Genomic DNA, 576716 nt, shown 5'->3' on the forward strand with positions numbered 1-576716 from the left:
TGATTTCTTTTGGAATGTGGCCAGGATACTAGAGAGGGGGTGATTAAACTCTAGGGAAAATATATAATTATCCTTGTTGTTAAGACAGTAGGTTTACATTTCATGTCAATTTTCAACAGCAGTTTGTTTCTTAGCGACAATTGTAGGATGTGGATTCAGTATTTATCCACAAGAATGAACACCTCCATATTTAGAATTCTAGTTCTCAATCACACCAGGCAGCTATTAAATCACAAAGCCCCAATTTAGCTTTCCAAATGCAAAGTCCTTATTTTGTTCCATACACTATGAGAGGATACATTAATAGGTTATACAATAAATAACTCTTAAATGTGCTATAATACTATCATTTAACATATTCTTTATTCTTGTCATTGTTATTTATGATAAATTTGAATATTCTTTTTCAAAGTTAGTATGACATTAAATGTTTAAGTTTACTTTTTATTTACTAACCAGACAATATCCTCCAAATAGAAAACTTTGATACATTTCAAGGTATTTTTTCAAATTAACATACTCCTTTAAAGAACTGATTAAAGCAACTGTTCAAGTCTAGGTAAAATATTCAGAATAAATAAAGCAGCAGGTGGGACTAAACATAACAAATATACGAGGTAAGACATAAATTCCAACAAATGTACCTCAGTCCTGTAAATGTTTCCTGTAAAGAATTTTTCAAAAGCAATGAAAAACCAAAAACATTAAACAGTTTTGTAAAACACATCTGCAGAATTACACATAATGTAAATTACTTACAAAATCGTCAGTTTGTGTTCAAATTGTAAGCTTACAGAGTATGTCTTTCAGTTGTGCAGCTGTTAACTATGATCCCAATTTAAGAAAATTTTAATTCATGATTAGAATAGTATACACTTAGTTCCAGATATATTGGGAAGTAAAAAACCAAAGGACAGCAAAATCCTATGATAAGATATAAATATATATGCCTCTTGATGTTTTTCAATATTCTTTGAATATCTTAACACACTTGCACTATATATATATTTTTTTTTCATTCTATCTCATTAGAGTTAAAAGAAACATACAGCTACTTTGAACATTCTGGGTATAAAATTATAAAAGATTTAAACTCTAAATTTCCATGTAGAAGAAGAAATACCAAGTGTATATACTTCAGAGACACTTTCTTATCCTGAATCCCAGAATGATAGAAAGTCTTTAAACAAGCAAAACAAAACCTACCCACTGATAGCTTTCTCAAGTTATAACGGAATCTGTAAGAATAACATGACTTTAATCAACATCTTTTATTCACATCTCATTGTGTGGTATGAGAGTAAAAACCAATGCTCTGGATTCAGAGGGCGAAGGTTCAAATCTGAGCTCAACTGAATGTTTTCTGTGTCATTTATAAAGTGGAATAACAACAGTAACTAACCTGATGATGTTTATTCCCTGAGGATTAAATGAGAGTTTGAATATGTAAAGTACTTAGAACAATACCTCTTGCACATAATGCTATACAAATGTTGACTGTTATATTAAAAAAAAAACAAAACAAAAAAAAAAAAAAAAACAGGAAACTAACCCCAAAACATGATTTCTAGATACCTGGAAATGGATCAGAGATATGTAAAGTTCACTGTATAATGCAACAGGTATTATACTGTGCTGTGTCTAATGATAAAAATATCCTGAAAGTGGAGGATTTTGATAAAGAATTTCTGCCTAATGACAATTAGTTGCAATTTCAGCATCTCTGGAGGCTAAGACGGGACGATTGCGATCAGCAACTTACTGAGGCCTTCAGCAGTTTAGAGAGACCCTGTCTTAGAATAAAATAAAAAGAACTGGGAATGAAGTTCAGTGGTAAAGGGCCCCTGGGTTCAACACCCAATACCCCCCCAATACCCCCCCCCCAAAAAAAGGAAAAAAGTAATTTCCGGAATTTCTGAATAACATTCTGGTGAAAAGAAATCTTCCCTAATAATTTAAGAGGACTGGGTTCTGATTCTGGGTAGAGCACTAAGTAAACATGTTTTCTGCAGAAAATTTCTTTAGGCTTCTGATTCCTCATTTATGAAGTTATTTTATTTTTTTAAATTTATTTTGAGACAGGGTCTTGCTAAGTTGCCTAGGGCCTGGTTAAGTTGCTGAGGCTGGCCCGGAACTTGCAGTCCTCCTGCCTCAGCCTCCTGCACTGCTGGGATTACAGGTGTGTGCCACCATGCCTGACTGAAAGTTAATTTTGAAGACTCCATCTAGTGTGATGTCATATTCTTTAAACTCAGTCAGCGTTTCCAGTCTCTTTGCTCCCAAATATTTGACCCAAATAAGCATGTGCTTGTTTAGCCAGACTTTAATTTTGAAGTCATCAAAGTTTACTGAGACATCAGTTTCATGAGTGTATTGTTAGTTTTTTTTTTTTTTTTTTAGTTGAAGTAGATAATGGCTGACCATTGTTGGGGAAAATAAACTTTAGAACCATAGAAATAAGACCAATAAAGAAGCATTTTTACAAAAAAAAAATATTAATGAGTAGTGAAATAAGAATAATCCAATCACACATTCAGTAACCATTTGAGTGCCTACTGGGTGTCAGGCACTGTTCTTAATGCTGAGAATATAAGTAAACCAAATAGTCAACAATCCCTGGACTCAAGCAGCATTCTAGCATGAGAGGTGCAGCCAATAAAAATGAAGACGGACATAGGTAGTATCTTAGATGGAGATTAGTGCTTTGAAGGAAAAGCCAAAAAACTTAATAAATCATTAAAAGGGTATGAGAAGCACTGTGTAATGATGTACTATTAAAGAAGGTGTTCAGAAAAGTATCTCTGAGAAGTCTTGATATTATTATTAAAATCTAAGAGAAGGGAGAGTGTGAATTTGCAGATATATAGAGGTGGGTATTCCAGACAGATAAATGCACCAACCCTAAGGCCTGCGTTTATCTAATTTGCTCTAGAAACAGTAGAGAGGCCACCATGGTGGAACTGTCGATGGAAAGGGCAAGAAACTGTAGGAAGAGATGATGCCAGGAAATGATGGGGGACCAGCTCACATAGACCTTGTGAACTTCTGGAAGGACATGTACTTGAACTTGAAATGAGATGAAAACCATTGGAGGGTTTTGAGCAGAGGAGAGACAAGGTCTGACTCAGGACTTAACAGGATCCCTCCCACTGCTTTATGAAGAATGATCTAGAAGTACAGTTACTTCAGTTTATGGTCTTTTCTCAGTAAAGAATATTGCGTTGCTCATTGCAACACAGAGAAGTTTCCTGCCAAATAACATCCATATGCAGTTTAGTTGGGAAAGTGGAAGATCTGTAATATTCAGGTGTGGGGCGTTAGAGAAAATAACCCAAGAGTAACTTGCTACAGACAGTAATGTTTACTGAAGAGGCAAGTGGCTCAAAAGTATCCTTCCTTGGGGACTCATAATGCTCATTTGCACACTAAAGTGTTTGGGGGATCCTTAAATGTGTTGAATCTGAAGTATCCCAAGCTTTTCCTTCCAGGGAACTCTTTTTTTTTTTTTTCCTCCCCATTCACTTTGGTTCAAAACAAGCTGGGTTCAAATATAAGCTTTGTGGCTTCTTGGCGGTTGAAATTGGAGTTAATTATTTACTCTCCTAACCTCATCTCTAAATTGGGATAATGATAGCACCTCACAAGATCATGGTGAGAATTAGATCAGATAATGTTTGTAAAGGGTTCCAAACAGTGCCTCAATTAACGCTACTTCCCTGTGTCCTCTTATTTATCTTCAAAAGCTAACCATCTGTTAACATGAAAGGTGTAAATTCTAGTGAGACCCTTTGTTGCTCTAACTGAAGGTCCCAGGCTCTATCAAAAGAGTTAAACCAGTATAAATAGCCTAGTTTTAGATTTTTCTACAATGCCTCCAAGATGCTAGGGTGCTGAAAGGCAATCATAGTCAGAGCCATTCCATAGCAAACTTGAGTGTACCATGGTTCCATTTTTAAATAAAGCCTCAGAGAGCCTTAGCACGACTGGAGTACATGATGAAGTGGGACCAATGTGGTTCTATCACAACCCTTAAAATTCTGCATGAAAGTCAGGCAGGATGGCACACACCTGTAATCCCAGCAGTTTGGGAGGCTGAGGCAGGAGGATCATAAGTTCAAAGCCTGTCTCAGCAATTTAGAGAGGCCCTAAGCAACTTAGTGAGACCCTGTCTCAAAAACAACAAAAAAGGGCTGGGGATGTGGTTCGGTGGTTAAGTGCTCCTGGGTTCAATCCCTAGTACTGGGGGAAAAAAATTCTGTGTTGAAGACATGGCCTAGTTTATAGTGACTTAAGTCTTTAAATGAAGATGTCTAACCCAAGGAATCTTTTTTCTCTCTCATTTGTTTCTGGTTTGGGGCACATAATTATCTCTTCTAAAGGACAGAGAAGCAAATAAAAATAAGGCTGTTAAAAATGTACCCTGTGTACATGTAGAAGAAACTAACAGGCCTAGTTTCTTGAAAAACAGTAGATATTTCCTCCATTGTGAGTTTCTTCGTTTACTAGGGCTACTGTAGGTAATTCTCTGACATGGGGCTTCTATTTCCAAATTTGAGAAAACATTCACATGTTCATTTTAGGCCATTAATTTAGATTAAACAGACTATTCGGCAATTTCATGTTAAAATTGCTAAACTAGCTGTTGTACCCTGAGGGATGGTATCTTGGAGAATTCAGCACAGCCTTGATGTGTACTTCTTGCCAGATCTGCTCACCAGATCTGCTGGAACTTGTGGCTTGCATCCCAGGCTCTGTTTGATTCTAAGGCTTCATGCTAAGAAGGAAAGACAGCAGATGTTCTGGTCTGTAGTTTCCTTAGGAAATCTACTCTCCTTCTCCTGATCTGAGTAAGTGCTATCTGGGATCCCTGGAGAGGCCTGGGGAGCTTTGTTATTTCCTGAGTTCCTGCAGCTACTCCTATGAAAGATAAACTCAGATCAGAGCAACCCAGGAGATCACTGTTGCTTTAGAATTTTGTCTGTCAAAAGGTCCCTATTCATGGGACTACCAGAATGTATCATTTTGGGGTTTCTTCAAACTTCTCAAAGAGACCTTTAAGAGATGCTGAATTTCATAGTCTGCAAATGAGATGAGAATTCTCTAAATGGAACTTTAAAAACCATCATTCATTCTGATCATAATGATCAGAATAGAATTCCCAAGTGCAAATTAAGACACTTTCTCCCTACATGCTGACTCTCCTAACCAGGGTGGAATGAGTCAGAGGTCCATTGTACAACCTCAGTTGCTTGAAGACATAAGTTGAGCGTGTTTCCTACCCATGTGTACACATTTATGGTTGCATGCACATTCATATAGATACATCCAGCATTTTGTGCATCCTTCTAGGTAATTTAATGTTCAAAAGTGGAAAGGGAAGAAGTTGCTGTGACAAATATTCTCCAGGAATGTATGAGCTGTCATTTCACCCCAATGATACTTTGTTTTTGTTTCAGACAGACTCCACTCTGGAGTCTGGTCTATTCTTTGTGTATCCTTCATTTACTAGGGCTACTGTAGGTAATTCTCTGACATGGGGCTTCTATTTCCCCATAATAAGAGCTCTCAGAGCCTGGAGAGTAGGATAATCTTTTCATCTTGCCCTATTGGTATCCTTTACTTGAGCACAGATGTTGTTCACTCAGTGTTTATTTGCATGAGTAAGAATGAATGACAGAGTGAAAGTATGTAGTTAAGAATATTCTCAGGTTTGTTGACTTTCACTTGTTATAGGTTCCTAATACTTTCTGAATACAAATTCTTATCTTTAGATACCATCTGATAAAAATTGACAGAACAACATACCCTTTGGACAAAGTGGGAGAAGAAGAAAAGGCCAACATAAGTAAATTGGTGATGATGGTTCTCATCAGGGGGCTGGCTATAAAATCTTTGAGAACTCTGGAAGATATTTGTGGCTGACTTTCCTGGATAATATCTCTATGGGTGGAACAGATGAGCTGGATGGACATTGCTTTCTGAAGTTGAGAAATACAACACAGTAGTAATATGATTTCCATTCAACAATAATGTAAGAAATGGTGAAATAGATCTTGAGAGATGTATTTAGCAAATTGCTGGAGACCAGGAGATCCACTTAAGGGAACAATGCAATAGGGATTCTTATAAATATTCCACGGAATATTAAAGGTATATGTCTTTGGACTGGAAGTGTAGCTCAGTGGTAGTGCATGGGCTTAACATACCTGAGGTTCTGGGGTTGATTCCCATACCATAAAAAGTAAATAAAAATAAACCTATACATCCTTTACTGAGTGGAAATTCAAAACCTTTATTTAAAAGGCACTTAAGTGATATGAGGATTTGAGGGATTTTCTCTGGCTTGTCTTCTCTTTCACCACATTTAGTTTATTTATTTTTTATTACTAGGTAAGCTTATTTTAAAAGCACATTTTATGCCAAGAAAAAGTTATATTCTATGTTTCTCACTAAATATTCTTTCACAAAGACCAAATCAATGCCCGTTTTTCAGCATTTACTGCACATTCTTGTTTTTATTGCTGAAAAGATTCTGGTTGAAGTCTTTGAATTCTTATCTCCAGCCTGTTTACTGAATTTTCAGTCAGCTTTCTCAGGATTAAACTATCTTTCACTTTCAAAGATAGGTGCTGTTAACCAAAATTTCTTTCCACAGAATGTTGCTCTGAGGTCATTGGTTTTACCAGCTGCAACCAAAATGAACATACTTCTTGCTTTTAAAATTTTATTTCTCATTAGGTAATGCATGAACTCACTTTTTCAGAAAAAAATTGGAGAACACAACAGTACACAGAAAAGATAAAATCCTCCTGCCTACCTATCCATTGTGGAATTCTTCCCTCCAGAGGCAACAATTGAAAGCAGTTTCCTAAATATCCTACTAGATACTGAACACTCATTTTGCAGTTATTGTACATATTTTTGTAGATAACAATTCGTTAACAAGAATGTTCTAAGTACTAATACCTACGGAATACCAAACACTCAACATGTGTTAGGTGTTTTCCATAGAGTGTTATTTAATAGAAGGAGGAATAAATGAATGGACAAAAGCCTATGAGATGTGCCATGTTTGCTTTTCTTGAGTATGATTTGTTAATACCAGGAAGTATCTTTATAGTGCCTATTTTTTCAAAAGAGAAAACAGATCTGGCATGGATACAGAGCTAGTAACCAGCAGGTTGGAATTTCAGGGTAGCAGAATTGACTTTGAAAACCCAGGTCTTGGTTCAAAAACGAGGAATGTCTGCTCATAAGAGCACATCCCATGAGTTTAAATACTTTTAGAGTTTTATTTGTCATCTTTTAGCTGGACTAATAAAGGATCAACTCTCCCCCTCTGTCCCCATCGCCAATTGGTCTCTCTTTGTTAACTGCTTCCTCATTGTTAGTTTCTAATATGTAGAGTTTATGAAGTTGAAGGAGAGGCTCTGGAATAAAGTACTGAGTGGATCCCATGGCCCTACCCAGCCCCTCGAATTGGTTAGTCTTTTTCTACAGGACCCTTAAAAACTTCAATAAAAAGCAAGGGAATTGTAATGGAAGCTCATCTAGAGATAAACACCATCCTCTGTCTACTTCCTGTCTTAATGGCTCCTAGCTCAAATTTGATTAAAAAAAAAAAAAAAAAAAAAAAGGAGGGGGGAGACAGGGAGGAGTGAGGGTGGAGTCATCTGAGAGTTTATTCCAATCCCTGGAAGTGGTAAGGAAGAGGTTAAACTGGACCAGGAGGATTTTTGAAGTCTTTGGCTGGGAGGTTCCATTTGGAGAAAGGTGCAGGGGAGATAGGGATAGCACGAGAAACTAGACAAGTTCTCATTCGCTTGGATTTCCGCTCCTGAGCAGTTGGATTCTCACCTGAGGGCGCAGTCGGGCACCCCTGGCTTGTAGATGGAAATATTAACAAGCAGAACTTGCCTGGCCGACGCCTGGAGAGCGTAAAGTGAGGCATGGAGAGGACCGTGCGGCCCCTTTAAGTATTCTTGGGCCGGTTGGACCGGGAGGAAACTGGGAGCCGCGGGGACATTGGGGGAAACCCACAAGCATTGAGCCCGAGAGGAGGCAGCGTGAGAGCAGAAACTTCAGACTCTGCTGATCCCGGCAGAGCTCGGGCGAGCCTCGGCGGCTGTCGCTCCCACCCGCAGCCGCATCCTCCTCGCCCATCTCCACCACCCCGGGGAGGTCCGAGAGCTCTTCTTTGCAGCTTCCACGAGCCAGGGGTGCGTGCAGCCACCCCAGGAAGTTTGGGCTCCCGCGTAGTTTGGGGTGCCGTGAGCGCGCGCCCCAACAGAAGAGGGACTAGGGGCGATGTTGGGCGCTTCGCGGAGCTGGGGGCACCCGGAAGGCGTGCGTGTGTCCGCGATCCTGTTGCTGTCCCCAGTGCCCTCCGCATCCCCCAAGTGATGGGAACAAGGGCCCGCCCAGGCAGTCGCTGTTGCCGCACCGCCCCCTCGCTCGCCTCCTGCGCGCGGAGTCACCCAGGCACACCCCCGGCACCCCGAGCCGGTGCTCCGGAGCTGCTGCCGCTATCTTGACTGCCATCGCCGCCTGCACGGGTCGTCAGCTGCTGGCTGGGCTCGCCTGTATACGGAGAAGCACTTTTTGGCCCTCCTTAATCCGTTCTCACACCCCAACTTTGCCGCCCCGCGCTAGCCCTCTCAGCTGCGCTCGGGCACACATTGTGGGGGCGCACGCAGGGAGGCTCAGCAAGACCGTGGAGGCAGGAAACGGCACGACCGATCCTCGGCTTCGGCTCTTTGTTGTTCGGTTTGGATGGTCCTTGGAAGTGGCTGAGCCTCTTCGGAAACCCGGGGGCCGGAGAAGACAAGCCTTGGAATTCTTCCTTTGCAGAGGGCTCTGAGATAGTGACAAGCGTCCGGAAGGGTCGACAAGTAATTGCCCTGAAAACTCCTGGCGGATTGACCCACGTTGCTTATATTAAGCCTTTGTGTATGGTGTGTGGTTGTGTGGCTTCATAAATTTGGGGACCCCATTTCTACTCCCTTCTCTTGGCATGAGACTGTATGCAGGATCCACCCGAGGACAATGATCGCGGAGCCTGCTCACTTTTACCTCTTTGGATTAATATGTCTCTGTTCAGGTAATCCGCGTCTTTTCTTCACCCTGATCTCCCTTGCTCGTCCCCTCTCCACTTTTCAGAATCAAACCCGAACTGTATTTTTGCTACCTCTCCCTTCTAAGGCCGGAGGGTCTCGATCCCTGCACAACTTTTAGACGAAAAGGCTCCTAGTTCGCTTTTGAGGTTGTCCCTTTGCCCCCATCCCCCAAACTCCCCCCAAACCTCCTCGCAGACCTCGGCCTTTCGCCAAGTTCAGGGCACGCCCTACTCTGGGCAAAAGCAAGTCTCAGCACTGGGGTGGGAGGAGGCAGAGGTTGGCGGTGAGCTTGAGCCCCCAGGACCATTGCAAATGAGTATCATCCTCCGGCCGGTTCCCAGGGCGGGGGAAGAGAGGTAGATGTGCGGGGATTTGTGACCCACAGACTCGCCGGGATTCCAGAACCTGGTCCTCCAATCCGCCCCACCTCTTCAGAGCACAAGGGGTTATTAGTAGTTGTTTTATGTAACCAAAGTCTGTAATTAAATTTGATTCTGAAGAAACTTCAGGAAATAACTCCTTCTTATGATAGGATATAAACTAGCCACTGCCTGACTGAGTTTAGAAAGAAAACAGGCGATTGCATGTATCTGAAAGGGATCTGTTAGTTGCCTGGGAATTCTCCTTGGCGAGGGAAAACAGAATTGGAATTTTTAGGATTAATTCAATCGTACTGAAACTCCATATGAAGTGTTGGAGAGATGCTGCAACGGGAACCTTCTGGCAAGAGTGCATTACGCACTGTATCTACACTTGGAAATAGTTTTCTTGTACTCCCTAAGAAACTTTTTTATTGTGGGTGAACTGAGCCATGACTCAACTTTTGTTTCTTTCCTTTAGGTAGATTCTGGTTTCAATCATGGATCCAATTTCAGGCCTTAAAACACACACACACACACACACACATTGCACCTCAGGGAATTTTTATAGTGGCATGCTGAGCTTCATGTTGCATCAGGGCCTATAGGTTAGAGTCACTCAATTTGCATAATTATGAAATCGTTTAGAATGTTAATTTGAGCCTTTTTGGTCTATGGTGATCCATTAGGTTTTGAGCAAGGATTTTACTGAATCCAAATAATTATTGGAACATGAAAAGTTGTGTGTGGGGGAATAGCCACATCAGCTAACCTATGACTGATAAACCTCTAAAAGAATTGAAATCTGTGGGATGTGCTTCCTGGCTAAAAGTTAGTAGGAACATTTGAACTAAATAAGAAATTCATTAATTGTATTTCTTTAAAGAAAACGGAAACTTAGGGTTAGTCTCATATCTCATAGGTGTCACAGTGGATGGATGAGTACATTAAACTAACTCTTCGGGGCCACCTCTCCCCACTTCCAGCTTCTCTGTTCTGTTAGGCAGCTTTTCCCTTGGTTTGCATAACTGAGTGATTGAGTAGCTCTCCCCCCACCCCCAGCCATGGATGCAAATCAAAAACATTAAGATCTGATCTCTCTATTTGTCTCTCTTTGCTCTGTCTCCCCCTAGTTTAATTTACAGCTTCAGATACCTTTGAGATTTTTGTTGATTCACCTTCTTGGTTAAAGTTTATTCACGTGTGTAAAGTGAAGTGTCAGGGTGATAAATGACTGGAGGGGCAGATTACTGAAGATAGGGGGATTAATGGTCATTAGTCACCGTTTGAGCTCAGTTTGTATATGTTGGGACATTTTATCATGGCTGTAGATTAAAGATAGGGTCTCACTAACAGGATATGGAAAGCTGGTCATGTCACTGTGCAGATTCTGTCTTCACTGAAGAAATATATGGGAGTGGACTGTCCTACAGATTTAATAATTTGTTATTATTTAATATCTGAGGATTGTTATTTGAATAGATGTGTGGCATATTTAGAATCTTACTTGATTTCTAGCTTCATTTTTCTTTAATTTGCCATTTTAGCCATTGGTGATTCTTATAAACCAAAAGTTTCCCAATAGGTGTGTTTATCTACTTTGCCAGGTTCCAGGCCAGAGGTATCTTTGAGTTGCTTCCTCATATTTAACCTGAAGCTTTTTTATCATTGCTCTCATAACTTTCACTCCTGCTGTGTATCTGAACTTGGGAGGGCCAGTCAAATCCTTGGGCTGCTAGGGTGATTCAGTGACAGCCTGCTCTTGTAGAGCCCTACTGAAATGAATAAAACTTCACAGAACTCAGATAAGTAACTGGTAACTTGGTGTGCTCAAGACACCTGGTCAGGGAATGAATGAAGTTCTTGAAAGATTGTGTTTCATGTCTTGCCTCAAGCCTAAGATCACAGTCTATCTCTTGTTAATGGAGTGTATTTAAGAGAAATGTGGTGAGCTTAAATAAATCAAAGTGTACTGAGGGGCTAAGGCACCTTCAACAAGATTTAACCTGTAAAAGCATCTATTGGTTGTCAGTTCTTTTTTCTTTTTCTTTCTTTCTTTTTAACTGGCTGCCAATTTATAAAAGTCCTGTAGTTTTCTTCAAACAAATTGTAATCTCCATTTTGGTGTGTGGATGGCATACTTAACATCCAGTGTTATGTTTGAGAGTGTTTGCATTTTGTAGCCCTTTATTTTTTAGCCTAATGCTATAATATAAAGCTTTTTAATTTTGTGAAATAAAATTTGAGGAAAGTGGAACTTTCTTTAGAAATTTATTTTTTAAACATGAGTTTATCTCATTAGTTTGTATATCTCTGTTCTGTTCTTTGAATAACTAGATTTTTTGGTGAGTGGTGGGGAAGGGGAACAGAGGGAGTCGCCCTGAAAAAATTCTGTCTTCTCTCTGGAACTGATTCCCCACATTCTTCCTGTGTAGACTTCCTCTTCCCAAATCCATTTCCTAAACCTGCTTTTAAGTGAAAAAGTGATTGAATTTCAGTTCAAAATTAGGATGAGTTCTGAATTTGAAATAAAGTGATGACAGTTCACCAATGCTCTTTCTTTTTTATTTTGGCGAACTGGCGTTTAAGATGAGTTTTTTTTTTTTTTGATAAGTTTTACTCCTCCAGCCACTTTCCAGGACTCAGGTCTGTCTCTCTCATTCTGTCTCCCCATCCCTACCCACTTCCCTACTTCCTTTTCTCTGTTTCTGGCAAAATTTTTGGGTAATTCCAACAAGTGCTCTTCAGATTCTTTATAATCTTGTTGGCTTTTAAATACATATACCTGAAAGCTGTGACATTTTAAAAAATACCTTTATTTACTTTTAATAGGCCCTCTAATGCACAAGATGTTTGTGGATAAAATGTCTTAAACAGAAGTTTACCTGAAGTTTTTTCCTTAATTTTTGCTTTGACAACCCTTGTGAGTTAAAGTGGTATAAAATACTGAATTTCAAACTAACAGTTATTTGCTTATTATTAAGTTTCACATTTATAGATTGTATGCATGTAATTATATCTAAATTAAAATAACTGAACAACAGGAATAAGATTGGAAGAAAATTTAGGATAAGAGTTTTTACCGAAGATCATTAGTGACTGAGTCTTCATGTGCTAATAAACTAAGGTACTTATGTTAACTTCTGCACCCTTTTAAAATGTTAACATAAAAAGCATAAACTGCCTTGCAAACTTGATTTTTTATGGGAAAATATAATGAATTTAAGTTGTCATTCAATTAAAATCAGGACTAAGGTAATCTATAGAGCAAATAAGAAATTTAGGAACAAGAAAGGCAAATGGAAGAGAAGTATAGTAGAAACAGATCCAGAAGTAAACTAACTTTAAAATACTTGTAGGGGAGGGGATGTTGGAATGTAGCTCAGTGGTAGAACAATTGCCTAGCATGTGCGGGCCCTGAGTTCAATCCCCAGCATTGAAAATAAATAAATTAATATATATATATATATATATATATAATTGCATAATATATTATATGCATATATATAACATTACATATATGACATATATATATAAGTTGCAGCCTGATCTATGTCATCTTAAGTGCACCCTCTGACTGCACACAGGAAGAGAAGCAAATTGGAAATGTGGATTTCTGAAAATTTGATATCAGTGTATCTGTCCCATATTTCAACCATATAAAGAACTAAACATATTGCATTTCATAAAACAAAAACCAATTTAAATCTGTAAATGTAGTGTAGAAAAAATTTTAAAGCTATGTTTAATAAGATTTTAGAATATTGACTTGCCTCTGTGTACAGAGGAGTCTGTTTCATAACACTTGCTTGGAGGAGACCAATAACATGAAAGACAAATAATTTAAAAGTGGGATCGAGTTCAAATTATATGTACAAAATAGAAACTGTGATGCTCCCGACTAAGGCCATGGAGCTGTGACTGTCACTCATGGGAGAAACCTATGACATAGGTGCTGTTATTAGTAAGATATTACCCTTATTTTATAGTTGTGCAAACATCATAAAGAAATTAGGAGATTTGGATGAGCACGGATTTGAAATAGACTTACTCCAAATCTCTTAACCACCTGTCCTTTCCTAGTTTGAAAAGGGATGTGAAAAATTTAAATAAAAAAGATTACATTTCAATCACCTTTTTAAAAAAATCTATATTTTTTAGTTGTAGATGGACACAATACCTTTATTTATTATTTATTTTATGCAGTGCTAAGTGCCTCACACATGCTAGGTGAGTGCTGTACCACTGAGCAACCACCACAGCCCTAGTCACTTTTTATATTAAAAGTTATCCCAAAATTCTACCTGGGGCTGGGGATACAGCTCAGTTGGTAGAGTGCTTGCCTTGCAAGCACAGGGCTCTGGGTTCAATCCCCAGCATCACAAAAAACAAAACAAAACAAGAACAACAACAAAAACTACCTAAATAGGACTATGAATCCAACAGTTAAGATTTTGGAGGGAATCTATTGTTTTCCTGTCATTAAGAAAACGATCTTTAAACTTTTCTGTCATCAGGCAAGACAGTCAATTATTTAAATCTAACCAGTTCACATTTAACCCTGGTCCTGTCTGCATTTTCCGGCCTGTTGGAAAAAAAGGAGACTGAATATTTGTTATGACACTGCTGCAGGTTCATAGATCCCAGGTTGTGTTTGGAAAATGGATGCCATTCTCATTCATACACACTTGAGGAAAGATTTCACTCTGAGTCCCAAGCTAAATAATTGGTGCTTGTCAGAGAAGAGCCTGTGGAGAGACAATCATTTCCCCTGTGGTTGCTCTTACCCTCTGGGTTAGATATGGGCTGGCGGTCATTTAGTCTTAGATGAGCCTTCTGCTTGATTGCTGTTCACAGATGACTCACTTCATGGTTACTGATCATGGAAGGGTCCAGCATTAATACCTGGTTGATCAGCTGGTTGGAAACTGCTTATGCATAGCCAATAAAGTTGCCATCCTGTGGAGATCAAAAGACCACCTCCCTTCTTTGCAATTCTGGATTAACATGGTTTCCTTTTCCCTACTCCCTCTACTTTTAGCCCCTTCCTTCAATCTTGCTGTTGAAGAGGAAGGACAAAAAAAAAAGATTATAGTGTACAGGGAGATAGCTTTGATCTCTACTTCTTTGCCTTTTCTTCTCTTTCTTTCTCCCTCCATCCAAAAGGCTCTTTCTGACACTGAGAGGTGTCATGTTGCTGGCTTCATGGGAGAACTCAGTCTCATTTCCCTTCAGCCAAAACAGGCTGCTACAAATCTTGTACTTCTGTAATTTTACTTGGCTTCCAAACATCTTATGACAGTGTTGTTCCACACATAAAATAATATTTTGAACAGCATGACTGTGCATATCTTTCTGACTTCATTCAAGGAGAGAAGTACCTCTGAGGTGCTCACAGCTGTGCATGGCTTAGAGCTGGAAAAGAGTATCTATTTATTTTATTTAATTAATTCATTTTATTTTCTGAGGCTGAGTGTATATAAGGTAAACAATTGTAGAAAATGTTCTTGGATCACGAGCTTGATGCTAAATAGTCTCCAGGCTTAATGCCTGTCACCTAGTTTGACACTTAAATGAAGCGTTAAAAGCACCATCAATGGATACAAGCAAATGTCAACAGTGCAGTGTGGTTCTGTGTTAAGTGGGAATATAATCTTTTTGTGTCAAGTGATTGATTTGTATGCATCATATAGGAACTAGCTGGCTGGATTTGGTTCCTAGTAATACATTGTATTTTGAGTTTTTTTTTTTTTTTTTTTTTTTTTTTTTAATTGTGTTAGTCATCCAGTAAAGTGGAAGAAATTTTACTAGAAAACATATTCGAAAGCACTTCTGGTTACTTTTTTCTAAGATGTTCATGACTGGATTTCAAAGTTTCCAGCTCAAAGTATGTCTAATATTCAACTTGTCTGTATAGGACCTAAGAGCCAAGGACAACTTGTCTGCAGTCAGCTGTGGAAGGAAAAGGGAGTCCTCAGAATGTGCCCCCACAATTATTTTCAAGGAGATCTGAGAACACCCAATTTTATCATCGTCTCCTACAGATTCTCCTTTGAATGTGAGAAGAAGTAGAATTTGAAGAATAATGAAATAGCAACATGTCATCGATTGTGCTTTTAAAATCATTTCAGTTATATGTTATGTCTTAAGATTTCAGTGAAGATGGCAAGGGACAATGTTCATATGCCCATGACATTCTTTGTGATGTGCTATATATGGCCATAATTTATGTGCCATCATGGGAAAAACAACAACAACATCAACAACAACAAAAACAACTTGGTATGTTGTATTCCTGAATCTTTAGTAAAAGAGGAAATGGGCCAGATTTGAGCTTCCCTCCACAAAAGTGATTGAGGCTCCTTTATATCATTAGAGATTCCAGGGGCATGGAAAGGAATTGGGGCCAAAGAATGACCAAATCAGGCCACAAATGTCTTTTTCAAGATCATTTGGCATCATGTAATGTCACTGAGATAGGCTTTTATATTTTCTAGTTGAGCGTACAATTTTTTTCTTAGTAACAATGAGCTGACTTTTAATTTGGCTAAAGAAATGTGTCTATCTGCAATTCCTTTCTTATAAAATTTAAAAAAAATGTGCTTTTTAGTTTCCTGAATGTAAACCTGGGTTTGTTTGCTCAGGCTTGATTTAAAAGACAGGCTTTATTACTCTGAAACTTCACTAAAATGGTGCTTGCTCATATAACAAAGTGAGTTAAAGCACATTTGTACGTGTTAACTGCACACCTCTGGGTAGCTTTCAACTACTTTAGTTGTTTGGTTTGGGAAGTAATTTCAGTGTCTCCACACCATTCTATTATTAGCAAGTTGGCTTGATCAAGTAAACTGCCTTGTACTGGCTGTGGAAGAGAAAACTCATCTGTAATTGCCTTCATATCTGAAGAGGAGGAAAAGTTTCCTAGCAATCTGATATAAAACTTGGAACTATACCTTTCTTAAGCTAATGAAGTTATTCAGTGATATATTGCTAAAACCTATACAGGTACAAGTGCTAGCTGTTAAGCACGGCAAGTAACTTCAGGGGTAAATCTCTTGTATTAATGCACTTTCAGGGTTGGCCTTTCTTTGTGTCAGCAAAGACTCTTTGGAAGAGCTTGTAGACAACCCATCAAGGTCACCAGCTCCTCTGACTCATTCTTTTAGGGGACCTAAACTAAATTTGACTCTTAAGAGCATGCCCCAAAGCATTTATGCCTGCCATCCTAACCTTTGTGAATGTATGCTCTGAACTTAAACTGAGCATGCCTAGAAATACCTGTGCCTTCTTTCCTTCTTGAACTGTGACCTTAAACTGAGCAGGCTCAGAAATGTGCACCTCAAACTGAGCAGCTTAGTGTGTGTCCACCCTTAGAGTGCTTTCCTACCTGAGTATGTATAAGCTTCCCAGATAAAATTCTCCATGCTTCCATTCCTCTGAAAGGGCATTACCTTGGAAATAACCCCAGTGCTTTCCTTACCTGCAGCAGGTAATACATCTTTCTCCACTCTTTCATCTCCTAGTTGTGCTTTTTTGGCTTTGCACCCTTCAAGATGTGAACCCATTGTGTTCAGCTGTGGAAAATAAGAAAGAGGCAAAGCCTTCATTTGGGTATCTGTGCAAATAGAAGGGGCATTCATTGGCATGATTTTTGCTATTAATCTCCGTGAATTCAGATGGAATAGAAGCATCATGAGGAAAGCTTTTGTTTAGAGTCAATGTGGCAAGAAAAGAAATGCATTGTGTTATTCGAACTTCTAGGAACTCATCAATTCGTAAGAGTGTGTATATATATATATATACATATATTTATTTTCCATGATGATGAAGAAAACACGAGTAAATGATGAATGGATGCAGTATAGGCCCACTTGTATACACGAAATCTGAAGGACTAGGAATCAATAATATTGCTAATAATAAGATGAAGAATAATGATAAAGCCTAAAATTTATAGAGTGTTATTATGTGCCTGGCAAAGTGCTAACATGTCTTATCTCATTTATTTATTAAAGCAACCATGCTTTAGTCCTGTTATCCCTGTTTGTCAGTGTGGAAAATGAGATTCAGGAAAGTCAAGCTCCTTGACTGTCAACTGGTCATTTAGTTAGGTGGAGTGCGGCATTGAAATCAGCTTGGCTGATCCAAGAATTCTTGTTCTTTACAATTATGCAGATACTAATCTGCCTTCAGTGAGATGGGGATGAACCTGGAAAGTATGTATCTAGCAGGTCAAGATGTTTGCTTTGTGAAGGAAACTAGATTGTGTCTACAGTTCCTTTGTAGATGTTAGATTTTTATATTATATCTTATTGTCTAGTCTTCTCTTCTGCTTGTCACATGATAATCCACAGAAAAAGAGTTCACTCTAGTATTGCACACCATAGAACACAGAAAGAAAGGTCCAGCCCCATCACATGGTGTAGTGGAATTCAGCGCTACTCTGCTGGTGGAAAAAAATTGAGCTAGTAAGTAACAAGTAAGTTTTTTGAGAGCTGTGCTGTGTAAGTGAGCAGAAATTTCCGTATGTAGAAAGTAGCATTACTGGCATCTAACTTCTCTAAGAAACTGATTGTTGGAGTATGTTTTTGGAGTTTGAGAATACAAGGCTTACTTAGTGACAAGTTATTATTTTCCATATTTGTATTGGTATATTACAGTTATTCATAATGGTGGAATTTGTTGTTACATATTAGTACATGTACACAAATATAACAGTATAATTTGGCCAGCATAATTCCCCAGCATTTCCCCTTTCCCTCTTCTTGCTCCCCTAGTCCCTTTCCTCTACCCTGCTGATCTCTTTTAGATTTTCACGAGGTTTCCCTCCCACCTTTCTTTTTCTTCTTTTCCTCTATCTTCCACATATGAGAGAAAATATATGAATTTGGCTTATTTCACTTGACATAATGGTCTTAACATAAAGATCTCTAGTTCCATTCATTTTTCAGTAAATGACATTCCTGTAAATGTAAATGTCATTTCCATTTCCTGTAAATGACATTTTACTTATGACTGAATAAAATTTCATTGTGTATATATACCATATTTTCTTTATCCATTCATCCATAGATGGACACCTAGACTGGTTCTATCATTTGGCTGTTGTGAATTGCTACTATAAACATGGCTATGCATGTATCACTATAGTATAATGACTTTAATTCTTTAGGGTAAATACTGTGGAGTGGTATACCAGGGTCATCTGGTAGTTCTATTCCTAGTCTTTTGAGGAACCTCCATAATGATCCCACCAACAGTGTATAAATGTTCCTTTTTCTCCACATCCTCTCCAACATTTATTATTGTTTATATTCTTAATGGCTGCCATTCTGACTGGAGCAAGGCGAAATCTCAGTGTAGTTTTGATTTTCATTTTTCTAATTGCTAACAATGTTGAACACTTTTCTGTGTATATGTTGGCCATTTGTGTTTTTTCTTTCGAGAAGTGAATGACAAGGTATTACTGATAATAAAAACCTATGAAGCAGAAGCTTGGTTAGAATTTGTGATTACTGTTCTTTTAAAGGTCTATTCTCCAATGATGGGTTTTAATAGAAAAGAAAGGATGTAGTATCGGTTAATATGATACCTGCAATGAAACCTGAATAAGTCTATAATAGCTACCAAAAACAGTACTGTAATTGATTTGCTTTCTGAAGTAATGTAAAACTGGCTTTATAAAGGGTATTATTTTGCTTTTTTTACTCTTTTAAATATAATTTCTGACTATATCATATAATTTTATAATCATATAGTCATATAAGTTTTCTCAGCTGAACTAATGGTCTTCCAAACTGATTTCCAAATGTGTAGCTGCGATTGTATATTTATGTTCTCTTCTTTTTTTTTCAATAAGTTTGGCTCTTGTGAATTGCTGCTATAAACATGGCTATGCATGTATCACTGTAGTATGATGACTTTAATTCTTTAGGGTAAATATGTGGAGTGGTATACCAGGGTCATCTGGTAGTTCTATTCCTAGTCTTAGATAGAGGCTTAAATGAAGATTGAGTCTTTTCTCAATGTTTTACTCTAGATCAGTAGTGAAAACAGTATCATACCTGAAACCCTCCCTTATATGAGACCTGGATTCTTATCCTCAAGGCTTTTATTCAGTGTCCTAAGGTATACTTCACAATAAATTTATTTCTATGTGTTCATTGCTTTGCAACTTACCATTCATTTAATACTACTTGGTGATTATCAATGGTGCTAAAGAGCATTATTTTATCCTCAGTAGGCAGTTTAATATCAGTCATGATAATAAACTGTTATCATTATGCAACTGTCAACTTTTGTCGCTATTAGACAATTTTAAAAATGTTTCAGATGTATCTGATAAAGTGTAAATGTTTTTAATAAAAGACCCAGTTATATAGACAGCAAAATGTTTAATTACATTGCTGGATTATTGGCATGATGGTAGTGAAAGATGTTTTTGATAGGATGAGAGAAGGGAGAAAAGCATTTGAGAAACTGATAGGCCAAGGGGATTTACTGAGTCAGGAAAATCTTCCTGGAATAAGCAGATTCCCAAGGAGTGTCGAAAGAGTAGGAGAAGTAATGGAGACAGATGGAGTGTTGACCTGAGAGGCTGGCATAATGTATCAGAAAAGGTAGACTTTATAAAAATTGACTATAAGAATTTTATTCATGATGATTTTTTGTTTTACAGGATATTATTTAATCATCTCATTCAGTCTTTCATTCACTTTCCAGGCAACAAAGTAGTAAAAAACCCAAAAAATAAAAAAACAACTCATTAATTGTGTTTAAGGAATTTACAGTAAATGACTGATTGCTATATAAGTGATTTTATATAGACATGCATGACCACCACTCTATGAACCTGTGTTTAGACCATAAAAATGTAATGTGTGCGTGTGCGTGTGTATGTATATGTGTGTGTGTGTGTACACATCTTTGTATCTATCTATCATTAATAGGCTCAATTTAGCCAAACTGTAGTGTATTTAAGTTTCAAAGCATCATGTTTTATACCATAAGTATGTACAATTTTAATTTGTCTATTAAAATAAGATCTTTTTAATTTTTGCAAAACCTTCCACCACATGGAGAAGAGGTGGTATAAAATAAATATAAATTCAGTGACCTGATTCTAAGAGATAAAGACCTGGGTTTTTCGCATTCCATCTGATGTTATGGCTAGCAGTGGGCAGGTAAATGGAATCAGACATGATACTGTGTTATTGTTCTTAACTTATCAGAGCATCATTTGGACAGTGCCTTAGACAATTAACTTTTTCTTTGTACTTTTGTCTTCTCTGTAGTACCCTGAGCACATTGTCCCTTGTTGCTTTCTGTGTCAGAAGTCATTTAGCACAAATATGTCCACTTAAAATAGTTATAAAGTTTTTCCTCATGTTCAGCTTAAACCTGATTTCAACTTCAGACTTACTGGCCTTGGTTCCACCCCCCCCAAATGGACCCAAGGTAAATCTAATCTAGTTTCTTTAAGGACCCATTTCCATATTCAAAGACAATTATTATGGTCATACTAGACCTGTTCTTCTCTAGGTACAAGATTCCCATTTTCTTCCAGTTTTCCTCTTTTAATAAATATTTTCCTTGGTTATATTGTTTTCATTGTTTTGAATATTCGTTTTGTTAGTCTCTTTCAAAGTATAACATCAGGTTTGAGGAATCTGCCTCCTTTATTATTTAAAAAATATCAATAACTTTTAACTTTATCTCAATCTTATAAATCTTTCATTTTATCTAAAAGTTCTCTCAGTATCTGGGATTCAATGCCTTTCTGGATTAAGAGGTTCAAAATGTATTAAGGAGCTATGTACTTATCTTCTCACATTTATTTCCCACTGAACCATCTTAAAATTCTTGTTTCTGGTCTGAAGTCATAATTCTTGGAGAAGATAAAACAGAATTTGTGAGATTCTGAGTACTGCACCCCCGTAATAGTTTAAAAAGGCTAAAGACTGTCAGGGCCTGTATAAGGAAGGAAGGGCCTGTTTGAGGTCCATGGGTGGTTGGCTGGATGAGTCCATGGGGAAGTACTGCCCCATACACTTTCAGATGCACATTCAGATTGCTTTCAAGAGAAGGCATAAGCCCACATTTTAAAGTAAAATCTCCCACTCACGAATGTGGTAATTGAGTCTAATTAAGAATAACAATAATAATAAATCTTTGCATCAAATACAGCACACAGGTACCTTTTTGTGGATGCAGAATTGCACCATCCACCCCTTGTAGGTCTGATCTATCTGTTGCTGTTTATTCCTGGCTCTGAATCCATCACTGTCCTCTCAACTCTTTGTTACTTTGATTATTTTAGAAATCTTTTCACTTTTTTTTTTGGTTCTTTTTAGTTGTGCATAACTTTAGGATTAATTTTGACATAATTATAAAAGCATGAGCTATAATTTGTTCTAATTCAGTTCCCAGTACTTCCCCTTTTCTTCCCTTCTTACTCCCCTGACCCCCGCCTCCCTTCCCTCTACTGATCTTTCTGCTATTTACTTATAGTTTTTTTTTTTTTTTTTTTTTTAAATTAGTTTCTGGTCTTTGCTTACCTTATTGTATTGGTATTAGTTGAATAGTTACATAATGGCTTATTTATTTAACCAAAAGCTTCTATCTTTATTGGGGTCTGTTTACATTTTACCAGTTGTATTTGTTGAGCCAGGCAGAGTGATCAGTTTTACTGTTTATATTTATTCTTTTGTCCTAAAGCAAACAAACAAGCAAACAAAACAAAACAAAGCCACAAGCTCTTTGATGGACTTAGAGTCCCTATTGAACTAAATAAATATATTGTGGAATAGGAAGAGACGTGAGCAACATAGTTTAAAGGTTTCCTGATTGCTATTAAGAGATACACCACTGTGTTAAATACGAATTACAGGTTAAGAAAATTACATTAAGGAAATCTGAAGAAACCAAATTAAAGCGACTTGAGGCTGCAACTGAATTGCAAAGAAACCTTGACCAACTGCAAGGATTTATGGGTGGGATTCTTTAAAATCTGGGGTCTCATATATTTATTTTGTTTATAGATCATTAGTTATTTGACAGAAATATCAGGAGAATAGCTTAATCTAAAAGGTCAGCAATCATTTCCAGTAGAATATTAAGCAGAAATGAAAATAAAACATTTTTGAAATAATTTGTCAATGAAAAATGTTATTATTCACAGCTTTTTTTTATTATTCATAGCTTTTAACAGCATATCTAGTATTTCTATGAGGAATCTTGTACATAATTCATAAGTTTTATAAAATAACATTTGGAGGATTTCTTTAGGCAACATAGATATGGTATTATTTGCTTAGGTGATTAAGATATACTACAAAGCAAAATATGAATAAACTTTTGTTAACTACCTCCCCTGGCCCCCAAAAAAACCCTTGGTCACTTCTTGCTAGATCTAAGTAAAATATTTCTACATGAAGAAATTTTTATATTGTCATCCACTTATTCATTATGTTTCATTGCAAAATGCATAGAATATCTTTTTGTGTCTGAATGACTCATCTTGCTGGAATAATATGGCAGAGTCCCATTGGGGATCATTAGGAGCATTACTCATGTAAGACATCTATCAGGGGTAGCCCTCCTCATGCTAAATTCTAGAGCTGCAGCTCTCGAATAATACGAGTTGCTCACAGGCTTGAGGCAGGGAATATCGTCTGAGTGGGAGGAGGTCAAGGCACGGGCAGGGAAGAGGTCAGAGGCAGTAATGTGCCCTGAGCAAGGAGAGCTGATTCATTTGAAGCTGGAAACTGTCACCAGCATTTCATTGTCCACAGGAGGCATGTTTAAAGATGAGCAGTACCTGATACTTGGACAAAATAGCTTGCCAATAATAACTGATTTTTCATCACTTGAAGGGATGGCTGCAGTTTCCACATTTTCTTTGGAAATTATTTCTAAAGTCCATTGACCAAAGGCTTGCTGATCTTTCTCATCTCAGGGACTATATGTCCATTTCTTCTATTTCCTTTCACATAAACGACTTTTCATTCATTGTGAACCACAGAAATGTTATCATTGGTTTGGTTTCTGATGATAGCCCCCCATGTATGATTTTATTGATATTACTGATTTGCTCATGTTGCACACCTGCCTAATTAGGGACACAACTTTGGTCAGGTGTGAATAAGTTCTAACTTCTCCAGCTCTTCTAAATGCTGCTCCACCTGGGATTAGTTTTAGACTTTTTTTCTTCTGGTTCTTTTCCATCCCAGTTCTTATTTGGTCCAATGAACCTTTTCTCTCGTGCCATGGGTGAACTAACTTCATTATCTGTCAAATGCAGAAATCGAGCTACTTAATATTTAGGTTTCTTGAAATTTTGTAGTTTTCTACCAGAATTCAACAAATAAGGTAAATTATTTTTCAGTGAGGTTTTTTTTTTTCCCCCTTAGTATATTTCTTGGTGCAGCACAGTGATTCTAAGGAAATGGGCTTTAGAGTTACAAATTTGGCCTCATCACTAACCAACCATATCACCTTGAGTAGGTTTTGTCACTCTCTGTTTCTCAGTAAAATGGTGATGAAAAGGGTTATCTACTTGATGAGATTGTTATGAAAATTAAATTAACACATGAATTGGCTTGAAATAGTGTTGGGCATGTTTTAACTTAAGTGAGTTGTTTCATTGTCTTGATAGTCTATATCAAGTTTTTTTGTTGTCGTTGTTTCTTTTTTTTTAAAAGAAACTAGTTTATAATAGTTATTGGGAGTGGACCCTAACTTATTAATTACTCCAGTCTTAAAAATAGCCCCTACCTAAAATCCACACCTTATGACATTCCACCAGAGATTTAAAAACAAAAAACAAAAACAAAAACCAAACCCTGAAACAAAGCAGAAGTATGAGCATCTTTAAGAAAAAAATTCAGGGTTAATTTGACAGGTTGGAGACAGATTTCTGGGCAGACTGCCATGCCAGTGTGATAGCCATTTCTATTTGAATAAAGGAAAATATAATATTGTTTATGCTGTACCAAAATGCCAGCAATTAAAGGCTGTATCAGGTTACCTCTCTGCCCCATCCCCCCAATTAAAAAAAAATGTTAATGCCTCTAAGAGGATTAAGAGATTTGCAATTTACTGTGAATTATTTTAATCAGATTATAGATTCTCTTTTACTTGGAGCCCAACTCTTTCAGACTGGGGAATGGAGGGTTCCTTTGGGGTACAAGACTGAGATAGGTACTGGGTAATATGGGACTTGGAGAAAAGGGGGGCTTTTGGATTCTGGAATAATGTAGTGGGCCATATTGGGAGACAGAAATTCCAAAGGGAGGCAGAGAAATACTAGTTGTAAATTTCATGCATGACAAATGTTCCCTGAATCCAGAAGCTCTGTATCCAACTCCCTTGCTCTTCCAGAGCCAAAGATCAAATTAGAAATATTGATACTATAATTCAAGAAAATGATGTTTCAGTGAGTCATTGAGTTAGTGTGGGAAAATCAGTGTCATTTATAGAATAATAATTAATGACTAAGAGCATAGCCTTTAGAGTAATTTGTTCCTTTTATAAATAACTATCACCTATTGCTTGTTTGTCTGTGTCCTAATATTGGCATCGTCACTAACAAACTGTGTGAACTTGAATGTGCTACTTGACTTTTCTAAACCTTAGGTTCTCTCTTCTGTATAATGGGGATAGATTAACTAGAAAAAGGCATGTAAAGTATGTTCTCTATAAAAATTTTCAATACATGGTAGCAATTTCAAGTCCAAAGAATATGTAGAAATAAATTCCAGGAGTCCAAACCGATATTAAGTCACTGAGAACTAGTATAGTGGGATTTGGTGATTCTTTAATTAACTAATCTTTTTTTTTCTTTTTTGTAGTTCTGGTCCTCGACACAGCAAGGGTTCTGCCACTGAGCTATAACCCCAGTCCCTGTTGCTGTGTTTTACTAAGATGTAAGCATGTCATATGGGGAAGTGTTGTAAATTTAAGTACTTCATAGATTATTCAGTAAAGACATTATTTCAGTTTTGCAGTAAAGCACAATGATATATAGAATTTTTACCTAAAAACATTAACACATGCATTTCATAAAGATATTATTTCACTGTATCCCTTCATATGACTTTATTTTCCAGGAAAAGAGTAGAATGTTGTAGTTATTGATACTTAATGCGAATCAGGTACTAGTTGGTAATATTACCATCTGAAGAGGGTAAAGAGTTGCAGACTTTAGGTTCTCTAAGCAAAGGGGCAGGCAAGTGTCCTGAGATGTTGCTGCTAGTTTGAGGCACCTCCACTTGTGTTTTGTTCTCTGCCATTCATTCCAGGTCCATTTTCTCAGTAAAACAAGGGGCTGCTTGTTTGCTGTGTGCTCATGGTCACTTCCCAGGGAAGCCTTCTTTGCCTACCTTACCCACAGACCCTCTTGTTGATGCCAGGGATCCCACATCTCTGTCAGGATGACCCCTGTCTGTCTTACAGAACTAAGTATCTCCAATAGCTGCCAAGACGCCTTACACACCATGGATGCTCACTAAATGCTTGTTGAGTGGATAGAATCTACATTGCTCATTTTAACATCCTAAAATAAATAAAGTGTATCTAGTGAAAAAATAGCCCTTTCCCTCTCCAACCAAAGGCATTTAAGGCTCTGTTAGATGTTTTAACTATTCTTCACGTTAACCATTTTTTCCATAAGCGTAATTGGAAAGAGCTCACAGTTTGAGTTTGCCTTGAATATCACTAATGAGACAAATTTAAATGTTTGTTTCTGTTCTGAAATCTATAGTAATAGATTCTATATTTGAGGATGTAGATAAACATTTAGAGATTTCAAGAGTCTCAAGTTATTTTTAAGATACATTTTAAAAATTGATATCTTACTGAAATTTTCTCTTAAATAGATGGGCATAAAAGATGCAGTCCTATTTTTTAAAAATCTTTACAGCATTTGCTATTCAAAAATAACTTTTACTGGATACTTGCCATACGTAAGAGATTTCTAGGCATTGATAAATTTAGTTATGGTCATTACATGCAAGATTGCATTGTCTGATAATTGAGGAAGACATCAATAATTAGAATATGTTGCAAATGAACAAAAGGTAATAAATGTGCAAGAAGGGAAAATGTACTTCTTACTGGGCAAAGAGAGAATTTAAAGAAAATAAAACATTGAATAATACCCTTTTTCTTCTACCTGTTTGTTCATTAGACTGAGCAGAAAAAAACCACTAGATAATGGCAGAGAGAAAAGAAATCATGTTGCATTCTGGGAAGATCAGAAATAATTTGGAATTACACTCAGCCCTGTACATCAATGGTTTCCACATGTGTGAATTCAACCAACCATGCATGGATTGAAACATTGAGAAAAAAATTGCATTTGTACCAAACATGTGTGGACTTATTTTTCCTGTTCATTATTCCCTAAACACAATATAGTGTAACAACTTAAAATACATTTCCAATGTATTTGGTATTATAAGTAATCTAAAAGACATTTTAAAATATATGAGAGTGTATGTAGGTTATGTGCAAATATGATGCCATTTTACATAAGGGACATAAGCATCTGCAGATTTTGTTATCCATGGGAGTCCTAGAATTAAACTCCTACTGATACTGAGGGACAGCTGAATTTACAGATCAGGTGCCTGTGAAAATGTTTGCCCTCAGAACTATGGTCAGACGATGAAAGTTTCCTTATTCCATTTTAATAGATTGAATTTCACTATGTGGCAAAGGAAAACCTTTAAATGGTTTGAAGTAGTGAAGAAAGTGCTCATGTGAGTGGGGTAGAAAAATCTCTGAACCAGTAGCATGGGAGATGGATCAGGCTATTAAAATAATAAAGGGGAGAGATGGGGGGCAGAGTCAGTGTCAGCAGGACTGAGGAAAAGGGGAAAGAAAGTGTTTGGGACATTAGACTGAATAGATAGAACAGCTAGAACATATGTAAGAGGAAGGAGTTTCAGGCGCGTCAGATGACAAGCAGCAAGAACTTCCCTAAGAAGGGAGTCAATAATATGCATGTGAGAAGCACTCTATTAGTTTGGAAGGCTGACTTTGATGCCAGTGGTTTGTCCCCTGTGCATTTTATAAGACTTGCTATGAAGTGCCTGAAATGCTACAAAAGTGCATCTGGAGAATAATCTTGTTTAGAGACACAGTCTTGGGAGAAACCTGAGTGTACCTGGTAAGAAAAGTTTCTTTAGTGAGAATCTTGACAGTAAAGGAAGAGAGTGCGAGACCTAAAATGAAGCAAGTTTTTCCTGCCTGCTTTCATTGTTGTGACTATGATTTCTGTTTTGCTGACTATAATTTGAACCTGTACTTAAGATTAGAGATGTTATTAAAGAAGAAAAAAATTAAAGGAAATGGTCATTTCTGAATTTGCTTTAGTGGCATTCATTTCAGTTCTGAACAAGTTTACCCTTTGATAAGTACATTGCCATTTTGATAATGCACTATTGATTTAGGAAAAAAACATGGGATAGAGAGTAGGTTCCAGTTACCCTTTAATTCCACAAATATTTACTGAGTAATCACTATGTAACATTATCTCTGGAATAAAATTAAAGGCTCATGAAATCTCAGAGTGGGAAGGAAACAAAGAAATCTGCATCAACACATACTGAGATTGGACATTCATTCATGTTTGTGTATTGGGCCTTAATGTGTTACCCATTCTATTCCCAGAGGAGTCACCCTCTTGCCCCAGCAATGCTAAACCACTTGCACTCTCCACCTTCTCAAGTCTCATCTTTTGAAAAGTTGTTTCTTCCTCTTACGCCTCTGCCTGTCTAGTACTCAGCACATGTCAGGACGGTCAGGCTTCCTCTCTGCCCCGTTCCCAGTAGTCTGGGTGCATCAGCCCTTCTATGTGCTGCCACAGTGCTCTGTGCATGCCTTTACTGTGAGACTGTATCAGCCACATTGTGTCTGTTATGTTCATTTTCTTCCTTTGCTGGACTTCAAATAATATGAGGATAAAATCTGTCTAGAACTCAACACAGCATTTCACATTTTAGCTTTAGTTATGGAGCAAACATTTAATGACATGGCCAAAGCAAAGCATAACATAGTGATCATTGCCAAGAGGTTGATTTATTCCCTTATTGAAGGCTTAGTAGAATGGACCACTGTTGGACTAGGGTAAACCCAAATTATTTAAACAACAGCAAAAAATGTCCCCCCCCCTTGTGTCTAAAAGAACTGATATGCTAGTGGTCAGAGAACCAATAATACTGTTTAAAAAAAAAAATTATTTCACAGCGATGTTAAGGAATTGACTTAAAATTATCCCCTACCCACACACAAAACAGAAATGTAGAACAGCCATCCCTTTTAGCAGAGTTGGAGTGAGGAAAAGAGAAAACCCATTGTTAGGGTTTGTCAAGCTTGGCACTTAGGACGTTTTGAACCAGGTAACTCTTTGTTGTGGAGGCTGTCTCCAATGCATTGTAGAAGGTTTAGCAGCCTCCTTGGCTGGTATCACTAGATCCCAATAGCACCCCACCAGTTCTGATAGACAAAAATGTATATAAACATTGCCAATCTTCCTAGAGGGACAAAAATCAGAACTATTGCCTTATATCTCCTTAAATATACCCTTGAAAGACTCAATCCAGTAGAACAATGTTGAGGTAGGTTAATATCTACTTATAAGTTATACACATATGTCTCATGCATGTAAATGTATGTATACTTACATGTATATACACATGTATATTTTTTTCTCTTTTCTTTCCAAAAACTCATATATGCTTATCTAACAAATAACTAGTCAGTCTGCCTTGATATTTCTATGAGGAAGGAAGCTCAGAAGTTATATATTCTATATGTCTGTCTTAATGACTCAGTTCAACATTTCCTACGTTGACTTTTTGACTTTTATTCAGTGTAAAAGTGGGCTTAATTAATATATCAGTAAAATTATTTCCTACAGACCAAATTTATCAGTGTGAACTAGTCAAATCCTCTTGCATGGGGATGATACTCTATAAAGAGACATCAATTAGGAGATAGGGTATTGTGGTATTAAAGGAGAGAGGGGCCAACATTATATAGAATAGTCAGGAAAAGAGGTGACAATGAAATCTAAGGAATAAGAATGAATGTGACCAGGCATAGGGAAAATAAATAAAGGTTCTGAGGTAGGAAAAGCTTTGTAAATTAAACAGACAAGGTCACTTCCAGCTATAGAGATAAAGATAGAGTTTGTTCAGAGAAGTCATTACCCAACAGCTTCTCTTGCCAATTGGCAGAGGTACTTGATTCGTTTCATGTTGTTTTAAAATGTTTTAGGTAACACAGTCCCCACCTCAAAAAAAAAAATTGAGATTTTTTTTTCTGTTGTCTCAAAAAACTAGATGGAACTAATAATTTCAGATTCTCCTTACCATGTGGAATCTTTCACTTGGGACTGGAGTGGAGCTACCCCTTTAGGCTGCCCAGTATACCCTGGTTTGCTGGTACGCATCTATCATACCACATATGCCTGTGTTCCAATGTCTGGTCTGTGTTACTGTCTTATTGATTACATGGGCTTGTAGTTCAGCAGATTTTATTCTCTAATTTAGAGGCTTGAAAGACTTACTAAAGACTGAAAAAAATGACAAGTGAATAAAGATATCAAAGGAGTCACATGATCTTTCTGAAAACTGAAGACTGCCCAGCATGCTCTGGTAGGATGCTCTGTAGAGACAAGAGTAAAAATGGGCAGAACATTTAAGAGGCTGAAGCAAAAGGGCTTGATGGTACTCAGGCTGAGATAGGTCCCGGGAGGTGGAGAGAAGTGGTCTAGTCCTCTCTGCCTTGCAGTCTCAGGCTCTTCACCCCTGCCCCGCTGGAATGTAGGCTCCCCTGTGTGATAAGAACAAGGCCCCTTGTGGGCAATGTAGCCATCCTGCAAGCAGGGTTTGGGTTGCACTTTGCAGGTAGGAATCAGGGATCTTACTGATGCATTTGCCTAGTGTGGGAAGTAATGGTAGTTAGGGAAAGGAAAGATATCATTAATAACCCAACTTTGATTTGGGTTTTTCTTTGTTTGGTTACAGATGGAATTTGTTAGAGTCAATTTATGTCAGTGTGAAAAGTATAAGGTGCACTGCTTCAGATAGCAGAATGGACACTTCTGGCTTTGAGTGTACAGCAGTCATTATTTTCCATCTGGTTCTCTAAACAAGTGCCATATGAAAAGTGTCCTGGTAGGTTGAATGTATGAATTCATGTCTGTGAGGTATTTATAAACACAGAACGTGAATTCTTGCCCCTTCCAGCATTTTATTGGCTTCACATTAAATGGTAGGTCATTATACTTTTCACTGAGACAGTGAAGGGTGATTAACTCCGTCTGGGTTCAACCAGTGTAATTTTAGAGGCTACAAATATTGTTACAAGTCAGGTTAAGGTTTAAAGGTGAAAGTATAGTGAAGCTTGACTGAATGACTTTTACAGCATTGAGTTAATGTACACAAACAAAGAAACTCTTGTTTTCTTTCCATTAGAAGTGCAGAGAACAAATGACTTGCTTGTTATAGAGAGGAAAATGTGAAAATTAGGTTGGTCTACAATAAAATTCATGCTGTGTGAACCCATTTACTCAGTATTTCAACTTGAAAGTTCTTTTTAAAGCCCTGTTGAACATTGCAGAGATTTAGAAACTTTAGACCCTGAATGCGATGCCCTTTGTTGAGATAAGACTATGCTAACAAATGGCATCAACAGATTTACTATCTTTTACATAAAGAAGGCAATTTACCTCAATAAACTACACTAGCACACTCTTAGAGGGGGAAGTTGCCTTTCTCTCTTCCCCACTGACTGTTTTTAATAGAGCAGCTCCCCCCAAATGTTCCCATCTCTCCATTTCTCTAAGTATTTCAGGTAACTTGATATAGCCTTTTCCTTTTCAATGGTTGGATTCAAATCTTGGAGACTGGATTCCAACTGAAGAATGCAGTTTGAAGCATAAGGGTGTTTATCATAACCAAAGAATAGGACTAAAAGGCTAAATCTTCCTTTTAATGCTTTGTATATAATCTGGTATTTAGAATACCTTTACTATTCTAAAGGCAAGTAAAGATTGAAGTCTGATGCCTGTATAGACCAACTTTGCTTAAATGACTAGATTTATTGAGACTTTTCCTGTGGAACGTCAGGTTAGTGCCAGGAATTAGAGTTCAACATGCTAGCCATTTAAAAAATAATGATAATAAAGTAAAACCCTGGTGCTTGTCTCATAAATTGACCTTTTCAACTTTTTTATGTTTAACACTCTTTTTACATGTAGCTTTGCTTTGGTTGGTAGTTCTGTCCAAATCTAACAGCATTTTGTGGAGGAAAAAGTATTTCGGCCTAACAGATTTTGATGTAAACTTTAAAGAATTTAGGGAACATTTTGTTTTCAAAGAAGTAGAAAATATTTGACTGTTTGGAAACCTTAAGAAAAGAAAAGAAAAGAAACTCGGAGGAATTAACAACGACGGACAAAGTAAATAACTTTCATTTGGGTCAACTGATCCTTGGAAAAACACAGCAGCCTGATCTGACATCACTCAGGTGGAACGGTTGGGGTGAGATGAGCAGGTCCAGTCCCTGAGGTCATGGCGGAAATGCAAAGGTCAAGGCTTCTCACTTAGCCCTGTGTCAACAGCATCATGCCCTAATAGGTCTAAGAACTCATCCAACTGAGTTCCACTACTTATATAAGTATATTACACCCTTCCCTCAACTTAAAGAGGGGAATAAATGAAGGCCTTCAAGCCTTTGTATTGTTGCCTAAATTTGACTCAAATTTCAGGACTTTACAACTAGGAGAGGAAAATATAGTTTCTTAAAATTCAGTTCACTAAGTTTTGGATACGCTTGTTAAACAGATTTTATTTTAAAAATATTTTGAAAATACTTATGAACATACTGATGTGTAACTTACCTCTAAAAATTAATCTTTTTATCATCCCTTCCCAGTTTGTTATGGAACTTGTCTGATTCAAGAATATGAACTATTTTCACATTATTTTGCTTGGATTCAGTCTTTTTGTGTTCAGGGCTGACTTCCTTTGAAGATTTTTAATTTATCTGGGTTCTGTAATGGTGAGGATTATCAGAGATTAACAGAGAGTTCTAGCACACTATTGTGAAATACTGAGATAAAATATTATGCAGCCTTTCTGTCACTCTGTGGCAAACTAGAGAGATATCTGTACTCTCATCTATACCACAAGGCTGGCATGTGCTTTTTCCTCACTGCTGGTAAAAATCTGAAAATCTAATCTATTTCAGAGATTTCCTTGAATTAGCCTTTTTGGTTGCTGTGGAAAACACTAGACATATGAAAATGCTTGAATTTCTTGGATATCTTGCAATCTGAGATCACTTTGTGATCACATGGGCCTTGACTGAAACCACTTGAGTCTCTGTGCCTGCCCTGGAATTGACTTTAAAACTTGAAACAGAGTTGACAAAGGCCACCACTGCAAGGGTACTTGTATTCTATTTGGCAGTTACCGTGGAGTTGTGCAGCTTCTGCTGTAGACATAGCAAGCCTTGACACACACTGCTTTGAACAGTAACTGAATGTACTGCTTCATAGAAGCAGAAATTTTGGTGACATAATCTGCTCAGAGATATCATCAAGCACTGTGATTTTCCTGCTCTCTGCCATGTCCACGGTCTACTTCGATTTAGGACTACTTCCCCTTGTGTTGGCAAAATGGCTACAGGTGGTAAGTATGGAGGCTGGCTTTACTTTTAGCAAATTTGAGAGGAAAACTCTCCTGTAGTTCAACAATGTAAGTCCTTCCTGTTAGCTGAATGGAATGTGTTTGGATAAATGGCGTCTTTGGACCAATAAATGTAGCAGAAAAGTGACATGCAGATGTTGGCTTAACCCTATCCTATTGATAACATAGAACTGGGATTGGAATCACCTTGCCCTGAGACACGACTGAGGAAGGTGAATGCAGGAACAATTTGAGGGCCATCAGGGACAAGTATGCCTACCATGTTCTATGTCAAATAATTTATTCAGTCTCACACTTGTCAGAGGGAGCTAGTCAGCATTCCATTACTATGCTCCAATCTGGACTATTCTCTCTGGGCCTGATGCACACTTTTCATTTTAAATTTTAGCCATAATTTTAAGCAAAGTCATAATTTTAACTTCTATAAGCATGTTCTTATTTTCTGATTCTTTTTCATAGCATTTTTTTTTTTTTGGTAGCTGTAATACATATTTGTGAACTTATGATGGGGTAACATCCCAGTAAGCCCATTGTAAATTGGAAGTATCCTGAAATGAAAACAAAGTCAACACAACCAATCTACTGAAAATCAGAGTTTAGCAACACAGTATACTGTAGAGTACCAGGTGTTTACTCTCATCATTGCATGGCTGACAGGAAACTGCAGATTGATTTTTACTGCCCAGCATTTCAGGAGTTTTTAGTACTGAATACCACTTGCATAGGGAGAGCTCAAAATACAAAATTGAAGTACAATGTCTAATGATTTTCAACCACCTTTTGCACCATAGTAAAGTAAAAAAATTACCTGAACCTTTTTATTTTGGTGGGTTACCAGGGATTGTACTCAGGGGCACTGGACCACTGAGCCACATCTCCAGCTTCATTTTGTATTTTATTTAAAGACAGGGTCTCACCGAGTTGCTTAGCACCTCACTTTTGCTGAGTCTGGCTTTGAATTCTCTATACTTCTTCTGCATCAGCCTCCCAACAGGTGTGTGCCACCATGCCCAGCTCTAAATCTTTTCAAGACAGGAACTGTTGTTATCTTCCTGAATATTTCTGAGTTTGTTCACTAGTATTTTCTCCCTTAATTTATTTTTTCTTTCTTTCTTTTCTTTTCTTTTTTTTTTTAATGATGCCTGAGTTAACCCCATTTCCTCTGGTGTCAATTTGTAGTTTTTAAATTTTGACTCTTTTGTTTCATTCTGCTCCTTTTTTTTTTTTTTCCTTCTATGTCTAGGATAGAAAGAGGGACCCTCTACCCTCTAGTTAGTAAAAGCCCTCTCTTTCTGTGTCACAACTGATTTCTATTTGGAATTCTCACTTGGCATTCTGTGTGAGGTGAGCAAATGTGACACTTTGCTTTAGAGGGATCAGCTAGGAAGCCAGCTGTCAGGCTGCAGGATCACGCAAATGAAAGAGTGAGGGTTGTACCATGTTTCACCTGGCAGTCTGTTCAGTTTCAGTGGAAAAGGGTCAGCTGTTTTTGCTGGAGGTAAATGCCAGCTGCCTGATTTTGTTTGAAATTGGGGAGGATGGAGTGACAAGAGAAAAAGTTGCCCTTACTGAGACTTTAGTTAACCTTCTCTCTTCAGTTCTCTTTCCCATCCATTTTCTGGAGTTCTTGTTAACTTTGGGCTTGATTTCCAAGGCTGCCTCAGTAGAATTCTACATTTTGCATAGCCTTTTCACATCAGACTATAACTTGTGCCCCTATCTTATTCCTGAATGTGTTTTTGTTCTTTCTCATTCCTTCAGAAACTTAGTAATACCTCTTGATATTACCCATACTCTCAATTGTGTATTCCCATTACAGAACTTTTTTCCGGTACTTCTGTATTAATAAATTCTATAGAATTAACTACACGACTCTTTGGTATTTTTCCTAAAGAACTAAAGTCAGCATACTATAGTGATACATGCATGCCTTGTTTATAGCAATAGCCCAGGTGTCCATTAATGGATGAATGGATAAAGAAAATGCAGTATATATACACAATGGAGTTTTATTGAGCTATAAAGAAAAATGAAGTTATGTTATTTGCAGACAAGTGGATGGGACTTGAGAACATTATGTTAAGAAAAATAAGCCAAACTCAGAAGATGAAGGGTTGTATGTTTTCTCATGTGGAAGTTAGGAAAAAATAAAAGAAAGGTGGTGGTGGGATCTCATGAAAATCAAAGGGATATCAATAGAGTAGAGGAAAGAACCAGGAATGCTGGGAAGCAATACCAGCCAAATTATATTGTTATATCATGTGTATGTATGAATATGTAACAACAAATCCTACCATTATGTACAACTATAATGTACCAATAAAATAATGTGGAAAAAGAAAGTGAGGGGGGAAAAAAAGAAATAAAGGAGGCTACTGTGTATGCTTAATTTACTGTCTTAATTATATCCATGGTATAATTTGTATTAAGGTTTAAAAATGTAGGTTATTATTTGTAATAATTTGTCAATTATTTGATTTGAATACAGTTCCGATGTTTCCACAATGATTTATTAGACCACTAAATGCACAAACAAGCACAAGCAGAATCTTTTTGCGAAGGCAATTTAATGTGTACTTATTTTAATTGTATGTTCATTAGTTTATATTTGCCATAGTGCAGTGCTTGTAAATAGCCATTCAATAAATTTATATTGAAAATATGAATATAATTCCAATGCCTTGTTGTAAGTTATATATTGGTGATATTGTGTCTAATACATTTTCACTTTTACTTTTAACTACCTGATAAAATTGACTTATTTGCCAAAACCTTCCTCAGATTTATTAACATTCGTACTTCTGAGTGGAGTGAGAAAGTTGTGGTAGGGACCATTTACTGCTCTTCTGTTCCAATATGGGAGAAATCCACAGTATAAGATTCTGAAATATTACCCACCTCCAAAAATTGGTTTATTCATTTATTTGCCTTTTGATATGAATAAAATGCATACTATCAAACAATGACTAAAAGATTTTTAAGGGGAACGAATCTACTGTATTAGGAAAGCTATTCTAGTGTATTAACTATTTTCTTGGGAGATTTTTTTTTTTTTTAATTTGTTCTTTTTAGTTACACTTAACAATAGAATGTATTTTGAAATAGCATACATACATAGAGTGTAATTTCCCATTCTTGTGGTTCTACATGATGTGGTTACCCTAGCTGTATATTCACATATGAACACAGGAAAGTTATGTCCTATTCATTCTACTGTCTTTCCCATTCCTTTCTCTCCTCCCATCCCCCCAACTCCTCCCTGTCCAATCTGGTGAACTCCCTTCCCCCCTTCCCCTGCCTATTGTGGGGAAACTTTTAAACGAAATACTAGTTTAAAAGAAAAATCTAATGCTGGCAGATAATTTCTCCTTTCTTTTCCTTTTTCCTATGGTGGCTGTTGTTATCATTAATCACTACTGAGGTATGAAAGTGTCTAACCAAGAGGCGTATATCTTATTTTTGTACCCATTACGGGCTATTATTTTGACTTTGTACAGACTTTCTTTGGCTTCTACTAAATTATTATATCCAATTATATTTAAACAATATGCAAGAGCAGTTTGTTAAATTCAGAAATGTTCCTATCAACACAGATGTCCCTTTTTTTTAAAAGGTACATAGCATTTTTTTTAAAAAGGTAAATTAGTGAATAATCAACAATGAAGATTAATTTATACAACAGAAGGTGAACCCAAAGCAGCTGTGTTCTGTTTCCATATGCCCTGAGGCAGCTAAAACTCTTAAATCCTAAAGAAGAGAGAGGTCTTTTGACTCCCCTCAGGAGAAAGCTACATTCCTCTTAAAAATCATTAATATCTTATTTTAAAGTTTTTATCATTTTTTCTTTGAATATGATAAATAATGGATATTGCACTCCTCCTAATTCAAGATGCATAATATAAGATTTCCCATACCAATATCTCCTTTAAGAACCAAAATTTCTTAACTACCTAACCTTTATGTATTTCCATCATTTTGTTTGCAAAATAATCATTTGACACTTTTGATGAAATGTAATTGCTATTGTTAAAACTTAAAAAGAAACACAAAAGAGTAAATCTGTAATAATTACAGAGCAAAGGTTTTTAGGGTTGCAAATTTATTTAGTGATAGAAATACTGTATTAAAGGAGATAGCTTAAAATGAGTGATTTAAATCTAATTTCTGTAATTATGCTTTCTTCCTGAAATATGTCTGATTATCTTGGGCCCAGTTATGTTTCATGCTTCCAGCAGGTGGAGATAAAAGGTCTCTAGAGATAAGAGCAATTCAGTGTGTCCAATGAGGGAAATGTTAGACCACAGACAGAGACTTGAGAAGTACACTGTGGAAGTTAGAGCAGGCTTTATTTGCTTTCCATCTTCACAGTTGTTTTGCTTTAAGTTTTAACTGATTAAAATGAACGCTTCTCAAAACTGGACTAAGTAGAAGAGTCTGCCAGTCTTGTAAGACAATCACATTTCCTTTTGTAAAATGTCACCTTCTACTTCTGAGCTCTGTTTATTTGGGATGAAACCTCTGAGTAAAGGGAACTTAGAGAAAAATTGTACACATAGATGGAGAACTGGATTTAAAATGTCACTCTCAAGGGAATGTTACATTTGCATAGTTAGCTCTTTGCAGGATTAGAATTTTCCCCCAAAGGTTTATTTCAGTATCCTTGATACTGTGGAAGAGTCTTCAGTTATTAGAAGAATACACAAGGAGTACAGAAAACAAGTGGATTTTACTTGCTAACTTGCTCTTCAAATATTTTAAATTTATATTTGAGTGCAATTTTAGCTATTTAATAATTTAAATTTTATAATATCCTTATAGAGTGACTTTGAACTCAGGACCTTCACATGAAGACCAAGGCCCAGAGATAATTAAAAAGTGCTTTAAAACTACAAATGTGTTAGCAGAATCCCCCTACTGACTGACTTTTCCCCTTCAGAGATCACATGATTTGTCAACCAGTTACTTTATTTTCTTCATTCTTATTCCTTACACTCTGGATTCTCTTCAGAGTGTATAAATCTTTCCCCTTCATTCTTATGCTGTATTTTAGTACCAAAAGAAATCTTTGAGAGGTAAGAGGTCCCTCCTCATCATTTGTGATGCATTCTTTTTATTTATTGACTGTGATATACAGTTGCTTAATATTGCAGTACAGATAGCTTCAAGACTTCAAGGAAATTCATTTTTTAGAAAAGGATTTCTAATTATTTTCTTCCCTCTTTCTTTCCCATCTCTTCATTCTGTGTGTGGCAAAAAAAAAAAAAAAAAAAAAAAAAAAGGCAGTTTTTTGCTTTCTGAAAACTCAGAGCACTTTGTCATGTTTTGGGGGAAGAGGTTAACATTCTGAAACACTGCTGTGTTTTATTGCCAGTAAATGTTTTTACTCACTGGTGAAAAGTTTGTAAATAGGCACTGTTTAAGAACACAAAGAGATAATAAGTACTCAGACTTTTCCCTTCAACTGCTCTATACCTAGTAAAATACATTGGTGATCTCAGCCCTTCTGAACAATGGTTGGGATCACAAAACCACTACTCATCATTCAGCCTGCCTGGCATAATTAGCAGCTTTGATTCAAAGGAGACTAAGGGGTATTTAGAATAGGGGCAAAAGCTTTTCCCCACTTATCCCCTATCATTCAGAACCAAGACTCCACATATCCCAAAGGCCAGGGTCGCTGCCGAACAACTAGCTGCCCCTCTGTACCTGTTCTTCATGAAAATGTTTCTCTGATGTGTCCTTGGAGGACACTCCATGTAAAAGTGTAACAGCAGAGTTTGTGCACCAGGCTCATGACAAGGAAGCATTTCTGTTGGTTCAGTAAGTGAAAGCAGTCCTGAACCATCCCTGTGGTCTGCATTTGATCAGCTTGGGACACATGAATAGCTGTCATTGAAGACTGCAGGCAGGGTGAATAGTATATATTACAAAGCAGTTTGAGAGGCAGGACTGGCCAGCATGGTTGACTGGTTAGCACCCACAGCTCAGAAGGAATGCTTTCTTTCTTGCTTTCCTCTCAGAATGCTGTCATGGAAGTAGAACCTGTGCTGATAATAATTGCTAGTGACCCAAGATGTTGGAATATGCATTGACCTTCATTCCATTATTGTAATTAAGGACTGCTCCAGGGCACCAAATGGTGAGGTGCTGGCCTAACATGCTCTTTCTAGAGCCCTTTTGCTAAGATAGCCAATCATTCCCTTTTGGCTCAAAGCAAAGCATCATCTGGGTTCTCATTTCCCCGGACCTTTCTGTGAACTGTGTCTCCGATTACCCTCTTCTTCACGCCCTGTATGGCTTTGGAAAAGATGGGATGCCGTGATCTTTTTCTTTTCTTTCAACAACTTTTTTTCTGCTTTTCTTTTGCATGATGGTTAATTTTATGTGGCCCATTTAAGGTTTAGTCTTGGGCTCTGCAGGCCTTCTTTCATTTCATTTTTGGGGTTTTCACCAGCCACATGACTTCCGTCTTAACTCTGTTCATCTGAGATTTGGCAAAGGAGAATTCCCACAATGTTTCAGCAGCACGAATTTCCCAAATGTTGGTTGAATTCCCAGCTTTGTTACTGTCTACAAATCTTTTGAATGCTCCATATAAATAATAATTAATATTAACAAACAGGACAAAGCAAAAAACTATGTCTAAAGGAGTTGTCCTAGGACATTTGGCAATTTAAATTGTTACAACTGTGATACTTGAATGCGGTTTGGAGAGTTTGAGGATGCTGTGAAATGTCCTGTAATGCACAGGACAGCCCCTTGTGACAAAGAATGATCTGGCTCAAAATGTTAATAGGGCCAAGTCTGAGAAACCTTGGTATAAAATGAAATCATTTATCTTCCCCAGTCTTCACACCTTTAAAACATTGCCTTAAATACTAATGCTCATGCCTTCTTTCACTTTATTAGACCAAGGTTGGTGTAGTTACCTATATAGTCTAATCTGTCAGCCAGCTGTCTGAAAGGGCCATTTTCCCTCATCCTCCCTCACATATCTGAGCAGAGGAGGTAGAAGGAGGCATAAGTGTGGTTCACTCATCAGGGAACTCTGAGAGCTGAGCCAGCAGAGAAATACACTTGAAGGCTAGGCTGGGAAGACACCAGAAGACTTTAATGACATTTTAAACTTAGTTATTTCACAGCATAATTATTGCTGATCATTTGTATACTTCCTACATCCTTCTGTTTTGAAACTGATATTTATTGAAAAAGTCTCCTGTCTAAATTCTCTCCCTGGAATCTTCCTCCTTTTCACCTTCCTCGTGAGATCTGAACCATGGTTTGGGGAAGGCAAGGTTGGCAGTGACTGGATTTTCTTAATCTCATGAACCTTCACAGTCTCTGGAACCAGATTTCCTCAGCTTACTTCCCTGATGTCTGTAAACCTCAGTTTCCCTTTCTATAGAGTGGATCTGTAAAATCATCATCACCACCACCCAGTCCACTCAGAAGGTTTTTGGAAGAATAAAGTAGAATATTAATAAAGCATACAGTAGCATCTGACACAAAGTCATTTTTAATGACTTAAATTTTTACTTCTATTACTCTTTATTAGTAGCATCTTTATTATTACATATAACGTGTGAATAGCATGGATTCCCATAATTATATGTTTGCTTATGTTTTACCTTATTTGACTTTGACACTTCCCAATTATGAGTTATGTGTACTATCTTTGAGACAATTACACTTAATTTTTTGTTTTTTTTTAAAGCTAGCCTATCTTAGTTTTTTCAATAAACTTTCCAGTGTCACTCCTGTCCCCCACCCCCTGTGCCTTTCAGTTGAATCAAGATGGTGTTGGCTTCTCACTATTTAAATGTTCAGATATTTATATTTATAGTTGAGATTTGTCATGTCTTAAAACTCTTATTTTTCCTTATTAGGCAGGTGTATATATAAATCTTTTTTGTAAAGCTTTATGGTTTTTGTTGCTTATCATTTCATAATTTTCTTATATTAGTCTCTATAATTTTAGTTATAATTTATTACTTGAAAAGAGAGATTACACTGAGTTCTGATACACATTCTATGTTTTCTAATGCTGAGTTTTGAGCATAATAATCTTGTGAAAATTTCCACAGAGTTTTTTGATTAGTATTAGTAGCAAGTGACTTGACCTCTGGGATTAAGAAATAGATTCTGTAAATATCTCCCAGAGTTCTTTGTGTTTGCATTTGAGCAAGTAAAGGGAAAGATAGTGTAAGTGGTAATTCAATTTAACAGTTGTTTCTATGTTCCCCTTAGGAAATTAGAGTGTGTGTGGGGGGGAGGAGTTAAAAGAAAGGAGGGTATAAATTTATCCCCAGCTTGCTATTATTAAGTTTCAAATTTAACTTTATCAGTCATTTAATTCTAATAGCTGTGATTAGTATATTAAACTTTCCAAAAAGATTTCAAATCTTTTTCTTGTTAGCAACTGTAAAACCTAAAAAAAGGCAGGTGTTGGGCTCATATTTGGTTGGAACGTGGTAGAAATATTCCACATTTACTATATAAATGCTTTCAATTCAGCATCTCTGATATTTCCCTATTTTAAGATATTATAAGAAAATTCAATTTTTAATATAGGATGTATATGTTTGTAGATGTGTATAATAACACGACAGTACTCAGTATGACCACTTTATGTGGGCAAGAGAGTTGTTTAATAGGGATAGAGTTTCAGTTTTGCAAGACGAAAAACATCTGGAGATCTGTTTCAAAACAATGTGAGTATACTTGACACTATTAAACTGTGTACTTAAAATGGTGAAGAAGATAAAGTATGTGCTTTTGCAACCACAGTTAAAAGAAAAAGGCTCAGTATGTTATTAACCTAGGCATAGATGCCTACATCCCAATGCATTGCTTGTTGGAGTTTTGTATACTTACTGTTGGGTATCTCTTGTTTGAGATGCATGCTGGTGGGCAGACATGTAAGAGGGTGATGGTCCTAGGTCTTTGAGAAATTTCAATGAGATAATTTGTGTAAGGTGCTTAACATACCCAATTTCCGACTCTTTAAAAAGTGAACTATTACTATTATGTAGGATATAATAACCTATGATATACTATAATTTATTTAATTATGTATGATGGCCTTATGATTAAGTGCATAAACTCAGTGTCTAATTATGAGCTATGAGAGCTTGGGAAAGTTAAATTTTTAAAATACTTTGCACTCCAGTTTTCTCATTTCTAAATGGATAAAGCAATAATATGTATTTTATGTCTTGCTAAAAGGATTAAGTAAGTTAATACATATAACACACAATCTGTATTTTATATAAGTGACTCATTATTATCTTACTTTGATCACTTAGATGATAATAATAGTTTGGACAATAGTAGTGGTTTCTAGCTTTAAATTAATATATATTTTACACTCACCACTTATTCCCAATTGTTATTTTTTTATATTTAATATTATCTCTCTTGATGGATCATTTTAGCTATATCTTCCAGAGGTGTAATTGGTATACATTCCCATGAACTGAAGTGTTTTGATGTGGTTTGTAGAATTACATGTAACTTAGTAAGGGGAGGAAATGCCTGAGAAGCTAAGTTGTACCTGAAAAGGAAAAAAAAATTTTTACTGCATATCTTTCAACCAGGTCCCTATGCTACCAATACTAGTATTTATTGTTTCCTTGTCTGTTTTAAATGAATACCAGGTGGCAGAGTCAGTGATTTTACATACAAAAACCTCTGGTGAAGATATTTAAGTTTTTGATATAGGAAATGTGCCCCTATTGGAAAAGAATGCTTTATTAAAATATTACCCTTATGCATTTCTATTTTTAGAGCCTCGAGAGTTTTTTGTGTAGCTTCAAAAGTGGAGTTGGTAGTTTTGAAGTTTTCACAGCACTGTCGTATTGACATTATGCCAAGCACAGATGAAAGTATGCAAGATGTTTGTGCCTGTGTTTTTGAGGTGTGCATGGGAAGGGAGGTAGGGAGTCCTGATTGTTAGCTTCACCTCTGTCCAGGTGTCTTATACCTACCACTATCTCAGGGAGGAGGTCACTTTCTCATAATTAGAGTTTTGGACTCTTTGAACACATTGAATTCTTAATGTATTGATTTTTAAATATAATTATAAAGTGAATTTAATTTGTTATATGTGTTTAGAACATGTGGTGTTCCTTGGCAAATGGTTCCTTAAATTATATGCTTGTACATGTATTAAAGTGTAGGAAATTATTGTTTTACTTGTAACATGCTCAAGGTGCATTTCCATAAATATAAAGGAATACCCTGAGGCAGGGGAACAGTAAGATCAAAAGCTTTTTCTGTTTTAGAAGGTATTTTATTAAGGTTGGTTATTAATTTAAGGATTTATTTTTGGTGGGTAAAATGCAAGGGAAGGAGCCTAAGTCGATCACGTGTGGGTGTCTGTTCATTTTCTCTTTTTTCCTACCTCCTGTCCTCTCCCACTACCCACCCCCCACGTTTTTGTTTATTGTGCCAGTGGGCTTTCATAGAGCCCCTTAAAATAGCCGAGAACCCCCATCCTATACTCTGGGGAAACATTTCAAAGAGCATAGTGTTATTTTAACTCTTTGGATAGCAAAGAGGGTTGAAAGCCAGATAAGTAATACAACATCACCAAAAAATGTTCATCTATCTATAGGGTCCTAATGGACCCCGAATCCATGTGATTCTTAATATAAATGCGAGATAAGATCTTACTTACTAATACTTTATCTGAACTGGATCTACATTGCTGAGGAGACAGAAATCTTTTAACAGTTGCCTTTAAGGAACTATAAATTTCGACAATTATTCAGTCCATTGCTTTCAGCACCTTTTGTTGGCTTATTAGTGTATAGAACAGCAGGGTTGTAGCAGGAGGAAGAGTCTGTGCATTTTAATTAGCTCCAAAGACAGTGTGAGATAAAAGCCAGGATTTTTGCCTCATTTTTATTTCACATTGGCTGATTAAGGATGCCATTGTAGGCTGAGCTGGTTTGACCTAATCTCAGTGGCCACCCATTTATGGAAGGGAATGACTAAAACTCGCTCTAGTTTTCTGAATGGGATTAGGAAGGCACTAATTAGCAAATCCTGAAAGCCAGGAGGCAGGGACAGGAACACAGCACCCTTCCATAGGAAACAAATGCAGTCTCGGGAAGCATTCACCAATTGAACCAATTAATACTTGCATATATTAGGCACTTGCTGATGTGTTTTCCGTTTTTAATTACTTAACCATGAATAACAGCCTGATGTTCCTCGAGCTGTACTTGTTGATTAAATAAATACTTCTGGCCTGAAGAGAGATGTCAGAACTTGAAGAGGACTAATGTTGATAAAGAGGTTTGTAAATAGTTGGAGAATAGATTCTAGCTGAGTTTGACCTCTGCTGGGAGGAAAGTGGCTGGAAACACAGACTATAGAACCTCAAAATTAACTCTTTCAGCTCAGGTACACTCAGATACTAACTATTGGGGCGGGTTGCCCTATTTGGGGATTGTTTATTCCTTGAATTCTTTCTTATGTACTTCCTTTCAGTCATGCATAGTATCATGGGAAATGCAGACTCTGGGAGCAGCAGAATGAGATATGGATGTGCATCCTGTGCTGCTACCTGGTACAGAACATTTGGAAGGAAGCTTTACATTTTTGAGTCTCAGTCTCTCTGCCTCCACAAGGAAGTTGCTGTTATCTGTATTAAAACATCCTTGTGAGCCATAAGAATAAAATGTATAATGCCTTTGGTGGCATCTGGTGTTCAATGAAAACTCCCGAAGTGCTTTTTGCCATGACTATTATTAATGTCAGCATCATTATTTTTTTTAGCATTTCAAGCAAATGTGAAGTAGCAGTATGTGGAACAAGTAAAAACTGAAGATGCCAGGTCTTGAAACTGATGTAAAAGAGACAGGGATGGGGTCATTTGGCCAAATGAAATTGACGATCACACGTGGATTTCCTTAATTCAGGCCTCTACCTCCTACCTTGGTGAAGTGAATCAGCCACTAGGTGGAAGCATATATATTTATTGGTTTTATATTTGTGAATATATAGGTCATTCATAAATAGATTTGCAAATCTAAAAACGTCAGATTTACCACACCAGAGGCCAGTGTAATGCTCTTGGGCTTACCAGCCTCCAAAACCATTAGCTAGTTTTTATTTAACAAGTTAAATAAAAATGTCAGATCCAGTTCCTCCTGAACAATCCAATTGAAGATATCTTTTTTGAAGTCTGGAGAGCTAGATTGAGATTCTTCTGTATAAGAAACGAGGAGCAAAAATAAGAAGATTCTGAAGAATTCATGTATAGAGTTTTTGTTCAAAGTACTAGTAAGGTCTAAAAATAATTAGCAAGTTATTTTGTCTTCCCAGTTTAGCTGGCACTATTGTAATTATTTTAATTCATTCTTATTAAAACTGTCTACTATATAAATATTAAAATTCATAGAATGTTAAGCTCTTTCTCTCAGTGTAGAGGTAGAACTGGCTAAGGAGAGTCCTAAGTGATGGTAATTACTCGTGTGAGCACTTGCATGTTAGTGAGTGGGGATATGGAGCCTCCCAACATGGGATTCTAACAGTGTGGTATGTTTTTGAGTAGATCAGAAGATTCTCATTTTCATATGGTTAGTTTCCTTTGCACTTTTCTTCATTGCTTTTTAGTTTAGCTCATGGAATATATTTTAGAAATGTAGGCTGACTGCTCATATCAAGATCCATTAAATAGATACTATGGTTAGAAAAAGAGATGTAAACTTTTGTTGTTTTTTTTTTTTTTTAATTTTTAATTTTTTGGTCCTAGAAGTGGAATCCAGGGCTTCACACATGCAAAGAGTCTACTCTACCAATGAGCTACCCACCCAACCCTGCCTTTGAGGAGCTTACATTGTAGTTTAAGTGAAAAACTATAAAGTTAAATAATATATGCAATTTAAGTAATTACTCCAGAGAGCAAAGAAAAATAATTCAGAACTAGAGATAGAAATCATTTCTAGCCAGAGTAAGTACTTTAATAATATATCTTGAAGAAGAAAGAAAGAAAAGCAGGGTGGGAAAGAAAAGGGAATTTTAGGAGGAGAGAAGTATATGAATAAAGAACAAAGCATATTTGAATCTCAGTGAGTAATCTGATTTGTCTAGATCAGAGGGGAATTGTGGGAATTGGGGTTTAAAAAGGCATATTGAGGTCAGATTGTGGAAGGTTTTACCTGACAGGCTAAGTGGTTTGGAATTTATCCTGTAGACTATAGGGAATATTCTGTTTAAATGGCCACAGTTATTTTAGAAGAGCAAAGGAGTGGTTTAATACCATTTGTTTGGTTTTAAAGCTCTAGTTGAATTCCTTTGCAAAGTACATGAAGAGATTTAAAGAAACAGAAAGCGCTTGGTGTTAGGCTGAGTTCCTATTTCGTTGCCAAAATGTAGTGAGGTGTATCTTAGATTTGTTGTAATTCACAGAATTTATAAGGCACCTGTATACACTAGTCTTTAAGAAAGCTTTAGAGAAAGTTAATCTGTTGTTCTTACTCTCTTATGCAAAGGATTAGCATGTGTACTTTGATTGTTAAACTCAGTATTACTTTTCTTCTAATGTATGAATAGATTCTTAGTTGATTAAGGTAAATGAAGAAAGGTATCAAAAGGTTTGGATATATATATATATATATATATATATATATATATATATATATATATACACATACACACATATACACACACACCAACCCACACACACACACACATATATATATATATACACAAACACATACATATAACTAAAGGACATAAGTTCAATTAGGTGCTGATGAAAATACAGAACCAGCATAGGATTAAATTGGACAAATGGTGATATGGAGAGAGAGAACAAGGCCAACAATTTGGCTACAATTAGTGAGTGTCTTGGGAGCAGCATAAGGGTAAAAATTGTGTTGTCATATTCCTTAACCAGGAAGCAATGTTGGGCAAAGGTTGGTTGCATATAAATTCAGTGAGCCTGGAATTCGGAGGGATCTACGAATCAGGATTATGTCTCCTGGGCTCCCAGTAATCTAAGCACAAAGAACTCAAGGCAAAGTGGAGGTGGTGTCAGATCAGGGTCTACACCTGCCTGGGCACTAACGATTCTAATGAAACTCTGTGACTGAGCTCTTGGTTTTTGTTTTTTTCTTCAAGTAGTCAGGACAATACTAAGTTGCCTAGTGTAGGATGGAGATCCATTATTTTCTTGCCTTTGGTTAGTGTTTTGATCTTTTGCTCTCAAATCCTTACAGTTGTTGGAGCAGTTCTAATGTGCGTATTGCATTGAGTCTGTTCTGTTTAGCACCTAATTCATGCCACATGCATCCCTAATATAAAGAAGCAATTTTGATTAAGTTTTGGATTAACCCCCCCCCACAAAAACAACAAAATTAAAAGAAAAAACAAAATTAGCCTGACCTATGTATACATCTATGCTTGCAATTCATTTTATACATTCATTCAATGCTTAGTAAACATCTTTGTGCTACCTTAAACCAGGTAGAGGTCTTCAATAATGATCTGAAATACCACACGAACATGGAAACAATTATGTTCACTACTTAAATGGTAGGCCTTTTTTGCTCTCTTGTGCAATTTGTTGCTGAACACCTTGTGCTGTGAAAGAAGCAGGCAAGTTCTTTTTAGTCTTCATATAATTGAACATCAGATAATTACATTTTTCCTTTGACTACAACATCTTTCATTTGCTGACTAGAAACAGGTACTTTAAAAATTTTATTTTGAAAAGAAATATTGATGGAAAGCTTATTTTTATGTCAGACTCACTATATTTCATGGAGTCCTCTCAATAATTACTCTTGTTTTCTTAAGTAAGGAAACTTAATTTTAAGAAATTGGTGACCTGAATTTACATAAGTACTTAAATGGCTGAATGGAGAATTTCTCCAAAATCCAAATCTCCTTCTCTGTACCTGTTGTGTCTTCAACATTCTAGAAGAATGAAGAGACTAGAAAGCTATACTGGTTTTATCTTTATGAAACTATAGATAAAATTGTTGTAAGAGTTACTTTAGCTGATCAAATTCCCCTTAGATGGAGGCAAAGACATGAAATAGGGAATAATGTTTCATATGCTTATGATATATTCAGAGTAAACCTGAGTGTTCATTTAACTGACTTGATTATCAGAACTAAATGCGTAAAAATTTTTACTTAAACATATAAATTGCTATAGTCTCTTTGTCATGTAAGTAAATGTAAAAGGGTAAGCTGAGTTTGAGAGACTTGTCCTAGACACTTCACATTTTAAAAGCAGCACTTGATTCTCAAACCAGTTATTTTTACTGCAGGGCCCATGTCCCAGACTCATTCCCATGTTAATAAAACTGCTGATTTACATTTGAAGGGCCCCAAACTCACCAGGAAAATTACTAATCAAATTGAACTTTCTGGTTCTGATTTAATTTGGTGGCATTAGTAGATATGGTCCTAGTCTCTAGGGAAAGAATTATTGAACATTAACTTGAATTTGACTAAATATAATCTAATGTAAAATTATACCTTGAGCCTTCAAATTAAATTATTGTATTCCTATTTGTAAATAGGGACATTTTGTTTTTAGTACAATTTTTGTTTACCATAGGTTATGAATTTTCAAATTACTTATCTTTAAAAAAATAGGAATATATATTTTTTTAGTTTATATTAGGTAAAAAACAAGAAAGAAATCAGCAGTGGGGCCTTGATAGGAAAACCATTAGATGTGATCTCTTCACCTGTTAAACCCAGCTGTCCCATCTGGGATTTGGCTTTGTGTTCTGAGAACCATTTCTAAGAAAATCTAACCAGGAAACTCTAAACTGCTGGTGACAAGAGTAGCCCATTTTACAAACCATGCAGGAACCAGGATCAAGTGTCAGAGGACAGATTCGAGCCTCTTTCTCTTTTTTCATATATTCAGTTTGGTGGCATTTCGTAAAACTATCTATCCTCCTTCTATTGCCAAGCTGACTAATCGACTGGTCTGTGGACACCATCTGTCTAAAGAATCCACAGCCGCTACCACGAGTTTTGGTTCAGTTTTCAGTAGAAACACATTCCATCAAGAAGTTTTTTTTTTGTTTTTTAATTTCTTAAGCTTAAAGTTCTGAATCACATTGGAATTTCCCTTCTCTCTGTCTCTCTCTTTCTCTCTCTCTCTCTTTTCCTCCTTCCTTCCTCACTCAATCTCTATTACCATTGTATACTGTGGACTCATGCATTGATAGAAATCAGTACTTTGGGGGCTAGGGATATAGCTCCGTAGTAGAGTGTGTGCTTAGGTTAGCAGGTATGAGGCCTTGGGTTCAATCTTAAGGAAGAAAGGAAATAAATTGTTAGATTGGACCATGATATAAACATAATATAGGGTACCTATAATGTTTGGAAAAAAGTAATGTATGCATAACTTGGCTTTAAAAAACCTCTAATAATTTCATGTTTCTTTCCATTTAAAACACCAAAAGTATTTGAAGAAAAATGCTTTTGATTTGGTAATAATTTTTGGTTTCATTTTGTTAGTTAAACTGTGAATTTCTTTTAGACCTCAGTTGTACACTGTTGATTACATATTTCATGAAAAAAAATAGAAAAGATTATCTTTAAAAAAAAACAACAACTAAATATAAGTATATTCCAGATCCATCCCGGACATTATTATTTGGAATAAACACTTCCATATGATTCGGGGAACTCATACATGATGAATATCTGACATTTATGTAACTTCCTTTATCTGGGTGACTCAAATTCTTTATTGGCGGTAACTTCTCAACTTCTAATGTAAAATAAAAAAGTACCCCAATGCTCAATTCAATTGGTTTTATTATACTTTATGTATGTGCTTGGAAGTGTTAAAAATTCTATGTTGATTGCTAGTAAATTTAAGACACACCTTTACCTTCAAGCCATTAACGATTTAGCTTAGGGAAAAGGTGTGCATGTGTGAAAATCTAAATCATGATAGACAATTTGAGTATTAGTTATAGAGCAGGAGAAAACATAACACAGGTAAATTTTGTTGTTTTCTTTCCCCAGAGTTTATTTTTGGTCAAAGGAAGAAAAGTTAGTTTTTTGACAAGGAAAAGTCTAATTCTAGATGATAATTTAAAAATCTTGATATATATTTAAAAAGGTACTGCAACTTTGGAAAGACTTGTCTAGGTTAAAAAGCAGTGCACACACACTGCATTTATGTAAACTAAAAATTTATATGAACAGCACAAAACTGTGATAATGGATCATGATACATCACTTGTACTCATAGCTACTAGTGTTATTAACAAACATTTGGGACCCTGAATCTTATGACCAACAAGATATCATTAAGGCTTTCACAGGTATATTTTTTATTTTGAAAATGCAGAACATAGATTGTGCTGGCCAGACAATGTGTCATAGAAGCAGAGTAAGTTAGTAGAAACTTCAGGCATTAGAAAACTGGAGAGGTAACAGTATACAGTTCCTAGCAAGATCTTGTGAGGTCACAGTCTAGGGAAGAAAAAGCTACAAAAGGAAAATGCATTGATTCAGTATGCTGAAGCCACAGAAAATGCATTGGTGGGATCAGACTTAAGGGGCAAAAGGAACTACTGAATAAAAGCCATCAGTATATTTTGGTTTTCTAGCCTCTGCTTCCTCTTGTGTGTTTATTTCATTTTTCTACTTTAAAGACAAATCTTTTCTGTACAAGAGCAAACAAGATGCTTGGCAGCTCAGAATTTCAAAACTTTTCCTTGCTAGCTCCAGATAGGAAAATGTTAGGGAAGGATTCCATTTGTCCTAGTGGGCCGTCCTAGGACTGGAATCTGTTAATGAGAAGAATGGAGAAAAGACATACTGGCCAAGAACTTTCCCAGGACCACCAAAAAAATTGCTAATATAGACATTTTATTATGTACATGAAAAAAATTTTGATTTGTTACTTAACAGTTGGAGGGGTTAAATTAAGTCTTTTAAATTAATCCATGAATGGTACTGAATTATGAATGAAATGAGGAATGCTGTTCATTACATGTTAGTGAACTTGTAATATAATTCTAGTTAGTGCAGTCCTGACCGGAACCAGGTTTATTTGTTTTTTGTTTTTGCTTTTGAGGTGGGATTTCCCTGTGTTGCCCAGGCTGGTCTCCAACTCTTGGGCTCATGTGATCCTTCAGCCTCAGCCTTCCAAGTGCTGGGACTACAGGTGTGTGCACTGTGCCTGGCTAATTATAATATTGTGTAATATTATAATTCTAAGTAGTTATAATATTGCATAATTGATTATAATTAATCATATCATTGCCATAATTATTACATCGTAAAATTATCAAAATGGAAAATTCTTAAATTGTTTTAAGGTTAACATAAACCACTCTTCATTTTCATAAAAAGATGGCTTTATGATTATACTGTATAGCACGTTTTTAAAGTGTAAATGTTGAAGGAACTGCCCTATTTGCTTAGCAGAACTTCAAAGATATGATTTTGACACTACTTGGAAAATATTCAAACCAAGGCTTTGCTGATGCAAGAAGTAAAAGGAATTCTAAAAATTACACTGTGGACTATAGACAACTGTGTAAGAATTAACTCTTATGACCAATGGCCACACTGCTTGTTATGAATATTTATTAATGGAGTGGGTTTAATAACCTTGGTGATATTTCAAAGGATTTAAAATGTCAGTACAAAGCATTAGATTTTTATCTGTTTTTCCCAACCTGTTGTCATAGAAACTCTTGAGTTTGTATATTGACTCACTAGGCTTTTTAGGTCTCTAGTGTTAAGCAGGTTACGGTTGTATCTGGATTCCTGGGTGGGAAGTATTGTTGGCCCATTTGCATGCTTCTTTCCTGTGCATTCCTAGTTCTCTTGTCATTTTTTATATTATGGGCTGGTGGTTCTCTGAGCTATACTTCAATCCTATCAAATGAGAATCTCTGGGCTTAGTCCTGAATGTATTTTATAGCAACCTCCCAGGCGATTTCATTCTGAACCAAATCTGGGAAGTACTTTGGTATTTTCACTTCCATTGTTCTGCATGTGAACACACAGTGACATGTTTCTACACAACTATACCAAGAATAACTGTATGGAAACACCAGGTATGGTGTGTGGAACTCTCCATTCCAATCATCTAGATTCGAGTTCTGGCTCTGTAGGTGTGGGGCACTGAGGGATAGTTCAGGGAGGTGATAATAATGTTTTAAATTCCTTAAAAGAGTAAAGGAATCTCACTTCAATGCAGCTTCAAAATTGCAGAGGTGCATATTGTTAGAAGTTAGAAGGTTAAACCGTAATGGTGAGAGCTGTCTACGTCATTAGTCAGAAAATCTTATGATCTGTTTCTCTAAAGACAAAGAAAGGAGCCAGCATTATGTAGGCATATTTTATGTTCCAGACCTTGGATCTAGTAATTTTTTTAATATTGTTTAATCTGGGAAGCAGATAATATCATCAGTTCTACAAAACCATTGATACCTGGAACTTTGTTCAAATACTATTTATCATATCATAAGTAAGTACCAGGATAAGAAAATACTCTATTAATGTAGCTAGTATAAAATCTAGTTCTCTTTTCCTTTATCTTTATTTAGTCTCCTTTCTTTACTCCCCTTTGGAAAAATAAAATATGCTATAAGATATCAATTAGTATAACAACCATTCTTTTTCCCCATGCCTCTAAAAAAGACTGAATTTAAAAAAGACAGAAGTTTCTAAAGAGAAGCCTGTTTGTCTGCCTTCTTGATTTTGGGTAAAGTGTTTCACTCACACAATGAGTATTTAGCTATGCAGTGTTTAATAATAGTAATTTAACTCTGTCTACAAATACTAAATACTTTAATTATTGTTTATCTTTAATTTTATGTGCACTGGAAAATTACATTTGTGTCCGTATGATTTTTATATAAAATAATCATTTTCATATGTTTGGCTTCTGGGTTCTTTGAAAGACAAACTTCAGAAATGCGAGGGCTTGAAATCTCCACGTCAATCTGCCAAGCACATCACAATAGGCTGCTGTTTCAGTGTAACACTTGACCATTGAATATTCAAAAAAATGATATGGTACTTCCCAAGTTGATTGAGTAAGAACATCCAGGAAGCAGAGTTCATGTTAATTTATTTGATTCTACTATGGTAATAAGCCTTTTAAAATGCCCCAATATCAAATTAGGATAAAATATGTATAGTCATACTTACTTTGCTCTATCATGTTTCCAGTGTTCTGTGCCAAGTAATTAGTAGTCTAAACTAATATGTGATTCAAAATAGTTATTAGGAAAATTTAAGTTAGGTATTCTTTCTGCTTGTATACATGTACTGCTTGACTTTATCACATTCTCCCTCATCCTTTATGAATGTAGACACCTGACTTTTGATATCTGAACTTCCATATTGATAGCAGTTATAATTTAGCAGTTATAATTTTAGCTTGGGGAACAAAGCTAGAATGTCAGAAAGTTTATTTTGCAAAAATCTATATTCATCAGTTACAGTGCCTATCTTATATTTGTGTGCAAATTAGTGGTAATTTAGTTCATGGAGCAACTAGCATTGATGTTATCCATGCTTGATAAAGTTTTGAGATTCACTCTTGTTTACTTTAGCTTTACAAGATTCAGAAGATTTCAACTTACTGTAGTAGGGTGAGATAGACTTTATAGTCTTTTTATCAAAAATTATACCTCAAAGTACCCAAGTATTCTGAAATTTATCTGTAAATATTAGAAACTAGGAGTTTTATAGAGATTCATTAAGATAAAGTAGATAAAGCATTGGTACCTAGTTGTGCCTATCATAAAATGCACTTTTATTTACCTTTGCCAGTCTAAGATTTACTGGAATATTACATGAATGAAACTCATTTCTCAGAAAAGAAAGATGAACCACACATCATTACCATAAAAACTCATACTTTTAAAATTGTTATTGTTGCTGAATTGACCCAGAAATATCCAAGAAAGAATGAAAGAGGACCAAAGTTTTTTCAAATGTGATTCTTCAGGTTCTTACTATTTTTTTCTTTCTTAAAGATCAAAGAGTTTACTTTGTCATTTTAAAAACCCATTTTTAATTTAAAAATTTATTTTTGCATTTACCATAAAGCAGCATGCTTTCATTTTATGACTTATGTGACTCCCACCTGAGTATCTTGCTAGTATTCAAGGTCTTTATGAGGTTGACATATCAAAGTGATTTGTCTTCAAAGTTCCATCACCTGATTTCTCCAATGAGATAACAAGTAACTCTTGCAGAAGATCTTTTGATAGTTTTATAATAGAACTTGAAAAATAAACTGTGTATAATATGAAACAGTTTGATTTCTTGCTAGTCATAGTTTCTTAGACCTAAATAGGAAAGTTTAATTGTTTGCCCTTCTAATCCGAAAATGATTTGGGAGTTTATGATGTGCTTATGTTTGGGAGATTAGAGCAAGACAGCCTTGAATTGTATATGTAATTATACCCAGTTTGAGAAAATGGAAGTGTTTCTGTTTTTTAGATACCATGCAATTTCACTCTAATCCAAGAGCATTTCTCTGTTGTTTCCTATAAGATGAAGAAATAATTATATAAGCGTTAAAATATGTTTACTAGATTTAGGATATTTAAATATTGATGCAGAGCAACCCTAGAGTGATATAACACCATGAGTCATGAAACAAACAAAAGGTCATGATGGCTTTTTTAGCTTCTAACAAGATATATCAAATGCTTTGTGCCCAGATCAAGGACACTTTCAGTCCCAAGTTCTGTCTAAATGAGGAAAGACTTCAGGGCCCAGTTGTCTTTCTTTCTTGGAGACAGTGAAAGAATTAGAGTTAGCTGTGGGGCAAAACCTCAAAATAAAATCATGAGGAAAGCAAGATTTAGTTACGGAAACTAGGCTTGGCTTGGTATTCAGGAAAAGGGCTTGACCTTGAGAGATAAAACAGTAGCTGAGATTCAAGCATGGGGTAGGGGTGGGGATGTGGGGAAGGGTGACCAGGTCACTGATGAGAAGCCAGAGAGTCACATGTCCTTAGATTTCCCCTGCCCTGGGGAGGTAGTTGTGTGGGCTCTATATGTCCCTGAATCTGCATGCAGGGGCTAAGTGGTTTCGGGCAGTCATCAACAGGATTGACAGATGGAATGGATTAAAAGGGAAATAAATAGGAAAAACGGTCATTGGGAGGAGGAAGGGAACTGGATATCTTGCATTTATTACATATGTGCCAGACATTCTGCTAGGGACTTTACGTTTATATTATGTAACAGTCCTATAAGGTAGAAGTTGTCCTTCTAGTTTTATTTCATTTTGCAGATAAGGAAATTGAGAACCAGAAAAATGTTAACGAATATAAGATTTAAAGCTTTAGGATAAAAAGGGGTTGTGTGCAACAATTAAGGCAGATCATTCATTTACTGTAGGATCTGTGGAGAGACTACATCTGATGAAGTGGAACATTTGTCTAGGGAAATTACTTGATACTTCGTGGTATTTTAGAATGTGAAATAATTTATTTTCCAGTTATTTCTAAGGAGATGGAACTCTATAAAAATGTTGATTAAGAGGTGCCAATGATATTTAAATTAAAGCAGTATGTTTTAATATTAGACCTCAACTGTTAAACAGTACAAATTCCTATTTCCTGTTAGGGGAAAGCAGTGACTTTGGAATGGGAATTGAAGTAGATCAGGTGTTCTCCTGCTTTAATGTGCACCGGAATTACCTCTGGTGCTTGTTAAAATTAGACATAAGAGATTTGGCTCTGTAGATGAGGAGTGGGAGCCCCTGCCATCTGAATTATTAACAAATCTCTGCCTCTCCAGGCCACTGTGATGCACCCAGCAATTAATGATTCTTAGATGTAAATTATCACTTTTATTGTGATGTAAGCCAGTGTTTCAGAGCCATTGGTACAGATTGTGATTTTTCTCTTTGCATTTATTTTCACATTACAGTAGATTAGAATGATGTTGTGTAACCCAGTAGCCACCAGTTGCACGTTACTATTTAAATAAAATAAAATAAAATGAAAGTTTAGTTTCACATGCTCAAAAGCCTCATGTGATTAGTGGATACTGTGTCAGACGGAACACCTATAGAACATCATGATCATATTATAGAAAGTCCTCTTTGACAATGCTGGGTTGCAGTATACGAAAAATGTGATTTTGCCCCTATATATAGTTTTTATAATGTTGGTAAATACCCTTATTAAGTATTGCTTTATTTAATTAGGAGCAGATACTTTCTTTATAAAAGTGTCTTTCATTTTAAAGATACTTCTAATTAAATTATCAAGTTTTCATGCTTTAATTTTTGTTCCTTTTTAAAAAATAAATAAATGTGTACAGAAGAGAAGTTACTTAGATGACTGGTACTTGGAGTGGTAATCGTTTAAAACTTTTGATGTATATGGAATTTTCTCACTTAAGAATTGTCCCCACAAATATTTCTTACTCTACTCAAAGAAGCAATAAGGCCTCAGTATTTTATTATTTTATAAAAGTCTTGAATATGTTCTACAAAAAAAATGAAACAAAGTCTAAACAAGCTCCAGGATTTATCCTAATACTACTAAATTACAATGGATCATGTGTATTATCAAGAGAGTTTCTATATAAAATGTACATGGAATTTAGCATTAAATCTTACATGTAAGTATGTTAATTTGGTGGCATTTTCCTGAACTTATTCAATATAATTTATAAATTATCAAGGGAAATCAACTTAGGACAATTTCAGAAACTATGTACTATATAGTATAATTATTCATTGTAATGTGAAACACAATTCTTGAAATAGTAAATTCCATGGGAATGGGTTGGAAAAAAAAAATCACCTCTCCAATTTTTTTTTATATCACCAGTTAAGCCTCAAGTTAGTTTTTAAAAAATTAGGGTTATAGTTATATAAACTATTTGAATAAACTGAACTTGCTAGTGTTGGTTGCTTTCTCAAAGTCACATACAAGTTAAAAAACAAAACAAAACAACAACAACAACAACAACAGCAAAAAACTATGGTAGCTTTCTTCTTGTCTTTTAGACCCCAGCCCTCAGAATCCCTTGACTGAGTTGTGTAAATTCTTTGTTCGTGAAACTTTCCTGAATTTTCCATTTCTTCATTTTCATTTTTGTTGTTGTTGTTGTCTCACCCCTGTATTATGGGATTATCCTATCTGTTCTTGACTCACCTCCTACAACTCTTCACCCTACCTGGCCCTGTGAGGTTTTGTTCCTTGCCAAGTTACTTTAATTCTCCACATCTTTGAAGAACTTCTGTGCTGCAATAAGCTAGAGTCCAAAAGACTTTTTGAACATACTTAAAATCTCATCAGGTTGGCCAAAGCTTGTATTTCAGCTCCTATTTTCTATTAGTCTTTAACTGATAAGCCTTCCTACAAATCCATGCTGGGTTTCACGTTACCATATTATATTTTCTGTTCCTCCTCTGTACCCCATTTGAAGCATCCTTTACAGTTCTCTCTGGTTATCCTAAGCTTATGGGATTGAATCTTTCCCCCCCAAATGTTGAAATCCTAACCCTCAGTACCTCTCAACGTAATATTTTTTGGGGAGAGGGTTTCTGTAGATGACCCAGATAGGACTGACTAAACCAACATGTCTGTGTCCTAATGGGGACATTTGGACACAGACAGAGATACAAAGAGTGTGCCATGTAAAGGCAGACAAAGGTCAGGATGGGTGAGACAGCAATAATCTAGGATCAGCCAGCAAACCAGCAGAGGCTAGGAGAGAGATGGAGCCCATTCTCTCTCACTGCCTCCAGAAAAACCAACCCTGCTCACACCTTGATCTTGGACTCCAGACCATGAGGCAATATATTCTTACTGCATCCACTTTGTGATACTTTTCTATGGCAGCTTAGGAAACTAATACGCCCATTATTTGGATTTTGATTGAAAAAAAATTTTTTTGTGTTAATGAGCCTCTTCAAGGAACTGATGACCTTTCCTTTGGATGAATCTTCTCTGTAGAAAAATGCAAATGTGTTCATAAGCACAAACTTCAGATAATTTTAAATGATTAAGAACCTTGGACCAACCCAAATCATATCCAGCCATCCACGACCAACCAAAAAAGTCATTTTCTCAGTGAAAAGAATCTGACCACTTAATTTCACTTTTGATTCTCTTTTCTTTTGGAGAATTTATGGTATATATTTTGATTTTCCTACTTTGTCATGAACTCTTAAGGTTTCCAATATAGGTAACACCCCTCAGTATGAAAACTCTATTATTTCTACCTACTGTACTCCTAGATTGTAAGATTTTGAAGAAGAGAATTATTTTTATTTACTCTGCCTTCACCACCATTGCCTGAAAATACATATATGGTGAGAGGACATCTCATGGACACAATGCCCAGTATGTGCCAGGAAGATATTGAGTGCTCAGTATAGGGCCAGCTCCAGCTACTCCTTTTCTTACTAATATTAATGTCTGCTAACATACTTTTGAACAGAAAATAACCTGAGCTTCTTGCTTGGGCAGGGAATAATAACAGGTGTTACTTTACTCAACCTGTGCTGAGTTCAGCATCAAGGGAACAGTAGGTGTGAAAAGGTTTAAAATGAGAAGGCAGAGAAGCTGTGCTGCCTGGCAACGTGTCCATCCCTTTGATTTTGAGTCTCAGTTCTCTACAAATTTGAGAGATATTGTGCAAGGTTTTTACCCTCTGAGAGTTTCTTTATCCATCTAAAAAATATTAAAGAAAATTATCCTGTATTTCTTGAGAAGATTAGACCCTCTTCTAACACTGTTTTTATATGTCCATGCATACCCAGAGAAATTTGCATCCACTTTCAAGACTTTGGAGACACTTTGAGACACATTCCCAACAAGTCTAGGAAACCTCTTGACTTTCTTTTACAAAAAAAAAATTTTACTCCTACCCTCCTGTGCACAGGATTCAGAACAGAGTCCTGATTTAGCCAGAGGATATTATTTGTTGTCAACTTTGATCAAGTATTTTCTGCTCTGGTGATTAGTTTTCCTTTGTTTGCAAAATGTGAGAGTTGACAAATTTATCTGTTCTTATTCCAGCTTTAACATGCAATATTAACTTCATTTTATGGATGAAGAAACTGACCCTTTAACTGAGGCTGTAGAAAGGTAGAAATTTATGGGTCTAAAAGAACACCACCTTTTCCCTCCTTACTGCCTCATGAAATCAAAGTACATGTTGTAGTTTTTCTTACATTTAAATTAATTTTAAGCTTTATAAAATATCTGGGTCTAGTACACACACACACATTTTTTTTTTTTTTTTTGTGTGGTACTAGGATTGAACCCAGGGCCTTGTGTATATTGTGAAGTGTCTCTACCACCAAACTACACATAGCTCCTTATTCAGTGTATTCTTATACAATTTTCTATAATTGAACTATTTTCAGCACAGCTTGGTGGCAAAATGACCAAACTAGAGAAGAAGCAGGATCTGAATCTTTGTTTCATTCTTTACTACCTGTGACACCTTGGACAATTTATTTAATTTTTGTGCTTTAGTTTTCCTCATCTGTAAATTATGGATGAGAATAATGCCCACTTCAGAAAGTTTTAAGGATTGTGAGACTTAATACAATTAATGAATTTTAGTTATTGTTCTAACTCACATTTAAGGTTGATAAAATAATTTTAAAGACATTAGTTGTATACTATTGAGACTTTGAGAAAGTACCACTTGTGCTTTTTCTATTTTTAATTTTTATTATTTTATTTATACAAATGTATGGGGCACATTGTGATAATTTGATCCATATATATAGTGAGTAATGATGAGATAAGTTTAATATTTCCAACTCCTTAAACATTTTGAAAATTTTTTGATTACCATATAAAGTAGTACATATTTATGGAGTAAGGTGTGACATTTCAGTACACGTATACAGTGTGTACTGAACAAATCAGAGTCATTAATGTGGCCATCTTCTCATCATTACTTTTTGCTTGGAGTGTTCAAACTCTTCTAGTCATTCATAAAGGCTTTCACTAATTCTTTTTTTTTATGTATATAATTTTTATTTATTTATTTATTTTTATTATTGTAAACAAATGGGATACATGTTGTTTCTCTGTACATGGAGCAAAGGCATACCATTTGTGCAATCATAAATTTACATAGGGTAATGTTGTTTGATTCATTCTGTTATTTTTTCCCTTCCCTCCCACCCCTCTTTTCCCTCTATACAGTCCTTCCTTCCTCCATTCTTGCCCGCCTCCCTAACCCTAACCCTAACACTAACACTAACCCCTCGCACCCCCCATTATGTGTCATCATCTGCTTATCAGAGAGATCATTTGACCTTTTTTTTTTGAGATTGGCTTATCTCACTTAGCATGATATTCTCTAATTTCATCCATTTGCCTGTAAATGCCATAATTTTATCATTCTTTATGGCTGAGTAATAGTCCATTGTGCATACATATATATATATATATATATATATCACAGTTTCTTTATCCATTCATCAATTGAAGGACATCTAGGTTGGTTCCACAATCTGGCTATTGTGAATTGAGCAGCTATGAACATTGATGTGGCTGTATCTCTGTAGTATGCTGATTTTAAGTCCTTTGGGCATAGGCCAAGGAGTGGGATAGCTGGGTCAAATGGTGGTTCCATTCCAAGTTTTCTAAGGAATCTCCACACTGCTTTCCAGAGTGGCTGCACTAATTTGCAGCCCCACCAGTAATCTATGAGTGTACCTTTTTCCCCACATCCTCGCCAACACCTGTTGTTGCTTGTATTCTTGATAATCACCATTCTTATTGGGGTGAGATGGAATCTTAGGGTGGTTTTGATTTGCATTTCTCTTATTACTAGAGATGTGGAATATTTTTTCATATGTTTGTTGATTGCTTGTAGATCTTCTTCTGTGAAGTATCTGTTCATTTCCTTAACCCATTTGTTGATTGGGTTATTTGTATTCTTGGTGTAGAGTTTTTTGAGTTCTTTATAGATTCTGGAGATTAGTGCTCTATCTGAAGTATGATTGGGAAAGATTTTCTCCCACTCTGTAGGCTCTTTCTTCGCATTGCTGATAGTTTCCTTTGCTGAGAGAAAGCATTTTAGTTTGAATCTATCCCAGTTATTGATTCTTGCTTTTATTTCTTGTACTATGGGAGTCCTGTTGAGGAAGTCTGGTCCTAAGCCGACATGTTGAAGATCTGGACCTACTTTTTCTTCTATAATCTGCAGGGTCTCTGGTCTGATTCCGAGGTCCTTAATCCATTTTGAGTTGAGTTTCATGCACAGTGAGAGATATGGGTTTAGTTTCATTCCGTTGCATATGGATTTCGTTTTCCCAGCACCATTTGTTGAAGAGGCTATCTTTTCTCCATTGCAAATTTTTGGCACCTTTGTCTAGTATGAGAAAATTCACTAAGTCTTAAACATATAAATGCAACTATGTAGAACTAAGTTGAACCATGTGATGATGATTCTATGGGTTATACAGAGTGACACTATCAACCTGACCATCTCCTATGCATCTCATGCTCCATAAGAATTTTGATTCATCTTTCCATGTCTTTTCAAGCTATGTTTTACATGCAATATATGTAACTCTGGTAGTTGTCTATGGTTTTTCCTCCCTTTCGTGGGTGTCAGGTTTGCAAAGAGGGGTGGACGTCTCTAATCTTGAGGGCCAAAGAAGTCTTGTTTGTATGGGCATAGCGGTAACAATTCAGGTAGAGGGACTCCCTGTAGATTGCAGTTCAGATAGGATTTTGTGCATTATGGCCCAAACCCTTCATGAGGGGAAATGAGAACTCTGGAATTTGGCAGAGGTTTCAATTTGGTTGTACGTGAAAAATATATAGGGCATTGCTATGGTGAGAGTGAAGCAAAACAAAGTGCTAGAAATCATGGTCAACTTACAGTTTTCCTACTGAAAATTTTATGAAAGGAAATGCCAGTAAAAGCACTTAAATTGCTTTAAAATTTTCTTTATTATTATTCATTCTATTTTTTCCTTACACAATGTCATTTAGTCATGTAAATCTAAAGTAGTTGTTTAAATATATTAGTTATATATATTTGTATTAGAGGATATTTGCAGATATTTCTTCTTAAGGGTACCATACTTCTGATCAGAGCTTTTTTGTTTCTTTATGCTAGGAACTGAACCCAAGCCTTGCTCATACTAACCATGTGCTCTCACTGAGTTATAGACAAATACCCTAGATTATACTTTTTCTTTTCTTTCTTTTTTTTCTGGAGAAATATCTATTTTTTTTTAATAACTTCGCCATCAATCCCCCTTGTATTTTCCCAAGCCTTGCAAATTACATTTACTTTTGAATAATATTCCTTGGTTGTACCTTTTCAGTCTTAAAGTTCTTGTCAAGTAAAAGTTGATTGAGAATAATAAACATATTTAAACAAATTTTGGGTGGGATATTTTTCTTTCATTTTCTTCCATCTGACTTATTAAGCAGAGAGGGTGACCAACTGTCCTACTTCAACTAGGAATAATTAAATTGAAGGTGACTTTCATTGTTAAACTGGGAATTTCCTCAGCTCACAATAATCTAGGAACATATAGATTTTCCCATATACCTTTATTTGAAAGTTGTGTCCAAAGAAAAGGGAAAACTGTTTTCAATCAGTGGAAACTACTACAAGGCCATTTCTTAGGACTTGGTCCTAAGATGATTCGGTGTATCTGATTATGTAAAACATCAAAATTTTGAATTATGTTTCCAAGTTGTATATTTATATCATTGAAATGTTCAACTAATTGATAAATAAAAATTAAAATGATGATTTCCTGAAACTAGAATTTGAAGTGGTTTTGTGAATTAACAAATGTTTAAATGCTAGTTTTAGTTTAAAATCCCTTCATGGGTATAATCCAAAATGAAAATATGAGTTTTAACTAGACATCAGTAAAGGAAGTTTTGATCAGAATAAAACAAACTGAAGGCACAAATAAGTATGTTTTTAAAGGCAATTGGACTAGGCATGTGACAATGAAGATAGTCAGATACTTAACAGATGTTCATGTTCATTTTCAGAACCTAAGTATTAAAGGATTGAAGATAATTTAAGATTAATATTTTAGAAGGATAATATTAATTCAAAGGACCATGTTACTGTAAGTTACTGATGAAAAATTCAGAATTTAAAATATTTGACAAGGTTTCAAAATAGACTATTGGAATTAAAAAACTTTTAAAGTGTTTAATTTTGAAGATGTACATTAACTTTAAAAAATTTTTCAAACATTCTGGTTCTCAAATTCCTTAACTTAGTGACTAGTAAGGAAATAATTTAACACATGAATAAAGATATATTAACAATGAAACCAAATTTTAGATTTTGATAATAAAAGTTTGGAAATAAATTCACAAGGAAGTTCAGTTAGTTGAAGCACTCAGTAATAAATATTTATACATAACTTCATTGTAAAAGAGCAAAATGTTTACAATAAGTAAAAATTAATTATAAAACATTTCATATGTAAAAATTAGAATAACACTGGAAGGAAAGATATTAAAAAAATCTTTGCTTCTCTCTGAAAATGCATGGAACTTTAGGTGAATACTATTTATTTCATTCTATAATTTCTGAATTTTCCACAGTATTTTATTGTTTGTTTTACTTGGTATTAATTTTTAAAATTTTTAGTTGTAAAAGTAAGCATAACTTTTTTTGTCTATTGATTTAGAGATGATTGTGTATAGCTTTAATTAATTTTTCAGTTGAACAAATTTGGTACACCAGTGTATCATGTTAAATTATACTTCTATCCCTGGAACAAAATTTGGAATTTTCGTTCCATTTGTTGATTTCACAATAGGAAAATATATGTCTATGAGTATATGAGTATATAGGAGTATATGAGTATAATGTTATTGCCAATTCTCATTGAAGAACATATTCTTGCAAGTATACATTAACTTTGCATACTTTCTTATCTTTTAAAATGTGGTAATCTTAAATACTGTTTCATGATTCTAATACTCAGGTAGAGAAGCCGTTTATAATAGATATTGGGGAAGAGTCTGGATACAAATTACCCAAGACCATGGTTTAGATCTATCATATACTAGCTCTGTAACCTCCAGTGGATCAACTTTGCTGTGCCTTGATTTTTTCATCTGTATTATGGGGCTAATATTAAGTAGCACTGCAGTTATTTAATTAATTTATTTTGAGACACTAGGTGCAACTTCTAGTTCAGGCTCTCCAATTTGAGTGTACATTAAAATAACCTTGTGTACCTGGAAAGTATTATCCTCAGGTTTCATACCCAGAAATAATGACTGAATATGCTCATCCCAGGTTTCTCTAAAGCTGAACAATAAAATAAACGAAATAAAGAATAGTTAGAAACTAGACAACTCATAAACATTATAAAGAATATGATGCTACATTGAGAGACACTGCTTCCCCTTACATTTCATTTAAAAATTTTTAGGAGGTTATCCACTGAGTGGGTTGTTTTCCAAATATGCTTGTGCTTTATAATTTAGTAGGCTTCATTTTAATCAGCCTCTATTATCCTCAGAAATTACATACATGCAGTTTTGTGCATATATTCAGTAAACAAAATAAGTGAAATTACTTTTTTTAAAAAAACCTGTATTGCATAAATATTGTTCTAAAGTTAATAGCAAAGCAAATTAACAGAAATTTACAATTTTACAGACAGTGACAACCTTATCCCTCATCTCTGTCAATTCTAGTTTCAGTGCTAACACAAAACTAGAGAAAAATTCATTGCAGTGAGATATTTTACCAGTTCAAAGAGTCAGAGTAAAGAAAAATATTTTGATAATATAATTGAGGTTTAATTTATTATTATTGAAGCCCCAAAACAGTCAAATGTGAAATAAAAATGACTTTAAAGTTTTGAAAAACGATTTTCCCTGAGAGTGGCAAAGACCAGGAATTAGCTTGTAATGGTACAGAAGGGAAGTGCAATAATTAGGTCTATTTGCTTCCTAAAGGGAAGAGGCAATTGATACCTGTTAATCGTTTTAAATCCATATCCAGACTTTTACCTCCCGGGGATCACACAGGGCATGAATGAGCAGCCCTGCGCCTCAGGGTGTGTGACCCCTATTCAATTAAACTCTTACAGGCTTTCCACCTTTGCAGAAGGCTTATTTTTGTCAAAGCCTTTGCTTTCACAAATTCTAACTATATTGTGTGTAGTTTTGCATGCACATCTCATTCAGATTTGTTTATTGTTCATTTATATGTGCCATAAAAAGTTTCATTGTTGGTTAAGAGGTATACTCATGAGAATATTGTGTAAGTGCATACACCGTCACTCATTTATCATTTATATCCACTTTGCATTTTTTAATAACAAAAAAAGGGGGAGAGAGAGAGGTACTCTTAACTTTTTATTTATCTTTTATTTTTATTTTTTTGGGAGGGTGCTGGGGATCGAACCCAAGACCTTGTGCTTACAAGGCAAGCACTCTACGACTGAGCTATCTTCCCAGCCTCAATTTTTTATTTTTGTTTTGGGCTCTTGCATGTCAGAGTCTAGTATAGACCTGATGCCCCATCAGCATTTACTGCATAATCATTCAGTGAATAAATGAATGCTAAATAGTTAGTAAAGGCTGAATTTTATTTTCTTCATATTTTAAAAAAAATTGTTGACGTTCACAGCTTCTAAAGTAGACTATTTCATTATGAAAACTAACAGCAGAATATCATGGAATATTTGGAAACTACAGAAACTTATAGAGAGGTAAACGATTATTATTTTGTGACAGTCTCTTAGATGTCATGCCAAGGATTTTATTTCTTTGTTTGTTCATTTTAAATATCTCGTTCTCTATTCAGCTGGAATTGAACAGCTTACACCTATCTTAATCCTTGTATGGGTACCACTCATGGTACTGTATACAGGTTTCTATATCCTTAGAACTATTTTTAAAGAGAGCTCTCCTTGGAATGGACAGGGCTGCCTTCCCTTGTAGATTTCTGTTTCCCGGGAGTAGAAGCAGGGACTTCCCATATTTTCCCTTCAGGTGTTCCAAGGGAACACTGACTACCTGCAAGGATGGAGCTGGCCTATATCATGTTCCAAACCATTTTTAAATACATGTAGGATCATCTGCCATTTTCTTCTTACTGATCATTTACTCAGCAAATGTTGATTTGCTGATCTGATAAATGCTAGGTACTGTTCTAGGACCTGGGATTGTAGATGTTTTGCAACTTGGACCAACTACTTATGAACTGTGCTCAAGTGTATTAACATTATCAATGTTTCCTCAAAAAATATAATTAATCATTTATGGTCTTTTCTCTTTAAAATTATGGTTAAACCATTCCTAAAATAATCACTAAAAGTATTATATTTCCCTTTTAAAGCTACATTTAAACATAAAATGATAAATGCATATTGATATCATATTTCCCATAATTGAAATGCTTTTAGATGTAAAACCTTGTTTTGGTTTTCTTTATCTTTTTGAATTTGTATATGTTAATATTTTATTTATGGTGGACTTTCCCAATGAGATCAATGGCACTCTAGCTTTGTTTTGAAATGATTATTTACTTTCCCCTTTAGAAAATAAAGTTTACTCCTATTTAAGTATTTGCTATTACTTCATATTTATATTTTGATAACATCTGAAATATCCTTTAAATTCCCTTGTCTTGTATGCCAAATGAATAGTTTATTCCTCTCAGCATCTTTTATTAGGACACCTCTTAAAATCTTTAGAACTAATATCAAGATATCATGAGAGAAAAATGGGTAAGATATAAGGAGGGAACGATTACAATTAGTTTGCTAATATGCAAAAGATTTTCTTCAGAAATTCTTGTTCATGTCAAAAGTACTGAGTTTTTAAAATGAGTGAAGTTGACTGCATTCCTATAGAGATTTCTCAGTGATCCTTTAAAAGGTTATTTTAAGTATTTTGTTTTCCAGAACTGTAATTGTCTTTTGACAATTATCCTTAAAATGCAATTTCATACTCTTATCTTGCAGACATTAACAACGAATCAAGGGCCCTTCAAATATGACACAGTATGACTACCTAATTCAAAAAAGTAAAGTTGAAAGCTTTATTTTTAGTACTTAAATTGATTTTAGGTTATTGACTCTTAGCAAATTGCATCTATAATATAGAGCTACTGTAAAAACCTGATGCAATTTTTCAGTGAAAAAACTAATGAATGCTACTTTACATAATAGTTTTTTGAAACCTTCCCATGGTTAAGCAATTAAGTGTATCTATCACTTGTTTTTATGCACCTTTAGTTTATGACTTAAAAGTATGTTTTGAACAAACAAACAATATTAACTTCAGAATATTCTTCTTTCAGAAGTGATCACAGGGAAGGATTGGTAAGAAAATTTTGTTTTATATAATTTTAAGAGTATTTTGGAGTTGCCACTTCAGTAGGGAAGTCTGCTCATGTTCTGTATATTAAGATTATAGTTGGCTCAAATGTGTAACCATCTGTTATTTCCTTATATAAAGAAATGAAGTGCAGTTTCATATTGATTGCATCCATGTCACTTGTCTAATGCATAGAAAATTCATGATTTTGAATAACTATATTCTCACAGAAATAAATAAAATCATAGGATCGCTTAAATAATGTTACTCACAATTCAAAATATTGTTCAGAATCTGGTTAGTGAAAATTCCAAGGGTTCAGTTGGTCCTAACAGCTGAAATAGGCTATTATATTTTATAATATAGTATATATTTTCAGATCTAGGTATTTCGGTCCATGAGAATGGACATAAAGATGCACTCTTGCAAATAAACTTACTCCCTACCCGGGCTACCCATGGTATTTTTGTATTTCTGATGAAAAGGAAATTAAAGACAATATGATTATTCATCCAGTAATATTTTAAAAGAACTAGTATAGCTTTTAAATCTGAAAATAATCCATTTCAGGAAAGGGGAGAGAGGGAAATGTAAGGGAGGATGGACAGACATGATCAAAGCAGCATGTACCTATGTATGTATGAAATGACACAGTGAAACCCATTAATTTGCATATTTAATATGCATTAATGATTATAATAAAAAGAAAGTAATGTATTTCAATAGTCCCTGAATCTGTTTGGAATATTTTCCTCAATGATCAGATTTGTTTTATTATTGATGACTTCAGATAGTCCTCAGGAAAACAATAGGCTTACTGACCTAAGTACTCTAGTTTGGGTTTTTGAATCTTTTGAAAGATGTTTTGCAAGAATTGTATGTACCAGAACCTGCTGATAATTGTGTAAATCAAATTATTTTAAGATGAATTCTCAACCACAATTAGGGACTGAGCTTTGTTTGCAAAAATGTTTATAAATCTGGGGGGAAATGTAATTTTTCTATAAATTAATGAGAATGTTTATGTAGCTTCAGAAGATGGTGGGGAGGAGGATTATAAAATCCGATAATGGTGTTTATGCCAGCTTCCAAAATAATATATTTATGGTTTCAAACCATGAGTCAATATAATATTATTTTGTGCATCAGAGATTATGCTGTCCTATAAAATATAGGTATTATTTTATCCTCTTTTTGCATAAGAAAGAAACCTTACATTTAAAGAAGTTAAGCAGTTTATCTGAGTTCAAACAGTAAACAAGTACCAGATTTAAGCCAGGCTATCTGAATCCAGTCTCTAGTTTTAATTATGTTCCCCATGGATGCTAGAATTTTGTTTTGTTTTTCTGATGCTGTTCTTCTAATTACAGTTTCTTCTCCTACTCCTTTGCTTTGAAGGGATCTTATTCTTTAACATCATTCTTGTTAATATTTTTGTCTTCCTTGAAAGACTTTAGGCTTAGCACAATTTTTAGAAGATTGTAAGTACTCTTATCTTAATACTCTGCAGGAAAACATATAAGTAATTGATGGGTAAATTGATGGATGGCAAAGTAAAGAATTTGGTTTTTAAGATATACAAATATTTTCGCTTGGCATTTTGTAGAAAGCAAAATCCTTCTATTTGCATATTAACTGGAAATTTTTACTAAAGGACCAGTAGAAAAAAATGAACTCAGCTAGCCAAATTCACCCTCCAATCTTTTTATTTACAGCTCAGGGTGAAATCCTGCCTAATTTGACTCAGCTGAGGCAATTCCTGCAGTTAATTCCTTAGTCTCTTCTACTTACTGTCCATATTATTAAAAATGGGGGTGGGGTAGGCAACATTGTTTCTAAAATTTAACTTATGCTACTGTCACTCTTTCTCATATCCCTGGGGACACAGCCATATGATATTAGATTATTCAGGAATGTGACAAAAACAAGAATTCACTCCTGGAATTTCACTGGGGTCTATTTTGGTAATCATTTTAGATGATACATTCTACCACTGACAGTTAATTATTGAGATTATTCTAACTTTGGCAAGATGTGGTTTCTTTAGGTAATCTTCTTTAGGTAAAGATTATAATCAGAAGAAATTAGGATAAAACAAAGTAATTTGGGGAAATGCCATGGTCTAGTCATCACGGGTTTCTTTTGGTACATTCTTTTCCCCTTGTGTTCTTTTACTACATCTGATTTCAGGTCAAAGATTTAGTTTTTCTGTAGCATGTGGACTGTTTTTATAATTTTGTTCCAACAGTAAGCATGAGTGTTTGAGAAATGTGTGTAACTCCACAGAGGATATTTAAGTCTGTTTTCTACATAGTGAGTAATTAATGGGTTCTGCTTTCTTATTTTTTAGCAAATATCTCCTTCTAGGTTGAAATTCTGACAGGAAAATTATAGGATTGGTGCCTGTGATAGGATGGATTTTAGTAATTGGAGACCATTCTACTCCTGAAAATGTAAATGGAGCTTAAGTAAAGAACTGCAAGGCGCCTATAAGAATATAAATATTCTTTTAAAAATATAGGTATTTTTGTCAAGGCCATTGTATACATCCCCACCCCCACCTTGAACAGATGTCACCAAATTGTCTATTAATATTCATTGGGCGTCTGTCAACTATTCATTGAATTTGTTCCTCTTACGATCTTAGCAGTTTTACAAGCATTTTTTGTTGCAAGATGCTTTAATATGTTATATGATGCAGATGGATATTTTAATCATTACAGGTTTTCTAATTTTTATTTACCAAGCATATGGAAAAGAAATTTGGATGCCAATAAGACTTTCTTAATAAAATACTTCTTTGCCCTTCGCCTCCTAAGAAATGGGCTTAAAAACAAAATTAAACATAATACTATAATATGTCTGCTATGGTAGAAAAGAGAATAAAGTCATATAGAAGAAATAAGAATAAAATTATATATGTTATATGTAAAGCTACATAGGTAAAATTACACACGAGTGGGCATGCGCATCCACACACCCCTCAGCAGAATATTAGCAAGGTCAGTCTCTTAAATGGTTACTTGCTTGTGTTTCTGTGAAAATGATGTCTCAGTGGGGGGAACACTTTACATTCAACTAAGACTTTGGTTTCCTCATCATAAATCTCATGTGACTTTGATATATTTCCTTGAAATACTTAGCACTTACGTATTATATATCTTTTTCCAGCTGTGGTTGTGTAAATATTTAGATATTTCATTCACTGGTGTTTATATTTTATCTTCCAACCAGGCAGCTGTTGAAAGAATTTTGCTCTGTCCTTTTCTGGGATACTGGACTTGCTGGAAGCCAGTGGTGCTGTATTCCTAAGGTTCTACCAGGATTCTTACTGACAGCAGTTCAAAGTATCATTCTAATTCCTTGTTAAGGCCTCCTTTCAGTATTCGTCCTTTTCTTTTACTCTGCTTCTTTTTAACTTTAAAGTTTCCTGTGCAAGGGTGGTTGAAACCTGGAAGTTAGTTTTACCAATTGTTATATAAACCATATTATTATTTAAAATAATCATTAGCATAACTGGAATGATAGTTTACAGGAACTCAGAACTTATGCTTGGAGAAACTTTATGCATGATAAATTAATATTAAATATTATATTTTATAGGGATATTAAATTGTGACAGAGGAAGGTGGGTGCCACCTTAAGGGGAGAAAGATCAGTGACTAATATGACCTACTTGGGATCTTTCATTTACACTTTTGAGATTCATGTGTACACTCATGCTCTTCCCTATTAGATTTTATTGTAACTCTCAAAGTCTTTTTTTTTTTTTTTTTTTGGTGTTGGGGATTGAACTTAGGGCCTTGTGCATGAGCACTCTCACACTGAGTCACAGCATCAAATTTATTACTTTATTTAAAAACTTCTTTTATTTTGAGACAAGTTCTCATTAAGTTGCCCAGGCCAACCTTGAACTTGTGATCCTTCTGCTTCAGCCTCCCAAGTAGCTGGGATTATAGGATGTGGGCACCTACTTCCAGCTCAAAGTCCTCCTTTGAGATCTAGGGTATAGCTTGGTGGCAGAGTATGTCTTTCATGTGCAAGGCTCTGGTTCAGTCCTTGGCATCAAAAAAAAAAAAAAAAAAAAAAATTAAGGAAAAAAAAATCTCCTTTGAGAAAGTGGACCATAGCTCTAGGTATTAAATTGGGTGACTTTCTTACCTTAAAAATAGAATGTTGGAGATTTTCCCTCAAGTATATGGTCAGGAAAAATTTGAAACTAGTGATATTTAGTTTTGATTGTACCAATAGTTGGGTAAGAACTGAGCTTCTGAAATCATTTGGGTCACAAGTAGACAGTCTATGCATGGGGAAAGAACAACAGATGCCATCAGGTTTGACTGCTTCTTGCTTTTGTTTTTTTTTTTTTTTTTGGTAGTAGGGATTGAACCTCTGAACCACATCCCCAGCCTTCCCCATGCATTTTTAAAAATTTATTTATTTAGAGAAGGGGTCTCACTAAATTGCTTAGGGCCTCGCTGCTGAGGCTGGCTTTGAATTTGAGATCCTCCTGTCTCAGCCTCCCGAGCTGCTGGGATTACAAGCATGCACCACTGTGCCGGGCTCTTGCTCTTTTTTCTTCTACATTTTACAAGGAAGCAATCAGAATGAACAGTTTCAGTGTGGAAAGCAAGAGTGGACACAGCACATTTATCTATGGATTTTAACCAGTTAATCCTAACAGTATGTATGGAATTGTTAGCAAATGTAAGAGCTTTGGATTTGACTAGGATTGACTCCCAGCACTGCCATCTCCCAGCTGAATGACAGCTGAGATCTCAGTTCCCCATATGGACACCAGATATAACAACACCCACCTCAGAAAGATGTTGTTGTGAGAAAGGAGATGATGGATAATTAATAGCAGTTTTCTTTTCGATCTCTTTCTTGCCTGCTTACACTTGATTACAAAGAATAATTTATTATAGTTTTTATAGAGATGATGACTAGCATTTATGGTTTTTATTATGGAGGTTAACCAATCACTCATTGTATATATGACTCAGATATTGGAAAGTCCCTTTCATGAAGGTTTTTCATCGTGAGAAATGAAAGATTTCTGTATGTTTGTTAGGATTTCCAAAGACACTGTTCTACTACAGTGAAATAACTTTTTGTGCTAAAGTCATTCATTCTTTTTAGATTTTTATATGCTTCATGGTATATATTTTCTCTTCACATGTGTTTCTCAGAAGCAATGTTCAATGGGATTTACTACAAAAGGGAAAAATTAAAAGTTCAAAAATAAGTTTGGGAGATGCTGCATAACATATTCCTTTGCTGGCACATGACATTTGCAAAACTAAAGACACTGAGATTCATGACTGTTTTTTTTGATCAATGGTAGTAATGATCTGAGGAAAGAGTATTCACAGAACATTTTTGAAAATGTGGTCATTAATGATATAGAAAGCATTTTTATTGCTTTTACTGAATGCTGCTGTACAAACATCATGATGAAAACTTGGACCTGAATCTTCTGTTCCCAAAAGTCATGCTGGCTTTGGTCCAGCTCTGTGGAATTGCAAGTTAGGTTAGAGAGTCTTCAGCAACACCGCCCTTCAGTGGAGCCTGGGTGACCTCCAGATTCTGTAATTGGCCGTTACTTCCTCTATACTCTCTGGACACTTTTATTCTCTCCCATGATTTTTGTCTCCAGCTCTATTCTAATCCACAGCTCCAGCTGAGATTTCTAGGGCCAGCTTGAATATGCAGTTGGTAACTTGTCTTCTCCATTTGGACACCCTAGAAGTACTACAAATTCCCCATGTTTCATACTGCATGCATATCTGCTTTGCCCTTCTTCCTCTCACCATATCTCGCTCTTATTTCCTATCTTCATTTTGACTGTCCTTCACTCAGAGTCCAGATCAGGAATCTGGAATCTCCCTTCCTCTGTTGCTTCCCTCATCCTGTGTATTTCATTTCCATCATCCTCCACATTGCCACTAAATAGATTTTGTTGATTTTATGACTTAATAAAATTAGACTTTCCCTTTTTTCCTTTCTGTCTGTCAATGTCTAAGTACAGGTTCAAAGATTTATTGCTTGAAGGGTACAAAATTATCCTCCTCATCTTCCTCTAACTTAGCCTCCTATTAGCCATAGTGAGTTATTTATTTTTTTTTCTTTTTTCTTTTCTTTCTTTTTTTTTTTCTAAAGTACTAGGGGTTGAATCCAGGGTGCTCCTCGACTGAATTGATTCCCACTTCTTTTTTAATTTTTATTTTTGAAACAGACCTTTCTAAGTTGCCCAGTCTGACCTCAAACTTCCGATCCTCTTGCCTCCTTCTCTGGAGTAAGTGGGATGAGAGGTGTGTGCCACTGGCTAATAATGACCTCTTTAAAATCAAACTTGGTCACACTGATCCCTTACTTACATGGATTCCTGTTGCCTTCAGCTAGGTTGCAGAACTTTGCCTTAATGTGAAAAGCCTATCACATTATTTCTTTTAGCTATTTTTCCCTGTCTCCAACGCACAGTTCATATACAGGCCATAATAACCTACCTGCAGATCCCATAGTGTATCATATACTCTTGCAGCTGTGCCTCTGGGTGAAATCATCTCCTTTCTTTTCTTTAAGACTCATTTTCAAGGTTTATCACAAATTCCATGTCTCTCAATCTTTATCTGGCTTGCTCAGGCTGTCTTGGGTGGCCATTCTTCACGTTCTTTTGGGAGCCTATGCATCCCTATTACCTATTTCAAATGGACTTTGATTAAATAAAATATACATTATCTCATTGGTGTTTTTTTCATCAGCATCCATCTTTTATAATTATAGCCAAGGTAAAGGCCAATAATATATTAGAATGCTTTATTTTCTGAGTTTTGTAGCACTGATAATTTGACTAATCTAAAACCAATCTAAATTTCAGCTGACTTAAATATAGGTAGTATGAATTTCCAATTCATCTTTCCCACATATTGCTGTCTTATTTTCCCCTCTTTTAAAGTCTGGTTGCATTTAAAGAACTTAGAGCATACTGCATTAAACAAAAACTATTTGTCAGTATTTTTTATTGTAAGACTATTACTTGGTGTTTCAGTTTATGACTTTTTGTCTCATGAAGGTTATAAGCAAATAATAGATATTTTAGTTTTATCATTCACTTCATTCATTGCACTGAGAAAAAATACTAATTGTAAGTAGTTACATATTAGACACAGATATAAGTAAGCCATGTGGGATTTATACTCTATTAAGATTGAACAATGTGCATATTGGTTACAATTTTAAAAGATAAATCAGGCATAGTGGAGCATGCTTTTAATCCCAGGAACTTGGGAAGCTGAGGCAGGAGGACTGCAAGTTCAAGATCAGCTTTAGCAACTTTGGGAGATTTTGTCTCAAAATAAAAAAATAAAAAGGACTAGGGAAGTAGTTCAGTGATTCAAACCAGTACAACAAAATACAGATAAAATCTTTTAAAGTCTTTAAAAAAGTGTATCCACAATGCATGTTTGTTTGTTTGTTTGTTTTTTAATGGTACCAGGGATTGAACCAGGGATGCTTAACCACTAAGCCCATCCCAGCCCTTTTTATTTTTTATTTTGAGACAGAGTTTCACGAAGGTGCTTAGGGCCTTGCTAAGTTGCTGAGACTGGTCTTGAATTTGGGATCCTTCTGCCTCAGCCTCCTGAGTTGCTGGGATTATAGGTGTGTGCCACTGTACCCGGCTTACAATGCATGATTCTTAAGCTTCAGTGCATTCTGCTCAGCTAGATCTTTCTTGTTAGCATTTCATTCAGTTTTTCATTTTTGCCATAATTATTTATTTATATATTTATTTTGTCATACCAGGAAGCAAACCCAGGCCCTTGTACCTGCTGGGCAAGTGCTCTACCACTAAGCTTTATCTCCAGCCCAACACATACTAAGTACTACAGTGTGTTCAGCATTTTGCCAGACATAAGAGAAACAACCACGAACAAAATAAGACCCACAGATCTTACAGACTAGTGGGGAAAAGACCATATTTGAAGCCTCAGACAAATAAATTTAAATTTTAATTCTGAATATTACCAAGTATAGTTGGAGCATGCTGCTTAGGTTTATAAAACAAAATTTAATTTTTGGGAAAGATTGGGGAAAGCAGAGATTTGAAAGAATCGTGGGTGTAAAGTAGTTGAGTTCATTTGGAGCCCAGACCCAGTGGCAGTCATGGACCACGGTGTAGGAGGAAGCCCAGTATGTTTGTGGAACCAGGAAAACAGGGAGAATGGAGCAGAGAAAGGAGAAGATGGGGAATCTGGAGAGTTTGATCAGGGAAGGAGGAGGCTGCCTCTTGTAGTTCTCCTGAGGACTTAAGAGAAGTGAGTTTAGTCTAAAAGTCTCTAAAGTAGAGCAGGACCTGGATTGTATTTGTACCTCAAAGTCTTCATCGGGTCATATTAAAGTAAACTGTTTCAGAGACTTTCCCAAACTCTGGCAGGAAGAGATAGTAGTTGGACCTGGGTTACTAGCTGACTGTAGAAATAGGCATGAGTAGATTGAGTTGAGAAAGTTTAGGGAGGCAGAGAGGGTAGAAATGGAGGTGTCAGGCAAGCCTGTTTCTATTGTACTTTGTTCAGTGAGTTTGGAACACCAGATGAGAGCCAAGTTCAGGGCTCCATTTACTGAAGGCTTGGGCTGTTGAATTTGAGTAATTTATACATTTACTATGTACAGAGCAGAAATAAGATAGATGTATTGAAAAATATGAAACATGAATCCTGTTTGTGAGATTATAATATCATTTGAAAAATAAGGCACAGAGACAAAATATATTTAAATGATATATACACATAGACCTTCATTTTTTAAAATTGTTTTAGTTGTAGGTAGACACAATACCTTTATTTTGTTTATTTATTTTTATGTGGTGCTGAGGATCGAACCCAGTGCCTCATACATGCTAGGCAAGAGCTCTACCACTGAGCCACAACCCCAGCCCCATTGACTTTCATTTCTTAAGTACTGTATAAAGTTCAGAATGCAGCTCCTTATCCAATATTCTTTTCCATTAATATTTATTTATTCGAACTCAATTATTTAATATTCAAATATTAACATAATAATGAAATAAATTTATTGATTATAGCTCTGGGGAATACTTATGTGTATATGTATACACACAATTTTTATTATTTAGGAAGAGATAAGAGTCTATATGAATGAGTTTTATTGTATTTGAATATAAATGTTCATTTGTGTACAGCACGTTTTGTTAAAAGAGTCTTAGTTGATGATAGTTAAAAAGGAGATGCCAGGAAGACACAGCATTATTTGAAATGCTCAGGAAGCTATTTAGCAGTTCTCTGACAGGTTTCTCTGCAAAAGCAGGCACTGTGCATGGTATAAACAATGTGATGGGCTCTGAAATGATTCATGGGCAGGGATTTGGAAGGCAGACAGGATTTGTACAAGTGAAGTGTAAGCAAGAGAACTTTCTAAGTGGAGGGTCTAAAGAATTCAGGATTTGCAAGGTGCAGTCAAAGTGGATACCAGAAGGATTAGTTAGTAAATAGGGTAGGAAGGGTAGGTCAACATGAGGTAGTGTTTAAACAGCAGTGTTAAAACTTTTGAAATAAGGCTTTTAACTGTCCTTGAGTGAGATAGCAAGATATTTTGTCTGTTCTTTTGCAGGCTCCCGTCTTCGCCAGGAAGATTTTCCACCTCGCATTGTTGAACACCCGTCAGACCTAATTGTCTCAAAAGGAGAACCTGCAACTCTGAACTGTAAAGCTGAAGGCCGCCCCACACCCACTATTGAATGGTACAAAGGTGGGGAAAGAGTGGAGACAGACAAAGATGACCCTCGCTCACACCGAATGTTGCTGCCAAGTGGATCTTTATTTTTCTTACGTATAGTACATGGACGAAAAAGTAGACCTGACGAAGGGGTCTACGTGTGCGTGGCAAGGAATTACCTCGGAGAGGCTGTGAGTCACAACGCATCGCTGGAGGTGGCAAGTAAGTAAGATGGGCTTTCTGTGTTTGACAGGGGGCGTGGCCAAGTAATGATAATGGCAATGAAAGATTGAGCACGTGCAATAGGCTTTACTTGAGGACTATCTGTACTTTTATATCTGAATGAAACCTTGTTTTAAAATTTTCTTTATTTCTCATCTTAGTTATTAAAGCTAGATTGAGGTTTGCACATGTAGTTGTTGAACCTTTTGACTTTTGATTTGAAAATGTTTTCTGTTACCATTTTCACTCAACTTGTCTTATTCCCTTCTTTGTTACTTCTAAATATTGTGAACATAAGAATGTGACTAGTATAGCATAAGAATAGTATAACATTTTAAAAATTTGTCTTTGTTGGAAGAATTACTTACGACTTGTAATATAAGGTATGGTTTTAGACTATTTCTAATTCTTAGAAGTATATTATACTTCTGTTAATGCTAAATCTAGAAAAGTCTATTTATAGGTTTCATACTTGGCTACTGTAATGAAGGGTCAAAAAACGGTGTATGTAGTCCTCAAGTGTGCTTTGGTTTATTTACATGAATACCAAATGCACCTTGTTTGAAATCATCTCAAGAGAAATATGTTGACTAATGATTAAATCATTATATCTAGAGTCTAGATGTGTATTGTATTTGAATAAGAACTGGACTTCTCTTATTTTCTATGTATATTTAAGAGGTAGCCAATATATTTTATTTTCCTTGAAAAAATTCTGGTGTATCTATATGACAAAAATTGAGAATTTCTGTATAGGGATTGGAGAGACAAAATGAAATTAAATTTAATTCCTTTCAACTGCATATGTAACGGTATTCACAACTGTGCATATATTTATATATATTTTCCAAGATGATTAATATTTTCATATAATTTATGTTGAACATTTAAATTATAAAATTGGTTTTCATAGTCTCTAGCATTTAAATGTAACTTGAATATATAGAATCATAAATAATTATAAAATTATAGACATGGAAAAGAATTTAGAGATAAATATTCCAGCTCAATTGTATTATAAGTGTGGAATCAACCCCAGAGTGTTTAAATGATTTGATCATCTTCACAAAGTCATGTAGTACTTACATCTTTGCAAAGTCATGTAGTCATGTAGTGCTTGCAGAATGTCAAAGATGTCTGATATGAGCATAAAATAAAATTAGAATAATAAAATAACCATTTTAAACCTTATCAAAACTAGCCATTCACATTTTTTGAATATTTTCTGGAAACTAGGATTTGCATTTCACTCTCTTTTTGTATTGCCTTGACTCTCCCTGAAGTCTTAGAATGAAATCAGCAAGGTGTATGAAAGCTATCATGACAATGGAAGGATATTTTGCTTGTGCTATTTTTTTAAAGCCCCTTTAAATGTAGCCCAAGCAAAAGAAGTATAAGTGTGTTCAACCCATTTTTAAATAACATCTGTTTGATAGAGTTATCTTTCAGTTTTAAGATACTGGCACCTTTGTAACATTTGACTTATTTCTGTTTAGCAGTTCTTTGCAGAGGCAAAATTAATTTAGTTCTTAAAAACAAATTTAGAGAATCAGGAAAGTTGATATAGAACACCTCGGCCAGGTCTAATTTTTGGTAGGTAAGAAACTGAAGACTAAAGGGAAAATCAAAATGATTGTGCTCTGGAATTATAATTTCTTATAAATGAAGTGTGTGTCAACAGGAATAGCAGAAATCATCTGGTGTTTCTGGATTACTTCCTGCTCTTTTCACATTCTTATCATTGTCTGGATTTTAAGAAGGAAGTTATAGGTTTGAACAGGTTTAAATGCTCACCTTCCAGATCTGTTTTCAAAACACCTTTAGTTTCACCCTCATGATCAAGATACCCTTCATGCACTAAGATTTAGACAGCTGACTTTTCTGATCTGGCTTTTGTGTAGGTATTTTAAAGATACTATTAGTTTCCAGTTAAGTCCTTTCTAAGGTAGACATTTCATTACCTTGAGAAGCCATTATGTGAAAAGCTGTCCAGTCCTCCTCAACAAATGCACAATCAGAATTGAAACCAGACACAAGAGCATTATATCACTTTTACCAGCAAAATATTCAAAGACAGAGCACCTTTATGCATAATTCACAGATTTTAGCATGATGTTCATCATTATGTTCTCAAAATGTTTTCCAGCTCCAGAGGAAAAAAATGATAATTTACTGAGGCTGGCCTTGAGTTTATGATTTTTTTACCTCAGCCTCCCAAGTTGCTGAAATTATATGTGTGCACTGCCACACCCAGCTAATTTACTGAATAAAATTTAATATAGAACTTTTAAAGTTTTTAAACATAACAGTAACAACTGCCATATCTATAAAAAGGAGAAATGCATAGATAATATATATTTATCAAGTGTAGTTTGGTTAATTAGGGTAGTTTGATGACAAGTATCCTTATTAAAGATAATAATTTGAAAGCCTAAAAAAGTTTAAGGAGCATTTGCTTTGAATAATTTTTATGCTAGTTTAATTGCAATAAATAGAAACATTTTTATTTGCATGAGATGTGAATTTGATACAAGTTTATGGGAAAAAATACTCAGCAGTTTAAAAGGTTTTTGTGTCTTTAAAAAGTTAGAAATGATTATTTAGTAAATGTATGCTTCAATTTGCTATAAATAGATATGTAGCAATTTAATTCACTATATTTCAGTTAATTTATGTATTAATTTATTTGTGGTACTAGGGATTGAACCCAGGGATGCTCTACCACTTTATCTGCAACCCTTTGTACTTTTGATTTTGAGAAAAGTCTTGTTAAGTTGCCCAGGCTGGCCTTGAACTTGTGATCCTCCTGCTTATATCTGAGAATGGAGGCATGTGCCACCCTGCCTAACTTAGTTATTAATTTTAAGCAATGAGTTCTGCTCATTCTCCATTTTTAGGATTTTTTTGTCCTAAAACCTAAAGTAGCCATTCGTATGTTTTGTAAATAAGTAAGATGGCAGCAAGGGGAAAGCATGGGCCATATTTCTAAAAGATAAACCTGCAAAATATGGTTATAGTTTGGGTTTTATTTTTTCCTGGAGAATATACTACTTGATTTTTTTTTTTTCTTAGTTTAGGTACCAGAAGTTCAATAAGAACTATTCTTCCATTCCCCAAGGCTCAGACACAGGAAGACAAAGATTGCATCTAATTTTGTAGTGACTCTGTAGCCCCAAGTGATAGCATTAACAAAAGTGTCTTGAGGCAACACAGGTTTCACAGTGCAGTTGTTGGTAATGCTTTTAAAAACATTTATCTGTGTTTTACTTGCATTTAAACCAAGTTTTACAGCTGTAACAACAACTGGATTGCTTGGTTCCTAATAATTGTCAGTCTCTCAAACTTTCAAAAAAAAGGATGTGGAATGCCATTTAAAATTCTTATTTCTATAGAGAAATGATAATATTCTTGTATATTATGTAATGTTTAAATGGGAACAATGCAGCTAGAGATTGTATTTATCAGTTACCTTTAGGATTGCTTATTTTTATTTTCATTTACATTACATTTTTAACCAGGGTCTTGCAGAGTATTGACCAATATTTTGGTGCTTATCCTTATTACCATGTGGTAAAAACTGCCTTCCTTGTTCTTAAAAACTGAAATTTGATGCAGGTAAACTCATTTCATGTTATTATAAAGTCTTAAAACTTGAATGTTAAGAAATGTTTAGTAGTTTTTATTTCCAATATCTATACCTGGAAATTTTGGTGGTTTGGTTTTATAAAGGAAAAAAAAAAAATCTCTAACCACAAATGTGTTATTTTAAAAATTTGTTTTTCCATTATTATTTTTCTTTGCAAATGAAGAATGACATATTTTGATAGGGATATTTAATTATGTAATTTAGAAATCATTGCTGTTTCTAGATTTAGGAAAACTCACTGTGTCTAACTGAGTTTCAAACTTAGGTTTCTTTAAAGATCTTGCAGAGCAGTCTTTTATTAGAGCATTATAGTTTTACATACATAGCAGTCTTCTTACTTATTTTGGATTGTCTATGACATGTTTTATTGATCAATTCTCCTATACTGAATAACACCAATTATTAAGTTTATGTTATTCCTGGCACAAATTAATAGCACAGTTCTTTGACACAGCTTATATTTAATAAGTAATTTGATGTTAGATAATTATGTTGAATTTTATGGAAAATTAATTTGAACCCTGATCTTCAAGTTTTCCATTGTAGGATGTGGCTTCTCTTTGTCACCTGGTAAGCAGTGTAGTCAACATATGGCTATTTGTATCCCATTTAAGCTTTTTTCTCCTGAAGAAGACAAATTCCCTTCAGAATAGGCAGACATTTGCTGATCTTCTATGCACCAAATCTATAGAAGAACTATTTTTCCTGGAAAAAATTTGTTTCGTTAGTTAATCAAAGATTGTCTTTCTAGACTTTCTTTATTGGGGTGCTCTTTTTTTAAACCATCATTACTTTGAGGTAAAATGTTGTATTTTGAAGGCGTGTTCTGTACTGTTTTCAATACATGATGATCTTTTGTTTTGTTTTGTTTTGTTTTGTTTTTGCAGTGCTGGGTGTTGTTTTTAAAGGACGGTTCTCAAAGTGTTTTGGAATTCGTATTGTCCTATTATCCTCACTTAGGTAAAATGAGAAAGTGAGCTGAACATGTATGCTAAATAGACATGTTTACCTGGGTATAATGCAGTGTGTTTTCAAAATCTAGTCCATAGTATATGGAAACTGTCCTCTGGAATGAAAAGGGTCAGATGAGATGAGGTGAAAATGAAATATGTCATTATATTTTAAATTACTTGAGAGAGAGAGAGAGAGAGAGTGTGTGTCTGTATGTTTGTGTGTAGCACCATAGGAAGGAAGATCTGTTTAGTATCATACAGCAGATCAGTGATGGAATGAAAACTGGAACTCAAGGTTCCCATATTGAGATTGGGATAGATAAGAATCCCTGAGTTCTGTGGTATTAGCTCCAGAGCTTAGAAATACCTTGTGAAATTAGATGTTTTTTGGTTACATCATAGAATTATTATGTACTTGTATGTGTGTATTTACATAAACAGGTACATGTTCTATGATAGACTTTTTATCTTTGAAATTGACCTGTTATATTGCATTTAAAAAAAAAAACTGTTTCCTTTACTTAATTTGTTTTATCTTTAAAAATGAACAACAACAATAACAACAACAAAAACCTGACCATTTTAAACACTCTGACCAGATTCTAAAACATTTTTATATATCACATTTTTTTTTTCAACATTCAAAGGAGGAATGTTAAAGAGTCATTTACTTTCTTTCTACTCTCTTGTACTTGTTTATCCCAAATTGATTCATAATTAAATGAAGTAATGTATGTGAAATATGTAGCACATAGTCACAATTAATAAGCCTAATTATTGTTGTTTTCACTATTTTTTTCTCCTTACCTCCACTGTGATCAGATAATACCAATTGAAGGATTATTTATACAAAGTATTTTACATGAAAGAGATCTGAAAGCTTCTGATTTCAAAAATGCTATCAACAGTGGTTCAATTTTGAATTCAGAACTTATTTGCTAACATACAGAAATTTAAATAAAAGGATTCAGTTATTGAATGTCCTTAAATTAATTTCTAATTAAGTGAAGTGTGTATTGGATATGCTAAATTCCATTTTGGATGGAATTGGTGGTATGGCAAAATTTTCCTTATATTTGGATACTCACTGGATAATGTAGGACATGCAGCTAGTATTAACTGAAATCACTTTTATTTCAGGAACAAATAAACACATTCATTTTTATAATGTTTATAGCCAGGATAGCATTCAAATTTAAAAAAAAAATATGTATGTTCATTAAGTGAAGAAGCAAAAAGAATAATTCTTTGTTTATGGTTTTATAACAAACTCTTAAGATTTCTGTTAGGTTTGTCGTTATTTTACATCTTAAGTGACTAAGAAACAAAAATCAGGAAAAAATCGTGAAATCTTAATAATGATATAAATAATTAGCAGTCCATGGACCAGTTCTCATATTCAAATATCAGTCTTAAGTTCTGTTATAAATAGGAGTAGAATGTTCTCTCTTCCAATAAATGTAGTGTGAATTCTGTACTTGCTGGGAAAAGGAAGAGTAGTATCTTTGGATACTGCATTAAGAGAGAAGAGAGTTGTCATTTTCTTTTGAAAGCCTGTACAAATTCTCCTTCTAATTTTGGGATTTTACCTTTCAAAGAGTAGTTGTGAAATATAAAAACAGAAACTCACTTTCCACAGTTCACATGGGAAATGATTGTGGCAACAGGCATAAACAGAAAGTTGGAGTTTTATAATGGATGTTTCAATAGGAAAGGGCAACTTTGCTGACCATTTCAATGTGTTAGAGGACATGATGGTGTTAGAGAATGTACTATGTATTCTGGCAATTAGTAGTCATCAGGTTATATTACATTTTTAACTGCTCTTAAACAGTAGATTATAGATTCAAGTGTGTTTGGGTGATTGATTTTTTTGGTGGTATTTGGGATTGAATCCAGGGCCCACTACCACTGAGGTACATCCCCAGTCCTTTTTATTTTGAGACAAGTTCTCCCTAAGTAGCTGAGGCTGACCTCAAACTTAGGATCCTCCTGCCTCAACCATCCCAAGTAGCTGGGATTACAGACTTGCTCCACCACACTCAACCTTGGCTTATAATCTTTTATTGTTTTTATTTTTTTCACATGCCTATGACAAATTTCTAGAACAATCTTAGATTACATTATATATTTTCCATTCTTCTAATCATAGGTTAAAGAAGATGATTAATTAATTTACACAGAAAATTTTTGTAAGTAACTTCCAAAAATCATACTTTATTGTGAGAAATGATGTATGTTCATTATACAACATTTTTGTTTGCTTGTTTTGTGGTGCTGGGATTTGAACCCAGGACCTTGTGCACAGTAGGCATGTTGTTATGGTTTAGATGTGATGTCCCCCAAAAACTCACAGGTGAGACATTGCAAGTAGGTCTGGAGGAGAAATGATTGGGTTATAGCTTTGACCTAATCAGTTAATTAATCCCTAATGGGATTAACTGGGTGGTAACTGGAGGCAGGTGGGATGTGGTTGGAAGAAGTGGGTCATTGGGGGTGGGGCTACAGAGTGTGTATTTTCTATCTGGAGGGTGGAGTCTTTCTCTCTGCTTTCTGATCATCATGTGAGCAGCGTCCCTCCACTACACTCTTCCACCGTGATTTCTGCCTCACCTTGAGCCCAGAGAAATGGAGCCTGCTGTATGTGGATTGAGACCTCTGAAACTGTGAGCCCCCCAATAAACTTTTTCTCCTCCAAAGTTGTTCTGGTTGGGTCTTTTAGTGACACCAGTGAAAAAGCTGACTAAAACACACTGCTTTACCAATGAGCTCCATGCCCATACAGAATATTTTCAATATATATAACTATACGTGGACTTTAACTACACAAGGGGTTGCTGCAGTTGAAGTTTTGAGGGATATCCTTCTCATCTCCCCCCCCCCCCCCCCATGTGCCACACTCAGAATGATCCATAGAAGCAGATATTCTCTATGGATTCCTTCTCTATGGGTTTCTCTCTTTTCTTTCTTTCTTCTTTCTTTCTTTCTTTCTTTCTTTCTTTCTTTCTTTCTTTCTTTCTTTCCTTTTCTTTTCTTTCTTTCCTTCTTTCTTTCTTCTTTTCTTCCTTTCTTCCTTTCTTTCTTTCTTTTCCTGTGGAGCTGAGGATCCAAACAAGGGACTGGGTATGCCAGGTAGGTACTCTACCACAGAGCTACAACCTCAGCCCTCAGTCTTTTCTTAATGACCAAAACAGGCTTGGATATGTTGGCACACATGACATAATCAGCTCTGTTACAGAGACTACATGGAAAAGCTTAGCTTTCCACTCTGGCTGTTACAAGGCAGTGGCTACCTGCAGAATATTACTAGATCTACTGTCTGGGAACAGATTCAATCCAGTAATCTTGGGGTTAAAGGTGACATAATCCATTATGAGTCTCATGAGCTATTTCTTTTATTTTTTTTTCCCAAAAAATAAATGATATTCATGCATGCTGAAAAGTAGTACGATGATTATTTCAACACTAGTTGATACTTAGATATAAAGCCCCTTGAGGCTTCCAGAAAATCAAATCAGTATTTTGTTATTTATGAGAAATTCTTGGCAGTGTCTCTTTGTATCAACAGTACTGTCTTTAAAACCTAATAAAACAAGAAGGTGGATCTGGTTATCTCTCAGATCTTATCATCAGGTCCCCTGTTCTCTTAATCCTCCTAATTTATTTGTGATTTAATGCATAGAGTAACTTGAGAATAATTTACATTTATTTTAATACTCACCTTTCAGTGATAAGTTTATTAAGAACATACTTAACTTTCTTAATGTAACTAATTCTAATGCAATGTACTTTAACTGAAGGTTTCATTACATATCAATTAATTTTTTTTAATTCAAACTTGCTTAGCCATAGGTTTGTCAGGTTAGAGCAGAACGCTGTTGAATGTCTTTGTAGGATGAAAGTTCTCCTCTTTGTTATACAGTGTGGGCAGCAACTTTTAAAAATGTCATGTTTAAAAGGGAAGCTATTAAATAAAAATATGAAAGCTACTGAAATGCAGCTTATCTTTACAAGGAAGTTTTTCATAAATGATTTTTCTAGGTCTTCTGTTTAGCTTATCTTTTCAGTAATGAATGAAAAAGAAGTGATTTTGGTCTTCAAAGACACTAGCATAGTTGGAAGAGGGGCAAATGTACTGAAAACAAGCAACTAACCATACAAATAAATACTTTCTCTTTAATTGTGACAAGTACCAGGAAGGAATGAGACCAAAGCTGAGAACTGAGTTACAGGTGAATATTACCAAGAAGGAAAGTTTAAAAAAAGATTCAGGATAAATGAACAGTACATTCAAAGAGTCAGGGGGAAATGATGGAGTTGTACATGTTTGAAGAAATGAGAGACAGTAAATACCCCTTAGGCAGTGGTAGAGATGACTTGATCTGATTTACATTTTAAAATATCCTTGTGGTACCCGAGTGTCACCCATGTAGAGAATGGGTTGCAGAATAATTGGAGGAGGAGGTCAGTTAGAAGGATATTGCAGTATTTCAGGCAGAAGTGTTGATGGTTTGAAGTTGGTAGTAATGGAGATGAAGAAAAAAGGGACACTTAGATTTGAGGACTAAATATTTGTTGAATTTTGAAGGGTGAGAAAGAAATTGAGATTTTGTAAGAACTGCAATTATTGGTGATGATAAGTTCCATCAATGAATAACTAAAATATGGTATACATAAAAAAGCGAATAGTACCCATAAAAAATGAATTCCAGTTATTTGCAACAAAATGAATGGAACTGGATGTTCTTATATTAAATGAAGCAAGTACAAACACAAAAAGACTAGTGTCATAAGATTTCGCCCATTTGTTGAAACTAAGAAGATCAATCTCATGGAAGCAACAAGTGAAATAGTATTCACTACACACTGGGAAGGACTGGGGGACAGAAAGAAATTAAAAGGCACCAAAACAGAGTTAGGAGGAACTAGTTCTGGTTTTATATAGCACAGTAAGTTAATTATTGGTTATAGTGATCTATGATATATTTAAAAATATCTTAAAAAGTGTACTCAGGTTCCCAACACATAGGAAAGATTAACGTTTGAGGAGATGGACATGTTTATTACCCTGATTTGATTATTACACATTGTGTGTGTATGTGTGTATATAAAAAATAATAATTGTACTGTACCCCATAAAAGATACAGATATTATATATAAAATAAAAATAAAAATTATGACAATAATAATTATTGTTATTGCAGTGCTGGGAATAGAACCCAGGTTCTGAGGCTTACTAGGCAAGTGTTCTACCACTAAGCTAAATCCTTATCCCCTCAAAAAATATTAAAAAAAAAAATGCAGCCTTAAGATACTATTTTCCTGAAGTTTTTTTAAATTCAAAGTTCTGGAATATTTGAGTGTCTGTTTTGGGGATAACATGACTCAGAGAACTTAGCTGACTTCTAGTAATACAAAAAGCCAAGTAAGTTATGTTTAGAATCTGATGTGCAGATTGGGTTCTCCTGGTGTAGTAACCTCTTCTGGGTAACATGGGACCCTAATGATTGGCTAATAGAAAATGAAGAGGTTTAAACTTCTTGACTGATATGAGACAATTCCTGTGTTGTGTGTTGTTTCCTAAAGGGATTTACTGAGGTGCTTGACCTGTTTTACAAATAGCAAATATAATTGCAAAATAGGACCTAGCAACCTTTTTGTGCTTTCTCCTTTTCTTTCTGAATTTGGAATAAAAGGCTCCAGATAATTATTTTGTAAAGCAGTTGTTTTGCCCTCTCTTGTATTTTGCCAGTAATTTTTGCATTATATGTAGAGCCATTGTCATAGTAAGGTACAGTTACATTTAATGAAGTAAATTTGACGAGAAATTAAAGGAAAATGAAATCACAGTAATGCTTTAAATTTTATATTGTAATCTTAAACTGTGCTGTGTGGTGGATGAAATAAAAACTGAAGGAAAAAAAGCTCAGTTAAAATATGGTGTAGAAAGTCAGTAGAAATATAAATGATGCAATAATGAAGCAATATAGGGATGACACAGAAGATTCTGTATGAATAGTTTGTTGTCCAGCAGTGCAGTGGCTGCAAGCTCAGGTGTGGGCAGAACTGATGGTACTTCTGGCAGAAAGTGGAGTTTGCTGTTTAAAATATGCTTCATGGACCAGCAGCATTAGCATCACCTGAAGCATGTGAGAAATTGGAATGTTGGATCTCATTCCAAGCAAATCAGACCTTGTATTTTAACAATATTCCACGGTGATTCTTATGCAAATTTGATTGAGTTGCGCTGGTGTACACTGGTTCTTCATTGGCATCAGCTTTCAGAGGACATTTTGGAAATTTAAGCAAAATTTTAGTGTAGTCTGGAATCTTAAACGGGACATCATAGATCTCTGTTGTTCCCTGAGAGCCAAACATAGCCTTTTGGAATGTGAGCACAATGTGGTAGATTTTTGAGAGAAGCCCATTAAACATTGTTGGTAAATGATCCTGGACTTATAAAACCTTGAGGAGTTGGGAGGAGTGTGGGGTGGGTGGGACTTGTAAGAGATTGGTAGGGACAGCAGATTAGGGGCAGAAATGGAGAGACTCACAGAGAAAAGCACAAGTGAAATGGAAGAAGAGGAAGATCACCAAAGTAACAAAGGGGGATCTGGGAATAGAAAGACAGAACTGGGTAGGTTCAGGGCAGTGAGGGAGGGAGACAGAGAAAGGCAAGCACCTCTCTGAGGAGATACAGATAGGGTAGGAATCCAGCTTGGAAAAAAGAGAAATACATTTTCCCAGATGGAGAAAATAGTTCCTCTGTACAGACAATGATAAATAAGGTTGAGATAATTACAGTTCACTGGATGTTAAGCAGAATATAAGGTGTTCAAAACTTCATTAATATCCATATCACTGTTTATCAGGAAAAGTAACATGGGGAAATTATCTTAGGTGTTTTTAAGTAAATCCATGAAAGCCTATATTTACTTAGTGTAATCCAGAAATGAAATGCTGGATTCCTTTATTTACTTTACTAGAATGAAAACTGTAAGAAAAGTCTGCTTGATTAATAAGCACAGAACCATGCTAAAAGGGTCATTTGGAAGTCATTTAATCTGTCCTTCTGATTTTTAGTTTAAATTGTCTGAAGATAATTTGTTGTAGTAAAAGAGATTCAGAATAAAAGATTATCTAGCCACTGTCATCAATATAACTTTTATGCACTAGTGTATGTTAACACAGAGTTATTACTTTAATTTACTTAAATCTTGTGCTGCAGTCTAAATTCTTTCACTTGTACATTTTAAGTGATAACAGAGAACAACTATTCTTCATATGGCTACTCATATGTTTGAAGGTCGTTATTAGGGACCTAATTTTTAATAAAGTATTTCTGATATTTAAGTTCTTGAGCATAATAAAGCAGTTTCTAATCTCAGTCTCTTAGTCTCCAAAGTGGAAATTGTAGCTTTAGTCACATTTTAAGTTGCATCGTATTTAACCTCAGTTTAAATTGAAGGTTTAATAGTGCATATGACATTTTACACTTGTCAAGAGAAATAAAAGTTTATGATCTTATTTAGTATGCCTGAATGAGGGCATTTTTAATCTTACCTAGTCAATGATGGAGCAAAATTTAAAATAAAAGCCAGAAAGTTAAAAAGAAAATGAGAAAAGACAACTCTCCCCTAAAAAGATTTATAGTTTCAGTGTCTCATCTTCGAGCACCCCGTAGGTCTTCACCAGATAATAATGCACTCTGTATAGATTGAGTCACCTTAAGTCATTTTTTTAAAAAAAAATTTCAATTATTATCACAGACACAAGAAAAGTGGATTAGGAGCCTGCATTTGATATGGAAGGGCATTTAGGATATTTGTATCATGTTAACTCAGCATTTGTCATGGTTTGCCCAAGTGGCTTCACTTAGTTCTCAAATGAAAGTGAGTGCAGGTTGTAATTTTATTAAACCTTTCTTAAGGGAATTCTTGGAAAACATGATTTATCATAGTTTCCTTTGGGATCTTCCTCTGGGAAGAAAGCAGAGATGAACCAAATCTGATGGGAGAAAGGAAATATTTATGTGGCCAGTGCATTGAGAACCTGTGAGCACTTACTTTCTCCCTGTGACTCTCTTCTTTTGCCTAAATCCCCCAAAGAACCTTAAAATCCTGTGTTCACTCTGTAACACTGGTGGGCAATAAAGTCAATTCTTTAACATTTTTCTCTTTCTTTTTTTGTTTTTAAAAAATTAATTACCACTTAGGTCTCTATGCTTTTGTATGAAATGGGTTCTCTGAGGACCAGGTTGGTTATGATTTTTAAGGCCTCCCTCAGAATTTTAGTTGTCAGTGCCAGTTAAATAATAATATATTTCATATGACCTTTTCTAAGACAGTTTTCATTTTGTTTTAGTAAAATGGGTTTTCTTTAACTCTCTCTAATGGTTGGCTCTTATTTGTAGAAGATGTTATGGGAACTCTTCATAGGTAGATACAATTGATTCTGTCATTAAGTTAAATACTGCTTCTAAGAAACTCAATAAATGTTCATTTAGCATAGCCCTATGGTTTTACTCTCTGTGTATAATGTTTATTCTATTTATCTCACAGAGGTGTAGGAATGTGCTCTCATTTGAATATGGGCTGTCCTCCAAAGGCCCAGGTGTTAAATGCTTATTTCTCAGCCTGTGACACTGCGGGGAGGTGGTGGAACCTTTAAGGGGTGGGGCCTCATGGAAGCTAGGTCATTAAAGGAGTACCCTTAAAGGGAATTTTGAGACCCTAGTCCCTTCCTTTTTGTCTCTTTGCTCCTGACTGCCAGGGACTGAACAGCTTCCTCTGCCATTTGTACTGTGCTACCATAGGACTCAAGCAACAGTGGATTGAAACCTCTGAAACCATGAGCCAAAATAAACCATTCCTCCTTTTAAATTGTTTTTGTTGTTGTTAAAGGTATTTTGATTTAGTTATGGGAAGTTGGCTAACACAGAAGGACTACGTAAGTGGATGCATATAAACTATTGAGAAATGTGCCTGGCAGATAGCAATCTCCATGCATAAATGGTACCTATTATACCATCTGCTAGTTCCTGTGCCTCACACGTTATTGATTCTTTCCTTATCTTTTGTCCCAAAGAACATCTCTCTTCATTTGAGGAAGGCAAATACTGAAAAACTAAATCCCATATATGTTTACATTTTGAATGATCTTTCAGTTGCCAGGGTCAGTCATCTTTTCAAACATAGGTGGATTTAAAATCCACATAAATATTTCTGAAACAATATACATGCTTTACTTATCATTACATACCCTGCCTTTTATGACAAATATAATCTTGATTGTTTGTAAAGCTATTGTTACTGATGTCATTAGCATTTCAATAATTCATTGTGGCCTTTCTTAAAATATATTCCAATGTAAAAGATTTTCTTGGACTATTAAAAAATAATTTATAAAATACATCTTTAAACTTTTAAACTTACCTATTTTCTATAAGATTTCAGAGTTCAAAAAATTAACTAATGATGTGGAACACAAGTAGATTTAAATTTTTGTGATTCCCACACTTCCATGAACTACAAAAATACTTTAGATAGTCTGACTAGTTTTCTGAGAACACATTTTCAATAACATCCATATTTTGTGCTTTGTAGGAGGAATGAGCTTGCTTATGTCAGGAATAGGCATGTGATTATCTTCATCATTTTTTTGTCTGAAGAATTTCAGAGTAAGAACAGGATATACTAATCTGTTTCCATTTTGTCTTCTGGTTATGTTTTCTTTTGGCCATTGACCTATTGAAGGACATTCAGGAATCCATTCGAGATTCCAAAGATAGGCAGTTCAAATATGGTTCTTTACCAAAACTTTGCCAAGAGATCCTTAGCACTAGGTGGGTCTTACCCTTCTCTTTTATCAGTATCCTGTTGTTTGTAATTACTTGACTTTAGCTTTCTAAATTTTGCCTTTTATAATGAACATGATTTACCTCTTTCAAGCATTTTATATATTCAGCCTTCTTTGTGAAGTATTTGCTTTCCCAGAATATCATGGCACTCAGCTTTATCATGTGTATGCAACCAAACCTTTATTAGGTTTGCATGTAACCAAAGTCAAGCAATTTAACCAAATGGACATAAATTTGATTGTGGAAATAGACCATATGAAATATAGTGGCTCTATATGATTTTCCCCTTATTTATCTGACTGAGCCTTTCTTGGTTGACAGCTAAGTTGTTTAAGTATCTTGGGAATTTGTTGTTTTTTCTCTATGATTTTCCATGTATAACCACACCTACCTCCTTGGATTCATCAACCAACTTTATCTTGATTTACCCCAGGTCTCTTATCTCTAGCCCAGATTTCTACACTCAGCTCCATTTGAAAATCATGGTAGCACTTCCAGGTCAAATGTTCAAAATGAGACTTACCATCTTATGTGTCATCTCTGCCTTTCCTCTGTTGCTTCCTGACTATGAAAGGCACCACCATTTAGCCCTCCAAACCAGAAACCTGAGATGGATTCTTCCCTCCTTGTCTATCTCTATACATCAGTTGATCAGGTCTTGGCTGATGTTGTTTTCCTAAATTGCTTTAGAATCTTTCCATTTATCTCCATCTCTTTTGTTGTTTTCCTAATTAGAATCACCATGCTTTCTCACCTAGATAACTATAATACTCTTAAGAGAAATCTTACTTTGACTTTCCATCTTTCTCAAACCAATACTATATCGTACAGTACTCTGTAGTGATGCTGGGCTTTAAAGTTCCTGGTCAGTCATGAGATCAGCAGGGTAAACAACAAAGGCTCTGCAGTATGCTCTGTTGCTAATCTTATGATGTTTGGTAGGTTACATGTACTAAATGCACTTTAACCTTGCAGTGTTGACCATTTAAGATGGGTTTATCTGGACATAACCCCCATCATAAGTCAAGGAGCATTTATACAACATTATATTATTTAACACAATAGTTCTACCAGTAGCTCATATTATAGAATTTAATGTATCTTAAGTAGAATGAAATCATGTTTTCAAGTTTATAGCAGATAACAGATACTATGCATTAGTATAAGAAAAATATATTGATTTATGTCAATGGAACTAAGCATCATGCTTTCCCTAAATCATTAGATGACCTAAGCAGAAAGAACTGTTCATTAACATTTATAGTTAAATGTATAGTGTAATAGATTATCTCAATGTTTGTTTTAATAATCTAAGATATACTGCTTAGGTAAATTAATAGATTAAAATATGATTTATCTTAAAATATTTTAATAGAAATATTTAAAATCTAAATATTTTAGCAAATATATGTTATATACTTAAGATTTTAAATATTTATTATATTTAGAATACCATTTTGCTTTTTCCTAAAGTAAAATGTAAAGTCCAGAAACTAGAAAGTCAAGTCTTCATAGTGATCCCTACTTCTGTGAGTTGGTTACACAGATGAAAACCATCTTCTAAGCTATAATGGTTAATCTTAGGGGAGGTAGGAAAGAAAGTTAATTTGGTTGAGATTTTTTTTCCCGGTTTTAAAAGAAGTTTATTGATGATAATGCTAGAAAACACACACACACACACACACACACACACACACACACAAATTGAGGAAATATTTACAGATTCAACTGTTACAGATTCATCTTCAGCTCTGTTATGGTTTAAATGTAAGGTGTCCCTCAAACGCTCATGTGTAAGACATTGAAAGAAAGTTTACAGGTGCATGATCGGGTTATGAAAATCTGAACCTAATCAGTGAATTCATCCATGGATAGGTATTAACTGGGTGGTAACTGTAGGCTGGTAAGTTGGCCTGCTGAGGAGGTGAGTACTGGGGGAATGCCTTTGGGGTTCATATTCTGTCCCTGGTGAGTGAACACTGTTTCCTGTTGATGCTCTGACCTATTTCCTCCCCCACAGCCTTCACCATGTTCTGCCTCACTGTAGGCCCAGAGCAATGGAGTTGGCTATCTATGAACTGAGACCTTTGAAACTGTGAGCACCAAGTAAACTTTTCTTCTTCTACATTGTTCTTGTCAGGTCTTTTAGTCACACTGATGCAAAAGCTGACTAAAGCAAGTACATTTGTGTTTTTCAATATGTTAAGAATGTCAGATCCAAATATTCTTCTAGTTTTTAAAAAATAGGGTTGAAGTATATGATTCATTCATGAAATTTTGGGTGGAGAAAATATGAACAAAGGAATCCCTCCCTCTCTAACCTTGCCCTGGAATGCAACAATTACTGTGATAATTACCTCTATGTTATCATAGGTTGCTTTATCTTCTAAATAATTTATACCTTAGTTTGCTTTTGTCCTTTAAAATGTCAAGGCATGAAATTGATTAGGAGTAATTGTACCTTTGATTAATATTTAATTCAAAATTATTTTACAGCCTCAAGTGTATATGCGGCTCTGTCACACTTAGAATGTTAAGTGTATATAAGAAAACTTGATATACTCCCTTTTTTTGTATTTTAAATTCACCATTTTTTCAGAGCTATATGTGGTATTTTATAATGTGTATGTGTATTATATATATATGTGAATGCATGTGTGCATATATATTTATATATATGTATGTATAATTTTTTCTTTGGGTGTTCACTAACAGAATTGATTGGACTTAGAAAGCATTATTTTTCTCCAAGGAGTTCAGTCATATCCCCATTAAAATACATATACTTTTTGATATGTAACTCTTATAAAAATAAATATTAACCAATTTGAAAATTTGTTATAAATTCCAAAGAAAATAAGTCAAGTCCCCCCTTGAGGGATGACCTTGACAGCTTTGTTCATATATCTCAGAGGAACTTGGGTAATCAACTCACAATGAAAACTGATGCTCCACAATGCTTATGCAGGTGTAGAGGCCAAAGGACTTCCTGGTGGGACGGATTTCCTAGGCAGTTTGAATTGATGATCAGGAGAGAGGAGTGACCTCTTCTGGAATATATGGCACCATCTCTTCCACTGCTTCCTTCTCACATCACACACACACACACCCATACACGCACACACACACACACACACACACACACTCACATACTCACACACACACACACCCTATCAGCATTTTGGTTTTTCACAAAGGCGGGGGCTACTATAGAGAAGCAGTGCACACATCACTCAATGCTTGCCATCTATTCAGCATGTCTCTGCCCAGTGGTAGCTGATGATTCTTTGTATAGTTCTGTGGCCACAGGGGAAGAGAAGGATATTATTCTCCTGCCATTTTACCAATAGTTTGCAACAAACAAACAAGCACCGATGAGATCATGTCAATGATTGCATAAATGTATTTTTCTACCATGGGTTTTCCTTCCTGGAATGTGTCAGTTCCACGAGAACAAGGACCTTGTCACTCTTGGTCACTGTTGATCTACCATGGTGCCAAGCAAAGAAAAAGTCCCCAAATTGTTTGGTGAATGAATGTTCTAGGAGCTTATCACTTGACATTGATTTCTTGGGCTTTTCATAGGGGCCGATAATGCTTCTTAACTAACTCTGTGACTTCATTTTCTTATCTATAAATTGACAATATAGTAATATTTGTTTTCTTACATAATACCTAATCGGATAACTATTGGAATATAATGTGGAATGGTCTGAGATAATCATTATGTAGATAAGAGACACAGTTGACTACTCGATGATGTCCTTAGAACTTCTGATAGTTATTATGGTTTTACAAAACTTAGTGCCTGAAAGAAATTCAGGCAGTGATTTTATAAAATAAATGGAGAGGGAGAAGGAAAGGAAGAGAAAGAGAGGGAAAGCAAGAGCAAGAGCTAGCTTTAAATTAAATTAGCTCTATCATGTCTGTGATCTTTAATTTAAAATTAGGCTATCTAACCTGGTGCTGTGGTGCATGCCTGTAATCCCAGCAACTCAGGAGGCTGAGACAGGAGGATTACAAGTTCAAGGCTGGCCTCAGAAACTTAAAGAGACCCTAGACAACTTAATGAAACCCTGTCTCAATATAATAAAACATAAAAAGGACTGGAGATCTGGGAATGTAACTTAGTGGTAAAGTGTACCTGACTTCAATCCCCAGTATCAAAAAAAAAAAAAAATACATGATAATAATTTAACTTAGGCTATTCTGTGATTTTCTTTTCTTTAAAATTATGCTTTTCCATAAGAATTTGTACATTTGAGGGGAGGGTACTGGGGACTACTGATCCACATTCCCAGCCCTATTTTGTATTTTATTTAGAGACAGAGTCTCACTGAGTTGCTTAGCACCTCACTGTTGCTGAGGCTGACTTTGAACTCAAGATCCTCCTGCCTCAGCCTCTGGAGCCACTGAGACTACAGGCATTTTTTGTTGCAGTTGTTAAGAGTGATTTTCATGTTTTAGCTTCAAGGGAGGGACCCAAGTGCCTGTCCAGGGTAAATTGGAGAGTGAGGGTAGGCCATGACCATTTGGGGCAAGGACCAAGCCTACTTCTAGAAAATACATTCCTCCGTGATTGACATTTTTGATAATATAGGGCTGAGGGAGTCAGTCCCTACAGAGTTTAGATTTTTGTTCTTTACTTTTTTAAGATCAACTTTAGCCCTAGATTTAAATTATTCTCCCAGCAATTATTCTTTTGACTGGCCTTATATCCCTTTAACCTGTAATCCTAGTATATCTTTTACATTTAATAGATGACTTGAGCCCTTTTCTGCTCTTATATGCATGCGTTTTTCTAGTACATAACAGCCATTTAACAAATTTAACCTCATGACAGATTTTGTTCTCTGTTTAAAAGGGTATCTTTGTGCCAGTGACCCACTACATATTTTATATACAAGCATACCTATTTATGTTTTGTTACGTAAAAGTTTTTTTTAATGTTTATTATGTTCCTAAAATTCTGACTTTTTAAAAGGTATGCTTATTTTGAGATCAAATTCATATTATTTCAAAGAAATTCCATTTGTGATATTTATTGGACTACAGGGAATCTCTCATTTCAGAATGACCTGTATTTCACTCAGTGTTTACAAAAACTGCTCATTAATCTGACATAAGGGGCTAATCAAACTGTGTAAGTATATTCTTGGATGTTTGAAGCTTTTTAAGAACCATAGAGAGAGTACTTATGTTATAGAAATTGTGTTTATGTATGTGGAAAATCACCACTGAAATTCAGAATGGACCCAAAGGAAGAATATTGAATTTTAAATATTCTAAATAACATAATTAATTTAGATCTATTTTATATTTGGTTTAGTCGGAGAAAATGATCCTTAGTAAAATCATATTATAGAATACTGTCTGAATTTTCTCAAGTTCTCAAAGAATTTGAGGTGAAGGTCATGGCAATAGGAACAATAACCAGTACTTTCTAAGGGTTTGCACTGGCTCACATTTTTTTTGTAATTGGTGCACATTAGTGATACTGAATGACGGGTTTCATGTGGCATATTCATAGACTGGCTTGTATTTATTAATTTAGTTAGTCCGTACAACTCAGTAAAGCAATTACTACTATCTTTGTTTTCAGAAATCAAGGTTTAGGTAGTTCAAATAAATTTTTCCATGCCCATATATAATAATAATAATTATAATGAGTATAATGATATTCACATATAAAAAATATAATATATTATTATATATTACTGTATTATTAATATCATATACACAAGTATATTATTTATTCATTATTTATTATTATTATTACTACTATTATTGTACTGGGGATCAAACCCAGAGGCACTCTACCACTGAGCTACATCCCCAGCACTTTTTGTTTTTATTTTGAGACAGTGTTTTGCTAAATTGCTCAGGTTGGCTTCGAACTTGGGATATTCCTGCCTCAGCCTCTGGAGTACATGGGATTACAGGTCTGTGCCACTGTGCTAGACTCCCTATGTTATTTTGCCTCTCACAGTTAATGAAATTCCCTGATCACGGAGGATTCTTAATTATGAATGGAAAATTTAAGTTCATTTTACACATGAGACAGTTACCTTCACACAAAATTTTGCCAAGGCATGACATATTTTATTTCTGTTGGGAAACTATTAAAACTATTAATACATATTAAAATATGTAACTTTTCACTTACATTCTCCTTTTTTTTCCCCCATCGGTCATTGACAAGAATCAGTAAAATGTTAATATTGTTTTGCACACAATTCCTTCTTACACATGAAACTCTTAACATTTTATCCTACCATAGGTAATTGGTTCCAGACCTGTATAGTTTGCATTTAAGATTAAGTTGTGGCATTGATATCTATGCACTATTGACAAATCAATTTATCAAAGGATTAGTATCCTCAAAAGCAGACTCCCCAATAAAATTTGAGATGGGATAAAAGGAAGAGGTAAATTGTTAGTTGGTTACTTTTCATTCTTTTGGCTCTTGTTGTCCTTTATTAAGACCTATAATTTTAACCTATATCAGTTTGCTTTCCTTAATGTATTCTGTAATGGTTAGACAGAGTGGATTTGGGTAAAGAAACTATTACATTGTATGGTCCCTTAAAAGAACATGATTGGGAAGATCACATCCAAAAGAGATCAGTGCAGGGGATCTTCTGCTGTGGAATACGTAATCTTTTAAGGTGTAGGTATTGACCTAGAAATTCACTGAGTAAATAGCCGAGAGGCAGTGAAACTTAAGTTGGCTCGCTTTGTGAATATGTAATCTTTCTCTTTTCTTCTATTGATGAAGTTATTCTTGTGTCATGTTCAGCTTTCGCTAAGGGTCATCTACATTGATTTTTACTTAATTTACCCTCATCCTTGATTTATTGAGTCAATACATTATTCTTCAACTATAAAACCTGACTTTCTTCATCTCTGGCTAGTAGGTTTTAGTGATGTCCTGGTATTTTCAGTCTGACCTTGCAGTATCCGACTAAGAAGATGTTTGGATTACCTTGTTCAGAGAATCTGGTCTGTTTCTGTGGGTTTACTTGGGTACTTGGGGCTCCTTACAGATGGTCATGTATAAAACCATTGAGAAAATCAAGCGTAAATTGACAATACAAAATGACATATATGTTGGAGGGTGGTAAACATAATTTACTTTGATATATGACAGTTTTAGAAATAACATGACAGTTTTAGACATATCCAGTTCAGTACATTGGTCTGGATAAAATATTTGTAATCATATAAAAAATCATGTTGATGTGGTGCTGGTCCTTTGCTCCAGAAAGAACCACTAAAAAGGATCAATAAATTGGTTACAGATATGTGTAGGAAAGAATTTGGATGCCCAGGTTAGGATAGCTGCCATCTCATGATTTTTTACAGTGGTGAGCACAGTGTTCTACATGAAGCTTTTTAATACTACTTCTTAATATTTAGGGGTATTTGGACTCAATGCTATGTGTATGCCTTCTGGCACCTTAAAAGGCAGCTGAGAAGATTAAGGAGAAGCTCAAGGTGACATTCAGAACTTGAGAGTGGAAAGGGTGAGTGGGTGGGAAAGGGATGGTTTATGGGTACAGGAGTGCATTTGCTTGGGAGAAGGGATTTTCTAATGTTTTATAACACGATAGGGTAACTGTTTGACAGTTACTTGTATATTTTAAAATAAATAGTAGAGAGGATTTTGAATGTACTCAAAAGGAAGTAATGATAAATATTTGACATGATGGATATGCCAGTTATCCTGATCATTGCATAATGTATATGTGTATTGAGATATCACACTGTACTCCATAAATATGTACATTTTTATTTAACTTTTGATACCAGGGATTGAACCCAGCGTTGCTTAATCACTGAGCCACATCTCCAGTCCTTTTTTATTTTTTATTTTGAGACAAGGTCTCCCTAAGTTGCTTAAGGCTGGCTTTGAATTTGGGATCCTCCTGCCTGAGCCTCCCGAGATGCTGGGATTATAGACATGCACCACTACATCTGGCTACTAAAATTTTTAAAAACCATATTAAAAAAAAAAAAGCTTGGAAAGTTCAAGAAAGAATGCTATGATCTAATTGAGCCAGTCTTTTATTTCTTTTGAATGCTTGACACCCTGACAAAGTTTTAAACACTGAGCAAATGTTGAGTTAGGAAAGACTGATGTAAACTACCATGAAACAAAAACCAGCAGTTGCCAAATAGAGACAGTGATTCATCTTTGTTAGAAGCATTAAATAGTTGAAATTTATACCTAGATATTGACGGCAATCCAGAAAGTAAATAGTTGACTCACGTTATGAAAATACAGTTTTCCTTTAACAGAAATTGCCATGTTTTCCACCTGAGAACCCTTTTCAGGTTACTTTTCCAAGTTGTTCTTCCATTATGGACAGTTTCAAACATTTCTTTTATTCCTTTGAACATTCTGCATCTTTTATGGGCCATGGGTATTCCTAAATACCTACATTTTTCTATCTCTATGGGCTTTTACTATTTTTCCTTTATGGATATGAATGTCATAAACATAATTTAACCTTATATCCCCAAATAAAAAAATTAGAATGGTTTTATGATTTGCCATAAGTGGTTATCATATGTATGTGTTCCTTTAATTTTAATTAAAAAATCTGATACCAATGGGTTTTTATGCTCACATTATTTATGCTTTGATATTTAATGCATTGTAAGTATTATTCTGCATCAATTAATGTGTACTGTAAAACTTTGAATGACGTAGAATTGTACAATATGTTTAAATATAAAATTCACAACAATGTGGGTTATGTCTTATAGTAGCTTCTGTTCTTAAATATTAATAAGAACTCACATAGTGAAGCAGAAAAACAATATTTTCTGAATGGAAGCTGAGAATTAGGATTAAAAGGGAATCTAATTATTTCCTTCTTGCTTGCTTTCTTGTTCGAATTCTTTGAATTAGAATTGTTAATAGGCCAGATGAATCTGTCTGAGATAAATCCTTCAAAACTGAGGCAATGATATGTCCCCTGAGAAATTATCTTATTGGGATATGGTTTGAGTTTTTGCCAGGGCTTCCTTAAAAATTCTGGATGCCTTTGGATATCTTGAGGCTGATGTGTTTAAGTTTTTTCTTAAATATGCCTCTTTTCTTCATTATAGCTGAAAAATCATGGAAATTCAGATTTTACAAAATGCGGTTGTATTTCTATATAAATCAGTGAATTTACTACTTTCAACAAATTACCTTGATATTTAAGATGGTATCACCAACAAACAGCCAAATCTGGATCATTTAGCTGAATTTTTTCTTATTATTGAAAATGCTTGTTATTTTTCTAAGAGAAGGTATCCCTTTTAATGGGAAATACTTGACTTATTTTTTAAAAAGTAAATAGCCATTTATTAAAGAAATTCTCACTATACAGATATTAATTATTATTAAATGGAAGTATTCAGTGACAGAACCTGACAAAAGATGAAAATTTTTGATTTCAGACTTATCTCCTTACTAATACTGAAATAATCCTTTATTTCAGGTAAACTTATGTAATAAAGTAATCAGTAGAAGCCTTGCTGGTCTGGGTAGTTCCAATAAGATGAATATGTACTGCTCTGTGCACCATCTTGGTTAGATAATAACTTACGGAGTTTACACTGTTTAACTGGATTGGTGATTATAAATCCAGTTACTATAGTATCATAGTTGGAGTTATAATTATGATTATTACAGGGACAGGCCTCCAGGTTTCATTTCATGTTGTCCATTATAACTTAATACTGTATTTTAGATGAAAGATTTGTATGTATATATACATATATGCTAAATAAACAATGATATTGCTTGTTAATTCCCAAGTTTTACATTTAGAAAACATCACTGTAGAAAAGGAATGATATGAACATATTAATACTTGATTTCCCCCCCTAATTTTGACTTTCCAACATATGACTTTTTCTAAATATATTTATTGGTGCATTATAATTTTACATATTAGTGATACAATTTTGTTACATATTTATGCTTGTACATGATATAAAAATATAATTTGGTCAGTATCATTCCCCAGTATTTTCTCTTGTCTTCTCCTTCCCCCTGCTTTATTTCCTCTATTGTAGTAGTCTGTTTTCATGAGACAGCATCCCTCTTCTTTTCTGAATTTTAATATATATTTTGATTAAATTTTACTAAATTTTCCTTCTGTAATTATGTTCTGTCTCTCAATAAGTGTTAATCTGATCTATATTGTTTATTGTGGATTCATTTGGAAAGAAGTACAAAGGATCATAAGGTTAATTTAAAATAGAAGTTGAATATAAAGATCTTTGAATGTTTACTGGAAGCAGGATAAAATTAAGTCAGATTCACCTAGTGTTAATTTTCCTTTTGTTTTCCTAAATTTTGAAATATTTAGAGAATTTTGAATATCTATTGTAAGAGTTTAGGTGTTTCTTATTATTTGGTACTTTTATAATCTTCGAGTCCAAATTTATTCCTCCTACCCCAGTTGTTTTTGAAGCTTATGTTATCAGGATCCCAAGATACAAAGAATAATTTTGACCTTGTCATAATAGATAATGGTCTTTCATTTCTTTTCATGCCATGGTGTCCCAGTGGGACCTGAATCTTCCGTATCCCTTTTGTCCTCTGGTTTTCCACTATTTTTATTTTAGTCAAACACCCAATAATGGAAAAAGGCAACAGGCACATGTGCAGATTTTCTTTGCTTATTCTTTAAGAAAAAGTGCTTCCATATAGAGCAGATTAACATAGAATTTAGGATAAATATTGCAATGATTTCACTACATACCTTACCCTAAAAATGTGTTTTTATCCATGTATTCATTTATTTCCACTTTTACCTAATATTTTAGTTAAGATTAAACAGGTAGAATTAAATATAGTTGATTGTAAGTCATTGTGACTATTTTCAAGACTGGTGTTGAGAAACCAAGCAAGCTATGCCCCATAAAGATATTGATCAAGATTATCAATTCTTCTGGCCATTCATTGCAATTTGGAGTGATGTCAGAAAAAAAATGCATAAAGCTCGGGACATCGAAACCCAAACAGAACGTAGATTGAACATAGGAGATGTGATAATTATATAAGTTTACATTTTCCCCAGATTTTTATTGCAACATAATTTGTGTCCTTTGTGATGTCTGAAGATATTTTAAAAATGTGAAATTGTTTTTTGAAATTGTGAGAGTATATTTTTGACTTATTATAAGTAGTCAATGTTTTATCAAATGAAATAAAAGTGAAGAAATAAGGACCGCCCATTAAAAAAAAAATCTGTCATATGGGAGATTTCATTTTCTTACTGCCATTTGTCTCTTTTGAATTGGTACTGGCTTGTCCTCAGATAAGATGAAAATCACACCCTTGTCCTCATACACTTTGATTACTGAATCTTAGTGCTCAATGAATGAATTGTTCTCACTACAAAACTCAAGGCCTGGGGCAGTTAAGTTTCCTTGGTCTTTAGCCTAAGGTAATCTGACCCTTTCTAGAAGTACTTCCCATCTGCACACATAAAAGGGCCCTGTCTTTAACCATTACAATGGCTTTCTACTTTCCTTTAAGAAAAGTTTTGTAAATCAAGAAAGCTTTTGTAATGTGTTCCTTTAATGTCTGCTTGCTTCTTTCTCTTCTTTATATTTCAGAGTTTAATCAGGAATTCTAACATTTCACAAGTTGGAGAGAAATAAAATATTTGACTAATATAAACTGGTACTAAACGATGTAAGACAAAATACATCCAAAAATACCAGTCTGTTATTTATCTACAAGAGGGTTGGAATTTGTGACTACGCGCAACGAAGAGATTATGTTTGAAGTTACTGTCTTTCTAGTAAGATGGTGCAACGGAAATTTTTAAATACCTGTTTCATTCTGCTTTTACAAATTATTTTGTTGCTATAGGTTATTAATCTTTTGGATTAATTCATATTGGCTTGAGATTTCAGAGGTTGAAAAATAAGCTAAATGACTGCACGTAGAAGGGCCCTGACTTTGGGTTTGGCTTTTCCGTTTTTGGCAGAGTTGGGGATTGAACTCAGAACCTCACACTTGATAGGCAAGCACTTTATCACTGAGTTCTATTATCCCTGACCCTGGGTTTGGTTTTTAGCTCTGCTCTCACTGAAACAGAATTCAACATCTAATGGAACATAAATCACATACTATTGGTTACATATTGGGCTAGTCAAATACATTAATCATTTGATAATAATGCACATTTTATCAATTTATTCCTTTGAAAAATGCATATGTATTTAAAGCATCCCCAATTGTTGGTTAAATACTTAGTTAAAGAACTTATAAAATTTTAAATACACATTTTATTTTCCAAATAAAAACACTTTGTTAGCTCATAAACAATTCTAAATTTTTATTCTTTAAACTGTACACAATGTTCTTTGTGTTAAACATTTGATGTTTTCTCTTTTTTTAGCAAATTGTGTGTTTAAGATTATGTGATCATTTAAAAATAGTGTTTTTAAAGGACAACATAAGTTTTTTATTTCTTTTGTAAATAAATTTATTGTTTTAGTTTACTATATAAACTAATTTATTGTGTAGCCTGAAACTTACTATGCTTTAAATAAACACTATTTTCTATTTGCATTTGGATGCTTCATTGTTTAGCTAAAACTGATGATATTACAAATATTATAGCTTGTGCACGGTTTTGAGAAAAAGGAAGGAGGCTTAATAAAACAGAGACTTAGAGTCTGCTTAAACACCCTGTCTTTCTTGCTAATCTCCTGTTTACAATGATCCATTACGAATATTTAATGGTAGGCAGTGTGCAGCCCAGAATTAAAGAACATATGGGTACAGTTATCCTGGCTAAAATGGCCAACGTGCCTTGTATTGTATATGGAAGATAACAGGACAGGTGGTAATCCGTCTTCACAGAGTGGAGACAGCTGGTATTTTCTGTAAACTGAAGCAGTCTTTTTCAATGTAGTCTCACCTCGCAGCTGATATGTTTTTGCTTATTAGTATAATTTAAAACATACATTGATGTTAAAAAAAACCATTTTAGTTTTCTGTCTTCTTCAAGAAGCATCTCATGGCACAAGTATAAAGGAGGAAAAAAAACCCCACACATATATGTATATATTTTAGTTTTTAAGTTGAAAGCACTCAGCTTCAATTTAATTGTTTTTTAACTGTAAAGATGACCCTTTGATTCTTCTTTAAAATATTTTTCTTTTGAACGTGGCAAGATTTAGTATTCTCCAAAATTATGATGTTCTTAGGGAAAATTTTTAGTTCTCACCATCAAGATATATTTGCTATATTCATTGTTCAAAATAATGCCTCATCTTTTAAATTATTTTTCATTGCATATACCAAAGAAAGACTCAGAAAAATATTGGAATCCAAGTAGCAGAACGTCTAAGTGTCTAATTAAAATGTGATGTTTAACAGTTTGCTTGCTTTATGTAAATGCTACATTGAAAGAATAAAATGTGTTGGATTCTAGGTATATTGTAGTTCCATATAGTTTACAGCCATTTCAGATTCCAATTATTTCCTTTGAAAACCGTAAAATTTTGACAGGACCTTCAATTGCAATGGCCATATCAGTTGATTTAGTCCATCTCATAATTCCCCAAAGACAAGTTCAGGTTAAAGGTCAGGGTACTAGTGCATGACACTCTCACTCATTTTAGTAAGATCAGGATCAGCAGTTTCCAACAGCACACTGGGCGTTATTTCTATTTCTCCTGTCGGTGTATTCCACAGACAATATCACTGATATAGTTCATATCTGAACAAGAGGTTAAGTGGGGTTGCACAAAGTAGCTGAAAGAACTAGGTTAGCGAGTTTGAGATATACATGAATTCTTGTATATGAAGAAGTGAATGTTTTAACTCTTAATTAAACACTCAATTTCAGTTAAGTAAATTTCATGGCTCGAGCTCTCATACATCAATTTGGTAAATAATTATATATGTAACTATGTTGTAAAAGTAGACTTAAAAATTATAGATGTCAATTCAACAATTAAATTTGCCTTGGATTGGATTCAGAACCTTCTCAAAATATGGCTTTAGTGATCTCTTGCTGCTTTTCCTTTCTTTCATGGGTGTGGGATTCCGTCTTGTATAATCATAAACTTTGCCTTTTTCTTCTAGTTATTGGAATAGTGGTCATTTTTTAGTGCAGTGGCAAACTGAATGATCTTTTGACCTAAATTTTTTTTCAGGGTATAATTACCTTTAGATCCTGTTAGTCTAGAACAGCTATTCTCAAACTTTAGTGTGTTTCAGAATCACCTGGATGGTTTGTTAAAACCTGAATTGCTGGGTGGCACTCCCAGATGTCTGATTTAGCAGGTTTAGGGTGTGGCCTGAGAATATGTGTTTCTAACAATTTCCAGGTTTAGCTGATACAGCTGGTTCAGAGATCATACATTGAGACTCCATACTCTCTATAAAATACTCTTTAACATCGTTTTCGGTTTATTTCAGTTAGATAACACCTTTCAAAACAATATTCTCCTTCCAGTGCAAGGAGGAATGTACCCAGAGCAGTACTTAGAATATTTATTTGCTGTAGTATATGTGACTCATCTTAAAAGCATTTCTCAGGTGCTTTGGGAGGAGCATTTATAGAAACCACTGGATTTCCTTCTAGTTGTCATTTTCTCTCTTCCCATTTTTCTCTGTCCTAATCCTTTTCCTCTATACTGGAGTTTTCTTCAAGACACTCTTAATATTTGATTCCAGTCAACTGTCTTACAAATTATCTGATGACATTTCATATTATCATTTATCCTTTATAGCGATTGAATCAGTTTTGGCATCATCAATGGGTTTGGAAGAAGAAAAACATTCCCATGCTTCCTTGTGCTTCCCCATGAGGTGCATTGAGTGAGTCTAGGCATGTTTTGAAGATTTTTTTTTTTTTTATGGAGGAATAAAAAGCTATAGAAACTTAAACACAAAATTGCTTAACATTTGCATATGTCATGCATGTGAAAGGTCAATATGAGGCACCTTTAAAGTGTATGAAATTAAATTTAACAAGTACTTTATATTATAGGACCTCATAGGATCCTTAATAAACCTAACACACTATTGATTGCTTTATATATTGAAGACCATTTATTTTGAGATGCAAATTTACTATCCTTCATTTTGTCTCTCATTCAAAATAAAATTTACTGGTAGTTTAAGAAACAAACTTTGTTCTCTACATTTTTCTCTTGGAATTGCCCTTGATACATCATTTATATAATCAACATCAAATAAATACCTTTAGTCCAAAGAAAAAGGAAGGGGCTGGGATTTGGCTCAGGGATAGAACCCTTGCCTAACATGCTGGAAGCCCTAGGTTAGATCCCCAGCACTGGATGTGGGGTGGGGTAATGAGAATAGCAACTTACTGGTTTTCCCCTTTATGATTTATTTATTAGTAGACCAGAATATGCGTAACCATGAAGAAATTATTTTGCTGCTAGGAAATCAAATTGTAATCAGGAGGTTTCTTGGTGAGCATGTGATCAGTGAGAAGATTTATGTTATTCTTTTTTTATTCTTTTTTAAACTTTTACAGACTGCATTTTGATTCATTGTACACAAATGGGGTAAAACTTTTCATTTTTATGATTGTTTACAACGTAGATTCACACCATTTGTGTAATCGTACATGTACATAGGGTAATGATGTCTGTCTCAGTTCACTATCTTTCTTTCCCCATCCCCTCCCACCCCATTTCCCTCTATACAAAATTCCTCCATTATTCTTTTGCCCCTGCCCCTGCCTCCCCCTTCATTGTGTGTCATCATCCACTTATCAGAGAAAACATTTGGCTTTTGGTTTTTTGGGATTGACTTATTTCACTTAGCATGATATTCTCCAGCATATTGCCTATTTTTTTTTTTTTTTTTTTTTTTTTTTTTTTTTTTGCGGTGCTGGGGATCAAACCCAGGGCCTTGTGCTTGCAAGGCAAGCACTCTACCAACTGAGCTATCTCCCCAGCCCCTGCCTATTTTTTGAGAGTGGAGCTTTATAGTTATTCTTAAAACACTTCCTTGGGTTTAATATACCTACCTTTCACCCCAGAGGGATTAACCTTTGTGTTTGCAGCTCTCAGGCAAGATTGTCATCCTTTTAACAGCAGAGGACACATGGACTACATTTTCCTTTTTGGACCAAGTACATAGATGTTTCTAAACAACATGTGAACATGAAAATAATTTTGTCTATATGATATTTTTCATTGACTTTCTAAATAATTCTAAAGTTATTGTGGAATGCCATTTTCTGTTTTGTGTATTGTGTATTTCTAAATTCTGTGGGCCAAACTGGAGAGTGACCTTCACAGGGCATTAATGAGCACTAAATAGAAATAAATACTCATGCTAAACCCTATTTTCCTATCCTGAGATGCAGAGATCCTTAAATCACAGATAGTAAAAAAAGCACAAATCATATTTATAGCATATTTGTATGTTATAACTACATACAAATAATCATATTTTCTTTCTCTTTTATCACCTATATACTTGTACTTAAAGTCATTCTTGTAATTAAAAGAAATCTTGGAGTTGTTTTAAGCTAATATTCATATTTTTGGGGGCTGGGGTTGTGGCCCAGTGGGTTGGAGCTACAGCACCACATAAAGATAATAAGTAAAGATATTGTGTCCATCTACAACTAAAAAACATTTTAAAAAATATTCATGTTGTTGACTTATTTAACATTTTCAGTATAATTTTCAAATTGACTTTTTTTAAAACTATGGAATACATTTTAAGTTTTCATCTTGTCTATATTGAAAGGCTAACTGAAAAAAGTCTATAAAAAAGATTTTAGCTAGCTCTGGAGTGCAACTTATTCTAATGTTCCATTTAGGCCATGTATGCTTTTCATCTGTGGAGTAAAAACTATGCCTATCATTGGCAAAATATGTACTTCTCAATGCTGGGAGCAGTTTGGTATAGTGGAAAGCTAAGATGAACTAATAGTGTAAGAGATGCAATGGTGTCTGTCTTCCAAAAGGGAGTCATTCTCACAGCATGTGATTCTAATGAGCTCAGAAAGTGGTAGAGGAAAAAGAGCCACAATTAGTGCCACATACATTGATTTTTCTACTTATAACTAGCTTTTAATATATTCATTTTAAATATATTCAGACATATTGGTAATCTCCAGTATCTGAGTCACCACTTAGAAACCCTGTGTTTTGCAAAATAGCATATTTACCACAGTCTCTGAAAGACATTGATGTTTAGTAATTCCTTAGTTTTGGAACTGTGCCTTCTGGTCATCACTATAGTAGGAAATAGCTAGTTTTCTTGATGGTAGGTTATGTTTGTAAAAATCAGATTTATGTCATAACTACATACAAATAATCAAATAAGGACACATTCTGAATTTGGCAATGGTCACTGCATGGTGTAATAATCAAAAGAGTAGTGAGACAGGAATGATTTTTGCTTAATATTAGTTCAGTTAAGAATATCCTTTTTCACTGATATATTCTTTTGTTCATGAAAGTCAGCTAAGATTAGTAACGTCATCAAATTTTAAAGAACTACATAGCATTATTTTTAAATATTTCAGTTTTTATTCACTACTATTTTCAGATTTCTTCTTTCATTTTATTCCTATTAAATAATACTTTGGGTGTTATGAACCTTCATCTTATTAAAGTAAAAAATGCTTAGAAAAAATTTTATTCCTTTAACTGAAGAGACTCGTCTGATTTTTTTTCAAAAGAGCTCTTAGTATGTGGACTTAGATTTCTATCTCACCGTATTTTCTGTGTTTTTTCTTTTTTTCCTGATAATCTACATGTTATGAAATAAAAGTATTCTTCTGGGACTTGATATAATTTTCTATTGACCATGAATTTTTAGCTGTGAGACTGGTCATGAATGTACTCCAGATATGAAGGAGAAAAATGAGACAGTGACATGAATTATATCAGTTATGGTTCCCAAGTACAATTTTGTCCTTCTTTTTTTTTTTTTTTTAAATGTGTAAGACTTGCCATTCCTTGCTGTCAATGTATCCAGGACTAACATATAGTATAATTTGTGTTCTTTGTTCATAGCAAAAACTGTGTCCAGCAAATGGGGGAAAAACATGAAGCCTACAGTCCAACTGACTCTACACTCCCTTAACTAAATTTGCTGGATTGTATCTCACAGAGGGGCCCCATTTCAAATTTGTACCATTCTAGTATGAAGTAGCTAAACTCTTGAATCCTCCTGTAAGACTGTGTATAATTTTTACATCTTCCCTTTTCACTATGCTAGACTGATTCTTTCATGTTCATTTCAGAGATTTTTTTTTTTTCAGGGATGATTCCCAGAGTGTATTCCAGAAATCCTTTCAAGAAGGGACCACAGGGGATTAAAAAAAAAAAAAAAAAAAAAAAGAGGGTCTACAAAGTCAAAATCGTGCATGGATAAAAGACTCTTTCAAAGTTCAATAGAGATCAATGGAATTTAATAAAACAAAACATTCAGTTATGTGGTTTCAGATTACATATTATCAGTAAACTTTAAGAAATTACCATGTCAATTGTTGGTATAGTATGAAAGGAGAATATCCAGATTATCCAAAAAGGCCATTAAAATCTGGTTCCTTTCCCAACCAGATGTCTTTGTGAGGCTCAATGCTCTTCATATATTTTAATTAAGCAGCATAACACAACACATTGAATGCAGACGTAGGTAGATGAATCAAGCTATTTACTCATTTAACCAGATGTTTACAAAAATCTGCAAAACTCTAAGACAATGCCATTCTTTTAACTAGATTATGTTCTTGGAAAATGTCATTTATGATAGGGTTATTTTTATTTTAAAGTAAATTAGAAATCTTTAAAATTTTTCCATTTTAGTCTATTAACATGTTAAATATTAATAGATAAAATTACCATAAATAAAGTAATTTTGGGCTCCTCATTTTTGGGAGATATAAAGGTTCTTGACAGCCGCTTTAAGGTGTCAGAATGTCTAACGTTGCTTTGTTAGAAAGAATAGCAGTGTTCCAAACATTGATCTGAACATACACATATACATTTGGGCCAGAAGAGTCGCTTGTCTTAAGAAAAAGGAATCCTTTTTTTCAAGGATCACTTCAGTTTTCACATTTGATTCATCATGAGCCAGCCTACAGGTGCAGATGTGTTGACTCAACTGGGCAAACATGGAGAGAAGCTATACCGTAAAGGCCAAGGCAGTGGCTGTCAGGATGGTTTTAATTAACAGTAAGGCACCATTGGTCCTATTTTGTGTGCACTTCAAAATGTTAGTTGTCCATTGAGATGGCTCACAGATGAGGCACTACTTGAGCCTCGTTGAAATGCAGCTGTGACATATGCTTTTTAGAGAAGACGGGAGAGGAGTTGGGGCAAATGATTCTGGGTGAATTAGGAGCTGTTTTATGAGAGAAGTTGGACAGCTGGCTTGTTCATAATGAATGTCAGAGAAAACCTAAAATGGCAGGGAGGATCTTAGAAGTCTGTTATAAGAATGTTCTTGTTAGTTATAGGTTCTCTCTCTCTCTCTCTCTCTCTCTCTCTCTCTCTCTCTCTCTCTTTGTGTGTGTGTGTGTGTGTGTGTGTGTGTGTGTGTCTACGTATATGGGACAAGCAAAAACAAAACAAAACACAAATCAAAAAGTAGCCACATTTATAATTCTTAGACTTTGATTAGAATTGCATTGAACTGTATGCTGAAATAGTTCTACCATCATACCTAGCCTTGACAGACATGCTGTTAGCTGTAATAGTCAATCTATCACTGTGGCTAGAACACTGGCTTTGAAGTCAGTCTGACATACTTGGATCCAGATCCTGCCTCCATCATTTATTGATTGTTCGTTGGCAATTCACATTACTGCACGGAGATTTGGTTTCAACTTCAAATAATGAGTAGTACTACTCTTAAAATTTTATTGTAAATAGTAAAACACATTTCATTATGAATAGTACATTGCTCATAGTGAGCGTTTGATTATTATATGTGAATTTGTGTATATATATGTATTTTTTTCAGGTATGCTTATTTATCAATTTCTTTTGTCTTTGGTGTCCGTAGGAGAGTTTTAATATTGAGATATCTCTCCCTCCCCCTTTCCCTCTCTCTCTGTCTATATCTGTCTCTCTAGAGTTTAAATGTCCTGTGCAGTTTTGCCTTAGATCCCAAAACTGTGGTGTAAAGGCAGAAACTAAATGGTCCACATCGTGGCTACCTAGTCATTTTCAGACAGGATAATTACATTCTCTTAGGGCTCCTTAGGAAAAAAGTACTGAAGCTAGTTCAATTCATAATTACTGATAAATATATAATCTCAGAATTTAATATTTTTAGTCTAACGAGAAACTCTTGTTTTCCCTGCAGCATCCTTAGACTCTAATTACTTTTCAATATGGCAGAAGCAACTTGGGGATTATGTAGAAATAGGACCCTAAGTGAATGTGATTTTATAATTTGTATCATGGTACATGATCCATCAATTGAAACAAATGGGATTGTACTTATTTAAAGTAAATGAAACACAAATACTAGTATAATAGGGGATCATTTCATTGGTTTAATGATTGAGAGAAGGAATTATGGAGTAAAGAAAGTTAATCACATTCACATAAAATAGCCATGGTTCTCTTAATTCTTGTGGTCCATTATTTTCCTGACTACTGATATGAGGAAAACAGCAAGGTATGTATGCCTGCATGTATATGTGTGTGTGTGTGTGTGTGTGTGTGTGTGTGTGTGCATACCGAATCATAGAGCTTCAGTTCTCTTGGATGATTGTTTTCATTTTTCAGTTTTCCCCAACATTTACTATGAGCATGGCATTCTGAGCTATGTTGGGAGTTTATTTATGCCGCCCCAGTTTCTAGTGGATATAAATATTGTTTGGGTAGAGGATGAGATATTCATGATTTGGTACATTGTTTTTCTATAGTTAAAAGTTTGCCATGGATAGAATACTAATTGCCAAAAGAAAGAATTGAAATTTGGTCTCAGTGTCTAACTGTCAGAACCTAGGTGTTAAGAATAATTACAATGGATTAGTACCATAGTACATAAAAGTTTGTCAAGTGGATAACATGTTCTATTTAATATTGCTGTTTAATTAATACAGTCAGTGCTTATGGATTTCTAGTAAGGGAACTTAAGCCTACTGAACTGATTTATATTCTTTGGTATGAGATATACAGATGTGTATATAAACACTAATAATAGTCATTAAATGAATATATTCATGTTACCTAACATTTATTGAGTCTACTTTCAGTTGCTGTTATAAGTGCTTCATATGGAATCACTTTGCTATTTCATGTTCTGAGATAAGAAAAAGCATTGTTTACATATTGTAGATCAGGAAAGTACATCAGGATTATTAGTTAATTTTTCCAATGCTGCTTGACTAGTAAATAGCAGAGCCTAAACTTAAACCAAGGTAGTATGACCTGTTCTCTTCTACTCAATCCATTTACTATGTGGTCTCTCTAAAATAATTAAGCATATAAAAATCTTGCAAGACATATTTTTAAATTACTTTTTTTATTGCCTCAGTGCTCTTTTAGAGTAATTGGCTCATTTTATACTTTTTTTGAGAAATGGAGATGAAAACAATTGTGGTGTCAGATTTTTCTCTTCTCGCATGCTTTCATGTGAGACATCTCTTTGAAGTTAAGCTGGAAGGCAGGTGCTGGGTATGGGTGCGTTGCAGGATGAAACTTCCACAAGCAAAATAGACTAAATATGGTGAAAGTATTTAATTGTTTGGTAGCCAGCACTTTCTGCTGGCCAAGTTGAAAACCCATAATATTTATGGTATATGATGTATGGGGCATTTGAAGTTGTAAAAGTGGATCCAAAGGAATGAACTCTTTGAGGATTATGTTAATAAAAGTGGCAAACATTAATTATATCATTTATGATTTTTACTTACACATTTGCCTATATTTGAAGATAGTCATATTTAGGTGTGCCCCCATTAAATTGTGGCTGCCTGTTCCTATGAGTGTGTTTCTCAAAAACCTGTATATACAAACAAGCAATTTTTCAAAATCTTTTTCTAACTGACCAAAATGGCATCTTTCTGTAACTTAGGAAAAAAGAAAATTAGCTTAAGGAAAAATGAAATTCTGTGAATTAGAATTTTAGGACAATACCTAGAAGATATTACAGTTTAAATACATGTGTAATACTTCCCTTCAAGAGAAATGTTCTGTTAACATTCCCCCTTAAAATCCAAAGTGAAAATTTTGTCTTATATATATATATCTAAATAAAAATTTACAATTTGACCATACTTAGAGTTATTCTTTGCACACTGAAGCCAACAGAGGAGTAGGGAGGATAAATTATCACCTAATCTTTCTAAGTCACAAAGGAATTTATTTTTCTCCAAGGGGATAGTAATATGGATAGGAGAATTGTTAAAATGAATCTGAAAATTATTCTCTGATTTAAAATAAGATTTGCATATTAAATTACACCTCTGCTTTAATACCTATTAAAAATGTAATCATCAATTTTATTTCACTTATATATTTAGGGTTTCTTATGAAATTCTAATTAATTATTTCCTAAAGCCTAGAAAATATTTTACTCCTATAATAGTTTTGATGCCAAAATATTAACTGGTCATGACTCTGTGATACTCAGTAATCATCTGAGTTCTCTTGCATTTGGGCAAGGGAATTGCCTTGGTATTTATACAGGACATTAGACATTGAGATTGACCTTGAGTCCAGTATAAGAAAATAAAATGTGATTTCCTGGAAAGAAACAAAAACTTTAAAATAAATGTAACTTCCTAGAAAGAGAATTTTATTTGAATACAAAATGCAATTTCCTGGAAAGAACTATAAAGGACACTGAGAACTCATCAAACCAATCTTTCCCCTCCCCCTTCAGTACTAAATGACATAAAGAAAACAATGGAAAAAATGGCCACTATAATGGAAAGATGGGCAATCAAAAAAGTTATTAGTGGAGACATTTGATGGGGTCTAATCTACCTATGGAATACTGTATTCTGTCAAGAAAAAAAGAGCTAATGCATCTTCTAAATATCCAAAGACAGAAGCCAATTTATGCCTGTCAGGCCTCACTTTTCACAGATTTAAATCACTTCTGTTAGGGAGTGACACATTGCTCCCATTGTAGTCAAATTTCCCTCTTGATTTTAGTCAAAAATATATTTAAAAGCTTTCTGACAATTTAAAAGAGCATTTTAAAATAAATGGCATTATTTTAAAAATCCCCACTGGATATCAGAAGTTATCTATAATTAGTAGTAAGTTTTAATATTTTACATTGCTTCTCTTTTATATTTACTATATCTTACAGCAAAATTTCTTCAAGATATATTACCATCCATTATTGAATCTTTATTTCTTTCTAAATGTTGAAGAGTTACATAAAACTTTTGCTGTCTCCAATCTAAATGAACTTTACCATTTTGTTGGCTGAATGGAAATCCCCAATGATCTTTCGTTGGTTAATTAACTTCCTAATATTTGCAGGTGTGGCCTCGGCTGTGTTCTTGATTTTCATGACATAATGAAATTGTGGGCTGGAACACATGAATGTGATATTTCCCCTACCCATTATATTTCTTATGCAAGCAATATATCCTACTTACTTCAGGTCAGCATGACATTGTGTGCAAAATTGCATGCTGCATTGGGCCAGATGAGACATTGCCATACATTGCTCATGTGGATGCAAATTGCCACTTATCTGAAAAAGATTCTTGCAATAAATGAACAAGCAATTTCTCTCTCTGTAGTGAGGCTGTTAGTGTCTCGATGGATGGATAATGAGAAAGAGACAGATGAGATGAATAAAGGTGTTATGTTTCATTGTCTTCTTTTTGGGGAACTTTTGTCAAATGAATGGTATAAAAATTATTTTTTCCAAATTTCTATTCTTTCTGTTCAAGAACTTGACACTGATTTTAGATATAAAATATTTTATTTTATGTTGAGCGTTGGTTAGCATAGTCAGTAACTCAAGTAATATTTTTTTCTTGTTTTAAAGTACTATTAGAAACCAATTTGGAAACATTATCATGTTCAAAAATCAGAGCTGAACATCTGCATGCATTTAAGCATTTGCCTGTATAACCTCATTTTTCTAAAGAAGGAATGTAGGAAAAGATAAAAGGAATGGAATGTTTGTCATCCTTGAAACTGCTGTTTTGTATAGCTAAATCTAGGACTCACTTAGAAATGTTTAACAAGATTTAATTTTAAAACACCAATGTATATATTAATATAAATATTAGTGAATATGACAGAAAGAAATTTCATTAAGAATATCATGCGAGATCTTTCATCAGATGTACAGTTTAAGAACCTTAAACATTTATATTCTTAAGCCTACTAAAGTATTGTGAAATGTTCAACATACTTTTATGATACATGAATCTATATTTTGAGAATTAAGTATTTAGCAATGATTTTCTATTATATATACATGTATATACACATTGAAGAACAAAATAAATATAAAATAATTCTGAATTTATTAAAATTTCACTGGTAAGTCAAATTAAATAATAATTTAACAACTGCTTTTTAATATGTTGGTATCTATTCTGTTGTAGAAAAGTGCAATTATGTGTAACTAAACTTTCTGTTTTCTTGTGGTTGATCCTTGAATTACTGTGTCTTCTGGTTTCAGTGTTTTTCCTGGGACATAGATCATATTTCTTAATGTCAAAACCCAGAAATAGTAGCTTCACACATCCATAGTCCCAAAGGCTTTTCTGTTCAGTATCCAGAGAGCAACTTCTGTGTTCAGACTAGGTTCATAGACAAGAAGTCCTATAGCATATATGCAGTGCTGGTTGCAAGCAATTTCATTTCATAATAAAACTTACAAATGTCTGTATTTATCTCATTATCTAAATACCTGCTGCTAAACTATCATGGTGACATATATTTTTTTTTTTTTTTTTGGTACTCAACCACTGAGTCATGTCCCAGCCCTTTTTTTATTTTTTGTTTTAAGACAGGACTCCGTAAGTTGCTTTGAGCCTCACTCAGTTTCTGAGGTTGGCTTTACATTTGCAATCTTCCTGCCTCAGTCTCCAAAGTCATTAGATCATAGATTTTTGTCACCATGCCCCATTCATAGTGACAAATTCTTAGAGGTTGCCTTTATATTATAGTATGTGAGCTTTTTTTTTACATGATGTTATTTTTAGGTGAATGATCGCTGTTTGTAGTAAATAAATAGCCAAACAAGGAGAGAAATGGTGATTAAAAATCTGTAAATATAGGCTATAATTCTTTTACCATCTAACTCAAAGTACATTGTCTAGTACTAGCTTTTAAACCTAAAATTGTTATGTATCTTAAAATTTTTTTGGTGCTAGAGATTGAACCCAGGACATCCTGCATGCTAAGTATGTGCTCTACCATGAAGTTACACCCTCTTATTTATTTTTGAAGTATTTCTTCCCTGTGGTTGCTTTGTAGCAATAACACACACACACACACACACACACACACATATATATGTAGTCATTTTAAAAGTTATGTTCAAAGAGTAAACATTTCCACTTTTCAAGTTCCTAGATGTTATCTAGTACAAAGACAAGAATATATAACATAAAACTAAAGTGAACTCTGTAAAGTGAACTCATGGCATAATCATGAATCCTCTATTGCATATTGAATTGCATAGAAATAACTATATAACTATTTAAATAATTACCACTTAATAACAATTGTTTCTGCAAATTGCCTAATCAGATTATTAAAATTTTCTTCTTTTGAAATGAAAGATACCTGCAACTTTAATGATCACCAGGTACGCAAGGTCATACAACATGACATTTTTATAGGAGCTGAGGTTTTCACTTTCAGATGTTCTCACCTATTTAAGTTGTCCCTCACTCTGTGCTTTCTTTTGAAAATAAAAAAAATGTGCTATGTTTATTCCATGATCAGTACAGATTAAATATACTTATTTTATAATTGAGTCAGCTAAGGATTTCAGAATTTGGCAAACACTGGGGTGCTAATCCTGTCACAGAACAATGTTAATAAATCAAAATTGTAAGTGAGAAAAACGCACCAATGCGGTGATCATAGGTGATGCCTGGACTTGGGGGTGTGTTACCCTCATGGTTCCTCTGAACTTCCTAGTCTCTGTCTTTGCCAACATCCAGATCATTTATACTCCAGCCTTTGTTTTTCTCCTTTCTGTTTACAAAGTAATTGAAAATAGACATGATATGTACAAAAAGATAGAAGATAACTACAGGGATGTATATATGTACATATGCATGTATATTTAAATTTAGAAACCAAGTATAAAATAAGTACTTTTTTGTATTTTTGTTTGCTAAATATAACATGTCACATATAAGCTTTACTCTGTGCTTCATAATTTGTATTTTAATAAACATTTGACAAATGCAAGCAGATATTCCAATACCTCTTAATTATGTTTCCAGTAGCACTTAGGCATGAGAATCTATCAGTACCATATTACTTTGTAGAGTTTATGGCCATAATGTTTTTGTTTTCCTTGTTTGGTATGTGGAATTATGAGTTCACAATTTGATTGAAGAGGAATAATGTAAATATTGATTTTTTGACAGCTTTACTTAAAAACATATTAACTCTAAATGAATATTATATTGCACTATGATAAATATAAAAATAATACAATGGTCATCCTTTAAAAACGTGTACTCGACAATTCAGGCTGCTTTCAAAATAGCAAGTGCAACTCACAAGGTTTGTCTCAATGGTATCTCATTGATTTAAGCTTTTAATCAAACAGTTCTTTAAGTTCTATAGTCAGCTGATGAACATATCACTAAATGACAACTATGCTAAGTACTTGGGGATATAGAGAGATACGTGGGGAATTTTCCAAAACTTGACTTCCGAACATGCTGGGAAATTGCTTTTGATATGTTTATTGTTCCCAGACTTGTCTGCACATTGGAACCACCTGGCCAGGGCGGGCTTCTAAAAATACAGATGCTTGTGTACTTTCCCCAGAGTCTGCGAATTAATTAGGTTGAGGTGTGGCCTGGTCTTTGAAATTTTTAAAAGGGCCCAGGTGATTCTATTGCTCAGCCAAGTTGTGGAATCACTAGTCTAGACCATCAAGGCACAGAAAAGGGAAGGTGAGACTAGGGATCACTTTCACAAGTCCCAATTCTTTCCTTACAGAAAAAGCTAAGGTACTTGGTAACACCTAACATGTTTGGGGTGTGTGGGATCATTTACACAAGCGTGTGCATCCAACAGACACCTGATAGAAGTAAATCATACAGCATTGCTGCTTCTCATGTTTGCTATTCTAGCACCAGCCAGTTGTTAACTAAGAACTCTTTGTGTAGGCAGATGTGCATGGTCGGGAATAGTGATGTACTACTAATTAAAGCCACAGTAGTTCTTCTCTTTTGTCCCTCTCCATTATTTTTCCTGTTTGAACCCAGGATGAACAAATATAAGAAATTAGCTAGGAAAGCATATTTTAAAAGCCCTGAGACAACTATTACATCTCTCAATATTTTAACATTCAAACACATGATTACATTTATTGGGCACTTATGAAAACAACCCATATCATTTAATGCTGTCTTCTCTGTTTTATAGCAGAGGAAACTAAGGGGGGAAAAAAAAGAGATTGTAATCCTCTTTAGGTATATTGTCTTATTTTAAATCGTATTAAAATTCCTGGTACAACACCATACCTATTTGAATAATTTTCCCTGATTTAATAGGGGGAAGGAACTGCTTGAGTATTATGAATCTTGACAGCCCAGAACATAATTGGGCAAAAGCAGCTGTTTCTTATAGTCTTAAGTCTCTGAAGGTTTTGATGTCTTGAGTAGTTAAAGATATGTGAATAGTGATGAATAATTACTTTTATTTAACCAGATTAATTAAACAGCCATTCTTGCAACCTTTGAGATTTTGAGGATTGCTCCTCATCTATGACAGAAGTATGACAAAAGTATGATTCTTACTTTTTTTTAGGAGAGTCCCAGTTCAGGAAAATTCACTCCAGATGCCAAATAGGTCATCTGAAACACCATCAAATGTTGCATCCATATTTTTGTTTTAAAAGATGCTATCCTTATTTCTATAAATGGCTTTTGGTTCAAAGGAACTTAAGTGGAGAATTAAAAAACAACCACAATATGACCACTGTTTCCTGTTCAAATGAAATTTTCCTTGATCAGCTTTTGTGATGATAATGGTGGACCTTGCTAAAGCACAAATGATTTTTCTCCCAAGGAAAATGTTGCCTTTTCACTCATATGCTGATGTTTGTGGCTGTCCATTTGAACAGGGGTATTCATTTAGCGCAGTGGAAAGATTTTTAATTTTACTGTATATTTTATGTTGAACTTTATAATTTGGGTCACCTCACAAGGCAGTGGATAGATATGATTTTCATCCATTGAACATGTGTTCCATAGCAATGATTCAATTTAAAATCTGAAACCATTCTGAAAAACAATGAAGACTTAAAACTGATCACACCTCCCCCTCTCAGTTGGATTTTTATATTTCTTATCTTCCATTTCTTTGTCTTAACACCTCTTTCCCTTGTAAATATAAAATAGTCAGCATTTCCCAGATTTTGCTAATCAAAATGCTACACTTGGTCTTTTAGGGACAGCATGGATGTTTAACCGTAGCTGTCAGTTGCAGTATTTTCTCAGAAGGATGAAGGGAGCTGACTTGTGTCTGCATTAGCAGCACCCTTCACACCCCACACCATACCTTCCCTTCCCCCTCAGTGGCAGCTTCCAAACTACCAACTTGTTTTGTGTCAAAAACATGTTGGGCTGCGTAATAAATCACTGATGAACAACCAACTCTCTATTTCAGAGATGCAGCCTCTGAACGTTGATTAATGTGATTCTTCAAGAGTGGAACAATGCCCTGTGCATATGCACAAGAAAAGCTCATCCACTGCAATAGATGGCTTTGTTCCATGTGCGCCAGCTTCTCTGGTTCTCTTGCTGGGTTTAGCAGGAACCTCAGCTAATTGATTAACAGAATCTTTAGGCTGCCTGAGGTGGGCCTAAAACAGGGATGTAATCAGAGGTCTTGAAAGACTCCATTCTTGTCTTCAGGGATTCCTGCAGGCACACAGGACAGCCTCAATAGGCACAACAGCAAGAATTCTTATTTTGGGAAGTTTTGGTGGACTTCGATGATAATTTGTTTCTGTTGTATTATTTCTTCTTTTTGTTTAATCCAACTGGTTGTTCTTCTAGCTGAAGGTATTTGTGAGATGCGGGGGTGGGAGGGAAGCTAGATTCATCCTTCCTCTTTATTATGTTATCATTCTTTTTATGAGATGTGCTGAGAAACCCATTTCCTATTTAAAGTTGATCATAAATATGAATATCCATGATGGTTACACATAAAGATAATTGAAAAATGTACCTCAGTTTATTTAATATCTGATTACCCCTTAATAATTTGTTATAAAAGCAAACAAATAGTATGTAAGCATTGAAGAGTATTTAGTATTGTTTAATTTATAATATAAATCAATTTTAAGAATTTACTTAAAATTTAAAAATTAACTAGAAGAGTATGAATAATAGTGATAAAATGATACATTAATTGCTACTTTTACTTATTTTTCATAGCTTTGAATTTTTTGGTTGTCACATATTTAAAAAAAATTACACCTATTTTTTTAAACTGGAAAATAAAAACAAAATGGGGTAATGTGATGTTTTCATACAAGTGCACATTGTGAAGTGTTTGAATCAGATTAGTCATATCTATCTCCTCATTTATAATTTCTTTATGGTAAAAACTTTCAAAATCTTTATGAAATGTACATTATTTTTGTCTGTAGTAACCTTTGTATACAAATGAGTGATGTGTTGACTGAGGAAAGTTTTGATGTAAAGAGCTTTTTAGTCTGTTTTCTCCACAGTTACACCCATCCTTCTTTTAATTTGACCTTTGGATTTTATAAGTGAAATAAACTCTTAAGTTTTTGGTCAAAAAAACTTGGGACTCAACAAGTGTTGAAAAGACAAAACATTCCTGGCAAAACTTTATCTCTGGGTGTACTAGAATTATCTTGAATCTCTTCTCCCCATTTTATGAACAGGAAGGCCAAGAAAGCCAGTATATCAAAGTTCAGAATCGTTAAGTAGTGAGGACAGGAGTAGCAGCCTTCTATGAACTTGAATTAATTTTTTCTAGGCTTCACTCTTCAAAAAACAGAATTTTCTAGTAACAAATCCTAGAGGAAAATCTGTCATAAAAATTTCATTTTTATACCCCAGAAGAGAATCTGCTTCTGTGAAATATGAAGAAATGATAATTTTTCATTTATAAAGGGGGAGGTTTTTTTCCCCAAAAATGTAATGCAAGTACATTGTTTCAACACTGAAAACATTTTGTCATTAAAATATATGGTGGTTAATTCTTACTCTTCTGAACAAATTATTTAGTTACTATTTATACACAAGGTATAGGGTTGAAATTAATAGCCTACACATGAGATCTAGCAGTGATTCTGTGAGAAATTCATTTAAAATTTTAACACAAAAATGTCAAGAACAGATCTCCCTATGAGCTGTGCTTACAACAATATGATGTTTTACTCAGGAGTCTGAGGGGGAAGGGAGGGGTCTTTTCTGCCAGAAGTGGGTTCCCTTGCATGAAATCAAGGGGACTAAGTTGAGGAAAAGAACAAGGAACAATGGTGATTACTTGACAAGGTAGAAGACTTGGGGGTGAGTTGGAGGGTTAGAAAGGGTGGAGTGAAATGGAGAAAGGAATTTGTACGGCAAGGTAGTTGATTTTATGTAAGTGATGTGTGCAAAATCAAGGATGTAAAAACTGGGAATGGCATGCAATATCTAAATGGTTCATCTAGGCATAAAATTAAGAGATCTAAACTGTTCATAATCATGAAATAAGCACATTCTGATTCATCCACAGAATATTGCAGGCATTTAATTCAACTGGTTTTAAGGTGAGACTCTTTATTTGGAATCCAAATGGTAGTGGAGGTGGTAAAGATGATGATGATGATGATATTAAACATTTCTTGAATAATTACTATTAATACTCCCTGGGTTGAACTTTCTATAGATTTATATAGATTCCTACAATTCCTTCACACATCACAGTACAGCATATTATCATTTCCATTTTATAGGAAGCTTGAAGAGATTATCTGATTTTTCCAAGTTGATGATCTGGTCAATGTTAGGGCCAGTCTTTTCATTCTGCATCTGTGTTTCATGCTCCAATCATTACTCATCCTGCCAGGCTTAAACACAGCAGGACTACACACACCTAAATAACCAAACTTACATTTTTTTTTTAAGTCCAAGCACATTCTGTGTCACATCTAGTTAGATATGTCAATCTCCATAAAAATAAGTTATGACTCAGTTTTTATCCTTTCTCAAATGAAAACTCGTTTTTGAAAACTTTTTTTTTCCTTAATTTCATTTACTCATTTAATTTATTCACCAGTATTTATTGAACTCCTCTGTGTCAGGCATTCTGCTACTTGTCACGTGGATAGTATGATGAAATGTCAGTGTGCCCTTAATATTGTATTTATGTATTTCAAGTTATTAGAAGGACTCAGAAATCAGTATATTATTGATTTTAATGATGGACACTAACCAATTATTTATTTATTTATACATTTTTGGCCTATGAGAGATCCATGTCTACAATAGATCTTTCCTGAGGTGACTAAATCTTTGAATTTACCATTGGTTTAACGAAACACTTATTTATAGGGAGGCATCCCTACCCCTATCTATATTTGAAGTTGGGGATTTGCTATTTTACTGATTTGCATTCTAAAATTTCCATTTTCACAGAATTTGAATTTATAATGCATATATTCCATGTATTCAAAAATCAAAATAAACTTATTTCAAACATTAACATCTTTACTAGTTGTTGTATTTATTTTTTCAGGTTGGTGTTGTACAGTGAGCTGCTGAAGTAATAGCTCTTCCCATAAACCTAATAATCTGCTTTCCATTACTCTGAGATTCCAAGTATATTGTCTGGTATGTCACTGTTTTTACTCTCATGTGCCAAGGACACAAGAAGTCAGTTTAGAGGTGGTCTTAATGGTATGCAACAAAATTTGGTAGAAGTGCAGTGTTCATGTATTTTAGGAAACTCCTCTCTCATGTCTTTTATCTTTCTTGTGGCTCAGCAATATTGTTAGTTTCACAGTACATGGGTCCATTTTAAATCTACATGTAATCTAACTTCCACAATGAAATTTTGGCAACTATAGTAAGGATCCTTTGTTACCTCTGAACAGGAGGTTCTTGGAAAGAATTGAAAGCTTCTTTATCATTTAAGCTTAGACAAGTGGATATTCTGTCTAAACTAAAATGATAATTATTAGTGTTTATTGTGACTTTATTTTCTCTTATGTTGGTGTGTGCACCTAAATTTAAGTGTCCTGACACTCTTCACTCACTTCATTTTTTTTTTTTTTTTTTTTTTTTTGGGTACTAGGGATCGAACCCAGGGCCTTGTGCTTAGGAGGCAAGCACTCTACTGACTGAGCTATCTCCCCAACCCCTCTTCACTCACTTCAAAAAAACTTACCTTTAGGAATGAATCTAGTAAGGATTATAAAAAGTTTATGGAAATATTCCATAGTGCTACCTCATATAAATATCATTTTAAACTAGAATGAAGAAAGAACACTCCAATAATTAATTATACTTGGGCCAATCTGAAAAGAGTGTTGGATACTATTTTCACAAAATTATTTTCCCACTGTGTTTGATATCTGATAATTTAGATTAAAAGTTCTTTTTTTACAATGTTGAAAAATAATAGTTTTAAATTATGGAAAACTGCTCAAGACTTAAGAATTAATTCTTTTCCTTTAGTTTTAAAGATACTGAAAGGAAAGGACTGTTCTAGGACCAGAGAGGAACTTTTCAATGTGCTTGTCAACACAAAAGCTAAGTTAACGCAGAAATATTTTAATTACTTTAATGCTGATTATAATTTATAAAGGGATATCCAATTTCCTATCAATTGATGTTTCAAACTAGTTGATACTTCCCATTAATTATTTGATAATTAGTGTTTGATAAGTTGCACAAAATAAAAGTTAATTTTGAGATGAATATCAAGGTCTAAAATAGGTGATCATAACTTTTCATTGAGATCAAATATATATATAGTCATTTGTATACATCTACATGTCCAATACAGTGAATGTTGATGAATGTACACATCCATGTACTACCATGCCAATCAAGATACAGAGCATGCCCATCATTCTGAAAGTTTCCCAATTTCTTTATCCAGTGAATTCCTGTTACCAGAGGGAACCACTGTTGAGATATCTATCACAGTAGATTAGTCTTGCCTGTTCCTTAACTCCATGTAAGTGGAATTTTTCAGCATGTATATTTTGGTGTGACTTCTTTCACTAAACATGTTTGTGAAAATCATCCATTAGCTTACACATCAGTAGTTCATTCTTTTTTATTTCCAAGTGGAATTCTTTTGGGTGAATATATGGCAATTTGTTTATCCATTCCTCTATTAATGGATGCTTGGCTTGTTTCCAGTTTGGTCTGTTATCAATATGCTGCTAAAACATTGTTGTACAAGTATTTTGGGGGCATAGGTTTTCATTTCTTTTGAATAAATATTTTAGTGTGGAATTGCTGGATTGCATTTTAAATACATTTAACTTTTATAAAATTAAATTTATTTGTAAAAACTAATTTTTAAAGGAATATATATATAACATCATATAGTATGAGGTTTATAATTCATGTCATTACAAATTATAAGAAAAAGTATTTTTCCTTTTTTTGTGTGTGTGGTGCTGGGGATTGAAGTCAGGGCCTTGTGCATGGGAGGCAAGTACTCTACCAACTGAGCTATATCCCCAACCAAGTGTTTTTCCATCAGGACAATTAACAAGAGATATATGAATGATCAAAAGTACCTTTTAAAAAGTTTGACATCATGAGGTATCAGGCAAACACAAATTAAGTCACAGAAATATCTTGTGTCCATGAGTATGGCTTAGTCAGTTTTGTGCTGCTATAACAGATCACTACAGACTATATAATTTTTAATGAACAGAGATTTGCTGACTCATGGCTCTGGAGACTAGGAAGTCTAAGATCAAGGGCAAATGTCTAACATCCTCTTCATACAACAGAAGGTAGAAGGATAAAGGAGAGAGGGATATATGGGCAGGGGACGGAGGGACTGAGCTATGCCCATTCCCAAAAGCCTTTTTGTTAAGGCATTAAAGCAACCCATGAAAGTGAAGCCCTCATGGCCTAATTACTTCCAAAATCCCTAACTCTCAATACTTTCAAAATGACAATTAAATTTCAGAATGAGTTTTTGGAGGAGACAAACATTCAAACCACATCAATGCTGAAAATAAGAAGATGGGTCACATCAGAGATGCACACAGGGCAGCACTCTTACACTTCTGCTGGGAGAATAGAAAGGTACAATCACTTTCAAAAACTGTTTGGCTGACTTTTATAAAGTTAAATGTATATAAAATGCAAGAAACTTAATGAACTATATGGCATAGTAAATAGAGAAAATAGTCAAAATCCCTGAAAACCAAAATTAAAATAGAAAGCCTTGAAAGAGAAGATTAAAATTAGAAGATTAAGATTAATTAGAAGATTAAAAAACACCTTTAATTTATCCATATTATCTACCATGTCTAGTGCTTTTCATTTCTATATGTAATTCCCAAAATTTATATCTGGTATTATTTGTTCTTCAGCTTAAAGCAGTTCATTTTGCATTTATTGTGTTGCTTAGAGTAAATTCAATTTTTATTTTTGTAAGTATAGCCTTATTAAGCTTTCACGTTAAAGGTATACATTCTGTGGATTTGGAGTTCTGTGGGAGATTTTTTCTTTGTTTATTTTGTTTTAGTCCTTCAGCATTGTAACAATCTATTGCCTCCTGGATTTTTGTTGATTCTGAAGAGAAATTAGGTATAATTTATTTCTCCCCTTTTCTCTGGTCTCTTTCAAGGCTTTCTATTTTAATTTTGGTTTTCAGGGATTTTGACTATTTTCTCTATTTACTATGCCATATAGTTCATTAAGTTTCTTGGGGTTTTAAGTTCATATTTTTTCCTACTTTAGGGCAAGTTTGTCATTATTTCATGGAATACTTTCTTTTTTTTCTTTTGTCTATTTTCACTTACTTCCTCTTTTGGGATTCTTACTGCATGTATATTTAGACCATTTCAGTGCTGTCTTACTTGTTCATGAAGCTCTGCTCATTAGACTTCTTTTTTTTTTTTCACTCTTTTCTTCAGTTCAGATAATTTCAAAAGATCAGTTTTCAGTTTACCAATACAGTTTGCTGTTAAACTCTCATACAATGAGTTGGATTTCATTTCAAATTCTTATCTTTTCACTTCTAGATTTTGTTTTTCACTTTCTTTTATAGTCACTACTTGTCTACTGAATACCTCCATCTGTTCAATCATTATTACCATTTTTTCTATGAAGTCATTATAGTTGTTTTCTTTCACTGTTAAAGCAGGGCTATTTTATGATCTGTTTTATATACTTCTTTTTTCCTTATCAGGATATTTCTATCCAATATTTTCATATCTGAAAATTTTGGTTGTATATACTGAATATTTTTGGATTTGGCTTTGGAGAGATTCTTCATTCTGTTATCTTTTCCTTGAATAGTATTAACTTTTTTCCTAGCAATTACATTCTGATGACCTTAGTTAAGATGTGGCCATATTCATTTGGCATAACTTCAATTCCATTTTCCCCATGTTGGTTCTCAGCTCTTTTGACTTTTCAACTGTTGCTTCCTATTACAAGTCTCTGGAGTTTCCACTCCATAAATGTAGTTCATGGGTCATTCAAGAACTTGGTGGAGGGAGGAGGAGATTATATGCAGACTATAGAGCTCCTCATATGTGATACTCTTATTTTGGAAATTTTCCTCCTTTAATTTCTACTCTATTTCTACTCTATTTTCTTAGATCTCAGACTAATATAATATTGACTTTCTCCTCAAGTTCTACAACTGAGCTTCAATGCATCGTTTCTGCATAGTTTATGTTACAGTTGGATGTGAGGTGTTCCCCACAAGCTTCTGTATTAATGCAAGTGTTGAAATAATTAGATTATGTACACCATAACCTAATCAGTGGGTTAATCTATTTGATAGATGAATAATTTGAATCTACTATTGACTGGTGACTATAGGCAGAGGAAGAGTGACTGGAGGAAGTGGGTCACAGGGGACATTCCTTGGGGATTATATATATTGATTATATGTATTCTTGTGCTTTCTGATTCTTGGTTGACATTGAACTTGAACAGCTTTCCTCTACCACATTCTTCTAACATGATGTTCTGCCTCACCTCAGGCCCACAGCATCAGAACTGGTTGACCATTGACTGCATCTCTGAAACTGTGAGACCAAAATAGTTTTCATCCTCTAAGTTGATCTTGTTGGATATTTTAATCACAGTAATAAAAAGGTGACGCACACAGCCTGGGATTGCTTTCAGTGCTGAAGCTGTTTCAGTGTGCCTCTCTCCAGGATAGTTCCTTTCTCTCAAGTTTGCATCTGTATTTTTGCTTCAAAGCATTATTCATTATATTTTGTCCAGAATATGTAGTTTTTAACTGTGGGTATGTTAGTCTAATTTATCGACTCAGCCTTTACTGAAACTAGACCTATAATCACATGTCTTTGATTCATTCCTTATCATTATCTCAACCTGTTCCTGCCTTGCTTTCCCCTAATATTCTTATAAGATTTTATTTCTCAGGGCCAGAAATATTCTATATAAAAATAAATGGGAAAAAAACCTGTTGAGTAAGCTGGGGTTGTAGCTCAGGGGTGGAGTACTTGCCTTGCACATGTGAGGCACCGAATTTGATCCTTAGTACCACATAAAAATAAATAAGTAAAATAAAGGTATTTTCTACCTACAACTAAAAACCAAAAAACAAAAAACAAAAACAAAAACAAAAAAAAAACCATTGAATGAAACCACTTAGATTGCACAGAAAAAACCTTCTATTTAATGTAAATGTTATCAACATAATAAAGTATTAATTAAAGATAAAAGTAAAAATAGAAAGTCAATAGTATATCTCAGTGGATTTCAAAATATCTTGCTGCTGTTCCCTAATTTACCATTTTCAGCACTGGAAGTTTACCTTAGTCAGTGTGGAATGCTATGAAAAATTGTCATAGTCTGGGTGGCTTAAACAACAAATATTTATTTCTAGTGGTTTTAAAGCCTGGTAGTCCAAGATCACGTTACTGGCTGTGTCTTCACATGACCTTTAGGTACCAGCATGGTACCATATGAATTTTAGAGACACACAATGTTTAGTACTCAACAGAATTCTTTATTTACAAAAAACACATAGCTTGATTAAAAAAAATTCTGGTTCCTTGGTATACATGAGTGGGGAAAACTGTATTCTAGTGGGAAGAGATGTATATAATGACAATAAGTAAAATACATGATATATTAGATGGTGATGAGTTCTGTGGAGGTAAACTCAAAAAAGAATTAAGAGTGGTCTAGGGAGGGTGTAAAGAGGTTTCATTTTTTGAAATAGTGCTGGGAAGCCACACTGAGAGGGTGACATTTGAGCAAAAATTGACAGTAGTAAGGGAGCCAGGAAGACAGAAGGAAGAATAAGGGAATAGTGCCTTAGTATCATCAACTTAAAAGTTGTATTTTTATTAGATATCTTAGCTTCCTTTAATTTGGTTTCTTTTAAATTCTGCATTGTAATTGTTAATGTTTAAGCTGTGAACTTTTCTAAATATATCCTTTTTTACTAACTGACTTTCCTCACTCTTTTCTTGGAGTTATTTTCTATGTTCCTTCAATCCAAACGTGGCCCGTGCTGTATGAACACTCAGTTCCTAGGCAGGAATCAAAGCCCCATATTGTCAAGCTGCCCAACTGGCACCCTACATAGCAGTCTCTGTTCCCGCCAAATTGCTGACTTCTAACATTTCTGCCCAACTAGGAAGAAACATCATGTGTGCATCCATCACTGGAAAACTGTGTCTGCCCTAATGAAAATCAGGTTTGTGTGTGTGCCCTTGTGCACATATGCGCTTTATTCCTAGTTATGGCTCTCCAAAGAAGTAAAGTTGGTGGATTTAGTTTAATTCTAGGGTTCTGTACACAGTAAACTTGGGAATGTAATTTAATTTGGAAAGAAGGAATGCTCGTAGCCCCTAGCATTCCCCTAATACGCTTCTCTGGCATATGTGAAAAAATGTGCTATCTTGGCTCATCCTTAATTCTTTCTGAAATTTATGAAATATAAACAAGCGGGCACATTTTGAAAAAAATGTTTCATATAAGTACAGCATTAAGAAAGTAAAAGCACTATTTTACCAATGTATACATACATTATTTTCATATTAAATTCACTTATGAGCACTTTGAAGAGTTTCTTAATAGTTTTACTCTTGAAAGTGCAGCATTGATCATGGTAAGTTCCTTTTCTTAGAAACCTGCTTTCTGTTATCTGCAGACATGGGTTCTAGTATTGCCTTTGAGAGCATGTATCTTTGCACAGAGTGCATCATCTTGTCTAAAGGAACACTGTAGGACTGGGCTTTTCAGGGGGCCCATCGTTTGCATTCTAGAATGACATACAGGAATCATCAAGGACTGAACAGCTATTTTTTCAAATGACTCACAAGTTTTACATCAACCTTAGTGTAATAGCTAGCTATTTTATGGTCACTGAAGGGAATTTTTATAAGACTTGTGCAGTGTTTAGTATTTGGGGAGGTTGGTTCACTGTGACCTGAAACAAAGCCAGGGCTCCTTTCTCATCATGCAGTATGCCCCTGCAAAATTGATCTAAGCTCATATATCTCTTTGAAGTCAAGACAAGAAAGTAACCCAGAGGGCTTTATGAAATGTAAAGAACTACTGTTTCAAGGTGGAGAAAGGACTTCTATAATCCTGTTTGTTTGCTGACAATGTTCATTTGAAGGTTGAAATGACTGCTTAAATTTAACTCGACTGACATTCAAAAAATGGTTTGTGTGTGTATGTGTTTTGAGGAAGAAAAAGAATATTTGAAGTCTTGACTTGTTTTGAGAATATTATCATTAGATACTTTGTCTGTTACTACCACAGGCTACCAGCTGCATCTTTGTTGTGGTATCCACTGTAATGCAAGTCCCCCACTCCCCACCAAGACCAGAGGAGATATTGAATACCCTCATACCTATACTGATTTCAGTTTTATAAATCGATGACTTTCCAGTACCAAATTGTTAACATTGAAATTCATTTTAATTTAATCTCAGGAATGGAACACTGTGATTAATCAAATATAGGTTATCTACAGAAGCACTTTTTCAGTGATCATATCTGTTGATACTTTTAAGTGGTCAAAATTGCATTCTCAAAGGATGAATCAATAACAGGAAAGAATCCTCTGGCCCCAAGTACCCTTAGATGTGAGACAACATTTTCAGAAATGGAGTGTCTGACATTTAACTTGAAGTGACATGCATTTGTGCAGTGCAGTCTCCTCATGATCTTCCCACTCTTCAGAGAAGAGGACTGTAGTGAAAAATACTTTCTGAAAAGGATCCTTTTTGAGGGTGAATTTTGTGAAAACTTGGAAAGAGACTCAGTTTCACATTTGGCTATGCAGTGCAACACAGAAACCACAGCTGCAGAAGCAACATTCAGCAATTTGGCTCAAAACTTCAGGGGAGATTTGAAGTTCCCAGGCCTAGGAAGGGAAGTCTGAGCTGAGTTTTTTGAGATTTTCTGCAACTAGGTGAATATGCCTGACATCTCTGTTATTCCACATAACTGTGGGATAGCAGACCCAGCAAAGTTCTGCTGTCTTAGCATTCAGGGCCTTCACAATCTGTTTTAAACTTAACTCTCTGGCTTTCACTTTTGCTATTCGCCTTTTCTGTCCTGCACATTGAAATATGTGTACAGAATATTGCACAAATCCGAACGTGTATAGCTAAACAAATTATAACAAATCAAGCTGATTCATGCAACCACGAGGCAGGACAAAATATAGGATATGATCAGAAACGTAGAATCTCCTTAGAGCTCTTCTTAATCATTGTCCTTTCTTCTTCAAAGTATCAGTATTCTGATTTCCAGCACCATATATTAGTAATATTCATGTTGATTTTTTTTAACTTTTGTACAAGTAAAATCATATGATATGTGTTATTTTGGGTTTCCTGTATTCCACATTACTATTTTGAGATTCACGTATTTGGGTGTATAGTATTTTATCAAATGCATTGTTTTAAAAGTGATCTTCTTTTAATCTGGTAACATAATTTGCAAGTATCACAGTACGATTATTAATGAATGGGACTAATTGAGTATGTTGGGAATATATGAAATTGAGTTAAAGAACCTTAAAGTATAAGCATTGTTCTTATCATCTTTTTTTTAAATTATTTCTCTTTTCTTTCCCTAAAAGATACATATGCTGAGTTCTACAATTCTAATTAGTATGGATTAACTACTTATTGTAGAAAATGTGTAACTGATTAAATATTTGAATAACTATTTGAGGTTGACATTTTAAAACTTAAAAGTCTTGTTTGTCAAACGTTGAGAAACATTTTACAAAAATATGACTTATTCATACTCAGGTGATATTATTCTCCAAGTGAATTCTGCATTAATATATAGCCAGACTAAGTTCAGATCCATTTTTCACCTATTTGTAGATCTCTGATATTAAACTTGTGGATAAATCTATCCCTCATTTTGCTAATCTATAAAATGGGGTCATAGTAGTATCTTCCCCCACAAAGTTCCCGTGAAGATTAAATTAGTTAATACATGTAATACATTTATAATATTGCTGGCACATATATTTCTAAGTCAGATATTATTAGGATTATTGCTTTATTAATTTAACTATTTCATTATTTTCATTTTCATTAGATGAAAAATTCTCATGTTGGCAAATTGAATTTAGAGAGATTTCTTACTTTCAGAGAAACATTTGTGAGAATGCTCAGAGTTTTTCCTGATATAATTTGATCTTTATGAAGATTATCTCACAGGACATTGGGTAAATTAGATCAGGTAGAGTAATATAAGTGGAGACCCCAAAGATACAGGCTTCCTACAAAGAAATGCTATGAGTTCAATGATAAGAAACACACTCTACACCACACCCCACATAGAGTCCATTCCTTCTTTTTCCCACTGTAATTATCTCAATCCAGGTTCTTGTCATTTCTTATCCAGACAATTGCATTTTCCTAACAGATTTTATTGCTTCTAGTAACACTTCACAGAATTTCACCTTCCATTGCATTGCTTATATAACTTTATATAACTAACTTTAAGGTGCAAGTCTGTTTTTTTTTTTTTTTTTTGCGGTGCTGGGGATTTGAACCCAGGGCCTTGGGCTTGCGAGGCAAGCACTCTACCGACTGAGCTATATCCCCAGACCCTTAAGGTGCAGGTCTGTTACTGCCTTGTTGTGATGCTGCAGAGACTTTCTGTTATGGTTTGGATATGATGTGTCCTCCAAAAGCTTATGTGTGAGACAATGCAAAAAGGTTCAGAGAAGAAATGATTGGGTTACAAGAACCTTAACCCAATCAGTGAATTAATCACCTAATGGGATTTATTGAGTGGTAGCTGAAGGCAGGTGGGGTGTGACTGGAGGAGGTGGGGCATTTGAGGTGTGGCTTTGGGGTATATATTTGTGTCTGGCAAGTGGGATCTCTCTCTCTCTGCTTTCTGATCATCATGTGAGCTGCTTTCTTCCACCAAACTCTTCTGCCAGTGTGTTGAGCCTCACCTCTAGCCCCAAGGGATGGAGCCTGCTTTCTATGGATTGAGACCACTGAAACCATGAGCCCCTAAATAATAAACCTTTCCTCTTCTACAGTTGTTCTGGTCATGTCTTTCAGCAGTGAAAAAACTGACTAAAACACTTCCTTTCAGCCCTATAATAATATTCATATTCCTTAGATTGGCATCTCTGTGTTCATTAAAGCAATGTATTGAGTGGCCACAGTATACCATACAGAAAAAAATTCCTTCCTGAGCTAGCCCCTACCTTGCTTTTATCTTCAACTTCCCTATCTTCGCCACTTGCATTTTCGAACTACCCTGCACACTCTAACCAGAGCCCAACACTCCAGCGAGCACTGTGACTCTGCCCCTGGAGCATCAGCTCCCTGCCCTAGCTTTGCTGTGAAGCACAGGACCAACCACATCATTCACTGTGTTTCAGCCTCCTCATTCACAAAACATAAATGTCATTTATACTCTGTAGTCTCTCCCTCTTCTAAACTCTATGAATCTAAAAAGCTTCGGGTATTCCATGGAAGGAAAAGAGGGTTCTAAATGGGTGGTTGGGCACTTGGGTAAACCCACAAAAACCTGTAGCGCAGTTAAAATATACTGAATCATTACCAACATAGTACATTAGAATTGAAGTTCTTTTAATATCTCATGCCTGAAGACAAACAGGTGTAGCTGGGGCAGCAATTGTTGCTGTAATGGAGACTCAGAAGGCATGGAAAAATATCAGTGTATTTTATGGATATACTAAATTCCATGGTACCACCTTTGTACTTTTCTTTTTAAACATAAAGGACAAAATTAAAGCTTTGAACACCAGTGTGGAACTAAATGCACTAAACACAGTGTTTTGTTTCAGTTCTGCACCGGAGAGTGGAACAGCTGAGAACAAAGTTTGGGAAGAATGGAGGTGTTGCTGTATGGGGTAAAGGACTGACAAATAGTTCCCCTAAGTCTTGGCCAAAAATGAGTGAATGATTTAAATAGAGAGATAGCAGAGATGGTAAAGGGGTACTTGAGGGGGTAGTGGGTGTAAAAAGATGGAGGGAGAGGAATGGAGGATGGATAATTTGATGATTGAGTGGTAGAAATTGCAAAATGTGGAACGTGTGTACGTTCCCTGAGGTGACAGAAGATTCAAGAAGAGAAGGAGAAGAAGCATTTGGCAGATCTTTCAGCATGATGGCCGTATGCTCAAAATGTCAACTCAAAACAGATTGTTGTATTTTGAAGGAGGAAAGGGTGTGAGCTGGAAGATGAGGGCAGAAACAGACGGGATGACAGTACACCATGGGGTTTTGGATGTGCAGGATGTTCACGTGGTCTCTGTAAAGCATATGAATCTGTAATCCAGCTTTGATGGCTTTAGTCAAAAAGTGCTTATTACTATTTTTTAACTTTGCATGGACCCTTTTTCACAATTTCCCTACCCCTTTCACCTTCTTAGTTCAAGAAATTGTATCAGATTTAGTCCTTATAACTTAAATAAATTGGTCACTCATATAATACATACTTCTTCAAATGTAATCCTGTTTCTATAACATTTTTAAATGTGGGGGAAAAAAACCCTCCTAAGTTCATAATATTTACAATTTCAGAACTTTAAGAGCAAGAATAGGGAAAAATGTCCAACTTCCACTTTTTCATATACTGATATTTTTTAAACAGGTGGGTAAACAAGGCTCAAGTCCACATAAACATTGAACCTGAGGGGAAAAAAAAATGGTACTCCCAAATCCATGTGTTACTTATTACTATTCATCTAACCATAATTGAAGAATTAAAATCCATAAACTTTGTTTCTGTGTTTATTTCCATTTTATCTATTAAGATCATCCAGTTAGTCTGGGGTTGTAGCTCAATGGTAGAGCGCTCGCCTCACAAGTATGAGGTACTGGATTTGGTTCTCAGCACTGCATATAAATCAATGAATAAAATAAAGGTCCATCAACAACTAAAAAATTTTTAAAAAAAAATCATCCTGTCCATTAACAGTATAATATTAAATTGGTAACCTTATTAAAAAATTGAACAACTACTCATTTTTTTATTATTTTTATTTTTTTCTTTAATTATTTTTTACAGACTGCATTTTGATTCATTGTACACAAATGGGTACATCGTTTTGTTTCTATGGTTGCACACGATGTAGATTCTTATTGGATGCCGATAAGCCAATTTAAAAGGAATTTCTAGTTAAAGAATTGGAAAGCATTTCTCTTTCCATCCTCGTCTCTCCCTTTCCTGTGTTTGCTGTACCAGGTCATGGCCTTGGTGCAGTCATTAAGATAATCTGCCAGTTTTCATTCCTGGGGAAGAAAGATTCTCGATAGAAGTTAAGGGAAGTGTATGGAAAGTATTTGGGAAATAGCTCATCATGTTTAAATTCAGCCAAACAAAGTACTGTATAAGATGTTGAGTAGCTAAAAATAATCACACTTTTCAAAATTTAGACAATAAAACAAAAATGCCTTTAGTTGTTGCTGTTTGCAATTTTTTAGTGGCATTTTTATTATTTCCTTTCAGTCTTTTAGTGCCATATATAAATACCTCCATACATGAGACTAACCCTTTCACTGTAAATCCGAGGAGAACAAAGAGCTGTATGTTTGTTGTGAAAAGAGGAGTCTAGGAGGTGAATGGCCTAAGGGGAGTCTGAACTAATATGGGCTCCCTAACATACATTCCCACCAACTTGGAGACACTGAATGAATTGGTGCGATCTCCAGCAGTCTTTTGTCCTTCCTACAGCTCAGAATCCTCTCATCAATATTTCTCCCCACTATTAGAGAAACAAATAAAACTCATCTCTGCTGGGATTAATTTGCTACAGCCTGAAGCAATGAGCCTCCACTGGCAACCACTCCTGAGCTGAATAAGCAGCATCCCAGCATCTGTTGACAATATGAAATTGTTGCAGCAGCCAATATTCATAAGAAAGGCCTCCAGAACCCAAAGAGAATACACTAGTCAATAACTAGCAGAGCCTGACCACTGAAAGAATAGCATATAATTCCAGATTTTATAAGCTATATTTACATGAGGACTTTTTTTCTCTTTGGATCAGAATGTGGAGAATCTGTGTAGATATAATTTTGCTCGAAGATCCTTAGTTATATTGCTGGTTTGGGCCGAAAATGCCTGGAGTTATTTCCAGCTGGACATGGATCTGTCTTATGAAACCATGACATAAATAGCTGCTCTTTAGCAGATTGGTCATTCTATTATGGAGTGCAGTCATTGGCATAGAAATAAAAAAACAGAAAACAATTTGGGTCTCATGGTGTCATGGTGGTTGAAAGAACAGTGGCCTGATAGTGGTGCCATTAAATTGGCACTGTTGATGATATTACATGTAACTTATAAAGTTATAAGTTTCTTCCTGTATGTTTGTACCAATGTAGGTGACCCTAGTAGACTGTTTCCCTTCAATTAGTGAGCCTATGATTATTGCTACTATTATTTCCATGGTTTGGTTTTATTTTTTAAAATTTTCCTTGTGCTATGTAGAGAGGACAAAAAAGATGCCTTTTAAATAAAGATTATGAGTTGGGTTTACCTCTTTTTCTAAGGTGAAATCTTTTTTAAATCTCTAAAGGGTATACTTCTTTCTGGGTATGAGATGCAATAAAACTTTACTGCTCTTGTTTAGTAGACATATTTAATTGTTATCTTATAAAGCTATGTGGGTTTCTATCTTCTGATGTTAGCTGGTAGGACTACTGGAATTGACATAATGGTAGATTTCATAATCTTTGTAATATAAAGTGATTTTGTTGTGATGATTTTACTTGAATTTAAGATAAGAAAAGCAGTCCTATTTAATAATAAATATGTTGTCTTGACTTTTTTATATGAATTCAATTATCAGTGGAATTTCTGTAACAGATATAAAGTTAACATGAATTTCATAGGTCCTACAGTGTCTGTTTTACATGTTATACAGAGTGGTGTATACCTTTTGTATCACTCTTAAATAATGATTAAAATCAATTTATTTTCTTTCAGAAAAATTGAGCTTTATCATATGATTTTTTTTTATCATGACTACCAAGTCCCTATAGTACATCACAGACTGTAAATAACAGTGTCCTATAAAATGTTGTTTGAACTTATTAAAACCTGACTCATGTGACGCCAAGTTTATCCTTAGGCTTGTGCTGGGGCAGGCGTGCACATCAAGGAAAGAGAAGAGCCAATTCCCAGAGAGAGTGCAGACAGCTAACTTCTGTGGGGTTAGTTAACTCTAGTTGTCAGTGCTGAATCCAAAGGGATGTCTCTGACTACCTTTTTATTGTTCTCTCTCTTTTTTTTTTTTTTTCCCTTTCCTGAAGTGGTCAAAGGGGCATGTGCTTGAACATGTGAGCCAGCAAGGCGTCTGTGGTTCTAATCCCCTAATTAGACTATCATGCACAGATGGTATTTAGTTTTCTTTTTTAAATGAATGAAAGCATGTGGTAATGATGTTCATGAATTTTTATAAGATAAAAAAAAATGCTACTTGAGTTTTGCTTTTATTTGCCTAACCTCCTGAATAGGTCAACCCATGGATGGAAAAATATTTGAAATTTAATATAAATAGATAATGCCATTTTACCAGCCAGCTCATAGGAATGATGTATGTGTCAAACATGTACCAATACAGATCAAGGATATGCCCTTTTAAAAGTGGGCATATTTTTTGTGGGGAAATGAGCATTTTTTTCATAAATCTTCTATCCTGCTGTAATATCATAAGATGTTATAAATATTCACACCCAATTCTTTATTTAGATTATTTAGTGATTTTCATTAAGTCCAACATAATATAAAGAGGGAATTTGTTACACATGCTGCATAGTTGAGCTTAAAATGTTTTAGGTAGGACAGGAGCATAATGAATTAAGGGAAAGCCCTATCGGGGCTTTAGACTCACATAGCCACAGTGCTTCTGATGCCTGGCAGGGATTCATTTTTCTCTCTGTGGAAAGGATGCTATCCACTGTAAAATATTCAACTACGAGACTTAAAATTTTTGTTTTTGGTAATTCAGGATTTTTAATTCATTTTTACCATCTTATAAATATGTAGGAAAACAACTATCTTTACCTGAACTATAAAAGATAATATTCAACTTTTAATCAACAGAACCTAATATCAGTTTCCTATTGCAATATTTCTAGGTTTTGAAAATAAATAAATATGTGAGTAAATAGATAAGTAAAGCCTGTCTCCACTTATACTATTTAGCTTAACTATGATACTGTTAGTGTTTTGTCATTGAGAAAGTAATTTGTCCATTTTAGTTGAGGGGTTATTTTCTAAGTAGTTAGAAATAGAGGTGCCCATTATGCAATAGTTTAAAATCAAATGTTTCACAGTTTTTTGTATCATCCAAGGTCTATGGCATTTAGACACTGGAGCTTTGCAGAGGCTTGAGTTTGAGCTGGAAGATGTGTTTGGGAGTAAATTGTTTGGATTGTGACTAAGCCTGGATTACTAAGCATTAGAGTGTTGTTTGCTTCTTGGTGTTTTAGACAAGAACATTCCTAAAGTAATAACATTTTAAATTGAGTACGAACAATGGATCTTAAGCAAAAGAAATCTTTAGTGAGGTTGATGAGATGGTATGAGGCTATGCATAGGAAACATGTCATTATGTGAATTGAGAGTCAGTCAGAACCAGAAGCCATATATTCATCTTTCTAGTTTAGAGATCCTCATTGAAATGCATCTTCTATTTGAGCAGATGTAAATTTTCCAATGGGGTCAATTCAAAAAGTATTTGTACATTTGTATCCAAATCTTTCCTATTCATATATCATGTTCTCACCCCCACAACTTATTGGAGGGTTCCTCCATTATGTACATTATTTTAATGGCTATATAATATTCCAATATATGAATAAAAAGCAGGTAATTTTTACCCTATATTCGAAGACACTTTTTAACTGTTTGCAGAGATAAATAGGATTAGTCTGAGAGATATTGAAATTAAGGATATATTTGGAAGAATACTAGGGTGCTTACATGACCTTAAACTATAAAGTTAAGCCTGAATTATTTTTATGGTATGCTGGAATCATTTCTTATAAGTTTTAATGAAAACTTAGATTTTTTTTCTTTTTTGAATTTAGTGTAAGCCAATGTGCTATTTAATTATTTTTAGTTCAGTTAGATTTGTATATTGTTTTATTTCTTCACTATTTCATACCACTGAATTCTTTTAATGAATAACACACTGTTCATTAACTTTATATTGGTATTCTTTTCTTTTAAACCCAGGACCTTTTGCATGCTAGCTAGTCAAATGCTTTGCCACTAACCTATATCTTCAGCCCTCTTCTGTTGTCTTTATCATACTCTTTCACATGGAAATTTTAGTTCTATATCATTATTTCTTGTTCTCAGTAGACGTATTCTTAGATCCCTTAAAAATTTCACAATAATTTCTTTGCGTTTTTCTTTTATGTATATTATATTTTAAATGTAGATATAAGTATACTCCAAATTATCGGTTTAGTATTATAAAATGTCAGTACCATCAATTACTTTTGTGTTTACCATTTTCATACATTCATACATTCATTGATTCAATAAATTGTATTCAGTGGTTTCTATGTGCTTAGCGCTATTGTAGGTCCTTGGGTCCAGCAGTGATAGAAATCTTTGTCCTGGTGGAGCTTATATACTATTGGATATGCAAAGATTGGCATTGATACCATGTCACAGAATTAAGTAGACTTGGTATGTGGAGTTATACAGTCATGCCAAATGAATGCCAGTGATACTGTACATACAATGAATAAAATTTCTTCATAGGTAGATTAGAAAAAAGAGTGATGGAATTTTAACACTAAATCCTTTATTACAGAATCTTCATTGATCTGTTCCTGTATTCGTTTGATCTAATATGTTTAATCTGAAAAAGCACAGCAAACACTATAATGTAATCAGGTATATTGGTATTCATAAAAATAAGGTGTAATTATGATCAAATGTCATAATTTCTTTACCATTGATTTCTACCAGTGGAGTTGTCTTTGAATTAATCTGTTTTATGTTTGGTTGTACTCTTTAGGACTTTTATTTAATGATATAAAAATATGTCTTTCTTACTGAAAATTCTACATATGCTATCTTACTTGGTAATGTTTTTCAAAATGTGATAATAATTTGAACTCACATATACCATCTCTCATTCTTAGAAATTAGCTTTTATTTTAATTGATTACTCAATTTTGAGTATCCTTTTCCTTTCTGTCCTGAAACTTTGTGTACTCTGGTAATTTTACTCTCCTTTTTAAAAAAAATTTTTTTAAGATGTTGATAGACCTTTATTTTATTCATTTATTTATGTGTGGTGCTGAGTATTGAACCCAGTGCCTCACACATGCTAGGCAAGTGCTCTACCACTGAGCCCAACCCCAACCCCATTTTACTCTTCATATTATGCTGACTTATTGTTCTTTTGGCATGTGGTGATTGACTTGAAGTAACAAAATCTGTCACTAAAGAAAAATAGAGTTTAAATTCTGAAGATTATATATGTGAAGCATTTGTTAATAGCTCCACTTTTCCTCTAAGTTGTTAGTTCCTAACAGTTGACAGGTATGGGCTTGATATTTTTCACTTCGATTGCTCTTTTAATCTCCATGTGGGACAGATTTTCATGATTCTCTCTGTAACGTTTTGTCTTCCTAAAACCAAATTGTCTGAAAGTTCTGATGTTTGCAGACTGCCAGAATACTTGGCCTGGATTCTGATAGTTTTTCAATTGGTAACATACCCTTCTCTTTAGCTGTTTTGGATGAATGGATGTTTTGAAAATACTTCCATAAGCTATTCTGAATGCATGCATTTTGATTTTGATTTTTGTGTCCTAACTTTATATAAGATGTTAATCAGTGAAACCAAATAACTTTAAGGGTTTTTTTTTCCCCTTACGTTACCTATTGCCTATGCCAATTATGTGGTATCACAACTCCAGTAACTTTATAGTTTACTTCTTTAATTAGCTTTTGTTTTCAAACTTAATAATTTTATTTTAGACTTTTCCTTTTTTCAAAAAATATTTTTTAGTTGTCAGTGGATCTTTTATTTTATTTATTTATATGTCGCACCGAGGATTGAACCTAGGGCCTTGCGCATGCCAGGCAAGTGCTCTACCACCGAGTCACAAATCTAGCCCCCTGTTGCAGACTTTTTCTATGTCACTTTCTACTTCATTTTCTGGCTCTGTCAGTATAGGAAACCAGAGAGGTAGCATGACTTACTTTTAGTGCACCTACACTGATTCCTCATACTTACCTTTTCCTTTTCTAATCAGTTAGTTTCTGTTTATTTTCAAAATAAATTGCATCATGATACTCTGAAATTACTGAAAATATCATTTGATGAATGACTCAGCCTATTTTGTTTCTTAAAACTTTAATAATTTTCATTTCCAAGTTTCATCATTCTTTTTCTCATGACTTTTCAGGAGATTCAGGATACTTTGGTTGAGCACTGTTGTGCAAGTCTACATACCTTAGACATTTTTAGATTCCCATTTTTCCATATCTGTTGAAGATCTGTTTTAGATTAATTAATTTGTTCATTCTGAAAGTGAAGAAGATGAATGTTGAATTATGATGTAGAATCACTTCTTCAGATCTAAGGTAAATTTTGATAGAACACAAGCATTTAGGTCGAGGTAATTTTGTTAAGGTAGAAATATTTGTCCCCAATTATTCCTATATTAATGATGACAATTCTCTTTCTTCTTATAATTTGTGCTGTGCTGGGGATCAAACCCAGGGCCTCATGCACCAGGCAAGTGTTCTACCACTGAGTGACAGCACTATCCTTGGGGGGCAAAAATTTACATCTATTTTATTGTATGAATTTTAACTGAAATTTGACCTTGTATGTGATAAAATCACTTACAATGATTGATGATAATAGTAAAATTAACACTGAAACTTTTACAACATTATGAAAGTTTAAACTTCAAATTTTTTTGAATGAATATTTTCTGATCTTAATCATACAATTATTATAAAGCAAAAATAAACTAGAAGATACTAAATATGTGAAAGTCTACAACAGTGTTTTGAAAAATTTCTTTTCCCTGATAGTCTTAGCTTTCATAGAATTAGTTGCTATATATATATATATATATGCTATAATATGTATCATTATATATATGCTCTAATATATACCATTATAATGTTATTATGTGTTATGATACAAATTATGAAATGAAATTTTATGTAAATTGTCTTTTAAAATGTATTAAATACTTATGAATTGTGAGAGAAAATTATTTTAACTACCTAACCATCTTTCACATCACCATTTTATGTATATAAAATTATACCATATGTTAAGGAAAAAAGACACATTGCATTTAATGAGTAATGACCAACTAAACATTTATTTAGTGCCTACTGTGTGCTAGGTATTTGCTAAGAGTATTTATAATAGGTATCATTTTTCTTAATAGAGCTACAATTTTATACAGAGACTGAATGCACTTTAGTGCCTCATTTAATATTCTAACTCATATTTCCTTTAGAATTTTCCTTTGAAAATGCAAGATGAAAAAAATCTGTAAATATTGCTAGTTTTTGAAGCCATGCATCATACAGTATCTTTCCTAAGTTTTCAAGGTTGTACGTGGTAAATGGAGCACGTGGTACAGAGGCGAGCTAACTGCATTTGAATTCAAGCTATGGCACTCAGATAAGTTATTTCATTTCTAAAGGCTTAATTTCTTTATTGTAAAAGTGAAAAAGAAAAACTTTGTTAGTCATAGTATTGATCTATATATTTAGTGAGACATTATCATTTTCCAAGCATAAGTGTGGCCATGGAAGACTCCTGAAAACCAACCAATGAACACACAAAAGATATGATTTACTAACACTTCCACTTACCTCTGAAAAGCATTTATGAACAATTCCCTAACTTCTCTCAGGAATATACATGATAATAACTTTAGATTTTTGAAGAAATATTCCTTTATCCTAATTTTAAATTGGACTCCTTACGTGACTCAAGTATCAGAAATAATCTATTTTGTAGAAACATTTTGCACATTGGTTTCCTATTTTAATTTACTCATGTGTCAAAAGAGGTTCCCTTGGTCCCAAGCATATGACAAGTAATAAAACACTTTTGTAGACTATCACTCTGGATAAAAAATTGAAATTCATGCCTTTGATGTTGTTTCAGCTAGGATTTCAATTCATGGACAGAAATCTGTGGAGAATCCAGAAGTAAGATCTAACAGTTTAGCCAGCTCATCTATTTTCTTTTCGAAGGAAGAGATAGGGTAAAATTGGATATCTCCAGAGGGAGATCTAAGTACAGTGGCACAATAAATCCCCTTTCCACTGACAGAGCTACCTGAGTTCCTTGGGAGAGATAGAGGGGGAAGGGAGGAAGAGGGGAGAGACTGGCTGATTTAGGGACTTAAACATAGCAATTTAATATAGAGAGGTGAGGCAAATTTTCAGTATGTCCCTTTAGACGGCTTGGGCCAGGAGAAAGAATTTCTAGTAATATAATAGGATGTTAGTGTTAATATTTATTCCACAAAGGAAAACAGGGGAAAGAACATCATCGGGTACATCTTTATCAATACAAGCTTTTCCCTGCTTTTTAAGAAAAAAGTCTCTTTCTTCTTTCTCCTGAGGTGAAAAATATAAATGGATTTTTAATATTGTTCTTCCTAATTTTAAAGTGATTTCTAAATTAAAATTTGTAAATCTTGTAAAGACACATTAAGATTCTGAAGTGAAAAGCAGTGTTTTGGAATTCCTAACATCATGGGAATTTCCAAAAGTGTTAGATCCAGGCTATTGGATTAATTAAGACTTTGGAAGGCCAAATGTCTTGATTTGTTTGGGGAACTTACTGATAATGTGAGTGTTAACAACCTGGAAACTCGCCTGCTTTTAAATGCTTGGTACTCCCCTCCTCTACCCTCAAATGTGTTTAATTTTGGGTTTCTAACTAAGCAAAATTTGTCCTTATATTGTTTGCTTAATGTAAGTTTGGGGTCTCAAGGCTAGTTTCTTTTCCTAACTAGTTGTTAGGAAAAGAAAATAATCCTTCCCAACTGTCAAACATCAGACAGGAGGTCATAAACCTCATAACAATAAAAGAAATTTCTTTTGTCCCTTTCAGTCCTCTAGGATTCCAGCATAGATTCAGATTACAGCAGAGGAAGTTGAAACAAGAGCAGAGTTGGAGAGTCCAGACAAGATTTATCAAACCAGACATTGTACCTTCCCCCAAACTCAGCATAGTTGGGAGTCACTCCTTATCAAAGCACACAGGCGGTCTGGGAAGGTCCTCTGTGTTCCCCAAGAGTGAGTCTTCTTACTATAAAGTCAGTAGGATTAGTGGGGGATGGGTGAAGAGAAGAGGCTGGTGCTCGGAACAAGGAGTCATAGCAAAGAGCATTTGCTAACAGTCGGAAATTTCTCCAGGCTGGAGTATGCAGCCACAAGTCTCAGAAAACAATGAGATGTTAGGCAGCTTATTGTTACGTCTTATAAAATAGTTGCAATAAATGTGGTCCAGAGAGAACTAAACCTAACCTTAAGTCTCATATTGTTGATAACATAGAAGTGACAAAGGAAAGCTCTGGTGTCCAAAACTGGAAGATCATGAATTTAAAGTAAAGGGAGATGGTTTTCTTCTATTCACTTTCTGTTTTTAATACAGCTGAGTATCAGCAGCATGGTATTACCTTGAGAGACAAATTATCACACTGTCAGGTAGATTAATATAGAAACTCTTAGGAAGGTCAGACTGAGATTTTTAAGTCATCAATGGCTTAAAAATAAAAAAGCAAACAAAATTAAAAGCAAATAAACCTCCAAAACTTACAAATTCCTTTTTGCCATTAAATTTTATAAGACAAAGAATGCCTTTTTCTAATACGCAGCTCTGTGAAAGAACACTACATTCCCAAATTTAACTTGCTTTTCTTTCACACTTTGTAAAAACAAAATTAGAAAAACAAAGACTCACTAATGCAAAGGGGGAAAATAATGCAAAAGTAGAAACTTACATTTTTAGAATCAGGTCCAAATGTAACTTTGAAATATATGTAATTATATGTATGCATTCAATAGCTTTTTGAATGAGAAAAAAATCATACTTTATAGAAATCAAATATTCTCACATAAAATTTGAACTAAGATCCAAAATCTCCATTAAAAAAAAAATGTTTAGTAAGAACTGAATAAAGTATAAGAAGAGACAAAAACCTAAACTATTGGAAAAGATGAAAACCCAAAACTCAGTGTTTTTTAAATTACATAATAGTGACTCACATGAAAAACACCTTTCTAATCTTCAGTTCTCAGAGATCAGTGCTCATCTCTCACGTTGCATAAGCGAACCAGGTTTTAATGCCCTTTTCATATGTTGGCCTTCACCTCCCTCCAAACATTCACATTCACGTGGATACCAATTTCTTCACATGACTTTCTTTTCCTTTCAAAAGGTCTCTCTTATGTGAATGCAGGTTTAGAAAAAAAGAAAATTTCCTTGAGTCACATAGCAAGTGAATTAGAGAACCAGGTCCTAAGGTTGGTAGATGCTCTTGCTTTTGACACTTCTCAGATTTATCTACCTAGTGGTTTTTCTTACCCACTGTATCTTTATGGTACTTGAAAAGCCTGCTCAACCAGAGAGGATGATCCCTGACTGATGATCCCTGACTGATGGCAACTGATACATCTTGCCATTGATAATAGGCTCAACCATGCCTCCAAAGGCTTATCAAGGAAGTGTGCTCTGCTGCTTTGGGATAACATTACTTTCTGTAAGGCAGTACCAGAGGAAGTTCCTCCAGTGACGTGTGAGAATGTGATGCTTGAACCTGAAGAGTCATCTTTTGATCATATGGGGAAACATGGAAAACACACTTACATGCTAAAACTAAAAACCATCCTGGGACCTTGAAGATACCATTGAACCTCAGAATCAACTCTGATATAGGAAGCTCTGGAATTATTGCCCATGTATTTCATTTTAATATTCTGCCACTCATGGGCCAATGGATGGGGTTGGCTTCCTAGAAACAACAGAGGTGAAAGTGGTATGTGAGGTTGCTACAGATGAAAAATCTGAGCTAAACTGGGAATACAAGTTCAAGACAAAAATACCTCTCAAAAATAAAGTTGTTCTTTGCTTTCAATTCATTACCCAAATTGTATATAAAATTTTATTTTCAGTTGCCATTGTCAACATGTTTTAGATAGTTATAGAAGTCAGTTGCTATAATTATATTATAGATAGTTATAGAAATAACTATCATAGATATTTATGGAAGTCAGTTGCATTTTAATTTTTGAAGGATGATCTTATGTTGGTGAACCATATATTGAAGCTATTCCTCACTCCACTGTGTAACTACAGCATACAGGAAACACCCCCTTTCTTGTCGAAAGCTTGATATTGTGGATATGAAAGCAAATATAAATTGTTGAAATCTTTATTACAAAATATGTTGATTTAAGTGCAGATTCAATCCATAAAAGAGTACATATGGGCTTGATTACTAGGTTAAATAGAAGGATTAAAGAGGCAGATGAATTCCAATATGTTAACTTTAAAAATATTGAGACTAACTTTGATGAAAAAAGTATTCTATCATTTGAATAGGATAAATAGTTAAACATTTCCACCTTAAAATTATTTACGTTTCATTATTTTTAGTCTTTAAGGCAGAAACAGCTTTATAACGTACTGTTTGATAGCCAAAATTCATTCTTGGATAGTATATTTTATGCATGCTTGCAAAGTAAAATAAAGTTTGTAATGCATAGACAGGTTGTGCTTTTCTACCTATACTTCTTTAAGAAATAAAAAAGCTGCATAGTTGAAGTATTGCCTTTTGACATCTACATACCCATTGTTCTTTCTAAGCTTTTGTTTCCTAGCTCAGGCTGGGAATGGATAATTATATGTAATGGAAGACAGCTGTGATGTACCAAGTACATTTTTTTCCCTTTTCATCTTGTGCTAGTGCATAATTCCCTTCCTGCTTCAGTGTTACATAAAGCTCAGTTTTTCTGTGTTTATTTTATCTTGAACTTTTAGTGTAAGGGTTTTAACAATCAAAATAAATTTAGTTTTTTTTTTTTTTTGCTGCCTTTGGATAGTACTTTAAATTATGGAATAGAGTGTAAGATTTCCATTTTGTTAAGGAAGATGGCAATTGTTCTGTGCATCTAGGAAATGTCATTATTTAAAGAAAAGATAACAATAGTAAACTGCACACCAAATTTACTCATTTCTATTTAAATATTACATTGGATAATACTGTCAACTTTTGGGTATTTGATTTCGATTTTCCTTCTCCCTTTTATTTGTCTTTTTAAAAAATCTAACACAAATCTTCACATTTTGTTCTTGTTTTGTTTTACTGTCTTTAATAGTTCCCAGATTTGCATTCATAATATTTATAGAATTTGGTAATAATCTTATTACTGAGTATGTTGCAGTGTTACTGTATTCTTTTTAAATTCTGTGATCTGGCCCTGCTGGTACATTACTGCAACTAGACTGTAGAATGATCACATCTTGGTGGCTCCACATGTTCCCTTTCCTTGTGCTCTTAATTCTCTCCACATACCTTATATCAACTGTAATTGGGTAATTAGCTAGAAATGCTGTTGCCTGAATAAGGGAGTAAGAAATGTCTCATTGAACAAAATAATCTTTCCTTTTACTCATGATTCATCTTTGATATGCTGCAACTCATATCAGCAGGGAAACTTTCCTCCCCATCGAGATTCTAACAAGCCTTCAAGACAAGAATAGACAGAGAGGTTCTGCTATTAGTCTCAATTCTAAGGCAAATTGGGTTATTCTGCTATAGTCACATTTTCTGTCTGCACAGTATGAGATCTTAGGAGAAGGTAGAAAAATCTGTGGAGAGTTTGATGAATAGCAAGATAAGGGTTCTATTGTTGGCCACTTGAAGAAAATTTGTAGCCATTTGGCTTTTAATACAAGCAAGAAGTCTTGGAAAATCTGAGGAGCCCATGGGTTAGTTGGTTTAAACTCCATTTTGATGCAGTGTTTAGATATCTGGAGCCAAATGCCCTTCAGTGAAGAAAATTTCTGTTTCTGGCTATCAGTTGCATCATGATTCCCAAGCAAATAGCTGAGTAAAAGAAAACATCCCTTAAAGACTCTACTGCATTCTTGTAATAAATCACAAAACATTGGTATCAGCTTTCTTAGTCATTCTGCGAGACTATAGTTAAGAATATTTCCAGATGTGTCTTACTGAAGGGAAGGTAATTTTCTTCCACACACAAGAGATTCTTTCTTAACATGGAAGGAAAAAAAAATATCAAACACTTTTTTTGTCCTCTGCAGGTGACAAAATTTCAATTTCCTGTATCCTTAGGCTGCTAGCATTTTGCTCTTAACCCATAGGGAATAAAGAGAGATATAATCATAAGACTACACATACTTCTAAGGTAATATAAATGGAGAAGGCAATTTTCCAGTTTCCTGACAAGGTAGCTTCATGGAACAATAATCTGAAGAAAGGAGTGCACAGGCATGGAACTGATTGCTTGGGTTTGTGGTAAAGAAACCATCCCTTGAAATATGGAAGTTAAGAGCAAAGGGATTTTCTTAATAAGGTACTGGATCGTTCTCCAGGATAAACAGAAACTTCCATGGAAATAATGTCCCAGTTTGTCAAAATTAACAAAGGACTAAATCTTTCAAGTAAGAATGGCAGGTCTAGTGGACCTTTTTTTTTTTTTTTAAATTTCAGTCACATTCTTGGTTGATGGAAACTGAGCACTAAAGGTTGTATTTAAGTTTAAAGCTCCTGTGTAAATTGATCCTACCTGAGGTATCACAATTCGATACTAAGAGAAATTTTTCATGGTCTAGTATTATGAACTACATGTTTTTTTCCCTCTATTATCCTACTCCATCCACTGTCTTACCAAGAGATAAATGCAATATAAAGTCTGACATGAGCTATAACTGTACATCTTAATTTTAAAACCATGTCACTTAACATGTATTGATATTCACCAATGAAAAACAGGGATTATATGGCTGGATATTTACTATATAATATTTAATAATATTTGCTAAATATTATTAAGATTTCTCAGATTTCTAATAAATTTTATTTTAGTTACCCAGGTTATTGTGTGAGATCATGCTGCAACAATGCATTATTACAAAATATTTTTCTGATTCTACTCTATATACTCTTTCTTTCTTTAACAAAAATTATGTATGCCTAAGGAAATGGCCTTATGAGGATGGGAATGGAAAGCAGGGTTCTACAATCTATAAACTTGGTAAACAGAGGCAGTTTATTTATGGTAAGATGCAGGACTGTCTTCTCTGCCTTATTTAGATAATGCATCTCTTTTGTGGACATTGGTGATACATGAGAAATGTTGCCCTCTATGGGTTTCTCTTTTCTTTCTTTGCCTTCCCTTCCCTTTCCTTTCTTTTTTTCCACAAGTCACAAAGTTACCATTGTTAATAGGCATAGTTTTCTAGCAATGTTTCTGTAACTTTTGGGTGGCAATTGTTTTTATTTATTTTGTCAGTCATTGTTGTCTTCTTCCTTTTTAATTTTTTTTCCTAAATGACTTTAGAACTAGGCTACTTCAACCGCACTAACCACATTGGAATCTTATGCAACTTTGTCTTATTATCTTATTTTTTGCTAACTGAGACTCTAACCCAGGGCCTTGCTTATGGTAGGCAAGTGCTGTACCACTGAGCTACACCCTAGCCCAAGACTTTTCTTATTTCCTTTTTCCGTTTCTAAATTTAAATATAAGCAGAATGATCATTATAGTGAGAAGGCAAGTAATATTCCTATATAAATAATACAAGGAAGATAAATGTTTTTGTTTTACAAAATGTATAATATTGTGTGTTTGGTGAGCATGAAATAGATTTTCCAAGAAGTCTTTTTGTTACAATTGAAGTCAGTTGAAACCATCTATGACATACAAATAGTGATATAGATATAAATATTAGATATTAGATTATATCTTTATCCTCTATTTGGGATTCATGGCTGATATTCTAATGTAAAGCTAAATATATGTTATATTGGATTGTTGACTTGTCAACCAAGGAGTTTTGTCCTGTTGTTTGCAAAGTATAACACTGTTGAGTTAGCAAACATAATTGTGCATTTATAAAGGACATATGGCATGCTGCAGTTAATGATGGTTTGTCAAGCAATTTAAGTTTCATGTGACATTCATAGGTTAAAATGGAACTTTTAGGGGGTTTTGTTTTTTGTTTTTATGGTTCTGTGGATCAAACCTAGGGCCTTGCACATGTTAAGCAAGTGGTCTACCACTGAGCTACATCCACATCCCAAAACTTTAGATTTTTTTACACCAAATGAGGAAAGTGCATGGTGTGAGAAATTTTTTGCCTTCTTGGTATAATAGTTTTTGTCATGAAGTGTTGCTATGACATAACAATTTTGATAGTAATTTTTAGTATTTATTTGGCATTGTTTATACCTTTGTGTCCTATTATTTGTTTTTTCCCTAAGGACCATATCAAGACAACTATGCTGGGATTAACCTGTTTTAAATAATAAATAAAATGTACAGACCCACATTCTGATGGAAACAGGCAGCCAAAATAGTAGTACTGTAGCCCTCAAACAGCTTAGATAATGTCACAGTCTAAAATGAATGAATGTAATGCAACCAATTTGAACTTGGTTTTAGTTATGATATTGTCACTCATGCCAAAACCTAGTACTCAAATGTGAAAATTTGTCAGATAAAAAAACCAAAATCAGTCTTTTTTTTTTTAAAAACAATTTATAATCATCTTATAATTAAACAAACAGCATTCTGTGGGTCTCTTGTGTTTTTGGGTCTCTTGTCTTTTTTCTTGCTCTCTCCTGGGATGGGGAAAGTCATGTTTTTCATTTCTTTATTTGTTTATTTAGAGGGTTAAACTAGAAGTGATCTAAAACAAGTGAAAAATCAACAAATAAGCAAATAGGTATATTTCTGTATATACATAAATATATATATATATAGTTTTCTGTATATATGTATATATACAGAAATCTGGATCATAGAGGAACAGCATTATATTCTGTAAATATATTTTATATTTTAAAGTTGAGAGGTAATATCACATTTTATTTAAGATAGATCTATTTTACTTCATCCTTTGCAAAGGAATTTTAATATTAATTAACATTGGATTTAGTAATTAGGGAATCAAGCAACTTTCAAGTATGGTATATTGCTTTATAGACAGTAACATCTTCATTTCCTTTTTTGTGTCTGAAAAAGTAATTTGCCTGCATGCCAATTTGGAAAGAAAAAAGTTACTAGAATTACTAAGATACAACAAGTTCTGCATGTATAAATCTCTCAGGGAATATGCTATATGAATTTAGATCTAAAATCCCTCAAATCTACTTTGTCTACACAAGGCAATTAATTTACTTTTACTTTAATAAATATCATGGATGCCAGGATTATTTATTTTGAATTAGAACTACCATCATCCCAGACAGAGAAGGCTTTTGGAAAAGGTAAATTGTATACCTTCATAAACTATTAAACAAAATGTTTATTTCTTTTGTTTTATTTTGCTTATTTTTAGGAGGAGTGGGATGAATAAGATTAATATAGTTTGGAAGGGAGTACATTAACACATTCCTCCTGATGAGGAAAAAGTAAATTTGATTTCTAAGAAGATTAGGAAGGGGTAGTTGAGGAATGTGTGAACTGCATAGAAGCATAGGATGTAGCAGTCAACTATCTGAAGGACCTTAGACTGTTAGGATGACAGGGGTCCCTTAGCACTGCATAGCAGCAGGTTGCCTTGACAATAATAATAATTGCTGGACATAAAAAGTTATGCTGTTCTCAGCCGAATTATTATGCCATGCAGTCTTCTGTACTATTCCTGATGAAATATTTGTCTATGTAGCACTTGCAAAGATGATCTTGATGGTGGACGGACCCCCCCCTTCCCCCAACCCTTACTCCTTCCCCTCTCAGTAGTTGGACTCGAAATAGCATGCAGTGCAACGGTGACTGCATTGTTGGGTGTATTTTGGCACATTTCCCTAGCCTACTAACAGAAAGCAGCTGAAATTTAACTGAAAGAACATGGTGGAATGAAACCAAGCATATGAAATTTCAGATTCAAAGAATCTCCTGAAATGAAGAAACTATAAAACAAGTATAATTTTGGCCTTATTCCTGCAGTTACTGGGAGGAACTGTTGGCTCAGTGGTAGGGAGATTACCTCCTTCCAACTCTATGCACATGCTTTCCACTACTAAAATCTCCACTGGTGAATGACAGCAAGCTGCAGTTGGCAGTCCCTCTGCAGTGGCCTCTATCGCTGGTTTACCACTGGTGTGGATTCTGCATTCATGCTGTTTCCTCAGACATAGTTTGCATATTTCCTGATTGGCTGCTGCTTCTTGCACTTAGTCCTGCAAATTTGAAAGCTGTAGTAAAGAAAATGCATGTGTAGCTTATAAGAAATATGAGAGGGTTCCTCATAACCCTCCTCATAGGAGGGTTAGATACTCCTACAGTTCCATGCAAATCGTATCTTGAGAATATGAGGTATCCAGGCTGGTTATGGGATGTACCACCTACTAGATGATGTATGACTCAGGGCAAGTTATTTAACTCCTTTTCCCGCACTTTCATCATATGAGTAGTAGAGGCTTAGAGAGATTATCCCATAGGCTGATCGAAAGAATGAAATGAGATATGCCATATAGAACATTGCCTGGCTCAGGATATACACTCCAGTACTTTATAGGATGATGATGATGATGATGATGATGATGATGATGATGATTTATTGCAGTACTGGGGATTGAATCCAGGCTGTCATGCATGCTAAGAAAGCACTCTACTCAGCCCTTTATAAAAATTTTATTTTGAGACGTTGTCTTACTGAGTTGGTGAGGCTGGCCTTAAACTTGTGATCCTCCTGCCTCAGCCTCCCAAGATGCTGACATTACAAGTATGTGCCACTGTGCCCAGTTTCATTATGGTTGTTTTATTTATATTAATCTGGCATGGACATGGTTAGTTATTTCTTCTGAAAACTGGATCATAGAGGAACAGCATTAAGTTTTATCATATAATGGCCTTAGAGCTCAGAGTTGATTCTTATTTCTAAGCCAGTGCTTTTCATCTAGCTGAAATAGATGATGTATACAGGGAAGAGGTGTATCAGAATTTCAAACAGGATATGACACCCTACAAATTCTGATAGCAACATCCTCGAAGAACTGCTCTCTGATATTTGTTGAGAAGCTGATATTATATCTCAGCCATGGTCAAAGTAAAGAGATGAGCATCGTGTTTATCAATGGATGTATAAAATGATTTTTAACCATATTTAAAACATTTACATGTTTTTTTTTCTATTCACTTATTTAATTTTACTTGTTCAAAGACAGAAAGGAAATTGCAGTTATTTTGAAAGGGGAAAAAAGATTGAAGGAAGCTCCCTTCAAGAGGTAGCTTTTGAAATATGTTTTGAAGAACACATAACGGAAAGATTTTTTTTTTTTTTTTTTGGTCTTATGAACAGTATAACATAAGAGCAAAGACACATGCTGTATTCAATGTGTAGCAGCAGCCTATAATTCATACCAATACCTAATGACAAGGGAACTTGGGATATTCATGCAAAGTGGTTAGAACTTTATAATGGAAGCTTTTAGACCCTGGGAAGTAATGGACTAAAAGTCCTGTCTTAGAAAACTAAAGTCTGGAGCCAACGTAATGTAGACTGGGCCACTTGGAAGGCTCTGGTGCAAAAGGGCACTTAGAAGCTAGGAATGTAGCAGTAGAAATGGAGGAGGCATTGACGTCATGAAGCATTTTCAGGATGATTGATTGAATGAAGAGGTGGAGGTAAATGTGGTTCAGATATGACGGCTTCTAGCCTTGGAAACTGTGAGGAATGTGATACAATTTTTTCAGTAGAAGGGAGATGGGAAGAATAGAATTTCTGAGTGTGAAGATAAGCAATTTAAATTTGTTCATTTATTACATATGCTCATGAAATATCCAGAAGTAGGCACTGCAGAGGGAAATCAGGAGAACTTTTGATCAGAGATATCTATAGGAAATTCATCAGCATGAATTTGATAGTGGAGGCAGATGAATGGGTAAACTCAAATCAGTGAAAGAAAATGAAGAACAGGAAACCACAAATAACTTAGTGAAACCAGAATAATCTGTATTATTTCTAGGGGGTTAAGGGGGATTTAATTAATAAAGGCAGCTCAGGTGTCATCTCTTGGGATGCTTAAGAAAAATGTCCAGTAGGGAAGCTCCATTACTGGAGGAGGAGTTTGGGGCGGGTAGGAAAATGCCTTCTGTGGATTGAAGGAAGCTGCAAGGTATAAAAGACAAGAGAACACGTTAAGGGGCTAATAACATGTCTGTGGTCAGGTTGACAGAGCTCAGTTTAGCATGTAAACCTCATGGACTGGGCAAGGGAAATGATTCGGGGCTGGCTGCCCAGTGCTGGTTCCTGCCATGCCTATCTGTTTTGAAGCTAGTTACTTGTATGGTGGAATCTTCTTCTTTAAAGTCATCTATTTCCATATTTTTATTACTATTATTGTTTTGTTTTGCTCCTCTCCCTTAGTTTTCTGGTAAAGATGCTTTTGGGGGAAAATCTAACTGCAGTTGGGCTAGAATAATTAGGGACCTCATTATGTTCTTCAAGTAGTGATTCTTCACATTTTTTCCACTCAAAACACCTCATGAGGTAACCAAAGTATTATTTCTTATCCCTCTTTATCAGATTCTGTGTATTTGAAATTCATTATCTCCCAGTACCCTTCCTGATTGCTCATATACTCGCTGACATTCTCCAGTTTCTCATCTTCATGCAGTAATTACTTGCTTAAGCAGTAACATCTTACTTATTGTTTACCTTACAAATCCAGTGTCTGCCACCTTCTTGGAGACTGAAACATGAATGGTCCCTTCAGTACTTTGGCCTTTCATTTCCCTGATCCCCTTTTCTATAATCTTCTCCTCACTTTCTCTTGATCCTCTCCTAAATACCAACAAATGTACTTTCTTCAAATCCTAAGATTCAGCCTTTTCTTATAGTTAATCCATCAGCAGGACACTACTTCCAAACACCCTGTCTCCATCCATTATACTTCTGTCCATCTCTGCCAGCCACCTTAGCTTTATTGACTTATTGCACTACTTCCAGAGTCTCTTTCTGGTTCTCTGACTCTTTGCAACCCACCTAGAACCCTGCTTGGCAGGAGTGCAGCAGATAGACGTGGAATGAATGAATGAGTGACCAATGCATATTGTGATAAAATGAAGTGTGGAATTTTTGAAAGCCATTGCTAGACAATGTCTGGAGATGATAATGGTTGCTCTCCAACATTGCCTTCCTTATCTTTAAGCTGCAGAACACCTGACTTCTAGCCTTGGTCATACATGTTTATTCCTTTAAATAAAATATTTTGGACAGTCATCTGCTCTCATTTCAGGTTCTAAGAATCTGCAGCTGCTGAGACTCTGACACGAATGTCACATTGTGAGGGTTGGTCTGTGACAACAGCATAGTTTATCATGAACAGTCTGATTTTGGTCCTGGTGGGGGAGGGGTCTGGGATGACTGAAGGGATGAATGAGAGCAGTTTTAGAGGTTTGGGTCTTAGTATGTTTGCTCTTGATTTCCTTTAGTGTGTTCTGTAAGAAAATGAATGGCCTCAGTTCTACTTGCTTTCTGACTTTAAATAACCCTCTCTTTATCAGAGCACCAGTCTTAAAACCTTGTCCTGTCTCTCTTTAAAGAAGAATAAATGTTTGTAGACTGAGAAAGGTGGAATGGAATGTTAGTTTGGCCAGATCAGCAGCTGGAGGCATCTGATATTTCAATCTCGAATCTCAACAATATATCAGGAACATTTTCTGTGTTCTATATGACAGTGGAACGTTTGTCAGGATGGTGACCTTGAGGCATTGTAAGAATTTGTAACATTAAAGTTTCCATTATGTTCAGGACATGTTCTCTACCCAAAGTAATGAAGTTTGGGAAGAAATATAAATTTGAAATAGAAAAGGAATTGCCTTTAGCAGAAGGCCATATGGAGTATCGGTGTAAAGCTTGGGCTTTAGAAGAAATCTAACTTGGGTTCCATTCTAGTGTCATTAACTACTAGATATATACCCTCAGGCAGATTATTTTAACCCTTGGTTCTAACTTTTGTCCAGTGTCAGCACAAGGAGGGTTTGATGGCTGGCACACCCCAGAGTTTCTGATTCAACAGGTCTAGGAGGAGGTCAAGTGTTTGCATTTCTGAAATGTTCCTATGTGATGCTGATGCTGCTGGTCTAAGGATCACACTTTGGAAACCACTTCCTTAGCCTCTTTCAGTCTGCATTCTCATATCTCAAAAAGAAATAGCTAGAGTTGACTTCTTTGGGGCTATTGAGAATAGGGTGTACTATAAAACATCACACTCATAAATGGGAACTCAATGAATGCTAATTCTTAATCTTCTATGGTTAATTGCCTAAAAATGAAAAATATTAGTTTTCAAAATTTTAAGTTTTTAAATTCTGCTGGATTTTAAAGCATTAAAGATTGACTTAGGAGTGGCTCTTTAGGATACAGAGTAATGGTGATAATTTTTAAGCGTTTATCTTTTGTAGATTATGTTGGCTATCTAGAATATGAAATATATTTTGTTCAAATGCAGATTATTCATTGATTGCATGAAATATGACTTTAAAAGAAAGAATTTTTCTTTAGTATGCACTAAACATAAACTTTATCAAAGGAAATTGAATAATTTAGTTCATTTTATTAACTTGGATTGTTCCTAAAGGTCAGGGCATGTAAGTAGATATAGACTCTATCTGACGAAACTGGGACTCTTCCATTTATTGGTTATACACTAACAGTTGGGAAAATTAATTGTATGTCCTTACAGTGTTTGGGTTACCTTGAAAAATTCAGTGACCTTTAAATTTATGATACTATATTTTATCTCCCAAGATGACATCCTTGTAATAAGCATAGGGAGTTATTTGGCTTCAGATGGCATCTGTATTCTTCTCGTGACATGTTTATTCACTTTGTTTATGTGCTTGTTCTTGACCTTTTCCCCTGGAACTGCTTTTTTTTTTTTTTAATTTTTTTTTTTTTTTTTTGCTATGGCAAGATATTTACTGTAGGTTAAATATTCTTCTCAAGTTTAGTTCAAGTTTTTGTATTTCATATGAAAAATTTATAATAAGTTCTAGGCAGAGCAATCCAGATTTTCTGTTTAAAACCTATTTCAAAACCATAGAGGAATTACTACCATTATATAGATTACTTAGGAAATGGATCTTACTTTTAGACTATAACATGTTTAGAAATTTAGAAAAGGGGGAAAAAAAACTGGCTTTGATTGTGTACCTTTTCTGAATATTCCCTTGGAATTAACTGTATTTTAAAATTTAAATGTTTTTCTCTTCATGTATAATAAAACAACATATAAAAGTAATTTTTGATGCTGTTTCCTAGTTTCATATCTTTTAGTGTTTAAAAAGGGAAAAGATTTGCTAAATTTTTATCATTTTATGTTGAGTGATTTTTTAAAAAATATTTTTAGTTGTAAATGGACACCCTACCTTTATTTTATTTATTTATTTTTATGTTGTGCTGATGATGGAACCCAGTGCCTTACACATGCTAGGTGAGCGCTATACCACTGAGTCACCTACCACTAGTTACAACCCCAGCCTGAGTGAGTGATTTTGTTGTGATACTCTGCTTCTTTTATAGCTGTTTGTTCATATTAGGATGTTCATTGTAAGAAAAATTGTATTTTTAAAATTTAGTGATAATTTAAAATGGACTTTTCTTCCTTATAATTTTTGTCTGTTCCCTTAGTTTTGAAACTTAAGCTTGAAATAATGCTATTTATACAGTTTTATTGGCATGCTGCATAAAAGTGGAACAGAAAGTTTAAAAATTCATTACAATGAGAAAAGCATAGTTTATCGAGGTTGTTGGAACCATTTTTACTTTTAAGGACCATCTAATTCAAATAATTCTGATGTAAAATATTACTATAAGGAAACCTACATTGCACAGAATGCAAAGTGGTTCTATTTGTTGAAGGCAAATTATCCACCTAGGTATTTCCTGGTATTGGTCAGTTTACTTAGGTGAATTTATCCTTGCTCATGTTCCTCCTGACTTTCAGGCTTGGAAACCTGGTTTGTTAGCACTCTCAGAGGATATCCGTTTCTCAGAGTAGACTCAGGTTAATCAAAACTCAGAACATCTTGTAATGTATAAACCAGAATACACACCATACTTCTGTGTTCTCCAAACACCAGACTTTTCTTCTTGTGGCCATGCTACAGTGGAAAGTACCTTTTGGGATGCTGCTGGGTGACCGTGGATTCAGAATAAGTGATCAAGTATGATTCAAATGCTTAGTGGCATTGGTAATAGAACTTAGTGAAACTAATGAAATCTTAATCTTCAAAACAGGTGTTCTACATGCTCCCAGGACCAGATAAATCATTCATTTCTTCCTTCCTTCCCTCTTTCTTTCCTTCCTTCTTTCCTTCCTTCCTTCCTTCCTTCCTTCCTTCCTTCCTTCCTTCCTTCTCTTTCTTTTTGTGTATTGGCATCCTTTTCAATGTACAGTGATTGAATGATTAATCACTGCCAAACTTCACTTTTGAGACCCATTTTTTGTCTGTTCTTTTTCTGATCAACTTACATCTTTTCTTGTTATAATCTCCTTTTTAGATAGTTTATACCATTCTGTCGGATTCTGGTTTCCTTGGAAACATCCTGTACATTTGGTCTGCCTTTTTTTTTTTTGGTGGTACTAGAGATTGAACTGCTGAGCTACATCCCCAGCATGTTTTACTTTTGATTTTGAGATAAGTCTTAAACTTGCAATCCTCCTGCTTCAGGCTTCTGAGTCACTGGGATTATGGATTATGCCTTTTTAATGTTAATATTTTGGTAAACTGTAGAAATCAGTCAGAACAAATGAAAGGAATCTAGAGACTTCATTGCATTTTAATTAGATAAACCTCCGAATTAAAATTGTGTATAATTGCCAACATATAACACCTTGGAAAAAAGTTCATACTTGCCATAGAGATGTTTGTTTATTTTGGAGTTGTAAATTTCCAATCTTATTTTTAGTTTAGGTAGTTAAACTATTAAATTTTTCTTTGAGTAGTTTAGTTTAAATAATTGCTTGTTTCTAATTATAAAATAAAACTAACATATTCTTTCATTATATATATTTGAATATATAATGAATAAAGAAGAAAGTAAAATTCAAACATAATTTTGCTAGGTAGAGAAAGCAGCCCTTAATATTTCAGCAAATATATGTATTTAACACCTAATTATATTACTTAATTATTGTGTGATTTTATTAGTCAGGGTTCTCTAGAGAAACAGAATCAATAGTGTATCTCTGTCTTTGTCTCTGCCTGTCTCTGTACTGCACATGATTTATATTAAGATATGGGTCCACATGATTGTGTGATTATGGGGTTAGCCAAGTTTGAAATCTGCAGAGACTGCCCAAAGTTTAGAGATCCAGGAAGAGTTACCATTGCAGTCTTGAGTCTGGGGACAGAATGACTTGTCTTTTTAGGGGACCTCAGCTTTTTCTCTTAAGGTCTTCAACTGATTGCATAACGCCTAGCCACATTCTGGACAATAATATGCTTTATCCAAATCTAAGTGTTAATCAAATCTAAAAAATACCTTTATAGCCATATCTATACCTTATTACCCTATTAATCATCCTGTTTCCATTCAACATGAATGGAAATGAAAAGAATGTTATCAAATCATTCATAACCCACTCCCACCATTTGTTGTAGCCTAACTGGTCTCCAACTCTTTGAAACTGTTTGCCATACTGCCATTATAAAAATCTATTTGATGTGTGAATCCAGTCTCTTCATTTCCTTCCTTAAAATCTCTCAAAGGTTCCTATTGCCTTCAGGTTAAAACCCAAATTCTTTGGCTTGTTACTCATTGTCTGTTGTAAATTTATCCCTACTTCACTCCCTGGTTCCATATAGGAGGAACCTTCCTTCTTATTCTAAAATAATATTTTAGAATAATATTTTAGAATAATAACATCTTATTCTTAAAATAACAGGGAATAGAATAGTGATGACAAAGAAGTGAACATGGGTAAGCATTAAATGTTTCTAATGAAAAATTACAATTAAAAGGAATTAAATCTTAATACTGACCACATTTTTCTCAGCTTTTGATTGGCAACTTTTTGATATTATCCCAATTCCTAGTCTGATTTTGAACTTCATCACTAAAAGTATATTTCATAAGAAGGGCTATCCTACAGGAAGTAGTATTCACATTACCATCCACAAGAGAAATCTGTTAGAATAATAAAGATTCTCGCTGAATGGGAGTCAGATGCGCTACAGAGGTATAAAGTACTCCTTCCCACAAATCATCTTTGCACTTCTACTTAACATGTATTAAATGGCTTTGCTTAATTTGAATATCCCCTAATCCCATATGCAATCCTTAAATGGATCTAGGGATGGATAGAAACCATTACAAATGAACACACACTAGAAGTTATGTTTAATTTCCTAGGAACTGACTCTAAATTGAAACATGGTTTAAATTTCTGAGAATAGCTACACTTATTACTTAACATTTTGATTAAATTCATATTATGGAAGGATTGTTTTGGTAACCTTATTCATAACTAGCACAAATACCCCGTAAGTGTTTGGGTATAATGTTTATAATATGTTCAGAAAATTACTACATTTTGGGTAGTTTTTAACAGGAAGAGTTACGTATTTTTCGACAATAAATTATTTTGGATTAGATGAAGGTGATCTAAAGAAATCAAAAGTTCAAAAGCGAAGGTTTCCACACCTATTAAAACCCTTATCTTTGGCTTTTTGTTGTTTTATATTTAAACATTCCTATTAACTGATTTGTATTTCTGTCTTCCATGGATGAGGATCAAGCGAATGGTTTCTAAGATGGGAATAGAGTAGTGCACACTTGTAAACCCAGTGACTCAGGAGGCTGAGGCAGGAAGATTCCAAGTTCAAGTCCAGACTGGGCAACATAGCCATACCTTGTCTCAAAATAAAAAATATAAAGAGTTGGGGATGTAGCTCAGTGGTAGAGCACCCCTGGGTTCAATTCCTGGTTCTGATAGAAATAAAAAAAATAAAAGGAGAAAGAGAAGGAGAAAGGTTATAATGCTGATGTGAATTCTCTGAAATCAATTTAGATATTGTAAAGTACTTTCAGGCATGCTGTCTGAATAAATTCTTATACTTTATCCGTGAGAATTATTAACCATATTTTATAGATAATCACATAGTAAAAGGCAGCTAATAATTATTGAATGCTCTCTTTATGCCAGAAATAGTGCTAAGTGCCCTGCATGGAGTATAATATTTCACCTCCACAGCTACCCTATGATGAGGAAAGTGAGATCTGGTAAACTTTCCGAATTATCCAAACTCTGTGAGGAATGGCTGACATCCTTATTTTCTTTTCAGTAGAGCAGACAGCAGTTAGACTTTCCTGACAATATTCATCCATAAACTAAAGAACATGTATATTTAATATTACATTTAAAAAAAATTTTTAAGACAAAAGGTCATAAAACATGTTATTCCTTAGTGAGGTGTTTCCCAGAGTAGAAAATGGATTTCTCAGAGACAGAAATATTCCAGCTCTATTTATCCTCTAGACTCTTTTGCAATTTGTTCTATATTTGGTAGTCTATATAGACAAGAAGGACAAATAAATGAAGATTTCCACTGAGAAAATGAAAGAAATAATTCACTGCATAATTCACTCCATTATTCACGGAGTCGTGGCCCACCCCATGAGCGCCTCGCTGACTGAAGTGTGTCATCACCGTCATTGCTGCGTCTTCCTATCTTGTGTCTTTTTCCCCACCTGTGCTATTGCTGTTCTCATAGACCTTGTTCATATAAGACTTTGTGATGGGATTTCATTCAGTAAAATGCAGGAAAGATCTTTACTCCGTGTCATGTCCAATATTGTACTATGCTTTTTTTTTAAACCATGCACTATGCAGAAAGAATAAGCAGTTGTTTATTTTTTCTTGCTTTATAACCATTCTTTTAAGTATGGTTTCTTCCTTTCTTTTGTGTTAAACCTGCTGTCTAGTTTCAAATTTAATATTAAAATTTGCTGCTAAAATTTAAGACAGATTGATATTCAAAAACATTGCAATCAGGAGACATGGTAGACACAAGAGGGCTGAAGGTACCATTGGCATAACAGGACATACTGTTTAACAGTAACTTTTAAAAAAAATAAGGATAAGATGTACTCTGAAATAATAATAAAAAAGGGAAGCAGTAAATACATAAACCAGCAATAGTGACTTATTATCATTATCAAGTATGATGTGCTTGACATAATTGTATGTACTTTCTTGAGACTGGCAGTGCAGTATGGCAGTATGTTTGTTTACCCCAGCATCACCACAAGCATGGAGTGATACATGGTGATACTACATGGGACAGCTGTGATGTCATTAGATGGTGGGAATTTTCCAGCTTCATTATAATCTTCTGGGATGACTTTCCATATGTGGTTCCTCATTGTCCACAACATTGTTATGTGGCATATGACTGTATATTTTATATGCACGTATCGAGTGTGTGTGTGTGTGTGTGTGTGTGCACATGCATGTGTGTGTGTGTGTGAGACAGATCAGGGAGAGAGATTGACTTAAAACAAAAACATGAAAGGCCTATCCTAGCTTCATCTGTTTGAAGACATCTGAAAACCATGAATGACACAATAAATGTATAACTCATAGGAGGGAATTGTGAGCCTCCTCTCAGATCATTTTAGCTCATCCATCTTATGCACCTCCTTCTGGAAGATGACCTGATAATAGCTAGGAAAGGAAGATGATGTGATAGGTGATATTTGTATGTATAAAAATTTTACTTTAAAAATCACACAAAGACAGACTGTGGAATATTTATTTCCAGCTTCTTGTGTTAGTTGACATTCCCATAATAGCTCTAAGCCATCAGAAAGAGGCTAACTTTTGCTTTGTGTGTCCTTGAAAGGAAGATAAATTAAATCACTTTCACTTAGTCAAAAGTATGAAAGTGAGGTACTTTAAAAATTGGACCATTTTTCATATATTGTTAAAACATGATATAATGAAGTGAGAAATCAACTGGGATCTAGCAGACCCTGGTTCCTGCCAGAGCCCTCTGAGAACATGTTCTGCGCTTCTCTACAAGTAAGTAAAGGGCATGGCTTGAGGTGCCTTAAAACTCTACATTTTCAAAGCACTGCTCTGCTGAGTTGTCCACCAGCAACTCTAAAAGACACCTTAAGTTAGTTTACTGTGTCCAGAGCAACATCCAAAGACTGTTCTGCTCAGGTTCTCCCAGCTCAGCCAAGAGGGATTTCATAATGCATTTGCTCAACTTAAATGCCACAGAGTCACCCTTGACTGTGCCCTGTCCCTGCCTACCCCTCATCCATTCCATCAGCACATCCTGTCATTTCTGCCTTCACCATGTTTCCAGGCTCTTACCTGGTTTTCCACCACCATGACTATGGTAGAACCAGCTACCACCATCTTAAGCTACCTAAGTGAGCTTCTGCCTGGCTTCCACTACTGCCAAGTCCCAGTCTACCCTTTCTTCTCAAGGAAGGATCCTGCTAAAATATAAGTCGAGTCATGTTCTGCTCAAATGCTTAGAAATTTTAGTCTCACTTTGTGTTCAAAGCCAAGGCCTCTACAAGGATTCCAAACTTGTCAGTATCCTCCCCTGCCAGGCCTCCATCACTGTGTGATCTCATCCAGCCTTGCCAGATGCCTTCTTCTTGAAGAGTTTTATCTCCGATGCCTACTTTGTCCCTTGCTTCCCTAAGGTGTGTGCTGTACAACAGTCACACCCACAGGAATCCCTGACCTCCTGTATAGGAGGGCAGCCTGTGTCTCTCACCCTGTGCTCTCAAACCCTTTACTCTGTGTTATGTTTTCTATTTAGTGCTTGTCACTGTGAGCACAAGGGCTCCTTTGTTTACTGTTTTATCCTTAGGACCTAGAACAAATTTAGTTAAATGAATGATTGAGTGAGTGAATGAAAATATTTCTTTTGAAGTTGTGATATAAAACTTAAATTTTTTTTTTATATTAATAGGAGGGATAAAGTAGTAAAATCAATAAATCTTTGTCCTTTAAAATAGATGATGCACCAGTTTGAAGTCACACATTTCTTTGGTTGTGGAGACACCATAAAAACAGAATATTTCCTTTGTCTTCTCTGTTGTTGAAAAGTGTTACTTTTCAAGTGCTCAGAATACACAGTTCATTTTATGTTACCTTCTGAAAGGAATAAGTTAGAAAAGAATGTCAGAGGGATGATTAGTTACTTGATACAATGTATTGTCAAATTTCTTTTTATTCTAAATGCATTCTGTCTTCATAAACAGAAACAGTCAGATAGAAAGTGTTATATCTTTAACTATCAACCCTGTTCTCCTTATCTGAAAGTAGAACTCACTGTGAATGAATGGTGTAGAATTTCTAGACCAATTTGAGCTGGCCTGCCTTTCACTTGGCTGTGTGGCCTTGAAGAAGTTAGCAAGTCAGGGCTGTTATCTTTTTAAAATAAGTGTAATAATAGGTACAGACTCTCTTACCTGCCTGACTGAGTTGTTAAGGTTAATAGGATAATGGCTGTTTAGAACTCTGGAAGGATGGTGTTCTTATTTGCAGAGTCCTGCATTTTTCTGATATTTATAATTCTTTTGGGGTAGTGCTCCATCCAATAGTTTGCCACAGCTTCCCTGACTGATTCATGGAGACTCATTAGCCCTCCTTGGACAATAGTTGTGGGCTACAAGATCCTTTCTGTAGGCAAAGTGCATCTCGATGACTACCATTTTACATGTATGTTCTTATAGTCTGACAATTATAAAGATAAGCTGTGACCTGAGATATTTTTTACTCCTATCATGCTAGAGACACATTTGCCCAACTCCAGGTCTCTATTACAGTCAATTGAACCTGTTTAGAAGTACCTGTCCAAGGTAAACTTTGTTTCTTAAGAAGTTACATCACCTCCTCTGATTTCTTTTAGTGAAGATGATGTCTCCAGAGTGAACAGCTTTAAGAATCTAGGAAGATTACTTCTTCCCTTGCATCCTGGAGACTAGATCTGAGTAATCGATTTCCGTGTTCTATTTAAAGATTGTTTTTATTAATGCACTTTTCAAGCCGAGACAGAGCATTATCGCCTTCTTGATCACCGTGCTAAGTGTTGAGATCTGAGCAGGCCAGCTGTGGCAGCTGTGTTTCCCCTTGGATCTCAGAGCTAAAAACTTTCATCTCCTTTGCTGTCTCAGCTGCTGGTCTGAGGCTATGGCCTTCCCATAACTCAAACCAGTTTCAAAGCAACGTAAGTAACCTCTTTGGAATGCTTTTGGAAAAACCACAGAAAGGTTCTTTAAAAGTACACCACTTATATGCTTTAAATGAATGTTTCCATTTTAAGGTAATAACAGCATAACATCAGGAGCCAGTGTATAATATTTAACTACATTATGAACATAATGTAGGCATGTGTCTATAGCCCAATTTAAAAAAAGAAAAGAAACACCAAAGTCCTGGGTTGGTATCCTTAAAATGATCTCTTAGTTGTGCAATTTATGAATCGAAGATTATCCTTTCCAAATTTCTATTTGTAAAGTAACATTTTCTTTAGGATTAAAGATTTTTTCCTGATCACATGAAAAGGTGCCATCATCAAGCCTGTATTGTCTTAACTGGCACAAAGGCGTGGACTTATAGGGAAGTGTCTCAGAGTGAACATTGGGATGTGATCAAATTTGCATGCATTTCGATAACAGTTGATTATATCGAATTGTCAGTGAAATAAAACATGATCTGACTTATAAAGTTAAAAGTCATGTTAGTGAAATTTGACATTTGCCTCCAACTCTGGACATTTGCCTCAAGAAAAACTTGCTTTTTTGTTTGTCTTGCCTTCAAGAAGGAAATTACCATTGGGACTTCACTTGCTCTGACTATGTGGTGACTTAACTAAAGGAGAACTTTGTGATGAGTTTTGTTTGTAATTACAAAAGAGATTACAAATTAGATTACATTTATATCTTTCTTACCGTCTCCCTAGTATTTTGTGGCAGGAAGAAGCCTCATTCCAGGGCACGGGCAGAAGAAAAAGACCATCTTTGGGGCTGGTTTAAGTGTCTATTGATGTTATGTAAAAGTAAACCAGATTCCCATATTTCAGTCTTCCAGGACTACCTTTACAAAGCAGCAAAGTAGCATATACTACTAAATAAAGGAAAAATAATTTCTGTGCCTCAAGAATCCTGAATACATTGTTTTTCAAATGATTTACTGCATGGATTTTAAAGCTTTTCTTCCTAATCACTTGTATTACCTTATCTAGAAAGGGAGCTTATTGCAGCAACTGCCTGTGCTACCAGGGGATTAAAACAGGTAGACATGCTGTCACTTTCCCCGCTGGGGCTCCCCAGACATTATAGGCATTATGTTGAGCTTCTACTGACCTGTTCTTGAACCTGTGCCATTCAAAGGCACCATTTGTTTGTATAGTATTTAGAATGGCCTTTTATCTTATTTTATTTTTTTTAGAAGCTGTATGCTTCTGGAAAGTATTTTCTGTGATTTTCTCTTTGCATTAGGAAATATATGTGTATGTGTACTTCACATGCATGCATATCACACTAAACCATATACAGGTAAAACACAACATAAAGGTAATTACAAAATATAAAGCTAATAAATATAGGAGAAATGCAAAATTGTGTGTGCAACATGTAAATATGACTACATTTAAAAGAAAAATTAAAAAGATGAAATCAGTTTTAATGTCATTTAACCCAATATCTAAAGTGTTATCTGAATTTTTTTTTTTTTTTTTTTTTTTTTTTTTTTTTTTTTTGGTGCCAGGGATTGAACCCAGAGGTGTTGGATCACTGCACCACATCCCCCGCCCTTTTTTATACTTTATTTAGAGACAGAATCTTGCTGAGTTGCTTGGGGCCTTGCTACGATTTAAGACATAATCAATATAAAAATTATTAATGAGTTCTAGATTTTTTCTCCCAAATCTTCAAAATCTTTGTGAATTTTACAAATCAAACACATCTTGATTTATTATACCCTTAAATGGTTAGAGGCTACCTAGTAGTGCATGTATACTAAAAAACCTTATTTCGAAATAAGTCCTTCAGTAAAAATCTCAAAAATTCTAAACAATCTAAATTTTGAGCAATCTTTTTTTCTTTAATCTCTTCAGCTATAACTTATATTTAATAAAACAATCTTTTATTTTGCCACAGTTACCTTAGGTCTTGACGTGTCTTTTCAGGTAGCAATGAGCCAGTAAGTTGAGACACAAACTATTGGGTGGAGCACTTGACCCTATACCCTCCATTTTCCAGAGACTGCTTTGGAGGAATGTCAAGGTGTTACCCATATCCAAGTGGAAGCTGAATGCATTAATTATTAAACCATGGAGCCCTCCTAACTTCCATATTATCCCCAGAATGTATGCTTTCTTGATTTAATTGAAAACACATGGAAAAACTTATAAAGTGTTTTAAATGTTAAGCTTGCATTTTCTTGTGTTTATGTTGAGGAGCAAGTGAGTTTTCAGGTGGGATAAAAGAGCAGGAGGTGCAGTCTTGCCCAAGCTCAAGGTTTCCCCGAACCCTCTAAATGATTTGCCCTTTGCTCATAAATCTTCTGCCATGGTCAACACAAATCTGAGTATTGATTTATCAGTGAACCATCTTGTCATCTCTGGGCTCCGACCCTTTGACCTTTTATTTGTTCCTGTAAAATTATGGTGTATCTCAAACTTCTTTTGTAATAGGTCCTTTAAACTTCAAAAGGCCAGGAGACTCTCTGGGAATATATTAAACAGTTGGATAATCCAGAAAAAGGAGGTATAAAAAATAATTGCAGACAGCTAAAGGTCAGAAAAATAACTGGAGTTCAAAACACAAACAATTCTCTTAGGAAGAAAGGACTCAGAAGGAGACTTGAGTTGAGTTTAATCTTAATTCAGTTTGAATTTCTTAGTAAAGCATGTCAAATACGCATTTCTTTCTTAAGAGCTTAATGGATGACAAAGTGAATCTTAAAATTAGGCGGCTTTGAAGCAATACAAAGGGAGCCTCAATAGAGCTACTTAAACAAGTATAATGTGTATAAATGGAATGATCACAGTTGATTTCTTCAAATACCAGTATTGGAATAAAGTGATTTTGGTAGAGTTCTACTCTCTCCTTTGTGCCTTCACACACCCATAGGGCTGAATGCTGTGGCTGAGTTACAGGCCTGTTAAGTCCAGGAACCTGAATCAGAAAATGTAGAATCAGGATTTAAATGATTGTTCACTTGTTTTCATATCCTTTTATTCCACTTATTGAGAATTTGACCTGTTATACAGGCCTACCACCTGATTTTTCTTCTACTTATATATAATATATAATAATATAATATATAATTATTATTCTATATATAGCTTGTTATATATTATTTATTTATTATTTTTATTTAGCTTTTAATTTTTTACAGACTGCTATACACACACATACACCCACATATATTGTTATATATTTTGTTTCCTGCAAAAGGATTGTTCTTGTATTTCAGTTTCTGGAATTGCTTTTTGCTATAACTTCTCTATAAAACAAAATGAATATTAGCTTTGTATTTTATATTGCATCATTTGTTCCCAGATCATGACCTATCTCTTTTTAAAACTTCTGGAGAAATACATGAGTTTTGAAGGATACTTTCCTTAAGGCCGAGTTTCTGTTATCCCACATGATGCTAAACTGCTGTTATCTGTGCAAGCATAACTAAATAATGGAACATCAGTGTGGTTTGGAAGAGTTGCCAAAAGAACATTCTTTAAGTATATTTTTAAAAAATTTTCACTTTGCTAAGATCTGTACTACTTCCGGAAAGTGAAGTACAAATTTATATCCAACCTTGTCAAAGGTGAATTTCAGTCCCCTAATTAGTGACCTGATGAGGGAATAATTTTGTGATCTGATCTGAAAACCAGATTATTTATTTTTAATTAAATATTCAACAGTTAAAACATTTACATAGTTTCTTATTCAAAAACTTTTTGAAGATTATGCGACAAAATTCCCCATGCCTTTTAGTTCTCTGCAGGTTACCCCTAAGTGAGCAGGGTTTTTTGTTTGTTTGTTTATATCCTTTCAGAGATAGTTTTAAACATATGAAAGCAAATTCTTGCTTGTCATACAAATGATAGAATGTTATATATACTGGTATCAGTACCTTAGAAATTTTTTTCAGTTTTTATATAACTGAATAGTATTCAGCTGTGTGAACAGAATATACTTTATCCAGTTTCTTCTTTTTTTAAAGTTCTTTATTAATTTATTTTTGGCAGTACTGGGAATTGAACCCAAGTCATCACACATGCTAGGCAGGTGCTCTGCCATTGAGCTACATCCCCAGCAGTTTCTTCTTCCTTTTTTTTTTTTTTTTTTCCTTCATATTCATTAGATGTTGACCTTTATTTATTTATATGTGATGCTGAAAATCAAACTCAGTGCCTCTCACATGCTAAGTAAGCACTCTACCACTGAGCCACAACCCCAGCCCCCTAGCAGTTTCTTCTTAATAAATATTTTATATGATTTCTGGGCTCTTTAATGTGGCAGTTATACAGAGAATAATCTAGTGTAAATGTCATTTTGTAAATGTGCAAAATTATCAGCAAGATGAATTCCTAGAGTTTAACCACTGGCTCAAAAATATGAACCTGAAATTTTGGTAAATATTGCCATATAATTTTTCTTGCAGTTATAGAAATTATTATCCCATCAGCAATGGAAGACCATTCTCATTTTTCTAAAACCATCAACAACAGCATAAAATTAAAAATTTTGTTGCTGAATTTTTGCCTCTCTGAGACATCAGTTTAGTTTTAATTTACCTTCCCTTGTTATGAGTGATGTGGAATATTATTTCATGTGTTATGAAGCCATTTATATTTGGTATATATGTGTGCAAATGACTTAGTCATATATTCTTCGCTTTTTCTTTTGTTAATCTTTTTTCATATTGATTTGTGTTCTTTATCTGTTAACATAAGATAGTCTGTACTATGTCATAGGAATAACAGATCTTTTCAGTTTGTCATGCATCTTTTGATTTTGTTCACAGTATTTTTTCAACACATACAATTAGGGTTTAAGTAATTAAATTTATGGATTTTCTTTTTCTTTTATGGCTCCAGCTTTTGTGACATTGTTAGAAAGGCCTTCCCTATGCCAAGGGCGTAAATTAGTTCTCTCATGGTTATTTCCATTCCTTTTGTGGTCAAAATCAGGTAATTGGGTCGAGTCAGCTGTCAATAATTCTGGCCATTGTAACTACTTCTCTGATTAATGACAATCAGCACATTAGAGAAACCTTGTACTTTTTCTGATTGAGGATTGGAGTAGCTTGTTCCCTAAGGGACCCCAGACCCAACACTTGAGGGAATCCTCTATAAGCACAAGTGGTCAAGCAATACGGAGATACCTGATTACAAGGCCTGCTGGGAAGATGAGTGAATGCCAGGTTTCCCACGTGCCCATCTGTGTTTTATACATGCTCTGATAATGGAGAGTTCAGTATAAGTCTAGTTTTATCTAGGTGTATCTATGATTAACCTAGGCAATATGAAGTTGTGTGTTTTTTGTATATATTATTTTATTAACAGAAAACTTTGCTGTATTGGCATTATAAATAATGAACTACAATGAACAATTTGCTTTTTAAAAAATTATTTTTATACGTATTTTTCGTCGTTAATGGACTTTAATTTTATTCATTTATTTATGTGGTGCTGAGAATCAAACCCAGTGCCTCACACATGCTAGGCAAGCACTCTACCACTGAGCCACAATCCCAGCCCAAACAATTCACTTTTGATAATCTAATTATTAGAATTAAAAGGCTTTTTCTTGCTGTTTACATCAACATTATTAGAAACTGAAATTCTATATTATTTTGTGATTTACTATTCATTTCAAGTGAGTGTTCTAATTATATGGCTGTGAAAGGATTAAGGTGTGACTGTACAATGGTTTAGTTATTGACTGCCTAACCTTAAAGAATTATTAAGTCCATGACATCCTACAAATGTGACTTCAAGCTTTGGTTTCCTCATCTTTAAAATGTGAATAATAACTGTTCTCATCTCGGTGGACCTTTGGGAGGAATGAATTAAAACCTATGAAGCAATTAAAGTAATGCATGATGCTAATTGAAGCATCAGGAAACCTAAGTAAAACCTTTATATTATTATCCTAACAATCACAAAATCCAATTACTGATGTTTTAGTAAAGGGTGAGTATGAGTGACTGCCTGGCTACAATCTGTGGATGATTTGTTCCATGTGAAGGTATAATTTTAGTCACTTTCAGATATCACCAGATCACAACCTTTTTCTTTTTTTTAAAACTCTGAGACCATATCTATTTCCTTTGGATGATCAGGACAGCTGAACATCTAATCCATTCATTTTAACCCTCATTATGATTGAAACAGCTGAATCCATCATGCAATGATTTGCTTTGATCATTAAGACAGTCAAAATGAAAGCATTGGCCATGCTGGCCAAGGTCCATTTATTTTGGAAATAACTTGTGACAGGTAAGGCCTAGTCCCATATTGTCTTCCTGACAGTGCATCGATGTCTTGTGTTGCTTTTAGAAGCATAGTCATCATTTAGCTAATATACTTTTTGTTATCATTTGTTCTCTGTTATCTTAATAAATGTAAACAGATGATTCATGGGATTGATGCATTCAGACCCATTTTAACTGCAGATGGCCTGAGAGGTAGCAGAGGAGGTAGCAGTTTGTGCTTTGGTTGCTGATAGTTGTGATCTAAGGGACAGGGGTGGTCTGAAGTAGAGCAAACTGAAATGATGCAGGAAAAGAGGTGGTTTTCATGTGCTCACGTAGTGATATATCTCAGATTTGCATTCTTTAAAGATTTAGTTTGGATTGGCTATGAAGTTTATACATTGTGCTGTTCCTGAGATGAGCATGGATTTTTTCCTAATGAAGGGGTTTTATTACAATTTGTAAAAGAGTTTGTTTCAGAAAAGCATTATGTATAATCATTTACTATAAAATACTTATTCAACAAACATTACTGTTCAATTAAATATTTTTAATTGTTTGTGATACTTCATGAATGTCATCTGCAGATATTACTGAAAAAGAATATTCAGTGCAGACCAGCACCAAATTGCTGAACCAGGGAAAGCCATCAATAATATGTGTGTGCATATGTGTGTATATGCATGTTTACATAATAAATACATATTTATTACATATAATAGGATGATAATATGTGTTTAATATGGATAAGATCAGGTGATATATAAAATGCTAGCAAACAAACTTGTTTTGAATATTGAGCAACCGTAATGTAATGCAATGACTCAGCCTTTTAATATCTTCCGGAGAATTCAGCAACTCAGATAAAGCAATAGACTTTGAGCAATCATCTCTGCTAAAATGCAACTGCAAAAAGGATTTCTCAGGACATTTGAATGAATTTATTTTTGTTTGTTAATCAAACAAAGTCATGGTTAGAAATAGTTGGAAAACATGGCATTAACCCATACTAACCAACACTTATAATCTACTTTTAGTCAAAGGAATGACAGACATGTCCATGTTGGGGAGCGTAGGATGAGGAATGAGGTTGAGAATCCCCTTCTGTTTTTGGCTATCTCCTTTTGAGCAGACCAGTGTCTATGTGGAGAAATAGAAAATAGCAATAGACTTTGCAAGGTAGTGGAATCAAATAATAATTCACAAAGCAGAGTCAGACAAGATTTTTGATCAAGACTGTATGATCCTTAAGTACATAAATATTGTGATCACTGTCAACACAGAACTTTAATTATGATAGACAACTTTTTCTGTTTTGTAGAATTTTTTCATAATTATTATCTATATAGTTGGTCAAAATGAGGCAAAGAAATTCATACCAATCTGTATTAAACTTAAAAATATGAATTAACCCCTAGATGTTAGTATGTTAGCTGAATTTATGATCACAGTAGGCGTCTTCATATGTAAAAATGTGTTTAGCACATAAAGATTCTTGAAGTCACTTGGAATTTTAATACATTTTTTAAAAAGATAAAAGTAAAGTACCGAGCCATGCATGCTGAGGCATGCCTGTAATCCCAGTGACTTGGGAGGATGAGGTTAGGAGGATCCCAAATTTAAGACCGGCCTGGGTAATTTAGGAAGATTCTGTCTCAAAATAAAAAGGGATAGAGATGTATCTCAGTTTCTGAAGCTCTGGTTCAATCCTGAGCACCATAGTAACTAACAACTAAATAAATAAATGCTGAAAATGTTAAAATATATTTATAAATCTGGTTATTTAATTGAATATTAAGTTAATAGGTTAAGGAGATTTGCCATGTTTGTAATCATGAGTTATCTCATTATGCAGCATGGTTTTTTCATGTATCCATCTGGTATATGATGTTGATCTTTTATAGTGTGCATGTGTATTGCTTCATACTAGTCCTTCACATTTTTGTTAACTTTATTTTTGTATACTTTATACTTTTATGGTTACAATGAACCATTTTTAAATAATTCTTAACTGTTATATAGGAAAGAAATTTTCTTTTTGTATTATTTTGCTTTAATAAATAAAATAGTAGTAATAAAGAACTGAAGTCACATTTCATGACTATCCTTTGATATTACTTTGCGCACCAAGCCATTGTGGCTGTTGTAACATTTTCATGATTCAGTTGGAACACATTGTCATTTATTACCATGGATTTTCATCTGATATTTAGGGTGTCACACAGGTGATCATATCATTAAAATATGATAGTTTTCCAATTTATTTCCCAATATTTGAACTATATATATATATATGTAGTTTTCCTATCTAATTGCATTGGATGGCATGTTTAGAATAACATAAAATATAGAATTTTTTTCTTTCAGAATTCAATAATACTGTCTCACTGTTAAATATTAAGTTAGCTATTGACTTATTAGATAAAGTCTATTTTAAATAATATTAGACAACTTTTTGTTTCTATCATTAATTCTGTATTAACCAGAATAAAATTTCCATAGCTTGTTAGAATTTTTAGGCAGACTTTTAATTGGTTAGGAATTTTTAACCTCATTTATCAGTTCATAAAAATACCAATACTTTTTTTATTTTTTGAATTTCTGTGTTTATGTTAGGATTCACTTATAGTAAATATTATAAAAATATGTAGCAAATCAGTATGATTATATATTTTTTAATCATGAAGAAATTTGATATCCTATATATCATTTTAATTAATTATTCAACATCATTTAAAAGTTTTTATATCAATTCATCTATGATTATAATTCCTTTATAATATATATTTTACACTGTTTTCATTTCACATTTTTTACTATGTAATTATAATATATTTAGGTGTAGTCCTAAAGATGTGATAGATGCCTTTATTATTCTTTAATATATGAACAGAAAGTTGTATGGATGCCATATGCTAGCCTCTTTTGTATTATTTTTCTGTGAATCACAACAGATGTTTGTGTGCTTTCCTTTTATTTTTGTATGAAAAAAATGACTTTAAAAGTTACTAGATTTGAGCACTATAAAAGTCGCTATTTTAATATATTTCTGTTTTGTGGCTGGGGTTGTGTCTCAGTGGTAGAGCTCTTGCCCAGCATGTGTGAGGCACTGGGTTCAATCCTCAGCACCACATAAAAAGACATACATAAAATAAATGTATTGTGTCCCTCTACAACTAAAAATATTTATATATGTGTGTGTGTGTATATATGTATATATATATGTACATATATATATTTGTTTTACTTTCACACCAAAAAATTAAACTAAAAAGACCTTATAATTCAGCTTTATGAAAGAAGGAAAGAAAATCTTGGAGGAACACAATACTTGCCTTTCTTATCATCTCAATTTATCCCCTATTATGATTTTTAATTTACAGTAATAATTATGAAATGATTATTATACTGTACTGTTGGACTTAATTTTGACAAAACAATGTTAAATTATTATTTTCACAGTCAATGAATTGTTCAAATTACAGTTTTGAATTTAAACTATTCAATGTGAGTGTTTTTCTTATTTCCTAAGGGAATTTCTAAATGATAAGATTCATAAAGGGATTTGGGAAAAGTTCTAAAAGAGAACCAAACTTATCACATAAGTGAAATGAAAATCTAAAGGCACTTGCGAGTATTGTTTTATGTATATCTACCTTAAAACATATTCCATTCATAGGCAACATTGTTCATTTATTTACTTTATGCTTTGATCTTATTAGAATTTCATGTCACTTGTTTCTCTACAGTAAATTTGTCCTAAACCAGTTGGAATGACTCAATTCCACATACAAAAATGTGAAGTAATTTAAAATATTTCTTTTCTAGTGCTTTAAAAGGGTTAAGACACAGTATGAAAAATGTCAGCCCTAAGATTATAATTAATTAGACTTTTGCTTTTATAAGATAGGAATATTTTTAGTTTAAAACCTTCCTACATGACTGTGGTTTTATAAATGTTTCATTTGACTGTATTACTTTTGAGATGTAGAGGATTAAAGTAGCAGTTCGAAACAAAATAACTGTTCATTTCCCCGTTGATTAAATGTGGGAATTTGTAATTTGTAAGTTCACATAATTTCTTAGACATATTGTCTGTATGAAACTATGGGTGTATCCTAACTGTTTGGATTTTTACCCAGAAATTACTGTTTTGTAATACAATTTGAAGCACTCTCTGTAGGAAATTTAGCAGACCATATTGTATTGTGAAAAATATAGGCCACTGTGTCATAGCAGTATCTTAGTTCTTTGGATCTGGAGACATTAATAATGTTGCTTATAAACCCATGGTACTGAATCACTGTCTTTTAAAAAATGTCATGTTCAGGTGTCTTGTCTGCCAAGTTATAAATCTCATCTCTGAGTGCTTTTCTGTGTATTTACTAGCAAATGCTTATCTTGGTCTTTTCTTGAGGTAATTTACTTTTCTATTGATTGCCCTTTGTTCCATCTATAAAGCAAAATAAGACAACATTTGGAGAATATTATTAAATGCATAATTTGTGATGACATTACTCAGAGAAAAAATATTTCAGTTCCTTAAAATGTGGGGCTTCAAGGGATGATTCTAATGGAGTCTTCAGTTCTATGAGTAATGAAAAAACTAGACAACCAAAACATCTGTTTAATATAGAATAGCCTCATAGGCATTGATTCTTTTGGCTTTGTTCTATTATAATAGTCCATCTGAAAAGCAAAAAATATCACATACGTAAAACAGTGGTTATTTTTAAAGATTTAGATGGGGACAAAAGTTTCACTCTGGAAGTTTTCCTGTCTTATTATGATACACAGAAAATTATACATTTTAGGAAAGATAATTATTTTCATAAGTAATATGGAAGAAGGAAAAGTTATGCTGCACTAACAGTTCACTGCAAAAGTGATTGTAATATTCTGCAAATATGATTTTAAAAAATTTTTTCAGAGACTACTTTTAAAAATCAAGTCCAACATTGACTTCCAAGAATTTTCTCACTTCACTTGAAAACTAAAGGTCAGCTCAGTTTGATGGTTCATGAGAAGTCATTCAGGGCCAGATAAGGAAGTCTGTGAGCAGATTTAGTAGTAGCTGCCTTTTAAACTTGGTTTATATCATTCAAACAAATTTGCTTCTCTCCATGTTAGTAATAGTTTTGATCAGTATGAAGATTAAGCTCTTGGGTGATAACTCCAAAGTGGCGGTTGTATGACTTTGGGTGTGGGAGTAGATGTATTCCTAATAATTAAATATGAAAAAAATCACCTTATTGTTGTCTGATTTTTCTATATCCTGTTGTGTGCTCAATGGTTTTTCTTCTGCTCACTTGGTCCTCACTCCATTAGGCTATACTCTCTGCCTATCTAAACTCTTGGTCCTTGTTAATCCTTTCCTGTAAATATACCCAAGCCTACCCATCCATAATAATTATCTCAACAACAAAATATATCCCTGGGCCCTGTAATTTTCTCCTGTCCCCTCTTCCCTACTTCTGTGTTGGAAGTTTCTGAAAATTCAGCATTCATACCCTAATTATTTCTAGTTATTAACCTTCCATTCTGTGTAAAAACTGTTAAAATTCAGTTTCAATACCATCACTCCACTATAACATTAGTTCACTAATGTCTTTGTATTTGTAGTATGTACATAATGTTGTTGGTTCTTGTTTTAATGGACTTCTCTACTCTATTTTGAACTTCGGTATATTATTTACTCTTTTATCCACTTACATAAACTAGGTACTCATTTTTTCTTCGACTACCCCGGAATTGTTGTTTTCCAGAGATCTGAATGTAACCCATTGTTTGTAGTTAATGTTTTCGTTCTGTACACTTGTCTTGGTTCAACTTGTTCAAAATCATAATGTTAAAGTTAATGCTAAATTCCTGATTTTTTTTTTTCCCTCAGATCTTTCTGTACAGTCTCAGAATTTTTTGTATCCAACTGCCTATTGGTCATCTCTGCCTTTGTTTACCAGATGTACCTAAGTCATAGGTGGCATGTGCAGAACATTCATTGTATGCCACACTTGGTACCAAACACTGCATGTTACTTTGTTTGTTCCATACAGCAAACCTAAGAAAATATCCAAAACCTTATTCCTTTGCGCAATTAAACCTCTTTTTCCTTCAACGTTCTTCTTGTCAGTTGTTAGTGAAATCCTTGATTTTTCCCTTAACTGGACACTTTTAGTCTCTACCTCTACTTAAATACTAAACATTACTTAATTTATGAAGTCATTTTATAAATAAAATTTATCCTATCTTCGTCTTTATTGTTCACTGCCCTACATTAAACCCTATGATCTCTCATCTGCACTATTGTAACAGCCTTTAACTGATATCCCTTTGAAATCCATCCTGCATGGACTGGCCCCAGTGATCTATCTAGAAAAGAAATCTGACCACATCACTTACTTGTTTAAACATTTGGTTTCTAATTACCTACAGGATAAAGTCCAAGATGTGAGGCCCTCTGTTATCTTGCCCTCCTACACCAATGGAGTCCTCTCTAGGCATCCCTTACCCCCTACCTTATGCTGTATTGCATCTGAACTGTGGATGGCTCCCTCAATACACCACCTTGTTTCTCTGCTCTGGCTTCTCCAGGGTTGTTCTCTGTACCTGGAGTGCCTCCTGTCCACTTTGTATTTCTTTTCCATGTTATAGTTAATATGATTCTCAAAAAGTACTGCCTCCAGCGTGTTTACCTTCCCAAGCTTTTCTGTTCATCTGATTAGTTTAGATACTGCTCTTCTCTGAATACTAAAGAAACATCCCTGTTACTCACTTGCTACCCAGTTTTGTGTGGGTAAGACAGAGATTGTATCCTGCTTCTCATTGTGTAGCTGACTTCGAGCACAAGCAATGCTATTTTTTTTTCAAACTTAATGAATGTTTGTTGAATGAGAAAAGTGAAATACTGAGTGAATGAGTTATCCTCAAGCCTTGCTGGTCAGTGGTTAGAGGCTGATGTTACATAGTTCATGCAGCTAATCCTCTTTTGAGTAAAAGAAAGGAAGGAGTAAGATAAACTGAGGTCTCCTTTGCTCAGCCATTTTGACTGAGATCTGCTTTGAAGCTGGAGCATATGCACCTGCATAAATATCTATGTTTACACAAAAGAACAAAAGATGAATCAAAGAAAATATTTTGAGTTTAGAAAAGAAAAAGACTGTGGAGGAAGTTTAACATGTGGGGCCAGAAATTTAAGATATCTAATATTGAGCTATCTCTGAAGTTATTTAATGAAGAAAATGAGTTACTTGATAGAGAAAATGAATCTATTTCAAATGAATAAAAAGGTGAAAGAGGCTTAGTGAGTGATGTTATTTTCCTTTTGAAAATTTAAAACAACCTCACAAAAAAATTGTGAGGTTAACTTCCATGTATCTATTACTGAGCCTTAACAATTACCAGTAATTTGTTTCATTTATTGTCTCTTTCCTTTGCCCCCTTACATACACCAGTCACTTTAAATGAGTGATTTTGAGTGGTAAGTCTCATGTGGAATGTTACCTCACAGTATTTTGTGATGAGTTAGATAATCTGTCTCCTTTGTATGTGTATAATTGAACATGTGCATTTTATTAGCCCTTTAATGAATGCAGTAGGAAACACAGAAATAGCAGAATGGATATAAATCTATTTAATATCTCTTTGACATCCTGTTTATAGTCAAAATAAATATCAAACAAAACACAAACTACCTGCTGTAGTTTGGATCAGGATTGTCTTCCAAAGACTCACGTGTTGAAGACTTATGCCTTATCATGGTGCTATTGGAAGGTGGTAGAAACTTCTAAAAGGTAGGGCCTCATGGGTGGTTTTAGGTCAGTGGAATTGGAACCCTCAAGGGGATTGTGAGAAGTCAGTTTCTTCCTTTCTCTTCTTGATTCTGGCCATGAGGTAGAAGCTTATCCCACCAAGTACTCCTTGTGGGATGTGCTGACTTGACATAGGCCACAGCCACAGGGCCAATTAATTACAAATGGAACTCTGAAACCATGAGCCAAAATAAACTGTAAGTTGATTATCTCAGGTATTTGTTACAGTAATGGAAAGATAGCTAATATATTACTATTTGGAAGATATTTTTATTTATCTATTTATATATTTATGGAAGAACCTATAATAACATCTTTAAGATAATTCAGCTTTGTTCTTTGTTAGCAAAGCTGTAGACATAATTACTACTGTTTATGATCAGATTTTCCTATATGTTTATAATCAGATTTTCTTATATGTTTGAGAAACTTGGTTAATGTGACTTTACATTATGAATCTGGATTACTAAAGCAGGAGCTGGGGATGAGGTAGTTCATCAGTAAGTGGCCCAGTGATATTCTGAATTTTTATGTTCTGGAAAATTTCTGGAAGAATTTGTGTGAACTAAGTCATATTCCCGTAGCTCTTATTAATTAACAGAATGAACTAAGGAGTAATTCCATTTGGGTCTCTGTTTTTTAATCTGAAATAATGATTACAATCTCCGAGGATTCCTACAGCATAGGAGCACCTGACATGTATCTGTCCAAGAAATGACATAATATGGTCAGTAATCTCAGCAGGGTCAGTAAAGACAGCAACATTAGGGGAGACATCTTCTAATATGGTAGTGGATCTTTGTTCCCTTACATGCTGATGCTGAGAAATGTGGGATCCAACCTTTTAACAGTTTTATAAGGACCAAGATGCAGATGGAATTCTTGGAAATAAAACCAGGACTCAATGCATGGCTGACTCTCTCTCTAGCCACCATGGATGGATTCTCCCTTATATCTCTACTGGAAATATTGATTAAGGAAGTCTCTGCTTGGATTTGTATCACCTTTATTTTATTCAGTGACACTGTACCTATGTAATTTGTGTGGTTAAAGTCTGCAAGATTTACTCAAATTTGGTGTTTATTCTTCCAGACCATTTTCTCTGTTTTTATATTTTTAAAGCTCTAAGAAAAGGAGTCTTCTTCTTTCCACTAATGATAGCTACTATTTCTCTATTGCCACCATGAACTGTGCTTGTGCACCCTGGCCCTTATTCACACATAGAAACAAGTCACACAACAGACTTCTAAGTAGAATCTTTCCTTGTAAGGGGGAGTTAGAACTCTTCTTATCTACAACCTCCTTCTTATCTCAAGAGGGAGCTTTATGGTCTTCTTCAAGAGTGGAAACAGGCACAAATCTTATAAGGGCCACCCTAGGGAAAACACAAGAGGCAAAAATCATTAACTCTTGATGACAGGCCATATTCATGTTATCATAGATCTTTCCTCAAGTTGTGGGGAAGGGGGTTGGGACAAGTAAACACGCTCTGGAGCTCTTATTACCTACTGCACAATTGTTTCGAGGGCATAAAAATGGACTTGAAGAAAAAAAGATATAAGATCAAGGCTACAGAGTTAATTGTGAGCTCTCCCTTTAGATTATGAATGAAACCACTAGTATAGAAAGAAAAAAATCCATGAAATTTAGTAAGTGTATTACAAATCTGTTTGCTTTTTCTACATTCATTAGAATTAAATTTGATTCTTGAAAATGACAAAATTGTTATTATGACTGTAATTCTAAAATAAAGGGAATAATGCATTTCCACTTCATCTTATTTAGCAAGGACCAACTCTTTTTCAAACACAGTTCTAGTTTTATTTTTAAAGAGAATTACACAATATAATTACAAACTTTTATCCAGCAATTTGGATGGAATAGTACTGTAAATGGAAGCTAAATATTGTGTTTTTTTTACACTACTAAAAGCACCATGCTATTAGTGTCTTTCCCAGTGAGCAATCCCTTACACTTCACCTGGTTGCAAGCCACTGTGCTCTTGTGTTTTTGAACTTTGCTTAATGCTGCTGTGATCAGCAAAGCGATTCCCTGGAAAACTTTCCACATTATTTCCATCTCCAAAAGTTTATTGTGAGAATATAGGAAGATTATTTTTTCTACATGTATCTAGTTGTGAAATTGGCAGATTGCTTGATATATATATATATATATATATATATATATATATATATATATACATACTAGGTGATATTTATATACTTGATTTAGCGTAATGTTGGATCAAGAACTTTTCCCTCTGGGAAGCCACCTATTACATCAGAAAGAACAAAGGCACCAAATTTCCAACATGGTTCTATGCCTAACAAGCTCTTTACATTTTACAAGGGCAACAGTTTGCTCATCCAGAATGAGGAGCATAGATTAGAAAGATTCTGAAATCCCTTTAAAGTTGCAGAACTCCATGACTCTTACATATCCAAGTGATCAAAATCGAAAAAGTAATATCCTGTGGGATTACAAAGTAAAAAATATTTCTTCATTATTATAGTCATATAATTTTCTTTCCTTTTGTATGATGGAACCATTTGTATTTCGGGTTATTATGGTAGCATGATACTTGCCTGCCAGTAAATTATTGTTCTTATGCTTGGATACATGCAACATTTTCCTAGGTCATTAAGCACATATTTTGAAATGAAGACTACAGTAGTAAATTAATGTATTCTAGCAGTGCAATCTGTTCCACTGACCACCTCTTGCCCCATTGGAAATTCTCTGGAGCTTGTTTAAAAAATTGGCCTTTTAAACAAGATAAAACTACATTCTGGAAGACTAAATATGCAAAATATAGAACTGAAAAATGCAACATCAGTGAAAATCAACTTGCAGAAAATGAATTTTATGCTGAGAATAAAAATAAGTATAATTAATATTGTTGTCAGATTGTTTTTTTTCCTTTCTTTCTTTCTTCTTCTTCTTCTTTTTTTTTTTTTTTTTTTTCTACCAGGTAAGCTAATCTGCCCTCTGATTTTCCCTTCTGAACCTTCTGATTTTACCTGGCTATAGAGTTTTGACTTAAAAATTTGTGTGGTTATACATCAAAATGTTAATAGCATCTTATTTTATTTTTCCCTAATTGAGTCTTTTATGGTTCCTATGTGTCTGCAATGTCACAATACCCAGATATTTGGTCAAGCTCCAATGTAGATGTTCCTTGAAGGTATTTTGTGGCTTGGATTAATATTTAAATCTGTAGATTTAGACTATGACAGCTAGTCCTTAATAATGTAGTGGATTTCATCCTATGGCTCATAGGTCTTAAAAGACTAAAGTCACACTGTGAAGAGGAAATTCTGCCTCCAGACAGACTTGGGATTTGAATGACAGCATGTGCTCTTCCTGGGGTCTCCAACCTGCTAGCCTGCCCTACAGATCAACCCCCACAATCACATGAACCAGTTCTTACCATGAATCTCTCTCTCTCTTTCTCTCTCTCTCTCTCTTTCAATATATGCACACATGCACACACATTATTCTTTTTTCCTAGGGAATGCTAATACTTACCAGAAAGATATGATTCCACAAATAAAATTTGTGATGTATAGTCTGCCCCTCATATCCGCCGATTCCACATCTAAGTATTCAACCAACTGCAGATGGAAAATACTTTGGGAAAAATATTGTCTGTACTGAACATGTACCGACTTTTATTTTTTATCAGTATTGTCTAAATAATACAGTATAATGGTGATTTACATAGGATTTACAATTAAATAAGTATTATAAATAAGGTGAAAATAATTAAAAATATATGGAAGAACATGCAAAGGTTATATACAAATACTCTGTCATTTTATCTAAGGGACTTGGGCATCCACAGATTGTGGTATCCTAGAACCGATCTGCTGTGGAGATAAAGGGAAGACTGTTAGAAAGACCACTGACACCTGCTATGTGACACTAACCTGCTAAGGTTAGCTCTTTAAATATTTGGGCTTCAGATTTTTTAGTCATGAACTTAGGAGATTGAACTATATCTATCATTGAAAACTTTTTAAATTCTATGTAACAAAACATTGTGGTGTAGCACAAGAGAAGATCTTCTTTCTCAAGCAAAACTTTAATTAGAGATTAACATGTAGCAAGGCAAAAACTTCCATTCAAAGAACACTAAAACAGATTTTCTAATTCCATCTTACTTTCAGACATGGTGTTTGGCATTATTTCCCCCCAAAATTTGTATATGGGATTGTATTTTATTCTTTTCCTATCCAATGGAAATATGTCCATTGAGGTTTTCAGTTGAAATTAAAACTAACTCATTCTTACCATAGTTTACATTCATAATTATATTTGAGGACTATCTCTATAGTAGTACCAGAATTCAGTTTTCTATTTCCTCTTCACTTTTATGTAGTTGGAATATATCAAAATCATTACAGAAACATTTCTGTCCAGCAGCAAGACATGACAATAGCCAAATTGAAATATCAGTTGCCACGCCACGTTACCATATAGTTCCTTCAGCTGAGGCTACAAAGTGTGAATTTATGATACAATGAATCATTTAAGGATATCAGTATATTATGTAGAAATGTGTAGTTTGGATCAGAGATGAATTGATTATCTTTGGTAACTATGAACTGCTATATTTAAAGCCAGGGTTGAGGTATTAGAGAGTAGTCAATATATCTATGTCCCTTTTTCTTCTTCTGCCTCCATAGTGACACTTGGAGCAAATCTGTGGAGCATTTGATGTCCAGAAAGCATCGCTTCTCAGGAGCCCCCATAGTCAGATTTCAATAAGGTTTCTGATGAAGGAAGTACTTCTGATTCAACTCTCTCTCACCTCATATACTAAGCATGTGCTTCTTATTCCTCTTTGATTGGTCTCCAGAAACCTCAGATTTACCCCCAGATGTTAAAATGTAAAAAGAATTGCCTGTTCTCAGCAACTATTAATTTTAGTCCCAAATCATGGTTTATTATGACTTCAAAATGAGGCGAATTACAGGGTTAAAAGCATTTTGAGAAAGACGATTCTGTAATGATTCAATAAACAAAAAGTTCATTTAAGGAATAATGTGCTAGTACACACTAATTATTCTACAGATTATAATGTGTGCTGTATACTCATTGTACGATCACATGAGATTAAAGGAATAATGCTTGAAAACTAGGGAGTCTTTTCTGAATCTATTACTGAAGCGGAGATTCTTTATGTCAGATACTATGTTTCTGGAAATTTTAATTTGGCTACAACAACTTCCTTAATTAATTACGGCTGACTTTAGTTGTATCAGAGAAAGTTGAAAATCTTATAGCTCTCTGGTCATACTATGCTGATTCAGTGAGTTTTGGATAGCCAAGATGGTAAGCATTATTATTTGAGTGTTTTCTTCCAATAGGAACCACTGCCAAATGATCTTTGTGGATACTTCCAGTAGTTCAAAATCTTAGCAGAAGTCATCATTCCTTTTATTTAATAAAAATCCTTGGGACATGGCAGATTTAATTAAGGCACCGAGATTGAAGAGTATCAGCACATTTTCTATGAAACAATTGTCCCAAAGAGAATATCACTTTTACAGTTGATATCCAAACTGAATTACGTGAAGCTATAGCCTCTCAAATTTGAAATAGGGCTGACATGTAGGTAATGTATTTTGTCAGGTAGGGACCTGTTAAACATCCTATATGACGAATGTCACCTTCTAGTGGTACATGTAACTAGTCTCTTTCCTCCTTATGGTATAAAGAACAGAAAAAGCATCCAGCAGCAGTAGAAAATGCATTTCACATCTCTCCTTGCTATCTGGAGAATTGAAGGCCCAAGTCTTTATGAATGCAGTCTCTTTCAGGAAAGACACATTTGGCTGTCTTACAGTGGGCTTCTCCTTAGGAAGATTTTGGTCAAGTTGTCCACAATTCCTCTCTTCACATGTTTTGCTTCTGGATACTTCCTTTCCCTTTTTGAGTTCAGCTATTCTCAGTCAGAGATCATTTCATGGCCAATATCATACGCCTGGAGACCATCTCTGCACTTTCAATTGACTGAGAACTTGGTTGATTTTCTTTTGCATACTCTTATTCTTGCTATTGAGTTAGCCATTTTTAAGTTTTAGAAATGCCTCTATAAAAATGAGTGGAAACCATATGAATCTAATCTCACTGTTAAAAATTAACTTAAAATGTTTACCTGAAATAAAGACAATTATTTGTAACTAATTCCTGCTGTCTGCATTTGAAGAAACTTGTGTCCTGTTAAAACAGTAGCCTTAAGTGGTATTTAAATTGGGTGTTATGGAAAACAGGGTCATTTATAAGAAAAAATTTAAAGAGAGGGTAAAAATAATAGGAAGCAGATTTTAGGTAAAGTAGTAGCTTTGTGAAGAAAGACATTTCAGAAAAGGAACAACAGTATCAGGTAATACAAACAGAAGCACAAATTGCGGGTGAGAAATGATAGAGTAAGGAATTTAAGTGTCACTTAATAAAATAGTAGTAGTAATTGAGATTACTGTAGCTACATGTGACCCTTGTGTTATTTGCCTAATTGGGATGCTTTTAATCATTCCAAAAAATATGCATGCTATTTAATAGATGAGGAAAAGAAGTCATCTTTTATAGAGTTGAAATAGTTTACCCAATGTCATTTGTCCTTTAAACAGTTAAATAAGGACTTGACTAGGTTTGATTCCAAATGTTATTTGTTAATACTTCCTATTATATCATGACTTCTATTTCATCCTGACTTCCATCATGATACACTGCAATTCCAAATAGTGTCTTAAACCCACATTTGCCATTTAGCATCACAAGTATAATTGGCTCAAAAAAAGTTACAAAGTCAGTTTTGAATACTATAGAAATTATGATGAATTCCTTCCTAAAAAGACTTTTAATGATGACTTTACTTGATCATATAGGGTAAATGACATCTCAAGAACAAATGTCCTTGAGAACATTTAAACATATTATATATATATATATATATATAATGTTTTCATAGAGTGGAAGATGAACATTTGTAATATCTATCTTCTGCCACCAACTAATGTAAAAATTTAGGAGCCCTCATTTATTTTATTTATTAGTTTATTGATTTGCTTAATTCAATGACTTTTTTCTTTAAATATTCCTACAATATGTCAAGCACTGTGAATAAAGAAACAACACAAATAATGAAATCAAATAATTTGCAGTTCATGAGTGTGATTAAACAAGGGAATAGCTTGGGAGTAGCTGTGTGCTGGGTGGATGTTTAAAAAGTCTCCAGACAGGAAAGAGTTATGTAGTCAGAAACAATGGGCAAAATGGTGTCAACTGAGACTAGAAATGAAGGCCAGGCCAGGTCTCAGAAGCCTCCATAGGCTTCCTTTTGCAACTCGGTATTGCTTGGATGATAATTTAAAGAACCAACAATCTCTGGACCTGGTTGAGCATGCCTGTAATCCCAGAGTCTCTGGAAGTAGAAGAAGGAGGATTCCAAGTTTGAGGGCAGTCTCAGCATCTTATGGATACCCTATCTCAAAATTAAAATAAATAATTACATACAAAGGACTGGGGATGTAACTTGATGGTAAACTGCCCCTAGATTCAATTCCCAGTACAAAAACAAAAACAAAATAGTCTTTCTTCTAACTAATTACCTATGGATGATCTTTACAGTTTGTCAACAAAAAGCAGAGTTAGTCTGAGTGATTTGAGCCACTTGAGAAGTTTATTGGTTTAGTATTTTCCCCACTACTCCTATTTACCTCTGAGATTTGTCATCAAAGAAATAGAAGAGTAAGTTATTTCAGATTTTTAGACATTTTATGTATGTTGTAAATATTTGTCCAATAAGAAATCTTTAAACTATGACATTTTTGTAGTGATTGTCTAGCATTAAAAAATAAGGAGCAAAAGCCTTGCAGAAGCAAAGTGGGAAAAGGCAGTAGTGAGCATCATCAAGAGCTGGAGAGATGCATCAGGAAAAAGAAAAGAAAGAAAGAAAAAAATATTTTAAATCATCATAATTATTTTTAAAAGTTTCCTTTAACACAAAAGGCTGAATCTTCACTATTGAAGACATGTCAAAAGGAGCTTGATTAAAAACAGCAGTATTTTGTTTTTGCCATTAAAATAAAAAGACTGAATTGTTACTGAAAAGCCATGGAGTGCAGAACTCTGGAATTTGTGGTGAAAGGAAATTGAAAAAGAACAGAACATTTGGATTCATGTTTCATGAAATAATTTGTGTGACAGAATAGGAAGGCAGTCTGAGGGAAAATTGACATAATTTTTTCCTAGGACTGGGAAAGGCCAGATAAATATGTCACTGTTAACAAACGCACTATTGTGCATGAACAAAGTGTATTCTACTCAATTTGTAAATATTAATTTTCATTCATTGGAAAATATTTACATGCTTTTTAGAATATAAACAAAACTCTCCTCCTTTTGTTTCTTTCCCATTTTAATCCTGGAGACATTAAAATTGGGTGAGACGGAGGCAGGCAGAAATAATTTTTAACTCAAAATTGCTGATTCTTTTTAACATATATTGTGATATATACTGTGGAATATAGAATAATGTGGTATACACTTAGTCCTTTGGTAGCACCTAAAATCTGGCTGTTTTCAGTAAGAGAGTCTACATAGACTTTCTCTGCCAGACTATGGAATCATAAAAGTGCATCCCCTATTTTGTTGGGTTTCCAGGTTCTCTTTCTTCCTGTCTTAATATTGTTATCTGTCTTGAGACAACACCTAATGTAAATTTTGTGTCCAGAAGGTACTTGGAGAGTGTGTAGTTGATTCAGGACAACTGGCACAAGCAGCAGAACCAGGAGTAGAGAAACAGGCATTGTAGATTTTTCTCCTCTTGTGGTTTAAAGATGTGGTTGATGCATTTGGTAGACCATCCACATCCCTGCTTCTGCAACTACCTACCTATGACTCTTTTTGTGGCCCTGTGTTTAGACTGTGCATGTACTTAGCCTGAAATTGCTGGTAATTAACATTTCTATGTTAACCTTCAACCAGTGCCTCATGTGTTTGTAGGTGTGTAGTTGTGTTTGTAGGTGTGTGTCTCCCTCAATTTGATGTATCATTATACCTTGAGTCCCTCTCCTTTCAGATGTGACAACTCTAAGGTGTACTGGAGGGTTGGGTAGTGACCTTTGTCCACCATTACTATTTGCTCATGAGCATACCCTGTATTGCTTCTTTTCCTTCCCAGTCTGAATTTCCCACTCCCCTTTGCTGAAACCTTGTCTCAGGATTTGCTTCTGGGCCAAGGAAAAGGGACCAAGGTTCCTGGAGTATGGTATTGACCACAGATGTCTGTGAAAGTTTGTTGAAATGAACTGAATTATGTGGAATTGAATTGAATTAAATTGAATTATCCTGAAACCTTGTCTCTTTGGGCCACATCCAAGCTATTCATTATGTGCTGTTTGGGGAGCTAGAGAGGAAGGGGCGGGGCATATTATTATCAATCCGTTGATGATTAATTTATAAGCCACCTTAAGCAGTTTGTGAGCTGGATTCTAAAAGCCTATCTCATATGAAAACTACAATTAAGAGGTAAAGGCAAAGTTTTAAAAATAGACACATCTAGATAGGTAAAAGTGACCTTATAGATGGGATGTCATAAGAAAAGCATCAGTATCATAGAATTCACATAAAAGGAGTAATTTACATTTTCATATAATTTTAAGTTTCCCCTATATTAATTGACAGTTTTTAGATTAAAAGATTAAATTTTGTTTCATATAATTCTTTCAAGAAAGGGGAAACTAACCTGAATTATTTTTGTAGTGGACCTGGTAGATGAAATTTCTCCATAGTTAAAATCATATTTTAAGTCAAGAAAGATTACAAAGCAATTCAGATTATGTGTGTGTGTGTGTGTGTGTGTGTGTGTGTGTGTGTGTAAGCGAGAGACAAAGTGAGAGAGAGAGAGAGAGAGAGAGAGAGAGAAAGTGTTTTCTATGGTCTCAAAAGGAAAGATGCTGCAGCACATTTTATAGCTTCCAAATCAGAAAGAAATTGTGATGGCATGTTGCCACTGAACTTCTGGTTTGGATGATATAAGAGTCAGTCTGTTCAGCAGTTATTTGTAGAAGTTTTAATATAGTTACAGACCAGTATGTGGACTAGCTGAGGTTCTTGGCAAGAGAAGTAATGCATAGATCTAGCCACAGTTGAGTGGAACAGTTCCAGAAGAGAGAGCTCAAAGCCTGGTACAGATTCGACCTCTAAGCAATGAATGATTTAAGTAAATAAAATCCCAATTAACATCATACATCTTTAATCACTTACATAGGTCCATGGTTTTCTTCCAAATCTGAGTTCCATTACCAACTTTCTATACATTTAGCAAACATTTATTCAACCTCCTTTAAAGTTAGAGAAACTTGGGTTTGAATCCAGGTCCTGCCATTTCATAGCTGGCTGTCTCAGGGTAAGGCACTTCACCTCTTTAAGATTGTTTCCGCGGCCGTAAAATGGAGATAATAATATCCATCTGATAGGATTATCTATGACTAAGCATAAAATACTTTGTTGCTAGGTATGTCCCACATACATACTAAAGTAAGGTGAAAATATAAAATACAAGACATGAAATATAATCGTTAAGAGTTTTGTTAGAGTGAGCAAATTATTCTGTCTTAATTTGCTCCTAATCAGATAGCAAATATACTAAAGCAATATATGCATAGACCCCACTTGATAGAAGATAGAGAAATTGATAAATGTGGATTGAATATGAAACCCTGTAGCTTTCAAATCAGAGCACCTTATGTTTTCTGTAGATTGTGGCCTTTCAATTCTGTTCCAGCAACTTGGGTACATTATAAAAATCTTTAGGTAGAGATGGAAGAATGAATTTAATCAAAAGTTTGTAAAAATCCCATGAAACTACTCAATGTATAAAGTTATAATGGATCTGAGTTGGGAGTTATTGTTCTCCACATTAACTAAGAATAAGGATTTTCTTTTCTTTTCTTTTTTTTTTTTGTTTTCAACTCCAATAAAAATCTCAACAGGCCTGTATGTGGGTTTGTGAGGAAGAGCTGAAAAACTGACATGCATTCTTTATATAAAGACAAAATTTCATAAGAATTTGGTGGGGGACCTTGCCTTATCAAATATAAGAATTATAAGAATTATTCTAAGGCTATAGTAATAAATATAGTTGATATTGGAAATGACTAACAAATAGCAGACTGGATAGAATTGAGAGCACCAATTTATACCCATCAACATACTTTATGACAGAGCAGATATTATGGGTTGGGGATAAAAAGATGACCATTTCAGTAAAAAGTACTAGGACCATAGAAAATTCATTGTCATTGGGATTCCTGGGAATGACTTGCTAGCTTTTTATTTTTTAGGACCTCTAGAGTGATGTGACACTACATGGATTAAATGACATTTGTCACTGTGACCAAAATATCTGACACAAACAACTTAAAAGAGGAAAGATTTGTTTTATCTCATGGTTTCAGAGGTTTCACTCAGTGTTCATCCAGCTTCATTGCTTTGGACCTGAAGTGAGGCAGAACATCATGGCAGAAGGACCTGATGTTGGAAAGCTGCTCAGCTCCTGGCAGCCAGAAAGGAGAGAGAGAACGAGAGAGAAGGAAAGAAGCATCCAGAGACAGAATAAAGACATCCAGGATTTGCCCCCAGTGACTTACTTCCTCCATGTAGGCCTCACTTCCTGCAGCTTCTACCACCTGCCAGTAGTTCACTTAAATTATTAAACCATCAAGTGAATCCACCCACTGATGAGGTTAGAGCCCCCATGATCTAGTCATTTCCTAAAAACCCCACCTCTGAACATTTCTTCATTGTAGACCAATTCTTCAACACATAGGCCTTTGGGGGACATTCTAGATTTAAACTATAACACTAAGCTGCTCTTATTCTTGATTCAAAAAGGACTGCTTCTAATACTCCATATTAAATATAATATTTGCTCAAAGTTTTTAGGAAGTAACTGCTTCTTAATTTATTGATCTTTTTCATCAGTCAGTTTTGAATTTTATGACATGATGTTTCTGATACCACTGAAGGAGTCATTCATGTATCCCCCTAATTTACTGATGTACTGAGTTCATATATATACAGTTTTTTTTTTTTTTGACGGTGCTGGGGATCGAACCCAGGGCCTTGTGCTTTCAAGGCAAGCACTCTACCGACTGAGCTATCTCCCCAGCCCCATACATTTTTTAATGTTAAATCAACCTTGAATTTCTGGGGTATAACAATTTAACATGAAAATAAATATGTATATTATATATATATTACATATTATATTTTTTGATGGTATGAGGGTTTGAACCTAAAACACTCTACCATACTGACCCATATCCCTAGCCCTGTTTTCAGGTGTGGCTAAATTGCTCAGGCTGACCTAGACAGAACTTGCCATCTTACTGCCTCAGCCTCCCGAGTCACTGGGATAACAGTTGCGTGACACCTAGCTCAGTTCTAAGTGATATTTTTATGTTTACTGCCTGAATGAGGTTTGCCAAAATTTTGCTAGAATTTTATTTTTAAACTTACTTGCCTTCTCTAATTTTTATTTCAAAGCTATTATGTTCATAAAATTGGTGGGAATTATTTTTTACTTTTTTATTGTCTGGAACCATTTGTCAATAAGATAGCTTACCTACGTGTGACTCTTGGACAATTGAAATGTGGCTGGTGTGAATTGACATGTGCTATAAGATATACTAGATTTCAAAGCTTTATTTTAAAAACATAAACTATCTCATTAACAATTTTATATTGACTACATGTTGAAATATTTTTTCTACTTTGAATTGAGTAAATGTGTTAAAACTAATTTTACCTTTGTATTTTTATGTGATTACTAGAAAAAGTTTAAATTACACATGTGGCCCACTTTTCATTACTATTGGGTAATGGTGACTTAGATAACAAATTATTTCTGTCCTCAGAAGGTGAACAATGTCATTAAAGCTACCTTTTCCAGTAACTGACAAAGTGTAGAAAAGGTCAATCAGTAGTGAAATAGGTACTTCCTACTTAAATATTAGCCTGAGAAACCCACACTTGAATTCACACACAAAAAAAACTTGACATATACTTAAGTGATCATTAAACTATGATTCTAGGATTTAGAAGTAGTAGAACCTTTATTTGAATGAATGAATGAATTAATTAATTAGTATCTCTACTTTAGATCCAGCCTAAAAGGACAGCACTGCCATGTAATTAATAAATTGTTATTGCTTAGAGCTAAAGCAAGCTTTGCCAGTACTGGACTTTCAGTAAATGATGGCTATACCAAAAGGTGAGAGAGTGGCGAATTCCATTAGCCATGGGACTGCAGGGAGGCAGTCTGAAGTAGTATTGGAATGGACACTAGAGTCAGATTTTCTGAGTTGAGATCTGATTCACTGGCTATGTAACCTTGAGAATGAAGTCAGAAGTGTGTATGGCAATGCAACTTTCTTTATGTAATGGATAAAAATACATTCTGCTTTACTAGAATGATTCTGAAAATTATTTTAAGTGATTTTTGATAAATTTGAAGTACATATATTAATATTTCAGTGGAAAAATAAACTAATTGTAGGTTAGAGCACTATATATACACTTTAGGTACGGTGATTTAAGACATATTCATATTTATATCTTTATACATGTGTTTAGTCCTTGTAAATCCCAGCAGAGTCAAGAAGTGATTTTCAGCTTGACGTTTTGCCAACAGGAGCTTCAGCCTAGACATGATGTGAATTTCAAATTGTGTAATTTTGATGCCTCTCTGTATCTGTTTTATTATCAAAGTGGTATCTGTGTGTGTGTTTGAAGATTCAAGATGTGTAGCATTCAGCATACAAACCATTTTCTTTCCAACTCTTGGACTGTTGTTTAATTGAGGTTTTCCTCTACCAAAGATTAGATCACATAACATTTAATAAAATATCTGTATGTGTGAATTTTTTGCATCCTGGACAATTGATAGATTATATTATTAAGAGCTACAGAAAATTTTATACTGAAACTCTTTTATCAATTTCTATAAAATTACAAATACAGGTAAAAATACTTTTAGAAGTCTCATATTTTATTCTTGTCATTTAAAAAGTTCTGCTATATGAATAAGTGCAAAAATCTACAGGATAGGAGTTTAGTTTATTTTAGCGTCGTTACATATCATTCTTAGAAATAAAAATATAGTTAAATTTTTTCATCACATACTTTTCAGTTAAATATTAATTTAATATCATATCACCTTGATGGGAGCCACTATTCTAGGTGCTGAAGTGACAAAGAAGTTCAAACCCCTGCTTTCATGGTTTTTAAAGTACAGAAGAAGTGATATGGCAAATAATATAAATAACTAAAAGTAAGTTCTTTGTTAGATGATGAAGCAGAAAGGTACAGCAGGAAGAGGGGATAGGAAATACCAAGTGCCTGAATGTTCATTCAGTTTTAAATAGGGGGATCAGGATAAGGTGAGCTTGTGATGTGACATTTGAGTAGAAATCTGAAGGAGCTGAAGGAGAGAGCCTTGTGGATTTCCCCTCTGGTCACCTAGGGTGTAGAAGCTGCAGCAGGAAGCCCTGAGGGAAGAGGCATGTCTGAGACATTTCGGGAAGGACTAGTGTCCCAGTGTGACTGGGACAGTGGGATGAATAAATCATGGAGAGTCTTCTAGACAATTTGGCTTTTACTCCAAGGTGGGAGAATTGGAGAGTTTTTGAGTTAAGGTAAGTGTGAGAGAAATGTGATTTGGTAGGAGGATTAGAGGAAATTTGGGACAAAGACTTAGTTTGGGACAAGTTTAGAAAAGCCATTTTTTGATTTGGATGTGTAACCTCTACTAGTAAAATCTACCAATATTGTATAGGTCCTGAAGAGTGTTCGATTCCACCTACATTGTTAAAGGACTCCTATAATTCAGGCACACGGTAACATTAGATAGTTGCTACTGGCAAGAGCTTGAGTGAGATGGACAATTGATACGCTGTAGCGAAGGTTAGGACTGTGTTGTGTGTGATCACAGAGAAGTGAGATCATTTTCCCTACCTTACATTAGAGAGACAGTGATAGCCAGGTAGAATTGTGGGAAGAAATGATTTGGAAAACAGACAAGAAGAAAGAAAGTCTCTGTTTTGAGACTGATAGGACAAATAGGATTTAACTATTTAGATTTTGGGATGTAGGACATCGCACACTAGCATTGAATTGGTAGCTAAAGGGATAGTGATTCTCTTACTGAAATTAGTTCAGTCTTTGTAGAACACATAGTGTCAGAGAAGGTCAAAAGATGGAGGAGACAGTGAGTAGGACAGAAACCAGATCCTAAAGGTGCTCCTCACTCCAGAACATGGATTTTATTCTCAGGCCAGTTGAGAGACATTGCAGATTTAGCTGTTTCTGCAGACTAGAAGAGCAGCTGCAATGTCAAAAGATCAGAGTAGACTCATGAAAAGAAAGTGTCTTAGAAGGTAGGCTGCTTTGTTAGTTGGCTTTTATATCATAGAAATACTTCCAAGTAGTAAACGTTTTCCAATTAAAGGGAGAATTATAGAAAATTCCATTAGGGCTTTAAAACTTTCTCTCCTCTAATTACACTAGACTTTGCAGACTTTTTGAACTTGAACCAGCTTTAGTTGAATTTGTTAATGATACTTTATTACATTTGTTTGAGAAACAAAACTGAAATCCAAATTATTTTGGCACTTTAGCCAGTAGCCTGAGTAATTTCATAGAGTAATAGGCTTTGGGGCTTCCATTTGAATCCCATTAAGGATTTCTTTGTAATCTTGAAAGATATTATTAAGCTGTATGGACTGAGAATGATCCTTAAAAATGAATTCCCAGTATTACCAGTCATAGAGTATAATTTCATAATAAGCAAACTGCCCAGTCATAGAACAGAACTGGTTAGGAGTACACACATATGTCTTAACTGGAAAGAATCAACGGGCTCTTTTCTTTCCTCCAGTTTCTGCCTTCTCTGGGAAAGATTATTTGGAAATAGGAAAGACTAAGTTAAGGACGGGCATTTTTAATTTTTAAAAATCTTGTTTGTTTTCTTTCTGAAGGCAAAACTTGATGTTTTAATAAATATCATTGAGGCATATATGATATGTATATACACATACATAGTATGTGTGTGTGTGTGTTTGTGTGCGTGTGTCTGTGAATATATCCAGTCTATCCATGCATCTGTCTAATCTCCAGCAAAAGGTGATCTCTTAAGACCTTTTGGGCAACAAGAGTTGATCCCAAGGGTGGGAGTGAGGAATGGAAGTGAATTGACTCTGATAGCGTGAACATTTTACAAGGCAATGATCTTTTTCTCATGTAACTTAGCACCAGAATGAATCTATCAGTTATATATCAATACAAGCAAGTTTAGATGATCAAACAAGTCAAGTTTTGTTTAAGTAGTTTTATGATAGAGTCTGTACTATGTTACTCAATGTATATTCTCCAGGAATACTATAGTACTTTGTTTTTGCTTCAGCAATTGTTTGGATGATTTAGTCCACCAATAGTAATAAGCACCTTTTAACCATTTTCTAAGGTAATTCGGTGGGAATGCACAACTGCAACCATTTACTTTCCCATGAATGCAACCAATTGGTGCACTATCTATTCCAAAGGAAACGCTTCCATTCTCTCTTTCTCCCTGTGTAAAAAAGAAATGAATGCTGCAGTTGTTGGACAAGGGATAGCAGTTGATTTGGAAGGAACCAGCCAAAAATGTCCCAAACAAATTAATAGCATAGAAACATCTGCTGCTGTTTTATTAGAGTTTCACATAAAAACCTAGTTTACAAGCTGGCGTTTGGAACGCTTTTCTTTACACTGAACTCCTAACGTCGCTGCGAAAGGCAATCAAGACCATATGTCTTACATTTTTAGTTCCAAATTTTCCTGCATCTCACTCCAACCTGGGACAGTTGCTTGTAACATGAGTGCTGAATTATGCAACCCATTTTTAAAATCAGAATTTTTTTAAACAGTATGTTTTAATTCATTGAAACTGTGACATTTGCATCTCTTTTCTTTAGTTATTATTACAGTTTAACTTAAAAATTCTTGTACTTTATTTTTATTCATCATTATGTCAGTAATGCTGTCTTTAGCTCAGCATAACACATACATGTTACATTACTCGTTTTCTTTGTTTTTAACTCAATTATGGTTCAAGAAAAGTAGTGCTGATTTTTGTGAAGATGAAAACCATATAATAGCTTATAAAATAAATTCCGTTGCACAACAAATTCACTTACTATATGTTTATCTCATTTTACTTAAACTCTCATAAAACTCTCATAAAAAAATGGATGAATTTTAGTTTCTACACCATAAAAGCATCATTATTTATTGCTGTTCGGTCACTGTTATGTGTCAGAGAACTGTAAAGAAAAATCATGTTACTATTTTTTAACTGGGTTTTAACAAATGTGTTTTGGATGTTAGAACTAATAAGAATGCTATAGCTCATTTTCATATACTGGGGTGGCATGCTGGCTGTTCATTGCCCTATACTTTTTCCCTTCTATTTCTTCTGTCTGCCCTTGCCCCCCACCCACCTTTGGAAATTCAGTCTTTGTATGTGCCCCTGCACATGCATGATTGCAAATGCATATACTGTATGTGTGCATACAAATGCTTAAATTAAAGCTTCAGAAGATGCGACCATATGTTCTCAGAAGCTTTTGTTTGTATACAACAAGCTTCATTATTGCTTTGGTTCTGAGAAGAATGTGAGAAAGTTGCTTAGGAACTTCAGTTTTTCTGTAAGGTTAGTGTTTTTTTTAATCACTTATATGTGATATGTTTTTCTTATTCATGTTTAACAGCTCTGAAATCAGGCTAGGTTTTGCAGTTGGTAGCATTTTTAGGTTCAGTGAAACATGGTAACATTTTTCACTAAGAAAAATAGCAAAACCTCATTTTGCCTATGGGAAGGAAATTTCTTTTGCTCTGACAGCCCATTTCCTGTTATTCCTCATCACCTACAGATTTTTGGTTTCCTTGGGAAATACCTTAGGTTTTAGGAAGGACTAACAGTCAGAAGATAGAGAAAATATTGTTTGGTTTCTTTATGAAATTGTTTAAACTGTGACATATTGTTTTCTGAGGAGAATACAATAAGCAAAATGAATACAATTTCCTTTTTCTCTTTTATATTCTAGAATTCTTGATGCTACCACTCTATGTATTCCTCCTTTATAAGGGTTCTGTTAAGAAATCTTAAAAAAGAAATTCAGTATCCCTATTAATTGCATAACTAAGGCTTGATTTTAAAAACAGAAAGGCATATATATATATATATGTATGTATGTGAATGTATATATATACATACACACACACTAAGACAGTGGAATATTACATTGCCCTACCTTGAAGATTTAAACCATTTAGTGACTATACAGAAAACATTATTATACAATATGTAAATTAGCATTTAATAGTATTTCAGTTTGTAGAGTTACTATATTCAAGAATTCTACCTTAGAACTCATGAACACGTAAATGGGCAATTGAATATTGTTATATGGAGATTTATAATATCAAGTCCATATCTTTTAGTACGAAAGTGTTTGTTTAAACTCATTCTTCCCATATTGTGGGCTGGCACAATACTTTCAGCATAGAAGAATATCAGTGTCATTGGAATGAACTTCTACATATGTTCTGCCAAAATAATCCTGCTGTAATGCAGATCTGCTTATCCCCTTTTAAAAAACAGAACAGAATGAAACACTTCAGGGGCTTCCTAATTCCTCAAACAGAAAGTTCTTGGAATGGTTTATAAGTCCTACTTCATCCAGCCCTATTTATACAAGTGGCTGTCTCATCTCTTGAAACCTACTCCCCACTTCCAGGAAGACTCAATGCTTTTCCAAAGTTTCTTTTCTTTAGTGTGAGCCCTCTGGGCTCTGTTCTCCTTTTATGTGCATCCCTCTTCCTCATTATGATGTGTTCACCCTCTGGTGCCCACTCTCTCCCCTCACCCATCAGTTCCCCATTTAAGACACCTCTTCTCCATTGGAACTTCCATTGACCCCTCAAGTCTGAATCAGGTGCTGCATTGGTTAGGATGAAGGTCAGCAACAAGTAACCCCAAAATGAGAGATAGTCAAACGTTTTTTGCTTTAAATAATTTATTAAAAATCCTCCATAAATATAGTATTATCAAGGAATATGATGATTCTAATTTTAATACAAGTATGTCTCTGGTCAAAATACAGTTTTTTATACTATACTACATAGTATGTGCCTTGTTCTTCAATTTGTAATATGTTGGTGGATGAAAATGCATTATATTGTAGGATATATTGCAACATTCAGAGTCTAGGCCAAAAACAGCATGAGTTAAAAAATTATGATTATATTGAATGGCCTCATATTCATTCAGTGATAATAATGAATGATACATTTTCCTCCAAGAGAACTGGGGTCAATCTAAAAGAAGATACCATAATGAATAGGTTAAAAATGATTTGTTCTCAAACCTAAATCCTGTTCATATTTAGATACTATTATGAGTATACAAAGAACCAAATAATGGGAAATTGAAATATGAAAATAACTTTAGAGTTCAAGAAAAGATTTTTATTTATTAAAAATACATCAGAAAAGTATCAGAGTTGTTTTGTATATGACTTACTGATCACTATTTGTGTGATCAAATATTAACATTAAAAAAAGATTTGTAATCGTACATTTTCTAGTGACTTCCTCTTACGGATTATGTCATTTAGAAACAAAAGAGGGAGGGAGATGAAATTTGTCCTAAGTAATCTTTTGAGAAATATATTCCCCAAGCTTTGAAAGTGTAAATACTTGGAAAGAAAGAAAAAAAAAAAGTTCAGAAATTCTAAATTTCTGTTAGTTTGGTAGAAAGTTTCCCACAGAAAGTCCTGGTAGAGCAAAAATGAGAATGTGTTAATTGGGCTGACAGACTTTCAAGTGGTAGAAAGCGGACAGGACCAACACCGATTCTTTCCAAGCATTTGAAGATCAAATGAATCATTATGAATCCTGTAAAAGTTCCAACAGTCGGTGGTTACTTGGAAAGGGGCATTTCATCAATAGGCACACACAGGAAGCCGCAGACAGGAACAAGCAAAGGAGCTCTTGTGACCAAAAGAGGCTTTTGAAACTGAAGCTTCCAAGCTCTTACAAGACCAAGGGGTGCTGAGCTAATGGGAAAAGGCCCCAAGGAGATGCACCCAACCAGGAGACGCTGACACTCCATAGTTGTGAGAGCACGTGCCGCCACAAGCCAGTGGAAGACACCAGAAGAAAAGCTTTTTGCCAAATCCTATTTTTTTTCCTTCTTCTTCTTTTTTTTTTTTTTTTTTTTTTTTTTTTGCTGTTACTATAGTGAGCTAACTCCAGGAACAGATAACCAATTTCTCATCCAGTTGTTAGATTTCAGATCATGGTTGTCATTGAAAATAAATGTCCTCCCTAGAACATTTATTCCCTCATAGTGCTCCTTTTTCCAGAGTGTGTGTGCTCTGGGGCAGACAGGATTGTGAGTTGCAGTGGCTTTAATAAAAGAGGCTTTTGCCAAAAAGGGGTGGGTGAGGCAATGTGAAAGGAGTTACTTTGAAGTATTAATTTTTGAAACATTCCCACTGGCAAAACCCAAACAACTGTTGTGGTTTTCCTTAATTACATTCTATACCCAGAAAATGTTTTAGTGGAAGAAAGAAGAAATCTAAGCAAAAGTGCTTGAGAAAGAAGAGTGGCTTAACTTAATTTTTAATACAAAAATAAATTTTCTTATATGTTTGAGGAGGAAAAAATCAAAGTCTTCCTAATACTCAATTTCTTTTAATTCTCAGATTTATAATGGAGTTAATAGTAGAAATCCTGGAAAATAAATAGACAAAAGTCTCCAAATAATAGTTCAACATATTTATCAAATCTAAATGTAATTATTTGTGAGGGAGGATGTATTATTAGAGCCATTATTTGTGAAAGGGTATTTCAAAGTGCTGCTGGATGGAGGTTTGTTTATTAGCTTTAATTAAATCTGACAAACATAAACTTAGGAAGGAAATGATTTGGTGTACTCTTATAGAAATCTAAGTTTATGGCACAAGAGTGACACACAGGATTGAGGTGCATGTGGTTCTTCCATGGAAGGAAAAAAAAAAATCAAAAGATTTTTCAAAAATCAAACCGTGTATTGTTACCTTGTAACACACAGTGGCACTTTGTACAGTCTCAAATCTTTATAAATGTACATGTACATTTGAGAATTTATCACTCACAAGACATGTTACCAAGATTTTCCTGGATTGGTGGGATTCAATGACATTCTTCCTTTTCCCTTTTTGCTTTATGGCAAGAAAGCTTCACTTTGTGTTGCTAGTTGACTAAACCAGAGTTGAGTCCCTGTTCCTGTAAGGTCACTACCTCTTCATCCAGTCAACAGCAGACCTGCTTAGCTTACCAGGGGAAAGTGAGGAACAACTGTTCATGAACTTACTGTTCCATGGAAATATCTCAGAAGTAAGACCTGATACAATGAACTTTTAAAAAGTTTGCACAGAAGATTAAAAGGCTAGTAGTTAATGGGGTAATTACTGGCAGAAAATAACTATCAGAAAGTGACTACCTGAGGCCCCTTCATTTTCTATCTAATCTGACATCTGATTTAAGCATTACGGGTGCCTCATATTTTTGTGTTCTGTCATATTTATATTACATTGTTCTCTATTATAAAATTTTTTCTTCTCAGTGATGAACAGGGACTCATAGCATATTCCCCTTTGGGCATTCAGAATAGAATGTTTTAATGTTAGGAGGAAAGGGAACATTTTTTAAATGTGTGTACACATAGAATGTTTTGGACATTACAGAGAGCTCATATGTATATCATTTAATCTTTACAATAACCATATGTAGGAAGGATAAAGAGGCATTTTTTCCAGTTTGCGAATGAGGGAGCTTAGGATCAGTTTGGTTGACCAACTTACCAAAGAAACACAGGTGGAAGGAGAGAAGTGTGAACTTGAAGCCACTGAATCTAATATGCACAGCCTGTTTTGTCTGCAATGGCATATTTCTCCTATTGGAAGGTGGTAGAACTCACAGATTGGGCATTTCTGTTCATTAAAGGCAGAAAATAATTTATTACTAAGACAGTAGAAATCGCTTTCATCTAAAGCAGTGTTTGTTCAGAATGCTTACTGGCTATGTGTCTTAGGTCATGTCATCATGAGTTTATATACCTTTTCTATATTTCAGTTCTTGCATCTATAAAATAAGAATTTATAAGGACTCTGCTTAGATGTTATGGATTGAAAAGGGAAGAACAAATTTGGAAGAACTTTGTAAAATGCTTTAAAATGTTGGTGGTTGCCGCTGATGGTGATGATGAGGAGGATAATCTATGTTCCTTGTATACCATCTTGCCACGAAAGTCTTTTATAGGGAAATCACATATTTATTGAATTAAAATTAAGCTTGATAAAGAAAAAATAAGTACATCTTTGAAATGTAATCTTTTTCTTTTGTATTATTTTTTGTACCAGAGAGCTTGATGAGTCTATCCAACTCCTTCAGTATATCTTAATTTACATCTTTGAAATCATATCACCAGCCATTTTCATTTTATTTTGAGATACAGTCTAAGTTGCCCATACTGGTAGGGAACTTGTGATCCTCCTGCTTCAACTTCCTGTGCAGCTAGGATTACAGGTGTATACCACCATACCTGGAAAATATGAATTATTCTTGGTATAACTTGGCAAAGTGATATTTTAGGTATGTGTTGTCTTTCAGTGGTTAGAAAGGGCTCTGAAACATATTTGTTATGTGTGAAAGATCTTGCCATTTGTACATTTTTTTAAAAAGTTGCAATGGGTATATTGTTTTAAAAATTTTTAAATTTGTTCTTTTTAGATATACATGACAGTAGAGTATATTTTGACATATTATACACACATGGAGTATGATTTAATATAATTAGGATCCCATTTTTGCTGTTATACATGATGTGGAGTTCACTGGTCATGTATTCATTTATGAACATAGGAGAGTTATGTCCAATTCATTCTGTCTTTCCTCTTCCCATTCCTCCTCCTTTCCCTTCATTCCCGTTTGTCTAATCCAGTGAACTTCTCTTCTCCACCCATGCACCCCTTGTGTGTTAGCATCCACACATGAGAGAGAACATCTGATCTTTGGTTTTTTGGAATTGTTTTATTTCACTTAACATGATTTTCTCCAGTTCCATTCATTTAGTGGCAAACGCCATAATTTCACTCTTTATGGCTGAGTAATATTCCATTATGAATATATACCACATTTTCTTTATTCATTCATTTGTTGAAGGACACCTAGGTTGGTTTCATAGCTTAGCTGTTGTGAATTGTGCTGCTATAAACATCAATGTGGCAGTGTTACTATAGTATGCTGATTACATGTCCTTGGGGTATAAACTGAGAAGTGGAATAACTGGGTCAGTGGTGGTTCCATTCCAAGTTTTCTGAGGAATCTCCATACTGCTTTCCAGAATGGTTACACCAATTTGCAGTTCCACCAGCAATGTATGAGTGTACCTTTCCCCCATATCCTCACCAACATTTACTGTTACTTGTATTCTTGATAATGACCATTCAGATTGGAGTGAGATGACATCTCAGTATAGTTTTAATTTGCATTTCTCTAATTGCTGGAGACATTGAACATTTTTTCATATATTTGTTGGCCATTCATATTTTTTCTTCTGTGAAGTGTCCACATAGTTCCTTTGCCCATTTACTGATTAGGTTTTTGGTGTTAAGGTTTTTTTTTTTTTTTTTGATTCTTTGTATATCCTGGAAAATTGGAATGATTATATGTTGAAACATCTCTCTCCAGTTCTTTCAGATAGTATGATAAATGACACTGTCTTGTATCACAGTGAGGATGTTCCTCCCTAAACTGTCCTTTCTTCAGCTAGATAATAGAATTGGTTTAAGGAGGGGAACATACTTTTGTAGCAAATTAGCTAGAGAAGTTTTCTAATTATATGCAATTCTTTTGAATTCATTTGGTAACCCCCTCAGTCTCTGTAAAACTACTCTGCTCTTCATGAAAATCTCTTCCTAGTGTAACTTAGGCTTTTGAATCATGTGCAAAATTACAAAGTAAGAGAAATAAGAACCAGAAAAACTGCCTCCTGTTTAGAAGAACTTGACATGTATGAGAACTTTTCAGGGCAAAAGATCAGCCTAAGGAAAATATCTGTTAAATGTGGTTTAATATAATCTCACTTTTCATATAAAAGTGGTACATTGATTACTACAGTGACATCAAATATTTTAAAAATTCATCACAAACCCATAGGAAGTGGTTCCCCTTCCTGTTTTTGCCATTTCATATGTATCACATATGTAAATTCACCACCAAATGTTTCCAGAATATTCTGGTTTTTAAATTACTTCATGGCATTTCATTCTCAAACCAGTTCCATTCTGGTTTGTTGTAATGGTACAAAGAAATTAGATCTGTTAAAAAAGTGATGTATAGAATCTGCCCATATTATATTTAGAACTATTATTATTTTTCTGTTACTTAATTATCTACATCTAACTACTTGTTTTACATTTATATTTTATGTAGCATATTTACAGCAATTATTTTTTTCTATTTGAATATTCATAACCCATTTATGGCATTTTCATTTGGCAGATATGTGTTTTGTTAGTGGCAGGAATAGGGTATAATTGTAAAGAGAATTAATAAAGGAGATAGATTTGCAATTTTAAACTTCGATATTGGTCTCTTTCGATAACAAGCATTTCATCTTGAAATACTGAATGTAGCTGGTATTGTAAAGATTCAGAATTAAAATTATGAACAGAGTATTCTACATTTTAATCTCAGAGTATTAAAAAATAATTTGATATAGAAGTGTGTGCTTACCAAAATTTCAACAGAAACAGCAGAAATGTTAATGCCTAATGAATCCTTTCCAGAAATCAATCCATGGTGACATATCCATGAGGTTTTTTGACAAATATATTGATAATGGTCTTTAACTTCCTTTAAGATGACTCTGGATCTATAACTTCCTCCCCTAAGTCCCATGTGGATTGTCCTTGATCAGCCATACTATACCTCACCGTAAGCTCTACATCTGTGTGCAGCTGAGTCCATGGATTCTCAGTCTTACTGCCTGAAGTGTCCCAACATTTGTTCTGCCAAAGATTGGAGAATATTAGGAGGTTCATTCAGCATTCATTCTTTTCATGAATGAACATTTTCATATTTTCTTAAGTAGAGCTACTCATTTTTTTTTTTTTTAGGTTAAAATCATCTTCCAAAAGCCTTCAATATGCCATCTTCACAAGTATGATTAGGATTATTTAAGTAGTAGTACTTTATTATTGCTGGTGAGGGTGACATTCTGAGATTGAAGGAAATGTCTTTTGGGGTCTCCTTTTCATTCCATGTTAACTTTCTTGAGCATATTATTAAAATTGTTCATTACTCTTCTTTTGTTTTGTACTGTTATTATCTTTTAAGAGTATAACAAGGGATCTGAAAAGTACAGCAATTTCCTTGATTACCACCGATTGGATCTTTTTGTCCTAGTTATCTTATTGTTTTTATTTGTTTCTGAGTGGCTTTATGAATCTATTTTTGTCCCAGAAGTATTGCAAGACATAAAGTTGTAGTGTAATAGAAAATAAACAAAAATACACCCAATTATGAGGATAAATATGAGGAGAACTGTCAGTAACAGCCTTTAGATTATAAAATTCTTCTGGACCATGAATAGCACTCTTGTACTGTGAGTGAGACAGCTGTCTAGAGCGTCTACTGTAAAGCCAAGTGTAGTGTTTGAGGAGATGCAGGGTGCAGGTGAGGCGCATGGGAAGCTTGGGTCAAGGTGTGCTAGTCCAATCATAGTTGCTGAAGGTGGAGAAGATCCAGGAGACCAGAGAAAGGAAGACCATGACTAGACACCAAGCAGAGAAACAAGAGATGGATTAAAAAGTGATAGAATAAGAGAACTCGATTTTCAAAACTGGAGTAGGACCTAGGCTTAGATTCAGAAATGGGCCTAAACCAGATACTGCATATATAAGGTAAGAATGGAAGAAAACTATAAAATCAGTTGGGTTTTATCCATCAGAGAATGGGTTCCATACATCCTTTATGTTTCCTCTGCCTACCTACCTACTAAAGAGGTTTAAGAAAGGCTGTTGGGGCTGGGGATATAGCTCAGTTGGTAGAGTGCTTGCCTCATAAGCACAAGGCCCTGGGTTCAATCCCCAGCTCCGCAAAAAAAAAAAAAAGAAAAGAAAGGCTGTGAGAATCTGTAACAAGCAAAAAGAAGGATTTCAAGAATGTCATTAGATTCCAGCATATGATATTCATCTATCACATTGTCATTCTGGGAATTCTGGTAGAAAATCATTCAAGCTGTTTTCCTCATAGCCCCAAATAGGACATGTTCCTTCCACCTGCATGTTTTGTTCTGGGATTTTGCTACCTGCAAGAAGAGTGAAACCTCTCATCCCAGCTCATTGGTGTGCTAGTCTTCATCTTAGTCTGCCCTCATGTCTTGCCTCCAGGCAACTACTAAGTAAATTCCCATGCGCAGTCTCACCTGTAAAATGTCAGCTAGGAAAGTATGAAAGCACACTAAACTACTCTTCTTGGAAGTTTCATTGAACTGAAAATTTCCAAATTACTGTACCTTTTGGATCACTTGATGTCTTGACATGTCTGTGTTCCTATATGTTTGCCTGGTCAGAGATCTAAAAATATATGATGAAATCTCTTTTGATCTCCTTTGTTGAACATCTGAAAAAGTTTACTTAGCATGTGGTAACAATTTTAATTTGGGAGCATGCTGATAATAAAAAGATGTGTGTGCATGCATGCATCCACAAGTTAAAAATGAGTTCACATTTATTCGTTCTTCACATTGAGCTTGCCTAACTTTGTTTTTATAAATAGAACTATTAAGCTTGTGGCTTTGGAAAGTAAATGCAGAGTAAACGAAGTGTGAATCAATCAAAAATTATGATATTATCTATCATTACTCCCTAGTAATTTTATGTATTTGGTGCATCTGCTGAAGTATGCTTAATACTTTATTGAAAATATCTTAGAGCCTATGAGACATAAATAAAAATAATTTTTTATAACAATGCTATGTTTTGTTAAAGCAAAGGCATTTTATTTAAGTGTAACAGTTACTGGAATGATAATGAACCATATTAAATACTTTGAAAATCCTTCATTCCTTTATACCCATCTGAATTTTATAGTATGTTTCCTAAATAACATATATCCTCTTTATACTGAATTCCACATGTGAAATGTGAGGAAAACAACAGAGGCTTCTCAACAGTTGTAGTTGATTTGGATTATTTAATGCTTTCTTAGGAAAAGGAAAACTGAAAAAAAATCCCACTAACTTATGGTACATTACATTATTATTCTGTTTCTTCATATTATGAGGAACAGTCATTATATGTACATACAGGGATCACTCTTTGTCTTGTTCTTTTTGCAATATTATGGTAAGTATTTCATGATTTGGAAATATGTATCTGATTTTTAGGATTATTTTAGGATCATTATTTTAGGATCATTACTATAATTCCAAAATACATTATGGTTATAATTGGTCATATTGGTGATGTTTGAGAAAAATTAAACACTGGGAATAGTTTCATTTTTGAGTTCAATCAAATATTTTATTACATTAAGGGTGCATAATTACTATCATCCTCAGCTCCACCCACCCTCAAAAACAAACAAATCACCTCTCTACCTTTTGAAAAATGGTTAAAGAAAGCTCTCAATCAGGTGTTCCTGATGGATTACAAATCCTCTTGGGACATACTCTGTTTTGAATTGAGGTAACCATATCTCAAAAGCAGACCAGAATATGGTAAGCTAAGGTATAAATCCATGGGGGTGCCGCTGTTGTACTCATGAGGGCCATACAGCCATTATAATGGTTGATTGCACTTTCCTAGTCCATATGTACATTCATAGCAATATGGAGTTTTAAAATAAGGATAATAGGAGGATTAATTGAAAATGTCTGAACTAATGCTGTGGAATGTGAACACGTTGAAGTTAATTCCCATTGATATGTATTTTTACATTTATAGTAGTCCTCTTTTATTTCCAGGTAATATGTTATAAGAGCCCCATTGGATATCTGACGCCATTTTATGTGCTAAAGCCTATGTATATTCTATAATCTTTACTCTACATGCATACTTATGATAAAGCTTAATTTATAATAGAATAATTATAATTATGTACTATGATAAAATGTGAATGTTGTCTCACTCTCTCTCAAAACATCTTATTTACTTTAATCTATTCACTGAAACACTTTACAACTTTTCTTTAACATATTCAAATTGCTAGCACAACTACTCTTGTGCTTTGAGGCCATTGATAAGTAAAGTAAGTGCACTGAAACACAAACACTCTAATACCACAATGGCCAATATGATATCTGAGATGCCTAATAAGAGACTAAACAGCAGGTAGCCTATACAGTGAGGATACACTGGACAAAGTGATGATTCACATCCTGGGCAGGACTTGGAATGGCACAAAATTTAAAAGAGTTGCTTATTTCTGGAATTTTCCATTTAGTATTTTCAGACCATGATTGACCATAGGTAACTGAAACTTTGGAAAGCAGCACACAAATCAGGATGTCTTTTTATACCATGTGACTGGCACTGGGCTAGGAGTCAAGAATATACCAATGAGTAGTGACAATGATGCTATTCTTTGCAAACTCTTTGTCTTTTGGGAGACTCATTTTAACATGCAGGTACGGTGGCCTAATATAAATTTAAGAAGGGAAATTTTAACTGCTGCCGCGGCGTACAGAGTTACCTGTAGCCAGGTGCAGTGGTGCATGTCTGTAATTCCAGCTGTCAGGAGGCTGAGGCAGGAGATCACATGTTTGAGGTCGGCGTCAGCAACTTAGCAAGCCCCTAAGAAACTTAGTGAGACCGTGTCTGAAAATAAAAAGTATAAAAAGGGATGGGGATGATGTAGCTCAGTGGTAAAGTGCCCCCTGGGTTCAATCCCCAGTACAAAGGAAAAAAAAAATTATAAGAGTCACCAATCCTAGAGTTAGAGGGGTTTAGGGGAGTCGGGAGAGATATCAAAGTTGTAAGCAAAGACTAATTAGGAGTTAACTAAACAAAAGAACACATAGGTGAAAACTGGTTCAGATGGTGGAAGAATAAATTATAAGAGGATGGAAAGATGAGAGATAAGATGAATTAAAATGGTCGAATTATGAATTTTAAAATATGTCAAGGACTTTAACCTTCTTTTTGAAGGAAATAAAAATCCATTTGCATAAAAAAAGGATGTGAAAATTTTTGAATTTTCATTTAGACCACACAGGTATGTTGCAGAGTGAAAGAGAAATTAGAGGTTGAAGTCTGGAGACATAGAAGTTGGTTGCCATAACCCAATAGGGAGAAAAGATGAAGGAGTTTTAGCAAAGTGTACAATGTTGAGAGTTCAAGTAGAATTAAAATTGGGACTTGATGGTAGATTGGAAGGATCTGAATATAGATTCATGGCAGGGCAAGAATAGGCACAACAGAAATAGGCAAAGTAGAAGGATAGAAAGGAGAAAAGATTAGAAGTTCACTTTTGGATACGATAAGTCTAAGATACCTATGTAGCATTGAGTGGGGATGTCCAGCTGGCTCTTGCATATAGTGACTTGGGAGTGTCTCTGTTCTTTGTTTGGTGGTAATTTGTTGAACTGTAAACCTTAGCAAGGGGAGGCAGAGAGAGAGAGAGAGAGAGAGAGAGAGAGAGAGAGAGTCTGTGTGTGTGTGTGTGCGTGCGCACACACAACACTATAAGGGATGCTTACCGATTTATGTCTCTCATTAGTCAAATCTTTTAGCCAGATGTGTGTAAGGGAACTATCTCATCAACATTAGGAAGATGTTCCCTATTATTTTTGTCTGTTCATGTCTAATTATTAGACAAATAATGATCAACATATATTGATTATCTGCTAGGTGATAAGTCTTATCTCAAAACATTGTACCTACATTATTTCATTTACTTTTCACATCTAGAACATGAGGTAGCTACTGTTATTACATTCTCCATTTTATAATGATGAAAAGGTGAAAAGAGGCATTATAACTTGCCAAAAGCACGTTGCTGGTATATGGTAGAACTGGGATTCAAAATTAGACAGTGTGTTGTGTTAAAGTCTATGCAAGAAAATGGATGGAACCTGAGATAATAATGTTAGGTGAAATAAGCCAAACTCAGGTCAAGGTTTTTAGGTTTTCTTTCATATGTGGAAACTAGAGAGTATAAGGGGAAAAAAAGGTGGTAGTGGGGAGACGTGGTGATTTTGGGAAAAATCAAAGGAAGATCAATAGAGGAAAGGGACAGGTGGGGGGTAGGAAAAAGAGGGGGAAAATGCTGTTGGGGCATATTGGCCAAGTTATATTGTTATATTGGGTGCATGTATGAAATATGCCATTACAAAGTTTGTAATGAAAATTCCCATCATGATGTTCAACTATAATGCACCAATAAAAAATATGAAATAAAAAAATGAATTAGCAGTTCAGATTAAATTCAGCATCATTAATGCATTATAGGAGGTTGTGTCTTTGGGATGGCTTTTACTTCCTTTGCATAGTGTCAGAGATCTGCTCTGTGTGGAGGTGTCTCTTCCCCAACTCTGCGGTTATGTCTGGGTGGCTCTCTTTGGTAATGAACTATTATCTTCCATAGAAGGCTTATCTGGAAATCCCCTCCCATTTCTAATAACATAGACCTTCACATTTTTCTGTGGCAATTTTAAACCTACCTCAGCAGCTGCAGATTGGCCTTTTCCCCTTTTTGGTTTACAATTGTACTGGTTGTAACTTCCTGTGATATACCTATAAATAATAAATCATCTTCATATTACATTCATGTCTCCCACTAAAACACATTGTACTACTTGATGACAACAACTTCAACATTTTCTTCTATACCTTCCTATAATATATTGTCTTTTGAGACCTCAAAAAGATGACATCTGGCTCCCAATCTCAGTGTTACCGGTATATGAAAAGCTACTTATGAAGGCTATGAAGTTTTTGAAAGTTACTTGTTAAAAATATGGTCCATTAACCAGAATGTTACCTACTTTCCATTGTGGGAGGGAGAGGTTATGACTTTGGTCTTTAAGAGTAGTTAAAAAAGAAGGTGTTACGGCATTGAGAAATAGCTTCATATTTAGTAATAGGGATAAAAGAATGCCTAAGAATGAGTTGGTGTTTTGACTTTTATCTTGCTTCATTATTTTTGTGGTCATCAATCAACTTTGTAGTTGGAGAGTAAGGTCAGATCAATAGTGCTATCTAGCATAGATATTGTGACTCACCTTTCCCTCACTGTGACAAAATACTTAGGATAGACAGTTTAAAGAAGGAAAGGTTTACTTGGTGCCCAGTTTCAATAGTTTCAGTTCATGACTGCCTGACCTTGTGGCTCCCGGCCTGTTTTGGCACAGTGCATCATGGGACCAAGTGGCGAAGGAGCTGATCACCTCCTGAAAGCTAGGAAGTAAGGGTGGATGGAGTGGGCTGGGGTTCCAGTACCCCTTGAATGGCTTGGCCCCAGGAAACTTCCTTCCTTCCAGTAGACCCCACCTGTTTTAGTCAGCTTTTTTTGTTGCTGTGACCAAAAGACCTCAAAAGAACCATTTTAGAGGAGGAAAAGATTATTTGGGGACTCACAGTTTCAGAGGTCTCCATTCATAGATAATCTGGCTCCCTTCCTGGGGCTCCAGGTGAGACAGAATGCCAAGGCAGAAGGGTGTGGCAAAGGAGAGCAGCAAGGAATGTGGCACCTGGAGAGAGACAAGGACAAAAGACAAGCCCCAAGGGCACACTCCCAGGGACCTACCTCCTACAGCCGCACCCTAACTACTTACATTTACCAAAATAATCCCTATCCCATTAGGTTGATCCTTTTTTTTTTGTACTGGGGATTGAACTCAAGGGTACTCAACCACTGAGTCACATCCCCCTCCTTTTTGTATTCTATTTAGAGACAGAGTCTCACTTGGTTGCTTAGTGCCTCACTTTTGCTGAGGTTGGCTTTGAACTCGCAATCCTCTTGCCTCAGCCTCCCAAGCCTCTGGGATCACAGACATGTGCCACTGGGACCTGGCTAGGTTGATCCTTCTATAACCCGATCATTTCATCACAAAACTTTCTTGAAGCATCTCACACGTGAGCTTTTGGGGGTCATTCACATCCAAACCATAACACTACTTCTTAAATGTTTAGCATTTCTTATTAGCACCACAAGCTGGCAACCAAGCCATCAGCATATGGGCCTTTGGGGAACATTTAAGATCCAAACCATAACAGTATTTGAAGGAAATGTTATATATTCACAGGCCAAAAATTGTTTTCTGTAAAGAAAATATAAATAATGCATCAATAGTTGGAACACTTGGCATAATTTCAGTTGAATAATTTTCAGTATGGGTTGTTTTCTGTTAAATATAATTACAAGTACTGTAATAGGCTGTTTATAAGATACTTTTCTTAAAAAAATATTTAAATGAGTAATTTGAAGTTATTCTTGTTTAAAACTCCAAGAATATTGTCACTGGTAAAGAATGTCATTGCAATAGAACTACTCTTCTGTTCTATTCAGCACATTTCTTCTAGACCTTACTGTGCCTTCTAACTGACTCTCAAAGGCACTTTGCTTTCTTTTTTTATCTTGCAAAATAAGGGACCCTTTCCAACTCTAATGTCCCATACTCCTCTGTTAGAAATTAGACTTTCAAATATTTAAAATATCAGTGATGATAATCAACATTTATGTAGTGCATACTAAATAGTATTTAATATCACCATCCTATGTAAACTATTTTCAGTTTCTATATTTTTGTTTTACATAATAGTATGTTATCATGCCATGAAGTTAGCCTAATGCTTATTTTTTCCATTTTATTGGTAGGAACATTAAGGTAAGGTGACGTTGATTGATGTGCCCTTGGTGACACAGCTTGATCAGACCAGTCAGGAGTCCAATACAGACAACTGGGTTCCACAGTGTGGACTCTTGACCGCTATACTAATTATCTCCCCCTTTATTTTTGATTTTCACATTATTCGTGTGTTATTTTCATTTTACTTTTGTGTATTTAAGATTAGGAATGGAGTGGGTGAGGGGTAAGGGAAGAATGGAGGAAAGATGGATTATGTAGAGGGAAATGAGGAGTGGGTAGGGGGCAAGAGGAAGGAAAGATAATGGAATGAGACAGGTATCATTACCCTATATACATGTATGATTATCCAAATGGTATAACTTTGTGTACAACCAGAGAAGTGAAAGTTGTATCCCATTTTTGTACAATGAATTAAAAAAAAAAGATTAGGAATGGAGTGCAGGTCTTTGATAATATATGGAAAAATTGCACTTCACAGAAAAAATATGAATGGTCAACAAATATATGAAAAAATATTCAATATTTCTAGCAACTAGAGAAATGCAAATTAAAACTACACTGAGATGTTTTCTCACTCCAGTCAGAATGGCCATAATCAAGAATATGAGTAAAAAAAAATGTTAGTGAGGACATAGGAGAATCCAGATACATTGCTGGTGAGATTGCAAATTGGTGCAACCACTATGGAAAGCAGTTTGGAGATTCCTCAGAAAACTTGGAATGGAATCACCATTTGACCCAATTATCCCACTCTTCGGTCTATACCCAAAGGACTTAAAATCAGTGTACTACAGTGACACAGCCACCTCCACGTTTATAGCAACTCAACTCACAATGTCCAAGCTATGGAAACATCCTAGGTGTCCTTCAATAGATGAATGGATAAAGAAAATGTGGTATCTGGGTATAATGGAATATTATTCGGCATAAAGAAGAATGAAATTATGGCATTTGCTGGAAAATGGATGGAACTGGAGACTATTATGCTAAGTGAAATAGTCAGTCCCAAAAAACTAAAAGCCAGATGTTCTCTCTGATAGGTGCATGCTAACCCACAAGAAGGGAGGGTGGAGGGGGGGAAGAATAGAAGTCCTTCAGATTAGACAAAGGGGAATTAAGGGAAGGGAGGAGTTAGGGGAATAGGAAGAAGAGTAGAATTAATTGGATTTAGCTTTCCTATCCTTGTATTTGACTGTGTACCAGGGTAACTCAAGATATACAACCACAAGAATAGGATTCTAATTAGAATAAGTTATAATCCATGTATGTATAATATGCCAAAAGACACATCTTAAAATAACAAGTAAAAAAAAGAAAATTTGGTCAAACATTAACTTTTAAAACAAGTCACAAAAATAATACCATTTTCCTCTTTATTGACTGAGAGGTTAGTTAAAATATAACTGTAGTCAATATACTTAAATTTCAATATTTTGAAATAATTCAGTGTTTCCTTGAAGAAAAAATAATGTTTCAATGACTATCTCTTCTTGGCCACTGAGAATTACCTATGTTTATGATAAAGAATATTTTATATCTGAATATCAGTTGACAAATCCATATGAATGAGTACCTTGAGATATTTAAAAAACCAAACATTTTTTCTTTCCTTCATCTCCCAATATACAGCATATTACAACTTTAGCATTTGCATGTTGGACTCCTCTGTAGTCCATAGGGTTCAGTGAATAAGCCAATTGACATTAATGGTTTATGTGTCACTCAGAGCACAGAGAAGAAACTTGTTCTGCCATATTTCAACAGGAAAAAAAAATTGTTAAATCATATGCTGGCATTCAGACCCCACATTTAAGAAATTTCTGTCCGCCTACTCGCCATCTCTTTAGGTGACATTTTATGATTATTCTTGTATGTCTAAGTACAATCAGGGGCTTATAATTAAAAGGGAGCATGAGAATTACCTGTAGAATAATTTTAAAATCAGGAACCCAAATTCCCAGCCCAAGCTAGTGAATGTGACAGGCATCAGTATCCTTTCATTTTTTAGCTCTATAAGACCCTTCATTATGAGCTGGATGTTAAAAAATATAAAAAGACAGTGAACGAAAATGAAACTTCTGGAATCTAATGAACTCATGTTCACACTCCAACTCCCATAAGTGACTAGCTCTGATTGATAACAACGTTCAGACTCTTTCTGATATAAAATGCTAATATTATTACTTATTTATAAGTTTGCTCAAAGGATTTAATGTGATATTATACAAGGCATATTATGAATGTTCAAAAGGTAGTGAACATTATTAACATTGATTTCAAGTTTATTTTAATCAATATAAACTTTGAGAGGAAGGATATGAATTTATCAGAGGATCAGTCCTGTATAGAGTCCTAACATTAAATGTGTGTTCTCACTCATGGTATGTGGTGGCCCATCCAGGAATATTCCTTACTCTCTGTAGCACAGGCTGCTCCTCCCTGCCCCCTGTACCTTTCTATTTGTTATTGTCCACCCAACCTTTGCAGCACTTGGATGCATTCAACTCCATGACTGCATAATTACTTAGGAAATTGCTTGTTACCAAATTCTGCTACTTCAGCAGCTTGCTGGCTAATAATGGCACATTAGTAGGTAAAGTAATAAATCATATTTTAAAACTCATAACATTGGCAAGGATGACAAGATGATGAAAACAAAGAAACACATTCCAGACCAAAATGAAAGTCAACGAAGCCATTGTGCTGTCTAGTCTTGTTTATGGAAATGACACCTACCATCACCACATTCAATTATGAGGCAAATTCTATCAGCATTTCTTAGTACCACACTTCACACCAGATGGTCGGGCATAGCTTGCTACGATGAGGGCTCAGGATTCATGCAATCCTGAGAAGTAGAAACTGTCCTACATGAAAGTCAACTCCCCAGGGCTGGAAGGGCATGGAGCACATGGCAGACAGATGAAACCCGAAGAGGGTCCCCTGTAGCACAGCCTGGAGCAATGTAACATCACAGCAGATAACTGGAAAACACCTGCAGCTGAATGGGTACCCTGGACAGCAATCAGGGACGGCAGAGCTCATTTGGAGCTTAGCTCTTGTCATATCCTGGAGACAAACTGGCAGGAACAGATGCAAATAGTAGCGTCGTGCTGGAAAACAGCAGCCACAAGAGAACACTGTACATCGATGATTATAATAATTACACAGAACATTGCTACATAGCAGTTTTATGTATGTATTTCTGATCCTCATCACAGTTTTGCAAGAAAGGTAGGGCAATTTTTAACATAAGGAAGGAGATGGATAGAGAGGTAAGTGACGTGCTCAATAGAGCACAGATAAAAAAAAGTTGATATACTAACAGGCAGATGCAGATTTTAGAGGTCTGAAGATAATAAAAAATTCAAGTTTTTTTTTTTTTTTTTTTAGAGCAAATCAATACAGTGTCAGAATGCATAAGCAGTGGATTTTGAAGGAGTCTGTATCACCGAGGGGTCTTAAAGCATAAAGTTCATTAGATTCAGGATATATCCACCTCTGCATATTGGTCTCAAAAGTTGGTGGTTTTCCCAAGGGCAGAAGTGTCACTGTCAGAGCTTTAGCTATGAGAGTGAGATTCTATGGTTTTATTACAAGCAAAGGACTCTTTCTACTATGCCGGGCTGCTCTTTTTATTAGATAATTTAGCAAATTGACTTGAGTCCCTCTATTAATCTACAGGAGAGGGTAGGATCACAGAAACCATAAATATTATAATTCTACTGATATTTTCCTAACCCAACAGTGTGTCCATATGAAGGAATGTATAAAAAAAAATAGCAACAGAGAAATGAATACTGACAGGGAAATATAGGAGCAGATCCTTCCATTGGGCCGTCTACCAACTACTCTCCTTTCCATCCTTTCAATCAAAAATCTTTGATCTAGTCTGCCCATTTCTCTTCTAAAAGACTAAGGGAAGCATGATCCTGTCTCTAGCACCAGGGTAAATCTCTAGGTTAGCACAGTTCCTTAACAGTAGTCGGTTTTGAAGCTATCTATGACCTCTTTCTTGTCAATGAAGTCTGATGGGGGCTACACCAAATGACTGGGGTGGCATTTCCCTCCTTACTCTGTCCCTTGGTACTTTTTCTACATGTGAGACCTCGAATTATAGTCACCATCTTTCAACCATGAAGAGGAAGAAAGAAGAGAATGGAAAGACTAAGGAGTCAGCGACCTTAAGAACATTGCTGCCCTGCAGAAGGGACCATTTCTAGAGCTTCCTTACTGTAGAATGTTTCATCGTTATTGTTGAGATAATTCTTTTTGTTGTTGTTGTTGATAATTTAATGGAGTAGAGAATGTTGACAGTCTGGAACTGAGGGTCTTTACTGATACAGATATTTAAAGCAGTGGACCCAAAATTCCAAGCTGCATATGAGAAGTTATAAGTCTAGGAGGGGAATTATTTAAAAAAAAAAAAAGGTGAGGATGGGATGGATTTACAATCTGAATGTTTTGATAAATTTTAGTGTCCTGATACTTAGTAAGAAGAAGCAAACTAGCAAAATAGGCTATCAGAGGTATGAGAGAGTTGGAGTTTATCTTTTGAAGTTCAAACAAGCCTCCAGTTTTTCTCAAGTTTCCTGACATGTGGACAGGGCTACAAGGGAATGCCAATTAAATTTGTTACAAAGGTTAAAAAATAAAAAAGCTAGGATTTTGCACAAGACCTCTATATAGATGTTGAACTAGATGTTCCTAGATACTCCGGGAATTTGGAAGGGTGTAGAGAGGATGTATGGAATTGTATGGTCCAAATCCTGATCCCTCATGTCACTGGCTGTAAGTGATGGCATGGGGTAGCCAGCTCTGTGAATGGCTTGAGCTTGTTTTCCAGAGTGGGGAGTTTTTTTCCTCAAGTGTACGATCCATGAACTTAAAAGTCTAGTGAGCTCAAGAAGGGCATGTTAGCATTTCTTCCTAGCACTGGAAAACTGAGGGGGCGAAAGCCTTCCAGCATTTTCTCAGGTTAATCAGATTTGATTTAAGACAAAAGGGTATGAAAAATGGAATATACACAAGACAAAGGGCAGATCTTTTTTAATTTTCCCAAGTATGTTGTAAAAACAAAATATAACAGGATTTTTGAGACCATAAGTGATGCCTATTGTTTGTATTTTAAAGATGGCCTTTATTTTTGTTGGTATGTGAAATATAACCCATACTGCTTGAAATGTCAGTCAGAAATCATTACTGAGAATGATTTCATTACTTCTTTATTCCAAGGTGCTGAGAGATTATGGAAAAGTCCTCGTTCTGACTCATTAAAAGACTGTTTCCTACTTGCACCCTAATTTCATTTGTAAATTTGAGCCAAAAGCTGAAGTTAGGTCCAAATTAGTGCTTTTGAAATACAAATGTCATTATCAATATCAATATCTTAACTTCATTTTTTCTCTTATTTTCATCATTAAAAATGATAGTTTTGCTCTTATTCGTCCTGTACCCCTGAGACATAAAACTAGTGATGACTTGTTCAATTTTAGTTATGTGTGGTCTATTTCTCTAGTTTTGCCAAGATCAGTCAACACTTATTAGAAATAGATTTCAGCACTTTATTCAGACTCACTAAGATGGTTTATTATCTTGGATGACAATACTGATCTTTCATATCTTAGCCTTTAGCCCAGCCCACATTTGGTTAGTGAAATGAATCCATTCATAATTCTTTTCCCCTAAGTTGTGGAGACATTTATCTGTCCTCCTAAATACTACAAATAGTCCTGGCATTATTAAAATTTTATAGTATGCAATCTTTTCTAAGTATCATAATATATTTGTAGAATCATATAATTGTAGTGTATCATACGCATATCTTTTTTCCTAATTCCTCAATTAATTTGTAACATCTTATAAATTTACAATTTAATTTTAGCTATATTTTTGCTTATTATCTGTTTTGCCTACTTGAACAAGAAACCTGTTAATATTTTGCAATTATAAAGCCAAACGTCCTACACCTTAGGACTTGAATTTCCTCCCCCCCGCCTCTTTTTAACAAAAGAAAGAAACACCACCAAGATATGGTAAATGTTTAGATGGTTTGGAAATATTTCAGATTTTAACAGGGATCGGACAGTCTTCAGACAAAATCAATATACTAAATGCCTCTTAGAAAATAAGGAGGTAAAATTGACCCAAAGTGGGAAGCAGCATTTTAGTATCAGAAACTTTATTTGGCAATATTGGATATTCTAGTCCTAAGAGTGACCTTTGAATTCAAATTTTTATCTTGTTTTGGGATCAGTGTACATTAAATGTCTGTTAGAGGAAAACCACACAGAGTTGATTGCTTGTTTAAAATGGGTATTTTTATTACAAGTGTGGACCAGCAGTTCACAAAATAAACTACAGCAGAGTGAAAGTAGTTATGGTAATTATGTACCTTGGATGAACTTATTCTCTAATAAATCAGTATCATCTCTCTTCCAAAAACCAGTATTGGATAATAAAAAAAAAAAAAATCTGACTTCAACTAAATAAACAGTACTTGGATTTGACTCTATTAAAGACTGCTCTTAAAGTTTTAAATCACTTAAACATTAGTACATTATGAGTAGTTATATTACAGCAATTGTGAAATACTATTCTATGCCTACACAATTACTAATTAATTTTGTTGTAGTTAACTAAACAGTCAAGTCAGTATGTTTAATAATGTAGGACAGTGATCTTCAAGTGTGGTTTCTTGGCTTAGCAACACCAGTATCACCTGGGAACTTGTAAGAAACCAAACTCCCAGATCCCTCACTAGAGTAACTTAATGAAAAATGAGTGGGGGGCCGCAGGAATCTGCATTTTATCAAGTCAGTCTATAGGGAATTCTGATGTGAACTGAGGTTCAAGAACCACTAGTTCAGGAGCTCCAGCCCTAGAGTATAAACACTTCAGTTCTACTCACAGATTGTTCCTTTATTAACTGTGTGTCCTCTGGTGAGCTGCTGCATAAGCACTCTAAGGTTAAGTGATAACACCTGGATCCTAAGGCTGTCCTAAAAATTAAATTAAATACTAAACATATAGTATCATCCCAACACACACTAATCCCTCAATTAATGATGATTTTAAGAAGAATATCAAGCAGTTATTCTTTCTTATTCTGAATGGATTTTAAAATTTATTTTAACTGACTTATAAGACATTTTAAGGGGGTACCATTTAATTATATTATTTATATTGGGTTAAACATATTTTATCCACAAACATTTATTTTTTTTTATGGTGAAAACTTTCAATATCCTGTCTTTCCAGCTGTTTTTGAAATGTCCAGTGTGCCCAGTATTGTTGATTATAATCACCCTACTGTGCAACTCACTTGAGGATTTTTTACTCCTAATTGAAACTTTGTACCCACTAATCAAGGTTTCCTCCTCTCTCACTACCCCTAGACTTTCTAGTCTCTGGTCGTCACCTGTTCTACACTCTGCTTCTGTGAGATCAACTTTTTTAGATCGCACAGGAGTGAGATTATGCGGCGCTTGTCTCTGTGTCTGGCTCATTTCATTTAACATGATTACCTCCATTTCCGTTGATGTTGCAAATGACAGATTGCATTCTCTTTATGGTTTAATAATATTCCAATGTGAATATGTCCTAAATTTTCTTTATTCATCTGTTGATGGACACTTAGGTTGTTTCTATTTGGGGTACTATTGTGAATAGTACGTTCAGGAACCTGGAATATATATACCTCTTCAGTATACAGATTGCATTTCCTTTGAATATATACCCAGTGGCAAAACTACTGGGTTCCATGATAATTCTATTTTCAATATTTTGAGGAGCCTTATGCTCTTTCCTACCAATGGCTGGACTAACTCATGTTCCCACCAGCAGTGTCCAGGTGTTCCCTTTCCTGTGCTTCCTCACCAAACTTGTCATCTTTACTCTTTTTGATAATAGCCATCCTTATTGGGAAGAGATGATGCTCACTATGGTTTAGATTTACATTTCCCTGATGATATGTGATGTTGATTTCTGATCATGATTTGGGATGCTATACCTGTTGGCTATTTATATGTTAAGATGTTATTCCTGAAATTCACTGAAGCTTTTTTTTTTTTTTTTTTTGCTTGTTTGTATTGTTTTTGTTTGCTTGTCTTTCAGTACTGGGAATGAAACCAAGGGATGCTTTACCACTGAGCCACATATGGCGCCTTTTTATTTTGAGACATAGTCTCTCTATGTCACTGAGGCTGGTCTCCAACTTGTGATCTTCCTCAACCTCCCAAGTCACTTGGATGACAAGCGTGTGTCACTGCATCCAGCACTGTGAAACTTGTTTTATGAGACACTATTTCATTGATGTATTTTTTTCTTGTATACTTGCTCATAGTAAATTTGGTTACATGATTAAAGTAGCCCTAGTAATAAATCAATTTTCTAAGATACATGCACATCAAACTTGTGTGGTAGACACTATTATTAACTCTACTTTTCAAAAGAGGATAAGGGTGGCAGAGAAAAGTAGTGGGTAGTATGTCCTGGAACCAGTTTCCAACCCAGAAGTCTGCCTATAGGACCTGTGCTCTAATATGTTTCAAATGATTTTATATTTTTAAAAATAAATACATTTCACATTAATGCTATTTATTTTATGTACTCAGTGTTCAAATGTTTTATAATGAACACAAGATGCTTTTATTAGCATTTAAAAATATTGGTCCTAATTTTTGATTTAGCAAATTTACCTCTTGAGAACCAACAACCTTCATTGACTGTGACCTGTTGTGAACTGTGCTAGGAAGAAAGCTAAATAAAACATCCATTCTTGATTTGACAAGAGCATTTACATATTCATTATAACTTGCAAAACAAGTCTAAATAAATGCAAGTATATAGAGGATCAACACAGTGAAACGTAAGGTGGACAGATGTGGGGGTTATTAAGAATAGGAATTTGTAGGAGTAATTGGAATCAGGTTAATCTCAAACCAAATTGTAAGAGAAAATATAATACTATTTTAGGAAGGATTTACATATTCATTTCCATGTAAGAAGGAATTGAATCACAAGCAGAATTTGTAGGGATATTTGTCTCATTGTCATGTATATAAGCAGGTATGTATTAGGAATAGCACAAATAAGAAGGCAAAGACAGTTTCAAAAAGTTATAAAATAAGTAACCCACAGTTCAGTGCTTTGAGTGCAGGGATGCAGTAAAAATTACATAATACCATTTTGTAGGGGAAAGTGGTAAATTGATGTTACCTTGGATCCTTACCAAGAGAGGCAGTGGAACAGCTTACTGCCCTGTTTTAAGAACGAAAGAGAGTAAGTGCAGAAATGAAGGAAAAAGACCTAGAGGACTGTTAATTTTTGCCAGATTAATAGAATGAGAAATTTAAGGTTGAATTTGCCATGATGTATATATGATGTGCCTAATTTTTACATAGTATTCACTTTATCTTAGTGTGTATCTTCATAATTTTTGCAAAAGTTCTCTTTTCCTTAGGTGGTCACATCCCTGAGCACAGCATGGCAAGTGGTAGTAAAGACCCACTTGCTGTTGCTCATTGCATATCCCATGCATGTGTACAGGGTGGTGTTTCTTTAGTAATTTTTGTAGTATTTGATGGGACAAGAACTTAGCAATTACCCAGATGAACATGTTCATACTGTGGATGAAATAATGAAGCCCATAGACATTATTGAGTAACCTGATAGCTGTGAATGACTAATGTCATCCAATAAGGCATAATGATAATTTAATGCTGAGACAAACTTTGACCTATGTAAAATAAGTTTTATAAGATATTATTGATTTTGTTCTTCAGACAAATATATATGTATTCCTTGTATCAGAAGAACTTAATTGTTCCCTGAAGAATAGATCTCCCCTCCCATTTTAGATTTTAGTATATTAGTAAATTTTTCCAGATGAATTTCACACTTGTCATTATAATTTAGTAATTCACAAGGTATGTAGTAATCATGCATTCTATACCTAGACTATATTATGTTCCCTTAGCCATACAGCTAGAAATTTCAAATGAAAATTGAATTGATTCTTCTGGGAACTTAATGCCTGCCTATATTCTAAAACATTTGTCTATAATGTATTCTTTTTCAAAATTTTTTTAGTTGTTGATGGACCTTTATTTTATTTATTTATATGTGGTACTGAGAATCGAATCCAGTCACACATACTAGGCAGGTGCTCTGCCACTGAGCCACAACCTCACCCCCTATAATGTACTCTATGTTTTTGATAAAAATAGTTATGGCTAAAACTTTTAGTATTTTAGAATGTACCAGATGTGACATTTAGGCTTTATATGAGTAATCTTATTTAATTATAAAAGATGATAATCACTATTATTGTCCCTAGTTTATAGATGAGGAAACTTGCATTAAATAGTAAGTGGGTGGTTTGACAATGAATTCACTTTCAGCCTCAATGTATTTATGCTGCATCTTTTATCTCCAAGTTACTAATTTGTTAAAATTTTGCTTATAGGTGTTATGTACTATGATGCTTACCTAAGTTATTATACCTAAGGAATTATAGACCTATTATCTAGAAAGGCTTTTTTTTTTGTAATTATGCACCATTCCCTAATGATCATATTTTCTTTAGTTGCTTAAAAAAGATGTTAGTTCAATACCACTTAATACCTTCATAGAGCCTTAATAATGTTTTATATTTCTCAAGTTTCATTACATGTAAACAATGAGAAACAATATTTTATTCATAATGACAGTCTGTTCCTTGGACAGTGAAGTACAATTCAGGATTTAATCTGGGATCAGATATCCTAGTTCACCAAGAGAATTTGGTATAGTTTGAGGAGTGCTAAAAATCAGTCTTTGGAGGTATGATTTGTACCAGTGGCTCAGTTACTAACTAGTTATGTGACTTCATGCAAGACCCTTTACTTCTGTGAATCTGTTCTCACATCTGTGAAGTGAGGAATTTATGTCTTCCAGCACTGTTGTCCCATGAGTTTGAAATTTTCCTGCAGTTAAAATATTATAATATACAGCAGGGTGTGGTGGCACAGGCATGTAATTCTAGCAATTTGGGAGTCTGAGGCAGGATTGCAGGTTTGAGGCCAGGCTTGGCATCTTAGTGAGACCCTGTCTCAAAATAAAAAATAAAGACTAGTGATACAGGTCAGTGATAAAATGTCCTTGGGCTCAGTCCTCAGTACCATAAATAAATAAATAAATTCCAAAATGTAGTAGATTTAAAGAGTATTATAAAGATGACTTAATCTTTGATTAAGGCAGCATATTAGAATTTTGAATTTGCTTAGGATCACTATTATGCAAATGCAATTAAGCTGTAAACATTTAGAGTTGCTATTTATAGTAAATGACTATTAATGTAAAGAAAACAGTTTTGATATACGTAGATGATATCCCTGGTCAGAAAAGATGGAGTTATTTTTGTTGGCTTTAATAATGGCTAGTTTTGTTGATTTTCTTCATAACAAAAAGCACACATTTGTTTTCGAAAAAGTAATCAGAAATTAACTTTGTCTTGTTATTTGAGCAGTGCCTGTATGAGTGTCTGGCACACAGCATGGGATCAAATATTTTTGAGAAAACTAAATGAAATTATTCAGCAAACAAATATTAATTCAATATTGTCCTTAGCTCAGTGCCAAACACTGGGAAAACGTAAAGATGAAAAAGTCAATTTTAGTTTTTGAGGATCTCTATGTCTAAAACATGTATGAAATAATCGCTATACAATGTGATAAATGCTCTGATAGACATTTAATTTACACTGTTTAGAGCAATCCTGAAATATTTGAAAGAAGAGCTATGCTTTAACCATCTTTTGCAAATTAAATGAAGTTTAGCCAGGTAGAAAAGAAGAAAAATACTCTTGTAGGTAGAGAACAGCAATAGGAAGAGAGACTTAGATATTCAGATAAAAGGGGCAATATTTCATCATAAAATGTATGGATGAAAAAGAGAGAAATTAGGCTGTACAACCTGCAGAGAAACCATAATTTCTGCAAGCTGCATCAAGAACTTCTACTTAATTTTTATAGGTTACTTAGTTTAATGATCAACTTGACATATATAAGAAAATTCACATTCAATTATGTTCATATTTGGCCTTTTTGTTGTCGTTGCTTAGAAGGGAACTAGAATGGAATAATTATTTGGCCCAGCAAAACTTGCAGGCAGAGACAGACAAAACCAGGTTATAGACATTTGTATACACAGAGCATACAGCAAAGACTCCCCAACTATCTGGTTTTTGCATGCCAATTAGAAATAAACATTTTCCTATTTAATACAATTATTCTGTAATTATTTTTTTTTACCTTGTGCTACTGTATACTAATGCCACAGAAGTATGTGTATTTTGACTCTCAAAATAGTCTTAAAATTTTAAGTATTAAACTAAGAAATGCATATCAATGAAATTCCTATGGATGTTCTCTACCTATGGATTATTTTCTGGAGCCCTAGAGCATTGCATGCTCAATTTAAATATTATTAGTCTAGAACAGTGGTTCTCAACCTTGGCTGTATGTTGGAATCACAAACTGAATCCCAGAACAATTATTTCTGAATGTCTTCTATGGGATTCAGACATCTAAATTTTTCTATGTCCCCAGGGGATTTCAGTGTGCATCTGAGGATAAGAACCACTTAAAGGGATTAGAAGAATGATTTCAACCCTGAACAGAGATAAAGCAGGGGAGAAAAGTGATTTCTTATATTAGAAGTACATAAGAAACTATTTAAAACTACAATCACTGATTCATCTTTCTGGAGATTTTATATATTAACTTGGGCTAATTTTTTCCAGATTTTTGGAATATTTGCATATACACAATAAAATATCTTGGGGCTGAGGTCCAAGTCCAAACATGAAATTCATTTGTGTTTCACATATATCTTATACACATAACCTAAAGTTATTTTTGTGTAATATTTAAAATAATTTTGTGCATGTAACAAAGTTTGTGTACATTAAACCATCAGAAAGCAAAGGTATTGCTGTCCCAGCTGCCCATATGAACAATCTGTGATTATTTGGCATCAGCAGTATTCCTGACTCTGAATTTATATGCTACTAATAAGCAACCATGTTTTATGCTCATCCACACACTAATACTTAACAGGAAAAAATGACACACTGTTAATACAGCCAAAGAAATAATGCGTTCAGGGTAACTAGTCAGTGTCAGTAGCATCACCAGAATCCCCATATGGACTATTAAACAACTGCAACAACAAAGAACATCTTTACTGCACAGAGCAGAGAATAAGAAATCACACAGTAAAAAGCCCGACATTGGCCATCAAGCCCACCAGGTCTGTTTTATTACCCTTTGTGGCAGTGCTTGTGTGGGGGAATCTGGGCATATGCAGAAAAGACGTAGTGCCGCTGAAGGGGGTTGGGAAGGTACATTTTCCCTTAGGGATGCTGAATAAACTGTTACGTGTCTGTTTTGATTGCAACCTCTCACATGAGGTCAGGTGTGGAATTTTCCACTGTAGCTTCATGTCAGCGCTCAAAGTGTTTCAGATACCAGAGCATTTCCGATTTGGGGTTTTACAGGTGAGCAATGCTAAACAAGGTTTGTGTCTACCTGGTGACTTTCAACTACAAACAAATATAAATAATGTTAACTTAAATGGTACCTTTTAATTTTAATACAAGTAGCAATAAGAAAAACAGTGTGGTACCAGATGATTCTTTTTTTGCAGGTATATCCTGTTTTTAAAATTGTGTATGTCTTCATGATCCTTCACTTCTGCTTCAGTGTCTTTGTCTCTTGTTTTAAAATTTTCCTCAAAATGACATTGCTGTGTCCTTTCTCTGAACCTTCCCTTCCATTCCTCAAATGTTGATGTTTGTGAGTGGAATCAATTAGAATAACTCATTTATATTAACATGTTATCGATGCTACTTTAGTTAGTAGACAAAGGTGACTGTTCTTACAATGTATATGTATTCTGATTGGGTTAGCATATGTCAGAAGTTTAACTCTCAGTTTTACTTAATCAGGAAACCAGTTTTACTGTCCACCCTAAAAATGTCAGTCCCTTGGGGACCCAGTTCAGTCAAATTCCACTCCCAATGGAATTAATAATATTGGCAGCTGTGCTAGAGAGAGCTTCCACTAACACTAAGCAGAACATGAGGCTACTTTGGTAGTAAACATAGGTAACATTTCTGGCTATATTCAGTGTACTGAATACATATTTAAATGCATCATATGTAATAATGTATTTAATCCTCACAACAGTTCTCCAATTGTATTTTTATTATCAGTCCCTACTTTGAGATCTTTCTTTTATGTACAAGGAAATTCAAGCACAAAAGAAAGTTAAGCAACTTGTCCAAAACATAGTCCATGTAAGTGGCAGAGGGAAGTTTCTTACCCAGGCAGTGAGACCCTATACTCTCTGCTCTTACAAACACAGTACTATCTAGATTTTTATGTACTTGGATTTAAAATAAATTAATTTGCACAAGAAAATGCTTATGTCAGTAGGAGAGTGCATTTTTTTTCCAATAATAACCAAAGGTTTGGTTGTTGTTTATAGAATTGTGCTAAAAGCCATGGAGAGCCAGTTTTTGATAGAGACTCAGTGAATTTCTTTGCACAGGAGTGTCTGATAGGTCATTAAGCAATACTTACTGAACGTCTACCATGCTATTCTATGTGCTATAGATAAAAGTTTTCTTGGAACCCATAGATGAGTGGGGGAAAGAGACAATAAAAAATAAAGATATAACATGCTAAATATACCATTTGAGTATTATAAGATTCTGATTCCACTGCAGTACCTTAGATTCAGAAAGGTAGAAGTGTGCATAAAGGAAAAGTTTAAAGAATTGCTGCAATCTGCCCTTGCCATCTCTCTCAGTCCTGTGAAAGCAGATACTGAAGTCTTAACCACTGAGAGAGTTGATTGGGCAGAGTGTCCCCAGACCTTAGCATAAACTGGCAAAAGCAATAGCTAAGGCAACTGGGGGTGGGAGAACCTTGTAATTTAAGACCAAAGTGTTTCCCAGTCAATAATTCTGCTATGAACAATGCAACTGAATTTGGGCCAGGTGAATAAAGTATAGTGAAATACTGTGAAATAGCACCAGCGAAACCAGGGCAAGCTTGTTAGAAAAGTTCTGAATGCTTTAAAGCTGGGGTAATTTGTGATTTTATTTTATTCTGAGCCAGTTGGAGAAAGATCTTTGCACATATTTAAAGGCATGTAGCTTTGCTCCTTTTTTTTTTTTTCCTGTAGTTTTGCCTCTTTGTACAGAGGAGTGACTGAATTATTGGATATTGAGTGAAGTGCTATTGCAAAGTAAATAACTTCAGTTCTTTAGTGCATATTTTAAAAATCTTAACAATCTCATTTTATTTTAGTTATTTTACTTATTTCCTATTAAATATATATAAGGTATGTTGCATAGAACAAAATGTATTACATAAGTACAATTCAGTATGGAAGAGAAAGCCCCAATTTTGTTTGGTCATCTGAAAATGAACATCTGTACCTTTATACTTGCTGCAATTTTCTACCCTAGCAATTACTCACATGAGCTAGTGGAATATAATTGTCCAGGGTTTGTGTTCATCTGGGTAATTTAGTGGAAAAACTCCTATTAGATAAGCTGGCTGACAGAATTTTATTAGATTGTTTACCAGTTAATCAGCTTTGTTTTATGGGTACAAATTGGCATCCTCTATAAAGGAATATGAACACATGATGCATTTCTTCAAAGTATATGATAAAAATCAGAAATATCATATCAACTCAATGTAAGACTCTGTAGTATAACAGGATAAATCTGCTCTTAAGTAATTAAAATTATAAATAAAACTTAAATTCTATGATATGCTTTAAAGAGGATTATCAATTTATCAGTGGATGTAGTCTTAAATTGTGCTTGATAAAATTTACTAAATAGAATTACTAGTATATTTTCAAGTCTTTCATACTTAGCAGTGTGAATAGAAGGTCATTTCTGAAAGTTTTTATTTGTGCAGAATAAATAGTCATATCAATGACTACTGATATTAATAACTGTTGTTGCTTTTATGCATTGGTTAAACAAGGAACATGATTTGGATTGCTTATTTCTTTGTTTTGTAAAAACTTACATTTACCAAGATATGGAAGTTAAAGCAAATTTTCTCTGATACTTTCAAGTGGTAGATTTAATTTTTATTAAAACTATTTTAGCCGGTATATTTTTTGCAATAAAGAATAAAACATCTGAAGGAGTTTCCAATTTATGTCTAATGTGCAGGATCATGACACCTGGAAACATTGAGGATAGGGAGAATACTTAAATTATGTAATAATTTTAATTGTTGCAGTTATGGACCACGTATAGTATTAGAGCTGAACTAGATGACTAATGAATGAGCAAATGGCAAGGACTGACTGGTCAGTAGAATTGGTTATACGTTGCTTAGGCATAAGCAAAGTAAGAGTCTTCTGTTACAGACTAGCTACTACTGGTTGGGTGAAATTCTTATTATAGAAAAAAAAATGCTTAAGAAAATAAGTAGACCTCTCAGGATTCTTCTGACTGTTAAATGAGATGATTTCATTTTTTCAGAAACTGTTGTTCTCCTTACTATGAAAGAAACAGTACCAGACCCCAGGTATCCAGAAATTAACAAGGCATTGAAACTTAGTGATCTTGATCTCTTAGGAGTTATCAAGATGGAAATGAGGCACAATATTAAAGTCATTCAATGCTAAAACTGATAAATGGGTAATAACAGTTATTCAGCAGTCAACATCTTTGTGCACCTAGTATGTGCCTGATACAGTGTGTTATGGGTGAGGATAAGGAAGAAGACAAAACTAATGAAAAAGAGTCCTGGGCATTGTTTAGCACAGGACCATGCTGAGGAAGCCTATCAGGAAGAATTGGTTTTCTTTCCCATCCATATCTGTCAATTGGAAAATTATAGGATATTAATATTTGAAGAATTTTAAAAACATTTTTGTTGAGGAAACATGTTGCCTTACGGCAATTTTTAAAAATTTGTTAAAATCTGAAATGGTTTAAAGTATGAATTTTGTCGTCATTTTTAGATAATGGTTTAATTTAATCAATTAATGAACAAATATGAGTAAAATAAATAAATATCTCTGTGCTGATATAAGAAAGTTCAACTAGACTTACTCTGAACTTTTTTAAAACTCTATTTGAATATTGCATACTAGGATAACAGTGCATCCATTCAGTGGTTACTAATTAAATGGGTAGGAGCACTGATTTTAAAGTTAACTAATGTGGTTTGTATCCCAGTTTTTGTATTCTCTGTATTTCTTTGTTCTCTCACCAATGAAAGTTCAGATGGTCTGGTAAAAATTAATGAGATAAATGTATAACAAATTGTTAACCCAGTTCTAGCTCAACATTAAATATTCAATAAATAAATGCTAGCATTGAGAACACAAATCTTGTACCTATTATCCAATAAGGAAGTGTAGTTATTAATTTTATTTGAGTGTTAGTGTATGGCAGTTTGGTGATGTACTTTGGTAATATTTGGTAATATTTGATATATGTAATTGGAACTCAGTTGCAAAACTGTGGGATTTGACATCAAACATACCTAGGAAGAAATCCTGGTTCTTCCTTATGACAAACAAGTGACTTCACCTCCCAAAATGTGTAAAATAGTAAAAACTCTTCAATTTTTACAAAGATTAAAGGAGATTTAGTCCTCAGCATAAACCTTCTACATAGTCAACTGCTGATTTTTAGCTATTTGTAGTAGAGTCAGTAAGAATCCGTCACATGAAGTTATAAGTACAAATGTGCTGGTATTTTAGTACAATGCATGTTTTCCCCTTCTATAAAACAGGTTACTTATTTTTTTAAAAACCTAAAACTTAGGAATGTGCAAAGGAGAAACTTTAAATCATTCATAATTTCATTACTCCTAATAGTTACATGCATATATCTGTATCTGTGTTTATGTCTCTGTCTGTCTTTCTTGCTCTATTATGCATTTTTACAAAACTAGAAATATTTGACACTGGGCTTTCTCAAAGTGTATTACTAAAGATTTTATTTTAGAAAGATGTTTGTAGAAAAATTAATGAAATAAAGTTAGCATGGACAAATGTGTTTAGAAAATATTAAGGTAATATAATCACGTGAGTTTCTTTGCCATAGGACCTTTAAATATTTTCATGTAATAGAGACTATTCTTATCTTCAAATTGTAACTAAAATATGTAGGATTTTCCAGATATAAATGACTTTTTAAAGCAAATACATATTCAGTTTATTTTTAATTAGTGTTTTATGCAACATAGTTTTGGAAACTTACTATACCAATTTTTATGTTCTTTTTTCAATTAACATTTTATCTTGAGTATTTCATTATCTTCTTTTGAAAAGAACATGATATGCAGTGGCTGTGTAATATTTCTTTACAATGCAGTTCCTATTTTAATAACAAGGTAAAACCTTCATTATAGAATGTGGTTGATTGTTGAAAGCTTGAAATTAAAAAACATCAGATCTGAAGTGACCTAATAAAGGTTTATGCAGGTACCAGTGAACTGGGGATGGGGGAGGGTGCTAGAGTATTGTGTAAAAATGATTCCAGGGAAACCATTTTTTTGTTCCTCAAGGAGGAATTACTTCTAATAATTTCATGGCTGCCTGTCAATCTGAGGCAGATGCTTTATCCTTCCTATATAAGTGAGAGACTACTGCTACATGCCTTTTTTCCTTTGTTCAAGATCATTTTGAAAGGATAATTTTTAAACAAAATTATCTCAACTAGGAGGTTGCAGGGAGGAGGTTAGGAAAATTTATTCAGGCAGGCATTTTAATCAAAGACGTATTTGTTAGAAATGTGGTCAAAAGTGTATTTGGCCAAGTCACACAAATAATAACTTTTTTCCCTTTGAGCTCTGGCCCAAGGCTTCAGAAATGAGGTATGAATGTAAATAAATACAAATCAATAGGAGTTCTGTTTTTATTATTTCTCAGGGAATTTCTGTACAATTTGAGAGCAACTTGCTGCAAGTTCAGCAGATGATTAAGTTTAACCTTGATCCTGAGCCAGCAAGATTGGCTTGCTTTCTATCAGCAAGGGATGTAAATTTACTCGGACACATTTTAATTGGCATTTATGCAACATGTACACACAGATGCTGAATTCATTGAGAAATCCTGAGTGCCATCTGTTTAATGAGCTTTGCCCTCTATTGTAGTACACCATAAAATAAAACTGGATCCCCTTGGCTTCCTTATATATTTATCTTAAACTGTATATTTTGAGTGACCACCCTATTAGTGTGCTATTCTGTTAGATATTAGTTCTTACTCTAATAACCCAAGTAGTTTATTTTCTCTTTCCTTTTATGTGGAGAGTTTTTCATCTACTCTTTCTCTTAGTAAAAAGATCATCTTCATAAAATGTCTTTTATAAGTTTTAAGAACAAGTTTGTAAAGTTCAGGGTAATTTCTTCATAAAACAACTAACATTGAGATATATATATATATATATATAGATAGATAGAGGACTAGATGTATTTTATAAAATATAAATTTATTTTTAATTTATTTAGTTGTATATGGACACAATACCTTTATTTTATTTATTAATTTTTACGTGGTGCTAAGGATTAAACCAGTGCCTCACATGTGCTAGGCAAGCACTCCACCACTATACTATAACACTAGCCCTGCAAATTTATTTTTAATTATTTATTTAATGTCTCTAAGTTTAAAAGAAAATATTTTAAATAATCATTTTTATCCCTCTGTTGTTTTTTTCCACAAACAATCAAAATTTTTTGCTGGACCCAGTTCCAAATGAAAGTCAGTTGTCTTCCCTGCAAGACTTGGGGCAGAATATAATCCCCAAACGATCTGCATAGACAGACCTTGAAGAAAGACCTTGGAGCAATCATGTGAGGGTTAAGGGACAAGTGCTGGCCTTTGCCTATGCAATGCCTGAGGTTTTAGGAAGTATAGTAAAAACATCTGGGGGCAGTGGTGTAGCTCAATAGTGGAGTGTTAACCTGGCATCTTTGATCCCCAGCTCCACCAAAACAAACAAACAAACAAACAAAAAAAAACCATGATTATAACAACATCAACAATAAAAAGGTAAATCTAAAATACACATTTGGGAAAAAAATCCATAGTAGACATTGACAAGATGCTACAATTTGAATCAAAATTACAACTGTACCTTTCTGATATAGTAAGTCTTTCTTTTACTTTAAAAAAGAAACCTAAACCATTGAATTATTATTTTTTTTTTGTGCCTTTTCATTTTAAAGTAAGAAGTCAGTCTTAAAGAGAGCTGTCACTTTATAAGCTGTCACGGTGACAGAATGAACCATTTATTTGATCAGTATTGGCCTTATATCTCTGTGACAGCTAGTGATTATGATGACATTGTCTTCAACCTAAATTTGTGAGTCTGAGAATGAAATTCTGGAGCTTGAAAGATGTTCAAAACTGAAAGTAAACTAACAGATATGGTATCAAAGTTAAGTGGTTGTTACAGGAATGGGTTTAGTTAATTTCCTCATGTGGTTAATGCTTAACATAGTGATATTACTTACTATCTTAATATAATTGACTTCTAAGTATTGAGACTCTGGGGCTGATTTGAGAGGAAAACTATGAAATAAGCAACTCCTCCCCCCGTCCCCAAGGAGCCACCTCAATCAAATCTTATGGCTTCTGAGGACTTTTTATTAAAGTCCTACTTAGAGCTCCTTCAGAAATTCTCTTAATTCCATCTAAAATTTTTTGAAGAATTTTAAAAAATTAGAAGCCCTTTGTTACCTTTGGAATCTGGTCAAGTTTTCACTGGGTAATGATAATCTGATTGTTTCTTAAACTGTGTGGCTAATTACAGCATTAAACCAATTACTTAACCCTACTGAACTCAGTTTTTCCACCTGTAACATGAAAATAAGACTTGGACTAAAAAGATCTCTAAATTCCTTTTAACTAAAACATGCTAGTTTCAAAATAATAAGCATGTAAAGTAAGATTACAGAATGTAGATTAGACTGCGTTTCTTTTATTTCTGTCATGTTTCCAAAATATAAGACTTTAGAACATAAGAATGAATCCTTTTCCGGTGGAGTTAAACTAAAAAGCTACTTAAAAATTCCCTTTGCTTTTGAAAACACAAACAATCTGCTTCTATCTTAGCCTTCCTTCTAACTAAAATGAAATCCTGTAACACATAATCACATCTCTTTCACCCTACTCTATAAAACTTTAATTTCACGTACTAACACCTACGCACCTTAACTGCTCATACTCTCTATGTGGATCTAAATTTTATCATGTGCAGACTATCAGCCTTTGAGACAAAGATAAGAGGTAGGAAATGGGGTGCAGGTGGAAAAGGCAGTAGGTGTTGGAGAGGTAGAGTTGTGGGGGTAGGGGGGTGTTGTTGGCCAAGTAGTTATTTTTAGAATAAAGTCTCAAAGGTAGTTTAAAGATTGGCCAAATAAAAATAGATGTAAGACTTGGTTTTTCACTTTCCTTCTCAGTAAGAACTCAAAAGTCTAGTCCCTAAATTAAAATAAAGATGTATAAATAAAAAAGATCAGTCGGCATGGAGTTTGGAGGTAGAGAAAATAATGATTTTTTTCTCTATTTTGTCAAGTCTACTTATAGACATGCATTACCAAACCTTACAATGAAGGTATGTGAGATGTGATTAACTAGAAGTTACAAGTGCCTCAATATTCTGTCAATTTTGATTATAATATGGAAGATTAAGGTATATAAATTTCTCTTTAATGCTAAAGTTGGTAGAGTGTCACATGTTAAATTACTCAAATTGGAAGTGGTGTTCATGGATAAAAATATTAAAACACCTTCTCAGTGCAGAAGCATCAGAAGCCATCAGTGTACCAAAAAACTTGTATTAGAGACTAATTGATTAATCTGGTTTTTCTTATGTCTTTATGTTTGTTTAGTTGTTATTTTGATCCGAACACTGAATTGAGGCAACTGTATGAGGCCCAGTAACATTTTTAATTGCCACTGTGGCCTATAACCTGCTCTCGTTCTTGTTAGAAATGTAGCAGTATGTTTATTTCAAATATTACTTAGATCAAGCAGTTGTAGTTGTAGGAGTTGTCAATTGTTTATAGTGTTTGAGAAAAGAATACACATGTCTCTTGTGTCACTTGTCACCTGGTAGGGTGCTCATTTCATTTTCTTCTTCTATGTTAATTACTTTACTCAACATGCCTATGATCCCCTCAAATCCTGGAATGTTTGTATGCTTATTGGTTGTGGTTTTTCATTTAGTAGTGATGATGCTTCGAAATTCTTTTCCTTTGATTCTTCTGCTTCTTAGGAAAGAGAAATGACATCATTCTCAGTATTTTCAAGACTAAACGGTATAAATAATTTGGTTAGTAAAGACAATACAATTAGTGATCCTTAAAAGGTATACTTTCAATCATAAAAATTAAACATAACTGATTTTTTTCTTATATAAAATATTGGTCATTATCTTCTATTACTTTTTTGAAAGTTAAAGAGAACTTCATGACTCAAGTATGTATGACTCAAGTAAAATTATTTCTCTACTTCTGACCTTGAGAGCACAAAAGAAAAATCATATGAAAAATGATGATTAAAAAATGCTGCTACATTTTTGTTTAGGGTTATCTTTAACATTAAGTGCTATGTAGCCAGATTATTATATATCCACATAAGCTTTCCTTTCATTACAGTGAATTCAACACTGATAAACAAAAATAACAAACAGAAATATAATTGAAAGTGGGAATAACAATGTGTTTTCAATTTTTTTATTTCATGGCTTTGGCATTTAGGTCAAAAAACCATTCTATATTTTGTCATGCTTTTTTTTTTTTTTTTAAGCTCATAAATAATCTTTAATTGACTCCATTTTTTGCTCATTAAGACCATGGGATTGCTCCATGATTTCTGTAAGTCCATATCCTTATCTGCATAATCATAGGTTATTGTCAGCTAAAAACAATCACACATTTAATAAAGGCATTTTATTTACTTACCTCTCGATATCTGTTGAGACATGAAAATCTATTTAAACTAGAAAAAAACTGTTTTAATAATTTCTTTAGCAGCAAAATATAATTTTGCATCATTAGAAACAAAGTAAATCTCATTTAAAAAATAAATGTGAATCTGAGTCACAGATTTTTAATGAAACTAGACTCTGAAACCAAGTATACATTATTAAGACTGGAAACATCAAATTAACTTAATATCACATTTACTTTAAAAGTTCTGAATTTTACAGTATGAAAAAAAATTTCATTTATGGGAAGCTACAGCAATTTTAAGAATCAAACTTTAATTCATATTTTAAATTATAATGTCACCAATAGTGCCTTCTTTGGTCAAAATTAAGTATGAGTAATTGCAGTTAGGAAAGTTATACACTGTCAATAATTAGCTATTCTACATTTCCCTCTAATAATTGATATAGTATTCATAGTAAAAATAGTTATTTTTTTGGTTTTCATTACCATTCTAACTGAAAAATTTGCTAATGTAGAAAGGAAACTTACATTACATATGTGCCAAAAGAGCCTATCAATTATTGAGAAAACAGGCTTGTCAACATATTTAAAATATAGACAAAGTTTTGTGATGATCAGATTTTATTGACCCATTATAAACTATGTGGTTTGGTAGAAACAGAAACACCTTTTAGTAAGTAGAAAATAAAAAAAAATGAATAAAATGGTAGTAAAGAAAGCAGAAGTTACAGCTGCTACTTTAGGAAAAACAAAACATTATACATTTGTTTAATTTACAAGAAACTTTGCTATTCCAACTGGGGTCTGTTAAAGAAGAAAAGTAATCCAAAGGTAGGCAGCATTGCAAAGAAACTCAGAGGTTTCTTTGTATTTTTTTTCCCCCCTGAAGTTGCTAATGGTTTTATAGTTCCTTAAATTGCTTGTAGGATATTTTAAAAAACTGGTCAGCTAAGCTGGACTTACAAACCATTTGTTCTTCATTAAAAGCAGAGACCTTAAACTCCTCAGAGAAAGCATGTCCCCCTTCTGCCTCCCAAAACATCTGACCTAGTTCTTGTTTGATTCCCATTTTGACTACTGATCATATTAATAGTGACTATTCTTTGATATGTAGGCCTTAGATAACTTACCAGACTCAATAATTATAATAATTATTTGTTTGGTTTGGATTGGTTTTCTGTAAATTTTATGATTAAAATATAACACATAGAAGCATTGACTCCAATTTATGAAATTTAACCAAAATTTTGTTCAAAAAAATGAATTGTTATGCATTCGTGAGTTCCCATACACTCTGGCATTTAGGTTGTGGCTGCAAATAAAACAGGGATGAGTTGCCAACTTCTTGGAAGCCCACAACTTATTTAGTGAGAGTGAGGCCTTGGTTAGGGAGTGGTGGTGACCAGGTACCTGTTGGCTTCAAAGGTGTACAGACCTGGTGATATTATGTCATCTGAATTCTCACCGCCCTCATATATCATTCCTCTAAAACTGGTTTGCCTGAAAATGTCTTTGCTTCAGAATTTCCTTTTCCCATCTTGACTTTTGTTCTTTTACTTTGTTCATTTTTACAAATGAAAGGCCGTTCAGACATCCAGATCTTTCTGTGGTGCACATTCAGAGGTGTAAAACCCTAAGGGCAGCAAACACAGGAGCATGTACACTGGTCCTCAGTATCCCAGGTAACATGGACTGGGTGGTCAATGAGCAACCATAACAGATCTTTCAAGTATATAAAATCATTTTGTATGAGGATAAAGTTGGGTGGGAATTGAGTGGAAATACAAGCTCACAGAGGACAGTGAACACTGTAAAATTTACAACTTTAAGAGACTGTGCATATATACTGTTATTCCTTGCATCTATTTCCCTTGGTATTCAGATTCTCATGTCCCTTGGACAAAGCAGCACAGCATTTGCATATAACCTACACATATCCTCCTGTAAATCACCTCTAGATAACTTACAATACATAGTACAATATAATACTGGGTAATAGTTTTATATTTTCTTGTTTGGTGAATAACAACAAAGAAATGTACATGTTTGGTACAAATGCAGTTTTATTTTTCCACTGTAGTTTTAATCTGCAGCTGGTTGAATGTATGGATATAAAACCTGGAGATGTGAAGGACCAACTATATCTTTAAATGGGTAGGGTAGACATTGAATCACCGTGGTCTTTGTAATTCATTGATGTACAGAATTATAGTCACAGAAGTTTTATTTTTTAACTCATTGTTTATTTTTTGGTGGGAGCGGGTACCAGAGATTGAACTCAGGAGTACTCAGCCACTGATCCATATCCCCAGCTCTATTTTGTATTTTATTTTGAGAAAGGGTCTCACTGAGTTGCTTAGCACCTCGATTTTTGCTGAATCTGGCTTTGAACTTGCAATCCTACTGTCTCAGCCTCCCCAGCTACTGGGATTACAGGCATAACTCAATGTTTTTGATATGGAATAATCGAGAACCTTTGTACGGGTCAACTTTGACCTGTGATTTTTTTCCTTTTTGTCTCTTGTATTTTGTTTCCTTCTCTTACTCTTTTTGTTTTTTCATTGCTTGCATTTGAAGTGGTCTTTGAGGACATATTAGGACATTCTTTACCTTTTCAGCTACTGCAAAATTGTGATAACTGCAGCAAACCACTTGGCAATGTTTTCCTGGTGTCCGTTTTATAGAACCCTACTTATTCCTCTGGTGGCCCATCAGCAATTTTATATCTAGTTTGATTTGTTGGTCAGCATACACCAACTTGACACACATGAGCTTTTTCCATTTAGATACAAGCACATCACAGTGGGTGAGGAGTCTGTCCTAATTCTTTGGCAACGTTTTGGGTGAGGGTAGTCTTCAGCACCTTTGAAAACAGGAATGTCTATCACACCTCCTGCGAGCCTCTCTTCTGTGTGAGCCAGGTGCTATAGGGAGAGAACTGGAGCTTATTCTGGTCTCACAGGCTGGCTAGAGCTCTCTAGGCTGTGGCATTATCCTCTGCCATTGTTGATTGCAGGTGTTTTGCCATGATGATAAACTTACCTGAGACTTTGAGGTTCAGGTGAGGAGCTGTGGAATACCTGCTTTTTATAGTATGGAATTTCCCTCCATTGGAACCATTCCACTTCCAGCAACTGATATAAAAATAAACACATGCAGATAACATTTAAGAATGATTCATAATTCAAGATTTTTACTTTGATAGTGCCTTGTTCAATGTTTGTTCTTTTGCTTCTAACACTTTCTGAGGAGGAATAGGTTATATATTTCATAAAAATACAGTTGTTGGTAAAGGACCACTGATAAGATTTGTAAAATGATTTGCTTTTCTATTAATTTAATCCCTAGTACCTTCAGTCAGGGCTTGTTAGTATGATTCCAGTGTTCAGCAGAAGGAGGTCTTCAGCCTTGTCTGCCAAAGAACTGGAGGCTGCCGGGACTCTCCCAAAAGCTCTGCAGTTTGTAGGAAAAGGCAGCTCACACCGTTTCAGGATTGCATGTTTGTTATGTTCCTTGGAGATTGAAAGCCCAGTTAGGTATTCCCCATTATTATGCTGAAGCCCTAGACAGCCTGTGATAGGGGGAAGATACCAGGAATAAAGAGATCTGAAAGTTATTATGTTCAGGAATAGTAATAGTGATATAGGGCAGATTGTCACCAATTAAAGACTTTTTTGTCTAGATGATATGTCCCTATGTGTGCTATTTAGACTTGTTTTATTTTTTTTCTCTTCTCTCTCACTGAATATTCCTTTGGGTTTTAGGGGGGAGTGTTATAACTGGCAGTATTAATTATGCTGCGCAAAGATACATTGGTGAGAACATTTTTTTTTTTTTTTTTAAATCCAATTGCTGTTTTCTCTGGTCCTTCACAATTGCTAGTGAGGTTTTAATGAGATCATTTTAAACTGTGAGGATTTTTCTCCCTTAAGATTATTCCTCCCATCCCGACCCCCCAGTAAAATCTGAAAACTGTCTTTAGCCATCCTCCTGGGCTTCAGAGGATGAAGAAGTGCTTGTGTGTATACTCCACCTTTGTTTCCCAACTAATGTTTTAATTAGAGAGCATTCTAGTCTTTTTCAGGCACTTTAAAAAATATTTAAGTTTTTATGAAAATAAAATATGAAAGCAGCTGTTGTGAGGATCTAATCTTATGTATGTCTAGTAATTCAGACAAGCCCTTTCCTCCTCACCCGATGGTGTGTCCTCATTTGCAGCTGGAGGTGGGAGTCGAAGTGAGGGAGGTTGGACCTAGATGGTCTGAAGTTGTGATCTTATGAGCTGTCGTAGTGTATAGCTATTTTAAGGAATTATTTGAACTGCTAGGAATGACACTCCTCTGCACTTCCGTTTAAAGTGATAGAACTTCCTCAGTATTTTGAAATGGCCAGAAGTGGAGTTCTCATGTAAAACACCAAAGTCTATTTGGATATTTCCTAGAAGACCAATAGAGTTTATTACTCAAAGTTCATGTTGTTGCAGCCAACAGAATTCAGGCCCAGATCCCAAACTTACCACTGGCTGCATATTGTATACCTGTATAAGAGCTGGAGAAAAATATTAAACCTCTCCTAAGTCACTCCACCTTTGTGTAAAATGAACATAATAATGGTCCCCACTGAGTAGTTTACTGTGAGCATTAAATGAATTAGTACTTACTTACACAGCCCTTGGAATGCGTTGACACTTGATATGAGTGCAATGGACACGAAGATGTGCAGGTTACCTTGTTGTTTCTTACTGGTGACTTATCAGCCTTTTCTCAAGGACCGTTAGACCTAGGTTTTTCTATAGGACAACTCCACCCTCCTCCTCCATAGTGGAAGTGAAATGGTATTTCCTTCCATTCTTGCTTCCCTCTTCATTTCATTTATAGAACAGCTAGGACACACATTTAAATATGATAATTCTCTCATAAAATTACTTCATTTAAGCCTCCCCTTTTCCTGTCAAATTCATGTCACATTGCTATCAGTCTGACTCACTGCATAGTCTACATCTTCAAACTTTCCTTTAGGGTATCCCCTCAAACTAGATTATTTCCTCTGCCTGCAGTGTGCTTCCTTAGGATGTTTTTACTCATTTCTAAGGCTTCAGTATAGATGTTACTTCCTCATAGTTTTCTTACCTACCGTCTAAATTAGTTTCTTATTATTCTCATCTTTTCCCTTCGTGGCATGAATCATAGTTCTATGTACTTGTGTTAACTTGAATATTATCTGTCTATCCCCCACTACATACCTTAAGGACCATGAGCACAGTACACACACCAATTTAAGCCACATTGCATATCTAATACCTAACACAGAGAAAGTGTATTTTAAGCGTTCCCTGAATGTGTGCTATGTCTTGGACATTGTTCAGGGTACTGGAGATATGGAGGTGATAAAGACAAACCCTGTTCTCATAGAGCTGACCTTCAGGTACAAAGAACTGGGCAATAAATACAGTAGTATATTCTTTTCATTGAGGACTCTCTCAGTGCGGGGTGCTAAATGTAAAGTTGATTTTATAAAAGAAAGAATACATGCCTGTCCTGCTCTAATCAGGGTCCCATAGCTCAGATATCTCATTTTGTCTGTGTTTTTTTAACCCTGCTGGGCTACTCCTGAATGCGACTTTTGCTCTGGCACTTAGAAACCCTCATCAATGGCATTCTTTGTCCTCCTTTCCATTTGTACTGGCAGCTGAAAAATTTGGCAATTCCTTACATAGTGACTAATGGCAATACTTCTTTGCAGATGTAATGCACCATAAAAATGGCAAGTCCTGTATAAACATTAAATAATTAGTTTTCATAATAACCCTATCAAGATAGAGTGTAAAACTCTCTGTTTTGTATGGAAATAACTGAATCATTGTGAATATACCAACTGGAGTCACAGAGTAGTGGAGAAGTTGTCGTGATTCTGAAATTCCTGACTTCTGTTTTCTAACTCATACATAATTACAAATATATAGGTACATAAAGTTGTTTTCTACAAATGCTGCATTTTTAAATTAATAAATCCATTTCATTTACAATTTATATCCAAGAGTGTAAAATGCAAACATCTGCTAAGTTACTGGCATCTTTTAAGGTAGAGCATACAATGCTACCTGTTTGACTTGCTTTGGTGATACATTTTTTTTTTAATGATCTCAAGATTTTCAAGTCTGCTGAATATTACCATTGATTCTTATTAACATACACTTTCATCTGGAATATGTGGTGGTCTTTAACTTAACTATGGTTTGTCTTTTGTTTGTCTTAATAACTTAGTGACTCTGTAATGAACAGTAGGGAGTATCCTCTACTGCATGCAGTGAAAGAAATGTCATGATGGTAGCCATGTTTCTGCACTATGGAAATATGACTTAAACTTAGACCAAATCTGGAAGTAATTCTAAACATTAAAGGACTAGGGTTGGGGCTGGGATGTAGCTCAATATGACAGTGCTTACCTACCATGTGCAAGGCCTTAGGTTCCGTCTCCAGTACTGCAAAGAAACAAAGAGTAAGACCAGCCATGACATGCCCCGCTTCTGTAGCCCAGCAGAACACAGTACATGCAACCATGTTTAAGTGAGCTTGCTCCACCATTATACCTCACATAAAGAAACAAATGACAACTGACGTCCTTTTTTCTGGTAATAGCATCTCTTTCCATTTGCAATAGTTTATACTCACTGTTCTCTAAGGTTGAGTGATGTTTGACATCCATCCCTCCTATACAACTTTCAGGATATGTAATTTTTGAGTAAAATAAGAAAAAAAGTACTGCTTTCCTAGGATAGAGCATAAGGACTTTGTGAAATCCTCAAAACCTCTTGTAGTTAAGAAAATAATTGCTTCTCTCATTCTCCCAGCATATTTTCTTTCACAGTCTTAACCAAAGCATAATTTAAGGTTTTAAAATAAAGTGGTATGCTATTAAAAACACTAGTAGAAGATGACATAATTATTGAAGAATATTCAGAAAATATTCAATGTCGAATTTTCAAAAGTATAGATGTTTTCTTTAGAGAAACAGTCATTATTAAATTGTAACTTTTTAATGATGTTTGCATGCATCATTTAAAAAATTATTGTTTCTTTTTAGTTATACATGACAATAGAATTTATTTTGACATAATTATAAACGCATGGGATATAATCTGTTTCAATTTATTCTCCTGTACTTCTCCTTCCCCTTTCTTATTCCTACCCCTTGTTCTCTACTGATCTTTTTACTATTAGTTTATAGTTATTTTAAAAAGAATATTGTCTTATGGATGTGCATGATGGTGAGAGTCATTGTGGTATGTTCATAAATGTACACAGGAATGTTAGGTCAGATTCATACTGTCTTCCCCTATCCCATTCCTCTTCCCATCCCTTCATTTCCCACTGTCTACTCCACTGATCTTTCTTCTATTCTTCCTCACCCCAATATCTTATGAGTTTCTATCTAGGAGAGGAAGCATTCAACCTTTGGCTTTTTGGAACTGAATTATTTTACTTAGCATGATAGTTGTCTCTAATTCCACCCATTTACTGGCTAATTTCATGAAGTCATTCTTCTTTATGGCTAAGTAATACTCCATTTGTGTGTGTGTGTGTGTGTGTGTGTGTGTGTGTGTGTGTGTGTTTGGTATACCACATTTTATTATCCATTCATCTGTTGAAAGGCTCCTAGGGTATACTCATACATTGTTGGTGATCTGCAAATAGATCAAACATTCTGGAAAGCAGTATGGAGGTTCCCAAAGAAACTAGGAATGGAAACACCCTTTGACCCAGTTCTCGAATTCCTTGATATATATCCAAAGGATTTAAAATCAGCATACTACCATTATGCAGCCACATTAATGTTTACAGCTGCACAGTTCACAATAGTTAAGTTATGGAACCAACCTAGGTTCTCTTCAACAAACGTATGCATCATTTTAAAAAACAAATTCCTTAGCATTAGAAGGTGATGCTAAAAGGTGAATGAATAATACATCACAGAATATTATTTTATATCTTAATTTTTAAGTTTTCTTTTCTAATGGGTTCTCTTTCTGTACATTCATCTTCTTCTTGGGATATTTTTAAAAGATTGGAATTATTTAAGAAATTGAAGAGGTTTTAAGCACATGTTCCCAATAACAGTTCTTCTGAGTAATGGTATATACTAAATTGTAAGAAGACAAATAGCTTAGATATGCTTATGCTTTCTTATCCAGCTCTCAAACATTTCTGTTAATTCAGAATAATCCACAACAAAATCCTATTGCATTATCCTTTCCCTGCAAGGTGGATCTTAAGATTGTTTTTTGACAGACATCAGCATTTTACATATATTTCACTGCAAGGAAAATTCAAGAGTTCTAGCATGACTGTTGGGCACAAAAATTGTGCTCAGTATATTTTTGTTAAATGAGAGCATTATAGTTTTTTTGAAATTAATTGGTATTTCTTCATGTCCACATGTAAATTGGAATTCAGACAGAACTAGAAGTATTATAAAAATGACTAAAGTATTTTCTACTCAAAATTAAGGACTAGGTAAATGCTTAATAATTTTGAAAATAATTAAATGACACATTGCAATAGAGGCATGCTGAATATCTACAGAGTCATCTTTAGGAATATACTTCTTCATTTATTTTCTTTTCCAATAAATTCTATGCCTTCTAAGGATTTCATTGATTTTTTTCTTTTCCTAGTCAACAAGTTTACTATTTGCTGCAGGGTTGCATTTATAAGGTAGTTTTTAAAATAGAAAAAAAATAGATCCCAAGACTGTGTTATTATCTTCCTTTGTTTTCCCCAAGATACCTGATACTAATTAAATGCCCATATTTAATTAAAATGATTATTATTGTACAGTCTGTTCAGTCATTTTGTGGTTGAAATATGAGTCATTGATAAGAAGTAACACAGCATGTGTATTCTGAATAATGAATTCTAATTCCCAATATGCTGTAAAAAATGTGAAGTGGCTTCTTCCAAACATGGAAAAATCTGAGAGAATTCATGAATGCAGAATAAGATACCCATATAACTGTCAGGAGGAAAATTTCTCACTTAATTTCTCTTCCATTGTTCCATTGAAAGGGATCAAAATACTCATTATATCATAATACTTGTGTACTTAGAATTGTGAATACTGTGTTAAGACCAGATAGGTGGGCAACTCATAGAGACACATCCTTGGCCACTAAGTTTTTAAATATTCCTCATTGTATAGTGAAATTAATAAACTCATTTTATCATAAGCTTGTTCTGGGGATTAAATAAGTTGATACTTAGTACGGTTTCTTACATAGTAAGCATTCATTAAACATCTACCATCATTAACATTATCTTTGTATTGCAAAATTATCTTTATCATTTTATTATTTTTGTGACATGTTCTACCCATGAAAGTCTTAGTTTGTTAATTTGTAAAGCAGAAAATTCATACCACATACTCCTGAAACCCCTAACTGCATTGAGATTCTATGTTTCACAAAGTCGAAGGCATTATAGTCCACAAATACTTAACATGTGATTAGGGAGCCAAATTAATGTGAGGAGCACTTGAGCCCACCAGGATTGGATTGTTAGGAGACTGACGCAAAGCCCACTCATCATGGGGAAGCCTTCTGTGTGGTGCTGCAGACCTGTAGGAAACACAATGGATTAGATCTGAGAAGTGCTTTGTTCATCTTTCTTAATACAAGGATACTCCAGTAGATCCAATGATTCAGAGAAGGTTATGTTTTCTCTAACTTTAGAGCGAAAAAATGAAAATCATTTGAGCTGTGTTATATGCACCAGCTTGTACACATAAAATAAAACTTCATAAACATGGAAGAAATATAATCTGGTAATAATGTTAAATGGCTATGGCTTAATACCTTCTTAGGTGACATCTACTTGAATATACTATGTGTGTTATTGACTCTTTTTCAAATTATAGTCTTTTTTGAAAATATAGTTCCAAATTTAAAAAATTTTATACAATTAAAATTGAGAAACACTACACAATGTAGACTGATTGTGAGAGATATTACAGGAGAAAAGGAGAGATGTTTGAAAAGATTTGGATTTGGGTTTACATGTGGAACCATGTTTCTCACATAGTGCTGCCAATTATTTTGATTTCATTTTTATTTTAATGATTTAAATATACACATGTGTTAAGAAAATTCAAGCAATTTAACTAAAACTTCATATTATTTTATATTGTGACACGTACCATTTTTCCCCAAAAGGAAATGTTCAGGGCAAGTATAAGAAAGAAATATTGCTTTTATGGAAAAGAGAAGAAAAATTTTAAATTCATAGTTTTATGCAGGATTGCCTTTAGCCATAGGCAATACTAGAGTTTTATGCTTTACAGCTGCAAAAATAATTACATGAGCATTATCTAAGCAACAATGTTTAACGGATTACATTTTGTTAGCTTTTCATTATATACTGTAAAAGTCCCAATAACATAATAAATGGAAAAAAATCTTGATTTATCTGACATAGCCCTTTGATATTTTGCAAGACATTTTATTATTCATTGGTTTATTTGGATGTGATCTCAATTTGTAAATAAGATATAGTGTTACCAAGTTGGAGTTAAGCCTAACACATCGAAAAATTGTGCAAATTATTTACTTTTCCTTTGAAAATATTTATTTTGGGGTATTTCAGGGGTGTTAAAACTTTTCAGAGATGTTATCATAGATTAATAATTTTATCCATAAAAAAATACATGTTGCTTGTTAAGGTCAATTCATTAACTTTTTAATAAATCATACATTTTGTTTGTAGTAATTCTTAATATTCAATAATAATCTAAGCTTATGGAGAAATTCTTCATAGTCTGTTTTTTTATTATTTGGTAATAGTAGCTAGAATTTTTATTTCAACAAACCTTACCTTTTGTCCATAGTTTATTGATAGTGTGTAATTTATTAATAGTGTATGATATTGATGTTTGAATGGCAATAGCTTAGTACAGTCATATTTCCTTATTTTTTTTTATTTTACTATTGTTTCCAAAGATGGTGAAGCAAGTATTTTCCAGGAATTGGCATAGTCATAGTCTGCCCAAGTTATCTCAATATTTTAATTAAAGAACTCTTTTGAGTGAGTGTTGTGGCTTACTCAGATATATGCAGTATTTGGTTGATATAGAGGAATGAAAAGTCAAGAAATGAAAGAGGAAAATAGAACCTTTGGAAAATCTATTAATTTGGGACTTTGAAACTAAAATTTAAGAGTAATATTTGAAATACTGGTTTGAGCTTGTAGTGAAGCGTGTAGTGCTTCATCTGTGAAAATATTTTTAAATGTCATTAGAATGAAAAAACATCCATTCCAATATACAACTGTAGTATCAAATATTCATTTATTAAAAGATTAAATAATCTATCATAATGTGTATCTTAACATAACCTGTAAACTGTTGGGAGAAATCCTAGTTCAACATCTTAAGCAGTGTCTTAAATTGGGTTTCTAAGGTGGTCACATTATTTTACCCCTAGGATCCAGTGGTGGGGAAGTTAACTATTCATTAGACCTCCTGAGGTATATATCTCATGCCTGTTTTGTAAATAGGGAAACAGAGGTCATAAGCAATGTGTTCAAGATTACACATCTAGCAAACAACAGAGTTGTGATTTACGACTTACTAATGCCAAGTAATTTATGATGGTTCGTTGTTATCAAGATAGTGAGGATAATTTTACTATATGAAGTATTTGTGAATACATATTGGATTAATTTTCCACATTTTATTTCTACAATCACAAAGTGAATAATACTGCTTGTTTTATAGCAGTTGAATAGTGTATTAGTATCTAGTTGATATTACAGTAATGAACTGTTTATTCCTCTAAAATATAGGGTTGATGATATTACATAAGGTTAACAATTCTTTCATTTTTCATTAATGTACATGTTTAAGTTATAATGATAATATAATCTTGAACATTAAGTATCTGTAACATCTTTCAGTTACAAAATGCTTAGAAATATCTTTCTCTTTTAATGTTTTGTTTGTATGTGTACATAATTTATTTAACTATAGAGAACATCATCCTGATAAGTAAAAAGAGTAATATTCATTAGCATATGGAAAGAAAATTGCAGGCAGTAGGCAGCAAAGAAATGCAAGTTAAAATGGAGTCAAAAGCTAAGCACTAAGCAGCAGACTACATTTACCCACTGGCCTTTGAAGAATGTCAAATTACCCACCCTATGTGTGCTTAAGGCTAACTATCATTATTACATTGCAGTTGTCCATAATTAGATAAATATTCTTAAATATGCATTATGATAGCTAATAGTAGTAGTTTATTACAATAAATGTCTCTTTTGCTGGAGTATGGAGATAAGGATTGCATGCGTCACTATTGAGTACAATGATTTATTCTTGTTCCTATAGTACTACGGGATGACTTCAGACAAAACCCCTCTGATGTCATGGTGGCAGTAGGAGAACCTGCTGTCATGGAATGCCAGCCTCCACGAGGCCATCCAGAGCCCACCATCTCCTGGAAGAAGGACGGTTCTCCCCTGGATGACAAAGATGAAAGAATAACTGTAAGTACTCCACCAGTAGCAGAACATCTGCAGGTTTGACTGTACACATCTTCACCCAAGGAAAAGAGGAAGACCGAGTAGGTTCTTAGATGAAGTCTTGCATTAGCTCTCATTTTTCAGTTCTTTAAAATAAATATGTTTCAATTCTCTCCCTGTAGACATGAACATAAGTGAAGAAAAAGTATGGTGTTTAGTTTAAAGATCAGTAAAAGTGAAACTATAATTTCAGTTTTAATGTCTTGGAGTTAACACTTTTATGCAGACTTAATTATTATTATAATTCAAGGCTTATAACATTTCTATGTATTACCATTAAAAGTGTTTCTCATAAAATTTTTAGTTATATAGTATGTTTCTAGGAGGTCTCCTAAGTCACGTTAGGACTTTTTATATCTCTGTCTCCTTTTTAAATTGCTTTTCTGTTCTGTAGGGTTCAATATTGTTTCTGAGAAATAAAATCTCATTCATCATGATGGTTAATGATGAATTTATCTCATAAAAGAAACTGGGACTAGATGATTGAATTTTTCGTTCTTATTCTCATCTAAGAAAAGAATTACATGATCTGTAGTAGGTCCTGGTGTTTTCTTCTTGACAGCAACTGCTTCTGTGTGACCTTGTTGCTTGTTCTGTCTTGGGCAGTGTTCACTAACACATCTCCCCCAACCAACTTCTCATCAATTCTATGATTGTTAACTACTCCCCTTTACACTTTCCTTTTTTCTGCATACACTGATATCTGTCCATTCTCAATTCATTTGCCAAGAATCAAAATCCCTAGGAGAATATGTGTGTGGGGTAAAGGTCACTGCTAAAGTTTTTAAAGAACAAAGTTGTAACATAAACCTTATAAAGGCTTGCACTATTTCTGAGCAACCAGCTAAGTGATAAGTATGATAATTAAATATTGAGGAAAGAAGAGAAAGTTGTGGCAAACATTTAGGGACTTTGAAAGAAAAATCAAGCATTTTTCCTGCACTGATTTGAATTAAAATGAGCCTCAGGGGATTTTTGTAATTCTAGGGACTGGGGTGAGGATGACTCAGCTCTGCATTTAAGAGGTGCTGAAAAGTCACATGCCAAAGTGAAAACTACATTTGGAAACCTTGGTTTGTGGAAATGAAGCCCATAGCACAGGGGAATAGAGGGTGTAGGAGCAAATGCTTCTCTTGTTAGTGATAACAAATTCCTTTTGGGTTTATGCACAATTAAGATAAGAATATTCTACCCTCAAACATATATTCCAGATCATTTAGTGACCATCATCTGTAATTCCCATTTCCCTGCCTTAATAATTCAAACACATTGAAACCATTATTATTCCTGATTTCCCTCCTGTCTTTCCTGATTACCTATTTGTTTTCAATATAAATTAATGACAAAATTCTCAATGCTCCAGATCTATCATTAAACAAAAATTGGTGAGTGCCCATGTGGAGTTTACATTCTAAGAGTGTATATACAGTGTATATACTAAACAAATGTTATATGTAGTATGATAAACTATAATGAACTCTTTAAAAATAAAGGAGTCAATAGGTAGAGGAATTCATTAGAGGTCCAGTAGGATTGAAATTTCCAATAGCCTGATTAGAGAATGTCTCCTATAAAAATCTGGAAAAAAAAATTGAGTAAGGGGAACTCTAGACGTTTCAAGAAAAAAGGCGTTCTTGACAGACAAAGCAGAACATTCAAAGACCCTAAGGTGGGGTGCATCTAATACTGTCACTAAAATGCTAAGTCAGTGTGGGTTGAATAGAGAGAACAACTGAGAGATTTGAAGGAGATAGTGTCAGATGGTGACAGGTAACCAGGCTGCTGCATAGGACTTTATAGACATTGTGAGTAGCTCAGCCTTACTTCTGAGTAAGAGGGGAAGAATCAGAGTTTTCTCAGACAAAGCCTCTGCTGTCTTGAGAACACACTGAAGGGTGGCAATGTCAGAAGCAGGAAGACCAGGTGGGAGTTTTGTGGTAATCCAGGTGAGAGATAAATGATGACTTCAAATTGTCTGTTAGGAGTGGACGTTGTGAGGAGCAATTAGTTTCAACATAAACCGAGAAGCAACGGCCAACAAAATTTGCTAATGGATTGGATGTGACTTGTGAAAAAAAAAAAAAAAAAAGAAAAGTCAGGCATTACCTTCACTGATTGACCTGAGAAGTGAAAGGGTACCGAGGTGATTAAATTGGATGCAGATTATAGAAGAAGATTTGGGGCAGGACATATCCGGGGATGTTTTTGACATAAGAATTTTAAAATACTTACAGATATCCAAGTCAAGTGGGCAGTTGGATATGTGAATCAGAAAATTCAGAGTTGAGGTTGAGGCAGGATAAAAAATTAAGTTGTGGTAGACATGTGAGTACTCATACCTGTGTAGTCCTCCCTGTCTCCTGAGCAATGATTCTATTCCCAGCCTTCTTGATCTTGAGCAGAGTTAATTGATTATTTTTGCTTTTTGGGTTCTGAGTGAAAATTAAAGAAATTAAGTACCAGTAGTTGAGTGAAAACCAGGAATGCTCTTCTTTACCACTCTGCAACCAGGGAAGACACATGTTCTAGGTAGAGCATCTACCACGTGGAGGATACTTTGAGAGCTTGAGCCCCTGGACTATGTGCAACAGAGCTTTTGCCACACTTCTGTCTTCTATGATAGACATGCAGAATGAATGAGCAACAAATTGTTGTTGTATTAAATCATTGGGAATGTCTTACCATGTTATAATGTAGTCAATCCTGATGAATTTGCAACTCATCTCTGTACACATCAATTTGAGACTGAAATTATCCAGGGAGTGATTATATATAGAAAGAAAAGAACCAAGGCCAAGCTTTCAGGGAGATGAGGCAGAAAGAGCAACAGAGCCTGAGAAGAAGCAGTCATTGAGAAAGGAAGAAAATCAGAGGGCAGCCATCAACATGGCATTTTAAGGAGTTGGCAGTAACTGAGTTGATTGTAGCTGGTAGAAAAAGTAATATGAAGATTGGGAATTGACCATGGGATTTAATGATTTGGTGGTCAATCATAGATGACTCTTTTTTATGCAGTATCTCATAAGTTATATAAGAATAAAAGTGGTTGTAATCTCATATTTTAAAAGTTTCAAGTTAATTTTGAAGGTTGTTTTGTGTGTGCACCTGTGTGTATTAGTTTTTTTTTTTTTTTTTTTGTAACATTTACAGTGTAAACCACTATAGTAAATCTGATTTTAAAAAAATCTTGGAATATCCTACTGTATCACGTATGGAATTAGACAAACTTTTATGACTTATGAGAAAATGCTTAATTTATTATAAAATCTTCATTTACTTTTGCTGTCTCAAGGGACACTATCTTCTAATTAAAAAAGCATCAGTCCCCAATCGCATAGTAACTTGAAGTCAATGTGAGAACCACCTCCAATCAGGAATCAAACAACTTAGTTTTGTAATAACCTATGAGTATGAAATGATGCCAAGATGAGAATGTATAAATTTTAAAATCATTTGAATGCTGCCAAAACGAGGATCCACGATAGTGTTCCATATGCCAGGAAGTTGTAACATCTGAAACTTTTACTATTTCTGAGACCATCTGTGTGTTTTGTATAAATTATGACTGTTGAACTGATAAAACACTAGAGGTAGAAAGCACATTTATACATTTGGGGAGATGAGTAGATTAAAAATCAGCAGTTTGGTTTCAAAATCAGTGTTTTTATTTAGCTCAAAATTGTTTTTGTTTTCTTTTCCTCCTTTAGGCAAAACTAAAATTATTTCAAACTTAGATCAAAAAGAGAATGCAAGAAATTTTTTTACAATCCTTCTTTAAAAAAATCGAAAATAAATTCTTAGGAGATGTTGGTTACAGATACTTCATGTGATTCTTCTTTCCTAAGTTTGTATTCAAATGATTGTTTTCATTTCTCTTACTAGTGTACTTTGCCAAATGCATTGAGTACAGATGAACAGGAGATTAAAGCACATTGAATTTTTATGAAAGTCAATTGAAGATTGCATGGTTATTGCTACAGTTTTTGTTACAGGAATTTCTAGAGTTCTTTAATGTGGTGACTTTCTTTGTTGAAAATTTAAAGTACACATCTCCCAGCTGCGAGAACAAAGACACACCCTGCAAAAAGGGGGAATATATAATTGAATTGTAGCTGCACCTGTATTTTTGATATTAAGTCATTTCTTTCTACATTTGCTTGGATTCTGGGCCAAATTTTAGGTCCTTGATGATTATAAACCAAGAATATATAAATAACATTTTCTTATTCCTCTACATGACAAGAGAATCTTTTAAAACCCTTCTGGCATGTTTTTCTTAGAATAAGAGAGGTCTTAGATAATATTTGCCTCTTTTTTTTTTAGACATGAGTATTTATATTTAGAGTTAGAAATAGAAGTAGTTTAACTTAGATTCAATTGACTTACTTCATCTGTTTCAGACTTAGAATAAATGAAATTTTCTCAAAGAGATGAATCAGAGGAATGAAAGTCTCCTTTTTGATGTACAAAAACATTTCAATGAACCTCACAAGAAGGGATGTGCTTCTTTTACTGAAGTACATTTTGGAAATATTATATTTAAGTTCAAGATATTTTGTAGGGGTGAGAAAAAGAGACTAACATTCAAAAACAAATTAGTACACAACATTAAAAAAATTTTCATGCCCAACAAAAAAACTAAAATTACTCCTGAATTAAAGAAAATGTTAAATTTAGTATAAAATAGACATCACAAATATTTTCCTAGATTATAAAAGGTCTTAAATATTCATGATGATGGTCACTTACAGGATTAGGTAGAATAAAAGCTGATATATAGACCTCTAAAAGCTTTTCAGTATAAAATTTTGGATTTAGAAATATAATAAGTTAAACTGTTGGATAAATACTGAAAATTTTGGAATTAGTGAAAAGAGAGGAAAAATAGACTCATGATAAAAACATGTTTAAAAGGTATTATGTTTATTAATAAGTTTACAACTTGATTTATAATTATTGGCTTAGATGATTTGAGTATTGTTATGTTAATGAAAAAGTCAGTTTGTTTTATGTCAGTAGTTTTGTAGGGATTCATACACAATTTCACAATGATCCAGATAGCAGTTTGGTATTCTATTTTCTTTGAAACTAATGCTCTTGTGGTAGCTATAGGAATTGCAGGCATAGACAAAGAAGGAAATAGTTATTTTCTCATGGAGAATAGCTTAAAAAAGATTTATTTCCTTGATTTTTAGATGCATAATTACTGTATTTATAAACTAAAATATTAAGGTACCCATTGGTATACACATGACAATTGATGAAACAAGCAATTGTGGTCAGTTGTCCATATCTGTGAGCTCTGTTATCCATGGACTCAACCATCCACATGTTGAACATGCTCAGGAAAAAAAAAGAAAAATGGCACTTGTAATGATCATATACAGATTTTTTTTTCTTATCATTATTTCCTAAAAAATACAGTATAATAATGGTGTACCTGACATTTATAATGTATTACTCATTGCAAGCAATCAACAGAAGATTTAAAGTATACAGGAGGCTATGCATAGGTTATATGTCAATACTCTACCAATTTATAGAGTGACTTGAGCCTTCACAGATTTGGTATCTGAGGTGGGTCCTAGGACCAATCCCTCACATACAATGTGGAACAACCATATGATACTTGCCTTAACATATAATAAATATGAGATAGCAAATTCATGCCATTGTATCAATAAAAAAAATGATAATTATATGTATTTATGCATACTATCTGATAATTGATGAATAGGATTTAAACTTTTTTTATTTTAGTAAGTGAATATTGACAGAAACTATTAAATTCTCAATACTTGGTACTTAATAACTATGAAATGTTCATTGAATTTTGCATGTTAACATTTCAGAACTTGCATTCAACACTTCTACATAAGTATATCACAAAAATGATTTTGAAAATTACTTCAGTTTTTAACCTAAAAGTTTCCAAACACGGGTAAGGTTTTCGAAACAATTATTGTAGGAACAACAACAATATAATAGCTATTATGTATTGAGAACTTACTACACAGTTACTGCTTTATATTACCTCATTTCATTTACTGGATCACTTAATGAATAAGCTATTTTATTTCCACTTGGGCACTTTAACCTCACAGTTCAGTTTCCTAGGAAGAAATGATGATGGTGGTTGCAGGAACTTAATGTACCACTTACTTTGTGCCAGGCCCCATTCTGAGCACTCTATGAACATGGACAAGTTTAATCCGAAAGACACCAGTGTCAGATAAATATTAAAGTTTGCTAATTCAGTAGCTGATTCCATATTTGTTTGTAGGAGAGGAATAACACTTTCTACAGGGTCCTATAGATTTTGCTAGTTTCCACTATAAATATTGTCTTTTGTTTGAAAGGGTATGGAGAGTTTCTGGCAATCTTGAAGTTGGGCTTGTTAATTTCAAGAATTAGTTCATATTATCTCTAGTAATGAGATCTGTAGCATAACCAAGATCTATAAAATTTGGTAAATTCAGAAGTTTCCTAAAAGATGGCACAAGAGTTGTCAAGTTCAACCCGATTATAGCTCAGATAAACTGAAATTCTTTATTCTGAAGACTAGAAGTCTTACCTAAAAAATTACTAGAGATTATCTACAGAGGATAATAATTAACTTGTTTCCCATTTAGCAATTAGGGAAAGAAGAATTGATATCCCAAAGGATATTGTGAATCAGTAAGTGATTCAACTGAATTACTTTATAGTTAACAGTTCGAGCTGTGGACCAGCAAGGTTCTAAAAGCATCAGTTGCACATATTTTGAAAGTTATTGCTGAAAGAATTAAGCAATTATGAGAAATTATCTAATAGGAAGTTAATTGTAGAAAAATATTGATTTAGTGTCTTTGTATTTTATGTAGATGCACTAAAATGTAACAACTACAAAACATTAACAAAACAGTGTGCAAAGTAAGCTTTGCCTGGACTCAATTATGAAATTCCAGAATGATTTTCTTCATAATGACTTTTGTCATTTTTTCTGATAATTTTATTTCAGTATTTAAAAGGACAGCTTAAAAGACTTTAATCTTTTCATGTTTGAAATTCTTAGCTGGCATAACCCTTTGTGCATGAACATTTTTGAATGATTTGTATTATTCTTTTGAGATAAGCTGTGCTTTGAAATTTTTATTCTTCTTCCTTCTGGTCCTTCAAGTAGCATATACGACTTAAATGTTTTACTTGATTGAAAAATAATTTGGATGGTAGGAAATGATCTTTTATTATAAATTATTTCCATCAAAGCTATAGTTCAAACTGAGACCATTTTGGGGCAATTTTATCTACTTGTAACTTTTTCCAGTCCTTTCTGCATCCTGTGTGTCTTTGCAGGTTTCTTTGATTTCCCTTGTTGGTGTGATATTTTGGTAAAAAGCAGCTGACTCATATCCCATCCAAATCCCCAGTGTCCTCCAGATCCTTCACAAATTTGGCATTTGGCCCACTCCTTGCCAATTGCTTCCTTTCCCCCCAATTCCCACATGTCTCCCTCCTAAACCATCTGCTCCTCCTCCCTTCCTTCGATTACTGCTTTCGTCTGGTCTTCCAATTTCTTTCATTGTTCAGTGTCTGCTGCTTCCTTTCCCTCTCCTCTCCCCTAGAGGAAATGAACACACTTAATGCAGCTGATGTCATAGAGTCCCTCTTCCCTGGGAAGTTAAATTTGTGTTCCTGTAAAATAAATAGGTAGTTCTGTTATATGAAGGTCAAAGGAAACTGGGGTGGTAAACCATAAATATTTTTTTTCTGTGCATCTTACAAAAAAGTCAATGAACATTAAATATATTTTATCTCTTATAAAAATTAAAATTTTTCAATTAATGATGTAAGTGTAAGTTAAATTAATATATGTGTTGCATATTAGTGACAGGAAGAAATGAATTAAAAAATGAATTCATTTCCTATCCTACTGCTGCGTTTTTAAATTTCATAATTGAAAACACTGGATTAGTAGAAAAAAGCATAGACTTGCACATTATAACACTGCATTATAAGTTTTTAACATTTGTTAAATGCATGATCTTAAGAAACACATTTGAACTTCATGCATTTCATTGTTTGCATCTGCCAAATAAATTCCCATTAGCTTATTGTGCTATCATAGGAACACACTGAGAAAATACATGCTATTGTAACACATCCTCTATTAGTAATGAGTTTTGTGAGTTAGTATAGCAGTACAAGCTCTGTTATGTATTTAGTCATCAAAAACTTGATGGAGAAGGAAAATCAGCAAGGTTTGTACCATAATAATTCCAAATTTCTCAAATAAGCAAGATCATTTGAATGTATATGAAAAGAAATCCAGCATTATGTCTCCTCTGCCCTTGTTTGTATTTATATGTGATTCACAACTGTCAGAGTATTTCCAGTTTACACAGAATCACCATGAGTGAACATTATGAGTAATTAAAGAATTTAGACTAATATTGAATGAAGAAACTGGTTTAAGTTCTATGTTCACCTTTGTTGTGCAATGAAATAATCAACTGGTGATTCCACAAGGGAATTAAGTCCTAATGCTCTAAGGCATCCATGATGTGTTATGAATCAACTCTTTTCCCATGGGTCTAGAACATTTCTAGTTGTGTACCATCCTTAAGGGAATTGAGAAATTCTGTGATTCAGATGAGAAATGCCGGTTGAGAAAGGCTGGTTTTATCTTCCCAAGGAACATCCTGAACCTTACCACAAATTCATAAATCTGCTTAAATAATTGCGTATATACTCATCATTTCTGGATACTGAAACTGGAAAAATGCAAATGCAAGCATTTCTAACTTAGTTGAGAAGCCAGAACACTCTTTGAAAGGATGATAATGAACTAAGGCATTCTCAGTTCTAGCACACAAGTTAATTTAGATTGCAGTACAATTTTTAATATAATTTTGATGAGCATTTGGTGGTTACTCTAGCTTTTCATTATTCATCTAAAAGATGTGCACGTACAAACTTGGATACTGAGAGCTTCAAAGATTGATAAGGGTCTTTGCACATGCTATTCAATAATTCCTAGAATATTCTGATTTCTCTACCTCTTTGTCTAATTCACTCATTTTCCAAGTCCCAACTTCAAGGCAATATCTTCAGGGAAATGTTACCAAACCCCACCCCAGGTATCCACACTAGGTTTAATTTATCTTGTTATCTGTCACTTTTTTCCCAAGTATTTTACTTCTAATCTGTCCAAATCATGATGTATACATTACTTATCTAATATACTTAAGACATTTCAGGGCAACCTGTTGTTCCTTGTGTGTGTCTTATGGCAGGGGCTCAATATATATTTCTTGAGAAAATGCTAAATGAATGTAATATTACTCAAATATTGTCTTGTAACATACTGTACACTGAAAAGTTGCTAATTTGAACATATTTGATTTTTTAATTTTATTATCAGGCACAATTATTTATTTCTTCTCCTGAATTCCCATAAGATAGAACCAGATTATCCTTGCCCCCATGACTGGTTTTCCATTGGTTTAACAAAAGGAAATATTGCACAGATTATTTGAACAAATATATTATTTAAGTGTGGTTTACAGCTATTCACAGAATCTTATAGACAGTGTTGCTCTCAAAGATTGTGAGTAGGCCATCTTGTTCAGTTTTAGGGATGAAAAGGAAGCCAGGGAATTTGATTTATCCTGAGTCACATAATGGATTAGTGTTAAATCTGGAGTAAGCAGCAAACCTCTCAATATAGATTTCTTTCTGTTTTAAGTTTCCTCATGACAAATTAGGTCAGATCAACCCATTTAAAACAAGACTTAACTTTGATTATGATATAGATTAACAAAAAATCCACAGATAAAGTGCTTTACTGGATTCATGTCAGATAATTTTGCCACTTGTTTTGCACCCCAAATTTAGTATTTTCTATTTTGGCACTGGTATTAAAACGATATCTTAAGTGTATAGAGCTTAATAACTTTATCTACTTTTTTATTGATTGGGTACAATGATGACTTTTTTAAAAATAATTATTCTGTATATTTTGTTTGTTATAAAGAATAGGTGCAAATTCATCTTAACTGAATATCTGAGATCATCTCACAATCTTATTGACAAAATTACAGCAATTTAAATAGTAAGTTAAATTTAATTTATGGCCATATTGGTAAATGTCTCTTATGTCTGATGTTCTGTTTTTGAGCCCCACTAATAACCAACCCTTGGTCAAATAATTTAATTGTTAAAATATTAAAGTTATAGTATCTTTCCTATATAATTATCAGAAGTATCAGATTGTTATGAGAATCAAGTCTTAGTAGTTCAGAGTGTTTTGAGGAGTATCAGCCTCATTGTAATGTTATTTTTAGTACTCCTTAATTTCAACTAGTATTCTTTCTGTATAATATTAATGATTTGTAGGGTTCAGAAACCAGAAATAGTTAACTTTAAGAAATTAAAATTTAAATCGGATGTTAGTAGGAAGAAACATCCCAAACCTGTAATGCCATGATACCTCTTGTTCTGATCAATTTAAAAGTATCTGTCACCTTTATGTCTTCTTTGTATAACATACGTCTTTAGTAGACTCTATAATTTAAGAGTCTGCTTGCCATCCCCCACCCCCGCCGCCCCGCTGTTCTTCAGGACACCTAGGTATATTATAATTCCTTACAAAGTCCTTATAAGTCCACGTAAACAAAAGACCATAGAGAGGGAGTGTTTGGATACAGAGTTAAAGTAGTAGAGGCCAAAGATTGCCAGAGAATATATTTTATAGCTTAACAAGTAACCTTTGGTCACTTTAGGCAGTGATAAATATATATTTTAAGTTTCTTTTAAGTAGTGAAATGGACTTCCATCTGAGTAAATATCTTCACATATGTGAAAAAATCTGAACTATTTCAGTTTGGGTATTGTTCAATATTGGTGTTTTATCCTGTTTTGATTGTTGCATGCTGTCAGTATTCTGGTAAATCTCTTGAGATTATTCTGTTCTTCTCATTTCTTTTTCTCAAATGGATTCCCTCTAAACCAGTTTTGAACATTTTCCCAAAGACTAGTCCCACCCAAATGTTGGTTTCAGTCAAAGTCCTGTTAGGCAACAGAGGACTGCCTGTCGGGTCTGCCTACCCTGCCTTCCATATGGAATCTTGCCAACTCTTGAAATAACTGGGCCAAAGCCTGGTGTGGAAGTGTACTGCTGGTTAGCATCCACGATTCTTCAATCAGAGTAGATCTTCCAGAAAGCAAAAAGTGTCTCAGAAATTCGAGTAATCAGCCAAAAAAAGTTGGAGCTCATCATTTAGAGTAATTATCAATAGAGTACACTAAGCAGAAATATTATAACTCTACAGACTGAACACACATGGCCAAATGACAATGCCTGTAACAGAAATTCGAGATTCGTTTACTATTCCAACAGAGACAGCAGACTTGCAAATGCAGTTTCCTCTTTTATTTTTTTCCTTACAATATATGCTTACACAAGCAGCTGAGTTTCTTCAGTTTCTAAGCACTTTGATATATCTGATCAGGCCATTAAATTTCTCCAAATGGCCAAAGACTCGTGGAATTTTAGTACTCTCTGGGGGCACTTTGTTTAATTATAGGTTAGTAGTTTGCCAAATTAAAGGCACACTCCTTTTTGTGGGTTCAAGGATGGTGTCCTAACCAGCTTAGTTTATTTTCAGTGTTCTATTAATCACAGATGAACTGTTTTCCCTAAATGTATAGTTTAAAACTTATTCTAAAGCATTGCTTACAAATCTTATGTTTTAATTTGGGAAAAATTTAAATGATATGAGAATACTTTTTCGGTAAATTTCTCAGTTTTTAAAAATTGACTTTTCCAATTGCTTTTAGTCTTTGTGATTGTTCATGAGGGCCCAAACAGCATTGTGTTTCTTTCTGTTTACATCAAACCATATGACTGGCAATCTTATTTTTTTTTTCAAGTAGGACATTAAAAAATGCACTTATTGGCAAGGAATTCTTTCCGTAAAGCAAGGTCCAAAGTGCAGAAATTGAAGATATTTTTAAGGCTTAAGTTTTAAACAATTTTAAATCTGAGCCTTTTAAGGGAGCTGGGATTTCCTTTTCATTATTTATAATTGGCCAAGGTTAACTTTATCTGTTTCTTCATCTTGGCCACATTATCAGTTTTATTTAAAAATTCTCCTTTAAAGGATAATCCCAAATTTTATGCTAAGGCTGAGGTCTTCTCTAATCTAGTGCTGATTGTGCATTTTCTTTGTTTAAAGGCTAGTTGCTTTAACCAAACACTTATCAGGAACATCTGACCACTTCAGTTTTTATCTGCTTGAAACTAAAGAATTTGATAATATGATAAATTGTACACTTGTAAAATAATGTGGTGTGCATTAACGAAATTGCTACCAGATGGTGCAGGTTTTCTCTTCTTAAATCTTACAAATCTAGGTGATCACAAAGCTTTAAAGGTCTATCACATTAGAAACAGGCTCATGTTTAAGAGCATCCTTGTGTATGGGGAAATTTCAAGAGCAGTTGAGCTCAATCTATATAATACTGGCTGAAAATAATGGAAATTTGTCTCCTTGAGTGGATAAAGTGTAATTTAGTAAGGAATCCATTATTTCTTATGTCTTTGCTTTTAACATACATGGTGTCACTCTTCTCTCATTTGGATGTATCACATCACCATATTGTACCATGCATCTTGCTTATAAAAGATCATGTCAGATTTCCTCATCTTTACTAGGGAAGCTTATAAATACTCTGTTTATGCTTTAAACATGCTATAGTCATAATCTCAGGTTTATATGGGAACAGGAGAGCTATTCCTCTGAATAAAAACTAATGTGGGTATTTATTTAACTACATTTGCCCCTGCAAATGAAACGTGCATGCGTGAAGTGTAAATATGCACATTTTTCTCTGATGACAACTAGATGAATTAAGAGCAATTAGGTTGGCTGTTCAGATCAAGCAGGCTTAACTATGGGGTATGAGGGAAGGAGGACCCTCAATCTGACACACTCAGGGGGTCTACAGATAGCACCTGATAGTTCCTCCAGTCATTTGATCTTGGGACTTAACATATGTGCCAGATATTGCCAATTTGTGGTTAATGGCATGGGAAGCAAAGATCTTGTTTTCAACATAAAAGAAAGTCATCTGTAGAAACTTTTCTCTGGACCTATGTGGAATGAGCTCCAATACACTTACTGAATGATCTGGAGCAAATTTCTTACATTATCTGAACTTCAATTTTCTCATCCAAAAATAGGAAGATACACTTTTCCCAATAAGAATATTATAAAATTAAAGAATAAGCACAATAACAGTGCCTTGTATACAGCAGGTATTAGTACATTAGTGCATCACAGTTCTCATTACAATAGTAATAATAAAACAGATTGTTGAATAAACTCATTAGTGTGTTTATTAAATTTACCACAGATTCACTGATGGATTGTTAACGTGTTTGCAGAGAAAACCATTCAAAGGCATTTTATATAGATATGAATTTTTTCAGATGTTATGTTTTTGCAATTTGTTAAGCTTTTAAAATTTTTGTAGAAATGAAAGAAATTTAAATTTATTTGTCATTATGGTGCGTAGTGGTCAGAATTTCAATTTGTCTTCCTTAATGTAGTATATATAGTGTGTCTTAAACATAAATTCTAAAATACTAATGCTTTTTCTGAAGAGATGATGATTGAATTGTAACACTTCTACACATTCAATCTCTGTGAAAAACACAGATTTGCATGTTAAATGCCAAAGTTAGGGCAAAGTCATTGTCGTCATGTAATGTCTATTCTATGTTAAAGAGAGGCAAGAAAGGGAAAATGAAGCTTTTCCAGTGGTTTTACTTCGGCCATTAATCTTCCCACCAACTGATATCTCTTCTTCCAGAACCTTCCCACCCCTTGCTGGAATTCCTAGTTAGGGGTTTTTATGAAAGCAACTAAGGATTCACCAAAGCTTGATTTTGCGATTCAAAGCTGCAATAGTGTAACCTAGACTTGGATTAGAAACAGTCCAAAACACCAATATCCCTTAATAGTATTTACCCTACATTTTCTATCAGTATGCTTTTTGTCTCCGTCATGGAACTGAATCATTTATTGAATGAGGATATCCCAAATACTACTCCAAACATATTTTAAACTACTTCTTAGATAGATAATTTTTTTTCATTAATTTTGTTCTCAGAGATAACTATGGAGCCAGAAGTGGACAGGATGCATTTATTTTAACCTTTTATTTGCCCATGAGTTAATCATTACTTCTCAGAGAATAGTGAGAAGTATCTGTAGATAATACTATAGCTTATTTAACCGACAGAAAAGTTCCTGTAAGCTCCATATCAAACTTTTCTTCCCAAGATTATATTTTCTTCCTTACTTGGGTAAATTTTGTAGCTGCTTCTTCTTTGGAAGCATATAGATAGATAAATTTTCATTTATATTAACCTGTATAGCATGGGGGCATACGGGAGTTATTTATCTTCTTATCATGTATCCTTCATAAAATGAGTCACAGATTTGTCAAATAATTGAGCTAGATTCTAGCATAGTCTTGTGATCAATAAAAGAGAGTGAAGCAACTAGCCATATGGATATTGAATCTCTGACCCTGCCCTGATGAGCCCTGACTTCTGATTAATCAATTAAGCTTGTCACAAGTTCTTTTTGCTCTCCTTTGATGCTTTGGGATGCTTTGGGATTAAAATACCACAGAATAGAAATGAGACTTTATTCAATTTGCAACTAGGTTAGACATGTTCATACTTACATAGAGTTTTAGTTAATTGGATTGAACTACGTTATTGCTCTTTTTTTATTTACAAATTAAAATATGGTTTTGTAAATTTGGTCCTTTTCAATTTCTGAATCCAAGAATCCCTTGTACACGCAGCCTTGATTGGCTTTGTCTGCCATGGCTGTGTGTCTTCTTCAGAGTATAAGTGAATTTAAATTTCCAGAGTAGCAAATTGCACAGGTCTCTGGAAAAGGCATTATCTTAGCAAGGTATTTGGTGGTGAGGGAAATTCTCACACTGGAACAAAACTATAGAGAACAACTAAGCTTAAGAACCCATGGAGAAAAAATGGGATTTACTGTTGGAAAAGTATTTTCAGCTGGTGAACTTATAACTCCAAAGAGCCAAGAGTTTGGAAATGAGCTTTTCTCCTCTCAAATACTATGAACATTTGTCATCTTTATTTCTAGAGCATAGTCATAATTCCTCCATAGATTTTAGGTTCAGTCTGCTTTAGCAGTGACTGTATGTAAATTCAGAATTATAGCCAGATGGTTGGATGAGGTGATAAAAAGCAAACCTGGTTTTGTGGGAAAGTGAAAATTGCCCATAAGACTTTGTTTTTACCTTTAAAACAGCAGGACATTGTTTCATGAGGCCTGTGAAGGAAATAATACATTAACTTTAATAGCTATGAGCTAAATTAATTTTTCATATCCATGCTGAATACTACCATGTAATCTGCCCAGAATTTTCACAGAGGTAAAAACCAATCAGCTTTCTTACTTTTAGGAGATAGCTAGCAAAGGCTATTTTATTACAAAACCACTTTTTATATTGCATGCTTTTTATAGGATTCACTTTTGGGTTCTAGTATTAATGACTTGGGAACCAGACACCTGGGGAATCTGCTAAAAGGCTTCAGTGATTCATCTGCCTTGCATTTCATCAGCACTCAGCCGTCATCTGTCCCTAGTTTGGAATACTATAAATTAGGGGGTGTTTTCTCAGTTGATTGCTTTAGACTACATACCTCCAAGTGGCCCAAGAAAATGGGTTTGCAAGAGAAAATGCCAAACTCAAGTCTGTTTTGGCTTTGAGCCACACTTAAGCAGGCAACATAAGTATATTTAAAGAAACCTGTGTTTCTTTTTTCTTTTATTCCTTGTTCAGATTAGGATTCATGAATAAAGGCCTCTGGTGATATACTAGATAGAAAGGTACTAATTTATACCTTCACAAAGAAAATCATTCTTTCCCTTTAACTTAAATACGTCTGCTGCAAGGTGACTCTCACTTGCCTGCAATTAGCAATACAGCTCTTTCTGACGTAGACTATAATCAAATTATCATAGGTGTGCTTCTGCAGCAGCAAACAGCCAGCTACCTATTTATAAATTGCTAAGAGGAAGAAATGAAAAGTTTATTAGGAAAAATGGAAATAACAGAGAAATGCAGCTGCCATAGTCCTAGGCAGCAACTCTCCCTGGCCTGTGTGCTCAGCTGGCAGCTCACCAAGCTGTGTAGAGAGCCACGTGTTCCCACTGGGATAATTGCTTTTTCTGCATGAGTCTCTTGCTGCTTCTCTCTGATGATCAAGTGTGTTTAAACTCCTGGCTGAATTCATGTTGGTTTTCAAATGGTATTGTAAAGTGTACCAGCAAACAAATGAAATTGGATCATGTTATCTTGTATTCCAGGCAAACATGGGACACCAATGGAGAGCTCCTAATTGCCTACTTTCCTCTCAATTCCATTCCTAAGAGAATAATTGAAACACTTACAAGTTACATTTTTTCTCCTTGTAAGGCTGTCCATTTTATGTCACCAGGAAAAATTTAGAATGGTCCTTAGACTGCTTTCAGTTTGCTGCTTTCAGTTTTCTTACAAGACCTATATACTCACCCCAGAATCCTTTTGTTATGTAAGGTGTGTGTGTGTGTGCGTGTGTGTGTGTGTGTGTGTATGCATGCACATGTGTATTTGCAAATCCCAGAGGTGTTATATATATTTTAAATAGATTGTGAAAGATAAACTATGCTTGACTAGTTAATGGATTAGTAAAATCAACTTGAATCTTTTAAAATCAGGTTGAATATTGTTTACAATATGATTGAAATCTCACTGATCTGTTTTATAGCCTATAGTAAACAAAAAACAATAACAACAACAAATAAAGACCCCAATCTGGTCAATATTAGCATTCCTCTATTTTTCTTAGTTTGACCCATCTCAGGATACAGACACTCTCATTTTATATATGGTTAGAAGCACATGCAGCTTCATCTCACAGTCTCTGGATGAGCAACATGAAACCAGATATGTTTCAATCAAGACTCATGAATGGGAGGTACTTAAAACCTTGTTTATGTTCTTCTTCCTCCTCATCCTCCTCCCTCTTCTTCTCCTTCTCCTTCATTCACCTCTCTAGTAAGTTGCTATGAAGCAAAATGAAATAGGAATAGGGAGATATGAAATTTTTTTTGGAAAATGAAATGAGATTCAGTAGCTTTCATGAAAACTAGAAAGAGTAAATAAACTTTGCTTGCCATGAGGAATAACTGACTTGGCTTCCCTTGGTTTATTTTTTATATTAATACAAAATAAAACTTGTGCTTTGAGACTTAAATATGAAATTATTTGTCATGGATATAATTTTGTATGATAAAATTATATATTTGAATATAATTTTGTGTGATAAAATTAGTAAATAAGTAAGTAGAGTATGTTAAAATTAATTTCTTGAGATACATATATTTGAGAAGTGACTAGAATAGTCGATATAAACTGTTTTACACCAATGATTTTTGATGGTGAAAATTTATGAAAAATTTAAATGTTTATCTAATAAGTACATTGAAAATCAGATCTCAAGGAGAAAAGCAAAACTATTAATGTGGATGCAGAAATATGTGATATTAAGGTATCATATATTAATATATGATATTAAGCCATAATTAATAAAAACATGAAATCATTTAATACTGTGCCTTTTTAAAAATTATTTTTATTGGACTACTTACCTGGGGATATGAGTAAGAAAATGTGACCATACAAGGAATACTATATTTAACCTATTACATAAGATCAGAATTACTGAAGCATTTTTTCCTTAATTATGTTTTTTTAGATTGCTAATGAATCTCTATGGATTGTTTATCCAACCCTTTGTCTATTATTTGTACAATGTAATTATGTTGCCCTGAGTGTTTTTGCTTGATTCCAAGTGCAGCAAACTATGATTATTGTTGAAAGAAAGGTAGTGTGTGTTAAAAGATATGGATGCTTTATTCTGCACTGCCTAACACTAGAGGTTGACACCAACCTTGTCATCCAAAAAAAAGTAATGGGTGTTATTTCACTTTCTCCCTCTCTATGGTCCATGTTCAAAGTATTGGTTTTGGTTTATTATTGTTATTATTACCATTGTGGAATTAATGCCAAATTTTAAGAAATAAAAGCTGTTATTGCTGTGACTCTCCTTCATGTTTCTATTGAAAGGAGTCCTTGGAGACCACCCAAATCTGTCCTGCAGCTTACGTCACCAAGGAGAATGTCTGGGGGTTATGGCTGACCATCTGGGATACCTGCATCTCATTGTCATTGAGGAGCCATACAAGGCATTTCTGTAGTTCACAACAGCTTGTTGTCCAGTCTATAGGTCAAGGATCCAGGCAGAACTGACAACACTGATATGAAGAGATATCTTGCCCATGGAGAATCATGGAGAATTGTTTAAGAACAATACACTAAACTACGTTTCAAAAGTCTCAACTCTCTTATTTTTGCAAAATAGCATGAAAATAATTCCATGGTAAAGAATTGAGCTTTTCAGAAAAACTATCATTTGTAATCCTAAGGGTTTTAGAAAACTTCACTTTCCATGTTAATCCTGCTAATCAAACCCTTACTACTATAAGTGAATATTTCCAAGCCTTCAATCTTTTAGAAAATTATAAAAATTAAACACCATACAAATTTTTCATTAGTAAGATGATGCCTGTGTGTGTCTCTTATGTATTACCTGAATTATGTTTCTCTTTTAGCAACCTAAATCAGTATTCTATTAATCCATTATTTGGATGTTGTTTCTTGAATTTCTTAGTATTTCTAGTAAAAAGCACAGGTTGTTGAATGTAAAATCTATTAAAGGAAATGAGATAAATTATATGACAGTTTGGTGGTTAGCAGTTTGAAATCATCTTTGAAGCCCTTAATATAATTAGCGGTTTCGTTTTTGGTCTGTTGAATTCAAGTCACATTAAGTTAATGTAATTAAAAGCAGAAAAGATTTCGTGTAGCCAAACTAGTTAATTAGGCCCAGTTGGTTTAGTATGTTAACCTAGAGGTGCATGGATAACATTGTGGAGTTGATGCCTGAAAAAAAAAAAAAAAAAAAAAAAAAAAAATTCCTGTGTAACAGATCCTGCAAATCATCTGACTTGCTTTAGGGTAGAAAATGAAGACGTACCAAGGAGTTCATTCTAAGTTCATCTTTATTTCTGATTGTGAACACTGATTGCAGGGTAAGCTGTGTACTCCATAGAATAACCAGACCAAAAAGCTTACTTAATTTACTTTTTATAAAGAAGCATGCTTTTATGTTTGCAAAGATAATAAGATCTTTTCTAGTGTATACTGAAAATAAAAATACTGATGGTGGTTTTTTTCATGCTAATCAGAAGACATAAAATGGTTTTCTTCACTTTAGGTAGAAAAGCTGTGTCTTATACCTGAGTTTTCTAGGTTGTTACTCAGTAAACACATCAGAAAAGGAGATGAAGCCTTTCCTCCTGCTTCATAGCAGTCTTTAAGTGCTTCTAGAGGACTAGCACTTCTCAGGAAGATAATCAAGTCTAGTTGCTCAGGGACTGTTTCAGCTGTATAAAATCTTATGTATTGACTGTATCAAAGATTTATATACCTTAGCGTCTTGAAAACATTAAAAAAAGAAAAACTGACTTGTCCATTGAAAAATATATAAAACTTAAAGATATTGAGACTTTGAAAATTTTTTTGCTATCCTTCTTCTCTTCCTTCCTGTCTCCTTCCCCAAAAGGAGCAAGACCACTGGGACCTTCTTTTTGTTTTGCTTTCATCAAGTATGTATATGGCTGAGGCCCCCCTTTAAGCACTGTCTAGAGCTTATGGAAATGTGGACTTCTAATGTGGTTACCACTGGGGCTGGTAAGGTGGATGGTAATGAGGAAGCAAGACCTCTGCCTTGGATTTTTGACATAGGCTAGATGCCAGCATATTGTTTGAAAGCTGAACACGTTCTGCGTCTGCACCCCCAGGATTATGTTAATTGAAGTAGTGCTGCAGCAGCTCAGTGTTTAACATTGTGTCTGTTCATTATACAGACTAGTTTTTGATAGGTTTACAATTTGGCTGTCAAATCCAGCTGCAGGAAGAAACCTGCCAAGAAACATTTCTTAGATTGTTTCAAATAGTGCGGTTTTCACATTACTATTTTGTGTGGGTTAGACATATTTTCCCTCCCTTCATAGAGAGAGGAAATGTCAAATTTTCTTTTAAAAGGGGACATCCTAAATTTCCAATATATATTCTATATGACTCAATATAAATGGGCGATGGTTAATAGCATGTACAAATTGAAAGGTGGTATGCTGGTGTGATGGAGGGTACTTCTATGCTGTTTCTGTTCTGTGTTCTGAAAATACTAGGACACACGTATTCCATATTGGTTGTTGTAGCAAAGAGAACTAAGGCTTCAATTTAGCCATTGCCAAAAGGCATTGCCATAATGCCAAAATCAGTTTGATTTTATGGAAATGAAGGACCATTATTTTCTTATACAATTTTTTATTCTCTCTTTTTGTCCTACTGTGTTGTTTGTTCCTATATTTTTATCAGTTTCTGTCTTCATCATCTTTGAAGAAGTAAGTTTCTCCCAGGATTAATGAGAGTTGTAACATCTTTGGGATCCCAGGATATGAAACGGGATGTTGTATTTTATAGTGAAATTATCTTAGTGATGGAGTGGGCAGGGGTTGTGGGCTTGCAAGGTGTTTATAACAATCAAGTAAATCCAATCAAAATTTTTCCAGATAGAATAAATGGGTCTTATGTCATCTAATTTTATCCTCTCCTTCCTTTTATCATTTTAATTCAGCCTTTTTCCTTAGTCCAAATCTTGGCCTTTAGAACAAAGTGTCTCAGGGTAAGCAGTATTGCTATTTTGAGTCAGATAATTCTTTAATGTGGAGGACTACCCTGTACACTGTAGGATGTTTAACAACATCTCTGCTTGGTGCCCACTAGATACCAGTAACTCTGCCCCTGCTTCTAATTAATTCTTTCTTTCTTTTTCCCTCTCTCTTTTTTTCTTAATGCTGGAACTTGAACTCAGGCCTTTGCACATGCTATGCAAGTGCCCTACCACAAAGATACACCCTCAGTCCCCCTTCCTCCTAATAATGACAATCAAATATGTAAATATGTCTCCAGATATTGCCAAATATCCACAGGGAGGGAGTAGGGTGATTGCCCTCACCGAGAACCATTGTTTTGGAGGAAATATTTATAATATATAAAGCCTAAGAATAACTTGTTTGTTAGACTTTGCATATTTTTCCAGACAAAACCGACATGAACGATATGTTAGTAATTAATTTTAATAGAATGATGCTGGATATGGCCTTACAAAGGAAGATTGCTTTTGATTAGACAGGAATCTCTTGAACCAATTAAGTACATAGTATTATATACAATTACAATAACTGGTAAACATTTTTCTGTTTTGTCTATATGTGTACATCTTTGTGTGTAATTGAAAGATTATCTGGAATTTAAAAATTTCTCATCTAATTTTTTTGTATATATTTTGAGTTTAGTTTTATCCTAGATAATATTAATGAAGAATATCTTGAGTGGAAAAGCAAAGGTGCAATTTGGTTGACCTTATTTAGTAATTGACAGCTAATATCTTTGTTGTTGATGGAAGAAAAGCACACTTTTTTTCTCATTTAAAAATTTTGTAAGCTTAAGATTTGAAACCTTATATGTTTTGAGGATTTTTTTTGCATCAGTATAGAAATTATGTGTGCATGTGCAGTAGTGACTTTTATGCTTTTAGTTCTATACTAGTAAAAATAAACTTCTCAAGATACTTGACTCATCAAAAAACATTTCTTAAAAAATGTGTCCCTGGGTTCAATCCCCAGCACCGAAAAAAAAAAGAAAATATTTGTAGAAAGCCTAGTGGGTTACTTTTAATTTACAAACTAGATATGATTCAGTTGTAAATTATGACTGTAAAGTAAGTTTCTATAAAAATAAAAAGTTTTTATATTTATATTAAATACCAAAAACATTAATATGTATTCTCAAAGCATGCTTCCTGGTCAAATGAGTTATAAAGTTTTTCCAAGATTGCGCCAAGTTACTATAGTCAGGACTGTAATATAATAGCAGGGTGTATACTACAAAGTCTTTTGGATTCATAGCTCTCTTTTGAGTTTTGGTTCTTCTCACTATTGTTTCCTGCCATGTATCTTACAATTGAAATTGTTCCATGCCTGACAATCTCCAGACAATCCCCTCTTAACTCTCACTAACAAAATTCTCCTCCTCTATTTATATAAATTCCTTTAAAATATATAATAGCATTGGGCTCTAATATATATTATTGATATTCCCATGTGTGCATAAGCAAGTTAATTTAAGACTTGACATTCCCAAGTATTTAAAAATTATAAAAGTAAATTAGTACTATATTATGTAAAAGCTTAGAAGTAAATTTCTACTGTTGAAAATTATTTATATGTTATTATCCTTTGGCTCTCATTTTCTACATATGTTTAAAACCTATCTAAATATGTTTTAAAATTATTCCTAAAGCCTTGCATTTTATTTTAGATAAACACCTTGACTTACTGATTTAAGAACAAATGTAATGTTTAAAACATTTGTTTCCTCTGCTTTCACTATCTCTTTTATCTATTATTGTGTAATGTCTTCTGAAATGAATCAATTTCCTAAACATACAAGGACATTCAAGGTTAGATTCTGAGGCAGAGGAGGAAGTCTAATGTGTTGTCCAAGATATAGAACCAAAAAGTACATCTAGGACCACATCTCAGATAAGTTAAGTTCTCCTTTAGTATTGAGGTTTTTCACTCTCCTTTTGGCTATAATGAGTTTGTTTCTTCAAGATTTTTGGAAATGTTTATGTGAGTGTTACAAAATACGTACATGATGAAAGGTGATAGTGGGTCTTCGTTGGAGGGTCTTGATTTTATGATACTCAAATTGTTCTGACTCTCAAGAATTCAAGTTTATTAAATTCACATTTATTAAAGAAGTAATGATGATAACAGGATTGTGGACTGTGCACATTTTGTCATCTGTCCAACTCACATAACCAGAGACCTGTATCTGCCTAAAATCTTAACCTGTTCCAACTTGTTATGTGACATCAGACAAGTCACTTTCCTCCCAGAAAAATTTTACTGTTTACTAGGCAAAGTGACAGGTTCTGGGGCTATGAAGAGGAATTAGATATGCTCCTCTACCTTGTAGTTCACAGTCAGGAAGGAAAATCTGACATTTAAAAGCACAATTAGAACATGTTGTAATCATGAGCACAGGGGAGGTGAGTGGGAGGTGAGGTTGTAGTTTGCTGAGCTGATGATCCCTTTAGTGAGAAGTGAGGGTATTTTAACACTTTCCCTGCCAATCTAACTGTGGAATTTCACCAAAGACCAAAATTTAAATTGATATGTTTACATACAAAAAGCACCTCCTGAAACAAAATAGGTGGCACCAAGAACCAAGCGTCTCAAACTGGGTCTCCATTTTATTTAAGAATCCTACTTCAACACTTTCTGAGGTGATTGCACATATAAGAAACACACAAAGACATGTAATCCTGATGCTGATTTCAGTGCTGCTGATGAGAGAAGAAGGAAATATTTAAAATATCTACCAGTAGGGAGTTTGACAAAGTATGTAAAACCATATAATGAATGCTATGATCCATTTAAATTAATGCTGAGTATGTATATTCTATGTTACTAGCAATTAAAATGTAAAAATGTCCTCATTTTAGTTGAAAATTCAGGTCAGAGAAGAACATGTCATGTGATTCTATTTTAATAAAATTTTAATGTGTACATATGTTTATATGTATATATGTTTATGCATATCTTTGTTGCTTCTATGCATATTCTATATGTGTGTATATTTATATATGTGTGTGCACATACCAGATATATATAGGTATATGTTCACACACATACATGTAGAGAGAAAGCTATAAAGAAAGATCACAAAGCATTGATAAAAATTAGCTCTGGAAGATTTTTTCTTTTTAGTGTGATATTTATTTTCTTCTTTGTATTTGAAAATTTAAGTATGTATGAAAGAAATAAAACTATAATTAATACATTTTAACATTTATAAACCTTTATAAAAGATATCAAATTGGATAAAAGACTAAATTTTACCTATAATAGTAGTTTCTAGTCAAAAATCTTGTGATTTTTGAAGGCAGGCATTATTTCAGATATGAAGGACAAATTAATGAACAAGGCAAAGAAAAAATAATCTCTGGATAATATTTACAGTGGAATCTTGGAGCATCTTGTCATTTGTTTTTACAACTGTTGAAAAAGTACTAAATTTTAAAATCACAGAGATGAAAACCTCTTTGTTAATATTTGGTTTGTTCTTATGTGACCAAAATATTTAGTTTGGTTTTCTACATTGAAATAACTCAGACATTCCAAAACAGTAAGACTTTTATAAAGTAGAAATTTCAATAAACTTTATTAGGTATAATGAAAAAAAGTATTTGTTCTCTCCCTTCTTCCTTCCCTCCCTCTCTTCTTTCCTCCTTCACTGTTTCTTTCTTTTCTCCTTTGTTTAATCTGTTCATTTTAAGGAGCAAATGTAAGGTCAAAACCTCCATGAATAAACATTCTAGAAGTTATCCGTATAAAACCTTTCCAGAGTTTAGTACATTATAGATACTTGTGGGTAACTGAACTCAATTTCCCAACTGAAGGTGTGTTACATTAGATAACTGTAGTGCAATTTCTGCATGCCAATGGTAATTCACATTTGACTTCAGTCTACTTTTTCTACTGGATGTTTGTTTATATTGTAATTATTCAATTAATTAAATGTTCAAGAGTATACCTGGGGGGCTGGGGATACAGCTCAGTTGATAGAGTGCTTGCCTCACAAGCACTAGGCCCTGGGTTCAATCCCCATCACCACCAAAAAAAAAAGAGTATACCTGAATATGACTTTCCAAGTGATTATTGGGATCTGTTCAGTTTGTGCCTCTTAAGTTACCAAGAAACTGCTTGGGAGGGAGCAATTTGTTTATCTATCTATCTATCTATCTATTTTTCTTTTTATTTTAGGAAATGGCAGATTTTACTATGTTTTGGAAACTAAGATCTATCCCTTTAAAGCAACTCTGGAAAATTTACTAGAGAATTTTTTTTTACACATATGACAATATTAGAATATTCTTTCTTGAAATCAATTATAGCTTAAATACATTTATATGTTAAATACACTAATATGATAGTAAGACTTTGTGTTTATTGTACTTGCTAATCAAGTTATTCATGCAATGTTTTGGTGGTTTTTGCTTAACTGATGTGAAAGGACTTGGCTGATTTGAAACATAAGCATCTAGTTAGAATATTAAAAAGTTTACGAGAAATGTAGGTAAGGCCAAATGTTTTTCTTTTATATTATATGTTTGGAATTTACCCTGTTTAGAGTTACTACCTATAAATATAGCAAATAGTACACACCAGCTGTTTGATGTAACTGTGTTTTGGTTTATATACTTAGAAAGTAGATTTCATTTACGAAGACCTGCCACCAAAATATAGTAAAAACTATTTTAATGGTATATATGTCAAACTTTTTCTTTTTTAAGATACGAGGAGGAAAGCTAATGATTACTTACACCCGTAAAAGTGATGCTGGCAAATATGTTTGTGTGGGGACCAACATGGTTGGGGAACGTGAGAGTGAAGTAGCAGAGCTCACTGTTTTAGGTAAGCGCCATTCTTACTGTAAAGTCACCTTTTTCTTCTTCTTATATTACTTTTTAATTTTTATTATTACTGTCATTATGTCTTTGTACAAGGGAGAAAGAAATGATATTTAATGAAAATCCAAATGATCTTTACATAAGGGAGAAAGAAATATTGATAAACCAATGTTTTGGAGGGTGGAAAGAGAAGTAAAGTGGCCTGAGATAAAATAGCCAAAGATGTGGAAGAAGAAATAGAAGGAAATACTCAAGACAGGGAGAAGTCTCTAGAAGAAGGAAACTATGTAGAGTAATTTTCTAAATAATATTTTGAATTATAAATCTTTTCTCATTGAACATCTAAATTGCTTTTTGACTCATTTGTCTTTTACCTTGAGACGACTCTTTCTGATTCTAGAGAGACCATCATTTGTGAAGAGACCTAGTAACTTGGCAGTGACTGTGGATGATAGTGCGGAATTTAAGTGTGAGGCCCGAGGAGACCCTGTACCTACAGTCCGATGGAGGAAAGATGATGGAGAGTTGCCCAAATCCAGGTAGAGACCAGGGTTTAATGATGTGATTCATTAACTCTAGAATTTCTGTTTCTCGTCAGACTATATGTGCTTTTAGATAGCCTACTCTGCAGACCATCCTTGACTTCTGAGGTTTGATTTAAAATGTTCGACTGTAAGATATTGTGAAAGTTATATACACTCAGTAGACCCCATACTTCGAACTTTGATCTTTTCTGGACTGGCGATGGGTGGCATGATACTCTATGTTAGTTGCAATGGTGAGCCACAGTCTTTAGTCAGCTTTGTGATGAAAGGGAGTAAGAACCAATATAGTGTACTTTGTTGCTAAGTGGAGGTCTTCAGTAGGGTAGGTGAATGAAATGCAGTTTTTGTACATTGGTATTTCAATTATGATAGGTTTGACATATTCCCATCATAAGTTGAGAAGCATGGTGAGACTCCTTTATCAGGGGCCAGTATAGAATACGAGAGATACTTTAAATCAGGAGGTTGCCATAATTTCTCTGGGGTTTTCACAAAAGGATCATATTTTTGTGATCCTGGTTTGCACAAGAAACCCTGGCAAAATATGATATTCTGTAAATGGTTTCTCTTCTGCTCAACCATATCTCATTTAATACCAACTTCTTGTATAGGGCCAGGTAGGAAAGGGAAGAAAGATAAAGCATTAATGACAAAATTTTGAGCAGGTTAAAAATCAGACATACTTTTTTCAGCTATAGCATCATCAAAGAATGGTAGAAGAAGTCAGTGTTGCTTAGTATCTGACAAGTCCTTTAATTAGCTGGGGGCAGAAATTCAGGAATTACCACACCTTGGAGAGTGAAACAATGGAATACAATGGATGTTGTCAGTTGACTGTCTTTGTTAGTGTGTTTATGCATTCAGCACACATGCATTGAGTCCCTACTAAGGGTTGGGATGACAGTTTTGGCGTAGACAGGATATCTGCTTTCAAGGAGCTCACAAAAAGACACATATATTGGTAGATATAGATTAACATCATCAAGCCCTTTTGTGACATAAAGGCAGACCTGTGCAACTGCAGGGAGAAAGAATCAGGAGAGTTTTCATGGAATAGGACAGGTAAGCAATGTCTTGAAAAAATATGTATCAATATGATAACAAGAAAAAAAAAACATAAAAAACTCCTGTGTTCCAAACAGAAGGTCATGACAACATAGACATGAATATTTTGAGTGGTGGAAAGTTGAGCATCACTAGCACATAATACATGTGGTGAGAAGTAATGGATATCAGATTGGAAATACTGGGGCCATATTATCAGGGTCTTTGTATAATAAGGAATATCATATTATAGTATATGGTATTGATGAGTCAAGAAGTGTTATTATGAGCTGGGTTACGGTTCAGAAAAACATAATTTTGTTAACGTGTTGTATGTTACATTACAATGGGGAGAGACCAATTAAAGGGATGCCATTATTTGGTTGTACAGAACAGAGTTGTATATTGTTAGAAGAGATAGAGATATGTCTCCAGAGTGCAGAGAAGTTTCTGAGACTGAAGTGGCAAACTGGATGACTACTTAGATATAGAGTGTTGACGAAGGAAGACAGGTAGATTCTGGTAGAAGGAGGAGGAAGATTATGTTAAGGAAAGAAAAGAATTATTTAACATTAAATATTGGGGTCCTGTGGAATGTGATGTCTAATTATTAGTTGGGAATGAATGTGGGATTTACTTGGAGAGTGGGAAGTATCTGTGTGGTTTATTAATGTATAGATTATACTAGACAATATACAGGAAATTTTTATAGAGAGAAAAGAGGGTTAATGTGACACTTCAAGAAACCCTGTTTTTAAAGCAGGGAAGTCTAAGTAAGACAAGTGAACTCTGGAAGGAGACTGTCTGAGTTCAAATTTTAACTCTGCACAAATTCCCTGAGGACCAAGACCAAGTGACTTTACCTTCCTGTTTCTGAGTTTCCCCACCTACAAAATGAAGATAAGGTTAATACGGATTTCATAAGAATTCAAGAAGAAAACATCTATAGATTATTTAAAAGTCTGGCACATGATAAAAATTTAATTAATGCTTCATGTAATTTAATTTTAGTATGAGTACCACAGCTTGAGGAAATAAATGCCAACTTTACTCAACAGTATTTTTTAGAAACTATTTTAATGTTAGTTAAAATACACATGAAAACAAGTTCTTTTCTTCTGCCTGCTAACTTCGAGGAACTTTACATTCTATACCTTGTTTTGAATTTTCTGAAGGTATTGTTGCATGTAATCTGATGCCTGGATACATCATAGTATAAGAACAGGATCTCCCCCCCACACCGCAAATTTATTTATTTATTTATTTAATTTTTTAATTATTTTTATTTAGCTTTTATTTTTTTACAGACTGCATTTTGATTCATTGTGCACAAATGGGGTACATGATTTCGTTTCTATGGTTGTACACAATGTAGATTCTTACCATTCGTGTAATCATACACGTACATAGGGCAATGAACAGGATCTTTTGAGAACAGCCACTTAACCATGCTGTTTTTGCTGTGTTATTAGATATGAAATCCGAGATGATCATACCTTGAAAATTCGGAAGGTGATGGCTGGTGACATGGGATCTTACACTTGTGTTGCAGAAAACATGGTTGGAAAAGCTGAAGCGTCAGCCACTTTGACTGTTCAAGGTAGGCACTGGGGAGTTCATCACTGTGGTTGTTTTATCATGAAACATGATGTTGATTTTGAAGAAAATTTTATTTATTAGCCTGCATTAAATACTGACTTTAAATACTGCTCTAAATATTTTAGGTCAAACATGTTTAAGGAAACATTGCTTTACCTATGGGTACTATGTAAGTGTTTATTAAAGAAGGATGAATTGCATTTTCAAAATCATGGAGGGTTCTATCTTAGTCAGAGGAGATGGTGTTTTAATCTCTGGGTCTTTAAATATAGTGTTTTCCTAATCTTTTAATTATATGACAGCTATTGCCGTAAAAATTTTCTCTTTGGAGGAAAACACATCTTGATTACTTCAGATGATGAGCTTTCAAGGGTCTGTGCAATGTATAGCACAAACATGGACAGATTATATTCCCCTTTAGAATGTAAGACCCATCTGTAGAATAGGGACTTTGCCATCTTTTTTGTATGCACACAGTGCCTGTGATATGACAGACATTCAGTATTTGTTGAATGAATGATTTACAATTGTATTTTGCTAATTTTGATAAATATTTATTATTTTTGCTGTTTTATATATATGTGTGTGTATTTATTGGTGCGTTATAATTATACATAACAGTGGGATTCATTGTTACATATTCCTATGTGCACAGAACAGAATAATATAATTTGGTCAGTTTCATTCCTTATTATTTGGTGGATATGATATCCTAAGCCTTCAATTTTTTTTTTCTTTTTTTGGTTGTTCTGTTTTTGATTTTTTTGGCACCAGAGATTGAACCCAGGGGCACTTCCCTACTGAGCTACATCACCAACCCTTTTTTTTTTTTTTTTTTTTTTTTTTTTTGAGACAAGGTCTCCCTATCTTGCTAAGTTGCTTAGGCTGGCTCTAAAGCTGCAATCCTCCTGCCTCAGCCTCTTGAGCCACTGAGATTACAGATGTGTACCACCACAACCGGCAGGCTTCCAGTTTTTGAGTCAGACACAGTTCCGTCACCTCCAAAGTATCCACAATCCAGGCATTTCCTTATCATTACTTTCCTCCTTTCTCTCTGATGTCAAAATGATTATTTCTCACTGTGTCTCATCTGAGAGCATTCTTCTATTTTTCCCCCTTTCTGGTGATGACTCGTTTATTGTGGAATTTGAGAGGCAGTGACCTTTAAAGCATTTTATTGGTGGAAAAAATTCCCTATTTTGACAAGCGACTATAGTAAACAGGGGTTTTGGCCATAAACCACTTAGCTTGGTCCTGGGTCTAACATTAGCAATGCCTGGCTCTGTCATCTTTCTCAACACTGTCTCTTCCGAGGCTATTAAGAAGAAAAAGGTGGCTTTTGAGGGAGTGTTTCTACTGTAGGCTTTCTACAAAAGAGCCTTGTGGGCTTTTTACACTAGAAGAAAGAATAAAGAATATTTCCTTCCTGTCTCTAAAGCCATTATGTCCCACTTTGGGGTTTTTAGCTCAACCTCATAAAAACAAAAGAAAAAAAAAAAGATCAAGAACAAACATTGAATTTCTAAGGCCTAGACTACTTCTCTTTAATCTAAGTTAGACTTGAACTCTACATGAGGCTAAAACTGTAAGAAAAGAAAACCCCTTTCCATTTAGAGAAAGCATAAATTTAAGAGATGTCAAATCCAAGTTCAAAAGCCCTTCGGAGGGAGTAAAAGTAGCCAGGATGAATACAGGACATGAAAAGGTGTGTCTGTCTCCAGGCAATTGTGACAGGGAGCTTGATTGTCCATCACATTAGTCAGTGAAATATGTTTCACTTTAAGTTTTAAAGTTTTCCTACCTTGGTATCCTTATGCTTTTTAAAATAATAGCCATTCTGCTCTGCATGCAGCAGACACTGAAATCAAAATAGAGTTTCCTCCTGCAATTTTAAACTCAGCTCCAAAGCTAATTCAGCCTTAAGATTTCCATATGGAATGCTTGCTCCCTAAGCTTGGATTTCAGTGGAAATTGGGTACAAATGATCAAATCCAGAAACTGCTTGATGAATGTAGATGCTCTCATTTCAACTGCATTTAGCTATAAACTTATGAAGGATCTGTATATAGTTTAGAATATATTATTTTATTCAATATTAAAATAGAATATGCACTTTAGCATCACTGCCTAAATGTCTTTAACATGTTAGAATAATGTACACAGTATGTTAAAGAAAGTAACTTGATTCCCAACTGCAAAAGATAACTAAGAAAAAACATTCAAAGGAAACCTGAGAAGTTAGGTCTTTTTTCTTCCTTTCAGAAGAATGCAGAAAATATTAGTGACTACAAAGGAAACTAATCACAAGTGAACCCTCTGGTAGCAGGAAACAATTACAATGAGAAATTGAGTAGTGTATTTGGTTTTTATTTCTTTGTTTTATATGTGGTTCCTTTTTAAGAGACACTATTGGAGTAAGTATATGCTTAAAAATAATCTTCCATTCCCTTACCCCTCATACTTAATTCAGAGACGTGGGTTAAGGCAATAAAACTATATGCTGAAGACAAAACTTATGGAGAAAATTATCTTAAATAAGGATGGCCATTTGATTTTCACCCCCCATTAGAGAAGTAGTTAATTTCAACAAGATTTGAGAATCATTTCTTTCTTTCTTTTTTTTTTTACTGGTTCTTTTTAGTTATATGTGACAATAGAATCCATTTTGACATAATTACACAAGCAAGGAATATATCTTGTTCTAATTTCTTTTTTCCCATATTTTTTGTGAAATCCCAAATTCTGCTCTTCTGTAGATGCTTATCTGTAAAGATACACATAAATATTCCTTTCTTAGGCTTAGGGTTTTCCTTGGCCTTTAATCTTGGGTACTCTTTCACAGCACTTAGTATCATACTAGACATCTAGTAGGTGCTTTGTCTAAATATTACTGCTCGAGTGGTAGAAACAGCACAGGCAATCGGGAAACCCAGCAGCTTCTGGAGGCTCTGATCCTGGGTGCCAGCAGTAAGCTCCTTTGGCTCAAAAGTGAGGAGCTCATCATTTGTGATCAATGCTGCCTGGAAGTCTGTGTTCAAAAGGGCACAGAGTGGGACCCAATTTATTATCTATATGTATCTCATCACATCATGTTTTATATTTTAAATATGTGAAATAAAATTTATTAGGAAAATAAAGGGAACAAGGTACAGTGACATCTATAATCCCAATGACTTGGGAGGCTGAGGCAGGAGGATTTTAAGTTTGAGGACAGCCTGAGCAACTTAGTGAGACCCTGCCTCAAAATTTAAAAATGCAAAGGAATGGGGATGTACCTCAGTGGTAGAGTACCCCTGGGTTCAATTCCCAAATACCATGAAAAGAAAAGAAAAAAAGAAGAAAGAGAGAAAAAGAACGATAAAGAAATGAAAAGAAAGGAGAGAGGGACCATAAAACCTAAGACTAGAAATAATTTCCTAAATTTATCTGAAGTTTTTAAGTATGCAGATTATCAGACATGGCCTCTGAAGAATCTCATTCCAAAGATCTCGGTTAGGATCAGAAATTCATTTTGATATTTGTTTTTAAAAAAGCAAGTTCACAAATTCCAAGCCTGAGGAGTTACTGAATGTACTGAATGAAAGAATTGAAGAGCTTTAAAAAATGTCTTTGTAGTTCAGAACTCTCCCGATGTGGTAGTAGTGTTATTAAGAATGGTAGCTAAGAGTATTGACATTAGAGTCAGAGTGAATTTTGTTGAATCCTCCTTATACCATTTACTACTATGTGACTCAGAAGTATGTGACTGAGGCCTAAGCCTCAGTTTCCCCATATGTAAAATGGGTATAATACAATATCACAGCATCTTTATAGAGATTAATTTATTTATATATACATAATGTTTAACATTTTTTCTATTATAGAGTAAAAGTTTTTAAGTAAAGAGCACAGTACTGATGAGTGTTTTTATTTTCAATAGTTTTATTGCTTTATTTTAATAATCATTGAGTAAGAAAAAATACTAATTCCCATTTAATTCTCCATAGTTCCAACAGTTCAGTTAATTCTGATAGTTCTGATGCTATTGCAAGTGATAAATATTGAAATATTAGCATATCCATGACAATTTACTGTGTAACAAATTATTAAAAACTCTTCTCAAATACAAAGCATTACATTTCCATTTTTAAAATTATTATTGACTTTTGTAGTAAATATACTGGATTTTGCTAGTGTCATTAAAGCTAGTAGTAGACTCATTATAGTTTTACAAAATAACTCAATAATGAAAATTATGGCTATTTGGGAATAGAAATCTTTTAAAAATTACATTTTATTGGCAATAGTATATTGTTATGGGAAAACATTCAGCAGAAATCATTTGACCTCAGTTTTATTTCACTAACTCTAAGACTGTTTTCCAATTTTTAAGATTCTCAGGCCCTCAGTTTAGCTCCCTATGAAACAGGTTCATTTCCTTACAGAAAGAAGACTAGTAAGATTATTGTCCATGAGTAAATATCTTCAAAAATTGCTTACTCATCTTTATAGCCATTTGGAACCTTTGATTAACCACTCCAAAACATGGGAGCAATATGAGATCATACTCTCTTAGTAGCACATCAATATCTGGGTTATGTCTTCCCACAGAGCACAGTGCCAACTCAAATAAAAAATCTGAAACAAATAAAAATATTGAATATTTAATACAGAAGATTTTTATTTTACTTAGAAAATAGGCAAATTGTAATAACACTTGGTGATACTAGGTAGCTTCAGAGTAAGGATATATTTCCCCTGGCCTCTGAAAATATTTAGCCAATAAGAATATTGGCTTTAATATGCCTTTAACCTGCATATAAATTTTGGAGTATCTCCAAAACTTATTATCAGAATGAAACTCAAAGGTCTAGAGTAATTTGAACTTTTGAAAACAAACAACCTCATTATACAACAAATAAACAGAGTTGGATAGTTGGGCACAGTGTTGCATGCCTGAAATCTAGCTACTGGGGAGTCTAGGGCAGGAGGATCGTAAGTTTGAGGCCAACATGGCCCACTACTTAGCAAGACTGTGTTCCAAAATTAAAAAATAAAAGGACTGGGGACATAGGTCAGTGGTACAGCACCCTTCAGTTCAATTTCCAGTACCAAAAAAAAAAAAAAAAAAAAAAAAAAAAAAGTGAAATAATGCTATTTTGGAGTAATTATACCAGAAATATTTCTGCTTAATCGTTTTTTGGACTCATCAAATATTGACTTGGACTCATCAAATACTGACTACCTATAAATGTAAACCATCATTTAACCATCAGTTATTTAATGTACACTTAATGCTTGTCTGCAACTGTTTTCCTCTCAGATGTATAACATCTTGTACATCTTCAAGCATTCTCTTATGAATCTAAAATATACAACCAAAATCAAGTAACCTTCTGCAGACATATATCACCACAATTTTGATTTGTTATATTGTTGCATTTGAATTTTAGTGACACAAATGGACAAGTGTTAGGATTGCTGGCTTGGTAGGAATGACTTATTTTTTGAACTAGTGTTTCATATTGCCTAATAGCTCCTGTGTTTTAAGGAAAAAAGATATTTATTATGGTATTTATAACAATTTTATAGGTTGTGACATACCTATAAAACATAAAATCTAACCAGAACAAAATAGATGCATAGAGGCACCCTGCCAAGGTTTTAAACATTGTGTCACTGAACCTGCTAAAATTTATGCTTCCCATTGGTGTTTGAGACCGGTTGCAGGTTTGTTTTATATTATTTTAGTGTCTTAATCTAAACCCATTAGGTCTTTATTGGATGCTTGTCGGTGGTCCTGGAGTTTCTTCTTGGAATCAGAGGATAGTCAAGTTAGTTTGCTATTCAGGATCCATTCATGGTTAGTTTGAAAAGCAAGTGCTTTTTTCTTTTCTTAAAGGTAGACTTGAGGAAAAGCATGGAGAATACAGTTTCAAAATACTTGAAAGAAAATAAAGGAAGAAAAACTATTCTGATTATTATATTACTAATAACAAACCCCATAAAATTTACAAATTATTTACTTACAATGGCAGTCATATTGATGGCTTTTTAAATCACCTCATTTCTGAGGAGTGCTATCCCCAAAGAAAAATAGAAGGTAAAGCCACATAGAATTTTAACTTCGAGTTTCTCCCATTTCCAATTTTATCTTCAGCCTCAAACATTCCTTATGAGTCTTTGCTTCAGCTACTCATTTCTTAAAAAGGGCAAACTAGATGGCGTTATTAATCTTTCCACTCTCTTTGCAGCTTCACAGATAAAGCGGCTCTTATTACTGTCACAATTTTATTCCCAAAGTGAATTTGTGACTCTATCACCAGAATGATCATGTTCTCATCGCCATGTCCCATCCGTCACAGGAAACTGAACTGAACCCGGCTTCCACCCACCAGCCATTTCCTAGGCAATCACCTTTTATCTCCCTGAGTTGAACCATTAGGAAAATCTAATCCCATTTTTGTTCATCTCTCTTACAAAAGGAACTAAAAGACATTTAGTCCTCCTGTTTCCCTGGAGGCTTAAATACTGGGCCACTAGACAGGAAGTCATACATTTAGATCTCTGTTCACACCCCACTACACTCCTCACCAGACTTCTCACAGGGCCAGTTATTCTTTGAAGGTCAAGGAATGGTTGCTTTTCTGCCCTTTCTGTAAGCTGTGTTTAAAAAAAAAAAAAAAAAAAGGAAAGAAAAGTCAGGTGCCAAACATTGCCAAGCCGGTTCATGCTCTGTGATCAGATGGATGGGATTTCTGTGAAATCTCAGCCTTCTCTGAATAGCGAGCGCTTGCCCATTTTCATTCCCTTGATGTGAACTTATCCATTCTCTCAATTTCATCACCTGTTTTTAAACTATTAAATATGGTTTGAATTATATTGCTAACTCTTTAAATTTATTGTTGACCTACAGTAAGAATGTAAAAATAAGTCATCAAAAGGATATGCATTCTATTCTAGTCTGTAGAATTGCTATTTTGTCTTTGCTTCCCATAAGTATTTATGCCAAGCGTATAATGAAGGAGCAAAGCACTTGCTCATTAGGATTGATTAGCTAGTGACAGCTGCTGGAAGGCTGAGCCTTAAAGTATGATATTGACATGCAATGAGGGAGACACAAAGGCAGAAAAAAAGACCCAGGCTGTCTTATGGCTCACTTAATTGCTACTAATGGGATGTTTCCTAGAGCTTCTCTCCTTGCTTGTAGTAAACGGCATGCTTCAAACAAGAAGCTTTGCTGAAATATCTTGGGTGCCACAGTTTATGATTGACCCCTATTAAAAGATCCCAATGAACTAGGAATTGAAGAGTAATTATAACTTTCAGTAAAACAAGAAGCAACTGTCAAAGGTTCCTATGAGCTTTTAAGTCCCTTCTAAATCAGGCTGTAAGTATAATTCACAGAATGTAGTAGTGATGCGGTGAAGTTATGATCAGACTAGGTATTCTAAGCTGAATTTTGCAAAATCTCCATTTTGGTTGTTAGCTGTGCAAACTGCAGAGACACATTCAGTAGACAGCTTGGGGAGGGTGACATCCTTTCCTCTCCTACTTTTCCCATGTCATGCTCCTAATCTCCACAAAGTCCCACTTCTTTTGCCTTTTAACTATTTATGAGTGCTCTTACCAGCTCTCCCACCTTCTCACCATTGCATTAATTCACATTTTTGTCATCTGTAAAACTGCTAACCTCTAACCAGTTTCTTTGTTTCCCATTTATTCTGCAGCATCCATCATCCATAACAGCTGCCTAAAACACAAATCTAGCTATAGTAGTTCCTTCCATAAAACTTTGTCATGGTCCTCTCTCTCTATGTAAGAGCCACAATTTGTACCAGTGCTAGCCTCCTCCTCTCTTACTTCTCCTTCAATCTGGTATTCTATATTTTTATATATTTTTTTCATGCATGTACTACCCTGTAGCTTAGTTCTTTTCGTAATGTTGGCTCCTTGGTCTAAAATGCCCCAAACTCTGCCTGACTCAACTCCGCTTGCTAATTACAGTTTTCCTTGAACTCCAGCCAACTTTTTGGACATGGTCCATCCCAGTGCACATGAGGTGTCCCTCATTTGTAGATGCTTTGGATGCTCTAAATGCCCTGATCTCATTTCTGTTTGCCCTGCTTGAATACGACCTTCTTAAGGGCACACTTTGGTTTCCTTGAACTTCTTAGTCTCATTACTTTCTACTGTCTGAGAAGCATCTCTTTTAGAGAAACAGAACCAATAAGATATATAAGGGGGTTAATTAAGAGGATGGGCTGACTTGATCAGGAGTGCTAAAAAGTCCCACAGCAAAATGGAGAACCAGGAAAGCAGGAGGTACAATTCAGTCCAAGTCCACAGACCTGAGAACCTGGAGTTCTGATGTCTGAGAGCAGGAGAAAATTGCTCCAGAACAGAGAAAATTTGTCCTTCCTCCACTTCTTCTTTTCCCTTCCAGACTTTCATTGGATTGGATAACGCCTTCCAACATTGGTGAGGGCAGAACTTCTTTGTGCAATGTATTGCTTCAAATAGTAATCTCTTCTGGAAACATCCTCACAGACTACCTGGTAAAATGATATATTACCAGGTGTCAGTATATTCCTTAACTCAGCCCAGTTGACATGAAATTAAACATTGCAGCATCCTTGGTCATTTTGGGGCATTTCCTTTGTGAGTGAATCAGATGCTGACCCTGATGTATACCAGAAGGGCACCTAACATCTCTGAGTTTCAGTGTTCTCATCTGTTGAAAAAAAGTTGACTACACAGGCTAAAGAAATATAAAACAACTGATAGGAAGATAAACTAGGATAATTAATAAAATTATTAAATCCCAATACAAGTGGGTTGTGAATTAAAAAGTGCTATGCAAAAGTAATTGCCATTATTTCTCTCATCAGCTTCTTCTAAAATAGCATTAAAATTTAATCAGATTCCCAGTAATTTTTATTTTTCCCACAGAAATTTAAAACTTGTTAGCTGATTAGAGTTTCCTCATTATCTTAGCTTTTCTACAATGAAATTTTTTATGGTTCCTTACTTTGAAAATTAGTCTTTAGTAAAAATCTTTGGAAACTATTTTAAGGAACTATGTTTTATATCTCCTGCTGATAGAAAAGTGGGGGTGAAAATATTTTTCATAGATGTTTGGAGATGTTGATGAACTGGCAAACATGGAATGCTTAGCATATCCTGTGAGGCACTTAAATTGTCATTTCAGTGACATGTGGTATTTGTGTGTCATAATCTTATTGTATCTGCCCTTGGTGTCCTTGCTGCCCACAACTAACTGTGTAAAAGAATTCAGGTTTGAGGTATGTGTGCATCTACCTAAGTGTTTTACAGGGATACACAATAAATACTTTTCAACAAATAATAACTAAAAGAACTTTTGTGACCGTGATTCAAATATGTCAATTGTCCTTTCTAGTTCATTTAAGCAAAACTGGATAAGAAGTATAAAATTAAAAAATCTGCATTTAGTTAAAATTTCCTTTTGTATTAGTTCTATGCATCTAATATACATTTGAGAACCAAATCATATATTTACTTTTTTTAATTAAACAGATCCAGAATTGACATGATTCATTCAGACAGTTAACATAATGATTATGGCTCTGGGTATGTTTGATGATGCTCAGTCTCCTGAAAAAATGAATAATATTGAATTATTTCACCGCTCACTCCATGAAAATAATACAAATATTAGAAGAATTGAATGAATTGAAGTTTAAAAATACAGTTAGCTTTTCACATATGCAGGTTCAAAGAGAGAAATTTATCTGTATTGAATGTGTGCAGACTATTTTTCTTACCTTTATTTTTAATAATATAACAATTATTAACATAACATTTACCTAATATTAGAGATTATAAGTAATCTAGAGATGATTTGAAGTACAACAGAAGATGTTCATATGTCATATGCAAATAGTACACTTATGAAAGACTGGAGAATCTGTGGATTTGGGTATCCATAGGGTTTCTGGAACCAATCTCCTACATATACTGAGGGACAACTGAATTTAGACAGATGGTGCCCAGCAATAACTGCTTTCTAATTTAGTCTTGAAAATGAGTCAGAAGGTATAATTCATTAAATAAATTTGTGCCTGAACATCTAATCATTTTATAACATGTGAAATAACTTTGAAAATGATTAATACACATGTTAATGTTACATAACAGAAAATACTATATGCACATGTGACTTTTTGTAGACCTACTAGATAATTATTTTAGAATGTAAAATTTAAAATTTTAAGTAAAATTTTTTAAGTAAAGTGTAAGTAAAATTTTAAAGTATTAATAAAAATAAAACAGTATAGCTTAGTGTAGACTTTACTGCCAGTAAAATACAAAAACTTGAATTAGAAAACAAACTCAGGAAAAGAAGGCCTATTTTACAAATTTATGCTTTCCATAAATAGCGTCCACCATGTTTAACTTTCTCTCAGCACATGAGATTGTTACATAAGAGTCACATGACATTTTGGAGCTCATATGATATGTAGGTATAAAAGGAATGAAATGTTGCAGACTTCATTTAAATCATTTGCTGGAATCATTTCCTTAAATTGCTGATTTGAGACAAGCCGGCAGTGTAATGGTGCATTGTTTCTGACCATTAACCTGGTTATTTGAGTCAAAGCGAAAAGTAATAGTGTCAAGGGGCCTTTTGCAGGTTCATTTGAGGTTTACTCTAATCCATGATCCTGGTTAAAAAACCGTGAGTTCATCAACATTTTGAAGAAACACATATTATGAGACCTCCAAAGCTTCACTTGGTGACTTTAAGAACCTTGATTATATATGTGATGCTTTTGCCAGACTCTGACAAGATAGAGCAAACTGATTCTCTGGGGAATGGTCCTTCATGACAGATGGCAATAATCAGGAAAGGAAAGGTGCTTCAGGGGTTGGAGAATATGATAGTTACATACATACATACATTATGTATGTAATTATATGTCTATACTTACCTCCTCCTGTATGTATTGCTCCTCTTTTAATGCTGAATTCTAGAGTCATATTCAAAATGCCACTCTTACAGAATTTTTATGCTTTTATTGTGCCTTTTTAAATTTTCTTCTCATGGTTGTTTTGTAGTTAAACTAATGCTTGGAAAAATTCAACTGAAATTTAGAGGGGCGGATGAGGAAAAGAGGTTTGTGATTATAAAATGAAAACCCCCCAGAACTCAACATGTGATGGAAACTTTTCAAGAATCAGTATTGCCAGCTGAGTTCTTTGTGAGCGGGCTGAAAATAAAATGCCATCAGCCAAGAGGTTTAAGGAAGTCCCACTACAGAATTTAACAAGAGAATGATTTGTGAGAATAGCTCCCTCCCTAACTGTTCTGATCCAGTAGTGTAAATAGGACACGGAGCTCCACTCCTGCTGGTTTTTTATGCTATTTGGTTTGATTGAGTCACAGCATTATTTTGGCCTGTGATTCTTTGCCATATTTTTTTAACAGTAGGAATGAAGTAAAGAACTTCTTGTGCCCTTAGAGCTTAAAGAAATAGCCATTTTAACTGAAATAATTGCTAAAGATGTGGCATCCTTTTAGATTTCTTTCATTCATAGATAAACGTTTTGAATGACATTCAGTTATTTCAAACAAACTGATATAAATCTTAAAAATTAATCAAAAGAAAAAGAATTCACTAGGTGGTCTTACTACAGAAAATTTGAAACACTCTTTTAATGTATGTGCCAGGCAAATATTTGAAGAAATAAGAAGAGCAGTCAGGTACAAGAAATAATTGATATATGAGATAATTCTGTGACAAGTAATCTCACAGCACCACACTAGTAAATAGTGCATCATGGGCCTTCCATTATGGTCTCATCGTCACTGTGATTTATTCTGCCTAACAGTGGATCAGGTTTTCTTGTGAGCCAGTTATATCTGTGTATAACTGAGCAACCATCTTTAGCAGCCAACATTATCAAATAAAGGTGTCAACATGGAAATATGTAATTGAGTTGTTTGGATCTATAAAATCTGAATTACTCAGCCTGAGAATGAAACTTGGAGAAATAAATTACGTTTTACAGATAACTATTTTAAAATGTTAGATTCTCTGCTAACAGGTTCACATAATTTTGAAACATGGAACTATTTTGTGAGATTGTTTATCACTGAATGTAAAAGAAATAATCCTAAATTAATTCATTGGGTATATTTTATCTGAAATTGTTCAGACACCAAGTAATTAAAATTATTCATTATTCAAATGGCAAGAATCATAAAGAATAATATAAAGTATATTAAGGACACCTTTTTGTTATGGTAAACCCTGGGTAATTCTATACATGAGATGATTGAAAATTGGATTTTTATTCATCCATATGTATTAACTATTTATTATTTATTTGGTATGATTTTATTTTCTGATTTATGCAGTATTAATAATTATTCTTAGCAATATTCATTTTTTGTAGATTTAATAAATCTTTTCAGCGTATTCCAAATATCTGGTCATCATTAAAATAGCTAGACTTTAGAATTATGTTACATGTGGTGTCCTTTGAGCTTTATTTCAATAATTTAAAAATATGAATTCTTTTTATTTTAATTTTTAAGAGGATTCTGCATAGATTGAAAATGATCATTTTGAAATATCATAACCAAAGTCTGCAAAAACTGATTAAAATACCATGAGCACTTTCATTTGCTTTTAAACTGTAATTCTCATGACTTGATAAATAATGTGCCAGAATAAACACACCTGCAGAAAATACTAAAATAGGTATAAGACAAAATATAGCTGAGTAATTGCTTTATAACAGATTTATGAGGATAGGAAAATCCATAAATGGTTGTTAATGTTAGCTTTAGGACATTTATTTTGTGTGGTCGATGTTATTAGGAGAGAATTTAGAGCACTGCACAATTAAAGCTGATAGATGGGCCATTTTACAAAGGTGCTTTTAAAAAGTTAACTTTGTGTATGGCAGAGTAGTCCTTTCCAACTGTACTTTTTAGGTTATTAGTAAAGAGATGAGGTGTACTTTTATGCTTTTTCCCTAGGCTTTTTACTTTAATATGTACACAATCACTAAGAAATGAAAATTTTGACTTGATTTACATTTCTTGGGTATAAATATAAAATTATAAATCCTGTGCTGGATTTTTAAAAATTTCATGGATGGTGGCCTACAAATCATTCATTTTGAAACTATCTTACAAATGAGGTCCAATGTGTCTTTATATTATACAGTCAACTCGGATCATATATACTTAATTTCTTGGCTGCATATTCTGAACATTTATAGTGATAGTCCTAAGTGATTATATCACAACACTTCTTCAAGATGGAATTGGCTTATTTGACATTGTTGCATTGAGAAAATAAAATATAATCTGAGTTATTTCTTCTCCCGAAGTTTTTTGTATGTATGAAATATTAATATGAACCGAATCATTATGTATGTGTTTAATATATTACCATACACATCATACATTCATATCACTTTTTATTGATGGCTATTTGCTTAAATCATGGAGCAAAAAAATCATTTTAGAACCAAAATTACATTAAAGTAAGGTTTAAATTTTGAAAAAAAAAATCTTGCAAAGTAGTAAGAAAAGCAAGGATTTTAAAAGCTGTAGCTATTTGAATTACGGTTCTTCTTTTCTTACCTGATGAGTGGCTTTAAGAAAGTCACCAAATCTTCACTTTGCAACCTTTATACAACTGGGACATTGAATTATTTTTTGGAGAGTTGCTAAGAGAATTTCTAATATGTGATCTGATATACAACTAACATTGATGATTTCTTCTTGTTAAACTGAGAGGAAAAACATTTATGAAATTTATGAAGGATAGAAGACCTGATTTTTTCTTGAAAAAGCATTTTTAGATTTTGAGCTAAGATCTGAAGGGTGAGTAGGAATTAAATAGAGAAAGAGAGAGATTTTAAGGTATGGCATGCACAGAGCTGGAGGTAAGATGGAACATGGTATTTAAGATCCAAAAGAATGTTTATGAGGCCAGGTTGGGGAAATGGGGTAGGGCAGGGTATGGTTTGAGAAGACACTGAAGAGTAACCCACAAGACCGTGTTAAGGATTTAACTCTCTCTTTTAAGATCAGTGGGATGATAATGAAGGATGTTAAGCACAAAAGTTCTATGAACAGCTTAGTTTTGTTTTAATCCCTCCGGTTGCATTGTGAGATTAGATTAGAAAAATGCAAGGCCTTAATTAGGATGAGTGTCATTTGTTAGCTTGGCCAGGGTTGTGGCCATCCAGAAACAGGTGTAGAAAATCAAACATAGTTACAAGATAAAAGCAATGACCCTTGGTAACTGACTATATATTTCAGGGAGGATGGAAAAGAAAGCCTTCTGATAATGATGCTTTCTAAAGTCTGACTTAGGAAATGTTGTCATCAAAATTATGACCCATGTCAGGTGATATGCACATTGTCATAGATTGCTGGATGGTTGCTTTTGATTCTTGAGTTCTTTAATGAACAAATAAATAAGTAGCACCATTTAACAATGGTGTTTTGCAGAAAAGTGGGGGTGTTTTTAGAGAGGAAGGAAAGGAGGAAGAGTGTTATTAATCTTTTCTGAGTACCTATGTCAGGCATTGTGCATGTTATTTTTATATAAATTGGAAGTATTTGTTAGTATATATTCTGGTCAATCCTTACTTAAACTCTTTCAATAACCTCCAACAAGTTTTCTCAGTTGTGGCAACTGGAATTTTGGACTGGTCTGTTATTTGTGGTGGTGGTAGTGGGGTTATCTTGTGCATTGTGGAATGTTTATCAGAATCCCTGACTTCTGTCCACTTGAGGCAGAGCTACTGGCTTGCCTCTCCCACTTTCTCTCTACTTCAATTATGACAGCCAAAATTGTCTCTTGAACCATGTGCTACAGAATAGCATGAGATATTTGAGTGGAGGCAAAAAGTTCAGAGCATTTTATGTATCTGTTAAATATATTCTTTAAATGCCCTTTTATTCTCTCTATTTTTATGTCTGAAAAATTGAAAGACATAATGACAGGCTTTTATGTTAAACTCAATCTTTTCACCCCAAAAGAAATCATACCTTGTATTAAAGTATCCTAAAAGTTTTTAATTGTTAGAGATATTATCATTCATGAGTTTCTGTGCATATTTTTTCTCCAGCATCACAGTGACTGACTGGGTTTTCTGAGTACAAATGTAGATAGTTTGACTACTTGAAAATTTGAGTATTCCTGCGTTTAATGAAATGTAGCTTCCAAAAAATCTTGTAACTCACTTCCTTACTCCATTCACGTTCTCGCGGAATGTGGTATTTACAGTACTAGTCTATCAGTTGTTAATTGAGCTCTACTATTATTAAAAAAAAAACAACCACTGTATATAAGATTGAAAAAAAATCACATCATGTCAAAGACTTGTGACAATTAGCCACTGATAATGAAAACTAGTATCTATTAATTAGCAGAAGAGTTTCTGAGTCAAGTTTATTTCATTGATAGTCTATTCAAGAAAAATGCTGTTCTCTATTAGTAGGATTGTTCCTATCATAGATGAAGTTGCTTAACTGTATCTTATCTTGAGTCATACTAGGAATTTAGCCTACTTTAATTATTTTAGAGCCAAGTCCTCTGGCAGTCTTATTGCTAACAGTGAAGAATCTCTATGCTTCAACTCATACAGATAGATACAAATACACTTGCCATTATGTCCCAGATATTGAGACCACATTGCAGAAATACCAAAATCTTAATCATAATCCTGTCATAATTTACACAAATATTTTCATGTACTTGGAATTTTTCAGTGTGTCCTGAATTTATGATAGGATCCACACGTGTAAAGTACCTCTTCAATTTAAGATATTATTTAAAAGAACGTTCTTGAGGACGTTTTTCCTAGTAGAATATGCATTTGAATGTTTGTGATCTGAAGGGAAGCTTCCAGGGCAGAGGGACATGTATCAGTTGCCCTGCTTTCTCTCTGAATCACCATACTCTCAAGACACTAGCACTGAAAGCACTTTAAGATTCAACTTCCCTTTGCCAGACAGGGCTGTGTTTAAACCGGGGAGGCCAAATGGAAATAAATCCCATTTTAAAGACCTCCAGAGACATCACAGTTGGCAACCAGTTCATGGTTCACTGACCTTTACTGTTAACTGCTTCTTTTCTACACTTTGCCTAGAATGTTCTTGCTATTATTTAGTCCCATTATCTTCTCTTCTAGCCTAAGTGTTTGTCAAGATTGTCTACTTTCTCTGTTTATTAAACCTAATCTGGAGACTTCTGAAGTATCCATTGAGCTCATAGAAATATCTATTGAGCTTACTTCTTTTCTTCAGATCAGAAAAGTCTTCCTTCAACTCTTGTATAATTTATTTTCAAACATTTATCATCTTTCTGACTCATGCCTCCTGAATATGACAAGCAGATGGAAGAATATGAGGCATCTTCTCTGCCTCCCTAACCTCCTTTCTTCTTCCCCCCCCACCTTCCTCCCTTCTATTTTCTCCTAGCATTTCTACCTAAAGATCATTGTCTGAAAAGTGTATAGATTATAGAATGTCTCAAAATAATTAAATAACAAGGAGTCTCTGATGCCACATTCAAAAAAGGAAGAGAGAGTCTTAGAGAATCTTTTTATTCTTTCTCTGTGTGTGTGTGTGGGGGGGGGATACCAGTGGGGAGAAGGATGCTAAATTCTCCCCAAATTTTTAAACAGTTATTTTTTTAAAAAAATAAAAAACTATTATTCAGTTATATAGTTGTGTATCTTCTAATACTTTTAGACAGTTATCATTTTTCCCTTTTAGACTCAAAATGTACCATAGAATTTTACAATAATATACCTCATATGTATTATATGAATTTGTGTATAACATATATTTCAGGTTTTGCTTCACTCCCTTTGCCCCCCCAAAAGAGAGGAATCTAGGTTAAAAACAGAATTTTTTAAAATTTAAACTTAGTCTCATGGCAAATTTTCTAATCCTTCATCCTTTCTAAATTCTCCTCCAAAGCAAGAAAATTTAGAGCTGTCATTGTAGATACTGCACAATGTTGTTATAGTTAAAAAAAGTAAATTTTACTCTTAAAAATGTCTATTCACTTTTTAAAGGCATTTTACCTTCTTATTTATGTATTCACTTTAAAATATATTTTGCCAAAACAATTTTTTCTCATGTTTTGAAAATGATAACTATTTTATTGAATTTATATGATTTCAAATGATTGAGTGGTAAAATTGATTTACCTTTAAAGGAGTACATTACTTTTCATTGAAAAAAGGCATACTTTTCAAGCAACTTCAAGTCTACATTGTCACTTAGCTTTCTAGGCTTTTTAAGACACTAGCTAAATATTCTTAAAGGATTTTTATATCATGAGGAATTCTTTAAAAACAGATTTTATATGTGTATGTAGTAATAATATTAGTTTAAACAGCTCTTAAAAGTTTAAGTGTAAAATCAAATATATTCTGTGTACTAGTGCATATGGCTCTGCACTAGCTGATTCATCAGTAGGAAAATTTGTACAGGGACATGATTTAGTCCAGAGACCTGGAAGCCAGTCTTTGCTTAGCCATCTGTGAACTTGAGAAAGTTTTTCAACAATTTAGGTTCTCTGTTTTCTTGTGCAGAAAGAATGAGGGTTAGACTGTTAAGTTCTAAGGTCTCTTCCAGTGCCAGCATTTTATAGTTTTAGTGTTTTATTAGAGGTAGAGACAGATAGGATTTTCCTCCTTGTTAGCATGAAAGGAACATGTATAGAGGTGCTCTGAGCCTTTTAAGTGGAAAGGAAAGTGGAGGGGAGCTAGCTTAAGGGTGGTAGTGAGGCTCCCCCATGAAGCCAGAACCTCAGAGTTCGGATCATGGATGAGCAGTTTCCAAGTTGCTCTTCTTTTTTCTATGTTTTTCTGATATAATCAACTGGACAATAATGGGCACTGCCTGTTTTATAAAAGGGTTTCTGTTCTATGAAAAGAAAATCCTTTGACCTGATCCTAGGAGAAATTTATATAGAGAAAGGGGAAATAGATGAAAAAATAAATAAATAAGTTTATATAATGTGGTCTTTAGGAGAGAAAGTGAGGATGATAATTTCCTTCAAGTGAGTAAAGGGATTTTATGAGGAGGATTTATTGACTTTTATTTGTTTACTGAAACTGGCACAGATGCAAAGGGAGGTTAATCTGTGAGCAGACAGGTTTTCATTGAGACAGGAAGAATCATTTCCTGATAATCTTGGTTGTTAAAAGCTTAAATGATCATTCAAGATAGAGTCCTCTGAGCAACCTCCGATGTTTTAGAAGTTTCCATGTTAGAGGATGTTCTTAGCTAACTTTTAAGATCCTTAATAGATTGAAAATTGTCATTGATGTGATATGCAAATGTAATAGTCTGAATTTCTTATATTGGATTTTAATTAATAAAATTATTCTACTGCTGCGACCTGATTGCTAATTAAAAACTCTACACAAGGAAAGAGCAATTTTTAAATTTTAAAGGTTCTGCTTCTCAGTAATTATCTTGTTTTTTCCTATGTTGTATATTTTTTAAATATTTAAGGAATTTTAAATTACAAAAATGGGAGAAAATTTTAAGAATCATTTTTCTAGTCTTCTGACTTACCATATTAGCGTAATGAGCTCAAACTCACTTTTACTGATTATGCCAAAAAATAATTTCACAATTTTTGTTGATTCAAAGAAAAACTTTATTGTGACAGTTTATTAGATACTTTTTTGTAGTTCTTAAATGTTTCTGTCATTTAACAGACATTATCTTTAAAGTATTATGAACTGTAAAAATGTCCTACTTCCTCTTGGCTTTTGAGTGTAGATGCCAAAGCTAGTGATATAATGAATGTTAAGCCTGAGTAATGAGATTTTGAAAAACTTTTCTATTTGAGTAAAAACTATGCTTAATTTTTACTTTAGAATGAAAAATAAAGAGAAATTATTTTGCTTATTTTAGTTGGGATGTGTGATTTAAAATGTGTTTCTGAGTTACTTTCAAATTTGTATGTATTTTTCATATCTGCTATTTTATGGTATATGTGCATATATAGCAAACATATAATAGAGAACCTTGCCTCTGTTTTATAAGTCTACTGTTTCACAGTAACAGGCCTTGGTTTTCATTTATGCTACAGGAATGTATATTAAGTCTAATTAATTTTGACTTACTGACATTCGTAAGAGTTATTTATTTGAAGTAAATTTAGTGTGGGTTTTGACTGTGCTATTGTGAAAAAGTTCTGCATTTAACAGTAATTATGTGTATTTCTAAAATAAACAAAATAATTGTTTTACAGTAGTTTGAACATACATTATCTGAGTTTTCTATATTAAAATGCCCAGTGTTTCAGCACTGAAAGCAAGTAATGTGATTTTGACTTATATTTAGGGTTATAAAAGTTTTTCTGTTCCTGTAATTTATTCACATTTTTCTATAGATCTTTTCAGCTAAAATATGCAAAAGTTTAGGTGCAATATTTTAAAATATCTTTCCTACTTGACTTATAATCACGGACTAACAGCATCTTCTCCTTGTTAGAAATGCAAACTCTCAGGCCACACCCCTGACCCATGTAACCATAATCTGTATTTTAACCGGATCTTCTGATGATTTGTATGTTTATTCACATGTAAGAAGCATAAGCTTAGTGGAATATTATTAGTAGCATGAATGAAAGTTAATTTGATAATAGAGTTGTGGGTTTTAACATTACTTATCTTTAAAAGATGCTCAGTTTTGATTTCTGTGTAGCGTTAGTGGCTAAGATTTTTAGTGTTTTTAAATCCATTACACGTATAGTTATCTAACCTGTCATCTGGTAGCAAAATGTAGAATCATTGAAAAATGATTTATAATTCCATAGTTACCATCAATTATAGCTCTACCATTTAATCATAGTAAAGATTTGAAGATTTGTTTCTATTTTTCTAAAATTATTCATAATTACACTTGAAATGCTAACAAATATTCATCCATAGTGTGCTTATTATATCCAAATATTAACAAGTTCTTTATTTTACATTAATAGAAGGATCATTGTTAAGTCAAATCTTATACTTTTTCTGTTTCATTTTATGTTTCCTTAATTTTATTTATTCCATGTTTTCTTTTTTTGTTTTGTTTTGTTTTAGTTGGGTCTGGTAAGTTGACATTTTATTCGCCATCTTCTAATCACCGTGTCACTGTGACTGGAACTTCTCTTCCCCTTTCCATCCATACCCTTCCATGTCCTTCAACCAATCAGCCTCCATGTTTCACTTGTCATTGGCCACAAAGACAGACTGCACAGAATAAAGTCTGCAGGAAGTATGGGTAACTGGCAAAGAGTAAAGGTAATGGGGTTGCTAACTTTATGTCTTATTAAATCATGTATGATCTGCATCCTTTAATTTCTTTTCCTCTTATATAAGTGATGAAATAAGTAATAGGATTTGTTGGTGAAAGTACTATTTCAGTTGACATCTTACAAGATTAAGCAAACAAATAAAAATATATGTCCAGAGATAATTTGGGTTTTTTAAATTCCAAATGTTTATGAATTCATGTCTCTCTGAGTTTTTACGGCTATAATTCAATAATAGTCATTAAAGTTCTGTGGGTGAATAGCCTTGCATTTCAAGCTTTCTTGCATTCATTTTCATTTCTGTGTCAGATTCATTTCATTTTATATGAAATAACTGCATGGTATGCCCACGGTTTATCAAAATTTATTTTAATAGACATTAGCCCTCTACAAATAAAGAGCTCTCATGTTTCTAAGCACTTACCTTAGGAGGACCTTTTATTCTGTAAGCTTGCTAGAGCACCATTTTCAGAGAATTTTACATGAGTGTGCTATGCTAAAGGATATATCAGAGGATAATTTTCACCCTAAAAGGTCCTTTCTCACTATTCTCTAAGTTAAAAATTGACACAAATATTACTAAAGTGACATTGCATATTAATACAGATATAATTGTGATGCAGTCACTGGCTATTTGGGAAAAACAGCTTTGTTTACAATACCATACGTATAAAATTATAGATGGATTAAAATTTAAACATAAAAATAATAAAGGCATTCAAGTATAGAGTGAAAATGGAATTGAATATTTATATAATATATTACATATTATATATGTAATGGTGTATTATATAATACTGTTATATAATTTTATTGATACAATAATGAAAATCTTACCTAAACAGATTAGGAGTATTAATAAAAAATATATTCATAACTGATATGAAAAGTTTTAGCTTACAAACAGTTCTTAGAAATTAAAAAGAAAATATAAATAAACATGAATATAATATCCAAAACAAATAGGACATCTTTGACAAGGTAATGTAAAGAAAAACACTTAAACTCATAAAGGTAAAAATGTTAAGAGGAGAATCTATTCTTAGTTTATCAATGATGTTAATTAATGATCAGTGTTGGTAAAATTTGGGAGAAAAGGCAATTTGTGTGCTGTTTGTTAGTTAAAAATCTCAGTTTATAAAAAATATTCCTGAGCACAAGTGAGCTATTTTGTAATGCGCTCTAGATTTTTGCATATTTCCAGACCCTATAATTTTACATCTAGGAAATAATCTTGAATATCTTTCTGAGAAGGGTGTTAATCTTATCACTGTCTTTAAAAATGAAAATGACAAGAATCTGAGTGGTTAAATAATTTAAGGTAATTTGTAAATTGATTATTATAGAGTCATTATAATGATATTATAGGAGAATATTTTAAAGCCATATGATCCAATTTGCATTGTAGAATTATGAGTGGCTTTTCTGTTTTTCCTCTTTGTCTAATATTTCAAATTTTCAACACTGAACATATATGACATTGGTAGCATGATTATGCAGTTTGATTGTAGCAAGTTTACAACTCTAGTATATCCTCATAAACATCAAGTAGGTACATATGATTAATGGCCTCAGTCTAGCTAGATAGGTAATTACAATACATTGATAAATAGAATCAAATTTAGTCCATTAATTTTTTTTCTTAGAGATATAGCTACATCTGATGTCTAATGTGCAAGTAGAGGATTTTTGTATTTTTTGTTTTTTGGAAAAAGGGTTTTGCTACCTTTCCCAGGCTGGCCTCGAACTCCTAGGCTCAAGGCATTTCTCCTTCATCAGCCTGCTGAGTAACTGGAACGCCCTGTGTGTCACTGAGGTTGGCTGGAGAGGATTTTTAAAAGTTTTATTTCTAAGACATGTCTTGTGGCTGATGTCACTGTTGATGTTGGCTTGAGAATATGCCTACAAATATAGTAAATTCATTTCCAGGCAAATATCCTGTGTAGAAGGATCGCTTCAGGATAAATGTAGTTAGCATGAGGGTTTGTATGCCTTGTTCCCAACCAAGTCTTTGAGGTTTGAAGAGAGCTGGCATTTTATAAAAGAAACACAGATTCTGGCACACATTCTTAGACATGCTCCTGAGATTTAGGAAGGAGACCACCCGAAGCTTTTGCTTGACTAAGTGGTTTGAACATTTATATTTTCCTACTCAAATTCCCTTCATATTGGAAAGTCATATTCTCCCACTCATCTGATTAATCACTTGGTTTTCTTTCATTGAAGGACACCAAACTCTAGTCTGGAGTTAGTTTATTATCCATTCAGTCCTTTCAATTTGTTGGTCTGATTTCTGTGTCAATTATTCCGGCCCTTAAGTAAGGAATAGAATGCTCCTGTATGGATTTGTACTGGAGGAAAAACTCGGAACGATGATGCACATGCCTATTATTATACCTGGGTAATTATAGTGTTTGTTAAATTCATGAGTAAACCACTCAATTACAATCACAGTTTAAAAGAAATTATAAGCTAGAACTTCAACATTACCAAATTGAACTTAAACTGTATCTCCTAACTTTGTATTTTCTTCCCTATAAGTTAGAGGACATTTGAAAGCATTTGACCTGATTTTTCAGGTCTCCTATAATTTTCTAGTCAAATGGTATAATTTCTACTAAACCTCAATTTTCTTAAAAAAAAAAAAAAAAGAAGTGTAGAAGAAAGCACACTAATCTAGAAGTTAGAAGCTCTAATAACTTTCTTTAGTTTTGCCATAATACAATCTCAGACAAGTCATTTTATATTTCCTTTTTAAAGGAATTTATATTTTAAATATATTTATAAATAATATACATATTAAATAGACCTTAGAGTTAGTGTTTCTTTATGACCTATATATTTAAGTACCCAGAGTAAATGGCAGGCCAACTATGTCAATTATTTTTTGTAAATTCCTAAGTTTATAAGTGTATTATATAATATATAGTATATATATATATATATATATATATATATATACATACATTTGCTGCAGTTGATTAAGCAAGAGAAAGAATCCTACTGAATATTGACTTTTAGTAACAAGTCATACTTTTGTGAGCAGAATAGTGACATTTGGCATCTAATCTGAATATAATTTTTGATTTACATTTACTTTGGTGAGCTACCTTAAGTGACTGACATATGTACTTGAAAATACTTTTAAAGAAAGCTTTAGAAATAATGAAAAAGCCTTAAAAAGTGGATTAGAAGAATCCTGTCCTATAAACTGCTAGAAGTCTGGCTTGAAACATTGGTTCACTTGAATGTGAACTGAAACAAGAGAGAATAATTAGGTGTTTCAGATAGCTGGTAAGAAATGGATTGCAAGAGTGTAAACAGTAGGTAAAAGACTTAGATTCAGTGCATAGTTTTCCATCCACAAAACTCAACCCCAAAACAAGCTTTTTTTCAGTGGGGGGAGCCAGGAGTGCTAGGTCAGCACACCTAATGTTTTCAGCTACCATTGCACCCAATGTAACTGACACAAATTTCTGACACTCTATTTACTGCTGAATGAAGTGGCCATTTAAATCTGTATAAATCAAACAGTTTGGACAAAGCTGGCAGTATTTATAATGTCAGGATGAGCAGATGTTTCAAATTTGCCCTCATTTCCATATATATTCTGTTTGAACATGCCCTTGTCTATGTAAATGAAGGAAGCATTTGACTGCACTATTGCTTTAAATTCATTTCTATTCAAGTAATTGGACTGAAGATTTTAAATGGTTATAATTTGCATGGTAGCATTTCAGGAGCTTTTGAGTTAAATTAAAGTAATTTTAGGACCTGACTGCATCAGAAGGTCCTCATGTATATGATTAAAGTTCATTCACCTTTAAGCACCTCTAAATGAGAAAAGATAATATTTATTCATACATATTTCAGGTATTCTTTGCATGTAAAGGGTCAAATTGTAGCTCAAGAATTCTTTTAAATTTGAAGGTTGATCTTAGGAGGTCAAGTGATTAAAAAAAAACTCTTCACAATACCACTCTGTTTCATTCTGTCAATAGGCACTTAACAGTTTAACTTGCAATTAAGGGTGAAAATTGCTCTGATATTACTAGTGTACATAGGTGTTGTATAAAATAAAGGCAGCACTAGGGTTATCAGGAAACTGCCTCAGTTGGGATCATAACTGCATGCTTTTGAGTCAATGTAATTTTTTCATCTCCCTTAGAACCTCCACATTTTGTTGTGAAACCTCGTGACCAGGTTGTTGCCTTGGGACGAACTGTGACTTTTCAGTGTGAAGCAACTGGAAACCCTCAACCAGCTATATTTTGGAGGAGAGAAGGGAGTCAGGTACAACTTTTTACTAGATTTTTTTTTTTAATCAGTAGAAATGGGTGCCAGATCTACAAGAAGAAAAAAGCAATGTATGGTATACTTATCTAACTGTTCCATTAAGAGAATCCAGAAACTGGTTTCTCTCAGAATGAGAAGAGGCCAGCTTTTTTTCTGTGCCTTAATTCTCACTCAAAGCAGTTTTTGCCTGCTTCCTTTTGGTTCACAGGGTGGTATATAGAAGTTACTGTCATATCGTGTATTAGTTTTATTTCCACTTCAGCAACATTAAAAAAAATCACTCTTTATTTTTTCAACATAATAATTGAATTATCATTTCTATTATTCAAGTATCTATACCTTTACATTAAGAGATTTGCATGTATTTAAAATAGTGTGTTTTTTTTTAAAAGCATGGGGAGTGTGCCGTGTCTTCTGAATCCTCAAAATATGTGAAATTCTCTTTAAAAATTAATTTCCAAGTTTTCAGTTCTATGAATATCTAACAAAATTGTCACAAGTGAATTAAAATTGGTTGCAAAATCATAATTGATAACATATATCATTATATTAACATATTAATTTATATTAATCATATTACTATTATTGCAATTATTTATATATTTTAGAATTACATATTACTTACTATATTTGTTTTTATAGGTGTTATGGGATGATTAGTTAACATTGATATCATTTAAATTATAGTTCAGTATATTCTTTTAAACTGTCAGATCTGATCACCATTTACCATTAATCCTAATTTCTAAATATTTTATAATCCAGAATTTTCTATCCACACTAGAATATAGAGATCTATATTTTTAAAACTGACTCGGGCTTCAGTGTAATAAAGAAGAAATATTAAAGTAATTTAAATTATCCTTTTATCTCATTTCTTAATTACTTGCCTTCCTCAGTAAAGCAAAACCTTTTCCTTCACTTGTTTTCAATGCTTGTAAAAAACTGATTCTCATTCATTTTAATACAGTTATTCCTGGCCATTTTTATTTTTGCTTGAATCAATCTCAGGTGTTTTGTTTCATGGTCTTACTTGTAATATACTCTTATAAGTAAAAAACAGGTAGTTTACTGATGGAACTCAATAATTTTTTATGAGCAATGCATTCAAGTTCACTTTTGTTTTTACTTTGATAGACAAATATTGACTTATGGTATGTAAACTATCATTTTTGTCCCACTGTTATGCTAGAGTCTAGGATACTCCATTTGGCCTTCCAGGACTAAATTTACTAATAGCAAATTAAAGATAAAATAGAACAATACAATGCAGCAGGAAAAATTGGAAGTAGATTATAGAAGAAAATCTGTATAGTAAAAATAATGAATCCACTAGAAGTTTTTCTTAATAGAGTAATATATAGATGATTCACTTAAGTTATATAAACTCCAGCTTAAATTTCCAAAAAAGTTTGGTTTGATTTAATGATACAAGTCATTATTTTTTTCTAAAAATTTTTTCTTTACAAAATTTTATGTGTCTATGGAACACTAATTTAGCTTTAATGAAACTGTATACTAAAAAATACCAAAACTCTTTAAAGCAAGCAACTTTATTTGATTAGATGCCTAGTTGATATTCTTTATTTCATGAACCTCAATGAGGATGGTTCATTATTATGAATGAAATGTACACCCTAAGAAGCATGATCTTTTGATTAAAAGCAATATAGAAATTTAAAAGAAATCTACCCTAGGAAATCTTACCTTTTTATTATTTATTTTTATCATTTATTTATTAAATAACCGAGGAACATTCAATCACTGAGCCATTCCCCAGCACCTCCCCCCTTTTTATTGAGAAGGGTCTCCCTAAGTTGCTCAGGACCTTGCTAAATTGCTGAGGCTGACTGAACTTGCAGTCCTGCCTCAGCCTTCTGAGTCGCTGGGATTACAGGTATGCACCACTGTGCCTGGCAAATTCTGACCTTCTACTGTGAGAATCTGGATATGTAACTGTTAAGGTTCCTGAACATTTATAATGTGCAGCTAAAGAGATACTGGTCATGGTACCAAAATGGTATACTCGATCATAATGTATAAGAAAGAATCAAAATTCTAATTTTGCTTCTATATTAAAGGTCTTAGAGTTTTCCTAGTAGGAAAATGTGAACGAAGGATTTTGTTATAGTGTGCTTAAATATATAAAATCTTTTATTCTGACGATACCTAATAACCTTATATTGTTTCAAAACTGTCCCATCTAGTGTTGTTTCAAAACTAATAGTTATAAAACAATATGTCAACATTGAGATTTATTCAAAATTTTATATGATCCTGTTTGGGGCTGCATTATTAAATTCCATGTATGTTTAATGATGTTTGCACATGTGCACATCCCTATATGTGGATATGTGATGAAAGAATATTGAGTTTTTTTCTGCATATATGTGTATGTATTTGTACATGTTCACATAGATATATGTGAATATAAGTAGCTTTGCCTTTAACCTATTTTTGTTCTTTCCTCCCAAATTCTGGCTTTAGAATTTGCTTTTCTCATACCAGCCACCACAATCATCCAGCCGGTTTTCTGTCTCCCAGACTGGTGACCTCACTATTACTAATGTTCAGAGATCTGATGTTGGTTATTATATCTGCCAGACTTTGAATGTTGCTGGAAGCATCATCACGAAAGCATATTTGGAAGTTACTGATGGTAATGTAAACCATTTATTCCAAAGCATTCAATTTGATCTACAGGGAACATCAGTAGATGTATTTTTTTACCACTTTACATGGAAAGTTTATAGTTGTGTGTAGGAATGTTTTCATGTTTTGAAAGCCTAAAAGTTATTTTGTAATCTCTTAGTGTAAATTACTGACTATTCTGTTTCCTCTAAATTAAGGTGATAAAATGAATTGGTCATAAATCCAAAGTCTAACAACTCACAACCAGTGATAGTGTGATAGTATAAATGACCTGATGTTATTTTGTTTATCAGCTTCTCTGAGCATGATGGATTAATATCAAATATAAAAATATGATTAATAGAGAATAATCTCAAAATTATAAGAGAGTAGCAATAATTTGGAAGATGGAAGAAAAAAAATATGTGCATGAAATATATATGTATACACATTTATTTCTACATAAGGAAAATAGCTATAAATATATGAGATAATTACAAGGGGCTTTTCAAAAATCATTGGAAGCCTATATAATACACCTAATATATATAGTCTATGTGTAATCAGGAAATCCTTCCAAATTAAAAATAGAACTGAAAGCATAATACGGGTAAGAAGTTTGTTGCTTCTAAAACTAAATTTATTAGAGCAATTGAAATTATTTTTTCACCCTCAATTCTAAACAATAGAGGAAGGAACATACTTAAAAAGAAACATGTCTTTCCAAGATGGTGGTAGAACAGGAGTAAAAGAAGAGAATCCATAATAAAAGACATTTGCTCTGTGCGTTCAGTTTGCTTGATTGTTTGTTTACTTCAGATAATGATTTAAATATTCCATACAGTAGCAGTTCCTTCTTTAATTAGAAACTGTGGAGTCATCTTTAACACTCATCCTTCCTTATCACTGTATCCATTCAATAATCTTTCAAATCCATTAGGTTGATTTTACAACTATTAAACCCTGGTTCTAATTACTTGCATTCTGATAGTGCAGTAACCTACTAATTCTATCCTTTCTTGTCCATTGCACTCCCAAATTACATTTCCATATTGTTGTTGGAACTTTTTTCCTAGACCACTCTTTTCTTCCGAATTATGTAAACAGAAATATAATGTGCATACTGTAAAGTAAGTCAAGTAAGCAAAGTATGATTAATTTATTAAGCAAGTAAGCAAATACAGTATGATTAATTTATTCACATAATAACCACTCAGATCAAGATATGGAGCATTTCCAGGACCATAGAATCTAGGCTTCCATTGTTAGTCAGTAAGCCTCTCTCTGCGGAGATAATGACCTTTCACACTTTCGTCATCATTGATCAGTTTTGCCTATTCTGGAAACTCAACTAAGTGAACTCTTGTAGTATACAACCTTCTATTTTATAACATTTTTGGTTCAAAAGAATTTCAGTGAGATTCATCCATGTATATAACAATAGTTCATTCACCTTTTAGTGCTGTGTAATATTCCATTGCATAAATAGGCCACAATTTAATTCTATGATCTCTTACTGATAGATCGTTTTCAGTTTAGGGTTTTAATTAGTAAAGCTAAATATTCTTATATAGTCTTGATGGACACATGCACTTAATTTTCTTGGTTTGCATTTTGGTGGACATATGTACTAATTTTTTGTCTTTTCATTTTCTCATCTAAATACATTTCTTTCTAAGATATATGCATTGTAATTATTTCTTCTTCTTTTTTTTTTTTTTTTTTTTTGCCATGTTGGGGATTTGAACCCAAGGCAAGCACTCTACCAACTGAGCTATATCCCCAGCCCCTCTTCCCTTTTTCTTAATGGTTATTTTAAGGATTAGTAATTAATCATATAAGGACCAATTTAGTGCTTTTAGTTGTCCTATTTTTCCCTCAGGCTACAAATAGTCTTTTTCTAGAAACTTTATTATGTATTCCTTTGAGATTCAAGTTTTTGATCCATCCAAATTAATTTTTGTGTATGGTGTGAGTCAGGGATCAAATTTTTTAAAATTTTTCTCATATGAAATCTAATTGTTCCTGCCTCATTTATTGAAAAGACTGTTCGTTCCCTAACTCCAGTGGCATTCTATCATAATTCAAATGAACATAGGTTAGTGAAGGTTTTGTAATCTCTCCTCTGGTCCAGTGATCTATTTATGCCATTACATATGGTCTTACTTATTGTAGCTTTTTAGTAAGTCTTAAGGACTGGTAGTGTTAATCTCGAAATTTATTTTCATTATTTTAGGCTTGTTGGAAATCTTCTGCATTCCTTATAAAATTAAAAATCAACTTGTAAAAATTCCATACATATGAACCTAAACAATTTAGATTTAATTTAAATTATTGGATAATTTAAGGAGAATAAGCTTCTTAGCAAATTTGAAGTTTTCAATTCAAAGAAATGGTATATATCACACACGTGCCTTTCAATTTGTTTAGATTTTGTAAAGTTTCTCTCAGTACTGTTTTATAGTCTCCTGGATAGAGGTCTTGCATATAATGTAGTAGTATTAAATTTAAGGTATTTTATGATTTTTGATGTGATTATATATGTATGTTATAAGTTTCATCAATTTTTTTTTTTAAGTTTCATCATTGGATTATTTGAGGCAATTGCCTAATTGTACAACTGACTCTTGTGTCCATCACCTTTTCTAAATCCACACATTATTTCTGAAAATATTTTACATAGATTATTTTGAAATTTTTATGTACAATATCTGTAAATTTCAGATAAAGACACTTTTACTTCTTTCTCAGTGTGGTACCACTTGTGTCTTCCTTTCCTTATCCTATATTGTTTATAACCTCCAGTACAGTGAATAGCATTGGTGATGGTCAAAGTATTCATCATGATCTTAACTTCCAAGGGAAAGAATCTAATAATTTACCAGCATATATAATGTTGACTAGAATTTTTGTAGATACCCTTCAATTTCAAGAAATAATGGAGGGCATTTTTTAGAACACAGATTTTCATTATTTGATTGCCTGGTGCTCACAGAACAAAGTTTATGGTCTTTAAATGTACTTGACAAATCATGAACATACCCTGCAGGCTTAGCTCTGAATAATGTATTGCTTACTTCCTTAATTATATTATGCTTGCTCTGCTTTTTCCTTTCTATTTAGATTTCTGCACATTATTTCCACTAACATGAAATTCTACTTCTTTTGAGAAGCATTCCCTTACTCCTCAAATAAATTTTTTATACCCCTGTGCATATGAGCACAGATTGCATCCGTACTTCCTGTTTTTTCTGTTGGTTTTCCTATATTCATCAGACTCTAACTTTCATGAGATTGGTAATTTTTAGTCACATTGAATATATATCCACTGTCAATCCTTGGTTGAATACATGTTACATGCTCAACAGATACTTTTTGAGTGTTTAGAAGAAACACATAATGGAACAGTTAGCTCTTAATTAAGTAAGAATTCAAAATCAGGATTGTCTCAGTCAGAAAATCAACTTTTTGCTCCTCTCTATGATACATATTATACATGTACTGGCTCCAAAAATTTAGAATTATTTAAAATGTTTTCACAGTATGCTATGTGGATTACAGCCACTTAATTACTATTGTGGAAACTACATAATATAGAAGAGGTAGATCATAGAGTGTGTGCATATATTTATATGCTGACTCTATGAATGTGCGCACACATTTATAACTGCAGCTTCAAAAAGAAACTTGTATAAAGACAAAACCAGAGTTTCTCTGCTTCTGCTGGCTGGTGGGGTATGAGTAAGCTGCAGACCTCTGCAGCCTAGAAACGTTTTGCAGGTCTTAATGATGGGCTTTGGCCTCCAGTGTTGCAGCAGACCCCAGCAGCTTACCATCAATTTCTTCTTTCTGAGTTCTTATGTTGGGAATTCAAAAAATGAAATCCACCCAGGAGGATGAGTGAGTCTAAGAGTGCGATTTATTCATCTGTAAAGAAAAGAGATAGAACTCCACAGGCCAAGGGCGACCCTACAAGGGTTGCCTTCTGAGTATGCTAGGCTAGGGGTTTATATAGCAGTGGATAAACACTTTTGGTCCCAACTTTTGCTAATTAGGGTCTAGAAAAGAATTAATGCTATTAATCCTTGAGCCTGAACTTCCATTCAGGTCTGCCTTACTTCCATTTTCCTGTTTGCCTGTAATCCTAGCTTTCCAGGAGGTTGAGGTCAGTGGATCGTGCCTGCTTGGGAGTCCAGAACTGAAGCATTGTGTGGAGTGTGTATCTGCAGTGAGCAGAGCAGGTGACTCAGGGTGACAGGATGGCTTACCTGACTAGCCTTGGCATGGGCTACAGTGCCTCTGGCCCACCTTGGGGGTCCCAATGGCAGGCTCGATGAGCCCAGTCCTGTGCTTATTGCCTGAGCTTCAACCTGACCAGTCTGCCGCTCTGCAGCTCTGGGACAAGATTTTGGCTTTATAGGTATACTCGGCAAAAAGAAAAACTATGCTAAAATATTCTAAAGTATCTGTAATTATCTCTCTATAATTATAATTAAAAGCAAAGATTCCTGCATGCGAACCCACATGACACTATCACAAATGGCTTGTATTTTTGAGATTAGACATGCCATAGAACTTTTACTACAACAAAGAAAAACTAACACTGTGAATTAGGGATTCATTTCTAGTAGATAGTTCACTCCTAACAGTAAATGTTGTGTTCTACCTATTTTTATTTCCCGATATTTCGTTCTAATAATTCCCCTATATGATATTAAATCCCAATTTGAAATGTGTCTCTTAAATTCTAGGTTTGACATATAAATGTACTGCACAGGTATTCATAAGTTTAAATATTTCATTGATATTTTATTGAAATTTGTTATTTTATTTTCTATACCTAAAAACCTGAATTACCTTAATGAACTATTAAATCTTTCAGCTCTGATTGACATATTAGTTTTTTATAGAAAAGGACAAGTATTTATAAATGTTTAGTCTTTTGCAGTTAACCAGTCATTTTCATATCTGTTATTACATTTAAACCTCCACAGCAATCCCCTGAGCTATTAAGAACAAATATTATTATCTTCATTTTACATGTTAAAAAAAAACCTGAGGCTTAGAGAATTTAAAGAACTTGTCCAAAGTCATATGACAGATGATAGAGCTGATCCTCTTCTTGCTTTATTTTTCTGAACTACCCAGTGGAAATCACAGAAATAGATGACAGACAAACTGCACCAGTAAACTGGGTTGGAATGGAGATATGAGTGATGCTAAATGTGATGCAAATAACCAGGGAAAATAGACATAGAGGAAGTTGAGTAAATTCCAGGTGTTGGAATGCTTCTATGTATTATGAGTGTCAAATGTAACCACACCTTTACTGGAATTAATTAAAATCAATTGATTATAAAGAAGCACTCTGTTACTAATTTAATTAATGTCTGAAAATACATGTTCATTCCTATAATGAAAGGAATACAGGAAGTCTTACAAAACCCCATTGCAGTGAAATATTTTTTTATCATACATATCAAGAAGGACTTCTAATTTGTTATTAGCAACCCTTTGCAGATAGTGTGGAAAAGATTAAAAATTCTAACCAATGGAACTGTGATTTATATTTTTCAACCATGTAGTATCTTAAACACTCCTGCCAAGTTTCAAAATTCAGTCTTCTAATACACCTTGTGGTATTAGCAAATTTCACACCAGTAATGGCATAGAAGATAATTGGAAGAGTAGAGTGAAAATACACAGTTGCTGATTTCACGCCATTGCTTTCTCTTAAAAAACATTGAATGCGCAAAATTAATAATTATTGTATGATAAATGAGGAACAAATTGAAGTGTGACTCTAACTTGTGAAAATCTTTGGTGCATAAAACTTTGAAAATGACATATCCAGATTTGTAAACTTTTGCATCCAAAATTTAGTTATTCTGGCAATTGGCTTCCTTTAATCATTTAATCAGGTAACTTCTTAGAGTTTTCTTTTGAATATTTATTTTTTTTTAACTCTTAACTGGTATCTAGGGTTTTACAGCTTGATAGTTTAAAATTTTTTCTGAAATTTTATTTTATTTATTTAACAAATAAACTGCCTAAATCAGGAGTTGGAAACATCTTCCTAATTAATGCAGGATTTGTTTTCATTCCCTAATACTTGTTTCAGGTTTTCCCTAAAATAATGACTTGATCTCAGCAAAGTTTTAGGTAGTAGAATTTTTATATAATAAGAGTAATTTTATCTATATATGATAAAAGTGCTTCTCATTGTTTCTTTTCATAATACATTAAATCTATTATGAAGTAACAGAATGGCTATAAGTACTTTTGCCATTTCTGAGCATTCCAATATAGGAGTATGACATTTGACAAGTTTGGACATCATGATGAGTTAGTTATCTTTGGATCAGCCAACCAACTGATTTGGGCGATTTTCCAGTTTCTTTGAATTTGTTATAGTTGGATAATTTTCACCCATTTATATTTTAATAGAAAAAAAATCCAAGATAGATGGACACAGGGAGTTTGATCCTATTGATGTGTAAATGAAAGTCCAGAGCACCTTTTAAATCCATATGGTTGCCTGGTACCCTCATTTTGTTGTTGTTGAACACCAAACAGTTTTGAAATGTTAGATTGGCTTTCATTCATTAAAATTTGTCTAGGGTGTTTCCTTGGGATAAATGTTTTTATTTGGTTTTGTGTTGTGTTTGTTCATGTTTACAGTATTCCACTTGCACTACTACTTATCTACTTTGCCATCCACAATCCTTATTTAGTTCTTGAACTCGTAAATAGGTTCCTTGATAATGCAGCAGTGGTTGGCCATTTGAAAGGAGGATATTGTATCTCATCTTAATATTCTGAATCAGTGCATCATATAAATGCATCCTGAATAATGCATGTCTCCTACTTTAATTATTTGTTTAATTATCTTCAGTTTGTTTCAAAGCCTACAGCAACTGCTATTGCTTGGATGATTAGAAAATTGCTTCCAGTTGCAGAAATCTATTTCCTGTTCTTTCTTCTGGCAGTGATTGCAGACCGGCCTCCCCCAGTCATTAGACAAGGTCCTGTGAATCAGACTGTAGCTGTGGATGGTACTTTAGTCCTCAGCTGTGTGGCCACAGGCAGTCCAGTGCCCACGATTCTGTGGAGAAAGGATGGAATCCTTGTTTCAACCCAAGATTCTCGAATCAAACAACTGGAGACAGGGGTGCTGCAAATCCGATATGCAAAGGTAACGTCCAGTGACAACCTGGACTTCCTGTATTGTTCCACTTTATTCTTGTCTTCAGGAACAAGTGTTGAGATATCTTAGCATTATTGAAATACTGAGAGTGAAAGCATGAATATATTTTTTATTTGATGCTTTATTTTTTTCAGGCATTTTACTGTGTGCACTTGAGATGATTTGACTCATAATTTAACCCATGGAAAGTAATTTTTATATGTTTTATGGAGGAGGATAAAAAATAGCTTACCTATTGAGGAAAGTAGATGGGAATTTGTGAGGGAAAAAATTACCTTCCAAATAGTGGTATGATGCAGTCTTTTCATATTGCATTTTCTAAGTTATATTCCAGTACCATTTTATGTGTGGTGTACTTGAACAATTCTTCTATTTTGAGTATTTGGTTCAACATTTTGCAATTCCAGAGCACTGTACATGCAAAGGAAGCTATAAGGCAATGCATGCACCAAGTAAGCTTTCCAAATCAGAATGTTCAATGATTGAAAGCTCACAGTTTGTGGGAACAATTTAGGGATTTGCCTTCCTGGGGCATCACATCCCATACCTGATCATTCAGGACTGTATTTGTTTTGATTTTTCTTTTTCTTTTTAGGTCAAGATCAGACAAGCTCCTGAGGCATATGAAAGAGTTAGTTTTGACAGCAGTAAACATAAATTTCAATAGCTTTATTACCTATTGTGGGTGGCATCTTTGGAGTTTTGGATTAGCATCACAGTTCATTTTTGTATGCCACAGAAGTTAATTCGCTGTGCTCTTTTGTTAAAACTGTTGTGACTTTGTTATTGCAATTGCCAGAGCAAGATGACAACAGTCTTGTGTTATCAAATGGTACTTGAAGATAGAGTTATTAGAGTAAGCAGAAGTATAGAGATTTATTGGGCTGCTAATAATTTTAAAATTGAATGTGCGGCCTGTGTTTGTTTTATAGCATTCTGTTTTCAGAAAGGAGAGAGAGTGTACATTCCAGTAAGAATTTGGCTTCATACTTCTTAGACTGCCTCAAGTTTTCATTTTAAAATAATAAGGAAAAAAAAAGAATGATTACTTTAAAAAAATTCTAAGAAAATCTTTTGTGCCTATTCTTTTTCTACAACATCTGTTTATCTCATATATCCATATAGGTATTACTCTGATAAAGTGTGAAATAAGCCTTATTTTGTGACTTATTAAACATAAAGACATAATTTAACCATAAAGATTAGCTCTTTCATTTAGAAGAATTATATGCCTTAGCAATTATTTATTGTCCCTGGTACTGATAATAATGTCAATGAAAAATTTTTGGTTGATGTAATTAATATTATATTTTATATACCATGAGAACAACCACATAAAGTTTTTTTTTTCCCTTATCTTCATAGTAATGTTTTGCTTTGGATTCAATAAAAATATATTCAATTAAGGGAACGTTTCTGCTTAGCGAATTCTAATGCAGTTATCCATATTCATGGACCATATACAAACCTGTAATTGCTTTTCCAGCCCAGTAAGCTCTTGATTGTTGCAAATATTTATCTTCTGTCTGCCTCCACAGCTGGGCGACACTGGTCGGTACACCTGCACTGCATCGACCCCCAGTGGTGAGGCCACATGGAGTGCTTACATTGAAGTCCAAGGTAAATGATTATTTTTGCCTTATAAAGAAGCTGAAAATGAAGTTAGCTGTTTACTTTATGGTAAACTGGTGAGGTAAACGTCCTGCCCCTGAGTAGGTGAGTGGATAAGTCATCTACATGTATATATACTCATCTGTATATCTATAACCATCTTCCTTTTATCTCTTTCCCACTTGTTAGAATTTGGAGTTCCAGTTCAACCTCCAAGACCCACTGACCCAAATTTAATCCCCAGTGCCCCTTCAAAACCTGAAGTCACAGATGTCAGCAAAAATACAGTAACTTTATCATGGCAACCAAATTTGAATTCAGGAGCAACTCCAACATCTTATATCATAGAAGCCTTCAGGTAGAGTGAAGAGGATGTTTCCTGGTTGTTCTTTTTTTTTTAAAAAAAAATTTACCCATTTAATATGCATGTTCTAACTTGTATATCTGTCCTTAGCCATGCATCTGGAAGCAGCTGGCAGACCGTAGCAGAGAATGTGAAAACAGAAACATTTGCCATTAAGGGACTCAAACCTAATGCAATTTACCTTTTCCTTGTGAGGGCAGCTAACGCATATGGAATTAGTGATCCAAGCCAAATATCAGATCCAGTGAAAACACAAGGTAAATATTGATTTACTTAACCTGTTGACATCTACTTACCCTTAGAGTTATAATTGTACAGGCGCATCATTTATACTAAATGCTAGGATTGTACATTTACAGTCTGTTCAAATTGCTTAACTAATTTTTTAAATACACAGACACAGTGTCCACAAACTTTATTATTTTCTGGTTTGGGAATATGAAGATAAGGTTGATAACACACAGAGAACTATTTCTCATAAAAGCACAAATCTTTAGGGGAAAAATATTACATGAATGTTTGTGTATTGTATTCATTTTTTAATTTTAAAATATAGATATATATGGACATAATATCTTAATTACAAGGTAATTGTATTTAACATTGAATAGACTATGTTTAAATTCAGTACTTGGTACCTTCTGGGTGAATTTTCAGGATTTCCACCTTAATCAAGTCGTAGTTTTTCAAAATCACACAAATGTAAGAGATATTTGGAAACTTGTTCCTAATCCCTCTGTGCAGTCACCCTCCTACAGAGCATGGGAAAATTTTAGGTTATTATGCTGTTTGACTAGTCTTTCATTGTCGATTATGTCAGCCAGGATATATGAGACTCTTAATAGAAAACACTTATATTTTGGTCAAAGCTAGGTTGAAGAAATAGATCAAAGAAAAAATGGACATGTTTAAAGTTGTTTCAAAGACATTTAAAACTCAAAATTTTGTTCACTTGGACTAAGTTTTGGATACAGCTTTTTATCTTTTGTGAATAGAAATTATTTTTATCTTTCAATGGACAAATTATTATTACCTTTTACTCTCTTGCTTATTTTATAATTTTAGTGTTCTGATAGAGAATCTCATATTCTATTGAAACAAATAACTTGAATCAACCTTTACCTTATAACCTAATGTCATTGCAGTTAAAATATGCTTGTTCTTTTATTAGCATGGAAAAGTAATTCGTAGAGGGTGGTGATTAGAAATACAAAATTATTTTCCCAACATACAGGGGAATCACATCTCTCTCATAAGTTAACATTTCCAAAGGAAAAATTGCCAATTAGTTATGATGAAAGAAACAGGTTATGGGCAAGGTGACTGAAAGACCAGAACAACTCTTCTGGTTCAGAAGGGGTCTGCACATTTTGTCTTTTCTGGTGTGTGTATTAACAGTCTTTTTGGAAGGACTCTGCCTCAGAATTCAAGAGAAAGCAAGCTGAGCTGAAGAACATGCCCACGTCTGTCTCTGGCTGTGTGAATTCAACACACCCAGATGCCTATATTTGCTATTATGAGTCACCTCATCAGGAGCTTTAATATACTTGGAGCCCGCCCTGAGGCAGTTTGAGGTTTTCAATATTGGATACGCATTTGTAAAGAATGCAGAAACTATGACAGCTGTGAAATAAATTTAAACTTTTGTCCCCAGTACAGGGGTCTCTATCCAGTGGACTCTACCTGAAGGTCATTGACTTACTACTACTTCATCTGATTCTATCTTGCATTCATGTGAATGGTTTTGTAATATATATCCTAATTTGTAAATGGGGAGGTAGTTAATGTTTTATCTGAATGTTAATTTTTTTAAAAAGAAAAATTTTAATCAACTTCCCTTTGTGTATGCATAGCTAGGGGAACAACTTAAGGGAAATGAATCTATGTCAAATGGAAACTGATATATAGGGAAACAGGAACAACTTTTCAAAATCAAAGAAATTGTCCTCACAGCTCTTCAGTCTTGTAGCTACGTGACATTGAGGAAGTCAGTCAGTCTTTCTGAGTTTCAGTCTCTTTACCTATAGAATGGAACTATAAGCCCACTCTTCCGGATTGGACACAGATTGAATTGAATTAATCTCTATCAGAACAAATTAATCAACAAATCAACATACAGAATAAATAAATCAATATACGAGCAGAGAAGATTCAATTTTTAAAACGTTTATGCCATAGTTACGTATTCCTTTCAGTGTCCAGAGTAAAAATAAAGTTCATAAAATTTGCAGCTATCATAAAACCAAGAAAGATAACTAGTCAGCCAAGCGACAAAATCAGAATTAAATATCTCTTGACAGATTGGAATGAAGAGACAGCACTAACACGATTTAAATTAATAGAGCAAACTAAAGAGTCTGGTGCTAAACTGAGGAGTGAAAAATTAGCTATAAAAGGGTAGACTGAAAACTCCAGGATTAAAGGAGTAGATGTTTGTGCATGTTGGTACTCTGGGAGGTGATCAGATTTAGCGTTTGGAGTCCACTCAAACACCTATCTGCAACCACTGAGTGACGTAGCTGCCAAAAGAGCCAATGTTGTCTTCGCTGGGATGAGCAGAGTTGTTTCTAGATCAAGGAATCATCTCTCTTTCACTCAGAACTGGTCAGATCATGAAGGGAGTGATATGTTTGCTGTGAGCACTGCATTTTCAGATGGACTTTTAAGAGGAGAATATTGTAAGAGAGGCTGCATGAAAAGCCGAAGATCACATCACAGAAGAAGAAATGCAATGCTTTTGGCATGGTTAGCCCCAAATGAAAGAAGTTAGGGGAAGCATGACATACTTTCCTAATATTTTAGGAGACTACCATGTGGAAAGACATGATTCCTCTAACTCCAGGCCACAGAAAAGGACCAAAAAGTGAAAGTAATGGAAGCATACTTCATTATTCAGTTCTTAGACTGCTTTTGAGACACTGTACAACCCAACTGAGGATCATGGTCATTGTAGAAATCTTGGAAAGAACCTGAAAAAAAAATTCTGTTGGAGGTTACAGAATGTGTAAGCCGTAAGGGGAAGGAAATCATGCAGAGAGTTCAGGGAAGATTGGTTGGAAATTGATTTCCAAGGGAGCAGTAGTTTCTGTAACCATTTGGGAAATATGGTTGCCAAAGAGTCTTCCCCAACTGGAGGCACCAATGAATGAGCTGGAACCAAAAGTTAAAGGTGCACAGAAACAGGGCACAGGTTTGCAGTTCAGGAGTCAGGTAGACAGACCTGTGTCACATTGGAGTTAATATCTTGTCACCAGGGGCAAGACTGGACGCTGCAAGGAAGAGGACCTGAGAAGCTGGCAGCTGGGAGGGGGTGGTGGTGGTAATGGTGGTTACTGTTGGGATGGGGTGGTGGTCACCACTGTTGCTACTATTCTATATCCACATGTCATGTCCTGGAAACATTCTCGAACCCTATTATTTAAAGGAAACATACACATACACAGAATGAAAGAGTATCCAAAAGAAAATGCCAGTTATTATAAAGAGTGAGTGAGTTCTGTACAATGCATAGAGGGAATTTCAATATCCTCTGTAGCTGTTGGATAGAGCAGTATCAAGGTTTCCTGCCAGTCCAGTTTTCATGTTGGGAAAAGCCTTTCTGAATTAAGAAAACATTTCTTTCAGGAGAAAACTAGAAAAATTTAAAAAGGATCAATTCATAAGCATCTCAAAATTACATCTGTAGACATCACTTTCAATTTTTCTAATATGAAATTTTCTAAAATGACATCACAGTGTGCTATTGCAAAATGGCTAAACTTCTGGAGTTCCTGAGATCCAGAACTCTTTATGAAGCATTCTTTACTGTGATTCAATGACTAACCTACCCCATCACCAGTTAAGGTGATCTTAATAAGTGCTCTTTGCTCACGGATCTCATCAGATTTACTTCATCAACCTCAATGGTGGCTTCTCTGTCCCATATCGTCGCCACCTCACCGTCACCCACCCTGCCTGGGAAGAGACCAGGTCCATCACATAAAACGTAGCTGCTGGACTTCTTTCTGGGCTTGCTTCTGCTGCCCATGTTTCTCTGCTTTTCCTTACCCACCGCTCTGCTTTGTGGTCTGGTTCTTCTCCTCCTGACCTAGTTAGGATCCTCCTGGAAGGTCCTAACAGACCCGGAGAGGACCGAGTTGCCTCACTCTCAGCAAGAACATGATCACATGGTGGGAGCAGCCCTCACACTTCACTTTTTGCCATTTTCCTTTTTACCTCCTGCCCTTGGGCTCTCTGCAGCCCTGTGCTTCTTCTCTTCCCCTCCTTTCTCCTTCTCTGTATGTCCCTAGTCTTCTGATCCTGATGAAAAGGTTAAGATGTTCTTATTTTATCTGTAGCACAGGTTGGCCTCCTAGGCCCAATGATTCTTCTTTTCTGAGTTGCTGTGAATGAAAAGACTGTTCCACGCGACTTTGCTTCAGTTCAGTAGCATGGTGCGGGGCCTGACGGGGTCTTCTTGTATCCTTGCAGATGTTCCACCAACAAGTCAGGGCGTGGACCACAAGCAGGTCCAGAGAGAACTGGGAAATGTCGTCCTGCACCTCCACAACCCCACCATCCTTTCTTCTTCGTCAATTGAAGTGCACTGGACAGTGAGTGGTTCTTGTAATATTTGATCTCAGTTTTGATGAGTGGGTGACTTCTCTGAGATCATAATACATATACTATTTAACTGCTTGTTGCTCACTGCTATACCAATGATAACTTTCTCATGTAATCTGTAACTGTTACTTGTTATGGTAGCTGTGGATTGACTTTAATCAATAGAAGCTCCTTATTTATATATATGTCTTTTTCCTGGTATAATGAAATAATGAACACTACCAGTCTCAGGTGAAGAAAACCCACAAAATATTAACTATGAATTTGCAACTTGTGATAGGCCCATTATCACATGATTTTTTTTAAGAAATAGTTCCAAGTAGTATTAAGTAGGCTTTTAAAATCAGGAAGTAGTAAAACACATGCCCTTGACCTTCATGTCTCCAGATGATATATCTCAGAACTGCCATGATGCTTCATATTTATTCATAAGGCACAGAAATTAATAGCACCATACAAAAGATAAAGGATTTTTTAAGCATTAACTTAGGTGAACTAGAAATACAAAGGGTGAAACCTGATAGAAAAAAAACGTGTTTCATTGCACTTAAATTTTTGTTTTGCAACAAAGCAGTTAAAAGCTATGAATGATTGCATTTTTATTTTTGTCATTTTAATAGGTGGACCAACAGTCTCAGTATATTCAAGGATATAAAATTCTCTATCGGCCATCTGGATCTAACCATGGTGAATCAGAGTGGTTAGTTTTTGAAGTGAGAACTCCAACCAAAAATAGTGTGGTTATCCCTGATCTCAGAAAAGGAGTCAACTATGAAATTAAGGCTCGCCCTTTTTTTAATGAATTTCAAGGAGCAGATAGTGAAATCAAGTTTGCCAAAACCTTAGAAGAAGGCAAGTATATGGAGTGTGTGTTATCTGTGCACAGCAGTAAATTTGTTGGCCTTTTATTAAGTTAGAGTTGTTAAAATGTTAAGAGTGTCTTGAATGTTTAACTGTTTTTTTAATTTTATGGGTTATTTTTAGTTATACTTGACAGTAGAATCTACTGTTTAACTACCTTGATATTATTAAACATACTTTGTTAAGAAGCGTTTAAATAGAACAGCTACAAAAACCAAAGTGTTGACTTGGCATTAGCAACCTACACAGCATAAAGGTGCAAACCTGAACCTTGTGTTACTTAATGACATAGATAGGGTATGTTTACCCAGAACTAAAATTCACATTAAAAGATGGAGTCATTCTCAATTTGCCTGCCTTTCCACCCATTTATTGAATGTTACTTTGATTAATGATTTATAAAGAAGGTGGGTAACACCTTGGTTTTCCAGGACTTTCCAGAGTGATCATTTGGTCCTTTTGCCTCATATCTCTAAGAAATCCTTCAGTAAAACCCAGTAAAACTAGAAATTAAAAAGTATTATATATGTAAAGGTAAATAGTTTTGTGTCACAACTATTCTCTATAAACACATTAGCAATTTCTCCTAATATGTTCTTGCTACTCACTCGATTAATGGTAGGATATGGCTAATATTGGGTTATTAGCATTCATCTTTCACACTTTTCATGTTGGGGGGGATATGAGATAAGGGTTACAAAGTAGTACAAATAGAGGTCCTGGCACGTTTCATGGAGATAATCTATATAACTTTGGTTACGGAAATTCGCAATAACAATGCAAATAACAATGGCAAGGTCGAAGGAAAAGAAGTAGTTTTGGACTATTAAGACTTAAATAGCTTAAGTAGTAGTAGTATCTTTGAATCATGCAGATATTGAATCTACAATCCATATCCTCTTTTATTTTAAATATTAATTTTAATTAATTCACTCAGTATTTACTGATATTAATTAATAATTAGCATTTTATTAATTAATATTATCAATTACCTGCTGTTAATATTCTGTAACACACTTTAATAATCTACTTTCCAAAACAATTTAATAGCACCAAGTGCCCCACCCCAAAGTGTAACTGTATCAAAGAATGATGGAAATGGAACAGCGATTCTGGTCAGTTGGCAGCCACCTCCAGAAGACACTCAAAATGGAATGGTTCAAGAATATAAGGTAATACACACGTGCTAATTTACTGATGGACACCCTCTTCTACTTGCAAGACTAAATAAATTGTTTATAGATATTTGGCGCCATCTTCTGGTCCAACTACCAACACGTACAATTATTTAAAGAATACTTTCGTACTGCTGTATTCTTGTGAAGTAATTTCTTTGCTAGAAGTTATTTGAAAAAAAAAATTGCAAGAGAGAGTCTAAATGGTCACAAAACTTACAAATTCATCCAATTTCACAAAATCAACAAATTTAAATGGCAGTAACTTTTTTCTCTATGAAAAATGGTCAAACATATTTTCCACAATTGGATTGCACTTTGGAATTGACTGTATAGGGAGTCACATTCTACCCCAATTTTTTTTTTTTTTAATTTTTAAAAATGTATTTTATTTTTTTACATCTTTGAAATTTTAGAACCTTTGAACAAAGTTGGAAAAATTATTTTGATGTGTGTGGAAATCCTGTTTTTATTCCAATCTTGTCTTATTTCTGAACAAAATTTTATGTCTCAGGAAATATTCCTTTATCAGTTTCTGTATGTTTGTATAAATTTTTAAAATACATAGTGTATTATCAAGTGATTTAAACCAATAGTTCTGAAATAAGCAGCTCTATTCAATAAATATGGAGAGTCTTAATATGAATTCATTTAAGCAAATACTTTCAAGCATGCTAACATGCATCAAAAACTGAGATATAAACTTGAGATTTACCTAAAAGATTGTGTTTGAACTTACCCTGTTAATGAATCTGTGTCATAGGATGATCTTAATGTGCTGTCAAAATGGATAATTGATAGACCACATCAGGAAAACCTCAATAGAAAATATATGTGTAATTTTTTTATGTGTACTTCTTTTATATGTACGTTTTCAACTTACATAGGCATACTACATGCTGGAGAATTTTATCTATAAAATGTATTTCTGTGCACAGTGATCTGTATTTCTCTGATGTCTGAGTCATTTTTTTAGTTAATTAGTTAAATAGTGATACCGAGTATATTATTTTCTGCATGTAAATATTTCAAACCATTAGTTAGGATGTGAAACTGATTTCATGAAGGTGATATAAAGTTACTGATTCATAACGGAGTTTAGAAGGTAGACACCCCTTGATATATGTCTGTTGACAGGACATGGTACATATCTACCTTCACTAGTATAGGTCAGGGATTTTTAAGTACAGACCAACAGCAGAATCACTGGTAGAATCATTTTCCCAGTACAGGTGCCTTGCTACCACCCTCAGAGATTCTGATTCAGTTGATCTGACAGGTCCCTTGCATGTGTATCTTGGTAAATCCCTCTAGGTAGTTCTGATGTGCATCCTTAGTTAAGGCCCAAATGAAGTACATAAATTCTTGTGAGTAGCAAATTTATTTGTATGATAACTAAAAAATACTAAGCTTGTGCCAGTGGCTTGGGAGACTGAGACAGGAGGATGAGTTCAAAACCAGCCTCATTAATGGTGAGGTGCTAAGCAACTCAATGAGACCCTGTCTCTAAATAAAATACAAACTAGGACTGGGGATGTGGCTCTGTGGTCAACTGTTCCTGAGTTCAATATCTGGTACTCAAAAGGGGGGAAAAAAAGTTAAAAAAAACTAAACTTAATTTTAAGTATAATATTTTATTTTAAAATTATTTTTTAAATCAAATTGAAAAACATGAAATTTATGTACATGAGTAGGGCTACTTTAAAAAAAAAGTATTTAAAATATGACCATCAATGCACTGTGGATGTTTCAAGATATTTTAAATAAGGCTTTTTCTAGTGTAACTGAGTTATTAGAAGGTAAAAAATATCCATACTTTTAAGTGCTTTCTCACAAGTTTCAAGGTTATTTCAATACTGGTGAGTGACAGGATGCTATGTTTCAGTCCGGAAAAATAGACTGTTACAGAAGATTTTTAAGGATTTAAAATGAGGTGATGTCTCAGCTCTCAAGCAAAATTGTATAATGTAGGCATTTTCCCCTAAGAGTCAAAACTCATTTCTTTCCTCAAGAAATGTGAAAGGGTGGATTTCACTTAACTTCATGGTCAATTTAAAATAATAAAATGCCTTTCAGAACCTGATTGACTGGTACAAAATCAGTTTGTGGCTTCAGTTCAGCTGTGTAATGTAATTGGGGGGAGGGGGAATTCACAAAGGAGTCTTTATTTCCAAATGGTCAGATCCCGATATAGTGTCTGACCATTCGGTTGCATTACACATTGAAACTATATTAAAATAATATTAACTTTCAAAGAACAAAATTAAAGGTTATTGACCAAGTGATAGAGGACGCTTGTGTTTTAGATTAATTTAAAATCCCATTTCCTATTCCAGTGTGGACAGAAGTCCACTTGAAGCTAATCCTACATTTTGCTCAAGGATATCATAAAGAATATAGAGTGTTCTTCACTCCTGCATGGATTATTCTCTTATGGAAACCAAATCCAAATATAATTTTCCATCACAAATATCACTATCAAAGTTAATGAAGCATACGATAACTTTCTTATTATAGAATGTGTTTCTTGCACTTCAAATATGTATTGTTATTCTTTATGATCTCATGTATCTTATGAAAGACTAGTTAATACTCTCCTTTAGCTATAATACCAGATTGCTAATTTATCTCATTGATAACAGTTCAACGTACCAAAAGCTGAATAAAAGCCTAGGATGGTGTTTACTCCTGAAGTTCGGTCTTATCTTTAATTACCTTATTTATACAAACTGCTTTGTTTTATGCAAAAGCTCACTGTCCTTTCAAATCAACTGCTTCATGAGTTTGATATGAAATGTGAAGTGACAGTGTCAGGTGATTCTATCCCAGGAAACTGTTGAAGCATCAGACACAGAGCTCCCTCCTTACCTTTGTCTTGTGATGCCTGGTAATCGGGCATCACACCTACAACACAAATGTTGAATAATGTTATGCACATTATTCTTTACCTGTATATGTACAGCTTTCTGCAAGGTTCTTTTTTCCTGGCAAATAATATCATGCTCTTAAAAAATTTTTTTTAAAAAGAGCAAAAACCTAATGACATGGGATATGATGTGCATTAAGAGGAATGATTATCTTCAAGCAAAAGTTTGTAGACTTACCTTAGGCAATCCTTTAAAATAATTGAGAAAGTGTAACTGTTACCAATAGTCCAGTAGTGGAACTATTCCCAATACTGGGCTTGACTGGAAGTCTTCTCAGAGCTTGGTATTGGGAAAAACTGACTTTTGAAACTTTGTGTACTAGCTTCATGATTCATCTAAACTCTGTCAAGTTCTAAAATCTGTCTTCATCCTATGTTGATCTTTGCATTATCTTGGAAATTTTACAAGCTTGATTTTCATTATGTACTTCTTCCAGGTTTGGTGTCTGGGCAATGAAACTCGATACCATATAAACAAGACGGTAGATGGTTCAACCTTTTCTGTGGTTATTCCCTCCCTGGTTCCTGGGATCCGGTACAGTGTGGAAGTGGCCGCTAGCACTGGGGCTGGACCTGGGGTGAAGAGCGAGCCTCAGTTCATCCAGTTAGGTGAGTTCCGGTTCCAGTACGACAGTCTTTCACTGTCCCATGTGTCTGTATCTGAGCCACTGTTGAAAGTTAATAGAATATGGAAGTAAGGCTTACAGCTACAGGGGTGTAGCTTTACTTAAAATACACTCACTCACACCCAGAGTTGTGCATTGGTTACCAAAAAGGACACATTCTAACAAAGGCATTGTTAAGCAATTTTACCCTTGTGTGAACATCATAGAGTGTAGTTATACAAACTAAGATGCACGTGATGTCATTAGGCAATCTCATGCAACAGGCATACAAATGGTTCATCATTGACCCTAATATAGTCACATGAGGTACGACTATAGATATCTTACAACTAAACTAACCTTATCTGAATACACATTTTAGATGATAGTTCAAGCAAAAGTTAGGTTAATATTCAATATCATCATCCTGGGTCCTGTGGAATTTTTTTCTACAATAAATACAACTAATATTTCTATGCTAATTACTTAGAAAGTTAAACACAATTTGTGCTTCACAAATTTTACATGAATTTAAAAAAACAAAACTGACCTAGGTTTCATTATTAGAAATAACTGTAGGCAAAATATTATGAACCTAGTGTATGAATTAGTAAGTAATACCAATAAAGCAATATTGCAACTAAGAAGCCAGGAGAAAAAGGTTAGATTTTAAGAGTTAATATTTAAATTAGGAAAGGCACCAAAAAGTATACAGTCTACTTTGTGTCTATATATTACAAATCAGAGGTTAGGCATCAGTAATATTTTATGACAGATATAAATTATGCAAAAGGATCATTTGTACCAATCTTTATGCTTCACAAATGAGTCCATATGGTTTTGCATATTAATAAGTATGAATGACATCATGGGATTATTTTATAATAAAAGTAAAAGAAACATTTGACTTTGATTAACTGTTGTGATACCTAAAGAACTTCACATTTGTTTTGGAAAATATTGTTAACGTTCCATTGTAAGACAATGCTAGCTGCTGTAACACATACACTTGCAAGTTTATGTGATGTAACACAATAAAGTCTATGCCAATTTCAATTGTCCAGTAGGACTCTGTTCCACCTAGTTGTTGTGGGTTGGTTGTAAGCTGAAGAGCCCTAGTTTCTTAGCATGGACTTCCCACATTGTCCCTGCACCAGCAAAAAAGAGGAAAGGAAATACATATTCTATGGGAGAGCTGACACTGCAGGCTGGAAAGGTGCACATTACTCTTGCCTGATGTGATTGCAAGAAGATAAACAAGGCCAGCACAAAATGAAGGCATGGTCAGGAGCTGCTTCCCAATAGTCAGTTATGAGAGGACCATTCAAGCCTCCTGCGAGGCTTACTGACCCCGTCACAATTTGGGCCTCAATTTTATTTTATTTTTTGGACTTGTGTTTTCCATTTGACACATTTTAAAATGATTATACAAAAACTTCTAAACAAAAATAGCTTCCTGGTTTATTTCAAGCAATACAGGAAACTAGGAAAAATTGTTTAGTGCATCTGTTGCAATGTTATATAAGATATGGGGAAAAGAGTGTATATTGAAAAACATAGTTGATATTCAAATATTTGTCCACTCTTTTGAAATGTCAGCATTAGTTTTTTGAAATTGAAATTAAAAGGTATGTCTTGATGACCTGAGCCACTATGGATACTGGTTACCTATTTTTATAACATATGATGTTTAGTCCTAGTTTTTGGAAGATGAATTGGAAAAAAGGACCATGTGTAATTTTATTTATTTAAGATTTAAATCATGGGATTTAAAGGTCAAATTGGTTTCCTTGAAATTTTAAGTGTGTTCCAGTTTTCCAGATCTTTATATAGCCCCAGCTGCAGTGAGACAAAGCCTGAGGTAGAGAGGGGTTGCTTTAATTCATTAGTCACACTGCACTTTATTCTGTTAAGCCCATCTGGTTGCTTACATGGAACCTCTCTGGGCTGTTTCCATAAAATCTGAAGCTACCCAACATAACCCTGCACAAATAGTCATGAAGTCTATAAACCTAGCAGATACAAAGGACATATTAGGAATAAAAAGAATAGGTCTGGTTGGTGAACTTTTAGAGGATGAAGTGCTTTTAGGATAACCAGAGATAAAAGGGTCTGGAACATGAAATAAAACTTTAAGTCAACAAACAGTTGAAGGCAAGAGACTGCTTGTGAAAATAGGGTTTTCAGCCTTGATCCTTCATAGAATGAAATCTAGAATTCTGTTCAAGAAAAAAAAAAAAAATAAACTGCCCTCCCTCACAACATATACACACACAACAAAGAAAGGCTGTTTCCGTAGCCATTGAAAGCTGCTGATTTTTTCCTGCCAACTATCTTATCAAGATGCAATATAATTTAATAAGAAAACATAACCTGTAGGAGTTTTTTCTTTTCAAGAAATGTTATTCATATAGAATAAGTTATACCAATTATTTTTATGGAAAAATATAGTTTTAGACTGGAAAGATTTCTATTTTAAAGCAGACTGTGTTAGCAGAATTGTATTTCTCTTGAATTTTATCTCAAGATCTCTCTGTGAAGTAGCTATAAACTCTAACCCTACCTGACAGGGCTCTAGAGGATTTGGTTGTGGATGTTTATATTGTACCTTTCACAGGGTACTTTTTTTGTCCTGACAGAGAACATAATGCCTAAGTATCCAACTCCGTGACTGGATGTCCTTATAATAGCAAACTGTTAGACCAGCAGATGCCCTTGTGTTTTGATCTGCCAAGATGGCTCTTCTCTGGGAGAGCCTTGGCTGAGAGGAGAGCTCCGACCAGGTGTGTTAATCAGATGAAACTCAGAGAGGCAAAGCCACAGAACACATGAAATAGCAGGAGTGTATTACTCACAGATCCACAAGAGCAGAGATGCTGACAAGGGCCAGTGAGAAGACCTAGAGGCCAGTGAGCTAGGCCTGCAGGTGGGGAGCCAGAGAGAGAGAGGACTTGTGGGCTGAGGGCTTTATTGGTGTGCAGGGTGTTATCTAAGGAGGTTTCCTGCCCAGAGTTCTAATTGTTCATAGAGAAAACAGAAAGGAGTTCTGTGGGGTCATGCTGTGACTAAAAGGTTGTCACTACTGCATTTCTCTGTGCAGTCCTTGTGGGTAGGAGGGTGAGTCAAGGAGGTGGTATCTCCTGGAGGGGTGGTCACCAGGAGCGGGTTATATAATGGGGAATTCTGCATTGACCATACCGAGGAATAGGAAGGAAGCAGAGAGCTGGAGACTCTGTTGAGAGTGACTAAACCCTTCTTCTGGTATGAGAAAGGTAATCTTAGATTCAAAACAGATACAGAGGCAACATAAACTTTTAAGAGTGTGATACATGAATATTTTCCAACTCAAATGATTTAATAATTGTGAGAAAGCACAATCTTAATGAAGCAGGCAAGCCCCTTCTTGGGTCATCAGATGTTGTGGGGGAAGAATATTAAGACTGCAGACACCATTGGGAATTCTCCCCACTGGGTAGCCTTGGGGCTAGCATCACATGGTGTCTACAAAGCAGCTTTGACGGAAGAGTGACAATCTTGAGTTTTCTACAAAGGCTTTGCAGACTGCTCTGTGTGACCTGAAGTAATGGCAGGCTTGAAAAATATCTTTGTAGGTTTAAGACATAAATGTAAAATAAGCACATTTTATTAGCCACATATTCCATCAATTTTTAATTCTTGAATCAAAATACCCAACTGAGAATGTCTTTTTGACTATTCATAACACTTGAAGATTCTTTTACATATTTAATGTTCTTTTCTTATATCTATTGCTGGCAGTGGTTATTATTTTAAAAGAAAGATTATTCACAGTTCTTAAAATGGTAACATTATCTTAATCTGTCATTGTATTTTAACGATCCTTAATTTTACAGGACACTCTGAATGTAGGTGAAATAATGTGTTTCTAAGACAGTTAAGGATGTTGCAATATAATATTGGAAAGGGGATATGCAAACACACACACACACACACACACACACACACACCACACCACACCCCATTTTTCAAATTTCTACCTATGGAAAAAGTAAAATTTTATTTTAACCCCTTTTATGGCATGTATTTAAGGATCCTACAGAATTTTGAGAAATTTTCTACCTTTTCTAAACGTACACTATTCAGTACCTGTTATGTATTTGTATAATTACATTAAAGTATTGTGGGGTGTTTTTTTTTTTTTTTTTTCATTTTATGGTGCTACATGTTTATATTTAATTCAGTTAGTGAGCATCGTCCCCTGAAACTTAATCTAAACAGGATCCTGCAGACTTGTGAAGTAAAAAGAGAAACAGCATGCCACTGTCCTTATTTCAGCTATGATCACACAAAATTACATCCATACTTATTTTGAATTAAAATGAATGAATTGTACTGGTGATCTCATGAACTGTTTCACTCCACTGTGGTGATGCAGAATGAAAAAGAGAAATCATGGTCCGAAATTGGCAAAATAAAATGACAAGTGTTTTGTGTCCTATACGTATTCTTACATCATCACACTGAGGCTTACACCCCAACTCATCAGAAGATGGCCTTTCAGATTCTCATGGGAACCCCGTGTCATCTGAGGACCAGGTCAGCCTTGCTCAGCAGATTTCAGACGTGGTGAAACAGCCAGCGTTCATCGCAGGAATCGGGGCAGCCTGCTGGATCATCCTCATGGTTTTCAGCATCTGGCTCTACCGACACCGCAAGAAGAGGAACGGACTCACTAGTACTTATGCCGGTATCAGGAAAGGTATTAGCTTTCTCAGGTTATTCACATTTTAATATGTTTATGAAACTCTCAGTTTTAAACTTGGACTCCACACGATTCATGGTGACACATATCCCACCTGTTAAATTATTTCAATATATAGCGATTCTCTAAAGTGCTTTTATCATGATATCTGCATATGAACCTCTCTCATGTGATTGTACAACAGAGTTTATCAGTTTCTTAGGACCCAGATCCGTTAAAATACGTTTCACCAACACACATCTGGATTTGGTTGTGACTCTGTGGCCTTCTTCTCTTAGGCAATTATTTTATTACTTTAATTCTTGGGGGAAATTTGTAGTCTCCTATCACAGGAATTATAAATGAGGACTTGAAACTCACATAGTTTTAAAAGGGTTGTTGTTCATTGTGAAGCAAGAAAAAGAGAGAATCCTAACACGTGATTATTTCTAAAAGCAGTCCTTTCTTAATGAATGGGAGCACATTATGAAGATTGGGGAAGGAAGAGCATTAGTACTTTTCCATTCTTAGATTAAAGGTCCTGCAGTCGAATGTCTTGTACACTGTCCATTAATGATGATGATTTTGTTACACATGTCTTTATATTAGAAAAAAAGATTATTTGTCTGCTATTATTTATACCTTTCAGGATGAACTGAATATGCCAGCATATTTCATAAATACCTTTGCTACATATCTTCAAGTCCTGTACATTTTTAATTTTCAGTTTTTATTCTCTGAGGAGAATTTTAATGTTCAGGTAGATAATCCTGCTCTTCCCTCCCACCCCAAATATATCCACCAACTCTAGTCTTTATACCTGGGCTGGAGATAGACTCACCTCCCAATTTTCAGATTGTAGTTCCTGTTTATGTCATTAGTTCAAAAAAAGTATTATAATAATGCATTTTGCTCTCAAAATTGTCAAGGTTTGGATTGCAAATTACATGTTCATCTTAGTTATAGAGCCAACATATAAAAGTTTTGCTTTGCTACAAAGCATATTTAAAGATAATTACCAATAAATTAAGACATCCCTTCCCTGACCCTCACCATCTTTTCTTTTCCTAAATTGTCTACATATTTCATAAGTGAACATTTTCTGTATCTCTTGGACAGAACATTTCTCAAATTATATGGTTTAAGTCGGAATTTTCAAGAGTAGGTAGAACTCGAATGTCCTTACACATTTATAAACATTCTGTGTCAACAGTGTGAAATATTTGTGCTGTTCCTAGAGGTCTTGGGAAAAAAGAGTCAACACAGATTCATCATTAATACTGTAAAATAAATCCATGTGCCTCCTGCCTGCAGCTCAGCAGCAGTCTCTTCATATGCATAGATTTGCCTTAGCATTATCATCCTGAAATATGTTTTTTTCAGATATGTGTCCTACCTAGAGATGAAGCAAAATGTCAGTATCCCTGCCTGTGAAATGGAAAACGAGGGCTTAGAGGTTACTGTGAAGAGAGTGGTGCTCATTATGTATAGAAAGTAGAACAATGTCAGGCACATGTGTTTCCAAATAAAACCTTTGACTGCAAATCCATGCAGAGAAGGGGTTTGTGGATGTCTGTGTTTGGTGGAGTGGGGAAAGGGCAGGATGCTGGGAGGAGACTATGTTTACAAATCTGAATGAGGAAAAGCAACTAACATTTAGTGTGAATTTTCTGTTCATCAGACTTCTGCCATTAACTCCATTTTATCATCAGCCAGTCAGTGAAATCCAGTGTTCCTTATCATGATCAAGTGTCACAGCCGTGTGATTATAACAGTTTAATGCTCTGTATTGTCTTGAAGTCTAAGAATGTGACATGAAACTCTCCTTTCTGAAACGCTCCCTGTTCTTTACTAATGTCCTTTGAGCATGCTGACAAATGCCTATGTGCTCTTTCAGCGGGACCTATAAACTAATATCCTTGTCTTTTCAACTAGCTTCTGTTAAGCAGAAATCATAGAACATAATTACAAATGTAATTTGGTGAACACTGATTCTGCTTTCCTCACTTTATCCCATTGGCACTTTTTCTTAATTCTATTTCTATGCATTTTTTTTTAAAGTGCATTTTGAGATCTTAAATTTTCAATGCCAAACACAATGCCAGTAGTTTCAGGAAAATAGGAAGTAAAATTGTTTAAAAAAAAAATGGGAAAGAACCTTTTGACCTGTAAATTATCAAGCCAGAGTATGGGTACTCATGAGCATTTTTAGCATTTCCCCCTGCATAGAGCTGTACGTGTGACATCTGCTGGGACATTGGATGCTCCGTCCACATACACATATTACATCAGCATCACTGAGTACACAGAGTTCATTATATTATTAGAAGCTCTGAAAATCAAGTCGTTCTTTGGTGTGCTAGCAGTGAAAATTTCATTTAGTGCTGACCTTTTTTTCATCTCTTCCTCAATTGCTCAAACTGGGGTTAGCAGTTAGTTATGAGGAGTAATGACAAGGACCTTTCATATTTCCTGTGTCCTTGTGATTGCAAATTAATGTTCAGGCACTGCATTCTTGCTTGAATCACTTTAGTTTCAAATGTACCTTTTTTTTTTTTTTTTTAATGAAGACTTGTTACTATGGCTCTGGATTTTTGAATGTAGCTAAATTACATTGACTCTCTGAAAAGATCTAACTGAAAGAAAACACAATGGAGTTCTTAAGACAGGGGCTGCTGTGCTGCAGACTGAAGGCCAGTGTATCAATTGGGTGCACAGCATTAAGGTTTTGCTGTTGTTCTTTCTAGGCTGCTCAGAGGTGAAATGGTTTAGTAAGAAGTAACAGTTGTAGACGACGCTACACGTTCCACTTTGCAAACCCTGAGCTCTAATCCTAAAGTAAATTTCTTATCATTGTTCAAATGTACAATGGAAAATACATTTTGGCAGCTTTTGGATTCATGATAGGTAATCAATATTCCAATTTGTTTGTCATAAAGATTTTTTTTAAGAAAGCAAGTTTTCACCTTAAAGGGTGTGGTGTCATGATGTAGATTTCTTTGCTTTTTTTTTTTTTTAAATCCAGGGCAGCATTTACTTTAAATTAAGGGGAAATGATTGGAAAATATGTCAGTCTCCTCCCTTTATGAAATGACATGCAAATTGCTCTGGTGTGATCCCACACCAGGAATAGAAGATAGAAAAAGAGGGGGAGGCCAGGCTGCTACTTTTGAGGTCTGCAGTTCAATTTCAGGCATTATTGATTAGATTAAGATTTATAACTGCAGAGAGAGTGAAGGTTCTCAGAGGGGTGTTATTGTTCTATTGTTTAGCTTCTAGCGTGGCATTAGAAAAATGTTCAACCTACTCCGACCACGCTTCTAAATGTAAACTATGACCGAGAAATTAAAGTTTAAAACTCCACACATTTTCTGTCCATTCAGAAAGGTTTGTGACGATAAAAATCTCGTGTTGTGCTGTTTACATAAGACGTCAGGCATTTCTTACAGAAACGATTTGATTTTTATGATTCTTTGTTTTTCCGTCCTTCCTTCCTCCCTCCCTTCTTCCATTCCTCATTCCTTTCTTCCTCTTTCTTCTCCTCTCTTTCCTCCAATAATAAATACTTAAGTGCACCTATTAGTCCATTTAATAAGCATTTACTTTCAGATTCCTAGATAAGGTTCCAGCATACACCTGATAATACTTGTTTAAGAATCCATCATTCAGTGTTTGGAAATGATTAATAGTGGAGGATTCCTGTTTGTACTGGAGCCATGAGCTAAATCTTTGTTGCTAAATGCAGGGTCATTCACAGGCTAACGCACAGTTCCCTTCCCCAGGTACTAGAATGTCAGACACTTCAATATGGTACCTGTAGAGACAAGCTTCTTTTTCTAACCTCATATTGGGTTTTATTCATTTATCAGAGTGTCAGACCTACTGGCTTGGTTATTTACATTTGTTTTATGTTCAGCTGTCTGCTTGATTCATACTAATGTGATATGTTCCCTTTCTCTTCAGCTTAATAACTGGTTTATATTTTGTTTTGATTTTCAGTCCCGTCCTTTACCTTCACGCCAACAGGTATATATTTGCACTTACCCTCCTCCTATCCTTTGTTAGTTTGGCATGTGTTGTACTATTGTGTTTCTGGTTTTATTACATTTTCAGCAGTAACTGGGGGGAAAGGACTTAAATGGAATACAATACTTCATTTACTCACGCCAGGCATGCATTTGAAGTAGAAATGGTTGGTGTTGCTTTTCATCCTCCGATGCATTCATTTATTCTCCACGTTGCATCTTAGCTCTGTTTGCATGTGTTCTCATTAAAAAGACACACTGTTTCCAGCCTCAGCATGATTTAACATGCTAATCATCTTATTGATTATTGCATATTTGGCAATGCATTTTTTACCCCCTTAACTTAAACTTTCAGGTTTTCCAACAAAAATCTCTCTGCCTTGTAATTCTCTGTCCTTAGAATCAATATTCTGAAAGGTAACCAAAATGCCCAGCACATGTGAAAGATAAAAACTTTTCATTTTCCCAAAGTCTGAGTCCTCATATTCTGTTCTATTCAGTTTCTTTCAAAGTGGATCCTCTTCTTTCACATCACCTCTAGTAAAAGATGTACCTGTAGTTATGCCGCCTCAGTTTTAATCCAGTTATTGGAATCACTGGGAGCAGTTATCTCTCCCGAGCAGACTCCCAGTTTGGAGTTTTTCTAAGTAGCAGAAACTTGGCAGCTTTTAAAAATACATTTCTTCTTAGAAAATGTGTCTGTATTTACAGAAAAGCTAATCTTCTTAACCCTTTGCCTAACTATGTGCAAATCTTTTTTTGTGGTACAGCTATATTTTTATACCCCAAATTTATTAAGCTGAGAAAGATTTGAAAAGCATTAAACTATGTTTTATGAAAATATAATTATGAAAATATAATGAACATGAGTTTCAAAAAGATGCAAAAAAATAGGTTAAAAAATTGGACACATTAATAGTCACAAGTTTACATCTTTGTGTGTGGGAGGGTTTAACATTTATTTTTTGTCTCACTGGGAAAATCTTCTGGGAAAATCTAGTAGGTTTTTGTAATATTTACCTACACAGGCAAGACTTAAGATTACACCTATAAAATTATGAAATAATATGATCTAATAAATTCAAAATAGAAATCTATGGTAATGCTAATGTACAGATATGTAATAGTTATATTTAACAAGAGTCAGCTGCAGTTTTACTTTTGCTTTTCTCAGTCTTGTTAGCACTAAGATAAGAATGATGTATATTTAATTCAATAAAAATTTTGAATTATTAGCTGGATTAAAAAACCGCTGTGTCCTGTAAGAATTTTTACAGTGTTTCTGGGTAGGAAGGGAGAAAAAAAATTCCATTGTATGAAGAATTCTCATGAATGTAATAGCTTTTGGTATATAAACATGTCTATTAATTGTTCCTTTTTTTTTTTTTTTTCTTTAACATTCTAGTAACTTATCAGAGAGGAGGTGAAGCTGTGAGCAGTGGAGGGAGGTAATTATCTCGCTTGTTTTGTAGATCCTAAGGGGAATTTCAAATATTTCTTCTTGTCTTCTTCATCAATGTAAGTTTCATTGATCAAAAGGTTTAACTGAAATGTAAAATGTGTTCCAATCTTTCAGAAAGACGCCATTCAGCTATGCTATTGAATCAAGTTATTTACACAGAAATACAGTTCCTGATGGGAGCTGTTGCACTTTAGACACTGGCCACCAGAGGGAGCACGTTAACCAAGAAAAGCAGACTGCTGATTTAGCAGATGATTAAAAGGAGTTAAAGTGATTAAGCTGTGGCATTTATGAAGATTAAGAAATATAGCTAGTTAACAGATACTATCAAAGAAAAAGTGCTCATTTGAAAACCTGCTGAACACAGCAGTTGCTCAGAAGTTGTAGGTTATGTTTGTTTGTTCTTGTTATGAATTCAGCTTAGATGATATCTCCATTTGCAGGGAAATACATACAAATAAAAAAGAAATCTAGGTAGTTTGTTAACAAAGAACTTTTTCTCCCTTTAATTAAAAAATCCTCAATCCTGTACTTATAATTTTTGAGGTAATTAATATTCAGTGAACTTTAATATATTCACAGAGAAATCACAAATTAATGTGACAGGCGGCTTAAAGGAACTGAAACAGGATGTAAATTACATGAGGCAAGTTCCAGTATTTTCCACAATAAGGTGATATCTCTTTTTCTCAAAAACTGTAGCATCTAGGTATTAGGGGGGAAAAAATCTAACCAAAAGCAATTTATAATTCAAAATAAATTACTTTATTAGAGTGCCCTTCATCATATGGTTGGATAGTATGGTTAGCTACAGGGTAGTCAAAAATGAGTAAGATATTATTCCTGAATCCAAGGAATATAATTTCTGATTAGAAAATTAATGAACTTAGTTTATAACAAAGAGCGATTTAAAAAAAATATTGACCACCTTTAGCTAGTGCCGTACAAATGTGGCAATAAGCATTAATCTTTCCTTTCCTGGATACTGCTAACTTCCTGTTTTCACAACTGTGAAACAAAGCCAGCCACCAGAAGACCCAAATACTAGGGTGGTTTTCATGAGGAGTTAATCCACTTGATTCAGGGATTAAACCAGAGCACATTTTTGTATCCAGGGGAATTCCATGTAAGTCACAGCCCAGACATTCATGAAAGAGCCTCTGCCATAAGAACATTTTCCTATGGGTAAATCTGGAATGCCTGATTATTTAACCACCTCTCAGTATGTCTATTCATGACTGTTGACTTCAGTTTTATTGGCACTAGCTTCTGTGCATGGGCATGTGTGCACGTGCTTATACGCACGTGCACACACATAAACTATTAACCTAGTTCCTTCCCTAAAAAATTTACAAACCAGACAGACCAAATTGTTCACATGGGAGACAGTGACAAGAATGCATAGGTGGCAAGTGGTAGTTGCTAGGACAGGAATGAAGAATTGTAAAGTTCCTGAACTCTATTTGGAAAGCTCACTAATAATGAAGACTTAGTGTTTTTTCAACTGAAAATAAGAATCCTGGCAGTGAAATTGATTTATTTCAAATACTAAATAGAAATGATCATTTTCCTGAATGAAATGATTGAAGATGCTGGAATGTCACAGAGGCAATAGTTAAATGAAAATTTTTGAGTTGGTGCTGAAGATGACAGTTATATACACAATTTTAAATGTATTTATTCATTAACTAAAATGAACACCTACTACAAGGCAGGCACTGTGTTAGCTGCTTGGAATGCGTCAGTGAGCAAAGTGGATAAAATTCCTGACCTTGTGGATATTTCATTATGGAGGGAGAGATAGAAGATGGATAATAAACATTTTTTAGAAGGTCAACTATACAGTATCAACAGTAGTTGATAAGTACTGTGGAAAAAAATCAATTAGAATGAGAAAGACAGTGTACATGGGTACATTAAGAAGAGGCCTCTTTTCTAGCTGTGATGAATCTACATGTGGGTAGGGGTGGGGAGCTTTCTGTTGCTATGATCAAGTTCCTCTGCTTAATTCATGGCCGCTGGGAAGCAGAGGAGTGAGGGTTGAGGAAAGGACCAAAGACAAAGTCAACTCTTGATCATGCCCTAGTGACTTACTTCCTCTGACTAGGTCCCACTTCCTAGTAGTCTGCCAAGCTATCAATGGATTAATCCACTGACCAAATGAACTCAGCCACTGATGAGGTCAGAGCCCTTATGATCCAATCTTTGCCTAAAAGCCCAACCTCTGCACCTTGCTTCATGGGGACCAGTCTTCAACACATGAGCTTTTGTAGAATGTTGCCGTCCAAACCGTAACACTGTGTTTTGTGATCACTGGAGAAGAGACTGAATAGTGAATACCGGCTCGGGCTTTGCTCACATCCAACTCTTATGTCTTGGTTTCCCTCATGCATTGCAGACTTCCTGAGTACTCACTGAACTTGCCACCTCTCTTGGCTAATGCCACCTAAGCTAAGATCTATTGGTCATCCTCTTTCACCTTCTGTAACCATTACTGTGTTCTATGGATCCTATTTTTTTTATCCCTTCATTATCACTGATACTCTTTCTTTTAAAGAACTTATTCTCCCTTGCCCAGACTAGGAGCTCCCAGCTATCCTAAGTTCATCCAGTTTCATTAGCACTGTTTTCTACTAATCCTCTGTCCAATGGAGCCATAATGATCTTTCGAAATCCTACTAATCATGTATGTCCCTAAGCTGCTGAAAAACTCACCTTCAGTAGGACTTGCCATGTTTACATTATCAAATCCAACTGTGGCATAGCATGTGAAGTCCACAAAGTCTAGGACTTTTCAGTCGCATTTTTCACTTCTATGTGCTGTACTCTACAATCCCTTGTGCCAATCTATCTGCCATTCACCAGTATTTCATCTCCTGTATCCTTGCTACATTGCACATTGCTTATACATAGCCTAATAATGTCTTCCCACCCATCACCCCTAGTTAGTGTATCAGATTTCACCTGCTGTACCCTCCACAAAATCTGTACTGTGCAACTATCACAATTAAGCACCCAACAGGAAGCAGTGCATTAGCTTTTCTTTGTAACTCCGTCACTCTTTGTATCAAGAATAACCAAATCATAGCTTTTGTGCTGAGCACAGCCTGCTACCTGTTTTTGTAAATAAAGTTTTATAAGAATATAGACAGGCTCATTTGTGTATGTACTGTCTATTCCTGCTTTTGAGCTATAAAAAGAAATTGAGTGGTTACAGCAGAAATTAAATGGCCTGCAAAGATTTCAGTGGTTTCTGTTTGGTCCTTTACAGAAGAGTTTGCCTCCCTTGGTAGATACAATTGCTTCTGACAAGAGAATATGAGATCCTGGATTACAGAGAATATGTGGCTTATTAATAAACATTTATTATTATTTTTATAATATAATAAATGTAGTTCATTGAAGGATACCAATAAATTCAATAATTACATGAACTTTGAATCATTTACAAATATCTGAGAAAAGACTGAATGAGTTTTTTAATAAGTGAATGTCAGAAGACCTGAATTCATTTCTTGATGACTTTAAGGAAATTATTTGGTGCTGGATTGTTTCCTCTAATAAATGAGGACATTTGCTGGAACTCTCTTCTAGTTCTCCAAACTGTAATTTGGTTATTCTCAGCAAAGAGAGAGCCAGAATAACAGTAAGCCAGGAGAACTCTGCTCAACTTGAAAATGGCAAAGAACTTTTGTGGTAATACAGGAGAGGAACACAGATTTGCTAAGGAGCTGTCCTTATGAATTTTTTTTCCTTCCCTGGAAAATTCCAGTTGCCTCTTCCAAAAACCCTACTTAAAATTCAAACCACAGCTTCAATCAGGAAAAATTAGAGAAATCCCCAAACAAGGAGTGAACTAGTGAAGATAACCTGGTAGTGAAGCCAGTACCATGTTTCCTGTCCTTTCTAGAAAAGGGAAGAAAGAAATGGAGCTCCAGTCTTGCTGCTCTTTGAACATTGGCAGCCCACTGGGGATACCTGGCAGTGGGGAGGACATGACTCACAGCCTGACAACACTTCCTGTTAGGCCCCTCCGCCATTTTCCCGAGCTCTTGAACTCGATAGTCCTGTATTTTGTGGTTTAAAGTTCAAACAGGTTCTCCTGGAGTGAGTGATTGGAATGTGTCAAGTGGCAGGAGAGGAGGAATTGAAGGTAACTGCCTCACAATTATTAGTACACATTTGCCCTCTTTCCCCTCATGGCCTAGGTCTGTCCCCTTAATAGGTAACACTCCATAATGATGTTTTAGACCCATGTTAACCACTGTAGCCCACACATGTTTTGCTTCTGTTTTATATTTGTTGTAGTTTGATACACACTAAGTTTTAATGAATAAAGGTAGCCTGTGAAGCTGTTAGTTTAAAAAGACCCCTCACACCCTTGTCAGAATAGCTGCAAGTGGCCTCATCTTCCTCCAAGGCCTCTGACACACACACACACACACACACACACACACACACACACACATACACACGGCACTTTAAGATTCATCATGGGACAGTGACCATGGCTCACCTTTCTCCATAAATAATTAGCATTCCAAACTCAAGTCTAAACAGAAAGCAGGATGTGAGTTGTTAATCCTACTTCCTATTGGAAATCACCCATATATGAAAAATTTTCTAAGCTAGTGATGATATCAAAGTATTCACTGTAAAAAGATTACCACCCTCCTACTCACACACCCACAGAGGAAATCATAGTAGTTTTAAAATATTGTCTGTTTCTACTAAAATGTGTACGTTGGGCTGTGGAAAATTTCTACTTGACCCCTACTTCAGACTTATGATCTCTGCAGTGTTGAAAATGGGAGTTTCATTTTTAATAACTTTTACAGTTTATTTTTAATAACTTATTATTTTAATAACTTATTAATTACAGTTATTTTTAATAACTTCTATCATTTATGGTACAACTTCAAGGAGGAATGAAGTAGGAAACCTAAAGATTACTAGATGCAGAAGTTTTATAACAAACATCTATTTCAAAAACACTAGGTATCTGTGGAAATGGCTTGCATTTAAATGTTTGAAGTTTCAACAGTTTGGCAACAATTCCCTTCAAATTGTTTATCTGGCATTGGGAATTGAATCTAGGGGTGCTTTACCTCTGAACTACATCCCCAGATCTTTTTAATTTTTTAATTTTGCCTAGGCTGGCCTCAGAATTGCTCCTGCCTCAGTCTCCTGAGTGGCTAGGATTACAAGTGTATGCCACCACACCAGGCTTCAAAGCATATTTCTATTACCAATTTTAATAGTTAGTTCAGTTTTAGCAGCTTTGTCCTGAATTTTGGGCCTTTGGATATTTTCTTCATTCTTCATTAAGAGTGTTTGAGAGCTTCAGGGAATTTCCTCAAACTCCAGTGTATGGCATCCTAGAACACAGTGTGAACTCCAGGGCCACAGCTTGTGTTGGAATCCCTACTCAACCGCTCACTCTCTCCATATAGTATGCACAGGTCCTTGATTTCTCTCAGGTATCCCATTTTCTCATCTGTAAAACTTAGACGTTAGCATTCCCCACCTGTAAAATGGTTATGATGATTAATAAATTAATACATGTACAGAATTAAAAACTGCTTCTCATATTGTAAACAAAGAGGAAACGTACATCCTTAATTGTATAAATATATACATATATAGACACAGTTATAGGGATTGTAAATCCATATTCTTTATTTGAAGTGAATTACAAATAATCATCATTTGCAAAAATATGTTTCTCTGTGGCAAAATAGGAACCATTTAGAAAGCAATGTCAGGTCCTTGCTTCCCAAGTAAATGAGAAGCCTGGTTATTGCATTTTAACAAAGAAAATGAAACCACAAAGAAAATCTTTGCATAGTCTGTAGCGCCAGACTGTTTATTGAGGATTGGACAGCACATCATACATCATCGCCTCTTTTGCTGAGTTATCACATGGAGTGAATGTTGAAAACGGACATGAAGAATGCTGCTCTTGGACTCCAGTTTGAGTCTCTGGCACTGGTGGTCCAGGGCTCCCATTAATAACTCCCGATGCACTTGGCCTCTCCAGCGCTTGGTGAAAGAGGATTAACATCTGTTGTGCCAAAAAAAACATGAGTGCTAATATTTCTTTTAGTCGACATCTTTGTTTTACCGGATTTCATTCAGTAGCTTTTCTTTGTTTATTTAGTCACTTACGGCATTTTACATTGTCGCCATCAGAAAATGTTGACAGGCTCACAGAACTGTTCACTGAAACATCAGTGTAGCTCTGTGCAAAATGTCAGGCCAGCCCACACTCACTGTTTCTTAAACATGGTTTGGAAGAAAAATAGGTAAATCTGCCTAATGTGAAGGGTTCATTGTCTCGGTAAAGGAAATTGTTCCATTTTTTAATGAAGTTGTGAGAAGAGTTACAATTTTTTAATGGGTCAGAAATGAAGAAATGCAAATGTATTTAGCTAGAATATTTTTTAGGTACTGAAAGACTCAAAAATATATGTATCTGTGTTTTCAGATTCCATGTTTGATTTTCAATCACTATGAGTGAAGGCAGAATAGAACATTATAAACAGTAAAAGATTTTAAGTCTGAAGTAGAGCAGTACCAATTCACAGATGGATGGCTGTGTGCACTGAGATATATCCAGAATATTATATGATAGTTACCTTTCTGTAAATAAAAGGAATAATAATATCATTCAGTCTTATGCACCAAATTATTGTGAGCACAATGAAGTCAAATATTTGCTGGAATTCTGAATAGGAAATATTATTTTCTGTCCATGTAACATTGTCTTACCTATTTCTTTAGGCCAGGACTTCTCAACATCAGTGAACCTGCCACTCAGCCCTGGCTCGCAGACACGTGGCCTAATACTGGCAACAGCCACAATGACTGCTCCATCAACTGCTGCACTGCAGGCAATGGGAACAGTGACAGCAACCTGACCACCTACAGCCGCCCAGGTTAGGGACTCGGAGAGAGCGGGATGTGCACTGGCCTTAGGCGAGTTAGCCAGAGGAGCTGAGTTTCCTTCCCCTCTGCCCACCTGGGGAAGGAAACTTTGATCCACGTTTTCATGAAATGTTGAACACCGTGTAGCAAACTAGCCTGATTGAAGCATTTTCTCCATTTCTAAACTTTCATTTTCACCCTCCCCCTAGAACATTTCCCCAGAGAATGAAGAATACAAGCTCTGGCATAGAGAGCAAGTAAGGAAAACAAAGTCATGCACAATCATTTATTTTTATAAGAATGTGTATAATGATAAACAAAATGCCAATAATTAAATTATTTACTATATTTAATTATATTCATGATTTTAGGAATAAATCACAGAGATCAAAAGGCCAATAAATCCATAGTTTGAGTGGACCTCATTTTTGACAGTATTAGTTACAATATTTGTGAAAGAGTAATAACAAACAATTTTAAATGAAAATTAACTTAAATTTTAAATCAGATGTTATAGTTTAGGTGTAAATCCTGAGGACACAAGACACACACACACACACTGCAGGTGCGTATGCATACATTTATAGTCTGTATCTATTGCGTATTTTGGTTCTGAAACATTGGTGAGTAAATTACTTTGCTAAAACTTCATGTTAAAACATCACAATAAAACATGTGGATACAGAGTATACAAGATCTAAAGGAGGAGGAAAATTACAGATAATTTCTTATGAAACAAAAGTCCCATTATTAATAATGTAGGAAACATTTAAATAATTGTAAAGAATCAAAAGAGATGACTATGAAAGCAAAATAATACATGGAATTAAGGAAAAGGGAATGAGATGATGACATGTAAGTAAAGATGTAATAAATTATAAAGAACAAATCATAGAGCCATCGAAATGTCTACCCTGAAAACAATCCTCTGTTTCCATTGTTAGACATGGATGTGACCATCCATGCAACCAGTGTGTGTCCTCCAGAGAACCATGTTCTGCTGTCTAGACATATAATCATGTAATCATACATGAAAAACTGTGCTGAGGGACAGAGAAGAAGGTGACACCCAATGGAATTGATATGTAGAATTGCCTTGTCCAACATGGTAGTTACTGGCCACAGATGGCTACTTAAATTCAGATTAATTAAATAAAATACAATTTGAAATTCAGTTTCTCGTTCTCACTACCCACATTTCAAGTTCCCCATAGCCACATGTGGCCGGTGGCTGCTGTGTTGGACCCTGGAGGTTAGGACAAATCCAACACCTTTAGAAGACCTATTGGATAACACTCATATAGAAAGACTGGCAAAGCAAAATGAGCATATTGCCTTTGCAGTATTTCTTAACCGTTATTAAACAAAACAATTCCTAGAAATTAGATATGAGAATTCCTGAAATCCAGATGTACCAAATATCCCTGCTCCCGGCTCATATATGGTTGAATTAAGTAGTTGAAATTAGTAACATAGAGAAGTCGCAAATTTTTCTTCGGATTATATTCATATTTACATCATTAGTAGCAAGCATGTTCATTTTCATTTATTAAGATATTCAGTTGAAACCAATTCTTTTTTTTTTATTTTGAAAACAATCCTTGAAGAGACCTGTTCGTGATAGTGCCACTTTTACAGAACCTGAATAAAATCATGCTGATTTTCCGTGGTACCTTTTTTTAACTTAAAATGTTTATCTTTATGACTTTAGCTATTCTTGCTCTTTTAATATTTTCCATTGCAGACCTTAATCAATCAATCAACCTATCTATGTATGTATATAATCAGTATTTAATTTCTGAATATTTCAATAAAGGGAGGATCAGAGTGGAAATGAGATATTAGACATACTAGATATTATTTCAGGCTTTATTTGATTAAATGACTGGTTAGTGTGATTCATTTTGTTGTCATTATTGTCATTTTATACTTCTGGTGTCATTATGAAACCATGAAAAAATGATTATGTAGCATCTTTCTCCAATAATGATTATCCTATATGACCAAGATAGGAACTAATAAAATTCTCCTGAGCACTATTAACTGTCACCTTACCCCTGCTCATCTTATCTTTTGAGGAGAAGTACCTTATAAAACATTGGAATCTCAGGTATTTTGACCTGTGGATACATTTTCCCCTTTGGATTCTTATGTGCTTTGTTCTGTAGCTTCAAATAGTTCATTAACCCAAGACTAGAAAATTTAAAGTTGCCATATAAAGATTCATGTATGTATTATTCTAGTGGAGTTCTTGTTAAGAGGGTTGTTAAAGGAAATTCCTATTTTAAATTAGATGAATTATTTAGCACACAGCACTGGCAGAAGTTTAAAATTATGTCATCTCTACATGAGTTCTGTGGATGCTCTTATTCCCTCAAGTTTGGTTTCCTTTAGAAAGTCCATATGAGTATGGGGCCCTTTCTGTTGATCTAATTTAAACCCATTTGTACTTTACATCCCAATTTTACTGTGACTCACAAAGCTTCTTAGAAGGAAATTTAAAACGAATAACCATGCAGAATGACTTTTTCCTTTTCCTCTCCATTGCACGTAGCTGATTGTATAGCAAATTATAACAACCAACTGGATAACAAACAAACAAATCTGATGCTCCCTGAGTCAACTGTTTATGGTGATGTGGATCTTAGTAACAAAATCAATGAGATGAAAACCTTCAATAGCCCAAATCTGAAGGACGGGCGTTTTGTCAATCCATCAGGGCAGCCCACTCCTTACGCCACTACCCAGCTCATCCAGTCCAACCTCAGCAATAACATGAACAATGGCAGCGGGGACTCCAGCGAGAAGCACTGGAAACCACCTGGTCAGCAGAAACAAGAAGTGGCACCAATTCAGTATAACATCATGGAGCAAAACAAACTGAACAAAGGTGAACAGCTTTGCCCTTATTCCTACTCTTCTGTATTGACACTCTTAGCTCCTCGGCACTAGATGTCAACACCTGTCTGTGACTAGCAGGTCACATCTTTCCTTTGGTTACTGTGATTTTCTTCTTTCTTTGGTTTCGAAATTTCCAATGTCAAAGAGTTAATTAGCACAACAATAAGCTTGGAAAATTGATTTTATAATAATATATAAGTATTTTCAAATGGTTTTGAGATAAAGTGGGTGAGGAATTGCTGAGGACATACAATCTTTTATTCATAAGGCAGATGTACAACTGTCACAATACCTCACATTTTCAATAAATAGACTATTCCACTCTTTACACTTGAGGATGGAAGATAATTGCTTCTACATGGTCATAGGAACGAATGGCCTTTTTATATCAAACTGAAGAAAAATAATTAAATTAAACTTGAACTGGAGAAGTGGTTCAATTTGTTGTATTTCTCAGACCTTCTGTGGTTCCTGAGATTGCTATGATGTATATAATTTTAGAACCTAAATTTCTTTGGTTGACCTTATTGAAGTCTGCCAGTATAGAACCTAAAATAAATGAAGTTTAATATTAACTTGAAGCAGTAGAATAGTATTTTATGGCCTGAGGGGAATGTCTTTGTATTGTAAGGCATGTGGGTTGAAAGAGATAGGCACTTGATTTCTTAGTAGTTCTTTAGGCTAGGGCTTTAATAACATGATTTGCAAAGTTATACCTCTAGGTGTAACTAGATTGCTCTAATTTGAATAGATGGGGCAATGTGGTGCAAGTATCCTGGTAAAGAATGCATTTTATACTAGATAATTAGAGGTATGGATTTATTTTCTTAGGCCTGAGTGCATTTTCTTCAAAAATAAAACTTTGTACAGCTGGAGAGTATAACAAGATAATTTAAACATTTCATTAGATTAAGTTCATGTCATGTTGTAATTTGATAATAAAGTCATCTAGCTTTTTCCCAAGTTTAAGATGGTACTTAACTGGTATAATGATCCAATTTAATAAATATTTATTAAGACTCCTGCATACATTGATGATAAAGACTGACAAAGATGAGGGCAGATTCTGCAGCTATGGAGTTTACTGTGGGGATTCAAACCATTGCATTATTTTTCCATAGTGTATGGTTTTACTCTGGACCTCAGAAAGCTCTGACAGTCCTCTGTACAAACATTTCAGAACTCTGATTTATTGTTTGTACTGCTTGTAAGCAGATTTGGTATGTCAGAGTATAATAAAGACCCTGGAATGCAGCTAGGCTGACAGATTATTACTGACTACATTCCAGTGGCAAGCTTATCATCTGGATTTTCACCTTTGCCTAAATAAGGAGAAGCATTTCTGGGGCAGATTAGATATTTTATTTTCTTATCAGGGATATATTTTTATTAGATGTAATCTTGTTGACAAGTTTTATTTTTATTTTATTATGTTATGTTTTATGATTTGCAGACATGGCATTTTATGATTTCTTTTTGTTAGAATTATTTTGTTACCATCCACATGTATATACATATTTGGGGGGGTACTGTTGATTGAACCCCAAGTCTCATGCATGCTAAGTGTGTGCTTTACCACTTAGCTACATCCCCAGTCTCTATTCCTTTATCTTTAAGTGGATATGTAGATATCCATTTGGAGTACAAGCCTTTTTGTATCCTGACAATTTGAATATAAAAATAAAGGAGAAAACCAGGCAATTAGTTTCTTAAGGTACTCAGAAATATAGATAAAGAGATGTGAAATCACTCACAAAGAAAAAATAAATTTATTTCTTTTTCATCTGAAACATCTAGATTATCGAGCAAATGACACAGTTCCTCCAACGATTCCATACAATCAATCATATGACCAGAATACGGGAGGATCCTACAACAGTTCGGATCGGGGCAGCAGTACATCTGGTAAGGGGATCCCAGGAAACATCAACCTCTCTTTTTACAAGATGGTACATTCCAAGATTATGAATTGATGGACTGATGTATTGAATCACTTTATATCATTTTCATCTAATCTCTTTTTATCATCTGAATCCCAGACATGAGTCTTGTCTCTTCAATTTAAGGGACTATCCTCTCAGTAGGCCATTTTATTTTCCATTTGGTACCAAATACTAAGCTCCCTGTTTTCCTCCTTGATAATGAACTTCAGTAAATCAAAAGTATGAACTAAACTTTAAAGGCAGCTAAAACTTTTTTCTCCCTTTTCCAAAATAAAACTAAAAATGTTGCACATGAAGTTAATATGATAAATCTGTTACCATTTGAAACAAGGCTATTAAAGCAACCATTTAAGTATACGTCAACAGAATAAAAGCCTGCAAGACAACCTGAGATCTAGGTACTGTCTCAGTTTATACTTTCTGTGTGATCACTCAGTTCTTTTTCGGGAGCCTCATAAAGCAACCTCCCAGCCTCAATTTGTCCATGCCTCAAAAATTATACTGAGGCTCCTCCCTGTGGTCTGCATGCTGGGGCAGCTGTTTACCAGCTGTTTTCCTGATAGGGGTTGCAGATGGAAGCTTGCTGGTACTTAAGTCCTGTTTTTCTAATTAAAAGTGGTTCATTATTAGAACTAACATGTGGCAAGTCACACCACAATGAGAACAAACTAATGGATCTTGAATGGAGCATGTATCTGCTGGAGAGGGTAGAAATGGCACCTCCCAGCAACTGGATTAAAGTCTTTGCTAGGTTCTTTTAGCCAAGTGTCTCTACCTCCTTCTGTAAAGAATATTGCATTCACATTTTGCTGTCTTTTTTTTAAGCTTAAATATGCTGGCTTCACATTTTCTAACCTGTGTTGAAATTGTTCCTTTTTAAAGGAGCTTAGAAATGACCCTTTATCTTTGTAGATTTTTTTTTTTTAGACTTCACTGTATATTAAATTTCATTAACAATAAAAATATTATTAAATAACCTTTTTTTATTTTTAAATTAAGTAACCTGACTTAAAAATTTCAACGATCTACTTTTGGAAAAAAACATATGAAATATTTAGATATTTGATTGTTTCATGTCATTTCAACTTTGAATTCTTAGTTACTTATAGAGAAAATCATATCAATGGGAAAAAAATAAACCCCATGATTCTATTAATTTTCAATTGACCTTCTCCATCCCTCCGCTTAGACACCAAAACCATGAATGCCATGCTGCTATTCATTGGTTGTTTTTCTCTGGATAGTTGATGATAAGATTATAAAGGAGTGAGATCTAGTGAAGGTAGACAGCAAGCATGTACATGAGGTCAAGCCACTCGGTCAGATGGAGTTGCTACCAGGCATGTGTCTCAGGAAATCAAGAGGAAGGTGCTGGCTAATGTTGACTCTGCCACACATGCACAGTTGCCCCCCAATATACGACTGAGGGGTGGAGAGAGGACAGAGACACCCAGGCTCAGGGCTGGAGTCATAGTTTATTAGTAACAGCCTGTTCCTCAGCCCACACTTGGTGTTGTATCATAGCAGGGAAAGAACATCTGGCATAACAAACACTGCCATTAGGAAATTCCCAAGTGTCTTAAAAAAAATAAGGCTCACTGAGTAAGCTAAGACCTGTGTGATTTGTGGGGTGACATGTAGCTGTTTCAGTTACAGTTAAAAAAAAAAAAAAAGACCAAGACAATTCATTGATATTAAAGGATCATATGAGAAAAAGTAATTACAAAGTCATTGTGTATAATATACATATGAATCTAATATATATCCTAGTGAGGGGGAGTATTTTATCTCCAAACACCTTTTGACCTGAAGGTTTTAAAAACGGAATATGCATACATCTGCCAGAGTTCAAAGAATACACCAGATTTAAAATTGGAAAACCATAGTACTACAAAAATTGGATTATTTCAAACTATTAATGCTCAGCAACATTATTTTATTATAAGCCATAATTTTATAGAAACAGTGGCTGAGAACATGTCATCCTTTTAAAAGCATTTTTTTGGCTTCTTTTGTCATTAGTTACATTAGTTCTCCCAGCAGTTATTTTCATCTGTACCTACCTTTCTGAAGAAAACTAGTAATTTTATTGTGCCTAAAACATTTCAGTGGACAAGTACAAATTATATATATTCAGTGATTTAATGCAACAGTGGAACTCTAATAGATCGTATCTGTATCATATTGTATTTTAGGTTTCAGCAATTAAATAATAGAAAGGCACTCCAGAAAATATGTCTACAGCTCATTTGTTTTAGCTGATAATCCATAATGCAATTAATTACTGTAGGAAGATCACTAATAATGATATGACTTGTAAAATTCATTTATGGTTTTATTGCTTTTTTTGCTATGTGTTCTATCATTAAACTTGGCAATTCTTTGCTTCTGTAAAGTTCTGTTTAAAATTAATGAAGAAAAGTGTGTTTATCTCTATATACCTAAATAAATTATGAGATTATATTCACAGAAAATAATTAACTCATGGATAATGGAAAAAAATTTAAAGGCTAGAAATAAAAGAGTTGTACCTCATTTCTTTCTAGGCAGTCAAGGGCACAAGAAAGGGGCACGGACACCCAAGGTTCCAAAACAGGGTGGCATGAACTGGGCAGACCTGCTTCCTCCTCCTCCAGCACATCCTCCTCCCCATGGAAACAGTGAAGAGTACAGTATTTCTGTAGATGAAAGGTAGGAAGACCATCACCTATGGAATGGTATAATATGCTTGCTTAAACCAACCCAAGTAGTTGTTGATGCCAAGAGGAGACCGACTCCTGAAGTCCACACAGTTATCTCTGAATAATACAATGTTGATCAACAGCACGTTAAAACTCTCCTCAGGGATACCCATAAAAGAATTAGTGCTGAGGAAGCTTCTTTAGGAATTGAGAATTACACACAGACATGCACACATGCACACACACACACACAGGAAATTATGAGTTCCTGTGTATAAAATATCATGTATGATTTTGTGATTTTCAAAATAGTTGTGCATTGCATAAGGTCATATCAGTCAATGTCAGACCACGTATATGATGCTGTTCCCATCATATTAAAATGGAGTTGAAAAATTCCCACTGCCTGATATATGTACTGTACCTTTTCCACATCTAGATGTGTCTAGATGCATGACTACTTACCCTAGTGTTACCGTTGCCATCAGTATTAAGTATGATGACATACAGGTTCCTAACCTAGGAGCAATAGGCATATTATTTAGCCTGGGTGTGTACTGTCCAATGCCCTGGAGGTTTGTCTAATTTCACTCCGTGATGTTCAGACAATGATGAAATCCTCGAACAAGGCATTTCTCAGAACATGTTCCTTTAGATCAGTGATACATGACTGTATTAGAATTTCTTTGACACATCGTTAAGTTTTCATAAAATAATTATTTAGATTTACACACCATAATTTATGGAGACTACATTTTTCTTAGATATTATCACATTATGCTGAAAATTGCTTGTAGGAGTTTAAACTTCTTAGAATTGTTTCTCAGAAGCATTTAACAAGAGTAAATAATCCACAAGGAGAAAATTAGAAAGTTAGTGTGCTTCTTCCTCACTCCAGAATCTTTATAATTGGACACGATACCTCAAACAAAACCAAACAGCTGCTTTAGTAGTGGGAATAAAGGAGGAGAATTCCCTTGACTTACAGAATTAACCACAAAAAAATGAAATCTACCTGAGTAGTCTTTTCAGTGACTATTATAGAAATAAAGGCTTTGTTTTTTAATTCTTCATAAAAAGTATTTTTGCAGTCCCAGCCATGCCCAGGAAACAAAACCTCTTTACTTCTCTTTTCCAATCATTTTTAAATAGAATTGTATTTTCAAGTAAAATTCTTTTACAAAAATATTAACAGCAATTCTCATTATCCATAGTAGTTATGTTTTATAAAGTGGTTGTGAACACTGAATTAGCCAATATGGAACCATTTTTCTCTAAGGAAATGCAAGGTTAGGTTCTTCAAGCCTAGGTCACATTTTTATTGATCTGAGAACTTTTTTCACGTGTGTTTTGTTTAAAGAGCCCTTTTATATATATATATATATATGTGTATATACATATATACGTATATATATGTATATACACATATATATATATATATAATAATAATATACATATTATTAATAAAGCTAACAGCACCATGTCATTTCTGAGAAAATATATCTGTTAGAGATACATTTCCTGTTAGGCACATTGCAACCCTCTTAAGTTAGGAATGCCAGGCTGCATGTTAGTACTTCCTCTGGGTGCCATTTTTAACAGGGAAATCACTGTTATTAAGAAAGAAAATTTCAAACAGTGTGGCCCTAAAGCAGTTGTTTCAAGGATGCTTTTTTATAATGTGAGAATTGATGCAAGAAAGTATATGTTATCTTGTCTTACTTCTGCTGGGGACATGCATGTCAAATGCTTCAAATTTTTGGCATCTTTGTGCATGTGTGAAGATGACCACAAAAATGACACTGAAGGAGATACAACTTCACACCAAAGAAAAAGATTGGTTTTACCTGGGAAGCATGAACCTGATCTGCTGATAGATGTTTTTCACCTTGAAAAATGAGAAAGTTCTCAATTAATATTTTATGAATATTGAGACCACGCAGAGATGTGGACTCTTGCAGAACTAATGTGGCAGGGATGAGGAAGCAGGGAAGGCAAATGTAAGCCAGTTATGCAGATACCCAAGTGCCTTGCTGTATCATTTTAATTTTATTCTCTAAGCAATTAGAGAGCCATTTATTACTTGGAGCAAATGAATGACCTGACAGTGACTTGCATTATAGTAAAGCAATTTTGGAACAATGTGACCATGGTGAAGCAAGGAGTGACTGGCGGCAAAGAGATCAATTAAAAGATTAAGGCAGTGGGACATGCAACAGATGACAGATTGTAGACAGTCCTTATAGGTAGAATAGAAATGAATTGTGGGACAGGTAATGAGGAGGAGAAAGGGATAGTTCTCTACAAGATTACTAATTTGTATGAGTGAGCAAATTGTGGGGCTACTTGATAACAAAGGAAACATAAGAAGGAGTTACAAAAATTGAAATAGTAGGATTAGGAAAGTTAAAAAAAAAAAAAGATAAAAAGCAACCACATTATTTGAGCATCAACTTTCCTAAGGTAAAGTAAGCAAGGAGGTGATAAAGAATGAATAAGAGAGAGCAGTAATAAAAACACAGTTTATATAATGCAATACAGCTTTGCCATTTTAATCAATAAACATATTCCTGAGGTATGAGAAAAGGAAAAATGTGAATAATCCCCAGATTTGTGTTGATTCCTACCCAGCTCTAATCCAGGAGCAAAAGAGCATTTTATTGTTTAAGGGTATTTCATTTTTCACTCACCATCCTAAATACAAACCAACCATTCATTTTGTGCCCAACTGAAGAAATAATGATCTGTCCACAATTCCAGAGGGAAAGAAGGTTCTATGGGACTAAGTTAAGTTGTTTCCAATATCTCTTTGAAAGGATTTAGAAAGTGCTTTGCTCAGAGTCTAGAAGTCCATTATCAGACTATCTGCAATGCCATTTTTGAATCTTCTAGAGAATATGTTGCACTGGAGGAATAAAATATGATAAGTACATTTGATATCTACTAAGTTAAACTATGTTAAGTGGATTTCTTTATTGCGTGTCTTCTCAGCAAGTATAATATGCTAATAATAAGTTATAATCTCACAGAGAAAAACAGTATATGTAATACTTCACAAACCTTTATGGCAACAGACTTTTTTAAACAGTAACTCCTTTCTGTGGTCCAGAAGGCTTAAAATGGTAGTGATGTATTGCATTTTTTTAAGTTGTAATTTCATTACACTTCTCCTTTATTTATTCTCTACCACCGCCTTGATTATCTTAGTTCAGGAAAGTTGATACTCAAATAATGTGGTTGCTTTGTATCTTCTTTTACTTTCCTAATTCTACTGTTTCACTCTGTGTAACTCCTGTGTTTTCCTTGTGATCAAATAGCCTAGAAATTTTCTCATTCATCCAAACTAGATGTCTTATACAGAATTTTCTCCTTCCTTCTTCTTCATTAAACTCTTTCACAATTCATCTCTCTCTTCATATTTGAAAATAAGTCAAAGTTGATACTCCACTTACTATAGCAGTAGTTTATTGGGAGCAACAAATAAATCAGCATGTTCTTAAAATTTGTTTCAGCTATGATCAAGAAATGCCATGTCCTGTACCACCAGCACGGATGTATTTGCAGCAGGATGAATTAGAAGAGGAGGAAGATGAAAGAGGCCCCACACCTCCTGTGCGGGGAGCAGCTTCATCTCCTGCTGCCGTGTCCTATAGCCATCAGTCCACTGCCACTCTGACCCCATCCCCTCAGGAAGAACTCCAGCCCATGTTGCAGGATTGCCCAGAGGAGATTGGCCATATGCAGCACCCACCTGACAGGCGGTATGTCATCACTCACAGAATCAGATCATTTCCACTATTTATTGGCATTTATTGAATGTTAAACCATGAAGCCATTTTCAAATCACACGAGCATTTTCTTGGAGTATTTTCCCATAGTGAGGCCAGATAAAGGATGTATAGGGTAATATTGTTGACCATGACATTAGATTAATTGATTCCAGTGAACTTGGAACCATAAAGTAGTGGGCATTGTTACTCACCCACTTATCATAATTACATTCATGTACACGTGGCCTGCTAGTTCCATGACATGTTATTGCTGGTGGATGATTTTTGTACTTTAATTTTCCTTGTGCATGAACAAGTCACTTCTTTCTTTAGAAAAAGAAATTTTTCTCTTGTCTTTTAAAATTAAGTTCCACATAATAATTTATTCTCTCATAGCTATAATGTCATAATAGAATGAGTTTGGTGTACTCATTTTACATTGACCTCAGATACCTTTATTTTGATGGTAGGTTGGAATTATTTTATCCAGGTTACTAAACAAAATGTGTGTGTGTGTGTGTGTGTGTGTGTCTGTCTGTCTGATTTCTTACCCTGTATAGTGAACATCATCATCCTGCACATTTTTGTTATCTCTGACTTCAGTTGTCATTTCTACCACATAAAAGCTATTACTGTATCATGTTAGCTCTTCTCTCATTGTCAATGATATTGTTTGCACCATTTTATTGCCCTTGACACATTATATTATGTATCTATTGCTTTCTATATTCCTAATATCATTTGAAACAGAGTATATTATTTGCCTCAGAAGATTTTCCCTCAGTATTCTTGAATGAATAACAAATTCTGGTTTGTGCTGCTTGAATTTTATTCTGCAGATTAAGATAGAATTTGCAGTGTTTGCTAATGATTCTGTCATTAAGAAGTTATTACCAAATTCAAATCCTACACTTCTTAAACAGAAGGAAGTAGTTAAACCTTTCCTTGTGTAACAAGGGGGAACTTGGATTGCCATATATTTAAATAGTATTAACCTTTGAACTTCATGAAGATTGAGAGCAAATAAGTTGTCTCTTTTTCCTATTAGTGTCATAAGCCATCTTCACTACTCTTATTAGAAGCAAATGAGAGACGAACAGAGACCATTAAGCTTCTTCTTTTTTTTTAGATCAATATCTCATACTGTATAATATAATACACTCACATTTATACACAAGTTTTGTTTACAGGTACAAAAGGCAAAGAACTGCAAAGAATCTAAGCAACTGCATCATCAGCTACATTCAACAGAGTTAATACTGTTGTCCCTGCTCCCCATTTTCTAAACCTGGAAGGAAATAATAAACGCCATCCAACCTGGACTTAACTGTTAGAAGTTGGAGACTGCGTGCAGCTCGGTGCACATCTGAGTTCATTCTCTAACATGACCTATTTCCTTTCCAGTCTCCTCTGTGTGGTCACTGAGACCCCAAATCCTTCTCTTGACTAGCCTTTTTTGTTAAAAAAAAAAAAAAAATTTGTCTGTAATTCTTTTTTCCTTCCTTGTAAACAAAATCAAAAATGAGTTTCGTGTCCTCTGTCTGGACTTTACAGCCGCAGGCTCTCTCTCCAGTCTTTACTTCTGTCCTGTTAACTCTGCTGCTTTTAAACTTTTAGCCTTCTCTCCTGGTTACAGACTCCCCTACTGCTGTGTGGTTCAGCCACCTCCACCTTCCCAGTTCCCAGCCCAACTCTGTCCCTGAATCCTGGCTTCTACCATTTTTGCTTCCTTCTGTCTGCTGAAAGTAGCTTCCTAATGCTAAAATCTAAAGACTTCTCTGTCTTTATTGTTCTTGAGCTCTCTGCAATGATGGCGATTTTATAAATTGTTATGAGAATTGAATGAGATAATGTATATTAAGTACCTGTAGTAGGGTAAGTTTTCAGCAAATAATAGTTCCCTTCTGTCCTCATCCTTGTGTATCTCCCCATCACTTGATTTGACAATTATATTCTGATAGCTGTCAAATTTACTTAGCCAGCCCAGACCCTTTCCCTGAGTGTCACAATGGTATTTTCACTTGGACATCTCCACATGTCTAAACCCAAATTGATCATCTTTGCAGTGAACTTTTCAAACTTGTTCCTTGTCCTATTTTAATGGCTATCTTATTTAGAATTATCAACCATTATTTATTTGGCCAATGTATTAAAAATAAAATTGCCAAAAGGATAAGCAAAATTATAGAAAATACCTTTGTCATTTGGAGATCAGCCTAATTATCCTTCTGTTTCATTTCCTCTGTTGTCTTCATACCATCTTATGAATAAAATTATCTACCAGATCCCTTTAATGCTAATTCCAGAATAGCCCATTATTTTGTTCCTTTGTTTCCATTTCCATTGCTGCTGGTATAGGACCCCAATCCCTGTCCCTTGGAATTTTCCCATACTCTTGAAATGATTTCTATTTTAGTCAGCTTTTTCATTGCAGTGACTAAATGATCTGATCAGCATTATTATAGAGGAGGAAAGGTTTATTTGAGGGCTCACAGTTTCAGAGGTCTTAGTCCATAGAAGGCTGGTTCCATTCCTCAGGGCTCGAGGTGAGGCAGAACGTCATGGTGGAAGAGCATGGCAGAGGGAAGCAGCTCACATCATCAGGAAGCAGAGAGAGAGTCTCCACTGTCTAGATACAAAATATATACCCCAAAGCCATGACCCAATTCCATTCTCCTCCAGCCACACCCTACTACTTCAGTTAATCCCATCAGGGATTAATTCACTGATTGGGTTAAGACTCTTACAACCCAATCATTTCTCCTCTGAACCTTCCTGCATTTTCTCACATGTGAGCTTTTGGGGCACATCTTACATCCAAACCATAACAATATCCATTTTTCTTTTCTCCTCACCCTCGTATTATCTGTCATTGCATGGAAGTCTGGATCTGTTTCCCCTATTTCCAATTTTCCTTTGGAGCCCAGTATTCAAAGCCCCTAACCATCTTCTCATTCCCTTTACACACCATTTCTAATTAGTTTGTTTGAAAATTCTCTGAGTTTATCTTAAACTCACCCAACGTCCTGGTCTAGGCCATGCTGTTTTTGGATTGCTTGGCAAGCATTCCTCATCTTTCCAAGTCCTGCTCAGGTGACACTCCAGAGCTTTCCTCTGGTCGCCTGGCAAAAATCCACCAACCTTCTTTTCATCTTCATAAGACTGTGCTCAAATCTTAGTTAAACAGTTTTCTTGTTGCTTTAGTATTTCTTATTTGTTTCTCTGATGCTACATTTAAATTCAGAGCTCTCTGAGAACAGGATTCATGTCTTACTCATGTCTTTGCATTCCACAGTTGTTTTTTTTCCCCCCTAGTATTTGACGACTAGAATCTGATACTGAAAATCACCTCTTTTTTCTGTTTTAGGATGGCAAATACTTGTATGGTCTTGAAGTACACAGATATAATTGAGATATACAATAAGTACCTGCACTTACAATCAATTAGACTCGTTTTAGCTTTTTAAAAGTTATAGTTTTCAGTCTATGAAGAAATTATGAACTTTATTTCCAGGATTGTTGCTGGAAATAATACTGTACACTAATAAAAAGTTGGTGTGAGCCCATTATAAAAAGAAAATTCTCTTTGTGCTTTTGAAATGATGACTGTACACTCTATACATTTATTCCAGACATTCTGAAAATGCAGATAAACAAAATGAAAATATAAAAGTACCAGTGATCTATGTGGTCAGAAGCAGTCACTGTCAAGAGCTCAGTAAAAATCCTTTCAATTTTTCATCTCTACCCGTTTTTACATTGCATTGAATTTGTGGCTTGCCAATATTATCTTACAAGTTACTCTTTTCACTGAACAGTGTATTTTTCTCTGTTGGTAACTTTCAATGTAGACATTTGGGTTAAATAGATACTGTAATTTGTGTAACTCATTCCCTAATGTTGGCATTTAAGTTGTGTCTACCCTGTTGAGACTAGATAGAGTGTTGGACTCTCATCTGTAGGTAAGTCCTTGAGTGAAGCCTCTTCTCAATCCCTTTACCTATTCAAACATCAGTTCCATCAGTCGATGGCTTCTGTTTCTTATCATTCTGCCACTTCCCTAATGATGCAATTATTAGAGATAGATAGCTATTTCTCTACAGATCTCATTCTAGAGCTTTAGACTCATATATCCCAATACTTATTCCTGCAGATTTTTACTGCCTAAATATCACTCTGAGTGCAGCACATATATTCAGGCATAAATGCACTTTTCTTGTTCCAGCAGCCATTTTCTCTTGCCTGCATTACAGTAATGTTCTGCTAAGTGGTCTCTGTGCCTTTGACCCTGCCCCTTCTTCAAACCACCCCTGCTGCAAACTGTGCAGAGGCATTTTCTTAAAATGCAATGCTGATCAAGCCTCATCATGGCTTGAAATCTCACAATGACTTCCCATTCCCCTTAAAATAAAGGCAAGATTCCTTAATGTAGCAATCAAGACCCTTTGTCGTCTGACCTCTTGTGGCTTCATCCTTGCCCACTGCCACGCCTCCATTGCTGTCTCTATTGTTTTACTCTTAAGTTTCTTCCAGTCTTCCTGGAAGGAGAACAGTTCTTGCTTGCCTCAAGGTCTTTGCACATTCTGCCCAACTTCCTGGAACACTATTATCTGCTCTATTTTTTTTTTTTTTTTTTTTTTAGCTAACACCTATGTATATCCTCCTTCCCTAATACCCTAATGAAGCACCCCATTAGGGTGCTGATTTAATGTATTATGATTGCATATGTAACAAATTGTTCGTCTCTTTCACTGGACTCTAAGATCCTTCAAACACAAACTATATTTTATTCAGCTAAATTTCTAACATAGTATCCGAATTCCTGTCTCTATTGCTATCTTAACAAACGATCCTAAAACTTCGTGGCCTATAATGATCATTTTATTTTATTCACAATCCCACGAGTCCAGGATTCTGAAAAGTTTCAGTTGAACTATTCATCTCCAGTCCATATGATTTTAGCCTGGTTTTGGGGGCGCTAAGATCTGCCAAGTTAGTTTTATTCCTCATATCTGATGTCTCAATATTCCTCAACCTCTATTTCCATGAGGAGTCTTATCTTCCAGGGTCTCACCACATGACCTGGGCTTCTTATAATGCAAGGTCTTAGGATAGTGGTATTTTTAACATAGCAGCTGGCTTCAAAGAAGTCAGGAAGAGGAAGTTTTCAGATCAGTTAAGTATTATACTCAGAATAGGGGCCTAGTCTTACTCCTTCTATATTCTAGTGGTCAAAGCAGTCACAAAGTTCATCCTGATTGAAGAATGTAGAACCAAATTCCTATCCTGATGGGGGAATAGTAGTTTCTCATTTCAGAACATCAGTTGAATTGGGAGATTTTATTATGGGTGTTTTGCAAAATGCTGTCATCTATGGCCAAATACATATAGTTAGTTTGAATTCAGTATGTATGAGTTAAAAGTGAATCCTTACATGTGATCTCCTTGGTATCAAAATCCAGAAGAGACCACACAATAATAGATGCGCGATAGATGTTTTTTAAAAAATACATTATTTTATGCTTATTGATTAGGGACATATATAAATATTGCAGTATATGTAACAAAAAGTCAATGAAAAAAGCTTTATACCACAATATTAATTTTATAAGTCTTAAAAACTTGCACTATTATTAATATTGCAATTTCATTCTAATGAACATCTAGGATATTCCATTTTGTCTAAAACTAGACAAACAAGATGACCAACACAGGGGGAATCCTTCTCTTTTTTTCAGACAAGAACAATGAAAATAATATAATTAAACATACATATTATTTCAAAAAATTCCAGGTACTATTGCATTCACTGCAGTTAATAATAAAAATACCTTGAACAGCAAAATTAGTTTTCATGAATGAAGTAGGAAATTTACTGATGTTTTCTTCATGTAGACAAGCTGAATATGATATTGTTGGAAGGAAAAGAAAGACAGTAAAGGAAAATTAAATACCTTGGTTTTTTACAAACTGGGTAATAGTTGATTATACAAAATTTGAAGCTACACTAGTGTTAGAAAAAGGATCTGAAAGGTATGGTTTTTCCCCCTTTTGTCTTTTGCCTGGTACCTGCTATATGGTGAACTGTAGAAATACCTGCTTTCATAAATTAATGGAATCACCTCTCTTTCTTGAACATATTTATGAAGGCATCATTTTCGCAGAAGCCTAGAGTGTTGTGAGTCACAATCATATACTTGTACATTATTTCAGAAGATGCTGAAACCCCTCAGGGGTGGAATCTAAAGGGTTGAGGTTCATTTGTGACAAGCCCCACTTGAATGCAGCATCTCGAAATAGCTTTTTGTTTTCAAATAGAATATATTACATATTTCAAACTGTACATGTTTATCACACATTCCCCAGGATGGCCTTATTTACAGATGGTTTGAATACATTTTTTTTTCTGTCTTTCTTTAGCATTTGCACGTGTTGGTAGTAGTTAAAAGCCAGCCCTTGTTTAACATTTTTGCTCTACAGAATGTGAATTATCCAAACAGCAATGCTGGCATCCTTTCACAGTGAAGCTGCCCTTTCTACATCCCTTTATTGATGGTCAGAACAGTCCCCTTTGTACTAAAAATTCTTACATGACTATAAAAAGAGAAGTTTCTTGTGGTATTTTGAATTTACATGCTTACAAAGGCTGCAAATTAACTTTTAAGTATGGTATTTTATTGCATTCCAAATTAAACAATGGTTTTCCTCCTATGTGTATGACAGAATCCACATTGAAACAATTATTCATTTTAATCTCTTAAATAACTCCAGCTTTGGCACATTTTTCATATTTCTTCTAGTACCACACACAGTCACATTAAAAACCACCCAGAAATGATGAATTGTATTAAAGAACTCTGCATGTGTGAACACATACACAAGTGTGTAATAATGTACACTTACATACACATAGTCCTTATAATAACAGGTTGTTTTCATTTCTTATGTCTTTAATTCACCTATATCTGAAATACACCTCTCCTGGCATACATACACTACACACCTCTCTTGGCATACACTGTGTGTGTGTGTGTGTGTGTGTGTGTGTGTGTGTGTCTGTCTGTCTGTGTGTCTCTGTGTGTGATAATACCATTCCTAGAAAGAAGGAAGATCATGATCTTAGAAACAAAACTTGAGTTTAAATTCTGCATTTTAGACATACCACCTTTAAGAACTTTGACAAAATCCTTATTTATTCCTCTGAATTTCAATATCCTGGTTTATAAAGCAATATTTTAAAAACTAACTCAGAAAGTTGTTCAGAGAAAGGAGATAACATTGTAAAATATGCTTAGATGCAACATATGTGCTCAGTGAGTTAGTTGTATTTTTATTATCTTCTGTTTCATTGTATCATGGGCTGAATCTGTGTTTTTTAATTCTATGAAATCAGGAGTGCAGGATTTGATGAGGTGCTGTCACAAACCTTTCACTTGATAGTCCTACATTGTGTCCCATCTTAACCTTGCTTAGCATTGGGACTGACAAGCCAGTCATTGACCAGGCAGTCTCCTGGGCATCACTATGTGTCTATGTTTCCCTTTTTTGCAGGCATGCTCTTAATGAGTTGCTATTCTCTTGGTGTTCTCCCTGGGAATAACATCTTTCCATGACTCTTCCACTTAAGTCCAAATGTTCTCTACCTTCTCAGTCATCTTATATTCACAGTGGGTAATGGGACTGGGTAGTGTTGGTAGAAAGGCTGCTTTTAACTGATGTTCTCCAAGTCCGTAGAAAGGTGGCTGAAGCCTTATTAGTTACTCTAGGAACTTAGACTGTGGGATACTACTTAATTGTGTCCTCCTCTTTGATCTTTAGCTAACTTCAGGATAGAAAAAAATACCTTTAAGCATATTATTAAACAGATAGATGGAAAAACAGGAAAAGCAGTGGAGTTTAAATAGCTGATCACCTTCAGTTAAACTCATAAATGAGTAAATGAGAGAAAAATTACTCAGGTTCCTTAACTTTTAAAATACATACATATTTTATTATTTAATATGTATTATATATTATACATATTAAAATCTAAAAGGAATAGTGTTATGTGCTGAATCTGTTTTTGTTCATTCTGTGTAATTGTACTGTTTATAATCTAGATGAATTGACTTCATTCACTTGGACTAGTAAGAGTGGCAATAAAGGAAAGGGAAAGAAATAAATGTTTTTTCAGTGAAATGAGGATGAATGAGTGTTGTCTTTGTTAATAATAAGGTATTGATAATTTGTAAAGATTTTAGGACAAATACATAGGTGTATGCTCCCAAAAGGAGTGAAATGGAGCAAATTATGTTATGTGCATATATGAATATGTCACAATGAAACCCACTATTGTGTATAATTATAATGCACTAATAAAAACATTAAAATAAATATTACTTTTTAACTTTTAAAAACGTTTAGATTCACATGATAAACATAAGACTTAGCTAAGTATATTTCTATTAAACTTGAATAAAATGTACTGCAGGGCAGCCTCTGGTTGCGAGATACAACTCAAAATCAAGCTTTGATATAATTTGATTTATAGCTCCCCCCCAACAAATCAGCTCAACAGAAACAAATATCAAATCAACATCCTTGTGAATTTCTGGTTGCTTCATTGTTTCGTGTCACAGATAATGAGCTGAGCAGTTCCTCTTTATTCCTCTTCATGCAGAAGGCAGCCTTCCAGTCCTCCTCCTCCCCCGCGGCCGATTTCTCCCCCGCACACCTATGGCTACATTTCAGGACCTCTGGTCTCAGATATGGATACGGATGCGCCAGAAGAGGAAGAAGATGAAGCCGACATGGAAGTTGCCAAAATGCAAACTAGAAGGCTTTTATTACGTGGGCTTGAGCAAACCCCTGCCTCAAGTGTTGGGGACCTTGAGAGCTCTGTCACTGGGTCCATGATCAACGGCTGGGGCTCAGCCTCAGAGGAGGACAACATTTCCAGTGGGCGCTCCAGTGTTAGTTCTTCCGACGGCTCCTTTTTCACTGATGCTGATTTTGCCCAGGCAGTGGCAGCAGCCGCAGAGTATGCTGGTCTGAAAGTGGCGCGAAGGCAAATGCAGGATGCTGCTGGTAAGTCGGGCACTCCTCTCCAAGCTGGGAGGGAAACGCAGTGCGTGGGCGTTAGTGCTGCCTGTCACCCACCGTCTGTGTCTAATTTGTGACTGCTTTTTCTTTTCTTTTTTAATGGCCTAAGGAAACCCAAATCCAAGGAATGGTTTATTTATTTTCTTTCTTTTTTCTCTCCTCTCCTCTCCTCTCCTCTCCCCTCCTCTCCCCTCCCCTCCCCACTTCCTCTCCCCCCTCCCCCTCCCCCTCCCCCTCCCCCTCCCTCTCCCTCTCCCTCACCCTCTCCCTTCCTTCCTTCCTTCCTTTCTTTCTTCCTTTTCTTTTCCTTTTTTTTTTTCTGGTCAAACTTTTAAACTCTTTACCTTTATTTAATAAGTGCTATGTAATGAAAGTAATAAGAAGCTAACTCTGGTGTCCTCATTTTTAATATAATTATAAAAAATTGGCCTATGTCTGTGTGTATGTTTCACACAGATTGGTATAGTTTCTTTAAGGTATGTGTGTACTCAGTTAAATGAAGTTTGTGTTACTTGATGCATATTATAAATTGTTTAAATGTAAAAAGTAACCCAGATAAAATTTATTGTGACAATTCTCTTATTTCCTTTAATCAGATGATCTGTAGAAAAGATATTTACATACCCAGGTGGGACATTCAGCCATTGGAATGGGCTATTACTTTTTGAAACTCATTTCCTCATGTCCTTTCAAACCAGAATATTAATTTAATTGAGAAAAATTAAAGATTTGAATAATATGCACACATTTGCAAACATAAATATTTTCCCTTTGTGATCTAATAATTGGGAGCGCAAGTTAATCCAGATGCACATTGTATTTATAATAAAGGGAAATTTCCTGTATCCCTTTCTCTTTGCCAGTAACCTATTTTTAATGAACGTGTATCTCTTATGTTTTAACCCATTTTTACTTATTTATTTTTCCTCCCAAGTATAATAAAGGAGATAATTTTAATATAAAACATATTTGTTATATGATTTTATTTTTGCAGGAAGAATATATGTTTATATGAACACATACATTCATATCATTATGTGTGTATTTATATGTGTGTGTGTGTGTGTGTGCATGTGTATTTCTGGTAGCCGTGAAAATGCAAGTGATAGAAGAAAAGAATGTGATTATCAAAAAAGAGATAATAGGTAGGAAAAAGAAAGACTATCACAAAAATCAATACTTGTTTTTTAGTTGTTTTATTAACAACGACAACACTGGTAGTTTTCTATGTTCTCTAGATACTGCATTGGTCATTATTTTTTATCAGTGTAGAATATTTTCAGAGAAAATTTAACTCACATAAAGTCGTCTATAAATTATTTATCATGAATATGTTGCAGGAAAAAAGATGTCTTATTTTCCTCATCCTGTTATGGAATATATATTTATTTTAGGTATACATTTTATGAAATGTAGACAAATATCTTTTCTTTCAGTAGCTGCTGAATTCAGTAAAATATGCAAACCTAATTCTCTTTCTTAATGAATAAATAACTTTATATATAGCTTTTGTTTCCCCTTCCTTTTTAATTCTCTGTAAAAAAAATACATGAAATTAAGCATCTCAGACTACTACTTTCAGATTGCATTAAGGGTGTTTTTCAGTTCATTAAATCAGGAAAACATAGAAATGATGTTGAAAATTCATCTGTAAAGGACCTTATGCCTCAGGGTCTATGAGCAGTGGATGGTCTTACACACTAGAATGAGTAATGGGTTTCCTCTAAGCCCTAATTCTCTGTTTTCATGGATATGTAACTTTAATTGTAATAGTTTCTATCACAGCTAAGGAGAGTTTGGTTTAATATTTTATTATATTGTAATTGAGTGGCATTTCTGGTTTTCTTTTGGCTCGTGATTATAATGAACTAAATATGACTCTGCCTATTGTAGTGTTCTTTTCAGGAAATGGTGGTGCTCACCATGTGACTTAAAGTTAATATGAATGAATAATCCAATCCCCTTGCTTCTCACATGACTGCATTAATGTCTATTATTTAATATACTTTGGTTAGCATTTTTAAATGTGTTTGTTTCTCTATATGTGGCTTCTTCTGTTTATAGTCAAAAGATATGTTGTCTAGGTCTGTTTGAAATTTCTTGTGGTACGGTAAAGAGTTCTGAGTTTGTGACAGGAATTTCTAGAAATCAAGATAGGGAAGGTCACCAGAAGACCAGTGGGACTTCATTGCCCTTCTGGGTTAAGTACGTTGTGCCTGTTGTAATAGATCATCTATGTAGGAGAGTCAGATAATCTGATAGCACAGGAATGCACCATGTCTGATAGGTAAATTCAGTTCCCATTGGTATCTGGGAATATTATTTCCCTAAAAATAAATAACCAAAAACTACCTCCACCTCCACCAAAACAGTCTTAGAAGAGTCACTTTATCTAGAAACAGTAAATATCTTGAGATAGAAGAGATGAGAGTCATTTTTGGTTCATCTAAATATGTGAGATAGATAATTTTAGATCCTCTGGAAAGAAATACCTGAGAATGTTAATAAGACATTTGGATTCTGCCATCAAAGAATGTCATAAATATATATTTAGCTGAAATAAGTATGTGATTAGAATAGTTCATTCTTAGAACATGAATTGCTTAAGGACTCTGACTCTTCTTTTGGAGAAAGCAACAAACATTGAATATGTTATGCAAAAATTTAATTAATACTTTTGTTCAAGAACATTTGGTGACATTAGTTGCAAAAAAGTGGGAATGTTTTTCTTTATCAAATAAGTATGGCGAACTTTAACAGAATAAAAGTAGTGATCAAAATCATAAAGAAAAACAAAATACTGGCAATGTTTTTAGGGTATTTTCTCGAGTAGCTAGCACGGAGTGCTCAAAAGCCTACTATTTGTTAGATTTTATTTAAAATTTTTTTAGCTTTCATGTTCTGCTCGTGTTGTTCCTGTGGTAATTAATATTCACTGATGAGTCTGGCTCTGTTGCTTCTTTCCCAGGTCGTCGACATTTTCATGGGTCTCAGTGCCCGAGGCCCACAAGTCCTGTGTCTACAGACAGCAACATGAGTGCTGCGGTGATGCAGAAAGCCAGACCAGCCAAGAAACAAAAACACCAGCCAGGACATCTGCGCAGAGAAGCCTACACAGATGGTAAGTCCATTGAAAAGCACCTATGAATCCCGCCTGTTTAGCCTGCCGCTCTAGGACCAGTGAATGTGTTCACTGACATTAGAAATTACATTAAAAATTCATTGACTGTAAGCTTCACCTTACATATAGGAGTGATCTCTTTCCATAGCTAACCCTTACTGTTTTCTAATAAGTTGATTATTTAAGAACAGTGTACATCTTTAATATTTTTTGAAGTTTGTGTTTTTCAAACAATAGGATATGACTATAGTGGAAGTAATGGCATAGGATTTGCCATTGTCAGATTCCTCCAAAGTGTCTCTATTTTTGTTTTTTTTCATTTTACTTTTTACAACATTACCTTCAAACAGAAGACAATAAAGTTGTGTGAATATTAATTCTACCCCTAGTGGTATCACATGCAGTTATTTTGTGCACCAAAAGGCAAATCGAATCACCTTCTTCATGCCTTCACATACAATATCGACTCTCACTGAAGAGGGGCCGCTTGTATTCTCAAGGGAGCATAGAAGGAGAATGCAAACACTGTGATGTTGTCTAGAGAAAGCCTTTAATGAAAGTGCCTCAGGTGACCCAGCATTTATTAAACCGCCACCTTCTCATTTTATAACACAACCCCACAGGCTTCATTGGAAATGCAAGTAAGATAAATTCTCTCCCACTCACCCATCTTGTCAAGTTTTCTAAATTCACTAAAGGGATGGGGGACGAAGGGTGTCGGAGGCACAGTTTCCCCACCTCCTGGTCCTCTGCAACCACAATCTGATTAGGACTTTCATTACAAGTCAGCAATTTTTCAAAAAAAGGGCATCATTTGCCATTATCATATGAAAGCCTAATATTATAGATCCTTATCCAAGGTTACAAGGAGGGTTTTCTGAGGTACTTCTCCCTGCGATTCCTGCCACTTGACAGAAAAATTTAATACAAAGCTCACAGCATGATGAGCACAAGTAATTTTGCAATGAGTGGCTGTCCATGCTATTATCTGTACTTTATTCTGAGTACTTTCTCTCACTACCATCTATCTGATATTAGACTACATTAAATACTGGCATGACACAGCGCACCTGGGCCTCCTGGCTTCTGCCCAGGACTCTTTTGTCAGTGAAACTGAGCTGTCAGGATATTATCTGATTTTAAAGGGTTATTACAGTGGCTTTGTGCATGTTTGCCTCTGTGAGGGGACAAACACTAGGTGTAAATTCCCAAACTCTACCAGCCATTTTACATTTATGAGATCCCTGTAATGGCATTTTACAAGTTTTATAGCTGTTTTATCAATTTTTATTATCTAGAAGAGAGTGCTTCTAACTGGAAAACTAGCCAACATGGAGCCTGGATGTAAACACATTTAAATTGAATACATAAGGGAAAATCTGCCTAAAGCAGATCCTTCCACCTCTTATTTATGTGTGTTTCATTGGGGAATGTGACATTGAATGATGCCTCCTGAAAATGTTTTAAGTAATGTAACATGCCAAGTTGAAAAATATAGCACTGTAGTTATGAAACACAGTATGCTTGAAAATTGTTATCTGTATTTATTGTCCTCATTCCACAGTACTTATTTCAGCGTATTTAATTATTAAATGTAAATTCTAACTAATCCCTGAATAATAACTTAAATTGAATGATGAAGCACAAGAGTTTTTTTTTTTTTTTCATTTAATTTCAGGAATACCAAAGAACTATATTGAAACATGTGTAAAGCCAAAAAGTTAATCTGAAACATTATTTGGATTTCTAATTGCTTATTTCACAAAAATGATTATGCAAAATTATCATAGGACATACTTTGATATGGAAGCTAATAATTATTTTCTTTAACAACATTAGGTCAAATGAAGAAGTAACTAAAACTGTTTTTAAATTATAGATTTAACTTCCCTTCAACATTTTATTCATTAAGTTATGCTTATTATAGTAATATTTTTGAATTTAATTTAGAATGTTTACTGGTGGGTAGGAGAAAAATTAATAAAGCTATATCTTATACACATCCCAGCATGTACATCGATTAATTAAAACCACAAAAATGCACTTCTTAATGCACCCAATAAAAGAAATTCATGTATCCCTGTAGTGCTGGAAATTGAACCCAGCACTTCAGCTAGGACTCTACCACTGAGCTACCCACCCCTGCTGAAATGTACTCAAAAGCAGACAAAATTTATATAATAATTAAAAAGGAGAAGCAGGGAGGAGAAAGAATTGAAAAAGCTGACAATTTTTAAAATGTGAATTCAACATGTCAGTAAGACTTGGAAGGTTTGTTGTTTTTTTCTTTTTTATGAATGCAATGCATAGACTGATGGGTGAGCTTGATTATTGTCTATAGATTTATGTAAACTGTCTAGAACATGCAAAAACATCAGTTTTGTATTTGTAGCATTTTTTACTTTGTAAATTTGGTTCAGATTTTTTGTAGACTCAATAAAGAAGAATAAAGTGAATTTTTGTTTGAACTGAGAGAGCAATTCCAAATGATTCTTCTCAGTATGTCTCTATATTAGTTGCTAGGACTGCCATAACAAACTACTACAGATTAGGTGACTTAAACAACAGACATTTCTTTCCTGAGCTCTAGAGGTTAGAAGGCCACGAAGAAGGTAACAACAAGTTGGTGTCTTGGGAAGCCTCTCTGACTTAAAGATGGTGGTCTTCTTCCTGTGTCTTCACATGGTCTTCCAACAGTGTGTATCTGTGTCCTTATCACCATTTCTTAGAAGGTCACTGGTCCTGTTGGATGAAAGTTCACTCCAGAGAATTCATCCTAAACTTAATAACTTCTCTAAAGACTCCAAATACAGTCACACTCCAAGGTACTAGGTGTTAGGATTTTTTGATATGAATTTGGGGGGGACACACTCTGTCCCCTAAGGTTCTACCAGTCCCTCCAGAATGCCTGCATTGTGGCCACCCTTCATTCAGTGGGTAAATAGGAGGATTCATGAATACCCAGGGACTGTTGAATACAAAGCACGGTCTTCACACCACAGTCAGACTGACAGGCAGCATCTGATTATTTATTTATTTCATATTTGCCACATTCAAGTTTAACCCAGATGGAGGATAGGATTAAAATATATGAATATTTATCAGCTGAAGTCTTATGGAGTTAAAGCCAAGCACAAGTGCATTTCTAGGACCTTCTAATAGATTCTTCCCACCCCCTCTTTTCAACCTTTCCAATACATTTACATACTTGATTTAAAAACCAAATCTACATTATTTTCTCTAGCTCTACTTTTCATAAATTATAAATTCACCACCCTCTTTGGAATGATGTTATTTTGACTTGATTTATCATTAATTACAAGGTCTTGGGACTTTAAGCAGTTAAGTAAATAGACTACTGAATCTCTATAGTGAGTTAATGCTGTGCTGGCAGAATTGTCTGCATACACATGTTCTTATACATATTTCTGTACATGACATATAATTTGTTAGAGAGTCTTGTGTAAGAAATGAATATTCTTATGTAAGAAAGAAAACACACACATACACACACACACCCACTTAAAACAGGTCCGTAATCCCAGTTCTTAAATCCAATTTGAACTACTTATGACATGAATTAGGTGAAAAAATTGTTTCACCTACATGAAATAGAGAATTGCTTATATGGTGATTATGCCTGGTTTGACTTCATAATCATTTTATAATACCTAAATAACTTATGTGGCAAACTGTTTATATGAGAAATTGAACCTGCTAGCATTCCTCTCTAATTGTCAATTAAACATAGTGACAATTATATACAGGAAGTCTTTAAATCATCACGGAGTTCTCTTTTTGACCTGTGTTGCAGACAGCACCTAATGGAACATGTGTTAATAGATTTTGTCTTAAGACTTCTATGCTCCCAAGACTTCGTATGATCTTATGTTAGTGGTAATCATTAGCTTTGATAGCTGATAAACACGGATATCTTGTGATTTGATGGTAGTGGCTGGCAGTCATCAGCTTCCTGACAACCTGAGTTTACAATCTGGTTTATGTTTGCAGCAAATGGAGAGTGCAGAAATGAGTCTACAGACTTGGTGTGCTCTGAATGAGGATTTCCCTTCCTCTTGTTTTTAGTTTCAGGTTCAATCTGAACTTAGAACCACTCTGCCTTGGGTCTCTTGCCTTTAGGTCCTTCATTATGGTCTGATTTCTAACTCTTTCTGTTAACTTGATCAGCAAGTAACAGATGAGGGAGGACATCCGTCTAGTATTTATTTTTAAGTAGTACTTTTGAAAAATCCAATGAAGTAATGGACAAAGGAAGTAATTCATATACTAGTGACAGTGGAAATCCATATGGCAGGACAGAATACTTATGATTTTAAAATCAGAGGGAAATTAGTGCTATTGGCTGTACTTTGGTCACCATATTAACTAATATGTTGAGGCTATTGGTATGACAGTTGAACATGTTAAGCCCATGAAAGCCAACAACAAAAAAAAATGTAATTAAAACTTTGATCACTTTTTATAATGGATTCTCAAGTAAAGTAGCTGGTACTAAAATGTCAATTCAAGCTGTTTTCTTTCAAAGACCAGTGCCATGAATCTTAATGCTTTAAGCTTTAGCTTATAATATCAAAAGAAAAATTAGTTTAAGAAAATCCTACAGAATCTTTTAGGACAAGAGAAAGGGTTCATTCATTGTTTTTAAATATAAGAATATAAATTGTTAGGTTAAAACTGAGGCTTTCTAGGTCATTTAATATACTATTATAGTAAGAATCTTTAATTGTTACTATTATAATAACAATTTTGATATTTAAGAGTTTCTCATATTGGTACATGTAAATGATAGTTGGTAGACCATTGTCAGTAACAATAAAATAATTGGAAACAGCTTACATATTTCTCTGAAGGAATTGCTAAATAAATAATAAATTCATAGAATAAATTATTATGAAAACTCAAAAAAAGTTATATGTATTTATATGAAAATGTATATGATTATATGGTTAAATGAAAGAAAGTATAACCTAATTCATGTGAATAAACACATGTATATGGTACTTTCTATCAGGCTTGCCATCTGTGGATGATCAGATAAGCACTGTATATAATCCCAAGTGTGACCTTTTTTTTGTGGTCCTTGACTGTGAATGCTGCTTCTTTGAGTTGTATGACTTGGCAGCCCTGTTTTATGGGTATAATTGGGGAATGTTCTATAGAGAATTATTCAGATTGATTACTCTACATAATCAATATTGGGGATTTGAAATGAAGATGGGGAGGTACTAAATGTTGTAATTTTAAGTTTAAATCCTTAAATGTTTAAAAATTTTCAACATATAAATGAACATTTTTGTTTAAAATCTTACAATACTAAATATTTAATAGATGTTTTATGAATGCTTTTTAGGCTATTTATTGTGGATATCATTCTCCAAATTTGAAAAGATCGTCACTTCTAAAGACATGACTGAAAACATAACTATATTCTACTATATATAGTATGTGTAAATTCCCAAATCTCTGTTTCTCTGGTTCTAACTTCTCTTGAACTTCACATTTTATATGCAGCTACCTATTCTACATCTCTATCTGGATATCTCTAAAGCTCCTCCCTTCACTTTTCTAAAACCGAGCTCACACTCTTTCTTCACAAACATTTCTTCCTTATTCCTTCATTCCATCCCTTCAGTGATGCTTTTCTCATCTAGAGTCAACTACAACCAAAGTCCTAAAAGTCATTTTATATTCTCTTCGTTCCCCGCTCCCACTCTATTCCATTGATCATTAAGTGATATTGATTTTCCTTCCTTAGTCTCTCAAAATGCTCTCCACTTGAACAACCACTGACATTGTTCCATCTCCTGTCATTACTTATGTGAGCCTTCATAATAACCTCATGGCCTCCCAAAGTGAAGCTTTTTCTAAATTTAATCCATCCTCCATTCCATAGCCCAAACAATCTAATCCCACAAACCGTTCATATTTTTCTCCTAACTTAACAACTACTATTAAAACATATATATCTTTCCTCCCTGGAATGTGTATATGGTTCATTTTAGAAGAGTGTACTGTTTAAGGAAAATAAAAATTTTCTAGTTATCAAATTTTATGCCTACTTTTATCCTTTTATATGTCTACAATGTAAGAAATTAAATCAATTTATTATCTATAATGTATTATTTAAATATGACTATAAATATATATGTATATATTTATATATATATATGAAACATGTATATGAAGAAATTAAACTATATTTATACTAGTGGCTTAAAACTCACAGATACATATAAAGTGGAGAGAGTCCATCAATGAATGTGAGATTTTAAGTATGTGATTGAATGAAGAAGCATAAAGTACATTAAACCAGAAATTTAGAATACAAGTCCTGGTACTATCACATCCTGCTTTGAGATTGGAAAATAGCTTTAAGACTATCTGGAGCTTCCTTGCCTACAAAATGAGAAGGGATTTAGGCTGGATTTGAGAATGACCAGTTAAGTCTCAACTGAAATGCCAAACTCTCTCAGTCTGGCATGGTTATCTGAGGTTGTGAGGGCATGTATTTGGGATCACCAACATTATGCTGAAATCAATTAGGAAGCTCTGCCATAATTGGAGTAGGGGAAATTGTAGTACCTATGCTCAGTACCGTCTATCCCAGAAGATAATCTCTATGTCTCCAACTCTATCATTCAGTAGTCTCTTGCTAGAGACAACAAGAGAACATTGAATTTGGCAGTTGTCTTATTCACTGGATGTCTCTCAGTTGTTTCCTTTAAGATACAGTATCCCACAGTCGAATGTGACTCCAATAATATTTGATTATTTTCTGAGTGACAAACTTCTTAAAGTATTTTAAATATTTCTTTTTAGATCTTCCACCGCCTCCAGTGCCGCCACCTGCTATAAAATCACCCACTGTCCAATCCAAGGCACAGCTGGAGGTACGACCTGTAATGGTGCCCAAACTCCCTTCTGCAGAATCCAGAACAGACAGATCATCGGATCGAAAAGGAGGCAGTTACAAGGGGAGAGAAGTATTGGACGGAAGACAGGTTGCTGACCTGCGAATAAATCCAGGTGATCCCAGAGAAGCACAGGAACAGCAAAATGATGGGAAAGGACGAGGAAACAAGGCCGCAAAACGAGACCTTCCACCAGCAAAGACTCATCTCATCCAAGGTACTGATTTACTCATGCACAGAAAACACAGATGAACATGTGTTTGCAAGGCACACAGGCTACCTAGGGCTATATGAAGAGAGGTAAGATCAAGAAGTTTGCTCTCTTATCATGGAGCCAGGCACGTACCCTGGCTTTTGTAAATAACACAGTCATCCCTTCTGTGTCCTTGGTTCTAAAATCCACTCTACGCACAACCTTTCTCCTGATCTTTAAAACCAGGTCCTCTACATTCTTATTGATTTTCTTTATATCTATGCTCTTGTCAGCATCTTAATTCAAGATGGAAATTATTTTCTCCATGAAATATAAAGAATAATTTCAACAGGCTAAACAGGGAGAAAAGGATATAAGGTAAAGAAAGTAGGTTTAAAAAACTCATGAAATTGTGAAAAGGAATGTTTGATCTGTAATGGTTTGAGTTTGGTTGAAGAATAGGTTGCTTAGAGCCAGGGGATAAATGGGAAAAGGTATAACTAGAAAGGTTAATCAGATTACAAAGGCCAGGGATACTCTTCAAAAGAGTTTGGGACTTATGATGTAGGCAGTGGTGAGCCAATAAGGAATTTTGAGTGAGAAATAACATAATGAGATTTGTGCTTTAGAAAAATAACTTGTTGGCACTGTATGACACAGGAAGAGACTGGAATCAGGTACACTATTGCAGTGATAATGCAGGCATAAAATGTGAAAGCAGTGCATTAAAATGGAGTGAATGAAAAGGAGAAAACAGCCTACATCTGCATTTCAGAGATGGGCCCAATAGGACTTGATGACTCATCAGATGTCAGAATGTAAATTGAAGTAATCTAGTAAAAGATAATTATCCAAATGTTGATTAGGTGGCCATGTCTGACTTTGTGGAACACAATTATATTAATTAATATAGAAAAAAGAAAGAAAAAAAATAAATTTCATGGGGAAAATAATTTTAGTCTTGAATTAAGATGCTGACAAGAGCATAAATAGAAAGAAAATCAATAAAATGTAGAGGACTGGTTTTAAAGATCAGGAGAAATGTGGGTAGAGTGGATTTCAGAACCAAGGACACAGAAGTGATCACTGTGATTTATAAAAGCTAAATATCAGCAGTGATATGCTGGTAAATGTTTAGCAATCAGTTCTCTGGGAGACAAAAACTCAAGACTAATTTGTAGCCTTCTGCTTTGTTTTTAATCAATTTAGGGGTGGTCAGTGAATGTGGAGGTGGGAAAAGAAGAGTAAAATAGGCTCTAGAGATGTCCCAAGGTGTCACCACCAGCCAAGGAAGATTATAATTAGAGAGTAGGCAGGGAATCCATATTCTGTAAAGGAAACTGAGTTTGTCCCACCTGCAGATTATTAATGATCAAGATATCCAGGGTATTGAACATAGTGTGCTAGTGCTGGGTTATGACTCAGAGGCAGAGTGCTTGCTAGCATGTATGAGAGGTTTTGAGTTGACCCTCAACATTGCTTCCCCCCACGGAAAAAAAAACAAAATAAGGGAAGTGGAAAGGATTTTTGTAATACATCATCCATGAGTAGTAGTAGTACTAAAACAAACAAAAATCTTCAATGCAGTAGTCAAAATAGCAGCCAGACTTCAGGGGATTGAAAAGTGAATGGAAATTTGGAAAGGAAGGTGCTGAGCAAAACCTCTGTTCAGAAGATTGGGTTGAAGAGGAGGAAGTGCTACAATAGGGTTGGCAGAAAAGTCAAATTGGTGGAAATGTTTGAGGTTGAGGGAATTTGAACATATAATTTATAAGCTAAGGAGAAAAACCCACTTAAGAGGAAGAGATTCAAGGAAAAAAGTCACTTGATGGAGGAGTCAGGAAAGAGTGAGGGGAGTGAACTTCAGAAAGTTGAGGATACTTTCCTATAGAGATTATGTTGTGGTAAGATCTGAGTCAGTCTGTTGCTCCTTTCACTGTGGGCATCTGGGCAGTAGCAAACTTCCCTTCAACATGGAGGGCAGTATGGCTTTGTTCAGAGACTGAAGCCTGGACGCAGCTGCTGTGCAGTCAGCAGTGAGATGCCGAGTTCCGCTGTGCTCTTCAGTCACCTCCACTCTGGGACCACAAACCCCTGGAGACATCGCTACAACCCAAAGTTTAAGAAATATGCTTGCTTATTTTTAAATCAATTAAGTCAGAGTTGATCTGGACCTGAGGTGAAGAACTTTTGGCTCATGATGACTATGCTCCAAGTACTGTTTCATCCATAGACAGTCACGATGTAAATTATGAATTTTATTCTTGCCAGAAAGCATAGACCAATTTCCTGCTCAGAGCAATTTCTCTCCAAAGTAGGTGGAATTCCTCAGGAGAAAACTTTACAAACCAGGGAAGATCTTAGTGTTGCAAAATCATAACAAAGAAAGAACATTTTAAACATTGATCTTCAAAAATTTAATAAATCGCCTTAATGATATAAAATCATTTCTAACCAGTGAGCTAAGACTGGAACCATTAATCTTGAAACAAGGAATTCTTCCTGTTTCATGGAAAGTATTGAGTATCCTGCTTCTCAGATTTTTTTTTAACCGTGGCCTTCTGTATATGTCATTAAATTATCATTTCTATGCTTGCTGTAATTTTCACCTTCATAATTCAATTTACATTATTTATAATGAAAGAGGCACACTGATTTACATGTGTAATATATGGTGGTTTTTAATTAAGAAGAGTGGTCTTTAGACTTGAACATCTGATCTTTTTGCTGGCATTTACCTCTGTTAGTTCAATTTATTTCTGCATCTATCAAATGCCCACTGTGCTATTAATTATTGTACTAAGTCCTGAGATTTGTGTAAGCATGAACCTTGACCCTAAGGAGCTGAAGTCAGAAAGAGAGAGACAGATAATCTATAAATTCACAGATATTTTTATTTGATTTTTAAATTTCTGCAGCCTCCCTAGGGCCACCACTGAGCCTCCATACAGCCCTAAAGTCTCAGCCAAGTGAATATTTTTATTTTATATTCAGTAGACCTTTCATGGTATGAAGGCACTTCAAAGTCTGAAACAGGGACAGTTAGCCCACTGTTGTGGGAGATGAAATGTTAGAAAAGAACTGACATGTAAACTGAATGTTTAAGGATGGGTAGAATTTAGCCAGGCTAGGAAAGTGGATTGTTCATGTGGAAAACTCAGAATGAAAAACTGAATGATCCATTGGAAACATTGTAGGAAATTCAGTTCTACAAAGCAATGAAAAGCAAAGATGAAGCTCTTGAGGTGAAGAAGGCTTGAATCGTGGGAGCCCATAGATCATGTAAGAGGATGGATGCTGAGAGAAGATGGTTTATATGGTAAGAGCTGAAGAAGCAGAGATGTGTTAGAAGATGTGTACAACTCCCAGACAAGAGATGCAGAGAATTTAGGATATAGGAGATGCAGGATATAGGAGAATGGATGGACTACTAGGAAAATTCAAGAACTCTTAGAGTAGAAATCAACCTTACTTGTTGTTATGTTTAAATATATGGAGAAAGTACATTTAAGACACACAGGAAGGCTTTTGAAAGGGCAGAACAAATCTCAAATATTCATTTTTTATCTTGCCTATCCTAATGATTAGTGATACCGGTAGTTGTACTAGAGAATACAGAGGGGGAAGAAATCTCTGGGGGATGGACATGATGAGATCATTGTTTTCCATGCTGAGTTTGAGGAGGTGTTCAGTTAGGCTGACTGTAGGCGCCAAACGTTCAGGACATAGTTTGTGAGTTGAAAATATAAATGAATGTTTCCTCATGATGAAAATAGCAGTTAAAGCCACTCATTCCTTCACTCAAAACTATTTATTGATGACCTGTTGTGTGTCAAACTGGGACTATATCAATATATGAAGCTTACAGAAGTACCTGTCCTCATGGCAATTATATTCTGGAAAAAGTTACAGTCTATAAGAGTGAGAGAAATCACCCAGGATGAATGGGAGAGACGGTGCATTATGTGAATAAATGGCACAGGATGACAGGAGAAAACTCTTGGGTGCTGACATGGAAGAGGCACTTCCTAAAATCAAAAGAATTCCCAGAAGATTGGTCGGGGAGGAAGGAGTACTGGAACTAGGAGAATAGAAACATTTAAATTGATGAAGGGCAGTGAAAAGTCCAGTGATTAAGGACTTAACTTGGTTAGCATTATCCATTTTTTGAATTTTACAGTAGTAATGTGGGCATGAATAGATTTCAACAGAGGCAGAGTGAATGGGAATTGTGACTACCAATGCTGAATCAAAATTACTTTTTAAGAAGCTCATCTGAGCAGTGAAGAGAGAAAGAAGGTATTGATTCCTGTAGAAAAGAGGTTAAAACAAAGTTTTTAGCAAAAGAGGTTTTTAATGTTTTATAGCTTGATAAAACTGAAATCAATAGAAAGAAAAAGATTTATGAAGCAGGGACAGAGGATGAAGGCCATAGGAGACTAAGTCCTGTGAAGAGAGGTTTCCTGAAGGGTCATTCTCATGGACTGGGACACCCCCATGAGTCCCATGTGTGGACAGGATAAAATGGCAGATGGCTCAGACTTAGAGGAGGAGAACGTTTTTGTGTGAGGCTAGAGAAATGATCATTTAGAAGTGCTGTTGGTGAACCAGCATCAAGTCTTCCTCCTACGTGACCCTCCATTAAGGAGAATATCAGTGGGCATGTCAGGGGAAGACATTGTATGTCTTCATACAATGTGGATGGCAGGGGAGGAAGCATTTTGGGGTGGGGGGGAAAACATGTAGAAGAGATTGGTTTTGATGAATTTCATGCCAAGAAGTTAGAGTGAACAGGATGTAGAGAAATAGCATCTGAATGGTACATCTTCAATAAAAGTGGCAGAATATTTTAAATAGTCTAGAGATAGAAATTCAGATACTAGAAATTAACTAGAGTGACTTTCATTTTAAAGTCAGCAACAATGGCAGGCTTGCAGTTCAGAGTTCCATAGTGCAGACACACTGCTGAAGTGGGGGTGGCTACATCCCTGGCTGGGGAATGAACCCAGGTTTGGCTCTGATTGAGTAGTTCTAAAAGATTGGGTTTCACTTCTGTTGATTCCCTTTAAGAACACTTTGTAGCTTATGTGGATATTCTACTGTCTCAACTTGTTTTCATCTCAACACTAGGAACTTTTCTAAGTGCAGATTCTATTAACATTTTTTTGGAAAGATGGAAACTAAAGCCTAAAATAATCGGAGATCCCATGGTGAATGACATAGAATTGGAAACCAAGTCTGAGTCCAGGTTTGGTTTACTTCCTTTAGTGTTATTAGTCCCAAGAGAGTTTGATATGTATTCAAGCTTAGGAGTAGAGTCAATCCAAATCTCCAATCACTACTAGGAAAACAAGGCTTGCTATTTTCATTTCCAAAAGCCAATGAGAATTATTCATTTTGCTTCTATAGTGCCCTTATTTATTCTTCAGAATCACTGATGCTTCCCCACTCAGAATTACAGAGACAGGAGGGATGCTTTATACAGTGAAAGTGCACCGTGGTGTTCACATGCATTTATTATATTCTGTTACACAGAGGACATTCTACCTTACTGTAGACCTACTTTTCCAACGTCGAATAATCCCAGAGATCCCAGTTCCTCAAGCTCAATGTCATCAAGAGGATCAGGAAGCAGACAAAGAGAACAAGCAAATGTAGGTCGAAGAAATATTGCAGAAATGCAAGTACTTGGAGGATATGAAAGAGGAGAAGATAATAATGAAGAATTAGAGGTATCTAATTTTGCTCCCAAGTTTTTCTATATTAGACTATAGTTACAGTGTCAAGCTCAAATTTAGGAATATCCATCAGTGTACAGAAATAATACTATTTTAAGGGGGTGGGTACCAGGGATTGAACTCATGGACACTCAACCAGGGAGCCACATCTCCTGTCCTGTTTTGTATTTTATTTAGAGACAGGGTCTCACTGAGTTGATTAGCACCTCTCTTTTGCTGAGGCTGGCTTTGAACTTGAGACCTTCCTGCCTCAACCTCCCAAACTGCTGGGGTAACAGGCATGTGTCACCCTGCCCCACCAGAAATATTACTATTTTGTCACACACTTTTCTATACCCTAATGTCTATGATATCAAAAGTGGACATTCAGAGAATATAAGGATTTTCTTGAAACGTATTTTATAATTTTAAATGTCAGTCGTGGTTTCTTTGCAGATACTGAGGTTCATATTTATTTGCATATTTTCAGATAAGAAATATATATGGCAAATATAGTGTTAGAAAATAAGAACTGTTGATCTAGATATACTGTGATTCCTAGTGTTATATGAAAACTTAGTGAGGTGACAGTTTTATGATGTGAGGGTGTACAGCTTATGTCACCTGTCACTGTAGTGATCACCAGGATTAATTGAGCTGATTTGAGCACACATCTTTCACCTTCACTCTTTTAAAAATGTGAAGCTGGTCTGTGATACTGACCTTCCCGAATGGGGAACATTTCTTGATTCAAGTATTTCTTTTCTTATTGGAATCTGTAAATAATGATGCAAGATAGAGTTGCAAGTCATGTCGTATTATAAAATTCCCTCCCTTTTAAAAATTATTGTTTTCTCATTCAGTAAAAAATCATTAAAGGATAAATTTCTCATTACAAATGCATTTAGCTTCAAATAGATGGTGAGTGTTAAATAACTTCATAGTAAAAGATGAAAAATTAAAACTAATTATGTCTAATTGAATGTTGTATAAAGCTAACTATTTTGATTTCGAAGTTTGGAAAAATAGACTTTCTTGCTGCAAATGCTTTAGAGAGGTTGTTTTTCAAATTTGCTTTTTGTTTTAAGTAGGAGAACCCTCTTGGGGGATGAAAAGTCATTATAGTTAATTCCAATATTTAAAGCTAATAAAGGCAGATTACAATGTTGATTTGGGACTGAGGGGAATAGAAAACTCAGCACGTTCCTTCTCTCTCAGATCCCTGAGCTCCAACCACAACAACGAGGTGCTGCACAAAACAGTTTGGTGCTTGTTAGAGAACTGTTGGATTTGCCATCAAGTCCAACTAAAGTTGACGAATGAATTAGTTTGTCATGAACACTTTCCAACTTATGCCAGTCAATGAGTGAAAAAAAACAACCCTATTAGACTGTAAGAATAAATGCATATAAATCAAGATGAGTCAATACTCTTGTGATTTATCTTCAAGTTTAACAATACTGCCTGTCTTACAGGAAACTGAAAGCTGAAGACAACCAGAGAGGCTCGTGCCATCTAATGTGAAAATTATCAGTCAAGATGCCTCATGTCTGATGACACATGACGCCAGATAAAATGTTCAGTGCAATCAGAATGTACAAATTGTCGTTTTTATTCCTTGTATTGGGGTACCATTTTAAAACAATTTATTGGGTTTTTAATGTTGCTCTTTGATCCCTAACCCTAGGAAGAACCTTCCTCTTCCCCTTGCTGTTGGAACCCTTTCTCTTGACTTCCAGCACGGGAAGTATTATCAACTTCTTGCTTCAGTCATCAGCCTCAAGAAAGAACTGAACAGTTCTTTTGCATTTTGCCCCTGAGATATGGCATTGCACTGCTTATATACCAAGCCAGTTTATAGCAAAATATTGATCAAAGATACAAACTTGATTAATCAACCTCATGCCAAGGGCTCTCAAAGTATAATCTTTCTATAACCAACTGCTAATGCAAATCAAAGCATACTTCATTTTAACATGATTTTAAAATCAGTCTTTCATACCACCCTTTGTTTGGAGAAACTAAAATTATATCGAATGCAGAACAACAAACAATTTGAATGGGGTAGAAACATTGTAAATATATACTCTTTGCAACCCCTGGTGGTACTTTATTTTGTCTTCATTTCAATCATTGAAGTATATTCTTATTGGAAATGTACTTTTGGATAAGTAGGGCTAAGCCAGTTGGATCTCTGGTTGTCTAGTCATTGTCATAAGGAAGCCTAGCAAAAACATTGTTCTATTTTTCAATCAAGAAGCAATTATAAATGCGTATTACAAACAAATGGATGTTTTTAATGACCAATTGAGTAAGGACATCCTATCTTACTGGCCTAAATTTCTTCTGGTAGTGTCAGTTCAGCTTTCAGAAGTGCCACTTAAGGAAGTTTATTTGATTTTTGTTTTTGTAATGCACTGTTTTTAATCTTTTTTTTTTTTTTTTGGTTTTAAAAGCACAATCACTAAACTTTATTTGTAAACCATTGTAACTATTAACCTTTTTCGTCTTATTGAAAAAAAAATGTTGAGAAGCGTTTTTAACCTGTTTTGTTAATGCTCTATGTTTGTATTTGGAATATTTGAATGATGACAGATGGTGGAGTAACGTGCATACTTTATTGTGGGCCATGAACCAGATGGTTCTTTTTCTGGACTTAAAGAAAAAAATGGTTTAAGTTTGTTGTGGCCAATGTAGAATCCTACAAGCTTTCCTTATAAGCTCAAATAGGGCATTACTGCTTTGAATTGCCAAACGATGCCCTCTGACTGTAGATTTTTATGATCTTCTTTTGTCATTATATGAATTTCATTGACTTTATAATTGGTGCTATTTGAAGAAAAAAATGTACATTTATTCATACACAGGTATCAGGCCTGACCCCACTGGAAAAACAAAGCCAAACAAAACTGAACCACAAACAATAGCTGGTGTTCACCAAAAACTAAAAGTGCTCACTTAGATAATTTGAGAAAGTTTCATAGAAAGCGTGTGCAGTACTAAGGGAACAACCCATGTGATTAATGTTTTCATTATGTTCATGTAAGAAGCCTCTTATTTTTAGCCATAATTTTGCATACTGAAAATCCAATAATCAGAAAAGTAATTTTGTCACATTATTTATTAAAAATGTTCTCAAATACATCATTCTTTCTTGTGTTGATTTTTTTTCATTGTGTGCTGATCAAATTTACTTCATTTAATCACAAAGTCGTTTTGTCTGAACATTTCACCACTGTATTATCAAAAGAGTAAAAATTCTCAATTAGTTTTATGAACATTCAGGTTTTACTTTTAAGGAAAAATTCCCATTTAATTCCTCTGAAATGAAAGATGTAAGATGAATCCGAGCTTGAAGTTAACTATTTGGTCAGAGAGTAACTATTAAGGGTTTGCTGTATTTGTTTATGTATGTGCATCTGAATTTCAGCAAGCCCATTTCTAAAATAATCAGAATTTAACCATGATAAACCTGATTTGTAAAGTTTGAATCGCCTATGTCTGTCAACCAGAAAAACCCAAATTGCTTATAAGTAACTATCTTTTTTCTTGTTACAAATTCATGTGACACTTTAAGAAACCATATACCAGTTTGCACATTATGATTCATTAAAGTCAGCATTTTTAAGCATTCAACTTTGGATGGACGAGATGGGTATCATGTCTTGGAAATGATAAGAGCAAAAGAAACTGTTGAAGGTTCTTTTGCTATGACATATATATTGTTCTCCTACCTAAATATTTAGTGTATCAGAATTTGAAAATCAGGAAAAAACTGAAAAAACAGTGTAATTTGAAATTTAAATATATGAAAATTAAGAAATCACCAGCATCCACTTATAGATGAACAGGTCCAAGGGTCAAGTCAGTTTCCAAGCTCTTTGAAGGACAAAATGAAGGGGCATATTTAATGACCTAATTTTTCTTGACAGGTGGACTATAAAAAAGTTAAGTCTCTCTCTTTTTTATAGTATGCAATACCCATGCAGATTATGTGGATCAAGACCCTGAGTTTGAGTCCTGGTTTTGTCATGACTGTTTCCTTGGACATGTTACTTACCCTCTAAGTCTCAGGTACTCACCTGTAAATTCAATAATACCTACCTCATGGAGCTACTGTCATGATTTAGTGAGTTACTGTATATGGTATGGACTTTGTAAACTTCAAAATCAATACAAGATATTGTTATATTTATGGACTTCATTACACATGCAATCCCAATTTCATACATAGTTTGGTCTTAAATATTTGCATGAAAGTAAAAGAATAACTGTGGTATAAGGATGAGGGTGGTTCCATTTCCGGTAAGTAAACTTCACTGTGAAATACCTTATTGTGGAATAAATTCTTGGTGCGATTGTTTGTCTGTTTGCTTCTGAATTCAAGGGTCTCAAGGGGTGGTGGTATAATGTTTTCAGCATGCTTTGCACAATTCAGGGGTGCAAACATGTCACTTAAGTTCTCCATAGATTTAGTGTTTATATTGGGCTGCTGTTCTGCCTACGGGCAGAAAATACAATCTTAGTTCCAGGAGAATTGGATCGTATCTGGCTTGCTTTCATTTCAGATATAGTCTGGATTTTTTTCTTTTTAATTTCCATCGTCACAGGATGGCATCTACATTCCAGAGGTGGACTCTGTATAGAAAGCACGAGGAGGCAGGGGGCTTGGGGTATCCTGGTGTCAAAATTTCTGGTGGTCTCCATGTGTCCAAACCTTACTGTACAGCCTCTGATTTCCAGCCTTGATTTCCTTATCCTTTGACCCTCCCTGGATACTTCTGAGTCTTTTGAAGTAGGTTGAGTGTAGCAAGTTTTCAAAGTACCCATATGCCTCCTGAACTGCTTGCCTCATTTGGGTAGTGTGCAGATTGAAGAAGAGGATGAGAGCTACTTGTGCAGTTTGGAAGACACTGACCTAATCATTTGCATTTTGAAGATAATCCCATTTACATTCAAATTAGTTTGAAGCCACTACCCTAACAAATCATTGTTGTATGTTTGAAACTGGAACACATCTTACAGCTGTAGTATCTTAAACAATCACTTCAGCCAGGTAACATTCATGATGTAGTTTTCACTGCTTGCCATTAAAAAAAAAAAAGAAAATGTCTCACAAAAATAGATAGTGAACACGTGTCAAACTTTTATTTGTCTCATTAATAAGGAAAACTGCAGGAAGACAAGAGCAGTCGAAGAGTGAGCAAGGAAGAGTTCCTTCCTGCAGAAGGAACTTACATGTGATTGCTTAACTGTCGGGGTTTCGGCCGGACCCCTGGCCCTAGGTGTGGCAAGGCTAAGATGGCGCCTGGCAGTGAGCCAGAGCAGTTAACTTTTGCACAAACAACTGACATTATTTTGAGGAAGTTCGAGGGATTGGCTGAGCTCCCTGATGGACAGTGCAGGTCCACTGTATGCCTGCCTTTGCTGCCTGTATCTGTGCATGCTCTCCCCTCGTGCTCAAAGGCTGATTGGTTACAAGTACTGTATATATTGGAGTGTAAGTTCCTCAAAGAGGAGAACAAAGAAAGAACTATGAGGAAGTAAGCGCGCAAAATAAAGAGCTCAAAAGAACCAGGTTTGCGTCTCGTCTCTCTGCGGGCAGGGAGCGCGACACTTAACTAACTTTCTTTAGGATAATACAGGCATGATATTATTATTTCTACTGGGCTAGAGAATCCTAATAGCTTTCTTTCCTTTAGGCTAAATGACCACTACCCTCAGGGCTATGTGAAGTTCTCACATTGATTATTTGCAAATTATTAATCCAAAAAACCCTGGGAGGATTTACATTCACCCAGAAGATTAAGAGTGATTTACTCTAGTCCATGTTTCTCCAGAAATAGAGCCTAAGAAAAAGACTTGGATGTGAAAAGTATATTTGGGATATAATTTCAGGAAGTAGAAGTGAGAGATGAATAAAAGAAGGAAAAAGTCCATTTAAGTCCTTGAAAGTAACTCTACTGGGAGGCTTCACTGACTCTTCCAAGATGCATGCAGCATGACTCCCAGAACTTTGCACAGGAACCTGGATCATTATTTTGTTCCTGTTCTTTATTGGTTGCAGGTTGCTGGTGGGGTGGGGGACATAACTTCCAAGCCCTAGTGAGCAGACCGAGTAGGAGCAGAAAAGCGGAAGCAGAAAGAAGGCAGGCCTCTGGCAGGTATATGAGCTGGGAAGGTGCCAAGAGGAGGTGAGTCAGCTGGAAGAGAAATGAGAGCCACTGTGAGTCCTCAGTGGTGACTCCTGTGAACAAGATTGTTGAAAAATGTTGTAGCATGGTATCAAAAATCAAGCATTCAACTTCCTGTGATCCAAATTTAAGGTAAATATTCTTTCTTTAATGCCCATACTTGAAATTAAGTCACAGTATTCAAATTATTTCCACATTGGTGGAGTTCTGACACATTATCAGTTGTTGGTAGTGTAAGTGTTGAATTTTTGAACTGCCATTTAGTCTTCTAAAAATGTTTACAGTATCAGCATTGCAATACAACAAAATAAAGGCTATGAGACACAAAGAGGATTCTTAGAAAAACAGCTACAATTTTCCATTTTCTGGTAAAGAAACAAGCTTTACTGTACCTAAGAAAAATAAGTGTTCACAATGGTTAAAGTACTACCTTTTAACACATGTGTGTGCCCTCTCTCTCTCTCTCTCTCTCTCTCTCTCTCTCTCTCACACACACACACAGTGAATGAAGGCAGGCAAAATTACCAAATTCCTCAGAATAATATGAAAGAAATACCAAGCATGGTTGAGGATGGCATAACCAATTCATTTATTGTATAAGACTATCATGGAGGCATCATATCATGACAAAAGTTGGTAGCGTTTTCATAGAAGCACATAAAACAAACCTGTTAATTTAATGGAGTATTAAATTTAATGAAATGTAACATTTTTACGAGTTTATTCCTTTAAATTGTGCTCATAAAATTTGCATGAATTGGGTACTCGTGCCGACTTAATGTTTGTCTTCCAAATGTTGAACTACTTACTAACCCCCTATGTGATGGTGTTAAGAACTGGGGCCCTTGGGAACTGATTAGGTTATGAGGGTGAAACCCTCATGAATGGGATTAGTGCCGTTATAAAAGGGACCCTGGAGAAATATCTCTTTCTTCTTTCTGCCATGATACAGCAGAAGTCTGTGGTCTGGTAACTGAGAAGACTACCCTCACCAAGATATAATGGAATTCCACCTTGATCTTGAATGTTCAGCCTCTAGAACTGTTAGATTTGTTGTTTACCAAGCCACTTCATCTATGGTCATCTGTTACAACAGGTTGAAAAAACTACGACAGGTACTTGTAAAAATATTCAGGTCTTTGGCATAATCACCAACTCTCCATGTAAATTAATCTTTGTGTTATTAGACATTCTTTCTTTTGGGTTTTAATTTTGAGTAAAACAGAACTTTCAGTGCTTCCAGGTCAAGTGACTTCTATTACCTGCTCAGCTTCAGAAATGAACAAAAGTAACCTGGACAAGTGGAGACATCTTTCTCTGACCTGTACCTCAGGGGGTCTTCTACACTTTGGAGAGCCTTGTTTGGCTCCAAACAAGTCAAACTTAAGTCCTCCTCTGTTGCATTCAACTGGTCAGGGCAGGCAGTGTCTTCAGAACTGGGTTCCAGAGCCTACACAGGGACCAATGTGGGCCCTGGAGTTACTTGGGAATTTCAGAATTAGAGCCAAGGGAGTCTTCCTGGGACCCTGTAGCTGATCCCCTGGTTCCGGGAAGGTGGCTTTGTTAGTGGATTGCTCATGCTGGCTGTCGTATTTATTTTTTATAAGATTGAGTAGGGTTATGCTGGCAGAGTAGCACTGTCACCTGATCTGGTATGACTTAAATTGTTCCTATAGATAGGAGCACTATAGAACAATTTTCCCTGGCTGCCAGGCTAGAGCAAATCTGAACATAGGGAAGCCACAAGATTTTAAACCAGTCTAATATAAACCTGAGTTTTATGTGAAATGCCTATTTAATACTCCACTTAGTGTTTTCCACAATAAGAAAGATTAGATCGTATATATTCAGCACATTATCTACCTGTTCTCTGTAGAGGACACGCATCCATCATTTCTAAAATGCCTCTTCCTTGAGTATGTGGGGATGAGTGTTCATGTGTGTGTGTCTGTGATTTTTGTGAAGAGACTATGATAAAGTTAATGGTGCCTTATAGAAGTTTTGTTTTTGAACTTACAAGATAAAATTATACAACATGTCAGTAAGGGCTTGGGAAGGAAACATTTTGGAAAGCTAGTGTGGGGAATACCAAAAGAAATAAATTATGAATAAATGGATAACTGAAAAAATAAGTCACTATTATGTACCTGCTAGGATTTCAACATAGAGTCAGGTTGACTTTTGGTCAAAATTGGTGTGAGCCTCCTTTGACAAGGAAACCAAGAGTTTGAAAGACTATGAAATTTGCTGAAATTCACATTAGGGGGATGAAAATAGAGTATTGTACATATATCTTACTTCAACTATAATGCTTTTTCAGAATTAAAAACAGCTCCACAGGAATGAGAACCAAATTAATAAACATTAATACACATTCCATTCTAAAATGAAAAACAAAGATGATATGTGTGTAGGGGGCGTGCTAAAGGTGTTCTTGCCAAATATTTGAAAGTGCTATTAGCAGTAAATGATATGTAAATCTTAAGATATTATTTAGTCATGCAAGGACCACTTTTAAAAATAAGATATTATAAATTACAATTTCTAAATATTGCATATATGTAATCATCCCATATTAACATTTTCAATATTAAAAGAACTTAGCAATTTAATTTAACAACTTAACTTTCCAAGTGTTACTCAGCATCATTTATCATAAAAGATCTCAAGAAGTTGTTCAAGGTCATAGAACATTGTTTCTTGGGTCAGAATTTTTCAATTTTAGCTGGCCTGGCAATCCCATTGGTCCTACTTATCCCTATTTCCATGGAAAGGATTAGCATATATTTGGAAGCTCATGTATTTTATCAGGATGATTTAATATCAACCATCATTAATTGAGCCTTACATGTTTCAAGTGTGATAATTAAGCAATCATTATGAATAAACTTTATTTCTTATTCTGCTATATAATAGGGTACCAAAATATGACTACCAGATTAACTTAAAAAATGTCACCCTCTACAAGGTATTCAAGAGTTTAATGAAGTTACTCATCAGCTATTTCTCATAACTCTTTACTCTGATTTCTATCTAGGGATTTATTCATTGATTCTGTGATCTCCTGAGCATCTCTAAAGTATGGGGGGGGAAACAAACTCCAGAAGTGCTTCCAACATAACAGGAGGCACCACACTGCAGCGTGGACTGTATGGTAGAAGTATTCACACAGCATCAGGGAGTTCAAACAGGTACCGAAGGCATGTTTTGTCTGGATCATGAGGGCTGAAAAGGAAGTCATGAACTCATTTACAGCATATAAGTCTTGTATATCTCAAAATTATATTCAAACAGAAGCATGTAGAAGACATTTGAAAATTAAAAATGGTTTAAATGAGCCAAATGATCAATTATTAATTATGTTTGAGTAATGATTTGGATTGTTTGTTTTTATTGGTCAGTTTCCATCATTCTCCAACTAAAACAGTTTTAGAATCACACAAATGTAAGGAGTTTAACAATAAAAGGATCAACTGATAAAACCTATTAAGAGGATTTGGGATTAATTTTTTTAGTGTTTAATTTCTCCCTTTTATATAGACAGAATATCCTTAATGATGTTTCTGAACCCAAGTTATAAACACATAACACATAAAATCCAGCTCAGTGAGGAGACAGGGTTAAATCAAGACTCCAACTCCACTTTTCTGTGAACCTCTTTGCTCTACTTAGCTCCCATACTGCTTTCTCAAGGTGGTATCAGAATGCATGCAGCAGGTAATCCTGGTGCACTTGCACAGGTCCATCATCCCAGATTTGGGAGACCAGGCAGGATTATTCACAAGTTAGAGGTTAGCCTCAGCCATTTAATGAGATCCTATCTCACAAAATAATAACAATTTAATAAAAATGGTAGAGTGCCCCTGTTCAATCTCCAGACACACACACATACACACACACACACACACACACACACACACACACACAGAGAGAGAAAAGAAATGGTCACATGACCACAGCAAAACAAGTCTGTAATGTGGTAACATTCAAGGTCAGAGACAAAAGTAACTTCTCAAAAGACTCTGAAAATACACCCAGTGATATAAATCGTTATACATGCTCTTTCAGGACCAATCTGGTGTCCAGAGTAATACCATATACTGTTTGAATTAAACTTAACTTCCCCTAGACCATTTGGTTCTCTACTGAAATATATTGAACTGTAACACCTGAAGCATTTGGACTATTTTTTGAAGAGGATGGATGATAGGAAAGTACCCAACAAGGAACAAAATAAACATATTCTAAGTCATATATTTAGCAATTAGTCTATGTGCTACATCAACACTTATACATAGTTTATGTGGTATTATTTTAAATGGTTACAAAGTTTTTGACACTTCTATATGACCATGAATTCTCTAGATTCATGTTAAGAAAGTGACTACTTCAACTACCAGAGAAAGGTCATGACTTCTGTGGTTAGGTCATTAAAATCAATGCAACTTCCTTTTAGTCCTTTGGAAATTTATTCTGTATGCTCTCATTCTTTGAATATAGTTACTATACTATTAAAAACCTGAAGTCATCTAAAAGGGTTTTGTGTAGTTCAAGAGTCTCAAAAGAGCTCAGCTTCAATGCCTGTCCTGGAAATCTGATGATCCCAACCCTCAGTCATTTGAGACACCCCAATCGTTTGCAACATCCCAGCTAGTACCCTGGACTTCACAAAGCAGCCATGAAGATTTTACAAGACAAGTTGTTCCGGCTGTGCCTGAAATTCTGACCCATGGAATCCATGAGCATAAACTAATGATACTTTAAATTACCAAGTGTGGGATGGTTTTTACACAGCAATAACCAGAATTGTTTGAATGTCTTTAGGGAATAGAAAATCCATAAACTTAGAAGAAAGATCTAGAAACAAAAAAGGAAGTTGCTAGGCATTTAAGCAACATCATATGTTTTAAGAGTAGAGGATTATGGGTTTGAAATAGGATGATAATAAACAAAACCCTTGTACTGTATGTCTAGCATCACTCTTAGTGATCCAAGTAGTATATTGTCCAGCTATAAAAAAAAAAAAAAAAAAAAAATCTGCTGCCCCGAACACACAAATCAAGTCACTAGTTCTCAGGTTTTACTTTACAAACCAAAAATATATATTTCTTCCCCTTGATTGTATGTGCCAGAGAGGCACCAGGGTTTTCTTATTTTTAATAGAAATTCTGAAGATGAGGAAACAGCTGTTCTGTTAATAATCAGGACCTAAATCATTCACACAGATATGGCAATCACCCAATTTCTCTTGCTGTCTCTTTCTGCCATTATTTTTTTTTATTATTCCTTATTCATAACTTAACTAAGGCAATAGAAATAAGTACAATTAGGGATAAAGTATGTATTGATTGTTAGTTCCCTTTAGTAGAAATTAAGGCTTAATAGAATAAATAAAAAATTAAAATTTGATAGACTATTCCCCTACATTTTTACAATGTTTATGAACTTTAACTGATAATAATGAATTTTCAAATGCATTTAAAATATAATCACCATCATAAATTTAATTTGTATATAAGACAATAAGGCTTCAGAAGTTGATTTGCCCCAGTTCATGCACCTAAGTTACTAAAAAATAGATAGAAGTCCTGTGCTCTAGATTGACTACAATAACTTTTATTAAGCTCCTGCTTTCATTATTAATTTAAGTTTCAATATTCTTACATTATTTGTATATATAATAGTTTTGATTAAATGATGAAATACATCAGAGTATCACCTGAATTAATTGTACTACCAATTTAAACAACACCAGTACTTCAATATCCTCCCCCATATCTCAATGACCTTGCTCCTGCAGGTGCTGGATTTTAATCTTTTTCCACCTAGTATTTTCCAAGAATTTAAAAAAAAAAAATGGAAAGAATTTGGAGATTTACAGAAGCATTATGTTCCAAGACACAGAAGAGGGGACAGAAGAGTTTAATGTGACTATTTTTGTTTGGTGTTATGGTACCAGTATCATACATAGCCTGGCACAGTTGTTTGTGAACTACCAGACTTATTACTACTCTTAGCACCCAAAACAGGGTACATTTTCTTATTCAGTGTCAAGGAAATTTTTTTCTTTACTGGAGTTCATGGAATTTCTAGAACTAGTAACATGTTGACTTAAAGACAATTCACTCCAAAGAATCATTAATGATTGAACTAGTATCTCCAGCACAGATTTTTCCATATTTTCAAGGTGATTTTTTTTTCTTTTGTCATTGAACTTTTGTGTGGAACTATATTGTTTATAAAAATAGCTCACAACCTTTTGATATAAGGAAAGTGTGTTCTTTGTCCAGCAATCAGATACTTCTAAAATACATTTTTTATAACTTTATTTTTATTTACTTATTTTTATGAGGATCAAACCCAGTACCTCACATATGTGAGGTGAGCACTCTACTACTGAGCCACAGCCACAGCCCCTAAAACGTATTTTTGATCATCATTCTGAATCTCTTTCAGAGTTCCCCTAGCTTCTGTTCTCACTAATAGTAAAAAAGCAATGAACTATGAACTCTCTTCCCATTTATCTCTATTACATGTGTTTTGGCCTTATTTTTGTCATTGTAATCAAAATATCCTGCATGAACAACTTGTAGGAGAAAAATTATTTTGGGTCACAACTTCAGAGTTTTTTTTTATAATAATATGTATTTTAATGTGTTATTTTTAAAATGAAAGGTTTGAAAAATGCAGTTTTTTTAAAATTTATTTTTCTTGTAAACGAATGGGATACATGTTGTTTCTCTGTTTGTACATGAAGTAAAGGCATACCATTTGTGTAATCATAATAAGCAGATGATGAAACTTCAGAGTTTTCAGTCCATGGCTGACTAACTCCATTGCTTTGGGCTCAAGGTGAGGCAGAACATCATGGCAGATGGACATGGTGGAAGAAAGCTACTCAGCTCATGGTAGTCAGGAAGAGAGAGAAAAAACATCCAAGTACAAGACAGAGTCCCTGTTTTAGTTAGCATTTCCATTATAGTGATCAAAATACCCAATAAGAGAAGAAAAGTTTATTTGGGGCTCACAGTTTCAGATGTCTCAGTCCATGGAGAGCTGACTCCATTGCTCTGGGTCCAGGGTGAGGCAGCCCATCATGGAGGAAGGTCTAGCAAAGGAAAGTTGCCCCCCTCATGGCAGCAAGGAAATGGTGGGGAGTGGGGGTGGGAGAAAAATAAAAGAAGGGATCACAGGAAGAACAACCCTTCCAGGGCACCCACCTCCTCCAGTCACACCACACTTGCCCAAAATTACTATCCAGTCAATCCATTCAAACTAAATGGACTGATTAGGTTATAGCTTTTATAATACAAGCACTTCACCTCAAAATAGTCCTTCATTAAAAGAAGTTTTGGGGGGATACCTCATAACTGAACCTAACAGTTCTGAAAGGCATACCCCCAGTGAGCTACTTCCTCCAACCATGCCCTACAGCCTACAGTTTCCACCTCTTCCCAGTATTTAATTCATCTATCAGTAGAGTAATCCATTGATCAGGACTGAGCCCTCATGATACAATCTCTTGCCAAAAGCCCCACTTCAAGCCTTCACCACATAAGTTTTGGAAGACATTGCAGATCCAAACCATAGCTACCTACCATTAATCCCCAGCCACATGGCATCCTTCTGTTCAATGAATACATCTGGTAAGCTCCCTACCTCTATATATATGCATTTGATTTTCTTGAAATTAATATGTTCTTACTCTAGTCATACCAAGGTTAATTTCTCTACTTCAAGTCTTTGTTTTCTAAATGAGATCTTCTGTAACCACTTTATTTAAAATCGCAGCTCAACCACCATACTTCCTTTCACTTTCTACTTTATGTTTTTCTACATAGTAATTATCCCTTTAAATTTTTTTCTTGTTAATCTGCTCTTCAGGAGGGGAAATGTTCCCTGAGAGCAGGAATGATTATGTTTTATGCACAATTCCTAGAACAAATCAAAGTACAATACAGGTGCTCAATGTGTGTGTGTGTGTGTGTGTGTGTGTGTGTATTATAGATTGAGTAGGAATGGCTGTTGTAATTCAGCAATAACAAATAATTATCTGAAGAAAAACCTTTATTCTGGGACTGGTCTCTGGAGTGAGTGTCTTAATTGTGCTCATATAGAGTAGTGAAGAATTAGGTCTTTTGTTTCTGTGGGACTTAAGAAAAACTGTCATTCTTCTGACAAGATTTGGGAAAGGAAAGGACAATTTTTAAATAGCCTATCTACCCTTTGGGCAAGAAAGAACACAGATCCTCCAGTCTCTGCTTCCTCAAATAAGGAATTAGTAGTAACTACTCAAGTCAATCGTTCATAGTGTGCATCTGGAATGTCCTCAAAGTCTCATGTGATGAAAGCTTGATTCCCAAGGCAACTACTTTCAGAGGTGAAGTTTTTGCAAAGTGATGTGATAATGAGAGCTCTGACCTTATCAATTGATTAATTCTTTTATGAATTCATAGGTAAATGGACTATTGGAAGGTGGTGAAAACTATAGTCAGTGGGATGTACTTGAAGGAAGTGGTTCCCTTGGGGCATGCCTGAGGGGACTACATCTTGTCCTAGGCCTCTCTTTTCCAGCCCTCTCTCTTTCTGCTTCCTGGCTGCCACAAGGTGTGCAGTTTTACTCCACCACACCCTTCTGCCATGATGTACTGCTTCACCCCAGGCCCCAAAACAATGGAGGTAGCTAAGCACAGACTGGAAGTTCAGAAATCATGAGCCAAAATATCTTTCCTCTTTTAGGTTGTTTTCTTCAGCTCTTTTGTCACAGCAACAGAAAGCTAACACATGAACTCTTACCTTTCCAAAGTCTTTTTTTTTCTCTTATACACTTAGATTTATGATTGTTATAATCCCTCTTAACAATTCTATTGCAGTCCAGTTCTCCTTTCACTCTTCTCATTTCATTTCCCAAACCTCCAATTTGTCTTCCCAATGGATGAGCTCAATGTATTAGCTAATGATATTGTTTCTTATTTCACTAAAGAAAATTAATAGGGGAATTAATGGAGGAAGAGAATTTCTCCCCTATATATTCTACCAATTATGAACATGCCAACACCAGAACTTGCTTATTCTGCTTTCAGTCTTGTTAAAGTGGAAGAACTCTTGACTTGTTTCCTAGAGCCCATCCCTTTCACCCCCTCAGGATCATTAATCTAGAAATTTTCTTTCTCCTCTTCATAATTATTTTTCCCTGCAGAATTGTAGCTTTAAAATGTGGGAGACAGAAAGGTAGGAATGAATCAAAAAAATATAAACCACTATGGCCATTGGAGGGGAGGAAAAAAAAATTTTTTTTATATCATTTTGATTCCCTCCAATGGGAACCTCTATAACTAATATTGGATATTAGACAGGGTAACAAGAAAAAATAAACATCTTTATTAGCATGTATATTTCCAACATACATGGGAGGTACTCTGGAAATGAGGTGGTAATTCCAAAAGAGAATACTTAGAACTCATGTTTATATAGTATCTTCAACAAAGAACAATCAATTTTAGATAAGGATACAAGGGAAAGTAAAAGAACCTTGAGCTACTATGGTTGGCCAATTATTGGAAGACCAAAAAAAAAAAAAAAAAGAAGGAAATATTGGGCTAGGTGCAGTGGTGCAGGTATTTAATCCCAGGGGTTTAGGAGGCAGAAGACTTGCTAGTTTAAAGCTAGCCTCAGCAACATAGCAAGGCCCTAAGCAACTCAGCAAAACCCTGTCTCAAAATAAAAAATTAAAAGGGCTGGGGATAACCCTCATGTCCTGAGGTGAGGGAGGGAGGGAGTGTCCGTCTATGGAATGGGCTGGCTGCGAAATAAAAGCTAGGAAAGTAATATATCAAGAAATAAAGGTGGGTGAGAGAAGAATGGAAAAACTTTAGATTACATAGAGGAAAATGAGAGGGGGGAATATGAAAAATGGTGGAATGAGACAGACATCACTACCCTATGTACACATATGATTACACGAATGGTATGAATCTGCATTGTGCACAACTATAGAAACTCAATGATGTACCCCATTTGTATACAATGAATCAAAATGCAGCTGTAAAAAAAAAAAAAAGAAAAAAAAAGACAAAAAGGCAAGAATTATATATTTTTAAAGCAGGGGCATGACCAGTTGAACCCACCATAGGGTCTAACTTCTAACAAAAAAGCCCCACTTGCTTTATTCATAATTGTATAGATCAAAGTGCACTGGTAGGCATAAGGTTTCAGTATAGCAGGGGATTTTGGGTAAACAGGTTGTTTGGTTCTTGGCAGGTTATGCCCATTTTCCATAGCTATGTTTGAATTTGGAGCTGTGAGCTAGGTCAGAGTGCCAGCATGATCTCGGCTTTCTCAAACTGAGGAATTTCACCCAGGAGTTCCCCAAAAGAGTGTCTTCCCTGTCTTAATGGCTTGAATGTTGCCCAATTCATACACAGTTCTCACCTAGCTCCCAACAGTGGATGTGGCTCACTGGTTAAGCACCTCTGGGTTCCATCCCTGGTACAAAAAAAAAAAAAAAAAGGAAGAAAGAAATAAAAGAAAAGGGAAAATCATGACTCAGAGCACAATATCCTTAAAGTATGCACCTTGGCATGCTAAGGACTTTGAACTGAAGGACACAGGGAAGGTTTCAGAAGGAAGCTCCCATGAACTTTTTCCTACATTTTTGTCTCCCATTTCTCTCTCTCTCTCTGGAGCAAGTCATAGAAACCTGAAACCTGAATTCTTCCCCAAGGCAGATCATGGAAATTACAAATCCTCTCCTTCAAAAAAAAAAAGCCATAAAACCTGGAAAGATCACTCTTTTCCTTCTCCCTTGACCGTCTTCCATGTCTAGGAGGAGACATGCCACAGAGAGGCCAAGAGCATCTGAACACACAGGCGTTTCTGGGTTTCCCCTCAGTCTATTACTATTACATCATACCTTTCTTTTCAGGTCCTATATCTGCTTCACTGCCCATGCTTTGTTGAACCTAACCATAAAAAATAAGCTATTTGGGGGGGGGATCTTTAATTCTGAAGGTTGTAGTACTAAATACACACACACACACACAACACAACAACAACAATAACAACCTTTAATTAGATTAATTTGTTATACTTTACTTTTCTCTTATTAATATTAGTGCTCAGAAAATGATACCCCAAGTATTTCGTTTTGACATGCTGCATGGAAGACCCTCAAGGTCTCCATGACTTTTTCCCATTATGCCCCTTTTTCTTCTTTTTCTCTTCCAAAGCAAAAGGGGAGGCTTTCACTAAAGTTCCCCTGTCTACCTAAAGATGGATCTGCCAAAAAGGAACATAGTTGCCTCCAATTTTCTTACCAAAATGTCATTATCCAAGGAAGACTAAACTCATATCACAGAGGAAGAGAGTTAAATTTAAAAACCACATTTCTATCACAGAGGAACTTCATCCCAGGCTGTTGTCAGTTCTTCCAGGACCATCCATCTTCCCTAAGCATCATTTACTACCACTCCCTATGAAGAGGTGTTTAAGCCTCAAACATCAGCCTTCCTTTTAGTTTCCCTTTTTCAGTGACTCCCATGTACATGGACACATTAGCAAATTTGTTTGCCCTTTCTCCTGTTACTCTCCCGTTATTGCCAGTTTGTTTCAGCACACCCAAATATCAGGCCTTCAGAAGGCAAGTTTGAACTTCCCTACATCTAACTGCATTCTGTCACGGAGGAGTATTAGTCACCAGTCTTCTGATGAGTAAACAAGGTATCACACTTTCCACTCTGTTAGAAAACTAGTGGCAAAATAAGACTAATTAGTAAGACTTGTTACACAGACTCCTCTGGGCCTCTCTCTACTGACAAGGGTCTAAAGAGGTCCTCAGTGATCAACATTGTCCTTCCTGGTAGAGGGGGAAAGAGGGAAATCTTTGTAAATCTGTTTACTAACTACTCTTGGTAAAATAGGGAGAGGACAGAGCTTTTCTTGTATTTGCTTCTTCCCAATTGTCTTTAACTCAAATTAATCTTTGTGCCAAAGAGACTTATTTTGGGTTGACATATTTTGCTGCCCCTTACCATCTGTCACCTTTTCCCCCAGGTTTGCTCTCTCCATTGCTCCTTGCTCTGCAGTCACAAGCCTGCCCCTGCTTCACTATCTTCTCTGTCGTTTCCTTTAGTTATTTTACCTTATTAGTGAGACCACCTCCCATAATGCTATGTTAGAAAACAGCATTCATATGTCTACTTGTCATCTGTTCTTCCATGAATACTCACTTTCCAAATGTCACAAGCACAAACCTGATGATAAAAACACTGAATTCAATTGCTTTCTATGTTAAGAAGGAACACCATGTTGTAGCATCTGAGAGAAGGAAAGCATACTGGATCTTATCAAGATGCTGGAGTTTGGTTTGATACCAACCCTTCATTATAGTTAAATGTGGAAAATCTTGATTAGGGTTGCATAAAATAATTTTATAGCATTTTAGCATTGTTAGCTATACAACAAGGCACAGCTTTTATGAAAAGGATATCAAAGAGCTTTAGAGTATAGATTGTTGATTTTTTTTTTCTATTGAAGAGTTACTAGGTCTTTCCTAAAGTTCTTATAGTGAACAATAAAATGATTTGGGTAACAGTCCCTTGCAATAATAGTTATGCTAACCAAAACAATGGATTAATAAAGTCATGTTAATGTATTCACAAGCTGTGTAGGAAGTAAATAGTGCCCAAGCTATAAAGGGAATAAGATAATTTCTCTTTTCTCAAATACAGCAGATTTTTGAGGACAGGGGTTTTACATATTTTGTCCATTCTATATAGTAAAAAACCTGTTTTAACACATGTGCTTAATAAATACACTGGAATGAATGAAGTTGCCAGCTGTACTCAGTAGCAGTAGTTTCATAAGCTTATCCTCAAGAAAAATATTTTTTACTGTGCATGGTAGCTCACACTTGTAATTCCAGTGGCTCAGGAGGCTAAAGAAGGAGAATTGCAAGTTCCAAGCCCAACCTCAGCTACTTAGCAAGGCCCGGTCTCAAAATAAAAAATAAAAAGGGCTGTGGATGTGACTCAGTGGTTAAGTGCCCTTGGCTTCCATTAAAAAAATTCTTTTTCTTCTTTGGTTCTTCTCTCTAGCACTTTTCATACTTACTTATTTATTGTTTGCATATTCTCACTAGATTACAACCTTCATGAGTGAACATTATGACATATTTAAGACTATATCCATGATATCTAGAAGTATACCTGTGACCATACAGTAGGCATGTAATTCAGCAAATTTTTGTTGAATTAGAGTCAAACTGTTGAATGACAGTTAATTTTTTTCCTAGCTACTAGTTCTCTCCAAATGTTGTTTTGTATGTACTTTATCTGTCAATAATTCTATGAACTATTTTCCTTACATTTTAAATGAGGAAGGAAAATTAAAGATATTTGTAGGCTCCTTAGGTCAGAGAACTAATGTATCTAAAACCGTGCAAAATAGAATTAGATTAAAAATCGAAGAGATTAAAGCACAGAAGAATACAACTTTATTTATTTATTTTTTTAAATTCTTTCTCGCATTCTAGAATTCTCTTAACTGGAGTCACCATATCATAGAATAAATGAGATAAGTCATTGGGAGACTATATTTCTGTGAAAAAAATAGAAACTTTTAGAAGTTACTTCTAATACCTTTCTTTTAAAATTCAAATTATCTTTGTATTTAAATAAAAAGATATTTTCTTTCAAACATGACTACAACATTTTATGAATAGGCTAAGATTTTTATTTTATTGTATTGATACATGAAGTTCTTCCATGCTTGTTTCTTATAAAGGCTGGTCCTTGGAAGGGTTGAGGGCAACCCAGGACATCTTGAAATTTGAGAAAACAGCATAAGAAGGAAGGCTGCTCTGGCTCTTTTGCCCTGAAGCAGGTCATAAAACATAGAAGGATCACACTTTAACCTTTCCCTAACACACTCATATGAAAGTTGCCCTGAATATACCAAGAATAGTTTTCTGTCCACAGAAGGAAAGTCACAAAAGTGTCTGCTGAGAAGAATCTGGAAAGGCTTCCTCCATCCCTCCTGCGTATACCACTACATTATACCCTATATTCCTCTAGTCATCCTTTGAAAGACTGTCCATAAAAATACAGATCTCCTTGTCCTTTTGGTCTCCAGCTCTGAAGGCTCCCAGGTCACACAAAACTTATGTTATATAACCCTGTATGCTTTGCTCTTGTTACTCCATCTTTGGAATTCAACCACAAACTTTGCAGTGAGTAAGTAAAATATATTACTTCTCCTCCTTTACACCCTGCTACTTCAAAAAGAGAAGTTGTAAAGAACAATTATATTTAATCTTTCCTATGTTCCTTTAATCTGGTTTCCAACAATTACACTGCATAGCAGAATTATTTATCCTGCAGAAAATCAGCTCAATGATGATTTACCTAATTATAAAATTAATCTAGAGATCAGGAAGATGGTAGAGTGGAGCTGATTGGTGATCCCCAACCCCTCCACAGCACAGAAAGAAGACAGTGAAGAAACAGCTAACCAGAAAGATGGGTGATAGAATAAATGCTATACGACCCAATATTAGACAATCTGAGACCTGGAGAGACTTGAAGTTCAGTTACCAGAACAGAAAATAAGGACAAAGTTCTTTAACCCTGAACCCAAAGGACAGTGGAGGAAGGGAGAAGGCAACAGAGAGAGAGACAGGGAGAGAAAATCACATAAGCTCACCCCCTTAATAGCTGGAAGGAAAGAAAACCAAATTAAAACGTGACAGGAGCAGTGGGGTCATTGAAGGAGATCAAGCAGTTTAACTCAAATTGTGGACAGAAAACTATTCTGGGCATTTCAGCCATTTTGCAGAGACCCCAGATGACCAGTACCTGAGAAGAAATTAAATCAACACAGAATCTCCCCACCTAAGCAACATATTGAACCACAGGGAGTACCTCTGCTGTGGGCTGGTTCAATAATCCATTTAGAAGGAATTTGTAGAGAGATCACTACTAGCAGACAGACCTCCCCACAAAGGTAAGTGGGGTGAAGACCCACCCTGGGAAGTGCTAATTTAGCCCAGTACTCTACACAGCCTCTTCAGGGTAGTGTTGGAGCAGATGCCCTCAATTCACAATGGTGGGAAGTGAGAGCTCAGAGCCAGGCAGGAAAGCAGTCTTTGTTCTAGACAGCAGAGAGGGATACTCCCAGATCCATGGGTATAGCTGGTGGGCACTTGACTCTGGGCAGGATGTGGTCTGTTCCACAGGAAGTGGAGGAAAGTAGCACTCATTATCCACAAACTTAGGCAATGAAAGCTAGAACCCAGACTAACTGAATGAGTCACTTTACTTAGGGGTAGGGACAGTACTGTGGCAAGTTGTGTCGGGGAATACCTCTGCACCACAGACCACCACTGAGAACCCACAATCACAGGTTCTATGCCTCTTTAAAGAGGACCCTGTGGAAGGAGTAGGTACACAGTGACCCACTACAATCAGAAAAACAGTCCACAGTCCTGCATCCTGTGCTCCTGCACATAATAGAAACAGCCAACAGATAAGCACCACACCCTCTGAGCATCCAGTCTCAGGCACTTGGACTGACAAATGAGAGTTTGCTGGTGGGAGGGTCATAATAACTAGGGGAGTGTCTCCTTGCACCAGAACTTCTGGGGGAATTCAAAGCCAAAGAGTAATAGACATTTTTTTTCTCTCTAAAGTTCCCCAATCCTGATGAAATTCAAATCAAGCTCACTAAGGTTTACCTTCACCTTGCAATGGTTTATTATAAATAGCTCTAATATCAACTTGGTTCTCTCTCTCTCTCCCTCCCCCCCCATATATATACATATATATAAAGAGAGTGATATATTACATATATATCACTCTTCATTTTGATTTGACTGCTATTACCCTAGTATCTGATCCTGTGCCTTCAACCCATTTGATTGTGTTTCTTCTGATGTTTTTTAGCATTAATTGGAATCATTCTCTGTTTTCCTAGCTCAGGTTTATACTCGCCCTTAGCTTAGCCTCTTTTTCCCTTCTTGCACTACCTGCCACTGCCACAAAACTCTTCCCACAATCCATCTTTTTCTTCTTTTTACCTTGGTGTGTTTTATACTTTTCTTTTTTTCTCTCTTCTTCTGTCCAATTTTCTGTCCTTACTTTTTTAGCCCCTATATAAAGTTATAGTAAATTTAATATGCTTAACTCACAACCTATTCCAGAAATTTACTACAGGTTTACACCTAAATTAGAGGAACTGGGGAGAAAAGTATCAACAAGTTTTTCATTTTTCATAAATTTGAAAAATGTGTACATGGCTTTTTGCTCTGAAGTGATTGTAGTAAATAGGCTTCAGTGTCTTTCAAAGTGGTGCTGATACTGGGAACAACAGAGGATACACGTTGAGAGAAAGCCTCGATACCTGTCTATTCACTCAGGCTGGGACTCTTTAGAGAAAGAAGTTCACAAAATACTCCCTTTCATGAAAGAAATAAAAATCATACCAATAAATGGGTAGACATACAAGCAGTATAAAAAAGCAAAGCAACAAACCATCTAAAACAGCCTATAACACTTCAAAAACTGAACCCATTGACACACAAGTGGAGGAAATGTTAGAGAAATAATTTAGAAAATTAATAGTTGAGATGCTCACTGAGCTAAACAAAGATACAAGTAATGAAATTAGAGAGGAAATACAGGAAGTAAAAAGTCATTTCAATAAAAAGAGATAGAGATTCTGAAAAAGAACCAAACAGAAATCCTGGAAATAAAAATAAAAGCTCAATGGAAAATATCACCAATATATAAGACCACTTTAAAGATAAATTTTCTGGTCTTGAAGAAAAAGTATATTATCTTGAACATAAAGTTGACAATAAAGAAAAGATGTTAAAAAAGCATGGATGACCAGAATATTCAAGAAATGTGGAATAACATCAAGACCAAATTTTAGAATCACTGAGGTAGACAAAGACTCCAAAGAACAAACTAAAAGAATGTACATTCTTTTCAATGAAATAATACTAATTTTTTTTTTTTCAAATTTTAGGAATGAGAAAGAAATCCAAGAATAAGAAGCACAGAGAGGACGGTTTTCAAGATGGCAGAATAGAGAAGGTCATCTTCCTGGCTGCTCTGTGTCATGAAACCAAAAAAGCAGACAGGCAGCCTCTCAGCAAGATGGGAAAACAAAAAAAAGTGGGTGGGAGGTTTTAGTGGAATTTAATACTGGATACTGAAAGCAGATCAGGGACTCAGGAGGTTGGATATTACAAAATAAGGAAGAAAACCCCAGTACCACAGCTGCTGTTACAGCCAGAGGCACCGGAGAGAGTGGTTACTCCATGAGCAAAATGGAGGGATAAGGGACTTAAAGGAATACACATTTTTAGGTGGACTGAGGCATGTCTGGGTATGGAGAGTTTGGAGATCAAAGACTCGGCCCAACTAAACGGAAGGGCATGCTGCACAATTTCCTTGTATGGGAAAGAAACTGCATCTCTCCCAGCTGACTGCAGAGGACAGAGGAAGGAACCATTGCAGCCATGGCTAGCTGAGGAAGCTGATTCTTGGCAAACCCAAAATTGGCCTGAAATACAGATCTGGCAACGCCACACTGCATGACATAGAGTGTGCCTAAGTGATCAGGAGAAAATCAAATGTGGAAAGAGAAAACCCACCCAGGTTCCGCCCTTCCCCTCCAAACTAGCTGCTTGCAGGACCAGCTAAGAGATGCACCTTGCCAGGAATTCAAAGGAGCAGAAATTGAACAGTTTGAGTTTGGAGACTGAACCCAAGACCAGGAAACATGGGGTCTGCAGGTGGTGTAGTACACTAAGAATTGACTCCTCCACCACATGAATGGAATCCTGGGGTGCTGTCTTCCAGCATGGACCAGTAATTGCTAGGACCTGGATGTGCACTGATTTTATAGGTCCATACCAATTGGCTTTCACCAAAGAGACTGGGGCCTGTCTAAGCCTAAACCCTGTCTCCAGGAGTTCCATCTATGGGATTACCTCTTATTCTATTGATTCCACCTTGAGGGTGGAACAAGCATCACACTCCAGACTACCCACCTAACACTGCTGAAAAGGGAAGCTAAAAATCTTTTGAACTCCAGTGGGAACAATGCTTTAAATTTTCATTGAGTTTTTGTTTCCTTTCTTCTTTTCTCTGTTTAATTGTGATCTTAATGGTTCATGGACATTTGCACATATATTTTTTTCTCATTTCTAGCATTTGTGTACCAGTTGTTTTTCATGGATCTGGTTTTTGAGGACTAGGATGTTTGATTAGTGTATTTCAGTTTTGTTTTGTATTATTTTATTTTTATTTTTTATTATTTATATTTTTATTTTATACATATTTTCTCACTTATCTGTTTCCCTTGATTCTCTCTCTTTTCTTATAATAATAATCTCTATTTTTCTCTTTTTCACTCTTCCTTTAATTTTTGCTTCAATCTTATCTCCTCCTCCCTCATAATCATCACATCCTACATCACTTCTGTTCTCTCCCTCTTCTTCATTCAAAATTTTTAATCCTTTTGCAAACATTGTTTTTATTGTACACAATAACTGATCATATAATTTGCTTATTGTGAGAACATTGTAGATGTCATAGCAGGAACTATTTGGGCTATATATTGTTTGCATTTGTTGTTGTTATTATTTGTCACCCCCTAAATGGTGAGGTACTGGAAACATTCACTGACACTATAAGTCCACAGGGTAGAAACTGTACAGTCCCACATTCACACTGTTAGAGGATGAGACACACAAACAACATGAAAAATCAAGGGAAAAAATGGCCCCAAACAAACCAACATTCTTCAATGACAGAATCCATTAAAACAACAGTGGAAGAAATTTCAGAGAAAGAGTTTAGAATGTACACAGTTAAACTGATCTGTGAGGTAAAGGATGATGCAAGGAGTGAAACTGGAGAGAAAATACAAGAAGTGAAAGATCACTTCAATAAAGAGAGATTCTGAAAAAACAATCGAGCAGAAATCCTCAAAATGAAGGAATCAATAAACCAAATAAAAAATTCGATGGAAAGAAAGTATCACCAACACACTGGACCACTTGGAAGAGTGTTTCAGGCAATGAAGACAAAATATATAATCTTGAAAATAAAGTTGACCATGGAGAAAAATGTTTAAGAGACCATGAACAGAACTTCCAAGAAATGTGGGATAAACTGCAAAGATCAAATTTAAGATTTATTGGGACAGATGAGGGTTCAGAGATACAAACCAAAGGAATGCATAATTGTTTCAATGAAATAATATCAGAAAATTTCCCAAACCTAAAGTGAAATGGAAAATCAGGTACAAGAGGCTTATAGGACCCCAAATATACAAAATTACAACAGACCCACAGCAAGGCACATTATTATGAAAATGCTAACACACACAATAAGGATAGCATTTTAAAGGCTGCCAGAGAAAAACAAATGATCACATTTAGAGGAAAGAAATTAAAGAAGAACTTAATATTTGGAAAGACCTCCCATGTTCTTGGATAGGCTGAATTAATAATACCAAAATGCCTGTACTACTAAAAGTATTATATAGATTCATGCAATCCCCATCAAAATACAAAAGACATTCTTCACATCTAAAAAAACTCAGTTCCAAAATTCATTCGGAAAAATAAGAGAATAGCCAAAGCAATTTCTGAGCAAGAAGAATGAGCCTGGATGCATCACAATACCAGACCTCAAATTTTACTGGAGGGCTATAGTAACAAAAAGAGCATGTGTTGCCATCAAAACAGACCTGAAGACCTATGAAATGGAATAGAAAACACAGAAAGAAACCCACATAGATCAGTCATCTGATACTCAACAAAGGTGCCAGAAGCACATGTTAGAGAAAAGATAGCTTTTTTATTGGTTCTTTTTAGAACCAATATATATGTAAATCACTTTACCCACATACACATGGGCAAAGAGACAGGAAAGAAGTAATAGGACCCATAATAGATCTTTTTTTCTTTCTTTTTTTTTTTTTGGTGGTGATGGGGATTAAACCCAGGGCCTTCTGCATGATAGGCAAGCACTCTACCAACTAAGCTATATGCCCAGCAACCCATAATAGATCTTAAGCAACTTTGTAAACATGGAAAACAAACTTTTCAGATAATTTGCTGACTGTTAGTGTCTGAGAAAGATCAAAGCTATATGATCTCAGACAGAACCAACAACATGCAACTTATCACATAATAAAGTATTCTTTATAGAAACAAACCAAAAAGTAAAAAATGATCATTATTAGCACCTACGGGAAAACATATAAAAATAATACAAAGAAATAAAATGTTTCTTTAGTGTACTATATGACTTAGTTATGAACAATATTGTTAGTATCACAAAAGATAAACCACAAACATAATTTATTTTATTTATGGTTTCAGGACTCAGGGCCAAAACTTACTTGTACTAGGCAAGTGCTTGAACATCAATTTAAAAGTCTCGTCTAAAAATGGAAAATACGCCTGGGGCACAGAGGCCCATGCCTATAATTCCAGCAACTTTGGCAACTGAGGCAGAAAGATTGTAAGGTCCAAACCAACCTGGAAAACTTGTGAGACTATGTCTCAAAATAAAATTTTAAAAGGGTCTTAGGACTTGGCTTTGTGATAGAGCACCTCTGGGTTAAATCCTCAGTAATGCACACCTGTGCGCATGCGCGGGCTCACATGCACGCGCGAGCACACGCACGCACGCACACACACACACACAAAATAAATAAATTAATTAATTAAATTAAACTAAATTAAAAAATGGGTGGAGGGCAGGTACTCGGTGTGTTTGGAGATTGGTTAGTATGAACCTAATTCTTATTTTCATAATCATAAATAAGTTATATCTAAATTTCGAAAGATCAAAAACATAAACATATTTAGAAGTATGAACATAAACACAAAAAGAAATGACTAAATTGGGACTTGAATGAGGAGGGTTGAATAAGGTGGTAATTTTTGCTATTACAACTTTATAGTACTGTTCAATGGATGGGATTCAGGACATGCTACCCCAAAATGCGATGCTGCGGGATACTGAATATTTTAAGTTGAAGGTGATTCTTACCTGTTTCTGGAAGATAATCAAAGGGGATCATAAGGACTTTCATGTGAGATGCCCTCGCTAAACCCAGAGGGAAACAATATCCTTATATCTGGCACAGGAAGGTGAAGAAGAATCTGAACAGATCTTCCTGAATTTCTTTCAGTTTAAAACCACTAGATCATGCTTATTGAACCTCTCATATCTTCCCATCACTATCCACTCTTCCTCACACCTGCCATTTAAAAAGCCTCAGGATTGTTGAACTGGATGGAACACTTTTAATCCCAATGACTTGGGGCAGGAGGATGGTCAGTTTGAGGACAGCCAGACAATTCAGTGAGAACCTAACTCAAGGAAAAAAAAAAAAAAAAAAAAAAAAAAAGAGAGAGACTGGTGTGTAACTTAGCAGTAAAGTGTTCCTGGGATCAATCCCCAGTGCTGCACAAACAAACAAACAACAACCAAAAAAGACACCTCAGGTATCAGGTTTCACTGTTTCCCTGGATTGTCATTTCCTTCTGATGTTTTCTGTGTCATCGAAAACTTAAATCAACTTTTCCCCTTTCTTTTGTTAATCTGTCTTTTGTTATAAGGGACTCAGCTATGCAACTAGGATGAATAAGGAAGATATTTTTTTCCCTCTACCCAAGTATTAGAACATTGTATATACATTCATTTGATTAAAGGAAAAAAAAAAAAAAACTAGGGGAGAAGATATAATGAATTCTAGTTATTCAGTACCGTATATACAAAAATAATTTTAAGAGGAAAAAATAAAAAGTCTGACTTAGGTTATGTCTAGCTGAGGCATACAGTAGGATGCATGTAGTGTATGTGGTCTTTGATACCTGGATTCCAAAGTGTCTTCCAACTGTGTCAGTGGCTTTATTATTTGAGTACCCTGAATTTCATTTTCTGTTACATAAAACAGAGAATGATGAAATCTACCTGATAGAGTTGTAGAATATTAATATGAAAATACTGCAATATCTAACACAGTAACTGGTATATAGTTTCATACTTAGAAATTATGGAATACTTTTTAAAAACAATTGTCTAGTTGAACCTATAGTTCAACTTTTTGGAGTCTCTTCCTAAATTAACTTTTCTAAGATAGTTAGCATTGTATGAACTAAGGAAAACAGCAATGGTATTCCAAGTTATTTCACCAACTTTACATCTGTTGTTCTTTATGGACATGAATCACATTTGATTTTTTTTTAGAATATTTTAAAAATTAATTTCTCTTATTCTCAAAATTCTTTATATATTAGTAATGGGGTCCTTGCAGGAGCATTGCAGATAATAAAAATGTAGGACCAGGTGTTTTATAGCAATTTTTAGTGTTTTGTATATATGAATTTCAGTGAAGAAAATTTGTATTGAGGTAACTATACCTTAGGGGAGTCTCCTTAAGTGACTGAATAATTCACTAAACATTAGCTTGTGGATAGAAGGAACAATGGGTGAGCAAGATGAAAGGAAAAATCAAATATAGTATATGTGAATAATTTGTGAAAGTAAAGAGCAGTGGAAAGGTGATCAAAGGCTAAAAAGACCAAGTGGTAAATGAAAGAACCAACAGCCAGATGTTAATCATTACACTAAGACCGGTGAGCAACAGGTGTTGCATACCCGGTATTCTGCCAAAATCAACCAATTTTTTTGTAGAGCCTGTTTGGTCCTGTCTATACTGTATGGAATTTAGTGCCAAGTAGGCCCATTTCCAGATACCAAAATGAAAGGAAAAAATTGTTATCTTAGCACTCAAAAGGAAGCTGCTAAGCTTAAATTAAGAGGAACTACTGGAAATGAGTAAAGGCATATGATTCTACATATTTGTCTTCATATTCTGCATTGTAATATGGTGATCTGCTATATCGCTTTTCACTTGTTCTTCCTTTTCCTGTCTCCCTCCTTAATGTGCTTTCAGGCTGAACTTGGGGATTTTCCACCTTCAGGTTGTGACAAGTCTTCTTTTGAATGTGGAATGTAGAAAGAATAAAATTCACTCAAAGTCCATGGAGATTACTGACTTTCATGTGAACTCAAACCTCCTACTGTGATTCATGTTTAGATTTTTTATCTTTAGGGTAAAGGAAGCTTATTTTGATCTGTATTTTTGGATGTTTCTAAAATATTCATGACTGGCCTTGTTTAGTTCAATACTGAAACATATACCTGATGGTCAAAACCAGCTGGGAAATGGTAAGTAGCTGGTAAGTAGCTGTAATCCTAGGGTTTTTTAAATCCAAAATCAAATTTATATCCTCTAGGTCTTCGATGAATGATGGCTAAAGCAATTTTTCACAAAGTGTGTATCAATCCACCTGATTCCAGGTGATAATATGTAAGCAAGATATCAAAGAGGTAATTCTCTGCATTAAAAAAAAATCTAACTTTCAACTTTTTACTACTTCCATTGTTTCAGAGATTGCCTCACATGATTTTTATTATTAACTTTAATTTGGACTGCATCCTAGGGTTTAGCAAGAATTGGAAGAGAAGGTTCTCAGTTCTTTCTTTGTAAAACAAAACATTGAACATTTATTTTTCCTGCTTTAGAAAAACCATGAGTCCTAAGAATTCTAACTTGGGGAATGAAAGAGAAGGAAAAAGAGTAAAGAAGAAGTGAGAAAGAGGAAATTCCACTGGACTCCTGCTCCTTTTTTTATAAGGTGTGGAATCTTTGCTGCTCATCTTCATTCTAGGGTGGGCAACAGGTTGGAGGGCGGTTGCTGCTGTATTTGGAACTAGAAGAAAGAGGGAGTAAATGAAAGAGTGGGAAAAAGGCTGTGAAATGACATCAAATTTTAGTTATTTAGGTGACATGAGGCAAGGATACTTGGGAGTAGAACTTTCTGGAATCAAGGTGTTATGGTTTGGATGTGAGGTATCCCCCAAAAGCTCACATGTGAGACAATGCAGGAAAGTTCAGAGGGGAAATGATTGGGTTGTAAGAGTCTTAACCCAATCAATGAGTTAATTCCTAAAGGGATTAATTGAAGTGGGAGGATATGGCTAGAGAAGGTGGGGATTGGGGCGTGGCTAATGGATTATATATATGTATCTGGCGAGCGGAGTCTCTCTCTGCTTCCTGATCTCACGTGAGCTGCTTCTCTCTGCCACACACTCCACCATGATGTTCAGATTCACCTCAAACTCTAAAGAATGGAGCCAACCTTCTAAGACTCTGAAATCTTTCAGCCCTAATATAAACTTCTCTCCTCTATCATTGTGCAGGTCAGATCCATTTAGTCACAGCTGCAAAATAGCTGACTAAGACAGAAATTGGTACCAGGAGTGGGATCGTCGCTGTGCGCTGTGCCTAGCCTGACCATGTGGTTCAGAAGCTTTTTGAACTTTGTGAAATGAGTGGGAGAAATTTTAAGTTGTCTACCAGTGCTAGCTGGAAATGCTTTACATTGTTGTAAATGGAACTTAATGGCCAATTCTGGTGGGAGCCCAGAAGACCAGAATGGCAATTGAACCATGGACAGTGAAGACAGGGCTCAAGATGGTTTAGAGGAAAAGGAGGACGCTATTGAAATTTGGAGTAGAGGTCATTCATGTAATATTCTAGCTGAGTAGTAGTCTGCATTTTGCCCATGTCCTGAAACTTTCTGTGAGGCTGATTTTAGAAGCAATGAACTTCTTAATCTGGTGAAGAAATGTCTAGGCAGTATAGCATTCAGGAAGTGGTGTGGGTATTGCTGGTGGCTTTTAGCCATATTTATTATGATAATCAGGAACAGAAAGCAGAGCAGAAAGATTTAAAAAATGTGGACTTGAAAGGCAGAAGTAAAACTAGGGCTAAGGAAGTCACAGTTGTTTAAGACATTACCACCACTAAAGCAATGCTAAATACTGTACCTAGAGACAATGAGAAAGATGGCTTGAAAACATCTCAGGAGCTGGCAAGACCATCTCAAGTTAACAGAGTAAAGGTGAAAATTCTCTTGAAAAGAGACCAGTGGGGCACCCTTCTTGCACAATGGGGCCTAGGAAGTTTTTTCAAAGTGCTCACCCAGACCCTCAGAGGTCATTGCAGCAAAGGTCCCTGGAGGCTTGGCTACTGTTCCAGATAATGGCAGACCTTGGAGTGAACCATGTGGTGCTGGGCTGGAATTATGGGGTCCTAGAAGCTTCCACCAAGATTTCAAAGGAAGGCCTGGGAGGCCAGTCAAAGTAAAGAAGTGTTGCAGTCCCTGTGGTCACCCCCTGAGAAGTTAAAGTGTGGAGATGTGAGAAGGAAGCTGAATCTGTAGTGGAGACCCCCAAGATCAACAAATGCCAGTAACATGGAACATTACCCAAGGAAAGCTGCAGGAATTGAGCTGAGATAAACCAACAGAAAGGCCACTTGGGCTGCAACCAACAAGGCCACAGGAGTTGAGCTACATAAACCCTTGGGAGAAAACATCACAATGCCATGTGCCCCAGATGCCGGACATGGAGCTACCTTGTTTGTCCAGCTGGATTTCGGTTTATTGCCCCTATTTTTGTAAATGGAAATGTTTACTCAGTACCTTTATATGTTGGATATTTGTAAATTGCTTTTAATTTTATAAAAGCTTGTAATGCTAGATTGCTTTGAGCCTCAAAGACTTTGGACTTGAACTTTGAGCAATCTCTGAACTGTTGAGACTATGGAGACTTTTGGAAATGGACTAAATGCATTTTGCATTGTCAGATGAGTGTGAGTGTTGGGGGGCCAAGGGGGAATGTTATGGTTTGAATGTGAGGTGTCCCCCAAAAGCTCACATGTGAGACAATACAGAAAGGTTCAGAGGAGAAATGATTGAGTTTTAAGAGTCTTAACCCAATCAATGAGTTACACCCTGATGGGATTAATTGAACTGATAGGGTGCGGCTAGATGATAGGGTGTGGAATTGGGGCGTGGCTATGGGGTATATGTTTTGTATCTTGAGAGTGAGCCCTCAAATAAACTTTTCCTCCTGTATAATTGTGCTGGTCAGATACGTTTAATCACAGTAGTGAAAAAGCTGACTAAAACACAAGGAATAGTGATAAGAGAAAATTAAGGTTTTTCAGGAATGAAAGGCCCAAGTAACTCAGGAATAGATTGGTGGAGAGAGTCATCTCTAAAGAGGTGGATGAGGAAGGCATTTTTTAAAAATTAGAAGATAAAATGCAAAATGGCTCTATGGAGGGGTAAGGAAACAGGCCCATGTGGGCCTGCCAGGTACGTGGAGGGCAACCACAAGGGTGCTACGATGTATACTGACCAGGTATCTACTGCTCATGGCTCAGGAGCACCTGGAATTCTATCTCCTGGAAATAGAATCTTTGCTTTCACTTTTCAGAGATCAGTTCATCAGCAGTCAGGAAACTTCGGGAAAGCCTCCATTTTGGATTCTTAGTCTTCCCCCTGAAGACACTGCAAGAAACTTAATGAAACAGAGTGCATGCCAAGTCTATATTTAAACTACAGGGTCATGGAAGATCTTCTGAGGAGAAGTACAGTTCTCTTAAAAATTACTCTGTGGAAAAGATGGTTCCATTTCTACATTCAGACTCTACATATAAAATAAAGAGTCACACATTTAATAAAACATTGACAAGGAATAAAAAGTCAAACAAATGGATGCATTTGAACTTCTACCTTTTGAAGGAAAAGTGAACTTAAAGAAACCACAACATATATTCTCTAATTTGGAGGATTATGGTTTGGACCCTAACTGCATCCCTAAGAATCCATATAATATCTATTTTGCTAGATGGTACAGAAGGAGAGTTAATTGAGTCATATAGAGTCAAAAAGAGACACTTTATTGGAAATACCAGCATGGATGCTGGTTTTTCATTCATCATGGCAAACCATGGAAAAGTGAAAGAAAATGATATTGTCTTTGATCCATTTGTTGGAACAGGTGACCTCCTGATAGCATATACTCATTTGGGTGCATATGTATATGGAGTTGACATAGACTGCAATATAGTTCTGCTTGGCAAAGGCTAGTGGGAAAACCAGAAATGGAGAGGACCAGATGAAAAATATCAGAGCAAATCTTTGTCGGTATGGTTTAGAGAAGTATTACCTCAATGTCCTGGTTTCAGATGCATCTAAATCTTCCTATAGGAAGGGCATATATTTTGATGCCATCATCACTGATCCACTATATAGTTATCAGAGAATCTACAAGAAGAATAGGTTCACAGAAAGAAATACCACAGGAATAGAAAATTGTCCAGAAAGCCATGTTCCTGCTTCCTTGAGTTATCACCTGCATGATGTGTTTTTGACTTGTTGAACTTTGCAGCTGAAACCCTCATATTAGGTGGAACACTAGTCAATTGGTTACCAGTGTATACAACAGAGTACACTGAAGAGATAGTACCCTGGCACCCTTGCCTGAAACTCATCAGCAACTGCAAGCAGCTTTCCAGTTACACATCAAGGCACTTAAACATGATGGAAAAGGTAAAGAAATTTGAGAACCACATCTGCTAAGTGATCATTTTCTGCCATACCAAAGTCATAATTCCTTCCATGAGAAATATTTCAGTGGAGTAACAAAAGAATTATCAAGGAAGAAAAATCCAACTAGGAGTGAAAATTAAGATCTTGACAATAAAGAAAGATTAAATATTTGACAGAAAAGACATCTGGAGGTGAATTTTCATGTATAATCAAGAAAATATGTGCTGTTTTAAGGTTGTTATTTGTATAAAAATGCTATGAAATAAATCAAGCAATTTAAAAATTATCTTTGTATTTTAAAGCATTATTTCATATGTTTTATGAAATATTTTGAATCTTATTTTACTTATATTTGTATTTTCAAGTACTAATGGAGATTGACTCAGCAGTTACTTTTTTATAATTAATTTACAAAGAAAATTAATATTGTTGATTTTTAAACATATCTGCCAGATATGTTATAGGCAACTAATAGTAATTAAGATTTATTCATTTGGAAAATTAGTTTGGTTTTTAATTATAATTGATTTACATTGCTTCCAATAAACTTTATTGATAACTTCTAAAAAAAATATAAAATGCACTATAGAGTATATTATGGTTTAGATACGAGGTGTTCCTCAAAAGTTCATCTGTGAGACAATGCAAGGAAGTCTAGAGATGAAATGATTGGGTTATGAGAGCCTTAATCAGTGCAGTAATCCACTGATAGGGATTAACTGGGTGGTAACTATAGGCAGGAAGGTTGTGTCTGGAGGAGGTTCGTTGGGACTGTGCCTTTAGGATTGATATTTTATCCTTGGTGATGGGAGCTTCTCTCTGCTTTCTGATTGTCATGTCCTGAGCTACTTTCCTTGATCATGCCTTTCCACCATGATGTTCTCCGTCACCTTGGGCAGAGAGCAATGGATTGGTTTCTATGGACTGAGATATCCAGAACTGTGAACACCAAATGAACTTTTCTTCCTCTAAAATTGTTCTTCTCAGGGCTTTGGGTCACAGCAATGAAAAGCTGACTAAAACAGGGTAGCATGAGAAAATGCCTTAATTCAAAAGAAGGCACAAAGTATGTCAAGCACTGTGGGAAGACATCCTTATCTAGCAGAATCAGATGATTCCCTATTTTCCCTAAAATAATGGCTCCCCTAACTTCACCCTATTCTGTCTATCACAGAAGAAGCTCCTCTCCATCCTGGCCCCCTTTTTACCTAAGTATTTATAAATAAAACAGAGTTGGGCTACTCCAGGTTGTTATTGTTAGAGGCCAGAGTTGGTATGGCCAGACCCATCATGCCCCATCTCATTTAAAAAGAGTATTGGCTCTTGTGTGTTTATTGAATAGATACGCTTTTGGGTAATTGAGTGATGTACAGCCAACATCCTCCTCTGGCAGTTAACCCTTTTCTCATCCATACTGGATGTGACAGAGAGGCCCCCCACAAAACACCAAGACAGATTTATAGCAGTTGAGGATTGTCACCTATGCTTACAGTCTCAGAAATTCAATTTTCTCAGTGTATTTTATCTCAGTAGATAAAATTTTATTCAGTACCATCCAGATAGGCACAGTGATCTCTGTAAGGGGATGTTGCAGTGGAAGAGGGAGATTGGACTCAACCCCAACTATAGAATTGGGCAAGTTGGAATTTACAGCCAAGGAACATGGTAGGGGGTTCAAGGGTCAAAAAATTACTTAGAGGAAGTATCAGGGGTATATTGATCAGGTATAATGAAATACCTGAGATTTATTTAGCTCATAGTCTTGGAGGTCGAAGGGAATGGTACTGGCATTGCTTCTGTTCTGGTGAGGGTCCTCTTGACTGTGTTACACCATGATAGACAGCAATGGCAAGAACACATGTGGGAACAAATAATCACATCTCAATGCTGGAAGCTACAGAGAAGTAAGTGGGCCAGCCTCAGGTTTTTATAACAACTCTGTGGAGACTGGCCCCACTTACTTCAGGTTTTTATAACAACTTCTTCTATGAAGAAGTCCCAGAAGAATTACATTAATCCCTTCCCCATTGTAGGGGTTCTACCTCTTGTAGGGCCACAACTTCTTGCAGTATTGCCACTCTGAGGAACAAGCTTCCAACACATAGACTTGAGTAACAAACAACAGTCAAACCTTAGCAACAAGTAAGAGTTGTGATGACTAAACTTACTTAACAGGGTTTATTATGTTTGGATATAAGGTGTCCACCAAAGAGCTTATACACTAGGCCATGGAGGAATGTTCACACAGAGGTAAGCTGCAACCTATCAGTGGATTAACTCACTTGATGCATTAATAATTCGAATAGACTACGTGGAGGTAACTGTGGGCACATGGGGCACCACTGAAGGAAGTAGGTCACTGGGGCATGCCCTTAGGAATTGGACCTTATCCCTGGCTCCTTGCTTTACCTCCTCTTCCTAGCTGCCATGAGCTGAGCAGCTTTTCTCTACCACTCCCTTCTGTCATGTCTCCAACATATAGCAATGGAGTTCACCAGTCCTGGACTAAACCTCTGAAACCATGAGTCCCAATATAAACTTTTCTTCCTATAAGTTGTTCTTGTTGGGTATTTTGGTCACAATGAAGAAAAGCTGACTAACACAGTGATCAAGTTGAAGATAGGCCATGGTGATCAGATATTACCTGGTGGACGCTAAAGGATGAGGAATCTGATTAGATATCACAGATTATCAGAAAGTGAGGATGGGGCTTGTTAAATTGACTTAGCAGGAATTTTTGCTAAAATTGGGTTGTATGGAGAAGTGCACAGATGGGACTAGGAAAAGGTTCATAAGGCCCATGTAACTTTGATCAAATGGAGAATCTTTGTCACTTGGTGCTCAATAATAAGTGAATTCACTGAAAGGTGGAATTCCTGAATTCATATTTCCTTAAAAATGTTCTTATTTTTCTCAAAAGAGAAATACTTATTATAACATACTTAAACTTCAAAAGATAAAACAAATTCTCAATTTGATAAAAAATATGAAAATTTTAATCTTACAAACTTGATTTTTTTTAAGTGTTGGCTTTCATTTTTTGCAGTTCCTTGTAGAACATTGAAAATAAATTTTCTTTAGTTAAAGAAACTAAACTTAGTGCTTTTCACTCTAATTCCCTTCAGCCTAAAGTGCTTTGAGGAGAAATGAAGTGAATCTGACTTTCTAGCAGGCTCAGTTTCAGAGGAAGGCAAGACCTATGGGGTTCTGAGTCTGGCCACCAGCTGGGGAGGTTTTATATAATTAGACTAAAGAAGAGCCTGGGAATCAGAATTTTAAATGCTTCCTTTGTGATTCTAATGGGACATAGGATTGAGAATCACTTATGGGAAAAAGAAAGAAAAAAATAAAACTCATTTGGTCACACACTAGATTTAGGGTGCATGCCTATAATCCCAGCAGCTAGGGAGGCTGAGACAGGAGGATCAAGAATTCTAAGCTAGCCTCAGCAATGTTGAGGCACTAAGCAACTCAGTGAGAACCTGTCTCTAAATAAAAATACAAAATAGGCCTGGGGATGTGGTTCAGTGTTTGAGTGCCCCTCAGTTCAATCCCCAGTACAAAAAAAAAAGATTGAGGGCAAGGTGTCATAGCCATAGCAGAAGCCAATTGCTTAGTCTCTTCCTCAGTTGCACTATGTAACTGTTTCTCCTCCTACTCATTCTCTGTCAAAGTTTTGAGCACCAGAACATTAAGAAAACCTAAAATGGTCATTTGTTTTAATAAGAGGTGATAAACTTGGAATTTGATATTGAGATAACAGAATGGGACTCAGGATTGATATCAGCAAACCCAATTTAATGTGGGGGGGGGGTTTACCTGTAATTATTTTACTGGGAGAAGAGTTGTTTATTGCTGTACTAGAAAAAGTGCCCTTAAGTCATGTGCATAAAACTTAAAGTATTTTTGTTGGAAAAAATTTAATTTGAAGGGAAAAAATTATAGTGAAAATCTCTTACAATCTCTTCAAGCAGTTATTTGCATTGGTAGGATTCATTTTTTAGTCTTCCAGTATATTTGACCTCTGTTTTTTTCTTAGTATCATGTTTACTTTTTCTTAAATTTTTACTTACATTAACACAATGACCTTTACCCTATGACCTCCCTATTTAAGGAAAGTTACTTTTTAAAATGTCAATAAAAATAGATACATTTTTGTTGGTGGTGTTTTTGAGGGAATATGAGCTATTTATAACTACGTAGTAGAATAAGTTGTCTTAAAGTCACATCTTTGAGATGTGTATCTCATATATTTGCACATACATATATTTGAGTATTTATTTTTGTACGTACATATAGATTTTGAAGCACTTTAATAGTGTAATGAAAGATTTTCTAGATTTTTCCATTTCTTTTAAAATTTTGTGACCTTTTTTCCTCCAGAATTCTTTATCTACTCCCACTCATTGTAAATAATATCCACTGAAAGAGGAGAATTATGGGCAGATCCATAGAAAGATTAAACAATATTCAGGGATTTGATAGGCTAAAGCCAGATATAATACTAGATTATGAAGTCCATAGGCACCGGATGAAGAAATAAAATGCCATCAACTGAATGTTAATGAAAGAGTCTACATTGAGCCACAGGTTATGTAACTTGTTCATGAACTTAAACTGTTAACTTCTGAGGGCTCCCAGAAACATGAGGGGAGAAAAGGAGAGGAAAAATTAGAATATTACCAAGGAGATATTTATGTGAGTGTGGTCAGGGATATAGCTTTATTAATCATGAATAATCTTCTAGAAAAGATGAGTTTTAAGTCATGTTTTCAAGGATTAGGGGTTGAGGGGCTTATAGAAGATGGAGGAAGTAGATACAAATAGAATGAATTGATATGACCTGTGATAAGGCATAGTAATAGGGCAATTAAATGGAAAGTAAATTAGTTTGAATGCCAAGGAAGTTCTTTGCAGTACATAATGAGAAATTAATTTGTTAAGGTTGAGCTGGGAATTCATGCTGGACTGAGACTCTGAAGCCTAAATTAAATATAACATGCAAGACAAATCGATGGAATAATTTTTTAGAAGTTAAAAGAAAGGCCAATTTTCACAGCTGTATACCAAACTCATTTCCATAGCCAAGCCACATTTTCCGTCTCTACTATCATTAAATGTGGTTGAAGGGCTGAATTTGGGCCAGTTGAACAGAAGTCTCTCTAGGCTCTTGTGGGCCTGGTTCAAGTTCTCCTTTGTGTGATCCTCCATTCTCCTCTCTCTCTTTTGCCTGTTGGATAGTAATGTTCAGAATGACCTTGAAAGCAAAGTGTTGAGGGTGATCCAGTATCTGAAGCCAGAACCCCTGAATGACTATGTGAAGCAGAACCCTTAGCCCATAAAGAGAAACACAAAGCATTGGACTGTCTGCTTAATTGGAGGATTAAACCCCCACCTAGGGATTTGGCAGACAAGGACCAGATGTGGCATCAGTTAGTGAAATCTGTAGAATTGAATGAAGAAATGAGATGCCATCGAATGAATGTTAATGCATCACAAAATAGTGCCATTTAGAGGAAAAAACAAAACCTTCTTAGTTACAAAAACTTGGGGTTTACTGTTATATGAGCAGCTAGCTATGGCTGTTTGAATAGAGCTAATACAAACAAATTATATTTTCATTCTTTTGTGTAGAGGGAATACTTAGGAATATAAGTAAACATAAGTTGACAAAGATATAAAGAATGGAATTTAATTTGTTATTTCATAGAAAAGTCTTCTATAAAGGCATTTACCTGTATTTATCCTTTCTAATGTAACTACTAATATGCTAAAATTAAGCAAATTTTAACACTGAGAATTCGTATTGATGATTTTTGCATTTAGTAGCTGAACAACTGCATCACTATCATTGTTATCCCTGTCAAGAGGCAGTAAGTCCCTTGGAAAGATGAATGGCAGTGAACTTCTGACAGAGAAGATCAGTATTTGAAAATAAAGATTAAAGGAAATGGATAAGCATGGAGTGGCTACTAGACATAGGCCAGATACACAGGAAATAAGCCAGTGCAGGGCCATGTGATGAAGTTTAGTTAGCTGATCCAAAACATGGTACCTGGGCATTTGAGAAGATGGCAGAAGTAAAAAGATCACTTATCCCATTTCCCTTTCTATCCTGAAGCAGGTCATGAAACCTAGGAGGGAGTTCCCTAGAGCAGTTACAAGGAGTGATATAATTCTGAAGACCAAGGATGCAGAGAAGAGACAAATAGGCTTTTCCAAATACCCCTACCCCAGCATTTTATCACTAGATCTTATTTTCTATCCAATCATACTTTTCCACAACTATTAATTTCTCTATCAAACTTAGCATAAAAATACAGGTTTATCTAATTCTTTAATCATTTCTGAATGCTCTGTTAATGTAAAACATTAAATAAAATTTTATGCTTTTGTTGATCTTTCATTTTTTAAATAGGTTTAATCTATGAAACTAAAATGAGAAGGAAAGTTATTTTTTCTCTTACAGTTTTTGGCATCCAGTAAATGATAGCTAAGAAATCTGCTCCAGACCCTACATAAGAGTTTCTGGGAAACTGACAGAAAGTTGATGGAAGGTTGAGAATTTTTACTAGAGTCAACTCTCCCAGATCTGTGTCTGTAATGCATAGTTGATAGAAAAGAATAAAAATTCTTTCATTGTTTCTTTTGTTCCTTTTCTCCTAAACTCTGCATAGCAGGAAAGAACCATTTATTTGGATTATAACCCTCTAATTGATATGGTCTTGGGGTATCTGCTAGTTTTCGATCTGAGATAGTGAAATGTCAGATAGAGACAGGCCTATTTCTAACTATTGAACTTAGTGTGTTGATGCCCATTGAGCAAAAACAATTTAAGTCCATTGGTGCCACTGAATAGTACTTTAGCTTTATACTTGGTTAAGAATTCTTAACCTTTCATCAACTTTTTGATGCTTCTTCACATCAAGACATACATAGATAAGTATAACATTAATGGGTAAATTAATATTCATGCACATGCCTGGGAGTAACAGGCCAAGCCCACCAAGCTCTTTTGACAAATCTGGCTAACTTAAAATATGCACATTCTCTATCGTAGGATAGCTGTTTCTAGGAAGTGGCTCCTGAGTTATGCGTAGTATGTCCCAGCTTTCTTTGTATCTAAGTATGGCCTTGTGAGTCTAGGTCTCACAAGTGGAATGCAAATAGAAATAATAGGTGGCACTTATGAATAAAAATTATTAAAAAAAAATAGGTGGCAGAAGCCAAGGTGAGGAGAACATTGGTGACTGAGTCATCTCATGGAGAGAAGCCCCTGCTGACCAGAAGCATTAAATTTTGGCTGCAATATAAGATATGAACTATGACTGTGTCATACTCCATTGAAATGTTATTGCAGCCTCCAGCAATGTCTTCACTAAAACACAGCTCAAGGACTGAGATGATCGATATTTCAGCTCACCTGTAACCTGTTCATGGCAAATGGTGTATCCCACTTGGAAAACTCTGCCTGACATCACCCAGTTAATTCACTAAACAAATGAGTGCAAAAGGAGCCAGGGGGACAGCCTCCGTTTACTTTATCACTAAGTGCTTCTAGTTCATTAAGTGGACATATTTCAAGGGAGAGAAAAGAACGAACATTTATTAAATTCCTGTTATTAGAACCAATGGACCTATTATTAGCACCACCCTGAGATTCTATACAAACATGTTTCATAGAATTTTATGCAAAAATTTAGGTTTAATTTTTCGATATCATGCTTATCCTTTCCCCCACATGTTTTATTTTGTCTGTCTCACCAATACACAATCAAGCAGCAATATTCTTACCTCAGGGAGGATCAGTTAGGGAGTTTAATTAAACTATCAGAAAATACAACACTAATTTAATAATAATAATATTTGGAAGATCTATGCAATCAATTAGTCCCAATTCACATAGACTTAGGTTTCTAAAGCCAAGGTTTTAAAGATATCTCTAATTTGGCAGAATTCTAAGTCTCCTTATAGCATTTCAGTGTGCAGTTTATCATAGGAAGTCAACCTCTCAGTTTGCCCACACAGAAGTTCCAATATTGACTCTTAATGATCTTATTGTTCCAATTTGCTTCATTATGCCAATCTTCAAACTAATCATTTTGGCAAAGGAAAGGAATGCATTAACTGTCTGAGGCATTCTTGGAGCCTAAGGTGGATTCAGTTTTACACAAAATTATGAGTAATATTATATAATTTAATAACAGTGAAGGAGCTGTCTATGGTAGTGTACACCTGTGTTACCTGTAACTCAGCAGGCTGAGGCAGAAGGATCTCATATTTGAAGCCAGACTAGGCAACTCAGTGTGATCCTGTCTCAAAAAAAAAAAAAAAAAAAAAGAAAAAAAAAAAAGGCTGGAGATTTAGCTCAAAGGTAAAGCTTCCCAGGGCTTAATTCCCAGGACTAGGATAAAGAAAAGAAACAATAACCTAAAGGCTGTGATTTCCCTAAGAACAAAGCAAAGGAGGAAAAGAAAAAAAAAAAAAAAATCCAAGGCCTTCTCTTATCTCCCCTTATCACCTAACTGTCCCCATTCTGAATTTACCAGGTCTGACATAAAAGTTTTTCCAATACTACCTTATTTCATCTGGTCTTTTCTTCTCACAATTCCTTTTCTCGAACACTTGACCTTCTTTTACTTACTTAAGAACCTCAATGCTATATTTTCAATTCACATTTGGTCTGAAGATGAGAATTCCATTTTATCCCTCAATCAGTCCAATAGCCTTTTATTCCTGTAGGAAAATATCTTACAAAATCCTGCCTTCCCCTGTTTCACTTGCTTCCAAATGCACATGAAGGAAAATAAAATAAAATCATATATAATGGACAAAGAAAAACTTGCAATGCTTATTTCCCACATTTAAGTGAGAACGATGCACAGGATTACAAAACTAGTAAATCTAAGAAATTTAAGACCTTTTAAAAAGGTGGATTTTTAGCTTAATAGAATAAATGGAATTGTGGAGAAGAGGATTTTTAAAAGTGCATTTTAGGACCTAGGATCAAGTTCTGGCCCACCACCAACTACCAGGGTGACTTTGAGATGTCTGCTCTTCTTGGAGTTATTCAAACACTAAAATGTAGGAAGTGTTGCAATTGTTGTAAAGAACTGAGATGACCATTAAATTCTATCACATTTGGTTCTATGTGGGATCCTCTAAAGTGTTAGACAAATATTAAGTAACATTGGAAAATATCTAACTCAGCAAAATACTGTTAATGCATGCTCTTAGCCAGCTTGTGCTGAATCATTCAAGCAGTTATTACGAGCCAGATGACTTTCCAGGATGTGGTCTGGGCCACAGGAACATGAAAATGAATAAAACTCATCCTCAGCCTTAAAATAGTTCTTATTTTAGTGGTAAATGCAGACATAAATACAAACATTAATAATACACATGACTCATGCAGCAGTGGGTATATTCACCGGGTATTACAGAAGCAGAGATAAGAAAACAAAAGATTTCTGTCAGGATACAAAGAATGTATCTCTAGCGTCAGGATGGTACAATATTATATTTGAAGTAGGCTTAATTATAAAAGTTTTCGAGCAATGATGCAGAACTTATTATAACCAATCATCAAGGAAAATTTTAAAATTATTTGTGAAATAGAGTAGGGGGTTGAGAAATATTTCTTTTTGTATCTATTTGCAGGACAGTGACTGAGGAACCAGGCATTCTCAAAGTTCCTAGGTGGTTTGGAACTTTCATATGCTTATCTTTAACAGAGAGAATTGTTTCTAAGAAAGGACTTCAAGGCGATAACCAGAATAGGATCAAGAAGGTAGAGAAGAAAGAACATACAGGTGATGATGCCCTGTGTCTTTGTCCAGTTTAGGCTCCTATAGCAAACAGCCTGAGACTGGTAATTTATTTAAAAAAAAAAAAGAAAGAAATTTATTTCCTTCTAGTTCTGGAGCCTGAAAGTTCAAAACTGAGGGGCCAGTCTCTGATGAGGGGCCTTCTTGCTATACATATCGCATGACAGAAAGGCCAAGAGAAGGTGTGGGGGGGTGAAGGTGGCTGAATTCATCTTTATATAATGAAATTACTCCCTCAATAACAACCTTGCTCCCACAGTAATGAATCTACTCCCACTGTGATGGCAGTAATTCCTGCAGGACGACTTAGCCTTCATGGCCAAATCACTTGTCATTAGGCTCACCTCCCCACCCTACTGCATTGGAGATTAAGTTTCCAACTCATAGTTATGGGAGGGGGGACACATTCAAACCATAGAACCCTGGAGATGATGGGGAACACTAGAAAAAGTTGTCCTTTTGTCCAATATTTGGGAGGAAATAACAAACCAGATGTGGTACATATTTTGAAATTCTGTGAAATTGTATTTTGAGTAAAATGGACTTTAACACATACACACACATACATACACACACACACACACACACATGCACACACACATTCATTCCTTTTTCATCAAAAACAAAACAAAACAAAATGTCCAGGGAGACAAGAACAACCTTGCTGCTCACACTGTGCATGTACTTCCACTTTTTAGTTAAACTTGACTCCAGAATTTCTAACCTAGGAGTGGGTCTGACTGCAGAAATGTGGCACAGGCGATTTTCCTTTAACAAATTATACCTCTATCGTGAGTAGATTTCTATCCAAAAAATGGTCAATCTGGTGTGTGGGAGGACAAATGAATCAAAGAGAGAACCCTAAGATGACAAATTACAGGAGTGAACTTTCTCATAACCCTTGCATTGTGCTGTTTACTTGATCGTGAAGTGATTGTTTCATCTGAATGGTTTTCCACCATAATTCCTTATATAAAGTCTAACTTTATTAATTTAAAGCTAGAGTTATATATAAGTGATAAGGCCTAATTATTTATTTGGGAAAGCATTCTGAGAATTTGATTGATTCCTTTTAGTTTTTGAAGAAATGATGTATTTATATATTATTTTACCACTTTTTTCAAAATTCATACATTTTTAATTGAAGTATATTTCGATAGAATAGGAGCCTTGACACGCAATACGTTTATATATAAGATGCATCATTTTACAAAAGGAAATTCAGGAAATAATAGATGAAGGCATAGAGAAAGCCTGATGCAGATCCTAGTAGTTCTGTCCCAGGATCTTAACAGAGTTTTACTCAGGTCTCAACCCAGGGTAGGGCCAGAGGGATGTTACCAGTGTTGTGATATAATCGCTGACATCGTGCAGCTTTCCCTGCCTTACATTCCACTGTTTTAGCAACCAGATAACTACTAGTGAGTGTTTCTGACCTAAATATTTGTTGCAACTGATTAACTTTTTGCATTGAGGTAAACAACAGTATTTATTCCATATCTCTTTTTGGTCACTCTCTCATAGAGCCAGTCCACCTTTTTTCTTACTAGATCTCTTACTCAGGCTACAAATCACAAACATTAATTTCCACTTGTCTTTGATTAATCATCTGCTTTGTTATTCAGGCATTCCATCAACATTAATCATTAAGAATTCCTTAACAATTTCCTCTCTGTGTTTAATCTGCTTATTAAATGTGTTTACAAATTATTATTCTAGTTTCATCATAGGACTGGCTTATTGCATTTGACTTTACTGATTTATGGTTTCTTCCTAAAGGGCTTCTCCCTCCTCAGGCCCTGTTGCATTAAATGCTTTCAAATCTAATCAACCCGATCATACATTGGATCTTTATTGAGTAACAACAGGATGGTGTGACTGAAAATGTGTACTGGGAAGAAATTCTGATATTTTCTGCATGTCTCATTGTTGCTTTATACATATTAGAGACTTAATGATTATAATATATAATCGAAATACTCTAGGTGCACACATGAAACCACTAAAGCAAGTCAATACAGGAATATAGCTAATGGGTTTCCAAGTAGGAGGTTAGATGTTTGGCTCTGGTCTGGAATCTAATAGTTCATAGCTCCATTACACCTATTTTAAGAAAGCCTTTTAGCATATATAGGTTATGGTTTTAATGATGGTGATAAGGATAAAAAATTATTGAGAAATATTTTGGCTTAATCAGAATAACTATTCTCAATATATCATTTCATTTATTTTTTAAAAGAACTCTAAAAATAGATATTTATCATCATCATTATTGTTATTAAGACTATCTCCATTGTACAGAGGTGAACTGAGGCTTAAATAAGATGAAATGATTCTTAAATAATCCAATTCAAATTTAAAATCTTACCCCCAAACTTTAAACATTTCTATTTAAAGAGGGTTTCCACTTAAGTGTACATTTTCATAACAGTACCATTAAAGTAGTAGAATTTTACTTGCTTAGAAATCTGAGGGAAATAGTCTTTATAAGCGTTTCATATGTTCACTACTCATAAAAAGTAGCCTCTTGAAAATGAACATTAATTTCCTACACAAACTCATTGTCAGAGTTTGGAAAAGCTAGTTTATATTTTAGTAATCAAAAAGGATTTCTTTGATCCCCAGTCAGTACATTGTAGGTTTTTATCAACTATTTTCTTATCAAATTTATTAGCCATTTCTTTTTATGACAATGATTTGCCCACAGATAGTTACATTTTAAGTCATCCTGTCTGGATTTGATCTCTTCCTCATTCCTGTCCTCTAATTATTTATTAATAATCAGATTAAGAAAGAAATCAATCTACTATTCCCAAGAGCATATTTGAAGAGACAAAATCACATTAAAAAAAAAACACCTGTAGTGGATGGAATAGTACCCCTTTAAACAGATTTGTCCAAATTCTAATTCCTAGAACCTATGAATTTTGCCTCATTTTGAACAATAGTCCTTGCTGATGTAATTAAGTTAAGATCTTGAGATCAAGAGTTCTTTCTGGATCACATGGGTGGGCCTGAAATAAAATGACAACTATCCTTGTAAGAAACACAGAGGTGAGAGTTGACAGAAGAGAAAAATGTGATATGAAGGCAGAGGCACAGATTGGAGTGACATGACTCTAACCCCAGGAACTTCCAGGAATTTTTAGACATATACTAGAAGCTTGAAAAAGCCAAGAAACTGCCCCCTAGGGCAGAAAGGGAGTGTATTCTCACCCACATTCTGATTTTGGACTTCCTTCCTCCAGATGTAAGAGAAAAGTAATTTCTGTTGTTTTAAACTACAGTTTAGGTAGAAAATAATACATATTTCTATAAACAGATATTGAGAAGCCAATTTAAGTAAATCACTTGGCAGTTCTAAAATGTACAATGCATAAGTATATTATGAGGAGTGAAGAGATCAGAGAGCACTGATAAAATTTGCAAAGATGTTGCATGTGAATTAAGTAATTCTTTAAGTCAGCTTTTTCACTGCTGTGACTAAAGGACCTAATCAGCACAATTGTAGGGGAGGAAAACTATTTGGGGGCTCATGATTTCAGGTCTCCATCTATAGACAGCAGGCTCTATTCCTGGGGGCTCCCGGTGAGGCAGAACATCCTTGCAGAAGAGTGTGGCAGAGGGAAGCAGCTCACATGATAATCAGGAAGCAGAGAGTCCACTCTGCCAGATACAAATACATACCCCAAAGCCACTCCCCCAATACCCCACCTCCTCAAGCCACACTCCACCTACCTTTACCACCCAGTTAATCCCTGTCAGGGGGTTAATTCACTGATTGGGTTAAGGCTCTTGTAACCCAATCATTTTTATCTCTGAACCTTCTTGCATTGTCTCACACATGAGTTTTTGGGGGACACCACATTCAAGCCATAACAGTCATGTATATCTTATACTGCTAACATCATTCCATAAATATTTGTGGAACATTATTATTGGAAAATTCCAGAACTGTCATAGATGAACACCTTGATGGAAATCACTCAGTTAACTGCTGAAAGATGTAGTAGGGGTGTAGTAGAAGAAATTAGCAATCAATACACTAGAGTCTTAGTATCGATTTGGTTACTGAATATCTCTGCTTTTAGGGAGGTTAGTTACTTTGAGTATCCCTTTCTGCAGAGACTTGGTTAAATTCCAAGTGTGTGGGCAGGGAGTATTTCCACATGGGTTCTGTTTGTGATAATGAGTCATCATTTTGGAAGAGGATATATTTTTCTTGCCCTTGGACACCTGTGACCAACTTGGTTTTCAGTGCTTTGGCTATTATTTTGTGGTTTGATAAAAAGTTTGCAGTTTTTACATAATCACACACACATATAAAATTATGTTACTGTAGCTCACCATAGTTCTAGTGATTTGAGGGAACTTTCGTTGTATGCATCATGCATTTAATGGTTACATACATCCCATCCCTGTCCAGAAAGTTGGGTCTCGTACTTCCTTGAGAAGTGTCTTCATTTTTTTTATATTTGAATTTTTTGTTGGTTCTTTGTAGTTATACATAAACATTAGGATTCATTTTGACATAATTATAAAAGCATGGAACAAAATTTACTCTAATTTTCCCTTTCCCTCCTTTCTTCCCTCCCCTCTACTCTATCGATCTTTCTGTTATTTACTTATAGATTGTTGTTGTTGTTGTTGTTAATTAATGTCTTGTGAATGTACATGATGGTGAAATTCACTGTGGTATAGTCACATGGGAAAGTTAGGTCAGATTTATTCCACTGTCTTTCCAATGTTATCATTGTCGTTAGTTGTCTGTTCTGTAGCATTGGCCTTTCCACTTTGAATCCTTTTATTTCTGAAGTCTCAAACCACAGGTCATAGATTCTGAATTGTCCTTACTGTTTTAGTGAGGCTATTAGATGAAATCTTGATTTCTTTTTAAAACTTTCCTTCATAATTAGCACTGAGTGTCTAAAGAAAAAAGCAAACATAAGAAGAATTCTGTTTCTCAAATTTAGAAATGAGGTAAACACAACTCTTCCTTTTCTATTTTTTAGGAAGGGTCTCTTCTACTGAGAGGTCTTAACTGCTATATCTGAGGAGATGGCAAAAATAATATTAGGAGAGAAGAAAATATTTTTTTTCCTTAAATGCCTTATTAGAAACAAAATGTCTGTCTCCTTCAAATGAGGGAGAGGATGAACTGTAGTAGCTGTTAGTTCAGTTGCAATAAGTGACCAACCAGAAACATTGGTGTTTATGGCAGATACTGAGACTCTTTACAAACATTCTAGTTGTCTTTCTGGGAACAATAGGATGGCATGTTCCTGTTCCCTTGTTGTTGTCATACTCTTGTGACTTGCTTTGGCTATTGACATGAAAGTGAAAATGACATGTAGTGCAAGACAGCAACCTGTTTTCTCTGCCCAAAACTGGTGGAAAATTGTACTGAAATAGTAATAGTACTGAAATACCAGCCCCAGTCCCTAAGATAATATATGCTAAAATCTTCACCCATTCTTTCCCCACCCATCCACTTGAGTATGTAGAATGAGGGAGAAATTATTTCTTGTTTTGTTTACTGCAACTGCTGCAACCCAACCCAACCTAGGTTGACCGATAAAGACAAAAATCAAATTATCCAAAATCCTTATCCATGAAGCTATGAACATGAACTAGACCAAATGAACTAGACCAAATGATTATGGGTAATGATTCCAACTCCTGTTATTTATTCTTATATTATTTATGTACTGGTATTTATTCTATATGAGTATATGAGCAAGATTTCCCCCTCTTTTCTATTGAAAGATCTGATCTCCAACATACAATAGAGTAGGATTCATTTGGAGGTGACTTTTTTGTTGTTTTAATCAGATTCAGGAACAGCCAGAATTTCTGATTTTTTGGTACTCAGAAACATCCTGAGATTTTCACTTCTGGGGAGCACTGAATCTGAAAAGGGAGCTGCTTAGATTTGATTTGATTTATGAACAACCAACTCTGGGCTATATTTCTGTGTCCCTCTGGCACAGACAAGTATTCCTTAAAAAAAAGAGGCAACAGTAAAACGTGATGTGCGGTGCAGAACAAAATGAAGCCAGTTGAAATTCAACTTTGATTAAAAAAAAATCAGACGGAAGTTTAAGAAATTCAGAAGAATCAGAGATAACTCAAAAACAAACGCAAACTTTTTAGACAAATAGCAGCACAATAATTAAGGAAGCGATATAAATTTCATATGCAGAAGGTTGTCATTTTAGACACACTACTAACAAATCTCTAGTTAGCAGACAGGCACACATCCATAGGAGCCAAAGCAGTAGAGACAAGGAAAGGGTTAACCCAGACTTGAGTTACAAACATTTTGTATAGGGCCATGTTAGAACACCTCCTAAGGTACCCTAACAAAAATACTCAAACTCAGTGGCTTAAGCAAATGAAATTTTAATTTCTTACAGTTTGAAGTCTGGAAGTCCAAGATCAAGCAGGCTTGGCTTCTCCCAGGGTTCCCTCCTGGGCTTGCCAATGTCTTCCTTCTTGGGGTGTTCTTCCCATATGGCCTTTTATCTCTTTAACCACACTGATGATGTTTCTTCCTTTCTTACACAAATATCAGTCCTATAGATTCAAACCCCACCCTTATGACCTCATTTAATCTTAATTAACTCATTAAAGTTTCAGTCTTGAAATACATTGAGGGTTAGAGGTTCAATATATGTTTTTAGGAGGGACATAATGTCCACAACAGGCCAGATGAGAACAATTATAGGATTAGGGGTCACAAGGTCTCTGTTTTAAGTAAGTACTCAACTCTTCCATTAAGTTGCAGAATCAATCATAGCTAATAAATAAGTAATTGTGTATGACACTTCTAATAAAAAATTATGGGCACTGAAATTTGAATATGATATACTTTTCATGTGTTTAAAAAATACTATTATTTGTATTTTATTTTATGCATTTGCATTTGTAAAAACCATTACTGGTTTGCAGGCCATGCAGAAGTTAGTGACTGAATTTCTTCCCCAGATGGTCAACTTGTGATCTTGTCATACTGGTAATTCATGATGATGGTGTCTAGTGTAGACCTTCCAAGATGTGTTTGGTTGATAAAATGAAAACAGACGAGAACACTTCTCTCTGATTTGTAGTTGGAAAGTAAATCCACTAATGAGTCTATCATCAGAAGAGAAGGAAAAGCACATGCCACAGTTTCCTGAATATTTCACACAATCAAATATGAACAGTTTCAAATGCACAGCAGTAAGAACAAAAGTCAGCTCTGATATTGTAAGATTTTAGCTCTTTATAAGTAATTATTTTGTTAAAAAAGCACAGTACAGAATCAATGTTCTTTTAAAATAAACAACTCCCAAAGGAGGGTAATCAGATGCATTTGTTCCTCTTAAATTATTTTATTGCATAGAAGATTTTCCAGTTTTCAGAACAAATGCCGAAATCAAATCTCAGATGTATATTTTAGATTTTCTTTTTTTAATCTCAATTGGCAGTGGTTTTGTATTTCACAGAGAATAAGGCGGACATGAAAGATCCGTGATAGTTGTTACATTGGTTGTATTATTCCATCACCACATACAAATTAAGTTTCAAAATTATTCAGAAAATAACAAATGACAGTGTATTTTCTGATTTTATTTACTTATTTGTTATGGTATGACTGCTTTTCTAATCATTTTCCAAAGCCAGTCTCAGTTGCAAAATCTGGGTAAAAAACAACTAATGCTTTAGACTTTGGATATCCCTGATGTCTGATTCTACTCATTTTCTTACACTAAATTTTAAGGTCCTAAGATTCCCCAGAAGATTTATAATGATCAGAAAAGGAATCAGCCAAATCTTCATTTGTCTTGAGATAGTAATAATCACTTGACATATATACTTTTCAGAAATTCCCTCTTTTCTAAAAATTGTAGTAACAACCTCTAGTAGAGCAAAGTTGAGTTCTAATAGCACATGTTTATGTGGATTAAAATATCACTTTTAGAAATGCATAAGGCAGCTAATGGCTAGCCAGCACAGATTGTGTTATGGATTATATTCAATCTGCCCAATTTTAGGAAATGGGGCTGTTAATTATGAAACCAAATGATCCTTCCAAACTGTCTTTAATAAGGATAATCCTAGATTAATAAATCATAGGGTGAAAATTTAGTGTGAATTTTATAGAGGTCTATACCACAGCAGAGACATGTCCCAATGGTCACACATGTTCTAAGAGATTATCTGCATCCAAGATGAGGCAGTGAGTGACTTTGGAGCCCACTTCACACCCACTTGGGTGTGAAGACTATAACACAAGGGTAATAGGGTGCTCATTACTCCCACATTCATATTAAGCTCATCTCAAGATAGACTTGCTCTAAGTAAATTAATATCAATTAATTAAAAATGTTAGCGTTCTATGATTATAAAATGAATATATGCTCATTCAAGAAAACTTAGAAAAATAATTAAATCAGAAGAAATAAATTGACCTTATTTTCGCAACACAGTGGGCAACTGTGAATAAATTGCTATACTTCAATTTATTCATACATTTTTTTTCTTAGTACCTATTTCTTTCTGTCAAATCTTTTCACCTTTATCTTCCTGAACTAAGTCTAGTCCTCGCTTCAAAATCAAGTTACTGTGGTGTGAATATTTCTTCCTCCCTCCAATCCACAGGTTTAAATGCTAGTTCCCAGAAATAGGATTCTATGAGGAGACAGGGCCTTTAGAAGGGATTAGGTCAGGAGAATGAAGCTCTCATAAATGGGGTTAGTACCCTTCTAAAAGAGACCTAGAGAGCTAGCTTGTGGAGAGTGGTGACAAAGGATGGGAGGGCAGTGACTGAGATGGGGGGTCTCTGATGACCTCATGGCTGTGGCAAGTCCTGTGCCTGGGGATGTTTCTGTGCATGGGCCCAGGATAGCTGCTGTGGCACTGCCCTACTTGAGGAGGCTCTGTGCAAGAGTCCTATCAGCTCTGACCTTGATCTCAGGCACACAGCTCCCAGGAAGGAAGGAACTCTTATGCTAGACAACCACAATGTTTCACCAGCTCTGCTTCTCCAGTTCCTGCCTGCCTTATAGTAACTTTTAACAATGGACTTTCTTAATCATCCACTTATCAGGGAAAACATTTGACTTTTGGTTTTTTGGGATTGGTTTATTTCACTTAGCACAATACTCTCCAGTTCCATCCATGTATCTGAAAATGCCATAATATTATTCTTTATGGAAGAATAATATTCCATTATGTATATATACCACAGTTTCTTTATCCATTCATCTGTTGAAGGGCATCTAAGTTGGTTCCACAATCTAGTTATTGTGAATTGAGCTGCTGTAAACATTGATGTGGCTGCATTATTGTAGTATGCTAATTTTAAATCCTTCGGGTATAAAACAAGGAATAGGAAAACCGGGTCAAAAGGTGGGTCCATTCTGAGTTTCCTGAGTAATCTCCATACTAATTTCCAGAGCACAAATTTGCAACTCCACCAGCAATGTACAAGTGTGCCTTTTTCCCCACATCCATGCCAACATCTATTATTCCTTCTGTTCTTGATAATAGCCATTCTAATTGGAGTAAGATGAAATCTTAGCGTTGTTTTAATTTTCATTTCTCTAATTACTAGAGATGTTGAACACTTTTTCATTTGTTTATTAATCACCCATATATCTTCTTCTGTAAACTGTCCAGTTCCTTGGCCCATTTATTGATTGGTTCTTTGTATTTTTGGTGTAAAGTTCTTTATAAATTTTGGAGATTAGTGCTCTATCTGAAGTGTGTGTGGAGAATATTTTCGCCCACTCTGTGAGCTCTCATTTCACATTATGATTATATCCTTTGCTGAGAAAAAGCTTTTTAGTTTGAATCCATCCCATTTATTGATTCTTGCTTTGATTTCTTGTGCTTTGGGGGTCTTTTAAGGAAGTCTGGTCCTAAGCCAATGGAGGAACTTTAGATTACATAGAGGGAAATGGAAATGAAAGAGGGGAGGGGCAGGGGTATGAAAGATGGTGGAATGAGACAGACATCATTACCGTATGTGCATGTACGATTCCACAAATGGTATGAATCTACATCATGCACAGCCATAGAAACAAAAAGTTGTACTCCATTTGTTACAATGAATCAAAATGCAGTGTGGATAAATAAATTTAAAAAAGGACTTTCTGGAGAGTTACACAAAGCTCCTATTGTTGCACTTTGCAAGTGTGGATTGCAACTACAGAAAAGCTACATAGGATGCCCTAGTTTCTATAAGTTTCCTGAATACAAAGAATAATGGTTGCATAGTCTTTAACCTGATAATGAGACATACATAAATAAAGATGGCTGGTATAACTCTTTTGATCTCCATCAGAAAGCAGAGCTCCACCTGATCCCAGCTTAACCTTCAAAATCTGTGAGAATCTTTATTTTCCAATCCCTCTTCGCCCCTCACCTGACAGAGAGTTTGGTTGCGCTGATCGTGACACTAGCTAGCACCACATACAGTTACATCTAGGAGGTACTATCTGTGAACCAGAATGTGGGCCCTCAGCAAACATGGACTTTGCTGTTGACTTGATCTTGAATTTTCCAGTTTCCAGATCTGTGAGCAATAATTTTCTTTTTGCATATAATACATAGAGTCTATGGTATTTTCTTATAGCAAATACAAACAAAACCACAGACATATTCATATCTTATTTATTTTGTTATATAAATAAAGATATATGTATCTTATAGATATGACATAAATATCTTAAATACATATAAATAAATATATAAGATATATATATCTTTCTTAAGATAAATATATCTTAAATATATCTTGTTTAATTTGTTCATCTTCACTTTCTTCCCCCACCAATAATTACATTTTCCTGTCCCCTCTTCCTCTCTTTCATTTTTAAAATTACTTTTAGTTAATTTTTTTATTCCTCCTTCTTTGTGGTCACCATTAGCTACATATCTTCTGCCTCTCCTCTTCACTTTTTAAAATATTTGAAACTCACTCATGCCTTCCTTCTTTATTTTATCTTCACTTAAGAAATTGTAATCCCACTATCTTACAGAATTACGTAGTTTATGTAATTCCTACTTCATTCATGTTGCTCTGATTATTAATAAAGGGGTGACATATTAGTCACCTGCTGTTGGATGTCTGATCTAATTCACAGTTGTTGAATGGTGCTGACATTAAAGGCTGACACCACCATTCCTGTAGAGTTGGCAATTAGTATTATAGATGTCAAAGTTGACACCGGATGTTTATCTTAAGACTGTACATCTGTTGATAACATTAGTACTATTCCCAGCTCCCCCTTCATATCTGAGGGGCTGTAAAGTGATTGTGATACTTTAGATTCACAGACCAGAGAGCCTGATGTTGATTAATACAACTCAGCCAAGTAAGAGCAAATCTTACCCCATCCGTGATCTAGCCCCACCTAAGCCTCAACAAAACTTCAACACATAGAATCGGGGAGACAAACCCCAAACTAACAACCTCTCTTCATGGAGGAACAACCAGAGGGACACCTCAGGTCCCACTCCTGACATCTACTCCTTCACGAAAGAGAGAGAATTCCTAAAACAAAAAGACAACTCTACACAGAAGTACATATGTATAAAAGAAGAAGAATACACCTCAATTGGTGCACAGGTCCAATATCTCTGAAAACATGAGGAAATAGGCAAATAAATCCCACCCAAATTCATAATCCCCCAACAAAGGATCCCACAGATACAAAAGTAAATGAAATTCCAGAGACAGATTATAAAAAAATACTGATCATTAAAATATTCAATGAATTCCAATATCTAAAGAACAAATTAAGAAAGCAGTAACAGGAGATGAAAGGCCATTTTAATAAAGAAATAGAGATAATAAAAAGAAACCAAGGAGAACCTCTGGAAATATAAGACCCAAGGTATCAAATTCCAAATTTACTTGAAAGCATCACCAACAGATTAGGTTGCATAGGAAATATAACTTCTTGCCTGGAAGACAAAATTTGGTCCTTGAAGACATGATGTACGAACTCAAATACTCAGGATGCAATACAGGGAAAATAAATAAAAGGCTGTGATCAGAATGAGCAAGAACTCTGGTACAGCATCAAGAGAACAAACCTGGGAGTCACAGGAATAGAAGAGAACATGAAGATACGGGATAAAGGCATTTAGTAAGATAGTAACAGAAAAATTTCCCCTTATCAGCAATGAGATAGAAATCCTCATACAGAAGGTATATAAGGCCCCAAATAGATCAGATCAGAAAATAAATTCTCCAGGTCACATTATAATCAAAATTCCTAACTTAGAACATAAGGGAAAAATATTAAAAGCTGCAAGAAAAAAAAAAATCAGATCACATTTAGAATCCAAACAATAAGGCTCGATTTTGACTTTTCCACTCACACCTTAAAATCATGGAAGGCCTGGAATGAGATATTCCAAATTCTAAAAGTAAACAATTGCCAATCAAAGATCATTAGATCCAGCAAAGGTGAAGAATGATCTTGCACATTTTTAATTAAAGAAAAAATCCAAAGAATAATACTTCATCAATAATAGATTCAATTCAGTAATGCTTTAATAAACCACCACTGGAACACAGATATGAAAGGTCTTTCACATGTTGTCTAAGGTTACCATGTTGAAGTTGAGATACAACCCAGATTGTTATGGCCTATGAATTTTAAAATATCTACTACTTGGCCCGATACAGAAAAAATGCACTGCCTCCTGATTTAAATACACAATTCTACTTGGAGAAAGTGAAAACGATAATTTTCATGTAGTGAGGGGGTGTTGAATTCCATAGCAAAAATGAGTCTGGCATCATGTTTAAAGCCCCATTGTCTGTCTGTGCCCACGGCATCTTTTGCCTATGGCATGCTTTGCATGATCAGCAGCCTTGCATCCTGCATTCTGTTACTGGCTTTCAATTATCTTTAAGTGCTATATTTGCCCAATCGGACATTTTGAACAGTGTTTTCAATGGCTCTGAAAGATGACTGATGATTTCTCTTGGTGCTTAATCATTCTTGGCATTTTTCAGTCCATCTTGGTTATCTCTGAGAATGCATATCTTTCCCTACTGGCTGCCGAATTGTCCTCGTGTTGGACATCAATTTCATTTGCCCTTAATTGAGCCTTTCAACGCTTATTGCCCTCAATCTGTTTTCTCTTTTAGGCTACTTTTGGACTCCTTAAGTTAGTATTTTAATTTTTTTGGCTCACATAGCTATGTATATTTGTTATCAAGGTATTACAGGCACAGTAAAAATATAATGGATTGTATTGAAATAATAACTATTTGGAACAATAGCTACCAAAGGAGGAAAATTTAAGATAATTGTACATTTCAAATCAGCTCGTTGACATCTTTTAAATGATGTACTACCTTATTCTTTATGCAGAGTGGGGGACTTGTGAAGTCACCCAGGACCTCCTTATGTGTGTTCCTACTGTGTTACAGAACTGATATATTAAAGGCAACCATCCCAAATACATCATCAATTTTAGAGGAAAGCTCCTGATTTTTTTTAAGAGTGTTCTGTCAAACATATATATAGACAGAAGTTTATTTGTATTTACATAAATAAGAAGTGCTGCATATTTTTATTTTCTAATAACAAGAATATCCTCATTCAAGACTATTTTCTCATTAACTTTATGTTCAACTTTCTTTAGGGAAAACTTCAAATTTATATATAAATTTATATATACATAATATTTTTATTAATATAAACATATCATATACATCATGAAACTATGTAAATCACTTCCTTTTAATTACCTTATTAAGATTCCTATATAAATATATGAATTATTATTTAAGCAAGATGTGAATCAAACAAAAGTATAAAAATAAATTATTCATACTGTATTTCTCTTTCTTCCTCAAAGACTCAGATTTCATTAGAAAGGATGAAAAAATGATAATACTTTTATGAACCTCAAACAATTAAAGTTGTTATACTTAAATGACAAGCTTATAGTAAATAATACACACATTGATTGTATATATAAATTTTCTTTTCCAAAATGAAGGTTCTGAGAAATGCCAGTAAGAAAAAAGCAAAACATTAAAAAATAGCACTCAGAAATAACAAACTAGCATATGTTTTCTTGATCAGATCCTCACAAACCACTTGCTCAGATTCTGAAAGTTCTTCCATAAAAACAAAATTGAAGGAAGGCACAGTTCTCAGAACTAGAAACAGATCATGTGGTCTCATCCTTTCAGGGAAAGTTCTCTGGAATTATTTAGTCAGTAAGTGAAGACGTTGAATTGCATCTGGATTTGAAGAGAAAGCTGGAATACAGACTTCTTAACAGGTGTTCCTATTTGTAATAATAGCTGTTCACACACACCTGCATTTTTAAACAGAATAAAGATTTTGGCTTGTCTATAGAAGTCCCTCTTACAGTGGTTTACCAGGAACAAATGTACTTGGCATTAATTATACTGTATGATGATGGAAAGATATGCCAACTATTGCTGGGAAAAGGAACATCATTTTTTGTGGATGGCTGAAAAATTATCTGTACCCCAAATATTATAACTAGCTAAATACCATGGGAAATAAATTAGAACTGGAAAATGAGTACCTGTGAGTACTGCTTAGAAAGAGATAAATAAAAGGAATAAAGTAAAAAAAAAAAATAGCTATACTGCTATTATCTGTAATAATAAAGGCAAGAAAAGAGAAGTTGAGGAGAAAAGACACATTTTAAAAGAACTATGCCAACTTTAAGATGTTTAACTATTGTATCACTATCAAGTATTTAGTAAAGTCTGTGGCAAATCCAAATGCAAATTTTATGTGTTTATTAACGTGTGTGTGTGTCAATTGCAAAAAAATGAACACTGAGATTCTTGACCTAGTATAGTGGGAGCACAAAGGGAAAATGACCCTTAAACTAAACCAGTTAAGTCTAATGCAGGAAAAGAAAGAACTAGAAAAAAAATATCAAGTAATTTTCATTTTTCAACAATATTCCTGTCCTCTAGAAGATGGTGGAAGGTACTCAGAGATTTCCGTTGAACATAAGATGGTGTTTAAAGAAGTTTTATTTGGATCCTAATGGGCAGCATTCTTCAGCTATTATTTAAAGTGCTTGCAGAACCAAAAGAACTCCTCACTAAATTGAAAGCAATCAAGAGCATCAGGACAATCCTGCTCCAGCTCTCTCATCTCTCCCTCCCATGCCCTCGACCCTTGTTTCTCTTTCCTCTCCTGCAACTTCTCTCTCCTTCCCTCTATACTTGTAACCTTCTAAAAACACATTTGAGTTCCTCATATTAAAACAAACATAAAAATCCTATGTGTCCTTTCCTCCAAATCTTCCTTTGGCTGCCGTTTTATTATGCCTTCACTGTCAGAGTAGGTCTGTGTAGGCTTGAAGTTCCAGTTCCTCTCTACCCATTGCTTAAACTCACTCCTCTCTGGCTCCTGTCATAATCATTTCACTGAAATGGCTCTAATTAACGTCACTAACAATCTTCACTTTGTCAATCCAACAGACACTCTTCTGTCTTTGTCACATACAGTTTCTCAGTGGCATTTGGCACAGTTAGCTACTCCCACCCTGTTGTTTATCTATCTTCTCTAGTTAAGTGCTCCCCACAGAATCCAGGCTTAAAACTCAAGGATTCAAAATCCTCTCTCTCTATCTCATCCCTCAGCACATAGGTGATTCACAGGCTTTGAGGATTGTCTAGGAGAAGACTCCTAATCCCTGCTTCACACTTAACCTTCTCCTCTAATGACTTTCCCATCTCCACGTAAGTGAAAACAAAACTATCCAATGTGGAAAAGATTCCTCTACCATCCAACTTTTTAAAAAAAATATTTTCTTTTACTTGTCAATGGTCCTTTATTTCATTTATTTATGTGTGGGGCTGAGAATCAAATCCAGTACCTCACACATGCTAGGCAAGCACTCTACCCCTGAGCCACAACCCCAGCCCCCTACCTTCCAACTTTTTAATTTGAAAAATTTCATAACTTCAGAAATGATCTCAGAATAGTAAAATAAACACTAACATGTTATTATACACTTGGAACATTTGTTTTGCATCTATTTTTATTTCTTTTTATTTTAGTTGAACCATTTGTAATAAAATACAAACCTCACACTTCATCTGTAAATACTATCAGCAAGAATAAGAACATTCATCTACAAAATTATGATTGACATAATAATATAATATTAAAAAATATAAAGCTCACATTCAAATTCCCTCAAATGTTACCAAGTTTTCTTTTATAGCTTTTATTTTGCTATTAAAACTGAAATATAATTTACATGCCATAATAGTTAATTGAAAAACACATGTATTTACTTATATGGTACAAATATGATTTTTTTTCAATGCAGGTATAAATTGTGGAATGATCAAATAAGTCTAATTAGCACATCCATCACTTCAGATATTTCTCAATTTTTTGTGGTGAGAACACTTAGCATCCTTTCTTTTAGGTATTTTGAAATAAACAATTCACTGGTAGCTATAGTCAGCTTGCTGTGCAATAGAACATCAGAAGTTTATTCCTCCTATCTTACTTTTTTTTGTACTCATTGATCAATGTCTCCATATATCCTGTACACTTCCTCCCAAGCTTCTGGTAAACACCATTCTATTCTCTGAACCTATGTGTTTGGTTGTTTGGATTCCACAGGAGTGGAATCGTGGTTTAGTCTCTTTGAGCCTAGCTTATTGCAATAATATAATGTCCCCTAGGCTTATCATATCATTGAAAATAACAGAAATTCCTGTTTTTTTTTTAAGGGTGAATAGTATTCCATTGTGTATATACACTACATTTAAAAAATCCATTCATTTCACTGACTGATACTTAGGTTGTTTCCATATCCTAGCTGTTGGGAATATTATGCTTCAATGAATATGATAGTGTAAACATTTTTTTTGTCATACTCATTTGAATTCCTTTGGATATATACTAAGCAGTGGAATTGCTGATCATATGGTAATTATATTTTTTTACTTTTGAGTAAAATAGCTGGAATTATCTACAATACCACTAACAGTGTATGAGAATTATTTTTTGTCCACATCCTTGCCAACATTCACTTTCATCTTTTTTTTTTTTTTTTGGTCACTCACTTTTACTTTATTTAGTTCTTATCACTCATTAGGAAGATTCTCAAATGAATATGAGGTAATATTTACTGAGTGTTCCACAAATGTTAACTACTATTAAATACTAGGCATTGTGCTGGTTGACATTCATTATCCTCTTCAAACATTAGAATTTCAGGGAAATTCAGGCAAACTGAGGCCAAGGAATTAAATAACTCGGCCAAACTCACACTGCCAGGAAATAGGAGAGCTGTGTTTTCAACCCAGGTGTGGTTCCAAGACCCCATGTATATTAAAGATTAAATAATTCAATTCTTTGTCATTTCCCTGGTACACTACTGGCTAAAGAACTAACAGATCTGGAATAGCACACACAATGTTAAAAAAATATATGGGTCCGAAAAGGAGAAATACTATCTTCTGATGTGAGCAATAACAGAAAGTCAAAAGAAGATGGCTAGAATGAAGATAAGTGGATGTAGTCAGATCTGTGCAGAGATTAATTTAATACATGACAGGGATTCAGTGAGATAGCACAGAAAAAAGCAGAGAATGGAATGGGTGTAAGAAATGGAATGTGTGCTAAAGAAATGTAGTTATGAAGTGGAGAAGAAAAATGAGCATGAATTGGAGAGGAGAGAAAGAAGGCAAAAGGAAGAGGGTGAGATGAAGGAACAGAAACTAAAGTGCGCTGAGATCTCCAATGGGACAGGCATTTCTATATCTGTCACTCCATTTTACTTTCACATTAACTTCTCCACACACACATAATGTCATAGGATGTTTTTTCCTCATTTTTATACATGAAGGCACTGAACAACATTTTGGAAAATACTTAGCAGATAGCATTTGAAGAGCCAAAGACTCAAAATTGCTTCCTTTGATTTCTATGCTACCATGTTTAAGTTTAAGGAAGAAGGAAGCAAATAGAGAGAGGTTTAGATTATGTTAAATACATATCATTTGGTTGATAAATTATAAATATTCTGCATATTTTTCCAATTATAATTATTGTACATGTTTATTGAGTGAACCGGGGAAAAGTTTTTCACCTTGCTGCATTTGTTTCAAGAAAATATTTGTTCTTTTCTTATTGTGAATTGGAATTTTTTTTTAATTGTAAACAAATGGGATACATGATGTTTCTCTGTTTGTACATGGCGTAAAGGCATACCATTTGTGTAATCATAAATTTACATAGGGTAATGTTGTTTGATTCATTCTGTTATTTTTTCCCTTCCCCCCCACCTCTCCCACCCCTCTTTTCCCTCTATACAGTCCTTCCTTTCTCCATTCTTGCCCCCCTCCCTAACCCTAAATCTAACCCTACCACTAACCCCTCCCACCCCCGATTATGTGTCATCATCCACTTATTAGCGATATCATTTGTCCATTGGTTTTTTTGAGATTGGCTTATCTCACTTAGCATGATATTCTCCAGTTTCATCCATTTGCCTGCAAATGCCATAATTTTATCATTCTTTATGGCTGAATAATATTCCATTGTATATATATATACCACATTTTCTTTATCCATTCATCAATTGAAAGACATCTAGGTTGGTTCCACAATCTGGCTATTGTGAACTGAGCAGCTATGAACATTGATGTGGTTGTATCTCTGTAATATGCTGATTTTAAGTCCTTTGGGTATAGGCCAAGGAGTGGAATAGCTGGGTCAAATGGTGGTTCCATTCCAAGTTTTCTAAGGAGTCTCCACACTGCTTTCCAGAGTGGCTGCACTAATTTGCAGCCCCACCAGCAATGTATGAGTGTACCTTTCTCCCCACATCCTCGCCAACACCTGTTGTTGCTTGTATTCTTGATAATCGCCATTCTCATTGGGGTGAGATGGAATCTTAGGGTGGTTTTGATTTGCATTTCTCTTATTACTAGAGATGTTGAACATTTTTCCATATGTTTGTTGATTGCTTGTAGATCTTCTTCTGTGAAGTGTCTATTCATTTCCTTAGCCCATTTGTCGATTGGATTATTTGCATTCTTGGTGTAGAATTTTTTGAGTTCTTTATAGATTCTGGAGATTAGCGCTCTATCTGAAGTATGATTGGCAAAGATTTTCTCCCACTCTGTAGGCTCTTTCTTTGCATTGCTGATAGTTTCCTTTGCTGAGAGAAAGCTTTTTAGTTTGAATCTATCCCAGTTATTAATTCTTGCTTTTATTTCTTGTGCTATGGGAGTCCTGTTGAGGAAGTCTGGTCCTAAGCTGACATGTTGAAGCTCTGGACCTACTTTTTCTTCTATAAGATGCAAGGTCTCTGGTCTGATTCTGAGATCCTTAATCCATTTTGAGTTTAGTTTTGTGCATGGTGAGAGATATGGGTTTAGTTTCATTCTGTTGCATATGGATTTCCAATTCTCCCAGCACCATTTGTTGAAGAGGCTATCTTTTCTCCATTGCATATTTTTGACCCCTTTGTCTAGTATGAGAAAATTGTATTTATTTGGGTTTGTGTCCGTGTCCTCTATTCTGTACCATTGATCCACCTTTCTATTTTGGTACCAATACCATGCCGTTTTTGTTACTATTGCTTTGTAGTAGAGTTGAAGATCTGGTATTGCGATACGCCCTGCTTCACTCTTTCTGCCAAGGATTGCTTTAGCTATTCTGGGTTTTTTATTCTCCCAGATGAATTTCATAATTTCTTGCTCTATTTCTGTAAGGTACATCCTTGGGATTTTAATTGGAATTGCATTGAATCTGTATAGAACTTTTGGTAGTATGGCCATTTTGACAATATTAATTCTTCCTATCCAAGAACATGGGAGATCTTTCCATCTTCTAAGGTTTTCTTTAATTTCTTTCTTTAGTGTTCTGTAGTTCTCACTGTAGAGGTCTTTCACCTCTTTTGTGAGATTGATTCCTAAGTATTTTATTTTTTTCGAAGCTATTGTGAATGGGGTAGTTTTCCTGATTTCTCTTTCTGAAGATTCATAGCGTATGTATAAAAATGCCTTAGATATATGTGCATTGATCTTATATCCCGCTACTTTACTGATTTCACTTAGGAGATCTAAAAGTTTTCTGGTGGAATTTCCTGGTTCCTCTAAGTATACAATTGTATCATCAGCAAATAGGGATAGTTTGAGTTCTTCTTTTCCTATTTGTATCCCTTTAATTTCTTTGGTCTGTCTAATTGCTCTGGCTAGAGTTTCAAGGACGATATTGAATAGAAGTGGTGAAAGAGGGCATCCCTGCCTTGTTCCAGTTTTTAGAGGGAATGCTTTCAGTTTTTCACCATTTAGAATGATATTAGCCATGGGCTTAGCGTAGATGGCCTTTACAATGTTAAGGAATGTTCCCACTATCCCTATTTTTTCTAGTGTCCTGAGCATGAAGGGGTGCTGTATTTTATCAAATGCTTTTTCTGCATCTATTGAAATAATCATGTGATTCTTGACTTTAAGTCTATTGATATGGTGAATGACATTTATTGATTTCCTGATGTTGAACCAACCTTGCATCTCTGGGATGAAACCCACTTGATCATGGTGCACTATCTTTTTAATATGTTTTTGTATGCAATTTGCTAAAATTTTGTTGAGAATTTTTGCGTTGATGTTCATTAAGGATATTGGTCTGAAATTTTCTTTCCTCGATGTGTCTCTGTCTGGTTTAGGTATCAGGGTAATATTGGCTTCATAGAATGAGTTTGGGATGGTTCCCTCCTCTTCTATTTTATGGAATACTTTGAGAAGTATTGGAATGAGCTCTTTAACGGTTTTGTAGAACTCGGTTGAGAACCCATCAGGTCCTGGACTTTTCTTTGTTGGTAGGCTTTTGATGACTTCTTCTATTTCATTACTTGAAATTGGTCTATTTAAATTGTGTATGTCCTCCTCGTTCAGTTTAGGCAATTCATATGTCTCTAGAAACCTGTTGATGTCTTCGAAATTTTCTATTTTGTTGGAGTATAGATTTTCAAAATAGCTTCTAATTATGTTTTGTATTTCAGTCGTGTCTGTTGTGATATTTCCTTGTTCATTCCGAATTTTAGTGATTTGGGTTTTCTCTTGTCTTCTCTTTGTTAGTGTGGCTAAAGGTTTATCAATTTTGTTTATTTTTTCGAAGAACCAACTATTTTGTCAATTTTTTGTATTGTTTCTTTTGTTTCAATTTCATTGATTTCAGCTCTGAGTTTAACTATTTCCTGTCTTCTACTACTTTTGGTGTTGGTCTATTCTTTTTCTAGGGCTTTGAGCTGTAGTGTTAGGTCGTTTATTTTTTGAGTTTTACTTCTTTTATTAAATGCGCTCCATGAAATAAATCTTCTTCTAAGTACTGCTTTCATAGTGTCCCAGAGATTTTGATATGATGTTTCTTTGTTCTCGTTTACCTCTAAGAATTTTTTAATTTCCTTCCTAATATCTTCTGTTATCCATTCATCATATAATAGCATATTGTTTAATCTCCAGGTGTTGGAGTAGTTTCTGTTTTTTACTCTTTCATTTATTTCTAACTTCAATCCATTATGATTTGATAGAATACAAGGTAGTGTCTCTATCTTCTTGTATTTGCTGACATTAGCTTTGTGGCATAATATATGGTCTATTTTAGAGAAGGATCCATGTGCTGCTGAGAAGAAAGTGTATTCGCTCTTGGTTGGATGGTATATTCTATAAATGTCTGTTAAGTCTAAATTATTGATTGTGTTATTGAGATCTAGGGTTTCTTTGTTCAATTTTTGTTTGGAAGATCTGTCCAGTGGTGAGAGAGGCGTGTTAAAATTACCTAGTATTATGTGTTATGGTCTATTTGGTTTCTAAAATTGAGAAGGATTTGTTTAACATACATGGATGAGCCACTGTTTGGGGCATAGATGTTTATGATTGTTATATCTTGCTGATTTATGCTTCCCTTAAGCAGTATGAAATGTCCTTCTTTATCCCTTCTGACTAACATTGGCTTGAAGTCCACATTATCTGAAAAGAGGATGGATACTCCAGCTTTTTAGCTGAGTCCATGTGCATAGTATGTTTTTCCCCATCCTTTCACCTTTAGTCTATGGGTATCTCTTTCTATGAGGTGAGTCTCTTGCAGGCAACATATTGTTGGATCTTTCTTTTTAATCCAATCTGCCAGTCTATGTCTTTGATTGATGAATTCAGGCCATTAACATTCAGGGTTATTATTGAGATATGATTTGTATTCCCGGTCATTTGGTTCATATTTAAAATTTTATTTATTTATTTATTTATTTTTGATACATCTTGGTTCCTCCTTTATTTGACAGTTCCTTTAGGGTAATTCCTCCCTTTGCTGATATGCTTCTTTGTTTTTTTATCTCTTCCTCATGAAATATTTTGCTGAGAATGTTCTGTAATGCTGGCTTTCTTTTTGTATATTCTTTTAGCTTTTGTTTATCATGGAAGGATTTTATTTCGTCGTCAAATCTGAAGGTAAGTTTTGCTGGGTATAAGATTCTTGGTTGGCATCCATATTCTTTTAGGGCTTGAAAAATATTATTCCAGGCCCTTCTAGCTTTTAAGGTCTGGATTGAAAAATCTACTGATATCTGTATTGGTTTCCCACTGAATGTAATTTGGTTCTTTTCTCTCACAGCCTTTAAGACTCTGTCTTTATTTTGTATGTTAGGTATTTTCATTATAATGTGCCTTGGTGTGGGTCTGTTGTAATTTTGTGTATTTGGAGTCCTATAAGTCTCTTGAACTTGATTTTCCATTTCATTCTTCAGATTTGGGAAATTTTCTGAAATTATCTCATTGAATAGGTTGTTCATTCCTTTGGTTTGTTTCTCTAAGCCTTCCTCAATCCCAATAATTCTCAAATTTGGCCTTTTCATGATATCCCATAGTTCTTGCAGATTCTGTTCATGATTTCTTACCATCTTCTCTGTTCAACTTTGTTTTTGAGGTTAAATATTTTGTCTTCAATATCTGAAGTTCTGTCTTCCAGGTGTTCTATCCTATTGGTTGTGCTTTCTATGGAGTTCTTAATTTGGTTTATTGTTTCCTTCATTTCAAGGATTTCCGTTTGGTTTTTTTCAATATCTCTAACTCTTTATTGAAATGATCTTTTGCTTCCTGAATTTGCTCTGTTAACTGTCGATTGGTGCGATCATTCAATGCCTGCATTTGCTCTTTCATCTCATCATTCAATGCCTGCATTTGCTCTTTCATCTCATCGTTTGCTTCCCTAATCATTTTAATTATGTATATTCTGAACTCCCTTTCTGTCATTTCTTCTGCCATGCTGTCGTTGGATTTTATTGATGTAACATCTAGATTTGTTTGGGGCATTTTCTTCCCTTGTTTTCTCATATTGTTCAGGAATCAGTGGGTCATTAAGATATTGCAGATTTCCTCTATCGACTTATAATGTCCCTGAAGATTGCTAGTATATCCCCTCTTATCCTTCAGTAGCCTGAAGTCTTGGAGGAAGTTGATAATGCGGAGCTCCATGAAGAAGCTGCCTCTCTAGGGGTGGTGACCCTCAGGTGGGGTATATTCCCTGCTAGTGGGCAGAGGTGCCTCCACTTGTTGACCAATGGTCATCCAAGGGGGAACTAGGCTGCAGGCTGAGGCAAGTCCTGATTGTGCCTGTGTCTCTGGTTTTACCGTCCCTGTGGGAAAACCTCACCCGGCAGGGAAGACTCACTCGGTGGGGACGTTTCGCTGGTCAGTTGCCCTCCTAGAGGTTCCCCTCAATCTACAACTACTGCCTGGGCTGGGCTGTCTTCCTCTGCAACGTTCCCAGTGGCCCGGACCTACCTCCTGGGCCTGGGAGCCTCACCCTCTGCAGACAAATCTCCTTAGGCTGCCTCTCCTCAGAGAATCTGTCCGCAGTCCTGGAACCTTCGCTCCGCCCCTAGGCGTGTCTCTGTGCGGCTCTTCCAGCAAGAAGCCACCTAGCTCCTGGGACCCTGCTCTGCACCTAATCGCCTGGCTATGCGGCCCCTCCTCTGAGCCACCACCTGGAGCCCCGTACAATAGCTCTGATACCCAGAGACCCGCCACACACCTCCTCCTCCGGACAGCGGCCGGGTTTCCGACGCAGTCACCAGGAGCCCAAGCAATTCACTTCGCATCTCCTCCTCCCGCCAACCGCCCGCAGCCCTAGGCAGTCACTCCAAGTCCAAGTGACCCGCCCTGTTCCTCCTCCTCCTCCTCGGGTAGCCCCCCCCCCGGGTGTTCAGGAGCGGTGGCTCCGAGACCAAGTGACCCACCATGCTCCTCCTCCAGGCAGGCCACCGGTGTTCAGGAGCGGTTGCTTTTAGTCCAATCAACTCACCACTCGCCTCCTCCTCTGGCAACGCCTGTGGCTCTGATGCAGTCACTACTAGACCAAGCGACCCACCACACTTCTCCTCTTCCTCCGGGCAACCCCCTGGTGTTCAGAAGCAGTCGTTCTGGGTCTCGCCACGCAGCTCCTCCTCAGGCAGCCACCCGGAGCCCCAGTAGTTGCTCCGAGTCCAAGCGCTGTGCTGAGCCGCCTCCTCTATGATGATCCCAGTTGTCCATGTTTACCGCTCCAGTGGGGGGGGCCATCTTTTTTTTTTTTTTTTTTTTTTTTTTTTTTTTTAAAAAAAGTAGAATGACTGTTACAGTTTGGACCTGGAATGAGTTTTGGAGACCCTGAAACTCATGTGTTGAAGGCTTGGACCTTAGCTGGTAGTGCTAAGGATTTGGAGCTTAGTTGGAGGAAGTAGATCTTCAGAGGTCTGTCCTACAAGAGTATACCTTGTCCCTGGTGTTCTCCACCCCCACCTTCTCATTTGATCTATTTCTTTCCTCCCCTGTCTCCCATTCTCCTTTCAGATTTCTATAAGGACAACAGCATTATTCTACCATGCCCTCTCCTACATGATACTCTGTTTCAACATAGGCCCAGAAATAATGGTGCCAAGTAACCATGGACTGAAACATTTAAACTGTGAGACAAAATAAATCTTTCCTTCTTTAAGTTGTTTATCTCAAGTATTTTGTCATAGTGATGGAAAATTGACTAATATAATATCCAAGATAACATATATGAGGTGGTATCTAATTGTGGTTTTAATTTACATTTCACTGATGGTTACAGATTTAAGTATTTGTTCCCATATCAATTGATCATTTATATATCTTCTTTTGAGAAATGTCTATTCTTGTCATTTTCTCATTTTCTCATTGTTTCTTTTTTTATTGAGTAGTTTAAGTTCCTTGTATATTTTGAATATTAGCTCCTTATCTGATATGGATTTGCAAATATTTTCTTCCAGTCTGTGGGTTATCTCTTCACTCTTAATTTTGTTTCTTTGCTATGCAAAAGCTTTTTAGTATAGTGTAATCTCATTTGGGGATTTTTGCAAGTTTTGCTTGTGCATTTGGAATTGTAACCAAGAAATTTCTGCCAAGATCAGGGTCATAGATTTCTCCCCCTATGTTTTCTAGTAGTTTCAATAGTTTTAGTCTTACATTCAAGTCTTTAATCTATTTTGAGTCAATTTTTAGATAGGGGTTGAGATAAAGTTCTGTTTCTAGATTTCTTTATGTGAATATTGAGCTTTCTCAATACATTTGCTGAAGAGACTGTTCTTTTTCTATGGTGTGTTCTTGGCACTTTTTTGGAAAATCAGTTGATCCTAGATGTGTGGGTTTATTTGGGGCTTAGTATCATAGTCCATTGACTTATGTGTTTTCTATGCCAGTACTATATGGGTTTGATTACTATGGTTTTCTAGTGTGTTTTGAAATCTGATAGTGTGAGGCCTCTAGCTTTGTTTTGTGGTTAAGATTGTTTGACAACATAATTTTCCTATGTTCATATTTGAATACATGACCAGTGAAACTCTACTTCATGTACAACCAAAAGAATGGGATCCTAATTAGAATGAGTTATACTTCATGTATGTATAATATGTAAAAATACACTCTAGTGTCATGTATATCTGAAAAGAACAAATAAAATAAAGACTGTTTGACAGTTTATAGTGGTTTGTGGTTCCATACAAATTATAGGATGTATTTTTCTATTTCTGTGAAAACTGCCACTGGAATTTTTATAGAGCTCACATTACATCTGTAGATTGCTTGGAGTAATGTTAGCATTTTAACAATATCAATTCTTCTAATCCATGAATTTGGGATATTTTTCCATTTGTGTTATCTTCAGTTTCTTTTATCGATATTTTATAGTTTTCAACGCACAGATATTTTACTTCTTTGGCTAAAATTGTAGGTATTTTATTTTTTGATGGTATTATGAATGAGATTATTTTCTTAATTTGTTTTTCACTTAGTTTGTTCTTGTATAGATGCATTTTTGATTTTTATAAATCAGTTTTTGGGGAGTTACTGGAGACTTAACCCAGGAACTACATTCCCAGACTTTTTGTGTTTTTATTTTGAGCCAAGTTGCTCAGGGCCTTGCTAAGTTGCTGAGACTGGCTTTGAGCTTGCAGTCTCCTGCCTGAGCCTCTCAAGTGGCTGGGATTATAGGCTTGTGCTACCATGTCCAGCTATAAATTGATTTTTTTATCTTATAACTTTAATAAGCAAGTTTATTATTTCTAGAAGTTTTTTTATTGAGTTTTTAGAATTTTCTAAAACTCTTTAGAATGTATCATCTACCAACCTAAGCAATATTAGTTCATGCTTTCCTGTTTGGATGCATTTTATTTCTTTCTTTTGACTAACTGCTTTGGCTAGAATTTACAATACAGTGCTGTGTTAAATAAAAGTACTGCGAGTAGACTGGGTTAATTAAGTACTTGGCATATGTACAAATACATATTTTTCATCAAGTTTCAACCATTATTTCTTTGAATAACTTTCAATCCCTTTCTCCTTTTCTTTTTCTTTTCTCTTATTTTTATGGGGCGCAACTTAAGAACAGACCGATCACCACTGAGAAGTCCAAATTTGAGAGTCTTTATTAAGCTGGCCAGCTGACTGTCTCACACAATGCCCAAAAAAATGGCTATTGGGAGAACAGCCCCGACCACAGGGTTGTAGGGGTTCATATACCAAAAATCACATTAATCATAAGTGTCTGTTGCTATGATTCAAAATTACACATTAACATCATGAGATCATCCACAGAGGGGGAAGTGGGTCAGAATGACCCTTACCTAGGTACAAACTAAAGAATGGTTGCTAACATCCATACAATCACTGTTCACACAGTACATTGTTTAGGAGCAATAGGAATCAAGAGAGAGCAATTCTTTACTACATAGGAGTTGCCATTGTATATTATTAAACATGCCACACCAAGTAACTAATGATGGGCACAGAGGCGGGGTGTTCCCATGGGAGAAGCTTATTTCCTACATAACATGGAGTCTCAGAGCAAAATGGAGTCTGTTTAGTCATTTTCCTTAGAGTCTGGCCTATAACATTCTCATGGAGTCAGATCTGTCAGTCCATCACATTATTACACTATGTCGATAGACTTGATGTCATCTCTGAGGTCCTGATTATTTCCTTTCACTTTTTTTTCTTCTTCAGATAATTTCTATTGGTCTATATTTTGTGAAAAATTTTAATGTTAAATTATCACTAATATAGTACAGAGTGCATGAAAACACTTACGTATTTGAAATTTCAGAGATGGATTGGACAACATCCTAGAGTTGGTGGTTATCGGTTCCATCTTTCCCTGGGAGCACTATTGGAGAAATATCTGAAATCCTCTTCATGAATCCTTCCGGGATAAGTGGTATCATCTGCCCCAGCCTGCCAACACTCTAGACACTGTTTCAGATACTTTTCTTCTGCTCAGCCATTTTGGCATCAAGCCCTGAGAAATCTATTTTGCAGCATTTTATATCCAACCCCTTTTTATCTTCCTTGTTCAGCTCAGGTCAGCTCTGTGAACCAGTCTTTCAATAGTTCATTGTTTCATTATCTCTAGTATGTCCCTTTATAGTTCCACTCTCTATGCTGATGATATTAGAGTGAAAAGAAAATCTAAATACTTACACATCACTTACAGTATTACTCTTCTCTTTTTCTCTACCTGAGTTGCTCTCCTGTTCAAATTATTCCAGAAAAACTTGCCGACTTCCAGAACCCCTGGTTATGCTCCTTTCTTTAACACTCTGAGGCTTTTACCTTCTTTCACTCTGCCTGAGATGTTATTTCCATACCCATTATTTCCTAACCTGGAGAATCCTCCTTCCTAATTCAGTTCTAGCACCATCTCTTCTCTCCTAGAAAATTTTCTCCAATATTAGATAATTTTTCTCACCCTTGAGATCATTGTTTGCCACAAAATCACCTGTGCATACCTCCCCCACTTGATTGTGATCCATGAGAGGATAAATATTGTCTACAGTCATTGTTAAAACATATGCTTTTATGATACATACATTAGTTGAGGTTGCAATATGCTCAAAGATCAAAGTCTCTTTCTTTCTTTTTAATATATATGCATATATTTTATATATATAAGTATATATTTTTTTTCAGAAGCGAGATCAAACCCAGGTCTCACACATACTAGGCAAACACTTTACCACTTAGTTACACCCTCAGCCCATAGTCTTTTTCTAGGATCCAGAAAAGCAAAATACACAGCTCCATGTTTTTTTAAGTCAAAATCCAAGTTATCATAGTTGCTGTTAATGAATAGCAGCAAAACTATGAATACAACTCAAATGTGCATATGAGAAAACTTACAAATTCATCGATGTGCAAATTATGCCTATTGAACCTAGCCTAGAATCCAGTTTATAAGATATACAATGAAGTTTTAAAAATTTATTTCCTACATTCTTGGCGATGTTCCTTAATCTGATAAATTCTGACCACCATATTTGTGATATCAGAGAAAATGTTAAAATAATTTTGAATATGTATCCTCTAAAATAAATATTTGCTTCATATAGCTTATGATGTCAAATATTTTCTGCTGATATCATCAATATTGTCAAGAGATAATATCAGAAGAAAACCTTTTGGCATCATAAGCCATATAATGTCAAAATATTGCCAATAATAAAGATTCTAAAATAAACTCAAGATTCCTCTGGAAAAAAAAAAAAAGTTGCTTCCAAGACAGTGAGCTCACAAAACAATGAAGAACACTGTTAGGCACACTCAGTGTAGCAGAAACATAGTCCCACTGTGGGATCTGGGGCAGGAGGGTATGCTTAAACTTTAACATAAATCTTTAGGAATTAGAAGCTTTTTTTTTTTTTTACTTTACTTACTATTATGGATTTCATAAATAACAGAAGAGAAATTGGACACAGTTTATGATAAGCCTTGGGAACTTTTACTTTTTCATAAAGCAAACTTGTAAATCTTTTGTTTTGACTTTTCCTTCTAATCCTCCCTCTGTCTGTTGAAGAGATATTGGATTCTTCCAAATTTTTAGTTGGTGGATGGCTTCTAAACTGACTGGACTCTCCAGGCTGGTAGTTCATGTAGTTCACTGAGTTTATGACTTTCCCAACTTTGAAAATCTTAGCAAGTTCATGTTTCACATTTTTCATTCAAGGAACAGGTAAACTTTGAGAAGTTTACTATTCTCAACTGTACATTCTTGAAAAGAATTGTGAGCAAAGCAGGGATCTAGAATAAGGCTGATCTCTATACTTTGGCAGCTTTTTTACATTGCTCTCCCAATTACCATCCCCATGACCTGTTGGCTTGATCAGATAGATGAGCTACTGATATTTAAAGGTGACCTCTCAGATCTACTTTCCTATTTTTGTGACTCTTGAGCATTGACTGATTCTATAGGTCTTTTTTTGAAGTAATTTATTCTTTCTTTTTGAAGCTGCTGTTGAGCTCATATAATGGATTTTTTATTTTGGTTATTACACTTTTTAATTCTAAAATTTTCACTTGATGTTTGTATACAATTTCCTCCTTTTAAATTGACATTTCCTATCTGATAAATCATTGTTGTCAAATTTCCCCTATCTTTTAAATCACAGTTCCCTTTCATCTTTATGCTTATTTATAATAACTTATTTGAAGTCTGTCAGCTAAATCCAGTATGTGCACCCTCTCAGTAAATTCTTAGGATGTTTTCATTTTCATTCTAGTAGGGATCACATTTTTCTATTTCTTTGCATGCCTTGGAATTTTTGTTGTTGTTGTTGAAAAATGGACATTTTATTGAATAGGTTGTGACAACTCTGGCTTCTATTTTTTTTTTTTCTTCTTTACGAGTTATTTTAACTTCTGTTTTCTCATTTTTTTAAACTACTAGGCATTATCTGCTGAATATTTCCACCTACAGTATATAGGGGACAATATGTCTCCTTAGCTTTATTTTTTTCATGTGTATTGTTAGGAGTAACATCTATATTAGCTTGTCTTAATCATTGGCTGGATGGTTACAAATGCCTTGAGCTGGTTAGCCTTTACCTTCTGCCAGCAAATCTGTGTATGTGTTGGAAATCTCATTTTTGTGGAGTTCTTATATTTTTTCAGAGCTTCTTATATTTTTTCTATAAGTGTGAGCAGATTCCCAGTCAACCCGTGGAGTATATGGGTCTTCTGAGGTCACCAATGCAGTGGCACTGCAGAAGACATGTTTGGGTGACCCTAAGATGGTGGCTGGCGTTGAGCTAAGAAGTGGCGCATAATTAATGTTAACACTGCGTGATCTATTTTTTGCCTGATTAGTTAATGTCTCCTTTGTGCTAGTGGTCAACAGATATTCCTCATTCTTTCTTGATTGGTACCGAGGGGCGTGCCTCAATTGTGCTAATCCTAAGCTGATTGGCTGCCTTAGGTATATAAGACACACCTATAGGACGCACCAGGGATAACCGGATAAGCAGCTAGCAGAAAGGATAAGCCACACCTCTAGATCGCTGGGCGGAGGATAAGCAGCACCTCTGAATGATGGCAGAACGCAGGTTGCAGATTGCAGAACGGAGAAGTAAAGCCACACCTCTAGATAGCAGAGTGAAGGACGCAGGATGCAGGATGCACCTTTAAGAAGAAGCAGCAGAACTAAGAAGATATAGATCTCTAAAGTGTAGTCTCTCTCTTAAGCAAAGTCTCTCTTTCTTTCTTTATGCAAAACCTCTCTCTCTCTCTCTCTCTCTCTCCTCTCAAAGCAAGTAAGCCTCATTTCCTCTATCCTCTATAAACAAGCAAACAAGCAAGAAAGCAGCCCACTAAAGAGAAAGATAGTAGCTCAGTTTCCAGTCCACCTCCGATAAATACCCGCACAATTGTTGCTGCAGGCGGCAACAGCACAAGGCCTCCAAGTCAGTCAGAGATTTGTAGACAGCCTAGCTAACTCCTCTAAGACTCTCTTCATTTTCAGGAACATCCTGCTAAATTTCTTTCTAGGCATTGGTTTCCTATTGACCCTAACCTCTTCCCAAACCTCCAGCTTGTATAGTTGTGTTTGTTCCCCATTTTTCTAGCAAATGTTCTCCTTTTACTCACAAGGCCTCTATGTGTGAAATCTTCTCACTTGGATCAAAATTACATCAGCCCTGCCCATCAGAAAAGATGTTCGTTTTCATAGCCAGCACCACTCTGGTAGAACCACAGCCCTAACGGGAATGGGAGGAAGATGGCGGCAACCCCAGGCAAATAGGTCACCATCTCCCACTGTTCTTTCCCTCAATTCAGTAATTTCTCAGGAACAAATATATCAGAATTAATGATTTGTTTTTGGCTGATTTTCAGAACCCTGAAATGTTTGGTCAACTGAATCAAATTTTATAAGCTTTCTATGGGAAAAGATTTGCCAACTTCCTGCCATTGTTAGAAATCTCATTCTTTCTGCTTTGGTTCTAGTACTCAAACTGGTTGTCATGTCTCTCTACTCTTTAATCCATGGCAGTAACCTTACCATCCTTCATTTCTTATCTTTTATGATAGTCATATTGTGAATGGGGGTTAATTTTGATTCCTCCCTTTTCCTTATCACTCCATTCAGTAAATATCATTTTGTTTATTTTCCCCAAAAGTAGTTCAATCCACTTCTGTTCATTTTTTAAAATTTGTTTTTATTGTACACAAATGGGGTACATCTTGTTTCTCTGTTTGTACATGAAGTAGAGGTGTACCATTTGTGCAATCATACATTCACATAGGGTAATGGTGTTTGATTCATTCTGTTATTTTTTCCTCCCCCCCCCCCCATTTTCCCTCTACACAGTCCCTCCTTCCTCCATTCTTGCCCCCCTCCCACGCCCTACTATGTGTCATAATCCGCTTAACAGAGAGATCATTCGTCCTTTGGTTTTTTGAGATTGGCTTCTCACTTAGCATGACTTCTGTTCATTTTTATTGTCACCATTCTAATCCACTTCATTGCTATTTCCTTTTCAATTCACTGCAATAATATGCCTCTCTACCTCCACTTATTCTTCCCAGAGTTCATTCTTCAAACAATAGACAGAATGACTTTTTAAAAAATGGTCCTGTGCTTTTTCTATGTTTAGGTAGTATTTCTAAGCAATAGCAAAACTACATATATTAATTATATAATATGTATATGTTGCCTATGTAGATTTTTAAGTCTACAGTATTAAACATATTCACTTCGTTATGAAAAATTTTTATTATTTTTAAATCATGAGGTAAGTATCATTTTACTTTTTTTTTTTTTTCTTTTGCTTTCTTCCAAGGTGCTGGGGATTTGAACCTGGGCCCCTGCACACGCTCGGCAAGGGCTCTACAGGCCAAGCTACTCACCCGCTTCATTTTACTTTTATTTATAACTTTTTTAGTTTTTATTTTATCTCTTCTATGTGTAAAATCCAAACACATTGTCATGGCCTCTAAGTCCAGATACTATCTTACTGAAGTGTACCTCTTCAATTCCCTCTCCTAACATCTCCCTTATTTTCTATACTCATTTGAACTTGTCTTTCAGGTCTGTAAATTTGCCACATTTTGTCTCACCTCTGTACCTGTTTTGTACTTAAATATTTTCATTCTTCATCACTACCTACTTTTCATTCTTCACAAATGAGCTTCATTGTCAGCTCCTCTGGGAGGAACTTTTACAGTTTCATCTCATTTAAAATTGTCCACTCCTCAACTAATTAGCATCTGGTATGTTTCCCATATCATTATTTCATGATAAATGAAATACTATATTTCTTATAGTAGATGACTCCATTGTTTATTTGTTCACTTGTTATTATCTCCTCTACTCAAAAAAAAAAAAAATCTGCTTCACTTAAGAAGAGCTAGATCTCCAATACTTTTGACAGTATAGCAGAAGCTCCTTATTCTATTTTCCATTAAGTGAAACAGAAAATATGCCATTTTCATTTTGTTATTTTGAGAAACAGTGGTTAAGGAAATCCCAAAATACTTATGCTAAAAGTAACAACTTGAATAGGTCTACACATAATTTCTCTTAGTGTTTTTTCCTTGTGTTTTTCAACAGTTTTCATGTTAGTTAGTGATTGGCTTTATATTTGTATTGTACAAATAAAGAATTAAACCAGACTTGATTAATAAAAAGAATTTCAAAATAGGAAAACATTAGCATGTAATTGTTTTATCTCTTATTCTTACTTAAACAAACTGCATAATAATTTGAAGTTCAAATTGTCAGTTTAAAACTTGGAATAATACAGGCACATAACTTAGGAACATTTTTCTGAACCCAAGAGACATAAAATGAATGCAGATCTCTTATTTCTACAAAGAAAATCATTTATGTCACCTACCATATGTGGAAAAAAAAAAGACTCATTAATGTTATTCATGTGCCAGAAACCAGAGCATAGCAGTACCTTATAGCAAATCTGCAATCCTAGTCATTTTATTTTTTCTGAAGAAAGTTTAGTAGGTATTTTAATCAGTTTTTCTCTTGTTTCATGAAAAACTTTCCATGTAGACATTTTAAAAATCTTGGTTTCTAAGGAGGAAATATATGAAGCTGCAACTTAGTGACTACTAATTCATTTAATCTATAAATCAGTGGGAACAGAAAATAATACATATCATTTCTAGAGCTTACAACTTCCATAAATAAAAATTTCATTTTCTAGTACTGACAACCTGAGTTTCTGCGATAGTAGCAAGCCCTCACCATGTCACTCGCTCTTGATGACTGAAGTAAATATTAAAGCCAGCACACTTGATAGATCTACAGTGGGCCTCTTTTCCTCTCAGCTTTTGAAATGAAATAAGAGCTCAATAAAATGGCAGACCACAATTCTTTTGTTCAGATGCATACAGTATATCTTTGGATATGTACAGAATATTCATTTCTTCCAAATGTTTTATTGACCGTGGTGCTTGGGGAATGAAAAAACAAAAAGAGTAGCAGCTGAAGTGCTGACATATTTACAGGAGGATTTAGAAAGTATAAAGTTTATGGGAAACTATTATCAAGAATAACATTTAATCTGGATTTTTTTTTTTTTTTTTACATTGTCACAACTAGGACTGATTAGGCTCTGAAAACATTCAGGTGCTTTTCACTGAGAAACAGAATTAAAGTCTAAGAGACACTTAGGCTTGGGGGTTTAATTCCAAGCAGTCCCTCTTCTGAAATTTGAACTTGGATCCTATCCAGGTTTTCCCCGTCTCATTGCAAATCACCATTATATATTACAGTAGCAGTCATGCAAATTAACACATTCCTACGTGTTCAGGGCACTCAATGAAGCCTATGAGTATAAAATAAGATAGCATAACTTCTACTTTTTTCATATATGTAATTTGTTAAAATTTTCAATGTATTTTTCAAGGGAGAGAGAAGTTGGGTTTATTTCTGAATCAGGTGCACATATACTTTAATGTATTGAATCAGAAAATGAGAACTAATTTCAGAAAGGGGAAAAGGACTTGAAAGGGTAATAGAAGATGTATTCTTGTTATAAACTCCATAAATTTAGGCATAAAGTAGAACTTGCTGGCACATTTAATATGGTAGTTGAGAAGATAGTTGACTTCAAACAAGCTTAGTTCTAATGTCTTAAGCCCCTGGGCTGCTATAACAGAATATCTTAAGCTGGTAATACGTAACAGAAATTTGTTACTTTACATTTCTGGAGGCTGGGAAGTACAAGATCAAGGGGCTAGATTTAGTATTTGGTGAGAACCTGTTCCTCATAGATGGTCCCTTCTTCATATCTGTCTACACAGGGCAGAAGGACAGACAAGTTCTCTCAGGTCTCTTTTATAAGAGCACTAAATCCCATTAATCAACCTCCCCAAATCCCCACCTCTTAAAACAACCATTTGGAGAGGTTAGGTTTCAACATATGAATTTGGCAGACACAAACATTCAGAACATAGCATCCAGAGACCCAGCTCCAGAGACCCAAACAAGGTTATCTTTTTCTTTGTTCTACTTTTCTTGGTTTGTTAATGCTAAGGTCTGAATGTTTGTGTCTTCCGTTCCCAAGTGCATATTTGAAGTCTTAACCCCCAAAGTGATATGTTAGGAGGTGAGGAAGCCCCAAAATGATATATTGGAGGTAATTAGATTATTGGATAGAGTCTTCCTGAGTGGGTTAGTGTCTTTATAAAAGAGAACTGAGAAAAGGCTCCACAAAGACCCCTCACCTCTTCTACCTAGGAAGACACAGGAAGAAGGCACCATATAGAAGTCAGAGAGTGGGCCCTCACAAAATCTGCCTTGCTTTTGGACTTTTAAGCCTCTATAACTGTGAGGAATAAAGTTCTGTTGTTTATAAGCTACCTAATATGTGGCATTTGTTACAGCAACCTATGCAGGCTAAGGCAGTGGGTGTCTTTCTTGTAGCAAATTCCCACTAATGATATGTAAAGAAGCTGGTGCCTGATGCATCCAGTCTCAATCTACCTATTCTACAATCCAGAAGAAATTTTGTCCTTAACAAGTCGTTCATTCCAAAATAATTTATTGCATAAGTATTATATGCCAGACCTCTTTTATTGGGAAGAGACGAAAAACACATGAAACCACCAGACAGGTATAATTGTATGCCCAAATCTCCCTTTTCTTTTCTCTGGAAACATAGCTTCAGTACTACTGTCAGATGAACTTTGAGAGTCCTCTTTTTTACTTAAGCTATTGATGGCTTTGAAGATGGAAGAGGGCCATGTGCCAAAAATGTGGGCAGCCTCTAAGCTGAAAAAGGCAAACAACAGATTCTCCCCTAAAACTTCCAGCAGGAAGGCAGCCTTGCCTGCACCTGAATGCCCATTTCAGACTTGTGTTCTAGAGAACTAAACGGTAACAAATTTTGCTTTTTTGTAAGCACTAAACTTGCAGTAATTTGTAACAGCAGCAATAGGAAACAACATACCTTTAATGTGCAATCATTGCTGTCCTCATAAACAGCTTCATTAATTCATGCCTTCTCCTTCCTTTTCATGTCTTCTTTCCGTCTTTTACTTATCTCTCTCATGCAAACAAACAAACAAACAAAGTCCTTCCCCATGGAGACTTACCTATTATTATACCTTGACCTTTCCCACACTGAATTTGTCAACCTCAGGGCAAGCAATTCTTATCAATCCTAGATATATTACTTAGGGATTAATGGTGAACATTAAATGTTGTTTTAAAAAAATTTCACTTTTTAAATTGTACTTCCAATTTTACAGATCTGCAGCATGACTGCTTTCTGTTTTATGACTCTGTTTTTTTTAAAGTATGTTTTGATTTTGTCTAATATCATTCATTCAGTAAATACATATTTATTGAGTACCAATTATGTGTAGGTCCTAATCTTATGTATTGCATCAGATTTATTTATATCTATCTATCTAAAGAATGTCTAGATGGTAGAACTGAGAGAAAAGTCATCTTCCAGTATAACACATGAACTTCTTGTTCTAATAAACAAAATATAAGCACTGAGAAATCTGTTTAGAAAGGAATTTGTTAGACACAGCTGTTATTTAGTAAGAATTAAAGAAAAGTAAAAAGTAATAAGACAGTGATTCCCTACTGCCCTATTTTTTTTAGGCCTGTCTACACAAATTACATTCTAATTTTATTGTATTTTTTAAAGAAACAAATATTTGCCTCCTTGGCTGTCCTATTTTAAAAGTAAAATCAATACAAAGAAATGATTTCATTCTTTTGCTGACATCATAGTTGCTCCAAAACAGTTTGCATATTATAAACTCCCATGTGTTCTGCTTTGATATCTCAGTAAAATAAGCATTACATCTATTGCTTTGTTATTAATTTCAAGTCTCTGTTGTTCTCTTGCTAACATAATGAAAGATGAACCCATGTCTGAGTGATCAAGCCAACAAGAGATTCTGAAGGATCATGCACTGTCCGTTTATTCATAGTCTCCTAGTCCCCTAAAAGCAAGCATTATTTGAGCCTTGTTTTAAATCAGCTTTACTACAAAACATTTGGCTCCCTTCTGTGTTTCAAAGCAGTTCTTTGAACAGCTTGAAATCATTAGTGGGGGCGGGTGGCAAAAAGTGCAGCTTCAAAGCCCTAGTTCTACTGAAACAATATACCACACTCACAGCTAAGGAATCAACAGGGAAGACACTGCAGGCAAGGTTAAAACTTACAATAAAGTCACTTCTTTTTCAAGGTGGTAGAGACCTATTTGTTGGCCTCCAACAATGATTCAACCAGGCATAACTAGCAGAAAAAAAATTAACAATTTGAAATATCATCTGCCCTGAAGATGTCACTTATGGTTCAGCTAAATGAGAATATAAGAAACGGAGAGATTTGATTGTCTGATGAACGCCACATCTTGCCTGCAATCAGCTCCATTCAGGCTCTGAACTTTAAAGTCTTGAATGGGGCTGATTGCAGCCCCAGTACAAAACCTCCTTTTCTTATTACTTAATTAACAACATAAATATATATTTTCCCATATTGATGTTTTCTAATTGCAATAAGAAAATTGCTCTACTTGACCAGTGTCCACTTTTGAGAGATTTGATAATATGTCTCTTCTAATACCCTGTATTTTGGTAAGCGATGAAACAGTGATTATGTGCATAGGCTCTAGTATCAGACTGTCTGAGTTTATGCATCAAATATGCCACAATCAGGGCAGTTTTGACCAATCAGTTTGGAAGTCTCTTTCTCTCTCTTCTGTAAAGTGGAGTTAGCATTGTCACTAACTACCGACTCTTAGTTGGTGTGAGGATTAAATGAGTTAGAACTTGCAAAATGACTGGAAAATTGCTCATCATATTATAATACATGTTCAATAAATGCTAGTCATTTGTTTTGAGTCAGCATTCTTCAGAGTAAGAGAACCAACAGTAAATGCAGCACACACACACACACACAGTATTTTAAGCAATTAACTTTCACGATTGCACAGGCTTGGTAAGTCCAAATTCAACAGGAGTTCTAAGTTGTCATGAAAGAATGAGATCAGATGATCAGACCTTTGCTTTTATCTCTATAGTAACAGGCACTGTTACCTTCTCTTGGGGGAACATGTATTGATGCAGAATTGGGGTAAGGTAAGTGGTACTGACTGCCATAATTATAAACTGATATAATTTAGCCTGGAAGTAATGACTATCTTACAGACATACAAGTGTATATAAGGTTTATGCACATGAATGACTACCATAGCATCGGTTGTAATAGCATGAAGTTTAGAACCATCAATTGTAAAAGTTTCATAATTTTTTACATTTTCCTTGGAATGTTCCATATTCACTGAAGACAATGAAATAGATATAGACATACTGATATAGTAAGCATTTCAATTGACACTACTAAAATCCTGAAAGGGAAGTTGTTGGGACTAATGACACGTTAACTAACTCAGGTTGACTCCTCACTCCCTGGCGAGTGAGCAAGATCAAGTCCTCAAAGGCAGTTTCAATAGTTAATGACGATAAATCGGACCACCGTCAGGGATTAGTTAACAACAATTCCTGGAACGTGATCAGCTCGTGCTTGCCATATAGTCCAATGGGACTCTCGCATGCTTGAACACCCCATGCCTTGCTGACCTTTAAGCTGATTGGTTCCCGCCTAGCCCCCACCCTACATAAAAGCTGTGTGATTTCCTCAATAAACGAGATTCCTGCTGTGCCTCGTGTGCTGACAGACCTCCCAGTTCTGGTGTGTTTCCTTTGCCGTGGACACTTGTCATCCTGCTTGGCCCCGTATTCTCCTCAGGCGGGCCCTGAGGAGGTACATCGAACCTTGTTGCCCAATAGGGAGCAACAGCAAGTTATTATACTGAACAAAATTAAGGGGTTCCAGTAAGTGTGATTAGAAGACTAAAAAATTAAATTATTAAGATTATAAAGATGAAAGACAAATGTTTCACTTAGAAAATTAAATAAAGTGCAATCAATTAGGAAAGGAGATAAAAGATTTTCTTTTCTGGTGAAAAGTATTATCATGGATTTGTAAGATTTTGGATGAGTTGTGGAATGAAATACACCACCTGAAATTTTTACAATATCACCTCATAAATATCTATTTTCCTTGAGGTCCTCTTTAGAGTAGTTAATTTATTTGCACCTCAGCGCCTTCATATGTAAAGAGAGATTTATATTAGCTGTCTGGTGGTTGTGAGAATTAGTGAGACTTGGAAGTGTATAGCCCCAAAACTGGCACATAGGAGACTCTCAAAAGTAAAACATCCTCATGTCTTCAACATTCAAGAATTGACCTATAAATAAAAACAAATACCCGCCTGGATATTCTTAATGAGAGAGATAGGGTTGAGAGCAAAGATTTGTTTTTCGTCTTTCCATAGACAGAAAATTTTCTTGTAGTTGAAGAAATAAACCAATAGTGAGACAAACAACAGAAAAAAAAGCAAGCTGCATATTCTCTAGCAGTACTATGCAGTAAATAATTTGAATACCACAAATGCAAGTCACACACATAAATTTAAATTTGTGATAGCCACATTAAAAATAGAAGTACTATTAATGTCCACAGTATAATTTAGCCCAACATATACAAAGTATTATCATTTCTACATGTAACCAATATAAAAATTAATAAGGAGATTTAAAGAATTATTTTATATAAAGCACTTAGCAGAGAACCTGGCATGTGAAAAAAGATGAATACATCTAGCCGCCATTATAATCTCCCTAAATAAATCGTTAAGCTCTGTTAAAGTTGGTTTCATGTCCCTTTAATATGTCCCTTAAGCACAATTTAATCTCAGTCCTCACTAAGGTTATGTGACTTCCTTCTGTTCTGGATTAATTTCACAGCCTCCTCATTAGTGATCTCCATGCTTCTATGTGTATCTTCTTTAGACTACCCTTAGATTTATCTCCCTAAACCCAAATGGGGTCACATTGGTCACCTGCTTAAAATCTAGATAGTTCCCCACTATCTAACTCACGACAACAAACTCCTCCTGGGGATGATTTACGGCGTCTCCTCCTCATTTTCCCAGCGCTCCCCTTAAATTGAGTGCACGGAGCTGATGCATTCTCTGCTGCTTCAGGGAAGTCTCCAGGCACAGGAAAGCAGAGGTCCTCTACATCTTCTGAATTTGCTTCTAAAATATTGAGTCCTTAGGAGATTTCAAATCATATCATAGAGATAAATTGGAAAAAGAGATTTGGAGTTATAACTAGAGGAATGTCTTAGAAAAGTAAGAATGAAAATGGAGCTCTGCTCTCAGACGAGGAAGGCCTTCTAGGATGTGGGAGAAGGAGGATAGCCCCTGAGTCCCCTGATGATAGTGACCTGGTAGTATCATGCTAATGATCATGTGGGAATTTCAAGATCCAGCAGAAGAGTGATTGTATAATGTGACTGGGCTTCAACCTTCAGTCTTCAGGCTTCAGATGATCATTTCCCACATGTATGGATTCATGGATGAAGAATCCAAAAATCTTACTCTGTTAGGAGAGCAGATTGGGTCCTTCATAAACTGGGCATTGCCTCTCATTCAAATGTATGTGTTGCAGTTCCTCAATCTCTTGTCCTTTATTTTGCAATTCTTATTTATGCACACATTTTGCACATTTTATAATACACAGAGAAAAATTACTTTGTGGTACTCAATAAAGGGACTTTGGAATCAAACCATCATGGTTCATATTCTAGCTCTTTTACATACAATGGTATAGCTTAGGCAAGTTATTTGTTTAGCCAAGTGACTAAGCCCTCTCAGCCTCAGTTTTCTTCTTTGTAAGATGAAGACAATACTATCATCTCCCTCATAAAGTCATTGTAAGAATTAGATCCCTTATTTTACATAAAGTACTTAGAATACTAGTTCAGGGCATATTGAAAACAGTTCATAAGCATTGGTTATTTACTATTATATTGTTATTTTATCAGTTTTTTATGATTATGATGTTATTAAAACAAGCAACCATTATGTGTTTCTGCTATGGTCTGAATGTATGTGCCCACCCCTGCCAATTCATTTGTTGAAATCCTGACCCCAAGGTGACAATGGTAGGTGGTGGAACGTTTTGGGGGGAGTGATTAGGTCATAATACTCAATAATGGGATTAGTTTCCCTACAGAACAGGCCCAGAGGAGCGTGTTTGTCTGTTCGACCAAGTGAGATACAGTTAGAAGTCTCCAATTATGAAAGTAGGCGCACACCAGACATTGAGTCTTCTAGTGATCTGATTGTGAGCTTCCAGACTCCAGAACTGTGAGAAATAAATTGTTGTTTATGAGTCACCTAGCTTATGGCATTTTATTGTAGCAGTGAGAACACATTAAGATAGTTTCTATGCCATCCTCCCCTAAATTAGTTCATAAAGTGCATGAAGACAAGGACCTCGGCATTATGTTCAATATATAACGGTTAAACAAAAAAGTGAGTGTTATGTGGTGCCTTTGTGTCCCTGGTCCAGTACCTCAGAGTCTGTCTCCAAACAAATCCTCAGAAATAAAAACCTTCATAAAAGAATTTATTGAGCCATAACAGATACCAGCCGGGGGTGGAGGAAGAAAGAAAGAAATGGTCCTAAAATTAGTACCCACAGCGACCAGTAGCAAAAGTCCAGGTAAGTGTTCTTGTGGCAGCTAGGAAAATTTTCCTATAGTCCCTTCTGAAAACCAGAGTACTTTACAATGAAAATTTGAGGAAAGCAGGCAGATGTTATATACACTGAAACTACACTAGCTATTGAGAGGAGGGGTGAATTACCTGAATGGGGCAGGCTTTGGGAAACAGATGTAGTCTACAAGGTGCAACCACCATTGCCTGTGGGCAATGGCAGTTGGGGCTGTAAGCAGATATGGTGGAACTTAGGGGCTTGCCATAGAATTAAGTTAAAGTTTTAATCTATACTCAAGAATGTAAAATAATCGTTTTGTTGTTGTTGGGTGAGCTCTAAACTGTACTTTGTGATTCAATAGGTCTGAGATTCTGCTGATTTTTTTTTTTTTTTTTTTTTTGTACTAGGAATTGAACCCAGGGGCACATAACCACTAAGTCATACCCTTAGCCCTTCTTTATTTTTAAATTTTGAGACAGGGTTTTGCTAAGTAGCTCAGGGCCTCACTAAATTGCTGAGTTTGGCTTTGAACTTGCAATCCTCCTGCCTCAGCTTCCCTGGCTGCTGGGATTACAGGGCTGTGCCACCATGCACAGCGAGATTCTGCATTTTTAACAGGCTTCCAGGTAATGGCAATTCTGCTGTTCAGTGGATAATACGTTGAATAACAAAGGGTTAAGTTAAACAGGTGTGGCAAGTGAGGCCTAGGGCCCCAGGCCTATAGCAAGCACAGGCAGGCAATATTAGCTTGACTTTCAGTATAGACTCAAACAAGAGTGTCTAGAAGTATAAGAAGCTCTTCCTTTTCAGTTGAGCCTTTGGCATTAATGGTTAGCAGGGCTAACCATTCTGATCATTGTAGCCTTTGGCAAGTAAATGAGTAGTGCTTGTCATGGTTTGTCATTATTCTAGGTGCTTTCAAATATTAACTTATTTAATCCAGGTGATAAGTACCACAATTTTTACTCTTCTCTTTTTAGGAAAAGAAACTGAAAAGTCACACAGCTTGTGATTGAGCAGACTGTGATTACACCCAGGTGGGAGGTTCCAAGTCTCTACCCTTAACACAAGGCCACATGACATGTCTGACAGAGGGTGTGAGGCAGGCCAGAAGAATGGACCTTATGAATTAACTATAAAACAGGCAGCAGGAATCAACGGAGATAGGAATGTCCTTTGGATGGTCAGATCTTCTTATCAGGACAAAGGTCAAAGGAGTGTAGGGGAGGAAAATCTTTGCCCACCCATCCTAAATTCATGAGTGAGCCTCTTACAACAAAAAACATGTCATGGAGGGAAAAACATAGACATTTTTTGAATGTAAGCTTTGTGCAACACATAAGTATTCATAAAGAAGTAAAGACATGAAGAAACTGGTAAGCCCATGTAGTCTGTTTTCTGGTTTGATGAAATGGATTGTTGAGTATGATTGGTCCAGTGGGAAATGATATAATAATAAATTTGCTCAGTCCATGTCTTCAAAGAAGGAGGGTTCCTTTCTTCAGATATAGGGAGGCCTCATATATGGGCATCTTAGGACTTTCTTCGGAGGAAGGTCAAAACATCCTTTAGGTTTTATGATGTACCTCAAGAGAAAATGGTGTGGGGAAGTTATGTCTGACCTTCTTGCTCCTGCATTTCTCTCAAATTTCTTCCTTAAAACACTTGGAATTAGTGTGTCCTGAACCCCATTAGGAGCCATGTGAAAAGTTTAGCAGTTTACATGGGCACACTGAGTCCCATGTAAATTTCTGAGTGATGGAAGCCCATTTCTTCTTGATTGTAATGTGCAGACTCTTGATACATGGCTGTTGCGTTTTGATACTAAGACAGGATGGAACTTCCAAGTGTGTGTGTGTGTGTGTGTGTGTGTGTGTGTGTGTGTATAAGTCAGAGCACAGGGATGGGGTTAGAGATCAGTGGGATAAATTGCTAAATTTCCTGGAAAGGAAATGGCAAAATTTTGCAAGGGTTAATTTTTCAGAATTTCTGTAAAATAGCATCTCATCAAAATTTTATAGCTCCCTTACAGAGATTGAGAGGTTTTGTCACTAGCCTTAGGTTGCAAAATAAGTCAAGGTCAAAATGAGATGCACCCTTAGGAGAGTCAGTTTTAGATCTGGCTTCTTTTCAATCTTATCTCAGTTCCTCAAAAGAATCTTTAAAATATTCAGTTTTAATGATCCCTGCTGTTATGATTCTTCCATTTAAAATTATCATAATAACCACAACAAAGGAGTATGTGTTTAATAATGTTCATGTGCAGTTCAAATTGTCTTAACCTAATTAATGACTAATTCTGAGACACAGGTAGTGGGCTTTGGAAAACATTTTTGAGGTGAAACTCTAACATCAAAGTAAATTTCAACCTCTATACATCAGATCCTGTCTAGCAGGACAGAATCACCTGGGGCGATGGCCTCACAAAGACCCAGTAGAAGGGAGGAAATTTGCATTCACATTGTGCTTATTTGTTTATAGCTGGGGAACTTGTTAAGTCATTCTCTAGCATTCCCATGAAAGTTTTACCTTGGAAGATGAAAGTGAATTTGAAGGGGACAAAGGTAAGGAAGAAAAACAACACATGGGTCTCAGAGGGGTAGGGGAAACTTCTCCTTCATGTGTGTTTAGAAAGTCCCATTTCTGTTGGTAGTAGGCTAACTTTTTCTACATTTTGGTCCCTCTTTTCTGAAGCATTTTATGTGCCTAATTTTTATGTTGCTGTGGGTCTTGTTTCGAAGCCTGCCCAGCCCTCTAAGCTCTAGTCAGGGCTATGCCCTTTTGATTGGCAGTCACAGGAGATGGGGACTGAGGAGGTCAGTGGCAGCAGGGCCTGTAAAGGCTGGCATGGTGATGATTTATTATTGCTGATGACTAATTATGGGGGGGTTGTGTTTCATGGGTATTTTGATGGGTGGCTTTTGCAGAGCTATCGTCTTTCTGAAATACTTCAATACCCCAACCCTTTGTCAACACTTAAAAGATATTATCTTTCTCTATGGGTTAAAGAAGATAAGGAAGCGGAAAATGTTTATAGGGTCAATTTCATGATTTCCTAGAGAGACACTAAGAAGGTTTAGGAAGGAGATTACTGATCGCAAGATTTGAAGGCTTAAGACCAGTCCCAGGGAAAGGTTTATTATGTGTTAGAAGGTGCTTGTTTGGAGGAAGTTAGAAGAAAGCATATAACCTAAGAAGTCAGTGTTAAACACTTTAATATATTATATGCCTTGGATTTAACTTTGTCTCAAAAGCTCACAAATCAACATTATCTTTTTGAATACTGGTTTGTTTAAAAAAAAAAAAAAAAAAAAGAAGGGAAGGAGTCCTATATTAATCCTACTTGCAAAGTTCTGTAGCATTGCTGACCCACCCAAGTTATATGCAGAATTTGTATGAAGCATAACACTTATCTAATTACATTAGAAATTTTAGAAAAATTTTAGAAAAATACAACAGTAATATACTATTATACAACTTTTGCTATAGTAATACATAGATCTGAACTTTTAGTGTTGATAGGAAAATAATTTTGAAATGGGTTAAATTTAATCACAGAAGTTCCCAAGGATGGAAGCAGTATGAGATGGAAGAGGGTAATCAGTACTAAATTATACAAGGACAGCAGCAAAAATACGATTTTACATTCTTGAGTATAGAGTCAAATCTTAATTCAAATTCTATAGCAAGCCCCTAAGTTCCACCATATATGCTTGCAGCCCCGATACCACACAGGCAATGGTGGTTGCACCTTGTAGACTACATGTTTCCCAAAGCCTACCCTAATTCAGGTAATCCACCCCTCCTCTCAAAAGCTAGTGAATAACTGAATCTTCAGTGCATTAAACATCTGTTTGCTTTCCTCAAGTTTTCCTTATAAAGTACTCCAGTTTTTAGAAGGGAATATTTACCTGGCTTTTGCCACTGGTGGTTGTGGGTACTTATCCTAGGACCATTTCTTTTTTCCTTTCTGGTTGGTATCTGTTATAGCTCAGTAAATTCTTTTATTCCAGAGATCTTTTGGTCTCCAGAATTTTGATTATTTGATCATTTTGGCTTAAATCAACAAATATTTACTTCTCACACAAATTTCATGACAGTCTTTGGTCAGCTGTGCCCCTGCTATCTGTGGGTTCAGTTGGTTCTGCTGGTTTTGCCTACAGGTAGATTTCATTCAAGGTCTAGGGGTGGAAGAACAGCCCTTATCGGGGTCATGAACTTTTTTTCACACAGTCTACTTTTAGACAACAGATGTTTAAGGGGCCAAACTCAAATCACAAAAGTACATTTGAAATTTCTACTCTAAAATTGTATAAATCCCATCTACTCCTGGTCTTTGGCCAAAGTTCCACAACCAAAAACAAAGCCCACCAGAAGCAAAGCTTATTCTGACCATAGGAAAGTGTGATGGAACAAATTACTGTGAACAAATAATGCCTCCAATTATAGTGACCCAAACTTTGAAGGGGCAAGAAATCAACTTTATAAATGAAACAGCCCACATAAAACCCAAAGGCCACAATGTGTGGAATAGCTGTAAATGAGCAATATTTAGTTTCAGAAATTCTGAGTCAGTCTAGTGTTCCCTAGTGGGTGCTGAATAAATTAAAAACTCTCAACAGAGGGTTTGGTAGCAACTGATACACACCTTTTGCCCTACATATAGCAGGTTTTGTAGCAAAAAAATAATTTAGAGAATAATTGTGATCATATACTAATGATTCTCATCATTAGTAATCATTAGTAACCCAGGCATTGGGTTAGTCCACAAACCTCATAAAACTGACCATGGATGCTGTTTTCACGTGGCACTCGGCTTACCTGGAGCACACTCACCTCACATGGAGGACACTCAACTCCTCCTTAAGCCATGGAATTGGTTTTTGCTGGGCAACAATTCACTTTCTTTAGATCAGAAATTGCTAATTGCTGTTTCTCAGCATTTAACTACAATAACTGTTGCTACTAATATGTTTTCCTCCTTAACTATCGTAAATGGGTGTGCCCACCTTGAAGTTGTTATTATTATTATTATTATTATTATTGTTATTATTTTTGGTACTGAAGATTGAACCCAAGAGCACTCAACCACTGATCCACACCCCCAGCCATTTTTATAGTTTTTATTTAGAGACAGGGACTTGATAAGTTGCTTAGGTCCTCACTAGGTTGCTGAGGCTGGCTTTGAACTAGAGATCCTCCTGCCTCAGCCTCCCAAGTTGCTAGGATTACAGGTATGCATCATCACACTCAGCTCACTTGAAGTGTTTCCCCCCCTTTGGTTCTGTTTTGTTTTGCTTTTTTGTTACAGAATTTTATTTAGAAACTGTTTAAAAGTAGAAAAAAAATCCTGTCAAGAAAGTCCAAGTGGAAAATGGGTCCCTGACAAGATGGAATTTCAGGGCAACAGAAGTCTAAAATGTCACAAAAGACAAACAGCACCACTGTCATTTGAACAACAGCTAGTATAGTACCTTGCATTTTTTGACATTGTTAATCAGTGAGTCTGGGTTTTCCTCTGAATTCCTCAGAAAGCATGCACTATCTAGCAATTTTATCATAAAATACCTGTTTTCTACACACATTTTAGAACAAACTACCACCATAAACAAATCAATAAAAACATCGGGAGTTGAACAATCTCAGTAGTGGGTAACATACATTTTGTAGAATTCTGCCAAATAAGGGGACTGAATAGGCCATGGGCAAAGCAAATGAGGGAGAGTTAAGGAATGAACTATTTTAAATATTAATAATTAATTCAGACATGGTACTGAATTTTCTGCAAAAGAAATTAACATTTAGTAACATACTAGTGAATTTTATCTCCAAAGAGATTAGTGAACTGGCAAAATATTCAGATAATGGCGGACAGCTGCGAGCAGCAGATACTTAAAAACACCCCAGCTTTGGAGATCCCAAGATAATGGTGGCCTTCACTGTTCACTCCCTTCCTAGAGGTCCAGCAAGAACTTGCAGCATGATCACCTGCCTGCTGTACTTCCAATGCTAAGCAGTAAACTAAAGGAGCCAAAGAGGAGTTCCCAGTGGGCAAGGGAAGCAGAGAAGAGAAACATGTTAAATGTAAACTTAAGATAGTAAAACAGGACACAAACCCATCCAAATCCCAGAGATGTGGGCAATTTTCCAAAAGTAATTATTAGATTAAAAAACTGGACACACCCTCATTTTCCAAAAACTCAATACACATAAATTTCAGGAATAAATGGAAAACTCATCAGAGAAACACTCAATGAAATGCTCCTCACCTCAGACATCTCAGGGATGAAACATGTTCTATTCATCTAGGTGACCAAACTGTTTACTTTTAGCAGGGATGTAATTGGTCAATGACACCAAATGGCTTTATGGAGCAGCTTCTTAAACTTTCCTTTTGGGACAAAGCCTAGGCCTGTGGGGATTCAAGCAACCCTGCAAGGTCTGTGAAGCAGTTTCCAAAGGTTCTGAGATCTGGACCTTCCTTCCCAGATACAATGTCAGACACAGAACATCTCCTGTCATGTTACATTTTACATTTTGTAATATGGAAGCATATTTTAAATACTCTTAAGATATTTATTTATTAAAACATTCTCTGCCAAGGTTTCACATTAGATTAAAACTCAATTCAGTCTTTACTGAAAAACACCTTCTCCAGCAATCAGTGTGACCAGCGTCCACATAATGAGCCTCATGGTCAGTTTCTTTGTTCCCCAGGTGAACCAACTAGACATTAATTCTGCTCTGCTACAAGGTAAAAGTTCCTAATTCAAACTTATTGGAAAGGAGTGAAACTTCTGCAAAGTACGCTTTTAAAAAGAGGTACTTTTTGCTTATGAAAAGAAATCAGTGAATCCTCTCAGAAAAATAAAAGGGAGTGATTTGCAGTGAAGCACACGATTTGGAGTGAAGAATTTGGATGTTGCTCTGCTGGTCCAGGCTGTTAATACTCTTCTTTTTCTTCCTGTGGGCCCCCTTCATCAGTTATCACAAAACCTTTGTGGCATAGAGAATGTCTACAATCCTCTGCAATACAGAGTCTTTCTCCCCCTCATTCTCCTGGCAAATCAACTCAATGTTCCTTAGTTTTCCAAAGGGGAAATCTCTCCTTCTCCAAGTCTTCAACAGTAAGTTTCAACACGTTGACCAGCTGCGTCAATTCGGCTGCTTCATCATCCCCATAGATCACACCAGGATTCTTTCTCACCCCTTCTGAGCCAATCTTAGGAGTTGCAGTAGTTCTATATTGAAATGTGGAGCTTCACAGCTCAAGTTGAGAAGTTTCTTCCATGTTTTCAGAGCTGGAGCGACAAGGGAGGGAGCAACTGTACTTTCTTGACCTTGTCTGGTAGCTACAGGGTCATAGTCTTTTCCATTATAGTTTGCATCAAAAAACTTCTTGAACCACTGCACAAATTCAGAATTATCCTGAAATTTTCCTTTTACTAATTTATCCACAGGAATTATCTTGTCAACTCTCATCCTCTTAACACCTTCTTGTAGTACTTTGGAGTTCTGGATATTTTTATGTTCTAGCTTAGCTTGGAATTCCATTTTCTTCAAAGCCACAGATCCTGGCAACAACATATCCATAAACTGACAATAGGAAGCCCCTGAGCACAACTGTTTTTTGAATCTTTGTCAGATTCAACTGCAGAGACTCATTGATCCAGGCCAGCATGTCACATCAACTTAGGTTATTGCTGGTGACTGACGTCGAGTGTATGTTCACTGCCATCTTCAGGCATCAGGAGAGACATGTGCACTGCCCTAGCCCTGCTTGGTTCTGTCTTTGTCTCCTTCAAACTGTCTGACCCCACCCATCCACTCAATGTTCTCCTCACCTTGAACTTTTAAGTGGCTAAGTCTACTTAGTTGTTCTTGTCGGGTCTTTTGGTCATAGTGACCAAATGCTGAGTAAACCATGTAGTATGTTAAAAAAAAGTATATATAAATTATATGTATTATTAATATATGTGGAAGATGATATATAGATTCAGAGGCTGGGCATCTAGTATACAAAATCTACAAGTGAAAAGGGCTAGTTTTAGAAGAATGGGTATGTCTTCTCTATAGGAAAATGAATTAAAAATGGATTTTGAGAAATTCTGATTGGAGAAATGGTGGAAACATGAATTTACCAAGAATGAGGTGTCCCTGGGTATACCCTGACTCACATTTTACTGAGCCAGCCTCTCATTCTTTCTGCAACCACATTCTCAACGTTTTTAGAGAATCATCAGCAAATGAAAATGTTTTTCTTTTAGTCTTAATCACACTCATCAAGAATGCAGTACTCACACTGTCCTCTCTGCTAGTTGCCAAAAAAAAGTTTAATGGAAAAATATGTAAATGAGGCTCCCTATTCCCAGGTTATATAAAGTTACCTCTTTTCCAATTTCTTTTTATAAATACTATTTTTTATCTTTTTTCTCCCTTGATTCATTCTACCAACCAATTCTCTAATTCATGAATAGATTATTTGCATGAAACTTTTCAAGGGAGTCAGAAAAATCACTCAATAAAGCTCTGAATTTTTAGAAAATATAAAAAAGGGTGAGTTTTAATTGTTTTTGAGACCAAACATGAGGTGAGGGGCAGGCAGTGGTGATAGGACAAGGGACTACAAAGGTCAGCCCAGCCAGAGGGTGGAATAACTTGATATGTGAGGTTAGGAAATCTGATATCTATCCTATCATCTGTGTAGTAAAATTGATGTGTTTTTACAAGGAGACTTATGTCAGGGGCCGGCTCTGAGGGCCCCAGAGCCGCACCGTGGCCTGATCTCTAAGATGGCGCCTGGCAGCTTGCCAGACATAGCTGCACTCATATACAAGTTTTAGGAAGTAACTCTGGTTGGTTGTTGTACATGAGGCGATCCTGGTATCTGCCTGGAGGCTGTTCCTTGATAGGCTGACTTTCCTGGTAGTCTACTCTCTGATAGGCTGATATTCTCAATGTAAGTCTGAGACTTGTGGAATAAAGGGCTTTTTTGGTTCCTGTGCTCAAGAAGAGCGTCTGCGTTGTGATTGTCCCTGCGGGCAGTGGGCGATCATAGACTTATGATTAAAATTGTAATTTTAAACACCAACTTTGTTAATTCAAGATCTATTTGATGAGTGTCTACAAACTGCCAGTATGTGTGCAAAGCAATGGTGATACATGATTGTGATGTTTATTTTCCAGAGGGCAGAAGCTGGTGTAGGGATAGACTATAAAGATGTATACAGCCGAACCACTAAATATCTCATTATAAATCATGTCAAGTCTTGTGGAAGAAAAATACTCCAAAAGATATTTGAATGGTAAATTAGAAGGTCAACAATATGTACAATCAGAAAAATGAGAAATTATACTCCATTTATGTATGATTTATCAAAATGCATAAATGCATTCTATTCTCATGTATAACTAATTAGGAAAATTTAAAAAATTTTTAAAAAGAAGGTCAACAAGGTGGTGACTGCATCACATTGGGTAAAAAAATTGACAAGTTGCTATAGTTTAAAAAATATATCATTGCTGAGGATGAATTTTATCCAAAGATACCTGAATGACCCCTCAAAAGAATTTAAAATAAGGAGATTTATTATTGCACAAATAATTCCAGGAAAAGAGACTTGTCCCTTTGTGGATTCAAGAAGGCTAAAAAGTCTTGAGTATCATCTTTACTCAGCATTCAGAGGACAGAAGAATGCCTCTTTCTTTATCTCTTTTTAAGAAGAAGAAGGTTTCCAGAAGTTCTTTGGCAAACTCTTTCTCATATCTAACTAGTCAAATTTCTGTAAAATATCCATTCCTGTAGGACTCACTGGTGAGTTATAAAGAAACACCCTGATTATATCTGTGCTATCCAATAATGAAGTCTTTACTCACATGTAATTGTATACATTTAAATTAAACAAAATTGCATCCAATTAGAAATTCTTTTGCACCAGCCACAATTCAAATGCTTAATGGTAACATGGTTGTGGTTACCATGTTGAACAGCATAGACTATAAATCTTTTCCATCTTTGTAGGAAGTTCCATTGGATAGTGTTGGTGTGGATACATTTATCAAGACTTAAACTCTAGCATCCAGGGAAGGCTCAGGCTTCCTTAAGTCACATGACTTTCTACCTGAATCCCTCCTGACTCTGTTGGAAGGATAAAGGGGACAGAATTGAGTACTAGCTGAGGAATCAACAGTGTTGTCAAAATGTCCATGGGATTGGACAGAACTCATGAGATGACTTTAATGGGTAAAGTCTTGAGGACTGATGGAGCAAAGGAAGAAGAGGAAGTTTTAAGGTGAACATGATAGATACTGGTCCCATTCACTGATAAATGGAATGTAGAGAAGAAACATTTTTTGTGGAAGTGAGTTCAGGACATCTGTGGGAAAGGAAGGTAGATATTTCCAGTAGGCATTTGGCAATTCAGCTCTTTGGGCCTTCAGCTATGTGAAGGTGCTTACAGCTGTGGCTGGGTAAGGTACCTCCCCTCTCTTCTGGCACCTTGGGTGGCACAGATGATGCTTTGGCTTATGATTGATTTGTTTTCTAATATTAATTTATATATGGGAGAAGAAAGTTGAGTAGCAGCAGATTTTTCCCTTCAAAAGGAGCCAGTATCAAGTGTTCAAGAAATCAGAAATAGTGTTTACCATTCCTATACAACATGTGTTCTCTTCTGACACCAAAAATGTTTGCCTTGGTTGGTTACAAGTTTTGCTCACACACACTATTATTATTGCTATCACAATAGGCTAATAAACATTTGATTGTATTAATTGAATATCGAATTTAATTTATAATAATGCATATTCATTTAATTTATAATAATGCATATTCATGTAAAGATGCATATGACATCTTTACACCTTGTTATTTTCTAGAATGGTTTTACTCAGAATACTAAAAGAAATATTAATGCACTTAATTAAGGGGATGGCTGACCAGTGGTGTTTGATTCACACTCCTGTCGTTTGCCATTGAAGTTGTTGCAAAAAATAGAAATGAAGTGTAGTGTCATAAAAATGCTAGGAATATTAGATCTTTGGTAATGAGGAGGAATGCAAAAATTTCCACTCTGTAAAAGCAGAATAAAAAGGAAAAGGCAGTGGGTAGCTTTCTGTTGATCGCCAATATGCAATCTGCCACATGTGTGAAGAAAGGAGGCCACATAGGAGGCACATAACAGAGCTTCTTCCCTTCCCACAGTTCCTCACTCCCTGCTTCATGCAATGCATGAGCTATAGTTTTTGAGGAAAATCCGGTACATTTCATGTTGTACTGTCCATTTTAAATTTCCCTGTGAATCACTTACTGTTATCTGGTAAATGTGCACACTTATAATGTGTGCATATGATAAATCTATGGTTATGTATATATCTGTGTACACATTTGCACTCTATTACATGCATATATGTATTTATCTTCATACATACATAAATTGATAATTTATTTGTTTATTGTTGTCTCTCCCATTAGCATATAAGCTCCAAGACAGCAAGAACCCTCTCTATATTTACATAGCAAAGTAAAATAAGACAATTACTGTCTAAATAGGTTCAGAAAAATCTTTAAAATTTATCTTCAACTTGGTTAATTCTTCTTCTTCTTGATTTATGAATAGGCATAAGAAAAGATGTATTTCCTGTTCACTTCTACAAATGCTTGTGACTTTCATGTATCACTCACGATGGAGAGGTCCATGATCAGAATGGAACCACACAACTGCAATTGTATGAAAAGTTGACAAAAGTTATCACTCTGCTCAGAGAAAACCTATCTTGGTAGGCTAAGTGCTATTTGAAAATTCTGGATTTTATATTATAAAAGCACTTGAGGTAGAGGCAAAAGTGATGATGTGACTATTGCTGACTGTGACTATTGGGAGTTTTTGGGAAATGTTAGGCTTTCCTCTGCTTCTTAACCAAGACAAGTATTGGAAGATCTTTTCAGAAGCTTGTTTGTTTTTATTTTTAGTACTTTAGCAATGGAAGGTAGCATGCCTCAAACAAAAATGTTTTTATTAGCTCTTTTATCCAGGAAATGAGGTATAGATAGAATAAATTTATCAGAAATTTAGATTGCTAGAGATAATGTAAAGAGATGAGCTAATACAATTTTGACTAAGGAAACAGCTCCAAGTAAATGAGTCCTACTTATTGTACAGTTCTTTAATATGAATGAGGAATCATGGGAAAATAAGGCAGGAGGAACATGGTGTATTTGTTTGCATGTAAGCATTTAGAATAGGAAGGTAAATAAACAATTGTGGGGGCTGAGGATGTAGCTTAATGGTAGAGTTCTTGCTTAGCATGCATGAGGCCGTGGGTTTGATCCCCAGCACTAGAAAAAAAAAAAAAATGACTGAAATGGGGAACACTAATGTAGAAGATAGACCAATGAAGATTTTTGAAGAGTTTTTCAAAATATAAAATGAAACTAACAAGCCTCCAAAGTTGTAAAATTGTTGGTAAGGACTATATATTCGTAACTCTTAAGAATTGATTAGAATGATGACTTGAAATGTGATATTTTGCTTCATTCCATTTAATGTGTGTTTCTAATTATCTTTTTGGCTTCCCCTCCCCCCATCTATTCATTGTTCTAGGTGACTTGAAGGAGGAAATGATAACAAGTTGAAAGCAAATACTTCAAATCAGTCAAATACTTATAACTTTTTAGTGTGATGACCAATTTAATAGACTTGTTAAATTGTTTGACCAATTTAACAGACTTGTTGTGTGTTTGTTTATGTGTGTGTGTGTGTGTGTGTGTGTGTATGTGTGTTTTACTTAAGGCAGAACTGAAGGTGAGTATCCTTCATAAGTACACATAAAAAGATCATTAAGATATCTCAAAAAAGCTGATTATAACCATGAAGGATCTACATGGGTGGGAGGGCCTTTCATGGCTAACTGTGCAGAAGGTACAGATTGATGTAGGTGTCTTTGCAATTACTTTATGAGGATGGCATTTCAGAGAAGGAATGAGGTTAAATATTTGTCATATGAAATATTATTAAAACTTAGTATACGTAGGTCAACATTATTTATAGGGCATTTGCTATCAGCATATGAAAAATATCTGTATTTATACAAATGGTATTCAGTTTCCTACTTTCTGATACAATTCAGAAAGGATATTTGGGAAAGCAGAATGGGGCCACATTCTCAAATAACAAAATTGAACCTTTAATGATCAGAACAAATTAATTTCAGAAGTTAATAAAAGTCACAGAAGCAGTTATATGAATTGGTCTAACAATTTGAAAAGATCCCCAACTTTTATCAGACAGTATATATTGGGCCAAGTGGGATCTTCACTTGCTCTCAAGTGTGGTGGTAAGATTTGAGTATAAGGGTCAATGACTGCCTTATACTCAGGGATTGGCAGTGTGGGTGACTGATAGGAAGCTGGCCACATAGAAGGGTTAGTGGAAAAAAACAAATTTTCCCTAGAAGTCAGGTAGGAGTGTTGGTCATCCTCCTTGTCTCAATCAAATTGATGACAGAAAAATTAAAATAAATACACTCTCAATAAAGGCTAATTCTTGGTGGCCTTTTCAGAAGAACTATTTATTTTCCAGTAAAGCTATAGATCTTATGCAAATGTCCATAGTCTTCTGGACTCCTTCAAGTGAACAATTCTGTATGTTTCACAACACTCTGTATATATTATGACTTTGGATAATAGGTATGTTTGTGAGTAGAGTATGTGTTTGTGCTTTTACATCCGTATTTTGTAAAATACAGCCTGATGGTTGATCTTTCAAAATTTGAAACATTCCCAGTGAAAGACTCAGCTTCCAGCCTTTCCTAAATAATCTTTGTTGGCCTACTAGTACTTCCTGACTTTCAGTGATCCAGAAGCAAAAACAAAGTCACAGATATTGCTTTTTGCAACATATGTCTGTGAAGGTTTCTCCCTGCACATGTCAAGACAATACTCTGGAGCATATGTGAGTTATTTATCATCAAACAGATTTTATAGTAACAGGTGCATCCGCAGGACCCAAATGTATAAAAAAGACTAATTTCCTTTCTCCTCCTAAAAGACAGTGACTAAAAGTGATAATATAATGGCTGGGATCCTAGACGACTAAAAGCTTCCAGCAGATGTAGCTCTTGAAGCTTTTACTAAACACTGAGAAATCATTATGCAATCATTGCAAGCAAAGGAGTCACAAGACTGAGAGATATTAATAAACTCACTCTCCTCTCTTAGAACAATGGAATGTAGAGACATGAAAGCTCTTTTAGAGGTGCTCTCACCCCACTTCCTCATTAACCAAGACCAAGGAAGGATGGATGGTCTGCCTAAACTCAGGAGCTGTTCCTACAGGAGCCAGATGTTAAGAAAAACTAACCCAGGGATCTCTGATCCAACACAGCTCTCCATTTCTGTTAAAATCAGCAGACACATCTTATCCTTTGCTCTCTTAACTGAGTTATTTATTATAATACAGTCTTTTCTAAATTCTATTCATACTTAATCCTGTCCTACTTCTTACTCCTAATTTGTGAAATGCTCTTTGTGCTTTTATGAAAAAAAAAATAATTTTTTAGTGCACTACAAGGAATGATTTGAAAAGAATATTATCAGGCAACAAATTCTGTGCTGTGCATGTCACACCTGCCGTGAAATAGTATTTTCTCCTGGCAGCATCCATATGATCACTTGACACAAAATTAAAAATCAGCAGCTCCAAGAGGAGGGCTGTGCAGCCCCCACCAGGCCCTCGTCACTGGTGGCTGAGCTTGAGAGCACTCACTTACAGGGAGTGCAAAAATCAGCTCTGAACCTGGCCACTCTGCTGTGTTGTGTCACTTGCTCAGACCGTGCATGACAAATCCTCAAATGCGTCTGGTGACATTTAGAGAGTACTGTGGACTCTGCCAATATGCCAAGCAATCAGAGTGTGCATGACAAATTATGAAACACATACTGTGAAAATTATGGACTCTGTCACGGTGCCAATCTGCTGCTGAAAACCTACTGCTGCTAGAAGTAATGTTGGCACAAATTTGTTGCTAAATTCAGTCGTATTTCTAATTCAGTAATGGATTGATCCTAATGGTGAGTTGCTGTACCTGTTTAGGTTTCAAACAAGTACTGTGGAGGCTAATGACCTCACCCGCTATTATCAGTAATCAGAGGACTCAAATCCTTTCTCAGTACTCTTTTCTTTTCATGGCTCTTCTTTATTTCTCCGTATCACACAGGGTATACATACACACCCCTAAATCTTGGTCTCCTTAAGGGTTTTTTGGTTGAAGGCCAGTAAACTGGAAGAGCTATTTCAACGTGCAGTGAAACATTGAGGGTATTTCATTTGTTTTGCACACAAACTCACCTGCAGATCCTTGCCTGAAGGACAAGAAGAGTAGGAAATGATGAACTGGAGGAAGGGCAGCTGTGACGAACTCCACCAGACAAGTGGACAGTTTAGAACCAGGATCAAGTCCATCACTGCATGAAATCATTACTAAAAAGCATGGGGGAGAACGGCTTCACAAACCCACTAATACAAGATCACAACAACAACAACAACAAATTTCAGAAATTCAATGAAGGATGAGACTATCAAAGATAAATGCAGTTTCTCCTCTGTATCTGTGGGGAATTGGTCCCCAAATCCGTGGACACTTATCTTCCCTATATAAAATGCCATAGTCTTGCATATAACCTACACACATCTTTCCATATGCTTTAAAGCATCTCTAGATTACTTATGGTATCTCCTACAATGCATAGGTGATGTAAATAGTTGTTATACCACTGTTTAGGAAATAGTGACCTAGAAAAAAAGCCTGCATGTGTGCACTATAGATGCAATTTTTTTTCCAGGATGTTTTGGAACCAAAGTTGGTGGAATTCTTTGATGTGAAACCCTCGCACATGGAAGGTCAACTATATTTATAAAAATATATTCAAAGATACAATTCTACATCCTGAGAGAATTCAGAGGTAACCTAATTACATGTCTTTAGAATGTGCACTTTCTGAAGATCATCACTTATTGACATATAGTTGGCCTCCCTATCCACAGGTTTTGTATCTGTGGATTCAACTAACTGTAGAAAGAAAGTATTTTTAAAAAAATATTCAAATAGTATTGAACATGTTATAGATTTTCTCTTGTCATTCATTCCCTAAACAATATAATAGAACAACTATTTACATAGCTCTTACTTCTTATTAGGTATTATGAGTAATCCTAAGATGATTACATATGCAGGAGGATTCTAATATGCAATATGCCTATACTACACCAATTTATAAAGCAACCTAAGTATCTGGGAATTTTGGAACCAATATTCCATAAATACCAAGGGATTACTATAATGTATTAATAATATGAGCCAAATTTAAGTGTGAAATAACTAATTTGATGTTAAGTGTATATTTATCAACTTATTTAGGAAAGCTGTAACTATTTTTCTGAATATATCATTTTAGGTTCATAATCCCAGATTTTATTTAATTTCTTTACTTGTGCTTGGTCTCCGTGTTATTGATAAGGACCACAAAATTTTATAGAGTGATATCATGTTTTCTTTTCACTATGTCATGTTTTTGTATTTATCCTTAGTAAAACCAACCTTCAAACCTTGTAGAGCATTTTATGGATTAGTGATTATCATAACAATTTGCTTTTATTGCAATAAAATAAGTGAATAGTGATCTTCAAGCAAGTATGTTATTATCAGATTTGTTGCAGTATTAAAGGTGACCCTTGTCTAGTATTTTCTTTTCTTTCATCTGGATCATCAGTTATATTTAATCATTGTGCTTGCTTATGAAAGCTACCTCCAGTTTAGAATTATATTAGTTTTGTTTGAATTATTTTAAACAACTCATGGTCAAAATTTTGTGTTTTGCTCTAAGGAATTAAATTGTGTAGACGCTTTTCCCATAGAAATCTCTCAAAGTTGGGTTAATTTTTTAACTAATGTTAGTACCAAAAGATAATGTGAAAGTCCTGGTCTAGGAGATCTGGCAAAACCTAGTTGCTCCTGGATCTGGCGCTAGCACCATATGGATATGGTTCATCGTGAATAATACGAAAGGAAACAACAAAACAGAGGGATGGAAGGAGAGACCTTTCCAGGACTTTCTCTGCATGGTGCATGCTGAGGCTGACTCTTAGCTTCTGTCAATACCAGACGTCTTGAATATGAAGCCAAGATGTGCCCTCTGACTCGGGGCTCCTTTCCTTCCATGAAAAGACAAGTTGACAAGGCAACCGCCACCTAGGCTCTTCCAAACTTCAAGGAGTTCATCTAAACTGTCAGGGCTAACAATGGCAGTGAGCCCTCTACTTTCAGAGGATACAAAAATGGAGCAAAACTGGGGAAAAGATTCAGAAAGTAGCACACATCTTACATGTAGCACATAGTGATGGAAATAGGAAAGTGATTGTGTTTAGTAATCTGCACATTAATTCTCCTAAATATGAGTGCATTGTTTGGCCAAAAAGAGAGTCCAGGAGGTTGTTCAGTGCCAAATGAAAAAGTGGCAGCTCTCCCTCCATCTATGTCTCTGATTATAGAACAGCAGGAGAGATCGTTAGGGTAGCATACACGTTCTGCTTTGGGGCATATGTCAGGTTCAATACTGTGAATAGATTTAAGCTTTGCCAAGGATGCCAAGTGCTTCTTCCTGTGACTTCTCCAACAACGTGGTGCTGGGCTTGCGCTGCTGGCAGTGTTGCAGCAAACTGTGGTGGTGAGTGACACAGATGGTGCAGAGAGTCTGACATTGCATATTATTTACCAATCAGAAAATGACTCAGTTATTTTATGCACACAATTACAGAAGACCACCTGTACCAGTGTGCACAGTCTGCTTATAGGTAGCAGCAGGAAGAGGGCATGTGTTGATGTAAAAGATGAACTGTTTCACTCTTTGTTATATGTTTTCATAATTTAGATACCCACTTCATTCTTATTCCTTTTGTGAGAATTCAATAACATTTCTCCTCCTGTTAGGACTAACACCATTTGTAGAGTTGGAATTCTGTTACAGGCTGCCCTCCTTGGATTCCATTTTCTAGATATGGAACCTGAAATATCAAAATGTTAATTTGTAAAGTGATTTCCTTGTCTAGTCCCTATAATGTTGTGTTTTAAGGAGGTTCTGGTATTTTTCAGGCATTTCTTGGGTGTTCATCAGATATTTTAAAAATGCCTTAATTATTTGAAAACTTAATGAGGACATTAAGCTGTATCCTCTTGGCACTAAAAGCAAGGAGACTAGTATCTCTTGAACACCTGTCATAGACTCTTCACAGCTCCTCATTTACGCAATCCTCTCCATTACCTCTCAGGTAGGTGTTACTATTGCAGTGCATGGATCAAGTGTCTTGAGACTCAGAATTGAAATGAATTTCCAGGTCCACAGGGCCAATGTGTGGCAGAGAGAGAGTCTAACCCACCACATGATTCTGAATTGAGTTCTAATTCCTAAAATGTTGATTGCATGCTGTTTTGGTCAACTTTTTTTGTTGCTGTGACCAAAAGACCTGATAAGAACAATTTTAGAGGAGGGAGAGTTTATTTGTGGCTCAACATTTCAGGGGTCTCAGTCCATAGACAGCTGACTCCATTGCTCTGTGCCTGAGATGAGGCAGAAATCATGGTGAAAGGATATGATGGAAGAGGAAAACAGCTCAGGATGTGACATTCTGAAAGCAGAAAGAGACAGAGACCCTCACAAAGGACAAAATGCGAACCCCAAAGGCATGCCTCCAGTGACCTACCTCCTCAGTCATATCCTATCTGCCTTCGTTTACCACCCAATCAATCCCTATTAGGGAATTAACACATTGATTAGATTGAGGCTCTCATAACCCAATCATTTCACCTCTAAACCCTTTTGCATTGTCACACATGAGCTTTTGGGGGATACCTTTTACCTAAACTATAATACATACATTCTTCAGAAAGGGCTATCTTATTCTGAGTTTGATAAGGCTGCTAGATTATGTTCTTCCAAAATGAAAATATCTTTAAATCATTATTATAACTATGCAATACAAAAAATTAACTATAGAGATGCATAAGCAAAAAGACCATTATGATGCTACCTACTTTCCCTTACTAGCCCTCCTTATCTCTATGAAAAATGTCAACACTTAATGTTGGAAAATGTACATTCCAAATGGTATATGAATATGTTATTTCAAAAATGATTCACTAACTAATATATTGTGAGAATATAGATCTAGATTTAGTTTATCCTTTCCACTGTTTTGTAACAATCTGTGACATTCCATGTTACCAATAAGGTGATATTGTATTTTATTTAGTCCTATTGATAAACATATGGATGGCTTAAATTTGTTACTACTTTATACAATATTCAATTAGTATCTATATGTTATTCTATTATTTTCTACAAATTCCTGAAATTGAAATTAATTTCTGGCAGCGAAATTAATTTGTCAAAATTCTTTTAAATTTTGATATAAAAGTTTAGATTGTCTTTAAAAATCTATTTTTTTTTTACACTTTCAACTGTAACTGGAAGATATCAATTTTTCAATCTTTGATAACCCGATAGCCCAAAGGGTTAATTCACCATTTTCCAAATATATATTTCATAAGTAATAAGGCAGAGTACTTTTTTATATTTTTATTGGTTATTTGTATCCATGTTGGGAAATTACTTCTTCATATCTTTTGGTCATTTGAAATGTGGCTATATATTTTCTCTTATCAGCTTGTAAAAGCATATGGTACAATATGATTGCCTTGTATGCTGTTTACATGTATGTTAAATAATATTTTATAGACTCACTAACATTATGAACACATTTGCAATTAGTCATACTTCTCTGTGGTAGTTTTTTAAAAAATTGAAGGGTAAACTGCAGATATTATAAACAATTTTCAATTGGTGTCCAGTGGAATTAAATTCTTAAAAGAACAGCAGAAGTAATTTTTTTACCATATCCAATCCAATTCCCACACACTAGTAGTAGCTAGTATTAATATTTTCTTATATTTTCCTTTTAAAACAGTCTTAAAGCTGAGTGCAGTGGTTCATGCCTGTAAACCCCGCCACTCTGGAGGCTGAGGCTGGAGGATTGCCAGTTCAAAATCAACCTCCACAATTTAGTGAGGCCCTTAGCAACTTAGCAAGACCCTCTATAAAAAAATAAATAAATAAAAGAAAAGAAAAAAAATGGGGCTGGGGGGATGTGGCTCAATGGCTAAGTGACCCTGGGTTCAATTGTTGGTACAAAGAGAAAAAAGAAAAGAAAAGAAAAGAAAAAAACAGTCTTCTGTTTTAAAGAAGTATAATTGGGATACAGTAAACAGGACAGATTTAAAGTACATAAGCATCACCAAAATTGGGGTAATAAACCTGTCCATCACCCCAAAAGCATCAGAGGAATTCTTTGTAAGTGCTTCTTGCTACCCTCCCCAACTCCTCTCTTCTTCCTGACTGAGTACTGATGTGCTCTCTATCACTGTAGATTATTTTAAAATTTTTGGAATTACATTTAAGTAAAATAATAAAATAAATATACTATTTTTTGTCTGTTTTTAGTGCAATCATTTTAAGATTCAGCAAGATAGTTGTACATCTCATATTTCATTCATTTTCCTTGCTCCGTAGTATTCCATGCTGTGGATACACAACCACTTTTTTTTTTAAAAAAAATCCTTTTCTTGCTATTACACATCTGAATTATTTTCTGTTTTTGATATTAAGTATCACATTCCTAGAAGCAAAATCACAAAAAAAATTTTTGAATTTGTTTTGTAATATTCTCTATATGGGGTGAAATTTATCTCATATATGAATTAATATTGTCAAAATGGCCATTCTACCGAAGGCCCTATACAGATTCAATGAAATTCCAATTAAAATCCCAAAGATATTCCTCATAGAAATGGAGAAAGCAATCATGAACTTCATCTGGAAGAATAAAAGACCTCGAATAGCCAAAGCAATCTTGAGCAGAAAGAGTGAAGCAGCAAGTATCATAATACCAGACCTTAAACTATACTACAGAGCAATAGTAACAAAAGCAGCATAGTATTGGCATCAAAATAGACAGGTAAATCAATGGTACAGAATAGAAGATACAGAGACAAACACACAAAAATATAGATACCTCATACTAGACAAAGGAGCCAAAAACATACAATGGAGAAAAGATAGTCTGTTCAACAAATGGTGCTGGGAAAACTGGAAATCCATATGCAGTAAAATGAAATTAAACCTCTATCTCTCACCCTGCACAAAACTCAACTCAAAATGGATCAAGGACTTAGGAATTAGACCAGAGACCCTGCACCAAATAGAAGAAAGAGTATGCCCAAATCTTCATCATGTTGGCTTAGGATCAGACTTCCTTAACAAGACTCCCAAAGCACAAGTAATAAAAGCAAGAATCAATAAACAGGATGGATTCAAACTAAAAAGCTTTTTCTCAGCAAAGGATACAATCAATAATGTGAAAAGAGAGCCTACAGAGTGGAAGAAAATCTTTGCCACACACACTTCAGATAGAGCACTAATCTCCAAAATTTACAAAGAACTTATAAAACTTTACACCAAAAATACAAAGAATTCAATCAATAAATGGGCCAAGGAACTGGACAGACACTTTAACAGAAGAAAACACAAAGGTAATTAATAAATATATGAAAAAGTGTTCAACCTCCTTAGTAATTAGAGAAATGTAAATTAAAACAACTCTAAGATTTTATCTTACTCCAATTAGAATAGCTATTTTCAAGAATACAAGCAATAATAGATGTTGGCATGGTTGTGGAGGAGAAGGCACATTTTACGTTGTTGGTGGAGTTGCAAATTGGTGCAGCCACTCTGGAAAGCAGTGTGGAGAATCCTCAGAAAACTTGGAATGGACCCATGGTTGACCCAGTTATCCCACTCCTTGATTTATACCCAAAGGATCTAAAATTAGCATACTACAGTAATGCAGCCACAACAATGTTTAGAGCAGCTCAGTTCACAATAACTAGATTAAGATTTATTTTCTAATACAAGATTTTAATGCCATAAATTCTCCCTTAGTATGGATATAGTTGCATCCATACATTCTGATGAAATTCATCCAGTCCAAAATATTTTCTAACTTCCCTTTTGATTTCTTTTACAACATATTGGCTACATAGAAGCACCATTTAATTCCCAAATAGTTCGTGATTTTCCAAATATCTGTTTTTGATTTCTTATTTAATCCAAGTATGGTAAGATAATATAATTTGCATAATTTTCAAGTGGGTTAAATTCAATACTTAAATTTTTGCCCCAAATTTAGTTTATATTGATAAATGTTCTGTGTGCATTTGAACATAGTTTCTCCTTTTGTAGAACTGTAATGTAAATGTCAATTACACCATATTCATTGATAGTGTTTTTGTCTACTCTATCTCGTCTTGCTGATCTTTTGTCTACTTGTTCCCCCAATTATTGAGAGTGATACTGAAATCTCTGACCGTAATTGTGGATTCATCTTTTTCTCCTTGAAATTCTAACAGTTTTTGCTTCGGACATTTTGAAGTTATGTCACCAGGTATGTAATATATTTAGAATTGCTATGTACTTTTGATGAATTAATGCAGTTATGAAATTACCTTCTTTCTCCTTTGTAATGTTCTTAGTTCTAAAATCTCTTGATAATAGTATAATCCCTTTTTTATATCTGTTAATCTATTTGGGTCTTCACATTTAGTCTATATTGCTGGGTCACGTTTTCTTATAGAATTAAACAATGCCTTCCCATAAATTGGGGTGTTTAGATCATTTACATTTAATGTGATTTTTTGACATACCTACCTTTAACTCTGTCAATTTGCTATTTGTGTTTTATTTGCTCCATTTAATTTTTATTCTTTTTTTTTTTTTTATTTCAGTGGATTTGTTTGATTGGTATCCTTAACTTCTTAGCCTCCCTTCAAGTGAACTATGACACTTCTTGTCTGGTATAAAAACCTGATAACAATATACTTCTAGTTGTTTTCTTTTCTCAACCTTTGTTCAGTGGTTGTAAGAAATTTTAGTTCTATGTTTGTTATAATGCCTATATTACATTTTGTTTTGGTTAATTATTTTTAAAGATATTTAAATAATCAGAAAAAATTTTATATATAGTTATTTATCCACACAGGTATTATTTCACAGTTATTCATTCCTTTGTGTATATCTAACTTTTAAGCTGGGTTGTTTTCCTTTTTCCCCAAAGATTTTCTTTGACATTTCTTGTCAAATGTCAAGTGTGTGTCAGTGCTGTCTGCTAGCACTGAATTCTTTTAGATTTTGTGCATCTAAAATTATTGCTAGCCTTTGTTCTTGAAAGATTTTTTTTTCTCATCATAGACTTGTTTGTTGACAGTATTTTTTATTTTAGTATTTAAAGTTGTTGCCTCATTACCTTATTGTATATGTCATTTCCAGTGAGAAATCCACTATCATCTTTAAATTTATTTCTGTGTGGGTATTGTGTCTTTTTGTGATTTTCTTCTTTGTCAATAGTTCTGAACAGTTTGATTATGATGAGCTTCATTGTGTGTTTGCTCATGCTTTTTATACTTGGGGTTTGTTGAGCTTCTTGGATCTGGTGATTTATGCTTAAATAAAATTTGGAAAAAGTTTACTAAATACTGTTAATTCTGTTTGATCTATTTTTCATATAAGACTTTGTAGTAGTCATAACTAAAAGTTTGATATAAACATTATTTATACCTTCCATGTCTTTTCACTTTTTAAACATATAAAATATGATTTAGTAACTTGTAATTTTTGGGTTTCTTAATTCTTAAGTGTAGGAGAGTTCTGTCTCAGTTTCAATTAATTTGTTATTTTCATTTGAGTTTCCATGCTTCCTATTTTGCCTGGTATCATTTGGTTACATGTTAGAAATTATGAATTTTATTTTGTTGGGTGCTATATAGTTTCATATTTCTATGAATTTGTGTTGTTTGAGCTTCTCTGGAATACAATTATCTAGGAAATAGTTTGATTTTTTCAAGTCTTGGTTTAATGCTTCTTTAGGCAACTGTAGAGCAGTGCACAGTCTAGGACTAATTATTTTCCTCTTTCAAGGAACAAGCTTGAATTCTACATTTAATGCTTCATGAATTATGAATTTTTCCAATCTGGTTAGTGAAACATACACTCTTCTTAGCCCCTTGTGATATCCGCTCACTGTTTCCTCTAATGCTTTTGAGTTGTTATTTCCCTAATCTTGAATAGTTTCTTTACAAGCCTGTGTTAATTAGTGCTCCACTGAATACTCAAAAGGGATTCTTTGTGGTCTCATGTCCTCTCTGTGTGCAGTCTCCTTTTCTACAGTACTCTGTCCTGCAAACTGTAGCTTCCTTGATCTTTCTTAGCTCGTAGCTTCATTACCTCAACCCAAGACAAACTATGTGGCTTTACCTGCTCCCCCTCTTCCTTCACCACAGCCTGGAATCTCTCTCTAGGGAAGAAGCACAAACACCAGGTGGAACTTGATTAGGTCCTTTCTTAAGGTTCCATCCCTGTTCATTACCTGATAATTACTGTCATGAAAACTGTTGTTTTATATTCTGATTTTTTGTTTTCAGGGAGTCTGTATCCAAGTCCCATTTTTTCCAAGTTGACCAGAGCGGAATTTCTCAAAATTTTCTTTATAAAGTGAAATCAGGGTATATTGATTTCATTTTAAAAGATGTTGTGGACCCATTTTGTCTTTAGCATAAAATCTAAACTCTTCATTGAGTGATAAAAGCTTGTGTAATTTAGCTCCCGTCTACTTTATGACCTCATGTCCATTCTTCCAGGAAATATTGATACGTACAGAGTAAACTCCTCTTGTTCCTAGCTCCAGAAATTCAATTTCATTCACATAGCATTTTTCAGTTTGCGTTTTTAAATTTACTAACGTATCCTATATCTATATATATCTCAGCATATGGAAGTCTGTTTCTCTTTCATGTTGCCTTTTATTTTATGGAAGAAAATACAGTTGGTTAAATTATAATAAGTTATGATGCAACTTTTGAATCAATATGGAACCTGAATGGCATTCATTTGACGTATGAATATTTTTTTTTTGACACTTGTAGTTTGTACATATAGGGGCTTCAAAAAACTTCTACCCTTTCATCTTCCTGAACAGATCAACTCATGGGACTGAAGTGGAAATTTTTTCTTTTCTAATTTCAAAGTCCTGTGCAAAGAAAAAAAAAATCTGACTATAGATTTCTGTTTCAATAATTGCTTCTTCTTAGAAAGAGTCCATGCAAGAGACTTTCCCCTTTCTGTAAGAGGTATGGATGCCAATGTTTGTCCTCACACCTCTGTTGCCATATGTGCTACATATGGATACACAGAGATTTGTGGAAAGGAGGGAGGAGCTTGTTTGTGAATAGTTGAAGCAACTTGATGTAAAAGTGATCCATGGGCTGTGAATCTGTATGTGTATTTTTATTATATGTACCAATTTACATATAAAATCTATCTGCACATCTACTTATACTTTAAGATAGCAATTTTGATTTTTCAGAATTTAAATTGCTTTCTGAAAAATTTGCGGTTAATATTTTAAGAAATAAAGTTGACAACTTTTAGCTTTGAAATATGAATTTTCTCTTGACTCATAATTACAAAAGACAGGTACGTTGTTTAATGCTCACTTTTGTGTCCCTAGGGGTTGGCAGGATGTTTAACTCATGGACTACAAAATTATTTGTTAAAAAAACAGATAAATAAAATTCAGAGGATTAATAAGGAAAATTTGCTAACAAAATTAAAAACATGTATTAAATGATCATCTTTCTATATCAAGAGTTTCATAATTTTAAATGTTGGCATAGATGATAACTATGGTGACACAGTATACACTTGAAAAGAAGTCTTGTCACCAGAATGAAAACTTTATAAGTACAGGAATATTTTGTTTATCATTCATAGTAGCAGTTGATACATAGTAGGTGTTCAATAATATTTGATTAATTAATTAAATTTTTAAACTTACGTTGTTTAAGGTAAACTATAAAAATTTTTATATAGCCACATCTGTCAAAAAGTTCATTTAAAATAGTTAGGATTTTCATATTGGTATGTGCATAATAAAATATTTAGGATAAAAAAGATTTGAAGATAAACTTTGCACTGCTCTTCAGAAACACTTGATTTTTCTATCATATACATATATAATGGTCATAAATTTTAGAGAAAGGTAAAATTCATCTAAAATCTTACCGATCATTGATATAACATGCAAATACATGATTATCTTCAAACTATTTTCTTTTAAAATTTTTTTTGGTAGTTTGAACCTATCTGTAGTTTTAAGCATGGGTTGGTATTGATGCCAGCCAATTAGAAATGCCAGTGTTTTTTTTTTTCCTCTCCACAGAAATGGGCGTATACCCCAGCTAGGGAAATAAAAAGTAAAATATTAATAGGAATTCTAGGAAAGCATTACTTTTTTCCCCAAAAGGTTACTAGGAGATACTTTTTTTTTTTCCAGTGGAGAAGATTATGTGGCATGAAGATATGAAGTAAGAAATTATTATTGTCATTTTCATTCACATCAAGGGTGTCTAGCACTTTAGGTGAGAGGCAACCTTTAAAGTCTGAGGACAGGTAGAAAGCAAAATGAAGAGTCAGAATTTGGTCTATGGTAATACTGTTGGAACTGTGAGGTCATGATTTTACCATGTAAAAAACCAAACAGGTTTAAATCAACAACAATCCACTTCAAATTGGGTTTTCTGTCCTTGTAACACAGAAACTATCAAATGACATAGATGAAAAAATTACTTTTTCTGTTTTTGCCAAATACAGTATTTTATAGGCTCTCCAAAAACATAATGCTCATGTGTAAACAAGGAATTCAGAGGTAATTGTTTTTATTTAATTTGGTTTGTTTGAGACTTTACTTTGGTATTAATTTTCTGGTAGAATGCTGTAAAATTCATCTGTAGAAATTCATACTTGTTAATATAATTCATGTTAAAGAATTTGATTTAGAGCAAGTAAAAACTGAAACTCTAATTTCACCAACTTATTTTGTGTGCTGACTCTAAAGACACAGTCAGATACGCATTAAATTTAGTTCCAGTGTGAGTAAAAATAACTCTTAGCTTTCCTGTCCATATTTATAAGAAGTTGGCTATTTAACTCTCATCTTCACCACTGATGTTACCAAATCCTTTATCATAATTTCCATCTCTTCAAGTCACATGAGAATGCTGAAGGTTTATTGAGAGACATCTGAAAGAATTATTTGCCTTGCCTCAAGATTAAAGGATGCTTCTCTTTATGATGAATAACACTGAAGATTAAGAACTTTCTGGGTCAAGGAATGAAATCTTGTGGTAATAAATGAAAATAGGCAGTTGCCCATATTTTGAAATGACTGAAAAAGAAAAACCAGAGAAGGGCAGGTGCAGTTAACCTATCCTTTCAGAAACGCTTCCCAATCCCAGACACATATTTATAAATATCACTGTAATCATGGTTCAAAATGATGTCTTAAGTGGGGGAGGGAAGCACATGTACAAAATATTTATTATAGATTACATTTCTTCCTAGGGCAGAAATATATTTTATTTATCTGCATCACACCTGTGACTGTAGAAACTTCCTGTTGTTCAGTGCCCTCTTAGATTCATCAATAGCTATTTGGTAAAACATTCACATCTTAACTATCTTGTAAAATATCACAACAGCACTTCCCTAAAGTAAATGTAGTTGAGTTTTGCTTGGTTATGATTTAAAAATAAGGTTTTATGATGAATCAGGAAGATTAAAGTCAGTTTCTTGAGTAGAAGCGTGGGCTACAATCCCGTTCCACAGGATGCAGTGTAGAACAGGGCTGCTAATCAAGGCTCAGAATGGAAGTTCACAAATGTCCCTGCTTAAAAGATGGGGAGTGCAAAACTCAGAAGGGTGAAGGTTCAGAAGTGTCCTAAAGTTAACAATCTGACAGCAGACTTTTGAACACAGAAACAACACATTTTACATTTATGATATTCTCATACTCCCTCTCCAGCACAGTGAATACATTAGCAGACAGTTTCAAAAAGGTATTTTTAAGTTTATTTTTAAATTATTATACAGAAAACGTGGTATTTTTGGCATATGGTTCTATGAGTTTTCATACATGCATAGATTTATGTAACCATCACCACAATCAGAAAGATCTATCATCTCCCTTAATTCTCTTGTACTCCAGGTTTAAGGTCACCCCTTCCCCATCTGTGACCCTAGGCTACTACTGATCTATCATTGTTTCTTCTGAGGATATCATACAAATGGAATCATACAGACACCCACTTCTTTTACCTCTGCACTATCTTTATTATTTCCTTTTTTCTGCTTGCTTTGGGCTTATTTTACTCTTTTAGTAGTTTCTTGAAGTAGAAACTTACATTATTAATTTGAAGTATTTCTTCTTTTCTAATATAAAGACTTTATTTCATATATTTTCCTGTAAGACCCACTTTTACCACATCCTATAAATTCTGATGTGTTCCATTTTTGGTAGTTTTTTTTTTTTTTTTTTTTTTTCAGGTCAAAATACTTTCAAATTGCTTTTGAGACTTCCTTTTGGATCATAACTCTTTGGATTTTTTATTTTTTTTTAAAGTTATTTTTATTGTAAACAAATGGGATACGTCTTGTTTCTCTGTTCGTACATGAAGTAGAGACATACCACTTGTGTGATCATATATTTACATATGGTAATCGTGTTTGATTCATTCTGTTATTTTTTCCTTCCCCACCACCCTGTCCCACCCCTCTTTTCCCTCTATATAGTCCCTCCTTTCTCCATTCTTGCCCCTCTCCCAGCCCCATTATATGTCATCTGCTTATCAGCGAGATCATTCGTCCTTTGGTTTTTTGAGATTGGATTATCTCACTTAGCATGATATTCTCCAATTTCATCCATTTACCTGCAAATGCCATAATTTATTATTCTTTATGACTGAGTAATATTCCATTGCATATATACCACACTTTCTTTATCCATTCATCAATTGAAGGACATCTAGGTTGGTTCCATAATCTGGCTCTGGTGAATTGAGCAGCTATGAACATTGATGTGGATGCATCTCTGTAGTATGCTATTTTAAGTCCTTTGGGTATAGGCCAAGGAGTGGGATAGCTGGGTCAAATGGTGGTTCCATTCAAAATTTTCTAAGGAATCTCCACACTACTTTCCTGAGTGGCTGTACTAATTTGCAATCCCACCAGTAATGTATGAGTGTACCTTTTTCCCCACATCCTCGCCAACACCTATTGTTGCTTGTATTCTTGATAATTGCCATTCTAATTGGGATCAAATGGAATCTTAGGGTAGTTTTGATTTGCATTTCTCTTATTACTAGAGATGTTGAACATTTTTTCATATATCTGTTGATTGCTTGTAGATCTTCTTCTGTGAAGTGTCTGTTTATTTCCTTAGCCCATTTGTTGATTGGGTTATTAGTATTCTTGGTGTAGAGTTTTTTGAGTTCTTATATATTCTGGAAATTAGTGCTCTATCTGAAGTATGTGTGGCAAAGATTTTCTCCCACTCTGTAGGCTCTCTCTTCACATTGCTGACAGTGTCCTTTGCTGAGAGAAAGCCTTTTAGTTTGAATCTATCCTAGTTATTGATTCTTGCTTTTATTTCTTGTGTTATGGGAGTTCTGTTAAGGAAGTCTGATCCTAAGTTGATATGTTGAAGATTTGGACCTACTTTTTCTTCTATAAGATGCAGGGTCTCTGGTCTGATTCCAAGGTCCTTGATCCATTTTGAGTTGAGTTTTGTGCAGGGTGAGAGGTAGGGGTTTATTTTCATTCTGCTGCATATGGATTTCCAGTTTTCCAAGCACCATTTGTTGAAGAGGCTATCTTTTCCCCATTGCATATTTTGGCCCCTTTGTCTAGTATGAGAAAATTGTATTTATTTGGGTTTGTGTCCATGTCCTCTATTCTGTACCATTGATCTACCTGTCTAATTTGGTACCAATACCATGCCGTTTTTGTTACTATTGCTTTGTGGTATAGTTGAAGTTCTGGTATTGCGATACCTCCTGTTTCACTCTTCCTGCTAAAGATTGCTTTAGCTATCTGGGTTTCTTATTCTTCCAGATGAATTTCATGATTGCTTGCTCTATTTCTTTGAGGTACATCATTGGGATTTTAATTGGAATTGCATTGAGTCTGTATAGCACTTTTGGTAGTATGGCCATTTTGACAATATTAATTCTGCTTATCCAAGAACATGGGAGATCTTTCCATCTTCTAAGGTTTTCTGTAATTTTTTTTTTCTTTAGTGTTCTGTAGTTCTCATTGTAGAGGTCTTTCACCTCTTTTGTTAGATTGATTCCCAAGTATTTTATTTTTTTTGAGGCTATTGTGAATGGGGTAATTTTCCTATCTTCTCTTTCTGAAGATTCATCACTTATGTATAAAAATGCACCAGATTTATGAGCATTGATCTTATATCCTGCTACTTTACTAAATTCACTTATGAGTTCTAAAAGTTTTCTGGTGGAATTTTGTGGTTCCTCTAAGTATATAATCATATCATCAGCAAATAGGGATAGTTTGAGTTCTTCTTTTCCTATTCGTATCTCTTTAATTTCTTTGGTCTGCTTAATTGCCCTGGCTAGTGTTTCAAGGACAATGTTGAATACAAGTGGTGAAAGAGGGCATCCCTGCCTTGTTCCAGTTTTTAGGGGGAATGCTTTCAGTTTTTCACCATTTAGAATGATATTGGCCATGGGTTTAGCATAGATGGCCTTTACAATGTTAAGGAATATTCACTATCCCTATTTTTTCTAGTGTTTTGAGCATGAAAGGTGCTGTATTTTATCAAATGCTTTTTCTGCATCTATTGAAATAATCATGTGATTCTTGACTTTAAGTCTATTGATATGGTGAATTACATTTATTGATTTCTGAATGTTGAACCAACATTGCATCCCTGGGATAAAACCAACTTGATCGTGGTGCACTATCTTTTTTATATATTTTTGTTTGCAATTTGCTAAAATTTTGTTGAGAATTTTTGCATCAATGGTCATTAAAGATATTGATCTGAAGTTTTCTTTCCTTGATGTGTCTCTGTCTGGTTTAGGTAGCAGGGTGATATTGGCTTCATAAAATGAGTTTTGGAGGGTTCCCTCCTCTTCTATTTCATGGAATATTTTGAAAAATATTAGAATGAGCTCTTCTTTAATGGTTTTGTAGAACTCAGCTGAGAACCCATTTGGTCCCGGAATTTTCTTTGTTGGTAGGCTTTTGATGGCTTCTTCTATTTCATTACTTGAAATTAATCTATTTAAATTGTGTATGTCCTCCTTGTTCAGTTTAGGTAATTCATATGTCTCTAGAAACCTGTTGATGCCTTCAAGATTTTCTATTTTGTTGGAGTAGAGATTTTCAAAATAGCTTCTAATTATATTTTGTATTTCACTCATGTCTGTTGTGATATTTCCTTGTTCATTTTGAATTTTAGTAATTTGGGTTTTCTCTCTCCTCTTTGTTAGTGTGGCTAAGGGCTTATCAATTTTGTTTAATTTTTCAAAGAATGAACTTTTTTATTTCATCATTTTTTTGATTGTTTCTTTTGTTTCAATTTCATTGATTTTAGTTCTGATTTTAACTATTTTCTGTCTTCTACTACTTTTGGTGTTGCTCAGTTCTTCTTTTTCTAAGGCTTTGAGCTGTAGTGTTAGGTCGTTTATTTGTTGATTTTTTTCTTCTTTTATTGAATGCACTCCATGAAATAAATTTTCCTCTAAGAACTGCTTTCATAGTGTCCCAGAGATTTTGATATGTTGTATCTTTGTTCTCATTTACCTTTAAGAATTTTTTTATTTCCCCATTGATGTCTTCTGTTACCCATTCATCATTCAATAGCATATTATTTAATCTCCAGGTATTGGACTAGTTTCTGTTTTTTACTCTGTCATTTATTTCTAATTTCAATCCATTATGGTCTGATAGAATCAGACCGTATCTTGATAAAATACAAGATAGTATCTCTATCTTCTTGTATTTACTAACAGTAGCTTTGTGGCATAACATATGGTCTATTTTAGAGAAGGATCCATGTGCTGCTGAGAAGAAAGTGTATTTGCTCTTGGTTGGATAGTATATTCTATAAATGTCCGTTATGTCTGAATTATTGATTGTGTTATTGAGATATACATTTTCTTTGTTCAATTTTTGTTTGGAAGATCTGTCCAGTGGTGAGAGTAGTGTGTTAAAGTCACCTAGTATTATTGTGTTGTGGTCTATTTTGTTTCCTGGAATTGAGAAGGATTTATTTGATGTACATTGGATGAGCCACTATTTTGGGCATAGATTTTATGATTGTTATGTCTTGCTGATTTATGCTTCCCTTAAGCAGTATGTAATGTCCTTCTTTATCCCTTCTGACTAACTTTGGCTTGAAGTCCACATTATCTGATATGAGGATGGATACTCTGGCTTTTTTGCTGTGTCCATGTGCATGGTATGTTTTTCCCCATCATTTCACCTTTAGTCTGTGGGTATCTCTTTCTATGAGATGAGTCTCTTGCACGCAGCATATTTTTGGATCTTTCATTTTAATCCATTCTGCCAGTCTATGTCTTTTGATTGATGAGTTCAGGCCATTAACATTCAGGGTTATTATTGAGATATGATTTGTATTCCCGGTCATTTGGCTCATTTTTTTTTTTTTTTTTTTTGACACAACTTGGTTTCTCCTTTATTTGCCTATTCCTTTAGGGTAGTTCCTTCCTTTGCTGATTTAGATCATTGGTTTTCATCCCTTCCTCATGGAATATTTTGCTGAGAATGTTCTGTAGTGCTGGCTTTCTTTTTGTAAATTCTCTTAGCTTTTGTTTATCATGGAAGGATTTTATTTCATCGTCAAATCTGAAGGTAAGTTTTGCTGGGTATAAGATTCTTGGTTGGCATCTGTTTTCTTTCAGAGCTTGAAAAATGTTGTTCCAGTCCCTTCTAGCTTTTAGGGTCTGTGTTGGAAAATCTGCTGATATCCGTATTGGATTCCCTCTGAATGTAATTTGATTCTTTTTTCTCTTAAAATTCTGTCTTTATTTTGTATGTTAGGTATTTTCATTATAATGTGGCTTGGTGTGGGTCTGTTGTAATTTTGTATATTTGGAGCCCTATAAGCCTCTTGTACTTGATTTTCCACTTCATTCTTCAGATTTGGGAAATTTTCTGACATTATTTCACTGAATAAATTGTTTATTCCTTTGGTTTGTTTCTGTGTGCCTTCCTCGATCCCAATAATTCTTAAATTTGGCCTTTTAATATCCCATAATTCTTGTAGATTCTGTTCATGATTTCTTACCATCTTCTCTGTTTGGTCAACTTTGTTTTCAAGATTAAATATTTTTTCTTCAATGTCTGAGATTCTGTCTTCCAGGTGTTCTATGCTATTGGTTATGCTTTCTATGGAGTTCTTAATTTGGTTTATTGTTTCCTTCATTTCAAGGATTTCTGGTTTTTTTTTGTTTTTTTTTTTTTTCAGTATCTCTAACTCTTTTTTGAAATGATCTTTTTCTTCCCACATTTGCTCTTTTAACTGTTGATTGGTGTGATCATTCAATGCCAGCATTTGCTCTTTCATCTCATCATTTGCTTCTCTGATTTTTTTAATTATGTACATTCTGAACTCCCTTTCTGACATTTCTTCTGCCATGCTGTCATTGGATCTCATTGATGTAGTATCTAGGTTTGTTTGGACATTTTCTTCCCTGGTTTTCTCATATTGCTCAGGTATCTTCCCCTCTATTAGTGAAACTCTGAGATATTGCAGATTTCCTCTATTGACTAATAGTGTCCCTGTATATTTCCAATAACTCACCTCCTAGCCTTCAGTAGCCTGAAGTCTTGGAGGAACTTGATAATGCAGTTCTCCACAAGGAAGCTGCCCCTCTAGGGTTGGTGGCCTTCAGGTGGGATATATTCTCTGCTAGTGGGCAGAGGCACCTCTACTTGTTGACTGATGGTCAGCCAAAGGGGGACTAGACTGTGGGCTGGGGTACAGCTGGTCTGGGCCTGGGTCTCCAGTTCTACCACCCCAATTGGAAAGCCTCACCTGGTGGGGAAAACTCATCCAGTGGGGAAGTCTCACTGGGCAGCTCTCCTCTGATAAACTCCCTTCAGTCTGGAACTACCGCCTGACCTGGGAGCCTCGTCCTACGAGTGAGTGTCTCACTTGACAGCCCTCCTCTGCAACATTCCCTGTGGTCCTGAACTACCGCCTGGGCCGGGGAGCCTGGTCCTGCAAGGGAGTCTCCCGCTAGGCGGCCCTGCTCCAAGAAGCTGCCTGAGATCTGGACCTGCCCCCAGTTGGGGCCTGCCGCCCTGTCCGGGGTAGCCTCGCCCAGTGGGAGAGACTCATCTGGTAGCTCTGAGTTGGTCCTGAGTCTCTTAATACCTCCTTTTCTTGAATCTTGAATTCCGGAGCCACAAGAGATGCAGTCACCCTCTAGTCCGCCATCTTGGTATCCTGGATTGTTTTAAAACTTTATTAATTTCTTTTTTTCAATATATTTTGTTATTGATTTCACATATATTGCCTTTGTGGTTTAAGATCATACTTTGAATAATAACAATTTTTTGAAACTTATTAAGGTTAGTTTTATGATCCAGAATGTCACTTGTATGGGGAAAATAATGTGTATTTTCTTTGAGTCAAACAGAATGGAAGGGCTTTATCTAGTATTTTTTGCTACTTGGCTTCCAAACTAGAAGATAAAGGAAAAAATTGATAAATTACCTGTTGACTGGCTGGAACTTCATCTCTGGTCTACTGAAGTTTGCCTGCTATCATTTATTTTTCAGAATCCTCAAACACCTTTTTCATATGTTCTCTTCCCATTTTATAGCTGCCTTTGGTGGAAAGGATGAGTAGAAGTACTTATTCCATCTTACTCAGTAAGAAACTGGAGTCTCTTAAGAGTAATATTTTTCTATTAATCTATTATTTTTCATTTCACTATTTTCAAAATTCATGCATATCTCATTTTAGGTAATATCTTTTGTGGAAAGTGATCTTTATTCTGTTAAAAATACTTATCACCTACAATGTTCTGGCACTGTTCCAATCAGTAAGGATCCATCAAAGAATGAACACCAGCAAATTCTTGCCCACTTTCAGTTTACATTATAATGGGAGGAAATAGAGAATATATAACCTTTAACCAAAAATAGGTAACATCAGATAGTTGGTGTAGGCACAATAAGTAAAAATAAGGTGAAAGTAGATGATTTGATGTGATAAAGGAAGACGTTGCAATATTCAAAGTGATTGTGAAGAAAGTTACTAAGAAGGGGATACTGGAAGATTTGCATAAAGATAGTAGCACTATATTGTGTAGTATGATCGTCACCTTTAAAAACCAGATTTGAAACAGATTAAGTTGAGAAGAACTATATATATATTATTATAATTATCTCTCCCATTGAAAGGTGTAGTTCTTTCAATCATGGATCCTCATTTTTGCATAGTTAAATTATTTCTGAGTAAACTCACAAAATGTAAAGACTTTATTAAATAAGTCATTAAATTATTAAAGTTGTGTCAAAATGATTTTAAACTTAAATCAGACAAATACAACCTTGATAATGTGCAAAATTACATCAAGTTGGCCACAATTGTTTCTGTGAAACATAGGCTGAGCTCTGTGATTTGACATGAACAAAGGAAAAAAAAAATCCAACTAAATTCAACAGTTTTTATTTTGGTTTTGAGATAGTTTATCCATATGAATTACCATGGGGGAAATCACAACATTAAATTTATGCTAAAGTTTTAAATAGTATCTGTTTTTCAAATGTCAAGAACACCTCCATTGTCAGTACTAAAGGTCAGTTCCACAGTCTTTAATTGTTTGAATATCTTACCTTACCTTTGCTAGCAGAGGTAAAAGCAACAAAGACAATTCTAGGGCAAAGTTAGTTGTCACTAACTTAGGTGAAATGCCATGTCCAGATGTTGCAGATGTCTGCAGTTACTATGTAATTCTAATTGACTCCCTGGGGAATCTCAGTGGAGCTACTGAGGGCCAAATTTAGCTTTGGAGTTGTGAGTGAGTAACTGATGACAGAGGTTGACTCTGTGTTTGTGTATGTGGAGGTGTTGAGAGGTGGAGGTTACACAAAGTCCAACAGTCATTACTTCTAAGGCCCAGGGGAACTTACACCTTGGTTATCAGCTTTTACCTTAAGCACATTTAAGTACATATTTTGAAATATGAAAGCACCTGAAGTTTATTAGCCAGCAGGCTATAATTCCTTCAAAAACAAAATCTATAGAGCTAATAAAAATAGGTGTATATTCACACACATATTAAAAAAAAATATATATATATATATACACACATGTATATATATGTATATATTTGAAAATATACAAAATATTTTTAAATGTACATAATTATATTATCTGAGAATGTACTTGGGTTTTGAAGGTTCAGATAATTGTTGACATTTTCAATGATTTGACAAATAGGTGGCTTTGTTTTTAGACAATCTAATATTCTCTTTTTCTAAAGAACACAGCTTAGAACATGTATTTTCTATGCCAGGTACAGTGGCACATTTCTGTAATCCCAGCTACTCAGGAGGCTGAGACAGGAGGATTACAAATTCAAGACCAGCCTGGGTAAGTTAGCAATATCTGGTCTCAAAACAAAACATAAGAGGGCTAGGGATGTAGTTCAGTGGTTGAGCACCCCTGGGTGACATGCCCAGTGCTAAAAAAAAGAAAGAATCTAGTCTAACTTCAAATCTTTTATCTTACTCTAAATTTGTAGCAAAAGAGTAACTTTTTAAAATTTCTGTATAACACCTGAAAGAATATCTAGGAATTTATTTTTCTTACATAAGACACAGCATAGATTTTCAGTTAGATATGGAGAAGTGGAGCAATTCTAAAACTTCAGCACTCCTTAATGCACAAAAACTGAGTTATTTTGTTTATAATTTTAATTTTCAAATAACAGCTTTATAATAGAAAAACTGAATAACACTTTGGTTTGAATAAATCTTCTATTTCTAATTAAATATAACTATTAATTAAAGATAACTATTCCTAGAATGTAATTTAGATTTCTGCAAGGTTTTTGCTGAACAATCTTGTGTCACTCTGGAGAAGTAACAATGAACTTGAAGATATGAAGAAAATATAAAGCTATAAAAATCATAAAGAAAGAAGCAAAAAAAAAAAAAAAAAGACATAAGCAAAGGATAAGACAATAATTTGCTTTTAAAAGATGGATATAAATTTAAGTTACTGTTAAGAAATTGCTGATAAAAATTGACTATTCTAGCTGAGCATGGTGGCACAACCTGTAATTCCCAGTGACTCAGGAGGCTGAGGCAGAAGGTTTATGGATTCCAGGCTACCTTCTGCAACTTACCAAGGACCTGAGCAACTTTGCAAGACTCCGTTTCAAAATAAAAAAAAAATATATAACTAAAAAGAACCAATTTTAAAAAGTAGATGAGAATAAAGTGAACAAAAACAAATGTAAAAGAGCAAAAGGGGAGGTAGAATACTAAAGAATGCCAATAACTTAAAAATTAATATCTTTTAAGAAATAGTGAATAAAATAATAAAAGATTTTTAAAAAATTAGAGCCTTTGATGCTATTATTACTGGCAGGAGTCGAGTTCCTGTTCCATGGAGTTAGAGTCCAAGAATGAACACCATGAGAGCCATTGAGGTAAGCAAGTGAGCAGGAATTTTATTAAAAAGGAAAGTGAGAAAAAGATTCAGAACTCCAATGAGCCTGGGAGGGGCAAGAGTGCTATTTAAATCTTATAGCCCTCTTTTTAAAGGCAAGTAAGCAGAAGTTGACAAGCTCCACTTGATGGGTTTTTGTTATTTCCATGGTCCCTGGCAGGCAAGTGCTGGATTATGGATCATGCAGTCACAGGCACTTTTGGAAAGATGGAGGTTTACACCCTTACTGAGGAACAGGAACTGTCTTAGAACATGCCTGTCCTCCCGCTCACCCTCTTGTCCACCCTTATTGTCCCTTTCCTACTCTCCACTGCCTAGCCTCTTCTATCTCACTATCAGGATTTGAAAAATAGAAATTTATAGTCAGAGATTTAAACTATTTTTATTACTATAATCTTTTTTTTTTAAAGTAATTAAACCATATTTTAGTCAGTTTACTGCTCTGTCTAAAAGATCTGACAAGAACAATTTTATAAGAGGCAAATTTTATTTGGGACTCAGAGTTTTAGAGGTCTTGGTCCATAGATAGCCAGCTTCCTTCCTTGGGGCTGGAGGTGAGGCAGAACATCATGGTGGAAGAGTATGGCAGAGGGAAGTAACTCATAAGATAATCAGAAAGACTAAGCTCAGCTCACCAAAGGCAAGTTCCCAGGGATCCACCTCCTCCAGCCACACCCTACCTGCCTTCAGTTACCACTCAGTTAATCCCCATCAGGGGATTAATTTACTGATTGGGTTAAGGCTCTCATAACCCAATCATTTTACCTCTAAACTTTCTTGCATTGTCTCACACATGAACTTTTGAAGGATACCTAATATCTAAACTGTAACAACAATTGGTTTCTGTATGCTTATTCAATGCAAAAAATCCTAAGAATCTTAAACTACTTAATTTCACAATAAAACTGATCTTGAGCAAATTCTCTGTGACAGTTGAATATTTTATTTAATTAAAATATTCACAAATAGTAAATCAATGATGTGAAATTGTAATACAAAGCTGCTCCCCTGCCCTTTGCATCACAACCTAGCTTGTCAGACTGAAAGCTGCTCTCCCTGCCTTTTCCGGTGCAGCCATTTTCCCCACCTCCCCAATACTTGTCAGTCTGTGAACATCCTAGCTAGCTATTGGTTCATCAGTCAGCTTGCAAGTATCCTTCTCCATTATTGGTCCCCTGTTAGCCCAGTGGAATTCAATTGCTTCATGGTAGCTACCCCGCCATCTTTTCTCTTGCTTTTCTCTCCTACACACTTGCTTACTTTCTCCTCCTTGCTTTTCCACTCTTTCTTGTGCGTGCCCTTTCTCTTTCCCTTTCTTTTCCTCTCATTTTCTCTCTTACCCTGCAGGGAGACACTCTGTTGGCTTAATAAACTCCCTTATGTGATTTCCTGTGTCTGGCGGTTTCTGTGGGATTCCTCACATTGGTGCCGTGACTCGGATGGGTCCTTCCACTGTCTCTTAAGCAAGTGGAAACCCATCTGACGCCCCAGTGACCCCCGGACACAGCCCCACCTTCCACTCGCCCAGACACTCAGCTTTTTGCATGCAACACCAGACTTCAGATTGGTGAGTTCCCTTAGACAGGTCCCCACTGTACACCACTTAAACACACCTCTGCTGACCTGAGAAGTGACCAACGAGTGTCCGGGGCTCTCGAGGTTGCTGAGGTGTGGGGGTACCCCCAGCCACAACTTTTATAGTTATGGCTGGCCCCTATAGTCGGTCTTATGTGCCAGGTGGATTCCTGATTTTATGGTGGAGATTCTCTCTCAGGGTTGAGGCTCATCTCACGCTCACACTTGCACTTGCACTTGTACTCGAAAACCCTGATATCAGGTCATCAACTCTTCTCGGCTTTTACCTGGCCCCACATTGATGTTTGTGTGATGACACATGTGCTGCCTTCTCCTCTCCAGTCGACTATGCTGGCCTAGGGACACCCTGGCCACAGACTCGGCTGTATCAGTCTCTACCATGGGATCTGGGTCCTCCAATCTGGCAGATTCAACCCTGGGAAACTTTTGCCTGACCCCCGGCTTAAAGCCATCAAAATTCATTTGTGTAATGGCACACAGCTTCTGTGAGCGAGAGGGCGGATGGAAAGGGATTCCTTATCTTCAAGTCTCTTCTTTCTTGCGCTTGTATGCTCTTCCTGCAAACTCGAACGCCTCCTTCTTCTCCCCCTCTTAATCTCTCCTCCTCCTCCAACTTTGACTCAGCTGTTTCTGCTTCCATTCCCTAACCCAGCCCACCTAGTCCTCCTGCCACGAGGTCCCACATAAGCTGGTGTGGAGGGAGTAACCAGCCCAACATCAGTGGCATGTCCCAGTAAGGAGTATGATATAATAGCCCCAGGCCCCACAAGTAGTGGGAGATAATGTTTCACAATTTTCTGTGTCCAAACCTGAATTGATAACTAACCAGGAAAAAGGGTTAAAATGCCCTAGGCATCAAGTTTCTGCTAGAACCTGTTAGCTCCTTTCAGATCCAGATCTCAGTCAAGGCTTACATTGAAATGTGAATGGAGGAAGGCAGAATGCTCAGTGGGAGACCAGTCTCAAACCCAAGGAAAAAAAGTGTCCATTTAAAATTTCTCCTGGCCTGCAACTCAGAATACTTTTTCTCTCCCTTTTACCTCTTCTCTCTTTCTCATTTTCTCATGCTATAATTAATGGCCATTATCATTTTTCTTCTAGGATTTTTGTTTTTATTAAATGCTATATTTTTGAGCTCACGATTTTGATCCTACATACCTAGGTTAATGATTTTGATCAGTTCTTTTTATCCAACTCTAGAGTTATTTTTGAACATCTGTTACATTGCAATGGAGCTAAACATTACAAGGCCTTTACTTTTGTGTTAAATATAAGTGTGCATAAAAATTAAAATTTAAAAAATGGATCCAAATACTTTTAATTCACATGATTTAAAAGGTTCAATTTAAATTGGGTAAAATAATAGAAGCAAAAGGTCTTTAACTCACAAGTCTCTAGGTGGTCAAACTCATTAAAAGTTGATGTTTATAAAATGTCTAACATCAATTTTTCTAGGACTTTTCTCCCATAGAAAAGAGACGGCAAATACTTTTGGTACACTTGTCTGACATCTTATTTTTTTACGCTTGTCTGATATCTTGATTTTTTTACAATAAGATCAGTGAATTAGAGTCAACATGTAGGGAATTACTCAAAAGTGTTTGTTATTCTTTACATAACTCTTTAGATCTGCATTTCCATCAGAGAACAGAGTTCCATCTGATCTCAGCTTAATCTTCAAAATCTGTGTTTATAAACCTTTATTTTCTAATATTCCTTTGCCCCTCACTGAACTTGAGAATTTGGTCATTCTGGTCATGGCAAAAGAGGAAAAAATTAACTTCAGGAAAAGCCCCACCTCACCTGAGATAAGGCTCTGCCTCACAACCCTGCTGCACGTTAGAATGGCTCCAAAGTAAGCCAGACTTTAACTCATTTAAAGTTGTGTTCAAGAGTTTGATGTTTGTTGTAAAGATTACTGTGATCTCAAAGAGGGGATATAATGAAATATTCAGCCAAAATTCAAGATAGCTATTGCACAAACTGAATGGTTTACTGTTGATGATTCCATTTTGTATTTTCCTTGTAAACTCTGTTGCCTGATATTTTGCAGAAGTACACCATAGATTAACTTGAAAAGCTATCACCTATAGGACAGATAATGTAGACCCCAATTAGATAAAATGGGATAAATAACTGTAAAGTTATGCACATTGAAGTTAAAGCCCAGTACTCTTACTTTATGACTGGTGAGGCTGGCTTGCTTGATGGTTAAGTTCAAACTTAGAGATTGAAATTAAATACAGAGGTCAAGAAAAGTCCATATTTGGGTCTTGCCCTCAAAGTCAGCCTGAACCCAGGGAACAAGAGGAATTCTCTAAGGAGCTTTGCAACTCTGGGTGGGTCACACAACCTCCTGATCAAGGAGATTGATAAGGCCACTAGAGGATGAAAAGCCACTCAGTGCACCTGCTGCAGAGGAGGGTCATGGAAAAAGGGAGACACCCCTAAAGCTTCCAAGGGAAGCCACCTCATCAAGGAGACCCTGCCTAACCAATGGCACTAATGGAAATAAGAACTGCTCTTAAGTTCTCTATGAGTGACCCCTGTGGGAACTCAGCTGACTCTTCAACAGACAGAAACAGGTCACTTTGACCAGCTTGATCTTAAACACCTAGCAAAACAGTTAAAACCAAAATATAGTCATTCTTGGGCATTTAAAAGAAATAATAGTTAAATGTAACTTAAGATGTACACTTGTGTTAGCCCACTAGAATAAAGACTAAAAGCTACAAAAGAGAGATTCTTAGGCAAATGTGCCTGTTAACTATCAAGAGAAACTGCCAGAGTCAGAAGTTTTAGTCAGTTTAAGGCCCACAGACACAGGTAGGCTTAATCTATGTTTGCTAGTATCTCTACTAAATGTTGAGTTTACATTTCTGATAATCTAGACAATGTTAAAGTTCCCAAATAAAGGCCTTGTCCTCTCCAGCCTTTGCTAGGCCTTATTATGGGAACAACTCAGTTCTTCCACCCCCTGGTGAGGAATTATTGACTTCTGTCATCATTATGATATTCATTGGGCATGTTTCAGATTTTGCAACATTTATATTGTATTAATCTCATTTCAGTACTCATGTCTTTTTGTTCTTCTCTCATAGAAGCACCCATTCCCAGATGCCTTTACAATCTGCTCTTCCCCACCAGACTTCTACCATGGACCCCCTTGATTAACCCGATTTCTAAAAAGGAAACTCCAAACTACTTGCCCCATGCAGCCCCCTTCCAACTTGAAGAAGACAGAATGGTCATTGCCCCCCTTTCCCTACAGCAGTAAAGGAGTTCCTAAAATTAGAGGGGTGACTGAAGCCAGAATTGGGGACAGGCAGTTAGTGTAGAAATAGGGGATCAGTCAAATTGAGGAAATGAAATCCATGAGAACCATCTGCCTCTGGAAATCTGGAAGTTGAAGACTGCCCCTGGGAGAATGAACTTTTTACATCTCACCTGCAAAAATAGCCCTAGTCACTTAGGCAGGAAGGAGAGATAAGGCAGGAAAGAACTGGAGAACAAAAGAGTTTCTTATAAAAACAGAAATGGGGGAATGTAATACAAAGCTGACCCCCCTGCCCTTTGCATCACAACCTAGCTTGTCAGTCTGAAAGCTGCTCTCCCCGCCCTTTCCGCTGCAGCCATTTTCCCCGTCTCCCAACTACTTGTCAGTCTGTGAACATCCTAGCTAGCTATTGGTTCATCAGTCAGCTTGAAAGTATCCTTCTCTGTTATTGGTCCCCTGTTAGCCCGGCAGAATTCATGGTAGCTACCCCGCCATCTTTTCTCTTGCTTTTCTCTCCTACACACTTGCTTACTTTCTCCTCCTTGCTTTTCCACTCTTTCTTGTGTGTGCCCTTTCTCTTTCCCTTTCTTCTCCTCTCATTTTCTCTCTTACTCTGCAGGGAGACACTCTATTGGCTTAATAAACTCCCTTATGTGATTTCCCGAGTCTGGCGTGGTTTCCGTGGGATTCCTTACAGAAATGACCTGTAACCACTTGTTATTTGATAAGTGGTCAATAAATTAATAAACTTTCCTTTCAGATTTGTGTGTCATAATGATTATTTAGTGTTGGCAAAGATAATACATTCTGCAGCTATATATTTTGTGACTTAAAAGGTTCTGTATATGAAGAATGTGTCTTTTCTGTTTTGTGGATATGTCTCCATGAATAGGGTTATAACTGGTTTATTTTAATTCTTTGTCAACTGTTATTAGAAGTAATGAAGATGGAAAATCAAAATAAAAAAAAGTCTCCATTTTTCAATTTTTGAGATTTTGGATGAATGAGTAAATAAATAAATATTGTTAATATGTTAGAAAATTAAACAGGATGATTTAGATACACTTAATAAAATAAAATATAATACCCGGCATAGTATACCTCTTATGTGAAACTGATATTTAATATTTCTGTTACATTGAAAACTACATGTTTGTAATGTAAAATTTTTAATAAATTTAAAAATTTAGAAAATGTTGAATTCTTATTATTTTTTTAAATCTTAGTGTAACAGTGGCCCACTTTATGCTTTGAATATAACCCTTGCTGCTCTGCCTCTGCACCTTTATTTTTAAAATGGACACGTTTCTTTCTCCTCCTTTCTCTCTGCCCTTCCCTAATCTCTCCCTCTCTCTAACCTCAGTGGAAACAGGATTACCTTTCTTCCCCATTTTAGGCAGATTTATCTGTCCTTGAGTACACATCCACCATAGGAAGGAAGTAATCCAGACATTGAGGATGGTATCATAAAAATCTCAGAAATGACCAGCTCCCAAATTAACAAGGGAATCACAACTCCAACAAAGAACACGTGGAATGTAACCTTCGTATCACCTCTTTAAAAGCCCTCTCTTCTTACTGATGGGCAGAATCACAGGAGTCCCTTGTGTTTCTCCTTTGCTAGCAAAGCAATACTTTCTTTTTCTTTTCTCTCAAAACCGTATTCTCGTTATTAGATTGGTATCAGGAACAAGGACTTAGCCTTGGATAGCATTAGTAATTCCACCTCCTTCATTCACTGTTTTTCTTTTGTTAAAATTTTTTTGCATATTCTAGAAGTTCCTTTTACATGGTCTTGCTTAATTCTTTTTTTGAATTGCAGATTGAAATTCACTGCTCTTACATAGGGAATTTTTTACAATTAATTTTAGAATAGGAAGTATTTAAATGCTTTGCAAGCATATTCTAAGGATAAATTTCTTAAAATATTTTCTTATGTATAACAGGTTGCAATAGAAACTAAATTTTGGAAATTGTAGATTTTGGTGAAATATTACTGAAAAGTCTCTGAATAGGATGAAAGGCAACTGAAGAATACCACATATAAAGTATTATTCTCCTTATCCACAGTTTTGATTTCTGAGGCTTTATTTGCCCACAATCAACAGTGGTTCAAAAATGTTAAAAAATTCCAGAAATAAACAATTCACAAATTTTAAATTCTATAATCTTCTGAGTTAGTGTGACAAAATATTGTGCCATACCACTCTGTCCTGCTCAGGACGTGAATCACTCCTTTGACTAGTGTATCCACACTGTATATGTTACCCACCCATTAGGCACTTAGTAGCAGTCTCTGTCGTCCAATTTGCTGTTGCAGTATGCACTGCTTACCTTCCACCAATCCTTATTGTAGTTAATTATGGCCCCAACCCATGAGAATAGTGATGCTGGAAATTCACATGTGCAGAAGTCATAAAGTGCTTCCTTTAACTGAGAAGGTGGAATTTCTCCTCTTACTATGAAAAGAAAAGAAAAAAAAAAACCTGCATGCTGAGTTTACTAATATCTACAATATAAACGAATCTTCTATCTATGAAATTATAAAAAGAAAAAATAACTTGAGCTAGTTTTGCTGTCATGGCTCAAATTGCAGAAGGTACTTCCATAGTGCAGATAAATGCTTAACTAGATAGATATGACATTGATTTTTATTTGCATATAGAGGAAAAAACATAAACTGCACAAGGTTCTACACCATTTGTGACTTGAGACATGCACTCAGGGTCTTGGGACATATCCTTCATGAATAAGGGGGGACTACATACAGTTGCTATTCATGTCAGAAGTTCATTTGCTATATTTTAACTGTGTTTTGGAATACACACAATGAATATGTTCAAGTGGTCCACTTTCAGTGCTGTAATCAAGATTCCACTGGTGCTTGATGAATCACTTATAAGGATGAAACATGGAGTGTTAGACTTAATCATTTTACTGTCAGAGATCTATGTATCAATCGTTGGTGTAAAACATCCTCAGGAGAAGAAGCTGGCTATTACTTAATTAGCATTGGAATATTACAAGCATATATTTTCATTTCATAACCATACTTCAGATGAGTTATGAAACTAAACAGAAGTCAAAGAGGTAATGCTAGCTGTAAATGCTGCAAAATTAAGATGGGCTAGGCCATATATAATGGAGCAGCAAAGTAATCTCCACACTTTACTGAACTAGTTTCTGTGAACTTGAAAAATCAAATGTTCTTAAGCACAGAGAGACTTGGAGCATGGATTCATTGGCAGCAATATTCTGCCCAAGCTAGATGCAATATTTGATAATTTCTCTAGAGAAATATGACATCAGCTAGATGTTTTTTTGAGATTATGATAAACTAGTAGTTATAAGATGTAGGAACAATCATACCAATTTCAGTTATTGAGGTTTTTGTGGTATTATTGTTTAGAGCCAAGATGGGAAGATAAAGAAGACATTTAGTTTTTGCTCAGTATCATTATTCCCTTAGGAATCAACTCTTATTAGCCATGAAACAGAACAAAATAAAAACCCTAAAATCTCACATCATTTCTATAAGCTTATATTGATATAATTTCTATTTTTTAATCCATCTATTTTTGCTTTTCAAATTTTTAACATTAAGCCTATATATTTTGGTTTTTAAGTTTTAATTGCATTATTAATGTTATTATAGCAACATTAAATATTCTTTAATTTAAAAAAACAGTTCAGTAATGGCATATAATGCTTTTCATTTCCAATCTGCATTGATTTTTACAAATAAGGTAAAAGGAAAGTAGGTATAACCACAGCCTACAAACATATAACTAGACACACATTTTAATAATATAGAATATAAAAAGGACCAACAACTCTTCAAGTTATTCATGCCCTCTTGAAGCTTCTTTTCCCAACAGACTTCAAATTTCTGCAACAACTTTTCCTGTCCTTCCTTGCTTTTCGTGCTGGAATTAATTTTCTGAGAGAAAGTCTTCTCTTCCGGTCTAATTTTAACCCACTTCCTTGTGGCCTTAGCCTCTCTTTCTATCCAGTCAACTCTTCAGAATTAAGGATTATGCTCATCTCAGCACATCTGAATCCTAGCTAGTTCTATTTTCTTTTCTTTCTTTTTTTTTTTTTAACAGTGAGGTACCACTACACACCTATTAGAGAGGTTACAACCCCAAAACTAACAATATCAATTACTGGCAAAGTTGTGGAGCAATAATTGAATGATTTTCAATTAATCGGATAGTCTTCAAATACTTGTGACCCACTTCAGAACTCTTAAGTTAGCATCTCTGGGGGATACTGCCGACATGCAGGACCTATGCCCCATTTAATTTTGAAGTACAGTAAGGGTTTAGACAAGTGGTGTAGAGCAAACTCTCTCAACCTTGGTGCTTCTGACATCTCATGCTGGAAAATTCTTTTGCTGCAGGAGGCTGCCCTTCCTGTGCATTGCAGGATGCTTATCAGTATCCTTTGCCACCCCCATTTGAGAACCGGTACCCTACAGCTAGAATACAAGGTTTCTCATAAAATTAGTCTTTTATAATAGATCAATGAGAAAAGACCAGGTGGCTCAGTCGGGACTGACCATATTAGGTATGACTTAGATGGAACAGACTCTGGACAAGAAAGCTTATCCTGAGCTCTTGTTTGGGGCAAGTCTTAGGGAAGCTGACTGAAGGAGAGGCACTCAAGTATATGTCAGTTAACTGGAAAACAACTAGTGTTCTGTGCTCTACTTGTGGCAGTAACAGAGAAATGTTGCACAACAATGGCAGTTCTCTGAAAAGGAGATGAACATTCCACTGAATAGGTTCCTGTTTATGTTACAACACAGAAAAGCAGAAAACACCACAATGAATTGTGTGCCCATCAGGGACTACATTAACTATGTAACAGTGTAGAGGGGTAAACAGGTCAGGGGTGATTTTCTTCACACAACAAAGAATCTGCTACAGGCAATACAGAACGGGTGCAACTGTTCAAGGTTTCCCAAGGACCAGCATCTTTCCATCTGCCTTGGCACCAATTCTTACATTCCTGTTCATCCTCATGATCACAAGCTGTCTGTGCACCTCCAGGCACTGCATCAACATTTTGACAGGAAAAAGGAACATCGGTTAAGAGTTAAAAACCAAGAGCAAAAGCCAAAGGACTTAGAAAGAAAAACAGGAAGAACTTGAACCTTCCTGAAAGAAATCTGATTATATTTCTTACCAGAATTCTGCAAATAGGTACCGTAGCTTCTAGGGAGGCAGGGAGATAGAATATTTCAGTTAGTGTCATGGACATTTTGGGAGGAAAAAAAAAAAAAAAAGAAAACATTAAGCCAGGTGTGGTGGTATACACATGTAATTACAGCTATTCCAGAGGCTGAGGAAGGAGGATAGCAAGTTAAAGAATACTCTGGAAATTTAGTGAGATCCTGTCTCAAAATTAATAATAAAAAGGACTGGGGTTATGGCTATAGTTGTATAGTACCTCTGGGCTCAATCCTCAGTACTGAAAAAATGAGAGCAAAAAAACAAAACAAAAACAGCATTATGGTACAAAGGGATGGGAGTGTGTGTGTGTGTGTGTGTGTGTGTGTGTGTGTATGTGTGTAGAGGGGGAGTTTTTGAATGTTGCTGGGCAGGCTACTAGCAGAGTCTGCAACAAGGAGATCTGGAATTTAAATTCATAATTTCAAAAGAATTTCAGAAGAAAGAAGGGGATACTGTGGTAGTAGACATGAGAAATAAGGAAATAAATTATCCTGTAACCAAACCAAATATCTGTCTCACTCAGGAGAATATTATGTATTTCTGCAGAGTAGTGAATCAATTCCATGGTACAATCAACCCCAAACCTATAAATTGGCACAAGCAATACTTGACAGAGGTAGCAATTGGTTCATCTGGGAAATATTAGGGTGGAATCTTAAAAAAATCTGACTTGTATGCAGCTACCATTTATCTGTCTGTTTATCCACCCATCCATGTTATATATAGCATCTTTTTCTCAAAGAATGAGCAAAGGAATTGGTACAAAGTTAAGATTTCGTAGACTCTTGAGATTTCAGGCCTCCTGGGGTTAACTTTATTCTTTAAACTACTCTTGCATGTGTTTATATAAAGTTTTAGTTTAAAAGCATTAAATATTTTTAAAATACCACTTGATATGTAATTGGCATTAAGACTCACTTTTTCCACCTAAATTTTGTCTTTCGCCAGCAAACCATATCATTCTACCTCAGTAAGTGTGTTTCTTTTATGTCTGTGCTCATTAGCTACCAGAGCAGAAGGGTTAGATTTTAGCTAGTGACTAATGGGATATCTTATTTTATAGGGCAGAATTTTATATTTCACAGTTGTTCATCAATGACATTCTTATTGTTTTTATGCATCTCCTTTTAGTCTTTTACAGTTATAATATGGAGGATATTATATCTATTGATCTAGAATTCTTTCAATATTTTAAATTATAATTCATGTTCTAAAAGAGAGTTCATAAATTATAGTAAGAGATTCAGAAGAGGTTTCAATTATGTTTTTTTTTCATGCAGAGTGTGATTTTCATTTGTATAACATATATTTTGCTGGTTCTCCCTGCAAAGACATTATTTTCTGGACCCTCATCAAACAGTGATTATAATTGCTTCAATAAGAAATTGTCATTATTAATTATCATTTGATTATAATGATTGATGTGGCAGAGGTGACTAATTTTCACCTTGAAATTGGATTCAAAAAATTACATTGGAAAAGAGAGTGTTTTATGTTGTTTGTTTTAATCAATTGATATTTTGGCATCCTTTGGGAATTAGTGGTTTCTTGTAAGGTTCAAGGGTCCATTTAACAGTGCTGAAATTAGAATTTAAATAAATTCAAGGAGTTCATCTAAATGTTCAGTTTGAAGTGTTTATTGCTAATAATTAATTTTGACTCTAATTTCTTATAAGGAACACATATACAGTGAAGGGAATGGTCTTTGGGCAATAGTCACAAATCCTACAAAATGTGATACTGATTTTTCATTTCAACTTGTGCATATTACAAATACCTAGAGGGGAAAAAGTTCATTACACCAGAATGTTTATCCCAACTCATTAGGTAGTCCTCATGAAAGATCACTGATATTTCCTCCTTAAACAGATTGGAGGAAAGGGGGCTTTTATTCAATTTCTTCTGAAACTTCTATTCTTGGAGTCACTTGCCATTACCATGCTAGTGGTAAACAATTAACAAAACAATGTATAAATTAAAACCTAGGGGATTTACCATGTTTTTGAAATATAGAATTCTTATTTACTTATTTTTAATTTTGTTTAAAATAGTATAAAATTTACCCTTGACAATTTTTAAGTGTATATATTTCAGTAGTGTTAACTATTGTCAAACTCTTAGGAAACGGATCTGCACATCTTTCCTATCTTATACTACTGGAGTCCTACATCCATGATGTAACTTGTATTCCTGTCCTTTGGGTCTATGGAAATCATTCTTTGTTCCATTTTTATGATGTTTATTACTTTAGTTGTTTCATACAAGTAGAATCATACACTATTTGTTCTTATGTAAGTGGCCTTATGTCACTCAGTTTCCTTAAGTTTAATCCATGTCATTGAATGTGATAAATAAATATTACTTTTTTGTTGTTTTTTGTTTTTAGTACCAGGGATTGAACTCAGAGGCACTCAACCACTGAGCCACATCCCCAGCCCTATTTTGTATTTTATTTAGAGACAAGATCTCACTGATTTGCTTAGTGCCTTGCTATTGCTGCGGCTGACTTTGAACTTGTGATCCTCCTGACTCAGCCTCACATGCCACTGGGATTACAGGCATGTGCTACTGTACTTGGCTTACATTACATTATTTTAACCAATAAAAATGAAAATGTCTGAATTTTTATCAGATGATCTATATGTATAAACACTTGAATGATCATGCTCTAAGTAAGTGAGGTCCAATAGAAATAAATTGTGAGTCGTGTGTGATTTAAAATTTTGAAGTAGACAAAAAAAGAAACAGACAAAATTAATTTTAATTATATATTTGATTAAAACTGTAATCCCAGTGCTCTGGAGGCTAAGGCAGGAGCATCATGGGTTCATAGTCAGCCTCAGCAACTTAGCAAGGCCATAAGCAACTCAGTAAGGCCTTAAGCAACTCAGTGAGACCCTGTCTCTAAGTAAAATACAAAAAAGGGTTGGGGATGTGGCTCAATGGTTAAGCACCCCTGGGTACAATCCCCTACTAAAAAACAACAACAGCAACAACAAAAAATGTACTTGACTAAAATAAATATATTCAAATATCATTTCTTTACAAACTATGTAAATAACATATTTAATATTAAATTTTTTGTACTGTCTTTGAAATTCAGTGTACATTTTCTGTTATAGCATGTATAAATTTGGATTTGCTTATAGTCACACATGGCTAGTTAATTTACTGGTATCAGATAATGCAACACTAAAAACTTAGATTCTATGACTTCAGGGCAGCAGAAAGCTGCTACATTGCTCAATAAAAGAAATATCAAAATATAAATTGATTCTTCTATTTTCCCAACATAGCTTTCAAATTTTGGTGAAACCAATAAGAGTGAAATATTTGTGTTTGATAGAAAAATTAGTTGACTCATATATTTAAAATGGTATGTTTTTAAAATAATATATTAATTAAAATATCAATTTTCACTTGTATTTTGTGAAAGTTTTATCAGGTTTATGCACCTCAATATTCATGTCTTTATCATCCCCAAAATCCTTTTGACAATTTTCTGGGGCACATCAGTTTACTTGGGACCTGAGTTGATGAAGACATATCTCTTTCAAAATTTGTATCTCATGCTCTCATTATAATTTTTATCTCAGGTCACAAAAGTTTTATTCATGTAACTTCAGGGCAGGATGTCTCAATGGCGTGTGTGTGTGTGTGTGTGTGTGTGTGTGTTGTGTGTGTGTATGTGTCCTCCTGTGGGATTTTTCCCTCCACCCTCAGCCACACACACAAACATACACACAAGGTTTCCTTTGTGATGTCTATTTGAAATGTCTAAAGCAGGGCTGAGGAGGTTCATCCCATTGTTTAAAAAAAAGAAGTTTAAGTACTCCTGGGAGCCCAGTAAGGATGCTGGCCAAAATTTCCAGTCAAGGGTAGAGATAGGATACCACCACCTGAGTATTTTTCACTGAAGTCCCATACCAGTATCTAGGTTTTTTTTTTTTTTTTTTTTTAGTTGTTGTTGGACCTTTATTTTATTTATTCATAAGTGTTACTGAGAATTGAACCCAGTGCCTCACACACCACTGAGTTATAATGCATCTCCAGCATCTAAGTTTGAAGAGAAAAACAGATCAAAGCCAGAACGACTTGTCTGAAAGAAGGTTACATTAAGAACTGAAAAGTAAATAAGGAGGTAGTAATTTATTTCAACATTAATATTTGTGAAAAAAGTAATGATAATAACAAGATGAGATGCTATAAAAATAGATTCGTGTGTTTGTTTTTGGTACTGGGGATCAAACCCATGTCCTTGCACAAGTTAGGCAAGCACTCTACCACTGAGTTACAACACGAGTTCCAGATAATTTTAATAGAATTGTATTATCTTCTTGCTAGCCTGAATTAAATAGAAAACAATTTCATTTAAAAATATCTATTAGGACAGCAAGTCTTCAAGAGAACAGGAATATGTATGGATATGGAAAGTAAATAGAAAGCAGAAAAAGTCTAAGTAGTGTTTCAATACCCTGTTGATGCTATTGTTTTAAAGAAAACTGTTTGGGTTCACTCATGAGAAGAACAGGACCCAGCTGACAAGTCACCATGGACCTCAAACTCTCACCTGATGAAATTTGGGCATCTTGCCTAAGGCCTTGAATTATATAATGCAATGTAGATCATATAAACATCAAGCACATTAGGAACAGAGAAGGCACTTAAGCACACAGGGTACCTCTGCAAGTGAGGTGGACCGCGGATATTTGTTACCGCCTTGCAGCAACAATTGCGCGGGTATTTATCGGAGGTGCGCTGGAAATAAACTACTTCTATTCCTGTGCTACTTCCTTGCTTGCTTGCTTATTCTCTAGCTTATAGGGGAAGAGAAGCTTGCTTGATTTTAGAGGAAGAAAGGCTTTGGGAGGAAGAAAGGCTTTGAGAGGAAGATAGGTTTTGCTTATAGAGGAAGTTTTAGAGAAAGACAGGCTTCTATGTTTATCAGAGATCTGTTTCTTCTTAGAGTTCTGCTTCTTCTTCTTAGAGGTGCGTTCTTCATCCTGTGAACTAAAGGTGCATACTAGAGGTGCGTGCTAAAGGTGCTGTCTAAGTGCTTCTTAGTGTTGCGTCCTGCGTACTGCGATCTGTGATCTGCAACCTAGAGGTGTGTTCTCAGTGCTCCGCCCAGCAATCTTCCATCTGCCTTCTGCCTGCTGCCTCCTGCTTGCTGCTTACTGCTGCTGCTGCTGCTTTCTGCTTGCTGCTGCTTCTCTTGCCTTCTGCCTATTGCCCGCTTATATTCCCTCCAGGAGGCGGAGGACAGGGCCACGCCAGTCAAGCGAAGATCAGGCGAAGGGCCAGCTGCCCAATCACCGCAAGGTCAAAACGAGCAGGCCCGAGCAGGAGCACTGGGGAACACATGTGCATGCGTTGTATGCGTGGACTCACTTGAACACGGCCAATGATAAAGCATCTGAGTATCTATGCTAACCAACTTCCTCACCGCCGATGTGATCAAAACAACTTCTGACTGGCTGCCAGGCACCATCTTGGCGTAGTCCGCATGGCATAGCCCCCAACAGTGTATGAAAAACTGGTACAAATAAAACATCTTATGGGTATTGTGTTGATACTAAAACTGGTCTCCTCTTGATTTTTGCCTTAGCAGAGCAGACCAGTTTGGGCAGCATATGGGAACATAGAAAATTTGCATTTGTGTGTGTGGTCTGGTGTGGGTGTCTGAGGGAGATGCAAGAGTCAAGTTTTGTGAATAATGAATTAATTAAAATAGACATAGAGCATATTTTGTCATTGTTCTTGAATTATCTACTTAATTTTTGAAACTGTGTTACTGGTGGACCACCAAATTTTCATCTTTCCTTGATGAATTAAGAATTCTAAGTGATAAAAAAAAATGGACTGTAACTTTGTAAGGTTATTATATCTGTGATTTTCAAACTGAGTTTCACCTACCTCTTGGGATCCTAAAACTGAGTTATACCAAGACATATGACTCTTAAAATATTCTTCAGGGTATGGTTGTCTGTCACAAATAGCACATTTGAGTTTAACAGAAGTCTGTAAAGAAAGTGCTAGTACCGTCCTCACTGGTAGAGCACGGAAACTGAGAGGATACACATAGTGAGAAGAAGAGCCAACACTGAAGTCCAGATTTTTGTCTTCAGATAATTTATTCTCTTCACTGTGTGATCATTTCTCCTGGGATGACAATAATAATGTCGTGTAGTATTTGTGTAACAAAAACTTAGACTCTTTGCTTTTTCCTGCAAATGTCCCATGGGTGTTTAAAAACAAGGTTAAAACTTGACATCTCTGCCTTCATTCTGCATCCTACGTCTTTGTTCCTAATCACCTTGGATTCCAGGAACAAGGTCTGATCTACTCATGAGTGGAGGCTATCCCCAGGCAACACAACTCATCAGGGAAAGGACCCTGCATGACCAATCCTGAGATAACCAAGGACAGACCACACTTGATCATGATCATCCACTTTGCCAGCTGTGAAAAGCCTCCAGCTGTGCTAATTCCCCAACACTTGCCCTCATTCCTCTTCCTATAAAACCTTAAAGTCATTGTCAGCCCTTGGAAGACAGGGCTAAGGATATCATGGTTCCCCTTGTCTTCCCCATGTAGCTGCACTGATTAAAGTTCCTTTCATGCTTTTAACCATTACCTTTTATGCTCAGTTTTTGAGGCAAGTGGCTGGACCTGACTTATTGGATGCCCAGAGTTAGACTTCTGACCTAGGACTCTGGTAATATTTAGAATTCCCAAAGCTCTTTTATTACATAATTATATTCATTTTTAAAAAAATTCTGCTACTTTGGAACTGATTTTGAACCAATATTATTCCTGATCATATTTTTTTTACAGAGGGAGAAAGTATGTTCCTGATAATTTAACTGACCAGTTTAAGAGGAACAGAAAGCAAATGCTGAACCCATGTCCTCTTACTCTAGAGACCACATTCTTTCCATCACATCATGCTGATCTTGATGTCAAGACTTAGTTATTGGAAAGAATGCAGTGAAATAATTCTGAGATATGTAAATGTATATATTTTAAAAGATAGATTGTATGTGAAAAAGAATGCCCGTTTCCTGTTGAATTTTTGACATGAACTTTATTATTATTTTTAATTTAATTAATCAACTAATTATTTAAGTAATTTTTATAGTACTGGGCATGAAACCCAGGGCCACATGCATACTAAACAAGTGCTTTACTACTATTTACATTCCCAACCTCTGAAGTTAACTTTAATTCTAAAACCCTAAGCACAGTCAGAAACGAAGCTGGCTAATCACATTTCCATGAAAATATGTAAAACAACTTTGCAACCACCAGTACTTTCAAAAGACTGATGTTATTTTGAAAGTTTTTTTAATTGACAAATGTATTTGTCCTTATTTATGATATACAATGTGATGTTTTGATATACCAATGCATTGTGAAATAATCAGATCAAGATTGTCAACATATCCATCACCTCACATACTTATCATATTTTTATGGTGACAATATTTAAAATCTACTGTCTTAGGGATTTTCAAATAGAATTTATTCCTCCTGAGACCGATGCTCTTTTATTTGTCTTGGATTTAATTTTATTGCACAAGTCACACTGACATTTGCATTTTCTATATTTTTTATATTCATGCCTTATATTTTATTACTTCTGTTTCCTCCAGAAAAACATCATTGTTCAGAATACTGTCTTTTTAAATACTTAGAACTCTGTTTCTGTCTTCCTCTCTTCAATACAAGTGCAAACAGGCATCTCTAGGCTACAGAACAAGCAGCACTTAGCAAAGTACTTCAAATCAAAGTCATTATCTCAATAATAGGAGAAGGCTATTTTATAAAAGTGGAATTTTCTATAGAGGAATGACAGAAAATCCATTCCTTTTTGTTAACTTCCAACAACAAACATTATGTAACAAAAAATGAATGTTTTTAGATATTTGGATGGTATTTATTAATGATGGAAGATAAAGTACAAGAGGGCCATTTGATAAATTTGATTTTGATAAATTGTTCAGTAAACTCTCCTAGGGATGTTACAAGATAAATTAAAATGAAAAAAGAAAAAGAATGAGAAAGAAAAAAAAAAAGACTGGAATAATAGTGGTTTGTCTACAGCATTAGTTCTTTGCTTCCTCAGGGAATTCTAAAATTATTTAATCATAACTCTGTTTCTGAATTCCATTTTCCCTCAGGATATCTATTTGCATGTTCTCAAGCAAAACATCATGAAAGAGCTGATCAGAGTTATGTAGAACTATAGATAGACATTGCTGATAAAAAATGAATTGTGATTAAGAATAATTACATTTATTTTATCCATTTTTATACTTTAACAGTTCTTGAATTTTAGGTAAAGCATGGTTTTGACCAAAAACGATGAAAATTACATATTCTTATATAAGAAAAAAGCTTGATTATTTTGGTCCATAATAATCGTGCTTCATAGTCAACAATCAAGGTGAGAGATTTTAAACTAAACAAGGAGGAAGTAGCTTCTCCCTTCTTGTTGTATCCCAGTGTCTCAGAGAAAAATGCATTTGTCTAACTCTCTATTACTTTTTCCCCTGGCCTCTCTTGTCCCAGAGACCTTGTACTGTGTCCCTGTCCAGTGCCAACAATCTCTCTCTCTTCCACTCAAATGACAACTTCCCCAGTTTCCTCCAGATTTATGTTAAATTGAATATACTATTTCTTTATTTGTTATTTTAATGTTTGGAATATCCCTTGGAATTCTATTGTCTATTATTGTCACATATTGTGGTAGGTACTCAAGCAAATATTAAATAGTTCAAGTTCCCTAAGGGATAATTTACCTGGGGAAAATATATGCTAATATATTAGTACAAAGCAGGTCCACAGAGAAGTACATACTCAGTATGATGAGAGACCCAAAGAAGAGAATGCTCTTTACTGCCTGGTAAAAGGCCAGGTCTCAAGTAGACAGATATGATAGACATAGAAAGCCACATTCTCAAGTCACAGAGTGCTTTGATATTTATCAAGATACAGAGTAGAGAGTGGAAACAATCCAGGTAGAGAGAAGAGTGGAATTAAGACATGAGAGAAAGAAGAATGGTTTTTTGGATAGAAAAGACAATGTAAAATAACTGTTATGTTTCCCTGGGGGGTAAAATCCAGTTTGTTCTGAGTCAAATATGAGTGACCACTACCTAGGAATGTGAATTCAAGTTACCCTGAATGATGTGTTTTGAAGTAAAAGAGGTTACATGAACTTTCTATAGTCAGAGAACCAAGAAAGTTACAAGTCAATGCATTCCACAAACACATTGGTGTGAGCCTTAGATAGGTTAGCAGGTCACAGCACCAGAGGAAATCCTTTCCACAGGTTTCAGAGGCTATCTTATAGCACTATTAGCTTTAGGTTTGATGGAGGCTAGTGGTGTGCTAAGTTTAACAATACATTCCCATTGAACTTTCAATGTCATGCTACTGGGTTCAGTGTTTTTCCTATAAGCATAAAACATCAGTTTTTAATTGGGAATGCAATGAAAGCTTGGGTTTTAGAAAGATCACAGTGATTGCCATGTAGAAGATGGATGGAAAGCAGGTAAAGTTTAGAGTCAGGGTTACCAATTAAGATAGTATATCAAATTAAAGTGAATGATTATGAGAGATTGAAAGGAAGTTGCAGTGCTAGGGAAGGAGAGAAAAAAGAGAATTTGCTAAGATGATAATAGGGCTGGTTATCAAAAGAATCTGTAGGTCATGCTATGTTCATAGTGGTTACCAATCCAACTTCCCAATTTTTCAGCAACATATTAACCACCAACAAATTATTTCTCTACTCTTTCAATTCCCGGGGTCCCAGCCTGAATGATTTATCTTTTATCCTATGAAACTCCATTTTGGAAATATTGAAGTCATACCTTTTTTTCTATATTTTATTGGTGTGTTATAATAATAGTGGAATTCATGACAAAATATTCATACATGCACACAACATAATTTGATCAATCTCAATCCCTACCTTACCTTTCCACCCCCAGCCTTCGCAGCTGCCCTGGCCTTATTATTTAATTTAATTAATTAATTAATTAATTTTTGACACAGGATCTCAGGTGTGTTGCCCAAGTTGATCTCACATTCTTGCTGGACTCAACTTCAATCTCAAGTCTCAACTTCTCAAGTAGCTGATGTGTCTACCACATCTTAAGTCATCATTCTTACCCTTCAGCCAGAAGCACCTGTCCATCAGATAGTTAAGCTCAATCACTCTTGTGATTACTTTTTAACTCCATTGGAATTCCCTAGTTTTGTTGCCAATATGTGACTCTAAATGGGTCCTTTTGCCTTGTCAGAATCATACCAATGAAGGAGGTCAAGTTCCAACTGAGTACTGAAGGAAGATTTCTTCTTGACCAAGAATAGAAGCAAGAAGATAGGCTCACAAATCAGCTACTCTACCTGACCAGGTTGGGGAAGTCATAGATACAGCATGAAAAAAATAAGGAGGAGGATTGGCTAATAAAGGGGAGGTCTACTAATGTCTTTTCCAGGAGTGGGAGGAGATTTTCCAGGAATTCAGGTGCCACCTTGGTGAACTCTATTTATGGTTCTTCTTTAGTCATTGCCATGGCAATTGTCAACTGTCATGGCACTGGAGAGTGTGTTATTTAGCATACAAGCCTCAGGGTTGTTTAGTAGATTAAAGGTAATCAAGACCACACTGATCACCTGGATAGGAAAGCAGGCAGGAGGTGGAATGAGCTAGGTACGGGAAACACACTTCTAAAAGGAAGCTGTCACACAAGGAGTCTACATTCTAGGAATATTTTCAGTTAAATTAACTGAAGCAAGAGTTTAGTTTCTTAACACTTTGTTTAAAAAATACTGGAATATTATGCATCACAAAAATTTTAGTTAAATGAAGAAGGTATCATTTGCAATATCACACTTATTATATACCTAATTAGTTCATGAATAACATAGGGAAATGAAGACATCTTCTGTTATTCACCATCATTAGGAATAAATTTAGATATTTCTTCTAACATCTTGGATATTTATCCACTCAAACCCTTAGCTCATGAGTCAGAATATTGTACCTTTTTCCTCATTCAGAACATCTCACTTACCAATGAAAATAACATTTGAAAAGTAGAGGTGTTGACACTAATGTTTAAAAGATTATCTTTACCTTTAAAATTGATTGATAATTAATAGACAGGATAGTTGGATAGTAAGACATAGGCAAGCAATTAGGGCAACAGGCCCAAATGGATTGTTCTATAGAAACTTTCCAAAAATTACAACCACTAAAACCTTTTGTCCCAGAGAAGCAGGAAGAGGGAAAGTAGGACAGACATGAGTAAAAACTACAGAGAATTTCAAACTCAGTGACTTAAAGGGCACAACAAATCAGAATGTCACAAGTCCAACAGTGAACCAGGTACCTTCCAGGTACCTGATGAACATAAAAGTTGGCAATATCCTGACCTACATAGATAAAAACCTCTAGGCTCAAACCCTTACGAACATCCTTCCATCAGGACCCCTCTCACCTGATGAGAGCTCTGTTTCTTGTCTCTTGCTTGAATAAATCTTATTCTTTCACACTCACTCTCTGTTGTCCTTGTATTTTATTCTTCTAAGTGCACAAGAAAGGAATCTCCGCAGTCTGCTGCCGAGTCATAACACTAGCAGGTATAACCTGCTGTGGAGCTGAAAGAGCTGTAACACAAATGTCTCTACCCGCCAGTTGAAAATCTGGTTTCAGTAGTGTCATATGTAAGATAGTCCCCCAATGACATTTTGACATCTACAAATGTGATTTGCATATCATTGTTATTCATACATAAAATAGTTCATTTAGATACTTTATTTAAACAAGAAGAATATTTTTCATGAATGGATTAGTTAACACAAAAGATATTCTCTGTGCCATTACCTTCATGATAAATTAAAAGGCACCATGAAAAAATAATCATGATTTTTCTTCTCAGGGAGAAGCTTTATTAATTGTAAGTGTATATAACTATAAATATTATATAAATATAATTTAGAATATATTTCTATATGAATATATATACTTTCTCAAGTGAAAACACAAATCATAAATCATAATGAAGTTGTATCTTAAACCAAGTCCTACAATTCTGCAGTTTACTATGAAGTAAGCAGTTTAAACACTTAAGTAAATTTACATGTAATTTATATTCAATATCAGATAAATCTGCTTTAGAAAGTAATTTCTTATATGAATAGTCAACATAAATGCTAAATTTTAATAATATAATTAAGAGCAATACACTAGTATTTCTCATATGAAATTTCTGTTCAGTGAATTGTCAGATAAAAGATTTACAACATAAATTTATTTTAAATGTATATCAACTACAAGTTTGTTGCTATGTTAATTCTAAAATATGTAAAAATTATTTGAAGAGATTAAGCATTTCTTGAAATCTGGACAGCTTAAATAATGCTTCTAGACTTGAAAGAAAAAAAATGTCATCAACTCTGCAGAATTTTTTTTTAATCACATTAAAATGAACATGATTTCAACCAAATAGGGACAAGTGAAGTGAGAGAAGTGTACGTCAAAGAAGAAAGAGAAGGACTGGAATTCATTGGTTATTTTTGTTGAAAAAAAAAAAAAAGTGTGGAGAGAGTGAAATAAACATAAGGATAACAGAAAGAAAAAAATGAAAAGATTAGAAAAGAGAAGCCTATTAAAAGGAAGAGAATGGATGAGTAAACAGTGGTCAGCTAATACTCTGGGCACTTCTCAGCAATATCTGCACCTCTCTCCAAATGGTATTGTGAGGTCAATTATATCACCATCATAGAAGTTAAAAATTTCGCCAAAATCAGAGTTCCCAAATGGTTGAACTGGGATGATATCCCAACTATGTCTCCCTCTGAATTCTGTTAATTTGATGCTCATCTGAAGTTTTTTTTAGAAATATGAGAAAATTGAGCAAAAGAAAAGAAAGAGAGGATAAGGAATAATAGGAAGAAAGAGAAGAATGAATGAAAATAGATAAAGGAAAAGAATCTGAATAGGATTATGGAAATGGTCTGGCATATCTATCAGAATATTCAACACTTGGCTGGCAGACTTCTTATAGATTTGATGGATGATATTGAGGATAATTTTGAAGAATTTTATCTGGCTTTAGCGTAGATCTTATTAGATGGACTCTTGAAAGAATATTTAAATTTTTATTAATTCTTCTTTCTAATTTTATTAGGGATTATTTGAGAACCCAGAAATGAGAGTTTTACAGAAAATACCATTTATTTCAGTGGTAAAGTGCTCTTTGTATTATATACACTACTTTATAAAATTTTCCTAAAAATTTTAAGAGGTGTAACATTACTACACTGATTTTAAGATGAAGAGACTGAGAGATGAAAACTATGGCAAATTGTAGCAGAGACAGAATTGAAAGCCAGGACAGTCTATGACCAAAGGTATGGTTTTTTCACCTCATTGTTTTTCACAGAATTCTACCTCTGTTGTTTTCTAATCTTGTCTCCAATAAACTTGAACAACAAAAAAATTATAATCATTTAAAATTTCTCATTTTAATGATATCACAATCACAAAAAGGTGATACCATACTGAATTCCAAAGAATAACTTGCAAGGATTAAAGAAGGAATGATGAGATAGACAGCTAGGGTCCATCAGTAATTATCACCATAAATTACATATCTTGTCTTCTCTCTCTTTCTCTCTTTCTTTCTCTCTGTTCTCTTGAAGTTAAAGCCAGCATCAGAAGAAGGAGAGGAGTCAGTCTTTATTTTCTTTGATGACCTACAGCATGAGCATGACTTCTGGTAACTTGACTCTTAAAACCACAGTGGTTTTCAGAAAAATAAAAAGAATCAAATTTATGATTTAATTTGGTGAATTATTAATTTTATTTCCTAAATATTAATTTGTATGACAGCACATGCAAATACCTGCTTTTAGGAATTCATGCACCTTCTCTTTTCTATTTTTAGTACTTATCTGGTCCATGTTCTCTGGAAAGTGGGAAGACTTTGTAAGCCTCATCTCTGGAAGAGGCTGGGAGTGAGATCTGTTGCTATTCTTAAACTTACAGAAGTCCATACCACATGGAGGAAAACTAGGTTCCTAGCATGCCACGTGGCTGGTTAATTGCCTTTGCCCTGACATAACTCCTATTCCAAATCACAGAATGGGGCATTTCTTAAAGAATAATTGGGTACTCCCTAATTAATTCATTCAGTGTGGAAATATTGTACACTGAGTACAGCTTTGACACTTGCTAAGTGTTTCCCTGTGATGAAGTTTGCTCTGTTGAATGATGACAGCTATGGAATTATAATTAATGCTATTCTCCAGTGCATAGCAACTGAGGAGTAAAAACAACACAAAATTTGCAGTCAAAATTTAGGATCTGATGGTATGAGCCCATTCTTTTCTAATTACATGATCTCTCAACTTCAGTTTCCTTATATTTAAAATGGGGAAAAATAAAACCTTGCACAAAAATTAGATAATGTGAATTCAAGTACAATGAGACTCTAAGCAATATACAAGTGAAATTTAATATCATTACTCCAATAACTTATGAGCTACTTTCCCCCAAATTTTAAAGACTATTGTGTGAAGGATGCTGTAACCTGAACTCCCAGGGATTCTCCACACCTCTTACTAAATTCCTACTTTATTGGAAATAGAAGTTTATCACAAGGACAACAAGAATGATCTATGTGGGCCTAGAAGAGAGAATTTAAATGTATTTTTCTCAATATATTCTTTTGTGTTAAATTATAACCATATGTAATTATTCAGATGTACTTTGAAATAGTTTGAATTTACAATTGATTTTATCACATCACTCTCTTAAAAAGCTATGTGCAACATTTAGAAAGAGCTTCACACTCTACCACACTGAACTGACTTACAAGCTGTGTTCTGCAAAGCATTTGATATGAAGAAGATGAAATGACGATGCTACAATAAAGAAAGCCAGGCTGAGAAGCAATGTGAGGAATACTTCCTTGAGATATGGATGGATAGATGGTGGGGGATGTTAGGATCAGCTGTAAGTATTAATCATGTGTGTCAATGTGACTGGTTGTTATTACTTCATACAGTAGGTGGCTAGGACTGCAGCCAGTTCAATAAAATCATTTTAACTTCCTTTTCATGGTGATCATTTTTCTTGTGTCTCCTTTCCTCCTTTGGTGTTCTTCAATTAAAGAAGTAAAGGCCTTCCTTTCATTTCACTGTATGTGACCTATGGTTGGGATTCACTGGGAAAAATAATGTATGACTATGCTATTCAAAGCATGTCTCTTGGTATGTGTGAGAGGACTCACAAGGCTGCCTGGAAACCTTGGAAAGAATTGGTAAAGTTGGCTCACCTCCTCCTGGCTCTGCGCCTGTGTGCCACAGTTTCATTGCTAAGGAGGAATAAAGAAATTCAAAATTGCCTTTTCTCTGAAACATTAAATATGTTCATACATTTCTGTACATTTTTGATGTAGAGAAATTCCTCTAGAAATGAAAAAGAGAGAGAACTTCTAAATGTGGAACAGACATATGGTTTGCTATTTGAAGTACCCCCATTTGAATTCTGCAGGAACTGTAACACAACTAATAAAATGTGGCCTGAGTGTTCTGGACTAAAGCTGTTTTGAAGGCATCTTACGGTTGTGAAGATTCTAGACTGCAGGGGACATTATTTGCTCTTACTGAGCTCAATGTTGCACTCTAGAATTATCAAAAACAATTCAGAAAATGAAAATGACCACTGTTTAGTTGAAGTGGGGGAAAGGATAAATGAAAACATTTCATTTATGGGTGAAATATCATCTATAAATGGATAGTCCTTTTTGACTGGTATTAAACTAAAGCACATTCAAGCTCAGAACTCGATTACATGACATGTTCACAGAGCTGAACTTTAAATATTAGAATTTTATTACTTATACATACACATACAGAAACACTGAAAGCACTTTCCACAAACACTGTCATGGAATAAGAAGGAATGTGAATATCATACTACAATATATTTAATCATAAATAGTTTTTTTTTGGTAAATGAAATTTTGTTCAAAGAATCTTTTTTTCCTGTTTACTGTTGTTGTAAGTCTGGAATTTGAATATTTTAGAAGAGTCTGTCAAATAGTGTTCATTTTTATGTATGGGTAAGGAATAATCCCTTTGATCATAAAATTTTCCAGGCACTGACAGTGAGAGATTAACTAATATTTTACTTCCTATTATAATGGTAAGTACATAGCATTAAATATATTATTAATACAACAAAAAAATTCATACTAAGCCATTTGGATCCATCAGTAGCCCCACCGTAATTGATGGATTACTACATTACATTTAATTTAGTTTTGTTTTAAAGGCATAATACTCACCATCACTTTAGTTAATTGTACAACCAAATAAGGACAGAAATTGCTTCAGGAAAATACATATTGTAGAAAAGAATTCTTGTTGTTAAGAGAATTATTATAAACTGTTTTCTTAAGGGGTCTGGCAGGACTGCTTATACTCTCAATATTTACCTTCAATTTAACTGGGAAGAAGGAAAATTTAATTATTTGTGATTTAAGGGTTGTATGTCTTCCCCAAAATATCAGTGCTAATGCAACAGATTTGCTTTTGGTTTTAGCTTTCTCTCGGAGTACTTTTTAAATACGAAACCAACTCTGCTAAAAAGAAGACTAACTGGAAATCCATTGCAATTTCATTTGTGATATTTAAAATTGTACTCCCACCTCTGCTCAATTATACCACACTCAAATAATTTATTAAATCTCTTGTGTCACAGGATCAATATATGGAAGTAAATGCTATATATTGTATAATTTTAGAAAACAACAGAAAATTCTGCAAAGCCCCCCATACTAACACAGCATTTAAATCAAGCCAATTTTTTTCAAGAGGGAATTGAATGAAAATTGTTTGCATTTGAAACTCACGAAATTCAAACTAAATTGCTCAAATATAATTCATATGGATCTTTTAAAGAATAACCTCTTATTTTAGAACATCTTAGACTTACAGAATTATTATGAAGATAGTTCAGAGTACTTTTACATGTGAGACTCAGTTTCCTTTCTTAATAACTTGTTATATTAATGTGGCATATTTGCCACACTGAATGAATACTGATACATTAAGTTCCATAACTTAATAATTTTTTCAGATTTCCTCAGTTTATCTCTAAAGTATTTTCTGGGTTCCAGGAAAGCATTCAGGATACCACACTGCAGTATAGTGTTGAAGCCAGAATTGGAGACAGGCAGTTAGTGTAGAAATAGGGGATCAAGTCAAATAGAGGAAATGGAGGCATGAAAGTCATTTACCTCTGGAAGTTGGAGACTGCCCCTGAGAGAATGGAATGTCAAGGATCTCTGGAGCCCATTGATTACCAAATCTACCTGCACTTGTCAGGGACTACAGGCAAGGAGCTGCTAATTAATGCTCCCTGGGACCTTACCTGGTTGAATCACTGGCCCTCTCCCTGCTCATCAGCTTCTCACTTTTTACATCTCCCCTGCAAAACCAGGCCTAGTCAGTAGGCAGGAAGGAGAGATAAGGGGGGAGAGAAATGGAGAACAAAAAAGACTTTAAGCTATAAAAGATGTAGGGCATACTTACTTCTTGGGACTTTAGAACATCAACCATGGCCCCCTTCTCCCTCCCAGGAGAAGTCTGTATTATTACTACTTTTAAATAAAACCTGCTTAATATGCTTGCCTTGGCATGCTTCTCTAGTGTTCAAACTTCAACATTAGAGGAAACAGAGCTCGTCACCAGTAAACCAGTGGTATCAGTGTCATGTTCCTTTAGGTTCCTGTTGGCTATGGGCAGTCTCTCAGACTTTCCTTATTTTTGATAACATTGACAATTTGAAAGAGTATTGGTTAGATATTTTCTAGTATGTCCCTCAAATGGAATTTCTTTGATGTTTTTACTATGATTTGAAAGATGTTATAGGCTTTGGAGAGGAAAACTATGGAATTGAAGTGTCTGTGCATTCCCCCAAATTCCTGTGTTGAAATGATCCCCAATGTGGAGCTACTGGGAGGGAGGGACTGCTGGGAGTTAGGTCATCCAGGTGCATCACGTGAATGAATTAATGCCATTTTGAAAAGGACTTGAGGAGCAGTTTCACTCTCTTCAGCCCTTCTGCTATGTGAGGACACAGAGTTCATTCCCTTTTGTCTTTCAACCTTTCTGAAATTATAAGATGCTCAGAATCTTCTTGTATATTTCCCATCCATTTCTAGAATAGGGTATACAAGGCATCCTGGTTTCTTATATTGAACAATGATAGTAGAATTCAAGACCAGGGTGGTATGTGTGCTTTTTGGGTATTTTAATACTTTTTCCCCCTCCATGCACTATTTTGTTAAAAAGTAGTTAAGTTTTTTTGTATTTAATCAATAAAAACTCAAAACACCAAAGTATTTTAAATAGAAATGTACCTATTTTAGAATATGAACAAAATTGAAATAACTTTTTGAGAGCTGCCTGAACAGAGTTCATCAATTTCTGAGATTTTCTTCAGGTCTTTGAAAATTAAGCAAGTACTCATCTGGGATTAACAGTGAGTGGGCATTTCAAGGAAGTGTTCTCAAGAGTAGGTTAAATTATACCACAGTCCTACTGAGGTTCAAATAAACTTTTTGTCTAAGGAATGCATCATTTCTACATTTAAATATATCTGAGGTTAAGCAAGTGTCCTGACATTAAAAAAAAAATTGACCTAATATTGACTATCAATAATATGAAAAATTACTTTTCCAATTGCAGTATGATAGTGACCCAGAAAAATTTATGCACAAAAATATGTGATCTTGCCCATGCATAGAACATTTGTGTTGATCTTGACTTTTTAAAAAATTATTTAGCAGATGTTTAATGAGCACCCATTAGGCCAGTCCCTATGATTTTCAACAGTTCTTGTATACTTTGTGACGTAGTTGATAGACAATAAGAGTTTTGTGTGAGGAAATGGTAGAGGGGAGGAGGATAGATCTTTCACATTGACTTCAGTGGGAATTAGCTCTTATTGAGTTAACCAAATTTACATATATATTGATCAAAGCTCTATAAAATCTAAAAGAGCAAGGATATAGGTTTCTAGTTTATATGGCTACATGAGTTATTACATAGAGTTGATCCTTAAGGAAAACAAACTAAATATTTTCAGCATTTTGTTGGTAGCCAGGATGATTGGCTAACTGGACTGAATAAGGTCCTATTATTTTTATTTTTATTCTATGGCTAATTATACTTAATAATTACTACTTGTTGTACTACTAAATAATTCAGTAATATTAAGTGTTCACAATGTACTAAGCATTAAACTATGGGATTTGCATATAATGTGAATTTAGTACCTAAAACAAGGCAATGTGATTGGTATCTGATTCAAAGAAAAGGAAATAAGGTTGTAAGAAGATAGCTAATTTACCAAATACAGCAGTAAGGAAAAAATTGTTTTTAAATACAAGGTCCTCTGATTTATGTTCTTAATGACTAGACTATCTTGCTTAATGGAAAAGATTGGATTTTGTAACAGCTAAAGAGTGACAATCTGTATGGCTACATTATCAAAAGCTTAATCAATCTATACTGTGATGCATAGTACATTGCCTATTGTACAACTGTGTGTATTTATATAAACCTATATGTCTACGCACATAACTATATGGAAATGGGAAGAAAAAAGGAGTAAATGTAAACCTAAGTTTCTATTGAATAAGTAATTTGACACACACCATTTGGAGATTTTACTAATTGCTTATATGGATTTTATAAGTTTTCCACTCTAACTATGATGTTTCCTTATCACTGTTAAGAACTCAGTGCGATATAAATAAATAAATAAAGGCAGACTAATGTAGATGAGAAATTACTCATGTTGCAGAAACATTGTTCATTTGCTTCTGGCATGAATTGAGGGAAGAGTCCATATATTTATGTCACAACATAATGGCACACTGTAGGCTATTTCTATATGCATTCTCATTCCAGACTAATTTGTCAATTGTCGGTAAATTCAGCATCTTCCACATCCGGATAAATATAGATTTCTTTCTCAGTTGACGGTAAATACACTGCAGTTGCTCTATGGCAGGCAGCAGACAGATGGAGGTGTTAAGGTGACTTTCTTGCTGAGTGCGCTGTAGTAAAATCATCATGTATTTAGAATGATTTTGTGGGGTTACAAAATGAGACCAGAGTCTGGGGCACCCTACCATCATCATCGTGATTCCTCAGCCGCTGTGGTTTCTTGAGTTGTGGTAAGTTAATTAGGACCAGCGTGTCTCTGCCTAGAGGAGCGGGCTGAGGAAATCAGGTTCTAGTTTGATGAGTCTGTGGTTTAGCCAGCTTTGCTTTGATACACAGTAATCCCTGTTATCTGTGGTTTTGTTTTTTATGGTTTCAGTTACTTGTGATCAACCATGGTTTGAAAATATTAACTGGAAAATTACAGAAATAAAGCATTGATAAGTTCTAGATTGTGTGCTGTTTGAATAATGCAATGAAAATTTTGCACCCATCCCACTTTATCCTTCGCAGGACACCTTGATAATTCATTTGTCCAGCATATACACCTGGTATGTGCCCTCCCTGCCTGTTTGTTACTTAGTAGCTGTTTCAGTTAGCATATTGACTGTACTGCTATTGAACTGAATGTCTTCAAATAATCCCTATTTTACTTAGCAATGGCTCCAAAGTCCTTGTACAATGACATGTATATATAGAATTTGGTACAATCTTTCTGAAGTTTCAGGTATCCACTGGAAATCTTGGAATGTATCCCTTACGGAAAAGACAGGAGTACTAATATGGGTCTCAAATACTTTGGAACAATATGGAAAACAATAAACAAGTAAAAAAAATAAGTGCATAGCCATTTTTTGATTCATTGTTTAGTGAACACTGGCCAATCATCTTTAAAAAGTTTTTAAAGGGTATCAGTTAAGAAATAGTGATTTTTTTTAATAGAAAGAAAAAAAAGTACTTACTTGATAAATGGAGTCCCAGATATTGCATTAAAATAAAACACAGAGCATTGTAAAAAAAATCAGTTTTGAGGGCTCAAGAAGGCTACACATAAAGGCAAAAATGATACATATAGTAGACCAGTGCTTCTCAAGATATGACACCAGGACCAGCAACATTCGCAATTATTGTGTCCTTGTTAGAAACATGCACTATAAAACCCTGCTATGGTTTAGATAGGAGGTGTCCCCCAAAAGCTCATGTGTGAAATAATGCAACAAGTATCAAAGGTGAGCTGATTAGATTATTAGAGGTGTAACAATCAGTATATGAATTCACTGATATGGATTGGCTGGGTGGTAACTGCAGGCAGGTAAGGTGTAACTGGAAGAAGTAGGTCACTAGGTCTGTGCCTTTGGGGTTTATATTTTATTCTCTCTGCTTCATGGTTGCCATGTCCTGAGCTGTTTTCCTTCTACCATGCCCCTCCACCATGTTCTGCCATATGTGGGGCCCAGGGCTATGGAATCCTCTAAGCATGCACTGAACCTCTGAAACCATGAGTCAAAATAAACTTCCTTCTCTATGTTCTTCTCATCCAGTCTTTTGGTCACAGCAATGAAAAAAAGTTAATCAAAATGAGCTTAAACCAAACTTACTAGATCTAAAATTCTTGAGTATGGGATCCAGCAATCTGGATTTCAATAAGTTTTCTAGATGTTTCTGTATGAAAATTACTGGTAAATTTGCAGTCATTAATAATTCTGAAAGTAAGGAAAGACACTGGAGTCACCTAACAGAAACAACAAAAAACTGTGAAGTGAATTGCTGACCCCAAGATAAGTTACATAGAGAGATATTATCACTCATCTGGATTTTTGTTTCATTATTTTTCCAACACATTGAATATATTGGGGGAAAATGTGCTTTCCAGCTTCTCAGATGTGATTTCAGGACATTTTTCCCCCTGATAGGTCTCATCTGTTCATTTGCAAAAGTTCTTAAGATGATTCAGACAGATACGTAAAGTGCCTTACAATTTACCTAACAAACTCAACACTCCTAAGGGCAAGGGCTCAAGAATCTAGAGCGTATGAACCATTTGGTGGGACACTTCTAACAGAATTGAATTCAATAAATGTGATTAAAGGATCACTGTGGGAATATCAATGAAATTAGTGATGTAGAAAAACACATTTATGATATGGTTTGGATATGCGATGTCCCCCAAAAGCTCACATGTGAGACAATGCAGGAAGGTTTGGAAGTGAAATGATCTGGTTTTGAGAACCTTAACACAAGCAGTGTGTTATCCCCTGATAGGGATGAACTGAGTGGTAACTGAAGGCAGGTAGGGTGTGGCTGGAGGAGGTGGGTCCTTGGGGATGTGACTTTGGGGTTATATTTTGTCCTTGTTGAATGAAACTCTCTCTACTTCTTGGTAGGCATGCCCTGACCTACCTTCCTCTGTCACCCTCTTCTGCTATGATGCTCCTCCTCACCTTAAGCCCCAAGAAATGGAATCGGCTGTCTATAGACTGACATCTCTGAAAACGTGAGCCCCCAAATAAACTTTTCCTCCTCTAAATTGTTCATGTCAGGTCTTTGGTCACAACCATAAAAAAGTGACTAAAACAATTTGTAAACCATGACTCCTGATCTCAAATTGCTTATCATTTTTATTTATTTAAGAAAAATCTTGGAAAAGATTTATGTATTTCACTATTAGATATTTGCATGCATATGAATTATACATGCTTTCATTTTGTGCTCTCTCTGCAATTAGAACTCAATTTTTTTTTTTAAATATCTTTAGCCCAGGTAAATCCACATAGTGATGGCCAGTCTCATATAAGTCAACAAGAATACATATTTATGATGTTATCTTAGTAATTTATCATTTGATAGGGCAAAGAATTTTGTGGTAGAGAATAAGTGAAAGACAAATGATCTGTTACAAAACAGAAGGACATGAATACTAAAACTCATTACTGTAAATACAAGATTTTTGAAGTGACATTTGAAAGTGTCAAATTATAGGAGTGAGTAAAAATAGTTTGCTATCAAGTAATAAAACATTTCTTATACTTAAAAGGCAAAAAAATAATACCTTGCTCTCTTCATGGCAAAGTCCATGGCTGACACCCCTTTAACAGAAGACCTATTAACAAAAGAGAGTCATGAAGAAATTATTTAAATACAATGAGAGAGTACAAAAATGAAGAACCAAAGGCCCAGTTTAAACTGTATTTCTATGCTTACACTAAATGAAAATGGGACAGTCTTATAGAAGTACAGTTGGACAAAAGGATATAATCAAATGTAAAGCTGAGGGGAAAATCCAGCAAGACCTGTCTATTCAGGTTGCCATTGTACTTTGGTGCAACATTCCTTACCCCCACATGTAACTTATGGGGCAGCACCCTTCTGGAAGGAGGGATTATGACTTATTCTCAATGGAGGTAGGCAGGAGTGGCTTTTCTAGGTTCTATAGCTTGCTTTGGTGGAAGAGGAGTTCTAGTTTCAATGGCTCCCCATAGAGAAAGTCTAGTTTTTATGACATGCTAAGGAAGAAAGAATGGGAAGAGGAAATGAGGATGGAAGAAGAGCAGAGAGCACTTCTTGTTTAAGGCCTTTCCAATCCCTCCCATCTAAAGTTCTTGGTATGCCAAACATTTTCATTTTGGTCATCATGTTCTGAGCTCCTCCAGCATTTATTAAAAGCAGGAGATAGGCTGTCAGGTCTTAGTCTAGTAAGGGAAACTTTAGATTTCTTCTTCTTTTTCTTTCCACATATTTTTTTGGTAGAAAAAAATAAAGTGTCTAAAAGTTGACTAGATTCTCAGGAGAAACCATATTTAGGTTAACTTACAATGTAGCCAAATATTATGTGTTCAAAAATAGTTTTCTACTTTTTTTTTGATTCAATGCATTTTAATTTAAAAAAATATATATGTATATATATATTGCAAGCTACATCTATTAACTGTGGGGAAAATAGGTATATTTTCAAAATAACACAATTTTATTTGTAAAAATAAAAATATAGTCAATAAAATGAGCCCCCTTTATAAAGGTCTTCTACAGCAGGTTGGATGCAGGTGTAAGGATAATTCATGAACTGAAAGAGAGTTGAGAAAATTTCCCAAAATCAGTGTAGAGAGATAGCATATTGTCAATGTGGCAGAGAGGTTGAGTTGTAAACATGGAATAAGAAGATCCAAAATATATCAAATGCATATTACAGAAAAAGGGAATAGACATATATGCTTATCTAATGCTTTTCTGCATTTATTGAGATAATCATATCATTTTGTTATTCATTCTGTTGACACGGTATACTACATGTATGTATGTCGAACCATACTTAGGGAAAAACTAAAAGCATTTACTTTAAGATCTGGAACAAGATAAGTATGTCCAACTTGACCACTTCTATGCAACACAGCGATGGCAGAGCAATTAGCAGAAGAAAGAAATAAAAGATAATCAAATAGGAAGGAAGTCAAATTATTCCTGTTTACAGTTGACATAGTTCTCTATACATATAAACCAAAAGACTGTTAGAGCTGATAAATGAATTCAGTAAAGTTGCAAGATAGAAGATCAACAAAAAAATTCAATAGCATTTTTATATACCGATCACAAATTTCCTGAGAACACAACTTATAAAGCAATCCCATTTGCAATTACTAAACACACATACACACCTACAAATGTGCAACTTTAAGGAAGTGAATTAAGTTTACAATGAAAATTACAAAGCACTGGTGACAAAAAATTGAAGAAACAATCAATGGAAAGATCTTCCATATTTATGAGTAGATTAAGAGATTTGATATTAAAATATCTATACTACTTAAATGGATTTACAGATTCAAAGCAATTTCCATCAAAATACCTCTTCACAAAAATAGGAAAACAATTTTTGAAATCATATGAAACCAAAAAAAGACCTCCCAAAGTCATAAAGAGGAAAAACAATAAGGTTGGAGGCATCAAAATACCTGATCTCCAGGCATACTATAGACCAAGACAGCTTGGCACTGGCATAAAAACCAATCTATAAACAAAAGGAACAGAAAAGAAGGCCCAAAATAGATCAGTTCACCTACAGCACACTGATTTTGACTAAGGCACAATGACTAACTATACTATAAAACCACTATACAACAACTTCTTCCATAAATAGTGCTGAGAACTGGATATCCATACAGAATGAAATCAGACCCCTTTCTCTAACCATACACAAACATCCCCTCAAAGTGGATCAAAGACCTGGATATAAGACAAAACAATAGAATTGATAGAATAATAATATAGAGAAAATACTTCAAAACATTGGTGTAAGTATTTTTGGATAAAATTCCAAAGTACAGGCAACAAAAGCAAAAATAGACAAATGGTACTCTATCAAACTAAGAAACTTCTGTATAGCAAGGGAAACAATAAAGAAAAAAATAGGCAATTATAGAATGAAAGAAATATTTGCAAACTATTCCTCTGATAAAGAATAAATATTTAGAATGTATAAGGAGATCAATAAAACTCGACAAAAAATTCTGATTTAAAAAAATAGACAAGTGATCTTAATAGATAGTTCTCTAAAGAGAATATATTAAATAAGATATACACATGATCAACAAGTATATGAAAAATACTCAACATCACTAATTATCAAGGAAATGCAACTCAAATCCCAATTAGATATCACCTATCCTAGTTGGAGTGGCTATATCAAAAAATCAGAAAAAAAAAATGGCAGGATGCAGAGAAAAGGAAACCCTTACACACTATGGATGGGAATACGAATCAGTCCAGTCTTTCTGAGTATGATGTTTCCTCAAAAACCTGAAAATACCTCTACGTATGATCTAGCAGTCCTACTTCTGGGTATATATGCAAAGGGAATGAGATCAGAATGTCAGAGAGATACCTGCCCTCCTATGGTTATTAAAGCACTATTTACAATATTGAAGATAAAGAATCAACCAAGGTTTCCATGGCAGATGAATGAAACTAAATAATGAAACCAAAATAACATGGCATATATACTATTCAGCCATAACAATCATGAAATTCTATCATTTGTGTATAATGAAAGGAACTGGAGGACATCGTGTTAAGAGACATAAACCAGACATTAAAAAGTAAGTACCACATGTTCTTATTTATATGTGGATGCTAAAAAAAGCTGATCTCAAAGAAGAGAGTAGAACAGTGATTACTAGAGGCATGGAAAGGGAGAGGGGAGAAGGAGGAGGTTGGAGAGTGAATACCAAAATACAGTTGATAGAAGGAATAAGGTACAATGTTCTACATCACAGTAGGGGGACTGTAGTTTATAATCAAGCTATTAGGCATTTTATGAAGAATGAGATGAGAGAAGTTTGAAGATTCTAAACACAAAGAAATGGTAGGGAGAAGGAAATGTTAATTATCCTCCTTTGATAATTATACATGTACATGTTGAATTATCACAATGTACACATAAGTATGTACAACTACTGTGTCAGTTTAAAAGAAAAAATAAAGAATGCTACTTAAATATATGATATCTACCATCAAAGTGGAAAAAAGATGCAGAATATTTGTGTTACACTATAATTTGTATAAATTGTACACTGTGCATATGTGATTGTATATGTGTGTATATCTTCAGAAACAGGTAGGACACTGATGACGGTAGTTGCTTCTGGGCTTCAGGTCTGTAAGTCAAGACTAGGAAAGAATTTCATTTTAGATTTATTCTAGTCTTTTTAAAACCTGTCCAATCTTTAATATAAAATATTTTTCACTTAAAAATTGATGGATATCCAGCGACTGGGGAGGCTGAGGCAAGAGGATGACAAGTTCAAGGCCAAGCCTCAGCAAATTGACAAGATCCTAAGCAACTTGGTCAGACTCTGCCCCCCAAAAATAAAAGGGACTAAAGGAGTGAAGTTTTTCAGTGCAAAGTACCCTGTGGTTCAATCCCCAATACCACTGCCTCCAAAAAAACTTGATAGATGAAAATGAGGACAAAAGTAATGAAGACAAAAACTAAAATCAAAGCAGAAATAGAGTTACACAAAATGTGCATTTTTTTTTTAAAGTTACGAACAATTTGTTTCTAAGACTTTTGTTTACTTTGCAAAAAGGAGACTGTAAACATTTATAGGATTCACAATTTACAGACGGAAGCAGACACTGCTATCAGGCAATCTAAATGTGCCATGTTAGAGAAATGTCTACTCCAGATTCTCAAATTAATATCCTGGGAAATCACTCAATTAACCCATATCTTATCCTATTTACCCATAACTCCCCATAAATTGTCAGTGCCAATACGAGTGTATTAGTAAGGGCTCTCAGGGATATAAATACCATTATCCTTATGCCTTTATAATATTAATTGAATTTTTATTGAACACCTACTATATCTCAGGTACTGAAGATACGTTGGCAAAAGCAGTTCAAGTCACTCTAGGATAGAGGAAGAAGCAGCATAGAAGTCAACAGTGACAATAGGGTGTGAACATTAATATGTCAGAGGTATTCACAAGGCATAGCAGGCCCACAGAGAAGACTGGGAGAAGCAGCATAACCAGGGGATATTTTTCAAAATAGGCAAAATTTCGTTGGAAGATAAAGGTAATCTAGTGAGGCAAGAAAGGTAGGAATGGTGAGTTCCAAGAATAGGAAATACATCTACTCTGTCCTCTGTCTGTCCTAATTTATTCACTGGATTCATTTAAAATTTATCAGCATGTATTTATAGGTACTTACTAATGACTTTCAATATTCATGGTACAGTTTTAGGCACTTGGGATGAAATATTGATGAGGTAGATATCTTTCTAAATGACAAATGTCACCATGCCATTTTTGTATTGGAAAATGTGTAATGGCTCTTTCTGGTCAATGGAAAAGTGATCAACAAACTAAGGCACTTCCACCTTGGCTACAGAATATTTCTAGGGGATATGAAGTTATAGAGAGTTGTAATGGAATACATTTCCAGATCTTCAATTTCCATGTGTACACTCTACTAAAACAAAATTTCCTAAAAAGGATCTAGCTTTGAACAGATCCTCCTTTCCCAAGCCTCTTTATCATTACCCTTGTCTCTTTCTTCTGTGTCCTGGATGACATTTTATATATTCCACAGAAACAAAATTCCTCAGGGTCACAAACAAAGAGATATTTCAAAAATTCAGAGTTTCTGAGACTAATTTTCCAGAAAGCAAAGCAAAAAGAGATCCTCCACTAGGACATTTTGAAGGGGTGGTGACTTATTTCAGCTAAGTAACACATCTTTGTCAAGACTCAATTCGCTAATCCATTTGTCTGACTGCCTATCTACTTTCAATGTACCTACATTTCTGCCTAAATACCTACTCACCTCACTCAGAATTGAATACACTTTACTTAAATTGAAAGTGAAGTCAGACTCAGAAGAAGAGAAATTCTGATATGAATAATTGGTTTTAAAGAAGGCGCTGCTTTTGTTATTTAGCTTGCAGGGAGGATATTTTCCTCAAAGTAAGCGATTTGCTATAAAACCTGGCATGAGAGCAGGAGTTTCCTCTGCCATACTCTTCCGCCACGATGTTCTGCCTCATCACCCAAGTCGTGTGGACTGAAACCTCCAAACTGTGAACCCAAACAAACTTTTCTTACCTATAAGTTGTTTATCTCAGTTATTTCATCACAGAAATGGAAAGTTGACCAAGGCATTGTTTTTATATACCTTATTCTCATACATTAGTTTTACTACCTTGAAAGTATTCTCTTTTTGCACTCTTAGGCTTCTCCAAAGTATTTTCTGATACATTGTTGATTACTACCTACTCTTTGTTCTTTGTAAAGGCTCTTATTTTGCAAGATATTACAGTGCTGTTATCTGGTTATAGATATGTTCTCTTCCTGAATGCAACTTCATAAGAGCAGGGAATGTGTGATTGTTTTAATTACCTATAATCACTCGCACCATGAAAAATACAGAATTGTAAATAGAATAATAAAAAGCACTTTCAATTTCACCTCCTTAAAGAAAGTCATTATTGATGGTATGATGAACATCTTTGCTTGGTTTTCCATACATTTCGTGCTAATAATTTAATAATTACTATTGTATATCCTTCTTTTCCAGACATGAACACTTGCTTGTTTGCTTTTTTTAATTGATAACTAGTAGATTACTGAATAATAGAACAATATAGAAACTTGTTTATGATTGAATACGACTATTTAATGATTCATCCTTTTAGAATAATCTCTATATCTTATCTTTAGTTTATACTTTATGTATTAATATTTTCTTCTATATCCAGGTTGCTAACATAGGTGCCATAAATAGTGGACATCAAAGGACTTTACATCACATAATATGCTTATGTGACTTTTCATTATCAATTAGCAATGTACTTTCCTAATACCTATCTCTGCATGAATAGAGGAGCTTTATTTTTTATGTTCTATCATCATTTCAGGGTATGTTGAAATTACTTACAGTTGTTAATAATTTTTTGTCAATTTTATAATTGAGCAATGAATCAATCATAATTTTCTTTTAAGAGTTTAATACTTAGTGAGAGGTATCCAATAGACATTTTCTAAGTGGATAAATAAATGTTAGAATATGATATTTTTATTTGTTCTAAACTTTAATATGTAATTCATTGCATTTATTTAGTATTCTCTCATCTGTGTATGTGTTTATTTATTCATTTGTTCATCTACGCATTCCTGTGTTCATCAAATATTGCGTAGCAGCCTGTGATGTGCCAAGGCTTCTACTAGGAGCTTGCCATACAGTGGCAATAAAAATCAGACATAGTCTCAGTTTTTGTGGTACTCACATTCCAGGATCTATACCACAATAAAGATCTTAATATCCTAAATATGTCTGTATTTTTGTTATTTTATGCTTCTGGGAGTCAGAAGCTATGTTAATTTATATAACTGTCATAAATCAAGATGATACTAAATAAACACACACATGCTTTACTAGAAAGTCAACTAGAGTACTATCAATGTTGACCTTTTTGCTAAGCTCAAAATTCTATAATAATTGGAGGACTATGCCAAATTTGAAGTTCCTTAAGGAGTTTAAGGATCATAAGCATCATTTGAGAGTCACAGAAATGAACAAGCTGCAAAATTATACTCATGAGGAGAAATTAAAAGTATTCAAATGATTCTGCTCTTAAAATGGGAGATGGAGACCAGTTTCAAAATAATCAGAGTTCATTCAAAAAATTGGTTGGCTCTTTTAAATATCTAAGGAGGATAGAACACTAACAGATTCTCAGTTCATCAAAGTATTTCATTTATTGCATCCAGATTGCAAAGATGTATTGATGATAGCAACTCTTTAACTTTGGAATATGCAAGAGAAATTGTAAAATAAGCACAAGTGAAATAATTACACTCTAATGAATGGTCTCATTTTTTCAGTAGGGTGACACCCAGGATAGACTTAGATAGTGCAAGAGTTTTCTTAGGGCAATGATAATATGTAAAAATATTGATAAAATTAATCTAATACCTATTGAACACCTAGAATTCTAAGTCTAAATGTGTTCTCTGTGTTTTCTCATTTAGTAATGTCAGGTACTATTATCAATAGGGTGACCATGTGTCCTACATTCCCTTGAACTGTCTGGGTTTATACTTGCTTTGATAGAGTAATTATTAATATTCTCAAAAGTGTCCTTTGGAAAATAAATTATACAATTACCCTAGTTAATATCTATTATTCAGGAGAGAATCTAAACTGTATAGAGGTTAAATAATTTTACAGGGTCATATAGGTAGTAATTGGAAAGCTGTGAATTTGATAAAATAGCCACATATTCATGATCTGCAGTGAGGACTATGAAAAAAAGGAACAGATATAATACCTAACATACTAGAATTTCCTAATTAAATAACCTGTATCCAGGCATGGATATGACACATACAGTTTCAGGCACAAATAGTGAGGAAGCAGAACAACTCAGAAAGGAGATAAAGTAATCTTTACACAATATTTAAAATTGTGTTTAATGGGTCAGTATCTTATAGGAAGATTTCAGTTATCTCAGCACTCAGAGGACACACTCTTTCAGTAAATCTTAGAAGTAAGCAATTGAGGAGGATGTTTGAAATTGAAGTAGAAAAGGACCTTTGACTTTAAAAGAAATATAAGGGTGACCTTGAGACATGGTAAAATGGAATGTGCTGCAACAAAGGCAGTATTGAGAGAGAAAGGAGAGGGAAAGGTTGACATAGTAATCCCCCGGAGCTGAAGGGAATGAGAAAGCTCCCAGGATGCAAAGAAGCTTTGCTATGGGCCTTTAAGCTTCTCCAAGGCACCCTTTTCCACTCTTAATTAGGGGAACAGAGGGTCTGCATCTACCATGCCCAGGAGGTTTTAAGAAGAACATGTTGTTTTTTATATTCTCAAGGCTACTTGCTGTCTACCTGGCCTACCTCCTTTCCCCCACTGCATCCCAATGGGCTTACAAAACTAGCAACCTGTAGCAACCCAAAGAAGTTCACATCATTGAATTTATTGGTGTGTTCTGTGGAAGGTTCAGTGTTCCTGGCTCCTGACTTCTGAAACTAGTGAAAGGTGAATAGCTATGTCCTGTAACCCTATGTAATGTAATATAAAGCTGCTCCCTGCCCTTTCTGCTGCAGCCATTTCCCCGCCTCCCAACTACTTATCAGTCTGTGAACATCCTATTGGTTCATCAGTCAGCTTGCAAGTATCCTTCTCCGTTATTGGTCCCCTGTTAGCCCGGCGGAATTCAACTGCTTAAGGATAGCTTCCCCACCATCTTTTCTCATCCTTCTCTCTCTCTCCTACTCACTTTTTTTCTCTTTCCTCCTCGCTTTCACACTCTCTCTTGCGCTGGCTCTCTTTCTTTTCCTCTCATTTTCTCTCTTACCCTGCAGGGAGACACTCTGTTTGCTTAATAAACTCTCTTATGTCAATTCCCATTTCTGTCGTGGTTTTCTGGGTTCTTACACCCTATATTTTTAGAAGGGACCCTCATATTTTTACTGTTTTGCCCCTTTTTTTCTCTCATTCACCAACACTGACTGAGCAACTATTATGCTCCAGGCATCAGATAGATCGGATTAACATACATCCTTGTTTTCTATTTGTTTCTGTTTAAAGATGCATTATTTCATACCTATTGTGGATTCATAAATTTTAAACTTATGGCCAACAGTGCTTAGAACTCATGTTTTAGTGAAGCTTATTTAACATACATATTTTCTCCATAAGGCACATCACAGCCTTTTTGAACTCAGAAACACTATAGAAAATAACTAGAGTTATTTTGAACTGCAAAATCAGCAACAAATGGCACAAGAATGCAAAACCCTTGACATTAAATAGATGATGAAAAGGAGACATGTTTCCCGTGTGAAAGCTGAAATGAGAGGGCAGAGCACCCCTTTGTTTGACCTCAGCTGGGAATGTGCACTTGGGATAATTAGCTATTTTCAACCTCTATGAATGTCTGTGAATGACTGCAAATGTGTTCTGTGTATTGATTTGGAGGTTATGGATATTTTTTTAGTGAGTAGGCCTATTAGCAAATACAGAATCTGTGAATGGTGAGGTTTCACTGTATGATAGGAACCCAGGAGAGACCAGATGCTTTGTGAACACAGAGGAGGGGGGCCTCACTCAACCTGGATTTAAGCATTCTTTGAAAAAGTCATTTGAGTTGAGAGAACAGATCTCCTCATTTTTGTAATGAAAGAAAGGCCTATTTAACTCAGAAGATTATTTTGAAAATAGAAGTAAAAACATGAAAAAAAAAAAAACTCCTGAAAAATTAAAAATATAAAAATCAATGTGAACATAAGACATTTTATTGGCCAGGAGTGGTGGGTCATGTCTGTAATACCAGCAGTTAGGGAAGCTGAGGCAGGAGGACTACAGGTTCAAAGCCAGACTCAGCACTTTGAGAGGCTATGAGCAACCTAGTAAGACCTCATCTCAAAATACAAAATGAAAAGGGCTAGGGATGTGGCTTAGAGGTAAAACACCCCCAAATTCAATCCCTGCTTAAAAAAAAAAAAAAAAAAAAAAAGACATTTTATTTATGTATTAGAAGTATCCCCTCTACCCAAAAGAAGAAACTCCAAGTTGACTCATTTGCAATTCAAGCCTTGACCAACAGGCTAACAGTTACTCACTTCCTGTTTTATGCACTTTCTTCAATTTAGAATCCAGTACACAATTCTTTCCTGCTTTCACTTTTCTCTTTCCTAGGCTATCTAGGCTATCTTAGTGATTCCTGCTCTTCTCTTGCTTCTAGCATTTATTAGTGTTGTTCACCATGGTGCTTCCTTGCCCATTTGAGCCTCTTCTGTTTATACTCATTTCTCAACTGAAAATTCTAGAATGCCTCTCTCCATCTTCCCCAGCGAAGGATAAATTCTGAGTTATAGAATTAAGGCTTTCAAATGTTGAAACTTTCTTTTTAAAAATAATAGAAATTAATATTCAGAGATTAATATAAATAACAAAAATATCAACTGAATTATAAACAACAAAAAATCTGACCATACCATAAATATCATCAAATAAAAAAAAATGTGATTTGTTATCTGCTAGGTAAATTTTTTCCTATTTTCTTGTTGGCTGTCTACTTCTTTTCTCTTTATATAACAGTAATTTCATAGCATAATATTCTACATAGAATGACAAAAGAGATAATTTAGGATTTTTTCATGGGTAGTAGAATTTTGTTTTTTATGCCAGTAAGTTTACATTTTTTTTCTATCAAACCTCATAATTATTTACTGATAGTTTCATGTAAAATCTTAAGAGCATTTTCAAATTTGAGGAAACTTGCAAATTTCTCACAAGGATGAACTACCTAACTAACTTTCATAGGATAACTTCTAGCCTTACTACGTTTTAAATCTTGTGTCATTTTCTGGTGCCATAGGACACTTTCACATTATGATTCAGCCTGGATTCTCAAAGGGTTGAGAGTCATCACAGTGGAAGGAGAAATAATGCTGGATGTCATGTTTACGTGCAGAAGTGACCAGGACATATGTAAATATATCCATTAAACCCAATCTCAATGTATCCCTAGCTTAACTTTCAGGGCTTTGGAAAGAGCCAATGAAAGAAGCAACCTAGAAGTTTCAGCTTTCTTATCTTGATGATAAAGTTCTTACAATGGCCTACAGAAACCTGGGCCATGTCTTCCCTCAATACCTCTCAGATCTCTGTCCTCTATTCTGGGTTTCTCGTTTCTCTCTAAATTTGTCTGCAACATTTAACTCTGGTTATTTGTGGAACGTTACAAAGGTCTTGTTTCCTTCGTCTGGAATGTTCTCCCCCAGGTATCCTCTGGACTGAGCTTCATGCAGTCTACCTTTCTCAAGTCTTGGCTCAAATTCATCTCCTAGACCATTCTGGTCTGTATTTATATCACACCCCACCTTTCTAATCCCATCTATTCTCTGCTGTATTTTTCTGTTATCCGTAATTTCTGTCACCTTCTACTATAATATATAGTTGCATATTCATTGTGTTTATTAGCCATTTCCCTGGAAGTAAGAGCAGGGACCTTTGTTTTAGCTTATTAATATATTGTAAATACCAGAAACAATGCCTGGCACAAGTAGCTTGCAAGAACTTCTTGGGTGAATGAATGTCTATTGACTAACACTAGAAAATATGTGTGTGTAAAATGCACATATATGAAGTTAGGAAAGAAGTCACTTTCATCTTGTAGGCATTTCCAAGCTAACGTATTAGATTTTTCTTTAATTTTTGGTCAAGGGAAAAGAAGACTGCTAATAAATATCAAACATTACTTTCCATTTTACTAGAGACTGTATGCTGCCAATAACATAGAATACAACTGTAGAAGCTTAGGGTATTTATTCGCACTTGTGTATAAATATGCTATTTGTTTTTTTTTTATTTTTTATTTTTTATTTTTTATTTTTTTTACGTTTACATAGGGTAATGATGTTTATTTTTTTCCCTTCCCCCCACCCCTCCCACCCCTCTTTTCCCTCTATACAGTCCTTCTTTCCTTCATTCTTACCGCTTTCCTTAGCCTAACTCTATACCTAACCCTAAACCTAATGCTAACCCCTCCCACCCCCCATTATATGTCCTCATCCCCTTATCGGCGAGATCATTCGTCCTTTAGTTTTTTGAGATTGGCTTATCTCACTTAGCATGATATTCTCCAATTTCGACCATTTGCCTACAAATGCCATAATTTTATCATTCTTCATTGCGGAGTAATATTCCATTGTGTAAATATGCCACAGTTTCTTTATCCATTCATCAACTGAAGGGCATCTAGGTTGGTTCCACAATCTGGCTATGGTGAATTGAGCAGCAATGAACATTGATGTGGCTGTATCTCTGTAGTATGCTGATTTTAAGTCCTTTGGGTATAGGCCAAGGAGTGGGATAGCTGGGTCAAATGGTGGTTCCATTCCAAGCTTTCTGAGGAATCTCCACACTGCTTTCCAGAGTGGCTGCACTAATTTGCAACTCCACCAGCAATGTATGAGTGTTCCTTTTTCACCACATCCTCGCCAACACCTATTGTTGCTTGTAATCTTGATAATCGCCATTCTAATTGGGGTGAGATGAAATCTTAGGGTAGTTTTGATTTGCATTTCCCTTATTACTAGGGATGTTGAGCATTTTTTCATATATCTGTTGATTACTTGTACATCTTCTTCTGTGAAGTGTCTGTTCATTTCCTTAGCCCATTTGTTGATTGGATTATTTGTATTCTTCGTGTAGAGTTTTTTGAGTTCTTTATAGATTCTGGAAATTAGCGCTCTATCTGAGGTATGGTTGGCAAAAATATTCTCCCACTCTGTAGACTCTCTCTTCACATTTCTGATAGTTTCCTTTGCTGAGAGAAAGCTTTTAAGTTTGAATCTATCTCAGTTGTTGATTCTTGCTTTTATTTCTTGTGCTATTGGAGTCCTGTTAAGGAAGTCTGATCCTAAGCCAACAAGTTGAGATTTGGACCTACTTTTTCTTCTATAAGATGCAGGGTCTACGGTCTGATTCCGAGGTCCTTGATCCATTTTGAGTTGAGTTTTGTGTAGGGTGAGAGATAGGGGTTTATTTTCATTCTATTGCATATGGTTTTCCAGTTTTCCCAGCACCATTTGTTGAAGAGGCTATCTTTTCTCCATTGCATATTTTTGGCACCTTTTTCTAGTATGAGAAAATTGTATTTATTTGGGTTTGTGTCCATGTCCTCTATTCTGTACCATTGATCTACCTGTCTATTTTGGTACCAATACCATGCCGTTTTTGTTACTATTGCTTTGTAGTAGAGTTGAAGATCTGGTATTGCAATACCCCCTGCTTCGCTCTTGCTACTGAGGATTGCTTTAGCTATTCTAGGTTTTTTATTTTTCCAGATGAATTTCATAATTGCTTGCTCTATTTCTGCAAGGTACATCATTGGGATTTTAATTGGAATTGCATTGAATCTGTATAGCACTTTAGGTAGTATAGCCATTTTGACGATATTAATTCTGCCTATCCAGGAACATGGGAGATCTTTCCATCTTCTAAGGTTTTCTTGAATTTCTTTCTTTAGTGTTCTGTAGTTCTCATTGTAGAGGTCTTTCACCTCTTTTGTGAGATTGATTCCCAAGTATTTTATTTTTTTCGATGCTATTGTGAATGGGGTAGTTTTCCTATCTTCTCTTTCTGAAGATTCATCACTTATGTATAAAAATGCATTGGATTTATGAGCATTGATCTTGTAACCTGCTACTTTACTGAATTCACTTATGAGTTCTAAAAGTTTTCTGGTGGAATTTCCAGGTTCCTCTAAATATATAATCATGTCATCAGCGAACAGGGATAGTTTGAGTTCTTCTTTTCCTATTTGTATCCCTTTAATTTCTTTGGTTTGTCTGATTGCTCTGGCTAGAGTCTCAAAGACGATGTTGAATAGAAGCGGTGAAAGAGGGCATCCCTGCCTTGTTCCAGTTTTTAGGGGGAACGCTTTCAGTTTTTCACCATTTAGAATGATATTAGCCATGGGCTTAGCGTAGATTGCCTTTATAATGTTTAGGAATGTTCCCACTACCCCAATTTTTTCTAGTGTTTTGAGCATGAAGGGATGCTGTATTTTATCGCATGCTTTTTCTGCATCTATTGAAATAATCATGTGATTCTTAACTTTAAGTCTGTTGATATGGTGAATGACATTTATTGATTTCCTGAGGTTGAACCAACCTTGCATCCCTGGGATAAAACCCACTTGATCGTGGTGCACTATCTTTTTAATATATATTTGTATGCGATTTGCTAAAATTTTGTTGAGAATTTTTGCGTCGATGTTCATTAAGGATATTGGTCTGAAATTTTCTTTCCTCGATGTGTCTCTGTCTGGTTTAGGTATCAGGGTGATATTGGCTTCATAGAACGAGTTTGGGAGGGTTCCCTCCTCTTCTCTTTCATGGAATAGTTTGAGGAGTATTGGAATGAGCTCTTCTTTAAAGGTTTTGTAGAACTCGGCTGAGAACCCATCTGGTCCTGGACTTTTCTTTGTTGGTAGGCTTTTGATGACCTCTTCTATTTCATTGCTTGAAATTGGTTTATTTAAGTTGTGTATGTCCTCCTCGTTCAGTTTAGGTAGTTCATATGTCTCTAGAAATTTGTTGATGTCTTCGAGGTTTTCTGTTTTGTTGGAGTATAGATTTTCGAAATAGCTTCTAATTATGTTTTGTATTTCACTCGTGTCTGTTGTGATGTTTCCTTGTTCATTCCGAATTTTAGTAATTTGAGTTTTCTCCCTCTTTCTCTTTGTTAGTGTGGCTAAGGGTTTATCAATTTTATTTATCTTTTCAAAGAACCAACTATTTATTTTGTTAATTTTTCCAATTGTTTCTTTTGTTTTGATTTCATTGATTTTGGCTCTGATTTTAACTATTTCCTGTCTTCTACTACTTTTGGTATTGGTCTGCTCTTCTTATTGTAGCGCTTTGAGCTGTAGTGTTAAGTCGTTTATTTGTTGATTTCTACTTCTTTTTTTGAATGCACCCCATGAAATAAATCTTCCTCTAAGTACTGCTTTCATAGTGTCCCAGAGATTTTGATATGATGTGTCTTTGTTCTCGTTTACTTCTAAGAATTTTTTGATTTCCCTCCTGATGTCTTCTGTTATCCATTCATCATATAATAGTGTATTATTTAGTCTCCAGGTATTGGAGAAGTTTCTGTTTTTTATTCTGTCATTTATTTCTAATTTCAATCCATTATGATCTGATAGAGTACAAGGTAGTATCTCTATCTTCTTGTATTTGCTAACAGTAGCTTTGTGGCATAAAATATGGTCTATTTTAGAGAAGGATCCATGTGCTGCTGAGAAGAAAGTGTATTCGTTCTTTGTTGGATGGTATATTCTATATATGTCCGTTAAATCTAAATTGCTGCTTGTGTTGTTGGGATCTATAGTTTCTTTATTCAATTTTTGTTTGGACGATCTATCCAGTGGTGAGAGAGGTGTGTTAAAATCGCCTAGTATTATTGTGTTGTGGTCTATTTGATTTCTGGAATTGAGAAGGACTTGTTTGACGTACGTGGATGAGCCAATGTTCGGGGCATAGATATTTATGATTGTTATGTCTTGCTGATTTATGCTTCCCTTAAGCAGTATGTAATGTCCTTCTTTATCCCTTCTGACTAGTTTTGGTTTGAAGTCCACATTATCTGAGATGAGGATGGATACTCCAGCTTTTTTGCTGTGTCTGTGTGCATGGTATGTTTTTCCCCATCCTTTCACCTTTAGTCTATGGGTGTCTCTTTCTATGAGATGAGTCTCTTGCAGGCAGCATATTGTTGGATTTTTCTTTTTAATCCACTCTGCCAGTCTGTGTCTTTTGATTGATGAATTCAGGTCATTAACATTCAGGGTTATTATTGTGATATGATTTGTATTCCCAGTCAATTGACTCATATTTGTTTTTGACATGATTTGGTTTCTCCTTTATCTGGCTATTCCTTTAGGCTAGCGCCTCCTGTTGCTGATTTGCATCATTGTTTTTCATCTCTTCCTCAAGGAATATTTTGCTGAGAATGTTCTGTAATGCTGGCTTTCTTTTTGTAAATTCCTTTAGCTTTTGTTTATCATGGAAGGATCTTATTTCATCGTCAAATTTGAAGGTAAGTTTTGCTGGGTATAAGATTCTTGGTTGGCATCCATTTTCTTTCAGGGCTTGGTATATGTTGTTCCAGGCCCTTCTAGCTTTTAGGGTCTGGATTGAAAAATCTGCTGATATTCTTATTGGTTTCCCTCTGAATGTAATTTGATTCTTTTCTCTCGCGGCCTTTAAAATTCTGTCTTTATTTTGTATGTTAGGTATTTTCATAATAATGTGCCTTGGTGTGGGTCTGTTGTAATTTTGTATGTTTGGAGTTCTATAAGCCTCTTGTACTTGGTTTTCCATTTCATTCTTCAGATTTGGGAAATTTTCTGTTATTATTTCATTGAATAGATTGTTCATTCTTTTGGTTTGTTTCTCTAAGCCTTCCTCAATCCCAATAATTCTTAAATTTGGCCTTTTCATGATTTCCCATAATTCTTGTAGATTCTGTTCATGATTTCTTACCATCTTTTCTGTTTGGCCAACTTTGCTTTCAAGATTAAATAATTTGTCTTCAATGTCTGAGGTTCTGTCTTCCAGGTGTTCTATCCTATTGGTTATGCTTTCTATGGAGTTTTTAACTTGGTTTATTGTTTCCTTCATTTCAAGGATTTCAGTTTGGTTTTTTTTCAGTATCTCTAACTCTTTATTGAAATGATCTCATGCTTCCCGTATTTGGTCTTTTAACTGTTGATTGGTGCGATCATTTAATGCCTGCATTTGCTCTTTCATCTCCTCCTTCAATGCCTGCATTTGCTCTTTCATCTCCTCATTAGCTTCCCTGATCGTTTTAATTACGTACATTCTGAACTCCCTTTCTGACATTTCTTCTGCTGTGCTGTCATTCGGTTTTATTGATGTAGTATCTAGGTTTGTTTGGGACATTTTCTTCCCTTGTTTTCTCATATTGGTCAGTTGTCAGTGGGACCCGAGATATTGCAGTTTTCCGCTATTGGCTTATAGTGTCCCGGTAGATTTCCAGTGTATCACCTCCCAGCCTTCAGTAGCCTGATGTCTTGGAGGAATCTGATAAAGCAGCGCATCTGAAGAAAACTGCCCCTAGCCCCCTACTGGTTCCACGGTTTGGAACTGGCTCTCTGTGGAAATGATCTCACTGTGGGCCTGCACCGTGCAGCTGGCCGTGTGGGAGGAGCCCACTGCCAGAGTGTGGAAGGCTACCTTGGGAAGACTCTAGCTGCCCTGCCCGGCTCCAATAAGCCACCTCTATCTGGGCCTGCCACCTGGGCCGAGCTTTACCCAGTGGGCAGACTCACCCGTGGCTCTATTTCAGTCCGAGTCTCTCAATGCCTCCCCTTCTTAACTCCTGGGTTCTGGAGCAACTGGGGGTGCAGTCTCCCTCTAGGCCGCCATCTTGGATCGCCCCGTGAAGAGAGCCTGCAGCCGGAGTGGGCAGAGCCGCCTGAAGAGGTCTCTGGCTGCCCTGCCCTGATCCCAGAGGCTGCTTGCAGATCGAAGCTCTCTGTTGGTTCGGAGGCTTGTGGCTGGTTCTATGTAAAAAGACTCTCACTGGGCGGTCAGCTCCGAGAAGCTAGCCTTGAATGGCACCTCCCACCACAGGGGTCCAGGTTACTTGGGGAAGTCTCTGGCTGTCCTATCCTGGTCCCTGAATCTGCTTGCGTGCCAGAGTACGCTGCGCTGCACTGGCTCCGGGACTCGGAGCTTGTTCTGGTCAGCAAGGCTCTCACTAGCGGGCCAGTTCTGTTCCGAGAACCTGGAGAAGCTGGCTGTGTGGGCGGGGCCCACCGCCTGAGTGCGCAGGGCTGCCTGTGGATGACTCTAGCTGCCCTGCCCGGCTCCGATAAGCCACCTCTATCTGGGCCTGCCACCCGGGCCGAGCTTTACCCAGTGGGCAGACTCACCTGTGGTTCTATTTCAGTCCGAGTCTCTCAATGCCTCCCCTTCTTAACTTCTGGGTTCTGGAGCAACTGGGGGTGCAGTCTCCCTCTAGGCCACCATCTTGGATCGCCCCGTGAAGAGAGCCTGCAGCCGGAGTGGGCAGAGCCGCCTGAAGAGGTCTCTGGCTGCCCTGCCCTGATCCCAGAGGCAGCTTGCGGATCGAGGCTCTCCGTTGGTTCGGGGGCTTGTGGCTGGTTCTATCGCTATTTGTTAATGTAAAAATTTTTCTGAAGTACAAAGTTCTCTGTCTCCAGAAGGGTCATGGAGTAAGGGAAATAAATGTCATTACTCTGGTCTTGGAGATACTGTGTGCCTCATTACCAACACCCATCCTGCTATGGCAGGATTGGCTAATTTAATCCACTATCTTGACTTTATTCCCTCTCTCTCTCTTTTTTTTTTTTTTTTACAAATAATAGAGTGATGTTTTATTCCCTTTGACTGTCCACTTGCTTTAATACATATTCCAAAATTGCTGCTCTGACCAATCAGTGTATTTATAAATCTCACTTTATGTGGTTAAATTCCCATTTCCCTATTGAAATTAATTTCTCAAACATCTCCCAGAACCTTCAAATTTAATTACCTTTTTCTAGAACTACTTGGCCTTTCTATGGCATATAGTGTCATTAAACCCTCAATCCTTGACTTCAGTGACTCTGCATTTTCTTACTCTCCTCCCTCACTGGCCACTGTTTCTATTTTTTTTTTTTTTTCTTCATTTGTTTTCCTTTCCACATCCTTTAAATGTGGCTCTCCACAGTGCCTCAGCACTGGACCTTTGATACTCCCTCCTTTTTTACTCTTTACAAATAGTCAAGCAATTTCAAGTCTTTGAATATCATTCTGATTAGGTAAGTCTCAAGTCCCAGTATGGTCTTTCTACTCTGTTCTTACTTATTCCCACTTTATGAACTGTTTTACTCTTCCACCCAAATGGCGAGGCTTGTTCTTCCAAAGATTTATTCTCATGGAAGAAAGCAAACATTAACAAATTCCTAAATTTAGAAAAGTGTCATCCATATTTTAGTAAGTATAATAAAAATGACATCCAGCATAGCTGGAGTAGGCTGTGAAGTTTTCTTTCCAGATTTAACATAATTGAAAAATGGTAAGTTGTTTGTAGTGGTACACTTGTTCATTCATTTAATGAATGTTCAGGACTGACAAACTCGAAGGACCAAAACTAAGATATTATTCCCTACCATGAGATATTCTTATCCACTATGGGAGATAGGCATTTAAATGAATGAATAAATGCAGAATACCACAAAGGTTATCTGTACCAGGTGTAAAGGAAAGTTAAGGAGGAATACCAACCCTTCTTGAGAGATGTTCAGTGGGGTTGATGTCCCTCTATCAGAAATTAAATGGACTATTTCTGTGATATATCAAGTAATTGAAAACCCAAAAAAAAAACACTACTTAGAATATTTTAAAACTTCTCCTTCTGGTGGATGGTGGTATTGCACAGTGGTACAGCACTTGCCTAAGGTGTGTGAGACCCTAGGTTTGATCCCAGTACTGCAGTAAATAAGTAAGTAAATAAATAAACAAATAGACTTGTTTTATGAAACAGTACCAAGACAATAACAAAGAAATGTAAATGGATGTTTTGGAAGCCAGAGCCTATAGCAAGACCAAGGTACAAGAGAATTCTTTCATTATTCTCCACTTAACAATTATATATCTGAAGTTGAGACATGACATATTAGACATGACAGGTCAATTCTCAGCATGATTTGACAAGTGCAGCTAGTCAAAATATGCAAACTATTATACTGTCTAGTCAGCTAAACTGTTGCAAATGCTCTACCAGAGTTGTTGAGCAGACTCAACTGTACTAAACATCCTACCTTTGTGTCCTCCTATGCCTTCTTCAGCATGTTGAAAGTTTCTCAAAGGACATTTCTCTGTGTCATTCACCTCTCTGATCTTAGTCTTTGAGATTGTTCAACATGTTTGCTTTGCAAAATTAAAATTATGTGAGAAGTAGTAAGAAAAAAATCAAAATGAATTTTCTCCAGGACAACCAAAAATAACTATACCCTAGAAATCATAAATTCCTAGATTTATGTACATTTTTAAGTGGTTTACTTTCCATCTGTAATGTGTTTAACATTTTAAGTGACACATGTGTGAAATTCTCTTTCTACAGATTGAGATCATCTGAATGGATATCATTATCATTATAGCTATTACTTTTAGTTCTGATTTAATTTAATGTTATATGGGATGTAACACTTGAAAAGATTTGAAAATTGACCTGCACACATTCGTATGGAACAGAATCTGGATATGTTTTTCTAAATGAGGCATTATATGTTACACCATGATTTTGTAAGATAGCATATTATATCTTTAAGTACTATAGGCTGCTAATAAATCAGTAGAAATTTGTGAATAGATATTTAAAACTTCTCACAAAAATATGCTTTGGACCCATACCATTGCAGAGAAAATAATTCAAGAGTAATATATGACATTTTACAGAAATATAGCATAATTCAATTCATAAGGTCATGAATATTTTTATTAAGGAAATAATGTGCATTTAATGTTTGATAACCTATCTTGTTTCTATTATGTGATCAAATTCTCTTAAGAGCTAGCCATTTCTTTTTGATACATTCAAATGTTTCATATATATATTACCACAAAAAATCCCTAGAATTCTTTATAGTCTAAATGTACATGATGTCTAAGAGAACTTTCCCAACCATAGAAATGCACTGACAATATGGTAGCCATTAGCCACATGTAGCTATTGAGAATTTGAAATGTTTCTTCTGCACCTGAAGAATTTAATTTTTAATTTTATTTAATGTTAGTTTAAATATTTATTTAAATAGACACAGATGGCTGGTGAATTTTGAACAGTGAAACAATACAGCTTAAAGTGCCTCTCAGATTATTAACCCTTCACACCTGGATAAATTTAAGTCAATTTTTAAAAGCATATCTGTGCACAGAAATAAGAAAAAATTAAATACAACTAAATACGAAGGCTCTTACATTCACTAGACAGTCATAATGAGAAAAATCTCAATTTTCTAATTTCCAAAAAATACGCATAGTGTAAACAATTTTAGTTTATAATGTTTGTAGATCATCTCTAAACAATACACTACACCCTCATATCCTTAATGAGGGTTTCTTAACTTACGCTATGTATTAAAGAACAATAAAGTCATGCTAAGATTCAGGGGATGGGTAGTCTTTTTTTTTTTTTTTTTTTTTAACGTGCCTCATAGGGTCTACATTTGGTTTATGTGCATCAAAAGGTCTATAACTCAGAAAAAGAACAAATTACAGGGCATCACGTTTGTTCAATTGTTTACAATTAGTGAAAACAGGAAAGGTTAAATTCATTCTTGAGTGAAACTTCCAGGTAGAAAAATTAAAGAATAAAGTTTTATTTATGACAAAGTAAGATATTATCACCTTCTGTTCTTGACTCTGCATAATTCCCATGCCACCGAGAGCTTCTATCAACTTTTCTTTTTCATAGTGAAGCCATGAAAAGCAGTGTTAAAAATCATAGTCTCAAAAACCCTCCTGCATACCTATCAGAATGGCTCCTCATGGGTCTTGGCTGTGAGTTTTGCCATCTTGAGGGAGGTGCTTGTCAGGGTGGATGGTATGTAAGATGAGCCATAACCAAAGTGAAGGCAGCATGTGAAGCATTAAAACTTGACTGAGCACTCTGAGTAGCCATAGCTAGACTAGTTGCTGGCATAAGGCAGGAGCTGGAAAACACAAGTAGCTACAGGAAGTTTATGATGGCAAGTATCCATAGATTTGGAAAGACAGACAGGAAATAGCATAGGCTGCAGACACAGAGCCTGTTTGTGGTAAGGGTTAAGGCAGTACTGAAGATAGCAGAAGGATCGGGTCTGCCCAGACACCTGGCAAGCATTTCTAGGAAGCCAATCATGAATAAATAGGTGACAGAGCAAGAGAAAGATAGGACACAGTTCTGAAAGGACTGAAGAACTAAAATGGTAGGTCATCTGGAGAAAGTGAGTGGAGTAAGACAGAAGTCTTAAAGCAGGAGGGTGCGGGGTCAGGCCTGGACTAGTAGTACCATTGGTGGGGAGTTAAAACCTGTCGCTTAGAGTTCCAACCACTTCTTATTTAAAATAAGGCTTTGTTCTAAAGTCATTGCCTGGGGGATCTTGTAGAGGATTAATTGGCCCTATCTATGTTGAGAGGAAATGAACAAAGACCAAGGATTAGCAAGGTTTAATGTGCGCCAACTGAACACCACAGTCCCCTTTCCTAATTTCCTATCAAGATTTTTACTTACAAGATTGCTTCCTATGGAACTTTGTCCTAACTTTTGAAAAACTTATTCACACACACAAAAAATCAAGTCTTTTTTCATTACTTTGTTTTAGGTTATCAATTGACTAACGACAAGTTGTATAGAGAGTACAAAAACTTTCTGTGTAACCTGAACCCAACATCTCCCAATATTAACATATATAGCCTGGTATGGTGTAATTCCAGAGACTCTGGGAGGCTGAGGTAGGAGGGTTGCAAGTTCAAGGCCAGTCTTGGCAACTTAGCAGGACCCTGTCTCAAAATAAAAGACATTGAGGATGTAGCCCAGTAGTAAATCATCCCAGTACCAAAAAATAAATAAATAAAAGCATGGTCTGTAACCAAAATACATCAAAACCAGGAGAGTGTATATTAATATGTACTGCTAACTAATCTAGAGACCTTATTCAAGTCTTGCAAATTATTCAAAAAAATTTCTGATTTCTGGTTTCAAGATCAAACTAGGTCAAACATTCCATTTTTATGTCTTAACTTTCATCAACTCCCATCTTTGTGATATTTCTTTCATCATCTTTGTCTTTATGAGTTTTTCCTATCTGAAGAGTGGGAAGATATTTTATTGAATGTTCCTCAATTTTCACTTGTGTGAAGCTTTCTTGTGAGGAAAGTCATGTTATGTAGTTTTAGGCCATAATGTCATTGAAGTGATGTTTAGTCCTTCTGACCATTTCTTATCCCGGTGTTTCAAGATAACCAGATGTCCCATTACTGGTAATGCTAACCTATTGGTGAAGGTGATATCTGCCAGATTTCTTTACTGTTATTATTTTCCCCATTATATAATAAGTAGTTTCTGAAAAGATAGTTTGGGAACATGCAAAGATGTGTTTCTCATTTTGGTTTTGATCGCTAATTTTTATCATTTATTGATGATTCTAAATCATAAATTTAAAATCATGCTACGTAATGATATGTGTGTGTGTGCGTTTTTCTTGTTGTTCTGTTTTTTTGCAGTACTGGGGCCTGAATCATGTACTTGCACATGCTAACATGCTAGACAAGTGCTCTGCCACTGAACTGCACCCCGCCCTTTTAATTTTTTATTTTGAGACAGGCTTTGCTAGGTTGCCCAGTCTGGCCTTGAAGTTGAGATACTGAATAGCTGGGATTTCTGGAGTGCTCCATAATGTCTGAGTTGATATGTGTTTTTAAATAGGAATTTTCTGTTCATATCTTTTTTTCTACATTTTTTAAGAAAACTTATTCCGAAAGGAAGCACTGATCCTCATTTCCTCCCTCCTTACCTTCCTTCCTTCCTTCTTCCTGGATTCAAGTTTTTGTTTTTATTTTTTTTATTCTAAAGGTTGTAACCCATTATAACCACCATTTATTTTCAGAGTTTATCATCATGCTAAAATTGCTCCAGATTCGACTAGTGGGAACTCCTTCAACTTGACTCCTACCAACTTTAGAAATACCCCCATCACAAGATATCAAAAAATAGATTGTTAAATGTGCTTCTTAATGTATATTATAAAATCACAGAACATCATAAATTCACTAAACATGAATTGTATCTACATGAATAAAAAATATCTGACTGAGGAGAAAAACAGATTTATTTTCACTTTATTTCACATGTTTAGGCATCATTTAAACAGAATTTTTTGGATTAATGTCACTTGCAATTGGTTTTGATAATTGAAAATAAATTCTAATAAATTTAATAAATTGAAAATATATTTAATGTTTTGATGTTTGGTTTGTTAACTCTCAAATCATTATCTTAAATTATTTTATAAATGAAAGGCTAATATATGTGAAACTGAAATAATATTTGTAAAAAGAAGATGTTCATCTTGGCCATAAATTTATGTCAAAAGTAGTATAGAGAGAAGGTTCTGCTTACCAGCTGGACTGACTAGATATACATCATTTTTCACTGACTTTATATACATCATTTTTCAATGAGTTATTGATGAGCTTATAACTCAGGAGTGGTAGAGCAAAACAAAGTTAGAAAATCATGATGAAAGGTCATCAATAACTTTGTGAATGTATTCAGTCTGCCAATTGAATATATTTTTTATGCAACACTGGTTTCAATACATATTATGTCATCATATGGGGATTGGTGGAGATTTATTTCACTTGATTTGGAGGACTCTATTTCAAACAATTGTTTCTGACTCTGTAGACAACTGGCAAATGTACTTGGAAGCAATATCACTAACTTTACATAGAATGATTCAAATTCCCAATTTTAACCCTCCCCCACCTTGATATCCCTGAATCCTCCAGGATACGTATGGATTTTGCTTTGTCTGCATTTGGAGGTGCATGTGTGTACGTGTGTAGGAGTTAGAAATGAGTACAGGGTTATCAGCTTTTATTTTGCACAGAAAGAAATATTTTGGCAACAATTACTATTTCCTATCGCTATTATTCCACAAAAGAAAAGATATTTTAAAAGACACTGAAATGTAGGAAGAACATAATCTAAGAATCCTGGGCTCTCTTTTAAATTCAGTACACTTGGCTTTGTGATAAACTTACTCTATTGCTGTTCACTTTTTTCCTATCACCATGGACGGCTGAACAGACAACATGAATGAAATATTTGTGATAGGAATCACACATTAGCAAATAAGCAATATGTAGTAGCAACTGGGATGCTAGTATTAAACTATTGACCTTTCAGATAGTCATTGGATCACTCATTTTGCAGAAAGAATATCTTCTTATACAGTTCTACTTTTCTTATTTAAATATATAGTCATATATATACCTCAAACACACATATGAAAGGTGGAGATTAAAATACTGTTGTGACTAATTTTAGTAAAAAAAGAGAAAAGATCTAGAGCTCAGTCATATTATCTTCCCAGCTATTTCCACTAGCTCTGCCTTACCAGCTTTCTGCATCATTGTGGTCCTTCTTGTTTTTCCATAATTTCATACCGGGTTTTGATCTTGTCACTTAGCCTTTGAATTGATGTTCCTTTTGGATGGTTTGGTTCTTTATCTTGGGTTTTACTAAATTCTGTCTCTTAGTAACATCTGACTCCATGGGCTGCTTCCTGTCTCCCTTCCAGACCCAATCTCAGCTATCAGGATGTACCTATCAGACTCAAAGAATTTCTAGTTCTCTGAAATTGCTCTTTATGCCTTGCAGTCTCTGCCAGTGACTAATTTACTGCATTGTACATGGACTACTAACTGGCTATGTTCCTAATTTTTATCACAGACCTCATGAAAGTGGAATGTTCTTAAGTAGAATTCCTTGGGAGATGGAGTTTTGATGTTAGATTTAAAAATATATAAACCTATGGATTTTTGGAAGCCCTAAGGACTAAGTTTTTATTTCTCAATGCCTTTTTTCTCCATGTGATTTAAGAATGAATGTGAATGAATGTCCTCTGATGAGGTTATATGTGACTCCTGGTCACAGGCATTTGGTGAATAGTGATGTTGACTGCCAGTCTATATCTTCTGTTGTGGGTTCAGCTTCCTCTGGCTGATGTTTATGTTTTCTGTTTAGGAAAGGCTACAACTCTCAGACATCTCAGGACTCCTAAAATCACTATCATTTGGAACCATCACCAATAACTGCTTACTACTCCCTTATGCCAAATATAATTGACAAATTGCCACCTATTGAGAAGTTCTATTAATGTTGAAACAAAGCTATTTCTTGGATCAACCTGAGTTGTGGCAGGTAGCCCAAATTACATGCAGCCTCCTTCCTTCCAGATTCTGTTCATGCGGGACACGACAGGTCAAGCCTGACTCTGGGAGATCCTTCACGCAGAGAATCATGGTCGTCCAACCATGCCAGCTGCTGACATGGGCTGTTGGCATTGGTTATAAAGACAGTTATGTGCCATGCTGTCTGTGAGCAAGACAATGTTAGTGCACTTTCAGGTGCAACTGAGCAACTCGGCCTGGATTAAAAAACAAGAGGAAATTTATGATTTGTAAATTTGAGAAAGGTTGAATCACTTGAAATTCAGGCACAGCTGGAATCAGGGTTCAAATTCTCTAATCAAAACTTGGGTTTTTTTGCTTGTGAGTTGGGTAGTGCCAGCTGTATTGGTTCATTATGGGTTCAGACTGCATTTCCCCAAACTATTTCCATAACCATGTTTCAGTGACTTAGATTTGATTACACACTTTATCCAATAATTGAAGACCCCAGTGTGTGATGGGTTCATCGGCCAGGCCTGATTCACATTCTCTACCTTTGGAGCTAAAATGAAACTTTATGTAAACAAATAAGTTAAAAATGGGAAACATGTCTGTTTCCAAAGAAAATGTGAGTTGTTAATTCAAATAGTAGAATGGATAGATGCTGATAGCATAATTAAAAGTTATGATCAAACAAGTACAATAATCAGATGGCCTGATAAGTGAGTGTCACTAGACAGTACATATAGAGTGTTCCATGAAAAACTGAAATTCAATGACAGCAAAGTCGTTTTTCATGGATATTATCAGATTCTTCCCAGAAAAGAAAAACTCTTTTTTATTTCTCAGTATGTATTTTTTTTTGGGGGGGGGAATAGATTTGATGTCCTATGTTCCTGCTAGTTTGTATCTGTATAAAATGATTGGTATTGAGGTACACACACATTTACAGCTGTAAGTAAAGCAATAGGCAAGAAGTAATTGTCTTGGGAAAGTTCAGAACAGAGAAAATGATTTTGCTTCAAAATTATTAATTATTAAAACTCAAAATTCTAAACTCCATACTTAGATATGTTCACTCAATCTTACATCTTCTTCCAAGGACTCTAATTAAATTTTCAGCACTGTCAAAGGACCAACCAAGAAGAAAGTCAACAGATGCTTGGAAGTGCTCTTTGTTGCTCTTTAGAGATTCTTCATGTGAACTATTTTGATGCCTGTAAAAGACTGGTAGAAAATTAACTGACTTGAGTGAATTACAGACCATGTGAGTAACCATCCACACTGTGCAGGCCATAAGACTATGTAAATAACTCAAGAAGAAGGTAGAAAAATATTACAGGGATATGAAAAATTAGCCTTCCAAATCACAAATGCTTTCAACACAGGATATGTCTTTAGTCTCCACGTTGAAGAGGTTAATGATTTACATTATGTTCTTTCATTTCAGACTGATTTTTCAGATCTTTATTCTATTTCAAAATTTCCATAATGAGCATGATGTGTCTGTCAGAAGTTGACTTCATCACTGAAACTTTCATGTTTGTATCATTCACTTTTATCCCTAAAGTCTTAAACCTTCAGTCACTCCCTGTAATTACCTCTCCCAGTCATACCTGTCATTAATCATCTCAGAAAAGCCCCTGCAACATCTCAACATTTAAAGAGCAGGAGGAAGAAAGTAAGCACCACAACACTGACATTCTTAGCTTAGTTGACTTCAATTGGGAATATATTAAGCTTTTCCCTAAAAAGTTCATTACTGTGACTCAACTGGAATCTCAGATAACAACAAAGGTTTAGTATAAGTTAGAAGAATGTACAAGTCTACTTATGTTTTGGGATCATCATTAAAAACTTCTTGAATTAAGCTTGAGGAAAAAAAAGACATAACTTCTCTGACAAATACCTCTTAATAGTTAAAGTTTTAAAATTCTTAAAACACTACATATTACTTTCTAGGAATTGACCACTTTTGATGAATATTAGAACCTGAGATATATTTATAAAACAAAAATCAATACATACTTTAAGTTCAGGACCCTGAACAAATATGTTATAAGGATTTCTAACCCAACTATCTATAACAGCAGCTGAACATACAATCTCAAGAATATAGACCTGCTAGAAATAAATTTGGCAGTATTTGACAGGGTGAGGGGTACTTGCCGTTGTTTCTTTGCCTTTGTGGAATTATGGAAGTTAGAGGAGGAGCAATCATGATAATAGAGCTCTCTGTTGATTTTTATACCAAATCTTCAAGGCCGGTGACTGGATTAATATAGAGAATCTTAGTTGATACCCAGGCTTCCCAAACCATTCTGGGTCTCTGATCAGATGTTAGTTAGATGGTGTTTTAGTAAGTTTTTCAGTTGCTATGGGCAAAAGACTTGATGAGAACAACATAGACAAAGAAGTTTATTTTGGTTCCTGCTTTCAGAGGTTTAGTCCATGGTTGGCCAACTTCATAGCTCTGGGCCCCAGGCGAGACAGAACACCAATGGTAGAAAGACATGGCAGAGGAAAGCTACTCAGGAGATTACATCCAGGAAGCAAAGCAAGTTTTGATTGACAGGGATAAAATATAAACCCAAAGAGGCACCCCCAGTGACCTACCTCTCCAGCCACATCCTATGTGCCACCAGTTAATCCCCATAGTGGATTAATTCATCGATCAGGTTAAAGATCTTACTAACTAATCATTTTACCTCTGAAAATTCTTTCATTGTCTCACACTTGAGCTTCTGGGGGACACTCATATTTAAACCATAATAGATGGTGAGTTTTGTATTGAAACCTTAGAAATTGGTTAAAATATAGGGTTTTTTTTTTAATATTTAGAGGTTAATTCACTCTTTAAAATCTCTCTAGTATCTAATTTTTAAACTATTCTTTTATAATACTATCTTTACACTATTTATGTAACCAGTAATTGTCACAACATGACACCAAAAATTACTAGTTAAATGTGAAAGTTAGGAAATCTAGACTATTTTGGATAATAATGTTCAAAAATTCGGGCTGATATAATTGCTTCTCAAAAGAACCAAGCAAGTAGGAGAATTTAGACAAAGCAGTAATAGATATATGCCATTCTCTATGAGTTTTCTTATTAAATCATGTAACATTTTGTGATGAGAAATCTTTATACATGTTTCTATCCCTTGGAATTATAACAAATGTTCCCAGGAATTCTTTGACCTTCCTGACTATCGTTAAGTGTTATCAAATAATTTAGCTAGAAATAATAAGATCCTATGTCTGCTTATTATTGTTTTGGAGATACAAAGTATTCATTAGGTTCTCATTGAACTTAATCCCTTTTCAGCAATGAATCCACTATTCATCTCAACTTGGTGTTTGGCAAAAACTTTATGCTTCCTTGTATTCTAAGTCATATGTTACAAATATGTCTTTCTTTTAACTTCATATGATTGAAATTAAAATCTGTTTGGTGTTTTCTTTTAATATTTATCAAATTCTTACTGCATGTGTTTTTTCACACTGTCTGGTTCATGTGAAAATAATGTAATATAAAATAACAGGAAAGTACACATGAAATATTTGTTGTAGTACTCATAAAAAACTCACTTCAGGATTCTTCTAAGTTAGTATAAGCTGGGGTGCCATTTTCCTCAGCTATCAGGATCCTACTGCCAGGCTCCTAAGCTTATGTCTGTACTCATCTAGCACATGTCCTTTCCAGCCTATTTTACTTAATGTATTAAATGCAACCCAAATGCACCCCATTGCTAAAGATGGAAATGTGAGAATTGACCCGCTTAAATAAAGAATTCTCAACATCTAGTACATCAACAAGTCATGGCTATTTTTTTTTTTCAGGGTTCCCAGAGAACACAGAATTCATCTTCAAAAGTTTGATTAAAAACACTACTGACAGGGATGTGGCAGAATTATGGAAGAAACAAGGAGTAGTGAGATAGCCAGAGACTGGCAGTAGTGGGAAGGCACTAATGTCCCAGGTGCTGGAAGGGAATAAAAAAGGATCTTATTTAGTTAGTGTTAGGCTGCTATAAACAACAGAGATTTATTTATCATAGTTTTGGAGACTGAAGTTCTGTGGGTTACAGACTGGCATTTTGTTGTGTCCCCACATAGAAGAGGAGCGTTCTCAGTTAATCCTGTTCATAAGTGTTCCACCAACAGGACCTAATCACCTCAAAGTCCTCACTCTCAAAACTATCACATTGGTGAGGTAGGATTTTTAATCTGAGAATTTTAGGGTGATAGCTCATTCAGTCTACTACAAAGCAAGAAAGGAATGCGATCAGGATCAGAAATACCTGAGAAGGTAAAGTAGCACCCTTGTGAGAAGAATCTTGGTTATGGAGAGATGTGGGAACTGCCAGAGGTTCAGGCCTGAAGTGAAGAGTATGTGGAAGAAGACACTTTGCACCTTCTGGTTTTTTGTCAGAACCTCCTGATGGCCACACCCACTGGAAGTCACCTGGAAAGCGGGCCCAGTTGCTGTTTGGATGATGATTCTCCTAACAGCAGGGAAGAGAAGGGAGGGATGGAAACCTTTGGGGGTTGATAGAACAAATTGAAAATAAATTTCACACTGTACCTTAAAAACATCCAGAATTAATCCTTCTCACCTGTCGCAATGCTATTGTACCCTGGCCTCTTCTTCCGTAACTGTGCATGCCTACTTCCCTACATTAGAATAACTTTTAAACCACTGAAATTATAAATTTCTCCTATTTAAAGCTTTTCAGTAGCCCTTCATCTTAGAGTGAAACCCAAATTCTTGCTACATGTTGAACACAAGGAGTCAGGTTGAGTGGTAGAGATGATGGAATTCTTTTCCTGAGTCTGTCTATGGTGTCAACTGTACCTATGCTGCATTCACTACCTTTTCTCTTTCTATCCCTCTCAGTCACAGCCACAGTTTTTAACAAAGTTACTTGCTTATTCATAGTCAAAGGGAACTGTAGATAAGACCTTTCCATGACCTAGTGAGAGGATGAAAATGACCTTTAATCATATAAATGCTGAATTCAACAACATTTCTCCTTTTCTTTGTATTTTCATCAATTTTCTCTTCTTCATTTATTATTCTCATGTGGGAACCCAGTAAAAAGGTAGGAGACAGGTTTTTCATGCTTTTCTTGAAATTTATAAATTGTGAGGTTTGAAATATAATTGAGGAAGACATTGGCCCAACTCTTCATGTACACAGAAAAAAATGGGGTGAGGCTCAGAAATAAACATGGATTTGTCCTCTGTCAGTAGAACTAGATAATGGTAGATATTATTTTAGAATCTAGTTTCTCCAATTCCCAAGCCAGTTTTTTCTTTTTTTTTTTTTTATAGTTTATGACCTATTTCTGTATTTAATACCATTTAGAATCTGTACAGTGTGGTTCCTTTCAATAGTAGATGTTGAAAAACTATTTGAATCCTTCAAAGCTTGCACAAAAAGCAATGTAATAAATTGCTTCCCTTTTGCTTTTATCAAATACATCCTAGATTAAAATGAATTGTTTGGTCACCACAAATACTGTCCTGACAATCACTGGTTACTATTTGGAAAAATCAGGGATGAGACTCGGTACATTGCTATTATGTTTGTCAGTGCTGTGGCAGCTAATAGCACACCTCAGAGTTTCAGAATCATTGCAGTCATGTGCACTGAAGCTTCCCATAGCAATCAGCTTGTAAGAGTCTACTGTTGTTACAATGAGTTTTTATCAAGGTCAGTGCAAATTTTGTCTTTAACTTCATTGCTGTTTGTCATGGTGGGTGCATATGTGTTGACAACAGTGGGCAGGTTTGATTTAGAAGCAGTAGAAGCCGCCAGGTTTTCCTATGGAAAACCTAATACATAACTGACCTCCATCTATCTAAAAATGCCTCCCTAAAAGAATAATTTTATAATTCGTTTTTGTTTTCAATGATTATATCTTCATGCTTTATTTAAGCTTTCTTCAGTATAAGTGGAAAAAATTATTTTTAGAATACGATAGAATACTGACTTGTAATAATTTTAAACCCCAAGTGAGAATTCTTTGATTTTTGTCAATTTTTAAAAAACTTTATATCCTGTAGAAGTTTTAGGTTCACAGCAAAATGGACCAGAGAGTAGAGAGATTGCCTACATATCTCAAGCTCCCACACATACATGCCCCCCACCATCACAAACATCTCCCTCCATCAGATTGGTACATTTATTACGATTAGTGATTGACTATTGTTTATTTTCCTTTTTTTTCAAGTGTAACTCTTGTTTTCCATTCTATATTCATGCATTACTATTTGATTCTACTCACAGTTTTCATGGCATGAGCATTTGCATTTCCTGTGTATCTGTTATGTACCCAGCACTGTATTAAGAAGTAGAAGAATAAAGATAAATGGGCCACAGTTCATGTACTCAAGGAGCTAATGTAACAGAATTAAAATAGTATTATGAAAGATAAATGGCATTCATTTACTTATTTCTTTAACCATCATCCATTAAACAATGTGTATCAATCATGCTAGTTTCTAGAAATATAAAGCTGTACAGAATACAGACGCTGTCCTAAATAAACTTAACATCTATTTAGAAGACAGACATACACAGAGAGTAAAACAATGCATTATGGTTATGTGTAAGTTTAGAGATAAGCAAATTATATTATGAGAACACAGAGAAGGAAAATCTAGTTCAGACACAGAGGGTCAGTGAGGCTTTCTGGATGAGTTGTTGCTTAGGTGGAAGAACACAAGTAATAAAAATATCAAAGTGAGAAATGATGCAGGGCACTTGGGGATCTGTTAGCATTTGTGGTTAACATAATATAAAATTCAATACTGAAAATGGTAAGACAAAAATATGGAAAGTTAAGTAGGGCCAGATTTTCAAGGACTTAGGATGTCATATCAGATTGACATTTGCCTTTTGGTCAAAAAACAATAATAAAATGGTTTTGAACAGATGAACACTATAACCATGCTTGCATTTTGATATACCATCTGTCAGTAAATTAGAGATTGAATTTACTTGGTACTAGATGCAAAGCAGAGATCTGAATTACGGCATTAGAGCAGCTTTGTGATGATCTTAGATTGAATGAAGAGAGTGGTAAAAGCCAAAGGTTTGTGATTTGTGGCACTGGATGAGGGAAATATGGAAGGAAAAAACCAGATTTTATGAAATAACAGATTTGCAGAAAATGATGATTAATTCAATTTTAGAAATAGCCTATAACTTCTAGGAAGGAAGTTTATTTTGTTAAAAATCATATACATAATAACTAGTACAATTTGGGGTATATTATAGGTATTTAAATATATGTAAATATGTATATTTATGTATGTAAATATATATACATAATATATAAACATATACATATATTTATACACAAATATATGTGCATACATACCAAATACAAACATATGTAAATGTAGACATTTTTGTATTTTTATATATTTTATATATCTTTGTATATATGCAAATATATGATAAACAGTGGGTATTGATGTGGATTATTCATTTTAGATATATACCAGTGTATCTATATATGATTCTGAAATTTGGAACAAAAGAAGCAATTTGATATATGGATGTGAAACTTGGAAAAGTGTTTCAAGAGAATTTAATAGTATTGGTTATAGGAGCTGGGGCTCTAATTCTGTTGTAGGTCACTTGTGTAGCATGCATGAGGCCCTAGGTTCTATCTCCAGCAGAACACACACACACACACACACACACACCACAAAAATATCAATACAATAGAGAGAGTCTAGAACTTGATTTAAAATTCATTGTGGATTTGGTAATTAGTACAAATCTAGTATAGTGAAACTGAAGAGAAAGTCAGACTGCATAGTAAGGGCTGAACAGTAAATAGGAGGGCAGAATGTATAGTCATCAAGTTTATAGTACCTCTTTGAAAAGGAAAAAAAATAGTTTGGAGATCAGGTAGGTGGGAATTTTGTGTCAAGTGTGGTGATTCCTTGAAGTGGTAGTGTTGAGGATGCAAATAGGATGCAAATAGAGAAAGAAGGAAAGGAGAAAGGAATATGGGAGAAAGACAATACCAAAAAAGAAATACGATTCTATGAAAGATAGAGACACTGCAAAAAACTGAAGATGGAATGTATTAGTATTAAATTATTGGAGGGAAATATCAGTCATTCTCAGAAACCAGAAGAGAGATATCAATAAATACTTGATTAGCAGGGTGAAGATTTGGCGTAGTGGAATCCTGAAGTAAGCACTTGCCTTCAAAGAGCTCTGGGATCAGGGACTGAGTTATAAAATTTAATGAAATAATATTTTTTTGGACAACATCTGAAAGAGAAAGTGAGGATAAATGAAAGGACCCCACATGTTACTATACAATACAGCTGTGTTGAGGTGAGGGACAGACATTTGTAGAGAAAGCTCTGTGTGCATTTGCTCTGATAAAACTCAGCCACTTCTGAGATTTAGACCAGAGAAAGTGAATAGTTATTTTAGCCAGTGTGACATGACAATTTTACTGGGTGAATACCTTTCAGGATAAAAAGAAAAGAAATTTGGATTGTGGTGCAAAGGTAATTTAATATCCATAGGATTTAATTTAAATCAGAAAAGAAGAGATGTTTTGAGGAAAGAATGTGATCTGAGAGATCAATGTGCTATGAATCAGAAAGGTGAAGAATAAGTATAATGTGGTTATGAAGCAAGGGCTGGAGGAGGCAGAAATTTTTGGTCAGTGTGTAGTTGACTCAAGGAGTTCAGAGGTAAATGTGAAAAAATGTTATAAGTTATAGCCATGGGAGTAGATGGCTCTACTATAAGTGAGAGGTCACCAATCTGTGGGGCTAAAATTTGGGATAAAATTACCCATGTGGATTTAAACCACTTAGAAGACAGTTGGACCTGAAGTGGAGAAGACAAGCATGGGGTAGGGATTAATTGGAATAATGTGGTGGTGAGCATAGGACTTTAGAAAATGACAGAGTTCACCATACATAAAATTTAAATGGATTGTTTTACACAGATATGTAGACAAAACCTTTATTGAACTAGAAGCTTGTTTGCATTAAAGATACAGTAGAGAGGCCATAAGGTACAAGCAGCTACCTTGAAAGTACTGATAGAAGCAATTTGATATAAGAAGAAGGTAGAGTTTAGTTAAAATTTAGTGTTTGAACCATTTGAAAACAGAATAAGGATATAAGTTATTTTGTTAGCTGTTTGAAGATAGCAGTAAAAGATCTGGTGACAAGAAAGGAGGAATAGAAAATAATGATAGTGAGAATATTATGAGATAACCGATGAGGAAGCAAGACATGAGCCTAAGAGAAAGAGTAAATGCCTTCCCTGCACTTCTTTAAGGGAACAATAACAACTCTTCAAGAGGTTGCTATAATTCTGACAGAAAAACAGCATGGAAGAGAGAAGGGATTCCAGTGAGCACCGGGGGAGGGCTGTCATGACTCACAGGGGTGAAGTGTATAGTGCAAGGTGAGTACATGCAAGTGTGTGCACACTTGTGAATACAGGTGCACCAGGTGATTCAGGGATGGTGTCAAAAAGCCTTGAAGAGAAATTGGGAGACATTCATGGGGAATGCCTGAAGCTTCTGGATTGCCATTCCAAGACCATTTAATCTATAAGCAAAAGGGAGCCAAAGCAATATCTTCAAAGCTGTGTTTAAGAAAGGAACTTGGGCAGAAGCTTGGAGTATAAAATAAACAAGACAGTGAATTAAGTGAGAAAGTATAGTGAGGATTCAACACATCAGAGAGAAAATGGCTTTGAAAGGAAATATGAAGCTTAAGATACTAAGCTGTGTGATGGATAAAATTGTCAGGGAGGTTGAAGTTGACTGCAATATTTTCCACTTAATAACATGAGCTAATAATGATTATATTAAATGAAATTAAGTTGGAAAGTTAGATTGAAAAGATCTCTCAAGGACTTGGGGAAAAAAAGAATTCTAATGCTAAAGAAAGATATGTATTGGGGGCCGGGCACGGTGATGCACGCCTGTAATCCCAGCAACTTGGAAGGGATCTGAAAGTTTAAAGCCAGTTTCAGCAATTTAGTGAGACCCTGGCTCAAAACAAAATGCAAAAATGGTTGGAATGTCATTCAGTGATTAAGTGCTCCTGGGTTCAATACCTGATACAAAAACCAAAACAATACAAAGATATATGCATTTGGGAAAATATATGCTTGAAAATCATCTGAGTTCAAATATAATAGACAAAATTATGGATGAAGGAAAGGTTGTTAATATGTAAGTATGAAATAAATGTAAAGTAGGACTATGGACAGAACCTCAAGTAGCATCCTCATTTCAGAGATGAATGAGGAAGATCACAGATAAGAGAGGGAGGGGTGAATAATTAGAGAGATAAATGAAAAATGAGGGATCATTTTCACAGAAATATATTGAGAGAGTACCCAGAACTTTGAAGAGTCTGACATTTTTACCTCACTTGAAGGTAACAAGCTAACCTTCCACTATTTTCTGTATGCTGACAAAAGACCTAAGAGTTACAGGTCAGAGACGAAAGACTTTATTACTCACATCAAAAGCAGGAGCCAGATGATTTGTACAGTCGTGGTGGTTCTCTGATTTTCAGTTCCCACTGGGATGATGCAGGTGGGCCGGGAAGAATGTCCACACATAATGGGCTGCATTATAGAAGAGGGACACTGAACCTGGGGGACTCACCATTTAAAGCAGCCTCTGAGCAAAATGATTTTTGTCACAAGGGAAGTCATTACCACATCCTTTGAAACACCAGGAATGGCTCTGGGAAAGAGTAATCAAGGTTTTGCATTCTAGAAAACCCAACAAGATGAATAGAGGCCCATGGAAGACTGTCTCCCAACAAAAAGTGTCCACAAGAACATGGGTGGCATTTCACCTGATGCCAAGGGGCAGGATGGCTCTGGATAACAGCTCAGGCAAAAGCTCTTGCCTCTTACGGGTCCTTGGTAGTCCTTGAAAGTGAATGTGTTTCCTACTTGGTGTCTTTAAAATAAATGTGCTTCAAAATGAAATCCACTAACTTCTTAGGTTCTTTAACATATCTTTGGGGTATGAGAGATCTTTATAAAATTTTAATTTTGTAGTTCAATTTTGATGGACTCCAAAAAGGCCATGCAAGTACATGATGAATTAGTTGTATGACCATCTATACAGTCACTTAATTTCAGTCTATGTATTAATATATGTGATCATCCCAGATGTCTAAATGCTATTATTTTAGTTGTCTCCTGCTAAAGAGAATAAAGTGGAGTAATTATTGATAAGGAAAAGATTTGTTTACCTAAAATTAAAGAAAAATGATATTACAGCATGGAGTAAGAAAGACTATGTGGCATGAATTTAAATACAGAAAAGTGGTAGTTCTATGCCATAACATATAGTATTAGTAATGGAAAGACACCAAAGTTGAAAAAAATGTGCTGTGTCTCTCAGTACCATGTACGTGTTGCACTGTAAACATAGTCTCAACAAAATGAAATATTTTAAATTTGATTATATTAATTTGATGAGGTTTTAAAATCTAATATGTTGAATTACTCATACCACTTATATGAGTCAAATATAATAAAAATAATATTGGAAAAATCCTACTTCCTAACTGTCTCCAATTTTCATAGCATCCACTTCTCTGTTCTACTACATACAGACCCACCCAGATAGACACTGTCATTGCATTCTTATGTATTTTTTTTTCAGAGTTTTTTCTCATATAAAAGCAAATAACAGTCGGGCATGGTGGTGCATTCCTATAATCCCAGTGGTTTGGGAGGCTGAGGCAGGGGGACCATGATTCAAAACCAGCCTCAGCAACTTAGTGAGATCCGAAGCAACTTAGGGAGACGCTGTCTCTAAATCTCTAAATAAAAAAATAAAAAGGGCTGAGGATGTTGCTCAGTGGTTAAGCAACCCTGGATTCAATCCCTAGGGGAAAAAAAGAGAGAGAGCAAATAACATTTGTGGCAGGTGGCATTTTAAAGTTGTCCCAATGAGATTCCTTCCCTGTTTATTTAATGGAACACTATTCTAGGAGCGAATATGGGAAGTTTGTAATTAAGGTTACTACTCAGCTAACCTTAAAATACTGTGATTATCTTTTGATTATGTTGGACTCAAGATCACAAAGCTCTTTAGAAGCAGAAGAGGAAAGGAGATAAGTCAATTACAGAAAAAGAGGCAAGAAAGCAAATCAAAAGGGGAAATCAGAGGAATATGAAGAAAGAATGACTTGCTAGTTTGAATATAGGGGGTCCATAAGTCAAAGAATATACGGTGCTTCTACAGTTGAAAACAATGCAGTTATCATTTGGATCTGGAATATCCAGCAAAGGCTCATGTATTGAAGGCTTGTTCTCCAATGCAGCAACATTCAGAACTGGGGTTTTGGGAAAGTGATTGGATCATGAGGGTTCTGGTCTCAGCAATGGATTAATCCATTGATGGATTCATAATTGAAAATGGACTATTGGGAGGAGTTGAAAACTTTAGGAAGGTGGGTCTAGTTGGAGGAAGTAGGTCCCCAGTAGCATGCTGTGGAGAGGTATATCTTGTCCTAGGTGTCCCCCACTGCACCCCACTTCTTCCTGGCTGCCATCAACTGAGCAGCATTTCTCTACAACACCCTACACTCCATGATGCTTGCCTCCCCACTGGCCTAGAAACAATGGAGCCAAGTCATCACAGACCAAGACCTTTGACACTGTGAGCCAAAACAAATCTTTCCTCCTTTAAGTTGTTTTTCTCGGGTATTTAGTCACAGTGACAAAAAGCTGACTAACACAAACCCTGAACCAGCAAAAAACAAAACAAAAAACAGATCTAAGTTCTCTAATCACATAGAATCGCAATTTGCCAACAACCAGAAAGCTTGCAATTGCATTCTCTTCCCGAATCTCCAGATAAGAAGGCAGCCAGCCAATATTTTTATTTCATCCTTGAGGAATTGTAACACAAGTGAGTAACTAGCCATGACAACACAGATTTCTGGTCTACAGAAACCATAAGATAATAAATTTATGTTGTAAACTGATGAGTTTGTGGTAATTTGTATGGAAGAAATAGAAAATAGATGCAGTAGATTTTTTTGTCCTCCAATTAATACAAATGTAAACATATCATACTGTTTACATTATGCTTTGTTTATTTGTTTGTTTACATTCAACATCTTGATTTGGAGTAATTTACATAATAGTATATAGAGAGGTTTTTATTCTTATTTTCAGCTGTATAACACTTTGCTGCATAATGCACTTAATTTACCTGATGAGGATCTTACTGATAAATATTTGAACTGCTTTTTAGCTTTTGCTATTAACCTTGTATATACTTCATTCACAGATGTGCTAGTATATCTTTGAAGTAAATGTTTCCAGATTAAAGAATATGTAAATGTGATTTTTATTAACATTGACACAATGGTTGTTTCTCCTATTCTCTATGCAGTCTTTAGATGGTGTTGTTCCTCTAAATCTCTGAGGGCCTAAGTATTCTGTAACCTCCTTTCTCAACATTTTTTCCTGAAATATTATGCTTCTATTTACTTGCTCTCTTTTTTTTTTTTTTTTTTTTTTTTTTGCGGTGCTGGGGATTGAACCCAGGGCCTTATGCTTATGAGGCAAGCACTCTACCAACTGAGCTATCTCCCCAGCCCTACTTGCTCTCTTTTTGCTTCTCAAAAATGTTAGCTCTTTTCTGTCTTAAGTCCTTTGTTCTAGATGTTTCCTCCACTTATTATAGTCTCCACCCCACCTTATTTATTGTTTGTTCTATTTAGTTATACAAGCAGCAGAATATATTTTGACTCATCGTACCTCTACTCCACTTTAAACCTCCACTAAGTTGAACTAAGTCTATCGATATACCACCTCCTTAGAGAATAGCATATAACATATATGACATACAATGATTTCTTCACAGCTTATTGGCAAGATGAACAAATAATTAAATAGATTAGGAGATTGGAAGGTAACATGGTAATCAATTGCACCTTGGAGTTAAGTAGCCAGGGATCGGAACAGAGCATACCAAGCATGTGGGCAGTGCTAATTAGATTATGAACAGCCTTGACCACAATGCTATGTCACATGAAGTTCACCCCTGTGGATCTGAAGAACCAATGACAGATTTTGAACAAAGGACTGACATAATAAAACAGTCTTGATGATGTCTATCTTCAAAGTGAGGGGGAAAGTATTAGAATACATCATAGCATAGTGTATAATGCATGTCAAGCTTATAAAAACTTAATAAAGAATTTAGAAATTACTTTTTTATTATCTTCAACCCTTCTGTGCTAGATTTATGGTAATATTATATAAAGACATTTTATCAATTCTTGATGTCCTATGTATTAGTTTATTAAAGGTATCTGGCTATCAATCATAATTTTCATAATATATTTTTTTCTATCAGTGGGATCTCAAAATGTCTTCTAAAGGTAAAATTTACTAGTTAATATCTTACACTATAATGTTATTGCTATTGTGTTAGTCATCTTTTCACTGCTGTGACAAATAACCTGAGAAAACAATGTAGAGAAGAAAAGATTTATTTTGGCTCACAGTTTCAGAGGTTTCAAATCATGTTTGGCCAGCTCCATTGCTGTGGGCCAGAGGTAAGAAAGAACATCTTGGTGGAAGGGTCTAGCAGAGAAAAGCTACTCAGGTCATGGCAACCAGCAGAGAGAGAAGGGGAAGGCTCAGACACAAGAAATACCTTTCAGGGCATATCCCCAGTGACCTACTTCCTCCCTAGATTCAACCTCCTAAAATTTCCACCACTTCCTGTAATGCTATGAACTTTCTAGTCTATACAGGTGAGGTCAGAGCCCTATGATCCAATCACTTCCCTAATGAAGTACAAAATAGTTCATTGTCATATTTATTTTTAATTTGCAGAGAAAAGGGAAATTGTTTCAATTTATTTAAATATAGGATTTAAAAGAATTGATGGTGCCTAGTAGACTAGGGTAAGAGGACCACAACATTTTTAACAATTCAGGTATAGTGTACAGACTAACAGTTGGTATTTTAATGGAAGTCTAGGGATTTTTTCCTTAAAAATGGAGTGGGTACTGTCAGCTCTGGCACTTGTTTACTAAGGCAGTTTAATGTTTTCAGCAAAACCAATGGACGTGAAAGGGTCATTCATGACATGACATGTAACTACTTTTAGCCTCTAAAGAAATGACAGTGGCTGAGGAGAACTTCCACTGTCATGAGTTCTGGATGGATTCGACAAAGGAATAGCTCTGGAGGAATATAATTTTTAAAGCATTGACCTGTACTAAGAAGAAAATATTTGAGGGACAAGTGGGAGAGAATAAAATATTAAGGTTTGGCAATTCTGTAAGTGAGGCTCTATCTATAGAGGAAATTGAAGAGATTAAATATAAGACTTGGGTTGTCCATATTTCAAAGTGAAGTTGTTTAAATCTTCTCCAAAACATGTTCTCTATTTTTAAAACAAAAACACAATAGTAATTAAAGATAAAGATATTATAGTATGTCTGGCCTTGTCTAGTAAGTGCTGGTCTTCATGGTGAATTTGACTAACAGAATGCTTCCTCCCCATTTCCAAATTCCTCCAAGTGCCCAGTGCCACCCTACATTGAACATTGCTAGATCAGATAGATCAAATTTACTCCCCTTCTGCAATTCTAATGGAAAAACAGTGACAAGGTAAGAACTGGACTAAGGTTCATAATAATGGGGAGGAGAGAAAATTAATGAAAGCTGAGTGCTATCTACATACTTGGAAACAAATATCATTGTGCAGAAAGGAACAGTGTATCAGATTTGCAAAATTATAATTAAATTAATAAACAAAAAATTTCATCTTCAAAATATCTAAAAATCTTAAAGTTATTTTTTTCTGAGGTGAAATTATATGTGTCTCATCTTATAAAAGGTTGAATGATTAAGAACATTTTGTAGGGTCATATATGATTAAATCTACAACTGAGCAAGGTTATCTTTAGACAGAGAGTAGTCAAGTTGAGAAACAAGGATAAATCCATTGGCAGTTGAACGCAATGCTGAAGGGTTAATATTAAAGTAATACCTATGTTGCAAAGGGCTATAGAGCTTATCACTCCCTAAAATTTGTGAAAATAAAAAATTTCTAGTAATATAGCATTTAACTATCCAGGAAGTAAAGTGGGAAATATAGGTAATCATTCATATAATTTAAACTAAAACATAGGTTTGCCTCAATTGCCTGTTTTTTCAACTGACATATTTTGGCTTGTGTTATTCATATTGATTACAGCAATTCTCCACATCTCTTTGCATTCATAGACAGCCTTTGAGTCATGGGAATTTTTTGTTTTGCATCTTAATATTCTGTCAGCACTGTGCTCTGAGCACCCTAAAACTTTAAAATTCTTGAGTAAAATTGAGTAAGCAAGTTCCATCTCAATTACCCCAGGGGGGAGCAAAAGGATCAGAAGAGGGTATGGTGAATTGCTTAGCTAGTCCTTTCGATTATTGATGAGAAGGCAGAATAATCCAGAAAGGGACCATCTGCCTCCCATAGCAATGT

General features: G+C 35.1%; 1 protein-coding gene, 1 non-coding gene and 2 pseudogenes across 5 annotated transcripts; 3 read left to right on the forward strand and 1 right to left on the reverse strand.

The window, feature by feature from the left end:
• The first annotated feature begins 7905 nt into the window (after positions 1–7905).
• On the forward strand, positions 7906–381011 carry Robo1 (roundabout guidance receptor 1). 4 transcript variants are annotated; one of them, XM_047564416.1, is made up of 30 exons: positions 7906–9100; positions 77132–77458; positions 248667–248824; positions 274491–274611; positions 275008–275146; positions 277669–277796; positions 297905–297913; positions 302285–302409; positions 304900–305071; positions 312033–312238; positions 313789–313870; positions 314051–314219; positions 314316–314482; positions 318696–318817; positions 319448–319679; positions 320739–320860; positions 324227–324398; positions 328935–329132; positions 333114–333140; positions 334545–334587; positions 341385–341539; positions 344083–344418; positions 346227–346334; positions 348919–349063; positions 352566–352814; positions 361483–361889; positions 364873–365025; positions 371866–372174; positions 377686–377882; positions 379343–381011. In XM_047564416.1, exons 1-30 carry the CDS (start codon positions 9046–9048, stop codon positions 379355–379357), a joined length of 4848 nt encoding a protein of 1615 aa, XP_047420372.1. In that variant the 5' UTR covers positions 7906–9045; the 3' UTR covers positions 379358–381011. The 4 variants fall into 4 exon arrangements, with proteins under 4 accessions (XP_047420372.1, XP_047420374.1, XP_047420376.1 ...); XM_047564418.1 differs by having other exon boundaries at positions 344248–344418; XM_047564420.1 differs by lacking the exon at positions 333114–333140 and having other exon boundaries at positions 344248–344418.
• Trnam-cau (transfer RNA methionine (anticodon CAU)) lies at positions 206503–206577 on the forward strand. Its single transcript has one exon. It is a non-coding gene; the product is annotated as a tRNA-Met (tRNA).
• A 29744-nt stretch (positions 381012–410755) lies between the features above and the next one.
• Positions 410756–411700, forward strand: LOC124993725 (tRNA (guanine(10)-N2)-methyltransferase homolog; annotated as a pseudogene).
• A 58550-nt stretch (positions 411701–470250) lies between these two features.
• Positions 470251–471045, reverse strand: LOC124993374 (microtubule-associated protein RP/EB family member 1-like; annotated as a pseudogene).
• Between the last annotated feature and the right edge of the window lie 105671 nt (positions 471046–576716).

Source organism: Sciurus carolinensis, chromosome 9 (assembly GCF_902686445.1).
Source record: "Sciurus carolinensis chromosome 9, mSciCar1.2, whole genome shotgun sequence".
Classification (NCBI taxonomy): Eukaryota; Metazoa; Chordata; class Mammalia; order Rodentia; family Sciuridae; genus Sciurus; species Sciurus carolinensis.

Bases quoted from the DNA above. Each gene is read 5' to 3' on its own strand.
- Robo1 (XM_047564416.1), top strand. From the start codon at position 9,046: ATGATCGCGGAGCCTGCTCACTTTTACCTCTTTGGATTAATATGTCTC. The intron at 302,410-304,899 runs GTACAACTTTTT...TTCTGGCTTTAG, and splicing joins GGAGGAGAGAAGGGAGTCAG to AATTTGCTTTTCTCATACCA. The intron at 318,818-319,447 runs GTGAGTGGTTCT...TCATTTTAATAG, and splicing joins CAATTGAAGTGCACTGGACA to GTGGACCAACAGTCTCAGTA.